This window comes from Balaenoptera musculus, chromosome 1, assembly GCF_009873245.2.
Source record: "Balaenoptera musculus isolate JJ_BM4_2016_0621 chromosome 1, mBalMus1.pri.v3, whole genome shotgun sequence".
NCBI classification, from domain to species: Eukaryota; Metazoa; Chordata; class Mammalia; order Artiodactyla; family Balaenopteridae; genus Balaenoptera; species Balaenoptera musculus.
Window position 1 is genome coordinate 13,492,998 of NC_045785.1, and position 571,147 is coordinate 14,064,144.

Here is a 571,147-nt window from a genome sequence, read left to right on the forward strand (position 1 = left end):
TCTATCACTTTTGCTAGCTGTGCAAACTTGGGTGACTTATTTAACTTCTCTGAGCTTCCATTCCCCTATCTGTGGAATGCTGACTTTGTTGCAGATGATTTTCTCCAATGTTAATTTCTTTTTCTTTTTTTTCTTCTAGTAATAGAATTGGTGAATTTTAGCAAGGCACATGGTCACCAGATAGAAACTACATTTCCCATAGTCCCGTGTTACTAGGTGTGGCCATTTGAGTATGTTCTGACCAATAAGATTTAAGAGAAGTTATGGGATCAACTTCCAGGTCATGCCCTTAAAAGAAAAGGGGATATCTCTCCCTCTCTCTCCCCCTCTGCCTGCTGGTGAGAACGCTGGGCCATGTGGACAGAAACAGAGCAATGAAGTTGAAGGAGGCCTGGACTCTGACATTGTGAAGCTATCTTATCAGTCCTGGATCAACTGTTACCCAAGAGAGAAACTTCCATCTTGTTTAAAGCACTGTTCCTTTGACTTTTGTTACAGCAACTGAGTCTGTTATCTTAACTAAAACCAACTTTGGTACCAGACTGTTGTGCTTCCATAACAAAACATAAACTATGAAGCTTTGGCTTAGTGGCCAAGGAGCAGGTGTTAAAGCTGGAGGTATCTCAGAATAGGATGATGGTGGCCCTTGTTGTGATAAACATCTGATATGGCCTGGGGTTCCTTGAAAGCAGATCATGTGCCAACAGTGTCTGTAACTCTAGCAGGTCTGTTGTAACTCAGAATGCAATATGTATTGGCTGATTCTTTCATGTTTAGCAGATCCTATGAGAGAGATGATCTCAGGCTACTTATGAAACAAGATTTGGAGGAGGAAGTCTTTTTTTTTTTTTTTTAACTTTTGGGTTTATTTATTTATTTATTTATTTATTTATTTTTGCTGTGTTGGGTCTTCGTTTCTGTGCGAGGGCTTTCTCTAGTTGCGGCAAGTGGGGGCCACTCTTCATCGCGGTGCGCGGGCCTCTCGCTGTCGCGGCCTCTCTTGTTGCGGAGCACAGGCTCCAGACGCGCAGGCTCAGTAACTGTGGCTCACGGGCCTAGTTGCTCCGCGGCATGTGGGATCTTCCCAGACCAGGGCTCGAACCCGTGTCCCCTGCATTGGCAGGCAGACTCCCAACCACTGCGCCACCAGGGAAGCCCGGAGGAGGAAGTCTTAATAGGCAGGAGAGAAGACTGAAGCCCCAACCTTTTCTCATGCACCTCAAGCCAGACTGTAGGATAGAATATGGCAGCCAAAATCAGATCAGACTGTCGCCTCCTCACCCAAACCTACTGTCCCAGGTGGCCCCCAGGAGGCCTCCTCTGGGTTGGAACAAGAAAAAGATACCAGGAAATGAAAGATGAGTGTTTATTTTTATTTTATTTTATTTTTAAAAAATTTTATTGAAGTATAGTTGATTTACAATGTTGTGTTAATTTCTGCTGTACAGCAAAGTGACTAAGTTGTACACGTATATATTCTTTTTCATATTCTTTTCCATTATGGTTTATCACAGGATACTGAATATAGTTCCCTGTGCTATACAGTAAGACCTTGTTGTTTATCCATTCTATATATAATAGTTTGCATCTGCTAATCCCAAACTCCCAATCCTTCCCTCTACCAATCGCCTCCCTCTTGGCAACCACAAGTCTGTTCTCTATATCTGTGAGTTTTTTTTCTTTGTTTCGTAGAAAACTTCATTTGTGTCATATTTTAGGTTCCACATATAAGTAATATCGTATGGTATTTGGAAAGAAGACTTTTTAAACAGAAAAACTATACCTAGAAGAAATCTTGGTTGTGGTTACTTGTACATGGTACTGACTGGAAGCAAAGAGAAGGAAAGCTTACCCAATTCTTGAGGGAATTATTTTGCCAAAGAGACCACAGTTTTCTCTGAGACAAGTTGATCTCTGTAGGCAAGAGCCTGCTTCTGGAACAGGGCTTACCATGCTCCTAAGCACCTCTAGCCAAGCCCCACTGTTCTTGGAAACGCACATTTCTGCCCTGGCATGCTAGAGCTTGGCCTCGGAGCTTACGTTGTTCACCTTCCCATTGTTTTGCATGTGGGGAAATGGAGGACAAGAGAGGGACGGTGCTCAGCCAAAGACCACACAGCTCCATGGTGGATGAGGTTGAGAGCAATCACCCTCATCGCAGGACTCACCACAGGGTTTCTACTTGTTGTCAGCTCCTTAATGCATAAGTTCTGGGGCACGTGTAATGAAAAGGAGTGATGTTTGTGAAAATAGTGCACAAAAATGAGGGATCACGAACCAGGATGCTGGCACCTGTCACAGTTGTTGCCCCAATTCCCACTCGTTCTGCCTCCTTCCAGGGGAATAGGGAATGTTCTGGCAAGACAGATGGAAAAGCAACCCCAGGTGTAAACAACACACGGCCTGAGTTTGAATCCTGATCATGCCACTTACTACCTGTGTGACCCTGAACAGGTAAATTACTTCTGTGGTGTCGGTCTCCTCATCTGTAATAGTAATGCTTACCGCACGGGGTTGTTGTGAGGTTGAGATGAGGAAATAATATAAAATGTTTACCATGGTGCTGGCACATGTCAATATCTGTTAATGCAAACTGCTCCATCTTAGTGATTTTGTACAATTGTTTATTCCTTATTTGCATTGCAATCTGATGGCGCCTGAGTCACCCTTCTCCATCCTCCAGACACACTGTCCCTGGTCTCCAAGCAGAGGAAGAGAGAGATGTTTCTAAGGGCCATGCCTGGAAGTGACAGACATTACCTTGCCCAATCCTATTGGCCAGAAGCTGTCAATGGCACAACCACCCTGCCAAGGGGGTGCTGGGGCACCATGTGCCCAGGGGAGAGAATGGTGTCTCGGCCACATCTAGGCTATAATACTGGCTCGGTCCCTGGTATATTGTGTGATTCTCTACATGTTGTTCAACCTCTCCAAAGCTCACTGTCCTCATTGTAAATGGAGCTGATGGTACCAGTTTTATTATTATGAAGTTTAAGTAAGGAAAGAAACGTTCAAAGTGCCTAATGCATGGAGGGTGCTTGGTGAATGTTTTTTTCCTACCTTTTTTGCTGAACAGGCCTCCTCTTTGCCCCACCTCCATCATTACTCCCTTCTCAGCTCTTCCGTCCTCCTCTCGCCTTCCTTTCCCTGCAGTGAGTTGGTGACAGTTGGCAGGGCTCCTGGGCTGCAGGCACTGAACTGGCCCATTTTAAACCAAAGGGTCAAAGTTACCAAAGAAAATCCAGAGAGGGAAGGTACATCCCCTGCCCCCCAACATAAATCTTTGGGGAAACCATTAGTGGACCCTTCAGCTCAGAGACAAATTACGAGGCAGGGGGATCAATGTTATTTTTTCCACAAGCTGAATTCATAATGGCTTATAACAAAATCGATGTAAATCTTCATGAATAAAGTGATGGCAGGTACATGTTGGAGTAAGAAGGGGGTGAGAGGGGAGGAGAAGCCTCAGCCAGTCGGCAGTGGAGGTGGCATCCCAGGAGGGAGCGACCTGCACAGCTGCCCTGGGGTTTGGTCCCCTGTGCAGTGCAGCGACCCCCCTCCCGGACTGACCTCAGCCAGTGAATGCCCCCAGGAGGGGAGGGGCCTGCCGATGGGAGAGGAGTTGAGAAGACATGACATTTTCCTGCAAGTTTACTCTGAGCTTCATCCTTGATGTTCTTACGGGATCCTCAAAGCTTGACGCCATCAAAACCCTCATTTCGCAGCTCAGGAAACTGAGGCTCAGAGAGGTGAAGCAACGTGCCTGGCATGGTTAACAACTAGCCATGCCTGGATTTAAACCCAGGTCCCCCCTATTCCGGAGGCCGAGAGTCACTTCTTTAAATGAGCATCGCCTCTCTGTCCCGTGCTTTCCTGCCTCTGCACCTCTGCACATGCGCACCCTCTGTCTGGAGCACCTCGATCCTCTTCCCTCCACCCAAGAAAGAAACTTCTCCTGCGCCCTCACCACTTGGCTGCAGTGCTGCTGTGAAGGCTGGCGATGCCTGTGATGTCTTCAACTGGCACTGTCATGCCCTCCCGGTAGGATTTTGTGTGTGGTCCTGGGTGGGCCCTGTGACATTGTCTAGGGAGTGTTTGTCCTCCTGGAGTAGCTCCGAGCTACTCCAGGGTGGGATTGTATCCTGTTTTACTATCTCTTTTTCAATCCACCCACCTGAATACCAGCACTGACATTCATCCTTCCATCCATCCAATCATCTGCCCAGCCATCCATTTGTCCACCCAGCCGTGCATGAATCCATCCATCTGCCCCACTAGCATCTGTCCATCCGTCCATCCATCCACCCATCCATCCATCACTCTGTCCTTCCTTCCTTCCTTCCATCCATCCATCCATCCATCCATTTCCAGGTAGCTCCCAGGACCTGCAAAAGTATAAGATTTTATGCTGACAGATGCTACAAAATGGATGAACCTTGAAGACATTATGCTAAGTGAAACAAGAGAGTCACAAAAGGACAAATACTGTACAATTACACTCATATGATGTACTTAGAGCAATCAAATTCATAGAGACAGAAAATAGAATCATGATTGCCGGGGGCTGGGGGAGGGAAGATTGGGGAGTTAGTGTTCAATGGGTATAGAGTTTCAGTTTTGCAAGATGAAAAAAGTCTGGAGGTGGATGGTGGAGATGGCTACACAACAATGTGAATGTGTGGAATGCCACTGAACTGGACACTTAAAAATGGTTAAAATGGTAAATGTGATGCTGTGTGTTATTTTATCACAATTGCAAATTAATTAATTTAGAAAATTATCAGATTTCCCAAGGAGGCTGCAGTATATCCCTTATACAGAATACCACCCCTCCCCATCTGTTCCAATCCAAACTACTGGTCAAGCTCTACCTGAACTTCCATCTCCCCCGTGTAGAAACCTGCAGGTTTCTGCAACCCCCTCCAGCTCCTGCCTTCAATTCCCCAGGTGCTCATGGTTTTCACAGAGTTGTTATGGCTATGTTTATAATAACACCTAACACCGTGAGGTTGCTCTCTGTGTGGGGTCTGTTCCAATTGCTTTGCGTGGATTGTCACATGCCCACCTTGGGAGCTAGGTGCTATCACTGGACCCATTCTAATGATGAGGAAACTGAGGCCTAGGGAAGTTAAGTAACTTGCCCAAGCTTCCCCAGCTAGTGAGCCACAGAGGCAGGACTCAGACCTGGCACTGATATGACATCCTCTGCCCTTAAAGTTACTTGGTGCTGCTTCCCACAAACCACTCTTGCTTGTGTACTTCCTTAGACAAGGAGCTTCCTTATTTCCCCAAGACTTTGTGAGCTCCCTAAAGATGAAGCTCATCATTACCCACTCCTGACCCAGTGAGGACACAAAGTAGGGGATCTGCAACTCAGGGTGGGGCTAGGGTGACGGGGGGTCCACAAGGGCAAAATTGAAGGGGGTTCCAAAAATCTTAGTAATTGAGGTAAAAATATTTTAATGTTAGATATATTTTAAATTCTTAAATTTAATGCAAAAAAAATCTATGATGAACAAAATATCAAAACTGTAAGTACAGATGAGATCTGATCCTGCACGATCCTGCCTCACCTGCCTTTCCTTAATCCCAGTCCTGCTGTAAATTTACCTGCGGGGCTTGTTAGGATGGAGCCATCCTCTGGCATGTTTTGGGGAATCACTGATCCCATTTGCTTTAATAGGTAACCATTCCCCTCTGCACTGACCCATTTGGCAGGAATTTTGTGCTCTGGGGGAGGAGTGCACAGACCCTGGAGTCGATCTTGGCCTCCATAGCTGTGTGACCTTGGGCAAGTCGCTTCACCTCCCCGTGCCTCAATTTCCTCCCCAATAAAGGGTGCATCTAATAGTACCAACTTTGGGGTGCAGCCTCGAGGATTAAATGAAATAAAGTGTGTAAAGAGCTCAGCACAGCACCCAACCCTTGGTTAAGTAAAAAGGCCAAGCTCTAGTAAAAATGATTCAAGTGATTCTTCCATCCAGGAAAAGAAAAACAAGCGTAACATGTGAATTTATGTTAGTGGGCATCAAAAGCCATCAGCTTTTGTCTTTCCTTTTCTTGTTTTCCCATTGACATTTCTCAACCATCTCTGGCACGAGGGAGTTGGCAGTTGCAGCAAAGACGGAGAAGAACGGGAGAGGGGCTAGGAAGAGGCGGGGGGTGGATGGCAAAGTGGTTCACAGCTTATCAGAATGAGGCAGCTGACGGCTGCCATTTTCTACCCTCTAGGTCTTGCACATTTGTTCATCGACTTCAGCAGGAGACGTTCCTGGTCCTCCAGAAGCCTGCTCTGTGTAGATGGCTGCACATCTGGAGGACAACATGCTGGGGAAAGTGAGCTTTCATTCCTTCATGCTGCCAGGAGTCTTCCGAGAGCCAGATGTCCAGGGGCTGCTGGTAAGCGCATCTGGAAGACTGGCTGAATCTTTTCAACCAGACATGTCAGGTATTGTAGTGACTTGGGGATGCTCGAGGCCCCGGTCATGGGGAACAGCAGAGAGACAGCCAACCTGGTTCCCTCTCCAAACCAAGGATAGCTGTCATCTCCATCTCTTTCTACTGTAGCCTTTGGGTGAGAGTCTCTGCTCTGCACTGCCCCTGAATCCCAGCCTCCTGAAGCTGAAGGCTCTGGCCAGAGTTTTCTGTCTGAGAAGCCACTGGCAGGGTGTCTCTCTAAGCAGTCAAGGGGACAGAACCCAGGTCCGTGGTGGCAGAAGGAAGACTTCTGGTTGCTTACGGATGTGTTGGTCACTCAGCCATCTCATTCATGAGCCAATTCTCAAAAGAATCTTGGGAGGAGGAGAAGTGACAATGCCTTTCCTCATATACAGATGGGAAAACTGAGGCTGGGGGAGGTTAAGGGATTATATCAGGCCACCCAGGAATACTGGGTGGGGCGAGGATGGGCAACAGGTTTGTGGAGGGTGGTTTACTTCCAATATTCCAGGCTAAGAATCTGGCTGTGATGGCATGACTTTGCCTTCCAGAGACCTTGACCTGGCTTTCTCTTCACCTGCCTTTCTCTTCTTAAGGGTTGAAGGAAGTGGGGAGAGATGGAGGAAGTGTCCGCCACCCAACCATGGTGGGTGGGAGAGGGCCTCATTTCTTCACGGCAGCCTCAAAATCGTCCTTCTTTGCAGTGAATCTTAGCGTCTCAGAGCATCAGGGCTAAAAGGGGCCCCGTGGCTTCAATTCAGCCCCCACCCATATTCCAACCAGGAACACCAAAGCCAGACACGGGAAGCAGCCTACCAAGGAGAGGTGGTTGTTTCTTGGAAGAGCCAAGACCACTACCCAAGTCTTCTGACCCCTGTGATCAGTTCCCGCGGGAGGCCAGCCCCCTACTAGCTCCCTCTGTGACCATGGGCAGGTTCACCTCCTCTGAGCTCTGGTTTCCCTACATGGATGAATGAGGGGATGAGTCCCTTCCCCATCCAACTCAAAGGGCAGTTGGGAAGTCGTACGATAGTCAGGTGTAAACATCAGGGTACAGAGAGCTAGCGCTTTCTGAGTTCCTACTGTGTGCCAGGCCCTGGGCCGGGCACTTGGCATATGAGGTCCCTATGATGCAACCACAGCTATCCCATCTGCCTGGAACATCTCCTGACTCCCCCTCCCCTTGTCCCTTCTTCTAATTTCTTCATCTGGCCAACACCCACTGCAGTCTCAGCTAGATGTCACCTCCTCCAAGAAGTATGCTCTGATGACCGATGCCCCATCTTTGTGTTCCCACACAACCTGTGCATCCTGGCATAGCACTGGTCACAGAATGTATTCACTGGCTGTTTCAATGTCTGTATCCTGTACTAGACCTCGAGACCTGAGTGCGTAGGCACGTTGCTCACTGTTGCATCCCAGTGCTCATCGAGGTGTCTGATACAGAGTATGCACATGATATATATCTGTTAAGTTTCACCAGTGAGGAATCCGGGATGGAAAAACTAGTAAACTACAAAAGACCCTTTCAGGGCAAAATGTTGTTTGAGGTGTTGTAATTCCATATCTTACCTGCAGAGGGCGACGCTGAACCCAAGGGACTGCTCAAGGGGTTGTGGCATTTTAGACTAAAGTGAGGTCAGTGAGGGTGCGGTGATGTTGGGGGGAAAGGAGGTCTATGGCCTCTGCATCACGACGCTTGGTAATGACACAGAGTCTATTCCAATGATTTCTGAAACCCACATAGGTTAATTCCGGCAATGGAACCATTTCCTGTGGGTTTCAGCTCCAGGCCTGGGAGCTCTGCCCGGCTTGCGGTCAAGGGGTGGTCCATCACAGTTAGACCCTATTTATTATTTTGGCTGCATTTTCTTCCTCTCTCCTTTTCTGTCCCCCAATTAGATATTGATAACAGATGCATGTGAAGTGGACCTCTGTGGTCCTGAGCTGGATGGTTGCAGAGCAGCTGTAGAAAGAGGACGCCAGAGGCAAGAGACAGCCAGCCGCTTGCATCAGGGCTCGTGGAGCCCAGGCTCTGGGGCTCTGAGTGCCACTTCCAGTTCGTGCATTTTCATCCCCCATCGCTTTCTGCTCCCTCCCTGTCCCCTCTGTTTTCCTTCAGGGTCCTGCCCATGCCTGGACCTGCCGGTCCCCCCCTCTCCAGCTTAATCATTTTATTTCTCTAAGCCTCAGGCATTTTAAGGCGGGTCCTTCCTGGAGGGAGGTGGGACACTTTGGGTTACTGTTCAGCAGACAATCAGATATTGTTCTCCTCCCACCGTGGTAGAGCATCCCCTTCCAGTAACGAGGAGCTTAGCCATGTGGCTTGCTTTGACCAATGCAAAGTTGGCAGACATGAGCCAAGCAGGGGCTTTAAATATGGGTGTGTCAGTTGGCTTAATCTCTGGTGCTCTTATGACCTGACATAAGCAGAAGATGCCAAGGGTGGCCACTGCCCCCTCAGGCTAAGCTTCAGAATGACCACCCAGGGGTCAGATCTGAGCCCAACCTGCAGCTGGAGTAGAGCAGCCCAGCTGGGTCCAGCCTAGACCAGCCAAACCATTGCCAAACCATAGCCAAGCTGAGCCCCATGAGTATGAGAATAAATGCTTATGGTTGGAAGTCACTGAGAGTTTGTGCTATTTATTACACAGCATGACTGCTGTAAAAGACTGGCTAGTACAGAGGGTTGGGTGGGACCTCAGTAAATGATACAAGAAGTCAGATTATTCTAGACTGCGAGGCAGGAGACCTGGACTCTCATCCAAAATATTCTACCAACTCCTATGTGCCTCTGGAGGAGTAGGAAAGAAGCCGGTATCGGCTGATCACCTACAGTGGGCCAGGCACTGTGCTAAGTGCTCTCCACATATCCTTTATTTTATCACCACCATTTCTGTCTTATCTTTTTTTCCCTGTATTTCTCCTTTTATTACATTACAAAAATTAAGATATCATCACATACAATAATATGCACAGATCGTAAGCGTTGTTCAATGTGTTTTTCACAATTGTTTACACCCATGTAACCACCACCCAAACCAAGATACAGAAGACTTCCATCACCCCAGAGAATCCCCTTCTCCTTTCTGGTCAGTTATCTCATCCCAACTCCACAATCACTTTTTAAATTCAATTCATAGATTTTGCCATTTTTATTTTTATATAATGGAAGTGTGCAGTATGTATTCTTTTGTGTCTAGTTTCTTTCACTCAGCAAACTGTTAGTGAGATTCATTCAAGTCATTGCCTATATCAGTGGTTCATTCCTTTTTATTAGCAAGTAGTATTCACTGTATGAATATACCACAATTTTAAAACTAATTTTTACTGGAGTATAGTTGCTTTACAATGGTGTGTTAATTTCTACTGTACAGCAAAGTGAATCAGCTATACATATATCCTCTCTTTTTTGGATTCCCTTCCCATTTAGGTCACCACAGAGCACTGAGTAGAGTTCCCCATGCTATACAGTAGGTTCTCATTAGTTATCTATTTTATACATAGTATCAATAGTGTATATACATCAATCTCAGTCTCCCAAATCACCCCACCCCCCTTCCCCCCTTGGCATCCATATGTTTTTTCTCTATATCTGTGTCTCTATTTCTGCTTTGCAAATAAGTTCATCTCATTTCTGTCTTATCTTGACCTTACTCTGTGCCAGGCATTCTGTTAAGTGTTTATAAGGCTAATTAGGATTAAGCTAAAAATGAAACCGATGCTTAAATGATTAATAACTTAAAAGGGAGGTGTTTGTGGAGTACATATTACGGGACAGGCTTGCATCAGGTTGTTTCAATGTCTTGTTTTACTTTTCCCTCAAAACAACTCACTAGACTGTAACTCATGAAGCAGACATCACATCTGTTTAGTTCACTGCTGTGGCCCCAGGGCCTGGCACATGGGTACTCAATCAGTTTTTGTTGAAGAGAAAGTCCTGTGAGGTAGATGTTTGTAGTACCCCCCAGCCCCCAGACTCTTTCATCTGCTGAAATTGAGGCAGATGAGCTGGCCTAAACAGTGTTTCTACCATTCCAGTTGGGGGTGATTTTGTTCCCCCAAGGGACATTTGGTAACATCTGGAGACATTTTTGGTTGTCATGGGGAGGGTGTAATGTAGCTACTGGCATGTAGGGGGTCAAGGCCAGAGATACTGCTCATATCCTACAGGACAATCCCATAGCAAAGAATGATGTGGCCTAAAATGTCAGTGGTGCTGAATTTGGGAAACCCTGGTTTGGCTATTAGGGGAGCCTGGCTATTAGGGGACTAGCTATTAGGGCTCCTTTCTGTTTTATCTCAAAGCACCCCTATTGCTTTTCTGCGGCTGCCATACAAATTGACAAACTGGATGGCTTAAAACAACAGAGATTAATTTTGTCAGAGTTCTGCAGGCCAGGGTCCAGCATCGAGGTATCTGCGGGACCACATTCGCACTGGAGGCTCTAGGGCAGTCTTCCTTGCCTCTTCTGGTTCCTGGTGGCTCTAGGGCAGTCTTCCTTGCCTCTTCTGGTTCCTGGTGGCTCTAGGGCAGTCTTCCTTGCCTCTTCTGGTTCCTGGAGGCTCTAGGGCAGTCTTCCTTGCCTCTTCTGGTTCCTGGTGGCTCTAGGGCAGTCTTCCTTGCCTCTTCTGGTTCCTGGAGGCTCTAGGGCAGTCTTCCTTGCCTCTTCTGGTTCCTGGTGGCTCTAGGGCAGTCTTCCTTGCCTCTTCTGGTTCCTGGAGGCTCTAGGGCAGTCTTCCTTGCCTCTTCTGGTTCCTGGTGGCTCTAGGGCAGTCTTCCTTGCCTCTTCTGGTTCCTGGAGGCTCTAGGGCAGTCTTCCTTGCCTCTTCTGGTTCCTGGAGGCTCTAGGGCAGTCTTCCTTGCCTCTTCTGGTTCCTGGTGGCTCTAGAGCAGTCTTCCTTGCCTCTTCTTGTTCCTGGTGGCTCTAGGGCAGTCTTCCTTGCCTCTTCTGGTTCCTCGTGGCTGCCAGCACTCCTTGGCTTCAGGCTGCATCACTCCAGTCTCTGCCTCCATCTCCACACCCCCTTCTCCCCCTCTGTCGGTTTCAAATCCCTCTGTTTTTCTCCTAAAGGACACATCATTGGATTTAGGGCCTACTCAGATACTCCTGGATCATCTCAAGATCCCTTCATCTTACCTGTAAGACCCTTTTTCCAAATAAGGTTACATCACAGGTTTGGAGGTTTGATGTGGATATCTTTTGTGGTGGGGGGGTTATTTTTCAGCTGCCTATAGCACCTCTTCTTGGATACAGACTTATCCCACTCTTCCACAGAAATTATTTACAGTTTATCTTCACAACAACCCTCCAAAGAGTGTATTTTACCCCCTTTTACCCATGAGGCACTGAGGCTCTCCCAGAAGAATCAGCATTGGGTCAGGATTTGCTCTCTGGCTTTAAAGCTCTTGCTCTCACCTTTAAACTTGCTTCCTGAATCTCATGCATCTGTCTGGGCTCCGAGGAGCTCATACTCCAAGGAGTACCTAGAGGTGCCGCCTGGACCAGCCCTGCAGTTGGGGGGTCAGTGGGCATCCTACCTGGATGACATGAGCCATCAGCAGCCTTTTCAGGTGAATACGTCTTTCACATACCTGGGTGCTGGGGTTGCTGGGTGGGGAGAGACCTAGGACCAGTAGCCTCCTCTGGAGAAGGGGAGCAGGTGGCCTTACCCTGGGGTCTTTGCCATGAGAGTCAGGCCCAGGCCAAGCCTGGCCTTTCAATCACTCCAAGAGGTCCTCCCCTCCCCGTCCCTGGCCACTTTCTCTCTTACTAGCCCTCCACTCGGTGAACTGTGTGCCAGTGTATTGCAGGGCCTCCTGCGTGGGAGCAGAATAATAAAGAGGAGGGACTTGTCTGGCCCTGGTCTGTGCTTGATGGTTTGGACAAAGCCGGTAAAGGGCATTGGCGTGAGAACCACCCCCCTGCCCTCCCTCTCCCCCTTGCCTCCACCTTTAGTAGTGAAAGTCCCAACAACACCACAGAGATGAATGGGGAGCCACTGCATATTACATCATTTAAAAACTTCAATAAACTTTTGTTTTTTTCCCTTTTGATAATAGCTTTATGGAATCATAATTTACCCACAAGAAACTGCATATCTTTAAAGTGATACGTTGGATATATTTTGACATGTTTATACCCATAAAACCATCACCACAATGAAGACAATGAAAATACACATCACTCTCCAAAAGTTTCCTTGCGAACCTTCATAAATTCCTCCCTTTTCCCCTCCTCACCGTCCCTCCCAACCCCAGGCAATCACTGATCTGCTCTCTGTCACTATAAATTAGTTTGCATTCTCTAGAGTTTTACATAAATGGAATCCCACAGTACAGACTACTTTTTGGTGTGGCTTCTTTCACTCAGTATAATTATTTTGAGATTCAGCCACGTTGTACCATGTATCAGCAGTTTATTCTTTTTACTGATGGCTTATATTTGATCTTGTGACTATTCTGCGGTTTCTGGATCCATTCCCCTGTTGATAGACGTGGGATCTTTCCCATTTTTGATGATTATGAATAAAGGTGCTGTGAACATTTATGTGAAAGTCTTTGTTTGAATACATGCTTTCCTCACTCTTGGGTAAACACCTAGGAATGACTGAATCGTATGGTGGGTGCATGTTCAATCCAAGAAACCACCAAACTGCTTTCTGTAGTTTTTGTACCATTTCAAATTCCCACTGGCAGTGTCTGAGATTTCCTGTTGCTCCGCTCCCTCACCAGCACTCAGTATCATCACTCTTTCACGTTTAGCCATTCTAATAAGTACGCTGGTGTCTTCACAGCTTTAATTGCCATTTCCTTAATGCCTAATAATGTTGAGCATTTGTGTGTGTGTGCTTGTTTGCCATCCAGATATCTTCTTTAGTGAAATGTGTGTTCAAATCTTTTGCCCATTTTTAACTGGGTTGCTTTATTTTCTTACTGTTGCGTTTCGAGAATTCTTTACGTATTCCAGATATGTCTTTTAGCAATAAATGATTTGTGAATATTTTTCTCAGTCTTTGTCTTGTCTTTTCATTCTCAGAACAGTATTTTTCAAAGAGCATGAGTTTTTCATGCTGATGAAGCCCAATTTTTCAATTGGTTCTTTAATGGATCATGTTATTGAGGCTGTATCTAAGAAATCTTTGCCTCGCCCACAGTCTGGAAGTTCCCTCACGATAGTGAGCCTGGCAGGTGAAGGACTTGCCTCCTGTTTCTTGTTTCTCAGGGATTAAGCTCCTTCCTTCTCTGATGCCCAGGGTCTTGAAAACCATTGTTCAGTATATTTTGTCTGGTTTTTTTTTTGGTTGTTGCTTTGGGCAGGAGGGTAAATCCAATCTTTGTTACTCCGTCTTGGTCTGAAGCCCCAATAAATTTTTAAGGTAGGCATTATTTTACGCATACTGTCACCCATGTCTCAGTTGACGAAACAGAGTTCAGAGAGGTGAAGTGAATTGCCCTGGGTTCTACAGCACATAAATGGTTGTATTAGGACAGAAACCCAGGGCTACCTACCCAACTGGTTCAAGTCCCACTTGCTGCCAGAAGTTTCTGAGTCTGGCGTGCACTTGGATCTGGGATTGGCCAGGCAGGAGACTCCCATCCAGTATTGCTGGCTTGGCACTGGCACTCTAGATCAAAAGTAAACTCTCTGAGCTTTAGATGTCTAATCTGCCTACTGAAAATGTTAATTCTGACTTGACTTGCTCTGCAAGGGGTGCAAAAGATGCAGTTATAAAACCAAAGGATTTCCAAGACCTTGTAGGATCTAGAGCCCAGCCTTCTACTCAATGCCACTTCTACAGCAGGATTAGAAATCTAAAATGCCCATGCCACCACCTACCCCTCCTGTGTCCATTGCAAACATCACCAATCAATGATGGAACTCCTTCCTGCTGAGCTGGACTTCATCTCAAAATCCAATTTTTAAAAAATCTAATACTCAGAGTGCCCACCACCAATTGATTGGATTGGCATATGAAATGAATCCCATTTGCATCTAAGCACTAAAGCATTCTGGTCAGACGGCCATCCAGCCTTGCGGGCACACCTCATTTGACCAAGCCTTAACTACCTCCTAAGGAGGTGTGTTTCATTATCATCCAGCTGAGATGTGAAGGATGAATCTTCTGGACGGGGCTCTCTTCCTAACTGCAGGCTTGTTTCCATCTCTCCCCACTGGACAGGGACCCTCAACTGGAAAGGACTGGACGAGATTACCAGTTGGTGAATCTCACCTTCTAATTGGTCAGTTTCTCTGCTGGAGTTCTGCATATACCACAGGTACAAGCAGGTAAAGGTAGATAAAAACCCAAAGGTGATTTTACCCATAGCCCAAACTGCCTGTCCCAGTACCCAGAGGGCCAGAGCCCTGGCCTTTGATTCGTAACTCAGAGCTGCAATCCAGAGGGCACCCTGTGGGCTCCCTCTGCGAGATGGTGTCACAGGATTTTGAGTGCAAAGGGACAGCCCAGGTTTGAGATGGGGACTCAGCTTCACCATCAGCAAGGCCACCCTCTCCCCTCCCCGGGTGGCAGGGAAGCCATGTCTCCCTCGTCTTTGGTCCTCAGCCTGGTGCTTGGGTGGACACGTGATCTAAACCGAGCCTGTCAATGCACCTCAACTCTCTGCTCACTGATACTGGATCAGCTTCAGAGACATGACCCAGCCTAGGCTGCGGAGAGGCAGGCCTGGGATTTTGATAGGAATTGCTCTTCTCTATGGACTTGGGCCCAGGAGTTGAACCTTGAGCCTTCATGGGAAGAATCTGCCTGTGTGTAGAAAACCCAAGAGGCAGATGCAGAGCCAAGAGGCCTTTCCGAGCCCGGAAGCTAGCCACGCCGGACTGCCCAGCCGTCAAGCCTACAACACCTCCTGGGTTTCTGAAGCTGAGTGAGCTGGCTTCTCCACCACAGACAACCAGTGACCTCTGACAAGGACCGGCTGTGACTCCAGTCCCTGTTGGACTCTCTCTGGCTCTTATGTGCCAGCCCAGGCCCAGGGGCCATGAGGGGATTCGCCACCAGCATGAAATGCGAGCCCTGGCAACATGTCAGGATATTGGGGTACAGCCATGAATCCAACACAATCTCTGTCCCCGAGGAATTCACAGCCTGTTAACAATTAACCACCATACATGCAAGTCACGTCCACGGAGTGGGGTGTATTGTAGAGATGTACCCGAGGTGCCAGGAACTCAGAGGAGGGAAGTAAAGGGAGGGAAGATGAAGCAGATCCCCAGAGAAAGCAATGTTTAAGGCAACACTTGAAGGAGCGTTGGGATTAATGGCTCAGGTCCTACAACATTCCTGGGCTTAAATCCTGTTCAGCCCCTTGCTAGCTCTGTACCATTGGACAAGTTAGTTAATGTTCCTGGGCCTTGGTTTCCTCATCTGTAAAATGGGCATCTGCCTCATGGGTTTATTGAGACGATTCAATGTGATAATATAGGCTTAGTGATTAGTACAGTGACTAGAGCAAATGTTCAGTAAATGTTAGTCTATTATATTATTATTTCATTGAGGGCAGGTACACCGTAGGTAGCAGTAAAAACGGGTATTAAGAAGCACACATTCATAAAGGGGATAGGTGTGCAAGATTCAGGTTTGTGGAAAAGAAGGGGTTCTGGGCAGTGGGGCCATCGTAGGCGATGGTGCAGACGAGGGACAGAGCAAGGGGCAGACTCAGCAGAGCTCCTCCCCCGCCTCCGCCAGCAGCAGGAAGACGTCTAGGCAGGGAAAGGGGTGGGAGGACAAGCATTAGCCATCAGGGTGGGGGTCAGACTGTAGAAACCTAGCTTGTGACTATAAACAACAATGCCATGTCTTTTCTTTAGAAGAAGAATCTGCAGCCACCTAACCCAGAAGCCACTTGTCGATTTGCTCAATTCGGTTAAGTTGCTCGTCAATTCAGTAAGAAAAAAACCCCAGTCCTGCCAACCATTTGCCCGAAGCAAGCATGAGCCTGGCGTGAGAAGTGCATGTTAGGATACGTTCTTATGTAAACACCTAAGCAGGTCTACCTGGGCACAGAGGTGCCCCAGGAGCCCAGCCCCAGGAGAAATGAGAGAAAAATAATATGAGACAACGTCACAGTTATTTTTGCTTTTGATCACGTGGAAAAGAATGACGTTTGCTCCCGTGAGCTCCTGGAACAGTGGAAGAGGTAGTCCTTGTGAGGCCAGCATCCCTCCCCCCCTGCGCCCGACCCCTCCTCCAGCACGACATCTAACCTCGAAGGAAAAGGGCAGTTCTCTGGAGGACTGGGTATTAAGCCATTCAAATCCTTCGCACCTTAACCTCCTGGGTGACCTGAGGTTACATCGGCCGATTTGGACAAGGGTATCACTGGCACCTTACAGAAAAGACAATCTCTCCACCCACCGACTACCCCCTCCCCACCTGCATTCGTTCATTCATCCACTCACTTGCTCAGCCCTCACTGACATCCTCACTCACTCCTTGGTTCCCGAATCCAGCCTTCCAATCACTCAGGTTTTCACTCACGCATCCTTGTTTATACATTTGTGAACACTCTCTCATCGCCTGGGCACTGGGCGTTGTGACCGGGTGCAGGTGGCAGTGATGGCCGTGGGGTGAGGTCACTTCGAGCTGATGGGGCTGGCTGCCCAGGGCTCTGTGACCACAGCAACGGCATGAGACATCCCTGGGGCTTCCTTGCAGGCAGCGGGGCGAGTAAGAGACCGGGGGCTGGGCTTCCCTGGTGGCGCAGTGGTTGAGAATCTGCCTGCTAATGCAGGGGACACGGGTTCGAGCCCTGGTCTGGGAAGATCCCACATGCCGCGGAGCACCTAGGCCCGTGAGCCACAACTACTGAGCCTGCGCGTTTGGAGGTTGTGCTCCGCAACAAGAGAGGCCACGATAGTGAGAGGCCCGCGCACCGCGATGAAGAGTGGCCCCCGCTTGCCGCAACTAGAGAAAGCCCTCGCACAGAAACAAAGACCCAACACAGCCAAAAATAAATAAATAAAATAAAAAATTTAAAAAAATAGTTATTCAAAAATAGGATTAAAAAAAAAAAAAAAGAGAGAGACCGGGGGCTCAGGGCAGGTGGGGCGAGCGGGTCAGGAAGGCACAGCAACTGGGCCAAGTATGAGCACATTGAAGCCACACTGGGGAACATTCTGGGCCCCCGACTCCTAAGCATCAGTGGCCTGGGATTGCGGCTGCTCCAGATTAAACAATATCCTAGTCCTCCGTCTCGCCAGGTCTGGGTATTTGCCCTCCCTGTGTGTTTCAATGCTTTCTCATCTCCCTTGGGGGTGTGCAGGACCTTAGGGCCATAGAGAACCAGGAGATGCAGGAGGGGGTGATGTCCAACAAAAAAGAGACTGGAAAGGCTGGCTTGGGAGAAGGGCTTCTCAGAGCTGCGTACAACTTGGTCAAAAACACATGCCTTTGAGAGAGGTTTGGAGTCTCCTTGCCTTGCTCCTGTATGGTTTGTGCATCTCGTGTGAATACAAACATCTCCTAAGTTCCTGCAAATCAGGTACACCTCGGACTTCTTCTAAGTTACTCCAGACCCTAAAGGGCCACGGCCATGGGAAAGGGATCCTAGTACCTATTAGATGAATCCCTTGAAAGAAGAAGAATATCTTAGGCTTCTCCATTCCAAGTACCTAGTGCAGGGGCTGATAGTAAAGATTTTCTTTCATTCATTCATTCATTTATTCATTCATTCATCAAATACATATCCCTACTCTATTAGTTTCCTGGGGCTGCCATCACAAAGTACCACAAACTGAGTGGCTTAAAACAATAGAAATTTATTCTCTCACAGTTCTGGAAACCAGAAGGCCTAAATCAAAGTGTCCAATCGTGTTCTCTCTGACACTCTGGGAAGAATCCTTCCTTGCCTCTTCCTAGAGTCTGGTGGTGACGGGTAGTCCCTGACTCACAGCTGTATCACTCCAGTCTCTGCCTCTGTCGTCACATGGCATTTCCCCTGTGTGTCTCTGTCCAAATTTCCCTCTTCTAATGAGGCTACCAGTGTGTTGGATTAGGGCCCACCTTAATGACCTCACCTTAACTTGATCATATTTAAAAAATGCTATTTCCAACTAAGGTCACATTCACAGGCACTGGGGTTAAGATTTCAACAAACCTTTTGAAGGGGACACAGTTTTACCCATGATAACGACTATGTGCCAGGCCAGGTGATGGGCATTGGAGGAAAATACCCGTTGGATGGAGACTTCATTCTTTTACCCCATAACACTCCTATCGGGGATACTGTCCTCCTAGGACTGATGACTCAGCTCAGCTGAAAAATTCCTGGACCCCAGGCTTGCTGGGACCTCCCACCCACCCCTCTAGCCTTACCTGTCTCGTTGCAGCCTCTAGTGGGGCCTCAGCAGCTCATTAGTAACCATAAAAGCAGGCGGGATAAATCTCACTCTGAAATTAACGTAGCTCAGGAAAAAAAACAGTACATTTACTCATTTCAACTTCTTGTTGCAAGACTCATAAGTGAATAAATCCAAAATAAATATAACCGGGACGAAGGGAGAGAAGCCACAATAAATGCAATCCTGTCGCCCTAAATGAAGACAAAGGCTCCGAGACAATATTAAATTCCGTCCCCAAAGGCTCACTTCATTTCAGACCCAGATTTCCACAAAATCGAGTTTTCCAGTGAGCCAAGCCCCCCTCCTGCTCCTATCGTGGGAGTTCTGCTCCCGGATCCGGCAAGTCTCTGGCTGTATTGGTCCCTGCGGTTCGTCCGCTCTGGCTACTCACGTACCAGCTGGCCCCCAAACTCTCAAGGCCTGGCGGCTTCCTCAGCGCTGGGATGGACGGCTTCTGCCGCACTCTGGGGACCCACAGCATCTGCTTGGGCTTCTAAGATGTGTGTACCAGTGTCCACGTCTTCCCGCAGCCCAGGTGGGGCAGGGGCAGCTCTCCACTCACAGGTATGTCTCCACAGAGGCTTCGGACCTGTGGGCTGGGAGGCCAGGAGGCAGGATGGTCAGCGTTGGGTGTCCTTCTAGCCAAAATGTGTCAGCCAGGTCTTCTGGGGTGCAGAGGCAGGTCTTATTCTTCTTCGTGTTAACCTGACAACTACGGATCTCATCCTTGCCCTGCATTCTACAGACGCAGTGCCTGGATATCCTTGGGGCAAGGGAGAGTGGGAGCGTGGAAGGCAGAGAAAGGAGCAGTTGGAGGCAGAGGTCCCAGCCTATGTGGGGGCAATCGTCTCCTCCTCAAGGAAAGTTGATCCAGCCTGTATTTATGGAGGGTAAACTCTGCCAAGCCAGGGGCTGCGTCCGCCTGTTTATGGTAGCCCCCATATCCCCGGGCCTCATATGCTCTGAGCCCTATATGCCCGGCTCAGAGCCTGCTATATGCAGGGCATCACACATACTTGTCAAATGGATTTAAACTACACTCACTGACCAGTTCCCCACCCTCGATGATGTTACCAGCCAGGTGATCTTGGGTGGATTATCAATGACCATGACCATGAATCAGCTGGGCTGTTTCACAATCTTAATGACTCAGCTGAACTGACTGGGGAGGTGGTGAAAGGTTTTCAGGTAATCCAGTGAGCTCCCTGACAGAGCTGACAGATGGCTGTCACCAGTGCCAACAGGTATCTCTGTGTCAGAACGCTGCCCACGTCAAGAACTGTGTCACCTGTACCCAACCCTTCCCAGGGAGGCCGTGGTGTTGACCTTGCTGTTGGTGGTAGGGGTAGGTTTACTTTCCACAATGGTAAGAGCTGCCATGGGTTAGCGCCTACTGTGTGCCAACTCCTTTCCCTAGGCTTATCCACCTATTCATTCAACAAATCTCATTTGAATGCCTACTATTTGCTAAGTTCTATGTTAGTAGTGCTGGGGATTGCTCTGTTGTCATGAAGTTTACATTCTAGAAGGGGGTAGTATATTCTATTTTATTCTATTATGTTCTAGTGGAGGGAGTTATAGATATTGTCATATTATTAAAAAATATTTATATGTACTTTATTATATAAAATTTTAATTATATTAAAATTTATTATATAAAATTTATACAGTATAAAGTTTATGTTCTGTTATATTTCATATCATATCATACTATTCCCATTTAACCCTCATAACAGCTCTGCCAGGGAGATATTGTCTTCGTTTTGTAGCTGAGAAGACAGGGTCAGAGAGATAAGTAATGTGCTGAGTGCTCACAGCTTGTGAGCAACTGGGCAGTGCTGTGTGGGAGCCCGGTGGGAAGAAGGCGGCTTTGGGAGCGGGACAGACCTGGATTTGAATCCGAGAGGGAGACCTCACCCTCCGCAAACCTCAGCATTCGGAGCTGGTGTGGTTTCCCTGCTAGGACGTCTGGAAGACTCACCTGGGGTAGCGTGTGCGCAGCGCTCAGCTCCTGGCTCATCACCGCTGCCAGGTAAGAGCCGTTTCATCATGGCTGTGATCATGGTCCCTATGAAGCCAGGACCACAGGGCTGCTCCGGGCAGGACCCAGGCTCCTCATCTCCTGCGCTGAAGCTGCCAATGCCACTTCGTATGCGAAGACCAAGCAAGAATCCAAAGCCCCGACTCCTCTCTTGCACTGGAACCCCAAGCGGGGAGGGGTGGGGCGATTAGCCCCTCTAGCTCACTGGCCGTCACTTATCCCCGCAGGGGTAGCAGGGGTCAGGGTTAAGAAGACAAGACTCTGGGCCCAGGTTGCTGGGTTCCAATCCTGGTTCTGCCACCACTGTATGAACTGGGGCAAATTCTTTATCTGTCAGGTGAGGTTTGACCTCGCAGGGTCAGAGGAAGGATTGAGTCTATGTAAGGAGCTCAGGACACAGCTGGTCCCGTGGATCGTTAGCGAGTGGACGCAGACCAGGCCGTGGGGAAGCGGGCCTCCCCTCCTGGTTGGGTTGACACCCCGACCCCGCCACAGGGAATTGCAAATGAGTCTTGAAATGAAGTACCAGGGAGGTGGTGGCTTTTGTCCAGAAGGAGCCAGGCAAACACTTCTCTCTCATCTTCTGCTCAGTCCTCGGGGGGCTGAGCGTCCGGGAAGCCCACTCTTGACGCTGACTCCAATCCGCCCTACTATGTGTCCTAGTGGTTCACATGGGTGATACAGGTGGCTGCCTGTGGTATACAGTTTCCAGAACCATCACTCTAATCACCCATTCCCAGTTCCCTGGGGAATATTTAAGTCAGACTTACTTTTTATTCTGTTTTTTTTTTTTTTTTAACAACTCAGTGGGTTTTAGTAAATTCACAAAGTATACTCACAAAGTTGTAAAATCATCACCGCAATCAATTGTAGAACATGTCATCACTCTAGAAAGAAATTCCATACCATTTAGCCATTACCTTCCCACTTCATCCCCATCCCCCCAAGCACTGGCAACCATGAATCTGCTTTCTGTCTTTATAGATTTGCCTATTCTGGACATTGCTTATAAATGAAATCTTACACTACGTGGCCTTTTGTGACTGGCTTCTTCAGATTTATTTGTAGACTTCTACACAGAGTTAGGAGAGATCTCCCAAATCATCCTTCATATTTCAGATCATCCTTCATCCTTCAATGGGGCCATAGTTAAGCAGTTGCTTGCATTCATTCATTCATTCATTCATCCATTTATCCATTCATTCAGCAGCAAGCATTTATTGGATACCAATAATATGCCAGGCTCTTGTCCAGGCAATGGAGAGATGCAGGCGAACAAGACAGAGAAGTCCAGTGCTTGAAGACACAGTCAATAAACACAGAAACACAAACAAAACAGGAGCTGTCAGGTTGCAACCAGTGCTGTAAATACAGTGAAAGAGGGGAATGGGAGAGAACGGCTGGCCTCGGGGAGGGGTGCTACTTCAGCTTGGTGGTCAGAGAAGGCTCCGGCCGGAGGGGATATTTAGAGTGAGGGAGGCACCCATGTGAAAGTCTAGAAGAAGAGCATTCTAGGAAGATGGAACTGAGTTTAAGGCCTGAGTTTGGAGTGACAGGGGGTGCAGAGCAGGCCAGTGTGGCTGGAGCTCATGGTATGGGGACAGTGGCAGGAGGTGAGGTTTGCTTTCCCCTGGATCTTCCCAGGCCATTTATCCATTGTAATGCAATTATTTGTCCATGGTGGCCTCTTCTTTGCTAGTCTGAAGGCAGGGTTCAAATCTTAGGGATCTCTTTATGCCCCGTGCCCAGCCTGGGGAGTGGTTCCCACCAGGAGTGGGTCAGCATTGTTTGAAGTGATGTCTTAAAGGAACGCCCATTATAGGCCTTTTTGAGAGCGGGTTTGCATAAATGAAGGTGGGGTGGGAGGCAGCTGCAGAACCCAGAAGTGTGTGAGGAGAGGGGTCCCAGGGGAATGGGGTGGGACCAGGTCGTCAAAGACACGCTCTACCCACCTCCTGCTTCCTGCATCATGTGCTTTTTTTTACCCCCACATGTCCTTGTCACTTTTGTCATTTCTCCTTGAGAATCAAGTTGTCTGGGAAAAAGAAAACCAGTTGCATAACTGTGTCCGTTGGCAGGCGCGTTCTAATTTTAAAAAATGTGTCACTCTCCAAGCTGTGCGTTCCTTAATCAGGCAATTACTTTATGATGTAGTATAGTTAAGGAGAGGGAAAAAATAAAAAACCACCAACCCTTGAAATCTCAAACAATTTCTTAGGGAGAATTAATTTGGTAAATGTTTGACTTGAGCTCAAGAATGTCTTTTGTTTCCATTTCTAAATGACAAAAGGGACACAAAGGAAAGGTAATATTTGGTATTAAACAATCTTTTTCATTAAAACTAGCTCCCCAAACCAAGGATGTCATGGAATCAGTGGGGAGAAGGGCTTGGGGGTCTGTGAGGAGGGGGGTGTGAGGACATTTGTGGGGAGGGCAGGATTATTGCGTGGGCATGGCCCCGGGAACACAGGATGGGACGGGATGAGTGGCGCTGGCACTGAAAATAGTAACATCATGGATTGAAGGCTTCCCACGTTTCAGCCCTTGTTCCAAGCCTTTTCAAATACCCTATCATTTTTTACCCAGAGCAACCCTGTGACGTAAGTATTGCTATGCCCATTTTACAGTTGAAGACACTGAGCCTTGGGGAGGTAAGAGAATTTGCCCAATGCTTACAGCTGGACGGGGCAGAACAGGGACTTGAACCCAGGTCTCCTGATTCGAAAGACCATGCTTTATCACTTATCATCCCTAAGTGCACTTTTTGTCTCTGCCAAGTCCCGGGGCAGTTCCGGGCAGATCGCAATGCTGGAGGGGCTGCCAGGAAGCCCTCTAAAGTATATAAAGAACCTTACCGTTTCTGCCAAGTTTTCTGCCAAGGATGTTTCTTCCAAAGATGCCCTGAGTGGAAAGGCAAATTCGAGACACCTAAGAAGCTTCCCTCCAGCACCCAGGGCTTCTGAGGGACCCCATATTTGACCCTGACCTGCCCGTTCTCCTGTGTGGTCTGCTTTCCAAATCTTTCCTGAGCCCCTCCCTTCATCAAAACACCCAGGTTTTTGTGTCCTTCACCTCGGCTTCCCAGGCCATGATGAGTCAATAAGCCCCTGTCCTGTGTGATCTGTGTGTTATTAAACCCAGGACGTCTCCAAAGCTAGAGATATCAGCTTCTGTGCAGACTCACAGAGGAAGCATGTAGAGCTGGAAGGCAGGGGGAGTGAGGTCGATTTTCTATCATCATTTGATCCATCCCCATCCGTAACTCTCTCTCTCCAAACTCAAGCACTGAGACTCTTCCACCTCCTCCCCAACCCTTTATGATGTAGAACAGTCTAGATGGCCATTCTGGCTAACTGTTTCCCCCTTTGTTCCTCATTTCTTTATCCAACTTCCAGCACTAGGCTATAAACACAGGGCTGGCTTTCATCGGAGGTGGAGACTGGGCATGGGATCTTGGTTTGCAAAGACAACGTTTTCATTGGGGGAAGTTGAGGGTGGTGGGGAATCTTACTGCTAATATATCTTGTCCCCGTCACAAGATCACATGTGTGATCACATTTGAACAGCACTCTTTATCGGCTAAAACACAGCTGTGTCTTGAGACAGCAGGAAGTCCAGAGAACCCATGAACACATCCCCACCAAAGGCTGGCTGGCTGTTAGTCCCCTGAAAGTCTCATGCATCAGGGCAATGGGGCACCTTAGCCTAGACAGCCCCTGAAGGACCCTAAGACCTCTGACAAGTTGAAATGTGAAACCCTAGGCAAGTAATTGCCTCATGTCAGGCTTTGTGACAAAAGCAAACAATTATTAAGCACCTACTGTGTACAAAGGACTTACTTCTGTACAAGATAGGTATAATCCCCCCCACCCATTTTACAGATGAGAAAACTGAGTCTCAGAGAGGTTAATTCACTTGGTCAATGTCACACAGCTTGTAAGCAGTCAGGCAAGGACTTGAACTTAAGTCTGCCTGATGTCACAACCCATTCTCTGACCATTACATCCTCTTGCTTCCCAGTGATGTGCACAGGGTCTGTTTTCCTATCCGCTGAAAGAGGCACAACTTCATTATACCTTCATGGACGTAGCATTGCAAGCAAGAGTTTGTGATGTCTTTTTCCAGGAATTTGGATAAGGGTGGACTCCAGGGCAGTCTAGGACCCCTTGTTGGGTTACCATTTCTATGTCTGTATAGCATTTGGTTATCATGGTAAGAAATTGCTGTAGCCAGTGCATGGACTCATGCATTCAGTCACTCGAAGTAGTATTTACCATGTTCCCATGGTGTGCCAGGCACTGTGATAGATGTGAGATGAACACAACTCATTTGGTTTCTGCTGGCATGAAGTTTGCAGTCTTGTTGGGAAAATGGCATTTGACCAAGTAATTAAAACATCATATCTGTCAGGGTACAGTGCTGTATTTTAAGAAGAAAGGGATTTAATACAGGGGATTATGTGTTTACAAAACTACTGGACAGTCTGAAGAAGCAGGGCCTAGGCTGGGTCCCTGGGAATGACTCTCAGAACAATGTAGGCCTCATCAGGAGAGGGGCCGGGACCCTGGGGCCACCCTTGATGCCCTGCCATCTGGGTTTGGAGCCACCACTACTGATGACCCAGCCCCACACGACAGGAGGGGGTGAAGGGCCACCTTATCCTGTGATCCAATGGTTAGGGAATCATCTCAAGAAGCTCTCGTGACCATCACTCTTCCATGATACCCAGGATGCTGGTGAATTAACCTAGGAACTTGCTGCAGGAAAATCACAGATATTTTAACCAGTGGAGAGGATCAGAAACCACAGAGAGATGGCATTCACTTTATGTTTGCCTTCCAAATGGAAACCTCATTTTATCCTAGATCTTAGATGCAAAGGAATCTGGGACATGGGGCTTTTAGTCTTGCAGACCAGGAAGTATGGGGAAAATAGGTACCACGTATCAATAGAAAATATCCAGAGAATCCAGGTTGAGGGTTGGGAAGGAAGGCCCACAGGATGCTGTGGGTATATAATGATGAGATGAAACCAGACTGTGGGGTCAGAGGCAGCTTCTCTCATGATGGTGATTTCCAAGCTGAGGTCTGAATGGTGCAGTCTGTAAAAAGGCCCTGAGACTAGGGGTGGAGGGAAAGCAAAGCATGTCTGTGACAGTTTGGATGATTATTCAATAAATGTTCATTCCCCCTCACCTTCCACGTGGGTGGTATGCACTTCCCTGCCCAGTGGCGTTAGCCATGTGACTTGGTTTGGCCAGATATGATATGAGCAGAGGCCTGGTTTAGCTTGGATTATTGTGTTCTGGTGATCTATCATGAGAAGCACCTCCCTGGACTCCAGAAAGAAAACACATGAAGTTGAAATAAACCATCTTTTACAGAAAAACCCGGATGAACTTTTTGGCCACCCCAGTACCAATGGCACATGGTAGGTCAGGGGCAGAGCAGAGTCTGGAGCCCAGGCCTCCTGGATCCCACTATACCTGTCCTCCTCTCATCTCATCTAAATGACAACAGCAACCATTGAACAACACCAGTTTTCAAAGTTAGCCAGTCATATCTGATTTATCCAATGCTGCCTGATTGAACCCTGTTAATATCTCCACTTGCAGATGAGGAAACTAGGGATCAAAGAGGTTCCACTTTCTGCTCAAGGCCATACCTGAGTGTTTTTCTGCCCAATGCTCATGATCCCAACTGCTGGGCACGGCAGACCCCCACCAGCCTGGCTTCTCACCCCAACTGTGCTGAACTGATGCTGGCTCCATGGGCATCAGCTTCTGACTCCGTGGTTCTCCGCAATTCTGCTGACTCAGGTGGGCTAAATTTATACCTCAGGCAGGAGCGTATGGAGACTGTTTGCAGTAGGTGACGGAGAGGTTCAGATCCCATTGTGCATTCCTGGCAATTACAGGCATCTTTGTCGGCAGGCAATCATGGCATGCCTGTGGGGGAGATTTCCTTCTCAGAAGGTGGCTCATGAAGCGGGCTTAGCCTGTGCCTAACAGGAATTAACAAGGACAAGCGTCAATGTGGGGAGAACAGAGGAAGGGAAGACACAGGAAATTCTACTCTTGGGACATCGGTGGAAGGAGGGAGATAAGAATTCCAGAAATCTAAGGTGGGGGCTGCATCTGGTCCAGCCCGGGGCACTGGATAACCTGGAGCTGCCTTCCCAAATTGGGCTCTACCAAGCACAAGGGCCCGTGAGATGTTGGCAGATGATCTGCAGACCGGAGAACCCCCGGTGTGGTCCTCTCCCACATTTTCTAGCTCTGTGCTTCCTGGAAACAGGGCAGCAGTGCACTTCCTGGACCCCTTGTCCTTGTGTGAGGCCACGTGACTCTTCCTGGCCAATGAGTTGTGAGTGAAAGTGGCATTCATCACTTCCGGACTGAAGCATTTAAATGGCGGTACAGATCCTCAGGAATTCTGGGCCCCCTGCTGGGAAGCACCTCTTGTGAGTGAAAACCATGAGCAAACACCCCCTGTCAACCTGAAGTGGAGACACAGTACAGGTGAGACATACACCTTTGTTGTCACAAGCCAGGAACATTTTGGAGATGTTTGTTACTGCAGCATAGCTGAGTCTAGCCCCACAGATAAAAATGATCCAATGAGAAAAGGAAATACTACAAACCCGATCCGTTTCTTAGAGATTTACAGGGCACTTTATCAGTGAAGGATCTGAGAGGTCCTGAAAAACAAACAAACAAGAAATTTGTTTTCCTTGGTTTAATTCAAAGTTTCCCAAATGTATAGAGTAGCGATCCTTCCCACCAGTGGAACATCTTTGCCTGGGACAGCAGGATGGCAGCAAAAATCTTCCAGGGCTCTCTTGCAGCCTCAAGAAGCATCTCTGGAAGACATCTCATCTCAGACATCCTCCTGTGAATGCTGACAGGGGAAGCAGTGGGGAAGGATTTGAATATTCGGAGAGGAACAAGAAAATCTGCTTATCCATCCCGCTCTGCCACCAGCTCCGTGTCTAACGTGGAAAGTCATCTCTTCTCTCTAAACCTCTCTAAACCCCCTCAGTGTCCTTCCTGCGCCTCCAGGCTTGTGATGAAATGACTCTGTAAAGTACTTGGCACGTCAGAGGTGCTCACTTGGCTGCTGCAGCTGTCCCAGATGTGCAGACAGCTGTCTGAAAGGTGGACTGCAGCCATGCAGAGAGCACAGAGCCAGGATATGTTAAAGATGCCACAGAGCGATAGTATGATTAGGAAAGCAAGCCTGTCAGTCTGCAGGGGGGATCAGTAACACATGAGACCCCATGAATTGCCCCTGGGATATTCCATATCTCCCTGGTTTCCTGACTGAGCTTCCCACACAGCTGCTAGAGCCCACGCTCCTTGCAACCCCAAGGATGTGGCATCCTGCCTCTAAGATCCTCTGCTGGGACTTCCATTGGCAGGAATCCATGGAAATTCACTCTGATCCTCCCACCTCCATGAAGACCGCTGTGGTCCGCAGGGCTCAGCTCTCCTGGTCCCAGTCACTGCCGTCTCCCCGTGGGATCCCCTGGGATACCATTGCCACATTCCCCCAAGGCCTCTCCTCAGCAACTTTCAAGCTTGGACACCTGCTCCTTTGCCCTGTTGGGGACTAAATGTACACTGACTCCAAAAAATGTTGCTCTTTTCTCTGGGTCTCAGATGTCAGCCACAGGGGAGCCAGTGGTTTTCAAACCATTTGTCTTTTGTGCCATGGACTCTTCCCTTTGAATGACGCCTTAGGCGGAGCCCCGATATATACAACACAGGTGAGAGCAGAGTGCCCGGCTTGACTTCTCGGCTCACAGCGTGAAAGTCACTGGATTAAACCCACTTGGAGAGCCTCCCAGCTCATGTACAGGCCACACCTCAATGAGACAGACTCCTACTGCCTCTCCCTCCTTCTCTCCTGAGGACCCACACCCTCTGCTCCCTGGTGCCCTCCCTCCTCCACTTAGGCCAGAGGCTGCTTCCCCTGCCTCGGACTGCAGGCGGACACCCCAGAGGCTGCCCCTGCAGCTCAGGGATTCCGGGGGCTCAGAGGATGGCAGCAGAGGCCGGGTCCCAGCCCCGCCTCATCCTTGCATCCTCACCCCCACCAGCAGGGTCTGCTGCGATTAGATGCTGGAAGGAGGGGGGCACAGCAAAACATTTTCTGGCTTAGCTGGGGATCCCTGGATTTTCACTGCCTCACTTACCTAAGACAGCGCCCGAGCTTGTCCCCATCCTGAAGCATCTGGGAGCAGGGACTGGGCCACCCTCTCTGTCCTGGGAACCAGCACTGCAGGCCTCCAGAAACCCTCCTGGAACCAACCCCCTTCTGACCTGCTAGCTGAAGAGGGGAGCTCATTAGCTACAAATTAGCGTTATTATTCAACTCAAGTGCTCTGTCAGGGCTTACACAAGGGAACCATCAGGTGCCCAGTCTGTGGGTCTGCTTGTCCTTGCTTGAGGTTTTAATAATCTCTGGAGATGTTTTTTAATGTAATAATAATAATGACAGTGATGGGTGGGCACAGGAGCATTCCCTCCACACCCTGAGTCACGGTGCCCAGTGCGAGGGCCTGAGGTAGGCGCAGGGTACCAAAATGTGCCCCCTAAAATAACCACAAACCACGGTGATAACAGACCTTGTGGCTCCATTTTAATCTGCTCCCTGCTTCTAGAATCATGCCAGCATGATGAAAGAATCCCCTGCCCAGTTTCAAATTTATTCAGGAGTGAGGATGTATTCCAGAGGTTGACACTAATCCCTTTTGGGGATCTCTTGGAGGTGTTAATGGATCCCCTCCTGTTCCTTTTGAAATGGTTCCCTCCCATCAGGTTATCTGAGATTGGCCAGTAGAGGGAACAACCATATTATACTTAAAAGAACCCCCTGCATCAGAAATAACTCTTTTGGGAGCAAGTGACAGAAAAAATTAATTCTAATGGGCTCAAGCAACAACCACCACAGATGATGTTTTAGGCCACAGAACACATACATTTGTGAGAGAGCTTCAGGTCTGGTTGGATCCAGGTGGCCCTAACAATTCTGACAGAATAATATAAAAATATAAATATTTTTATTTACATAAACATGTAATAAGTCCAAATATAAAAAATATTGATCATTCTTCTTTGCCATTGCTTAGCCCTGCTTTCATTTGTGTTGACTGCATTCTCAGGCACTCCCCTCATGGTGCCAAGATGGCTGCCAGTGGCTCAAATCTTCCATCCTACCATCTTAGTGCAAGAGCCTTCTTCTTTTTCACCAATCCCTACTAAAGTCCAGCATTGACTCTTTGACCTCCCATTGGCCCAGATGAGGTCACATGCCCATCCCTGAACCTGATGAGATGCTCTGACTGGATAGGCCTGGATCACATGCCCATACCTGGAGCAAAAACGGGGACAACCCCACTCAAACCACCTGGACTGAGAGGGGAGGAAGGTTGAGTGTCCCCAGGGAAATCAGGGCACTATTAGGAGGAGTAAGGGATCTGTATTCTGGAAAGGCAAAACCTCGATGGATATCTATGTATACTGACACTGTAGACAGAACCGCTCCACATCCAACCCCTACTACCACCATACTCATGGATTTCAAATCCAGAGCTGGCCTATAATTCAGGCTCAAACCCGAAAGAGGGAAAACTTTCTTTATCAAGATGGTTGCCTCTAGGGTCAGAGATCTTGGCAATGGTCCACTGAAATTGAGGGAATCACAGATGTCAAGGTCACTCAGTCCAGCCTTCCCCTGATGCATCTTCCCACTGCAGCCTAAGAGGTTGACTAGTCTATATGTCCAGGGAATTATCCACGTCCAGTAGACAGTGACCTCCTTCAGGGTGAGGATTTTGTTGTGTTCACTTATTTAATCCCAGGACTGAGGACAGTGCCTGGCACATATTGCTGCATAAATCAAAAAATTTCACAATTGGTTGGTTCTGACTTTTAAAAACTTCTCCTTATATACATATATTAACCAAAATTTAGTTTGGGGGGATTTCTACCCTCTGGTTAGGACCACTCAGAAAAATGTTACCATTTTCAGGGGACTACATGTCAGACATTTGCGGCTACAAAATATCTATCACCTCTACTCTATCCAGTCTCTCCCTAGGCTACACAGTACTAGTTCCTTCAACTACCTCCCACATGGTATGATTTCAAGTCCCTCTACCCAGACTCTCTCTAAACCTAATCCCTTTGGCCATTACCTTGCTCAAAATGTGGTGCCACTTAGTGGGAAGCAACTGCATAGCACAGGGAGATCAGCTCTGTGCTTTGTGACCACCTAGAGGTGTGGGATAGGGAGGGCGGGAGGGAGGGAGATGCAAGAGGGAAGAGATATGGGAACATATGTATATGTATAACTGATTCACTTTGTTATAAAGCAGAAACTAACACACCATTGTAAAGCAATTATACTCCAATAAAAATGTTAAAAAAAAAATGTGGTGCCACTTCTCCAGGTGGGAGTACTGGAGTATAGTACAGCAAGATGATCACCTCCCACTTTCTGCCTACTCTACCTCTGTTAATATGGTCAACATCCCATTATTGTTTCAGTCCCTATATCTTATTGGAGACTCACAATATACTTATTGTTTTCTAAAACCCTTGGGTTTTTCATATATCCTAGCCATGGTTTTCCCATCCCCTACTTGTACGGTTAAATTTTTATATGGTTCCTGATACTCAAGTAGAAGCTGAGGATGGGGGAAATTAATCTTTCTGGAGCACTTCTTATGTCCCATGTACTTCACAGGCATTCAGCTATTTACTTCTAACAATATTTTTTTAATAGATCTTTATTGGAGTATAATTGCTTCACAACACTGTGTTAGTTTCTGTTGCACAACAAACAATATTATAAAGTAGGTATAATTGTCCCCAACTTACAGATGTTGAACCTGAGGCTTAGACAAGTTCCTCATTTGCAAAAGTCACACATCTTAAAGGGGCAGATTCAGGATTCAAACCCAGAATAGCCTGGCCCCCAAGCCCAGGCTCTTATAGCAACACCATGAGTTACTCCTAATGATAGGGGTCTGAACTGAAGGCAAGGGAGCCAGATCACCCCAGAGAGGATTTCACTGTGCATTGTGTAAGTTCCCCTTGTAAGCTCTGTGTAAGCCCTGTCCAAATACATCCCATTGTACTCCCTCTGACTGCCCTTCTAGATACTGCTTCCAACATCCTGCAAGAACTTTCATAACCTGAAAGTTCTCTATGTCCATCTGCCTGCTTAGCACGGCTGTATCAGCAGGGCACTCTGGGCAGCAGATGGGGGGGGGGGCGTCAGCAAGTCTGAGGCCAACAAGATATCTTGGAAAAGGTACACAGAAGAGAAAAAGGCCAGTGCGGTCCATTGCATCCCTACCTTCTATTCACCAGCTGTCAAGGGGGCTCACCAATTAAGTGGCTGTCTAGGGCTTTCAAAACCACTAATCAAACCTGCCAAAATCTTTAAAAAGAGCTTTTTACAAATTTTCTCTTCATTTACTTTTTTAAGCGTGTTAAAAGGTTCATTAGGGATCTGCAAAGGATGAAGAAGCCCTCCTCTGGCTACCCTCCTCCCTCACCCAGTAATTAAGAACACAGCTCCCCCCAACAGCAGCTTTCATGCCTCCCCCGTTGGCAGGGGAAGATGTGGACAGGAGTTCAGAAGCATCTTGTTAGCGTGTCTGCCTTGCAAGAATCGCTCGCTAATGGGAGATGCTGGGAGTTGGTAATTTGGTAAAAATGTGTTATTGTCAGCAGACAGCTTCTCCAGCTCTTGCCTGGGCCCCGCCTGCTCTGTCTCTTGTACTGCGAACTCGGCTGGGAAACAATCAAGAAAAGATGGCCCTCTGGGAGTCCAGGCAGAATGTGTTCCCTTAAGGAACACTCCAGCATATGTGGCATTTGGGAGCTGCAGCTCACATCCCCCCAGAGAGAACTGCTTTCCCGCTACGGTGGGAGCTAGGGCCTCGTGGGAATGGTGTGGGCCCCAGAGTCAGAAAACCTAAACCGAGACCCCATCTCCGCCTCTGCGTTACCTGGGGCAGGTGGTTTCATCTTTTGACTTCATTTTCCACATCTGTAATGTGGAGATAACAGGATCCTCCTTGCAGGATTGCCATGAGGGTTACCTTTCCGCAGCGGTCATTAGAATGATAACTGACATTGATGGAGCATTTGCCAAGAGTGAGACACTCTGCTAAGGTTTCCAAAACACCCATTTCATAGGCAAGGAAACAGGCTCAGAGACACTGAGTGACTTGACAGTGGTCACACAGCTAGGAAGTGGAGTGGGATTTGAAGCCAGACGTGTCTGTTTCCGAAGACTTGTATGTACTACACACTCTTGTTTCGGTCAGACTCCAGATGCAATTGTAGCTGTGATTGCAGTGTGTGCAGAGAAGGTTCTGTACATGCCCGACGTTGCAGAAGTATCCATATTGACATTCTGGGAGCTGCCAGCCTCTGGGAATGGGAGAAGCAGAAGGGACCATCACCAATTTTCAGGGATGGGGAGAAAAGGGAGGAAGGGGAGAGGGAGAAGGGGCCGGGAGGCTGGCTGAAGGCCCCACAGCGCATCAATCCATCCATCCATGCTCCACGTACTTGGAGGGACCAGATCTCAGAGGCTCTGATGAAGAGACAGGCCCAGTCCCTACCTAGCATCAAAATGACCTTCTAATAGAATTGGAAAGCTGACATGGAGTGAGTGGAAATCGACAAATAACCAACAAAGCCTCGCCCTCATTTATTCTCCAGATATTCCCTGAGCACCTGCCATGAGCCCTGGGGGTACAACGCGGGGGGGTGGAGGGTCCTTTTAGATCTCTGCCTAGAGTCCTCCCGAGTGTCCCAGTACAGGTTCCTACTGAGCACGATCTGACTCTACCACCCTGACACTGTCTCCTACGACCCCTCCTCCTCACTCTCCCCCATGGGCCGCAGGCCACTGTCCGGAATTACCCGACATCCCGCTTTCAGTGTTTCCACAATGAGCTTCTCATTATCCTTCAGGTTTCAGATCAAATGTCCTACCTTAGAGATACTCTCCCAGACATCTCCCCGTCGTGAGGTTCCTCCCCTCCCCTAACAGTCTCTGTCCTCACATCCTTTTTGTTTCCTTTATAACCGTTAGCATCATTCACCATTATTTTCTTATTCGTGTGCTTCTTCCACCTCTTTCTCTCCAATTAGTCAGAAACTTCTTGAGGAAAGTAACGATGTCTGTCTTGTTTACCATCACATCTCTGGAGCCTGAAACCCAGTAGGTATCCAGAAAGTCCTGATTGAAGGTACCACGCACAAGACATTTTACCTGCCCCTGGGGGGCTTAGGACGGAGTCACAGGTGGCATTGGTGCCTGGTAGAAAGGAAGAGCTCATCCCAGTGGGCTTCCTGGAGGAATGATGCCTCCAGGGTAAGGATGGCCTGAACACAGATGGTGGGGAGGCTGGGACAAGGGAGAAAGCAGAGTGTGTGGGACTCACTGTGCACAATAGCCATGATCCCTGGGCCCCAGGAGAAAGGGCCTGGCCCTGCTCCGGTGGTGGCTTCAGTGAAAGGACAGCGGAGGATAGTGGCCGTAACAGTTAGCCGTATCATAGGCAGAACTGGGCGAGCCAGGGAAGCCCGGCAGCTCTGAGGTTGGCCTGCCCACAAACCCTGATCCCAGTTTTTTGCCCTCTGCTATAGCAGCTGCAACTGGGCCCCTCAGCCCGACAGAGAGAGGAGTAAAAACAAAAAAGGAGATAGAAAAAAACCCACACCGATTCCCTGGGAAACGCATTTGAAAACAACATCTCATTGAACAAGGAATGCGTGCGAGGCTCAGGCGGCAGCAGGTAGGCTGGTAAGTGACCTCATTTCCTCCGCTGACACAAGGCCCTCCCGCTGCCAAGTGTGGCAGAGCTGGCCATGGCCTGGGCCTCCCCAAGCAGGACCTTCCACCAGGCAAGATGTTTCTCCTGGAAAAAAGCGCTGGTGCCCAGCCGGACCTACAGGGGTCTGATGAGCAAATGTTCTCTCCTGTTTCAACCTCCCAGGTCAGTAGACATTCTCTGATGACTGCTAGGTTCCAGGCTCTGAGCCTCATGCTGGGAAGGCAGATGAAAAAGACAGAGCCCATGCCCTCGAGAGGTGGGTAGTCGGGAAGGGGAGAGGAACATGGAAATCAGACAGTAGAATCAGTGCGAAGGTGGTGGGGGGGACAAAGAAGGGCCATCGAGACTGATGGGCCCTGGGACCCCACTCCTGCATTTGCTGAGGGGGTGCTGAAGGCCAAGGGCCCTGGGAATAGCATCCTGCGTGGAGGAGAAGGCACCACTCACCTGGAAGTACCACCACCCCGTGGTCATACCCAACTTACCCAGTTCCTTCAAGGCCCGTGGTTGGGTCAACGTGTCCCATATATGACAGAGGATCAGCACACATGCCCTCCGGGGTTCCCTGTCCCCAGAGGTGAGGCAGAGAGAAAAAAGGAGTAAACCTGGAAGGTTTTGCCTGTGACTGGCACAGATTGTTAAATTAGTCGGGGTACAGAGTGGTGATGAGGTGATGGCTGTGAGCAGTGGTCAAGAATTTTCGGTGATATGGTGATGGTGTGAGTTGTTACAATGGCTGAGGTTGTGATACCCCAGGAAAGGATGAAGGTGCTGATGCTGGTATAGGATTGTGATAACAATGGCAACTGTGGTAGTCCGAATCCGGATATTTACCTCACCTCTCTGCATCTCAGCTTCCTCATTTGCAGAATGGTATGATGCCTGCGCATCAGGCTATGAGGATTTTAAAAAGGCAGCTCCAAAATCCAGAAGAAGAGTATAAAGAGAGGGGCAGATTTCAAGGTGGGAGGGATGCTTTCCAGCTGCGGGGGATTGTGGGAGTCTTTCCTGAGGAGCTGAGTTTCCGGTGAAGGCCTGGCGATGGCTAAGAATCCAAGTGGGCTGGCTGGGCAAGGTGGGGGGCTGGGCAGAGCGCCTGGTAATGAACACACAGTTCATAAAGCTCAGTATAAAACGGGCAGCCACGCTCTACTGCACAAGCCTGCTGGTCTTCTTATGATGTGTAAATATTTGAAATTGTCATGTTTATTCGCCTTCTTGTTTATTGTCCCTCTCACTTGTCTAGATTGTAAGTGCCAGGAGGGCAGCCTCTGAGTTCCGTTGCTTCAAGTGATCTGATCCAGAGTGGGCATTTGGTTACTGCTTGTTGGACAAATGAATGGAGCTGTAAACGACGCTGTTCTGTGAATCCCAATGGCAGCCTTGTGATGAGGTCATTGATCTACTAGCTCATGGCCTTCCACAAATAGAGTTGCTGGCTTTTTGGGGACACCTGATCCCACTGATACTAATGCTTGTTGAGTGAGTAATGTTCCAAAGGAACAGCGGCCCCAAACCCTCTGCCTTTGAGGTACTCGAAGCTGGGATGCTTCATGTTATTATATCAGCGCTATTTTCTCGTCTGTCCTAGCAGGCAGGGCAGAAATAGTGACCCCATCTCCCAGTCCAGGAAACAGAGGCTTGGGAAGGTAATGTACCTCTCAAGTTCACATGGGTGGGAAGGGGCAGCATCAATCCCCAAACCCAGGGCTCCGTCTCCAAGCCCAGGGCTCCTTCCAAAAGCCCCACTCACCTCCTTCCAGAAGCTCTACTTACCTCCAAGATCCTAGACACTGATCAGGTATGCCCGTAGAGGGGCTGCTTCATTTCCGAGCTTTCTCTTCTGCCAAGTGTGATTCATGTGCTGCGTGTGTGAATGTCTCCACTTTACCTGCTCCGTCTGAGGATAGTCACACAGGTGTATAACCCGACACAGTGCCGTGCAAACAGCAGGTGCTGACATATGAACTGACTTGCCCCCTTTCCTGTCTGTGCTGCTAACTTGCCAGTCCCAGGAAGGAGAGGTTGCCTGGGAACTGCTCTACAGCTGAGGGTGTGGAGGGCAGACAGGGAGACTGGGGTGGAGGGTGGTACATAGACATTGGTGCAGCAGGGAGGGGAGCCCAAGGGCAGGGGGTGAGAATGAAGGAAGTGAGGCTGGAAACCCAGAGCCCAGCTGGGCCAATCTTAAGCAGGAAGGAGAATAGCACATACTTGCCGTGTCATAGAAATGATAAACAATAATAGTAACATTGGTTTGCGTGTAATAAGAAAGTCTACAGGGACTGAATTACCTTGATAATGGGCTGCAGATGTCAGAGAGTCATTTGTTTCTTGAGGGAAGAGCTGAGAGTTGCATTCTCTCCCTCTCTCTCTCTCTCTTTCACACACACACACACACACACACACACACACACACACACACACACACACACACACCCAAAGGATGTCGCTTCAGGTGGGGAGAAGGGGGATGGACCCTGGCAGAGAGTGAAGCAGCTGAGGCTGGGGGCTCAGAAGCGGGTTGTGGTAGCCATTGTTGCTGTTCATCAGATATGTCCCTTCTCACCTTACGGGCACATGCAGATTTGCATTTCCTGACCCCCATGTGGTTGTGGAGTCACTGAGTTGTCAGGGGAAGTGACGTGTGTCACCTCTGGGTGGGAACCCCTAATGGCTAGTGCAAGACCCTTCAGAATTGCCTTCCCTCGGCTGCAGTGATAGTGGAAGTGCATGTCGACATGACATTCCATCAGCCTGGGTCCCGGAGTGAAGAAGAGGCAGTGTCAAGTCCCCATTGCAATGGACATAGAGCAGGAGAAAGAAACCAGACTTTGTCAGTGTGAGCCATTGAGGCTGAGGCTCATTGTTACTGCAGCATTACCCATCCCACCCTGACTGACAGAGGGCCCTGCTTCGGGACCAAAGTCTAAGAATATAAGTCCCAGACCACAGAGCCGTGCAGCTGTCCAGAATCACAGTCTCTCAATCATGATTTCCCTGTTCAGATGGAAACTGTCCCCAAACCTCCAAGACTAGGAGATGGGTCTCTTGACCCTGAATCATCTCATGGTCCCGTCCCTGCATTGCTTTGTTCTGCTAGTTGTAACATCGATCCAGAAATTACAAGTCCCTGTCCAATTCAGGAAATAAAAATTAGATGGGATGTCCAGTATCATGGAGACAGAAGGTGACCTATTGACTGAATTTTGCTTTTTCAATTACTTTTAAGGTCATCAGATGTCAGAACACTGTGGATTTGGGGTCAGAGCCTGCATAACGTAAGTGGTTGGTTATCAGGAACTGTGTTCTCATCCCACCCCCTTATTACGAGGTGGGAAACTTTGGCTCAAGTATTCAAGGCCACGCCCAACACAGTGTGTTGTTTTAAACTTCCCTGGACTCTCCCTAAAGTTTTTCTTTACATTTCCCCCAGATAGGTGGTCTCGGAGAACCTGATTACTACCTTCATGTCATATTTTGGGAGGTCTAAGGAGTGAAGGGAACTTTGAGAGAGAAAACCTCACACCTGGGTTTAAATCTTAGTGGCAAGATAATGAGGGACACTCTTCTGCCAGGTGGGTGAAAATTCAACCAGCTCTTTGCTTCCTGTGTAATTATCCAGAAGGTCAGCTGGGGTCTCACCCCCAAAGTTTCCCACTGTACCGGAAGAGCTGGTGCCTGGGAATTCTTCTCTGTAACCTCTCCACCTCTGCTCTTGTAAATAATCCACTCTCTGCCTCTCTTGCCAGGAAGTGCCATTCTTCAGAACTTTAATCATGTCCGCACCTCATTTCTGAATCGTTTCCAGTTGCCACCTTGCTCGGCATCTCTGCACAGACCGTACTTTTACTGCCTCCCCCATCCCATATACTATACACTCACGTAGTCAACCTAATAGCCGTCACAGCCTGGAAGCATAAATCATGTTTAAAAAAGGAGCAAAGTGCTTTAGCATCTTAAGCTGGAATAACAATAACAAGAGGTAACACTGATGGACGGTGCCAGGGACGGTGCCACGAACTGCTCCAAACACTACAGACAAGTTAACTTGTTTCCTCCTTGTGACAACCCGGAGAGGTGGTATGGTTATTTTTCTGCTGAGGAAACTGAGGCACGGAGCATTGCAGTAACTTGCCTAAGGTCACGCTCCGGAGACAGTATCTGAGCTTTGTGTGCTGAGCCTTGGAGTCTTCCAACCACTATACTCTGTACTTCTCTGAAAGGAACTTTAGGGGTCCTCAACTCCAGCCCTTTTTGGAGACAAGGCACAGAGGAGCAAAGTGACCTTTAACTCCCACAGAAAGCTAGTGGCAGATCCACTAACTGGTCCACTCCCATCAGTTCTATTCCAGGCTTCCTGCATCCCTCCTGTGGGGCAGCCTTTGATTTGTACAAGGCTGCGTGGCTCTCTCTTCTCTCTTTCCTGCTCCACCCACAGGCCAGGCTTCCTTGTTCTTTCCAGAGACCCAGCCCGCACTGAAGAGGCGAGCCCACCCGATCTGCTCTGCTCCCGGCACATCTGGAAGTGAATCCGAGATGAGACGCAGTAGCAGGAGAGATGCACCCCAAGCACCATTTCTGTAAGGAAATGTTAACAGAGGGAGGGGATTCCCACTGAGCTAGGACCTAGTGGAGCTGCTTAAAATTCTTTAAAGGAGAATGGGACCATTCATCTTGGTTGCACCTGGCTTCTTGCCCTACCTAAGCCCAGACACCGGTGGCCTCCTCTGTAAACACCTCTGCTTGACAAAGAGACAAAACAGATCCTTAAACAGAAATCTCAACTTGCCAAGGAGCCCTAGGGAAAAAAAGGTGAAACCAATTTTCAACCAGGAATAGGAGAGTCTTAAGGTCAACAGGTGAGAACCAGAATTAGGAAGAAAGCCCCCTGAGCTCTGAATTTATCTCCTCAATGACATGTCGTGGAGCATTAAAACTAATCAGCTATGCAATGATTTTATTATATGAGCCAATAAAATGGAAAAATTAGATTTTCACTGTTCACTGTTAGGTTGAGGTTTCTGAACCTCATAATTTATAGCTTCATGGTTCTCAAAGAAGACTTTTTAAAAATACATTCTTTCCATCTTGAACAGAGTCACTCAAATATTTCACATGCATGCACCTGGTAGATAGAATTCTTGCTCCTAATGCTTCACTGACCCGCAGTCCCCTTTGCCATGTGACTTTAGAGTGCAATGGCATCGCAGCCATCCCTGCAGCGTTGACTCTGGGTGTGGCCATGTGACTTGCTTGGGCCAATGAAATGTGAGAGGAAGTGATGGAGAGGCATTGTGTGTTTCTAAGTGTCCTCAGCAAACTTCCCACCCTCCATCATGAACGGGGCATGCCCCAGGTTGTGTGGTCTCGGGATGAGAGATATGTGAAGCAGACCTGAATCCAACCCACAGCTGGAGCCTGAAGCCTGGAGCCTGGCCTTGCTGAGTTGCAACTGGCCCACAGACCCGTGAGCACAAAGCCAATGCTTGTTTTTGTAAGCCATTGCAATTTGGGGTTGTTACGCAGCTTTATTGCAACAAAAACCTAATACAACATATATATTCATGGAGGTGGACAGTCTCATAATCTCTAATTCGGAAGAAGCTTTTTTTAAGTTAATAATATGACCATCACTTATCAAGGATTTATTAAGTGCCAGGCACCTGTGCTAGATAATTTACATGCAGCATCATTTTCAATTGAGGGAACAGAAGCTCAGAGTGGTCAGGTAACTTGCCCAAGGTCACTTAGCTAATTAGTGGTAGAACTAGGGTGTCATCCTCAGGTCTTGCTGACTACAAAAGCCTTACTCATCCATGCTGCCCTCACCTCTTGGAGTTGGTCAACCTCAAACTTCCCTGGTCCGGGCCTCTGTGACACTGACTCATCCTCCAAGATCTTTGCCAAAGTTTCTGTGACTTTGAGTCCTTTAATTAAATTAAAAGGAATTTATCTCCTCCCCAAAAGTGCCCTCCACCTTTGAACATTAAGATTACTGGAAATTCTTCCTTATCTTGAGTCAAAACCTGTCCCTCTCTGATCCTGACTGTTTCCTCCTTTAGGACTATGTAAGAAGCTGGAGGTCTCCTGTCTATATCCTGATCTCCCAAATATTGTAAGACAGGTTTTGCATTCATCCCATGTTTTCTCTTCTCTGAACTAAACACCTCTACTTCCTAGTTGTCCTTAAGAAAACATATCTTTCGGTGAAATACTGCATACAGAAAAGTGCATAAAATATAAATGTACAGTTTAATAAATAACTCTAAAGCAGTCTCATAAAACTCCTTCCAGGCCAGGAGCTGGAGTTTTGCCATCTCCTGAAGACCCTGTGTGTCTCTTTGATTATCTCTGCTCCTCACCCAGCTGGAACCACCATCCTGACATTTATGGTAATAATTTCCTGGTTTTCTTTCTTGTTTTATTACCTACATATCCATCCCTAAACAATACAGTTTAGTTTTGCCTGTCTGTGGACTTCATGTAAATGGAGTCATGGAAGTACTTTTTTGTGCCTTGTTTATTTAATTCACATTTTGTTTATAAGTTTCACTCATGTTGTTGCTTGTAGCTAGACTTCATTTCCTTTCCTTGTGGTTATAGCATTCCACTGTATGAATACATTGCAATTTACTTATCAATTCTATTGTTGGTGGACATTTAGAATGTGTGTAGGTTTGGATTTTGGCACACAACACTGTTATAAATATTCTGATACGTGTGCCTTGGTCATATACCTGAGTTTCTCTCAAATCAGAGGATATAGGTATCTTCAACTTAGATGATTCCTAGCTGCTTTCCAAAGTGTTGGAACCTAATTCATATACCTACTAGTAGTTTTTGTGAATTTACATTGCTCTTCTAACTGTTCCTTATATGGTTTAGTTCCAAGTACCCTTCTTATCCTGGCTATTTGGTCTCCATGTACACATACAAAATGCCTTCATATTCACAAGGTATGCACCTATGCCTGTAAACACATACTTGCCTAACAATACATGAGTTATATGTAGAGACAAGAAATCTCACTTGACTAGGTTTTAGAAGATCTACAATCTGTTAGGAAAAATCACAGCGACAAAGATAAGAAACTGGTTCCACTTAATCACGATCTTAATTCTGTACTTGTGTGAGTGGGTAAAAGTCAAAGGAAGTCCACCTGAGTTGTTCATTGTAGAAGACTGGGTTACAGGTCTGCCTCTTCACTCCCTGGCCAGTAATAGGATTATCCACACTCTGGGGCATGCGTCTTGGCCTGGGTGTACTTCTCTGTCTCTTGAGCTGGGGCTCAGCCATTGGCCAATGGAAGGCAAGCAGATATGACACAAGCAGAGACTCAAAATGCACTTGTGCAATTCAGCTTGTGCTCTTTCCTTTGACTCTACCACTGCCATGGGCGCAGGAAAAAGATGAGAGCCACATGGAGCCCAGCAGGTCCAGCTGAGTCCAGCCTAGATCAGCCAAGTCCCAGCCAACTAATTGATGAACTAATTAAATGCTGTTGTTGTATGCCACTGAAGTTTTGTTGTTTGATACGGAGCAATGGTTAACCAATACAATCATTGTCAACATTACCATCATTCCATTAATAATAGCTACCATTTATTGAGCATTTATTATGTGCCAGGCACTTTGCTAAGAACTTTATATACATTACCTTGTGAAATTCCCACACCATTCCTCTGTAGTAAACACCATTATTCTCTCCATTTTGCAGTGGGAATCTGAGGCTCAGAGAGGTTAAGGGACTTGCCCAAGGTCACAGAATTAGGAAGAGGAGGCACCAAAATTTACACTCAGTTCTCTATGATCCAAGAGTTTGTCACCAGCTAGGGAAGTGGCAGGAGGAGGCTTTTAAAGCGAATGTTTAAATTACTATGGCATCGGAAGACACAGGCGTCACACATACTCAGATGGCCAGACTGAAATAAGCAGAGAAGCAGCCAAAGGGTGGGCCCTTTGAATGAGCTCTCTCCCCATTGGTTGGCTCAGACTGGCCCTTGGGCTTTCTCTCTGATGCTAAAATCTAGCAACAAGGTCACCGCACTGTGCTTATAGCGTTGAGATGGAAACAGTCAGAGGCTGGCAAAAGGTCAGAGCTGGATTAGAGCCTTGGTTCGACTTCTTATCAGCAGTGTCTCCTTGAGCAAGTAACTCAGTCACCTGAAGCTCCATTCCCTCATCTGTAAATGGGGGGAGAAAAAAATTTCCTTGATGCTTTGATCCAGTTTTCTGTGACGGACAGTGCTACCAGGGATGGGCAGAGTTTGTAAATGGCAAAACCTCTGCCATGTTCGTGGTTGTCATTTTTATTGTTATGATGACAGCGTGGGTCCCCCTTGTGACCAGGCAAAAACACTCATGTCTCCAAGCATTGGCAGGGCTCTTGTGGATGATCCTATGTAAGAAAGAGAGGTGGGAATGTTAAAAACAGTGAGAAGGATAAAGGTAACTCGGGTCTCAGGACCAGCCTTTGGGTTGGCTGATGGTTCTTCTTTGCCTTCCCACCCAAGCTGGGAAGAGTTGAGTTTGGGAGGGGAACAGACTCATTTCATCACTCAGAGAGAGAATCTGGAGCGGTATAGGCCACAGGGATGGCAAGTGGACTGCGGAGGCTCAAGGGGGGACCACTCTTGCCTGGTCAAATTCCTTCCCTAGCGGCCAGCACATCCCACAGCCCCGAGAGCAGTATCATTTGGTGGGCTGGCTGTCTTCGGTGTCCTGCATGCTGCAAAACAGCCAGAAGAGTGGGGCCTCTGTCTTGACCTGAGCTTTTATGTGCTTTAGCTTCTGCAAAAGCGTCTTTCATTTCTCCCCAGAACAGCATCTGACAGCTCTCCTCACTCCTCCGTGTGCAATGGTTTCTTTGTTTGGTTGAATAAAGAAGCTTGTTACTGGAGAAAATGCCTCGGCAAGTGTCAGTGGAGATACCTGTTTCCTTGCAGAAACTCCCATAAAACCTTTCAAGCTGCAGCTTCTGAGTCCCAGAGCCCCTCGGATCTCCATTTTTCCTTACTTTTTTCAGACCTTGTTGGGTGATTTTCCAAGTCTCTCCTCTGCAGCAGGAAGGGTGAGCCCAACTCCTGGAAACTCTGGGGTACCTGGCGAGCTGGTCTCCATCAGTTTGCTTTCCTTGTGGTGGACACCAGGCCAAGGCCTCCATGCTGGGCAGGGGAGGGGATGGGGAGGGGTCATCAGGGCACATTCACCTGTGGTCACCCCCCTCAGAAGGTTTCCCAAGGCCCAAATGTGTCTTCACTAAATTTCTAGCATCTGGGTTTTGTCTGAGCTCAAGAGAAGATGACATTCACCAGGGTGTCTCTGTCTGTGGGTTGCAGTTCCCGATCCTCAGCAAAGACACTGTAAGACAGTCTCGCCTTTTGCTCTGGTTTCCTTGTCCACCATTCCTCCCCTGGCCTCGTGCTTCATGCATCACACACCTTCCATATAAGCCCTGGAACCCACCACCCTCTCTCACCCCTCTGGCTTCACACACAGGGCTCCCTCTCCCAGGATGCTCTTCTTTCTCCCATGGACCCATTTCCAACCTCACCTTCTCACAAACACTTCTCTGACCACCAGGGAGGTCCAGTCCCCTGCTCTGCCTCTGGGCCTGCTTTTACTTTAGCACTTCTCACATGCCATTTTAATGGTCTGCCTGGATGTCCATCTCCCACTAGGCAGGAGCTCCTTGGAGGTCAGGAGCTGGTCTTATACACAGTTCCTGGTACTTCACAGGCACTCTATCAATTTGGCCTCCTAGGGCTTCAAGGATGAGTCCCATCCAGGTTGACTTTGGTGACATGGGGGCAGGGGTAACTGCACGGACAGAAAGGGTAGTGAGTTAGCATGGCCATACCATTATGCTGGGTTCTGGAATTTGCTGGGCTCATGAAAAACAGAAACAAATGCTCAGCGATAGTTCCAAAATACCTAGAGCCCTAGAAGAGAGAAGCAGATTGTCCTGTTTGCTTCCACCTGGAATAAAGCATCATTCCTGGGCATCCCTCCCATCCTCCCAAGTCTCTGCAGAGGACATAGGCTTCTGTTGCAGACTTGAGCACTGACCTTGACTCTACCTGATATGACTGGAGTTAGCAGGGTCTCCATGCTCAGGGTGCAGGCCACAGCCACTCTGCAGAAAGGCTCTCTCAGGGCATCTTTCCTCAAAGGGGACAGTGGGCACAGTGACTCCTGGGCCCCTCTCCAGGGCCACATGCCATTCATCATGAGGGCAAGAAAGGATCTCACAAGGGTTCTTGCTTTGTGATGGGAAGACATCTGGCCTCGCTGAGGGAACTGAGGGAAATAAATATTGAGTCCCTGTGGCATCTCAAAACCCACAGGTGGTCAACAGAACACGTCTCTTTTTGTCCTGGTTCAGGGCTACCATAGATGAGGTCTAAGTATCCAGAGTGCCCTGATCCCCTAGCGACAAAAGTAACTAAAAATATACTAAGCACTTCATTTGTATCAGGCACGTATTATTCCATTCAACCCTCCTTCCAATCTGGTGAAGTCAGGTCCTAGTCCTGTCCCACTGGACAGGTGTGGGAATGGGACTCAGGTTGGTCACATGAGTTGCTTGAGTTCATGGAAGGCCCAGGTCTCCAGCCCAGTTAGACTTCAAAGCCCATGCTCTGGACCTCTGTTCTCTATGGCCCAACTGGCATGTCCCAGCAGCCCTGGGCTCCCAGACTCAGCACCTTCCCAGACCTGCCTCTGCCTGCACCAGCTCTTGAAAGCTGCATGTGTCCCTGGGCTATCTGAGGGGACCATCCTGTCCCGTCTGCCTGCTGGTGTCTGGAGGTGAGCCCCATTCTCAGCAGCAGGAAGTTCCGCTCCTTAGTTCTTTGCTGCCTGAAAGGCCTGGGACCACCCTGGTCACCCACAGACCCTTCAAGCTTCAGTGTACCCCCATGCCGGGCTCACCGCTCCATGGATGCACTTTTATCTCAGCCGTCTTCCTTGGAGGTATCTTTGTTCCTTCTCTAGATGTGAGCTCTGCTCACCCACTGGGTTCACCAGTTACCCCCTGAATAGGGTGAATCTGGCCACCATCAACCCCAGACATTGGTGAGGGTGCTTCTTCCTTCCATGGTAGCTCTTGTCCTCACCCTAGAAAACCCCCTTGACCCCCAAACACTGACTGCATAAACTTCTAGGCTCTGCCCTTTGGCCACGTACTTCTGTGAGCAGAGATGATAATGGTAATCCAAGTTGTTCATCATTGAACCAGGCATACATGCCAAGCAAAGGCTTGGGTCTTTCATGTTTTATCTCTTCTAATCCTCACTGGGTTTCATGGTCCCTTTGTACAGATGAGGAAACTGAGGCTGTGAGAGTGGAAGACTCTCCCAAGGTGGCAGGGCTGACCTTGCAGGCTGTCTGGGAGCCCAACCTCTCTCTCCATCCCCTGGACACAGGTGAGTGGACCACCTCCTTAAGGATGGGTCAGTTGTCTCTGGCTTTAGTGCTCCAGGTGGGGACTAAACTGCTCTCCAGTCTAGAATTTCCCCTCAATACTGCATTGACAAATACTCAGAATAAAACCACCAGGGATTCTAGCAATAGAGCTAGGATTTTATCTGTGAATTGCTACACCCTGGTGGGACCCCATCCTCTCCCCATATGTGTAGACCAGCTGATGACAATGTACAATGTAACAAAAATAGTGACACAGTGCAGGCCAACATTTCATGAGTGTTCCCTGGGTGCCTAGCTCTGTGCTGTTTTTCACAGGCTACAGAGAGAGGGCTTATCCCCTGAATGATGTGGACACATAGCCCAGCATCAAGGATCCAAGGGACAAACCACCTCCCTGCTTTTCTCGGAAGCCTCAACATCCGATCTGTCACCAGTTCAACCCAGCCCAGCCCAGGCCCCGTCTTCCACCTTTCCTTTGCCAAATGAAATAACAAGACTTTTGCTTTGTTGAGAAAAGAGGGGAGAGGAAAAAGAAGAAACAAAACCAAACCACTCTCAACAACCAACAAGAAATAATTAGCGCACATTGTGTCATTAAACACTAGACTTTAATTAAATCGCATGGAGATAAATACCTCTAACGACTGGAAATCTGGAGACCGTAGACAGCAAAGCACTCAGCATAATGGAGGAGACTCTGCAAACAGCGTCAAGTCAGGGATTCGACTCGATTAAGAATCTGACTAAACTGGGTTGTCACCTCGGATGCTGCACCTACTACCTGAAAATTGCTCATTATCTTCCCCGTTTGATCTTCTTGGAGCTAACAAGCCTTTGCGGAGATTGGTCCAATGATCAAAGGACCCATTTACTTGGAATTCTTTCCTGCTTCGGGGTCCTCATTGCTGCTGTCTCCTTCCCCCCTTTCTTATTTGTAATGAATCATCACCTGGCAGCAGCCAGTGGGGAGGCCAGACTGGAGGTGACCTCTGCGATGTCTGAGATGATCGTCCCTTCCTTAACCCTGACTACGGGGACCAAAGCGCCTGGCTCCAGGAAGTGGCATGGATCCCTCACTTGCCTCTGCCCCTGCTGGCAGCCAGCCCCCAAATCCAGTCTCACCCTCTCCCTGGCACATGATCTCTCCTCCTTCTGTCTCCCACTGCTGTCCTAGGTCAGCACGCCCCGAGGATGAGAATATCCTGTCAGTTGGATCTCATTCCCATCTCGCCCTGGCCAGAGTGACACTTGTAAAACACAGCTCTGATTAAACCTCAGCAGGGGCTCCCCATTTTCTTACCTGGCTTTCAAAGCCTTCCCCAGTCTGATCACAACCTCCCTCTCCAGTCCCCAGATGAATGTGTATGACGTGCATCTCCACCCCGGCCACACTAAGCTGCCCTCGTTCCTTAATCTAACCCTGCCCTTTTTTGGCTCTTAACCTCCGCTCAGTCTGTTCACTCCACTTGCAATGCCCTTCCTCAGGATCTCAGCCTGACAACATTGTGTACACCCCCCAGGGCTTGCCTCCCATCCTTCTCAGCCGTGAATGAACCTCTAAAAACTGAAATTCAGAGGTGGTAGCTTCCCAGCCAACCTGGATCTGAATTCCAGCATGAATTGTGTGAAATTCAGATGAGCTAGGGCAAGATCCCATTCATTTAGAAAGTGCCTACTATGCCCCAGGCATGGCAGCGGGCTCTGGGGGTAGATCAGTGATCATCCCTGGGGCTGGACCTTAGAGAGTTCGGGGTGGACCCTGAGATCTCTAAGGTCCAGCCCCAGGGATAATCATCATGTGGGGAGTGCCCAGGGATCGGGGGTGTGAAATAAGATGAGGGAGGTGGGTGGGCCTGGGAGTGCAAAGTCCAAGAGGTGAAGAGGTTTAGACTAAATCCTTTCTGCAGGGAGTCATTGCAAAGCCTCTGAGCTTCAGCGTGTCCATCTATAACATGGGGAATATTTGCACCCAGAAGGCTGAGCTGGGCTGGGGCTAAAATACACCCACCCCACACACACAGTGGGTCTATCATAGAAGTGGTGCTTAGGAAGACTGGTTTCTAAGGCTGTCACTCCCCTCAGGGGGTCCCTCCCAAGAGAGAAGAATGTCCTGTCCTTTATCCCCTTGGTCACAGCTGTTTGAAGACAAGGAATTGCCAAGTCTCTCCCTGGACCTCAGTTTCCTTCTCTGTAAAGTAGAGATAACGACAGCACCTTCCTATAGGCATGGTGTGGGGCGGCTTTAATAACATAATAGTCATGGTAGGCGAACATGTTTTTAGTGGTTACAGTACTATTTAGGCCTTTCTCTCTTTCTTCCATAAAAGTTTACTGAGCACACACTATGGGCCAGGCACTGTTCTAGGTACTTGGGATATACCTGTGAATAAAACAGGTAAATCTCTAGTCATGTGGAGCTCATATTCCAGTAGGGGAAAGACCGACAATAAATTATATATATAATAACAATAACAAAGTTTATAGTCTGTTAGAGAGTCATAAGTGCTATGGGAAAGGGGGAAAAAAGTAGAGCAGGTCAAGGATGATCAGAGCTCAGTATAGTAATTTTTTAAAGGGTGACCACTCATTTGACCCTTTACAACAATCTTAGGGCTAGTAGTCTACCCAATTTACACGTGAAAAAAGTGAGGCGCATAGAGGATAAGTAACTTATGAGGTGTTGAGCTGCCAAGCTAGTGGAAGGTCTGGGATTTAACTAATTCACGTACACGAAGAACAGAAAGTTTTCTATAAATGGTCATTTCTGGTGGTTTTGCATACGGCAGGTGGCCATTAAATGTTTCTGGAGTTGAAATCAACTGAAACCAGCAAACATTCAGCCAGCGCACGTTCACCAGCCACTGAGAGATATGAAACCCCGATGGCCCCTTGTGGTTCTGGGTGGGCAAGACCGCTGGCTGCACAGATGCAATCCCATGGGTGGATCCCGTTTCTTGCCTGCATGCCGCATTTCAAGGCTCCAGCCTCTCTGGAGGGAAGGTGAGGGAGGCAGATGCTGGGACTCAGGGAGGAGACGAAGCTGGGGCTGAAGGACAACTGTGATTCAGGGAGGGACCAAAGCCAAGAATGCACTGCAGAGGGGAGTCAATAATTCACTCAACCCCTTTAAATATTTAGCTGTCTGGCTACTTAGCACGGAGAGCAGCATCTTTGAATATACATGTATATTTTGTAGTTTGGTCACAGAAACTTGGACGACATAGACAGGCTGATGGGGGTGGAAGGGCATGGTGGGGCGCTGGAACCCTCGGGGACATGCAGAATAGTTTTGTGCATAGGAGGAGAGAGTGCTGTGATATTGAAATGCTAATGATTGCCATCATGTATTGAGCACTTATTGTGTGCTGAACATTGTGCTAAGCGCTTTATCTACTAACTCACTCATTTATTCACTCATCCAGCCTCCAGGCTCTGGAGCTGAACAGCTGAAGTTTAAATCCTGGCTCTACTTTGGGTGACCAGCTGCGTGACCCTGGGCATGTTGCTAACCTTTCTTATGCCTCAGTTTCCTCCTCTATAAAACAGGGCAATGGTGAGAATTAATAAGTGAATGCACGTGACAGTGCCTGGAACAGTGCCTGGCATGTTCTATGAGCTCAATAAATATTACTGTTGTCATCATCATCATGAACCCACTTATTCTTTTGAGAAATATTTACTGAGTGCCTACTATGGGACAGGTACCATGGGGTACAGTGAAGAAACTCAAAAAGATAGTTTCTGCCTTCAAGGAACCTCCACTGGGGCACAGACAGTAAACTAATTTAAAAAGTCAATGAACAAACCAGTTCAGATTGCCGTAGGTCTGGGAAGAAGATGAATAGGCTGATGGGATAGAGAGGAACTCCATTACCAAGGTGGCCAGGTCAGGGAAGCCTATTTGAGGAGGTGACTTTTAAGCTTAAATGTAAAATATCAAAAAGAGTCCAGAAAAGAAAGCCCCAGGCAGAGGGAACAGCATGTGCAAAGGCCTTGAGGTGGAATGTAGCTTGGTGTGTTTGAAGAAAAGAAAGAAGATCCTTGTGGCTGGAGAGTAGCATAACCTCAAAATCTCTCCAGGGGATTTAGAACATCTTGCAGATGTGGAAAAGGAAGCCCAGAGAGGTATAGAGATTTGCCCAAGGCTTCACAGCTGGTATTGGAAAAACCAAGGTCTGTCTGACTCCAGAGCCTGTGTCCCTAAGGAAGGCACCAGACCACTCCCAAGGGGGAGCACAGGCCCCCAGGAAGGCAGCCCAACTTGGATAACGTCAGTGTGAATTCGTGGTGACTCTGAATTAGGGAGTGTCTAATGAGAGAGGCAGCCGGAGGCTCTTGTAGGCTCAAACTAGCCACCCACAAAATGCTGCCAAGGAGAGGCCCTGTGGACTCTCCTTAAGGAACACATTAAAGTCACCTCCAATTAGCAGCTCCCTGGGCATCACACCAGCCATAGAAAGCAATTTGAAATTGTAGTATGGGCTCACACAGGCAGTGGGGAAAGGAAGCAAGGCATGGGGTTGGCAGGATGGGGTGTTCATGGAGCCCCTTTTATGTGCCGAGTGCTGTGCTAGTGTCTTCATGCATCATTTAACCCTCATAGTAACTCAGAGCTGTACAAAGTACCTTCCTTCTGTTAGGAGCATGGGGCTCGTCAATATCAGGTAATTTACCTGTGGTTACACAACTAGAAGGCAGGGTGGTAGGGTAAAAACCAGGCTCCAAAGCCCCACCCCGCCACCCCAAACCTATCACTGGGTCCAGATGATGCTTAGCTCAGGCTACAAAGCTTGATGTAGCCCCAGATTATCCATCTTTGCCACAGTCACTAACCAGCCAGGTTCTTTCATGCCAGAACCTTCTGAGATATGGTCACAATTCATTCACAACCAAGATGGCCATCAGGTCTGGGAATTAACAGTGGGCTTTCCAAACTTCCTAATGAAATGCCAAGGCACTCCAGGAGCTGCTGGGGCAGCAGCTCTGGGAGAAGGCGTGTCACCTTTGGGGACACTGAATTGTTCTAATGGAGTGTGACCGCTCCATTAGATGTGATTCGGGGGTGACACCTCGCTGGGGAGGGAGTAGGAGCATTTGTGGCTGTGCATGGCTGAGCCAGCTCATCTGAGACACCGTCTGATCAGGGCTGTGCTTTCTAGGAGGGCAGAACCCATGTCTACCTGTTTTACCACTGAATCTCCCAGACCTAGGGCCTCGCACAGGACCTGGAGCATAGTAGGGGGTTCCAAAAAATAGGTGCTGTGTGATGACAGTAGCTTGTGTTCACTGGGTCCTCACTAGGTACCAGACACTCTGCTAAGAATTTCACATAGGTGCAAACTCCGGTGCATACAGGAGATTGAAAAGATACCAATGCCCGAGTTCCATTCCGCAGATAGTCTGCTTTTGTTGGTTTAATTGGATACAGGCATTTTTTAAAGCTCTCCAGGTGACTAGTGTCTAGCCAAGGTGGGGAGCATTATGTTTCATCCTCATCTCATCTAATCCTTCCATTAGCTCTAGGAGGTGGTTACTATTAACGAGCCCATTTTGCAGATGAGAAAGCAGATGCTCAGAAAGGTTAGGTTGCCTGTTCAAAGACACACAGCGAGGAAGAGGTAGAGTCAGCATCTGAACTGAGGCAGTCTGACTCTAGCACCTGGGCTGAGCCACAAAGCACACAGAATGAACAGAGGGAAGAAGGGGCATCCTTAGAGCCCTGGGAAAAGGAAGAAGGTATAGGCAGGGTTAGGAAGCACCTGCAGATGCTACAAGGCACTTGCCCTCATCACAAACTCCTCTTAAAGAAGTGACTCCACCCCCGGATAGGTCCCACCCAGGGTTGTTTCTAGAGCAAGAAGGACACCTTTCTGTGCCTGTAATCTGTCCCTTGGACCAGAAATGTTTGGATTTGGGGCAAGTGTTCAACTCAAGGACAAACAGTTCACAGACTGGATAGCAGCACATCAGGGGGCCTGATATAAAAACTTTCCTGTGTAACATAATCCCAGTTTACACAAGTTCAATAAGCATTTATGAAATTAATTGCTTGATATTGCGTTTTACAAACCAACGAGTAGGTCAGTATACTGTTCACATTTTCCTCTTTAATCCCAAATATCCACTTTCCTTATTGGATCCTCTAATCAGCTTATGCTCTACCCTTCTGACTGTAATGATCAGAGCCTTAGGGCGATTCATTCATTCATTCATTCATTAGTTCATTCCGTATCTTTTCTGTGCTAGGCTGTCTCTTAGATGCCGGAGCATTTTCTTGTGGGTAACCATGCATCAAACGGCAAGGAGAGAGGGACCTGGATTCATGTTGATTTTCACTTGCCTTAATGTAAAACAGGATTGCCTGCATTTTGGAATTTGCTAGTTTATCTTGCACGGCCAAAGCCCCAGTTATCTCTGCTTCACTAAGCCTTGAGATTGGTTTGGAACTTGAACATATATTCTTTGAAACCATTAAAAGTGGTTTAATTGGCTGTTCAGGGATGCCCTCCACTCTGCTCTCCGAATGGATCAGCCCTCTCCGTCTCTCCCAAGAACTGGGAGGCTGGAAGCCCTCGCCTGGACGATCCACTCCCCTGGATTTATTAATCTTGCTCTGGGCCCCAGAAACATCAGGCTTCGCATTGCAGATCTAGCCTATGTTCACAGCTGCACATCCAAATCCTACCTCAGAAACCCACTGGCGCCCGCAAAGCCCCATGCAACGGGGCCACGTCAGCCTGTGTCTTCCAAGAAGCCAGACTCTTTAAAAATTCACACCTTACCTTGATAAGCATGGGGATGTGGTGGTCCGAAGGAGGGCTTCAGGAAGAAGGACAGACAGCTACCTGGGATTATTTAACACAGCAGAAAGGCAATGACCTTGGGAGTCAGATTGTCCTAATTTGCTGCTCAGCCGCCATGCATTTGTAGAGATACAGGGCTTGGTTCATATGCAGGCTTTTCCAGCTCTTAGCTGTATGCCCTTGAACAAGTCACATAATGCCCTTGAGTCTCATTCACAGTCTCTCTGAAAATTGAGACCATATATATGTATGCAAGTGGCAAACTGCAAGAGATCAGTAAGTGTTGGTGCAATGGCTGGTTTATCTTTATTTCTATTTTAGATCAAGGTGAGTTTATTATCCAAATAGAATAACCTAATTGCATCCAAAACCATTTTCAAATCCATCTTTAAGCTACTCAGAAAAACACGTTATTATTTTTAAAGATCACTTAACACTGAACAGATAGGACCTCTTAAAAGGCAGCTGACTATACCATGTCACCATCACAGCCAAGACAACACTTTTTTCCATACTTCCTAAAAACCTTTCGTGTATACTGATCATGCCCATGCCACTTTAGCACTTGTTCTCATGCAGACCAAATAAACACCCACACCTCTTATAGAGTACATGGTGAGAGAATAACATTGACTTGATATGGCATCACACTTGTTTTAAAGCAAAAAAATATATAATAATAATAAAAGAAAGTCCAAGACAAGAAACTGTAACTGAGAGAAAGAGAGAGAGAGAGAGAGGTCTGAGGTACGTGGTAAAAATGGAAAAAAATCCAGTGGCCCAGTGATTAGCTGGGGATTTCAGAGTTGTAATCGCTGGTTTAGAAATACCAGTGTCCAGCCACTGGGAACTGGACACCTCATTTTTATTTACTGTTATTTGCTGGAATGTTTCTTATCCCACCCCACCCTAAAGTGCTACGTGTTGCACACATGTATACATTGGTATACATACACAGTAGAAACATACACACATAATAAATGTGTGTATATTTTACAAAGATAAATGGAGATATGAAAGTAGACTGGAGATCTAGAGATAGAGACAACATATTTCTAGGTGCTTTCTTGAAGTCATTTCTAGATCTAGTGCCTGCAAAGCATTTGGTATATAACAGAAACTTACTGCATATTTGTTTGTTTGTTTGTTTGTTTTTGGCAGTGCACATGGAAGGTTTTAATTTTATTTTTAAAATTTAAAATTTTTTTATTTTTTAAAATTTTTATTGGAGTATAGTTGATTAACAATGTTGTGTTAGTTTCAGGTGTATAGCAAAGTGAATCAGTTAGACATATACATATATCCACTCTTTTTTAGATTTTTTTCCCATATAGGCCATTGCGGAGTATTGAGTAGAGTTCCCTGTGCTATACAGCATATTTGTTAAATGAATACATTTAAGAATCCATGATTCATGTATATGACAGAGAGAATGTGAATGTGTTTCTATGTAGTTGTAACAGAAACTCGAGGGACAATATCACATTTAATATAAGGTACCAGCAAATAAAATTAAATGAGTAAAAAAAAACACTGAACAAAATATCAGAAAACATAGATATGAATTTTAAAAAATTTTTATTTATTTTTGGCTGCGTTGGGTCCTTGTTGCTGCTCGTGGGCTTTCTCTAGTTGTGGCGAGTGGGATCTACGCTTCATTGCGGTGCGCAGGCTTCTCATTGTGGTGGCTTCTCTTGTTGTGGAGCACGGGCTCTAGGGCGCTTGGGCTTCAGTAGTTGTGGCTCGTGGGCTTAGTTGCTCCGGGGCATGGGGGATCTTCCCGGACCAGGGCTCGAACCCACGTCCCTTGCATTGGCAGGCGGATTCTTAACCACTGCACCACCAGGGAAGTCCCAGTTATGAATTTTTTAATCTCCTTTTTTTCTTTCTCTTCCCTTCCAGTTAGGGTTGCCAGATAAACAACAGGATATCCATTTTTATTTGAATTTCAGTCTTCAATAATTTTCTAGTATAAGTATGTCCCAAATATTGCATGGTCAAATATTACTTGGGATGTATGGATGCTAAAAAAAATTATTCATCCCGTATTTTTTATTTGTTAAATCTGACAACCCTACCTGACCCTTCCAGACAAGTCTAACTTCTACTTTGTTTGAATGTCACTTAAGTACTCAAGGGCCTTCGGTGGTTTTTCATCACCTACGGGATCAGGAAAAACCCCTTCAGCCTGGCATCTGAACCCCCCCCCCAGTTCAGGGTAGATGCCTGACCACTGCCGGATGCAGCACCCCCCCACCCCGCTCAGGCCTGGCCTGGCCCCTCAAATGCTTGCAGGCAGCTGGGGGCAGAGACGGAGTTTGTTTTGGTTTATAATTCACATTAGCTGATTCTCCCAGATAAAGTCACAAATCAGCGGTCACAGAGCCCTGCCGTTTCATGCATAGAGTAGTATCCTGCTCAGAATCAAACCTTACGCCTACACAGATGGAAGCCCAGCAAACCTTTTTCTTTACCTTTTCAGGCACTAAAAATGCAATTACCTTTTCTCTAGTCATGGAGAGGCTTATAAAGAGCCTTATCAGAGATAAAGCCTCTGCAGTGGGTAATCGACCATTACTCATGGCCCGGGTGTGGGTGTTGGCAGGCGTTGCCCTGGTGCCAGGGATGACACGTAGCATTTCCTCCCCACCAGCCTCCCCACATTGCTTAGCTGCACAACCCTAGGCTGCCTTTGGAGGTTTGGACAACCCAAGGCTGAAAAGCACTTGAAGGAAAGGCGGGGCTTGGAGAAAGCAGAGGAGGGGGACTTTTAAGAGAGAGGGAGAAACAGGGATGGCTGGAGCTCCCCTGCATCCTGGGTACCATCCCCTGAGTGTCAGCTCATCTGGAAAAATAGGAGTCACAAACCTACCTCTCAGGGTGGTGAAGATACATTGAGATGGCACATGGGAAGCGTCTCCTGGCAGTCTGTCCTCAATACACTCTCACTTTCCTTTCCCTAATGCACAGTCTATAAGGAGGCATCTAGGGAGGCTCTTCCCAAGGCTGGCTCTCGTCAAGATGGCACTGAATTGAAGCCAGGCTGAGTAGGCACTCAGCAGCTGTCTGGGGCTCAGCTGATGCAAAGACATGAGACGCTGCCTCCAAGCCCCCTTGCCTACAACCCATCCTGGAGACATCCCAGGGCCTGACACCCTTGGCTGGGCTGTCCATCCTGTCCTGGTGAATCACAGTGATACCAAGAAACCTCAGCTCAGCATCCATTCTCCAAGAATGACCTATCGCTGACCAGATTTTCTCTAGCCATCATCCCACAGAATTCTTGCAACAACACTAAGGCTGGCACCATTGATATGGCCTCATTTTACAGATGAGGAGATCAAAGTTTAGAAATCTGAAGTCACCAGAGACGCTGGTCACTATGGTCACCGGGCCGAGCTGTTTGATTCCAGGGCTGCGATCTTTACCGCTGGGTCTGTAAAGAGGCTGGAGGTGGATTCTGGCTCCAAGAGCACAGGCTCGAAACTTCCACTTTGCCTTCTCCCTTTTATCCTGGAAATAGAGAGGGGTCCCCAACACCCCTATGCCCCTGTCCCGTGGACGCACCCAGGGTTTCTTCAGAAGCATCCCACAGCTGCTCTCAGAAGGAAATCTCCCCCCGTTTCACAGCTACAGTTTTTTTCCTGGGTGGTTTTTTTCTTCATTTCTCTCTGTGGCTCCGGCCCTCTCTCCCTGAAAATACAGTTGGCTGATATTAAAAAGAAACACACAATCACTAAACACATTTTATATAGTCTTTGAAGCCTAATGGCCTCAGGTTTCCAGATTGATAAGTATGCAGATAGAGTGCAGACCAGAGCTGGGAAGAAGTACCTTCTGCAGGCACAGCCTCATGGAGCACAGGGCAGCGGAGGAGAGCCCACGGGAAGGAGGCCTGGGCCCACCTGAGGGGCGGTGGGTCCCCACAGGGAGCGGGGGAGGGCAGTGAGAGGTGCACGGGTCCCAGAGGGAGGTGGTCCCCACGGATGCCCTGTGAAAAAGGATTTGATCTCTCAGAGGCTGGGTAACTGGGGCTTCCCTCTCAAAACAGGGAGGGGAAAAGGAAAGTTCTGTGCACCCCAAGGCTTCAGAGGGCATCTTTGTACCCAGGAAAAGGATCAAGATGGGAAGGTATTGAGGTTCTGTGCTCACACGGACTTGTGGAATACGGGTACATGTGTGCAAGTGGGGCTGGGGGGGCGGAAGTTGGTTCCATCAGTCCCTTTCTATAGAGTTGCTTGCACAGGGATGGCACCCCAAGTGCAGACACTCAGCCAGGGCACCGGGACCACCAAGCCCGGTTGGTACAGCAGAAGAGATCCAGCAGTCCCCAAGTTCTGAAGGGGTGGAAAGCTCTGCCTACAGGGAGCTCCCGGGCTGATGGAGGAAGTTCCAGCCCACAGAGGACCCACATAAACATGACAGCCACTGACCCAGGAGACATCTTCCTCAGCCTCAACTCCTCATCTACCAAATGGGGCATTTATCCCGGCATTTATCATTAGCTCCCAAATTTCCGTGGAGGGACCTCCTGGGAAAGAGGCGCCCACTCTGCTTCCCGATTCCACGGTGCTGCCTCTGACATGGCCCCTAGGCCTCCAGACTTGGTTTCCCCCAAATCCGTCCTCAATTTTCTGGCTGTCCCTCGTCCCTCTGACCCCATCTCACTCCCACTTAACCCCCCACCTTCCCATCCATCCCCATCACGCCCACCCCATTATCCCGTGGTGTCCTCACCTTGCGCGTGGCTTCCTGTAACAGAAACCCCATTTGTGTGCCCGTGACCCGTGCAGGGCAGGGCTCCTGAGTTCCTCCTCTTCCTAGCACACCTCACACAGAGCCCAGCTGCGATGTTCATCTCCTTGTTATTAAACGCGTGCTCTGTGCCGGGCCCATGTGTATCATCTCATCCATAGACGTGAAACCGAGGCTCTGAGAAGCCTGGGAACTTGCTGCCCCCTTGCCTGGGTAATTCCCATCATCCCTTGGGTCCCAGGCTAAATGGCCCTTCCTTAGGGAAGTTCTTTCTGACTCCCCCCCCCACCTGCCCCCCACACAGTGTCCTGATAACACTAATTACAGGGTTATTGAATTAATCATTTCTTTGGGGGTTCACTCTCTCCCTGCTCATCCACAAGAAGGGAACATAATTACATTGCTGACCTCTCTGTCCTGAATGCTCAGCGTGGATGCCGGTTCAGAGAGGACCCCCAGGAGATATATGCTCTTTGAGGAGTGAATGCCTTACTGATTTTGTGCACCTAGCGCTCTCTGGACTTCAATTGCCTCAGGTGTACATAAGTGGAAAATAGGTCCCCAGGACCAGCTCACTGTGAAGGTGACTTCTTATTCCTAGGTCCTAGAAAATGCTTTTAAAAATTCCACTTTCCTTCCTCCAATTAAAATGACAATATGCGTTAAAAAGTCTACAAATAACAAATGCTACAAATGCTGGAGAGGGTGTGGAGAAAAGGGAACCCTCCTACACTGTTGGTGGGAATGTAAGCTGGTGCAGCCACTGTGGAAAACAGTATGGAGGTTCCTCAGAAAACTAAAAATAGAACTACCATATGATCAAGCAATCCTGGGCATATATCCAGACAAAACTATAATTCGAAAAAGATACCTGCACCCCTATGTTCATAGCAGCACTATTTATAATAATCAAGACATGGAAGCAACCTAAATGTTCATCGACAGATGAATGGATAAAGAAGATATGGTTCATATATACAGTGGAATACTACTCAGCCATAAAAAAGAATGAAATAATGCCATTTGCAGCAACATGGATGCAACTACAGATTATCATACTAAGTGAAGTAAGTCAGAAAGAGAAAGACAAATACCATATGATATCACTTATATGTGGAATCTAAAATATGACACAAATGAACCTATCTATGAAACAGAAACAGACTCACAGACATAGAGAACAGACTTGTGGTTGCCAAGGGGGAGGAGGTTGAGGGAGGGATGAAGGGGGAGGTTGGGGTTAGCAGATGTAAGCTTTTATATATAAGATGGATATACAACAAGGTCCTACTGTATAGCACGGAGAACTAGATTCAATATCCTATGATAAACCATAATGGAAAAGAATATTAAAAAAAGAATGTATATATATGTATAACTGAATCAGTTTCCTGTACAGATGTAATTAACACAACATTGTAAATCAACTATACTTCAATTAAAAAAAACAATATCATATCACTTCATACCAATTGGATTAGAAAAAATTTTTAAATTGGTAATGCCATGTGTTGATACTGTGTGGAGTACCATATTCTGGAAGAAACCTGACAGTATTAAGGGAGATGAAGTACTGTATCCCTGTGACCCCGTCATTCCACTCCTGGGAGACCCCAGGGAAACCCTCTCCTAAGCCCCTGGGGGAATCTGGGTGTCCACTATTTGGGGAGCAGGTACCTCTCTGGAAACCTCTGCAGCAGTTAGAGTCATCGAACGAGATTTACACACAGAAACACATATAGATCTTAAAAACGCAGCATTAAGAGGAAAAATTATGCAACAGAATGAGAGCCATAGTCCAATACAATTTATGTAAATTAAAACACATTCACATGATCAACAGCACTATATATTTCACAGGAAGCATCCATATCTAGGGACATACATTAGAGCTGTTATAGTGGGGTTCTGGAGGGGCAAGTGGGGGGATAAGGGAGAAAATCAAACAAAGCAAAGCAAGAGTGAGGCTGTGAAAGAGCATGATGATAACGGGTGAGCTGAGGGGTGCGGAGGACTTGACTTACTCTCCTTTCAAGGTAGAGGTAACAACTGACTAACTGATCAGTCTTCCACCTCCCCTTCCACCTGTGGATTCCCAGCGGGTTAGAATAGGTTTGGACAGGATTTCTCAGCCTCGGCACTATTGACATTTTGCCGTGGAGACCGTCCTGTGCATCGTGGGATGTTCGGCAGCATCTGGGCTCTACCCACCAGCTGCTGGCAGCACCCACTGAGTTGCGACAACCAAAATGTCTCGAGAAATCGCCAGATGTCCCCTGGGGGAGAAAACCGCCCCTGGTTGAGAACCACTGGGTGGGAATAAAAGCCTGGAAAACTGCTCCAAATCTTCCAAGTAAGTGGCCCACACTTGCTTTACACACACACACACACACATGCACACAGACACAGACACACACACACACACACACACACACACACAGAAACAAAACCGCAGGATCTGGACTGGCTGGGACCTCCATCTTGAAATCTGCCAGCGTTACTTGCACATCTAAATCACGGCTCTGTGGAGATTCCAGTTACAGCCCAGAACCACATCTGCCTTGGGCTTCCTCCTAATTTTAACCAGCAGCTGGATTTGCATAGGACATTTGCATCTGAGATTACCCATGGTTCTCTGGGAGGCACAGTCTATAGCAGATGATGGCAAATATATATATAATTTCATCTCAGCTTGCAAGGGCGGGGGGGAGGAAAGAGGAATGCTTCAGGGAGGGAGGGTATTTGTAGGAAATTTCAATGCCTTATGCACTTGGAGAAGGGATGCAAAGGGGGTGTTCTGCTGGTTACTGGGTAAAGGGAGGACTGTCTGACCTGGGTTCTGGTACTTGGTAGGCAAATTAGTGAATCAAATAGTGAATGAGTGGGGCTCCCTGAGACTCCTTCAGGAGGGGCTGCTGTTTCAAGCAGAGGTAGACAGAGGGGAGGAGGGAGTGGTGCAGACGGTCTACAGAGCAGCACGCAGACCCAGCCCCTGCCCCCGGGAGCCCAGCCGCCCACCAGCTCTGCCTGCGAGCCTACTGTGTGCCCGTGTTTCCTAAGTGCTTTCCCCATGTGGGGCCGTTTCATCGCATAGTCCACCCCTCTCAAGGGGAACATCATTCTCCTTGTTTAGAAGAGGAGGAAACAGAGGCTCCCATGTCTCACCCTTAGTAAAGAGCAGAGCTTGAATTGGTACAAAATTCTGCCAGACTTTAAAACTAGTCCTCTTCCCAAACCCCTTGGCAGACTATCGCTGACTTGCAAAGTGTGTGTGCCACTTGGGTCAAGGCTTAACTGGCAACTTCCCTGCTCTCCTCACACCCATCCCCGGGCACCCAAGGACAGTCACGCCCTCCACTTTGCTGCCCCAGTGCCTTGTGGTCCTCTATTATTGCATGCAATGTATTCTTTCTCTATCTCTCTCCCCCACTAGACCAGGAACATCTTAGGGGCAGACATCATAATTGACTCATCTCTCTCTCTGGTGCTCGGCCAAATTAATCTGAGCTAACTTTGGACTGGCAACGGGAGAGTAACCAATCCACAACATTCCAGTTGAATATTACCTTGTTCAGGAAGTGTCTTGATTTTCCCAGAAGGAAGAGATTTTAGACGAGATCTTTCCCTAAGCCACGTGTAGCAGGAGGCATTGTGTACCCCAATCACATTCCATCTGCACGTTTGATCTCCATGAAAATGCCAATGATTCCTCAAGGGAAGGGGCCTAGTCCAATGGTTTCTGCATTCTCAGTGCCTAGAACAGGGTCTTGCATACAGGAAATAGAACATGGATGAATGGATGGGTGGATGACTGGATGGATTGATGGATGGATGGATGGATGGATGGAAGGATAAATGCATGGATGGATGGGTGAGTGGATGGTTGATGGAAAGGTAAGAAGGTAGGTGGACATATGATAGGCATATGTTTGGATGGTGGTTTAATGTTAAGTGAGTGGATACACGGATGGTGGATTTATGGATGAGTTTGTAGATGGACAGATGGATGGATGGAAGGACGGTGGATGGTTGGGTGTTTGGATGTGGGAGAGTGAGCAGGTCAGTGAATGGGTGCATGAATGAAAGTTTGGGTGGGTGGATTAATGGTTTGGAGGGTGAGTTACGTGTATGGGTGGTGAAAGGCCGGATGGTTCTGCATGGTATGAGAGGGTGGCTGGCTGGTGGGGTAACGATTGCATGGATGAAAAAGATGTCTTTCCATCTCCCAGCATCACACTCAGCCTCCCTAAGTAAAATAGCCCTTTGTACTCCTTTTTTTTTCTATATCTTACCCTTAAGTCCCCCACCTCTCCTGCTCTCTTCCATCCTCCAAGCAGGGGCACTGAGATGCCAGATGGAAGTCTTCCCAGGAAGTTCAGCTCCAGTCTCTGCCTCTGTGCTGAGCCATCCTCGCTGTGCAGAGATTTAATACTCCACTCCAGCTTCTCCCCGCTCCTTACCTGCCTGAGGAGGAAGAGGTAGCGATTTGCATATTTATTAAATATCTCTTAGCAAGATACACAAGCTGCATTGCTACATCCCGCTCCCAGAGTCGTCCTGCTGGCAGACAAGACTGTGTGTGATCAGTGTGGCATCACCACTCATTAAATAGCTGTTCCAGGGCTCAGGGGGCTAGGAGGGGAGCCAGGGGCCACAGGGTGGGTGGGGCAGACGAGGCCCTGGGGGCCGGGACTCTGTCATCTCGCAGTTGTTAGGCAGTGGGGGGTTTCTGCCCTCCGCCCAGGAGGAGGGGCTCTGAGGCCTCCCTTCCAGCCTCCTCCTCCGCATGGCACCCCTGAAATTCAGCGCTTCCTTTAGAAAGTTTCCAGAGGAGGACGTTTGGAAGCATCTTTGTTTAGTGTTTCTTCTGCTGCTCGTTTTATTCGGATGTCCTCCCTAAGGTCTAAACAGAAGTGGGCCTGCCTTTGCACAGGCCTATTGCTGCTGTGTTGTCTTTGGCCAAAATGGGACAAGCATCCACCCTGGGGCGGGACATCCTCCCCCAGGCAGAGTCACCCCATGAGGTCCAGTCTTGGATCTAAGTGTCCTTGGGAATCCGTGCCCTCTGTTATCTGGAAAGAAGTCCTTGGGGCGGGGACTGGTGTCCTTCTGGGGACCAGATGCACCCTGCCATAAACTGGGGTGAACCTCCCCGCTGCAGACGGGGCCCCCACTCTTCTTCCCCTCTCCTGTCACAATTCCTAGACTGGGGTTCAAATCCAAGGATGTGGTTTCTGCAGTCAGATGCCCCAGGTGCTGACCCCTATCTCACCTCTTACTAGCTGGGTGATCTTGGGTAAGTGGCAGACCCTCTCTGAGCCTCAGTTTCCTCGTTTGGAAGTGAGGATGATAATGATAATACCCACATCATGAGGTGATTATAAGGACTAAGTACAATGAAGAACATTCAGGGCTTAGCATAGAGTCTGACTTTGGGCTGAATAACAGTTGGTTGTTATTTTTTTGGAATCATGGAAAGTTACAAGTACAAAGTGAGGCTGGTTGCCTGCCTGTCTTTCCCAGGGAGAGGGGAAGGGCGGAGGGACTCAGATCTGCCAGATTCTGTGCTGAGCATGACTCCTCACAACCACCTTCAGGTAGGTACTCCTAACACACCCCCTATACAGATGAAGAAACTGAGTCCCAGAGGGAGGAAGGAAACACACAAGACCATGTGTGAGTTGGGGACACACATCTCTCTTGATGTCCTCTTCCCACACAAGTCACAGGGGATCCCTGCCTAGGGAAGAGCCTAGGACCCAAGGAAGAGGAAGCGGAAACCCACCAACAGCTTTTCCACCTCCATCTGCCCCCACCTCCCACTGCCCTGGACTGGCAGGAGCCAGAGGGAAGGGTCCAGGCTGCAGCCTCATAAACCTTCCTGAACGCTCTCATAAACACGGAGCCTGGCTGGCTCCAAGTCTGCTGCTGCAAAAAGCAAAATCTCTGGTTGTAAAGTAATCCCCATAAATAAATAAAAAAGAAGAAAAGAAAAAAACCTGTGTAGTAAAAACAGTAACAGCCTCTAGGAAATAAGGAAGAGGAGGTTAAGCTCCCATGACTGGGGGAGGGGGGAATGAGGGCACCTAGCCCCAGTCCCCACCCAAAAGGCACCAAGCTCAGGGAGCCTTATGGACCAATGGTCCAAGCTGGTAGAGTGAGTAGGGGTGGCTCGGGGTGGGAGATGGAGGTGCTGAAGGATAGTGATGTTTCTGATGATGATGATGATAACACTGAAGTGACTTCTGTGAGAAGGACATTCACACTCACCCCCTCATTGGAGCCACGGACAGTCTCAAGGTTTCTAGGGTTGGGATACCCATTGAACAGATGCAGAAACTGAGGTCAAGGAGAATAGGAATTCTCAGGCAGAGCTCTGGACTGCTGCCCCCTTACAGGGCCCCCGACTGCTGCTTTTGTGAGCTCAGATCCCCGGAAGAGATGGGGGCCTGACCGCCCCCCACCAAGAAGGAATGCCAAGGTTTGGGAGGTGAACACAGCTGTGGGATCCTAGGTGGGTACCTCTGTTTGTCATCTATTTATGGAGGATGATCATTCTTACCTCACCTGGGGGATGAAATGACATAAGAGATGCACAGGAATAGGGTCTGTTGCCACTCAGGGCTCTGTACATGGAAGCCCTGGGAACGCAGGTGGGCCACTTAGCGTCCTGGTGAAGTGAGGCTTCCAGACCAAGGGGCCAGGATGACATTTGGGGGTGGGGACAAAAGTTGCCAACTTAGTACTGGTGTAAACCGCCTCTACCCCTCTTCCGCGCCCGCCTGGCCCCCAGACAAAGCAGCTCTGCTCAGCTCTGAGCCTCCGAACCCTGACAACTCCTGGTCTTTCTCTCCTTCCCCAACCTTTTCATTCCCGGCCTTATCTCTTCCCTGAGCCTCTCTCCTTCCCTCTCTGCGCCTTCCCTTGGCTGGCTTTTGTCTGCAGGTTCCAGCTTCTCCGTCTTTCTGCAGTGCCGACAATCTCCTTTGCTCTCTCCCTCCAGGTTTGGGGGGCTATTGTCCTCCTGCTGTCAGAGCTGACTCTGCCTTTCTTTATTCAAGATGACACTGCACTGGCCTCTCCCTGGACCCTCCGGTGGCCCCTCCAGGACCCAGACTCTGTCCTGAGTCCTGTCTCAGCCTCAGTCACTTGGGGAAGCCTCACTTTGATTCCAGCCCACGGCCCCAGGGAAGAGTCCGTCCTCTAGTGAACAGGGGATCCCTTCTCTCACATCCCTCCCCAAACCCGCCACCCCATCTCCAGGAAGTGAGCTCAGTAAGGAAGCACCCCTGCCCTGTGCACCTGCCCAGCTTCTCTGTCCTCCCCAGCACAGCGGGAAAGAACCATGCCCTGCGCATATGCATCTTCTGCCCAGTGTCCAGTACCAGGAGCTTAGGCAGAGCGTGTTTTGAGTAAATGAGCCTCCCTAGGGAACGATCTCCCTGACACAAGGGACCTCCTCATCAGAGAACGTGTCCCCCGCTCCCGAATTCACTGTCGCCACTCCTCACCTCCTGCCCAGACACAGAGCAAATGCAAGGGGGCCCAAGTGCTGTCCCCATAACCTCCCCCACCCCCAACTCAAGAACGTTTGGGGAGGGGAGAGTCCCAGACCTCCGGTCTCATAAGCTATGCAATGAGGTAACAGTAGCTATTCGCAGGGCTGCTGGGAGAACTACATGAGTTAACAAATGGAGAGTGTTAGAGTCTGTCATACAGAGTGAAGTAAGTCAGAAAGAGAAAAACAAATACAGTATGCTAACACATATATATGGAATCTAAGGGAAAAAAAAAAAAAAGGTCATGAAGAACCTAGTGGCAAGATGGGAATAAAGACACAGACCTACTAGAGAATGGACTTGAGGATATGGGGAGGGGGAGGGGTAAGATGTGACAGCGTGAGAGAGTGGCATGGACATATATACACTACCAAATGTAAAATAGATAGCTAGTGGGAAGCAGCCGCATAGCACAGGGAGATCAGCTCGGTGCTTTGTGGCCACCTAGAGGGGTGGGATAGGGAGGGTAGGAGGGAGGGAGACGCAAGAGCGAAGGGATATGGGAACATATGTATATGTATAACTGATTCACTTTGTTATAAAGCAGAAACTAACACACCATTGTAAAGCAATTATACTCCAATAAAGATGTTAAAAAAAACCAAAAAAACAAATGGAGAGTGTTTACCTCCATGCCTGGCATATAGTAAATATGCATAGATAAGTGTTCCTTGCTGCCATTACTTGTGGTGGTCATACTGTCCCAGACTTCCTTCTGCCTCCAGCCTCACTTCCAATCTTAGCTGCTTCTTTCCAACCCTGGGCAGGGAAATGAGTCCCAGGTTCTAGAAACTACGGAGCCTTCACAGGCAGTCTGCTGCTCTCTCTTAAGAGCAGGAATGGTAATAATGATATCAGTAACCATAATAATGCCGCTGCCGTTTACTGAGCAGTTACTACGTGCCTCCCACGAATGGGCTCACGTAATCTTCGCCAGATCCACTGAGGCAGCCACCGTTGACCACTCCTTCTCCTCACATGACAGTCCCAGATTGGTGGAGTGACTCTGTCCAGCCCACAGAGCCCCTTGGGAGCAGGACATCAGTCTGAATCCACAGCAGTGAGTCACTGGGTGTCATTGGACAAGCCACTTGCCCTTTCTGGGCCTTAGTTTTCTCATCTGTAAAATGGGTGCCAGTGCCTACAGGGTCTGGGGTGTGATTAAAACAGCACTCTGGTTAAGATTTGCCAAGGACCCCGGGGGCTGCTAAACCTGCCCTGCCTGCAGAGGGTTAAGGTGCCAGAGCCCCGGGGGTCGCCTGGACTTGTCCAGGGACTGGGTCCTCTCCCCGTAGGGTCCATCCTGCCACGTGGGGGCACAGAGATCATTGGATCCAGCATCACTCCGCTTTGGAGCAACCAGGAAATTAGCAAGTCTGATGGAAAAGCACCTGGAGACTCAAGTGGCATTGGTGCCAACCTGGTTCCTGGGCTCCGCCATTGGAGTACCTCAGAGGGGTTTGGGAGGGTGGGGACAAAGGGACAGCAGAGGCTCTGAGCCCAGCAAATGCAAGCCCAGACTTTGCAGCTGGAGCAACTGAGACCCAGAGAGGGACAGGAACCTCTGACTTCCAGCCCTGTCCCATTATCCCCTGTCCGCCCCCCGCCAAGTGGCTGCAGCAGTAGTAGTAACAACAATCATACTGACCATTACAGTGAGCCACCCTGAGCCCCCTCTCTGTGCCAGACACCTGCCTGGCAGCTTACATTTACCCCATAGCAGCCTTCTGGGAGGGGATCATCTCACCAGCCTCAGTGTACAGGAGGAGAACACGCAGACCCGGATTTGCCCAGGCTCAACCACCTAATGGGCGGTGGGGTTGGTTTTGAACTTGAATCTGACTCTGAAATCTATGTTCTTTTTGAGAAGCTAGACCACCTCATACAGGACCCGTCATTTATTTTCTCATGAGACTGTGTCCCCTTTCAGGCTTGGCACAGACCTGGGCACAATTTGATGGGGGTCATCATGAGAACTGGGGCTGGCCAGACCTGGGTTCAAATCCTGCTGCTGCATAAATGGTACAGAATGCCATATACATGGTACCTAGGGATGCTCATGGGCATGTGTGTGTGGTTAGTTGGTTGATTAAGAGGCTGGTGCAACCCCCAACTCACCCCCAACAAAGGGTAAGTGTTGACTATTTTCTGTGGTCCTGGGAATCCCTTGCATTTAGCCAGAACCCATTGGTATTTGGGGACCTTCCCCTCTGCCTGGAATTGCCTCTTTTCCCACCTGGCCATTTTAGACTTCTCCTTCCAGATGGTTCCTCGGGAAGTCTTGTCTGATTCCCTAGTCTGAGTTAGACATGCTCCCTCCCCTTCTGGGCTGCACCGTACCTTTAACATCTCTGTCTTCCTGGTAATTGCCAATTACACGTCTGTCTGGAGTACAGCAAGGTCCCTGAGGGCAGGGAGGGTGTCGTATTCATTGCTCGTTCCTGGTGCTGTGCAACACTTGGAAAGGGCTTGGATACGGTTGCAGAGTGAATGAACAAGTAAGCAGATGAATGAATAAATCAATGAATGGATGACAGGGAAGTCAGCATGAGTGGCATTCCTGTCCTGCCGTATTTGGGGTCAGAGACACGGATGACAGGCTCCCCATCCCCAGGCAACCCCACCCTCACCCCTACCAAGGCTCCTCTCCTCAGCATTTAAATTTGCCTGTTGTCCTTGCAGAAGATGCTGCCTGGTCATGAGTCTAGAAGGTCAACACCACAGTGACCTCTGAACTCTGCAACCACTGGCCAAGGGTGCAATTTCGAGGTCATGGGGCCAGTGTGACATGAGATATCAAGGGATGGCCTTTCCTGAGAGACCCAAGACTTCCCTGAATTTGCCTGCATTTTCATGCCACTTGGCTATTCTCTCTGAGAAGAGAGAACGCATGTACCAGGGTACCTGACTGCAGAAATCTATACATGCTCCTTATTCCAAACAACCCTCCCCCAAAATACTCTTGCTAGGGTAAGAGATGAATTTATCGTGAATTGGCATATACCCCCTGACCCCGACCCAACCCCATCCTCATCTCTGTCAGAGAAGCAAAGTTCTACTCCCTTTGCTTTGGACAGCAGCAAGGAGGCTTCTGGACTTCCAAATGCTGTCTTCCAAGAAGCTGGAGTTTGAACACGATCCCTTGGGTGATACATCCAAAGGAGAAGTTCTCGCTGAAATTCCCCGCATCGTAAAATGTCAGGATGTCTGCGGTCTTTATTTATAGACAGATTGCTTTTCAACTTTCCTCACTCCAACATTTCAATGTGTTATTCCTGAAGATAAATGCACATTATGCTTTCATAATAGAAATTGCATTTCTCCCTTGTGTCACCTCTAAGCATGTATATACATAAATATGGCACATTGCCTCCCACAGTAATTTAAAAGGCACTTTGGAGAATATATTGATCATGACCAGAGACCGGGGCTGGCATGGTCTAGATTTCGCCGAAGTCTGCCTCCTCCAAACCCCTGCCCTCTCTCTTCATCTTTGTTTGGATTCTGAAGCTTGGGAACTTACGATTTCCATTTATCTTTGTATATCGGGATGTTTGCTTATAGACACCATGGGCTTTGGGAGGGGGGAAGAAGCGAATTTTTATAACTCCAAAGTGCAGACAAGGAATGAAAAATGTAGCCTTCCTCTCAGAGTGAGTTCCCTGGAGTCAGGAATTCTTCAGCTAACTCCCAGATAGACTTGAGATCTTGTGAGGCTGACGCTGTCCTTGGCTGCCTTGGGGTCACCTGCACTCTATTTTCAGATCATCATCACCTTCTCCTAGGGTTGAATTCTTGGTCCAGCCAGACCATCCTCCTCTCTACTCACTTGTCTGCTCCTAGGGACCTCAGGATCCCTTTAGAACGTTCCCCTCCCCCCAGGCCTTTGAGCTCCTCCCCATCATTCCTGGAACTACTAGCAACTCACCTCTTTTAGGGAGTGTCCATGACTGCTCAGACCTGCATCCCAGCATCCCAGCATCCCACTCTCTGTGGCACCCTCCACGCTCTGCCCATTTTGAAGATGATTCTTCTTTGGGTTACTTTTAAGATCACATTGTCCTAGGCCAGGTAGCTCAGTGAGTGGGAGGAAACCAAGTCGAAATTTGTTGAGCATTTATGATACATCAGGCAAGTTTCCTTAACCCATTTCATTTAGTCCCTACAACAGTCTTGAAGGGTAGGGATTTATTCTCCCATTTTACAGAAGAGAAAACTGAGGCTCAAAAATGTCAAGGTACCCATCCAAGGTCTTGAGCTGCTAAGAGGAAAAGCCTTGATTCAAATCTCCAAAGACTCCATTTCCTCCAATATTTCATAAAGCTGATGGGGTTGGATTTGGTAGGTCAGTTTTTGAAGATGCCGATTACTTTTCCAATCCAGAAGAGTAGCCCCATAGACGTCTGCTGACAACAACCGTGGCCTGGCCAAGTGTCCTACAGACACCCACCTCTGGTCATAAGGGGGCCAGTCTAGAGTAAGCCTTAGCCCTATCAGTACCACACCCTCTTTATCTTTGCTGTTGTCTCTCTGGTCCTCCTCCTCAATCTCCATTAGCCTCTTTCCTCTCTCTGCTCCTTCAGCATCAATATTCCCTCCACTTTGGACTTGGACCTCCTCTCTTCTTCCTTTCATTCTTTCTGGACTCTCACTCACTTACCCCCCCCACCTCCAGCTTCAATGGCCATTTTTCTCTTGGCAACTTTCCAATCTCCATTCCACCTCAGATCACTCTCCTGACTATCCCTCCACTGGACATCTCCACTGGGAAGTCTTGTAGTCCTCTCAAATGTAATCTGGCAAAGATTGAGCTACACATCCCATTTGTGAGGGTACCATCACCCACAGAGGTTGCTCAAGCCAGAAACTGTGGCCATCATACCTGACTCCTTCCACATTATCACACCCATTCCTTACCAGCCCCAATGTCCGCCACTTCTTAATACCTCTGGACCATCTCCTTTCTCTCTGTCTCCTCTTACTCTGTTTTAATTCAGGCCACCACTCATTCTGACCCGAGTCACGGCAGTGGTCCCCTAACTCATCTTCCAGTCTCCACTCTTGCCCCTCCCAGTTCATTTTGCATATTATAGCCAGAATGAGCTTCCTCAAGCAGAAAACCAGTCACATCATTCTTTTGTCTAAAATCCATCATGGCGCTCCATTGATAGTCAGTGGGGGTGGCCCCCATTTTGTCCTCCTTTTCGTTCCAGGCGCATGTAGGCGGCACTCAGCAAATAGTTACCAAATGAATTCTCTCCCCCTTCTCCTTGGGTCTGCTCTCTGGGCTTTACGCCTGCTATCTTTTCCTTCCAGAACTTGCCTCCAATGACTCTGCTTCAGCATCTTAGCTTTGCTGTGCGGCTAACATCGTGGGGGCTGAGTTGGCCTTTGCTTCTGCCATTAAGCTGTCTTCCCCTCTCAATTACACAGTAATCCCTGTTAAAATTACAAATTTATTTATAGTTTTTTTTTCCTTTCCTTTTTTTCCCCCATTCGGCAATTTTTACGGCTCATCGTCCGTAACAAATTCTACTTCATAAAGCAAAGGCGTGCATTATTATTACCTTATGGAAATAGACTGCAGCAGCTGATTCCCATTCCCAGCTGGCGTGTTGTTTCCACAAATCCGTAATGGTTTCAGTCAATACCCCTGTGGGATTTGTTATGCTCTTTGAAGACGCGAGCATTTGGACCTGGAAATGGTGTTTCTACCTCCAAGACTCCAAGACAGATGGCAGTGGTGGTTCCGCCCAGGGACGCTGGATTTTGGTGGTTGTTCTGGTGAGAAGAACAGGGCAGAGGAGTCTTGGTGATTCTGTTTTGTCCAGGAATAAAGAGACCACTCTTCTGCACAATAGTAATTGAATATTATTCAGTCAATATTTGTTCTGGTAACCATACGAAGTAGGTGCCAATTATGACCCCGTTTTACTGGTGAGGAAAGTATGGCTCAGAGACCATAGGTAGCTCCCCCAAGAGAACAGAAGGGTCAGGGGTCTCCAAGGGATGCCCTCCTCCAAGCCCACAGAAGTGGAGAGGAGGCTCTGTGTGTGTCCTGAGCTTCCTGTCACCGGGTCAATCTTTCCCAGGATCCACTACGGGGACTATAAGTTATTTTCTCCATCGTTCATGAGTTCATTCGTTCATTTATTCAATGCAAATGTACCAGCACTGGCTGTGTGACTTGCCCTGTGCCAGATGCTCAGATCCTGTGATAATTCAGCCATCAATGAAAGGGGTGGATGTTAGCTTTTTCCCCGCCCAATTAGAGGGCAACTTTATCAATTATAAGGATGCGCAGGAGGAGGATAAGCCTTCAGAGAAGTCAGAGATGAAGGCAAAGAGAAAGAGGAAGAAGAGCTAAACTCAGGCCCTCTGGGATTGATTCCCGTGTGTGATCTCATGTCATTCTCATAGATGCCAGGGTCAGAGGGCTCAGGGACACAGACCCCAAGTGCCTGACTCTGAATCGCAGACCGTCCCCTCCAGCTCTGTGACCTTGGCCAGGTGACTGACTCTCACGACTTCATTGATGAAATGGGGATGCTACTAATACTTGCCTTTAGCTTATCATGAAGAACGAGGAAATCATACTTGTGCCCATGGCCATCACCAAAAAGTCTACAAACAATAAATGCTGGAGAGGGTGTAGAGAAAAGGGAACCTTCTTGCACTGTTGGTGGGAATGTAAATTGATACAGCCACTATGGAGAACAGTATGGAGGTTCCTTAAAAAACTAAAAATACAACTACCATATGACCCAGCAATCCCACTACTGGGCATATACCCTGAGAAAACCATAATTCAAAAAGAATCATGTACCACAATGTTCACTGCAGCACTATTTACAATAGCCAGGACATGGAAGCAACCTAAGTGCCCATCGACAGATGAACGGATAAAGAAGATGTGGCACATATATACAATGGAATATTACTCAGCCATAAAAAGAAATGAAATTGAGTTATTTGTAGTGAGGTGGATGGACCTAGAGTCTGTCATACAGAGTGAAGTAAGTCAGAAAAAGAAAAACAAATACCGTATGCTAACACATATATATGGAATCTAAAAAAAAAAAAAAAGGGTTCTGATGAGCCGAGGGTCAGGACAGGAATAAAGACACAGACGTAGAGAATGGACTTGAGGACACGGGGAGGGGGAAGGGTAAGCTGGGACGAAGTGAGAGAGTAGCATTGACATTCAATTTACATTTACTACCAAATGTAAAATAGATAGCTAGTGGGAAGCAGCTGCATCACACAGGAAGATCAGCTCAGTGCTTTGTAACCACCCAGAGGGGTGGGATAGGGAGGGTGGGAGGGAGACGCAAGAGGGAAGGGATATGGGGATATATGTATACATACAGCTGATTCACTTTGTTATACAGCAGAAACTAACAACACTGTGAAGCAATTATACTCCAATAAAGATGTTTAAAAAAAGCACTCAATAAATATTGTCAATAACTGTATGAGGTAAGCACTATTTATTATCGCATTTTATAGATGAGGAAAATGTGCTTAGAACATTCAGAACTTGCCTAAGAGAGAAGAACCAGCAAGGGACAGAGATGGGCTTCTGGAGTTAGCTCCAAGATCTGTCGTCTCACCCACCTCCAGAGACCGCGTCATTACCACTGTACCGGGCATCGGTTTAGTAATTAGTTTTGCTGGGGCTGGGGCTGGACAAATCAAGAATTAGCATGGAGTGTCTGCCCTCAAGGAGTTTGCAGTCTTGTAGAGTAGAAGGCTGTTAACAAGACTTCATCTACTTTCAGTGCAGCCATGGAAACACTTGAGCACACGGTAGTGGGTGCAGAGGATGGGGGGGGGGTGGTCCCCTCAACCAGGTGATGGGGGGGAGGGACTGCCAGGAAAATAAAAAGCATAACACCTGAGATACCGGAAGGAAGGCTCTGAAAAAGATCTGATCTGACTCTACTTTTTCTTTTTCGTCATATCAGTGACTCCTTGCTCCTGATCCTGGGTGCGTCCTACACATCAGTCAGGTCTCTGTTCTGGAATCAGCTCCCCTGGAAGGTTTCCTGACCGGCTCAGGCCATGCTGAGGTCCCAAGTCCTCCCCCGGGAACCTGCTTTCCTCTCTCCTCTTGCCATTCACCATCCTTGTCAGATCTTCAAATCTTCATCGTGAGCATGTTTACCTGCCCCTTCAGGATGGTAAAATTCCTCTTATCCTCCTTCAGGATCACTCAAAACCCCGAATCATACCAGTGTGTGTGGTCTTAGTGTGGTGTGAATAGAGGTGCCATTAAAACAAAAGCAACTAGTTGTGTGTTAATTATCAGATTGTTTTCATAACAAAAAGCAAGATGTATCTGCACCATAAGCAGGCTGCCTTCCTGGAGCTTGCAACAGAGTATCAACGTGACACGGTCAGGAACCTGGCTGAGGTGACCCACAGGCCATCCTCTCCCATCTGATAGGCTATAGGAGGCACAGGGGTTAGGGGGAGGGTTACGAATGAACATCCGTGACTTGTTGACTTCTCCCTGCCTCTGGCGCCAGATCTGATCATATTTGGGAGGAAAATCCATCATCAGAGAATGATAAGGCACCCTACTGGTTGGGCATGGTGATGGAAATGACTAGAAGGGCTTACCTCTTTCCACCTCACTTGAATGCTTCCAAAGACAGGGAGCTCACCACCCGAAGAGCAAGCCCATTCCTGAGATGCCTGACTCTCACATAGTTTTCCTTCGATGGAGACCAAATTGACAATTCTGTAATTTCTATCCATACGTCCTAGTTCAGCTTTTGGGAGCAACAAAATCTTTCCTGTCCACTTCAGCTGCTTGGCTATTGCAGACAGAGCATCAGAGCTGGAAGGGACTCTCAGAATACACTCCCTCCCTGATTTGTACATGGGGCTGTTGTCATTGCAGCCCTGGGCAACTTGATTGTGTCTCACTTTCCTCATCAGCGTGGCAGGATCTGTCATGTACAACATCTGTCAGAGACCTGACCCCAGAGCTGGGGCTAGATCCCAGCCTCCAGCGTCCTCATGTGCTGCCTTTTGTCACCACCATCGGCAGAAAGTAGAAGTGGAGAGGATGGGTCTGACTCCAGCTGAGCCCATTCCCCAGCAACCCCTTGGTTTACCCTGGCACATAGAGAGTAGCCCTGGCATGGCCTGTGTGAAATGTTGAGTGCTTTTTTTGACCACATCTTTATTCTCAACTGTCTGCCTAATTTGGCTCACGGAAGCAGTCTAGGGTGCTGCCCGGCAGCCTTGGGATCCGAGGAAATTTTACCATCAAGTTAACTCTTGGGTTTACTCCGAAACGTAGAGGGGCTTGCTGCCTTTTGGGACCTTATCACTCCAGAGCCAGGCTGGAAGCCCCAGCATCCCTTCCCTGGCCCTCAAAGTAAACCCTCCCTGAGTCCCAGCAGCAGCCTAGTGGAGCAGGAAGAAAACGCAGGGGCTCTGGAGGCAGAATGCAGGTTCCAGTTTCTGGCTCTTTCTCTCAGCAGCTGTGTGACCTGACTCAGAACTCTCTCTTCTCTTGGTCTCAGTTTCCTCATCTGTAAAAGAGAGATAAAAATATCCCATTCAAAGGGCTGCTTCTGGATTCTAAACAAAATAAGTTAAGGAGAGCGCCCGGCCTGGTGTCTGGCATACACTCTATGCTCTGGAGATGCTGGCCTTCCCCATCCCAGCCCCTTGCACATGTACCGCTGTCTTCACCAAATCCCCTTAGACCTCAGCCTCTTTTGGCTCACACTTGGTAGATCATGGTAACTATGGCAACTCGTGGGCTGTGCAGCTCCAGGTCCCTGTTCGCCCAAACCCGTCCCTCTCCACTCCTGCACCCAGCCCAGCTTGGACAGCTACCAACGTAGCTGGATTGTGGTGGGCACAGCTGGTTCATCCTCTGAGCTGACCCCCGGCTGCCAAGAGATTTTAAGGGGTTTAAGACTCAGTGGGCTTAATGGGCTTTTCTCAGCCAGCACAGGTCCTATTGTTCCCCTGCCAGTGGAGGCTTGGCCCTGCTGTGGCCCTGCTCCCCAGAACCCACCTGGGTCCTCTTTGCTCTCTCATTAGGAAGCCTGGCAGGGCCAGGACTGGTATTTGGAGAGCTCTTTCCTGCAGCAGACCCCTTCCTTCTATGGCCTGCCTCCTCCAAACATTGGCTAAGCAAAGCCTCTGTCCAACTCCCCTTGGCTGGGCAAGCTAGGTCTGGGTGAAAGGGATGTCTTGGTGCACGGAGAAGCGGCAGGCATTGAGACCAGAGGACTCTGGGTTCAAATCTTAGCTCTGCATTTCCCAGCTGCGTTAGCTGGCCAGGGCTGCTGGAACAAAGCACCACAAACCGGGGGGCCTAAACAACAGAAATGTATTCTCTCACAGTTCTGGAGGCTGGAAGTCTGAGATCAGGCTGTTGCTTTCTCCTGAGGGACTGTAGGGAGAATCAATTCCGGGCCTCTCCACCAGCTTCTCATGTTTGCTGGCAAGCTTTGGCTTTCCTTGGCTGGTAGAAGCATCACTCAGATCTCAGCCTTCATCTTCACATGGCGCTCTCCTTGTGGGTGCATCTGCCCAAATTTCCCCTTGTTATAAGAACACCCGTCATAATAGATTAGAGACCCACCGTACTCCAATAGGACCTCATCTTAACTAATTACATCTTCAATGTGACCAAATTCAAGGTCACATTCTGAGGTACTTGGGGTTAGAACTTCAATCTTTGAATTTTTTAGAAAAACTTTTTTTTTTTTTTGCTGTGGACCATTTTTAAAGTCTTTATTGACGTGTTTGTTTGTTACAATATTGCTTCTGTTTTATGTTTTGGGTTTTTGGCCGCAAGGCATGTAGGATCTTAGTTCCCCGACCAGAGATCGAACCCACACCCCCTGCACTAGGGAGCAAAGTCTTAACCACTGGACTGCCAGGGAAGTCCCCCACATTTGAATTTTTGAGAGATACAATCCAACCCGTAGCACTAGTCGTGTAGCCACAGGCAAGTCATATCACCTCTCGAAGCCTTAAAAAGGCTCATCTTGAAAATGGGAGAGAAAGTAGCAAAGGCCACATGCAGATGTTGTAAGGATTAAATGGAACAATGTATATACGTTGGTTAGCCCAGGGCTAGCAGATAGTAGAGTCAATAACTACAGCTGCTCTGAATTCCTCTTTGGGGGACAGTCCTTTCCCTTGGGGACCACGTCCACTAATCCTTTTTACTCTGGATGGAGGCAGTGAAAAGATGGGTGAGTTCAAAGCCTTTGGGCCTCATCACTACAATCCAAACTCCTAGAAACCCTGGTAGGACCATGGCTTTGGGGTTCACTCACTGACTCCATCAACTTATTCTACAAAGGCTGGGTGCTTTATGCATTGCTGTTTTATTTCATCTTTACAAATGTCTTATTGTTTCCATTTAACAGATGTGGAAACTGAGAGGGGGTGTGGCTTCCCAAAGTCCCACAGTGAAGGGGACTGAGGAGACTGGGATCACCAGTTCAGAGCATGGATGTGCCTGGCCACAGGGGTACCTCCCTGGGGAAGCTTTACCTTTTCTCCCTGCATGGGTCACACAAATCCTTCACTGACCCCCCTGTAGGCCATTTCTGGAGGAGCCCTCATGTCCTCCCATGCTGTCGGCGCCCTACATGCAGCCCCTGCTTATAATTTTTTGTATTTATATCTTCTTTCCATTGCTTGTCATCAGGCTGTTTATCAGCACGCAGAGATGCACCCCTCGTACGTGTTAAATATATATGCATCTCTGTGTGTATGAGGGTGCCTTCCCAGCTATATTTATGCAGTTCCTCGGAGGATTAATTTATCCAAATAACCGAAGCTATTTAGGTAGCTGACATTCACACTGTGATGGGAATGCAGGAGCTAAGTCAGCAAGATGCTGGCTTTCTCCCAGGCCTCCCCAGGACTCAGCTTCCTTGACTTGGGGCCCAATGTGGCAGAAAGTGCAGGAGCTCAGCTAGCCTAGGGTTCAAATCCAGGTTCTGCACTGGGGAGCTGTGGACTTTGGGGAAAAAATCCAGAGCTGAGCCTCAGATTTTTCAGCTAAAAGAGGTCTTTTTTCTACAGAGCTGTTGCAAACTTTAGTGAATTTAATGGATTTAAAGCTGTTTGTTCCTAGCAGGTGCTTTGTTGGTCGTTACTTTCATTCTCTTCTTTCTTCCTTCTCTCCCACTATGTGACTCCAGGAGTCATATAAGATAAAGTTAAAATTTGGCTTAGCACTTGAGGTCCTCAACTATGTGATCTTTGTTGGTCTTCCTTCCCCCAGAAATTATCCTCTCGCTGTGCCTGGAAGTGTATCACTGCGTTGGGATGGTTGATGCTGTTGATGCCCTTTCAGTCTGTCCTTGGTGCCCACCATTCCTGTTCAAACCAACCCAACAGCTTCCACCAGCCAGCGTACTGGGGGCCAGAGCTCACTCACCTGCCAGAGGGGCAGGCTGGAGTGGGTAACAGCCCTCAACCAAAGACAGAAGGGAGGTGATGCATAAGCACCCCAACTCCCTCGCCCCTTTGTTGGACTAACTCATAGGTCTGTCTTATACTCTCGTTCACTGTGCCCCAGTGGGCTGGAGCCCTGGTTGCCCACAGCAGAAACCTGCTCCATTGATTGACTTTCTTCTCTTTCTTTCCCTGTCTCACTCCCTCGTGCTCCTACAAGTGTGTCCAGGATCCCCTTCAAGATGAACTCTGTGCATTCCAATCCTTGTCTTGGGGTCTCCTTCTGGAAAAACCCAGCATAAGACCAGATGGAGTGGGGAGTGGTTAGAGCTGGACTCTGGGGTCCCCTACCCCTACCTGTATTTGAATCCTGCTTTAAGAGGCAGTGATAAATTAATTCTTTAAACTTTCTGAGCCTGTTTTCTCCTTTGTAAAGTAGGGGTAGCGTCACAGTTCCTGCCCCCTAGAGGCATGAGGTGACTGATGGGGAGGACCTGCCGCCTCTCTCTGGCTGCTTACTAGGCTTAGGCTTATTCCATAGCCCTCTTTACCCTCTTCATGGAGGTTATTTTATTTAATTAATTTTAGTTTCTGTATTGAAGTATAGTTGACTTACAATGTTGTGTTTGTTTCTGGTATACAGCAAAGTGATTCAGTTACATATATATATTCTTTTACAGATTCTTTTCCATTATGGGTTCTTACCAGATATTGAATAAATAGTTCTCTGTGCTATACAGTAGAACCTTGTTGTTTACCCATTCTATATATAAAAGCTTACATCTGCTAGCCCCAAACTTCCACTCCATCCCTCCCTCAACCCCTTCCCCCTTGGCAACCACAAGACTGTTCTCTATATCTGTGAGTCTGTTTCTGTTTCACAGACAGGTTCATTTGTGTCATATTTTAGAGTCCACATATGGTATTTGTCTTTCTCTTTCTGACTTACTTCACTTAGTATGATAACCTCTAGTTGCATCCATGTTGCTGCAAATGGCATTATTTCATTCTTTTTTATGGCTGAGTAATATTCCACTGCATATATGTACCACATCTTCTTTATCCATTCCTCTGTGGATGGTCACTTAGTTTGCTTCCATATCTTGGCTATTGTAAATAGTGCTGCAATCAACATTGCAGCATGTGTCTTTTTGAATTATGGTTTTCTCAGGGTATATGCCCAGTAGTGGGATTGCTGGGTCATATGGTAGTTCTACTTTTAGTTTTTTAAGGAACCTCCATACTGTTCTCCATAGTGGCTGCACCAATTTACACATGGAGGGTTTTTCAAATTGATTTGTGTATGGTCTTTCTTCACATAGACTGTCCTACCCCATCTAGAAGATCCTCTCCGTGAGCAGGGTCTCTGTCACTTTTGTTCTCGGCTGGTTTTCAGCACCCTGGACAGTGCCAAGCGCATTCCGCTCAGAGAACATTATTGCTTCGTTCCTTCCTGCCTCTGATTTTGCTCTAGCTGTTCTCGTCACCTTGGATTCCTGTTCTATCTAACCCTATTCATCCTTTACAGCCCAGGAGGTTTCCCAGGTCAACTCTGACCCTTACTGAACCCTGCTTCCTCTGAGATTCCCCACTGAGGTCCTTCCTTAGGGGCCCAGACTGAGGTCTTAGGCCTCAGGATAATACCTCTCAGTGTCTTTCCTCTCTTGTCCTCTGGTGGGATGCACCCAGGGCCTCTGCAGCTTGCTCCTTTCCTTGGCCAGTAGTAGCAGACAGAGAGGCCAGCTGAGGACCTCTCCAGCACCTGCCATATTTGCAAGGCCCCATCTGTCTAGGCCTCAAAGCTACAGCTTCTCCTTCTATTTTTCCTGGGTCCCCTGCCTTGCAGCCAGCCTGTCCTCACACAGACACCAGCTGCCCATAGAGTGCTTGCCCTGCACCTGGCTCAGGGGTTCCGCTTACATGGGTCACTGAGCTTTCCCATATGTGGTGCCACACTTGATCATGGCCTACTGGATCCAAGATCAAGGCCTGAACCAAAGGCATCCGCATCCACCCTGTGGATAGGCTGGAGGAAAGCCCATGAGGTACCTGGGAATACTAGCAGACTCGTGTTGAACGTGTCCTGCGTGCTGGGCACTGTGTCAAGAACTCCCCCGCACGTGACCTCCTTGATCCTCACAGCCGTCCTTTGAGGCCAGCGCTGTTATTATCATGTCCATTTCAAAGATGAAGAAAATAGACTCAGGAACTTGCCTGGCATCAGGATTTGAGCCAGCTCTGTCAGACTCCAGAGAAGGCGCTGGGAATACCACCCTCTCCTCTCCTTTGGGGTGGTGATTAACTGAAGAGCACAAATCCGCCTTATTGAACCATCCAGCTCTGAGTGCCCTGCCTACCATAAATGAGTGTGTGTGTTTGTGTGTGTGTGTGCGTGCGAGAGAGAGACACAGAGAGACACAGAGAGACAGACACTTAAGGAATGCAGAGGAGCAGACATGGCCAAAAAAAAATGTGGATGGAGGCTGGGAGGCAGGAGGTGATAGAAGCCTTGATCGAGAGCAGAGATTGGGAGCCGTGTGCCAGTCACCAGCTCCTGAACGAAGCTCCATTCTCCATGAGGCCTGGTTCAGCAGTAGCTGGATGGTTTCACATCCCCTGAGGAACCCCAAGCCCACCTACATCCCTTGCAACCCAAGACAGCCAATGACATTGTTGCTACCAACTCCACCATCACACTCTACCTTTCAGTGACATCATCCCAGCCAAGGTCATCTCCATCACCATCCTTGTTATATCATTTGCATAGATGTCTTTTCCACCCCACTCACACCTGGCCTACCCTTACCACCCCACCACCCACCTCACCACCTTCATTCATTCATGCATTCATTCATTCAGCAAATATTTGTGGAGCACCCTTTATGTGCCAAGTGCTCTCATAGCCACTGGGAATGCAGCAGTAAACAAAACCAAGTGTCAGCCCTCAAGGATCTCCATTCATCATCCTCACCCCCTCCCTCCATGACCTTGAGTGTCAGTATCAGCCCCATTGCTACAATATCATCAACGATTATTCAGTGAGCACCTGCTATGTGTAACACCCCAGGCTGGGAACTGAGCATGTAAAAAGGTACCCCACCCTTGCAGTACATGTGCTGCTTCCTATTCTGTCATCTGCACGAAGGGAAACCCCTCCTTACAGGAATACCCCTCCAATTTTCCCCCAGATGTTACCCCTCAAAGCCTGCCGCTGGTTGTAAGGCTGTCTGACCTACTTGGAAATCTTTTAGTGCAAAAAAAGGAGCTGACGCTTCATCTCAAAGGCAGCTGCATTTCTCCGTAGCAGGAAAGGAAATAAGACAAAGACTGGGTTCTCCTAAATTAAATAAATGCCCATGAGATGCCAGAGAGGGGCTGAGGAGGGCGCTGGGGATTGCAATGGGCTCTGGCACCCTCCGCTTACAGCAGCACCTGAACAAGGTCCCCTTAAGGAATAACTGATGGGGCAATAAGGACACGTGGGTGGGGGGCAGATGAGCCTTAATTCTCTAGCTGCAAATGAGCCCATCCATTCACCCAAGTGGCTCCCCCTGCCCAGCATCCCAGCTTCCTTCTAACCCAGCACTCCGTCCATCCGTCCATAGCACTGAGGGTCCATCAGCCTTCAGGGCTGGGATTTGTTTATATGGTGAGTGAGCTGTGTGGCTTAAGTGCAGGTTAAGCAATGTTTATTACAATCAATAAATCACGGTCCCGTATCTGAAGCAGAGACAGAAATAGCTCGTGAGCCCAGGTGGCAGGAGAGAGTGAGGTGACCGAAGCCCCAGAGATAAGACAAACTCAATGAGGTCGGCCTCTCCATATCGGCCGCGAGGGGCTGGTGTTCTCCAGAGCCTTGATCTCATCTCTTCTGACAATTCCTCCTCCACCTCCTTCTTGGAGGAATCTTGGGACAGTGCAGATGGTCTGTCTTTCCTCCCCTTGAGAGAAGGCTGGCCTGGGAGCAGAGGTGCAGCTTAGCTGGCCAGGTAGGTACCTTACTAAGAGAAGGACTTGGAGGAGAAGGTTGTCGGGTCCCCTTTGGGGACTTCTTTCTGATTGTGGGTGGAAGTTTGCCTCCATTCCATGCAAGTCGGGAAGGGAGGCAGGGTAGTGGAAGAGGAGATGACTTGAAGTGCCATAACTGGAAAGTCTGCTGCTTTGAATGAGGGGTGAGGGGTGCTATGGACAGGCGGTATCATATAGTTTCAGAGCACAGTATTGTTATCACAAAGAGCGGGGGTTCAGATCCCAGCTTTGCCACTTCCTTGAATGAGCTCCCTAACCTCTTTGAGTATCCATTCCTTATGTGTAAAGCAGAGGAAATAATATCACCTGCCTCACAGGAATGTTGGGGAAACACAATGAGTTAATGTGTGTAGAAGTGCTTAGCACAGGACTGCAATTTGTTTAGTGTTCAGTAAATGGTACCTATTGGGGGAGGTTGAATAATGGCCCCAAAGACGTCCTCATCCTAATCCCTGGAACCTGCAAATATTATGTATATCGGAAAAGGGATTCTGCAGATGTGAATAAAGGATCTTGAGATGGGGAGATTATCCTGGATTATCCGGTGGACCTGATGTAATCACAAGGATCCCTATAAGAGGGAGGCAGGGGAAGTCAGAGTGAGAGGGCCAGGAGACCATAGAAGCTATGAGAGAAAACACTACACTGATGGCACTGAAGATGGAGGAAGGGCCCACAAGCCAAGGGATGCAGGAGATCTCTAGAAGCTGAAAAAGTAAGGAAACAAGTTCTCTCCCAGAGCCTCCAGGAAGAACAAGCCCTGCTGACACCTTGATTTTAGCCCTGTAAGACTCATTTCAAACTTCTGACATCCAGAACTGGAAGAGAATAAATTCATGTTGTTTTAAGCCACTGGTTTGTGGTCATTTGTCACAGCAGCAACAAGAACACTAATACATCTGTGAAGACAATGGTATTGATGACGCCAGTGCCAACACCTGAGATGCCTCTCAGGGTCCCTTGGGTGGCGCAGGCAACTGTCATCAATCTTCTTGGAAAGTGAAACCTGGTAAGAGCAGACTCTCCTTGTGCCCACTTAGCATTACCAGAACAGACCAGGTGGGAAGTTGGAGTGTCACGTGGATTTCTGATGCCCATATAGGTGGCAGCCAAACCCTTGTTGGTCCCAGGCTTGTGGGCTGACATGTGGACCATCTGAACTATTAAACAGGGCTAATTCACAGGACTTTGAACTGTCAGTACCTCTACACTGGCTGTGATGGCTACTGTTTGGAGCTTGGACGGGGAAAGGATGGCAAGGGTGAGTTTTGGAGGAACCCACATGCTGTGTAGAGGCAATTAAGAGTGAGGACTTGGTGGAACCAGTTGTCAATATGGAGACCTGGACAGATGCTTGATCAGAGAGCCAAGGCAGGGCACCCCTTCCCTGGTAAGAGGTCAGAGCAAACTTTCTTTGATACAGAGATACCTGACACTGGTCCAGGGCTCCTCACAAACCCCTGGTTAAGATTAGGATCAGTCCTAAGCCTCAGGGTCAGGGGCAACCTATCATGCTGTCCATGAGCTGCAGCTACGCAGAGAGAAAGACTGAGGGACTGTTAGAATGAGGAATTTTGTTTTCTTTTGAATCGTCTTGTTTGGACTGATGCACGAGCCCAATCTCAGGGTCTCCTGTGATGAGGGCGGGGTTTCTACTCCCAAATCAGACAGATGAGCCATCCTCAGTGGAATGACTCAGGCTGGTGGGAAGCAGTGACTGGCAGTTTCCTTTTCCTTAAGTGGAGCTGCCAGCCCTCCTGGAGGCTCCTAGTCTGTCCCACGAAGCACTGTGGGGGGAGGGGGAGACAGTGGGTGATGTTGGAAGAGGGCCTGTGGGATGGACGCTGGCACTGGCTCGGGGGAGTCGCTGGGGTAGAGAGGGACGAGGCGTCAGCGGCATGGGGAGACCAGGGTCTCTACTGGTGGTTCTCAAATGCTGTTGCCTGTATGAGCCACAGCAGAATCACCCAGGGACCGTGTCCAAAATACAGACTTCAGGGACCCACCCCCAGAGGAGATTTCCGCTCAGTGGTCTCGGGTAGGACATTTGCATTTTTAGGGTCACTCTCTCTGCAGCTGCACCCAGAACCTGCCCACAGCCTCCCTCCCACGTGCTCCAGACCAGCTCCTGCTCTGAGCCAGCCTCCCTCGGCTTCAGAGCTCAGCTTCATTTCACAGTTATGAACGTGGCCCTCCAGACCTGGCATTGGGGGTGGTCTTCCCCACATGCCTAAGGTCCCTTCCTTAAGGAGTGAGGGAATTGGTTTGTTCTACTGCAAATGGTGTGCCCAGGCAGCTTCTTTCCTGCCTCCCGGCTTAGAACATCATTGTGGATGGACCCCCAGGGATTGGAATTTTTTGTCCATAGTGCCTGTACCCAGGGCATGATATGGGAACTTAGGAGGTGGAGAAATTTTGTCCTATTAATTCTTATCTTGTGATCAAATTCATCTCTAGCTAGACATCCCCAGAGTGTGGCAGGCAGGGATAGAGCCAATCCAGAAGAGGTGTGATTAAAACTTCGTCAGGAGAAGATGGTGAAGGAGGAGGAGAGGAAGAAGAAGGAAGGGTAGAGGAGGGGGAGGAGGAGGTGGTGGAGAAGGAGGGAAGAGGACGAGGAGGAAATAATGGCCTGTTTCTTTCTTTCCCGCGCCCTCTTAGAGAACACTCCCAACACAGCAGCCAGAAACATAACTCTGATGTGTAAATATAAAGATCTCTCTCTACGGCAGCATTTCTCATTGACCTTTAGGACTGGATAATTTTTTGCTTCGGAGGCTGTTCTGTGCATGGAAGGATGTTTGGCAGCCTCTCTGGCCTCTACTCACTAGATTCCAGCAGCACCCATCCCCAGTTATGACAACCAAAAATATCTCTAGGTATTGTCAGACGTCCTCTTGGGGGCAAAGTTGCCCCCAGTTGGAGAACCACTGCCAAATTACTGAAAACCCACCAGTGTCTTCTATGCTGGATTGCACTGTTGTTCCTAATTCTTCATCCATGCCCTTAGGCATATGACTTTATTGTCCGTTCCATTAGAGGCAGAATACACGTTTCCATCCCGGTGATGTTGGGTACAGCCAGAGACTTGCTTTGGCCAACTGAATGAGAGTGGAAGTGACAGTGTGCCAGTTCCAAGACTAGATCTTTAGGGACACCACCTATTTCAGCTTAAACCTCGTGCTTCTGCCGTTCCCTCAAGAAGATCACGCCTGGAGGCATCCACTGGCTCCAGGAAGAGGACGTATACATGTGGGGCAAACCTGGCCCCCATCTATGGTTGGTGGCAAGCCCAGCCAAGCCAAGGCTAGACTAGGCTACCCCCAGCCAACCCGCGGATGAGTGAGGACAAATGATCGCTACTTTAAGCCATTGGGTGGTTTGTTATGCAGTGTTATGTGGCAATACCTGACTATTATAGCTCTCTTTTGAAACCAGGAGAAACCCTGAACTCCTTACTCTGACCCATGAGGCCCTGCATGGTCTGGCCACTGCCTAATTCTCTTGGCAGGAGGGTGGTAGGGGATGGGGTGAGTATACCAGCAGAGGGAAGGGCAAGAAAAAAGACCCTGATATTGAGTGGTATGAGCTCTTTGTGTATTTGGGGACCTAGAGGTTATCATACTGAATAAAGTCAGAGAAAGACAAATATGATATATACAGCACTGATACGTGGAATCTAAAAAATAGAAAAGAACTGATTTTCAAAACAGTAACAGATTCAACTTGTTTGTTAGAAAAAAACCTTATGGTTACCAAAGGGGAAAGGGGGCAGGGAGGGATAAATTAGGAGTATGGGATTAACATTACACACCGCTATGTATAAAACAGATAAACAAGGACTTACTGAATAGCACAGGGAACTGTATTCAATATCTTGTAATAACCTATAATGGAAAAGAATCTGAAAAAATTATATATGTAAAACTGAATAAGTTTATACTTTGGCTATACACCTGAAACTAACACAATATTATAAATCAACTATACTTCAATTTAAAAAAAAGACTCTGAGACAGGATCAAGCTGGGGTCTTCAAGGGACAGAAATATGCCCATTGTTAGGCAGGGACTAGATCTGCTTTTGGAGAACCAGGTTAAGACAGGTATAGCCAGAATTAAAATCCAGGCTATTACAATCCTAGATTCTGGGTGTGTCTTTTTGCCCGCACTGTAGATGATGATGATTGTTATTATTACTATGAAGCTCTTTTTCTGGACCAGGCACTAGGCTAAGTATCGATACTTAGCATCCAGAATCGAATTCAATCTTCCTACGATAATGAGGGTTATTCTATTATCCCCATTGTACAGAAGGGGAAATCGAATCCTAACTTGCCTGAGCTCACACAAGTAGTGGTGACAGAGTGAGAATTCAAACTCAGGTCCACCTGAGCCCAGAGCTCCAGCTCTCAAGCCACTGCCTTGTCTCTCCCTTGACTAGCTCTGCACACCCAAACATTTTCTGGAGCCTTCAGGAGACAAGTGCCACCGCAGTGCCATCAAAGTCTTCAGTGACTTTCAAAGGCCTGCTGCACACTCTCCAGGTTCACGGTGTCAACATCCCCTCCCTTGGCAGGGTGGGGGTGAGTTGTTTGTTTATTTGAGGACAGGTCTCTGGGTGCACGTTATGGGACAGTCTCCAGGAGGATTTTCAGACTCTGGAGTCAGGTCCCATGGTTAACAGTCAACACCATTAGGAGAGAGGCAACAGACAAGGCAGAATAAGAGGCTGGTTTTGCATGAGGCTGGCCAGGGTAAAGCGGTCTCCGTGGAGGTCTTTGGGGCTTAAGGGAGCTTTAAAGAATACATGAGTCTGGGATCCACCCAAACCTCTGATTTAAAGCTCAGGGCTCTATTTTTTAAGCTTTCCTCCATCCCCAGGTGGTTCCAATTTGCACCCATGCTTAAGAATTTCCATCATGGAGGCTGTTCAACGGAATGTTTTCCGCCTGTACCACTCTCCTTTCTCATCACATTTCATGGCCAGGGACTTTGGTATCACTGCCTCTTTCATGATGATGCCTTCTTGGGTTTATCATTCAAAGGCAGATGCCTTTCCTAGACTCCTTTCTCCATACCTGAACACTTGACTCTTCTAAAGCACCCCAAACTAACACACCGCAAAGGGAACTCATCTTTGTGCCTAAACTTACTCCTCTTTCTAGCGTTCTCTGTCTCAGTAAACGGTATCTCCATCCCTCCAAAAGCCAGAAAAGGTAGGTACCACTGATGATTAAGGGTTAAGGCCCTAAGCTGTGCAGTCAGTCCCCTGGGTTTGCAACATGGCTCCACCACTTTGGCTGTGTGACCATTAGCCAGTTATTTAACCTCTCTGAGCCTCAGTTTCCTAATCTGTAAGATGGAGCCACAATACACATGTGTCCTAGGGGTGTGGTTAGGAGTCAGTGAGATGACACATGTAGAATGCTTAGAACAGCACTTGGCACGCAGTGTGTGCTCAATCAACGTTCACTGTTATCTTCCTTGATGCATTTCTCCTCGTTCTTTGTATCCAATCCATTACTGAGCCCTGCCGATTCTATCTCCCAGATATCAAATCCATCCTCTTTTCTCCATCTCCATGACTACCCACTGAGTGCAGGTCACTCTATCCAGTACAATGACACCTGCCTGGTGCCCCTGCTTCCCTTTCTACCTGCCTCCAATCTATTCTCCACGCAGCAGCAGTGGGCGAGCTTTTAAAAACACAAATTGGATCATGGGATCCTGCCCCTTTGCTGATTAAAACCTTCAGGAACTCCCCAATGCCCTCCACCCTGTTACAGTGCAGACCCTTCTGTGTGATCCTCTCTCCTCCACGCCCATCCGGTCTTCCCCTGATTCCCTCCTACTCATCCTCAAAGCCAAGCCAAGATGTCACGGGCTCAGGGGAGTCCGATTCCCAGGTCAGATCCCTGGCTCTGTGCCTCCACAGCCCACCCCACGTGTCCCCGATTACAGCACCTTTGCATGCTGTGTTACGATGATTGTCTCTGGTCCAGTCTGCCTTCCGGGCTCGAAAGCAAACACACTGTCACTTGGTATACAGCAAACAGTAAGTAGAAGCTACTGTCATCTTCATGGTCAACACCATTGCCATCATCATCACCTCTCACTGGCCAGATCCTACCATCATCTCCTGTTATGACTGATAACTGACATGGAAGCTGCCTGCAGCAAGGGCAAGTTGAGTCCTAAGGAAAGATGTTTCAATGCCTACATCTTCTCTGCCGTCCACTCTGCTAAACCCAGGGACCAGCTGAGGCATTTCAGCCCATCTGTATTCTGTCTCTCCTCCCTTCCACCCAAACTGCTGTCGGAGCTAGAATAGCATCTCTGAGACCCCCAGGGCAAAACCCTCTGCAGGAGTGGGAGTGGAAGGCTGCTCCTGAACAGCCCCAGGTGACGGAGACGGAGTCATCACGCTGCTCCCTAAACCCCAGCGTACCCCACACCTGAGGCCCGCCTGTCCTGGTGTGAGGCTCGCAGCACCCCTAGACAGACCTTCCCAAGCTTCTCGCGGATTCTTGCGGCTCATCCCTGGCTTTGCCTCTCAAGATTGTGCAATAAACCCTTCTCTTGTAAGTAGAGCGAGCAGTGACTAAGACACTCTATTTCTGGCCTGCCTGTGTCATCTCTTGATTACCACCTCTGCCCAGCCAGCAATCAGGTTCAGGTCCAGGAGAAAATGGGACAGAGGCTTTTCAGAACTCAACACCTAATTTAACATCTTCCTTTTTTTTTCTTTGAAAGAGAGAGGCAGTGAACAAGCCAATTTTCCATGGGGTGAATTTTTGCACCTGTCTAAATCCGTTCTGGAAAACTCTGGCCAACCCCAAGCATCGTGGTGGGAAGGAGGAAACCACTGCTGCCTTGAAGCTACCAACATAGCTTCATTTCATTTGCACTGAATCGGCCAAAACTCCAGCCATCCCAAATATTATGGATAGATACGCTTCCAGCCCAACATTAGCCCCGAAGCACATTCAAAACCAAAGAGAAGTGTCTTTCAAATGTTCCTGAATATTCTAAAATGGTTTGGCCAACTCTTGGATTCCCAAGGAATGTGGTAAGAGCTGTCTGCTCCCTGAGGGCCCCGGGGGAAGATAGCTTCCCTCTCCAAGGCTGGAGCGATGGCTGTTTCTCTCTAGGGGGGGAGTGGGCTCCATCAGCCTCAGAAAAGCTCTAAAGCCATCCTTCAAAAAAGTGTATCCTCCATAGGACCCAGCAATTCCACTTCTAGGTATGTATCCAAAAGAACTGAAAGCAGGATCTCGAAGAAATATTTGCACATCTCCGCCCATAGCAGCATATTTACACTAACCAAAATGTGGAAGCAACCCAAGTGTCTACTGATGGATGAATGGATAAACAAAATGTGCCATATACATTCAGTGGAATATTATTCAGCCTTAAAAAGAAAGGACATTCTGACATAACGCTCCAACATGGATGAACCTTGAGAGGACATTATGCTAAGTGAAATAAGCCAGCCTCCAAAAGACAAATACTGTGTGATTCCACTTACGTGAGATACCTAGAGTGGTCCAATTCATAAAGACAGAAAGTAGAAGGGTGGTTACCAGGGGCTGGGGGGAGGGGGAAATGGGGAATTGTTGTTTCATGGGTGCAGAGTTTTAGATTTGCAAATGAAAAAATTCTAGTGATTGGTTGCACAACAGTGTGAATATACTTAATACTCCTAAACTGTACACTTAGAAATGGTTAAGATGGTCAATTTCACATTAGGTGGTTTTTACTACAATTAAAAATTAAAAAGTGTACATTATACATGTATTAGATTTTTTTAATGCAAAAAATACAAGGAAGACAACAGAAGAGGCTCTTAATTCCATAGCCCAGACACCATTTTTTGAACATTTCTAAAAATAAAGGTAATGTGCACAAATGATTAGAATACTTAAACATTACAGAAAAGCATAATTTAGGGCTATTTTTAAAAATGTATACAAAAAGGATCTTTTTTACACCATTCTGGGTCTTGCTTTTTTCACTGAACGATACCTTAGAGATCTTTCTCAGTCAGCACATGAAGCTACATCATTCTTTTCAACAGTTCCGCACTCCTAGGAAGAGTGTCCATTTTTTTGAGCCCTTATTCTAGGTCAGGTATTATTCCAAGTGACTAACATGAGATAACTCATTTAATCTTCCTAGACTTTCTGAAGCAGGTCCTATAATCACCCGCATTTTATACAGAAATGTGCCCAAAGAGGTTCAGTTACTTGTCCAGGTTCACGGAGATGGTAAGTGACAGAGCAGGAACCGAAACCCAAAGAATTGGGCTCCAGCGTTGTGTTCTTAGTTTGTCACCCCGACCCAGTGGCATTTTCTTGTACAAGTGAACTAGACCTTATTAACCAGTTCCCTCTTCATGGCCATTCCAGTTGTTTTCATTCTTTTGCTGTTATAAATAATGCTGCATAAATATCTCTGCCCACATGTGTGCGTGTGTACGTGCATGTGTGTGTGTGTGTATCATGAACAAATACAAGAATGAGTCTGGGGGTAAATTCCTAGCTCAGGAATGGATGGGTTGAAAGGTTTGTGCATTTCAAATTTTGATATTATTGTCAAATCACCCTCCAAAGAAGTAGCATCTATTTACACTCTCACCACTAATGGGTGAGAGGGCTGGCAAGCGTCTCTTTTGAAGTCTGCACCTGAGAATATTCTGGGAATACCTGGGAGGGCTCACAGCTCTCTTTTTAAAAGCTGGCTTCTCATACTTCAGGAGTACACTGGCCACCTTGGACCAGCTCCTTAGGGAGATTGGGGGCCTGAAACTGGTGTAGGGTGTTATCCCAAACCAGGATGATGGAGAAATAGCATGAACCACAATGAGGTAATGACTCACAGTCATTGAATGCTGATGTACCAGGATCTGTGCTAAGCAGGGGACACACTGTCTTCCGGTTTCCCAGAAGACAGCAGCCTGCCTCAGGATAACTGCACCCCGAGAGGATCCTGGTGATACTTCCCAAGGTTGCAACGAGGCTGCATGAGAGGAGAACTGGGTTTGAGTCCCAGCTCTCCGGTTAACTTTCCGTGGCACATGGTTCAAGGGTCCCTTCCCCCGGGCCTCAGTCTACCCATCTGTAAAATGATAAGGAGGTACTCAGTGCTCTGTAATCCCTATCCAGCCCCACCGTTATGTGATTCTGTGGTTCTCAACATGGGCAAGGATTTTCCATAGACTGCTTTCAGTCTCAGGTATTTCTGTGAAGCATGGTGAAATACATGGGCCCCGTAGCTGAGCTGCCTGGGTACAAAGCCCAGCTCAGGGTCATATTAGCGGTGTGTCCTCCAGCAAATAACCTAATCTCTCTGACCCTCAGTTCCTTCATCTGAAGGAGGGAATAAAGTAGTTATATGTTACAGATTTTGGGAGAAGAGAGATAACCCATGTTAAGTGGCACATAGTAAGCACTCAATGAATATTGGCTTTGCTGCTGCTACCACTGCTACTGCTATTATCTCCTTTCCATTGGCACCTGGAGCAAGGAGGATGCTGAAAAGGGCTCCTTCTTCTTGGGCTCCAGCTGCCTCGCTAAAAAAGGCATCCCCTTGGGCACCTCACGCCTTGAAATCCATCCGCAAACCAAGCTTCTGTGTTGCCTGCCCCGAGCATCTCACAGAGGTGAGGAGACATATTTATAGTTGCAACTAATGCTGGTAAAGGGGTTGAGGGTTCACTAGGGAGTGGATGCTGCAAGATGTAAAGAGGCAGGTCCATGGTCCCTGCATCGACGTCTTCCATCTCCGGGAAGGCGGCTGCTGGGGGAGGGGTGGAGAGTACACCGTGGGAGTCCCTGTTCTTCTCTGGTGGGAAAAACAGGAGTTGGGAGACCTGCGGACCTAGGGTCAAAGACTGGGTCTGACACCACATAGCCAGGTGTACTTGGGAAACAGTTGTGCTCTCTGAGCCTCAGTTTCTTTATCTCTAGAATGGGGACAATAGTTGCGTTGCCAGCTATAGTAGTGACGATTACACAAAAGTGCCCTGCACATAGTAGGTGCTCAATGACCATTAGTGTTCCTTCCTCTCCTTCTTGGAGTTCAGGCAGCCCTGTAAGCAGAGCCCTGGCTTGGGCACCACGAGGAGGCAGGCAATGGAGAGTAGCTGAGGTAACCCCTCACCCTGGAGGAGCTCTCGCTCTGAGGGGTGTGCCAAGCCCTGCGAGTGGTGAGCTGAAACCTTTGGCCATTGAGGTGACATCCTTTTGTCCTTGCCCAAGAGGCACATGGGGCCCTGCTCCTCAGAGTGTGGTCCGTGGACCAGCATCCGAAGCATCCCCCGGGGCCTTGTTAGACATGTGGACTCGAGCCTAGCCCAGGCCTCCTGGATCAGCATCTGCACTTTAACAAGATCCCAGGGGATTCGCGTCCGCAGCCGGATTTGAGGAGCGCTGGACCGATCCTCGTCTTCATGCTCCCGGCTCAGCATTGCCACGGGGCTGCCCTCTCCTGGGTCAAGAAGGCAATGAGCGAAGGAAAGGGCATGGTTACTTCAGACCCACAGAGGCGGCAGGAGATGATCCTGAAGGGGGCCACCATCTGGGATGGAGGTACTCCTTCTGGGATGGCAGCCTGCCTGCTACCCTCACACTCACCGCCCCCGGGACCAGGGGCCCTGCAGCTATAGGGGACCATGTCGCCACACAGCAAGCGATCCTCAGAGGTCAGGCCAGCGGAGCAGAGCCTTTGCTCCCCCGGGGCACGTCTCCCATAAGCCTCCTCCCACTCCCCTGCCCCTGTGTCTGAGGGGGCGAGCTGAGGAGACCGAGGCAGCAGGGACCAGCCAGCTGGTAATGAGGCAGATCCACCAAACAGCCACCGCAGAAGGCGTATTAAAGATGCTTGCTCCCACTTTAATAACCTGCCAGCCTGGGCGGCCAAACGTGGCTCAGAAGTTGTGGAACAAGAGGGCCATTTCTTATTATTTTTAATAAAGAGCTTTTCATAACCGACTTCGTCGGTGCTATTAAACTGCCGCGTGTTTAATAAGACGACATGGTAACAAGGGGGCTGTCTTGTTACTCACTTGCCGAAGCGGCAGGAGCAGCTGTGGGCACGTCCACGCCCACACACCAGCATGCACCACGCGAGTGGAGTGGTCCAAACGAAGGGTTGCCTGGGCACGCGTGAGCACATGCTTTGGCACATGCATGTTCTCACATGCGTATGCATGTCACACACGTGCAAGTACAGGAACCTGAAGAGGGTGCATGCGGACCTGGTTGTGTGAGTTGCACAAACATGCACATGTGTTAAGAAAAGCGTGCATCCGTGCACACATGTGGTTTTCCAGTCCACAACATGAAAGGGAAAAGGCAGATTTGAGCTATGTTTCCCAGTGATGCACAGGAATACTCTCCTAGGCGCCCTGCAGAGCAGCGGGATGGGGGATGGGGTGCTGGGATCCCCTCCTCCCCCGTGTGTGCCAAGCAGTGGCAGACAAGTGGCTTAGACCCAAGAGGGGTGGTCAGGAAGGAGGGCAAGGCCGGCAGGAGAGGGGAGGTAACCAGCCCCTAAATCTGCTTGCCAGGGGGGTTTTCAGAAACAGGAATCCCGTGCATTAGCAAGTGCAGAGAGAGAGAGAGAGAGACGCAGAGAGAGAGAGAGAAGGAAGAGAGGGAGATGAAGAGGGACCTCCTTCACGTCATGACCATGAAGAGTCATGACGGGGTCAGGAGGGGTACGGGGTAGCTGTCCTGTCTTCCTTTTCCAGAGACGCCTCTTTCACTCTGAAGGGTCTATTTCTGGATTCATCTTCTTCTGAGATACACACCCACACACACACGTAAAATGAAAGCAATGGCAGACATGTATGGGGCACCCACCATGTCCCAGGCCCTCCTTTGTTTCAGTCCAGTGCAGGGATTAGTTCATTCCACAACGTGGTGGTTGAGTGGGGTGGGGGTGGGGGGATTCCATGACCAACTCTACAATCAAGGAAGATGATCGTTGGAGAAGGTGAGTAAGTGACTTGCAGTCAGGGCTGGGGATTAGCAGAGATGGAAGGCAGAAGTGGGAATCAAGGGCTAAGGGTTCAGAGTGGAAAGGAAAGGAGATGGAAGAGAGGAAAGAGGTGCTGTGTGCCTGGAATGGGGTGGGGTGCCGTTGAGCCGGAGGGATGACATGGGGTGTAGTGAGTTCCTGTGCAGGGTGATTTACACCCACTATCGCGCTGGGTACCCGAGTCAACCTGGGAGGAAGGGAGGGATCAGTGGCCTCATTTTCTCGACTGAAGCCTGGGAAGTTTTGCCACAGGGCAGGTGCCCCTCCCAGGTCTGCGGGCTCCAGCGGGAGGGGCGCACACTAGGGAACCCACAGTGTGGCCACACACCTTCCAGACACTGGCTGCTCTCCTCTTGCTCCTTTGTAGGCAGAGCCCAGGAACAATGGGTCAGCGGCTTCCTTACAATGCTTGGCGACTGGTAACGAGACACCTGTCAGCCCTCTCATCCCCAGGCCTCTGTGCAGAATAGATGAGAGGAGCTCTTTGCAGCATTGCGCTGAGCGGGGATAAAGAAGAGGAGAAGGGCAGGGGTGAGAGGGGGCGGGAGCATGATGAATAAAACCATCTACGTTTGCAGAAGAACAGAAGCAGTGTCTTCTGCCTTCTGATCTGTATGCCTCTGGAAATTGGGGGTCTGCGGGGGTCCCTCCTTGCGGCTGTTTGAATTCTGGCCTCTCTGCTCCACGCAGCTTTCTGGAGCTGTCATCGAACGAGCTCCCCAAAGGAGACATTGACAGACCCTGGAAAGACAAAACGATGAAGCCGCTGCCTTCTCGGGGCTGGGAAGGGGCGGCAGGCGGCTGGGGAGCGATCGACATTCTAGCAGCTGCAGCCAGCAGGGCACTGGGCAGCCCAGGCCCAGACAAAGACCCCAGATCCCTCCCTCCACCCCACCCTGGCCTCCTCCCGGCAGGCAGGTGGGCTGCTTTCCTGGACCCTGTTCAGAGTTGGCCTCGTACCTGCTGGGGCCTCCAAAAGGTCAGAGCCTACCGGGCTGAACTTGGGCCTTGAACTTTAAAGGGGACAGCTAGAGGCTACTGGGGGCTGTGTATGCAGCTGCGGAAGATCAGGGAAGGGATTTGGATGGGATTGTGGTGCTTGGGGACAGTGGGAGATCCCGGGGGACTGGCCTACACAGATGAGCTATGGCGGCATAGCACCAACTCCAGCGTCAGCCCCTGCGGCTTACACACTGACCTGTTTTCCCAGCTCTTCATCTCCCAGATCCAGCGGCAGCCCCCCTCCGTGGACTGAAACCAGCCTTGACAATGGGAATCTCTTAGGTGCAGCCCCTGGACCCCCCTGTTGCCCACTGCTCTGCTCCGCACCCTTACCCCAGCTTGGCCAGCCCGGCAGGTCTCAGACAAAGGAAAGGAAACAATGGTCAGAGACAGGTTTGTCGACTGCAAAGGGGCCACACGATGTGACTATTTTTTTTTTAACATCCTTATTGGAGTATAGATGCTTTACAATAGTGTGTTAGTTTCCGCTTTATAGCAAAGTGAATCAGTTATACATATACATATATCCCCATATCTCCTCCCTCTTGCATCTCCCTCCCACCCTCCCTATCCCACCCCTCTAGGTGGTCACAAAGCACCGAGCTGATCTCCCTGTGCTATGCAGCTGCTTCTCACTAGCTATCTATTTTACATTTGGTAGTGTATATATGTCCATGCCACTCTCTCACTTCGTCCCAGCTTACCCTTCCCCCTCCCCGTGTCCTCAAGTCCATTCTGTATGTCTGCGTCTTTATTCCTGACAATGTGACTATTTTAATTACTACTAGGAGGGAAGTATTTTTGTTACCACCATGACCGAGATAATAAGTACTTGCATTGAGTATATCATCTCTGTCAGGTAGGGGTTAAGCAGTTTGCATAAAACATTTCATCTACACAAGGACCTTAAAAGGGAAGCATTATGATCTTCCTTTTACAGATGGGGAAACTGAGTCTCAGAGAGTGTTAAATGACTTGCCCAAAATCACACACAGTAAGTGGCTGGGTCTGGACTGGAGCCCCAGCTACTTGACCCCCAATTGCACCTTCTTTGTCCTCACTCGTTTGTCATCAGGGGTGTGGGAAGTATCATACCCCTCTTGACAGCCCCACTTCCCTGTCCCCCTGTGAATATTCTCTGCTGGTCATCCGTCCCCAGTCTTGCACCAGCCCAGTGACCTCTGAGTGTTTCTAGAACTACTGTCCCTTTTTGTGGCACCACTTTCCCCAGAGGCTTTGGAACGTCTCCCTGTAGGGCACTGGAAGACGGACAACAATGGTAATGACCTTGTCTCAGCTGGCCTCAGAGAGGGGGACCTCAGGGTCTGTACCCATAGGCCCTGCCAGGAACACTGAGCATGGCGTTATAAGCTCAGCTGGCTGTACACCGAGATGCCAGCCCAGGGAACCTCCAGGGGTTGGGGCTGGGGAGAGGACAGGGTCTTGTCCTGGGTGTTTGAGGCCAGCAGGAGGAAGGGCCTATCACACAGGCACCAGAAAGTGGGTGAGGCCCTTGGAAGAGCAGGTGCCTGATTTCTTGCTCTGCTGTCAGCCCACGGCTTGGGAAGTGGGTACCCCTCCAGCCATCTCCAAACATGGAATTAACCTCCCTCATCCATCCCTCGAGGTTGAAGGCAACAATGGGAGACAGCCTGGGAGACCACCCAGAGCCTGTACTTGGGAATCAGCCAAACAGGAGACAAACCCCCATCTTATCACCTATCAGTGGTGTGATTTTGGTGGGTAGTTTCCTCATACTGAGCCCATTTGGGGCCTGAGTTTTCCCATCTGTAAAATCGGGATAGTAAGACTTGCTCCACAGATATTGCGAAGATTAAACATGCCTAGTCACACACAGACATTAAGTAAGTGATATCCACCAATATGGGTAGAGAGTTAGGTTCAACCGAGGTCCCCTGACACTGCCTCCTGCAATTCACCATTGCATCTTTGGAGAACAGGGCGAGGAACAAGAGATGGACATTTGGGGCCACCCACAATGGGATGGACTGTCTTGGGGGTCCTGAGCAGTGGGCAGAGGCTAGCTGACCACTTGGTACGGATGATTTGGAGGGATGCTTTGTGGGCAGGGAGGTGAATTGGATGGCTTCTGAAGTCCCATTCTATGTTGACAGCTCTGTCCTATCTGAGTCACCTCTGCTCTTCCCTGACTCTCAGATAGATGAATGTCAACGCCTGCTCAGATGACTTGCATTGGATCCAGTTGAGGCCTGGGTCCACTCTGCACAGGCTCCACGGTACGGTTGTGTCCGCAGCAGCGGCTCGGCAAAGACTCTGAATAGTGATGATGAGGGCAGATATTGACAGAACAGCCCAAGAATGAGCAGTGAAGAGCTGACAGTGACGGGAGACAGTTCTTCCAGGTCAGTGTAAAAGTGAGGTATTGAACACCCTGCCAAGCCCCCAGCACTGGGCTGAGGGCCGGGGGCCCCAAGATGAGTACTACTGAGTCCCTGCCCTGGGCCAGTGGAAGACAGACATTTCTGGCAATTCAAGGTGGTAAGGCTAAGTCAAAGGTCTATATGGGACACTATGGGAGCCAGAGGAGGGACTAGCCCAAAGGAGGTGACCCCTGAGACAATCCCCCCAAATAAATAAGTTAGAAAGAGTGATGGCCAAGAGAGGTAAGTAAGATATTCTTAATAGAGGGAAGGAAAAGAGAAAAAGAAAAAAAAAAAAAATCAAAAGCGTGGTCAACTGGTCTACGTATCTATGTTGTTCACCGTGATCCTCCGGCACTTAGCACAATGCCTGGCAATAGCAGGTGGTCAACAGACATTCGTCAGATGAATGATAAAGCTAATGCTTACATATTACTTATTAATTTAACTTACACATTAGCCCTATGAGGCAGGCTCTATTATTGACCTCGTTTCACAGATGGGAAACACAGAGAGACCAAGTAACTTGCTCAAGGTCAAGTGACTTGAAGGAGCTAATAATCAACAGAGCTGGGATTCAAACTGAAGGGTCCTACTAGAGTGTGGCCCTACTATGCTCCCCGGCTGCTGAGCAGCACACTGTATGCAGGGACCACACATAGGCGTGTGCTAGTTTGCTTGGATTGCCATAGCGAAGTATTGCAGATTGAGTGGCTTAAAGGGCAGAAATGTATTTTCTCACAATTTTGGAGGCTAGAAGTCTGAGATCAGGATGTTGGCAAGGTTGGTTTCTTCTGAGGCCTCTCTCCTTGGTTTGTGGATGGCCACCTTCTCCCCGTGTCTTCACATGGCCTTCCCCTGGTGTGTGTGTCTGTGTTCAAATTTCCTCTTCCTATAAGGACACCAGTCGTTTCAGATTAGAGTCTACCCTAATGATCCCATTTTAACTTTATTGCCTCTTTAAAGACCCTGTCTTCAAATGTAGTCACATTCTGAGGCACTGGGTTATTAGGATTTCAACATATGAATTTGGTTGGGGGGGGCATAATTCAGCCCATAATAAGGGGGTTCTGGGAATAGGTGGGGGATGAAGCTAGAGGGATGGGCGGGACTCAAATCCTGCTGGGTCTTTGCCTGGAAAAGATACATCCAATTACATCTGGAGGTGGAGGTTGGAACCTAAGCAGGATGACTAAGCTGTAACAGATGCTCTCAGACTCTTCTGTACAAGGATGACTTCAGTGGGACAAAAGGCTCCTATGGGCGCCCACTTTGCAGTTGAAAAAATGAAGATGGTAATAACAGCAAAATATCACCATCATGCAATTCTCCACATTTGCTTTGGCCAGGGACGCATGGATGATTCCTTTTTAACTGTAGCGTGCATATTTGAAAATCTAGTAGGGTTAACTGAACGTTGTAAAATTAACCAAACCACCCCTCCCAAACTAAACTGATGAATGGTGCAGTTAAACTAGAAGGCACTGCTAATTACAAAGCAAGGAGAGAAGCAATTGAAAATCACAGCTTACTCAAGAACACCCTGCTGTCTCGCTGATAACAGGGTATCCTTCCCACCCCTGCCGCTGAAGTGGGGGAATTGACGCTGTTTGTGTGAGCACGTGCAGAGTAGGAGCTGTGTGATGCTGTCCCGTGTGTGAGGCAGCCAGATGCCTTAAAAGAAAGATGCATCTCAAGTCCAAGTTGATGGTCCCTGTTAATAACTCACTGAGCAGGTTAGTCATAAATAGGTCTTAGTCTGATGTCAAAACAAAAGCTCATGGAAACCTGAGCCATTTGCCTCAAAGAATGAAAGGAAAGATCTGCATTAGGAATTTCCATCAACTGACCCTTGAGGCCTCCCAGTGAGCTACAATACTACTTTGAAAATCCCTATGGTAGAGAAATATCTCAGATCCAGCACCCCCTGGCCTGCACCCCAGGGCTGTCCAATATAGTACGGGCCTGATAAAAACAGAACATATTTCAACACATTAAACACATCCTCAGCAAGAGATGTAAGTACCTTCTAAATCCATATTTTAAATCTCAAAGAAATTGAATGGCAACCTTCAACAATTTGTATGCCAGCAGAAAGAGTTCTAGATAGAGAGACAGAAGGCCCAAGGTCCATTTATCTGTCCAGACCCAGCTCAACCACAAATCAGCAATGTTTTAGATTTCTCTTACCTATAAATGTGCTCATTTATACAATTCATGGCTAAGGTTCTTTAAGGTCTGCACGCCTGTAGAATATCTTCTATTACATGTTTTGATAATTTTCCCCATTCACTCCCTGTATTAGTTATCTACTGCAACATAAGCTACCTCAAAATGTAGAGGCTTAGAACAGCACACTTTTATTATATCACTTTCTGTGGGTCAGGAATCCAGGTGCAGCTTAGATGGGTTCTCTGGCTGAGGATGTCAGGTGGTGCTGTGGTATCATCTTAAGGCTCAGCTGGGGATGGATTTGTGTCTAAGCTCAAGCCGGAGGTCATTGGCAGGATTCAGCTCCTCACGGATTTTTGGATTGAGGGCCTCAGTTTCTGGTGAGCTATTGTCTGGGAGCCTCCCTCAGTTCCTTGCCATGTGGGCCTCTCCATAGGGCAGCTCACAACATAGCAGCTGGCTTCATCAGAATGAGCAGGGAGGGGCCAGAGAAAGCACCTGCAACACAGAGGTCACAGTCTTTTATAACCTCAGAGGCGACGTCTCGTCACTTTTGCCCTTTCCTACTCATTAGAAGCAAGCACTAGGTCCAGCCCACAGTCAAGGGGAGGGGATCACACCAGGGTGTGGAGGCAGGAGATGGGGACCACTGGGAACCATTCTAGAAGCAGCTCACCATACCTCTCCTCCCTACTGTTCTCTTGGCCTCACTGGGTCACCTGAGACCACAGTTCTCCTTCTAGGACTCTTACAAGATTCTCCATTAGAAAGGGGTCGAGAAATCGGAAATGGAGACTTGGAAGAATGTGATGTAGGTCAGTCAAGCAAACCCCGTGGGGTAGGTGCCCTGGGAGAACAATGCAGGGGAAACTGACAACAGATGTAGCCCCATTACTATTAAAGGGAGTTGTGTCAGCCAATTACCCCATGGATGCTGCATCTTAATAATGCAAAGAACTTGGGAGAAAAGGCAGTGTTTGATACACATCCGATTTGACTCTTTCTCATGCTTCATGAGACCTCTTGTCCCCAAGTCCTCCAACTCCAAGTAACACCTTCAGGAAGAGAAAAGACAAAAAAACCCCTAAAGCCTCTTTAAGAAGGTTAACGGGGGAATCCTCTCCATGCCATAGGAGTGTCACTTTCTTGTTTTGGCGAGGTAGGGTTAAGTTCGATGATTTCTGGCATGTGGAAGGGAAAAGCGGTATAAGTTTTAGTGGTCTTGCCTTGGACCAGCAAGTGTGAAGGAGCTGGGAACTCAGAGGGCAGAAAGCAAGATGCAGGGAAGTGCCTGAGAGCCACTTGACACATGTAAATATTTAGTTATGGGTTGAACTCTGGAACGTAGTTTGGCCTCATGAATGGGGTTTCACAACCCTACAGCCCCCAGTGGCAGGGCATGGGTAGACCAGGGCTGGGACCAGGGTGAGGGATCTGGGGGCATAGTTTTAAAGAGGCCCTCACTCTCAGAAGTGCAGGATGACCCTAGCCCTGGCACTGGGGTAGACTAACTGGTCGTGTGATTATTTGTTCAATGTCAGCCTCTCCATCTACGTGGATATTCCATGTCCGTTTTCTTTCACCACTGTGTTTGCAGTGTTCCCTATGGGGTCTGGCACTTATTTGGGGGATGAATGAATGAATTAGTCAAGGACTAAATCGATAACTCTCCACTGAGTGAGATTCCATTTATCTGTCAAGACCCAGCTCAAAGGCTCTTTCTTTCTGAAACCTTGGCTGTTGCCTGGGCAGCACTGAGGGCCACTTTTTGGCTTCCCATCATACCCCATACTCCCCATGCCAACCGCCACCACAGTGTGCCCATCAACATGCTATAGGATGGTACTTAAGAGCTTGGGTTCCAGGTTATACTACTCGCGTTCACATCCTCCCTCTGTCTCATTAGCTCTGTGACCTTGGCCAATTCACTTAACTTCTCCAGACCTCAGTTTCCTCATCTGCAAATTGGGGCCACTAATAGTTGTGTCATAAGGATTAAAGACATGAATACTTGTTAACCACTTAGGATGTTGCCAAACACATAGTAAGTGCTCAGTAAAAGCTTACTACTCCCTGCATCAGCTCACTTATCACCCTGCACTGTAGTTATCTGCTTAATTGTATTGTGAACTCCTCAAGGGCAAGGACTTCAACTTACTCATTTCAGTATCCATTCTCCTGGCACACAGTGGGCTGTAATTCCTGATTTCACTTAGTGGGCCGCTTTGCCTAAAGCAGACATAATGGAGCCTTGAACTCTCAGACTAGCCCTGTGGCCTCCTGTCTCCCCACTTCCATTCCCCAACACCCCTGCATGGTACAGATCCCTTGGTCCCTGGAGATGCTTGGAAGTTTCTGGGCCCCCTATTCCTCCCTCCCCACCCCCTCATTAATCTTGATTAGGGAGTCCTTGCACTGGCATTAATTTTCTTGTAGATGCCTATCAGTCATGTAGCAAGGAATCTCTCCCAAGCTAATGAGGAATCGTAGTCTTGCCATGTTATTACTTAGCTAATTAGTACACAGGCTTCTTTGGGCTGGGAGATGGGGGGAAGGTCAGGGAAGATATCAGGAGAAAGGAAGAAAGTTGAGATTTCCAGGGGGATTGGGTGTGGGTGGTGAATCTCACAGGAAATGAGGGAAATGTCCTGCTCCCGCCTTCTTCTTCCCCTGGAATGGCCCCTGGAGCTCAGACTGGGGCACAGAGGGCTTTCCAAACTTGAGCCCAGTGCCCCATGGGGTGGGGTGGGACCACACAACCCCCTTCCCACCCTGTTCAGGCTCTGAGAGCCCCGGCTTACAGATGCAAAGTCCTGCTGAGAAAGGCAGAGGCCAGCTGGGCAGTTCCCGGGGGGTCTAGGGCAGCAGGAGGGTTATTTGGCTTCAAGCAGGGAGGATGGTCAAGGCCCGGCTGGGAGACCAGGAAGCCAGAGCAGAGGCAAAGCTCTCGCTTCAGCGCCTGCCTTCTCTAGGCAATTTGTTCTTCTACTCAAGATTCAAATTCTAAAGAAGGAGATGGGTTCCCTGCCTGCCCCTCAGGGAATGAAAAGTGGGGCAGTTGTGACAGTCCCATAGACTGACACATGGAAGGATTAATTTGTTCAAAAGGATGGAGCCCTGCTAGGAAGGGGGAAGATATGCTGGGCAAACAGGGTAAAATGCTCCTTCGGCCTACCTTGTGAGCAAGTTTCCTTCTTTCATTCAACAAAGAAAGATGTGGTAGGTGCCTACTAGATGCTGCATCTTGGGGAGATCAGAGAGACCCCCCCATGCATCTCCCAGGGATAGCACACTCTGGAGGGCACACGGGTCACAAGGTCCCACCAAGGATGGGAAGTGATCTGCAGTTTGCAGGTTGTGACATCCAGAACAATTTCAAATCCCAGTGGGGTCAGGACCAGGAAGGCGGCACAGCCCAGCAGGTCAGGTGGATCTTGGCTACTGGCCACGTGATACTGAAGTTCACATCTCTGGGCCTCACCTACTTCACCTGTAAAAGGGCTGTTTCCTGATTAAATAGGATGATGTGTATCGTGTATAGCAAAGGCCTGGCACACCGTGGGTGCCAGATCCAGAAGTAGGTCCAAGGAGTACATTTGGGGTTCTATCAGGGTTCAAGGAGGAAACCCAGCCAAAGACAGGACGAGGTAAGACAGTTTGGGAAGGTCCTTCGGGTTGGAGGACACGAGAGTGCGTTGGCTGATTTAAAGGTGGGTGCAAAACAAGCTGCAAAGCCATCTTCCTGACTAGATGCCCTTGGTGTGGGGTGTGTGCTTCCTCCATCAGACTAGGCACTCTCCAGGGAGGGATTGTGCCTCGCTCCTCAGTGTGATGTTTAACAGCACAGACTCTGGAGCCAACTGCTTCTGTTTGATTCCTTTTCCAGCCACTTCTTAGCTGTGTGGCCTTGGGTAAGTTACTTAGCCTCTTTGAGCCTCAGTTTTCATATCTATAAAATGGGTTAATGGCACCTACCCTGTAAAACATATGCATGTAAGGCCCGCATTAAGTATCTAATAAGTGTTCACCAGTGCTTTAGTCATTCATTGCCGCATAGCTAATCACCTCAAAACCTAGTAGCTTCAAAGGACAACATTTATTGTCTCAAAAGAATCGGGGGTCAGGACTCCAGGTGTGGCTTAGCTGGGCCTCTGGCTAAGGATGTCTCCCAGGTTGTAATCGGCCAAGGCTGCAGTCACATCAAACGCGACTGGAAGAGGAGCCTGGAACAACCCCCAAGCCCTCTCCCGCGGTGGCTGGCAGCTTCAGCCCCTCATGGGCTGTTGGATTAAGACCTCAGCTCCTCATGAGCTGTCATCCTGCTGTTGGCTTCCCTCAGTGCCTTGCCACGTGGGCCTCTCCATTGGGCAGCGCACAACATGGCAGCTGGCGTCATCAGAGTGAGCAAGGGAGGGCCCAGAGAAAGCACGACCAAGACAGAAGCCACAGTTTTTTGTGACCTCATCTCAGAAGTGGCACCCCATCACGATTGCCTATTCTGTCTGTCAGAAGCCAATCACTCGGTCCAGCTCACATTAAGGGGAGATTACACAAGTGTGAACACCAGGAGGCGGTCATCCATTGCTGGGGACCTACACACCTGGGAGGGTTGTGGGGAAGGGCTGGGGGAAAGGGGCACTTTGTTTTTTCATTCACCATGCATCCTCAGCACCTAGAAAAATGCCTGGCACTTTTGTCCAGACTATCAGTGGGGCTCCCTCGGAGCAGGACTGGATAGGGAGGGGCCTTCTCTCCCCTCTGCCCTCCTTCGAGCACCCCGACAGGGTTTTGCAGCCCAGAGCCCAGAATACTCCCACCAGGACAGCCTTCTGCCACCCCCCAAAGAAGTCTGTGGTTGCATTGCAGTGGTTCGCTCTGACCTCCCACTCGGAGGGAAGGCAAATTCTACCCAGAAGGAGATGTGTGAAAATTGGATTTGCTGCCAGGGTCAAACTTTGCAGTGCTTTATCCCGGCTGTCACCTGCCTTTGAAACAGAGAGTGTTTCTCCAATTGGTACCTCTCACTCGTGGCCCCTCCCCCCTGGAATCAGAGCCCATGAGTCTCAATCAGTCCCCCATCACCCAACCCCTGGCCATTTCTATGGCTTCTGCTCTGGCCCCCTGCCACCCTCAGCTCTCTCTCCGGCCCTTGTGGTGGCCTCTCCTAACCAGTATCATCATCTCCACCAGGCCCCCCCTCCTTCCCATTTTTCACGCAGCAGCCAGAAAGGTCTTTCAAAAGTGCAAATCGGATCACATCATTCTCCCTCTCAGAGCCCTCCGATGTCTTCCCGTCACTCTGGAATAAAATCCCAACTCCTACCCATTCCCTGGCCCTGTTTCCTCTCCTCTCGCAGCTCACCTTCTAAAACTCGCCCCAGGCACTGTCAGCCAGTTTCTGGAACACAGGAAGCTCTTCCTCCCTCAAGGCATTTCTCCCTCTGCTCTTTGCAGTTCTAGCTCCTTCTGATCCTACTTATCCAGCCAAATTGTCACCTCTTCCAGGAAGCCTTCCCTGATTGCACTATGCTCCCATCATTACTGTTCACATCGTCTTGTTTAATTATGTCCTGGTATAGGTCACAGCCTGTCATCATTTTGGTTTAGTTGCTAACCTGTTTATTGTCTGTTTTCCCCATGACAGTCAGCTCCATGAGGGCCAGGAGGATGCCTGATCGGTCACAGCGTTGTCCACTGGGGACCAGTGTGCTGTGGGACAAATGAATTCCCCCTTTCTGGAGGACTGCAGCAGCGGTCCCAGCCTCCCTTTCTGTCTGCAGGCTCACCTCCCCCAGTTCCCCCTATACACAGCCTCCAGATGAATCCAGGTAAAGCATAGCTCTGAGCACTAGACCTGACTGCCCAACATTATCTGGGACACTTGGCTTCAGGTTCAAGGTTGGGGCCAATCATTTCCTAACATTCCCTTACATGTACACCATGCTCTGTTCAACTGGAATACATGTCTGCTGATTCCTGAACATTCCCTGCCCTTTTCTATCTCTGGTCTTAGGCTGGTATTTCTCCCTCCACCTGGAAAACATTTTTCTTCTTTAGAGGCAGATGTACATTCTCATTGCAGGTCAAGTCACCTCCCCCAGGAAGCCATCCTTGACCACCTCGGTTGGTGAAGAGGGAGGAACTTGGGATTTGGAGTCAAGCCTAGATTCATGTCCCGGTTTTGCCATTTTCAGTGTGCGACCTTGGGCAGGTCACCCCATGTGTCTGGACCTGTGCAGTGGGAACAGTCCTGACTGCCAGGGTTGCTGAATGAAACACATTATAAGAAAGTGCCTGGCCCAGGGCTGTTGCAGAATAGATGTCAGAGGCCCTTTCTGCGATTGCTGGTGACTCGTGACTCTCCCTCACACTTAATTCTTCCCTCGATGCACATTGGTGGTGGACTTGTCTTCCTCTGTCCACACTGACCATGAGCCACATCTGGGCAGGACCACACCTGCTCCCTCTCCATCCCCTTACCTTGCCTACCGAGGTGCTTGCTTTGCACCAAGCAGGGTCCAGGGAGAGTTCGTTGAATGCTCTTGACCTTTTTTCTTCTCTGGATATTCTTCCTTTATAGAGAAAGCAACCGGATACAATTGTATGCTCATTCATTCATTCATTCACTCATTCACTGAGCTTCCATCATGTAAACAAGAGAGCTACATTTCACGGCTCTGTGGAACTTGCTTTCTCCAGTTTTGGAACTGCCATCATTCATTCAGTCAACAAACATCTACCAGGACTAGTGTGTGGGTACTAGCTGCCTCACTAAAATCTCCAGCCTCTTAGCAGTGGTTAGTGGTTGCCAAGGACACGTGGGTCCCCCTTTCCTGTATCTGCAAGTTTTCTGAGCATCATTCCTTCCAGCTCCTCTCTGTGCCTACAGGGAGGCTCACGAGACGCAGGAGCCATGCGGGCAGAGGACCGTGAAGTCTGCCGCGATCTGCTGCAGCCCGTGAGGGCGGCAGGAGTTCCCTGCCTCCCAGACTTCTGTGCGCCTTCCAGCCTCTCTGATCATGCTCACCACCTTCAGAGGTAGCTGGGGGGGCCTGGCAGGCGATGCCACGGAGCCTCTCTCTTTAAAGAGAAGTGACCATGCGATCCAGCAATTCCACTTCGGGGTATGTATCCAAAAGAATTGAAAGCAGAGTCTCAAAGAGATGTTTGTACACCCATGTTCATAGCAATAGCCAAAAGAGGGAAGCAACTCAAGTGCCCAATGACGGATGACTGATTAAACAGAATGTGGTCTATCCATACAAAGGAGTATCATTCAGCCTTGAGAAGGAAGGAAATTGCGATACATTCTACAGCATGGATGAACCTTGGGGACATTATGCTAAGTGAAATAAGCCAGTCACTAATAGACAAATACTGTATGATTTCATTTGTATTAAGTACTTAGTCAAATTCACCGATGCAGAAAATAAAGTAGTGGTTGCCATGGGCTGGGGGGAGGGGAGAATGAGGGGTTATTGTTTAATGGGGATGCAGTTTCAGTTTTGCAAGATGAAAAAGTTCTGGAGATGGGTTGCACAACAATGGGAATATACTTATTACTGGATCATACCGTTAAAAATAGTTAAGATGGTACATTTTATGTGATGTGTACTTCACCATAATTGAAAGAATGTTTAAAGAGAGAGACAGAGGGGAGCAGAGAAGCCCTCCTGGGAAGTAGCACTTGCGTAGGTAGGGATAGCCCTGTGGCATCTGACCTCGGCCTCTGAGCACCACCTCCTCCTGAGAGTCCTCCAGCTTTGACGTCTACTCCCGTCAGTCTGGCCAACCATCTCCTCTGTCTCAGTAGCCCGAGTGTGGATGCACCTTCTTTCCACAGCTGACTGAGGCTGGTGTTTCCAGCTTTCCTGAAAACAGAAATAAATTAGAAAGAAAATAGAGAAAAATCAAACTGGAAAGAAGAGGATTCTGATCCAACAGCTGCCAGCCTGCTCCTCCAGATTCTGGGCCCTGCCGATTCCACATGGGCCCCCCTCTGACAGCCTCCCTTAATTCTCCATTTACAAATCAAGATGGTTTTTCCTATCATTTAAATCATGCTGGGCCATCACTGAGTCCCTTTCATTCTCACGGCCACGGCTCCCCTTGTCCGCGGACCACCGCAGTATCAGAAGTCTGCCCCTACATTCCCTATCGTGCCTGGGGGTCTCCCTCCTGGCACACTGATGTCGGTGGCACTGGGTAATTTCCTTGTCCAATCCAGCCTGGTCTCTGGGCCCTTAAACTCGGCACTTGACCTCCTGGGTTGTGCCTCCACTGGACCTTCAAGTTACAGTCTCAGGGTGTTTCCTCATCAGCTGCTGAGTCTCCCTACCCAGGGCTGTGAGGCCCAGGAAGCACTTTGGGGGAGGAAGGGCAGCAGGCACAGAGCCCCTGGGCCCTTGACCTTCCTGTTGGCCTCCGGGATGACTTAGTCCCTGGGAAGAGAGCAGCCTGTTTCCCTTCCTGATCTTCCATATGCTGGGATGTGAGTTCAACGGATGAGAGGTCAGAGCTCAGCATCCTTTGACCCCCTGCCCCTGACCTTGACCATTAGAGAGTTCTCAGTGCTCAACAATCCATCCTCTACCGGGGCACATCCCCCACCAAAGCCTTTGGATTTTCTCTCTCTGACTCTGGAGACCTGGCAGATGAAAGCCATGATCTCTCTGCTTCAGCCTGTGTGTGATGAATGAAGGCTGGACCCAGGTTTCAGAGGCATTGATGGCCTCACAAGCTCCCTTCAGGACGACAGGCTCACCCCCGCCAGCGTCACCATGGGGCTGCTTAGAGGGACACACCATGGGATGGCACATCCCCCAGCCCAAGTGTCCTGACCATCCCTAGCGGCAGGCAGTCAACCCAGAGACTGCGATTCCCTTATGGCCACGAGAGGAAAGTTTGGTCCTGCCACTCGTTCAAAGCTGGGTTCCACCGCTCCCTAGCCCGTGACTGTGCACACATTCCTTAACCAGTTTGAACTTCAGCTTCCTCGTCAATGAACAGGAATGACACCACCCCCAAGGTGTCACTGTCATGTCCAAATGTCATAATATATATAAAGCACCCAGCCCTGTAGCAGGTCAACAAATGCTGTTTCCCCTCCTCCTCTCCATGATGGGTGAGGCAGACTGCAACCTCTAGAGCATCCACTGCCTGTATTACAAGATACGGTCTTGTACTTTCACTAACCTGCTCCAAATGAATGGCTGGGGAGAAATAATGATAAGCCTCTTACAGTTGTATATTACAGTTCTCAGAGCCCATTGCAAATTCTTCATCGTATTTGTTCTTTCAAAAGGACCTGGGAGGCTGATTAACAGGGCAGGCATGATTAACCCCATTTTTATAGACATCAGCGCTGAGAACCAAAAGAGGGAAGAGGTCTATATTCAAGGTCACACAGCTGGTAAGTAGCAGAGTTAAGGTGAGATCATAGATCTGTCCTTTTTTTAAAAAAAATTTTGTTCTGGAAAGTTTGCCAAGGTACCACCTGGCTCTCAGGAGCCTATGAGGGCACCGTTCTAAGGATACTGGGAAGAGTGACACCTTCGGACCCCGCGGAGCCTGTGCCCTGGTCGAACTAATTGCCATGCTCCCTCACACTCACATTGAGCCTGCCTTCCAGAGAGACCCTAAAGTGCTTGTGAGCACCTCGTGCATATTTATATGCCTGCGTGCACGATAAAAATAAAACCACTTCACCCACCGCTGAAATGCAACCACTCGCGGTGTGAAATATGGGGCTTATCGAACAGTGACAAGGAAAGCTCTCGGGGAGAGGGTCCTGTCCCTCATGACATTGCAAGGGGACAGCTGGAAGGAGGTGGAATTTAATTCTCTTGATAAGTAAGTGTTTGTTAGACTTGGAGGCAGGAAGATGAGTGGTCCCCAGGCACCCAGGATGCCCTCGAGCCTCCCTGGGATGGAGAGCCGGTCCTGCCAGAGGAGACAGTACTGTCTAAAGAGGAGTGTGGGCCCCTTCACACGCACCCCTGGACCTCACTCCCTGAGGGGCAGCCTTCAGGCCTGCTCTTCTTCTCCTGGGCCCAATGTTCCACCACATACTGCTTCTTCCTCTAAGGGAAGGTGTCAGGAGGCTTCAGTGATCTCAGACGTTTTGGAGGAAGAACCAGCACCTCTGTCTGTGGTCCATTCAAGGCAGCCCTGGTTAAGAAGGCAATCGTTCTGGAGAAGTTGAGCATCTTTTCTGGCCATTCCAATCTTTCGACAGTATCTTGACTCTGTTCTGATTGCTGATGCTGAGCCTTGCTCTAGACTTAGACTTCTGGCTCTCTCCATCCCTCTCTCCCTCCTTCCCTTCCTTCTTCTCCCTTTGCTTTGCCCATTTTACCACCATACTCTTAATTCCCTGGGGCAAACACAGAGAAGGCATCTAACGCAGACTTCCAGAACTGCTGACAGCTAAAGCTAAGCCCTGGGACATGAGTAGGAGCCAGCCAGCCTAAAGGGTGTACATGGGGTACATGGGGGCAGGGTAAGGGAGGTAGGAGTAAGGAGGATGGGGAGGCTGGAAGGGTGTTTCAAGCAGAGGGAACAGCATGTATAAAAGCCTAGAATCAAGAGAGCTTAGTGGGCACTAAGAACCGCAGAGGTGGGTCCAGTGTGGAGACGAAGACCCTTGTAAGCTGTTCCAAGGGTGTTGGCTTTGGTCTTCAGGCCATGAGAAGCCAATGAAGGATTTTAAGGGGGATGTCCCGATCAGGCTGTAGTCCTCGGTGTGCCCAGGTGACCTGGGGTGTGGATAGGCGGGGGTTGTGCTTTATGTGCAGGATAAGGTCCAAGGAATTGTCCAGTAGTCAATTCTGAGGAGACTCAACTGTCCTTCCTTTAGTGTAAGCCTGCATGGGGTGAGGACTGGGGCCACAGCAGGAGCTAGGGGGCCTGGGGAGGCATCTGGGAAGGAAGAGCCAAGTGAGCAGGCAGGTGGGTGCAGGACCCTGATGGCGAAGAGGCTAGGTGAACAGGTGCAAGTGGGCAGCCCTGATGTTGGCATTCAGGCATCTTGGTAGTGTACCAATCCCTGCTGACCGTGAGCGCCTCGAGGGCACAAACTGTGTCCTTCCGCTTCTGTATCCCTGGCACCCAGCTCAGCACCTGGTCCAGAGGAGAAGACCAATGCATATGCGTGGCCTCAATGCCCTTAGTGGAGGTGGACACCCATTAGAACCACTTATTTAAGGGCACTAGAGTAAGGCCATTAGAGTTTGGGACCCCTGTTCCTGTGCTTCTTTGAGCTGTCATGCCCCCAAAGCCTGGGGTGCCTTCCCTTGGAATCATACAAAGCTTCAACAATGCCTATGTGTTTCCCATCATCCATCAGCATCCCTTTTAAGGGATGGATAACTTTGAGGGTTGAGGGTCCCTCTGTGCTTCCCAATACTCTCCAGTTCCAGGGAAATATTCCAGCCCGATTCACCAGCTGTCTCTCTGCAGAGTAAGCCTTTTGACAGGGTAAATGGAAAGAAAGAGAGGAAGCTGGGCATGGCAGAAGAGGGGCAACATAGGAAGGCAGGGAGGGGACTGGCTCGGGCGTTAGGGGTTAGCAGGATTGTTTCTGTCAATCAATAGTTGGGGAGAAAAGGGGAAGAATGAAGAGCATCTCTGCAGAGATGTAAAGGCTACAGTGATGACAAATTTCCCTCTGCGGGCTGGGAAAGGACCGGTCAGTGTAGAGTGATCTAATGTCAAGAGACACAGAATCTCAAGATGGGCAAGATGTGTCCACGTCGTTATTGTCAAAGCAGGTTTTTAGAGTAGTTTTCATTGTTCCTTTGCCACCCCATTCATTGCTTTCTGTGGTCTTCGAAGACCCTTCCTAACCTCACAGCTTTAGCTCTCAACACACCCCCAGACCCACTTCCTGGACCACCTGTTGCTCTCTGAATGGCAATCTCTGTTCCATCTTTCGCACATGGCTCTGCCCCAAAAGCTTTTCTCTAACACCTAGGCATCCTTCAGAGCTTCAGGTCTCACCTCCTCCCAAGTCCAACCTCAGTGCCAGGTACAGGGTATCTGCTGCATCAGTAGCACAGGAAGGGAGAAAGAGAAGGAAGGTGGAGGTAGATTCATGCCCAGGTAAGACATCATCTGTCAGGGGCCTCAGGGAACTAGTTTGGCCTTTTGCCTCTTAGAAATGAGAACTTTGAAGCCCAGAGAAATGGAATCATCTCCCTGTACTATAAATTGAATTGAGATTTTCCTCAAATGTTTCAGGACCTAGAAACTCAAGACAGAAAGCAGGCTGATGGGGAGAGGAGGGAATTGTCAGGTCTTACCAGATGCCTTTGTAATTAACCAGAGCATTTTCATTACAAATACCTTTTACTCACAACTGAACAACTAGCCTGGTTAGCTAGATCTTCCTTCTTTGCTTCCTGGCCTCTCCAGTACTGTGACTCAGGCCTGAGCAGAGTGGCACTGTAGGTGCCAAGGGGCAAAGTGAAAAGTGCCCAGAGCTTCCAGAGCTTACATTATGACCTGGGAAGACAAGACACACAGGTGAACCGACTGAAGAGAATATTACTTCTGTGTTGTGCAGACTATATGCACCTCAAATAGTGAGAATGCAGGGAGTGGACAATCTTGCTTTGGGTCTCAATTTTCTCATCTATAGTATTATGGACCCATCACACAATTGTGACTAAGGACCTTATGTATATATGTTTGTGACAGCATGCCTCATTGTAAATATACTATAGCTTAACAGACTCATGAAATAGGAAACCGGTTTGTTTTACATAATATAGGCCCTCACACTTAAAAGGTTGTAAAAATAGAACAAATCACATATTGGATGTCTCCACCTGTTGTCTATGGGTGGTATTGCGGCTTGGCAAGGAAAGTAGAAAAGGGCTGCTCCAAGGGTGACCTCATAAGATTCCAAGCCAGACTTGACAATCATGGAGACAAGAGTCCAAAGTCAGGAATAGACTGCCTAATGTTGGAGAATGCCATAGAAGATAAGTGAATTGCAGACCCCGTTTACGTTGACCTTTTTCTTTGGTTCATGGTCACGGCAACTGCCTGCTGAGTCCCTTGAGATCATAACCCTGGAGTCTCATCCACTGCAAAGTGCAGGAAGCTAAGGATGAAAATAAGGAACCACAGAGTGGGGTAATGATAGCATCCTGTGGCTGCCTCGGTCATGGGTAACAGTTACAGCTAATATTTATTGAGTGCTTACATCATTTGAAGCACTGTCTTATTTAATCAGTGAGGTTGGTAATCTGTTTCCCATCCCCATTATACAGATGAAGAAATCAAAGCACAGGGAGGTTAAATATTTGTTTGGGTTCTTACAGCAAATCCTTCCTTCCTTCTCTCTTCCTTTCCTTCTATCCTCCCTCCCTCCTTTCCTTCCTTCCTTCCCTCCCTCCAACAGTTATTTCCTGAGTGTTCAAGATGAGATTTGGGTCTAGGCAGACCAACTCTAGAGCCCATGCTTTTTGCCACTGCTCCTGACTACCTCTGTTGCTACCTTCCAACTATGACTGACACCTGTGAGTCCAGGTCTCTCATTCTTAGCAAATTCAGTGATACAGGAAAAAGTACAAATCTTGCTGATGCTTTCTAATCTTGATTCATCTATCCACTCCTCCATCCATGTGCTCATTAACCCATTAATCCTTTCTCTAATCCATCTCTCTACACACCCACCCACCATCACCCATCCACCCTTCTTTCCATCTGTTCCTCCATCCCCCCATCACCTACCCACAATCCACCCATCCATTCATCCATCTATCCACCCAGTAATTCTCACATCCATGTACCTATCCATCAAAGATCCATCTAATCATTCTCTTACCCAACTATCTTTCTATTCATCCATTCTTCCTTCCTTCTATCTCTTTCTTGAGCACCTACCACCTGCCTGGCAAAAGTAATAAAGAAATGAGTCAGATGTGGTCCTTATCTTCATGTTGCTTACAGTTTCAGAAATACATAAAAGCAATATGACCTTAGGCAAGGGGCCTCACCTCTCTGTGTCTCAGTTTCTTTGTCTATTCTACGGGGTTAAAAACAGAGCCTTCCTCGTAGGGTATTGAAGAGAATTCAATGAGTTAGTACAAGCAAAATACTCAGAAAAGTACCTAGTACATAGTAAGCACTCAATAAATGTCATCGGTTGTCAGTGGCTATTTTTTTTCTTATCATCATCATCATCACCATCATCATCCTTATCACAACTACTATGGTCATCGAGGAAGAGATCAGAAGCCTTGTCCATGGTCAGAGTGGCATCTCCCATCCATCCCATGATCTACAAAACTCTTGATGTGAGATATGAATAGGTATTTATGCAAAGAGGGTTCTGAAGCCAAACAAGTTTGAACTTCAAGTAAATAAAACCAAAAAACTCTGCAGGATTTCTCATAGCCTTTAAATGCTCATGTGAATTGTAAATCACCAAGATGTGGAGAATGAGCTAATATACAGCACTTCTCAAATATATTGAACCACTGAACCCTCTTTCAAGGAATGTTTATTACAAACTTGCAAAACAAGTGATCAGTGGGGCCCAGTTTGGGGATGCTGGTCTCCAGTGTCAGCTTGGCCTGCTTCGCTCACCCTCCCCACCCCCATGCTGTCCCCCAGGCCTTAACTTCCCGTCGCTGACTCCTTCACATCGTCCAGCTCCTTTCTCTGGGCCTGTGATGCTGCAGCTCATTCAGCAACCGCAGCCTCAGATTCCCCATGGACAGCCTGCCAGGCTCCTCCCAGGGGGAGACATGCTGGTTGAGTCCAGGTGGGGCTGAGGTCCATTAAAGACGCAGCACTGGACTTAATTCCAAGCAGCCAACTCCCTATCGATTTGGGTCACTGGTGTTAAGGCGTCACTTTCAGTCGCGTTTAATTTAAACAAACAATAAAAAACTCAGTCTTGTCTGGGATGTAGTCGGGGGATGTTTAATTCCCAGCACGCAGAGGCAGAGGGCAAGGTAAGAAGGAGTCAGAGGACTGCATGAGTGAGTGTGTGAGAGTGTGTGTGTGTGTGTGTGTGTGTGTGTGTGTGTGAGGGAGAGAGAGAGAATGTGTGGCTCTCTGGGACAGAGCCTGGGGAAAGCCCACACTAGGTTCCTGTCCTCAGAATACAACATTCCTCTACCTTTGTCACTTGGGTAATTTTTTTCACTTCTCTTAGACTCAGTTTACTTATCTGTAAATTGGGCTTAGATAAAGCTGCCACAGGGGGCTCTTATGAGAATTAAATGAGATGAGAGAGGTGGAGCACACTGGGCTTATGAAAATTTTGTTTTTAACTCATTTCCCATTGAAATACTGGCTTCCAGGGCCTGTGTGTGCCTGTATGCATGTGTGTATCTTGGCCTGGAAGGGTATTAAGACCTCTGGCTCTGCACTTTTTGTGGGTTTAAATTTGGCCCTATTACTGTGTTGTACTGGGCAAGTTGCTTAGCCTCTCTGTGCCTCAGTTTTCTCATCTGTAAAATAGGAATAATGATAATACTCACACCATACACTATTGTGAAGATTCACTGATTTTATTCACATTTTGTATTTGATCAGTGCCTGGCATAGGAGAAGCACTTTCACAAAGGCTTACTACTCTTAGCATCATTATCCAACCCCATCGGAGGTCCTACCCCAACCAACAGAACCCATCCGTTTGGAAGCCAGGCTGTGGGAGGTAATACTATGCCATACCCTTTCCCTCTCTTGGGAATAAACAAACTAGAGGTCACAGAGGACCCCAGGGCCCCTTCGACCTCTGGGGTTGTTCCCTAGGGTAAGGAGAAGAGAAATTTGCTTTGTGCTGTAGTGCCCTCTGTTGGGCGATCCTAGCTCAGCACCATGGACAGAGGGAGGCTGCGGGCAGACGCCACACCTCCAGCCATCAGCCACGGGGAGGTCCAGGGCTCCCACTCAGCCGGTGCCCCAGGAAGAGGCATGTCCCGCCATGACTCATGGGTCTCAGTGCCAGGACTGCAGAGTGGATGCCCCGCTGCTGGCGGCTGATACATTAGGAGACAGGCGCGGAGAGACGTTAAGCAAATTAAAAGCCTGTGGCTGCCCTGAGTGACTTTTCCCTTGGCTAGGTCACCTTGTGCCCTCTGCTAACCATGCCTCTCAATGCTGCGGATATACCTTTCTCTGGAGCAAGAGAAAAGCCTCCAAAGCTGTGTTTTGTGAAACAGGAGCTGGAGGAGCGGGTGCCCCCAGGAGAGGGTGTGTAGAGGTAGCAGTATTACTAAGAACAATCACCATATGGTAACAAACATGCACTTTGCAGCTGAGCCCCTTTGGGGAAACCAGTGTGCACCTGGGCAGGATTGTCCTCTCTCTGAACATATGATCTAGGGGGCTGTTTATTCTCTGAAAAGGTTCACGGCCACAGGATGCATGCTAGCACCTGCCAGGTGCCAGCCTTGTGCTAGGAGCTGAGGAATGGAGCGGATACCACAAAGTGCCCTGCTCTCATTCATTCATTCATTCTCCCAACAATTATTTATTGAGGGCCTACTATGTGCCAGGCACTGGCTAGGAGGACTAATAATTATAATACAGGGTGATATTAAAAGAGAGATTCGTATGTCTTGGGGTGAAGGAGGGTTAACTGAGGTCTCCAATCCCCCACCCCACTCCCCAGCCCAATCCTTGGCCCTAGGAAGAAACCTCTTCTTGATATCAGGCCTCCTTTCCTCCTTGCTAGCCTCTTGCCAGGTGTCATTTGCAGCTGGAATAATGGAGGTGACTGATTGGCTGTTGCCTTTCCGGTGCTCCCTGCAGGGGTCTCTTTCCCATCTGGTGGTATGGACCCAGACTAGGAGGATGTGTCACCAAGAAAGGCCCTGGAATCCCACCTGATCCCTGGCTCTCCTGGGTAACAGCTGGGCTACAGTGAGTACACACAGTAAGCCTCACATATGCAGGATTTCACCTGGCGAACTGTTGCCTGTCCAGCTGCCTCGCTGCACTCTGATTTGCAGCTGGGCTTACAGAGCAGGAAGGCCCGTACAGGGGTGCCTGGCATTTACCTGAGGAACTCAGACCAACGTGAGGGTCTTCCCAGCTGGATGCTGCTTCCCAGCAGGGAAGGCCCTTGCACAGAGGGCTTAGCACCTGCGATGGATTTGGGTTCTGTCGGCTTTGTTCTGGGCCAGAGATGGGGAGGGGGAGGGGCAGAGAAGAGGCAGTCAGGGACTGTGTCCCATGGCACGGCTGGGGCAGCCCAAAAAGAAGGTGTGGGGGAGAGGTGACCTCAAGCTGACCCCCTCAGCAACTTGGAGAAGGGTGGACCTAGGTGGGTGGGGGTAAGAGGGAGCAAAGAACAGCCAGGAAAGGGAGAAGAAAGGGTCTAAGACTCCAGTGTTCAAGCCATATCCAGCCCAATCAGCCTGGCAGCCAATTAGTCTGATTCAAAAAAAAAAAAAAAAAACCACGTAGGGACAAACTGTAATCAAACACCTATTTATAAGGGTTTATTATGATCATTATTATTATTTTACTGAGAGGATCATTCTAAAGCCTGTCAGGTGAATGTATGCTTTCAGACTTCGTAAATGCAAATCGCTTCTTCCCTGGGGCGGGCGGGCATGAGCTGCAGCAGGGCAGCCTCGGGAAGTGATGTGGTGAGGCTTGGAGAGGGCATTTGGCGGGACCAGCTCCCTGCCATGGGGCATCTCTGCACAAGGCTGACCAAGAGACAGCCTAGTAGCCACCCACTGCCCACTCCACTCCCTACACCTCTTCAAAGGGCTGCTGGAGATGGAACTGGGTTTGTACCCATTGTCCATTTAGGTAAACAGAGTGACAGCCTGACGCAGCAACCTGGCAGAGATAGAGAAGCTGGGAATTCTCCTTAGAATGCCATGGAGTGAAATTCCATGCTCTGAACTTCCCCATCTAACCTCACCCCTGACCACTCCAAGGGCTGGAGTACCTCTCCCCTCCCAGGGCTCACAGCCAGACCTGAGGCTCAATGGTTGATGTGTGTGTGTGCGTGTCGGTGGGGAGATAAAGATATGACACAAGTCCCAAACCCCGATCCTCAGGCCCAGGGAGAAAAGGAATCAGGTCTGCCAAAAAGGTGAAACTGTGGTCTCTGCCAGAAGGAAACACCCAGTTCCTTACCCATTTCTGGCTGGGTCCAAGAATGTGGCTATTCTTGGAAGAAAGAACAAAACATATCCCATTTCCATGTGTGCCTGGGGGAGGGCAGCCACAATTTGGGAAGTTTCAGAACACTGATGCCCCTAGTCCTTAACAGGGGGTAAGACCACTGCTCCCGGGCCACACCCTGCCTGTTGGGCTCCACGGATGGCCTCGCTTTCAAGGGGGAGGCTGCCTCCCTCCACCAGGCTGGGGGTCGGCGCGCAGGGGAGGGTGTCCCAGGGATGGGATTAGGTGGGGCGGGATCAGATGGCGCTTGGTCTGGAGGGCAGGGGCGCTCGGTCAGCTGGGGGAGGGTTACCGAGCTACGCGCTGCAAGCGAGTTGTGAGTGAGGAGGGGAACCTGGGGGGAAGAGAGGCGGGGGGAGGGGGGAGGGGTGGAAGACCGCGAGGAGGGGGAGGGGGGGGGGAGGCTCTCCTTCTCCCTGCAATAAATCGGCTTAGCGGACGAGAACCGAACAGCGCAGAAAGGATTAAAGAAAAGTCTGTATAATACAGCGGAGAGAGCTGCGAGCGGAGGGCGGAGGGCGGGGAGAGGGGGAGGGACGGAGGGAGGGCGAGGGGAGGGGGGCGCTCGCGCAGCCGGGAGAGGCGAGCGCGAGGCGGAGAGAGCGCGATTCGGCTCCAAACTCCCGCGCTGCCGCCGATCCGACTCCGGGCTTCCGTGGACACCGCGCGGAGCCGAGGGGCCGGGAGCTGCGGCGCGCCCGGAGGTCGCCCCGAGCGCGAGGGTCGCGGCGCCCGGCAGAGGCCGAGCCGAGTCGAGCCCGGCGCCCGGGCGGCCCGGCCGCGACGGCATGGGGGCGCCCCCACGGCGCCCCGTGCTGCCCGCCACTGTCTCGGCCGGCGGCCGGAGGCAGGAGCGCGCCTGAGCCCATGGCGAGGGGCCCCGCCGCCGCCGCCGCCTCCGCCGCCTCCGCCGCCGCCTCGCCGCCGCCGCCAGCTGCCGGGCACCATGCGAAGCCGCCCCGAGCCTCCGCGGCTGCGTCTGCCTGCTGCTCCCAGCGATCCTGGACTGGCGCGCGGGTGAGTGCGCGGGGCGCGGGCCGGAGCCCGGCTGGGGATGCGCGCGGGGGCGGGCAGCTGGCGGAGGGCGCGGGCCAGGGTTCGCTCCGGAGAGGCTCCGGGTCGAGCCCGCTCCCGGCGTGGGGGTCTGCAGAGGTGATCTGCTAGACGAGGGAGGAAGGATGTCTCCTTCGAAGAGAGCGCTCGTGGGTCTGTGCCAGGGTGTGTGTGCGCGCGTGTGTATGAGCGTGTGTCTTGTTGCGTCTGTGTGTGATGGGTGTCCGGGAGGGAGCTGTGTGTGGAGAGGGTGCCGGAGTGCATTTGGAGATGTAAGTGTGTGTGATGGTGTGTGAGCGAGCGAGTGTCTGAGGGGTGTTTGAGTGTCTGTGTCAGTTCACAGAGAAGGTGTGTGTGTGAGAAAACGTGTGAGCCAGTGTTTGGGGGTGTGAGCGGGGTGCCAGCTTCTCGGTGAGGGTGTGAAGTGTGTGAGCTTGTGTCATCGTGTGTGTGAGCGTGTTACAGGGTGGATGAGTGTGTAAGGTGTGTTGCACGCGTGTCCCAAGTGTATGGGTCCCTTTAGGGATGTGTGACAGGGAGTGGCTGTATTTCTGTGGGGGGGGGCACGGGGCGTGTGTGCATAGGAGGTGGGAATGTGACACTTGAGCCGGAGTGTACGTCTCTGGGATGTGTGGAGGTGCAGGCATGCGGGGGTTGTGTTGCTTCGTGGGCCAGGAGTGTGTGTGCGTGCAGTGGAGTGTGTGGTTCTAGTGTGGAGGGAGGCATGGACGCATCCGCGGGCTGAGAAGGTGTGAGCAGCGGTGTGTGTGCGTCCCGCATGGACTTGGTCCCGGCTGGGCTGAACCCATTGGAAGGAGGTCCCTAGATAGAGTGATTGGTGCCTCCGCAGCTGCAGGGTCCAGGGTTCGCCGAAGCCTCGATGCTTCCAGCCCGGCGCCGCCGCCTGGTGGGTCTTAAGTGGCGCGGCAGTCCAACCTGGCGACCTCGGCACCTTTCGGGCAGAGAGCCAACACATTCGCTACGAGCCGGGCGGGAGGGAGGCTGGACCGGCAAAGAGCCGTGGGCGCGGAGACTAGAGGGTGCGCGTCCGCGATTCCACCCTAAGCCTAGTACCAAACCTGGATGCCCAGAACCAGCCCGTCTGGAGTTACATCCTGGCTCTGCCGCGGAGGAGGAGGAGGATGCGGGGTGCCAAAACGTAGCCATTGTGACCAGAAGGGTCTCAGTCCCTAGCCCAACTGGGTGATGAAGGTGGGGGAACCATCTCCGTCCTCTGCCGTGTGTGTGCCCTGCCCCACCGGGAGGTGCTTAGCCAAACTCTGGGAGTGCCTTCCAGGAAGGGGTGTCCCCCTAAAATAACCGCACCCCCTCTACCCCGAGGTCCTTGAAGAGTGCTTGGTCTGCTGATGGGAGAAGCTGCAGAATTCGAGCCTGAATGGTGGTCCTGCTGGCAGAGAGCAGGGAGGGGCTGGTGTAAACCAGAAGTAATGCAAGCCCTGTAACTTTGTCCCCCTACCCTTGGAACAACAGACTTTCCAAAGTGGATGAAAATCTCCCCCCAACTTTGGGGTGACGGCTCCCTCCCTCGGATGCCTCTAGAGGGAAAGGTTATATGGGGTCGGGGAGGGGGTGGTGTCCCGGTTCCAGCGCAACGGGGAGGGCAGTGGGCTTTGTTGGAAGGCACCTGGAGCCCTCACCTGGACATTGAAGGGAGCGGGGATGGTTGGGGGCAGGAGGGGAGCACCCCTTTCCCCCGGAATGCGCAGAACCAGAGAGACGCGGCAGGGGCGAGGATGGCGACTGATGGGAAGGCTTTGGTGGGAAACCCCGCTCCTGACCCCGCAGGGTCAGGACCCCACCCTGCGATTACCCCCAGAACCCGCGAGCAGCTTTCTCGGGCTGCGGGGCTGCGGAGAGCTGAGCCGGCGTCTGGCGCCTCCACTCCCTTCGCCCGCCTCTGCAACTTGCTGGAGGCTGGGGATCGGGCGCCGGGTGGTGAGCGCCTCTGGGCCGGGGGAGCCGGCATGGCCTCTGAGCTCCGCTGCTCAGGGTGAGCGAAGAGAGCTGATCCGGCTCGCAGATGGGAAACTTTCCGAGCGTGGGGCGCGCGCAGGGTCCTGGGCAGCCGGGGAGCCCTCCCTTCCCTGCAGAGGTGAGAGTGCTTCGAGAGTGGGATCCCTCCTTACCCGCTCCAAATCCGTGCCCACCAAGGGGTGGGAGTACGAGAAGCGTCTGTACGAGATGCAACAGGCCGGCTTGCCGGGGGAGGGCGCCCTTCCCGGACGTGACCGAGAGCCGTGCACCTGGCAGTTGGCTGTGCCAGACCACCTGCCAGGGGCTGCTTCGGAGGGCGGGGATGGTAGAGTCCAGGGCAGGTATTCAGAAACACGCCTGCCCTGTGGGGGGCGATGGCGGTCACTACTAGGGAGAGGCACGGCCAGTGCGCCCTCGCTGGTTCTGTTCCTACGGGCCGCAGAGCAAGGAGCTCCACTTTGTGCAGAGGTGGGTCTGTGCATTGGGAGGAGAAAGCAGTCGGCTGCACACAGACCGGCTGCGCTGGGAGTTCCTGCCCCTGCTCCGCTCCCCAGTATCTGACTCTCCAAGAGGAGAAACCACTTGGTTTTTAACTCTCAGGTCCCATTCATTCTACCTGGCCTGGGCACTTCTGGGAAGGCAGTCATGCACTTGTGCCTGGGCGGTGGCCCGGGAGAGAGAGGGCACCGGGCACTGGGGCGCGGGGAGAGAGTGGTTCATGGACCTGCCTCTTTCGGCCGTGGGAAAGTCTCCGCGAAGGGTAGCGGTGGGCAGGCCGAGTCAGGGCGCGCCAAAGGCCCCAGCCAGAGGCCCTTCCGGTTCTCTCTTGGCAGCCGCGTGTCAGCGGGTGGGTGGGATGCGGGGGCGGACTCGGCTGGGCCGAGGAAGCCGCAGCATCGAGACTGCGGGGGGGGGGGGGGGCTGTGCGGGCGCAAGCTGGCGTGAAAACTTTACGTACTTAGGCTCCCTCACCATCTCCACCCGACGCCGGGGGCGCGGGGCGGGGCTCAGGCCCTGCCCAGCTCCGTCTCAGCCCCTGGCGGGGGAGTGAAGGGCCCTGCCCGGGTCAGGCTGCTCCGCCCCTGCTCCCCTTGCCGCCCCGCCCCCAGACTGGCCCCTCCGCCAGCAATAAACCCCACTCCCTTCCCACCTAAGATGCAAACTGGAGTTTTTCCTGAGAGGTTGAACTGGTTTTTGCTTTTTAAGTGCACGGGATGTTAGAGCTGAAAGCGACCTCCGAGATCACTTACTTCATTGATTCTGAAACTTCTAATTTTTATCAGGAGAACCCTTTTAGTGTAGGAACTGATTACCACCCCCTAAACCTGTTGCCTTGGACAGGTGATAGCACAAAAGGACAGCTGCCTGGTAGAAGCGGGTACTGAGACCCGGCATCGAACGATCTTTCCGCAGAAGTCCCCGTAAACAATCTAACATTGCTCCTCTCCTTGTATCATAGCTGGGTTTTTGTTTTTTTTCAATAGCCAGTATTACATGGGTCAGCTGCAGTGTGGCCAGCACGTGCTAACTGCTGCACAGTCCTCGCGCATTGCAAGATGGGTTGAAGCTCTTCTTTTCACAGATTAGGAAACTGAGGCCCAGAGTTTTAAGATTTGTTAATGGCATGAGTACTGGCGCCTTCCGGGTCCCGCCTGGTCCAGCGCCAGGCTCCCTCTTCCTTCCAGTGTTCCTTGGACAGGGCGTGTGGGCAAGGGCTGGCAAGGTACCAGTGATGCCTTAGATTGGCCTGGCTACCCCAGCTTTTCAGAACATTTGTCTCACCCAGACCCGAACCTTGCTACGGTTGGAGGGAGGGGCGGCGGGGGAGGGGCGGTGGAGGAGATTAAGTGATTTGCTCGGCTTTCTGGGTTATAGCAGTGGTGACTGCCAAGCCGGAGACCAAAGAGCCAAACAAAGAGGAGGCTGGTTAGTTCTGTTAACTGGCTTTCCTGGGATCCATGGAGGCGTCTGACCTGGCTTGCCAGGCAGTCCACCTCTGCTCCATCCCCAGGCCACTTGAAACTCATGTATTTAGCCCTGACTGAGCTCTATGTGCCAGCATTGTGCTGTGTGCTTTGTTCTTCTTGTGTTGTTTAATAACCACCCTGAGAGTTAAAGTGATTTTCCAGTTGAGGAAGCTGAGGCTCAGAGAGGTTAAGTGACTTGTCCACGGCCACCCAGTCAGTAAGTGGCAAGCTGAGATTCAGACCCAGGACTGTCTCTTTCCCTCTGTGCTCTGCTGTCTCCTGGTGAGAAGGGATCTCAGTCACTTCCTCGGCTCCAGCCACACAGACAGTTGTAGTGTGTCCAATGCCCAGTCTGGATGCCTTACTCTTTCCCAAATCCCAGTGAGATAAAATTATCCAGTATGTTCATCTGTACAGATGGGAGATGGGGTGTCCCTGGAAGCCCTTGTCATCATCAAGAGAATGAATGGGCATCTGTTGTGGGCAGGGCACATCTGAAAAGAGAAAGACCTATGACGGTGACCGTCATTCCAGTGGGGTGAGAGGTGGGGCATGTACCCATAAAGATGAATGACAATCCAGGTGGAAATTTGTTGATACCTGCTAGATGCCAAGTGGATTGACGTCCCCTACAGGAGGTTCTCGGGGGGAAGAGTGATTACTTGGGGGGTATAAAGGGAATGCTTCAGAGAGGAGGGAGAACTTGAACTAGACCTTGAAGCAAAGGGAGAACATTAATAAGCCAAGGGCTAATGTGCCAGGGAGGGAGACCCGTGTGAGCAAAGAACTGGAGGTCAGGACTGTGTGTGGTGGGAACCAGCTCAACTCAAGGCTGTCTTTCTTGAGTCTAGTTGAAGACTGGGAGAAAGAAGAGTGATATTACTGATAGCTCCCATTTATCACGCACCTGTTAGACGTTCTTTATGCATTAAATGCTCTAAACAATCCATGAGGCGGTATCATTAGCCATGTTTTTGCAGGTGAGGACAAGAGGCCCAAGATACCTCTCTCTTTCTCTCCCTCCCCCCTTCCCTTCCTTTCTTTCTTTCTTAAATAATAAATGAGGCTCAGAATCTTTTTAAGTGGAAAACCAGGAGTTTCAAACCCAGGTCTGAAGCAATCCAAAGACACTGCTGCTCCTGGAGGAGAGGAGAAAGGATTTTATTTTTTCTTCGCTGGAGGAGGAATGCAGCAGCTTCTACCATATGCAAGAGGGTGCAAAAGCGCCCCCGCTTTAACGATAAATGTCGGTGAGGTGAAACATGGGACATTAATTCCTAAGAGGTGTCTGTCTTCAGGATGAAGTTCCTGGGAAGGAACCAGGTGGGTGAGATCCTGGAACCCACCTTTACACTTGCAGTGAGGTCCGGTGGCAGAGGGGGCTCGTGATCACCGAGACCTATTGGCCAAGATTCCATGGATGGAGCAAATAAATACAGTATGTACGGAGCTAGAGGTTTAGAGAGTAGCAGCCCAAAGGAGCAGGAAAGGACATTGTGACACCCAGGAAAGGAATCTGGCGTTTGGCGTGTCCACCAGCCATTCCTACTTCTCCCGGCAGCACGTCAGATTTGCTTTGGGGAATTATTCACCACCCTACTAATTGCACGCCATCTTGGTAGGTGGCACAATCAGCTAAGTCACCCCCAAGATGAGCCCATCTGACAAAGTCTCCCTGGAAGCTGAATATTGAACAGAGGAAGACAGAGAACTACTGGAAAGTCCCCCTTATCAATGGGGGCCCCCAAGACGCTGTACTTTTCTGGTTTCCCCAGGGCTAATAATGCTGGGACCTTCCTCCCAGGGTGTTGACAGGATGGAACGAATCATGACATACAAAGCTCTTGGCTTAATCCTGTGGGCTCAGATGACTGTTACCAGTATTCACCACGGTTACGTCAGAGCTGCTCCAGCTCAAGCAGCAGGGGTCCTCCCAGTACCGGCCTCCAGTTTGTCCTTGTGTTCCATGAATTCCCCATAATGTTCCACCAGTTGCTGTTTTTGGCTTGAGTTGTCTGGAGTTGATTTCTGCCTCTTATAAGAGAAGGACTCCACTTGATACCCTCCCTAGGCATGATGAGCCTTAGAGTTGCTGATTAGCCACTCTTGGTAACTCCTGGAGGATGGTTCACGGCCTGCTGCCTGGGGGTGACTGATTCCCCCGCCTGCTCCCTGACTTTCCCTGGAGGCTCGACGCGTTGTCCCCCATCCACACCCACACTGGGTGCAGTCAAGACCCAAGACCCAAGTTGTTTCTCCCAGTGAAATTCAGGGATAGAACCAGTCTCACTGTGACCCTCCCATCCCCTACCCTAGTAGACTAGAAGCTCCATGAAGGCAGGGACCCTGTCTGGTTCTGCTCACTGTTGACTCTTCCCCGCAGAACCCATGGTGGATGCTCCCCAACAACCCGCTCACGGTGGGTTGTTTGGATGAATAAAGCATCTTTGGGACTTCCCTGGTGGCGCAGTGGTTGAAAGTCCGCCTGCCAATGCAGGGGACACGGGTTCAAGCCCTGGTCTGGGAAGATCCCACATGCCGCGGAGCAACTAAGCCTGTGCACCACAACTACTGAGCCCATGTGCCACAACTACTGAGCCTGCGCGTCTGGAGCCTGTGCTCCCAACAAGAGAGGCCACGATGGTGAGAGGCCCGCGCACCACGATGAAGAGTGGCCCCCGCTCGCCGCAACTAGAGAAAGCCCTCGCACAGAAACGAAGACCCAACACAGCCAAAAATAAATTAATTAATTAATTAATTTAAAAAAAAAAAGCATCTTTGGCCTTTAGACATGTGCGTCCTGGTGCTGGGGTACGTGGAGAGGTGTTGGGTGTGTGGCTTTCTACAGAAAAGTGTATGCAAAGGCTTATGGCGTGTAAAATTTAGGCTGGATTCACAGGTGAACTTCCTGTTGGTAAATTTCTGCTCCTGGAACTACATTCTGTCTTTCTTGAAGACTCTCAGATAATCAAAAGTGATGGAGACTCTGACTCCAGACATCCTAACTCTCTACCTGCTGGTGGTACTTGAGCGTTGACGAGATGCTTCCACCCCCGTCCTTCCATTTAGTTCTCACATCAGACATGAAGGAGGCTACTCTTGTATCCACTGAATAGGCCAGGGAAACTGAGCCTCAGGGAGATGAAAAGATGGTGGTAGGAAGTGTCTGGACGGGAATCTGGATTTTGTGGCTGCACGCTCAGCCTTCCTTCCCTCCCCAACCCATTGCGCTGTTTCATTCACCCCCCCCTAGGTTTTCGGAATGAGACAGGTCAGCTCCCCATGAGCTCACAGGCCAGTAAACTGACCAGAAAGCTTGCCCTGTGAGCTGAGTGCTGGTGTAACCATTTTGCTGATGTGAGCTCCTCCCTCCTCCATGGCTGCCCAGATGGGTATTATATCCCCAGTCCACAGGGGAGGCTGCTGATGGAGTCACACGGCCTGGGGACCAGAGCCGCCACCTCTCTGCCCCACAGACTTGGCCTGCTCAGAGGTTTCTGGCCTTAGCTTCATGTCCTCCACCTCCTCCCCCACTTCTGCCCTTTTTTGGCTCAGAGAGCAGACATCTGCCATCAGCCAGCACAGCCCCTGACTCCCCGTACACTTCCCTCCAAGTCTCTGCTCACCCACTTCTTGTCCTCCACAACCCCCCTACCCCTGCTGACTCAGGTGTCCCCTGTGAGTGCTGCCAGCAGCACTTTGGCAACATGCTGTTAAAACAACCCTCCTCTGGGGCTGGAAATGGTCATCGGTTGGTCTCCCCATTGAACAGAGAGCCCTTGAGGGCAGGCATCCCTGCACCACTGGCTCTGGCACAAGGCCTGGCTCTGAGCAAATCTTCAAGATGTGTTTGTTGAATGAATGACTGACTGATGAATGAATGATGTCTCCCCTGAGTCTGGGGTTTGGTCCAGACACTGAGCCCGGGGCCTGTTTCCTGGCCCTGCTCAATCACCTCTGGAAGTCCTTTCTGGTGTGAGAATGTGCCCATTGTCCAGCTCTGACCACCATCACTCAAACTGGCATCACTGCTGGCGTCTGGGGGATGAGCCAACAGTAGAAGGTGGAGGGAAGACTAAAGGGCTTCCTGTTCCTTCTGGGTTCTCCTTGTTTGGTGATGGGTGCAGGGTTTGGGGAAGGAGGGAAGGAAGGAAGGAAGGAGGGGGAGGAAGGAAAGAAGGAAGGAAGGAAGGAAGGGGCAACTATTATGTGCTAAGTCCCGTGCTAGCCATGTTCACACAAAGCATATTAAATCCTCCCAGAAACTCCCATTTGGGAGATAACAGTCTCCTCATTTTACAGATGAGGAATGAGGCTTAGAGAGAGCGTGTGATTTGCCTAAAGTCCCACTGCTAGTGAGGGACAGAGCTGGATTCACACCCCGGCATTGATTTACATATCTCTCCCCAGCTCTGAGTTTACCTTATTGGTGGCTTGAAATTGACCAGGGTGGGAGTATTTATACCATGGAATGAGCAAACACTGCAGATCAGAGCTCTCCCCAGCCCAGAGCTAGCTGTTAAACATTTACCAGCACGCCGCTGGGCCTGCCCATCCTTCCTCAATCACCGTCTCTGTGGAACAGCCACCTGGTGGTAATTAATATACTTTGGTTTTCATGTGAACTGGGTTCAAAGCCTAGCCCGGCCACTCCCTAGCAGAGTGTGTACTTGGGCAAGTCACTACCTCTCTGAGTCATGGTTTCCCCATCTTTTGAAAATAGAGGGTGTTGTGGCGATAAATGAGATGAATACATGAAAGCCCCTGGCGTGCAACTAGCCCTCAGTCTTGACCCCTCCCTTCCTCCTGACCCTCAGGATGGGGTCAGCTGGCCATGGGGTCGCTCTGAGAGGCTCAGTAAGCTCGCGCTTTCTTCTCCCTCCCCTGGAAGCTGACTTTGGAGTCAAGTCAAGGGATCCAGTCACTCCTGTTAATTGAGCAGCTGTGCCAACCTCATTCTGGATTGGCGGAGACCTCCCTTAAGGAGTTTTGGCTCATTGGCCACCCCACACAGCACGGGCTCATTTGAGAACAATAAAAGATTATGTATAATAAATGGCCAATACAAGGACACCAAGAATAAATCCTTGGAAGCTAAAGGGAGTGGCCCAGGAAGGCTCTGAGGGATTGAAGCCATCTTGGGAGGTAAGCAGGGAATCCCAGGCCAGAGAACAGCACGTGCGAAGGCCTGGAGGGGGGAACGAGGACACCGTCAGTCTGTGTGAGGACGGGAGACAGAGAGGCAGCTGGCCTCACTTGAGCATCCGGTGCTCACTGAGAAGCGGGGAATGAGGCTGAAGCTGTTGGCCAGGGCCTGCTCGCCAGGGCGAGGGGTCTGGATTTGAGCCTGGGGGCTACGGGGGGCAGCTGAAGAGAGAGGAGTGACATTCCCAGAGCAGGGCTCTAGGAGATTAATTGGCTTTTCTGGGCCACCTGAAGCCGGAAACTCTTTGGAACGCCATTGTGTTATAAATGATTGCTCTGGGGTGCCCAAAGAGACAATGGCCTCGTGGCAGAAATGCCATTATTTGGACGCTACCCACCTCTCCCACAGTGTCCAGAGCTGGCAAGGACGGAAAACCAGGCCCCCGCCCGGAATGGAGCTGTTCCAGCTTCAGCCTGAACCAAGTGTGATGGGGGTAGCTTCTCCTGGGGAGAAGCATCTAGATCCCCAGGGGGCATGGGCTCTGGGGTCTGGCCTGAGTTCAGACCCCATCTCCACCACTTATCCAGTGTGTGAACTCTGATAACCTCTTTGTTGCTTTCAGCCTTGATGTCTCCAACTGAACGCGCGACTCGTCACGGTGGCTTCGTGGGGTGGGGCTGCTGGGAAGGGAAATTCACATAACACGAGGGGTCTGTATGCAGGGTACCTAGCACACAGCAGGTGTGGGAAAAGTGGCTGCTGCTGTTATAATGACGTTTGGAATGCCCCCAAGTCTGAAGAGGAAGAAGTGTTTACTAAGCCCCAGTGCCCAGGAGGAGGGGTACATTGTAGGTTTTCCACATGGAGCGAGTCCTCAGGTTCGGAATTACAGAGCATTGCGGCCAGGAGGGAGCTGGGAAATTAAATGCACTATATCCTTTCCCCCATTTTAAAGCTGAGAAAACTGAGGCCAGAAGAGAGTGACTTTCCCGTTGGCGCCCACACCGTGCGTGATGTGTGTGTGTTGGGGGGGGGGGTGGAGTGGGGTGCAGGTCTTCACCCTCGAGGTCCTGGGGGCCATCCCAGGTCTCAGTCAGGCAGACCCACCACCCAAGAGCCTTGCTTGGGGAGCATCAGGGTGCCCCAGACTTGGGTGGGGATCTTGGCGGCACTCCAGCAGAGAGCAACCCCCAGTCTCATACATCACAGGAGCAGCTTGGGAGTCATCAGGGAGAGAGGCAGCTGAGCTTTTGGGTTTTTTTGTTCCTTTGCCAAGCTGTTCCCTTTGCCCTTTTGTTTCTCTTTCTGCAGAGGCACTCAGCGCTCCTGCAGCGGGGCTGTTTGTCACCAATCACTGGCGCCTCCATTATCTCCCGGGCACCATCTCTTCCTCCCCGCTCCTTAATGCTGCCCCAAAGGAAGGCGTCCATCACCGGCTGCCCTGGCATCGTGCGGGGCTGGGCATGGGGAGGGGGCAACTCAGGGGCTCGGATGCCCTGGCAAGGTGAAGACAGAGGCTGGCATGTCCAGAGGGTGTGTGGCGTCCGCATTGAGAGCTGGTGCTCAGTGCCGGAGTGCGCAGGAGTTTGTCAAGTGGGTATTCAGGCCATACCGTAACCCAAGGCCAGGTGCCTGGTTCTACGGAAGCAGGTGATGCCTTGCTAATTGTCACCAAGCCCCTAATATCCCAGGCAGGGGCGGAGGGAATGAGATGGGGGCAGCAAAACAACCGCATCACAAAAGCTGCTTTGTTTGCTTGGCGGCAGCAGAGAAGTGGACCTGAGCTCAGCTTGGAGAGGAAGAGGCATCGTTGGAAGTCGAATTCCTAAGCCTGTCTCCCCACTGAGGAGCTTGGTGGGAGGAGAGAGGCAAGCAACCGGGTGGGGAGGAAAAGAGTTACTTAACCAGGAAGAGCTAGTGGTTCCCAGGACAGTCTGAATGCAGTTTCTCGTTGCAAGAAGCAGTACAGTTCATTCATTCATTCATTTACTGATTCATCCACTGGTGCATCGAGAATTAATTGAATGCTCCTGGCAATCAAGCACCGTGCTGTTCTAGAAATCCAGAGGAGAATGAATAGGCGAGTTCTTGCCCTCATGGGGCTTATAGTCCAGAGCTCTGTTCAACATGGAGCTGTGTGTGACAACTGACATTTACATTAAAACTCAACAAGGTGTCTCGGCTTTTATTTAACCGAATTAAACAGAATTCAGTTCTTCAGCCACACCAGCCACATTTCACGGGCTCAATAGCCACACGTGGCTGGTGGCTCCTGTATTGGGCAGCACAGCTGTGGGTAAGACGTCTCCATCACTGTGGAAAGTTCTATTGGACAGAGCAGGTCTAGGGCGATGTTCCTCTTTAGGTGGGGCCTCCCCACGGGCAATAAATACCAAGGAATCATGGAGAGGGGGGGTCTTCCCTGTTCCTTTCTCATGCTGTCCTCCTAGTTGTGCCAAGGAAAAAGCCTCAGGCTGATGCCATCATGTCTTTAACGCCCCCTCGCTTGCTAATCTGTCTTTGCAACAAAAACAGGTGCGGGGCAACGTGCCTGCAGTGAGCCAGAGGGAGTAAAAGTTTTAATAACAGTGTTTTGTTTTCATTATAGTTCTTTTTCAGTCATCCTCTGTTTAAGGCAAGCGAGACTGGTTGGCCATTTGGGGCAGTGATTTAAATTCTCTCTCTCTTTTAAAAATGGCTTATTTAAGTAAAAAAAAAAATGAGTCAAGATAAAGAAAAATGTTAAGTGCATAGTGGAACAGGTGGCATGCAGATGTGGCCAGTCCGGGCAGCTGCGGGTGTGAATGTCTGTGACTGAGAAACCGCAGATCGGATGGAACGACATGGGCTTTGGAGGCAGAGCAGGGCTGGGGTTTCAGCGCCACTGTTTGTAAGCTCTGTAATTTGGGGACACTTTCCTTCTCTCTGTACCAACCAGGTTCCAGCAGGAAACACCAAGCTCAACCTGGGGGGGGGGGTCCGTGAAGGGCTTATTAAAGGGACTACTGGCTTTAGGGTTTAGGGAGGGCAGCCCTTGGGGCCAGGAACAGTGGGGAGTTACTACCACGGGTAGCAACTGGAGAGAGGGCTGTGTGAAGAGGGCTGCGTGCAGGACTGTGGCTCAGGGTAGAGGGATGCAGCCAACTCTTGGGGACCCGGCAGGGAGCTGGAGGAAGAAATACCTCAATTTCATCCTCCCCCTGCCTTTTGGCTGATGCTGCCCATTGACCAAACTCATTTGGAAGCGCATGCAATTGGGCTCCCAGGCACAGAACGGGTGGAGAAGGGAAAAGAGTGAGCTGGGGAGCAAACAGCAGAGATGTGACACCATCCTGCCAAGCTAAGCCTCAGTTTCCCTGTCTAGAAAATGGAGGTTGCACTGCATACCCAACAGAGTTGCTAAGATGATGGAAAGAGACGACATGTGATGCCAATAAATAATTGGTCACTACTTATATTAATAACAATCACGGTAATAAAATGCCTGCCCTTATGCCGCATCCTGTGCTAGATGCTAGATCTTCCTGAGCCAAAATGTAGCATATGAGTACGGGGCTTTACGAACGTGGAACTGGCCTTTCAGGGGCACGTGAACTTGAAGGGACAGGTAACTTTGGGAGAACGTTGCAGTTTGCAGAGAGGAAACGCCTGCACCCTCCACTGCTGGTATTGACCGTTGTGATGTGTTATCTCTGCTCAAGACTCTTCAATGTCCCTACACGTCCCTGTCCCCTGGTCCATCGCACCGATTGATTACTCCACCCCAGGGCACACTGATGCCTCGTTCCCCAGTCTATTTTCCACCCCATTTCCCACAGAGAGGTTCTTTCTTCTTAGATCCATTTAGGTAATCTTTCCTGCCAGCCCCACTGGCTCTTACCACGTGCAGTCTGGTCCACATCCATCATGAACGGGCTCAGAGTTCCTTCCTCCCAAGGGGAAAGGCAGGTGCTCTCCAAGTCTTAGCTCTTCTTGCCAGACGCTGCTTCCTCCCTTGCAGGTGGGGTAGAAGGGAGTTAACAGTGAGTAAGTTAGCCCTTTGGATTATCAGACCTTTATCCTTCATCTGAAAGCTGAGAGTGCCAATTTTACATTTAGAGGGACCTTCTCAGCAAGTCGCTGGAGTGTGGGGGGGTTGGCTGGCTTCTAAATGGAGTAACTGTTTCCTGGGAAAACTGCCACCAACAGCCCCTTTGGTTCCCAGCTTCTCAGTTGGCTCAGGGGACTGTCCTCGTGTCCCTCTATTTTCCTTTGTCCAGTCCTTTTTTCCATCTACCTTGACTGTTCAAATTGACTTTGATGAGGACTAATTTTGCCAGTTGAAATTCTAGACACTTATACATTCGGTGCTTTGCTGAAATAGCTGTGACAAATACCAGCGGCAATTTCTTCCCTGGCTTATTTATTCTCTGAAGTGCTCTGGGCAAGACAGAGTGCCCCTCTGCCCCTTGCCCGCATGCCGTCTGTCGACACTGCCATCTTCCCCCAGCCCTGCTACAGCCCTGTCCCCCTGCAGGTTGGTCTCAGCCCTGCCTACTGACTCAGTGACACTGTGCTCCTTTGGAGGGGGGGATCGATCACTCACTGGAGGTCAATATTCCTTAGGAAAAACTCCAACAGCCCCCTCGGGTCTCAGTGTCCAAGTTGGTGGAGGGGGACATTCCTTTGTTCAGCCGCCTTTCCATCTACCTGACTGTTCACATTAACTTAGATGAGACTCGTTTCCAGTTGAATATGGGACCGTGTCCTGCAGGCTGGACCTGCCCTATGTGTGGGCTGCGGGACATCCATCATAGTGCTGTCGGGCCACTCCTTGGCCCGGGCCTGGGTCTCAGGGGGAGCTTTAGTTGCCCGCCATGCTCATGTCCCTGGGTGGTGGAGTGGTGCTTTCTGGTCACCAGCTCTGAACCATGCCCTGGGGCACAGTGCAGAGATTGCCAAACTTCAGTCACCTCCTTCGTGACTTTATCTACATCCCGCCCAGGTTATTTCTTACATCATGATTTTCTTAAAATCAAATTTAAACTGATTCCCTCTATTTTCATTTGTATTTTACAAAGGAATAATGTATAGGCTTGTTGTACTGAGTAGACATATTTTTTCTTAATTCATATTAAACATGTGACCATTTGAATTTTTAAAAAAGCTTCTCTGTGCCGCTTGGCCTCATCCTGCAAGCGACCATAGAAAACATCGGTTCGGTAGAAAGGACACCAGCCTTTCGGTAGAAAGGACACCAGCCTTGGATCTGATTTCAACTCCTCCATCAACTTGCACCATCCCTCGCTTACCCTCCCCTACTCCTCGGAGCCTTAGGTCCATAAAACAAAGGAGTGAGTCTGGAGGACCCAGTTCTAAGATTCTTGGATGGATAATAAGATTGGGAAGGCGAGTACTGTCGTCTAGGTCCAAAATACTTCCTTTAAGACATATTTGATGCCTCCGAATTCCCACCTTCGGGATTAAGCATCCTGCCTCCGGGCCCTCCGGGCGGTGTTGCTGAGAGCAGCTGTCTGTGGTGAGGGTGCTCCCATAGCCACTCATTTCCTTGGAGCACAAACTCGGCCTCATTTCAGTTCCATTCAGCAGCCGTTTACTGAGCACCTGCTCTGAGTCGCGCCCTGCGCCAGGGCTGGCACTAAGGTGCAAATGAGACCCAGTGCCTGTCTTCAGGGAGTCCACGGTCTCCTGGGGCAGATAGGCAGGCGAACAAATAAATTATGGAATAATATTGAAAATTCTAAAATTGAAGTAGCTACCAAGTCCTTATGGGAACGTAAGAAGAGGGGATGACTAATCCACTGAGGTGTTACGGAAAGTCCTATATCATCAGAGAGGTTAAGCCACTTGCTCAGGTTTGCACAGCTACTAAGTGGTTGAGCTTTGCACGTAGGATGTCTCACACTTTAACTGCTTTCTGTCCTCTCTGCCTTCTTGCTTCTCTGCCAGAGATCCCTTCCAACTTGACCTTTTGTGATTCTGGGGCTCTCTGGACCTCCCATCCTGCTCCTACGTGCCTCTGGGGGAGGGGGTCAGGGGCTCCAGCAGCAGCAGGACCTGGCCCTGAGCCCCCTGCCTGGGCAGTCACTGGGTGGCAGCTCAGCTCTGCTCTATTGTCTCTGGCCTCGTTATTATTATTTCTTTCCAGCATGCTGCTAAAAGCTTCCTGCAGAGAGCACACAACCCAGCTCTTTATTTATTTATTTAATTTATTATTTTTTTTAAATTTATTTATTCATTTATTTATTTTTGGCTGCGTTGGGTCTTTGTTGCTGAGTGCGGGCTTTCTCTAGTTGCGGCGAGAGGGGGCTACTCTTCGTTGCGGTGCGCGGGCTTCTCATTGTGGTGGCTTGTCTTATTGCGGAGCACAGGCTCTAGGCACGCGGGCTTCAGTAGCTGTGGCACATGGGCTCAGTAGTTGTGGCACACAGGCTTAGTTGCTCTGCGGCATGTGGGATCTGCCTGGACCAGGGCTCGAACCCGTGTCCCCTGCACTGGCAGGCGGATTCTTAACCACTGCACCACCAGGGAAGTCCAACCCAGCTCTTGAAAATTTAAAGGGCTTTACTTAAATAACGTTATTTCCCTTGGAAAGGAGACAGAAGAGGTATTTGCAGTGGTTAAATTAGTGCAGTGTGTGGGTCTGAGCAGACGAGTGTGGGGTTCGGTGGGTGTGGAGGTGACCAGGGAGATGTTCACGGCAATGGGAGGGGCTATGGCACTTCACCCCTCCCTCTCATTCCCCAGAAAGCATGACCTCAGAGGGGACCTACTGTGCACAGAGTTCTGGGAAGAGCACTGGGTGCCACCTGCAGGGAACCACTTGGGAGGACATGAATCTGGACAAAAAGCCTAACCCTCCTGCCACATAGGACCTCAGCACTAAAGACTTGGTGCTCCTAGATGCCCCAGGGCCTTTGCACTTGTCATTCCCTTGGCTGGAAACTACCTCCTTCTTCGGACTAAGTCCTATTCATCATTCAGGTCTCACTTTAGGCATCATTTATTCAACGAACATTTTCTGTGCACCTACTATGTTCACAGCACCATGGGGCACAGATGCCATTTGTAACTCATCTCCATGCTTCCTGTACCTGGTGTAGTTCTGGCACAGAACAGGCATCAGTAAGTGTTTATGGAACTGATAAGAGCCCGTGTGGATGCTGTGGGATCTGGAAGAAGGATAGAGTTGCCTTTCCAGTGCTTATAGCGTCCTTGGAGATTCATGTCAAAGACATTTTGAGCTCTGAATGAACCTATTATGCCTGGCAGACTCATACCCACTCAGGGAAGAAAGGGAGAATTCATTCCTTCTTTCTTTGGCCATATATTTTTTGGCCATATATCCATCTATCTATCCATCCATCCATCCATCCATTCACCCATCCTTTCATTCATCTGACAAACTGGACACTTACCACGTTCCAGATAGTGTGCTAGTCACTAGAGATATGGTGGTGAATAGAAACAGATAAAGATAAAGGCTGCCCTCCTGGAGCTTACCTTCCAGAGTACATACATGAATATATAACAAGAGGAAGTAATAACTGCTATGAAGAAGAATAGGGCCTGGTAAGTGTGCTGGCCAAGTGTAGATGTGTGGGGTCAGGGAGGGGCCCTATCATTGAGCATCTGCTATGCCTCAGACCCTGTGCAACCCTGGCTGCAAACAAGTAAAGAAGCATAATCACTGGCCACTGTGAATGTTAGGATGGCGAGAGCTGGGATATGTTTGGTAGTGGCCAGGGGAGTTTCATGATCAGGGAGGCCTCCAGTGAAGTTCTGAGACATGAGCTGGGCCTTGGAGATGGGGGAGTTTAGGCAGGATTTGGCAGACCCATGGTTTTCAAACTGTGCTCCTTGGAACCCCAGTTTCCCATGGAGGTACCCCCCATACCACTTTGGGCAGCCAGAATGTGAGTCAAGGTAATGGTTAAGGGGGCCCTTGTCCCCAAATCGAGCCAGGAGCTCTGCTTTGCCTCTTTTCCAGACTGGCTTCTACTTCAGCTTTACTCTGAATGAAGGAATTTGAAAATGAGTGGATTGCATGATGGGGAGGAAGTATCGACCTCTTCAGGGCTAGAAGAGGTTCTAGCGTTTTTCTGTTAAATTCAACCCTCGTTTCATGCTACGTACGGGGAAACTGAGGCCCAGAGGGGCCAGTGGCTTGTACGAGGTCCCCAGCAGGAGTGGACCATTTCTGGGAGAAAAGCCTCTGATTTCTGCCTCTTTCCAAGCTGGAAGGGAGGCCTGTGAGAAAGCCCCACGCCCACCCTGGCCCTGGCCCAGAGGCTTGGGTGCTGTTGCCCCCCCCCAGCTTGTGCCTGCCCCGACCCCCAGACAGCCTCAGGGTACCCCCTATAAACCTTTCTCCTTTGCCAGCCCAACTGGTCTACCCCACCCCCATGGGAGCCTGGAATTAGATGAAATATTTTATGATCCCACGCTTCGTTATGTTTTATTAAAAGCACCCGTGCTGGCTTCTGCTGGCACATCTGCCAGGCCCAGTCCTGGGGCTTCCTCTCCCTCCCCACCACCACCTCTCACTGCCAGGGGAGGCAGACAGCTGCCACCCCACTGCCACCTCCTTCCCTCACAGAACGGGGCCCCCAGCCCGGCTGTCCTGCAGGTAAAGGCAGACTGGGGGATTGAGAATGATCATTCTGTGTGTTCACACATCCCTAACCCCATCTGGTTCTGCAGCTACCCCTAGAGGGAATTGGTTCAGAGAGGTGGAGGAGCGAGTCCAAAGTTAGATGCACCTGGTCCTGCGTTCTTGACCCTCTCTGTGCGACCGTGCACATCCAAGATCCGGCTGACTTTCCTCCCCAGGCTGGTCATGTTATAGCCACCAGAGACCAGAGGGAATGCCTTGCTCTCAGCAGGCTGTCAGGCTTCCGGGAGGAAAATACTGGCATCCAGATATTTTTGGTAGAGAAGCAGCTCTCCCTTTCCCTCCTGGTGAGACGTGCTGTGCCCCATCAGGGGGCCGGGTAGAGTGCTTAGAATGTGTGGCCCACCTCGTTCTGAATGGCAGCTGAGTCACCCGCTAGATGTGTCATCTGGGGCGGGGCGTGTAACTGCTCTGAGCCTCAGTTTCTCAACTGACACCTAGTAGACACTGAATACACAGTAGCAATGGTTTTTTTTAACAGGATCCCCCACTAAAGGAGAGAGGGCATTTAATCAGCTCTTCATCTGAGGGGAGAGGGAAGTGATAACCTTGCTTATCATCATCATCGTCGTTATTATTAGCTAATACTAATGGAGAACTTGTTATTCATTCATCAGATACTTTTTGATCTCCTACTACGTGCCCAGGGAGACGATGTGAATGGGACAGTCAAGAGCTTAGGCCTCATGGGACTGACATCCTGGTGGACGAGGCAGAAATAAACACATAGGTAAATAGTCTAACTCTGGATGATGCCATATTATGAGGAGAACGTGGGGCTTAGGGACAGAGCAGCTTCTCTAGGTTGCGTGGTCCAGGAAGGCTTCTTGGAGGAGGTGCCTTTTGAGCTGAAAAGGGAGAAGAAAAGAAGCAGGGAAAGTCTCACTGAGCTCCGGCATTGGCGTCTCCTGACCGGGCTGCATGTCTGTAGCTAACTTCTTCTGATGGGGTCTTCCCTGGACCCTGCTCCCCAGCATTAGGAATGACCACCTGCCATTCCCTGACACCAGTGCTGTGAACTCAGCTGGCCCATGGTGACGGCACCCCCTCCAGGCCTGGGACAAAGGCCCCAAGGAAGCAGGAGGCCAGGGACGGTGTTCGGTACATTCTTGACCTGTTCTCCTTTCATTCTTGCACATCCCTAGGAGGTGGGTCCTGTGGTGTTCTCCATGTTGCAGACAGGGAGCCTGGGACTCAGAGGTGAAAATCTCAGAGCTGCTGTGACTAAGAGCTGGGATTTGAACCGAGGTCTGACTCGGTTCCTTCTGCATTAGGCTCCGCCTCTTGCTGGCTCGCTGTGTCTATCTGTGTTGTGTGTCCGGTGGGAGGACCAAGAGAGGGGAAAAGCCCACCTTCTCTTGTTCCACCTTGGACCCCCAGGGTGCCTCTGGCCCGGGGCTGGAGCCCCAAGAGAGAGGGGAGGTGAGTGGCCGGGTGGCAGGGAGCCCACAGAGTATCGATGGCCCTCAAAGCTGGCAGGCGTCGGGAAGCAGAAAGGTATTAATTAGCAGTTATTCCCCAGCAGTGAGGAGATGGATAGAGATTAAGGTTGCGGCCCGTGCATCCGTTTTGTAGCAGCCGAGAAGCAGCAGTAAATCAGTGCTATGAATAGATGCTGTAAGAGGGAGGTATGTTTAAATCTTATTAGCGGTATAGCATTACAGGGAGCGAGGCGGGAGAATTCCTCACTTTCGGAGCCTGGGGCAGGAAGGAGGGAGAGAAAGTGATAGGACCTTGGACCACCTGGGAGGGCACCAGGATGGAGAACTTTTTTTTTTTTTTTTTTTTATAAATTTATTTATTTATTTATTTATTTATTTATTTATTTATTTATTTATTTATTTATTTATTTATTTATTTATTTATTTATTTATTTATTTATTTATTTATATTTGGCTGTGTTGGGTCTTCGTTTCTGTGCGAGGGCTTTCTCCAGTTGCGGAGAGCGGGGGCCTCTCTTCATCGCGGTGCGCGGGCCTCTCACTGTCGCGGCCTCTCCCGTTGCGGAGCACAAGCTCCAGACGCGCAAGCTCAGTAGTTGTGGCTCACGGGCTTGGTTGCTCCGCGGCCTCTCACTGTCGCGGCCTCTCCCGTTGCGGAGCACAAGCTCCAGACGCGCAAGCTCAGTAGTTGTGGCTCACGGGCTTGGTTGCTCCGCGGCATGTGGGATCTTCCCAGACCAGGGCTCGAACCCGTGTCCCCTGCATTGGCAGGCAGATTCTTAACCACTGCGCCACCAGGGAAGCCCAGGATGGAGAACTTTGACCCCTGTTGGGAATAGGAAGGAGGGATGGGAGGTGGGAGAAGGGTGAGAGGCAGGAAAGGAGGACTGGGTCAGCAGGGGGGACCCCTCCAGTCTTCCCAAGGGCCTCCGCCATAGACTTAGTCCTACTGTGTACCCCCTCCACCCCTCCCGTGAATGGAGGGCTCTGGGTTGGACATTGGTTCAACTGCTGGGCCCGGATGAAGTTCTCACTCAGGCACTGACCCTCTCTGGGCTCTTGGCCCAGACACATGCCCGCCCACACTGAAGGCTCAGAGGCTGAGCAATAGGTGGTGGGTGGAGGGCAGGAGCTGGTGCCTCTGGGTGGGTGTGAGGTGTGAGGGAGAGGACGGCGTGATCAGGGCCAGTGCCCCGCACGGTAGGCCCTGAGTGCACGGCCTTTAGTCCTCCCAACAGCCATCGCGGTGGACGTTTGGCCCCCATGAACAGAGGGGAACAGACATGAGACGTGAGGGACCAGCTCAGGTGTAGCAACGCCAGCATCTGGCGCCATCTCTGACCAGCAAAAGCATCGACCACCCCTGGCAAAAGCCGTGGGAAAACCCATGTGATCCAGCCTCTGAGTGTGACGAGGGGCTCAGAGACGGGTCACCCGCTTCTTCCCCCTCCCCTTCCTCGGTTCCACTCTCCACACCAGGACAAAGAGCTCCTGTGGGAAGGAGACTGGGAGGCAGAGGAAAAGGTGGCAAAACCAAAGCAGGAAGGATAAATCATAAGCACCTGCCTTTCTCTTCCACCCAAGGTTAGTGGCTGACTCCCTGTGGGCCTCATTTTCCCTCCCAGATCTCTCAGGGCTCTTCTAGCTAGAACATTCTCAGATTCTGTTTTTCCCTTCTTAAATTATCAGTTGCCTGCTATGCCATTTAATCCTCTCCCTATCCCCTGTGACACAAGCATTATTAGTCCCATTTTACAGATAGGTAAACTGAGGGGGCTCAGAGAGGCTTAGTGACTTGCCCGAGGTTACACAGTTGGTGAGTGTCAGAGCCTGGATTCACACCCAGATGCTGCTCTCAAAAGCTCAGCCTCCTTCATTTCACAGCACCATCTCCTTGTCTGCTAGCCAGACAATCATGCAGAAAAAAATGTCATCTGAGAAGGAACTTGACTCCAGGCCTTCAGTGGAGAGCAGCAGCCCTTCTGTGGGGTTGCAGTGGGGCTTCCTGCCACCACCAAGTCCAGGACTTGTTCCTGTCTGGCTGCCTCTTGTTAGCCACTCTGCTCCAGTGGCTCGACCAGCTCTGACTATGGCTCTGACAGCCTGGAGGGGGGACCCGGAGCCCCCTCAGCTGTGGCAGCCTTGGGCCGGCCAGTGGAGATGTCTTGGTGGTTTGCCTGGGCTGCCAAACCAGGGGTGGAAACCAGCCTTGGGCCAGGCCTCTGAAGGAAGCCGGCTGCCTCCCAGGGGTGGAAACCCAGTGTCTCCTATCCTTGCTTCTTCTTGTCCTGAGAGGAGGAAAAGGAGCTCCTCTTATGGACTGAGAAAAGCCCCTGCAGAAAGACAGCGACTGCTGGGGAAAGGGGCCCAGCTCGGGACCTCTTGTCCGGCATCGGGAGGGAAACACCCAGGGCAGATTTTTAGTTTTCTTCTCCATGTGTCTTGGTAACAGAAACCACACTGATGGCCCTGGGATAAATGCCCCGCCTTAACTTCTGCACCCAGAGGGAGGTGAAGATGTCTCCCTTCCTGTTCGCGCTGAGGTTCCCTATCTGTACCCCAACTAGGAGCACGTTGTCACATAAAGTGAATGGATATGGGAGTCAGGTTCAAAGCCTGGCCCACCACCTACCAGCTGTGTGACTCTGAGCAAGTTACTTCGCCTCTCTTTGCCTCAGGATTTTCATCCATAAATGGGGGCAATGATTAGCTACCACATGCAGTTGTTATAAGAATCAAATCACATGTTTTTGTCCCTTCATTCACTTACAGAAAGGTGCTTTGTAAAATGTAATTATACTAGATAGGGTGACACTTGCTGCTGTAACAAATGAACCCCCAAATTTCACTGGCACAGTCTCAAAAGTAGTATTTTTAACTTACATTGCGGGTATCTTTGAAGGTGGGTGCTTTTTCCTCCACGTGGAGACTCAGGGATCCAGGCTCCTTATATCTTGTGACTCTGCCATCTCCTGGGGCTCCACACGGCTCCTTTCCAGCCAGTGGAAGAGGGAAGAGAAAATAGAGAGGCATCTAGGAAATGTCATCCATGGGTGGGGGTGGCAGTTTCCTCCAGAGACAATTCCATGTTATGTGGCAGGGCCAGGGTGTGTGTGTGTGTGCGTGTGTGTGTGTGTTTGTGTGTGTATTTATTTTTGGTAGCCAGATGCTGTCTCTGCCTCAGTAAATATCTTGTTTACTTGCGTGCCTCATCCACTCCATGAAATCAATAAGGACAGTGTCTCTGTTTGTCTTATTTACTCTGTATTACTAATTTTTGTAACCTTAGTACCTAGCACTGTTCTGGGCACAGTATATGTACGTATTAAATATTTGTATTGATGGATGGATGGGAAGATAGATGGATGGATGGAAGGATGGTTGGATGATGGATAGAAGATGAATGGATGGAGGATGGGTGGGTGGAGGCTGGATGGAGGATGGGTGGAGGATGGAGGATGGGTGGGTGGAGGCTGGAGGCTGGATGGAGGCTGGATGGATGGGTGGAGGATGGAGGATGGAGGATGAGTGGAGGATGGCTGGATGGATAGATGATGGATGGATGGGTAGATGGATGAAGTGATAGTTACTGAGCCAAACCACACTGAACTATGACTAGGGGAACACATACATTTATGGTCAGCTCTGTGGGCATTCCTGCCTCATTGACTGTTGGATTCTCATCACTAAGCACGGTACGTGGCACATGGCAGATTTTCAGTGTTTATTGAATGGAATTCTTAGAGAACCTTTGGGAAGGTCAGCATTTGAACCTGGGCTGAGCCTTGGCAGCCCCAGCCTGCAGACAGAGGATGGCTGAGATGACCCAGGGATGGGCTAACTTCAAGAACTAGGATATGATTGCAGACTTTTGTCCTATCAGTGGATTCTGGGCCCTGGCCACCTCTTGGGGCTGTCAGGGAAGGAGATTTTGCAAATATCCCCTGTGCATTCTTCAAAAGTGCCCTGCCCTCACTTGAGTGACTGGTGAGGCTCCCGGTGTGTCCCTGCTTTCTCCCCTGGTAGGGTCTAGGCCTGTGAGGCAGACACAGAGGCTCTGAGTGGCGGAGGAAGGGCTGGCAGTGGGGAGACCACCGAGACGGGGTTAAGTGCATTCCTCTCTTCTTGCCAGGCCAGTGAGAATTTGGCTTTAAATTTTTAACCTAAATAGAGTTATATTCATTCTCTTCCCCACTAGATGCAAAGCGCTTTTTTGGAGCCATTAAGGAAAAGCTTAAATCAGTCCATTTTTAAAAGCTCAGGCTGCCTATGTGGCTGGCTAAAATTAGCGTCTCCATAAAGGGAGAGGAGGACGGGGAAGAGAAAGCTGGATTTGGCTTTAAGACACCCATTCACTGAGGCTGGGGATGATGCTAGGCCTCTGCCCTGCGGTGCCCAGATCGTGGGGAGCAGGGCCCCCAGCTCCATTTGGCTTCTCCTGACCAGCACACCGTTTCTCATCCAACTGCTGTCTGCTGTCTTAGGTCTTTCCCAATTCTCTGATATGGTAGAAGGAGTGGGTTTGCAGAGAGACTGGGCTTGAACTCCAGCTTCACTGCATACCTGCTGTGTGGTCCTGGGCAAGTCACTTCACCTCTCTGAGTTCGCAATTTCTGCATCAGATGAATGCTACCTTCTCACCATCAGTCCTTCCCTCTACCACCTGACTGTCCATGACACAGGCTCAGGCCCACACAGCCTAGAATATGAAATGATGGTCCTCCCACCATGACCCCCACCTCGGTTTATAATTACCCATTGCCAGCATATTTACTATTTGACCCCAGCCGACTCCTCCATTGGGCTGCAAGCCCCTGAGGGCCTTGTCTTCTTGTTCATTGCTGGCACATCATAGGTGCACAGCTATTATATATTTCTTGATGAATGAATTTGTAATGACCACATGGGCCAGTCCCCTTACCTCTCAGAGCCTCAGTTTCCTAACAGTAAAATGTGAATAAGAATTATTTTCTTCGCAGGTGAGAATTAAGTGTGATAAATCCCGTATTATCAAGCTCATATTACTTGCCAGGCTTTGGGGACAGAGCAGTGAGCAGCACAGGTGTGGTCCGTACCTTTAAGGAGCTACAAACTAGCGAGAGATAATGTATGTTTTAGCACCTAGGAGAGTGCCTGCCAATTACTCTCAGTTGAATAATGAATGAATGAGTGAATGAATGAGCAAATGAATGAATGCGTGGAGGGAAAATCATCTCCCTTCAGTGACTGTTCTTAACTCTCACCTGTAGCATTTTCACTGCGCATCATCTGGGGGAGTTGAGTTTTGTGGTGACAGTTTAGAGACTTGGTCCCACTCTGGCTGTGTTGTTCTGCTGTGTCCCTCACCCTCTCTGGGCCTCATTTTCCCATCCTTAAGGTGAGGGGGTGGGGCTGTCATCTCAGACTCTCTTCGAGCCGGGAGGATTTTCTGGTCCCTTGTTGACAGGGCTTCAGAAGCTTCCAGGGCAGAAGTCCTGTCACCACCCCTTTCCTCCTGCTCTGATTCTTCTCTACGTCTGTCTGATGCCAGTTCAACTCCCCGGGGGAGGGGGAATTACTCACAGGTGCTATCTGCTCATCTCCCTGGCCTCTTATCTGGGACATAAGCATTTAGGTTAACACATTAAGCCAAAGCAGGTCAGGCACGTGGGAACCAGAGCCTTTTGACAAACATCTCTGGGCTTCTCTCAGGACCAGCCGCGGAGGGTGTTCCCAGACATTGGCTTGTGCTCTTCAACGCCCCTCCCACCAAGGCCTGTAGAGCCCACATCCACGGGTCCTGAAAATTCCAGGCCCCGGCGTCCAGTCCTCCGCCCCGGGATCGTGTGGAGTCAGAGCCCTGGGCTGCTGCGTCCCCCATGGGCCAGCTCCGGCCAGACAGATGCACCCCAACTGTGGCCTCAGCCAATCACGGTGAGGCAGAGAAATCCTACATAGGCTTCCACGGCCATGCCTGGGAGATTAGGGGATTCTCTGCGATTTAGATTAATCAACAGATTTTTCCAGATGAAAAGGGGGCTGTCACTGAGCATATGGTCTCCCCCAGGCCTGAGCTTCGAGCTCTCATGGGCGTCAGCCCACGCACCTCCCACCAGCCCAGTGAACTGGTGCATCAGGTTCCCATCGCAGGTGAGTACCCACATCCCCAGAGAAGTGAAGGGACTTCCCTTGGGGAACTGGGGAGAGAAACTGACTTTAACTGGGCTCCTTGGGGGGCAGACCTTGTACCAGGTGCCTTCCTGACCTGTCTTCCCCTAATGCTCACCTCACCTTATGAGATATACTGGGACTCCCCTGGTTGTCCAGTGGTTGAGACTCTGCGCTTCCACTGCAGGGTCGGAGAACTAAGATCCTGCGTACTGCGTGCGGCGCAGCCAAAAAACTTTTAAAAAGAAAAAAAAAAAAAAGGAGATGTGCACCATTATTATCCCCGATGGGGAAACTGAGGCTCTGGGGTATGAAGTCACTTAGGACTGGTGAGGGGCAGTGCCGTATTTCACACCTGGCTCTGGGAGACTTCAAAGTCCCTTCTCTGTGTTTAGCACTGCAAAGCCCACGGAGGGAAGCCACTTCGGGGAAATGGAGATATAAAGAGAATTCATGACTATAATATATTTGCATGGATTTCCACCACATCTGAAGGATTTTTATGTAGTTATCATCTGGTGAAACCACCACAACCCTTTGAAGTAAGCAATTATAGGTGTTTATTCAACAAATATTTGTGTAGTACTTACTGTGTGCAGGGCACTTTTCTAAGCGCTTCATAAATATTAATGTGCTTAACCTGCATTAAAAACTCCATGAGTTAGACTCTATTATTTTCCTCATTTTGTAAATGAGGAAACAGAGGCACAGAGAGGTTAAGTAACTGACTCAAGGCTGAACAGCGAGTGAGTGACAATGCTGGGATTCCATCTCTGGCAGTCTAGCTCCTGGCTCTTACCCCTCACTCGTCTGCCGCCTTGTCCACCACATGTTAGAGGAGGAAAGGTTAGGTTCAGAGCAGGGAGTGACCTGCTCCAGAATGGGCAGTGGGTTAGTGGCAGGGCTGAGCCTTGAGCAGGGCCTGACCTGGGGACAGGAGCCGAGGGACAACCCCTCTTTCCCCTGCCCTGGGCATACCAGGTCCCCTGCTTGGAGGGTGCTCTTTGTTTCACAGCCAAGGTTGATGAGGCTGGATCCACTTCAGTTTACCTGCCCCAAGGTTGGGGCTGAAGAGAATGGAGCTCTAAGTGACAGGCGGGGGCGAGAGGGATTAACAGAGCTGGAGACTGTCAGTGCCTGAACCCCACATGTGGGCTACAGCGAGCTTTAAGATCCTTATCTCACTGTGGAAATATAATAATCCCTCCCAGGACATGTGGCCTCACTTGCTTCTTTTCTGTAGCTTTGTCCTGCTGTTTATCTCAGTCATTCCTTCCGATACCAGCCTGAGAAGTGGGAGGGAGGGTGATGGTGTGTGGTCCTCACTTCTCAGGGATTTAGTGCTGGGACACTATGACTACCTCGGGCATCGTTATCACTTGCTTTTTGGGTTTCCCATCAAAGTGGAGCCTGAGACAAGGATTCGGGTGCAGGTAGTTTACTTGGGAAGGACCCCAGGAAACACCAACAGAGGAGGGGGCGAGGGAGACGGAAAAAGGAAGGAAGCTGATACAGCTGCGGCTGGATGGGCTGAGAGGCAGTGTGCGGACAAGCCTCAGGATCTCCAGGAAGCTGGGACGTTTATCCACCAATCCCCGTCCCTCACTGATGGAGGGTCTCTTAGGGACGTTACTTCTCCCTGCCACACCCGGGCCAATCACGCCCACGTAGCCTCCTCTTAGATGGAGAAGTGCAGGGTGGATGCCAGCCCAGCGTCCCCTCCCTCAATCCCCTTACTGTGCTGCTGCCACCACCCCTGCTAACTGAGCACTTTCTATGAGCCAGGCTGCTGCTCAGGGCCTTCCCTCAGTTATCTCACCTACATCCCCATTTCACGGACATTATTGTCCCCTTCCTACAGATGAGGAAACTGAGGCAGAGAGAGGGCCACCCACAGAGCCTGTGGGAGAGTTGGGATTCAGCCCCAGTCAGTTAGTCATCGAGCATTTAATAAACACCTACTATGTGCTCGATTCTGGCTGGGACTCGAAAACCCATATTCATAACCATTGATCCTTCTGCGGACAAGCTCTCATCCCTTCCGTGTACAGAGACTGTATTTTCTAGATTCTCCAGGATGGTCCCCATTGCAAGTTTTTTTTTAATCTTTTTCAATAAAGACAATTTGTGACATACATAACTAAATGCATGCTAATGTTTAAACCTTTGTAAGACTGTGTGCATGAATAAATTCACTCTTCCCTTCCCAGTGGAAAAGCCACGTCTAACAAGAAATTCTAATTTGGGCTGGGGAAATGTGGTCATTGAACCAGAGGATGGGGCATCTGATTCAGGCTCAGAACCCAGGGCTCTGGAGAGGCGCTGCCTGGGCTGCATTGCCGATGAGGTCCGTGGGGTTCCCCGGTGCGTTTCCAGTGCTCAGAACACAGCAGGGCTGCCTGGGTGATGCACCTTACCCACTCTCCTCCCAGCAAGTCTTGGCCTCCCGTGCTTCTTGCCCTCCTTCTTCTGTCTTCATCTCTCACGGCTCCCCTTGTCCTCCTGTTGGGAGTGGACCCTGTCAGGCAGTGTGGCTCCATGGTTATGACCACAGGCTCTGGGGCAGGTCCTTGGGTTTGAGCCCTACGGTGTGCTGGCTGTGAGACCTGGATGCTCTGGGCCTCAGTTTACTCATCTGTGAGATGGGGTTAATACAGGAGCAGACACTGACAGTGCCCAGCCATAGCCCCCTTGGCATTTCTGTAACGACCACAATCTGTTCACTGTGAACGCAGCGACCCTCTGCCTAGGGGCAGCATTCCTGGTCTGGACACCTGGACACTCATTCCGGGAGTGTCTTCTACACTGGATCCCAGAGATACACAGTGGGCTTGGGCTCCGCGGTGGTAGTTGGTGTGGTAACACAACAGAATTGACTGCCTTCTCTTCCCCACTCCCTCACTGAAGTTTCCTGGGTTACCTCCCAAAGAAGCTACCTGCACTTGAATTCTTTTCTGAGTCTGTATCTGGGGGAGCCCAAACCAAGCCATCATTCTACCTACTTTTGGAGGCAGCTGTGGGGATTTTGCGAGTATGTATTTGTAAAGCATAGAATGGTGCCCAGGCCATAGAAGCAAACACCCCCATGCTTAGTACTCCAGCTGGTCAAATACACCAGATTCAGCACGGTCTCTGTGCCTTGGCTCCTGCTGTCCCCTCTGCCTGCTCTGCCTTTCCCTTCCTCTTGACCTGGCTTATGCCAAGATGTCCTTCTGGATTCAGCTTGGAAGTCACCTCTTCATGAAAGCCTTCACTGACCATGCCCTGCACTTGGCTGGCTGGGGTATCCTTCCTCCGTGTTCCCACAGGCTTCCTTCCTCTGTCATAGCATTTACACCCAGGATTATAATCCTCTACTGACCGTCCCTTGTCCCCAGTTGTTCCTTGAGGCCAGAGAACATGCTAATTGCTCTCTGGTTCTCTGGGAAAGGAGGGAGCAGGTGTGTGTCATGCATATCCCTCTGCTCCCATGGTCCCTGGCACATGTCTGCAATCATGGGGTGCTGATGGCTTAGAGCCCACGCAGGAGAGCAGGACTAGAGCACAGGACTGCGGACCCCCAGCTCTTTCCCCACCCTTTCCTCTCTCCTCACCATCTCTGGGGTCACCCAGTGGGACAGGATGCTGGGGCAACTAGAGCTTGAGGAAGGGAAGCATCCAAGGTGATGGGAATTGGTTTCGGGAGGAAGGGTTAAAGGGCCTTAAAGTCAAGGTCTCATCTGGTCAGGAGAAGACCAGAGGGAGAGAGAGGGGGAGTTAAAAGCTCTGGGACGTGCTTTGCTTTGTTTCTATTTATGATGATGATGATGATGGTTATTCAATGAAGAAGATGGTGAGCCAAAGTTTTCCCCATCTGCCAATGATGACAAAAGAGGATACAGATGGATTTTAAAGCAAGAGAAGTTGCAGTCAGACGCAAGAAGGAACTTCCCACTCTCTGGTTGAGCAGGGTTGGCTGTCATCAGATTCTCAGCAGGCACTTGACAGAATGATAGACTCAGGGAAAAGAGAGCCTGGAACACAGAGATGTGGACAGAGAATGAAGACCGAAGGAGAGAGGGGAGAGAGGCAGGGAGAGGCAGAAGCACAGAGGATAGGTAGAGTGCTGTGGGTCTCCAGCAACTGCTACAGCTGAAAAAGCTCATGAGAGGGAGGGGCCTGGAGGCGAAATTCCCTGCTCTACTGCCAACTTGCTGGATGACTTCAGGCAAGTCGCTTCACCTCTCTGGACCTCAGTTTCTTTGTCTGTAAAATGGGGGTACGTCGCCAGCCAACTTCACCAACTGTATCCTAAGTTATTGGATGGAAATATGCTTTACAACATTTAAAACACAGTTCAGATGAAAAATAAACAAAACAAAGCCAACAGGGTAGGAGATATGGGGATATATGTATATGTATAGCTGATTCACTTTGTTATAAAGCAGAAACTAACACACCATTGTAGAGCAACTATACTCCAATAAAGATGTTAAAAAAAAAAAAAACCAACAGGGTGAGCAGAAAAGAAGCAGAAGAAAGCCAAGTATATGCTTTTGATTCTGTTGCAAACCATGGCTGGTGACACAGGGATGCTATTTAATGAGCAGCTACTTTACACCTAGCACTCCACTATGAGGACTCCTTTAATCCGCACAATAGCCTATGTCGGAGGCAGTGCCTCCATTTTACAAATGAGACTCGTGAGACCCAGAGAGGTCATTTCAAAGTATCAGGAGTCATACAGCAGCAAGTGTCAGAGTCAGGATTAGAACTCATTGCTCCTCCAAGTCAAAGCCTTGGCTCATTCCTTTTGCCATATTATCAGAGCTGCAATGGTCAGATGTCCCATGCGCATCTTATGACCTGATGGCCCTTCTCCCCCTGCCCAAAATAAAAGATAAGAAGCCACGACCCAGGAAATCTTTCCAGTTCCATAGGCCTCCCTGTTCGTCCCCAGAAAGCCCTGCAGAGGCTCCCCTGCCCTCTGGAGGGGGGCATCGAGCCCAGTCTGGGACTTCATCATTCACCCAACCGGGCCTCAGCTGAGAAGAAGTTGGGCGCTGAGCCCAACAGATAAGGTCCCAGGCACCGCAGCCAAGCCTGGTGGCCTTGCCAGGCAGTGGGCTATGCTAATTGCTCTGTCAACAGTGGACCTTGTTTGCATATATGCAAATTGAGGGGCTTATTAGCTCTTCTCCCAGATGGGTCAGTTCAGGCCTCAGGCTGACCACTGCACTGCCTGGTTTGAAGGCTTCGCTAGCCAGTGGGACAAATGCCCATCCAGATGGAGGACTCAGCAGGCAGGCATGGCCCGTGGCTTTAGCAGGTGAGGAGTTCAACTGGGACCTGAGTGTTTTGATGGGGGTACCAGAGGCTGTGGTCTGACGTTCCTCTGGCTCTTCCAAACTGGGGCACCCCAGGATACCCCCCAGGGCCTGCCCTGGGCCTTCTCCTCTCTGACCTTGTTCCCACACGGGCCTAGTAACAGCAGGTGTCTGCTGTCCAGCTGCGAGGGTGCCCGCAGACCGATGGGCATCCGCAGAGGAGGACCCTGGGCCTGTGTCCTCGAGCCCAGCCAGGCAGCTGCTCAGAGCTCAGACATCATTGAAACTCACTGGCCCTTCTGTCAGGCTGGGCTCAGAGAACGGGGCTTCACGTCTTCTGTCCAACGTCCTCCACCACCAGGTCTAGCGCTTCCAGCCTACAGCCAAGCCCTCAGGCTGGACCCCCATCGCCTGCCTAGATCATCACAGCAGTCTCGTCCCTCCTCCTGCCTCCACTCGTCCCCCACTCCCTCCTCCTCCCTGCAGCCCAGCTGAGCTTTTCAAACTACAAATCTGACCACCCTTTCCCTTGTTTAGAACTCTCCATGGCTCCCTAGTGCCCAGCCATAAAGTCCAAGCTCCTAACCTGGCCTATACTCATTACATGGGTTTCCAATCCCAGCTTTTCTTGTCAGTGTCTAGCACCCTCTACTTTGCTCCAGCCCCCCAAGTTCCCTGAGGGCAGGACCCAGCGTTGCTGGCTGACCTGTCCTCACAGCCTGGCAGAGAAATCACCTTCTCAGGGTAGCCTTCCTGGATGCTCTCCATGAGATTCCCCCCCTTTCTGGATTGAGTCCCTCGGGAATCGTCTAATGCAGATGACCTGGTGGGCCTGTGCCCTCATTTCTATGTCTCTATAAAAGGATTCTAGGTCTCTTTTCTGGGTGAGGGTCTTGTCTTCTCTGTTAGATTGGGAGTTCTCAAGTAATAGAGAGGTGTGTCTCCTCCATCAGAGTGTACCCTCCCAGGGAGGGGCTGTGTCTCCCCCATCAGACTTGGGACCTCTGCAGGGAGGAGCCTTGTCTCCCCCGTCAGACACATGATGCTTCATGATGGCAGGACTCTGTCTCCTTATATGAGTGGGAGCCCCTGAGGGTAGGGTCCATGGCCCTAGACCTTATCACATTTCGATCTAAGGGGAACGTGAGTGTCTGTTCTGTTTTTGTGCCACGATGTTTTCACATGGTTGCTTCGGAAAAGACACCTACAGAAGAAGGAAGGCAGGATACGGGGAGCTGTCTGTCCCCGTCTCCCTGGGACAGGGCAGCCTCTCGGTAAGTCTGAATTGAGTGGGAAGGACCAGGGTCCACAGGTGACTCACCGACACCCCCTCCTCTGCTCCATGCATGGAGCCAGGGCCCTCACACCCGCTGCACCCCGTGCATCCGGGTCCTGCCCAGAGACGGGGCTGCTCCCCATTTCCTTCCTGCCTGAAATAGCTGATTTGGCTCCACTCCCCAACCTGGAGGGAAACTGGCCCACCTTTCCTTCCACAGCCGGTTCCTGCCTCTGCTCCGTCCTGACCTAGACGAGCCTGGGTCTGGAACCTTCTGGAAGCATCTAGGTCCAGTCCCTCAGTCCACTGAGGACATCTGCAGGACATTCTAAGTCTGACCAGAGAAGCCTCCAGTAAACACAGCCCTCAGACCACCAAAAAGAATGCCCAGAACCCTGCAAAGTGAAAGCCCCTCAGGCCATCTGAAGACTATCAGTTGTAACCTCCCAGCCCTGGGCCCCAGAGAGCCTGGACAGACAGGGATGAGGGCCAGGCTGGGAGGGGCAGATGGCTGGCTTCTTTTGAGGCCCCTTTTCTGTGTGACCTGTGAGTCAAACATTTAAGTTCTCGGTGCCTCAGTTTCCCCATCGGTCAAGCTGGAGGATCACGGAGAAAACAGAACAAGATGCCAGACTAGGAGCGCCAGTGATGGATTATTATCGTGGGTGAATCATGGGTGCCTTGGAAAACATTCCTTCCTGCTGTTTTGAATTATCTGACTTTAAAAAAACCACTTTTTTTTCTATTACAAAAGTAATACGCAAAAGCTGGAGATAATTTGGAGCATTTAGAAAGGCACAAAAAGGAGAATACCACCACTCAGATGACCACTGTTAACTCCACGGTGATCATCCTGCCAGCCGTTTCTGTGCACGGAGACAGAGGGTTTTGCAGGGGAAACAGAAAGGAATTTATGTGAATTTTTTTTAAGTTATCATTGGCTTAGGTTTTGTGGGGAGATGGCAGCTTCTTGCCTTTGTTCCCTGACCCTTGCGTGGGCATCTGAAAGCCACCCATTACCCTGTTTTTGCCACCAATTTCCTCGATTCATATTCCCTATAAACCACCATGGGGAGCTTTATAGACCCACAAAGGCATTCAGAGTTAGTGGCAAAACCAACCATGTGAAAACTCTCCTGTAAAATCCACGTCCCTCGTCTCCCCAGAGCCTGAATGCCCCTGGCCCTCCCAGGTCCCGCGAGACAGCCCATTCTCTGCTGTCCCAGTAGCATTGGGTCCTAGGACAGGGGACGGGGGTGGGGAGCAGCGAGAGAGTCCTAGGGGTGACCTTCCCTCCGCCAGGACACGGAGCGCACGCATGCTCTTGCCAGCGCAACACAGAAGCAATAAATATCGGGACTGTAATTTATGTAGGCATTTTGGAGTCCAAACAGAAGGGTGGGGAGGAGCTAACGAAATGACACCCCTCATGTCAGCTTCTCGGGGCAGGGAACAGAGCAGGTTCATAACACGTGGGGACATTTGCTAGCCTGAGGATGGAGGTTAGATAAATCCAACCGCAGCCCTTGGGCTTGCCTACTGAGGTCAAGGCTCTGTCAGGGGATGGAACCCAGGACTGGGAAGGAATTTAGCCACTCCGTTATTCATCCCTTCAATAAATATTTCCAGGCTCCGTTCCATCTCTTGCCCAAGCCCTCCCAGGCAGAAAGGGAAAGACCTTGCCTGGCTTGGTCTTTTAGGGGGGAAATGTGTGTCTTCTGCCAGGGCAGTGAACAAAGCATGGATGTGGCACTGAACCTGCCTTTGCTGTGTGACCTTGGGCAAATCATTGCCCTCTCTGATCCCGTTTACACATCCATCTATTGAAGAAAACAAGAATATTATAAAGATTGAGTGCTATACTATGAGGAAGCAGGCAGAGGGGGAGCGCATGATAAATGGCAGTTTTTCCTCATCCTCCATCATTTTCCCAATTTCTTGCAAACTGTGAGAGAGCATAGAACCCTTGCCTGTTTGTCTCAGAACCCATAGCTGGAAGCCCTGGGCCTAGCAGGCTTAATCAGTTTGGGGACTGCCCTTCCCTCTCTTTTAGAAGAGGCTGATGGGGTGTGGGGAAGGGGGGTGGGGATTATAGAGGAGGTGGGGCAACTCTGATCTACTCTGGGTCCTTAACTGACTCAGCAGGTGACCTTGGCTGAGTCATCGCTTCTCTCAGGAGAGGCTGGAACTGAGCCACTGCCCTTTCTCCTGGGCCCTCCAGGGAGCGTCACCCCAAGGTAGGGGGGAGTGACGATATTGAGAGGTCAGGTTGCTCCTCCCACCAGCCCAGCCACTCCCCGGCCACACCCCCGCTCTTGGGGGTAGAAATATCTGCTTTTGGTCCAGGTGGGAGGAACTAAACCAGAGGATTATTCTGCTCAGCCTTATTTGATGGGTAAGGAAACTGGAACTGGTTTCTGGCCAAAGTCAGCACAGAGGGTCTCAGGTGGGACCAGAGTCTGGCCCAACAAACTCCTCTCCCCTCTTTCCCCAGCCCTCTTTACTGCCTCTCTATCTACAGCACGTTCACATCTCTGTAAGTGGCCAGATAACATCACCCTTGATTAATAAGTGAGGAAAGCAAGGCTCAGAGAGGTTAGGTGACGTACTCAAGGTCACACAGCTAGTTAATGGCAGGATCAGAACAGAAATAAAACATACGTCTCCTAGCAGATGCCAAAAAAAAAAAAAAAAAAGCATCACCCTCGATTCCTCTCCTTCTGTTACTCGGCACGTGCATCCAGTCTAAGAACAAGTCCTGGCCGCTCTTCCCCCAACACATCCGAATCTAGCTGCTCCTCTCTGTTGCCACTGCCACCCCAGTCCAGGCCACCACTGCTGTCCTGCGTTTGTCACAGCCTCCCAGCTGGTTTCCGTGGCTGCCATCCTCACCCCGCCTCTCTCAGCTCCTCAAGGAGTCCAGAGAGATGTTATTAAAATGTAAATCAGACCAGACTGCTTCCAGGCTTAAAACCCACCAAGGTTTGCCATTGTTCTTGAAGTCAAGTCCCAGTCCTTACCCTACCTCCTCTGGCGGTGGCCACCCTCTCGCCTCACCTTGTCAGGCTCTCTTCCAGGCTCACGCTTCTCCAGCCGCTCTGGCCTCCTGGCTTTCTTCTAGGTGGCTAGGAGCTGTCCAGACTGTAGGCCTTTGAACTTGGAGTTGCCCCTGCTTGGATCACCCTTCGCAGCATCTTCCCATGGCTGCCGACTTCCCCTCCTGCAGGGCTCAAATTAAGTCAGAGAGACTAGGACATGCTTTCCCTGACCACCCCACTGAAATATCTCCTTCTTTCCACTTTATTAACACATCTGAGCCATCCTTCGGGGCACTTGTCAATGTCATTAATAATTTTGTTTGGTCGTTTCTCTGCTTGTTCATCATCTGATTCTCTGCTAGCATATATGATTACTATGATTGAAAATTTTGTACCTCCTACACACCAGGACTGTTCTATGTTTTTATACACGTGACTCATTTAAATTCACAACATCTCTGTGAGAGAGGTACTATTATTATCTCCATTTTACAGATGAGGATACTAAAACCCAGAGAGGTTAAGTAATTTGCCCAAGGCCACACAGCTGGTTAGTGGTAAAACTGGGATTTGAACCCAGGCAGTCAGCTCTAGAATCCAGGCCACAACAGCAGACTATAAGCTTCACCAGGGCAGGGGCCAGGTCGGTCTTGTCCCCCCAGCCCTGCCGTGTCCCCAGTGCCTGGTGCGAGTTCTGGCACAGAGAAGGTGCCCCATAGATGTTTGCTGAGTGAAGGAACGTGGGTCACGGCAAGCAAGTGATCTCATATTCAGCTTATTTCATTGCTCAGAAGTAAGGGGAAATAAAAATAAAAAGTGGAAAAAAACAAGCCTGTATAATTTAAAGAATGAATGTTTTATCCTTGAATGAGCGAGGTTGTTTCTATTCAAGTACAGAGTAGCCTGCCAGCCCCCTTGCAAACAAGTTAATGTTTTATATCCATTTAGAAAGCCAGAGCATAATCTCAGTGCTTGAACTACGCATCCAAGAGCTCTTACAGCATCAGTAAGATGTGCGCCCCAGCGTGCGTCTGGTGCTGTCTCGGGGACTCATGACCGGCTCGGTGCACGGAGGGGGTTCTGGGGTCGTCCCCCAGCAGCCCGCCTCTCCTGCACTAACAGCCCGGCCAGATGTGTGTCACCCACAGTGCCTACATCTGTGTGCCCAGCCCCTGCTGGTCAGCACTAAGAGACAGAACCAGAGAGCCTTTGGGGGAGATGTGTGGCCATAGTGGGGAGCGTTTGGTGTTCAGGGGAGACCCTGGGGCTGGGACAGTCCCCAAAGTTTCAGGGTGAGGGGCAGACTTGAGCGGCCTTTCAAGGCAAGAATGACACACACAGAGGGAGGGGGTGAGCATCCTGGCACGGTTCAGAGGCTCAGACACATTACTGTGTTAATCATTAGTGTCCATACCGTGAATGTTCTCGAATCATGGAGCTAATGTTGCTAATAATAAGTGATATATTCTGACTCCGCCCCTCTGGCTGGGTGCCCGGCCAGCCGGACCTGCTTCCCCAGCACCGCACAGCTCATGGGCTGTCAGCAGCAGGCCAGTCCCACAATTGGCCCTAATAGGCCTTTGTTACATGGGCCGGTCATGGAAACCTTGGGTGCTTTTATGAGGGTTCCTCCAGGGTAGGGCCCTGGCTTCATTTATCCATCTCACCATCCTGGTTCCATCATTTCCCAGCTGTGTGACCTTGGGCGAGTCATTTCTCCCCTATGTTCCTCATCTGTAAAATGGGTACTGTAATGCCTAGCCTCAAAGGTGGTTCTGAGGATTCTCTGAGATAAAGTGAATGCAGCGCTGAGTGGCACACCTGGTGCAGGTTTCCTATATGCTAATTATTGTTATGGTGAGTCAACGTGTTCATTTATTCAATAGCAAGAATGTAGGCTTTGGAACCAGGTTGACCTGGGATGGAGTCTGTTGCCACTCACTCTGAACCTGGGCCTCTCTGAACCTCAGTTTCTTTATCTGGAAAGTGGGGATAATAGCCACCTTACGGGGGGTTGGGAAGATTAGAGATAGTCCATATGTAACACTTGGCCCGAGATACTTAAGGTGGCTTAAAGTTAGGTCCCTACTGTGCACCAATCACTGTGCCCCACCCTGGAGATACTGGTCCCAGGATTCTGTTTTAGCTCCAGGTGTTTGAAGAAGGGTGGCCAGGGCCAGAAACACTGGGCGCCTTGAAGAGTTGCTTGTGGGGCTGGGTGAGAATAGGTGCGTAAATACTAGTTTGGGACCAGGCAGTCCACAAATGTTCCACTCTGCCCTCCTCCCTGGACTCCAGAAGGTCTAAATCCCTTTCTCAGAGCCTCCCCAGGAGCTGAGATCCCTGAATTCAGAGGAGCATCTTCCAGGCACCCCAGTGATCTAGCTACCCCATCAAGGCCACCAGCACATCCATTGGGGCAGCTGCCACCTCTCCATGATCTCACCAAGTGGGGTCACAAATGTCAGTGCATTCTAGACTGTTCCAAGTGGAGAGTGTCTGGTCTGCCTGCCGGCTTCTGAGCTGACAGCCCTTGTCTTTCTCTGTTACCACATCAACCTCCCCACCTTGGTGCCTTAAGGGAAAAAAGCAGGGGCAGTGCCTGTCCCAGTTTGCACTAGAGAAAACAAAGTTTCAGGCAGGATATGTGACCTGAGCAAGGTGGCCAGGTGGTGAAGGATGTGACTCAGCCCCCATGAGTCACTGAGACTTCTGGGTCCCCAGGGCCTTTGCACATGCCACATCCTCTGTGTGTGGTGTTCTTTTCTCACTTCAATTAGGCCTCTGTTCAAATGTTACCTCCTCAGAGAGGCCTTCATGGACAACTTGTAATAGTCAGGGTGATTAACACTAGCTGCTGTAACAAACAACTCCAAACTCTTAGTAACTTAACAATAAAAATGTATTTCTTGCTCAGGCCAAGTCAAGAGCATTTATTCCTGCTTTTATTCAGAGGCTCCCCCGGGTGGCTTACCTCCAAGCAGTGGCTCAGAGATCCCAGCCTTTTCCATTTTGTGCCTCTGTCTTTCCTGGGGGACCCTTGGGGCTCCTCACTGGCTCCTCTGTATGCATTCTGCTGAAGAGGAAGAGAAAGAATACACAGAGGATCTCAACTAGTGTGTCTGGAACCAGGTCTAGAGTGGCACACATCACTTACGCCCACATTCCAGTGGCTAAAGCAGGTGTCATGGTCACGTCCGACTTTAGTGGGAGGGGAAGTGCACTCCCCCACGATGGGCAGGGGGAGCAGGGTGAATATTGGCTGACCAGTGATTCACACTAGGGCAGAGGGGCTCACAGGATGTCTGGGGCCAGGCCTGCATATTGGTGAAAACCAACAGTTTCTGCCCCATCACCTACTCAAAGATAGCTTCGTAGTGTTTCCCATCACAAGGGTGCCAGACAATTTGTCATCCATATGGGACAATTTTAAAGGGAAAGGAGTCATAATGATTATGCACTGGACAAAAGGCTTAAACCAGGATTGCTCCAGGCATTCCGGGATGTGTGGTCACCTACTCTCCATCCCTGGGCCTGCTTTATTGTTCTTTTTCACCCTTGTCTCTACATAACATTTACCATCTATTTATGTTCCGGTGTCTGTCTTCCCCACTAGGATGTGGGGTCCATGAGGGCAGGGACTTTTCTATGTACACTGACTGCTGTCTCCTCAGTGCCTAGAACTGGACCTGGCATATCATAGGTGCTCATTATGTACTTGTTGAATGAATGAATGAATTTACACAATCATCCCACAGATTCATTTTGGGAACCAGCTGTGTGTCAGCCCCCAGTGTTTCTGCCCTCCCGGAACTAAACTCTCGTCGGGAAAGCAGACTCCGAATCAGGCAGAGTAAATTTCAGGGGCTCTGGGTGGGGGTCAGAACAGATCCCCTGTGGAGACGATGTTTGGGCTGAGGATGTTTCGAAAGCAGAGACCGCGGACTCAGTTCTAAACAGCCTTGAGTTCACAGTCCAGTTTGGCCTTTTAGATGCTGTGTGAGCCCGAGTGTGTTGCTTGACCTCTCTGAACGTTAGTTTCCACACCTGGAATGTGCGACCAAGTGTCTGTATCTTTGCAGGGAGGCGATGTTAGGCTGCCTTCTTGCTGGTATTGGTGGGGATCCAGCAAATGGTGTTGGCTGTCATCATTGTTATTTCTCTTATGTAGATTTTAGACTGGAACCTCCATCACTATGACTTTGGCCTCTGGCCGTGTGAGGGACATGAAGTTCCTGCCCTACTCATTATGCATCCCCTTAAAGCTCCCAAGTCCCTAGAGACGGCGCCCCTGAGAACCTGATGCTGCTTCCTGGGGTAAGGCCATACGCTCTGGTTTCAGCGCGGCCAGTTAGTAGCTGTGTGATCCTATACAGCTTACTCAACCTCTCTGAACCTGTTTCTTTGAAATAGGGATATGAAAAGCTATCTTACGGGGCTAAGGTGAGGATTAAAAGAGATAATGCAATTAAAGAGCCCAGCACAGTATCTGCCCCATAGCTATGACGTAATAGCACAGGGGCTGACATCTATTGCTTGCTCTCAGTGTGCCAGCCAACAGTGGTGACATCCCGAGGTTCGGGGGCTCCGGGTGTGAGCTCCCAAGGGCACCCAGGTCCCACCCCGCAGCAGTGGTCACGGGGCTCCATGGCACCGAAGGAAGAAGCGTGTCTTGAGGTTTGTTCCTATTGTGCTCTGCTGTTTAGAACAGGTGGCCGATGGCGAGGAGGCTGGGAGAGTGATGGAGACGTGCCCGGGCCTTGCTTCAGCTTCAGCGTAAACCGTGGAACAGTTATGGATGGCTTTGTCCTCTTGAGCTGTTCGTCCCATTATGGTCCACAGACGGCTGTAACGGGCTTTGAGAAGGCTTCCACCAGCATCGTCCTGAGAGAGATCCTCTCAGCAGAGAAGGCTCAGCCAGAGGGCTGGGGCAGGGCTCAGAGCAGATCAGGAATCCACAGTCCCTGGGAATCAAAAAGCCCCAGCGTGGGGCTGGACACATCATCCCTGCTCAGCCAAGCCCTGGTGACTTGGCTCACTAACAGGGAGGAAAGAACAAGGTACAGTTACCAGTGAAACAGCAGCAGCCGTGGGTCCCAGGGGGAGGGAGGAGGGCGGTGTGTACTCTGAGCCCGGTGTGGACTGGGCATTTCCTCCTGTAATTCTCATCACCCTGTGGATTACGTGTTATGATCCCCTCTGTACAGATGCAGTGACCGAGGGTCAGGAAAGTGAAGCAAACTTCCAGGTGGGACAGCTAAGGAGGGGGAGGGGGTGGTGGCTGGTGGAGGGGGAGGGACCAGGACTTGAGTTCCAGGTGGTCTGAGGCCCAGACGTGTGTTGCTGCCGCTGTCCTGCACAGCGTCTGTGTAATCCATCACCATTTACCCAGAACCGCCGGTGCTTTATCTCATTTCATTGGTTGCTGGTAGATCGGGAGCCCTCCTGTAGGAACAAGCCCATGCGTTCATTTAACAGATGGACACACTGAGGCCCAGAGCCGGGACAAGCCTTCCACTGTCTCATAGTGAGTTAACTGTAGGTGCCCATCAGTTTCTAGGTTCCAGGTCAGTTTCGTATCACCTGTCTGTGTTGTGTGTGTTAGTTTTCATGCCTTTAGGCAGGGCATACACTCCCCATTTCAGCCCGGTCCCCATCACTCCCTATTGCCTTCACCTGGACTGATTCTCCCGTTCATATATCCTGCCTGATACCATCGAAACGTGCCTCCCTGCCTGGGCTCCCCTTACAGGGACTTTGATAGAACCCGACCTTGCTGCTTTGCCCCCTATTTTGAGCACACCCTTGCCCCTTTCAAGACCTGCCAGTCCCAACTCCCATTTTACACCTTTTTTCAAACTTCCCTCCTTCATGAAAACTTCCCCATTCAAAGTCCACTCCCTCTGTTTCCTCTGACTCTGCTTGGCGCTGAAGGAAAGCAAAGGAGAGGAGCAGTCCGCCGCTCAGCTTTCTCTTCTCCGACCTTAATGCTTGGCTCAGGGAGGCTGGGGTCAGCTCTGTCACCTCCCTGACTCTGTGCTGGGTCCTGCCTGGAGACAATGCATGTGTGTTCCTGACCACAATGCATCTGGTGCTGAGAAACCTTCCCTTCATGGCAGGGAGGGCTACGTCAGAGGTGAGAGAGGGGCTCTGTCCCCAGGGAGGGTCAGCTGTGAGGGGCTGGTGATGGGCAGCGTCTGGCAGAGGGAGGTGTCACTCATGCTACCTGGGGGTCCCAGCTGAAGCAGACGGAGTCAAGAGGTCAGGACTACTAGACTCGCTCTTCCTCCAGGCAACCCTCCGGGACCTTTCCTGATTCTAGCCAGTCTCAAGGGTCTCCAGGGAATTCCTCCTCTAAGGAAGGGAGAGGAAAGAGGAAAGGAAACAAGGGGACAGGAACAAAGGGGGAAAAGTGAGCGCAGGGGAGGGGAGAGAATGAACTTTGGCTACACAAGACAGCTCCATTTTCTTTGACCCTAAATGGCTTAGCTTATGTTGTTCCCACCTGGAATGCACCCCATCCCGACCCCTCCTTATGTCCTTCAAGTTTTAGCCCAGAAGCCACTGCTCTGCCTCCCTGCTCCCCTCCCCCCAGCTCCCTGGGTCCCATGGCACTTTGCATGAGCCTGGATTTCACCCCCTGCCTTTGTCATCGGCACTGCCCCCCACACTGTGACCCCTGGAGGGGGTTGCCTGTTGCGCCAGCACCCCGCAGAGGCGGCGGCATAGAGACACCCTTCACTCGTGCGTGGAAGTTGTTTGAGGGGTGATCCGAGTCACAGTCTGGACTCTGCCACTTTGTGGCCCTGTGACCTTGGATGAGCCGTTAGTCTCCGGGCCTCTGCTCCTTCGTCTGTAAAATGGGGATAATAATACCTGCTCTGTAGGGTTGCTATGGGAATAAGAACCCGGCATCTGTGTATGCTTGGCATTTGTTAAGGATTCATCAAACATAGCTATAGAGCAGACAAAAGGGGGTCCTGACCCGGGCCAGCTCACCCACCCCCTCCAAGGGCAATTCTGCTGAGCCCCCAAAGGGGAAGGGCACAGGGCACGTGGGGTCCAGGGTTTCCAAAGAGCTGGGTGCCTGAAAGAGGGACCCAGTCCCTCCCCAAAACAAGTTATAGGAACACAGAGACCAGCTTGGCAACCCTGAAATCAAGAAAGAGTGACCCAGCCTTGGGCGCTGGTGAGGAGGTTGTGGAGCACCTTGAGTGGGGCAGGGACAGGCCAGAGACAGGCAAGGGACAGGCCGGAGGAGGGCGAGCTGGTGTCCCTCTGCCAGTACTAAAGGCCCAGACCCGGCCGAGCCTTCCCTGAGGCCTGGGCAGTGACCTTGGGTGAGCCTGGCTCCCAGCCCCCTCCAGGGTGAGGAAAGGGAAGCTAATAACCGTGGGCGGTCAAGGAGGCTGGGAGCTTAATTGATTAATGTTGGTACGTGTTTTGACGCGCCCAGATGCAGTGCTGGCTAAAGGTGAAGTATTAATACATATAATTATGATGTACCACTGGCCTGGCAATCTGTGTAAATAGTTACCCAGCTGGGAACTAATCCAGGTAAGTGGACTGCTTGCAGGCCCCTCTCGGACACAGCAGAACAGCTTCCGCCCTCTTGGAAGGGGCTGGGCTCTGCCTGGCCTTGCCCACTACCGGGGGACTGTTCTGGCTGGTGGGAGGGCGTTGCTTCCAGGGCCTTCAGGAACCCTAGACCTTTAAGAGGTGGTAGCCAGGGAAGGAAGGAGACCAGGATGGGCCGAGTGTTGTGCATACACCCTCCCACTTCATGCTCCTATTTACATCTCATCCTCTCCTCTTTGCAGATGAGGAAACAAGTTCAGAGAGGGTAAGTAACTTGCTTAAGGATGCACAGCAAATGGGTGACAGAGCTCAGATTCAACTCAGGCCCACCTGACTCCAAGCCTGAGTGTTGTTGCTTAGAAGGCAAGACCAAGGCCACCAGTCCCACCCTATGATCCACTGTAATGAGGGTCCTCAGGGAGGTCTATAGCATCCTGGGTTTCTCTCCCTAATGTCACTTAAAAGTTTAGTAACCCGGTTTCATAAAGAGAGCTTGGGGAAGACCCCAAGCAACTCTAGGTTTCCCTAAGAGCCAGCTACGTGGCTTTTGTCTCTGAGTATATGTAGCCCAGGAAGCAGAGCATGGCCAGGAGGTAACATGGGTGTAAGGGGCAGTGGGTGTGAGGCCAGAAGTGGGGCAGAGGTGGGAATGAGACCTGGAGTTAAGATTCCAAATAACTTTCAACAGCCCTGGCTACCCGCTGTGCCTTCCCAGTCCAGAACCCAGACTCCCCAGCCCTCCACCTTCTCTGCCCCTCGAGAACATTTTGAGGGTGAGGGGGTCGTTCTAGCTCCTGGGAGCTCTAATGCTGCCTCACTGTCTGTCCCCAGGCAGGGCTGAAGCAGGCCCCCATCACGGTGACTCACCTGCAAGGTGGGCCCAGGCAAGTCTGGTTCACCACATCCTTCCAGGTCCCTGGACCTCACCATGCAGCCTCAACATGGGGACTCCCCAGGCAGGGGACTCATTCGTCTCTAGGCACCATCATCATCTTCCCACCGCCTGCCCTTGGCTTCCTGCCTCCCAGCCAGGACTTTAGAAACGCTGTAAGCCAGGCCCTTCTTCCTCCTGGGCTGCAGCCGCTAATGGGATGCTAAGTGCCTATTTTGCAGATGAGGAAATTGCAATTAAGAGTAACTTTCCTGGGGTCACATATTTGGTTTGCCTGATTCCAAACACCAAGATTTTCCTTTATCAGATTGCCTCTTTGATGGATGGCACTTCCAGGGCAGGGGCTGATACCCCATCAGACTCAGGGCTCCTGTAGGGAAAGAGCTCTGTCTCTTCCATCCGAGTAGGCATTTGCTCAGAGTGCGAACTCTGTCTCTCTCACTAGACCATGAGCTTCCCAAGGGTAGAGGCTGTGCATCTCCCATCTGCCTGGGACCCTCCAAAGGTAGAATCTGTGTCTCCCCCATCAGACTAGGAATATCCTCTGTAGACCCTTTTCTCCCTCATCAGACTGGGATCTCCTTAAGGAGAAGCTCAGTGCCTCCCCCATCAGACTGGGAGCTCCCTGAGGGCAGAGGTGAGTCTGAAGTGTCTCTGTCTCTCTGTGTGCCCTCCACCGCACCCCAGCTCCAACTGGAGGACGTCCTGCCTGTGGCATCCCTGACCCTGGCTGCGTCCTGCACAGGACTCACCCTCAGCCCAAGCAGAAGCTGCCAACAGGCCGCTAAAGCCACAGTGCACCCCGGGGCATTGATGAGTGTTGCCACTGTTAAGTGTTTCTTCCCATTTATGCAAATCAGCGAGGTAAGAGGCATATAATGAAGTGTTTGTGGTTTAATACTGTGCAGTAGGAAGGAAGATGAATTTTAATTATTGGCTCCTAATTGATTGGACGGCTTGTTAATATCCTCCTGATGGGTGGTCTGAGCCGGTGCTGCCCACTGACCCAGGCCCAGGTGCCTGCTGACCCACCACAGGGCCGCGTAGGCTAACAGTACCTCCGGGAGCCTTCCCGCCTGCCCTTGCTCAAGGGTCATGCTGGGCATTCCTCCGCCTTTGCCTTTGGAATGCCTATGGAGGCTTGCAATTTCTCTCTCTCTCCCTCTCTGCCTTTTGCAGGGCCCTGAGGCTCATGTTCAAATCCCCACTGTGCTGCTTGCTTACTGTGTGACCTTGGGCAAGTCACCTCCCCTCTCTGAGCCTTGTGTTCTTCAGGTTAAGTGCTGAAGAGTATGAATGAGAGGCAGTGGGAAATTGTCAGGGTTGGGCAGTTAGGAGAGAATGTTCAGAGTGGGGAAGTCCTGAAAGATACTTAGCATCAAGAGATGGCAGAAGAAAGGGCAGCCCAGGAAAAGAGTCTGGAGGAGAGAGGAATGCGGGGAGTTTGGAGAGCTGGGAGATGGGCGCAACCTCAGAGTTAGGGGACGCTGAGGACAATCCCCTCCCACTCATTCCCCAGTGCTCTACTTGGGTGACTCCTCTCAGAACTTCCTCTGCCCCCTGGGATCCCTGGATTGAGGGTCCCTACCCTGGGTTTGATGGCTTCTCTGTGACCACCCCCCATCATAGTATCTGTCACTTGGTGCTGTCACTGCACATTTAGCATGCATCCCTCCCCCCCACCACCCCATCAGACTGCCAGCTCCATGGGGGATAGGGCTAGTCTGTTTCTTTGTCCTGTATCCTGGTGTCCAGCACAGTTCTGGGACTCTCTATTCATCCAAGACGAATTTGTCCTGTGAAAGAACAATTAGTAAGTAGGGCCAGGTGCAGGCTGGATCTGTCTTTTGAAGACATTCCAAGGCAGGTTGCAGTTGAGATTCTGGAGAAGGTAGGTAATAGGGTGCCACAGAGGACTCCAAACAGGGAGCTGATGAAATGCTGTGATAAATGGCATCTTCGTGGGTCCCCTGTGCCTCCTCTCGCACTCCCCTCCCCTTTGAACATCCAAATCTTGACATGATCCCAGGTCACCAGATGACAAATGTAGAAGCATTTATGGATCTTCTAGGAGGGGCAGGGTGTGAGCAAGAATTGGGAAGGGCATGGCTAGAGGGAGAGAAGAAATTCCTTCTCACCAGGAATTTCACCAAACTGGCTTGAGGAGCGTTATAAACAGGTAGAAAAGCTGCAGCCTGAGTTTTTATTAATACGCAGACCCATCTCCTCAGAAAAGCATACTGGAGTTTGAACCTAGCTTTGAGACTTAATCAGCTTTGTAGTCTTTCTGAGCCTCAGTAGACTGAGCTGTAAAATGGGCTCAACCTACTTTACAGGATAGATTGAGAGAATAAACGACAAAGTATTTCAAACAGTCAGCATAGTACTCAGCACATAGTGGGTGTTCAACAAATGGTAGATATTATATTTATTAAATCTCCCACAATGAGAGAGAGAAGAGGTGAGTGCCGGCTTAATTCCCAGGAGACCCGGCTTTCTCTCCTGGGTGCAGCTTCCTGGGGAGAAGCACAGGTGTTTGACTTAAAGCACACATCTGCCTCTGCCACTTTCTGGCTGGGTGACCTTGCTTAAATGTCCCTCTCTAAGTCATAATTTCTCTATTGGCAAAATGGGACTCATATAGTACCTACTCGCGGGGCCTGGGGAGGTTTGAATGAGGAAACACATGGGAAGCGCCTGGCACTCAGAGTGAGGCTGTTCAGCGAGCTGACAGCTGCTGCTGCCCTGGTGATTAGCACCCACTTACAGGGGAAAAAGCAAGTTGCTTTCCTGCTCTATCCGGGATCGCAGTTCCTGCACAGACGCTCTCCCAGAATCATTGCAAAACCAGCAGAAAGGGTCTATGGGCAGTCTTCCTAAACTGTAAAGTGCTAGGCAAATGCAGGCTCGGAGGGTTGGGATCACAGAGGGCGTGGTGGGTGAGGTCTGTGGGGTGGAGGTGGCCATTGCTCTGGGCTGTCTGCACTGGGCCAGGTGGGCGGCGGCTATGACCTCATGCATCCCCTGCACCCATGTGGACACCAGGAAGCAATCACGCGCACAGGAGACCAGCTGCAAAACCTTGGGCCTCTGGGTCTACCGGGGACTGGCGGGGATGTCTCATGGGCCTGCTCCTGAGCTCAGCAAACTCCTCAACTTCGGGGATGAAGATAAGGAAAAGACTCTGTCCTCCCCACTCTCAACCTTGCTGCCCTCCTTTTCTCCACCCAGAGTCCCTATGAGGTCCCCCCAACCCCACTGGGCTGAGGGGGGAGGGACAATCAGCATTTATGGAACACCTGCTGTTTACAGCAGGTCCTCCTCTAAGCACTGCTATCATCCCCAGTTTACAGATGAGGAAACTGAGGTGGATTATGGGAGATGGCACCATGAGTGAATGTCCGAGCTGGGATGCCAGCCCTGGCCCTTGTGACTCCAGCACTGTTGTTCTCTCCTTGGGGCCTGCAGACACCTGCTCGATTCCCAGAAGTGTACCCAGGGCACCCAAAGCCTTATTTACCTTCGTCCCAGCCCACATTCCTCGGGCTTATTGGGCAGAGGCAGCTGCTCAGAATTCGAGAGCTTCTTCCAAATGCCCCGCCAGTGACAGGAGAACAAACAAATCTGTGCCCTCAGAAATTCCCTGGCTGAGAGACCTGCCAGGCCTTTTAAAGAATAGAAAAGCTAGGAAACAAAGTTAAAAAAAGAAAAACAAAACATTTGTTTGAATGGAAAGCAGATGCCAGACAGATGTGCTCCCAACTCACGCTACAACAGTCTAATGGGGTAGAAAGAGGCTTTGTCCTTGTGTTCAGGAGCCAAATATTTATTAAGCATTTACTGCCGGAGGCAGAGTGATGGGGCCAAAGGCACAGAGGCTTTGGAATCAAGCAGATGAAGCAGGCCTGGGTTTGCATCCCAGCGTCTCCTGAGTGCTGTGTGACCTTGGGCATATCCCTTAACCTCTCTGAACCTCAGTTTTCTCAGCTGCAAAAGACCCACCTTATAGGGTTTATTAATATATATTAGGGACATGGCATAGGTCCTGGCATATAGTAGGTACTCAATAAATGTTCATTCCATTCCCCTTACTATAGAAGCTTTAGCAAGCTAAGGATATGAAACTTACCAGTATTTGCCCTACTGCCCAGGTGCATAGGAGGGGTTGCTTTCAGGGAAGGATGACAGAAATTGAGGTCCTGAAGGCAGGAGGGCTATACCCCAGAGGAGTCTTTGGACTTGGTGGGGGAGGGAGACCAAGACAGGAAATGTCAGGGACCTGGGGAGACCCATGATGGTGTCACACTGTAGAAGGGGCCTGTCAGGGCAGTAAGTGGAGGGTGAATTAAAGTTGGTTGGCAGGATGTGGATTTGGGGAGGTTAAATTAGATTCCTGATCACCCTGGGGTGACTCTTCTAAACTGAAGAGGTCTCCATGGGGGTTTGGGGCACTGCGGCAGAGGCTGGCCCCATGTTCTGGGGTCAGAAGTCCTGAGGCCAAGCTTGGCTCTGCTGGGTGCTAGCTGCTGACCTTGGACAAGACGGCACCACTTCTCCGTAGCTGTTCCCTAAACTATAAACAGAGGATCATCACACTTACCTTGTAGGGTTGTTGCCAAAAAAAAGAAAAGTTAAGTGCCAGGCAGGTGGTAAGTACTCAGCAAACAGTGATTATTATCCTGTTTTTGGTGCTGATGTCACAGGAGGAGGTCCAGGATGAGGTGGCAAAAGGAATGAGTGTGGGTCAGAGGGCAGAGGGAAGAGCTGGGTGCAGGATGGGAGGCCAGGTGGGTCTGTACCTAAACCTTTGTGTCCTTGGCCCTGGGGAGGAGATTCTTTGATATGGACCTGGCACATTTACCCAGCTTTCTAAGGCTCTGGACAAGCCTCGTTCTTTTCACGCACATTGGCCTAGGTTTCCCCAGCAGGAGGCAAGGCTCCTGAGACAAACCTATATTTTCCATCCACTCAGCTTTATTTTGAAGACCTGCACTTTGCCAGTTTCTCTCCGAAACACCATTGGTGCAGCCAGCTTTGATGGGTAGAGAAGTGCATCCCCCTCTACTTTGGGGTGGGAGAGGGGAAGGGACAGAGGTGATGGAAGTGTCCACCTAGGTCTTCTTTGCCTGTATAACCTGATGACAGCTTGGGGCGTTTCCTGGGTTAAGTATGGAGATCAGACCTCCCACACCCAATGTCAGGCTCAGGATCCAACAAGACATGTTTTCCGATTCCTGAAAATGTATTTAGTCTGTGAAAAGGGAAATGCAGTGATAGCCATTGTTTATATCAATCCAGTTTAGCTGCTGATTCGGTGAATCACTTTACTGAAAAGAAGTGGAGAACATGAAAAGGACAGAATCCATCAGTATGAGACCACCCTGTGGCTGGCACATTGAAGGATGACGATGACAATAATACTAGTAGAATGATGTTAGCTCCATCTCTATAGCACTCTATGTGGGATGTACCATTACTAGTCCCTTGATAGGTGAGGAGACGGAGGCACAGACAGGGTGAGTAACTGCCCAAGGTTAAACGGCTAAAAAGTGGCAGAGCTGAGATTTGAATGCAGATTTGACCGACTCCAGGGCACACGTATTTCCTTTTCTGTCCTCCCTCACTCCCTTTCTTCCGCCCTCTTTCTTTCCTTTCTTCATTTTCCTTTCTTCTTTCTTTCAGTTGAATATGCCAGATCACCATCTATAGGGCTGTCCAGTTTACACTCCCACCAGCCTTGTTGGAGAGTCCCTCCCTATTCCCCCACAGTCTTGCCAAACATTAGCAAACCTTTGGAAATTTGGTCCATCTGATAAGTGAAAGATAATAGCTTAGTGCAGTTTTATCATGAATGAGGTTGAGCATCTTTTCATGTGTTTATGAGCCATTTGTATTTCCTTTTTTGGTGAATATCTATCATTTGCTTTGCCTATTTTTAATATTAGCTTGGTGGCCTTTTTCTTATTGATTTCTAGGAAATTTTTATATATTAAGGATAAAATTTATAATAGGAAACTATATTAGTTTGCTAGAGCTGCCATAACAAAATACTATAGACTGGGTGACTTCAACAACAGAAAATTATTTGCTCACAGTTCTGGAGGCCAGAAGTCCAAGATCAAGGTGTTGGTATGTTTGGTTTCTTCTGAGGTCTCCCTCCTTGGCTTGTAGATGGCTGCCTTCTCCCTGTGTCCTCAAATGGTCTTTCCTCTGTGCACGCACATCCCTGGCGTCTCTTGTGTGTCCAAATTTCCTCTTCTCATAAGGACACCAGTCAGATTGGAATAGAACTCACCCTAAAGGCTCTATTTTAACTTAATCACCTCTTTAAAGGTCCTGTCTCCAAAATACAGTCACATTTTGATACACTGGGGGTGAGGGCTTCAACATATAAATTTTTTTTTTAACATATAAATTTTAAGGGGACACAATTCAGCCCATAACAGAGTCCCACATATTTTTTTTCACTTTATCTTTTTTTTTTAAAGCTTTACTTGTATATTTTTTCTCACTGTGTCCTAAAGCCTCCTCATATCCCTGAATTTGAGTATCTACAATCAGGTCTGATCTAGAAGACTGAGTGTTTGTCTTTGCCATGGTCCTCTAATTTGTCTTCTGAGATAGTGTGGTCCAGGGGGAAGGGTGTGGCAGACTTTGGGGTCACTTTGACCAGGGCTGAAGTCTGGGCACTTTACACAGCAGCAGGGTGACCTTGGGCCAGTCACTCTACCTGGGTTTCAGTCTTGCTTCTATAAATAAAGCTAATAATAGCGAGCTGGCAGGGTGGCTCTGAGGATAAAATGAGATGATGTCTATAAAACGTCTGGCCCATATCAGGGGCTCAGTGTGCTGTAGCTGTTGTAATTTTCTTTATGAATAACGGCTCATTTATCAAGCCTCCGGGGTATGCAGCGCATTAGGGGAGGGGGATGCAGAGGTGAGTGTGTCTGGGTCTTTGCTCTCAGGTGCTCACAGTCTAGAGGGGTGGCTGGAATACCTGTACCAGGCCCTGCTGTCCTCCAAAGCCAAAATGGGGAAGGGAGGCACTCATGGATGTGCTGGCACATATCTGAGTCTTGAAAGTGGAAGAGAATTTCTGCAGGTGGTAGGAGCCGGGGGGAGGGCATTGCTCAGGGGAGGGCCCGGTATGCTCAAGGGCAAGGGAAGGAAGCAGAGACCACCTTCATTGATGGTGTCTCCTTCCATCTGGGGGGTATCTGGAAGGAATGGGAGTGGTTGGAAGTGGGAGGTGGCGTGGAGCATCTGTTGGGGAAATAGAACCCCCTCACCTGAAACAAGCAGACCACACGAGTGTTTGCTGGAGCGTGGCCGTGAGATTGTAAGTGCTTGCAGAGGGAACGAACGGCCACATGAGCAAGCAAAGGTAGTCCAAGTTCCACATCAGTGGCCACAGGGTCAATCATAGGCAGCCTGGGGCTGAGACTGAGCTTGCAGAAAGGGAGAGCACAGCCTGGCACAGACCGCTGAGGACCCTGGAGGGATGGGTCTTAAGCCAGAATAAAGGATGACCACAGACATCACAAGATGGTGAGGACTGGTCCAAGAGCCCCTATTGGCTCCAGGTGGCTCAGCAAGACAACAGAAGGAAAGAACTTCAGTGCCCGGCACTTTATCTCATCTAATTCTTGCTTCAAACCTGCCAAGTGCTTATTATTGACCCCATTGTACCAGGGAGGAAACTGAGGATCAACAAGGTGGAACAGTTTTCCCACAGTTGAATTAGGGGCTGGGTGGAGGAGCTGGGCTTAGGACCCAGGGCGCCGGCGTTCCTCTCCGTGCACCCTCATGCTGGTTGGGAAGGGTCTCAGATGGGGATCGTCCTAGCGAAGTCAATCCCCGTGTCAGGGTTCAGTGCCCTCCAACCATCTGCATTGCCAAATCCCCTCCTTTCCCGCAGAGCGTGGACTTGGCAAAGCCAGCGTGGGGTTATGTCTTCTCTGTTCTTTTCTTAGGAGAAAAGGACACCTTCCTTTCCACCTGTTGCTGGAACCCCATTTGGTACCTTCCCCCTCTTGATCTGATGGCGGTGAACATATACTGGGCCTCACCTTTGCCCCCATCCCTGCTGATACAGAGGAGAGGAGGGGTCCCCCAGCGAACGCTCTCTCTCTGTTCCCCATAGCAGGAGGGGCTGGGTGGCCAGGGCAATAACTCTCCGTAGGGCGCCAGGAGCCATTCTAAATTATTTTGTGTGACTGTGGATCCCGGAGCCAGGTCTCCTCCCATAGGACCCTCACTCTTCTCTCTGTTCCAGTTCAGCCAAACACATTAATCTCGTCTATTGCAGGGATATCTGCTCTCCTTTTAAAGATTGCATTCATTGCTGGTTGGAAGAGACCAACAAGCTTAGCATCATGGTCCAAAATGTCTCCTGGGGGCTGGAGGAGACCTTGAGAGTTCAGTGGTCCACCCTGCTGCCTTTGGGGTGGGGCGGGGTGAAGATGCAGTCAACCCTCTGAACTCCATCCAGGGCCTCCGTTGCTGCCAGAGCCCCCTCCGCGCCGCTCTACCTGCCACGGAAGAGCATCTGGCCGTTAACTTATATATAATAACCCTTAAACACTGCCATTAAGTCACCTCTCATTCTTTTAAACTACCCAGGAAGGGAATTCAGGGTGATATATGGAGGCCATTATGGCTGGTACTGGGCAGGTTAAGGACTTAGTGGCATGCTGAACGCACACATTGTTGCATAAATAAGAATCGCTGTGATATCAAAGCACCACTCGGCTCCATGTCTGGGCTTCCTAGTGGCACCGAACCCCCTCCCTACATCCGCAGTCATCACCACTTGACGAGGGGCACTGAGGACAGAGGGACTGACCCAGAACTGGACCACTGGATCCCCACAATGTTGCCACAGCTGGAGACCGTGTCACTCTATCTCCCCATCCCCTCCTTCTTTCTTTAACTCAGTCTTTTCTCTAACTACTCTTTCATGTTTTGGAGGGGCAGAGGATGGCAGAGGAGAGGCATTGCCTTATATGGGAATTAACCTACCATGTGCCAGGCACTCTACAGGTATGCTCACATCAGGTCCACAGTAGTAAAAGTTCGCCCATATATAGCTGAAGAAACCAGTCACAGGCCCAAGGTCACCCAGCTGGCAAGTGACAAAGTTGGGATTTGAACCCTTCCTCTGTGCCTTGCGTAGAGGTCATCTGCAAGAAACTTGAGGCTCTGGGGCGGGAGCTGGGGCAGGGGGCAGGGACTGGTGCTGGGGGACGGCTCTGAGGGGCCTAGGAGGCTGGTAGATGTTATAAACATCGCGATGAGAGAGCAGGGAAGCGAGGGCTCCCGAGCTTTTCTCTGGGTTTGCATGCGAGGGTACCGGGGTGCTCGGCCGGGCGGTGCATTCACGTAGGAGCAAATGGACAGCGTTAATATTTAATGAGCAAGGAGGCTGTGGGGGAATTGCTGTTTACGCAGCGATTCTCCCCATCCTCGCGCAGCTGGGGTCTCACGACCCAGGTAGGGCCCTGATGGCCCAAGCAGAGCCACCCCACCCCCCCGGCTCAGGTCCGCACGGGCAGGACTCACATAAAGGCATGTTCTCAGACACACGTTGAGTGCGCCTGGTCCAGTGTTAGGTCCTGGGGGTGGGGAAGAGCAGAGAACCATGCAGTCAAATCGCCTTGCTTGGGGAATTCTATTTTTTGCTCCGTAGCAGCTAAAGACAGCCCAGGCAATACTTCTTCCTTCTTCTTTTCCTCTGACCCTCCTCCTCCTCCTCCCTTTGCAATGCTGATCGAGATGCCAGCCATTATGCAGGGATCTCCTGCTCTTTCCGATTTACAAAGGCAGCCCAGGGGTTCAAGGGCTAATTCCATTTTGTCATGAGACCTCAGGGAAATCATACACTTCCTCTGCTGCTTCCCCCAGCCTGAGGACCATGGCACAGGCGGCCAAGTTAGCGAGCACTTTTGCTTGCGGCTGGAGCGCCGGCTTCCCCCCAGCGCAGGGTAAGGAGTTTTCCCGGGCAGTTAGTTATGCCTGATTAATAAAACTGGAAGATGAGCTTATTGCCAACTGCTTGTCGGGTAGGGAGAGCGAGCTTTCAAATCACAGAGTCCTGGGGATAGGGGAAAGGATTGGAAATGGGATTCCTGGTACTAGAGAGTTTGGGGTCCACATGTGGGTGCTTGGTGCTGGAGATAAGCTGCCAGTCTGGTGGGGGTGGCAGACGAATCTGAAAATGTGTGGGCTCTAAGCCAGGAGTGGGGCAGGGTCTTTACGAATGTGGGTTGGGGGGTATGTTACTCTGCAGGAGATGGAATCAGGAGGGGTTCAATCGAGCAGCCGTGCCGATAAGACATCAAGGGAGTGGTTAAGGGAACAGGCCTTGTGTTGAAACCCAGGTTCTGTCACAACCCCCAGCATACAGGAGGCACCTGGTGATTGGTAGTGCTGATGCTGGAAAAGGCAGGGAAAGGCATTCCAGTTAGAAGGAACAGCATGGGCAAAGGCATACCTGAACGTAGATGCTGCATTTGGGGAATCCTACACAGGTTTAAAGGATGCAATGGCAGGGGACAAGGCAGGGAGGTGAGGTAAGAAAAGGATATTGGGGACCAGGCATCTAGGTGAGCAATGAGGTCTTATGTTATTGGCCAAAGGGAGCAAACGACCATTTTTGAGTAGGGATTCTAGAATAAGACAGATCCATGGCTCCTGAATCCTTGCTGTCTGGCTACAAAAGACCCACTTGGGGTGATACATAAAAATACAGAATCCAGAGTCTCACTTCTAAAGAGTCTGATTCAATAGGTAGAGAAACCTCATGTGTATCAAATGGCTTTTACTTGCTTCGTTTTATTCTATGTGCTTTACTTTTTTTTAACCTCATATAATCATTATAACAATCCTATTGAGGTAGGTACTGTTATTATTCACATTTTACAGGTGTGGAAAGCGAGGCACAGAGAGATTAGTAACTTGCTCATGGTTCCACAGCAGCAATTGCCAGGACTGGGATTTGAACCCAGGCTGCCTGACTCCAGAGCCCATGATTTTAACCACACGGCTATCCTAGCTCTGATGTAACCTAGGGAAATCTTATTTACTGGCATCACCCACCCATGATGATTCTGACAGGCTGCAGACTTGGACCCCATTGGCATTGTCTATGAGTGTCCTTGCATTCAGAGAGGGGAGAGGACGGAGTAGGTAGCACCATCAGGAAGGGCTTCCTGGAGGAGGTGGACTTAAGGGTGCCAGGCTCGGGTGGATGCAGGGAATCAGGGAGGAGGGCATTCTGGGTAAGAGGCAGAACATGAACAAAAGCCAGGGGAGGACAGAGATGCAGGCCAATGGGGAGGAAGACCCTGGGGAGGTGAGGCTGGGTGCATAGAGTGAACTTGAAAGGCTCTGGAGAGATTTCTGTCCACATGTAGCATGAGGAGGAGTCACTGGGCTCTAGGCCCTCAACACCCCTTCTGTTCCAGAACCTCCCCAGGCTCAGGGAGAATCTGTCCCTCGTACAAAGACCAGTCCGAAAAAGGAACACCCATCGCTTTATTTAGAAACAATTCTCTCCACCAAAGACTCATTGGTAGGGCTGTCCAGACTCCCTCGAGTCAGGGCCCTGTGGGACAGGGTGAAGGAACTGAGGCTTTTACAGTAAGTGGAGGGGAAATCACTTTCCTCTCTGCTCTGGACCAGGAAGCGCCTGATGGTCCGTGAATTCCCAGCAAGGGTAAAAATAATCACGGATAAAGTAATAGCCATGCTGAGCAGAGTGCTTCAGAGCCCAGTCCTCAGAAATGGGAAGGTCTTGTTCTGGCTCTGCCACTCACTAGCCATGTTCTCGTGACTTTCCCTCTCTGAGCCTTGGTTTCCTCTGCTGCAAAATGGGAATTCATATTTCCTGCTAGGGTTAAATGATGCACAATGTACATCATAAGCACTCAATAAACAAAAGCCATTACTGTGATTTCTTGTCACAAACTCTCTTGGTCATGTACCTAACGATCGTCCTTGCTTATTTTTCCTTTCTAACAAGAGCTTAATATTATGCAGGAATTCACCTTCCTCCATGTGGACATGGTAGGCGGCACCACCTCCAGCCCCAAGGACTGAGTCACGATTGGTCTAAGGCTAAGCCAATCTCATCTATCCCATTCCCTCTGCCAGTGACTAGTGGAGTCATGGGCACTTGACACAGTTCTGGCCAATGAGAGGATGTCTGCAAGGGGGCTTCTGGGAAAAGTTTATGGAAAGAAAGTTTAAAAAGAAGCACATGGAAAGAAATGATCCCTCTTCTTCCCAAGGCAGAGTTGTGTCTGTAGCTGATGGCTGGATTCACTGCAGCCATCTTGCAGTCGTGAGGGGAGCTAGGCTGACAGGCTGAGGAGGGCAGCGAAGAAAGATAGATAAGACTCGGGAACTTGATGAAGGCCTGGGCTACTGAATTAACCAGCCCTAGAATTCCCCTAGCTCAGGCCTTCTTATGTGAGATAATACATTTTCAATATTGTTTTAGCCAACTTGACCTTTCTTGTTACCTGAGCTGGAGGTATCTACCTAACACCTGTGTTAAATAATTAAAGTTTATTAAGCACCTAAGTGGCCCAGAGCAAGGCACTTATGTACATATCATCTCATGTTATCCTCACAATAATACAAAAAAAATAGGTATCCCCATTTGCCTTAGTCTGCTTGGGCTGCCATAATGAAATGCCACAGACTGGGTGGCTTTAGCAACAGACAGTTATTTTCTCACGGTCTGGAGGCTGGAAGATCAGGATGCCAATGTGGTCCATTTCTGCTGAGGACTTTCTTCCTGGATTGTAAAGAGCCACCTTCTCGGTGTGCGCTCACGTGCCCTTTCCTCGGTACACGTTTGTGGATGGAGAAAGAAAGAGAAATCCCTTTTTCTTCTTCTTCTAATCCTATTGGTTTAGGACCCCACCCTTATGATCTCCTTTAACCTTACTTCCTTAATTACCTGCCAAAAACCCTGTCTCTGAATATAGTCACACTGGGGGTTAGGGCTTTAATGTGTGAATTCAGGGGAACACAATTCAGTCCATAGCACCATTATGCACACAAGAACATTTAGGTTCATAGAGGTGGCGTGGCTGGCCCAAAGTCACACAGCTTGCAAGGGGACAGAGCTGGGGTTTGAACGTAAACCTGTCTGAATTCCAAGGTAGGTGTTGTCTGTACCAGTCAAGTGCCTTTGAGGGGACTGGGGGTCTGTGTGTGTCTTGACCCATGAGTCATCCCACTCTGAGATACACTGGATTTACTTATTTTCCTTATTTTTTAAAACAGCTTCAGTGGAGGTATAATTTACCTACAAAAAGAAGTCACCAACTTGAACCGTCCAGTTAGAGGAATTTTGACAAGCGTTTGCAGTTGTGTAAATGCCACCACAATCAAGATACAGAACAAATCCATCACCCCCACCCCCGACACACACACACACACACACACACACACACACACACACACACACCCCGTCCCTTCATTCCCAGCCTTAGGCCCAGGCAACCACTGATCTGCTTTCAGCCACCGTAATTTGGCCTTTTCTAGAATTTCATGTAAACGGAACCACAGTTTGTGTCTCCTGGGTCTGGTGTCTTTCACTCAGCATAATGCTGTTGCAATTTGCCCATGTGCTTCCATGTGTCAACAGCTCATTTCTTTTTATTGCTGAGTAGTAGTTTATTATAAGGATCCACTACCTCTGGGTTTATTTGAATATACAAATAATGCCTTTCACCCATGGATGCTGCAGGCAGCTCAGCCCCATTTGTCCTGTGGCTCCCTGGATACCCCTCTCCACCGAGTTCCTGTAGGGCATACACATCACAGGCAGAAAGGCCCGGGGCAATGGGGTCTGAGCTGCTCTCCGTCGGCTCTGCTGAGGCCCTAAGTCTAAACCTCTCTAGTTCCCTGGTATCACCAGTGAGCCTCTGAGACGCTCCAGGGAAGGGATTCCGCATGTCCTCCCAATCCTTGTAGTCAGGGTTTAAGCATCTTCACAGATGGGCAGTTCTTTTATCTGGTCCCAAACCTTCCTGCTTCATTACCATGCTTCCTGCTGCTGATGAAATGGAAGCTTTGAAGTGAGGGAAATGTACAGTTCTGAAGGCAGGAGGAGAAGAACTGATAAGAAGACCCAGCAGTCCCTCCCCACATCCCTGGTTATATAAAAAGCTGTTTAATAGTGTACAGATGCTAGTGGTACCCACTCATACCCCTCGCTCAGGCTCTGTTCACATCAGAGTGCGCCGGCCACTTTTCACCTGCCAGCTCCTGCATTTCTTTGCCGAAGGGCTATCTTTGCCTGCAGGACCTATTTTGCCCACCCCACCCCGTCTGCTTCTCCCCTCGGGCAGGATAACTCTGAGACTTCCGTTCACACCAGCTCCCAGAGTTCTCCCAGGGGACTGGGCCCCAGTCGCCCTCCAAGGTAAGCTGCCTGATAACACACTTCGGCTTCTCCAGGCTCCTGACTGTGGTCCTTGGAATTGTGCACCTCCCCCCCGAAATAAACTGCACGCATGCAAATCCTTGACCCGGTTCTGCTTCTGGTGACCATGTATTGAGCAATTAGGGTCTGTGAGGCTCTGGGCTAGATGCTTTCTGTATTATCTTATCACTGAGTCCCCTGAGGTGGGACCCGTGCCATCACCGTCATTTTGCAGATGACGTAACTGAGGCCCAGAGAGGGTGAGTGACTTGTCCCAAGTCAAGTGGCCGACCCAGGTCTCCACCTCCCAGCACTTACCTCCCACCCTGCCCCTGAATATCTGTGTGAGTTTGAGAGAAGCTCTCTATCTTGGGTGCCCATAGACTGGGGTGCTGTCCCAGCTCAGCCATAGATGTACTGTGTGGCCTCAGGCAAGTCACTTGCCCTTTCTGGCCTCTATTCCTCCATTAGAGTCTGGAGGGATTGGATTGCTTGATGTAAACAGGCCCTTCTAGCTCTGACACTTGGTGAAATCTAAGGTTGAAAAAGGTGATTTTAGGACAAATAATGGGCCCCCCTGTTTCACCCAGTGTGGAGTCAATGTGTAGAGTCAGCCCCTGTAGAAGAGAGAGAGTCTTTGAAGGGTTCAGGGGAAGTTGGCCATGAAGTAACAAAGCAGCCCCTTAGAGAGACAATGGGGGTGGGAGGCTGGGGAGGGCGAGGTAGACGTCCAAGGTTAAGGGCAGGAGAGTCAGCCTGGATCTCTCCCTCTTGGCTGGAGGTGCCCTGGGGAGAAACTGGGGAGAACCTGGGGGAGGCTCCCTTGGTTTGATCCCTTATGTGGGGTCCCCTGAGCAGAGGCTGCTCCAAATCCTGCTTCCCGAGAGGGCCCACTCTCCAGGGGTTGCTTCTCGCCCAGCCCCTCACCCAGGACAAAGGAGGGGGGGATGCGGTGGAGGGAGAGCTGCGGAGCCCATGCCATGTCCCCTCCACGTCTGAAGGCAGAGAGCAGGGCAGAGGGAAGAGCCCGGTGAATTATGCACGCGCCTGTTAATCACACCCTGATTAAAATGATCGTGCTAATAGTAATTCTCCCAGCCCGCTCGGAGGAGAGGCGCATGGGCCCCTGGTGGGGGCCAGCGCTCGTTCCCCGTTCCCGGTGCTACATCATGCCCAGCGGACTGGCGTGTTTGTAGGGTGCTGGCTCTCTGCGAGTCCCGGTGCACCCCCGGGTGTAGGCTTATCCCCCTGGGTGTGTGCCCCCCACCTTGTGGAGCAGGAAGGACCCCCTGACTGGCCTGGATTTCTGAACCTGCAGAATGAGGCTCAGAGATGTCGAAGGACTTAACTATGGACACACAGCAATGAGCCTGGTTAGGAAGCAGGCTTCCTGCTCCCTGGGCCACGGGCTGTGTCTGGAGGGCAGCGACAAGGAGGGTTTGGAAGGCAGTGTCACATGGGGCAGCAACTTTAAAAAAGACAGAGCTCTTCATTTGGCCAAATAATGGCCAGAGTGGGGGTTGGGCGCATCCTCAGCCTACAGATACATGAGCTGTGAACACTAGACCCGTGGGGCTTCAGTTTTTAGACACTTGGAGGCCTCGTGGCAAAGGGCAGGGAAGAGTGTGGACTCTGGAGCCAAAGACCTGAATTCCAGCCTGGCCTTCACCAGGCTCTACGTGGGTGATCTTGACAGTGACTGGTTCTACCTCTCTGAGCCTTAGAGGCCCCATCTGGAAAATGGGGCAATGATGCCTGCCCCCCCAGAACTGTTGTTGAGACTGAGGGTTACGGTGTAAGTAGGGTCCCTCACGGCACACGGTGGACGCTCCCAGGAATGAATTTCCCAAGGGGAAATGCTTTATTCCACTGAGGTGGAGAGTCTCCTTGTACTGGGGTTTAGGAGTATTTCCCAGCCCCCATCTTTCTCCCCTCCCCGCACTTCACCACACCAGCTCAGGAGGGCTTTCCTCCTCTTCCTGGCTGAGTTAGGAGGAGTTCCGTGGTCCCAGTAGAGGATTTAGAACACAGAGCAATTCCCCAAGGAAACAATTTCCGATCCTGGGCAGCCACCATTACAGATAAAAACTTTGTCAGCTACACCCAGCATGCAGGGGGCTTGGGGGCTACCCTGGGGCTCCAACGACCACCAGTAATGACAGCAATGCAGCTACAACATTAGCAGTGATGATACCAAAGCCACGCCCACGGCTTATTGAGCGCTTATTGGGTGTGAGCACTTGAAGTGCATTACATCCTTTAATTTTTCTAGACTCATTTGAGGTTGGCAGGTATTTTTCTTCCCCCTTTCAGAGATGAGGAAGCAGAGCGGGTCGATGACTTGCTGAAGTGTGCCAGCCTCACAGGCTGTGCCTTTCTCCACGACTTTTTTTATCGTGCCCACTGACACTGCTTCTCTGGGGAGATATATTACTTGATCCAAGGAGCTGACTTGTAAGTGAACTTTCAGGACAGACCCTTCCATAAACTAAGGATGCCACGGACTCTGGAGGCCTGGAGGATCAAGAGCCAGCAGTAATCCAATCAGTGAGCACATTCTCAAGGGTCCAAGCCACAGGGCAGGAGGTCCAGTGCTCGAGATTTTGCCTCTGCCCAGAAAAGTCCATACAGAGCTCTGAGCACGTGCCCAGAGATGGCGGGCAAGAACTGTGTGTGTGTGTGTGTGTGTGTGTGTGTGTGTGTGTGTGTGTGTGTGTGTGTGTGTATTTCTCTAAGTTTTTTTTTCCAGCTGATTACTGCCTTGCCGCATCCCCTCATCTCTGTTCACAAAAACACTTACTGATGTGGTCTGCACTTTGCTAATTTGCATGAGTTTGCACAGTGCCGGAGGAATGATTGACTGTCTTACTCCTGTCTCGTCATCACTCAAGCTGGGAATTCCCTCCATTTACAGCAATGACCCTGTGCATGGGAGGATGCGTGGGTCTTAGAGGCTGAACTGGGGAGGTGGCACATGTACTTTTAAAAGCAATGTCCAATATGCCCATTGTTTTCAAAGTATATCCTATAGCAAACCAAGCTTCCTGGTGGGTGGAGAAGGGATTAAAAATCTGAATTTGAACCTCCTGGGGGTTGAATGGAGAGTCTCTGAGGTCAGTGGGTTTACCTGAAGGGGCAGGGGTTGAGGCTGGGAAGCCTCCCAGTCAACATGCCGGGATTGCATGTTGGTGGGTCGTGAAGGTAGCCACAGTGGGACACGTTTCTTTTGTTTTGTCAGCTCTCGTTGGCTGGTGCTGATGCAATCACTGAGATTTCAATCAGCTGTAACAGACATAACCTTGAAGTGTGAGGTTTTGGGGAAAGAGAAGAAAAGAAGGCATTGAGAGAGAGAGAGAGAGAGAGAGAGATGGAGGCTGGAAGGAGACAGTAAGGAGGATGTCTTCTGAATACCTGGTGTGTCGATTATCCATCCATTTGTTGCTGACCAGCTGTAGGTCAGCCCAAAGATGCTACAGTCAGGTGTTGCCCAGGTCATCTTACTACCCCCTTAATAACCTTTGTGAGCAAGCTGTATTTCCTCCGTTTTACAGATGAGGAAGTGGAACCTTACGGATGTCTCTTGGCGACCAAAAGGGAACTCAGGTTTCAGCCCCACCTCTGTCTTCCTGGGTTCAAATACCAGATCCTACTCTTGCTAGCACGTGATATCAGACAAGTTATCTAACCTCATGTTGCCTCCATTTCCTCATCTGTGAAGTGGGGACAATACTACAGAACTCACTGAGGTTGTGTGAGCATTAAATGTGTTAATATATGTAAAATGCATGGAACTGTGCCAGGTGCATATTAAATTCTGTACAAGTATTAACTATTATTCTATTATTGTTATTCTAAGTGCGTAGTTTATTTAACACCACTTGGAATGTCCTTTTCCTCTCTCCTTCTCCCCAGTTCCCCCTTCCTGACAGCTCCCTCTCCCTTTTAGAGTTAAGTCCTGGTGTCAGCTTCCCCAGCGAGCCAGAGATGTGGGCGCCTCCCCACCTCGCAGCCTGAGGGCGTGGCTCCTGCAGGACAGATCCGTCCATGTTACCCAGACCCCTCGTAGCAGGCGGAGCGGTGTGGGTGATGGGGGCAGGGATGCAGATGCCCCCACCCCCCGCCCTTCTCTCTGAGAATCTGAGGGCATAAGTTAGATAACCATGATATCTGTTTTAAATTAGCCTTCAGAAGCCTCCGACAGCTGAGAAATTATTTAACAGGGAAAGGATTGAGTACATGAATAAATATTAATATTAAATCACTGCTTCTCTAGATTTAAAGGGAAGGAAGGGGGACTCAGTAAGAAATGGAGACAGCAGCTCTCTCAGAGATGCTACTACGTATGGTTTGGAGAAGTGAAACACAGGAGCAGGAGTCGGGAGAAGCAGGCCATCGGTCACCCATTCTTGTCCGAGCCGGGCAGGGGCTCCATCTGTCAGGGAGCCGGACAGGTGGCAGGGGCTCATGGCAGCTCAACAGGCAGCTCGTTCAAACTCCAGCCTTCCCTGACTGAGGTCCTGGAGGCACCAAGGGGCCACCCACGGGCAGCCGAAGCATCTCCCCACTCCTCCGAGGGGGGACCACACTGATGCATGGGTCTAGCACGATTGTCCCTATGACCCCCTTCCTCAATGTGAAAGTATTAAAATGTCTATTTTATGACCACACTGGTATAAAAGCAAATATAATCCAGGCTGGATTCAAGATTTTATATTCATTATTGTTATATTCTTTTTCCCCCTGATGGTAAAAGGAATCAAAATGAGAATATTTTGTGGGCCCTGGGCACTGTGCCTACTGGCCCGGATGGATGAATCAGCTCGCCCTGCCTGGGGTGGGGACTGCTGCTTGACCTGGGGAAGCCGGGACTGGTGAAGAGGGGCCGTCCTGGGGGTGAGGGTCCTTAGGGTTGTGAGGATTTGGAAGCTAGGACCCCATCTCTCAGGCCCAGATCAAATATCATATTTATATTAAGCAATAATAATAAATTAATAGCAATAATAATGATGACAGTAACAAGTAATTCACTCGGCTTTAGCTGCCCTGACTTCCTTGGCGCCCTAGAACTGCCAACGATGCTGCAGACTCAGGGCCTTGGTGTTTCCCTCCCTTCACCTGGAACCCTCTTCCCCCGCATCCACGTGCCTCGCTCCCTCACCTCCTTTGGGTGATCTCTTCTGTAATGTCACCACCCCTAGTGGGGTCCTTCCTGACCTTTCTATCCCAATAACCCCTCCCACCCTTTCACTCTCTGTCTCCTTACCCTGCTTAATTTTCTCCGTTGCTTATCACTTCTTAATATCACATTATGTGACAACTAGACACATATGATACGATATTTACCGTATATAGTATATGTTGTCGATGTGTACCTGGTTGTGGTCTGCTAGACTGTAAGCTCCACAAGGGTAGGGACTGCATGTCACTCATCCCCGTGTCCTTAGCATCAAGGACAGTGCCTGGCAGCCAGTGTATGCTCACTAAGTATCTGTTGCATGAATGAATGAATGGGACATTTCCGGCACACGGTAGGTACAGCAGTCATGGTACCTGGCACGCTGGCTTGAGTCCTCACCACTCCTCATGAGGGAGTATCACCTCGCCAGGGATGTGAGGTCTGGAAAGATGGACGGGCGTGCCCCAGAGTAACACAAGTAGTAGATCAACAGCATCACTCGATAAAACAAAGTGTGGAAAAGTCCGAGGTGTGAGCCAAGAAGGGGTCTGGAAGGTGCAGGCAAGGAGGGCGTAAGGCAAGGAGGGGGAGGTGATTTGGTTTCCCCTCCTAGGCCAAGTTCAAGTACTCCAGCTCCTGTCTGCTCTGGAGCCTTCTAGGCTCTGTTTTGGAAGTTGGGGGTGACCAGGAGCTGGGGGCCCTGGTTGAAGCAACTGCCCCCTGCAACCTGTGCGGATCTCCTGCCCTTCCGGGCTCAGTCTCCCCACCTGGGATTCCTGCACCCAGCAGGAGCTCAGCTCTCCCCTCTGTTGGAGCTCAGGTTCCTCCCCAGGGGAGGGGAGGTGTCTTCCTCAGCTCTGGTCCCCCTCCTGATCCCTTCTCCGGGCCCTGATGCCTTCAGGGGCTGGTGGACCCTAAGTCACCAAGCGAACATGTTCTGGTACCATGTAGCACCTCCTAGTGTTTCCGAAGCCCCATCCTACACATCGCAGTGAGTCCGCCGCTCTGGCAAACACCAAACAGATGTCAGCTCCAGCCCCGCTCGGCTTCTTGTCTGATTGTGGCGGCGACATTGATGTGACAGGGTGCTTTTAGTTAGAGGACCATGTGCACTGACCCAAACGCTGTTTGGGCCCAGAATTTTCTGGCTGGAGCAGCGCAAACTCTGCGTGTGATGATGACAATAAGGACCTTTGGGTTATGGTGCGGATTAGATGGATGATGCAGGAATCTCTCAGAGGGCGGGGGCAGCCAGTGACCCACCCTCCATCGCAAGCCCCTCCCTGCTCCCGAGGCCCCACCATGCCCTGGAAAGGTGTCCTCCACCCCATTAGGGCAGAATGTCAGCTTGTTCTCTCTTGAATTCGTCCTCCAAGTATTTGCAGAGGTTGGTGGTGGGGGAAGCCTTCTGAAGACACTGACCTTCCCTATCCCACCCCGACCCAGGGGCATGTCTGGCCTGGCAGCGTCTCTGGGCCACCTGGGCTGGGTGCTTGGGCCCAGGCAGCATCTAGGCCAGTGTGAAGGCCTCTGTTAAGCACATCTTGAACCCACTGCTGTCATTAGACCAGACATGGAGCGTGATGGAGACTTAGGTTCATTTTGTGTCTGGTGAGCTCAGCTATAAATAAGGAAAGTGGATTCAGAGAAGTTCAGAAACTTGCCCAAAGTTTCCCAGCTGGAAAGTTCCAGAACTGGATTGAGATGCAGATATCTGGACATCTGCCTACGCCAGGCACCTCATTTGTTATCCTTTAAGTCGGGTCTGAACCCTTTCTTGATGGGGACAAAGCCTTGAACCTCCGGCAGGACACGCTTCCTTTCCATCAGAAAGTGGAAGGCTCACCACAATTTCCAGAGGGTGTCTCTCAAGGGTAACTTGATACTACTTTTCCTGAACCCATGGCCTGGGCCCCGTTCGCCTGTTGCAGGCCATCCCAGAACCCCCATCCTTTCTCTTGGAGCAGGTCCAGAGCTGGAACTAGGTAACTTGTGAGTCTCATGAGAAAAAAGGCTCTGTGTCTGTCTTGGTAACCACTGTTGCATGAATAAATGAATGAATGAATGAATGCATGGATGAATGAATGAATGAAAATGAGACTCATTCCTGAATTCCATTCTCTCACCCCACCCCAAGCTGTCCCCTTGGTTACTGCCAGGGAGGGGGCATCAGTACAAATAGGTGGCATTGGGGCCAATGTGCCAAATGGGGTTGGAGGCCTTTCCACCTGGGGAAATTGCCCGTGGATTCCACCTCCGTGTCCATCCACTAGACCCGGGCTCTGGGCCCCCATGCCCTCCTCTCTTGTCCCCCTGATGAATCACTTGAGTCCCTGTGATCCAGCCGCCATCACTGTCCTTATCCTGCAGACACGACATCGCCCTTCTTCACCCGCTGCAAAAGGGAGGCCCAAGCATTACAGGAAGCCACCCCCACCCTCCCCAGACGGGCTGCCCTTGCCTCGGTAATATCTTTTTTCTAATAGAGTAATCTGAACCCTGTGTGCTGTTCTAAAAGCAGCCTCAGAGGCCCCTGCGAGAGGCGGCTGGGTAATTGCCCCGGCTGAGGCATGATCTTACCTTACACTCGGTGTCAGAACCTGCCGCCTAGTCTGAGGATTCTGCTGGGCTGGTGGACGGAGCGCTAAGCTAGGAGTCAAGTGGCCCAGCTCTACCACTGCCTCCTCTCAGAAACTCAGTTTCCCCGGTGAAAATAAAATAAAGGGGCTTCATTCCACGAACTTTGCAGTACCATCTATCTCTGAGATTTGGGAATTCTCTCTTCCCCACTAAGGTAAACCTGATGAGAACAGGCCATATCTGTGAACTGGTGGATTTTATTTTATGTTAAGTTATACCTCAATACAGCTGGCAAAAAATGAATGTGCGTGAGCAAGACATATGGCAATCAAAAGAATATTCTAGGAATAATAAGAATCTTGTGCATATGGTACCAATGGGCGTGAGATCAGAGCTGAGCCTGGAAAGCTGGCATAAGCCCCGTGCTGGAGGGCCTTGAGCAGCATTCAAATATCATGAGATATGCAATAGCTATCACTGTGTAACAACCAACCCCAAACTTAGTGGCTTAAAACAATCATTTACCCTCATGACCATGGATCTGCGGTTGGCTGGGGGTTGGCTGATCTGCACTGGGCTCAGCTGGGCAGTTTTGTTTAAGCTATGAGTCCAGCTGGGCTTGGCTCTGGGTTGCAAGTTGAGTTCAATTCTGTCTCATGTGTGTTCACTCTGGGGTCCCAGCTGAGAACAGCAGCTCCAGAGGAAAGCTCTTCTCAAGGAGAATCTGCCTTCTCCTTGGATTTCTGCCAATTCAAGGGGCAAATCCCACTGTGCAAACCCCTTTCAAGCTTTTCCTGGCATCTATCACCCCATAGGCCAAAACCAGCCACAGGACCATGCCCTAGACGGATGGGGTGGGGAGTACATTCTGCCCACAGAGAAAGGGAGAAAGGATGGGTATTTGCCGAACAATAGTCCAAGTGATCACAAGGTAATTTGGCATGAGAGTTAAGAGTCAGGTCAATGTGCGTTCACATTCTGACACTCATCAACCTCGTGACCCTCTCTGTGCCTCAATTTTCCCATCTGAAAAGCAGATACCATCAGACATAGCCCATTAAATTACATCAGGTCTGGCTTCACACAGAATGAGCACCTATGTCAGCCATTGTTTCAAAGATGCCGAGAGATATTCCAGTTTTATCTTTGTCATCATCCCTGATTCCCCTCCCCCTTATTTCCTTCTTCTGGACCAAATCACCCCACTCGCCCCCTCCCCAGGGTTGTCACTCTCTTCAAATATTTGGAAACATCCCCGAAGTCCCCAATCTTTGGTCATGGTTCAGCCAAGCTACACGGATTGAGTGTCTTTAATCTTTCCTCGTAAATTAATCCTTCTGAACCTTTAATCATTTTCCTGGAATGAGATTCAAATGAGACACATCTCTGGGCTCCCACCATACACAGGTGGCAGCCTGGTGACAGGCTGTCATGATCACAGGGTTCTTGTCCTGCAGGGAAGGCACAGCAAGCTGCCCCAGAGATAAGGAGATTCGGGCATTGGAAACCTGACCCTAAACCAGAAGCCAGCCCAAGTTTTTGCTGGTGTCCTGCCCACAGGTGGAAGGACCATCTGTACCTGTGTGTTTTCTGCAAGGGGCATGGGTGGTCAGACGCGTGTGTGCCCCCTCACCCAGCCCCTCTGTGGCAGCTGGCCACCCTTTATCCCTTATATGGATGTATGTCCTGTCTTGTGCGCAATGGGGTTAATCCTCCATCTTAATTCTAAGAGATGAGAACCCATCCACTTGTAGAGTTCCAACGTCTGGGGTGGTCCCACCTCCTTGGCTCACCCTTGCGGGAGGGAGCAAGGCATCCCCACAGACTGAAAAATAAGTGGGATGAATAGGCCCACCTGGGAGCTGCACCCATGATCTGGGTCTCACAGAATGCCAGGTGCATGCCCTGCCCATCCTTCTGTCAGTCTCTGGGAGGAAGGTTTAGAAGTTGGCTGCTTATTTCCATGACCTTCTAGGAAATATTCCCCAGACTGAGCTTTGAAATGGTTTCTAAATATAAAAGTCAATGATCGAGAGAAACACAGAAACAAAGCATGTTCCGGACCCGAGTTCCTCCAGGCAGCAGGATCTACGTGGATTTGTAATTCCTAATGGCATTTCTCAGGCATTTAACTCACAGGTTGTGTTGCCCACTGACAGCTGAAGTATTGTTACACGGACATGAGCAGACCTGAGCTGCATTCCTCCTTCCTAACTGGGAGGATGTATAACCTGGTGGCTAAAGATAGATTTTGGTGTGAGATTTCCTGGGTCAGGATCCCAGTTCCCCCACTTCCTAGCTACGTGACCTTGGGCAAGTCACGCTGTCACTCTGTGCCTCCATTTCCCCCTCTGAAAAATGGGCATAACACCTATCTCATAGAGTTGCTATAAGGGTGAATACATCAAAATGTCTAAAAGTGCCTCTGAGAGTACCAGGCACAGAACAAGGGCTCGGTATGCGTTTGCTACTGTTATAGTTGTCACTCCTTCCCTGTCTCCATAGCTGCATGAACCATGTCTGGTCTCTGAGCCTCAGTTTCTCCATCTACAAAATAGGCATGCTGCTACTTGTCTACGTGTCTCCCAGGGGCTGTTGTGAGAATCAGGTGAAATAAAGTGGGTGAAAGGGCTTCGCAAAATGGCAAAGCATTGTACATTTTGAAAGATTGTTAGAGAGATGTACTGGCAATAAGGTGAGTGAGCTGTGATATTTAAATGAGAGTTTCTGAGCCTCCCAGAAGCCTTTTATTCTCTGTCTCCAAACACTTATTGTGTTGGAACATCTCACAGCTTTCTGTGCTCTACCTGGGAGACTGATATGCTTGAAATTGGCTTGGGGAAGACATAGCTATTAGGGGTAGGGCATGAAGGGAAGGGGACTTGTAAATCTTCCCCCAACAGTGAGTTGCTAGAGGATTAGGAAATGGATTGTAGAATCTCAATCTCTCTCTCCCTCTCTCCATCCTTCCCTCCCTCCCATAGAACCATTGAGGAATAAGACGGATACCATCTGTCTCAAAGCCGGGTACTTGGAAGTCATTCTCCATACCTCCCTCCCCTCCCTCTCCAAGGCCTGTAAAGATCTCTCCCTACCATCACACAGAGTTGCCCCCTGCTGTCCGCCTCCTCAGCCACAGAGTCCAGCGCCTTTCCCCCGAATGTGTTCACCAGCATCCTAGCTGGACCCCTTGCTTCCTTTCTTGTCCTCTTGGAATCTGTTCTACAAGTAGCTGCTACATGGTCTTTAAAAAATGTTAATCCAATCCTTCCCCAAATCCTTTGGTAGCTTCCCTTTGCTTACAGAAAAAAGTCAACATCCTCTGAAGTAAGTACTATTATTATCCCCTTTTAAAAAATGAAGTATAGCTGATTTATAATATTATATTAGTTTCAGGTGTCACAACATAGTGATTCAATGTTTTTATAGATTATGCGTTATTATCCCATTTTACAGATGAAGACATTGAAGCCCAATCCAGGTAAGCAGCTCTGGCCCCAGGTCCCCCAGCTCAGAAGTGTCAGGATTGGGATCATGATCTCAGCAGCCTGAGTTCGTCTACCTCTCCAGCCTCCTCTCAGGCCATTGGTCTTCTCTCTGTCCCTCTGATTGAACAGGTTCCAAATAACCTTTGCATATGCCTTTCCCAACACCTAGAATTCTCTTCCCTCCTCTCCCTGCCTCCCAAACTCCACCTAACGTCACCTGGGCAACTCCTGCTCCTCCTCCAGGTCACCGTCTCCATGACACTTGCCCAGGGAGGCCTCCCCAGCTGGGTCTGGGGTCTACACACTCAGAGCCACTCTCTCTTTCTTCAGTGCACATATCCTAATTGTAACTATCTTCTCTCTTATGACTCTTTGCTGAATATGTCTCTCCTAATAGAGCAATATGATGATGGCAAGGGTCGTGTCTCAGCTCAGGATGCTCTAACAAAATACCACAGACATTCATTTCTCACAGCTCTGGAGTCTTGAAGTCCAAGACCAAGGTGCCAACAGGTTCGGTTCCTGGCGAGAACCCTCTTCCTGGCTCACATTCAGTCACCTTCTCACTGTATCCTCACATGGCAGCGAGAGAGAGAGAGAGAGAGTGCTGGTTTTTCTCCTCTTAGGAGGGCACAAATCTCATCTTGGAGGCCTGACCCTCATGACTGCATCTAAACCTAATGACCTCCCAAAGGTCCACCTCCAAATATGATCACATTAGGGGGTTAGAGCTTCAGCATATGAATTTTGGGGGTTCACAAACATTCAGTTCAAAACAGGTGGTGTATATCTTGCTGGATCAGTGATTCCAAGCACAGTTCTTGGCACTAAGCAGGCACTCAGAACATTTGTGGAAAGAAGGAAGGAAGGAAGGAAGGGAGGGAGAGAGGGAGGGAGGAAGGAAGGAAGGAAGGAAAGAAGGGAAGGAAGGAAGGAAGGAAAAAAGGAATCAGGAATAATAGTGCTGCTTGGACACTGAATCTGGAGGTCCAGCCTAGATTTGAGAGGAAAATTGCAAACCCAATCATGTCCCAAAAGGTTTCTGTGACACCAGAGAGGGCTGGATGAATCACCATTTAGCAAACACTCTACTTCTTATTAGCAGTGACCTAACTGTTGGCAAAGTTGTGGCTGGCTAGGGTACTTTCACTTTTCCCGAAACATAAAAAATAAATTAAAAAAAAAAAAAAGAAGAGGAGGAAAAAGTCACATTGAACTGCTCTGATCTCCCAACCATGAAACACACCCCTGGGATTAGATCCCTGCTGTGAAACACTGCCCCATGATTCGATCTCAAGCCATGAAATATACCCATGAATTTAGATCCCTGTCTTAGAAATACAGTTTGCTGATGAGATCGCCCCCATGAAATATGGCCTTTGGGTTAGTGCATGCCAGTAAAATATGGCCTTTGATTAGATCACTGCAGGGAAAGCTGAGTTGCTAGCTGGGAGTGGGGCCTTTTACCACATCCTCACAAAGTAAAATATAAATATATGGAGAGGAAGAGAAAGCAGTGAAGGTAAATGAATAACGGCGACATTTTGGAACTTGGACTTCCTTGGAGGTTGTCGGCGTGAGGGGAAGAGATGGGGACAGAGCCAGGCATGGAGACTCAGCCTGCTGAGCTGGCACCATCCTCAGCTGGTGACAGTGTGGTGGCGATAGCTGATGCACGGGGGCTTCCTGTGTGCCGGGCACCATGCTGAATGCTTTATGAGTTTTAGCTCCTCCAGTTTCCAAGAAGGAGGTGACATTATTACAGTTCCCAGTTACAGGTGGGAACTGAGGCACAGAGAAGTGAAGTCACTTACCCCAGGACACACAGCTAGAACATGTCAGAGCTGGGATTTGAACCTGGGGCATCTGCCCCTCGAGACTAACCCTAACCTTTAACCACTGCCCTTTGGTTGGGCGAACTGATGCCTCTCCCGGCCTGGCCTGTGGGGCTGGGGACGCGTGGCCCCCATGGGCTAGCTGCTGCTGCAGGGATGGGGGGTGGGGGTCCCTGCAAGAGTCAGAGACGAGCTGGGTCACCCTGGATCACCCTAGGTGAGGAGCAGAACAGAGAACTTCAAGGTCAGAGCCCAGAGAGACATGGGGTCCATCCGTGAATTGGGGTTCATCCCCCAATTTAACCAGAAGCTCAGGCCCAGAGCTGGGCAGTGGCAGAGCCAGGCCTAGAAGCCAACGTCTTCTAACTTTGAGGCAACTAGCTCCTACTTACTCTAGAAATCTCCTGAAAGGAGCAGAAAACTAAATTTGGATGCTGAGTTTATTCAGCAAGATGCTCCGGTGTAATCCTTCTGAGGATTGGCGGGGTCAGGCAGACCTGGGTTTGACTCCAGGCTCACACATGGTAACCATGTGACTCGGCACTCATGCCCCCAGGTGCCACTCACAGCCGAGCCTCTGCAGGAATTGCCCTTGAAGGCCACCACCTAACCCAAGGTCACGCCTCCCCAGAGACCACCCGGTCCAATGGCTCCTCGATGGATATAAGAGCCTTGTCTTCTTGCCTCAATACAGAGCAACTCTGAAGGGTCATCTCGGCTCCAGAGTCCCAGTGGGACTGGCAGACCCACACAGCCCCACTCCCCTCTGCCTGTTCTTCCCACACACACCCCGTCCACCGCCACAGATGCCAGTTCCAATACCCCCAAGAACTGCACACAACTCTCCGTCTCACGGTCTGGTCCCCAGGGCCCAACCTACAGCAGACACTTGTCCGCATCTCTGTACCTTGTTTCTCATCCACAGCATGGGGATGTGAGCTCACCTACCCCAGGATAGTTGGAGGCAGGCGTGCGATGGTGTGTGTGTGTGATGGGCTTAGCTCAGTCCCGGTGCACAGTAAGTGTTTGGTAAACATTCGCTGAAGTCCCTCATGGGCGATCCCCGGCTGAGGACCTTACCAAGGAGCAATTCGCTTGGCCTCGTTTCATCTGCACAGTGGGACCAAAAGCCTGTCCTGTGGGTTGTTGTAATGTCCATCTGTATAGGGCAGTGGGGGGCGGGTCCCTGCGAGCCAGAGCGATACTCATCAGATGTGTTCTGGCGCCATCTTTCCTCCCTGGCACGGGTGTTCAGTGAGGGCCGAGGGAGGGAGAGGGGGGCATTTCCTTATCTCGCTGGAGCCAGCTGACTGACCAGCTCTTATCAGGGATTTGTGAGCTTGTAAAACATGGCCGGCTATCATGCCAGCTCCCTGGGTGAAGGTGCTCCCAGCTGGGCCTTATCATGGGGCGATCTTGGCCTGTGATTGAGGGGAGAGCTGGACGGATGGCTGCCGAGTCCGCTGGGAAAGCTGGGGTGGGGGCATCGGGGTGGGCCTGCCGGGGGCTGACGTGACATTGGAGTGGGCCAAGCAGAGCACACAACTCCCTTTCCCTCTTCTCTTCCCTGCAGAGGGATTTCAGACCGTGGGGTGACCCCGAGAGTCTCCAGGAGCCAAGAAGGAGAAAATTCTGGGGGGAAGAAAAGGAGGGCTGCATCAACCTCAGGGACCCCTTTCATTCACCCATTCCTTGTTAAGCACCCACTGTGTGCCAGGCACTGGCCAGAGAGCTGGACTTAGAGTGAAGTCTCAGACTTCTAGTTCTGCCTCTCATGGTTTCTAGCTGTGTGACCTTGGACCAGTCACTTGCCCTCTCTGAGCCTTATGTGTCCAATGGGAATAGCAGTAACCATTTCACCAGGTTATTATCGGGGTCCCTGGAGACAGTAGATGTGAAAGAGCTGCCTTACAAACTGCGAAGTCTTGTGCCCATAGGAAAGATGTGATCGAAGGGTAAGCTTGTGTGGGGATGACATGCCTAGAGGAATAGCAAAGAGAAGGATGAGGAAAGTCCCAGGAACCAGAGCAGGATTCATAAGTGGAAACAGATTCTGCTAGAATTTGCTGAAGACCCTGGGGAGGACTCAGAGTAAAATAGAGAGGGCATTCCAGGCAAAGGGGAGTGGTGCCCACAGAGCCTGGCTGGGCAGAGGGCACTCAGGGTGGGCCCTCACCGGTCATGCAGGAGCAGACAGGCTGAGCAGAGCGTGCCTGTGGCAGCTTTGCTGGCTGGGGAGGCCAGGTCCATCTGGCTCTCTTTTTCTCCTGTCATTTGGAAGCTTTTGTGCTGAATCTCCCATTTGTCACTGTTTCCCTGAGATTCTCTTTTGAACTTGGCATCTGTTTGGGGCTGTATCCGGTCCCTGCCTCCTGTGTTCTGAGGCTCAGATCTGTTTGCAACCTGGGCATCTGGGCTTAGGGCAGTAGGTGGTTCCGGCTTCCTCAGCGGGTCTTGGAAATGGAGTAGGGGATGGTGGGGCGAGGGCAGAAGGCCTGTGTGACAGACGGTGGCCCTGCCTGACCCGGGCATGTGGTACCTGCCTCTCTGAGAGTCCAGGGAGCAGCTTGCCTTCCTCCCCTGCATCCCGGGGCCCCTGAGGCTTTCCCTTTTCCATCTTGTGTGTCTGTCTCTCCTCCCCCAGGTTTCAGGGGCAGAAAAGCCCGGCCATTTTGAGCACTCACTTTGCAACCAAACAGTCCTGACTTTGTCCCTTGGCTCTGTCATTTACCAGCTGAGAATTCTTAGCTCAGACTCCAGGAGCCCGTTTTCTACCTCCGCAAAATGAGGATAGTTCCCCCTGCCTGGGGCTTCTGTGAGTGCGCTGGAATCCGGCTCCTGCAGTGCTGCCCTGCCTGGAATGAGCACACAGGGCCTGAGCACAGCTCTGGGCTGGGCCTCGGGAGGCTGCATTCTGATTTTCCCGGGACACGTTAGTTAACCTCTGTCTGTGCCTCAGTTTTCCCATCCACAAGATGGGAGCAAGGTCTGCCTCACAGAGCTGATGGGAGTAGTCAGTGAATTTGTGTGTCTATAAAGCACCTAGACCCCTGCCTGATGCAGTCAGCACTGCTGGTGCTACCTCCTCCTCCTCCTCCTCCTCTTCATCATCACCAGCATCCGTAGCATCCAGGAGCATTGCCCTGTGGCTGCCCTGGGGCCACAGAGAGGACAGAGGCCACCACTCAGTCAGCAGTGGGGCACACTGAGGTTCAGGACCTGGGTAAGATCACACTGATCAGTTAGGGTTTGAATCAATGTGTGTGGTGGGGCCGGGGGGTGGGATGGGTAAGGATCGGAAGACCTGGGTTTGAGTTTCTCCCCTTGCTGTTGTCTGGGTAGACTCTGGCTGGTTACCTCTGTACCAAATTCCATCACAAGTTCAGTTTTTGTCTACTTTTGCCAGAAAAATGGGATAATCTCCCTCCTAAAGCATTTGTGAAAACTAAGCAAGAAAATAAATGTGATCATGTTTTGAAAAACGAAGTGCAGGGGACTGACTCAATTCATTTATTCAGCACCCATCTATCTATTGAGCATCTCCTGAGGGGAAGGTGCTGTCCTGGTACTGGGGATCCCAATCCTCGCAGAACCTTCACTCTAGAGGAAAAAACTCCCCAAGTTCATGGGGCTAAGATAAGTGTTCAGCACGGGAGGGGCAGAGAGCTGTGTCAGGGGGCCGTCCGGGGGGGCAGTGTGAGGAGGCGACATTTGACATGACAGCCGAACAAAGTGGTGACAAGCCCGCAGACATATGGGGCAAGGGAAAGACAGGCAGAAGGAAATGCAGCCTTAAGGTGGGGGGAGAGGGTCTGCTTAGGGTTGTGGGGAGGGTAACATGGAGGGAGCTGTGGTCGGGGGCCAGCCACTGGGGACCTTGTGGGCCAGGCTCAGAGTCTGGAATCTGTTCCAAGGGAGGGGGGAATCACGGTGGGGTTTGAATATGGGAGGGACATGATCTGGCAGGATGTTTGTCTATTACACTCTTGTAATATACAAATACTAATTAGCCTACCGTGGGCGAGCTGAAGGGAAAAGTGTGTGTGTAAGTTATTTGTGGGGAGAGTGCTGTGGTTTAGAGGAGGATCAGGAATTGGAGAAGGATTGGAGGAGTGGCCTCTGAGATTTCTTTTGACCCAGAGACTCTGATTTTATGAAGAAACAGTCGAGTGGCTTGTTTTCCAAGTCCCCAGACCATAAGTGAATTTAAAATAATAGGAGGAATTTAGGATGAAGCTGGATGTGAAAGATGTAGCAAACAGGGCAGTAGGGGAAGCCGTAGGAATTCCTGTTTCTGCAGAACAAGAGGTCTCTGCTTCTGGCGGAGGGAAGAGAAAGCAGATACGTATACTGGATTAATAAAAAGCAGTGAGGGCTAACGTGTTTTGAGCACTTACTACGTGCAGGCTCTGTGCTAACCATTTTACATGAACTCCATCTTTTGGCTCTTACACCCACTGTATTAGTTTTCTGGGGCTGCCCTAACAAATTGCCACCACCTGGGTGGCTAAAAACAACAGAAATTTATTCTCTCACAGCTTTGAAAGCGAGAAGTCTGAAATCAAGGTGTCAGCAGGGCCAGGCTCCCTCCAAAGGCTCCACGGAAGAATCCTTTCTTGCCTCTTATAACATCTGGTAGTTGCCAGCAATGCTTGGTGTTCCTGGGCTTATAGACACATCACTCCAGTCTCAACCTCCATCATCGCCACGTGGCATTCCCCATGTGGGTGTCTGTCTCTATCTCTCCTCTTCTTATAAGGACACATCATCTTAACTAATGACATCTTCCAAGACTCAATTTCCAAATAAGATCTCATATTCTGATGTTCCAGGTGGACATGAATGTTGTCGGAGGGGGGGGACATTCTTAAACCCAATTTGCCCACTCTTTTGAGGGTAGACAGCTGCAAAGGAAGGGAGCTGGGTTCTAACCCAAGAGCATCTTCATGAAGGTTCACTTCTGTTCCACACCACCAGGCAGCCTCCTGTGGAAGAACTGGCATGTCAGCCAGCGGAGTGGCGCAAGGCGGCTTGAGGTGCTGGGGCTCCACGAATGGATGGGGGTGGCTGGAGCGTGCAGTGGTGGGAGATCAGCTGAGATGGAGTCGGAAAGAGGATCAGAACAGGCTGGGAGGGGCAGACGAGCCCCTCCTTCTCCATCCTTCTGAACCTGCCTCAGAGACCACCTTCCCTCTAAATCCTCCCCAATCCCCTCACCCTGCTAAGATGTCAGCCCTTTCTCTGAGCTGCCTCAGCCCTGGTGCTTGTTTCTCTCTGGAACCAATTCCATTCTCTTTGCACCTTCTATTCTCTGACAGTAAGTCTCATTCTCCTCAGTGCTTAGTCTTGACCTGCTACAAGCCAGGCACCCTGCTTTATTCTTCTGTGTTTTCAGCACCTAACACGGGGAGTGGCACATCGTCGGTGCACTGTGAATTCATTTATCCCACAACGGGTTATCGTGCACGATTCTGTGCTGGAAACTGGAAATGTAGCCTGGAATGAGAGACAGTCTGGTGGGGCAACAGACAGGCAAACAGACTGGCCACCGGAGAAGTGCAGGGGATTGTGGGAGCTCAGCGGGGAGCCCAGAGGCAGAGAATGCTTCCCAGACCGTGACAGGTGAGCAAGTGCAGTGATGGAAAGGAGAGGGAAGGTCACTGTGGCCAGATCAAGCAGCAGGTGCAAAGCCCTGCGGGCAGGAGCGAGAGCTCAGAGCTTTCCAGACCTGCAGGCAGCTTGATGAAGCTGGCAGGTGTGTCCAGAGAGCAGGTGGGAAGAGGAAGTGTTGATGGAGGTGTCCAAGGTGAGGGGGTTGGGATATCCCTCCCCTGAAACAGACACAGTAGGGTGGGAGGAGGCATGGAAGAGTTTTAAGCAAGGGACTGAGTGTGGTAGAAGCCTTCTCCTAGTGGCAGGGTGGAGTGAAGCTGGAGGCAGGGAGGCAGGAAGGAGGCCATGCTGTGATCCAGGAGAAAGATGCCAGTGGGCTGAATGGATTTGGTGGTGGCAGGGGGAAAAGAAGGGGGAGATTTGGATATCACCAAATGCTCAATGAACTGAATTCTATAATCGAGACCTGCAGGACTCAATTCAATCTCAATGCAGGGAGGAAGGGCCATGTCTTGGGTACTGTCTGAGTCCTTGCTGAGTGTGGGAGGGTCCTTCCTGCTGGGGGTGGGGTGGGGCATATGGCCTGCTTGGGGAAGGAAGAGAAACAGTCTCTGTCTGCCACTGCTTAGTGATGGAGCTGGACTGCCCATTCCCCATGTGGTAGGTTCCCTCCTGTGGCCAAAAGCCCCCAGAGGACAGGGGCTGGTGTGTCTGCAGAATCCACACACACTGCATGGCCAAGAGCTTATCAACCAATATACTTAGATGCCAGCAAGAGAGCCCAGGCTCTGTCTTCACAGCCAAAGCTTAGCAGGGGGCTCCATGAGGTCCTGGAGGTGCCACCCGAAACAATCCATGTCAGGGCTGACATATATGGACAGCTCACTGTTTACCCCATCCTGTGGCTCTATGCAGTATCTCATCTGAGCCGCATCACAGCCCCATGAGGTGGGTACTCTTATACCCATTTGTCAGATACAAAAACTGAGGTTCCGAGAAGGGAAGTGACTTGCCCAAGGTCACACCCTAGGAAGTGGGAGAGCTGGACTTGAATACTTGTTCTCCTGACTCCCAAGCCCAGACCTGTGCCGCCAAGCCCAGACCTGTGCCGCCAACCCCAGGAAGATGCTGTTTACCCAGGATGCTGATCTCTCCAGAAGATAACCTTCTCCCTGAGTCGCAGAGTCGGGTAGGAAAGCATCCCACGCCCCCGTCTGAATGAGTGAAGGAAGGAAGACTGACAGGCCGGCTTCCTCTCTTTCCCTGGCTTCCCGACACCAAGTATATATTTTTTCTAATCGGCCTGGCTGCTGATGGTTATCTGGCTTCACGAGAGAGCAAAAGAGACTTTGTGTCAAATGCTGAAAAATGACTTTTCAGGCAGCCTCTCTGTCTCCTGAAAGGAGGTGATGTGCTCAGAGCATACAAATCACTCAGTGCTCGGGTGTCTCGAGGCAAGGAACGAGTGTGTTCAGGATGCTAAAATCACTCCTGTCCCTTCCCAAGGTCATGGGCAGGCAACCCAACCTTGTCAGCACCTGGAGGGCAGCAGGCCCGGAGAGGAGAGATGAGGTGGCCCTGGACAGCAAGCCTGCGGGGCTCTGGGCCCAAGAGGGGTCCCTCGGATGCAGAAGATGCAAGAGTCCGGGAGGAAGGCTGGCCTGGGATTCCAGGTCTCCATCTGCCCACGGTGACCTGTGTGACCTTGGATGAGTTACTTAACCTTTCCGGACCTTGGGAATCCCCCTGTGTAGATAGCCCCACAAATTCTGTCTTCAACTTTGCCATTCATCCAGCCAGATGTACTAATAACTGGGTTTGCCTTATGCCTACTGGTGCTCAGTGCAGCGGAATTTACTGAGAGGCCACTGGGTGTAAGGGAAGAAGATGGACTCTGGAACACACTGGAGAGGGCTTGAATCCAGGCTCTGGGTTGGGCGGCCTGCTTGGGTTCCAATCCTGGTCTTGCCACTCAAGCTGTGTGACCTTGGGTTTGTGGCTTTCCCACTCTGAGCCTGTTTCCTCATCTATCAGCTGGGAAAATAATCAAGACTACCTCACCAGGGGACTGTGGCGAAGCAAAGGGCTTGGAGCGATGCCTGGCACGTGGGTCCATCCTCAGTCGGTGTCGGTATTGTCACAGTGGCTGCTTCTTAGCCGTGCTGATGGGGCGGGTCTACTAACATCTTCAGGCCTTGGTTTCTTTATCTGTAAAAAGAGGACGAGGATTTAAAAATCCAAAGTACTTACAATGATTGGCACATTATAGGGTCTTAATCACTCACACACATTATTCTAACTCTTTACAGAAAAATAGTTTTTGTGGGTTTTTTTAACAATTTTTTTAATTGAAGTATAGTTGATTTACAATGTTGTGTTAATTTCTGCTGTACAACAGAGTGATTCAGCTATACATATATATATGTTCTTTTTAAAATTCCTTTCCATGATGGTTTATCGCAGGATTAAAATTTCGGTTTTTAAGTGTAGCTGATACTTTGCGATCCTTTGAACATTTATAATGAAGAAATGTCTAATGGCATCTATCTCAGTATCATCACTGGATTGACGAAAAGGTCCCTGTTTCCAAGTGGCCATGATGAGGGTCCCCTGCTGGGGGAAACTCCACCAGAATAAGGGCCCCGTGGAGGTCAGGACTCCGAGAGAACGCCCAGAGCAGGCCCCAGGAGGTAGCACGTGTCCTGGTCTCAGATGCCAGCTCCAGTGCCCCTGGGGCCAGGGTCCTGCCTGCCCTGCTTCCTGGAATGCCGGTGGGCTGGGGCAGGGTGGCCCCTGCCCGTGCGGAGGGGAGTGACCACTAGAGCAATCGCTGAGAGATAGAGGAGCAGCCGGTCATCCAGGCTCCAGGGGACATTCGTCACTCATCACCCCCATTTTTATTTTCCTGGCTATAAAACACAGAGAAACCATAGAGCCAGGCCTTTCAAAATACAGACAGTCTCCAGATGAGTTTGTGACACTAGACAAGGCCTGCCAGGAGCTGTCCTCATGCTGTAGCAAAACAAACAGCCCTCCCTGGCCGGGAAATGTTCTAAAATTAGGGAGCAGGTGGGCAGTACAAAATGCACGGGATCAAAAGAGAGAACAGAGTATTAAAGAAAGAGTCCAAGAATGGGTGCCAGGCAGAACACAGCCTAGGCATAACTTAATAGCTGGGAGACCCCAGGTCTGTCACCTCTCTCCTGGCCCCACTTAACTCCTGGGGTGCTGTGAGGATCTAATGAAATCATGGAGGGAAAAAGATTTGCTCTTTGCCAAGAAGTGGCATAAAATGACGACGGGAAGATTGTCCTCCTCCCTCTCTGCCCAGACGCCCACCGCAAGAAGAAGCCTGTGATGGTGACAGGCTCCGCGGCACAGTGTGGGCAGGGCTCTTGACTGGTCCATTCTTCCCTTTCCATCTGCCTGATCCCCTCCCCAGTGGGTCATGGACTGAGGCTGGGATGCCATATCAGGTGTGGGCCGCATGCAAGGCTGGTGGCCTGTGTAGGGGGAGAGGAGCATCTCGGAGTGAACAGAAGCCTGATGCAGACGGAGAATCCCGAGGGGCTAAGCAGGGTGTGAGGCAGCAGCACGCGGGGCAGAGAAGCAGACAGACAATACGAGCAGAAGACGGAAGGTTCTGGCATCAAGGGGGCCCAGCAGCAGCTTTCTTGGGGTGCCTGTCAGCTCAGCTGTGGGGAGGAAGGGTGCCGGACCCAGTGTGGATGCTCTGTGTCTCAAAGCCTGTAAATGAGGTGGAAAATGTAGACCTTTGTTCTAAAGCAAACTTTTTTTACATACAACTTGAGAAGCACCCTAATATATCAAACAGATAAAAAGGGAGCTTCTCTGGTTAAAGAGCGGGTTTGGGACCCGCACCCCATCTACGAGATGCCCCTAAATCTGCTCCTGCCACTTACCTGTCAGGTGATGGGTTTAAATTACTTGACCTCTCCAAGCCTCTGTTTCATCATCTGTAAAATGGGGATAATGCTGGAACTCGGTGAAGATTAAATAAGACAAAAGATGTGCTTGACACAGAGTAAAACCTCCACAATGGTCCCCGTTACGGTAGTGATTATTATGGGACTCCCTTGTGCCCGGGACCACCCCCTCAGATCCCTTAGGTCTGCTGAGTACAGCTTGGGCACCACCCCTTGAGACATCTCCCAGAGGGCTTGTCACGTAGAGCATCCTCTGACTCTGAAGTTCTCAGCATCCTGGACCCACTGACTCCCTGGGTCCCTTATTTGGCGATGTTGCCTTTGCGTGATGGGAAACTGTGCCTTGTGCCACTTTCCCTGTGGTTGTGGTAACAGAGCCCAGAGGGAGCGGGCAGCGGCCCCCCTTCTCCCCTCCCCAGCACCCTAGATCCCCCTCCTTCACTATCTTTCACTTCAGGCAGTCACAGCCACAACACTCCCGACTTTGTTTAATGGTCTCCATTGTCTGCTCCACACCGGGTAATCTCAGCTTGGAACACATGTTAACAAATGGGCAAAGTTTATTGGGAGCCAGCCGCCCCTCCCTGCTTCGTCAGATAAGATGCTCGAGCTTCCTGGGCTCATACTTGGGCAGCAGATCCCACAGGAACTGGTCCCCAGGTAACTGCGTTGTCTGCTGCAGGAGAACAGGAAAGATAGGTGAGGACAGTTCTAGGGGGCTCCAGGGACCCAGGCAAAGGCCACTCACACTCACAGGTTCTGCTGCTTCCCCTCCTGGCCAGGGACTCCTTGAGACTCCATCAGGTGTGGGGCAGGGGGAAGGCTCGCATCGGTTCTGGGTTCAAATCCCACCTCTGCCTCTTCCTAACTGTGGGTTTGTGCACAAGTCACATCCCTTCTCTGGGTCTTGGTCAGCTTGTTATAAAAAAGCCATCTGCCTCCCAGACAAAATGAGGTTAAATGAGATTATGGACATGAATTATCTGGAGCCTAGCAGGTAAACGGTTTTCCTCCTTTCCATCTTACCTGTATTAATTTTCCAGAGCTGGCATAACAAAGTGGCTTAAAACAGCAGACATTTATTCTCTACAGTTCTGAAGGCCAGAAGTCCAACATCAAAGTGTTGTCCAGGCCACGCTCCCTCTGACAGCTCTAGGGAAGAGTCCTCCCCTGTCTCTTCCCGCTTCTGGTGGTCGCCAGCAATCCTTAGCATCATTGGCTTGTTGATGCATTACTCCCATCCCCGCCTCCATCCTCGCCTGGCATCCTCACTCTGTACATCTGTGTCTCTGTGTGCAAATTTTCCTCTTCTTCTAAGGAAGCCAGTCATATTGGATTTGAGCCCATCCTCATCTTAACTAGATTGTGTCTGTGAAGACCCTCTTTCTAAATAAGGCCACAGGTCCTGGAGATGAGAACTTCAACATATATTTTGGGGGGACACAGTTCATCTCACAGTACCACCCTTTGGCCAAGCCTTCCTAACTCAGGTGATGAGGACCCCCATTGTCCTTGGAAGCAGCTTTTGTCACTCAGCTCACCTGCACGGCGTCATCTCATGTCTTACCACGGCCCACGTGAGGGATGTGCAGTAATGGTTAACCCCATTCTCTCCCCTGCTTGCTTCAGCTGTTCTAAGCCCGAGATGGGTGTGTGTAAATAGATAATAGTGTTCACATGAGACGGGGGGCCATGTCAGAGAGATGAACATTAATGGAAGCAAAGATACAGTGCCTCTTCCACACTAGGGAGAAGCGTAATCAGGAAAGCTCTCAAGGGACCAGTTGCTGAGCCTGGAAGGATGCAGAAGGATGAGAAGGGCATTGTGGGCAGAGGAAGCAGCTTGAGCAAAGGGCTGGAGGAAGAAGTGCTCTTGAGCCGTCCTGGAGTGGGTGGGCAGCCCTGGGTGGCTGGGTCGGCGACTGAGCGTGTGCTGGGGGGATGGAGCTCTTTGGAGATGTGGCTCTAAGGGCAGCTGGACGGACACCTGGAAGGGCCAGGCTAAGGTGTACGGACTTGATCTTGCAGACACTGGGGAGCCAGTGAAGGTCGTAGAGCAGAGGGAATGGTGAAATCAAAACTGTGGCTCACAGGGCTAATCCAGCAACAAGGACATTTTAAGGATTTTGCTGAAGGGAAGGCTTTCCCACCTAGGCACACGATTGTCGCTGGAATTTTAAAGAGCTAGAGAAATTTGTCAACTAGAAATTTCCCAGTGGGATCTTCAGCCCAGCTGGGCAGGCAGCAACCGCAACGACTCAGCCTTCTGGTCCTAATTACTTCTTCATGTTGACTGACAATGGACGTCAGAATTGGCCCAGGGTATCCAGGGGCTGAGACTCTCAAGGAAATAACAAGGGGGCCGTATACCTGGGGCCTGGCCGCCTTCTCCCCTGATCAAGGCATGAGAATCTGCCCATTTCCACGGCACCCCTCCCCCACCCCACCCCCAAGATTTTAACTTTTACATCTAAGTCTAAGCTTTTCTGTTAGAACCTCCTAGCAATCAGCAGCGAGAGGGCTCCAGAAGGCCCAGGCATTCATTTCTGTGCCCTGTAAGTAAGTAGAATCATTTATTTCTGTCCTCCAATTTTGATTAAACTCACCTGCAAATGAGCCAGATACTAAATCCATGACCTCAAACCTCCCTCCCTCTCTGACCCCTCCCTCCCTCCTTTCACCCCAAGAGCGGCCAATGTAGTCCAGGAGAGCACCGACCGATTGGAAAATTCCATTCCGGGCCTGCCCAGCTCATTTCCCACTGCTGAGTGCCCTGCTGCCTCCTGACAATTTCACTTTTAACTCTGTTTACATTCTGGAAAGTACATAAGATTTCTGTCATGTACTTTCCTAATGTCAGTTTTCCCATGATGAGAATAAGGCTGTAAACACCCATATTTTCCGAAGCCCATTATAGTCCTCCAAGTATTCAAAATAGCTGAGCTGCGCCGTCTCACACCCCAGGGTGGCTGAGGCTGGGGGCGAAGATGGCCCAAGGCCAGCGCTAGGAAGCAAAACTCACAGGTGTTGGCTTTACTGTTCACTGAATGACCACTTTCATTACTTTTAGGTGCCCTTCTCCATGCCTAAATGACTATATTATTTCTGATTGGAGTTGGTCACACCTGCCAGACTACTATAAAGCCAAAGAAATGGACAAACACCAAAAATGGTACCCAGGGAGGGTGTAGAGCCTGGATCAACCCGAGCCCTCATCACCCCAGGGAGAGGCACTTTGGGCTGATCTGGTGGACCTACTGGGTTGGGCTTTGGACCAGAGACACCATTCCTGATGCCCTTCAGGATTCCAGAGAATTTGAGAAGAAACAGAATGCATTGTGGCCAGGCATGTGACAGTGGGATTTGGAAGCTACTGAGCTTCTGGGTGGGTGGTAGGTGGGCTTTCTCTGGAGGACATCAGATGTCAGTCACTGGAGGTGTTTTCTGATCAATCTAGTTTTACTAGAGACCTTTTGTTCCTCCTGGTTGTTACAAGGCTAAGCGAGGTGAGGCTCCAGGCATCCAGCGATGAGCTGGCCTGTGTCTCCTCCTCTGCCCCTCACCCTTAATAAGTAGTTGTTGAATGAATGAATGAATGAATGAATGAATAGTATTTGAATATCCTTCAGTCTGAGCTGAAAGACATACATTCATTCGAAGTGAAGCAACAGAGGCTATATGAAAGAGGACAAGTTTGGGGGTCAGAATCCCACTCCCAGCCTTTAACCCTTTCAAAGCCTTGGGTTAGCAAACTTTCTGTAAAGGGCCAGATGGTTTTGCAGGCCAAGAGGTAAAATCGAACATACTATGTGAGCACTTACATAACCGTTTAAAAATATAAAAATATAACTATTTAAAAATATAAAAATCCTCTTAGCTGGTGGGCCCTACAGAAACAGGTGATGGGCAGGATTTCACCCTGGGGCCACGGTTCGGCGAGTACTGCTCCTTGTTTCCTTTATCTGCAAGTTGTGACCAACCCTTGTCTTGTTGGGACTGGAGAGAGTCCATACACCAGAGGTAAGGTGTCTGGCAGCCTTTAGTACATGTTAACAACACAATCTTAAAAGCCCTATGATGTGGAAGGCTTACCAGGTCCCCAGCACTGCTCTGAGAATATGAACTCCTCTGACCCTATGAAGTCAGTGGGTTCTATTATGATCTCTGTTTTACAGAAGAGAAGACTGAGGCTCAGTGGTACAGTCACTTGCCCAAGGCAGAGCTGGGATATGAACCCAGGTAGTTGGGCTCCAGAGTACCTGCACTTAACAACCATGGTCAACTGCTCTGGGAGTCCTTGTTGCTGCTATTAACTCATTCTCTATCATCCTAAGGTCATCTAAAGTGAGCCAGCACATGGATCCTCTCCAAACAATGAATGACACACAAGCGTCCCTATTTGGCTATGGTGTGTATGTGTTTCTTTTATTTGGCCACTGATTTACTCCCTGAGTTACAATTGCTTGGGCCTGTTGGTTTGACATCTCTGAGCACAGGCTCGGGGATGGAGGGGAGATGAAGGGGAGGAGGCCTGGGGATGGTTGAGTCAAGTAGGAGAGACATCCAGCTTACAAACATGCAGACAAGGCAATCTGTGTCTGATTGCCCTTGGAGCATGAGTTGGTTTCTCTCAGTTCTGAAAAGAAAGACACGGCGGGGGGCAGAACAGGAACTAGAGGGAAGTCCTTTAAAAAATGGAATTCACATCTAATTCATGGCCTGGTTTCAGCCTGGAAGCAGGGGGATGGACAAGGTGACCTCTCAGGGCTGCATCCTGCCTCCCTGTTGAGCTGGGGAGCGTATAGCCCACAGCGGAAACTACTTCATAGGTGCAGATGTTCTCCTTACAGTTTGGGTTTTCAAAAACCCCTTTTAAATTTTTTAAAATATAGACTGAGGTTGGAGATACAGGATCTGAGAGGATTTACGAAATCTCTCGTTCTCTCGGCTAGTCTGGAAAAGTTTTAGATGATTATGATGTTGGTGTTATGGACTGAATGTGTGTGTCTCCCCAAAATTCATATGTTGAAATCTTAAACCCCAATGTGTTAGGAGGTAGAGCCTTTAGGAGGTAGTTAGTTCATGAGGGTGGAGTCCTCATGAATGGGATTAGCACCCTAATAAAAGAAACCCAGGAGAGCTCCCTCACCCTCACGAGGACACAGAGAGAAGACATTTGTCTATGAAGCAGGAAGTGGGCCCTCACTAGACACTGAATGTGTCAGTATCTTGATCTTGAACGTCTCAGCCTCCAGAACTGTGAGAAATAAATTTCTGTTTTTTGTAAGCCACTCAGTCTATGGTATTCTGTTATAGCAGCCTGAACTGACTAGGACAGAAATAGAGTCATTAGCATCTTTAAATCTAATTAGATTGGAGAGCCAATTCCAGAAACCCCAGAACGAATTCAGAAAACTCGTCTTTAAAATGCTCTTCCTCTAGAACCACTCTTGATAGCAAAATCTGTATTAGTCAGGGTTCTCCAGAGAAACAGAACGTTCATATATATATATATATATATATATATATATAATGGAAGTTGAGAAGTCCCACGATCTGCTGTCTGCAAGCTGGAGACCCAGGAAAGCCAGTGTGTTTAATAGTCCAAGTCCAAAGGCCTGACAACCAGGGGAGCTGATGATGTAAATCCCAGTCCCAGGGCAAGAGAAGATAGGTGAGATGTCCCAGCTCAAGCAGTGAGGCAGGAAAAAAACGGGGCAGATTCCTCCTCCCTCTGCCTTTTGTTCTGTTCAGGCCCTTCATGGATTGGATGATGCCTACACACATTGGGGAGGGTGATCTCCTTTGCTGAGTCCACTGATTCAAATGCTAATCTCGTCTGGAAACACCTTCACAGACACAACCAGAGATAATGTGTAATCTGGGCACCCCATGACCCATTCAAGTTGACACGTAAAATTAACCTTCACAATTGGGCATAAGAGGATTTGCATTTTCATGTCAAGTGATACTAGGATCTCAGAGTCATGTTAAAGAGAGAGAGAGAGAATTTCAGAATAGTAACAATGACTTTTTCTGTGTGGTTGTTTACATGAGGGGATTTTTTTTTTCTGTACAATTTCTTGTATTATTTATTTCCTACGATAAGCAAATGTTACTCTTGAAATCACCAAAGGGAGAAGTCATTAAAGATAAAAATATTGATAAGAATAGGGCTGTGTCTCTTCTTCCAGAACCCAGTGGGAAGTTACCTTCTCAGTGGAGAAACCATCCAGTTTATACAGGGGACATTTGTCATCCAGGTCTTTCCCCAACTCCCTCTTATCTTGCTGACAAGGAGAAGGATGGAGATGGGGGCTCTGAGCAAGTGAAGCCTATGGGAGCATGACTCAAGCAGCCCATTGTGAAAGGAAGTAATCAAAAGAATCGGTTTGGAAATAAAATACAACTCCAGGTCTTGTAGCCAGGAGATGATGCTCGAGCATTTTGATTCCAAGCTCCCCTGAAACCCTACAGTCCAATTGGAACCAGGGGACAAGTGAATCAAGGTGACCTATACGCAGGATTCTAATCAAAATGTAGCCCAGAATCAGAGCTAGGGAAACTATGAATGCTGTTAAGGACTAGTGAGAAAGGTACAAAATCCTACCTATGGGAGTTCTTTAAAATCTTGCTCTGTGAGATGGCCTATCAATGTTAAAGAATGGCGGTGTTGATTTGTTGTTTTCATTAAAGCAATAGATGGTACCTAATGCAATGCCTAGCTCATCATAAACCCTATTAAATATTGATGATTCCCAGGTACTGTTCTCAGTACTGGAGACACTGCAGTGAATAAAACAGAGGAAGTCCAACCCCTCCTAGGGGTGACATCCTATTCGGTGGGGTAGGAGGGTCTATATAATTGGTAATAAACAAAGGGATAAATTAAAATATACTGTTAAGCAGAGAAATAGTGTTATAAAAAATAAAGCAATTTTAGGGATAGAGAGAGATGCTAAGTGGGAATTTTAGAGAATTTTAGACTGGGTGGTCAAGGAAGGTATCCATGGGGATAGGACAGTGAGCAAAGATCAAACTGAAATGAATAGGCAAACCATGTGCATAGCTGGGATGAGTGTATTCCAGGAAGAAGAAACAGTAAGTGCAAAGGTCCTGAGGTAAGAGTGAGCTTGTGATGTTTATGGAAAAGCAAAGAGGTCAGTTTGGCTGGAATGGAGTGAGAGGAAGGGAGTGGTAAGAAGCAAGGTAGCGAGAGCCAGGCCAGGCTTCTCTGGACCATGAGACAGCTTTGGCTCTGGCTGTCCAGTGTGATGGGAGCTATTAACATGCTTGGAGCAGGGGAGTGGCATAATTTGATTGCTGCTTCATAAGGATTCCTGGCTACTGCAATCTCAGATAAACATGTTATATTAGCCTTTATTGCTACATAACAAATTACACAAACTCAGCAGCTTAAAACTACACCCATCTCTAACCTCACATTTCTGTAGGTCAGAAGTCCCTGTGAGCCAGGCTCAGTTCTCTGCTCAGGGTCTCACAAGGTCAGAACCAAGGGGTTAGTTAACTGGGCTCTCATCTGGAGGCTCGGGGGGAGAATCCACTTCCAAACTTGTTAGGGATGTTGCAGAAATCATTTCCTTGTGGGTGTAGGACTGAGGTCCGTGTTTGATTGCTGGCTGTCGATGGGGGTTGCTCTTTGCTCCTAAAGGCTGCTGGCATGTTTTCTTCACACCCAGCAAGGGCGTGTTGGTCCTTCTTGGACCTTGAATCTCTTTGACCTACACACATGTGATGTATGATTTAGCTGTACTTGCCAGAAAACTATTTGGGTATGTGCAAGCCTCTCTAATGTGGAACTTGTAAGTCTGGAGTTATGAAGTCAAGTCAACAATACCAGTCTCTATTGCACTCTTTCAGAGCATTTATTAAGCACTTCTGTATTCCTAAGAGTGTTGTGTGTTATGGAAGGATTAAAAAAAAAATAACTAGCAACAGAAAACTTCATCTCACCAGGAAGCTGAGATTAATAATGCAGAAAGCAAGCAGTGGATTTGGTAAAATACAAGGGCACTCAGTGCTAGAAGATGCAAAAGTGGGAAGAATCTGGCAGGGGGTGTGATCCTATGTTTACGCATCTCTCACCAGATCAGTTCATGGCTCATGCCTGGCCCAGTAACTAGCAAGGGTTTCATCCAAAATAGTAAGTATTTGTCCAGTGAGTGAACAAGTGGATGAATCCATTTGTTTCAGTTTTCCTACCAGAAAAATAGGGCTATTGTCCTTCCCGCCAGATCAGAAGGATGTGTACATTTGTAAAAAGCAAAGCAGGATCAAATGTCATGTCATTTATCATGGGGGGGTGTCAGAGATTGTCTTCAACATGCCCCTAGGAGAACAGTGGGGGAAAAGTGTTCACATCAAAGGCATGTAAGTGGCCAAGATTCTTAAGGGATGCCCCGAGTGCCCCTGGGAGGAAGGGCAAGGGTGCAGAGGGCTGCGTGGGCATGCTGAGGGCGAACTCATTTTCTTCATAACACAACAGAGGGCCTCTCTGCCTGGAGCTGGCCAAGGGTGGGGATCAGTTCCCCGGGGAAGAAAGGGGTTGACCAGTTGTCCCTTGGGTCTAGGATTAATATTTTAATGACAACCATAGGTTTTATTTATAATATCCCCAAACTAGAAACCACCTAAATGTCCCTCAATGGTCGAATGGATAAATGAATTGTGGTATTTCATACAACAGAATACTACCCAGGAAACATTTTTTAAAAGCATAAACTCCAGATAAAGGCAACACATAGATGAATGTCAAAAACATTGTACTGAGAAAAAAGTAGCCAGACACAAAAGGGCACCTCTTGCATGATTCTACTTATATAGGAGGGTCAGGAAGAAGCAAAGCTAATCTAGGATGGAAAAGCCAGAATAGAGGTTATCCTTGGGGTTGGGAGGAGTGACTGGAGAGGAGCATGAGGGAACATTCTGGGGTGTTGGGAATGGTTTATATTTTCATTTGGATGATGGTTCATTTGGGTGTGTAATAAGCAAAAAATGCATCAAGTTGTTTGCTTGAGGTTTTACTGTATCTTACTGTAGTATTTTACTATAAATTATACCTATAAAAAGAAATAGAATTGTTCTAACAGTAGTAACATCAATCATGTATTCAGTGATACGTTAGCTCGGTACATCTATTATCTCCAGCCCTGGGAGGTCGGCTTCAGGATTCCTACTTAATAGATAAAAAGACTGATGTGTCATATTCCAAGAGCGTAGAGTTAGGAAGTGGCAGAGCAAGATTCCAGCCTGTTTTCAGAAAGGCTGGCTGGTTGGGCAGGACTTACCTAATACTTGCCCACAGTAGACTCAGCATTCTTTCATAACTTAAACTAAAACTATCCAGTTGTTGGAGTGTGCCCTGCCTTGTTCCTGAATTCTTGTCCGGGCGGCAAATTGGCCTATGGTCCATGCAACTCTTGTTGAGGGACCCCATGCCTTTCTGTCCCCTCTAGGAAGCAGAAAACTTGAGCCCTGGAGGATGGGAATAAAATGTCTCCTGCTCATCCCACCCTAACCCACTTGCTCCCCACCTAACGCCTCCACTCAATAAGATGTCTACGATCTGTACCTTGGCCTCCAGCAGGAAGAAGTTATATCGTGAGCGAATCAGGCCCAAATAGCCTTCGGTGACAAGCAGGCACTCTAAAACCGAACAGGTGTAATAGACTGATGTTTATCTTGTAGGACGTTTGCGTTTATAAAGTATTAACATGAAGACCAGCTTGCTTCTCCTGCCAAGCAGGGAGAGCCAGATTAGCAAGGAGGGAAGCGCTGAGTGCTACCCTTTGAGGAAGGAGCCCTCAAGACTCTCACCTTTATGAGCTAGGATTCTTGCTTTGCAGAATAAATCCATTTCGCCAAGGGTGACTGTGAAAAAACTTTCTCCTGGGCTTCCCTGGTGGCGCAGTGGCTAAGAATCTGCCTGCCAATGCAGGGGACACAGGTTCGAGCCCTGGTCCAGGAAGATCCCACATGCCACAGAGCAACTAAGCCTGTGCACCACAACTACTGAGCCTGTGTTCTAGAGCCTGCGAGCCACAACTACTGAGGCCACGTGCCACAACTACTGAAGCCTGCGAGCCTAGAGCCCATGCTCCGCAACAAGAGAAGCCACAGCAATGAGAAGCCCGTGCACCGCAACGAAGAGTAGCCCCCGCTCGCCGCAACTAGAAAAAGCCCGCGCGCAGCAACGAAGACCCAACGCAGCCAAAACTAAATCAGTAAAAATAAATAAATTTTTAAAAAAACAAAAACAAAAACTTTCTCCTAGGATTCTCCTATCACAAAATCAAACTAGGTTCCAGAGGGCAAGAAAGACGCTCTGATGGAGAGAGTTGATCCATTTGGGTGGAAAAGAAGTTTGGGTGAAGGTCAGATGTTAGACACAGCTGGTGCTGGGGTCATGTTGAGGGAAAATTCTCCAGCAGCCTACATTCCCAGCTTCAGATAGCCAGTCCTGATGTTTGGAGACTCTCTTTGTCTCCTGTGCCTGGGAACTCCTGAGGGCACATTCATTCCTTCCAGAATTTTGCTTTTCTCCCTTCGCTGTGTGGTTTCTCAACCTCAGAACTGTTGCCATCCGGGGCTGGACGACTCTTGGTTGTGAGGACGTCCTGTACATTGTTGGGTGTTTGGTAGCATCCCTGGTCTGTACCCAGTAGATGCCAGTAGCAGTCCCCACCTCCACCAGCTGTGACAACCAAAAGTGTCTCTAGACACTGCCAGATATCCCCCTGGGGGGCAAAATCGTCCCTGGATGAGACCACTCTGCTTTATTGGACTGTTTCTAACGGCTGCTGTAATAGAGATGCAATATCTCGCTGGACCAGTAAGGCTGTTACCCTGATAGCTGAGCTGCCCAGCCTGAAGGGTCTAAACTCAGGGGCTTTGATTCTGCAAAATGAGTTCATTCCCTAATTCATCAGAGGTAAAACTGTCACGTGTCATTTATTTAAAACTGATTCAGATCCAGAGAACAAAGCGACACTTCATTCAGACCATGTCTTAAAATAATAGGTTGAAGGAAACAGAATTGTTAATGAGCAAATTCAATTTGCAAATTTCCAGACCCTTTGGTGTTGAAGCGAGGAAGTCTAGTCTTCCTTTTGGTTCCCTTTTGGAAGAGAAAAATAAAAGACCAAAAAATTAAGGGTTCCTTTATTGTGCCTTTAGCTTCTGAGTCCAGCAATTAATTCTTATGTGCTAAAGGACTTCTGTGTTTATGAGACATTATTATTGAATGTAGGCCTATTTTAAGTTGTAATTTTTTCCATTAAGTTGCCTCATTTTACTGATTAAGGCCAGTTTATAACCTAGCTTAGACTGTGTTCCTTGAGTAATAACTATTTTTCTTTTAAAATATTCCTTAATAACCTCTCATCCATTTTAAATTTTATTCTAAGTCGGAAGAGCCTCCCTGTTGTTCACAAATCTGTCCTTGTGGTGCTGAGGGATGTCAGAGGATGCAGGGCTGCCAGGCCTTCTGTGCACTTTGCTTCAAAAATCTCCGTAGAGGACACAAAAAACATCGACTAGGAGATGGTGACTTCTCAGCCTCCGTGCTGCTGAGGCTGATCTGAAACAGACAAAAAAGAAACATGGGTCATCGGCCCCAAAGCTTTCTAGCAAACTCCTTAAAGGAGTCTTGCTGGTAAAAGAGGATTGAGGGTGTGGAGAAGTGGGGCAGTCAAGGCAGGGGAGTGATGGCCGGGGTATCTGTGTCAGCCCTGTCCCCATACGCCAGGCACTGCACTGGGCCCCTTGCCTGGGCCATCTCCCTCCCTCTCCCCCACCCCTTCCAGCACTAAGAAGTAAGGATAATTATCCCCATTTGGCAGTTGGAAACTGAGGCTCAGAGCAATGAAACAACTTAGTGCTGCAGAGGTGGCCTGTGGCAGAGTCAGAAGCTGTCCCAGGTCTGTCTGGTTCCCAAGCCCAAGGTCATAACCTCTCGGCACCGGTGGTCCCTGACAATATCCTCATGCGAAGAAGGAGGCCTTCCCAATTGTGCTCTTCAGATCACTTTCCCCTCTATTGTCTCATCTTGCATCACCATTACCCTCAGTAATAATCACCATGAACCTCTTTTTCAGATGAGATGACTGAGGCCCAGAGAAGGGGAGGGACTTGCCCTCTGTGTCCATGGCAGAACGAGAGCTAGACCTGGGTTTTTGGCTTCAAGGTCTGGAGCTATTTCCTTTTCCTCCTGCACCCCCTGTAGCTTCCCTGTGGTTGGCTGCACAGCCAGCCCTGACCTGGTGGCCCTGGACCAGAGAGGGCACTACAGAGGCAGCTGTGGCTGGTCGGGCATCTCACGAGCATCCTGTATCCCATCAGTCTCTCATCCTTCTTCCCTTCTGGCAGTTGCAGCTGTTCTTTGGATGCTGGACTGACCCAGAGATAAAGAAATGATGATTCCCCTCACCAACCCCCAAAGACACTGAGAAAGTTCTAGAGGATGATGGCAAGCTATCAGATGAAAGGTCATGGGAGAAAAGACAATGGTGTGATATGCTTTGGGAGACCTGAATCCTGGTCTTAAATTGCTTATTAATTGTCTTTGTGACCTCGGCCAAGGCCCTTCCTTTCTCTGGGCCTCAGTTTACCATCTTTATAACAAAAAGATTTCAATTCGAGATCATAAAAGCCACTTTCCTGTGATCCTCTGTGGTGGAGAACTATGGTTTGGGAATCCAACTCAGTGATAGTATAACCGGACTCACTGATTGATTTTGTTACTTATTCATTTATCTGCCTGTTCACTTTTTTTTCAGGAAGAACCTATTGAGTACCTACTATGTGCAATATATTAATGGAAAGTATTAGTAGAATAACTGCTGTAACAAATCACTTTAAAATCTCAGAGGTTTTGTTTTTAATAATTTGTGTTTATTATATAAAATATATTTATTATAAAAATTATTTTATAATTAACACAATAGCATTTTATTTCTCACTCATATTACTGTCTATTAGGGGCTGTAGGAGGACACTACTCCATACTGTCATTCAAATACCCAGGTTTTTTCCATCTTCTGGCTTTGTCCTCGTCCGGGTCCATCCAGGCAGCTGATATAGAGAGAGGGTGTGGAGGATGGCACAGGAGGTTTCTAGGGGTCAGGCCTGGAAGCCATATTCCCCTGCCAGGATTTAGTCACATGACCCCACCAAATTGCAAAGGAGGCTGGGAAATGTAGTCCAGCTGAATCCCTGGGAGGAAAAGAAAAAAAATGGGGTTTGGGGAGCACAGAGCAGCACTGTGTACAAGCATAGCAAAGACACCTTCAGACCCCAATGTGAACTTGGGCAAAGGAGCCTGGGACAAGCTGGTCCAGATGGAGACTTGACTGGCAGGTCCAGCATCAGTATCCTGCAGGAGCCTATGCACTTGGCCCTGTTGTCAGCCCAGGACATGCTGCCTAATGAAGCATTTCCCCAGTCCCATCACCTTCCCTTGCCTACATCTCAGAGGCAAGAGGAATGACTGAACAAGCCCTGCCCTTCTCTGGCCTCAGTGTCTCCCATCCATGAATTGGGAAGAAAACTGACCGACCCTGGCTCTCCGGAGAATCAATCAGAGAAGCATCAGGTGTCTTCAAAGGGCCACAGAACAGCCTTCCCAATCCTTCTTATTAATAGTAGAACCACAACAGTATCAATAATGAAACACAAATTAATAATAAATAAACAAACTAATGATAAATAATACATATGTCATGAATAATACATTAATACTACAAGGCTTTTGAGCATCTATTGCCTCTGACAGAGGGGAATTTGATTAGCTGGCTGGAGAACACAGAGGGGGAATATTTCAGAAGAGTCTGGGAGGTTGGGGCAGGGGCTGGACACCTGAAAGTGGCAGGCACGTCTCCCTGCAGAGGTGTAAAATGTTTGAGGTCTTTGGTGGCCCAGAACTGACCTGACCTTCTGCTGGGGGAGGTGAGAACCAGGAGTCTGAGGGTGGGGCCTTCCTGTCTAGATGTCTTTCCATGGTTCAAATTAGAGTGGAAATCCATAACCCAATAAGGCAAAAAAACAAAGAAGCCTTCCAGCCCCAACAGAATTTGATGTTATTGCTAAGGCGAGGCCAGCTGAAGATATCTGTAGAATTTATTTGTTCATCTGTAGATTCATTCATTCATTCATCCGTTCATTCATTCAATAAATATGTCTTCAGTACCAACAGCATGGCCAGCATGCAGTTACTGAGTCATGTTTTTGGGACTCCAGGAGCTCATAGTTCGCAATGTTGGGAGACAGACCGGCAAAATAAAGGGTCACCCCATGCAACGTGTTAGGGTTATTTTAGATGCCATGAGAGGGGCACTTAACCATGATTTGGGGGTTCTGGGTGCAGGGTAGGTGAAGTTAGGGTGTATGTTGGGCAGCCTCTAAAGTAAGTGATGTCTAAACTAAGACCTGAGGGGTCTATCAAAGCGATGGGGGTAAAGTGATGGTAGGTGTTCCAGGCAAAAGGATGGCAGGTGCCAGGACCCAGTAGCCAGACAAAGCATATTGAAGGAGCTCTAAGGAATTCAGGATGACTGAGGCTCAGCATGCAAAAGGCAGAGGGACAAGAGGCAGGCCATGAGTGTGGGGGAAGGGGGTTGGACGTCATCCCAAAGGCAGTGAGGAGACAAAGGAGGATTTGGATCCGAGATGTGACATCAGTACGCTGGGCTGCAGCCTAATCCACACTGCTCTAGGGCTACACGGTTCACCAAGCCCTGTCCCATGCAGTGCTCGTGTGTTGGTTCATTCGTTACTTCATGCATGCAGCACACAGGCTGAGCACCCACCACGTGCCAAATATCCTACAGGGATGAATGCCAGGCCCCTGACCTTAAGAAGCTCCCAGCCTGATTGCAGAGACATACGCAAAGAACCATATGTTATATTACAGAGCGATGTGGACCAGCTATGATTGAGATGTTTACAGGGGGCTGTGTGCTTATAAGAGAGAGTGTCAGACTCATGGAAATCAAGGAGGGGGTGATCGTGGCATTGAACCCGGAAGGACGTGTACAAATTTCCCTAGGTGAACTCAGAGCAAAAGGGCATTCCAGGAAGAGGAAGTGGCACAGGCAAAAAGAAGAATCTGAGGATATCTGGGAGGGCTGGTGGATGGGTAGCACAAACGCAGTGAGAGACTGATTGAGTCGGAGAGGCTGAGAGAGACCAGATCATTAGGGGCCCGGTTGTCCATGACAGAGGCTGAACTTGATCCTGAATTGGAAGGCAATGGGGTGGGGAAATTGCATGGCATTAACCAGAGAGGTGGCGTCATCATATTTGCATTTCAGAAATATCACTGTGACTCCAATGTTGTGGGTGAATTGGAGGGACAAAGCCTGAGGGTTGGGAATAGCAAGGCGGCCGTGCAGGGTCCTGGTGGGGATTTTAAGGGCCCGAACCAAGGCAGGGCTGGTGCAGGGCAGTCACAGTTCTGAGAGCTATTGGAGAGGAAGAATTGATCCATCCTAGAGACAGATGAGCTATGAATCTCCCCTCTTTGCTCAGAAGCTTTCTTTTCTTAAAAGGCCCCCCTCCATCTTCTGCCCCACCTCTTGCCCCCATTTCTGCTAACAAGGAGGTGATGGCTGGGTGCACCTGTTAGCCCAGCATGGAAGGGTGTATTTCACAGAACCCTCTCTACCTGCCTGAAAGATATGGTTGCAGTAATTGGTTGTTGTAATAATATTTATTATGGTAGTAAGTACACGGTGCGGGGTGCCCAGGGAGGCTGTCATACCACGCTATGGTATTTATCTTCATGAGATGGGGTGACCTCTTTTCTTCCTGAGTGGTGGTGCATGGAGCTCCTGTTATCACGTGGAGATAAATCCGAGCCCCACAGAAAGGGGAGGGTGGCATGAGGAAGTTATGTGACCCTGACTCCCACGGTCCACTCCGGCAGGTGGAACAAAGCTGGTGGGGCTGCTGCCACCACCTGACTGTCTGTCTGCCCCAGGTCAAGTCTTGGTGTGGTCCAAGCTGGTTCTCCCAGGGAAGAGGGGTCCTTGAGTTCTCTGCACCACTTCTACACGCTCAGACACAGAAGAGGGTGAGACACTGTCCTGTCCTCAGGGAGCTCCTAGTCTGATGGCAGAAACAGCCCTGCCCTCTGATAGAAAGACGGTGGTCCACTGCTTTTGATTCTTCTCTAGTTACTTTGTATCAGCAAGTGATAACTTGGGTGACACAAGATAGGCACTTCTGGGCCAAGGGAACTGTCCAGAGCTGGGTTCAGATGTCAGAGATGTGATGGGACATATTTATCCATCCAGCCTCAGGTCTCTCACAGTCCCAGAAAGGGTCTCAGACACACCTCCGTGGCCTTCCTGGGATCCTCTGCTGGCTTTGAACTTGAAAATGGCCCCAACCACAGTCATTCTGCTGCTCCCTTGTGGAAGTGCTGTGTCTTGTTGGTCTAACCTGGTGTGTGATCTCACTACACCCCAAGCAAGAACTGAATCACTTTGCTGTACAGCAGAAATTAACACAACATTGTAAATCAACTATACTTCAAAAAAAAAAAAAAAAAAACAGAATCAAAGGACCTGCTTGCCAAGCCTGGTTCTGAGTGATCACGAGGAAGTCATTCTGTATCTCTGAGCCTCAGTCTCCTCACCTCTAAAATGGGGACACTATCCCCCAGGGTTGCAATGGTGATCAATGAGATAATAATTATAGATAGACTTCGAAAGTTGCCAAACACTGACCACATGTTCATTTGCTCATTTTTTTTTCGTTCATTTAATACATATTTATTTTTTTAAACATCTATTTATTTATTTATTTATTGGCTGCATCGGGTCTTAGTTGCAGTGCGCAGGCTCTGTAGTTGTGGCATGCCAGCTCCAGAGCACACGGGCTCAGTAGTTGCGGCACGCAGGCTTAGTTGCCCTGCAGCATGTGGGATCTTAGTTCCCTGACCAGGGATCGAACCAGCATCCCCTGCATTGCAAGATGGATTCTTAACCACTGGATCACCAGGGAAGTCCCTAATACATATTTATTGAGTTATTATTAAGTGCCAGGACCTGTTCTAATTTCTAAGAGATAAAGTAGTGATTAAAAACCACAAACTCAAGGACTTCTGGCTATGGTGAGATAAACAGCCTCCCTTTATCTTCCATTAATTCAACTATGAGACCTGGACAGAATGTATGGACACCTATTTGAAAAATCTGATATGTAAATACTAGCAGGCAGTTTGGGGAAGAACATCAGAATTAAAAGAACTACTAAAAGAATTAATATAAACAAGACCCAGAGTCTCACAAAGTAATACTTAAAATGTTCAAGATACAAACTAAAATCACACGACATACAAAGAACCACGAAAATCTCAACTCACAAGGGGAAAGACGATCAATAGACTCCAATGATGAGATTGACACCTATGCTGGAATTATCTAACAAGGACTTTAAAGTAACAAAAATACTTGAACAAACAATCACAAATCATCTCGAAAAAAATAATAAAATAGAAAGACTCAGCAAAGAAATAAAGGCTATAAAGAAGAACCAAATGGAAATTTTAGAAATGAAAAATACAATAACTGAAACTTAAAAACTGACTGGATTGACTCAGTAGCAGAATAGAGATGACAGGAAAGAGTCAGTGAACTTGAAATAGATCAATAGAAATTATCCAATCTGAACAACAGGAAAAAGAAAAAGGTTGAAACACTCACATATATTCACACACAAAGTCTCTGCTCTCATGGAACTTGCAACCCAGTTGGGTATGGGAGTGTGGGGGGGAGATATATCAGCGGACAATAAACAAATAAACATGTATCAGGCAGTAATAAATATTTTAAAAAGAATAAAGCAGGGTAAAGAGTTAGAGAATCACTATGATGCTGTTTTATATAGATAGGATAATGAGAAAAGGTCTCTCCACAGCAGAGGCATTTGAGCAGAGAAAGAATTGAGGACTTGAGCAATTCGAAGTTGGGTTGTTGGGAGAGAGATCGTTCTGGGAGGTGGGAGCAGCCGGTGCAAAGGCCTACCCTGATTGAGGTGGAGTGTTCAAGTATTCAGGGATCCGCAGTGTTCATGTGTGTGGGTGGGGTGAATGATGGAGAGGGTGAGGGGAGATGAAATCAGGACGGGTGGGCAGGAACAAAGGTGCGGTGGGTGGTGGCCCATCTAGGGAGGGCATGGCAATAGACCAGCAGTCACGGTGGCTGGGCCCAGGAAGGTAGTGTAGAGTTCAATTCTGGATTTATTCTGTAGAGCCTGTGGGCCTTTGCTGGTGTTCCCTGAACTGGGGGAGAAGGAGGGGACACATCACTTCAGTGTTGGACCTGTTCATTTGGAGGCCAAAGGACATCCAAGTGGTGATCATCAAGCAGTAACGTGGGGGCTCTATGTTTGGTGGGTTCCTAACCCTCCTGCTACAAGCTACCGGTTAGCTCTGCTGTGGGGAGGCTACCGGGGAGAGGCGGGAAGCGAGGGGACCCCAGGCTCAGACCAGTTGTCCCAGGGAAGCAGGGAGGCATTGTTTCAGATGCAGCAGCAGCACACCTCGGTGCACTTATACGGGCCTTCCAGCTCTGGCAGTCAACCTGCTCAGGTGAACGCCCACTTCCTGCTCCCTGGCCCTGCGGGTTCAACCAGGGCTGCTGTCCACGGATTCTCCGCCTCTACTCATGGCTCCCGCTGCCTGTGGGTCTTTGCTCTAACCTCCCTGTGCCGTCTGCTGACTCACTCATTAGGGTACTTATGTCCTACCATCCGTGATGGGGGCAGCAGCTCACCGCCCAGCGGTGACTTCCTCTGTTGGACGGAGTTCTTCCTGACCTCTGTGACGAACCTTAGGGGACACTCTGCAGGAATACCAACATCGATCCAAGCAGATGTGATCCAAGAGGCAGGTTCAGAAGGCACCTGGGGTCACGGCGGCCCTGAGCTTGGGCTGCACCACAGGGAAGAGGTGCTACTGAGAAGGCCCTCCTGGGAACACCACCCACTCTAATTATAGAACAGCCTAGAGGATGGGCAGAATTAATTTGTTAATTTGTTAATTCTGGGCACTGTTCTAGGCACGCAAGTAACATGGCCAATAGAAAGAGTTAGCGGCCTTGTGTACTGAGAATGTACAATGAACACATCGTTACAAGTAAATTTCAGTGTCCTAAGTGGTAGGAAGGGAGGGGTATTTGGGGAACTGTGATGACCTGGGGAGTCCAGGATAGTTTTCTTAAGGAAGTGAGATTTCCATGAATCCTTGAAGGATGAACAGAGTTGCCCAAGCAAAGAGTAAGGGCTTGAGAAAGAAGGGACAGCCTGTGCTGGGGCTCAGAGGGGAGACAGAGGCCGCACATGAGGAAGAGCAGAACACAGCAGGACGTGGATAGGGGGTGAGGGCCAAACCTGGGCCAGATCACCCCACAGAGCATCTGCACCTCTTTCTGTGGAGCAGTGAGAAGCTCTGAAGGCCCTTATGAAGGCCATGGCATGCCTTTTAGAGAAAGCCCTCTGGCTGCTGGGGGAAGATGATTGAAGGGCATCCATGGGTGCAGGAAGCCCAAGACAAATCCTTATCTCACAAGTTACATCCTCAGGTAGCACCATCATCTCCTGAACACCCACGAGGAGGCAAGTACCAGTGGCGAGGGCAGCATTTACTCTCACTAATCCTTATAGTGGGGAGGGACTGTTATCCTTACCTTCTGATTGAAATAGGGGAAGAGGTCTAGTGGTTTAGCCATCGTGGACCATGGTGGAATTGTAACTATGGTGACCAACTTGTTTTGGTTTGCCAGGGACTTTCTAGTTTTAACACTGAAAGCACTTGTCCCGGGAAACCCCTTGGTCCCAGGGGAGACTGAGACACCTGGTCACCCTAATATAACTCATGCCTCTTTTCACTACCTGTACCCCTCCCATGGAAACCCTCTCTGACCACCGTCTAGCCTGGGGCCAGACATGAGCCAACCCTCTAGAAACACCCTCCCTGAGCTGGAAAAAGGGAAAGGAGTGAAGCTGGGATATTGCAAAGAGAGTTTCCAGATAGAGGAACTATTTGTCATCACCACATTGGGAGGGTTCCTGGTTCCTAAATACTGCCTGCGATTTTGCTAAAGGTACCTTAACAGGAGCGGTGTAACTGCTGTCAGAGATAGAGGGGGAGAGTGATGGCCCCATTCAGGATAACGAACTGCTTAGTTAAGGCGAATCCATTTCCACTCCTGATCCTGCTTCTCCATAGGGCGCTTGGTGGGGGCGGGGGGCGGGGCTCATGCATCGAGGCTGATTGGTGGCAAATTTAATGCCGAGAAAGACAGAGCTCCATCTTTAACTGGTGGCTGATTCATTGACAGGTTCACTTCCCGGAGAAATGGCGTTGAGTTGTATAGGCAACGATGGCGTCAGGATTCAGGCTCAGTTAACATCCGACATGGGGTTGATCAGAGCTGGAAGACCCCGAAAATGCAGTTCACCCTTCATTTTGCAGATGTGAAAACTGAGGCCCAGCGAGAGGGGCAACCTGCCGGAGGTGCCAGAGCTGGTTGGCAGCACAGCTGAGCCCGCAGCTCACGTTTCTTGTGCTCTTCCGACTGGATTCACTGCCTCCTGGCTGGTGGATGAGCCCATCTCTCCCCACCCCCGCCTGCTCAGCGGCCCCTTCTCACCAGCCCAGGGGCTTGATTCAGGGATCCTGGCAGCAGGGGGCTTTTTGGATCTCCTCCCTTTGGTCTTCTATCCTCTGCTTTGTAGAGAGGATTTCTGGTGGGTGTTTTGGCTCTGGTCCCAGTCCAGATGGGATGTCTGGCTGAGCTGGACATTTCTGAATCTCCTACTCCTTGACCAGCTTCCAATGTCAGACCCCACTCTTCCCACTTCCATCCCAGGACCGTCCTTCCTCAGCTGGACGGTGGGGACTGGGGGGAAATCAGGGGACTTGGGGACGAGGACGCACGGGGATGCCTCACCCTGCTCAGGGGTGCCCCCTTGTGGGCAGGGCTCGGGATGAACAAACTCCTAGAACATGCTTCACCATGTTGGACCCTGTGACCGTTCCCACGTCTACATTACACACGGGGAAACGGAGTCCCGTGGAGGCCACATAACTTGCCCAGGTCAAGACTGAGTGGTGGGGCGAGTAACTTGAACCAGATAACTGACTTCAGATTTGTTGGAAGCATGTGGGTGGGAGAAGCAAGGAAAGTGAGGGGGAGGGTATTTTCAGAGAAAGAACCAACACGGAATCTTCGGAAGATGATGGGATTTTGTGAAAAAGGAGCTGGAGGAATGTTAGACCTAGAGGAGAACTTTCCCTGTGTTTTTCTTTTGCAAAAAACTCCTTGGCCATGACCTCTTGTTATCCCCTCTCCTGTGTGTCTGTTTCTGGGAAGGTGAGTTCTCACCTGTGATCCAGGTGTTGACTAGGACTGATGCAATCCTTGCCTGGTACGTATGTCAGAAAATCACCCTGCCACCTGCTTCTCCCTCCCTCCCCCGGCCAGTGATCCTACCTCCAAACCCAAGACTTAGAGCCCATGCATTGCCTGAGGCTTGTCCTGGCCTTGGGTAGGAAAGGTCCAGGCATCCCACAGTTCACTGTGAGGCTCTCGAGCCTGGAGGGAGTGGGGTCTCCCCTCTGCCCACATCCCTCGCTGGGACCTGATCTCACCCCGGACCTCTGTGTCTGCAGTCTCCATCTCTCCATCATCATCTACCCCATCTGAGAGCCAGGCGTCTGATGAAGATACAATCAATGCAGCGGCCAATGGCGGGCAACCCCCAGAATCCTCACATGACCTCAGCAAGTCCCATGACTCTGCTCCGGCAGTAGCAAACGTGGTGGGCAGCTTGGCCTCGCTCGAACTCGGACAGATCTGGGTTCAAATCCCAGCTTTGCTGCTTACATGGCAGCAGTATTGAGCCAGGCCCTTCACCCCAATGAACTGCCATTCCTCCTTTGTGACAGAAATATTCACAGGGTGACATGAGCACTGAGACTGCCCGCCCAGAAGAAAGCTCAAAAAAGCAGCACTTATATTCTTATTTTAATACTCTACTGATATTAATGAAACTCACATCCCAGAAGGAGAGGCAGATGTGCAAACAGACAATTATACGCCAGTGCGACATACGCAGTAATCGCAGCATCTTACGAGGAAGTCACGCGCAGGCTGTTCCAAGAGCCGATGGAAAAATGGGAGTGAAAGTTCTGGGAAAACTAGAAAGTACCATGCGCCCAGGGAAGGAGGTTTTAGTCCTTAAAGCTGAGGTCTCCTGCCTGCTCTGTGGCCTGGCAGATTCACCCCCATCCCCCTCCCTCTGTGACTTCAAGTAAGGGGACCTCGGGAATGAGAGACACAGTCACTTCCCAAGAGAGGTGTTTCTTAGTGTTCGTTCCAAAGGACTCTAGCAGGGTGGGAACTAGGAAGAGGCAAATGAGGCTCAGGGTCCTGCAGTGGGAGTGAGGGCCTCCTTAAACCTGGCACCTGAGGCACCTCGCTTGCCCCACCCTCGTGCTGGCCCTGGTTCTAATCGTACAATGGGCTCCAGAGTGTACAATGTTACAGAAAAGTTTCCCACCACCGCCCAAGTTTGGAGAATCACAAGCACACTCCAGCTTCAGGGCCTTTGCACATGTGGCGTCTTCCACCTGGAATTCTCTCCCTCTAGAGTCACACATGGCTCACACTTTCCTTTATTCTGGCCCTTTCAAGGGAGCCTCCTGGGTCGTGCCCTGTCCAGAGCAACCCCTCCCCCATTACTCTCCCTCGCTTTACGCTGATTTGCTTTTCTTCATTACACTTATCACCACCTGACATATTTCCCATCGTTTGTTCCTTTGATTATCATCTCCTCTGCTGGATCATCAGCTGCAAAGAACAGGACCTGCCTGTTTTCACTGTTGTATCCCTAGTGCCTGGAACAGTACCTGGTACCGAATAGATTCTCAATAATTTGTACGGAAGAAGGCAAGACGGATAGAAGGAAGGAGAGAAAGTTTCTGAGACATTTTGAAGGGAAGGACCGTGTTTAATTTTGTTTAAACCAAAATTTCTCACACTTAGTTAATAATGGAAATCTTGTTGCCTGATACATCTATTAGCAGCTCATTCTCTAAACAACCCAGAAAATGCTGTCTTAAGGCGTCAGAACCACCCTCATGCCCCCACCTTTTAATTCTCCTCTGCCGGTATCCCGAGGACCTCCTCTCCCTGCTATGCAGTGGGCTTTCTCTGCTCTCGCCCAGGCCTGCCCCTGTGAAGCCTGTGCCCCAGGCACCTGCTACACCTGTTGGGGCTCCCAGCACGACCACCAGTCACCGGAGTTTCCACCGCTTCCTCCAATGCCCACCAGACTCGCACCTGTGATTGCCTCAGGGCTCGCCAAGAAACGGTGATCCTGCAAGCTGGCATCCCGCCCTGGCCCGCCTCACATACACGCACCATCTGCACCCGCCTCGGGCTGGCTGGAAGATTTATACATCTGAAAATGTGTCCTTCCCATCTCCTTCTGGTGGGAGGGGCCGTCCTCTGTTCGTGAGCTCCTCAGCCATCTGGACAGAGGATGCTCATCTTAGCTGTAGCTCCAAAGGTGAGACACGCCTCCCAGCCCTGCTGGAAAGGTGGGTGGCGGCAGGGGGGTCATCCCAAGGCTGGGAACCGTAGCAGAGGGGATCAGGCCCTGGTCTCCTGCCATGATCCCCCAGCAACACACTCCCATCCTTCCCAGGGCTGGATGGGAAATGTTTGCTGGCCCATTCTCACCTCTTCCATCCTTAGCTGTGTGTAGCATGGCGGCCATAATTGAACCAGAAGGTCTGGGTTTGAATCCCAGCTCTGCCACTTACAGCTGTGTGATCTTGGCAGGTTACTTCGCCTCTCTGTTTCCCCGTGGAAAGTCGGAATAATACTAGTTCCTTTCTCCTAGGATTGTTGTGAAAATTAAGTGAGTGAGTGTGTATTAAGCACGGAGCCCAGTGTCTGGCACAGTGAACGCCATGGAAATGTGAGCCATTATTACTATTTCACACTTGACTTGGCTTTCCCCAGCGTCCCTCCTCCCATTGGGGTTCATCCCCCTGCAAGTGGCCTCCTTGTTTGTCATGGTTCGGCACTGGCTGGGCTTAGGGACTTCTCTAATCATCCAGGCTGGGCCAGGTTTCCCCTCTCCCCTCCCCCAGTCCCTCACCGTAATCCTACCGTTACCCTCGCCGGCTTAGTGAATCGTGTTGTGAATCTGTCCCTCCACTGTACGCTCCTGGAGGTCAGGGCCATGCTCAAGCCATCCTGCTTCCTGCCCGGGGCCTGCTCAGAGCAGGTGGGAGCAAACTCTGGGGCAGAATGAATGAGGAGAGGAGGGGGCAGAAGATGGGTCCTTCCTTCTGGTTCGTTTGATCACTGCTCTCATGGGCCAAGTGTTTTCTGTGGGGCTCCCTGCAAGCCTGACCTGCGGTCTAAGTTAGGGGCCCCCTGGGGCTGAGCCCCGAGTTTACCCCCTTACCCTGGGTATTGGGACCTGAAGCCTTGGATCGCACAGGTCAAGTCTGCCTCCAGCTTCCAAATTGATCCCCCTCTAGGTTGATTCTGTTTTCTTTCTTTCTTTCTTCTTTTTCCGTAGAGTGTTGTAACCATTAAGTTCCAGGCAGGGGTCAGACCCCTGGGCTCCATCTGCTTAGGTTGCCTGCACAACTGAAATCCCCAAATCCATTCTGGCTAGTTTTCTCATTAAGACAATCAGACTGGATTGATCCATTAGATCAATGGCTGGACATCAGCCACCAGCAAGCCCATCCAATGAGCCTGGATGATCAGCCCAACAATGAGGTCCCCCATTGAGCTGGAGTGGGCACCACGCCCTGAGGGTGGGGCTCTGGGAGGCAGAGGGGGTGGGTCAGAGGACTCAGCAGGCTGGACTTTGGTGTGAAGGCATCAGTGTTGCCCGGGGTGTATCTACCAGGAGAACCGCCGCAGCTCCTGGGAGTTGGGCAGGGATTCCGGGGACAGCTGGTGGGTGAGAAGCATCATCTGTGCTTGCAGACAATTGAGATTCCTTCCCAGGCAGTCAGCCCGTTATCACCGCCCCCCCCCCCACCATCACCACCGCCATGGCCCAGGGTTGGAACTACATATCCTTTTGGGCGGCAGGGTGAGCTTGATGGGAGATTTGGGGGTTCAGGAAGCAAACAGCAGTTTCCCAGCTCTCTCTTCCCTTCTCACCAGGAGTAATTTTATGAGGCTGGGAATGGAGGGGTATGGGTGCCTAGAACACCATATCCCGATGTTCCAGGGACCCTGGCTGAGTGAGATGCTGATGGGGTTTAAGGGACGGCCAAGCACCCATATTCAAATACAGTTGGAGACACTGGATTAGATGCATTTCAGCGTGTACATTTCCTACAAAGCTTATGCACATTGCGACTTTCTAAAAGCGGGGATGGAGGTGCAATGTTGGACCACAGACCCGTTTCTCTGGGATATCTTGTAGAGATACACTGAGGCGCTTCCTCCAGGTGCCAACCAGTCCTACTTTCATGGGACAGTTCATCCCAAGAAGAAGTGTTCTCAGGATTGGAGGGATCCATGGGAGCCAGGAAGTTTCTCGAAAAGGGAGGCATCAGTGAGAAGGTAGAAGAGGATGATGAACCCCACTCAGGCCCACCATCACCATTCACACAGACTACAGTGCGAACAGCGCCCCCTACCGTTGTGCCGGCTCCTTCCCCCACCCCACCGGTCAGCCCAACCCTCCAGATCAGCTCGTGCCCTCACCACCCCATCTCCTTTCTTCCATAGGCTACTTGACTGTCAACATTGAGCCTCTCCCACCCGTGGTGGCTGGTGATGCTGTGACCTTGAAGTGTAACTTCAAGACAGATGGCCGCATGCGTGAGGTCGTGTGGTACCGGGTAAGTCACCCCCACTGTCCCCTCTATACGTATGGCCAGGGCTGAGGGTAGAGCCCCCAGAGCCTCTCTGGAGACCCTCACGGGTTTGGCTATGTACTCAGCCCTAACCAGCCCTGAGCTGTCCTGTGCTCTCGGCCAGGTCCCCATCCTCTGCTGAAACCCTCCTTGAAGATCCTTTTGCCCAGTCTTCTCTTCTGCCCTCAGTACCTATCTCGTTCTGGCATCTTTTGTGTCACCAACATGCCCTTATGTTCAGGAAACCCCAGTAGTACCTAGTATTAGTTACTAAGAATGCTGCAGGCTCTGATTACAGTGTAACTAAAGAGCACTGAAGGGTGGAATTTGGGGCATGAGGATTTGGGTAATGTTTTTCGCAGGAGAGAGAACAGGACAGCTTCCTGCCTTCTTAAAAATCAAATTACAGACATAGTCTGCCTTCTAATCCGATTACCCATAGGATTACTCCAGGTGTCTGGCACCCCAAGGTCTAAGGAGGTCTGAGATGGGATGTTGATAAAGATGAGCATATGCCCACCTGCCCAAGGCCCAGGTGTTGGCAACAGGAGAACCAGCTTTGGGTCACAGAAACAAGTGTTGGCCTTTTTAGCCACCAATAGACATTTCTATGTGTCTGGACTGGGCATCCCAGCCTGGTCTCCCTTTGCCGCAAGGGAGTCGGGGCTGGCTGGGCTCAGGAGGAGGTCCAGTTGGCATTGACTTTCTTGCAATGCCGCACTCAGGTTTGCACAGAGCAAGGTACCGCCGCCATCTGGGGAACGGGTTAGGCGGAGAGCTCCTCTTCCATGAGCTACAACAGAGGGTGGCAAAATTTTTCGGTGAGGCCCAGATAGTAAATATTTTCCTCTCTGGGGACCATATGGTCTCTGTCACAACTACCCAGCTCTGTTATAGTGTGAAAGCAGCCACAGACTGGAAGGGCATGGCGGGGTTCCCATAAAATTTTATCCATGGACACTTGAATTTCATGTAATTTTCACGTGTCACAAAATCTACTTCTCCTTTTTTATTTTTTCAACCACTGAAAAAGGTAAAAAAACGTTCTTGGCTCACGGGTCATACAGAAACAGGCTGTAGGCTGATTTGGTCCACCAGCCCTAGTTTGCCGGCCCCTGATCTAAAACCAACACTTCCCTAAGCTTTGTAAGTTGTGTTGCCCTTTCTTCAAGTGAAACCAATGGGTGACACAGTCAAGTGTCACTGCTCTGGAAGGAGCGTGGAAGTAGGGGGTGGGGGGTGGGGAGAGGAGGTGGAAGGTGGAGGGTTGGGTGGGCGCAGCTTGCTGATGAGGCATCTAGAACTGGTTCCTTTGCTCCTTCAAGCCATTGCCATGCCCGCGGTGCAGTGCAGGGAAACCCAGCGTTAGAAGATCCTGCTGGGGAGTGCTCACCATTCAACGCCTTGACTCGGAACTGGGATCCTCAGCCTCCTTGCTGTTGGTCCGGTCTTGCTTTGAAGCATCCGGTAGTTACCGTTCCTTCTTGCTTTCTTGGCCTTTGATTCATCATTTGCTGGTCGCTGCCATTTTGCTGGGTGCGGTGACCTGGGCTCCTTTTAACCCACATCATTGCTCTTCATCGTAGCATTGTAGCCCCTCCTACTTAGAATCACCTCCGACATTTGGATCCCCACAGGGCCCCAGCTTTAGAAGAGGTTTCCACCCTGGATAAATCAATGGACCTAGAGAAATTCAAGGCATATGTTAACTAGTGCCATGAACTGAATCACTAAGAGGTGTATGTACATGATACGGGAACTGCTTGGCTGACACACGCTGTGAGCATCTCATTAGCACCTGGCAGAAGGACTGGGATAAATTAACTCCAGCTCACTGCTGAGGATGGTACTGCGTCTCTTCCTCAACCTTGAGTGAGGGGTAGTGAGAGACCTGCTGAGAGAAATACAGAGACCCAATGGGAACAGTTGATAGGAGTGAAGGTGGGAGGGAGCTTGGAAACAGGAAAATACCAATAGGCATCTCATTGCCTTCCCATCCTTTGAAGCAACTCTCTTCACTCTTGTTTGAAATCAAATGTTCCCTCATCAGTAGTGAAAATCTCCCTGCAGAAGTAGCTATCAGGGTTGGGGCCACAGCAGTGCCAGACCGAGGTGTAGGAAACCAAGAGCAGGCTTCCGCATGGCTCACGTCTGTGTTCTCTGAAGACCAGGGACGTGGCTGGGGCAGGACGAGATGCCCAGCTTCCAGTGCAGACAGATTCCCCTTCCCCTTCTCTGCCCCAGTGTTGAGCACCCTCGTTCACTGCCCCCCCCCACCCCGTCTCCATCCTGGCCTGCGATCACATTGATCGCTTTAAGCGTCAGTTAAGTCTCTTACGGGTGTCAGGCCCTGCGTATCAGGCTATGGTAGGCTGCACTAATTAATTTATTTTATTTCATTTCACATCCTTTGACTGAGAGCGTCTGGAATGGGGGGGGGTGGGGATGCAGATGTATGCAAATCACATGCAAATTGCCCACTGGAGCCAAATACTTGGGCCCTTTTCATTCTGTAGCTGGACTGAAGAAGTGGGCTCAGCCGACGTGGTACTCTCCCTGGGACCAGGGGAGCCCTGCATGCCCTGTCTCTGATGGTGAGGATGGGGCAGAGGACGGAAGCAAATTGCAGGGAAATGGCGCCATGCTGCCAGTTCTCTCTTTGCCTGCTGCCACTCTGGCCTTCTGACACCTATCACCTCTTTTCCCAAGGAGCCAGCTGAATGGAGAGAGAAGAGCTTACCGAGACGGGGGCTCCAGGAGCCAAAGCCAGGGCAGGGCTTCTGGAGGGTGTGGGAGAAGCAGCAGTGGAAACCCCAGTCTCCTTCCCCAGCTGGATCCCCCCCAGACAAGCCCCCACAGCTTCGTCCCCCCATCTCTGTCTTCCCCCAGCTGCCCACCCTCCCAAACAGGGAGCTGCCGAGCGTTGTTTGTTTTCTGTACGTGTGTTTGCTTCCCTCCCCGGCTTCCTTTGCCCGTCCTTCATGAAAGAGCTTACAGAGCCCGGCTTGGAAGGAAATGAATAGATTACACAGGTCCAGCCAGGGCTGCGTCTCCAATCCCTTTAGCAGGGAAAAGCAGGGCATTGTGATGAGGCCACCTCTGCCCACTCAGCCCAGTGGGCACAAAATGACCCAAAACATGTGTCAAGCCCAGCAGCCTCCCCTCTGGTCCTAAAGACATTATCTTAGCAATGGGGTCATCCTAAGCTTTCAGAAGCAAGTGGATTGGATTCTTTGGGTAAATTGGGGGAGCTGATGGAATTGTGTGAAGCAAAAGGGATCACCCCCTCGGGGTTAACAAGAACACTGTCTCAACATTTGGGAAGGTCTTGGCCTATGGACCCCTTGGGGATGGGGTAGGTGGGCAGGGAAATAGGAGGAAGTGGCCAGGGCCTGCACATTGGACACCTGGCCCCATGGTCAGGCCAAATTATAGAAAAAGATGACAAAATTCTAGAAGAGACTCAAGAAAGTGGACATGATCAGAGCCCCTGGGTCTGTGCTGACCAATATGGTAACCACTTGTCACATATAGCTGTTTAAATTTAATTAAATCAAATTAAATTAGAAATTTGTTTCCTCAGTCAGACTTGCCACATATGATTAGTGGCTACCATATTAGACAGAGCAGGTATAGAATATTTCCATCATCACATAAAGTTCTATTGGACAGCCTGCTGTAAATATTTGAAAAAAAATTTTATGGCCCCTCCCTGGAATGTACTGTACTTTCCTGGCAAGGGAATGAAAGTGACTGCTCATGAGCCAGCTTTCTAGGCAAATTCACCATAAAGTGAATTTCAGAAAAATGAATTTTATTTGTTGTGTAACCTGCCATCATTGGATTGCGGGGAATGGGCGTTTGGAAGAGGGATTATCATTCTCAAAAGATTTCTTTGAAAACATAGAGAAGATGTCAAGAAAGTTTTCAGGCCCCTGAGGTGCTGGTATCATAGTCATCTATCAAAGCCCTGTTCAACTTAAGGATGCTTCACAGCCTTTTCACCATCTCCCACGTTCTCTTCACTGTTGCATGGGTTCCCCTCCCAGATCTGAGTTTCCTGGGCTTCTTCAGAGCTCAGGCACATACCTTTCCTTTTTCCCTAGAAAATATACAGCAGCTAATAGAGTAGGGATGCAATTCCACACTTGGCCAGTAGGAGGCAGTCGCCTAACAACCAAACTATTCTAGCATTAAGGTTGGGACCTGGTTATAGAAAACGAATGATAAATAATATCCTCTACTTAATCATTTCTATCCATTTACACCTAAATTTGGGGACTCATTCAGTAATTCTGCTAATACTAATCTGAGTGACTAACATTATTGAGCCCTTACTCTGTGCCGGGCACTGGATTGAGGGCTGTACATATATGGCTGCATTTCATTTTCATGTTGGCACTGAGGTTGGTAGTATTGTTAAGCCTGTTTTTCAGATGAAGACACTGAGGCCATCCAAAAAGACTGTGTCAGCTCATGTTGCCTTCCCTGACTTCTGCAGAAAGTTGTAGACACGTCCTCCTCCATGATTCCTCTTTGAGGGTCTATACTCCAGCTCTTACCTCATTATGTCAAAACATCTGTCTGCCCACTGGGCCGTGAGCATCTCAAGCACAAAGGCCACGTCTTTTCCCCATTATATCAACAACGCCTAGTGGAGAGTCATCTCAGTAAATATTTGTTACATGAACAAATGTTAGAGGTGGAAGTACAGACACACGTTTTGACAGACCATGCCAGGTAGCCCACTGCCATTTCAGGTGGGCATCTGTGTCTAGCTGATCGTATCTGTCTTGGGGAGTGAGTGTGAGTCCTTGTATACTCAGGGGGCTTTGTGGAGTACGGAAAAAAAGGAACATTTCTTATTAGGGAACACTGTCTAAGCTCATTTACTTGGAGGTCACCTGCCCAACAGGCAAAGCCAAAGGTCTGTTTATATCATAGAAACCCATTAAACAGCCACGGAGAATCCTGGGAATTTAACCTTTCACAGCAGTTTTTATCCTCTTTCCTTTGTTTCGTCTCTTTCCTTCACAATTTGTTCCCAAGAGTTGCGCTGCGCTCAGGTTACAAGGCCACAGAAAAGACAGCCACAGAGCAAGGAGAGAGAGAAGGAGATCTACAAAGAGTGATAACGCCACCACTTTCAGGAGCCCCTTATCTCGTCTCTTTCATGTTGTGGGGAACGTGTGCCTGAGTGTTTGTTTAATGGTGGAGATCCCTCCTCCATGATGCTACCTGGCCGGGGCGAGCTCCCGCCCTAGGGCTCTGCTGGTTGCCTCGGCAGGGAGGGTTTATGGCTGCTCTGAACCATTAGAAAAAGGATTAAGCCTGGAGGCTGGGAAGGGTATGGTAGGGAGAGAGGACTTCAGCGTCAGCGTCAGAATACCTGCATACCTGTTCAGGGCATGCGACTTCAGGCAGTGACCTAATCTTTCTGCTTTAGAAACCTCATCTGAAATTGGGCATGAAACCACCTACATTGTAGGCATAAATGAGATAATGTCTGCAACCTAACAAGCCCAGTCCCACTGCAATCCTTTTATTCCGCTCAACAAAAACTCATGATGGGACCTGTTGAACAAATGGCAGCCATTGTCCTCTCATGTCTCTTGGTAACAAGGGATCCAGAGAGGGAGATTATAGAACAAGAGTGGAATGTGTTGTGGGAGGATCACCAAGATGGGATTCCTTGAGATCCATCCTACCACCTGCCTTGCCAGCACAGACAGGCAGAGATAATACTTAAAGCTTGTACCCTCTTTGTCGCTATGTGGTTCTGCTGGTGAACACACTGGATTTAATTCTTGGAAGGTCATCACACAGCTAAGTCCTTTCAATGGATCTTAGCTCTCCCTGAAGCCAGAAGCTATTTCAAAATGGCTTTACTGGCATTGGCTTTCTCTTAGTCTCGGTCCTTCACAATGTTTTGTTGTCTGAAACAAAATGGAAAATGATGATCATAAAGGGACATTACAGTCTAATGATATCATAAGGGCAAGAAGGCAGGTACAATCTTGGTGATGAGTAGAGACTAGGGCCCAAGTCCCAGAGAACTGGGCTGCATCACTCCTTTGGCCCCTCTGGCTTGGAGCCCGTCCTGGCAGCCTTTCAACCTGGCTGCTCCTTGCTACCCCCTCACAGGTCTTGCAGCTCCAAGATCTGGAGGAGGAAGGGATTAAGGAAGACAAGAAGCCTTCTTCCCTGAGCCAGGGCTAAGCCGGCTGAGCTGCCTTATCCAGTTCTCCATTCTTGCCCCTAGCCTCCCAAAGGAGCAGGCTTTCCCTGATGAGGAATGTCCCATACCTAATTTTATCACACCAGTCACATAAGAGGAAAGAGAAAGTACCAGAGAGAAGGCCCACCAAAGGACAGCTGATTGTACAATAAATGTAGTGACACATAAGGAGGGAACAAACATCTTTCTGAGTCTAGTTCCATTGCAATCTTTTTATTCCACCCTCAACCGTAGATTGTATCCATCCCATGTCAGACATTTCCTCCTTCTGGGAGTGGAGTGATGGGAGCAACTTTAAGCTCCCTCTAGAGGTCAGAGTGTGAATTGCAACTATTGCATCCCCAATCCTTGGTTTTTAATGGAAGTTTGGTTGCAAAGAGGCAGCAGTTGCCCACTCTAACTGCTCCTTAGAATTTCCAGAGGGACTTGTAAACACATACTGGTAGCTGAGCCTCACCTTACAGTTATTGAATCAGAACCCCCAGGATTGGAGCCTCAGGGCCTTTGTACGTTTAACAAGCTCCCTCAGGTGATTATAATGCGCTTGGCTCAGGCAGGGACCACGTCCTGGTGTTTGGGAAACTGTTAGAGGGAGCTGCTCCATTCATCCATTCAACATTAATTCAGCACGTGGTTACTGAGTCAGATGGTTCTAGGCACTGGGGGGGGGCGCATCAAGGAACAAGAGAACAAGATCCTGAACTCATGTAGTTTACCTTGGCAGGGGGTGGGGGAGAGGTTAAAAAGATAAACAAGCAAGAAAATACCGGATAATGATAAGGGCAGTACATCTAATTATAATAGAATGATGGGATGGAAAGGGATTAGATGGTCAGGAAAAGACTCTCATTTAAGCTGAGACCTCAAAGGCAACAAGGACCCCGCCATGCCAAAGGGCAGAGACAGAGTATTCTGGGCAAAGGAAAGAGCAAATGCAAAGGACCTATGTTGGGAACAAGCTTTGTATGTTCAAAGAACAGAAAGAGAGCCCACTGCATGGCTGGAATGAAGTGAACGGAGGAGAGTTAAGAGATGAGGTGAGACAGATGAGCGAGCCCATTCATGCCAGGCCTTGAGCTCCAGAGAACTGGGTCTGGAGTGATTCTAAGGGCAGCAGGAAACTTTGGAGGGCTTTAAGCAGGGAGGTAACAGGATCTGGTTAACTTTACTAAAAGGTCACTTCTGGGTGAGTGGACCATGGGAGGCAAGGCTGGAAGCAGGGTTATTAGAACAGTTCAGGCAGGAGGTGGCAGTGGCTTTGGTGAGGACCAGGAGGGCGGTGGTGGAGATGATAGGAGGGCAAAGGAATTCTGCTGTGACTTGCAGGTCGAGTCCCAAGGGCTTGCTGACATGTGGCAGGGTTGGTGGGGGGGGGGGGCGAAGGGAAGATTCGGGATGGCTCCTGGCTTTCGAGCTTTCGCAGCTAGATGTGAAGGATGGCGCTGTTTCCTGAAACTGGGAGGGTAGGCGGAGGAGAAGGATGGAAGGAGTTCTTTATCAGCCATGGTACGTTCCAAGTGCTTCTAAGACATGGAGATGGAGCGGTCAAAGCAGCAGGGGAAGCTAAATCCGGGATCCTGGGGAGAGGTCAGGACAGGAGTTTGCCCTTGAGGATCATCAGGGTATGGATGGATCCAAAGCCACGGGCCTGGATGAGATGATCCCCCCAGGGAGGCGGCCACAGAAGAGCACCCAGTGTGGGCCCTGGGCACTCAAGATTTAGAGACAGAAAAGTAAACCGGTGACGAGACTGGAGAAGTAGCAGTCAGCAAGATATAAAGAAAGCTGGCAGAGTGGGGTGCCCAGATCCCGAAGGAAGAAAGTAATCCAAGAAAGAGAGAATAGTCAGCTGCCTCCAATGTTGCAGTGAGAGGACTTAAAAGAACCAAGGAATGTCCTGGACCAAAGCAGCCTCCTCAGAGTTAGTGGGGGCAGAAGCCTGGCTTCAGTGGGCTGAGGGAAGCGCTAAGACCAGCTGTGGCATAGCCTTGAGGTTTTGAGTATTAAAAGGATTTGACCTTGAACTTCCGGACAAACCTTGCAGATAACATAAAGACACCGTTGCTTCTATTTGGCCCATCTCCGTTTGCATGTCGTTCATAAGCTACCAAGTGCATTATCTATTCCACACTTGCCCTGCCTTGCAATCCGCAACTGATGGCACCATCACTCTCCTCTTCAAGGATGTGGAAGTGGCTGCCCAGAGAGTTTAGGGGAGTCTAGGGTGATTCAGCAATGCATTTGGTATTTGGAGGAAAGATCCCAGCTCTAACCATCCAATTAACTCAGTGGCCTGTGGATGACAGCCATTCACATAACCCTGCTCAGTGCATGGTACATGAGGCTGGAGATGCAAAGGAGGACCCTCTTCCCTCCAGGGGGGAGCTTCCAAGTCCAGGTGTCATTAAACTGTAAAGATCTGTTTCCTCATCTAGCCTAATGGGCTTGATTGGCACCCCCTAAGCATCTCCCAGGGGTTTGTGTGAAACAAAGGAGATGCCTACAGAAAAGCCATTTCCATCACCCTCAGTGCAGGAGAAATAGGCTTCACTCATGTCCCTTTATCCTCCTTTCTGCCTGGCCAAGTCTTACTCATTCCCTCCTCTGTGAAGCCTTCTGACCTTGCGCATCAAGCAGAATTCAGAGATCCTCCAGCTTATGTTCCCTCAGCATTTTGTACATTCTTCGATTAGAGACGTATCACCTGGTATTTTAGTTACCCGTCTTGTCTTTGTGTCTGTGGCTGAGTTTTATTTATCTGCTTCTCCAATGTGTGCTGGTACCCACAGGCCCTGGACCAGAGTCCTTATGTGGCATCTCTGGATCCCTAGAGAGTGGGTGGATAGGCTTCTGGAGGTGCAGAAAGTATGCCCAATATGTGTGTACATTTTTTTAGTGCAAAGGGACCGAATATTCTCAAAAGGGTCTGTGACACCCCCTAAAAGGCTCAAGCATGGCAACAGCAGGTGTCCAGGGCTTGTGAGGGTGAAACATGGAGGGGGTCATTACCTCTACCTGCGGGTCACCAAGGTGGTACTCAGGATGGGTCTCGGAGACCAAGGGGCTGCAAGGCTGTGACAGGAAGCCTGTGGTCCTTGAGCTTTCCAGGGACCTGGTGAGGAGGGATACTGCATTCAGCTTTAGATGGAAAGAGCGGTGGGGGGGATGGGCTTAGTCCAGATGCCACAGACCAGCCAACCCAGCTGTGTGCACAGACACTCTGGGACGGGAGAAGGAGATAAGAGGGGGAAAAGGAACGGCTTGCTTTGGCAGCAATTCACCTCTCACTCTGGCATGAGGGAAAGTGTTCTGACCAGAGAAATCGATCCTCTTTGGGGAATTAAGATCAGGTTTCTGATATTGGCAATGAGACCGTTTCTCTGCCTAGAGGTGCTCATACAAGGCTTATAAGGGTTCTTGGCTCCCAGACTGTCGGTGGGGTGACAGGGAGAGTACCAACAGTTGGAGTGGATGCCCAAATAACAAGATGTCCTATTGGAGCACATGTGGACTCCACCTGTAACAGGCCATCCCATTGGATGGTCATGAAAAGAAGACAGGGTAGACTGGCAGATCCAAGGTAGACGCACTGATGGGGAGTTTGTCCGCACTTACCACATGCACAGAAAAGAAAAGAGCAGGGGCCTGGGGGCAAGATGTCCTGCTGTGTGACCGTGAGCAAATCACTTCCCCTCTCTGAGCCTCAGGAGTTTCATCAGTAAAATGACAGGATGAAGTGAGATGGTCTCTATAGGATGTGCTCTTTCCCATTTTACAGCCAACCCCCCCCCTTCCTTTCCTCTCCCCCAGCAGACCTGGGGTGGTGGCAGAGGCTGGCGCTTCACGGCCAGGTGCTCCCTGGGGTGGGGCTTGGGCAATTCTTCATCAGGGCGGAAATCCTGGCCCGAGGTGCTGTCGGGCCCTCTGAGCCAGTGGAAGCCAGAGCTGTATTAAGCCCAGATTGTGATTTCCAGCCGACTCTGCCTAGTTGAGCCCTGCTGGGTTTAAATGACAAGGAGGCTGACTTAACTTGTGGGAGGAGGATTAAAGGTGAACTTCCGCTCCAGTACACCAGTGACATAAAAGAACATGACTGAAATGAGAGATGTTTCCCAGAAAACCAGCTCAGGACGCTTCTCCCTCCTAAGTCCTTCCTCCTCCTCCTCTCCTCACCTTTTCTGGGTTGGGTGTGTCGTCCTTATATGAAGAGTGACTGTGTCCTCCTCCCAAGAGGCTCAGAGATGTCCCCAGGGTCATCACACAGTCACGCCGATGCAGACAGGCACAGCCTGGCCCTTTTCTAAAACACACTACGGCTGCCCCACACTTCGCAAGAGCTCCCCATTGCCTTAAGAACCAAGTTCAAGGTCATTGGCCCAGCATGCAAGGTTCTTGATTCAAGCTCCATTGATTGATTTTCTCCAGCCGTGCTTCCTACCACGTTCCCAAATGGGCCCACCACTGGAATTACATGGCCTATTTACAGTTCTTGGAACATGCCAACACTCTTTCCCACCTCTGTGCTAATGCAAATGCCACTTCCTCTGCCCGTGACGCCCTTCCCCGCTCCATCTGGCAAACTCCGACTTGCCCTCCAAAGTCAGCTGCAGTGTCACCCCCAGAGACATTTCCCCCTCCATTTTTTCCCTTCCGTCTTCTTCTTCATGCCATCACCATGACCCAGGCGTCTTAAAATACTCAGAACTCTACCCTAGGACTTAACACACTGGACACACATGTTCATTTATGCAGCAGATATTTCTTGAGCATCTACTATGTGCCAAGCATTGGGACTAGAGCACTGAGTAAGAACAGTGGGGTCTTGTCTTTATGGAGCTTGTAGTTAAGCAGGGAAACAGATGTGGCCTGGAAGACTGTCAAATTTCTTTGAAATTGTGGTAACTGCCCCCAAAAGGACAGGTGCCTGCTAGCTGAGAGCTCACAACAGGGGGATTAATTCTAATAGTTGAATGTCTCCCTTCCAGAATGTAAGCACCTTGTTAGTAAAGACCAGGCGTCCTGTTTGTATCTGAGCACATAGCTTAGAGAATGAATAAATGAATGAGCGAACGAGTGACATGGAAGTAAACCCTTAGTTGATGAGGTGAGTAATTTTCTCACAATTAGAAAAATGGATGGCATGACCTGAGGACTGGTGAGTTCCCTACCCCTGAGAGTGTCTAAGCAAATTTTAGAGTTGCCTCCTATCAAAAATGCATTAGAGAGAATTTCTGGCTTCCTGGCCCAAGGGAGCCCAGAACAGGATGACACTGTCCATTTCAGCTGTGGAATTCTGTGCTATGTCAAGTTCAGCCGCCCAGCGATGACATCATGACAAGGTAGGGATGGAGCCTCCAGCCAGCTTGGCTAGCCCACACATCAAGTGTGGGACACCAGGTATCCAGAAAGTTCTAGATTCCCCAGGAGAGGGGTGACTGTGGATGTTCTGGGAATCTGCTTCATGTGGGTGCCCCACCCTTGAGTGAACATTCAAAAGAGAGGAGGCTTCAGACACCTGGGGGCAGAGAGGTGGGGGGAGAATGTGAAGGGAGTTAGTAAGACCAGATACAGAAGAGCAGTCCGCAGCTGAAGGTGTTGTAAAACGCATCTCCATTCATGTCACCCTGCCTGAAACTCATCACCGAGGCCTCTCTGTTGCTGCTGGGACAAAGACCCGAACCCTGGTGTCCTCTTGCAGGGTGTGGCCCTCGCCTGCCTCTCCAGGCTCATCTCCTGTGTGCTCCCGTGAAGGAAGAAGCTGCGGGCGTTCAGAGACCTCAGGGAGCCTTGACCAAAGGAAAAGAAAGGACTGGGGAAGGGCGGAAAGGGTCCTGCAAGCTGGACCCGCTAATTCTCATGTCGGAGCCTGGGAGACTGAGGTTAGGTGGGGTTAAGCAACTTGCTCTGAGCTGTGCTACTAAAGAGAGGGTGGGTCAAGCTTTGAACCCACTCTCTGACTCCAAAGCAATGCTCTTTCTTTAGGCTCCGCTGAAGGTCGTAAATACCGTCCTGGGGGGTGGGAAGGATTTCCACCCGAGTGACAGGCAACCCGAGGGCTGAAGCCTCAGAAGGGCTGAACCCCTCTGGCTTGGGAAGCCTCTTTCTTCCTCCTCCCCCTCATCAATGCCATCGCTGTGGTTTAGGTCTGGTGCTGTGTCAGGGCCGTTACAAAATCATCCCACTGGCTCCTCACAGAAACCGTGTGACGCCGGCACTATTGTCCATTTTAGGGTTGGGAACATTGAGGCTCAGAGAGGTAAAGTAACCGACCCCAAGCCTTGCAGACAGTAAGATGGCGCAGGATCTATCCACTGGCCTGACTTCCCCTACAGCCAGAACTTCTCAGCATCCAGGCTTGTCCACAGAACTGACAGAGGCCGTCCAGATCCCCCTTTGGGAAGCTCCTTAGCTCTGGCACAGAGTGAGACAGAGAGGGCCAGGGGACGGGGCGGGGCGGGCTGCCTCAGGATGTTCTCATCATCGCACAGCCAGAGCCACCTGTCTGCAGAGGCAGCGGTACAGATCCATGCAGGGGCTGTCAACGCCAAAGGAGGACCCAAGGGAAAACACAGCTTCCACCTGCAGAGATGACGCAGACAGCATGGTTCACCTACCCTGAGACAAACACGCAGAGCAGAGCAGACCGGTGGAAAGGACAGGACCCCCCCCTCCCGCGCCCCTCCCTGCTCGCCCCCCTCGCACAGGGCGTCTGCCCACGTCCCTTGGATGAACCTGGGAAAACGTTTGATGCTACCATCCAGAGCCGGGTCTTGGGACACAGCCCTCGGGAATCCCAACAATGAGGGAGAAGGGTGGCCTGGATTAGTGGAAAGTCTGAACTGGAGACTATCCTTCAAGAAATGAATTTGTTGATTATTATTATTAACTATTTTTATTATTATGTTGCAAGATGGTGGAGTAACTCAGATGAGTCAAAACAAGTATTGTCAAGTAGTGGATCTTGGGGGACCTGCTTTCATGGTTATAATAATGACTTCAATTGACACATTAATTATACATGAGCAGATGCTGCCAAAATAATTGAGGGCGTGGGAAAGCCGTTGCTTTCCTTAAGTGGTTTAAACATGCCCCTTTAACCAGGTGTACTCGGTGAATATCAAATCACGCCAGGCCTGATATTTGGAGATGGAGAGGAGTGAGTCCTGTCTGAATGTGTGGGCTTGGACTTAGTGAGATCTCCAGATCATCCCTTCATGCCTTCTTTCCTTCACGTATGGAACGAACACCTACAGGAAACCTGCGTGGAGTTTTGGGTGCAACACCGAGATGCCGACCCCGGCTCACGCTCTGTGGGGAGAGACGGGATGTCACAGAGCCACAGGGCAGGAGCCCCACCCTAGTCTGGGGCTGTTCCGGAATGAGGAGGGGACAAAGGGCATGGCCAGTAGAGCCAAGGGCACGTGCAAAGGCCTTGAGGGTGGCCCATGGAAATGCCATCGGGCGCTGGTGAAGGATGGAGAAGGAGGAGGAGGAGAAGGCTGAGGGCAATCAGGGACCCAGCGAGCTACAGTTGGGGTTCCAGGCAGTGGCGCTTGGCTTGGATCCACAGGGAGCGTTCGAAGAATTTTAAGCAAAAGAGCAGCAGCATCCAATTTTACAAACCTCTGGACCCCTCCCAGAGACACCTGATAAGCATCTCGGACTTGACACCGCCAAAGCAAAATTCTGTATTTCTCCCCCAAACCCATTCCCATTCTTCCCCGTCTCAGTAAGTGGCACCACCATCCAGCCAGTTACTTCAGCCAGAAACCTAGGGATCTTTTCTGCTCTTCCCTTCCCGTGCCCCACCCTCAGCCTACAGCTCTTCCACTGAGTCAGCCCTCAAGACATGCCCTGACTCCACTCGCTTCTTCCCATCTCCTGGCCACCAGGAGCCTCTATCACTGCGTAGAGGTGGCAGTCTCCCCTCTGCTGCCTTCTACCACCCAGCCTTGTTAGTGTTCCGTAAATACCCTACAAGTCCACTCTTCCTAAAAGTCCAAGTTGACCCGACCCGATTCCTGATGTGCAGAACCCTGTGTCTGGTGGTGTTCCAAAGAAGAACAGCCTGTGCCCCAAGGAGTGTGTGGACCAGTGGTGAAGAGGCCGCTTAGCAAAAGGGATGCGGGAAGCAGAAAGATCTGAGTTCGATTCCAGGCTCTGCCTCTTCCTCTGTCACCTCTCTCAGCCTCCACGTCAGTGCCTGTAAAATGGGCTGATGATAATAGCACCAACCTCTCAAAATCATCCCAATCTGGACAATAAATCACAGTGTTTGTTGCCAATTCCCAGCTTGCAGGAAGTGCTTTTCATATGTTAACTAGAGCATGATGGTGCTCTAGTTTTCTGTGAACACAGTGTGTCATGATCCCACAGTGTCAGGCTGAGATGGGACGGGCAGGGGTCCCTGCTTTGAAGGGGTTGTTGCAGGTGATGCTGGAGGCCTTCCTCTGCATCTGAGAGCACGTGCTAGAGGGGGACCAGATGGAGGCTGAAGGGAAGTCATTCAGTGGATCCCTCGAAGAAATCCAACCGCATTGCTGAACCATTTTGGCCTTTCCAAACGATGCTGTACTCTCTATTGATTCATCTTTCAACAAATAGTTATCAAGTGTCCACTATGTCCCAGGCAAGGTGCAAGGTGCTGCTGTAGAGGTTCTGCTTAGCGGAATAAAGGAAGCTGGTGATGTTTGCATGTTTGTCTTTTACGCAAGTATCTTACTGACACTTGTCCCTTCTAATAGGCTTTTTGTTTAATTTCAATCTTTTGGATTTTTAAAAGTTATGTAACTATATTATTTGCAAATAATAACCTTTCTCTTCTAACACCCGAGAGACAGTATCTCATAATGTATAAAAGCACATGTCCTGGGACCAGATCACTGAGATTCAAATCCTAGCTTTGCCACTTAGAAGCTTTGTAACTTTGAACAAGTTACTTAAACTCCATGCCCGTTTCTCATCTCACATAATGAACTTAAGACAGTGTCTGGCACTATGTAAATGTTGGTGTTGTTGTTACTCATTGAATTTCTTATAATTTCTTGCCTTATTCCATTGCCTAAAATCTCCAGGATGCTTGCAATATGTTTCCTTGTCTTATTTCTGTTTTTCGTAGAATTGCATTTAACATTGCATATGGTATTTGCTGCTGGTTTCCAATAAATACTATTTCTGTCATGTAAAGGAAGTTTAGTTCTATTCTAATTTCACTTAGAGTTTTTATAAAGAAAAATTAATGAAGTGCTTCTTAAGAATCTATTGAAATAATCATATGGTTTTTCTCCTTTAATTTACTAGCATAATGAATTATGTTGATGGTTTTCCTAATATTGAGCCTCCATTGGGTTTTTATAATTTCTTTGAACAAATATCTTGTGTCCCAAATTAAAAGAACTCTCAAGTATTTATTTTTTATTATTATAAATGGAATCTTTTTGAAAATTTATTTACTTTATTTACTTTATTTTTGGCTGCGTTGGGTCTTCGTTGCTGCGTGCGGGCTTTCTCTAGTTGCGGCGAGTGGGGGCTACTCTTCATTGCGGTGTGTGGGCTTCTCATTGCGGTGGCTTCTCTTGTTTCGGAACACAGGCTCTAGGTGCACAAGCTTCAGTAGTTGTGGCTCGCAGGTTCTAGAGCGCAGGCTCAGTAGTTGTGGCACACGGGCTTAGTTGTTCCGCGGCATGTGGGATCTTCCCGGACCAGGGCTCAAACCCGTGTCCCCTGCGTTGGCAGGTGGATTCTTAACCACTGCGCCACCAAGGAAGCCCTATAAATGGAATCTTTTTCATTGGATTTTCTGTGGGTCTCTGGGATGTAAGAATGCAATGCAATTGATTTTTTTTGTGGCTTTATCTTGCATCCTACAAATTAGATGAATTCATTTATTCTCTTTAATAAGCATGTGGTGGTTTTCCTTGTATTCTTTAGGCATTCAATTTCCTCAGCTGACATTTTTATTTCTTTCTTTTCTGTAGTTTTTGGATAGGTTGCATTTATCAGCGAACAAGTATGCGATGCATTCCTACTATGTGCCAGGCACTGAGCCAAGCTCTGCTTCCTCGATTACTCGTGTTGTGTTTGGCAGGGTGAGGTGGCTGGGGTACCGTCCTCTGCAGACGTATTGAGAACAGCAGCCTGAAGATGGGAAGGAATCCCACCAGGTTCCCAAAGCCACTTAGATTCTGATCGGGATTCAAACACCATTAACCCTCAGGCCAAGCCGCCTCCTGACTGATGCCTCTCCCCTTTCAGGGGCAGGAGTAGTTAGCCTTGAACCCAACGGGGAGCCAGACCTCTGAAACGCAAGGGTTATTTCTTGCAGGGAAAGTGAAGATTGATGCCCTAATTCTGAAATCTGGCCTTGAACTGTCCAGCTCTGGCCAGCTCTCTGTCCCTCTTTCTGCCCTTGAATCTGGGACTTGCCTGAAATAAAAAGGAGAAAATATCTCAGTTCATATTTTTTCCAAGCAGCATCTCAGCTCTGAGGGGCTTGGGATGGAGTTGCAGCGTGCTGTGCTCCCAGACGCTCCCCCTGAGCCTGTGGACGATGCTCTCGTGCTCCCTGAGTGAGCGTCTCGAGAGACCGCTGGCATCCCAGTCCCCAGCAGGCTCCACTCTGCCTGGCGCTCCGCTGCATCAGGCCCAACGTCTTCCCGCCTGCAGTACTGCTCTTGGCTTTTCTGAGCTAATTACACCATCTCATCGTTCTGCAGACAGGCCCCCTCCCTCTTCCCAGCGTCTCTCACCCCTGGGAACATGTACCTTGTAATCTCCCTCCATCTAACACCAGTCAACTTAATTATCCTTGTGGAGCTCAGGCCTGCAACCTCCAGGCTCACCCTCTGCGGTCTCATCACCTTGGGCTTCCTGCAAAGATGGCAGCGGGTGTCTTGCTGTGGCGTCCCTGGAGTTATGCCTGACTGAGAAGGCAGAGAGGACTGACTCAGCATATGCCCTAGTTACCGAGCCTCACTCTTGGGACACCTCTTATTCATTCACACCAAACCACTGTGTGGGTTTGTGGCAGCCCGTCTAGCATGCCACTGTGGCACCAGAGAGCCGTTCTGCCCACGCAAGTCACAGACTTGAGCGCCTCCAGGAGCCCCAGGCTACCCTGAGGCTCAGCCCGCACCCTAGGCTCTCAGAATATTATAGGAAATTCCTCAGCTGCCGAGGCCCTCTGGAAGCTGCTTGGGACTCAAGGAGGGGAGAACGAATCCTTCTTGATGATTTGTATCATGCCAGGCATGAAGCTAAGGGTTGTCCATGCACCACCCAAAACAGGAGCTATGAGCAGCTCCATCGAACAGATGGGGAAACTGAGGCTCGGATGCATGATGGGATTTCCCACAAGTTGCAGGGCTGGAACTCGAACCCGGGTCCTTCTGACTCTGAGCCCCACGCTAGCCGTTTTCTTCTTCTCTTGAGATGGTCAGTTGATGTGACTCCTCCACTTCACAGGGCTGCCAGCCTTGAGGACCCGAGGATGGGGCCAGCTCTGTTAGGCTTCCAGAGACAAGACTGGGGCTCTGACCTATGCTGGGGGAGGTGCACCCCCTTCCTCCTCTGAGCTATCAAGACCCCACCTGGGACGGGCCGCCGCAGTCCCACCCACTACCTGTCTTTGTCATCCTGGGTAGTAGCGGGGAAGGAGGGCATTGTCCTCTGAGTGTGAGCTTCCAGAGCGCTTGGCAGAGAGGTGTTTCAGGGGATGGTGAGTTCCCTGCAGCTGCCCCAGTGCTCTGGCCAGTGAGCCTCGGCTGGAAGCAGCCTGTGGTGGGTGTGGCAGGTCACTGGTGTCTAGAGCCTCTGTTCTCTCGCCTGGAAAATGAAGGGAATAATACCCCCCTAAGAGGTACTGTGGCTATAACATGAGAACATTCTGGCAAGTGCATGCCATAGTGCCTGGCAAATAATATCAATAACAACAACAATAGGAGCGAATGTTTATTGAGCACTGACTCTAGGCCAGTCGCTGTCTAAGCGCTTCACATATGTTGGCTCATTTAATCTTCATAGCAACCCTCTGGGAAGGTACTGTCCTCGTCCCCATTTACAGATGAGGAGACTGAGGCACAGAGAGGCAACCTCTTGCTCAAGATCATACGGCTGGTACATTAAAGAAGTGGGATTCGAACCCTGGAGGTTTGGCTTCAGTGTCCACACTCCTATTAAGTATTTCAGAATATTAGTTCCTTCCCCAAGCCTCTCCTCCTCTTCTCATGCACTCACGGTCCGCCCAGGCCAATAGACCATGAGCTAAAAGGAAAAAGCCCAGACACAGAGGTGTCTACAGGGCACGGAGGATGGTTCCCTAGCCCTGAAGAGAGATGCCCACAGAACACGCCAAGGGTGAGGCAGCCAGCTTGTTGGGATTGTAGATTTCCTGCAAGCTGAGTCTAGGCTTTCTCCCTCCCTCCGTCCCTTCCACGCTTCCCACACGGGGCTGTGCACACAGTGGGAGCGGGGCCAGTGCTGGCTGACTTGACTTTGAAGGGAGACACTGTGATTCATTTCAAGCTGCCGGAATTAACCCCTCTGTATAGCTCAAAACTTTGCACAACGTGGGAGGCTCTGGGCAGACAGTCGGAGCCTGGCTTCTGCGGTGCTGGCAAAGTTGTCAAGTGTGATTTCTAGATTGCTTTTGTAGAAGAGCGATGCTGGGATTTTCCATTAGACCAGGGCAACTTGCAGTCGTGGCTTTCTGAGCGATTAGAGGGGAGGAGGCTGGGAAAATGCTACCAAAGCAGACAGACAGCCTCCTTCCTGGAGCCTTGAGAAATGACTCAGTATGTTTGCTTTTGCCCACCATGGTCCTTAGGACACAGATATAGGTTAGACAAGGTCTGATGATGCCACATGGTGAGTTCTCTCGGGCAAGGTGCCCTGGGTGAAACTCATTCATTCATCCAACATCCCCACATCATTCATTCAGTTAACAACTATTTCTTGGACACCCGGGGCTGCCAGGCTCTGTGGTAGATGCTGAGAGCACAGCACTGAACAAGACAGGTTCTCTCTGCCCTCAAGGAGCTTACATCCTGTTGGGGGATGCAGAAGGCGTAGATCAGAACCTCTTGTCAAATGATGAAGGGGTTATGTAGCGAGGATGCCCAACCCAGACTTGAGTGGTCAGGGTTGGCTTCCCAAGGAAGGAAAGTAGGAGCTAAGGTTTGAAGAATGAGGCAGACTTAGCCCAAAGCCTGTGCAGGCCCCCTAAAATGGGAGAGAGTGTGGCAAGCCCGAAAATTAAAGTGGGCCATCTAGTTGGGGTCTAGATGGGAAGAGGCAAAGAAGCAGAAAGCACCTGGAGGGATGAGTGGGCACTAGATCAGGTGTTCATCTTGATAAGATGCTTGAACTTAACCCTGAGGGCAAAGAAGGGAACGCTTTTTTACACAGAGGAGCGGCAGGCACGGTCTATGTGATCGCTTGCAGCTGTGAGGTCAATGAACTGGGACTGGGTGGAGGTTGGGGAGCCCCAGAGTGGGTCAGGGGCTCTGGGCTGGAGGCCGCTGCAACGATCTAAGAGATCAAAGATGGCAGCCGAGTTAGGGAGTTGGCGGTGGCGGGTGGAGTGCGGGGCATAGATTAGTGGCCAGGGGCTTGCTGGAGGCCCAGCAGAGGGAGTAAGCTGCTGAGTGGTGGGATATGAAGAGACTTCAGAGAGGAGGTGACATCCAGGTAGGTTGGAGGCACGGGTGCCTGCATCATTTCACCAGAGGGAGAAGGTGAGGAGAGATGCCAAGGTGGTCCTGGCAGGGGCAGCTCTCTGTGCAAAAGCAGCGTGGGAATCCTGGGCAGCCTTTCTGAGCTTGGAGAACTTGGCCAGACAGATTGCCACTTCACAACCCAAGCCCAGTTCTGTGCTAGCAGCATCTCTCCTCACCCTGTATCCTATGTCTCTCTGGTTGAGACCAGAGGAATGGCCAAGAGCCATGTGGCAAGAGAAGAAGTTGCAGCCTTAAAAAACAAAATTTGTTCTCTTTCTAGATCTTGCCTCCCCTTCCCCCCAACTGGAGCACAAGGGAAAGTTCGGCATGCCTGATGCAGCAGTGGAAACCCACTGGTGCAGGAGTTGGCAATGGTCAGAACCTGCACCCCTGGCCCTGGCTCCCCACCACCTCCCCTTTGTGTGTCCTCAGACTCATTTCCTGTTGCCGGGGGAACTTTAGCAGCATCTGAGTCCTCTGCCGGCTGGTCCGTGGGACAGTCTGCTCTCCTCCTCTCACTGCGGAGGGAGGTGTGGGTGTCCCCTGATCACAGCACTCTGTCTCTATGTCTCTGTCTCTGTTTCTCTTTCTCTCCCTCTCATTCCCTCCCTCTCTCCCTCTCCTGGTGAATTTGCATGTGCTCTGACCACTGGCGCTCACCTAAAGGTTACTTTATAAATGCCCTTGTGATTCTCGCAGGTGCTGGGATTCTGTCTTCAGCCTCAGCCTGTGTGTTCTTTCAGGAGAAAAGGACCATGTCTCCCCCGTCAGACAGGGAAACCCTGAGGGCAAGGGCTGAGTAAAAAGAAGTTACCAAAGACAGAGTAGCTTCCCTTCTCTGTGGTGGATCATAAACCCCATGTAATTAAAATACCTTCAAAAGAGGCAAAAAATTATAGAGTAGAAAGAGGATGTCTGTGGAGTTTGACAGAGCCAGGCTGAAATCTGAGCTCTGCCATTTACTGGTTTTGACTTCTCTGGGCCTCAGTTTCCTCTTGTGCTAAATGGGGATAGTAATTCCCACCTCACAGAGCTATAAAAGTTATAGCTTTTATAAGCTCGTGTTCCCCGTCCACGAGCACTCACAAAGTGTCTACCCTATGCCAGGAACTGTTCTAGACACCGAAATATAGTGGTGAATAAGACAAACAATCTCCCTGCTCCACTGGGGTGGGGAGACAGACCATTCATTAATTAATTAGCAAGAAAGTATCAGACAGTGATAAGTGTGGTGTAGATAATTTAGGATGTTGTGACAGAGAGTAACTGGGGCTTCTGAGGTTGGCTGGTCAGAAAAGGTGCCTTTTAGGAAGGAACAATGAAACTGAGCTCTGTATGACAAGGAGGAGCCAGGCAAAGGTCTGAGGAGGAGTGTCCCAGGCAAAAAGGGTATCTACGGACGGGCTGAGCTTGGTTACACCGTCCAGAGATCAGACATGTGCCTGGAACACATGAGCCAGAGAGGAGACAGGCATATCTCACACAGGGCTTTGTAGACTTTATTCATTGTGTAGTGTCAGATGTGGTAGAGAGTTTTAAGTAGGGAGCGACATGTTTCGAAGATAATTCAAATGTATGTTTTGCAAATAATTCTCTAGCTGTTGTGCAGAAAGTGGACTACAGGAGAGCGTGTGAGTCAGGATAGCCTAGGTTGTGCTGCATTAACAAAATAACCCCCACATCTCAGTAGCTTGATGCAACAAAGGTTTGTTTCTTGTTCACAAAAAGTTGAATGTGGGTCATGCCTCTTCTGGGCAGCTCTCCTCCATGAAGTGACTCAGGAATCCAGGCTCATTTCATCTTGTGGCTCTACCCTCACGTTGTGCATGGTTACCACCAAATGGGGGTAACAAAAGCAAGAGAGTCATGTGATTGCTCTTATGGGCCGGTCTGGGAGTGGCTTGAGGCCATTTCTGCTCATATTCTGCTGGCCAGAACCCTGCCACATGGCTGCAACTGCAAGGGAGCCTGGGAAATGTAGTTTGACCAGATGCCCAGGAAGAGGATAACACTGAGGTTTGGTGATCACCCAGCACTGCCTCTGCTAAGGACAGGAGTTGGGTGGAGAGAAGAGTTAGGAGGTTCCTTCAGTCTTCCAGATGAGGGATGATGGTGGCCTAGGCATGGATGGTAGTGACGGGGATGCAGAGAAATGGACAGATATTGTAACATTGATACGCACGTGGTACTATGCCAGACCAGGAGGCCTCTACTAAATAATCTCTCTTATTATAATCCCTTGCAATGAAAACATTTAAATTTTCCTTCACAGGATGAAGTCAAAGTCCCCAAATGGCTTTTTTTCTGATTCCGTAAAGTCAATATGCTGAGATACTCTCTAACCAATGCTTTTAAAAGACACGGTCATAAGACCCTGGAGTTTTAACCTTAGAATGGCTTTTAGAGATGTCCAAGACCACCCTCTGTACTTATCAGGTAGAAGGAGTGGCCCAGAGGAGGCCACGGACTTGCCGCAGCTATCACTAGCTAAGCAGAGGCCAGGGGCCAGAGCCAGGACCACACGTGCCTCTCTATGGAAATCCAGATCAAGTGACTTCTGGATTTCTCCTTCCCCAGCAAGTCCAAGATACAAACAGCTGGGGAAGTGCCTGGGGCAAAGCTCCTCTCTTGGTCATATCTGGTGAGATCTAAGCAGAAGGGGAGGAAGGGAGGAGAGTGCACTGGGGCTTGCTCACCCAAAGCTGCCGCACTCTTGCCTGTCTCCAAGCTCCCGAGAAACAATGTGTGGGGTGTGAGAAAGATCATGGGTTCTAATCCTACCTCTGCCACTTTCTTGCCATTACATCTTGAGTTAGTTACTTAACCTCTCTGAATGTTAGACTTCCTTTCTTAGTAAAGGAGGCTCATGACACCGGCCACACGGGGTTATTAGGACTGAGTGAGATAGTGTAGGTAAAAAGTCCTAAGTCCAGAGCTTGACGTCTAGGAGGTGCTCAACCAATGGGAATGATTGCTGGGAAGAATTACCAAGCCACTTTCCATTCCAACCCCCTTGTGCCCACGACCCTGCATGCTAACTCTGTAGCATCTTGTCAAAACTCTTCCAGGATCAGGACAAGTTTAGGAAGTCACCCCACTCCTCGATAATGAGTGCTTCTCCCTCCCCCAAGAAGCAGATGGCCTTCCCTGGCAACCTCATCCACCATGTATGGTCCACCTTGACCTTACGTAAGTTGCCACCGAGTATCCTTGCCACCTTACCCAGAGATCAAAGGGGCCACAGCAAACCCAGACTTTCCTGAGTCCCCTGAGGGGCTGCACTATTTCCTGGCACCCAAATGTCCTTAAATAGGCTTCTGTTGTTTGCCTTGGGTCAAATCAAGAGGGGAAGGGAGAAAGAACACTCACACCCTTGAGAATCGGGCCAGACCCCAGGCTTCTGGCCACCTCCCATCAGCCTCTTAGAAGGTGCAGGGGGCCCTTTATCTCTCCGCGGTCCTGCCCAGGGAAACTCCAGGTTGGATCGTGTCAGTACCTAGGATCCAACATGGGCTCTCAGAGGTAGTTCAATAAAGAGGATTTTAAAGCCTTTTAATGCTTAGCAGGGAGTCTGTCCTTTGCCAAATCACCAGTTACGAGGACGGGCCAGTTCAATATGACTTTATCACTAGCATTTTATCTGGAAGAGGAGGCACGGGGGCGGTGCGGGCAGTGAAGGCTCTGGGACAGCCTTCCCAGCTTCCTTTGACAGGGACAGTCATCTACAGAAACTGTGCGCCTCCCACCTTGAAGGCTCCAGGGAGAAGTCAAAGGACTCCTTGACTTTTTCCCTACCCTTCGGAGCTCGCAAAGCAATGGAGTGAGGTTGGTCAAAGAAGGCTTCCTGAAAGGGGCAGACTTTAAGCTGGGCTGTGAAAGATAAGTAAAGTTAGGGGAGAGTGGAGAGAAAGGAGAGGGCATCGTGGGCAAGGGGCCCTGCAGGAGCAAAGCAGGGTTCGTGGGAGCTAATAAATAATATTTGGGGGGCACTTTCTATGTCTCAGGATTGTGCTAGGCACTTTATAAGTGATCTCTAATCTTTCCAATTCTAAGACATAGGTTCTTTTGTTGTCACCATTTTGTAGATACAGAAACTGAGACTTAGGTATTTCAGTCCAATTCATGCTTCGAGAAGGTAATGGACCTTGGATTAGAACCAGACAGATGGTCTCAGTACTTCTGCTTTTAACCCCTAGGCTGAAAAGTGGGGGAAGAGATGTGGAGGGATTAGGAGTACGGGGGCTGTGAAGGTGGTAGCGTTTGTCTTTACCTGAAGCCCAAAGGTCCCCATGTCCCTCTTTCTGAGCCTCCCAAGGACATCTATCCATTCATTCATCCATCCATCTACCCATTCACCAGATCTAGACTTACCACGTAAACTGACCTGGCCTAGGCCCCGGTTCCTCTTATCAGCTTTCTTCTTCCCTTCTATTCTAGCAGGTGCCTTTGGAAACTGTTACTCCCAAAGGAATGTTATGTCAGGCGACCTTGTCAGGTTGTAGCTAATGGCCTTGGAATTTCTCATCAACCACAAAGTAGGCTGTTGCCTACACTGCTCCTGGACATAGGCTGCCTAAGGCTGGTGGCTCTGTACCACTTCTGAAACCTTCAAAGATGCTTTGCCTGTGCCTAGAGCCCATAAGAACATGGTGATCAATCAGGTGTTTGTTCATCCATACATCCATACACCCATCCATTTATTCATCCATCCCTCGCTTCATCTATCCATCCACCCACCCATCCACCCATCCATCCACCTGCTCATCTATCCATCCACCCACCCATCCACCTACTCATCTATCCATCCACCCACCCATCCACCTACTCATCTATCCATCCACCCACCCATCCACCTACTCATCTATCCATCCACCCACCCATCCACCTACTCATCTATCCATCCACCCACCCATCCACCTACTCATCTATCCATCCACCCACTCATTCATCCAGTACTTATTTTGAGCTAGTGGCCTTGTCCTCCTTACACTGGGCACTCAGTACTGTAGGCTGGGATTTTCTGGAAAATGGAGAAGTTAGTTTATCCAACCCATCTCCCTTTAGGCTTTGTCAAGTGATAGATGCTCTGAATCCACAAAGTGAAATATACTAACCCCGGGACAAGTGACAGGCCTGGCCCTGCCCGGACGTGTTCTTCCAGTCTCCGGCCCCTTCCACTGTAGAGAAGTGGATGGAGAAGTGACCCAGCCTCTGAATTACAGGGTGAGAAACTGAGGCTTGGAGGAAGGGTCACCTGCCCCAGGTGCCTGGCAATCAGGAGCCAAACTCACTCTCACTTCCCTGGCTGCCCGCTCGGCGCCCACCCACTTGGTGCTCCTGCTGGGCTTGTGAGGATTTCCTCATCCATCCAAGCAGAGTCGCTTTTGTCAAGTTCAATATTGCTCACAGTCTGGTGCAGTCCTGCTGCAAGACTGTGATTGTGGACAGACAATGACACACCCTGGCAGGACACACGGGTGACAGAATAAAGACTTGAATTCCTTACTCTGATCCTTCTATCGTGCCCCTCCCCTTTCCTATGCTCCTCGCCCTCATTTCTGTGGCTCTGTCTCTCTCTGTTCTAAGTCACTCCCTCTCCCTTTTTCTGTAATTCCTCTTGATTCCACCCTGTATTCCTTTTCTTCCTCCCAGCTTCTTATACCTCAAGAGTCATCCTTAAGCCCTCCCTCCTCCTCACTCCTCATTCCCAAGCAATCTCCGTCTAAGTCCTGCCAATTCCATTTCTTAAACCTCTCTCAAATGTGTCCACTGCCCTCTATCCTGAGGCCCCCACCTGTTAGCCCACTTCATCATCACCCTAATCAGGATGTCTGTCACCTCCTGACCTGCCCAGTGTGATGGGCTTACCTGGCCCCAATACAGTCTCCATCCTGAAGCTAGAGGGAACTTGCAAGATGTAAATATAATCAAGTCATTTCACTGCACAAAACCCTGAAGCAACCCGCTATTGGCCTCAGAATGGAGTCTTGCTCTGTTCCATGCCCTACAGAATCTGGCCCCTGCCCACTTCTCCACCTCATCTTTCAACAGTCCTCACCCAGACCCTCCCACCTGATGCTCCAGCCATACAAAGGAGCTTCTTTCAGCTCTTCGAATAAGCCACACCCTCTCTTACCTCGGGGCGTTTGCCTGTGCTGTTTCTCTCCCTGAAACAGATTCACTCTCCTCCCTCACCAGGGTTATTCTGACTCATCCTTCAGGTTGGAAATCTTTTCTCCACTCCTAAATCTGGGTTAGGTGTTTCTGCTCTGAGTTTCAATGGTCCCCTCCACTTCCTCTAAATCATAGCATTTATCAAAGTGCATCTGAATTGCCTGTTTAATCGTCTGCCTTCAGTGCTGGAGCCACAAAGGCTTAGAGGCCAATAGGCTTCCAGTTTCCCAAAAGAAAACCTAAGGCTGGATCCCTAAGTCACAATCCCAGGTCACCAAGGGAGCCAGGTTCCCAGGGCCATCCCTGGGAGCTGTCCATGGTGCTGCCGGCTCCCATTTTCTTTGACAAGTGCCCTCGCTCAGACACCATCTTGGGGGTGACCTGTGCTCTTGGATATTTCCCAAGCGGGCAGGAAAGGCCTTGGTCTGACCTTATGAATCTACAATATGCTCTACCTGGTGGATTTGAGTTTGCCTTTATGTGAAAAGCTCAATGGGAAAGCTTCAAGCCTTCTAATACCACACCTACCTCTTGGCATTTGGCCAGATTTCTGAGAAGGAGAAGGGGCTATTCCAGAAGCAAATAATGTAATAAAGAGTTTCTCTGTCCACTACCTAATTCCCTTTCCTTCCCTCTCTGAGTATCAGGAAAATGGAGACCAGGTCCCCTTTCCGACAACCCTGGCTCAGGTGCCAGTAAGGGCTCTTTGCTCCATATCACACCAGGAACCAGCTCACTGTCTCTGCGGCACACATATCTTAGTTGCTTTCCCTTTTCTCTCAAATTCAGCCCTTTTGGTAATATTGGATTAGCCCACTTTCCTGAAAGCTGATTTCTATTTGCATAATCCTCCCCTCTTGGAGTTGCTAGGCCCTCAGTGATAAGCTGATGGGCTGGGGCAGTCAAGCAAATTATACTCTTTACTCTGAACAACGTTGAAAGTGGAGGAAGTTATTTTTTTAAAGAAGACACACACTTTATTTTTATCTCTATATTCCTTTTGACCAGTAGTGCCATCCCAGTTTTGGGCGTACTGATCTGGAATACATAGATCTTTACCAAACCACAGCAGGCAAGACGGAAGTTAGACCGAAGGAAGGACTTCCTAACAGTGTCAGTAGAGAGAATGCATATGAAAGCTGCTTGTAATGACAATGCATTACACTTTATATATATGAAGCACATTTCCAACTGTCATCTAATTTTTTCCCCATGAAACACTATAGCCAGGACAGGCATCTTCCCCAAGTGACAGTCAAGACTGCTGAAGCTTGGAGAGATCATATGTTGAGTCATGGGGGGAACTGGAAGTAAAGCTCCCGATTCCAGTTCCTATGATGCCGAACTCACTGAGCTCAATTCCAATCAACAAACACCAACTACCAGTGGCAGAGGCATTGAGCCTTCAGGCCAGCAAAGCTTTTGTTGAGTGACTACTGTGTGTCAACCCACACATTACAGCCTGGGGGGACTTGGCACAGACCGCAGACTGCTACAGAAAAGGGGATGGAAGAATAGTTAAAAAGAAGTCATTCTTTCCTTACAGGCCTCTTCTCTTTGCTCAGTATCAAGACAGGTACCAGGACATGGGAGCCTTCCCTCCCCTCCCTATGAGCCCTTGCCATGGGTGTCTTCTGAGGGGCCCCTGGGAGAGGAGGCTCCCACTGCAGTCTCCTGCTCACTTACAAGTGAATGGCACTCTTTATTGAGCTGAGGCAGGACTGTGGGTCTGCTGAAGGGACTTCCTTCCTGGATTGGGCTTTGCTCTCCCCAAAATGTTTTCTAGGGGACATTTGAGAATTAAAAGGATTTCTCCCCACCATCCTCCCCACTTCTATGTCCAGGGTGATTAAGGAACAGAATGTCCCAGAGGCAGGAGAAGGGACTCCATGACCTCTAAGGGTGAGGTGGACTCTGTAGTCTTTGGGGTTCCAGTAACCTTGACCTTGGCACTTGGCAAAGCCAGGCAGGAGGGTGGAAAGAGCACTGTAATGGGAGCCGGGAAATCTGGGGTCTAGTCTTGATTTTTGTCATGAGTACAAGGTTTGAGCTTGGACTTGTTTGAGTCTCAGTTTCCCCATGTGTAGAATGAAGACCCCAGTGCAAAAGTTTAAGGAGAGGACCCTTCTTTAGGGTGGAGGTGTTATAGAGCTCAGACCTGCATTCAAGCCCTGGCCCTCACATTTGCCAGCTGGGTGACCTCAGGAGTTTGCTTCACCCCATTGAGACTCAGTTTCCCCATCTGTAAAATGGGAAGATACTTCCTTCCATGTGATTTTGTGAGACTCAGGTCAAGTTTCTGGTACAGTGCTCGGCACCTGGTAAGTGCTCAATAGTTCTCATCTCTCCCCTTCCCATGAATCTGGGTTCCAGAGAAGCTTTCTGCAACTGAATCCCAAGGCAGGGCCAGGCCTGAATGCTCATCTGAGTTCCATGGTGAACAGAATCAGGCAAGGAGCCAGGCCTAGCTCCTTCGTCCCTCCCTCTTCCCTTAGCCTCTGATGGGATCCTTTTGAAAGCAGGTAAAACACTAATAAATATTAAAAGAAAGGAAACAGGTTTGGCGGCTGAGCATTTGGATGAATGAATAAAACAGCAAAAGGGAAAAGATTGACCCTGGGATGGGTGTCTGCCAGATCCCCTGAGGCTGGTTTGTGAGGGTAAGCTTGGTTTACTGCAAAGACCAGGTACTTTGGTGCCAAGCCAAATTGGGTTTTCGTCTTGATTCTCCTTTGGGGCATCTCTGTGATGTTGCATGGGGACACTCAGAGCTTCAATTTCTTCATCTGTGAAATGGAAAGATCCATACCCACCTCCTAACTGTCAGGATTAGAGAGAAAGTGTCCGGTAAAGTTCACGGCATCCAGTAGGGGCCTAATATAGACTATTCCACCCTCCTCCAAGGCCGTGGAACAAAAGAGGAGATTTTCACAAATCAAGTAGTCATCCACATAAGAGGACAAAGAGGAGGTCTGAAAAAGGCCAGTGGGCTTGGTGCCCATGAAGCTTCTGATGGAAGTCCACTGGGAGTGGCCTTCATTCCATCTTCACCTCCCAGAACCTCCTAGTCTTCACCCATGTCACTGGGTAGGGACTGTCTCTCCTGACAAGTTCATATTCAAGAAGAGAAAGGACAAGAATGTGAGGCAGTAGCTTCAAGATGGGTGTGTGTGGGGGGGGGGGAGGGGGTGTGTGTGGGGGTGTGTGTGTGTGTATGTGTGTGGGGGTGTGTGTGTGTGTGTTTGTGTGTGTGTTTGTGTGAGAGTGTTTAGGATGGGGAGCTGTACACACGTCTAGGCTGAAGAGCCAGAGCCAGGGGTTGGGGAGATCTTGGAGCTGAAGGTGGGACATAGGTGAAGAGGCAAAAGGCCCCAGCGCGTGGAGGAGAGGGTGGGCTCAAGCGCTCAAGTAGCGGGCTCACCGCCAGAGGGAATGGGCGTGCTCATGTGCTAGGACAGGATGGGGGGCTGGACAATGTATAGACTGGTGCAGGCAAACCTGGGTTCAAGCGCCAGCTCTGTCATTTGCTAGATGCGTGGACTTCGTGAGTCCCCTTCACCCCTGAGGCTCAGCTTCCTCTCTTCTCAAATGGATGTAAAGGCTTCCACCTTTCAATCTAGGGAGGGTGGATTTATGAGAAAGCTCTAGTATGGTGCTTGGCATTTGGAACGTTCTTAATAAATTTTAGCTCCCTTTACCCTCTGAGCTCGAGGAATCAAGAGAGGATGAGGGAAGAGGCAGAAAGGATAGAAAGGAGAGACACTGAGGGTGATTAATGGGGAATGAAAGTCCAATGTCCCTTCCCAAATGACTCCCTGTCCAAGTCTAGGGAAAGGCCAGATGGCTGGTCCCAGCACCTAAGCAGGTAAAGAACCAAGCGGCCCAGAGCTGCTCTCTGGGGACTCTGCCTTATCCTTGGGACTTCCATACGGTTGCCACAGGAATCCATCCTGGTCTCGGTTGGCATGGGCCTTGTCCAGGTGGAGGTGACGAGGCTCACCTGTATGAGGGAAGATGTGGAGGGTGACGGGTCATCAGGTGGAGCCAGAGTGAAAGGACTGGGGTGATTTCTTTGCCTTTAGGCCAGAAACAGCCAGAGGCACCCCAGTGTCAAATCATAGCTCTTACGTACTGATTCAGATAGGGGCTTGGAAGCCAGGGGCACCAAGCTGCTTGACCCTGGGCAAGCTAGCCTCAGCTTCTCCATCAGATCAAGCAGCTAATCACTGTACCTACTCCAGGGGGATCGTCATAACAATTAAATGAGATGACACATGTGAAGTATTTGGCACATTGGCTGGCCCAGAAAAAGTGTCCTATAAATGTCAGGCATGAAGATGGAGGAGGAGAAATAGAAGAAGCGTCAGTCAGGGGTCTTAGACCTTGGTGGCCAGGGCCAGAACGGAATGATCTGGTACCCCTCAGAAGTCATCCTCAGCGTCAGCACCCAGAGTGTCTCCCCACCTAAGCCTTGAAGATGCTGCAGAAAGAATTGGGATTTGGGTCTGTCTTAGGAGGTTTCCCCGAAACCTACCCATCCCCCTACCCAAGACAAAGATTTGACTACAAGTCATTTCTATCAGAGGTGATCCCAGGAAGTGTTGTAGGGGAGTAGGGAAGTGACACAGGGAAGGGAAGACAGCCAGTAAAGAATGTGCTGTTGAGCAGGTGGGAAATGAGGCCAGTCCCCCAGGGAGCTCTGGGTGATGGTATAGAGGAGAGCTGCTAAAACTTCAGTGTGCATGGAGTCACCTGAAGACGTTGTTAAAAGAAGACTCCGGAGCCCCACCGCTAGAGATTCTGATTCTGTAGGTCTGGGGCGAGGCCCAAGAATTCACATTTCTAACAAACTCCCAGGTGATGCTGGCGCTGATGTTGCAGGGACCAGACTTGGAATAGCGGTGTAGACCACACTCGGAGCCATCCTTTCCTCCACAAAGGGGTAAGGACACTGGGGTATCTGTCCACCGAGGCCCTGTCTGCCCTTGGTGAGGACTCTGTCTGGGTTATAAACACTGCAGTCCTGGCCACCAAAGAAACAGCCTGAGGCAGAGAGTGGCAGGGGATGGCAGCAAGCGGGCGTGTAGCTGTAGGTGCCGAGGGGATGGGCACCAGTGACATCTGCTACAAGGTCAAGTCTGAGTTTGAATCCTGGCCGTGTCACCTAAGACCTGCGGGACTCAGGCAAGTCTGTCACCCCTCTGCACCCCGCTGTCCTCATCCGTAAAATGGGGGTCAGTGTCATTATGGGGATTTAATGAGATTAATGCAGTAAGAGCGTCTGGCACACAGCGGGTGTATTGACCCTCTAGCAGCATTCTTCCAGAATTGGAATGAGAGAGGGGTGGACCCTAGAGAGTTGGAAGCTGCGGACAAGCCCTGCCTGGCCCCTTGCTTGGCTCCTCATCGCCTTGAGGAATAGTCACGTATTAAGGGAGGTTCTTCCTTTCTGCTGAGAACCAAGTCCATTCCACCTGCTGCTGTCTTAGGAAGGCTTTACCGCTGAGCGGCCTGGAAATTTGTCTTTCGCTGCCTGCCCATCCCCCCAGGACTCACATACACTGCATTTTGAGAATTCCTGGTGAAAAGACAAGAAAATGTTCTTTTCTTCCCTCTTTTCTGTAACCAGTTAAACAAAGCCGCCCAGCCGGGCCAGGTCACCTGACACTGGTGCTTGTAATTTCTAAGTGGGAACAGCAACTCATCAAATCAAACGGTTTACAATTGCCTGGGATGAAACTATTTTCTTTTCAATCTTCCCCGGGAAGTGACACATAATAACCAGCCTGGAGGTTGTAATATTACTAGGGCCAAAATAAAATAAAACCCCTTAACTGCTTCTTCTTACAGAGTGAAGCCAAATATTTTTCAATTCATTTAAATAAAGTGATTGTTTTCCTTGCTCATTAACTTAAATTCCCAGGAACCTACATCACCCTCCCTCCCTCTGAATAAAGGGATTGTCCTGCTCTCCAAGTGGGTCTCTAATCTCTGAGGCCTCTTCCACTTTACAAGCTTCCTGTTGAAACCCACCAGCAAGAAGCCCAGCATTTAAGAACCACCTTTAGCAAGCTTGCTTCCAGCCTAACCCCCAGCACTTAAATTAAATGAGATAATATACATAAAGCACAAAGAACGAGGACTGGCGTATAGTAAGTGCACAACTAATGTATAATGCCATTAATAATAATATCGTATAGGGTGCATTTGAATCCCATGATTTCTTTTTTTTTTTTTTTGGCCATTCCACGGGGCTTGCAGGATCTCAGTTCCCTGACCAGGGATTGAGCCCGGGCCATGGCAGTGAAAGCCCAGAATCCTAATCACTAGGCCACCAGGGAACTCCCAGAATCCCATGATTCTTGTCACAAAGACAGTATGTGCCCTCAGGCACATCACTGTGCACCAGCCTCAGTTTCTCCAGCTGTGAAATGGGGAGAGAGGGAGTGGACGGAGTGAGCCCAGAGCAGGGATCAGAATGCTGGCATCCCTCTCCAGGAGGACACCATGATAGGCTTTGGGCAAAGAGTCAGAGACCTTTAAGGCCCCGTCATGCTCTTATTCTTTTTATAAACAGAAACATACAGGCCAGCAGGGGCAAATTCAGTTGATGGACCATTTGGTTTAAACTAAACCTCTCTGTTCCTAGGCACTTTATTCCAGATGTTTCTCGGAGTGCAGTTTGCCTCTTATGTGCTTCTGTTTCCTCTTACCAGTTGTGCTGACTTAGATACTCCCTTAACCTACCTTTCCCCTTCTCCATCAAATGGAGAAGGCCATGCTCACTTTTTAGGGTTATGGTGAATCGTCCAGCTGACCCAGGAGCAGGGCCAACCACGCAGTGGGCACCCTATACATAGCAGCTATTGTAGTGGTTATTGAGCAGAACGTCATAATTCTTACTCTATTTTCACAAGCCCACAACCCCTTACCTGTAACCCAGAAATCCAAAAAGATCTGAAAATTGAAAGGTTTTTTTCGGTAATCCATTTGGTGGCCAAACTGGACCTGATCTGAACTGTCTTGGTGGCAAAACCCAGCCTGAGCCCAATGGGAGCTTATTATGGTCTCTATTTATCTTACTTAGTGTTACTATCCAGACGTTTCACTGCAGAAATATTGATGTGGGTGATTACGGAGTGATTCCTCGGCCCCCTGGGTGGGTTATATAATATACTGAACAAGCAGCATATCAACCTTCCAGAAGGAGAAAAAGGCCTGAGTTCCAGAACACATCTGGCTTCAGGGTTCTGGATGTGGACTGTGGGACCAGTGTTACTGTCAGGCACAGATTCTCACCCCCACGTGTCCTCTGTGTACCTCCCACTCTTGGAAAATCATTGTTTACATGCTATCCTTTTACTCCCAGGCACACAGATCCAGTTCAAACCCACCCACCCAGGCACACCTTCTTACCGTGCCCCGCCCCCCAACTTCTCTCAGCATCCCTGTACCCTGTCAGCCCCTCCTTTGGGGTGCTGAGTCTCCATTTTTTTTTTTTTTTTTTTAACTTTTGGGTTTATTTATTTATTTATTTTTGGCCGTGTTGGGTCTTCGTTTCTGTGCGAGGGCTTTCTCTAGTTGCGGCGAGCGGGGGCCACTCTTCATCGCGGTGCGCGGGCCTCTCACTATCGTGGCCTCTCTTGTTGCGGAGCACAGGCTCCAGACGCGCAGGCTCAGTAAATTGTGGCTCACGGGCCTAGTTGCTCCGCGGCATGTGGGATCCTCCCAGACCAGGGCTCGAACCCGTGTCCCCTGCATTAGCAGGCAGATTCTCAACCACTGCGCCACCAGGGAAGCCCCTGAGTCTCCATTTTAACGTGCAGCAGCGTCACCCGTTTCCAGGCTGATGTCTGTGCCCACCAGGCAGCTGGAAGGAAGGCCTCCACCCCGCCCGGTGTCCACATGTTTGCCTGCCCCCATGCTGCGCTGCTGCCTGAAGTCTCCACTCTTCACACAGATTTTTGGCACCAGGTTCACACAGCCAGGGATCTCAAAACAGAAGCATGCGTTTCCCGGGCAAGCCTGCTCCTTCCTAAAGCTCCCAGACAGAAGAGCAGGCGGAGGCCCAGCCTGTCGACTCTGTCCAAGGTCCCGGACCTTCCGCAGGCATTTTCTTCAATAGGTTTTTCTTTTGAGCCGCAGAGATTAAGAGCTTGGAAGTGGCCACTGAAGAAAGGGTTTTCAGCAATTTAGTGTAACCATGGTGGAGCCAAGAGTGACAGGGGGTGAGGGTTTCTTTCTATCAGACTATGAACAGGTGGGAATGACCCAGAAATTTATCCTTGCAGGCTCTGGCTCAGCCCTGGAGCACGATATTGAGTGAATGTTTATTGACCACTTGCTATGTGTCAGGCTCTGTTCTAAGCACTTTATATGAAGCGTCTCATTTAATCCTCACAACAGCCTATGAGGTGACTTCTATTTTTACTCTTACTTTATAGATGAAGAGACTGAGGGTCAGAGAGACCAGGTTACCTTCTCCAGGTCACACAGCTAGTGTATGGTGGAGCCAGGAGCTGATCCCAGGCAATTGGAGCCCAAATTCTTAGCCATATATATATCAGTTACCTATTGCCATGGTAATTCTGTATAACAGATGAGCACAAAATGACCACAGTGGTTACAATAAGCACTTTTCGCTCACATATCTGGAGTGGTGAACTAGGCAGCTCTGTTTTCTTGGTTGTTTAGACACATGTATGTGTCTGGGGGTTGGCTGACTGTTGGTTGCCATAGACGTTGCTCTCAGCCTAATGGGAATGAGTCGTTTAATGGGTAAGGTGGAACACCCATGTCATGAGAAAACAAATGCCACTGAGCACTGAGGGCCAGAAGATTTGGAGAGATACTGGAAAAACCTGATCCAAGAGAGTCAACCTGGGTGGGCATCCAGGAGGAGGTGACGCTTGGCCACAGTCAGGAAGGCAGAGGAAGCTCTCAGCTGGACAAGGGTTAGAAAGTGGAATCAGGAAGCTCAGGAGAAGAGGCGGGGAGCTGATTTTCCACCTCCTTGGCCTTTTGTGAGTTTCCTATCTACCCTGTCCTGTCCTCCTGCTCAGAACCCACTCCCTGAGAGTCTTCTGGATTCCCTCTGCCTTCCTCCTCCACAGCAGCCACTGTGGGGAAAGGGAAAGTGCAGGGGGGTTTGGAGAAGAAGGCCCTGGGCCCCTTTGTGAAACATGAAGAGAGGAGGAGAGGATGCCTGCTGGTGATTCCAAACGTGTGCAGCCCAGTGGTGGAGAAGGAATTCCTTTCCCACCATCGCTCCGCCCCTTTGTTTACTCTGCCTCGTCTGGTCATTTTACAGTTGAGAAGACAGAACTTGAGTTCAAAGTGAACAGCCTTAATCTTCCAGCCTGTTAGTAGTAGAGCCAGCTCTGAGACTCAGGCCTCCTGACCCGCAGTGCAGACGTCTTTCTAAAATGCTAAAATACACCCCAAAGCCTCTCTCCCTGCGGTCCCCTGAGTGATCAGCATTGAGGTTTCCTTCTTTGGTGCTTTGTAGGAGGTTCCCAGGTGATGTAAGTACTTTGGGGCTGTGGATGGGGTATTAGGGACTCCTGGGTCCCCAGGGGATGCAGCTGAAGGAGAAATGGGCCCAGAGACATGGCTTACCTGTGGCACCTCCAGAAGAACACCTGCACTCAGGTGGGAGGCTGGAGGCTGTGGCTGTGGTTTGCCTGTCTCTCTTCCAGCCCGGCTCAGGGTGATCACACACATGGCTTGGGAGTGGAGGAAATTACTTGTCACCAACTTGTGAAACCAAAGCCAATTAGTTCTTCCCAGAGCTAGAAGCAGATGGAAGGACAGGAGGCATCAGACCTGCAACTGGCCTCCGTTCTTGGGGGCTCCAGGGCAGGGGGCAAGGGAAGCAGCCGGACAACTGTCCCACAGGCTTATCTGGGTGGAAGATAGTCATTTGTCACACACGTGCCACCCAAGGCAGGAATCCCCCTCAGCCCTGTTGATGGCAGATTCTACAGGTTGAAACACACACGGGTTTGGCTTCCTCTGCAATAGCTCCAGGACCTTCTGTACAGAGAATCCTCCGCCACTGTCATTTCAGGGCAATCTTTTCCTGAGTGGGTCAATTGTTCGTAATGTCTCCAGCTCCTGAATACAACCTCTTAGTCCAGGAGCAAATGAGCTGTAAACAAACATGTCAGGACGTGAAAGGCATGGCTATTTAAGGTGCAAGTGAGGCTGGAGCAGCGCTGAGAAGGGAGGGTCCGATGGAATTGGGGTGACTGCAGCCTCTGATGGGCTCTGATATCCTTTACAGGTGAGAGAGGCTGCATGATGCTGATGGGATGACAGGCCTGGGGTAAGTGGGATGCCCTGAGGGACCGCTTGGACATTTACCCGAGGCTTTGGGGTGACTGTCAGTCCCTTCCTAGTGGATGAGGGAGGATCCAGATGGCTATGGTCCTGTGTCCTGGGGTGGGATGCCAGAGGACTTCCTGAAGGAGGAAGAGGAGTGTCAGCAAGTTCACGGGAAAGAGCTGATCATGGGCTCCCCTCAGCCAAGGAGCAGGCCTGAACAGAAAGTCCCCTCTCAGCCTGGAAGCTTCCCCAAGTCCAGAGACTGCACCTCTTCGTGCAGAGCTGTGTCCCACATCAGACTGAGAGCTCCATTAGGGTCGGAGCTGTGTCTCCACCATCAGTCTGCCAATTCCCCTCAGACTAGGGAGTACCTGTGTGCCATTAGACCAGCAGGTCCCGGAGGGCAGGTGCTGAATCTCCCCAGTCAGAGGATATGTCTCCCCCATCACTCTAGCAGCAAGGAGAGGCCTTCCTTGCTCTCCTCTGATGATCCCAGGCCTTCACCTCCCTGCAGGGCAGCATTGAGAAAGAACAGAGGCTTCCAAGAAGGCAAAGACAGTCACGGACTTAGCAACTGTAATTTGCAAGTGACCTTAGGCAAGTCCCTTCCCCTCTCTGGAGCTCAGTTCCCCTCAACGTAAACCAAGAGGTTTTCCAGCATTTCAGAAGCATGCTTCTGGCTCTCTGAACTCCTGCCACACACCTTCCAGAGGGATCCTTCTTGCAGTATCAGCCCCTCCATCCTCATGCGTCTCCTCCTCAAGGACCCGCTCCCAGGCTGAGCCAGACCGCGTCTTTGCCCTGGTGCTGGCAGCTTCATTTCCCACCTCTTTGAGCTCGGAGCATTCCTGGTGGCTGAATTGCCAGCCCTGCAGGGAACCAAAATTAAGAGATTCCAAACCCCCTCTCTCCCCTCACCCCCAAAGCTCAGGGAAGTGGCTCTTTGAAGACTTCAATTCAAACAAGAGAGAAAACAATGCTGAGATATCCGTCCTGTTCACTTGGCTCGGTCTCTCATAATTATTTCTTCTCCAGCCCCAGATATTCTAGGAAGAATGGGCAGAGGATTGGGGGGGGCCACCCTGGATAACTCACATCCCCCAAGGTTCTGCCAACACGTGGCCTCTACTTCATCCCTCTCGGGGCAGCTGTGTGCCGGAGGGCGCCCTGTGTACCATAACTCAGATAGAGACACGTTAGCACACAGCTGGCTCCCAGTAGGTGGTCTGCAGAGGCAGGCCCTCTTCCCCAGGGAGAGAGCCTGAACCAGGCCCCCCTTGAGGTTGCTCGGTGCTCACCACTGACCAGAGACCAGATTTCTGACCATGACCATAGCCGCCCTAGAAACAGGCCAGGCTCAGTGACAACAGGCTTCCTGCCCTCCAGGCAGTCCCCACCACCAGAGAGGGAATCTCAGGCTCCTTCCTATTGGTGTCTATCAGAGATTTCAAAAAGAAAAAAACTACCCAAACCAGCGCCAGTGAAGCTGTCAGTCACTGCTACTCACTCGCAGGCCACGTGTAGTTTGATGCACTGGTATTTCTGCAAATTACGTATTTTTCTCCCCCATCAAAGCTGCACTTTTGACTGCTGTAATATTTACCTAACCGTGCAAGTAATCTTCAGGCCTCACTTAGTGGACCAGTGGGGTGTAGAGGAAAGCAGGGATGGAGTGCACCTCAGACAGCAGGCCCAAAAGGAGCTAAAATATGGTGAGAAGGGGTCTTAACAACCCAGCTGAGCTCAGAGAGACCTTTCCTCTGCCTCACCTCATAGAGTTAGGGACAGAGGATGGACTTTCAGTGGCTCTCCACCAAGCGTCGTCTAACTGTTGCTTACATGCTTCTGATGATGGGGAGCTCACTACCCACTATAGCTAGATACCCAGTCCATCTCTGAGTATCTGTCACAGTTAAAAAGTGCTATATCTTGACACTGATGGACTCTGTCACCCTATAACCTCAATCTGTTTCATGGGTGACATAGAGTTAAGGTGACCAACTCATCCCTACTTGCCCAGGACTTTCCCAGTTTTAGCACTGTATGTCCCACATCCAAGGCCTCCACTTAGGAAGACCAACTTGTGATTGGCCTGTGACTATCCAGGTGCAAAAACCAAAAGTCCTGCATCCTGGTAAGCCCCTCAATCCCAAGCAAACCCAGACAGTTGGCCACCTTACATAGAAAAGCTCCTGTCCACTTTCCTCCTCCACCAGACCCCCTTCCTGAGGCTCAAAGGGAGTCACGGTGCCCCCAGGCACTGTGGGAGGTGGGGAATGACCAACCAGGGGCAATAATGGCTGGTCCGGTCTCTAGAAGGAGCAGGATGGTGGAGGGACCGGGCAGTCTTTGGCTCAAACCCACTTGTGCCACTTCTCAGCTAGGTGGCCACAACCTCTCTGACTTACACAAAGATTGCTGTATCCTTGCTCACAGATGTGGAGAGGTTTCAAGGAGATCAGGTCTGGAAAACTCCAAGACCATGCTGGCTCCTGGTCGGCTCTCACTCGGTGAGTCGCTGCAATGGAGGAGGGCTTCTTGAGAGGCTGGAGGGGCAAGGCTCGGAGGGGAGATGGCTGATGAATGTACTCAAAGGCCCCCAGTGAGAGGTGCGGCAACATGACTGGTGTTACAACTGGGTTCCAAGCCTGGCTCTGCCGCTTCCTGGTTGTGTGACCTTGGACCAGTCGATTTACCTCTCATGGCCTCAGTTTCCTCATCTGTAAGGTGGGAATAGTAAGAGCCCTACTTCATAAGGTAGTTGGGAGGATCCGGTGAGAAGACACATATAAGGCACTTAGTACAATGTCTGGCACCGAGGAAGCTCTCAGGACACACTCTTATCATCACTGTGGTCATTACCGCTATCGTGTCACTGTTACATTGATGCTGCTGACTCACTGCCTATCTGACCATGACAGCCCCTTCTTGCATTTTCTGGCTTTGAAATGAGTGATTCGGAAGGAACTGGATCTCTGGTGGACTAAGCACGTCCCCTGTTTCTTGCCGGGGGCCTGGCTGCCCAGGGGCAGTGGGGGAAGGGGGCTTCCCAAGCCTTTCACAGCCTTGCCCACTGGACAAAAGAGGCATTTTAATTCAAAGTTGCCCAAGGTCTGAAAATCCTTTAGAATCTTCCCCATTTGACCTTTAGACGTGCATTAAAACTCCTCCGATGGCAGGGATATGCGGGAGGAAATAGATCAGGGGCCAAGCCTCTATCTACTTCATGCCCCAGTGGGAACCGCTGTCTCCCTCCATGACTGAGGAGCCTCTGGCCAGGTCTTCCTGCCCCCATAGGGCCCTACAATTCCTTCTCCACCAGCAGCCAGAGGGATCTTTTAAACAGGTAAATCAAGTCAGAGAATTCCCCTGCTTAAGACCCAACAACGCCTTCTGTTTGCAGCAATTCAACCTCCTTGCACCAGCTTTTAAGACCTTGTGTGGTCTGGCTCCAGGTAGCTCTCTGGACTGAGGGCCCACAACGCTCCACCCTGCTCACTCCACTTCTGCCACATCAGCTGCCTTCCTCTTCTGTCACATAACAAGCTCCGTACCATCTCAGGGCCTTTGCAGTTGCTCTGACCTCTTCCTCCTGGAAAACGCCTTTCCAAGGCTGGTGCTTTATCATTTGGGTTTTTTTTTTAAAATTTTTGTTGGAGTATAGTTGATTTGCAACGTTGCATTCGTTTCAGGTGTACAGCAAAGTGAATCAGTGATCCATATACATATATTCACTCTTTTTAATATCCTTTTCCCATATAGGCCATTACAGAGTAATGAATAGAGTTCCCTGTGCTATGCAGTAGGTCCTTATTAGTTATCTATTTTATATAAAGTAGTGTGTGTATGTCAACCCCAATCTTCCAATTTATCCCTCCTCCACCTTACCCACTGGTAGCCATAAGTTTGTTTTCTACATCTGTGACTCTATTTCTGTTTTGTAAATAAGTTCATTTGTATCATTTTTTTCGGTTCCACGTGTAAGCGATATCATGTGGTATTTGTCTTTCTCTGTCTGACTTACTTCACTCAGTGTGACAATCTCTAGGTCCGTCCTCATATGGGTTTTAGAGAAGCCTCCTCTGGCCTTTTACTGTATCCCCAGGTCCCTCTCCAGCCCCTCACTTTCTGGTTCGTTTGCTTCATAGCAATGATCACTTGAAATCATCTTTCTCTTTTGATTTTCTATTTATTTGTGCACGATTGATGTCTCTTAGTACAACGCATGCTCCCTGAGAGCAGGGGCCACGTGTCTTATGAAGGTGCTTAACACAGAGTAGTAACTATTGGCAACATCATCATTTCATCCTTGCCACAACCTTGGGAAGGAGGCAGCAATATACCCACTTTACCGATGAGAAGACTGAGGCTCAGAGAAGTTAATACACGGTCTCAGCCTCTCAGTCAGTGGTCCAGCTGGGATTTGGACCCAAAATTGTTGGACTCCAAAGCCCACTGTTTTCTTTTTTTCTTTTTTTAGTCACACTGCCGGTGAAATCCTCACTCTCTGGGAACAAGAAAACAAAATACAACCAGATCTATAATGAAAAGCAAATGGGACTTTTTTTTTCGTTGTAATAACCCCAAGTGTTCGTTCAAAGCCAGGTAAAGATGTTTTTTAAATATATTGGGTGATTTTTATTGAACAGTTTCCTTGTGATAGGCACCAGCACCAGACTTTTCAATGTTCTCTCCCCCAGAGGAAATAAACCAGCCACCCCTCCCCCACTGAGCCAGTGTAGAGTGAGAACATCTACACACCCCTCATTGGGACCCATGACTCCAGCTGCCCATGGCATCCCTCCTGGCTCTGTTAGGATATCAGGGCTTAGTGCTAATTCCTGGGCATGGTTGAAATGGGCCCAGCCTGGGAGTTTGAATCTAGTTCTGTCATTAGTCTGTTGCTGTGTGTCTTGGAGCAAGTTGCTCAACCTCTCTGTTAAAGACACCTACCAGGTCCACCTCAAAGACGATTCAGGGGCTCAAGTGGCCCAACTAGAAAAAAAAAAAGTTGTAAGCATAAGACCTTGCCTTTGTGTATTTTGTCACCACATTATTACACTAGGATTGGGGAAAAATGGTATTGAACAAAACGATCCCAGCCCTGCCCTTCTGTAGGTTTTAGCCTAGGACTCCCACCTGGGTGTGTACCACAAAGCTCCATGAAGGCTGTAACCATGCCTTCTTGCTCACCACTGTAGCCCCTGTGCTCAGCACAAAACTTGCCTTTTAGCTCAGGCTCAATAAATAAACGTGTACAGGTGTGGTGTGGGTGAGGGCAGAAGAGGAGCAGCTGAGCTCTCCCTGGAGATGCTAGGAAAAGCTTTTGAGCTGAGTCATCAAGAATGAGCCAGAATCAGACAGGCAGACACGGAGAGGAGGGGCTTACAATCTAGACCAGGGGTTGGCTACCTATAGCTCATAGGTCATGTCCAGCCCACCATCTTTTTTTTTTACAGAGCTTTAGTGGAACACAGCTATGTCCTTTCATTTGTTTACAGATTGTCTATGGCTGCTTTTACACTATAACAGCAGGGCTGGTTAGTTGCAACAGAGGCTGTATAGCCTGCAAATCCTAAAATATTTACAATCAGAGAAAGTTCGCTGGGTCTTGATCAAGACAAAGGAATCAGTCCCAGAGACCTCTTGCTTGCTTGGAAATAGGATTGGCTACCTAACTTGTGTGGCCCGGTGCAAAATGACAATATGGGATCCTTCCTTCGAAAATGATTACAAATTTCAAGATGGCAACAGCAAAGCATTAAACCAAGAGTGAGACCTTCTCAGCACAGGGCCCCGTATGACTGCATGGATGGCAGGCTGTGGAGCCAGCCCTGGGGTCAGTCAGAGGCTCCTCTCATGCTCTTTCTTGGAGAACTGCCCTGGGAGCAGAGTTATAGGGAGAAATCACGACCCAGGGCTCTATGTTGGGGCTCAGAGTCTCCAAGTTCCAAGCTTCCCAGGAGGACCTGTCTCAGGCGAGACCTACTCCACAGGGCAAGGGGGTGGAGGACCAGCCTTCCTTTCTCAGCTCCCCTGCACCCCTATTTCACGGAGCCCAGTGGTGATGAAGAAGCAGAGACGGGCTCAGCTCTCTCTCCCCCACCAGCTGCATCTTGGTGATCAGACATGAGGCAGCTGTGGGAAGAAACATGACAGTTGAATGGGAGCCTCTCTGATGCCGCTGTTTCCCACAAACTCATCTGAACTGTCTGATGGGAGAGCAGTGGTGGGGTGGAGGGCGGGACCTCGCTTTATGCAGCTATGGGTCAACCAGACAAGGAACAGGGTTTAATGGAAATTTGCCGAGCTAGGTAGCCACTCAAGTTTGGCTCCCTGGATTCCTGGTCCACTGGACGTCTTCTCCCACCCCCTAGACCCACTCTTACCTTCTCCATCCTTTGTGCCTGAAAGCTGACCTGTACTAGTAGCATCAATGGGTTTTCTTGCCGGCTGACTCCCAGTTGTATTTGGCTAGTGGAAGGCACCTGCAGGAGATGGGGGTAGACAGGTGAAATTGAGAGGACAGTGTATTTATTCTCCAGCTCTTCCCTCCTGGTTCCCTGTGTCCCTCTACCTAAGTTTTTGTTGGGTGGCATTTTCCTTCATCTGCCACTCTCTCAGGTGCAGGTAAAACTCCCACTCCTTTGCCCCTTTCCCTTTGCTCCTTAAAAAACTAGCAGCTCCCACTGGTCCCTGCCCCAGGTGCCACCACCCATGCCTTGCTGGGATCCCTCAGCTCTGTTCACACCTTTGTAAATAAACCTGGTGTTGAACCCTCCTCATTTACCCTCTTTGCATGGGCTATCTGTTTCCTGCTGGACCCCACCTGATACAACCTCTTCCCCTGCACACCCAAATGTTGCTCCAATCAAATAGAGGCTCTCACGATGTGATGGAGGTGGCACTGGCATTTCCTGTGTGTGCAGGTGGGGGCTGAGATGGAATTCCTCCTTGACAAGAGGAGAAGCATGCAGCTGTGGTTATTGCTGCATACAAATCACACCAAAATGCAGCATCTTAAAACACCAGCTATTTTATTACATCACATGATTGTGTGGGTCTGGAATTCAAACAGAGCTAGGCTGGGTGATTCTGATGCTTTGAATGGCATCACCAGGGGTCACTGGGTCATGTTCAGTTTGGCGGCTGGTCTGGTCTGCAGGGGTCAAGGGAGCTTCACTCATGTGCAGGCAAGGCTGGGCTTTGGGTCCCTCTCATTCTCCACGTGGTCTGTCCAGCACCATGGACAGAGGGAGTGGCCGTCTCCAGCCTCCTAAGGCTTGGGCATGGAAACTGGTACGCTTTAGCACTTTGGCGTATCTCGATGGTCAAAGCGGTCACAGAACGTGCCCCGTTCAGAAGGAGAGAGCATAAACCCCTGTCTCTCAATGTGGGAGTGTCAAAGAATGTGGCGCCATCTTTAATCCTCTACACAACAATTATCCTTCCAACAATTGTCATCACCTTCTTCATTTGCTTAATGTTGGGCCCACAAGACCATTGTCTGGGGCCAAATTCACCCTGAAGATTGTATTAATTTGATATACACTGGGGGTTTTATTTTTTTAATTAAATGACTTCGGACCCACATAGCTTATCCATCTCAACACTGGTCCCACCACTTCTCACTATCTGCCAGAGGCTCACACTCAGGCTTCTGCCTGGTTTCTGGGGCCTGTCACTCTGTGGTCCTAGATTAGCAAGCACAGGGGACAAGTTTAGTCTGATGGGCTCATGCACTGGGACACAGATACACACAGATAACCCAGGCTTTTGTATAACACAGCTCTCCCAGCCTTATTTCTAGGAGGGAATGCTGGTTCAACAAACACCGAGACCTTATCTGTTAAGATTCCCAAGATGAAGCCAGCATGGTGTCGGGAAAGAGCCCTGCACTGGGAGAACAGGAGCCTGTGTTCTCATCACTGCACTGCCTATGTGACCTTGAGCAGATCACCAGCCTCCCTGGGTTGCTGCTTCTGCATCACGCAGGACAAGGAAAGAGCATGGTTTGGAGTCACCCTTAGTTTGAAGCCCAGCTCTGCCACTTGTCTTGGACAGGTCACTTCAACACTCTGGCCTCGGTTGCCTCCTCTGAAAACCGGGGTCGCAATGAGCATCCCACTGAGCTATTGTGAGGATAAAACACGGTGACATGCAGATCGCTTGTTTCCTAGCAGGCACTCCTGACTTTCTGTGCCTCCTTGGAGCCTTCAGAGCCCAAGACCCCAGTCTGAGCTGGGATCACTCACCTCCATGTCTAGCACAGGGTCTGACACATAGTAGGTGCTCAGAAAACATTTGTTGAAATGAACTGGCTGTTTGGCAAAGAAAGCAGTAGCAAGAGAAATAAAAACATTCATCCATTAAAAAACCATGTATGAAAATGTTCTTAGCAGCTATATACATAGTAGAGCCCAACCAGAAACTATCCAGGTGTCTATTAACAAGAGAACAGCTGAACAAACTGGTCTCGTCTTCCAATAGAATGCTACTCAGCGATAAAAAGGAATGAGCTAAGGGCACACACAACAGCAAGGGTGGAGCCCAGAAAAATTATGCTGGGAGAGAAGAGCCTTCACTAAAAACTACCAACTGTATGATTCCACTTATATGAAATTCTAAAACAGGCAAAAAATGGTGTGAGAAAAATCAGAATAATTGTTGCCTTTGGGGGCAAGGATTGACTGGGCAGGGCAGAGGATCTTTCTGGAGTGATGGTGATGTCCTATATCGTGAGAGAGGTTTGGGTTACACAGGCAGATGCATTTGCCAAAACTCATTGAGTAGTGCACTTATGATTTGTGCATTTCATTTTATGTAAATTTTACCAAAAGAGAATTAGAAATAAGTGTAACTCTGATTAATGATATACATGCTGAAGCATGTAGGAGTAAAGTGTACTGGTGTCTGCAACTTACTTTGAAATGCACCAAATAAATACAAGTGGATGGATGGATAGAGGGAGAGAACTATATGATAAAGCAAACATGGTCAAGTTCATTGCAGAAGGTAGGTAGTAGGAATATGGACGTTTGCTTTAACATTCTTCGCACTTTTCTCTATGTTTGAAAATGTTCATAGTTAAATGTTGGGGGAATAAAATATGATGCTGGTAAGACCAAGCTGGGGTAGTGGGGGGCGACAAGTGCAAGGTCACACAGTCTTTGACAAACACTAAGGCTGGTTTTCAGGAAAGTAGAAGTCAGTTGTGAAGACGCAGTAGAAAAAGGATTGTATTCCCCGAGCTGAATCTGGACTGTGGGCACGTAGGCAAATGCAATCACTCTGTGATTCTGTGTCCCCATCTGCAAAATGCAGACAGCACTGCCCACAGGGGTGTTGCTGGGACTAAATGAGAAGCCAGAAGCATTGAACAAACATGACTTCATAAGGAGCTGGCAGAAAGCAACTTGATTCTTCCCAAGCAGCCTGACCCCACCTCCTCACTGGGATTTCAGCTTAAATACAAAATTTAAGCTCCAGAAACGGGCTTCCCCTGGCCGCCTAATCTGCTGTGGTCCCCACCTCCTCCATCCATCACTCTGTTTTCATTGTCTGTAGGACACTTGTCCTGATCTGATGTGTTTCTTCCATATTCCTTAATTTGGTTTATTATCTGTCTCCTCCCACTAGAATGAGGTCTCCAGGAGAAGAGGGTCTTTGGCTTGTTCATGACTTTATCCCCTGCACCTGAAACAGTCTCTGGCACATAGTAGAGACACAGTGAATCTTTGTTGAAGGAAGAAATACATGAGCAGGGCTGGATAAGCTTAGTGTCACCCCTCAGATCGCAGAATTATGCTACTCGGAGTTTGCCTGTTGCTAACACCACCTGCACGAAATAGCAGGAAGTGAATTTAAAGGTAGCCATCTCCGCCCCATTTAACAGATACGAAAACTGAGGCTCAGAGAGAGAATGCAAATTTCCCAGCATCCACTGCCGCTTAGTGGCTGAGCCAAGAGGGGGCCCAGGCTCTTACTCTTTCTCTCCAGCAGGCTGCTGGGGCTGACCGGAGCAGCTGCAGACGGACAGACGGACAGGCTCCACTGGGCCGGCTGCCCGCATGCCGTGTGCTAATTACAGTGGGCAGGATGTGCCAGCCTAGCAGTGTTCGCTGGCGCGCCCCGCCCCCTGGGTAGCAGGTGGGCAGCCTGGCGCAGGCGGCTGTTGGGTCAAGTCCACTGGTCTGCCAGCGCCCAATCACGCTGACAGAAGCCCAGTCATCTGCAGCGCCTGCCGAGTGTGGAGGGCCTGCAGATTGGCACAGCGAGGTCCCTCCACACTACGGGCAGCCCCTCCTGACTGTGTCAGTCAACCAGACTGGCACAAGCTGGGCATCCGTCCCAACGATGAGCCCTTGCTGGACGCAACCTGTCCACACAGGTGTGCTCGCTGACAGGCAGCCCAGGGGGTGGCATGGGGACCGAGCGCTGAGCACGGCACTGCGGGACGCTGTTTGGGGTGTCACAGGCAGGGGATTGCACACAGACACGCAGATGCTGGGATCAGACAAGACTCAGCCACGCCCCCACCCACACCCACACCTGCCCAGCCAGCTTGGGGGATCCGAAAATCAAGTCACAGCCCTGAAAAGGGGGCTGGAAAAGTGGTCTCTTCTCTCTGTTCCAAAGGCCTCTTCCCAATCCAGACCTGCTTGCCCCTAGCTGTGTTGTCCACATTGCAGATAAAGGGATCTTTCTGACCCTGGTGGGAGCCGTCACTCCCCTGCTTGAAGCCTTCAGTGGCTCCCCATCTCCCTCTGACAAAATAATATCAATAATAATATCTACTACGTAATATCTACCGTGCTAAGCATTTTAGAACTAATAAAATAGCACACAATTATAGAGCCTTTACTGTATTCCAGGCTCCTTTCTAAGCAATTTACGTGGAAGAACAAAAATCATCCTGCAGCCATCTATGAGGTGGTACTACTGTTATCCCCATTTTATAGATGAGAAAACTGAGGCAGGGAGATGTGAAGCGACTTGCCCAAGATCTTGCATTAGATTTGAACCTAGCATTCTGACCAAACCCAGACCCTTCACACGGGGTCCAGCTCCACGGCCACACTCCGCATCCCGGCATCCCACAGAGCATCCCGCAAGATCCACCTTGAAACTCCCCATCACTTTTCACCCATGCCTGGCCTTTTCTCTTACTTTTGTCTGGCATCCTCTGTGTCTGGAGTGCCCTCCTGCATCCTCTTGTCTGCCCTGCAGACTCCTCTCCCTCCTCCAAGGCACAGCTCAGTGTACCCTCTTCTGTGGGTACTGCCTGAGCTCTCCCTGGCAGAGCTCTCTATTTGTCTGCCCTGTGCCACTTCCGTTCCACGCCGAGCAGCCCGTGGCAGGTAAGCACGTGCTGCTGATGTTTCTTTCTGTGATTCCCCTACCTGCCCTTTCTAGGAGTTCCTTGATGGCCAGGACCTTGTCTGATGCACCCTCTGTCCACAGGCCTGGCCGCCAGGAGGTGCTGAACGAATGAACAAAGTGAATGAATGAATGAATGAATGAGAAGTGTAGTCACTTGGGTTCGAGGAATGAAGGCTGAGGGCAGGTATGTCAGGGAGACATAAGATGGTTGAAAAAGTTCCTCCTTCCTCCTCCATCCCTGCCCCACTGCTTCCAGAACATGGCAGGGGAGAGCTTTAGCCATACTGGGGAGAGCCCTGTGTTTGGGGGGGACTACATGACCATGGGGCCCATCTCTAATGCTGGGGATCATTATCAGGAGGCAGGGAAGAGACAGCAGGGATTGGGGTGTGACCACCCTGACCCAAAGGCAGAGGATGGACAAGAACATCCCCGGTGCTGCGTCGGTACAGCACTTGATGGTGAACCTTGGTTTCTGGGGTCCCAAGCGTCAGTGGGGTGTGGTGCAAAGAGGAGGTGCTTCGGAGCCAAGGATCTGGCTCCCAGCCCTGTCACCTCCTTCCTGTGTGGCCCTGGGCCTGTCTCTCCCCTCACAGAAGGCCTTGGTTTGGCCTTCTATCACGTGCAGGTTCTAGATGAGACAGTCAAGGGTCCCTCCTGCGCTGAGCGGCCGGACCTCTCAGGCGCCAAGGGTATGGCACCTGGGAAAGCTGCGCAGAGGCCTTGGTTGGGGGAGGGTCCATGGGAGTTAGGGCAGTGTCTCCCCATTGTGGTCCCCAACCCCTGCATTCAACTGACTCCATGCGGCTTGTTAAAAATCCCAAATCCGGACTCCACCCATCCGGACTGCATTTGAACCTCTGGGATGGGCTTCCAGGGAAATTGACATTTTCAAACCCTACTCCCACCTGGCTAGGTGATTCTGCTGTGCACAGAAGTCTGAGTGTCTAGCATCTACCCAGGTCCTTCCAGTCTCCCCTGCTTCTTGCCCGCCAGCCCCTGCAGCGTGGCTTTTGGGGGGTACACAGGAGATGGCGAGGGAGGTCTCAGAGCATCCTGTGTCTGGCGGAGTTTGGGGGCTCAGGTGGTTGGGTCCTGACTGTGGTTTTGCATTTGGCTGGTGGGAGCCTGCCCAGGGTGGGGACAATGGCAAGAGGACAGCGTTGGCGTGATGGTGTCTCCCAGCCTGGCATTTCTCAGACACATGCCCCCCACACACACCCACCCCAGCTGATGCCCCATATCCCCCGGCCCAGAGCAGGGAACAGGGTGTGTAAACTGGGCTTACTCCGTGGGTACAGGCATCATTCATGCACACACACGTGCACACACACCATGAATCCACAGCTGACACACAACCTTGATTGTGCACACACACAATCTTTCTTGTACACCCACAAACCCTCACGTTCTTCCCCAAACATCTAGAATGACACTAAATATTCTCACCATCACTTTGCTTTACACACACACACACATACATCCTTATATGCAGCCTAGAGGCATGTAGACTTGTCCACTCGCCCCTGCTGACAGATGCCCATCCCCACACCCCCTGAACACAGGCTTTCTTATCTGCACTCATGCTCATCCACATGAGCTGGCCGCCGGCAGCCCCTGGGACCCCCTTGTGTTCACTCCCGTTGCACACGCACCTCCTCACACTTGCATAGGCTCTGCCCATGTGTGTGCCCACAAAGCCAGCCGCCGCGCCTCTGCCTGCCATTCTTACCAGCCCCCGGGCCGCCCCACACCTCGTCCCTGAGCTGCTGTCTGCCTTTGCGCGGTAACCAGATGAGACAAGCAATTTATGACACCAGCTGTCCCTGTTAAAAACCGGATCTCCCACACACACACACGAGGGGAAGCCAATTACCCCGAGCCCAGCCCCGCCAGAAGCCAGGACTCACAAGGGAGATGGAGTGGGGGTGGAATCTGGCCACCCCGAGTGGTGAGTGGCACCTGACTTGAGGATTCCCACCCCTCCCTGCTATCCCTGGGAATCCGGCATCCTCCTCCCCCAGGTTCCAGGGGAGCCTGCCCTCTCCTCTCTGTGACTGCTCCCCTGGCCCAGCTCCCAGGCCCAGGAGATGCAGGAGCAGACTCAGGGTGGAGAACAGGTGGGCAGGGATTCTAGAGGAAGAGTGGTCCAGGGTCACCATGGCAACAAGGAAGGCAGGAACCCTGTGCCCCTCCTGCTACACAGTAAGCCAGGGGGAGGCTGCAATGCTGTCCCCTCTTCCTCTCCACTTTTATTCTCCTTGCTCCTCTCTGAGCAGGTGCCCTGCACCCCGCCCTGGTTTCCCTCTGCCTAGAATACCTGCTCCCTTCCTTGCCCCAACCCAATACTTCATCATCCCTACTGCCTGGGCCACTTCCACTCTGGACCTCAGAATCAGACCCACGTTCAAATCTTCACTCCTCCACTGACAGACTGGGCAGCCTGGGTGAGTGGCAGCCCTTCAGTGGCTTCAGTTTTTGCATCTATAGAAGACATGTTCATTTCTATAAAAATATTGACTGAGAGCCCCCTCTGTAGCCGGCTCTGTCCTAGGAGTGGGGGATACAACACTGAACAAAACAAAGTCGCAGCCCTCCTGGGCTTCAGGTTCTGCTGGAGGAGCTGGAAGACACCCATTGCAGACATTTAAGTGAGATGATTATGTTTCTTCACCGTCTCATCTGCTGTGTCCATGGCTGTCCTCCCGGAATTGAACACAGCTCATGAAAGGAACTCAATCAGTAAGCGAATGCTTGAATGCACAAATGGCTTGAGCCCTATGCTGAGGGTGACTTGATCTAAGCCTTTCTCTAACACTAGTTGATCTTTTGCACTGGGCCTCGGAGGCAGCTTTCTCAGCATAATTTCTGAGTGGTTAGATAGAGACACATCTAAGTAGACTTTAGAACATTCCTTCCTTCACTGACTTGTTGATTCACTACACAAACATACATTATAAGGACAGACTATGTGCTAATCCCATGCTAGGCACTCGGGGTTGAGTGAGGTGGGGAAGAGACTTCTAGGTGACGATTGCATGGCAGAAGTTTTTAGATATGCTTATCACATTTTACAAGAAGCTTTCACATATATTTGGGTTTTTAAAAAGTATTGCTAACAACTCTGGGGCATAGGTCCGATGAACACTTTACAGATGAGGAAACTGAGACTCCAAGACTATCAGTGACTTGCTTGAGAACACAGAGCCAGGAAGTGACAGCCCCCAAGGAGGAACCGAGCCTCCTCACACTTGGCCCAGCATTCCAGCCACCGTTCATCACTTTCAGTGTCCCTTTCCCTGCAACTACAACTCTATAAGGCAGCCACGGCTCTTGCCCATTTTTAAAAATTAATTAATTAATTAATTTATTTATTTATTTATTTATGGCTGAGTTGGGTCTTTATTGCTGGGCGCGGGCTTTCTCTAGTTGTGGCGAGCGAGGGCTACTCTTCGTTGCGGTGCGCGGGCTTCTCATTGCGGTGGCTTCTCTTGTTGTGGAGCGTGGGCTCTAGGCGCACGGGCTCAGTAGTTGTGGCTCACGGGCTCAGTAGTTGTGGCTCGTGGGCTCTAGAGTGCAGGCTCAGTAGTTGTGGCGCACGGGCTTAGTTGCTCCGCGGCATGTGGGATCTTCCCGGAGCAGGGCTGCAACCCGTGTCCCCTGCATTGGCAGGCAGATTCTTAACCACTGCGCCACCAGGGAAGCCCGCTCTTGCCCATTTTATTTATTTATTTATTTATTTATTTTTAATTTATGGCTGTGTTGGGTCTTCGTCTCTGTGCGAGGGCTTTCTCCAGTTGTGTCAAGTGGGGGCCACTCCTCATCGCTGTGCGCGGGCCTCTCACCATCGCGGCCTCTCTTGTTGCGGAGCACAAGCTCCAGACACGCAGGCTCAGTAATTGTGGCTCACGGGCCCAGCCGCTCCGCGGTATGTGGGATCCTCCCAGACCAGGGCTCGAACCCGTGTCCCCTGCACTAGCAGGCAGACTCTCAACCACTGCGCCACCAGGGAAGCTGCCCATTTTAATAGCCTGGGAGCCGCCTGGAACCTGCCGGTGCTGGGATTTGAACCTGGGCAGGCCTAACTCTGGAGCCAGGGCGCCATCACTCCTCCATGTCTAATCAGTTCATTAAAAACCCTCCTTGCAAACTCTCCCTCTCACTGCCCAGCCACAGAAACCTCAACTGTTCCATTTCCAGGAGAGCAAATTCCTTCCCGGCTGGAGAGGAGTTGGGATGATGTAGGCAGGCAATTTAAACAGCTCCAGCAAAATACACCAGCAGTTTTCACTCTCTGCCACTATTACACTTTCCAGCCGTGGCGGGATTGGCCCATAAGTGGGATATCACTTTTATTACAGCTATTTCCAACCTGTAATTGGTTTTGTGGAACACAAAGAGAAGGAGGTTGGGGGGTGGGGGAGCTGATTTTTCCCCCCTTCTTTTTTTTCTCTTCCGGATGAGGGCACCCAAGGACATTGGGAGGAGGCTAGAGTTGGAGACTTATTTGTTTTTCAAATGGAAAACCCCGGTCGGCCCTGCAGGCTCTCACGCTGCTGGCTGGACTCAGTCCGTTTGCCACGCTTTGGTGGCTCCACTTGAAAATCAACCCAGCCTGGCTGAAGCCAGATTTGCTGGTCGGGGACAGCCGGTGCCCTGGGGCACGGTCGGGCAGGCTTGGGACCCGTGGGCAGCTGTTGAGCCTTAGCTGGGCAAACAGAGCGTGAATAGGTGTGGCCTCTAGGGCCAGCTGTTCTAGAATCAGAACATTTGGGCATTCGGGGTAGAAATGGCCCTCAGAGGTCACCCTGCCCCACGTCTCTTCATTGAGCATTTAGGGCAACTGAGGCCTGGAGAAGGGAGATGTGCAGAGAGATTTAGAACCCAGGTCTCCATCCAGTGTAGCTGAACAGTCGGGGGAGTTGATACTGACCAGGGTTCTTGACCTTCCCAATAAATAGAAATTGACTAGAGGCCAGACAAGAAATTCCGGCAAGGCTTTACTGGGGCCCCTGCTGTAGCAGGGGGGAGCGAGAACAAGAAAGAGGTTCCCTTGCTCGCTCTCCGAGCGGGGGGGAGGGGGGGGGTGAGCTGGTTCCTTAGATGGGGTGAGGGTAGGGGTGTGTCCAGATAGGTGGCTTAGGGGGTCTGCCCCAGTCCCTTTGTGGTGTTCTGTGTGCAGGGGGCACGCACAGTACCCTGCTTTTGCTCCCGACACCCAGTTTTTGCTCTGGGCTCTTCAGAAGTGGTAGATAGGGTTTTTTTTTTTTGGTCTTTTTGTACCTTTTGGTCCAGAATTTGCCCCAACTGTGCATGCATTCAGTTATTTTTAGTCCCATATAGTTTCTTTGTATTTGGTTGCTTGAGGAGAAATTTGTCCAGGTGCAAGCACTGCAGCAAAGGGTCCCAGGTCCCCTGCCTGTCTCAGAATGACCTCTGAGAAAAAGTACCTCAGATCCATGCTGGTTCCTTCTGGAGCGTCCCTGCACGGATGGTCCCTCCACCTTCCCCCTGGGCCTGGTCCTACTGGGAAGCCCCATCAAACTGGGGCGTGGGCGCAGCAGGCTGTTCTGGGGGCAGGTCTGTGTTGTAGAGCAGCAGGAATGGCTTCTCTTGTTCCTTATGGTGCCCCCAGAGCCTGGAATGTGGTAAGGATTCAACTCACTCTAACAAATATTTACAGAGTAAGAACCACGTGCCCAACTCTGGGGGCAGAGCATGAACAGGGCAGATAAAGACCCTGCCCTCCTAGAGCTTATGTTCTAGAAGTAGCTCACATTCAAGCCCTGTTTATTGATTCACTGAAAATCTGTTGAATGAATGAATGAGTGAATGAACACACAAGCACATCTCCCTCTGGGGAAGGGAAAACCCACACATCTTTGGCTCTCCAACAGCACCTTGACTGCCCCCGCTAGCTTTGTCATTCTCTGTCTGCCCTGATCTCCTGGTCCCAACCCACTATGGGCACCGGGGGGCTGTCTTGGAGCCCCCGAGACTAGCCTGCCACCATGTCCTTGATCTGAGCCTTCTCGAGCTGCCTCTTTGGGCTGATATAATAATATAATAATTCAGCAAGTTCCTGGGCCTCTGCTTTCCCCACACACAACCCCCAGCCCTCCAGTTCTCAGTTGCCCACACTGGCTTCTGGCTCCTCCCACCCGCCTCCCTCCCCAGAAATGGACCCCCTTCTTTCATTTACTGATTTTTTGCATCCTCTGGCTTTTCAGCAAGAGATGCTCTGCTCTCCAGCCCTGAAGAGTGAGAAGGGACACAGAAAAAGAGGTGGTTCAGAGAAGTGTTAGTATTCATAAAAATAGCTGTCTCCACTGAGCATTGACCACACACTGGGCGATCTTTCCAAGCCTTGTCTCATTTAATCCTCCCAAGAAGATGGGTTGAGTTGTCCCCATTTTACAGATGAGGAAACTGAGGCTTAGAAAGGTGAAATAGCTTGCTCCAAAGCACAAAGTTGTAACCAAAAATCAAGAATTCGACTGGGGTATGGGAAATCAGTATTGCTTCTTGCTCAAAAGCCTCCCATAGGCAGGGAGAAGCAGCCTGAGACTAGATACCCCCTGAAAAGGGCCCACCTCCTCCAGGAAGACTCCTGTGATCACCCCTCCCTCCAAAGGAGTTCTTGGCTCCTCCATGAGCCTCAGATGACACTTGGCAAATACCTGTCGCTACAGCCATGATCTCCCAGACTTTGGCCTCTCACTTAACTGTGAGTGGTGTTATCTCCCCCACCAGACTGTGAATAAGCTCGTGATGGGCTGCAACGGTGTCGGAAATTCATTTCTTTCTCTCCCATGGGGCCTAGAACTGTGCCTGCGTGTCTTAGGCCTGACGACATGTTTCTAGAACTAAAGGGAAGGTGTCTTCCAGCATCTTCTCAGGCTTACACCGTGCCCTCTGCCCACAGCCTGTGATTACCCCCACCCCCTCCCAGCCTCTGTCGTGAGGGGTTCAAACCTCCAAGAACTACAGAATAACCTCCTTGCAAATAGCCACTTGCCCACTGGCCTGGGGCCTGAGAGTGAATTTGGAGTCTGTTACTTTCCTTTACCTTCCCTGAGGCTGAGGGAGGTCTGAGAGCCAGCTGCAGGGAGCTGGGACAGTGGATGCCTTGATTGGAAGGAGATCAGCGCTTGTCTCGGGCTGCCCGAGGCCAGTTTAACCACAGCAGCCAGAGGCGGGACCCAGAGAAAAAGATGTAAATAAAACCGAAGTAAAACTAGGTGCGTCCTTGAAATTCCCCTGTCCCTGGGCCTGAAACAGCGATTTACGATTCAGATAATTCTTCGGTGCTTTATCTGGGGTGTGTGGGTATGTGTGAGTACGTGTGGGGTGTGGGTGTATTTTCCCACTAATAAAAACCTCAGTCCCGGAGAATAAATTTGAGGAGACAGTTTTACTGACAGATTTTTTTTTCCTCCTTTGTATAATAATAAAAAAAAAAATGGAGTGAAATTTGAAATTGGGACGATAAGGGCTGCCGCATTTTAGGAGGAGATAAAAAAGCAGTACCTGAAGGGAGGCGAGGCTGCAAGTCAAACAGGCAGGATGCCTTCCACTTTTACGACTTTAGGGGAAAATTACTCAAACCTCCGCTGGGCTTCTGGCATCCTGCCTCCTAATGAGGCAGCCGCTAAGTGTAGAGAGAGAGGGCCTGAGAGGCACTTAGTTCATCCTCAGCCGTTTTCAGCCTAGTGGGTGGGATGTGAACCCTGGTCTGGGAGCCAGAGCTCTGCCAAGAGCCCATTGTGGGACCTCAGATGAATCACTTTGCCTCTCCAAGCCTCAGTTTCTTCATCTGCAAAATGGGAGATTATTGTCTATTCCGCTCTATACAAAGAGATGTGCTTCAAGCAGATTTCTCAACCTTGGTATTGTTGACATTTGGGGCCAGATAATTCTTTGGGGGCTTGTCCTGTGCATCATAGGATGGTTATAGCATCCCTGGCCTTTACCTGGTAGATACGAGGACCACGTCTTGCCCCTGAGTTGTGACAACCAAAACTGGCTCCTGACGTTGTCAAATGTCCCCAGGAGCAGGAGGGGGCAAAACTGTCCCCCAGTTCAGGGGCCTGGTTTAAAGGTACTTTGCTCCTTTTCCTCACTCTTCCTCCATTCTCATCATCCCCTGTTTGGGAAGCGGGTGAGAGGCAATGTGAGAGGACCAGAGGATGAGATGTCTTGCCTTCTGACTGCACCCATGCACAGTCGGAAAAGCGCAAAGCCCTCAGAGAGGGAACAAGTGAAGTGTATGAGCGGTGGGTGAGCCTGCTGGAGACACAGAGGTGTGAGCTCAGCGAGGAGACACCGTGTAGTGGGCAGTCCCACCGCTGATCCCTCTCAGGGTCCTGGAGCTGGTGAGTGTGTTATCATCACTCTAACCCTCACCAGCCGGGGCTTCCCGGGGACCCCGGTGCTAATAGAGGTCTCCTACTCTCATGAGCTTGCGGTTTGGGGAGGGTGAGCCATACTCTGGTAGCTCGTGGCTGGCACACAGCTGGCACTCAATAAATGCTGGCAGGATTGCACTGAATCTGTGTTCCCTAAACCAGCAGCACTACCACCTTGGCCAGACAGATGTGGTCCAAGTCAGCTGGGGTCCCGATGTGCCCAAAGGAGGCCAGCTGCCCTGGGGGCCAGTCCTCCCAAGAAGGTGGCAGACCCGAGCTCCAGGGCCCCCTTTGCTGGGCTGGGGAAGCACCTTTCTGCATCTCCCCCCTCCCCCAACCTCCTTGGAGAAACCCCATCCCAGCATCTCCCCCTTGCGCCAACCTCCTTGGAGAAACCCCATCCCGGCATTTCCCCCCTCCCCCAACCTCCTTGGAGAAACCCCATCCCAGCATCTCCTCCCTCCCCCAAGCCCCTTGGAGAAACCCCATCCCAGCATCTCCCCCTTGCGCCAACCTCCCTGGAGAAACCCCATCCCGGCATTTCCCCCCTCCCCCAACCTCCTTGGAGAAACCCCACCCCCAGCCCCCTCTCCTGCCTCCAGCACACAGAGCCACAGGGAGTTAATTCCATTTCTCCAGGAAGTGGAGGCCTCCCTGTTGCAGGCTGTTAGCGAGGAGCCCAGCTGAGCGGCAAGAGGCTGCAACTCTGTAATAGAGTTGCTGAGACAAGCGGAAAACTGCAGCCGAGTAAACAGATAAATAATTGAAACAGTGACAACACGTACCTTGCTGCTTTGTGGAGTAACACTTTCATTAGCGGGAGGCAGCGCAGCCGTGGGGAGGGGGATGCGGACAGGCGGCAGGCGGGCTTAGGGCACACTTGGGTCCGGCTTTTAATCAGCTGTGAACAGCTGGGCACCTGAGCAGCCTTTGTCTTCCAGCGTGGGCTTTATTACCACCTCCTGAGAGCCCCTGCCTTCTCCGGGCCTCCTTCGTATTCCTATGTGAAACGGGGACTTCCTGACCCACCTCCTGGCCTGTCTCAAGGGCAGCCAGAGGCAGGCAAGTCCCCCACACTGTCCTCTTCTCTCCATCACTGGTGTCAGTAGACTGGGTTCTCCCTAGCCTCCCCAGGTTCCCCTGTCTCCAGACAAGTCCCTTCAATCTCTTCTAAGGCCAGAGGGAGCTTGTAAATAGATCTTGAAACTCTGCACCTCCTTGGCCTTCGGGGGAGTTGAGTTCCTTTGCCCACCAGGCCCTCCCTGATGTGGCTCCCATTTCACTCCTCAGAGTCTACTCTCTTCACCTCCTCTCTGCCCCAGGCACTCTGAACACAGCCTCCTTTCACTGAGCACAGATGCTTCTTTCCCACCCCAGGTCCTTTGCTCCTGCTGTCCCTTCTGCCTAGAAAGCACTCCCTCCGTTTACCAGGCTGGTTCCTACTCTTCCTTCAGAAGACAACTTACATATTGCTTCCTCCAGGAAGCCCTCCATGATTACCCTATCCCCAGGATGGAACCTGCCCCTCCTCTGGGCTCCCTAGCTATTCTGGTCCTCTCCCTTGAAGAATTTATCGGAAACTATTGCAATTTACCTTGTTTGAATCCGTATGAGATCTTGGCACAGGTGACTGCCCTTGGCCCCAGTTCTTCTCTCTTTCTCTCCGGCCTGCTCCCCCATTCCCTCTCTCCTTGGGCGGGGATGGCTTTGGGACTCTGGCTGACTCTGCAAAACACATTCACACTCTCTGGCCCTGTCTGCGGCTCCCCAAGTTTTGCTCGTCGTTTTCGCAAGGCCAACAAGTGGGATGCAGAAGTGGGACCGCCTGGTGCATCGGAAAGGGCCAGAAGAAGAGGCAGCCCTACTCCTTCTTAGCTGTAGGACCTCAGGAAGGCACTTGACTTCAGAGCCTTAGCCTGCACATCAGTAATGTGGGGATGACCTGGGAGGATAATAGTGATGGTTGTGACATCTCCCCCCAGAGGCTTCTCCTGGGGCTGCCTGCATCTCCCCAGCATACCAGGAGCCCACTCACCGCCTGGAGGAAAGGGGTGGCAGGACTGGCTGAGCACTCACCTGTGACTCCTCTGTGCTCTGTTGCAGGTGACGGATGGCGGCACCATCAAGCAGAAGATCTTTACTTTCGACGCCATGTTCTCCACCAACTTCTCCCACATGGAGAACTACCGCAAGCGAGAGGACCTGGTGTACCAGTCCACCGTGAGGTGAGGGCCGGGTGGGGTCCGGGGGGCCCCTTCTCCAGCCCTTTCATGTCTATCCCACACGCAATGCTCTTGGAGTGAGGAGGGGGGTCTCAGGATCACCCTCCATGGGCTTGGAAGGCAGAGCTGGGGCTCTGCTGTAGAAGGGGGACCCATTCCCAAGGGGAATCACCCCCTGGAGGGAAGAAGCAGGAAGGGGTCAAGTTGCAGCTCTGCCACATGGAGCAGACCCTTTATGTCGGCCTCTCCAGACGGCTCCTGCAACAGTCCCGCAAAGTGGGTTTTCCAAACCCCTTTCCAGGTGAGGACACTGAGGTCCAGAGAGGGTGAGCAATATGCCGAAAGTCACACAGCCAGAAATGCCAGAGGTGGGATGTAAACCAGCTCTACCCGGTTCAGAAGCCTGTGGAATACATCCTATTGTTCCCCACGGGCTCTAAACCTGGGAAGGAAAACAGACCCTAAACAACCAGACCCTAGGTTCAAAGCAGCAACAGGATGGGGAAGGAAGAGCCCTTGGGGATGGAGATACTTAATATTTCTACCCCTACCCCTTTCCTAGAAGACTTTAAGGTAGCGGATCCCATTCTAGGCCCTGCTGTGTTCTAGGCGTGTGGGCGCCCACGGCCCCACTCCCCTCCCACCCGCTGCCTAAAAGGCCCCAATCCTACTTTATTGCTCTGACCCTTTACACTTGATGGGTGCTGTTCCCTTTGATCACCTGGTAAACTCCTCATCAGCCTTCAGAACCCAATCGAGCAGGTCCTCCTGTGGGACACCTTCTTTAGACAGCCCATCACCTCAGTAGAACTGACCTCCCCCAAAGCCAATGGCTGCGGCTCCTCCAGAACCTCCCCCCACCGTGAGAGAGGGGGGTCTCACTGCATTAATAGCTTGAGTAGCTTCACACAGGCACTGGACCTGCACAGTTTTACACACACACACACACACACACACACACACACGTGTGCATGCTTTTTCACACTACACAGCCAAATGCTTTGCCTGGTGGCCAGGCAGAAAGTGGCAGTCTGCTCCAAAGCTAGAGGACAGCCTTGCTACACCAGGCACGCAGGGAGATGCTGCAGGAGACAAGCTGGCTCGCGCTGTGCTCCGTGGGGTGCCTGCCGCGTCCCCGCTTATGCCTTTACCCCTGACCCGCCAGGAGGATAAGGCCCCACTGTCCACACACAGGTTGGTCCTTCTCTCTGTGACCATGAGCATCAGGACAGAATGGGTACTCCCCCTTCACCTGGCATCCTCAGCTCTCAACACGAGGCCTGACACACAGTAGGTACACAATAAAATTTGCAAATTGAGTGGATGACCCTGGGCACCCTCCTTGGCCCTTTGGGTGTCAGTTTCCCTGTGGATAAAAGTAGAAAATGGGACAAGAAGATTGCAAAGGGTAAATCCAGCCCTGCATAGGGAATCTGGCCGGTGGTCCTTCCGTGCCCACTTTGGTAAGAACGGAAGGTGGGTGTGCTCCCCTGGAGGATCTTTCTGGGTGCTCCTCTCTCTGGGCTTTGTGTTAGGAGCTCAGACCCAGCGTTTGTTGGGGGAATCTGGTGAGAATGTGGATGTGAAGGGGCTCCGAAGAGGTGTACAAATGGCCACACAGATACCTTCATCCATCTATTTATGATTTCTCCTATACCCACTTCCAAAAATGATTTGGGGTGCCTTAAAGCACACCTAAGACCCACCAGTTACCATCAAAATGGAAAAAAAGGTAAAAACTCATTTTGGAGAAGAAAATAGCTATCCTGGGAGCCACAGATGATTTTGCACAAGTGGACATTTAGATCACCTCCAGGCTTCCCAGAAACCCGTCTCCACCTGCCACACCTCTGCCTGGTTACCAAGGTCTCTGAGAAGCAACAGCTCCCCACATACCATCATTTTCAGTCCCCCACCCGTGGCTGCAGGTATGGTCTCCAGGGTGGTTCCTTGGCTCTGACCCCCACCATCTCATGTATCCAGAGCACAGCCCTGGTACGCAAAGACCTGGTTCAAATCCCAGCTCAGCTACTTCCTGCTGAGTTACCTTGGACCATAAGGACCTTGACCTCTCTCTGCCTTGGTGTCCTCACCTGTAAAGCAGGCTTAATATGATTGGCTTAAACAATCGTTGTGGGGTTTGATGAGACTTATGTCTGATGGCTTGAGTTCTAATCCTGGCTCCTCCACCCCCTTGCTTTAGTGTAATCTTGGGTTGGTAACTCTGTGCCTGAGTTTCCCAGTCTCTAAAAGGGAATGACAACAGGAAGAAGCTCACTGCAACCTCGTGAGCTGAGTTAATAATTTGCGTAAAGTGCAGCCACAGTTGCTGAGTGGTGCGTGCACGCTGTTATTGCCTAGAAAAGCCCTCCTTTCCTCATCATAAAAAAAAAAAAAAAGCCCTCACCTTTTCCCAAATCTCATAAAACCCTCCCTGTGCACTCTTTCTCTTGACCCTCACTAACAACACCTGGAATGCAGGCAGGTATTATTATTATTATTATTATTATTATTATTATTATTATTATTATTATTATTTTCTGTAGTCCTGATTTACAGATGGGGTCAAAGTTCATCAAGGTCAAGGGACTTGCCCAAGGGTCCCCTGCTATAACAACATCAACTTGGTTGGACCTCAACCCACCTCATCCTACCCCTCCACCACACTGCCCTTCTCATTTTACAGCTGAGGAAACCGAGGCTCAGAGAGGGTAAGAGACTAGTCCAAGGTCACACAGCAGCTCAATTGCGGCCAGTGCTCTTTTCTTCCCCAGCCTTCTCCTGGAAACTTGGTTACCATGGGGGGGTCTCCCAGGCAGAGAGCAGCAGGGCAGGGGGCCTCGGGGAAGCCACAGAAGAAGGGAAGGAAGGAGCAGACCCTCTTGGAGAGTCTGATCCAGTCACGGAGAGTTGCAGCCGCAGGAGCAGCTGCAGGGCTTCGTTAGGGCTGGTGAGGGGTGCGGACTCCACATTTACATATAAATGAAGATGTTTACAAATTAATGCATCTCATCTAGAGAGAGTCCCAGCTCCACAGCTGTCTGGGCTGCTTCCTCTTCAGCTGGGGAAAGTGGGAAGAGAATGAGGCTGAGAAGATTACCAAGAGTTGGCAGAGAGCAATTTTCTGGGCAGCCAGGGGAGCCCTAGGGACTCCCAGAGCCTTTCCTCCCACTGGTGGGGTTCCCGGAGGGATGGGAGTCAGGTGGGGTGACAGGGCTTCTGTCCCCAGGTTGGGGGGTGCAGTTCATGACTCCCCCCCGTTCATGACCTCTTGGTGGGGCCCCAGTTCATGACCTCTTGGGCAGGTCACTGCCCCTACACACACCCCAAAGATTCCATCGATCAAATGCCTTTCTAGTTCTGAGCCTCAGAACCCAGAACTCCCAGTTTGGAATTGACAATAATTTATTCCTTCAAAGGATATTTAACTGAGCACCTACTAGGAGCCTGGTATGATGCAGGTGCCGGGGATCCAGTGGGGAACAAGAAAGACAGGGCTTTACACTCTCGTGGGGGAGACAGAGAGGAAACAAGGGAAGCAAGACGTCAATACATTTATCATGACACATTCCACAAAGATGTGAGTCCGATGGTGATCACGTAACGAGGGGCGAGCAGCTTGCAGTGCCGGGAGGACTAAGGTGCTGGGGTGTCAGGCAGAGCCTCCCAGGAAGGTGGCCCTGGGCTGAGACCTGTGGGCCGGGAAGGAGCCATCCATGGTGGGGAAAAGGCAGGTGTGGCAGACGTCGGAGCCCAAGTGCCAGGGAGTTGATGTCTGGGAGCAGCCTCGGCCAATGACTGATGGGAGGTGTTAGATGAAACCCCAGTCCCCTCATCCCTCCAGTGGGGCAACTCAGATGTGTCTTCTCCACTGTCCCCGAGTTCCCCAGCGGGACTGAATAACCTCTAGGATGCACCTGTGTTGACTTCCTTCCTGCTCAATCCCCACTCCCTTTCCAGCTGCCTGGGATACCCTCCTAAATAAGCCACTGGCTCCCAATTGATTCCTTGTCTCAGGTTCTGTTTCTCAGGGGCCCCTAAGTGGGGACATAGGATATTAGTAACAGTCCCACCTGCACATCTGCCATCCTCTACCCCTGCCCTCTCAGGCCCTGCCTCGGGCCCCGTTCACCTGTTCCATCAGGCCGGGCACAAGTGGACCAGATGGATGGATCCCCCTCACTGAGGGGAAGATTGTGTGGGCAAAACTCACTAATCCCTGCAGAACGTGGCCATCCCCAAATGGCAGCTGTGAGCTCCTTGGAGGTCAGGGTGAATCACAGCGAGCCTTCACCAGCCCCTGCTTCCCCCACCACAAGTTGTACCTTCTGTTTCCCGAAGTCCTCTGCAGTCCATGTCCCATCCCATCAGCCCAGGGTGTCCCTAGGAACACCAAGCAGGCTTCACTGGCCCTCATTTGGTGGTGAGGGAAATCTAGACTCAAGGGTTCAAGAGTGAGCCCCTCCCACGCCTTGCCCACCTCTCTTTGCCAAGGCCCTGCTCATCCTTTCAGGTTCAGCTTAAATGTTGCTTCCTCCAGGAAGCCCGTCCTGACTGCCCAGACTGGGCCAGGCACCCCAGTGCCCTTCCCCTCCCATACTCACTGCCCTGACACCGGGTATTCAAAATGCCTCCTGCATTCGACTGGAAGCCCCACGAGGATGGGGATTGGGGGTGATGTCTTCACTGCCATCTCCCCAGCCCCCCAGCCTAGCACCCCCTGCCCAATGTGGACAATTTGTAGATAATTGTGGAGTGGATGTGTTAGTGGTAGAAGGCTTGGTGGATGTCTTCCACTGACGCTCTCACGGCTGCGGGATAAACTTTGGAAGAAGTAATTCAGGCCTCCGCACCTTCCCCCAACCCGGGCATCATTTATTTATCACCAAGGAATGGAGCAATTGCTGTATGTCAGGGATGGTGCTGGTGATAAAATGGTGAACGAGACATAATCAGACCTGCTCTGGTGAATCTTACGATGTAGGGGGTGAGGAGAGACAGACTATAAAAATGTGTTTGAAAGAATACGGAAAAATATCTTCAGTAGGTGATGAAGGAAATAAGGGAATGTGACGGAGATGATGAGAGTCGTGGAGCATGTGTGGTGGCGGTGGGGGGAAGGGGGAGCGTGCTCGAGGTTTCTCGTAGGAGACATCTGAGCAGGGATCTATAGGATAAAAGAAGCCCGACAGACCAGGCTGGAGGTAGGGAGGGCGTTCCAGGTAGAAGGCACAGCAAGTGCAAAGATCCTGAGGTGAGAAACAGCTTGGCGTGATCTAGGAGCTGCCAGAGGGCCAGCGTGGCCAGAGTTCAGGGAGCAAGGAAACAAGTTGGCTTTTATTCTCAACGTCCTGGAAGCCACTGAAGGTTGGGGTCTCACGTGATGTGTCTTGTAAAGCTCACCCTGGTTGCCAAGCGGAGCATGGGTTGGAGGGGTCAGGAAAGGAAGACAAAGCTTTCCTCAGAGGGGTCTGGGGAGGGAGAGAGAGGTCTCTTCATAGGTCTCAGGACATAGATTCCAAACCTGAGTGAAGCTGGGAGGGGGAGCTGGACCACCGCTTCGGGCTGGCAGGGGCCAGGAGGCAAAGGTGAAGCCTGAAAGCTGGCTCTCTCACCCGGGTGTGATTTCCATAGGCTGTGAACATGTGACCATGCTCCATTTCCCCCCTGCCCCCAAACCTGCAGGAGGCTGAGAACAGCTGAGAGGGTGGGGGGATGGGGCAGAGCCTGGGGGATTCGTGGAGAATGTGAGTGCACAGTTACACACCTTCCTAATTCATATTTATCAGGGGAGGGAGATGTGGGAGAAATCAAGTAAATGAAAAAAGAGCCTGGAGGATTGAGGACACGGAAAGAAATGCCACTTCCTTTATTACTTTGAGATGCATCCGTTCATGTGGTCTCTTGATAGCTCATATTGAGTGTTTGCTGCATTCAAGGCACAGAGCTGGGGGGCGGGGGGCACAGTGCCCAGAGGTGGGCAAGATGCAGCCCCTGCCACCATGGAGCTTAAAGCCTTCTCCCTGTTCCCCCACCCCACCAGCCCATAAGTTCCTCCGAGGCTCTGCTCTATCGTTTTCATCTCAGTGACCTCAGAACCTACTTGGCATTTAGAGAGGAACACTAAATATTTGTGGGATGAAAGGAAAGAGGAGATAAAACATGGAGATAAATAGCTAACAATTCAGGTAATCAAGTGATGGCTATCATGGGAGGATTCAGAGGTAACGCAATGATGAATCAGAGATGGAGAGCCTGGGCAAATCGTGGAGAAGGTGGCATTTGAAGCGGCCCTAGAAGCATAAGTAAGTTTTAGACAAAGAGGAGCCTGGGAGCGGATACTGCAGGTAGCGGACACTGTGTGTGCAAAGGCACGGAGGCAGGTAGGGAAGTGCTGAAGTAGTATCAAGGCTGCTCCAGGTAGGCAGACGGAGGTTTCAAAGTCACAGCTCTCTGGAATCTGTTCAAAAGGAAAAATGCGGTTGGTTTTAAAATAGACATATTCACTGTTGGGTCCAAAGATCAGAGAGGGGTTTGTTTCCCTTTGAAATGTTCCGTGTCCCTTTTGTAGTGTCAGCAGTTAGCGGGCAGGGCAAACTCCTTCTCCACCGTTGGTACAAAAAAAAGTGCCCTCTGACCCTTGTTGATTTGCAAGTGTGAATTCCACAGCTCACCTCCCTCTGCACGTTACAGTGGACCATACATCTTTTGTCTTCAGAACGTACATAACCCGTGCTGCTTGCACAGGACATGGTCCTTCATTTATTCATTTATTTGAGTGCTCAGCAAACAGACATTGGACACCTACTATGTGCCCAGCTGGTGCTGGGTGCTAGGAGAGTGGATGAGCTCAGACCCTGCCCATAGGGAACTATCAAGGTTACACCCAGTCCTCGACGCACTGTACACCCACTCCTTTCTCTCCCACCCAAGAAGCGAATGAGCCAGTGACGTTGTAAGGATAACCGTGAGCCCTTTCAGCGCTTTGTTCGTAACAGCTGCCTCTGAGTAGCATCAGAATTGAACACCCCAGGTCTCCAACCCCAAGTGGCAGCTGGTCCCCAAATCAAAACCAGGGATTATTTTAGGAGTTGGGGCTGCAGTCTGCCTCCCAGGAAGTTTTCAGCTGAGTGCTCCCCTCACAGCCCACCGCGCCCTAAAGGAGAGGCTGCCAGCTACACCACCTGAGCACGAGCTACCCTCCGTGGTGTCTACACCACAAGCCAATCAGTGCACCACCTGCGTTAGGATCACCTTGGGAGTTGCTTAAAAATATCAATTCCTGGGCCCCACCAAGACGGAATTTGATTCAAGCATCCTGGAGCAAGGCCTGGGGAAGCAGTCTTCTAAAATCATCTTCCAGGTAAAGATGTTGGCACTGAGATTTGGAAAGCTCTTCTGCACACAGCACCTCCCATCTGCTCCGATGTGCAGATGGGGCCAAAGAATTCAGCGGGAAGCTGCAAGGCACAGATAATTCTCGTTGCTGCCGGTGGTAGCCGGTGGGCGACAGACGATGTCCTAAGGCTCCCAGGGGCCAGACTCGTTTGGGTTAAAGATGACAAAACAGCTGGACCAGCCAGTGACCTCCCAGTCCAGGGCAACCTCACAGGCACCAGCCATTTCAGGAGCCTGGGCCGTCCCCACACCAAATACCACGAGTTATCAGCCAATGGAACAATAACAGTATGCTGGGCCCCGTGCTAAGCTTCTCAGGATGTAGGGCCTTGACTGGGGGGCAGGGGGCTCAGGAGCAAGATGTTCTTTCCACAGCCCCCTGGAATTCTCCCCAAAGGTGGAGTGTACCCACACTTTCTGAGCCAGAAGTTTCACTGGACCCAATCCCCAGCCTCCCACCCCCAGAGCATCCATTAGGGAAGAGTTCCTGGACCCACCCTCTGTGTCGGGCCTGCAGGAAGTGCTCTGCAGAGACGCCTGCTCTCAGCTGTCACTCTTGGGTCTTGTCTCTTAGAACTGGACCCTCCCTTCTTCATCTCTAGGTCCTCAGCGCCTGACACAGGGCCTGGGATGGAAGCCCAGGCCCTCATTAAAGGTTTCTCGAATCAATAGGCTGACAGCTTATCCAGATATGGAATTATCATTTCAAACAGTCAGCAAAGCTTTTTTCCATCCATCATCGGTTTAACCCGAGCAACTGTCTCGTGGAGTGCAGATCTCAGACTCATTGAATCCTGTTATATAGATGATGACACGAAAGAACAGAGAGGTACAGTCACTTGTCCAAGGTCACACAGCTTGCACATGGGGAAGCTTGGGTTCATACCCAAGCCGTGGCGTTCAAACGGCCACTGGAGTCATATTGGGTCTCTGGGCCATCAGAGGCAGGCTCATCCAACAAGCAGTCATGAGTGACCACCCCATGCCAGGACCTCTGCCAGGCGCTGGAGACTCAAGTGACTTAGTGAGAGTACGTGACCTTGTGTCTTCATCTGGACATGTCCCTGCGTGAGCGCACGTGCACACGCGCACACACACAGTGGATCTGTGGCCCCCCCTGCTCGATGCCTCCAGGTAGGAAGCTGCCAGAGTTAGTCACCACCTTAAAAATAGACACTGCCTGGCAGTTCCAGGCCTCTGGACTCCCTGGCCAAGGAGACTAAGTGATGTCCAATTCTGGCCCTAGAAATGTGACTCCCAGGTCTCCTTGGCTGCCTCCACTTTTGGCATCAATTCCATTTACCTGCTGAGAAATCCATTTAGGCGAATATGCTTCCGCTGCTCTGCCTAAGTCCTCACCGAGCACGATGGCGTCCCCTGTCCCCCCACTTTCCACCTGCCCCTGCTGCCCTCTCCTCTCCCTGCCCCTCCGCCTGGTGTTGACGTCTTAGTTTCCACTTCTTTCCTCCAGCAGTTGCCTGTCCTTCTTTACCTTTTTGAAGCCCAGCAGCGCGTCCAGGCCGAGTCCTCCCCGACCCTGTTGCCTCCGCGCAGAATCAATGCTACCGACCGCGCTCCAGGAGAACCCTGTGCATTGCATTCAGCTCTTCTCATGCCAGGTCGCAATTTTTCACTCACCCAAATCTGCCCCCACCCAGGCCATGAGCAGCCCAGGTGGGCCAGTACCGGTGGCACAGGCTGGAACTCGGTACCCTCCCGAAGGACCGGTCCTGGTGGGTCCTGCCTCCCTTCACTTCCCACTGGTAAAGGTCGACCTTCTTCTACTTTTGCTCCTTGAATTTCAGTGTTTCCTATGGTTTCCCTTTCTTAGTGCGATCTTCATCTTTCCTTCATTTCCCCCTCCCCATGCAGGGGCTTTGCCCTCCTGGTTCTGTGCACACAGACATACACGTGCACACACACACACAAGCATGATGCTTTTCATTCTCCTCTCCCTGCACATTCTTGCATCTCTTGGCTTGGAATCCCTCTATGGCCCCAGAATCTCCCCAGCAGCACAGACCCTGGATCCCGAGGCTCCAGGTGGGTCCCTATTCCACACTGGGGGTGGGATCCTGGGTACTTCTCTGTGGTTGGGTCTTGGGTTAGTGGAGACCTTAGATGCAGTGACTGAGATGTGTGTACTCTGCTGAGTCCACAGCTGGCACAGAGCAGCACACTGCACCCACCCACCCCCATTCTGCATTTGTCCCCAGGCCCACTAGGAGGCCACTGGGACTCCCAGAACGCACCCTTCTCGCCAGTTTCTTCCCGGGGGAGGGAAGTGCTTGCAAAGCTGTCTGCCGCCCTCTGGTGATACCCTGGGGTATTGCAACTAGGGAGCCCTCTGCCTGTGCCCGCTCAATCACCAAGGATGGGTCTTGTCCCTCAAGAGTAGGGACCTTACTCTCTTCATCTCTAGGACCTCAGCATCCAGCACAAGGTCTCAGTAGAGATCTGTTAAACTGATGAGCTGACAGATTATCCAAATGTAGAATTATTATTTCAAACTGTCAGCAAAACTTCCCCATCCATCATTTGCTTAAACCCTATGGAGTGTAGATCTTAGACCCTATTTATGGGGACCAAGTTCAGCACAGAGAGAGGAAGTGACTATTGCAAGAGCTGGGAGAGCTTCCCCATCACACAGAACTTTCCTCCTCTGGGGGCCTCCCCCGTGAATGGGGCTGAGCCCCTATGCCAATGGGATGGGGAGGGGGCTCTGGCAGTTTGCCTTTTACCAGGGGCCTTTCGGAGACAGTGTCTTCACCCAGAATCAACCCCGAGGAACTGCAAGCCCAGTGTCAGGCGGCACCCTGGGTAGGGGGGGTGGAATGAAGTTCTGATGACAGGTCCCCTGCACCACGGTCAGGGCTTGCCCTAATTATTCACTCGTTGTTTAAAAAGTGTTTAATTTTTTTTTTTTTACTTTATTTATTTATTTTTGGCTGTGTTGGGTCTTCGTTTCTGTGCGAGGGCTTTCTCTAGTTGCGGCGAGCGGGGGCCACTCTTCATCGCGGTGCGCGGGCCTCTCACTATCGCGGCCTCTCTTGTTGTGGAGCACAGGCTCCAGACGCGCAGGCTCAGCAGTTGTGGCTCACGGGCCCAGCTGCTCCGTGGCATGTGGGATCTTCCCAGGCCAGGGCTCGAACCTGTGTCCCCTGCATTGGCAGGCAGATTCTCAACCCCTGCACCACCAGGGAAGCCCTAAAAAGTGTTTGTTAACTGAAGACCTCGGGGGACAAGCGTGAGCAAGGGAGACAAGAACCCTGTCCCCACGGAGCTGACATTCCTGGGGTTATGCTGGCAACACAGGGAGAGGACAGGGGGCTCTCTGAGGCCTGGATGGCAAGATGAAGCAGCCACGTAAAGGCCAGGGAATGAGCATTCCGGCGGAGGAGGAAGCAAGGGCCTGGGATGGGAGCAAGCTCCATGTGACAAGGAAGAGCAGAAACAAGCCCAGAGAGGCTGGGGAATTGACAGGCCCCGCGAGGAACATGGGAGATGAGGGGAGGAGTCAGCAGAGGCCAGATCTCAGGGTGCAGGCTTCTTGAAGCTGACCGTACCCAGGAATCGCTTGTTACAATACAGATTCTCATTCCGTGGGTCTGGGGGAGGGGCCCAGGGCCTATGGCTCCAATCATCCCCCAGGTGAGGCCAATGCCATCATCCATGGTCCACATCAGAAACATCCGGGAGCTTTACACACTCCTGATGCCCAGGCCCAGCCCCGCTGGTTAAGTTAGAACTTTGTGGGCAAGGGGTTGGGGACTCGGACATCAGTTTTTCAAAGTCACCAAGGTGATTCCAATATGCAGGCAAGTTTGAGAACTGCTGTTGTAGATCATTCTGGGTCTTTAGAGAGAGTCTGAATTGTATTCTAGGGGTGATGTGGAGCCATCGAGGTCGATCTTGTTTCTACGCGTGTGTTGTTAAAAGACCCACCTTAGCTATTGGAGAGGTTGTGAAAGTGAAGGCAGAGGGACCAGGGAGGAGAGGTGGCTAGGGTGCAGGTGGAGGGAAGTGATGGGAGAAGAATTTGGAAGCAGAGCGGGCAGGACTCACTGATGGACCGGATCTTTGCTTCCCCCACGAGAGTGATGCTATAGCCAGAGCCCTGAGATCTGAGAACTAACAAAAATGCCAATGCCAGTCTTTGTCAAGCTCTTATGCTCTGCTGGAAGTGCTTTACACACATTGACTCATAAATCCTTGCACTGTTGGGGCTATTACTACCCCCATTGGTAGGTGAAAAGATGAAGCTCAGAGAGGTTAAGTGACTTGCCCAAGGTCACAGAGCCGGCAGGTGGCCAAGCCAGGATTCAAACCCACCGGCTACAGGAGAGGTCAGAGGCAGAATACAGGCTCTCAGCCACTGCTATGTAAGTGCTCCAGCAGGCTCAGGGTACCAGGATATGGGACCCCCATCACTCTTGGCTATGATGCAGGTAGATATGCAACTATGGTTTGCCTCTATCAGATGCTATCTGTGGTGACACTGGGCAGGACTTTGAGCCTCAGCTTACTCATTGGTAGGAGAAGAATGATGATTCCACCCCCAACCCCGAGCTATGGTGAGTGTTGCAGGAATTCTTACCATCAAAATGCCTAACACCTAGCACGTGGTGGTATTAAGTAAAAGACGGCTGAATCACAGGTGCATGTCTATAATATGCTTCATAACGTATTATACTTCTGTATGAGACAAATTTTATACCATAATGCAAAATAATAATAATAATGGAGGGGAAATGTTGTTGGCTCATAGGAGGCCCTCTCCATTTGCCCCAGCAAGGACCCCTGTTCCCTAGGGTCTCAGGAGCCTCTTCCATCCCCCTTCCGTGACTGTCGCTCCTGGAGGGAGGGACCATGTCTGCACCCACCCACACCCACCTGGGCCCGGCAGAGCTCAGCACAGAGGAAGGGTGGAAAGAATGAATGAAGGATCTGGCTTTTCCTTCTGCTTTTCAGGGACTCTTCCCTGGCCCCTCCTCCCAGGTGACCCTCCTGAGTACAGCTCCTACCCCCAGTCTGGCCTGGAGATTTTTGGGGAGTGAGTGGAGAAAGGAATCTCTGAACACTGTGTTCTCTTGTTCATTCAGTGAACATTTCTGAGCGCCTCTGATGAGCCAGATGCCAAGTTAAGCAGAGCAGGATGACACGAGGGCAGAAAAAAAACCCTCCCCATTCCCCAAAGGAAGGGCTATTTGCTGAGCACTGATGTGGTTTAAACATTTTACATGGGTTGTGTCATTCAATCCCCACAACATCCCATGACGTAGGCCAAGCCTCACGTCCCATTTTACAGATGCAGAAACTGAGGCCCAGACAGATGCATAAAGGGACAGTTGCAGTACAGTGTGTGGTGCTGTGGGATGGACTGTAGGGTCCAGGGCATGCGGGTGGGGACTTTCCATGCCCAGGTGCCCCTATGCCAAGGTTGCAGCATCGGCTTATGTGGGCATCCTGGGCCGGGGGGCTGGGGAGGTGGTAACTTGCTTTGTGGGCTCTTCCCTGAGGGGTCAGAGGCCCAGAGGCCCAGAGGCCAGAGTCTCCATCTCCGTGCTTGTACTGTTGCCTCCTTCACCAACCAGACAAGCCTGACCACTTGGTGCCCCGCCTACAACCCCCGATTCCCCACTTCCCACCTCTCCCAGGGGCCCTCCTCTGGAGGTTCAGACAAGGGGCAGGACCCCCCCCTTTTCTGGCTTGATGTGAGTGTGATGGAAAGGCAGGGGGATGGCCCAGATGACCCTGTGAGGTCTATGGGCCCAGCAGAGCTTGAATCCATTCCCAGGAGCCATGCAGCCTGCAGGGCAGATCTGGGATTTGAAGCAGGCATCAAGCTGGATCAGAGCAGCTGGGAATGGCCAGAGCTCAGGCCCAAGTGCTCACGAACGCTGCCTGGAGCTGTCCTGGCAGGATCCTACTTGGTGCCTGGTGCCCCAGGAGCCCACAGTCACGTTGCCACGTTGGAGAAGCTGTGGCTGGGTGGGATCTGGGCTCTGCCACCCCTGGCTTCTCCCCACCAGAGTCGTTGAGAAAGAACAGGAAGTGCCCACAAAGGGTCTCTCTGTGGGTCTGATGCCCTCAAAGGGCTCCCAAGCAGAAATGTGACCTTTTTTGCTTTCATCTTTGTAGCCACCAATGATAAAAACACCAACTCATTATAATAGCAAACATTTGTCTGGGGCTTCCTATGTGCCAGGTAAAAACTCACAGCTATGGGGCAGATAACCACTATTGGTCCCATTTTACAGATGGGAAAACTGAGGGGCCAAGTGGTTAAATGCCTTGCCCCAGGTTAAGCGTGTGGTAAGGGGTGGAGCCAAGTCTTGAACCCAGGCAGTCTGCAGCGAGGGTACCTGTTCTCCACGAGACCACACCACCAACCACCATGGGCCTGGAAGTTCATTCACTTGTTTGGTTGTTGCAGGAGTCTGGGGAGTATTGAGGAAGGGACCAGCCTCTGGGGTCAAGAGGACTGGAGTGGGGAGCCCAGATGTGCCCCTTGAGAGCTGTGGGACCTTGGGCAGATCACTCAGCATCTCTGAGCCTCTGCGCCACACTTCCTGTGGTGCTGGGGTATATCCCGGGTGGCCGTTCCCTCCACTGCCTCTAGCTGGCTGCTGAAGGCCTGCCTCCTTTTTGCCTCTGCAATGTACCAGTGCAGGAGACAGGCCATGAGGGCTTGGAGGTGCTGAAGTCTGATGGGGAAAATCCCAGGGTGCCCTAGGAATGATGGAGTTGATGGGAACAGAGCAGGGCCCAGCAGAGGGAGCTGATAAGGCGAGGCTGGCACGGGAGGAGAGAGAACCTGGGCTGCATCTCTGCACCATTAGCTCTCCCCGCAATGTTTCCCCCCTGCTTGCCGAGGCTGTGGTGCCAACCCTTGAGATCTAGGGTGGGGAGGGGCACGTGGAGGCCCTGCCAGCTGCTCCAGCTGCTGAGGGACCAAGGGGGCCCCTGGACTTGTCATAAATCCTCTTTAGATGCCACTAAGTGCCCCCCATCCTGCTCATGGCTATACACACCTCCTCCGCTGCTCAACAATCATCCATCCTCAGCCCCTTGGAGACCAACAGAAGCAACTCCAGATGCCTGTGTGAGACTTTTGAGGCTCTCCAGTGGGGGCTCCCCATCTATGTATTTCCCTTTGATTTACATCAGGGTATAACATACACACAGGAAAGTGCTTCATCTAAACGGCCCAGTTTAGGGAATCATTACACAGGCATACGCCCCGCTGCCCACCCACCGCCCAGATCAGGATATAAAGCATTTCCAGCATCCCACAAGGTTTCCATCCACCAAGAGGGAAACGTGATTCTGACTTTTGAATCAACTTAAACTAGTTTTTCCTACCTTTGCTCTGCACACAAATAGGATCACACTTTCCGCATCAGGCTTCTCTCACTCAGCAAGTCACTGCTGCATAGTACTCCACTGCCTGGCTCGATTACAGTTTATTTACCCATTCTCCCATGGAGGGACATCGCAGAGGGTTGCTTCCAGTTTTTCACAATGACAAGTGAAGTTGCTTTGAACTTGAGCATTCATTTCTTTTGGATGTATTCCTGGGAGAGGCAGCGCTAGAGCCTCAGTAAGGCAAATGCTCAGCTGGAGTGGAGGCCGCCCATATGGGTTTGCTTGGGCTGCTGTAACAAAATACCACAAACTGAGGGGCTTAAAACAACAGAAATGTATTCTCACACAATTCTAGAGGCTAGACATCTGAAATTAAGGTGTCACCTGAACCTTTGTTATGAATAATAAAGCTACAACATAAAGAACGCTTAAGACAGAAGGTGACATGATAGAGTCACCCTGGAGCTAGGGTCCTGGTGTCTGAATCCCAGCTCTGTCACTTACTGGCTGTGGGACCCTAGACAAGTCACTACCTCTCTGTGCCTCAGCTTCCGCATCTCTAAAACAGGGATGATGATAATAGTACCCACCTCGTAGGGTGTTTGTGAGGTTTAAATGAGTTAGTAAAGCCCTTAGAACTGGCACGATGCACATGAGATACGAGGGTAGTGGAGATTATGTGCTAAGCACCTTACGTGGATGTTGGCCTTTGCCACGTTCATCCAACAATATTTACCAAACACCTGTGACAAGCCAGGCACAGTGCTGGGCTCTGGGGAGACAGTGGTGAGCAATCTGGCCAGACCCTGTTCCATAGGGCTCTGGATTACCATATGGGTAGGAATATTCATTGCTCCCATTTTACAGGTGAGAAAACTGAGCCCTGGACAAGCTAAGGTCTTGAGGCCACATAACCAGAAAGCAGAGGAGCTGGTGTTTAAAACCAGATGGTCTGCACTCTGGACCACTGTCCTTTATTGCCTTTCTAATTCACAGCCCCAGGACCCAGAGGCCTGGAACTCTGCCCTGAATCTTTCTAGAAAACTTGGAAACAATTTCAAAACAGGGGTCTCTTCCTTTATTAAGACCACCTCGGGAAGACATGACTATTTGGCTCTGATCAAATTAGGCCCATGTTGTGGTATAGATTTCTATATTCACCGTAAAGCTAATAAGCTAATAAATTAGACAGAATGAGAATATCATTGGGCAAGACTGCACACTAAAGCATTGCTGTAATTACTCTCACGGCCGGGGCCAATTTCTCAAATTTCTCCTTGGCCAAGTTTCCTCAGCTCACCGTGTCCCTAATAAGGCATAACTCACTCTATAAACGTTAAATTGACTTATTTATTTTAAATTGCAGTGGAACTGAAAACCACCTTGATAAACCTATTCTCATGCGTCTGCCTTCTCATGAACATGGCCCAACATTTTTTTTTTAACAAAGAAAATATCTAGTCTGTTTCAGCCCTCTCCATCCTCCAGCCCAGCCTGGCTGATCCTCCCTTATCACGATTCCAGCTTTAGAGATTTGACTCATTCCCCGGAGGCTAGCGGAGGTCATCTTTTACGTAGAAAGATGATTCGTGCCTAATTAATAATAATAATAGTGCAAACGTTTATGGAGTGTGTATGATGTGGGTACCATGTGCTGGGCCCTCTGTTATGACCTCCATACACTTGAATTCGTTTAATCGTCAAATAAGCCTGCGAGGGCCGTCCTTCATGAGCCTCTCTTTGCAGATGAGGAAACAGGGAATCAGAGAAGGGAAGTGACTTGCTTGAGGCCACAGAGGGGATGACTTGGAGCAGAGCTGGGACCCAGGCAGGGTGGTCTGAGGCCAAGCCTTGGTCCTCACCACTGTCCTCTCCCACGTCTCAGCAAACTGGCACCAATGCTGAGGACACACCAGGCCTGGGAGGGCAGCTAGGAATTCTGGCTGCGATAAGACACATTTCGTTCTTTTTTTTTTTTAATTGTGATGCCTTTTTATTTTTTTAAATTTTTTTTTTTTTTTACCTTTAAAAAAATTTTAGACAATTTTTGAAGGTTACTTTCCATTTATTACAAACGTTGGCTATATATTATTACAAAATATTGGCTCTATTCCTCACGTTGTGCAATACATCCTTGAGCGTATCTTACACCCAATAGATTGTACCTCCCACTCCCCCACCCCTATATTGCCCCTCCCCATTCCTCTCCACTGGTAACCACTAGTTTGTTCTCTACATCTGTGAGTCTGCTTTTTTTTTGCTATATTCACAAGTTTGTTGTATTTTTTAGATTTCACATATAAGCAATATCATACAGTATTTGTCTTTCTCTGTCTGCTTCATTTCACTTAGCATAATGCACTCCAGGTCCATCTGTGTTGCTGCAAATGGAAGAATTTTGTTCTTTTTAATGGCTGAGTAGTATTCCAGTGTGTGTGTGTGTGTGTGTGTGTGTGTGTGTGTGTGTATACTACATCTTCTTTATCCATTCATCAGCTGATGGACACTTAGTTGCTTCTGTATCTCAGCAACTGTAAATAGTGCTGCTATGAACATTAGGGTGCATGTATCTTTTTGAATGAGTGTTTTTGTTTTTTTCAGATATGTACCCAGGAGTGCAATTGATGGGTCATACGGTAGTTCTATTTTTAGTTTTTGGAGGAACCTCCATACTGTTTTCCACAGTGGCTGCACCAATTTACATTCCCACCAACAGAAAACACACTTCTTGAGCTGTGGGAGGTACTCACAGCCTGGGGGGTGGGGATTGGTGAAGGGGAAGATCTGGACAAACAGACAATTGTTACTGGGGACCCCAGGAGTGCACAGGTATCTACCTGGCCTTCTTGATGGAGGTGCAGGAGGGTAAGGGGCTTAAGCGGTTTATCAGAGACCATGATGGGTCAGGGAGTGGGAGATGGCCAAACAAAGACACAGGGGGAAGGCATCCTGGGTGGAGGGCACAGCAGGACCAAAGGCCAGGGGTGCATCCAGAGGCCTGTGGCTGGAGTGAGGGTGGGGAGTGCAGGAGTGCCGTGTGGGGGGAATCTTAGCATCAGGTAGCATGGGCCCTGGTCCATCCACCATCTCCCAGGCTGTTTCCACTCGGCCCCAAGGAAATGACACCACTGGCAGCTGAGAGCTCTCTGTAAGCCAGCACAAGCTGGCCCATCTGGAGCCACTGGATCCAAGAAAAGAGGGAAACTCTGGCTCCGGGCAGGAAGTGTAGCTGTGCTGGAATCCAGGGTTTGATGATGTTGTCCTCCCCAGAGATGAACTGGGACTGGCCCAGCTCCTGGGCACATTATGCCAACTCCCTGAGGCCAGCTCCTTGTGTGTGAAATGAGAGTGGTGATACCTACATCAAGGGGCTTTTATCCTCAGCCTGAATTCTCTCCAGACCTGCACATCCAGCCCCTTATCCGACTTTGGTCTTTGGATGTCTCTCAGGCAACTTAAACTCAAACTGGACTCATGTGGTCCCCTCTCAGCGGCTCCTTGCTGCCTGCTTAGTGAAGGACCGCACCATTGCCAGCTGCTAGAAACTTGGGAATTATCCAGGTGCCTCTGTCTCCCTCACTCTCCACATGCAATCAGCCACTGTGTCCCATCCCTTATACCTCCTGAATCAATTCCAAGATAGCTGATTTCTCTCTATTTCCCCAGCTAGACCAAGCCAATGGCATTTCTCATCTGATAGCATTGCAGTAGCTTCCAAAGTAGTCTGTCCATCCCCACTCTTGACCTTCCTCTTCCCACTCTCTAACTCGGCAGAGTGGAAAATGCAGACGAATCATGTCATGCCTCCATTCTCACTCCCCCTCTACTCTCTTCAGTGACTGCCACTGTTCTTAAGAAAAAAGCCAAACACTTTAATATGACCCAGGAGGTCATGGCCCGACCCTACCTTCATCACCTTCCACATCTTGTATTACTGCCCCTCGTTCCCTGGATCTTCCCTCACTTCTTTAGTGACCATCACTCCTCTGCCCTCCCAGGTCTTTTGCACATCTGCTTCCCTTTACCTGGAACCCTCTCCACCTGCCCTCCCCCCACCACCTCACCTGCCAAGTCCTGTTCCTTCTTCTGGCCTCTGTGTTCATGTCCCTTCTTCAGAAAACCTTTCCTGATGTTCCAGTGCAGCTTAGTCAGGTCCTCCCATTGTCAATTCTAGGAGTGCCCTGGATGTCTCGTGAAATTCATCACACTGTTAATTAAACATGTATTTAGGTGGTTAGTTCCAATCCTGTCTGGAGCGCTAGAAAGTAATCTCCATGAGGGCAGGGATCATGCCTGTCTTGTTCACTGTTGTCTCTCTAGTAATTACTCTACGTGCCATTGAGTGGAACACGGTAGACACCCAATGTAGAATTGTTGGATGCATGGACAAATGGATGGAGGAATGGTTGGATGGATGAGTGAATGGATAGTTGGATGGATGGATAGACAGAAGGATGGATGATAAACAGAAGGGTAGATGGATAGATGATGGATGGATAGACAAGTGCAAATGGATGGATGCACCAGAGGTTTAAGAAGATCCTGTGTAGAAGCCCCCAGCATAGTGCCAGGCACAGAAAAGTCATTCAGTGTTTGTTAGGTTGGAAACACAAATCTCTGCCACGCTCCAGTGTAGGGATTCCCGCTTGCCTCTCAGGCTCACTTTCTGGAAGGCAGAGTCCCTGATGGGAAACCAAGACCCACAGCCAGTCTGAGACAGAAGTATGACAGAGGGCAATTGGGGTCCTCATCCTGTGCCAGTCACTGGGCCTGGGCTCTGCCAGGCAATGATGCAGAGCAAGGGGGTAGGATGCCCTGGAGACCTTGGGCCCTGTCAGAGCAGAGCTGTCATCTGTTCTCTCCCTCCCAGCAGGGACATGGTCCTGCCGGAGCCATAGAGTGTAAGCTCCAAAGCTGAACACTGAGGAATGGGGTCTCTCCTGCTGCTGCTGGGGATGGTACCCCAGTGCCTTCCAGAAACCACAGCTGCCTTCCTACCCCTTGCTCAGAGACCGAGAGGGTCCTTCTCCTGCTCAGAGCTCTGCACAGACTCTCCTTTTTGTCAGTTGTCCTCTCTGACCTTGAACAGTGGCATGAGCAATTCTCTTACTATCTTGTGTGCGAGCCCTGCCCCTCCATTCCATAGTGGGGAATTTTAATGTGGGGAAATAGGAGCACAGAGTGATAGGGTAACTTGCTCAAGGTCACACAGCTAGTCAGTGGAGGCGTCAGGATTCAAAGCCAGGCTAGAGTCCGTGCTCTTAGCATCGCCATCTTTGGCATCTGAAGTATTCAGGCAGAGATCCGTGGTGGGTCTGGAGAGTGCATGGGGAAAGGTAACCTGTAACATGGAAGAACTTCCTCAGAGCCAGGGGGCGGGCGTGTTGACCATAGATGGCTCTTCCCAAACCAAGACTGTGGGTCACACCACACCCAGTTGTTGGCATTTCCTTGGGTGAGCGTAACTATTACATGACATTGCTGTGGACATGAGGGAGAGCCCTTGCCCCTCCCTCCCAAACACAGGTGGATGGACAGTTGCTTCTTTCTTCATTCCCACTTTCCCAGCACCACCACCAAGAACTCACCTCCTCCTTACGCTGGCGATTAGCGGAAGGAACAGATGGCGGAGGCTTTGGTTGAAAGAGATGTGTCCGTGAACATTCACCAGGCTGTCCGGCCACTGCTCACTTTTGCGGGCCTTGCTTCTGCCGATAAGGGGTGTGAGAATGTGTGTGTGTGTGTGTGTGTGTGTTTGTGTGTGTTTCGTTAAACAGCGCTGTTTCTGTTTCAGCCTTGTTGAGAATCCAGGATGCTTATTTCAGAAGCTTAAGCCCAGGGGGGCTTGAAGTGGGGGCTCACCCTGCAGGTGGCTGCCACGCCAACTCTTCCCTGGCAGGATCAACTCTGAGCATCTGACGGTCCCAGCTCTGCCCCTCCCTTGCTCCTTCCGTTTCCCCTGTAAGTCCTTCCTCTCATGGGGCCTCACTCACAAACCAGGACTCACAGGCCAAAGCCAGCAATAAACAAGTTCTCTTTGACTGACCCTGAGGTTTTTTTTTTAATTAAAAAAAAGCTTAAAATTAAATCAATGACAAACTTTTGAAATTTCACATACAGATCTTTATTTTTGGCTTCTCTTCAAAAAACGATGATGTGGCCTTTTTACCAGTTATTTCCAAATTATAGCAATTGACTGCCTTAAGTAGTAGCTGGATTTAAACCAGGGAATGACCTCTCTATTCCCCACAGTCCACACCACCCTCTGGTGTCTGAAGCTGTATCCATTAGAATTAGTTTTGTGGCTACAAGCCACAAAAACTCAAAATGAATGTGTCTTAAATTAGTTAAAAATTTAGTCTTCTTTCTCCTAAGAGTCCCATGTAACACCTCCAGAGCATGTAGGGTGTTCCATGGTGTCAGAGACCCAAGCTCCTTCACTTTTGATGCTCTACTGTGTGTGACCTCCATTCTCAAGGTTGCCTTAAAGTCTAAGAAGGCTGCTCCAGCTCCAGCCCTGGGGACTACATTCCAGCCAGGAGGAAGGGGGAGGAGGAAGGAGAAGGACGCACCCCCTCCCTTAAGAACCCTTCAGGAAGTTGTACGTAACACATTTACTTACATCCCATTGGCTAGAATGTAGTCACGTGGCCACCCCTCCTGCAAGGGTGGCTGGGAAATGTAGTCTTTATTTCATGTAGTCATGTGTCCAGCCATTAGGGCTTCTATTACTATGAAAAGAGAATAACTGTTGAAATGTTGAACTTCCTTACACAGACCATAAGTAAGCCCATGAAGAGGAGACCTTGTCTTTGACTTTGTCTCTCAGCTTCTGTTACTGCATTGGTAATTTACATACTGTTGTTCATCTCATAGAGGTGCTCCGAGGAATTCACAAGGAGATGATGAATGTAAGATTGCTTTGTTTATGGTCTGTCTCCCTCAGCTAGAACATCAGCTCCATGAGGACAGTGATTTTTGTCTGTATTGTTCACAGCTGTATCCCTAGCACCTAGGGCAGGCCCTGACACATAATAGGTACTCAGTAAAAATATATTGAATGAATGACGGTATGAACAGATATTTCTTTTTTTTTTTTTTTAATTTATTTATTTATTCATTTATTTAATTTTTGGTTGCATTGGGTCTTTGCTGCTGCACGTGGGCTTTCTCTACTTGCAGTGAGTGGGGGCTACTCTTTGTTGTGGGGCGCAGGCTTCTCATTGTGGTGGCTTCTCTTGCTGCGGAGCACGGGCTCTAGGCGCGCGGGCTTCAGTAGTTGCGGCACACGGGCTCAGTAGTTGTGGCTCGCGGGCTCTAGAGCGCAGGCTCAGTAGTTGTGGCGCACGGGCTTAGTTGCTCCGCGGCATGTGGGATCTTCCCAGACCAGGGCTCGAACCCGTGTCCCCTGCATTGGCAGGCGGATTCTTAACCACTGCGCCACCAGGGAAGCCCTAACAGATATTTCTTGAATGTCTTCTATGTGCGAGGCACTGTGCTGGGTGTGAGAGAGAGCGGGGAACAAGATGCCTTTCAGGTTTCATATCCCCATGGCATCGAGCCCAAAGCTGAACACAATAAGATAAATACCTATTACCTTGGATGGGATCTCGGTGCCAATGAGAGTCCAGGAGTCTTAATTTTGTTTTGACAAAGAGGCTGATGGGAGAGGCTACCTGGCTTTTCTGTCTCCCATCTGCCGGCAGCCCTGAGTGCCCTGGCCTGACCTTCCCCCTCCCAGCCCCACGTTGCTCAGGACAGTAAAACATAATTGGCCTGCCCTACTTTTTAAGAGAACCCAGATTGAAGGATTGGGTTTTTTGATGGGCTGACCTGTTTAAGAGCCTTAAGAGGACGCTGGGAGTTTCAATTTTCCACTGCCAAAGCAAGGCTGTTTTTAGCTCAGCTTTGATGAAACAGCAGGAATCAGGTTCGGCCCTGGGTCACCCATCAGCTGACCTGGTTGGGAAAGGCCTCCTGAGGGGCTCCAGGCTGAGCTGCAGGTTTGCAGGGAGAGGGAAGGTACGCTTTATTCAACCGGGGTAATTGGTCCTGCTCCGAAGCAGCCCCGGGGCCATCCCAAAGGAGAGAGGGAACACTAGGCCACACTCAGATGCGTGGCCTTCTTGATGGGCTCCAGGAGCCAGACAGACCTGAGTCTCTACCCCTGCTCTTTCAGGCATTAGCTGTGTGACCTTAGACAAATTGCTTGGCCTCTCTGGGCCTCAGTTTCCTAATCTGTTCAACGAGGTTCGTCATTTTCATCTTGCTGGGTGATTGTAGGTACAAATGACAGAATGTCGGCTGGCTGCCGTGTCCATCTCAGAATTTGAGGGTATTTCCCCCGACTCTCTCCCTGCGGGAAGCCAGGCTGATTGACAGCCACGCTGGAGGGGCAGGCCGGCTCCGGCCCCAGCAGGTGAGGCTTCTCCGAATTAGAATGCTTTGGCATGCTGTCTGCTTTTCTAAGGGTAAAGAGCCGTTTCTTTGAGCCTCTTTTCTGATCCTTTTGTCAAACTGTGGTTGAAGAGATTGGCCTCTGGGCCACTGTGGTCCCATATTAAAGGGACCCAGGTGATAGATTCTTGCTGGAGTTCGCTTCCAGGAAAAAGTGGTCCCTGCAGATGATGCAGTCTGCTCTTGGTCACCAGAAGGCACAGCCAGGCTATGCACCCAGGGCCCCATGCTGCCGCCCTCAGCTGGCAGGAGGCCTGGAGCAGAAATTATTGCTCTAGAGCTTTAGACCTCCTGAGCATTCTGCTTCCCCTCTATGACTCTCCAGCCTGCGGGAGTGTGTTTCCATCCAGCCACCGACCGCTGACCGGGGGAGGGAACTTGCCGAAGCCCAGAACCTAGAAAGGCACCGAGCACGGGGGCTCAAGGCATCCACTCCAGAGCCCGACTGCCAGGGTGCAAGCCTGAGCTCTGACATCCTCTGGCTGAGTGACCGTCAACAAGTTCTAGACAACATCCCTGTTCCTCAGTTTCCTCCTCCGTGAACTGGGCTGATAATACTAATACCTACCTCATGAGGTGGTCGTGAAGATTGATCTTTGCTGATGGGGTAACCGAGGCACGGATGTGAAATTACTTGTCCCAGATCCCTCGACTATAGCACATTAAAGCTGGGAGCATCTGACCCAGGAACCTCTATTATTATTACTACTATTATTTTTCTTACTTCAGAGGGCTTCTGTGAGGGTTGAAAGAGATCAGTGTTCCACGTGCCTCCCACAGGGTCTTGCACACAGTAGGTGTTCAGTTGCCACGCAGAGATGAGCGAGGCACGAATTGTCCCCTAGAATCTCTTGGTCCAGTGGGCTAACCCTAGCCTTGCACACAGTAGGGGCACGGCTGTGTTCACTGAGCAAGATCAGAGTGGTCACTGGTGCCGGGAAGTACGGGGAGCCCTGGGACAGCCATAGTTCACACCTTCCCTCTCCTGCTGAAGGCAGGCTTGGTTCCAGTGGGCTTGGCGTCTTCCTGATGCCAACTCTCACCCACTGCCAAGTACAGAAGCAAAGACAGAGAGGCAGAGATTCTTGTTAAAAAGCAAAGCACCCCCAGGGTTAGAAAGGAGGCAGCGGGCACAGCCTCGCGCCCTCAGCCTTTCTGCCTTGCTTCTAGTAGGCTCACTGCCCAGCTTCCCTTGTCCGAGTTCCCTTTGGCCCGCTGCCTGGTTTCTAGTTCCCCACCGCCCAGTGTCTTTCTCCACGGGGCACATGCCGCATGCCATGTGCCTGCTGGGCCTGGGGTGGCATGGGGTGGAGACAAGGTGGAAGGAACGAACCCTTGGCCCCTCCCGCCCTTGCCCACCTCCCAGCCCAGACCCTGAGCTGAGCAGGCTGACTGTGAGGTGCTAAGTGGATCAATCGGGATGTGGAGGAGAAAGCGGTTTCCATGGCAGCGGCAAGAGGCTAGAGAAGAGAAGCCAGGAGAGGAAGGGGAGGGGGAGAGAGGAGGAGGGGTCACCATGGGAGGAGCAGGGGAGGGGGAAGCAGCCGGCCAGAGGGGCAGGGGAATGTGGTCAACAGAGAGACGGGGAGGTGGGATTGGGATTCGGGGCCTGAGGCTCAGTGTAGCAGCTGAACAGGGTGGGGAGGGCCAGGATGGATGGCACAGTGACCCCCATCTTGCATCAACCGGGCATCAACGAGGCCAGAGCAGCAGGGACCACTGATTCTAAATGTCATCATCCAGCATCCTGGTTACTAACTTCCTGGGCTTGGGTAATCTAGGGATCCCACACTAGGATCCCTAGAGCTAGATGATTTCTTAGGAATTCATCTTTGGAAGATAAAATTTGATTTCCAAGGGGCGTTTTCCCACATTCGAAACAGGTCACTCCCTGTTTGCCCACTGGGAAATCCCAGCTGCCATCTCTGGAGCACCCCTCTGGGCAGGAATGAGGGGGGCCTTCCACAGTGATATTGTTTGAGCCTCAGAACAAAGGACTCACTGTGGCTCTGATGCAGAAGCTAAGGACCAGAGAGGCAAGGGACCTGCCTGAGGTCACACAGTCCTAGGAGGCTGAGCTAGATTTGGATGAGCATCCCCCGTCCCCAGTAAGTTCCCATCCAGCACAAAGGGTCCCTTCTCAGCATGAAATTCTAGGACCTAGGAGGATACAGCTCAGTGGTGGGCCAGTGGGAAGCAAGCCCCTTCCCTCAGAAAGTCAACGGAGGGGCAGAATGGGGCCTCACCTTGTCCTCACCCTAGCTGTCAGTGTAGTGAGTAATTGGACCCCAATTACAACACCTTAATGCTCATGGGCCAGAATCGCCAATCCACAAATCTGGGGCCAGGAGCAAGTCCTGAGATGAGTCTGAGGTTCCCTGGATGGGGGAGGGGAAGACCAATGGAGGGAGGGGGTTGGGAAGGGCGCTAGCCTGTTCTGGAACTTCTCCCCCTTGGCCGCCCTTCTCTATTATCTCCCCTCCAACTACCAGCCCTGCATTTGATTGGAAGCCACAGATATTTCATACCCACTGAGTGGTTTCATGATGCAAACCATTTTCAGGTTGAAAAGGGGGATGAAAATCACAGTAATGGCTTTTTTTTTTTTTGAACTTTTTTTTTTTGTCTGCGTTGGGTCTTCATTGCTGCCCTTGGCCTTTCTCTAGTTGCGGCGAGCGGGGGCTACTCTTTGTTGCGGTGCACGGGCTTCTCATTGCGGTGGCTTCTCTAGTTGTCAAGCACAGGCTCTAGGCACATGGGCTTCAGTAGTTGCAGCACGCAGCCTCAGTAGTTGTGGCTCGCGGGCTCAGTAGTTGGGGTGCACGGGCTTAGTTGCTCAGCGGCATGTAGGAATCTTCCCGGACCAGGGCTTGAACCTGTTTTCCCCTGCATTGGCAGGCGGATTCTTAACCACTGTGCCACCAGGGAAGTCCCCACGCTAATGGCTTTTTAAAGGTTCTGGGGGGAAAAAAAAAAAAGAGTTCAGGCAGTTTCTGAAAAGAAGGGGAAAAACACACAAGAAAGAAGGTAATAAAGCTCTCAGCACTGAGGGAGGGGCTCAGCTCTTAGGTAAGGGGGCTTTTCGGCTGCCCCAGGTCCCCTGCCCAGAGTTCCCTCTCCCTCCGTCCCCTGCCTGATTCGAGACAGCGTGTTCACCTCTAATGGGTGCTGCTCATGTGTCCTCAGGTGAGCCCACCACAGTTAGACTGGCCAGACCCTTGACTGGCTCCCGAGCCAGAGGGGATGTCTGGAAGGTGGTGGGGTCCCCAGCTGAGGGCTCCCAGCCCCATCGAGAGATTCTGACATGTCCTTCTCCTGCTTAGCTCGGGGAAGAAGTTGGACCCACACTCTCCAGCTTTGTGTTGTAAAAATAGCACCAGATTTTTCTGGCTCTATGAGACCCTGACTCATTGAGACTCTGGCTCATGGCGATCACAGCGATAGTTCAGTGAACACCTATTATGTGTCCCCCATCCCCACCCCATGTGAGGGGCTGTGTAACACCATCACCAATCCTCAAACCACGCTGCAGGGGGCCATCTGGGTCTATTTCCCGGGGCCCTTTCTGGGTCACCTGGCACAGGTGGCCTGGCCTCTCCATCCTTGACCTGCTGCTGACTGCTCTCTGGACCAAGGCAAGTCACTCCTCTCTCTAGTATGTTCGTTAGTTAAATGGAAGGTGACCAGCATCCTGATTTGCCTGGAGCTGAAGGGTTCCTGGGACAAGAAATCTTCAGTGCTAAAACCAGGAAAGTCCTAGACAAACCAGGACTTGCTAGCTGGTTGCCCTAGTTAAGACCAGGCTGGACCGGAAGATCTGATATTAAAGGAGCAAAACTCCCAGCCTCCTCCACGCACACCCTGTGCCCCTAGGACGAATCCATTCATTCAAGGGAGAGTGTCCTTCCTCCGCCAGCATCTCTGCCTGGTGCAGCCCCCCATAGCTGCCCACCTGCCGGGGGGATGTCTCCCCAGGCTGCTCCTGGAAAGGGCTTGCTGGAGGAGAAAATCCAGGGATTGGCCCGAAGGAAGCGAGGGAATCATTTCTGACCCCTTGGGGTTGAGGCTTCTCTTCACAGGCAGCTTCCCCAGGAGTGTATTAACCAGGGGAGGCTCAGGTCTTACCATTTCAGGTGACTTTAGCCAAGTTCACGCCAAATGGGATGAGACCATTTGCCCTGGATCTAAGTCTAGTCTCTGGGTCCCACTTTCTGAGCTGATCTTGAGGGTAGACTCACTCCCAGGAGGCCAGGAACGATTGAGAACACATCATCTCTTTCAGAAGCTGGGGCACAGGGAGCAGGTGCAGGTGTGGTCCAGGAGGGCAGAGTGAGATTCAGCATCAAGTCAGTGTAGAGTGAGGGTGATGGAGGCCACGTGGCCAGCTTTGGGGCAGGCCCTGGGGGTTTCAACGACCCATGCAGAGCTGCAAAATCTATCCATCTCAAGCAAATTCCATTCAACAATATTCATGAGGGACATACCATGTGTCAAGTCCTTCCAAGCTCTAGGTTCTGGTTGGTTTGGTGGGGGGGGACCTCCCAGTGTGTCTGGTGGGGGAGGGCAAGGTTAAACAGATGGATGGATCCCAGGCGAGGGAGGAGCGCTGAGGACCTGACACTCGGGGCTTGCTGACCAGCAGCAGTAGCATCGCCTGGGAGCCTGTTAGAAACTTTCAAGTCCCGCCCCAGAAACCTACTAGAACCTGCATTTGAACCAGATCCCCGGGGGATTCTTGAACACATTCAAGTTTGAGCCTTATACCCCAGCACCTTCCCAGGGTCTCCTATAGAGGATCCCATCCCAAGATAGGGTCTAGGTCTAGACAGACCCTTTCTTGCCTGTCCCCAGGTGCTTTCCCAGACCTACTGGTTGCCACAAATGCTACCCCCAGTAGCCAGTCCATTTCTGAGTGCTGGGGGCGTTCGTGCAGCCATCCAGGGCCTGTGAAGGAAAAGGGCCGCCAGGGAGGGGAAGCAGCTGGGGCTAGCTGAGCAGGTGCACACCTGGGCAACTGAGCCAAACAAACAAGACCTGAGCTGCCCACGGGCTCCCAGCCAGGCTCTGCAAACTGCACAGGTGCGAGGGAGGGGGCAGGGCAGATGCCTCAGCCCCCACCCCCATCCTTTGTCAGAGAACAGCGAACCTTTTTCAAGTGTCTTGTTAGCAAACATCCCAATAGCACCCACGGCTGCCAGACTTCACGGCCATTTTTATTAATTCTGTCTCAAGACTCTGCAGAAGTGGAGTGGGCTTTCTGTAATAGTTGCCCCGGCATCATGGGGCCATGACATTTGAACTTGGAGAGTAAGCAGGTGTTGGAGGGAGGGAGAAACAAGATCCAGGCCTCAGGGAATGTGCCGCCAATCAAGGAACCATGGCAGACGCAGGAACAGTAAAACTTCATTGCTTTCCACTTGAGAGTTTTCCAGCAGGCATCACGGAAAGCTGGGCAAGCACTAGGCTAATAGGATTGCAGGGGGTGTGCTTAACCTACTTGCAAGAATGAACTATTCCCAGGCCCCTTAGAAGCTCCGTTTCTATGCAAACAATGGTTGTACAAATGAAAGGCTCTCTCATCTCTTCATTGAAGCGGAGCCTCAAAGGGCCAATTGCTACCTGAATCTTTTTCATTAGCCCAGAATGAGGTACTGTCTATATAAATGAAGACCTTTGCATGACAAAATGTTTTTTAAATAGGGTAGATTATAAAAGTTTGGTTCTGACAAGTCTTCTTCAGCAAATTCACTTGCTGAATTTTGGCAGAAGATGTGAGGCCACACACCCCTTTCTTCCCTCCATCCCTTCATCCTTCCCTCCCTTCCTCCTTTCTGGGTTTGGGGCCAGATCAAGGAGGGACCTACAGTCACACTGAGTTTGGGCTTGATCCTCCAGTGTATGGAAGCCACGGGAAGGTTTTAAATTGGGAAAGGACAAGCCAGATCCTCACTGTGAGAAGGTCACTCTGGCAGCAGGGTGGGGAGGGGACAAACTGGAGGGCCTCGGGCAGGGAGGCACGGCAAGAATGAAGACAAAAATGGAGCAGTTCCAGACAGAGCAGAATCAGTAGAGTGGAGGGAAGGAACTGACCACTGTGTCACCCGTCCTGCCAGCTCCCATCCCCAGAAAGAAGATTAGAAGAAAAGAGGGTCAGAGGCAAATGTCATGCACACTTTTCTCTTTGAGAAATCCCATAGCCCCCACCCTTCCTCCCCAACCTTTTTATCCACGTGGCCACACGATTCCCACAGGACTTGCTATCTGGGCTTGGAGCTCACCGCGGATTGAGAGGAGCATTTTAATAGTAGGAATAACGTAATGTAGAATGAGCTGCTTCTCAAGGAAGCACCCCCAAGCAGAGTGTGCAAAGGCAAAAAGCCATAAAAAGTGGAGAAGTCCTGGCTGTAGAAAACAATTGAGCAACGTCTTAATGTTAAAATAAGCCCAGCCGTGCCACTCCTTGGTATGAACCCAAGAGAGATGAAAGCATACGTTCATACGAAGACGTGTCCGCATATGTTCATAGCAGCTTTGTTTGTAATAGTCAGATAGAGAGCAGCCCAAGCACCCATCAGCAGGTCAGTGGATAGATAGGAGGGGGTATATCCATGCAACGGGGGGCCACTCAACCTTAAAAAGGAACGAACTATTGATAAAGGCAACAACATGAATGAATCTCAAATAACAGTGACGAGTGAAGAAACCAAACAAAAAATAGGACATGCTCCATGGTTCAATTTATATGAAACCCTGAAAACGTGATCCTAGGAAACAGTGACAGAAAGTGAATCAATGGTTGCCTGGCATTGGGGGCAGAATGGGGGGGTTACAAAAGGACACAAGGAAACTTTTGGGGGCGATATGTTCATTATCTTGATTGTGGCAATGGTTTCAGTGGTGTATACATATGGCAAAACCCATCGAATGTGTAAACTTTATGCACAGTTTATTGTTTGTCAATCAGACCTCAATAAAGCTGTCAACAAATTTTTTGGTTAAAGGCAAGGATCCCAGGAGACATAGTATAGGGGTAAACTAACCTAACACATTGCACTACCCCTAAGCCATGGCAGGATGAGATCTGTGCTTGTTATGATGACCTTGATCCAGGGTCAACTTAACTAATGTTCAGCTGATTTCTCCTAGGAAGGAGGAGACATATATGTAGACTCAACTAAAAAAAAGGCACCTTTATAGTGATGCCTGACGGTCCCCAACTTAACGATAGTTCGACTTAACGATGTTTCAACTTTACAATGGTGCAGAAGCGACATACATTCAGTAGAAACCGGGCTTCAGATTTTGAATTTTGGTCTTTTCCCGGGCTAGCCATACGCAGTACCAAACTGTCTTATGATGCTGGACAGGACAGCACACTCCCAACCAGTCACAGGATCACGAGTGTAAACAACCAATACATTTACAACCATTCTGTACCCAGGTAACGATTCTGTTTTTCACTTTCAGTATAGTGTTCAACAAATTGCATGAGATATTCAACACTTTGTTGTAAAATAGACTTTGTGTTAGATGATTTTACCCAACTATAGGCTAAGGGAAATGTCCTGAGCACAGTTAAGGTAGGTGAGGCTAAGCTATGATATTCAGTAGGTTAGGTGTATTAAATGCATTTTCGACTTAGGATATTCTTAATTTTCAACTGGTTTATTAGGATGTAACCTCATTGTAAACTGAGGAAGATCACTATTGTTCTGTCTTCTTCCATGTTATGTACTCAACACCGTAAACATGGTAGACGCTTAATAGTTTGTTTTAAAATTTTAATACATTAATGGTGCAGGGGGTAAAAATCTGACAAGCGCCTACAGCATGCCAGGCTCTGCTCTAAGTGCATTTGCATGTCATTAATTTAGGTTTCAGATCTCAGCAAAAGTCACTTACTGGATCATCTGATTTGCCAACAGTACAGGAAAAGTAACTCAGAGATCTGTTCCCTGTTTCATCCCAGCCCCACCCTCTGCTCCCAAGTCCACGATCTCCAGTCTGGGAGAATCTAGGACTCTTCCCAGTGGAAAGACAAAGTCAGGAAAGGAAAGATGATCAGAGGCTGTAGAGTCGTATCAGGTGTGGAGAATGTGAATACAACTGGCTCAGCAAACTCCAGGCATCAGAATTAAGGGGCCCACTGGAAGCTGGAAGAAGGGAATTTAGGAAAATAAAAGACCATCCCGTTTCTCCCAGCAGGGAGGAAACAGATGGCTCTCAAAACCTGGAGAGGTGGCAAGGCTCAAAACAGAAATATGCTCAAGAGCAGTGAAGGCAAATTCCGGTCCCAAGGAGCTCAAATTAATTTGCTGGGAAAGGAAGATCTGACTTACAGTGTGGGGATGGCAGTGGGGTTCCAGAAACCTTTCACGGGCTCTGGCATCCATCAGGCTTGGTTTCGAATCACAGCACCCACCTGCTCACTCTGTGACCTCCTCACATTCCCTCTTCTCTGGGTGCCTCAGTTTCCTCATCTATACAATGGGGATAATAATATTATTATTGCTATATAATACATACCAGAGCAGGTTTTATATACTGCATTGTAATAGGGTAGTGTCAAGGATCCAGGGAGATAGGGTAAAATGCTTAGCACAACGCCTCTCATTGTAAATCTCTATAAATACCAGCTCCTTCCAAAGGCTGTAATCCCACAAGGCAGATATTATAACACCCGGTTATCAGATGGAGAAACCGAAGCACAAAGAAGCCAAAGGTCCTTACCCAACCTCCCGCAGCTAGTCAGGGGCAGAGCCCAGACCAGAGCCCAGGGCACCTAACTCCTGGCCCTGGTAGCTTCTGCCGCCCTCATTCATACAGTGAATATTCCCTGAGCACCTACCACGTGGCCAGGCTCGCCTTCAAGTAGCTCATATGCTTCTCTGGGATGGAAGACAAAAGGGTACCAATGTAGCATGATATGGATAGGTAGGTGCTCCCAGACAGACACAGCCCTGGGGAGGTGGAGAGGGACTCTGTCTGCACAGGGAGCAGCGGGCAGTCAGGGCAGCCTGCCTGGCAGAGGCAGCATCTGAATGTAAAGCCTTAGGACCACGATGTATCTAGTGATTCTAGTCCATTGGACTTTCAAGCCATGCCATTTTGCGCTAAGCCCTTGAAGTATCCCACGTAATCTTCTCAATTATCTGATGGGGAGGGATCATAAATGGGGTAAGTGAGACTCAAATGCTAGGCTTTGAAAGATGGCTAGAGGCTTGCTGTGTAGATAAGAAAGGAAAAGTGGTCCAAGCCGAGGGAACAGCCTGGGCAAGGAGGCACAGAGGCAGGAGACAAATCCTTGGCATCTCTGTGTCTACCCCTTCCCCCACCCCTAAGGCTCAGCACAGGGCGTGGTACGCAGTAGGTGTAAATACTTGTGCTGAATATGGACAGCCTACAGTCCTGGCCCTGGGCCTTGTGACGCCCCAGTGACCAGCTCTTGCCTGGCCTCACCTGAGCCACGGGGACAGCCAGTGGGGTCTCCGCTATCTCTGTGCCCAGCTTTTCAAAATCACAATTACTCGCCTGCCCTTCGGAACCACTGTCAGTGTTGGTAAACTCCAGCTGCTAAACTGCATTACGCTGAACTCGCCGGAAACCTTTGCCATTATTAATAGTTTATTGATTGCAGCCCATGGCTGATGAGAGCAGGACTCCTCACCCCCAGCCCCCTCGGGGCCCTGCTATCTGCGGAAGGCCTTCTAGCCAGCATGCAGATCAATGCCACTCAAATCTGGAGAAAGGGGTTCTCTGGGCCACTTAATCCACTTTAGAAGGATAACACTGAAGGCACAAGCTCAGATGAGGCGCTGAGAAGAGGCAGATTGGTCCAAATCAAAGCTGTGACTGGAAGCTCTTGGATCTGCAGACAAGAACCAGAATCTGCCTTGGGGTGGGGAAGGGGACGGGGGGCTGCATGGCTTGCAGCAGAGGGAGGCTCACACCATAGCCTCCTGGAAGGTCTCACCATCCACCCATTTAGCAACTATTGATTGAGTACCAACCATGATGGCAAGCACTGTGCAAGGCCCTGGGATACACTGGTAAGCCAGCTGGATGCAGACCTTGCCTTCATGGATTTTATTGTGCATGGTGTGGGGGAGGAGGACATTCGTGAGTTACAAACATGTCATTAAGTTACAATGTAGACAAGAACTGCTCAGGAGAGGCACACAGAGACCTGCTGTATCAGTCAGCTATGGATACATAACAAGCAGTCCCAAATGAGGATGGTTTAAAGCAATGTATTATAGCACACGAGATTGGAGTTGGCTAGGTTCAATCCTGAGTGTGGCCTTGGCTGGACCAGCTGGGCCAAGTGGGGCCTCCCTCCACTTGCTCTCAGCCTCCATCAGAGGCTTGTTCTCAGGACAGAGGCAGAGGGAAAGAGAGAGAGAATTCTTTTGAAACTTGGAATTTGCACACCATCATTTTCACCCCATATTATTGGTCGAAGCAAGTCACAAGGCCAAGAATGGGGGAATAGACTCCACTTCTAGGTGAGAGGAACTATAAAGGCATTTCGCAGGATACAGGGAGGCTGTTAATCCAGGCCATCAATGCAGTCAATCTACCACAGCCACCTAGACCAGGTGGTCACTTTCTAAGTGACCTTTGTAACTTGAAGGATGTAGCCAGGGGAAGAAAATGCAATATTCTCAGGAAAACAGACTGCTGCAATCAAAAGTGCTGAATCAAAAAAGATACTTGACTCAATTCACCTAGGACTGTCACCTATGAGGGATCCTGGATGGGATTCTGGAACAGAAAAAGGACATTAGTGGGAAAACTGGTGCAATTTGGATAAAGTCTGGAGTTGAGTTAATAGCGATGTATTAACACTGGTTCTTAGTCTGACAACAGTACTGTGGTCTTGTAAGAGTTAACGATGGGGGAAATTGGGTGAGAGGTGTTTGGGGACTGTATTCTCTGTGCAGCTTTTCTGTAAATCTAAAATAATTTCATAATTAAAAGTTTCTTTTTGAAAAAAAGGAACTTGGCACATGGGAGGAATGGAAAGAATGCCATTGTCGCTGGAGGATGGGGGAGCTGGGATATGGCAAGAACCAACTGTGCTGAGCCTTGTTGGCCCAGATAAGGATTCTGGTCTTTATTCAAAGAGCAGAGAGAAGCTTTTGAAGGACCTTAGGTAGGGGAGTACCATTAATCTCATTTGCATTTGAAAAGATCTGGGTTCTACCTTGGCGCACAGATCAGGAGGGAGATTAACAGGGGCAGAGAAACCAGTTAGCTATACATCCCATATTCCAGGTGAGAAAAGATGTTGACAGTGGAGATACAGGGGAGAGGATGGTTCAGGACATATTTAAGATGCAGAACATCCAGGACTTGGTCACTGACTGTGTTTGAGGAGTATAGAAATGGGAGATATCAAGGATGGTGCCCAAAGTGTGACTTGGACCTCTGGCGGAGAACAGGACCATTCGTGGAGGAAGAAACATCCGAGGCTGTAGAAACAGTCCTAAGCAAAAAGCCACCTCCTTCATAAAGCACCAATCCAGATGTCCCCTGAGCTGTCTTCTATACCACCCGTATTGTGTCACCCAAACATATTGCTTGTGTTACTGTCACCTGAACACGAGTGTAGTGATTGCCTAAACACGTCACCTGTGTCCCTAGCACAGAAATACATCTTCTGCGTATATCACCCTATGTGGCGGTTACCTGTGCATTTCCACCTGTGTGTCAACCGTGTCGTTATTATCTGTAGCTGCCAGTTCCATGTGTCCCTCAAGCCTGTTTCTTTACAGAGCTGTCACCTGAGCATGTCACCTGTACACATGTCCCCTACGCAAGGCCTTTAAGAAAGTTGCCTCTATAACAGGCACCTATGAGTGTCACCTAAACATGTCACTCTAGATGACTGTCATTCAGCAACCCTGCCCAGTAGAGAGGCTATTTTTTTTCAGTCTAGCTGAGTTACAAACAAAGAAAATCGTTCCCAGAGGGGAGACAGTTCCCTGCTGCTTCCGCTCTCACAGTGTTCTTTTCTTCTGAGATGGGAGGCAGCATCTTCCCCACAAAGTTTCCCTGATGAAAAGCTCCCCGTTCTTTAAGTCCTTTTGTGACAGTCGGTAGACCAGATGTCAGCCTCTGTGTATTCTATGGAAATGAAGGTGTTTGTTTATGCTAATGTGGGCTGGGCGATGGGAGGGAAGGAGGCTCTGTTAGATGGGCTGGCTTCCTCCATGAGACACGGGGATGGAGAGAGAGGCTGGGTGCCCAGGTGTGTGCATGTGGGCACGGAGGGTGGGGGACGTGGGGGACAGTGAGTCATAGGAAAAAGTAGCTGGAAGACAAAGATGGGGGTGGGGACAGCTGAAAGGAGAGGAGAGAGGAGTGACTCTGAGGTTAGATTGCTCAGTAGAAACAGATGGAGAGAGAGGCTTAGCTGATGGAGAGGGAAATGTGTTAGCTATGGGGGTGGACGCGAAGAGCAGAATTGAAGGAACCCCCCTTCTTGGCGGCAGGGCTGGTACAGGCATCCAGGCATCCAGAGCCTGTGCTCTCAGCCAACGCCCTCTTCCTCCACCGGGTTTCTGATAGGACTGCTGGGCCAGTTTGATGGGTAGAGCACTATGCTTGGCATTTACTAGGGTTCCATGAACATGAGCTTCTTCCCCCGGGTTTCTGCTGTGGCGTGAGAACCTCCAAGTCCCAAACACAGAGACCCCACTTTCTTTAAGTTGTGGCCAGAATAGGCTCCCCTTTGGCTGCATGATGAGGCCCAGAGAAGGCTGAAACTTGCTGCAGGACACACAGATTTCCCTGGTGCAGCAGCAACATAGCTTCTGAACTCCAGGTCAAGGCTGTTCCCCTTCCAAGTGTCCAGATCTCACTTCCCAGTAATCCCCTCTCCCTCACAGGGCATCACAGGACCCAGGAACAACAGGTAATGGTCCTGCGACCATTTTAATGTGACATTCCTGCTCGCAGAGGTCTTGCAGTAACATCGTCACATTTAATCCTCACTGCAGTCCTGCAAAGCATCAGCCCCATATTTTAGATAAGAAATGGAGGCTCAGAGACAGCATGGCTTACACAAGGTCACACAGCGTACCAACAGTGGGGGCAGGATTTGAACTTGGCTCTCTCTAACCCAATGTCAGAGAGGAGTGAGGAAAGAGCTTCCCCGGTGACACTTCCATGGGGAGAGAGAACATCAAACCAACTCATTTTATCGTGGTCTGACCCTGTAGACCCTGTAGAAGGATCTAGAACAGAAATCGTCAAACTACAGCCTGCAGCCTGTAAACCAAGAATTTTTTTACATTTTTAAATGGTTAGAAAAGAATGGAGAAACAGAATAAGATTTCATGGCACATGAAATTGTATGAATGCAAGATTTGATGATTATAAATAAAGTTTTATTGGAACACAGCCACATTGGTTCACTTACTAAGCGTGGCTGCTTTTGCTCTACAAGAGCAGAGTTGAGTAGTTGTGACAGAGACTGTAAAAACAACAAAGCCTAAAATATTTACTCTTTATTTTTACTTTTTTTTTTTTTAAGATTTTTTTATGTGGACCATTTTTAAAGTCTTTATTGAATTTGATACAATATTGCTTCTGTTTTGTTTTGGCTTTTGTTTTTATGTTTTGGTTTTTAGGCCGCGAGGCATGTGGGATCTTAGCTCCCCGACCAGGGGTCGAACCCACACCCTCTGCATTGGAAGGTGAAGTCTTAACCACTGGACTTCCAGGGAAGTCCCAATATTTTACTCTTTAGAGGACATGTCTGGAAGAAGGTTTGAGGGAGCATCTCCTGTCCTCGTGGGTCGACTCCTCTGAGAAGGCCTCTTGACAACCTTGGGCAGAACCAGCTGCTACCCGCTCACTCTACGCACGGATAAGCTCACCCTTTCCCATGGGATTTGGGTTTTTTTTATGAAATATAGTTGATTTACAATGTTATGTTAGTTTCAGGTGTACAGCAAAGTGATTCAGTTTTATATATATATATCTATATATATTTATATATAGATACTCTTTTTCAGATTCTTTTCCATTATAGGTTATTACAAGATATTGAATATAGTTCCCTGTGCAATACTGTAGGTCCTTGTTGGTAATCTATTTTATATATAGAAGTGTTATATGTTAATCCCAAACTCCTAATTTATCCCTCCCCCCACCTTTCCTCTTGGGTAACCATAAATCTGTTTTCTGTGTGAGTCTATTTCTGTTTTGTAAATAAGTTCATTTGTGTATCATTTTTTAGATTCCACGTATAAGCAATACCATATGATATTTGACTTCATCTTACTTCACTTAGTGTGATAATCTCTAGGTCCATCCATGTTGCTGCAAATGGCATTATTTCTTTTTTATGGCTGAGTAATATTCCATTGTGTGTGTGTGTGTGTGTGTGTGTGTGTGTGTGTGTGTGTATATCACATTTTCTTTTTTTTTTAACATCTTTACTGCAGTATAATTGCTTTACAATGGTGTGTTAGTTTCTGCTTTATAACAAAGTGAATCAGCTATACATATACATATATCCCCATATTCCTTCCCTCTTGCGTCTCCCTCCCACCTTCCCTATCCCACCCCTCTAGGTAGTCACAAAGCACTGAGCTGATCTCCCTGTGCGGGCTGCTTCCCGCTAGCTATCTATTTTACATTTGGTAGTGTGTATATGTCCATGCCGCTCTCTCACTTTGTCCCAGCTTACCCGTCCCCCTCCCTGTATCCTCAAGTCCATTCTCTAGTAGGTCTGCATCTTTATTCCCTTCTTGCCCCTAGGTTCTTCATGACCATTTTTTTGTTTGTTTTTTAGATTCCATATATATGTGTTAGCATACGGTATTTGTTTTTCTCTTTCTGACTTACTTCACTCTATATGACAGACTCTAGGTCCATCCATCTCACTACAAATAACTCAATTTCGTTTCTTTTTATGGCTGAGTAATATTCCATTGCATATATGTGCCACATCTTCTTTATCCATTCATCTGTTGATGGACATTTAGGCTGCTTCCATGTCTTGGCTATTATGAATAGTGCTGCTATGAACATTGGGGTGCATATATCTTTTTGAATTATATTTTTCTCTGGATATATGCCCAGGGCTGTGTTTGCTGGATCATATGGCAACTCTAGTTTTACTTTTTTAAGGAACCTCCATCCTGTTCTCCATAGTCCCATGGGATTTGGGGCATTGATAGCTTCCCTGCCGCCTTGTCCATTGGGATGGGGGATGGTCCTTGGAGACAAGAATTTTACTGTGTTTCTTCTCAAGTCTCCAGGGCCATGCATAAAGTGATAGCATGGCCGTGTGGAGAGAGGAGTTCAGATTCCCATCCTGGCTCTTAATAGCCATATTCGGGGGGGGGGGGCAATTACATCCCCTCTGGAGTCTCAGTTTCCATGTTTATGAAATGGGAAGAGCGATTCCTGTGGCGGGGGACAGCTGTGAGGAATGAGTGAGCTGATGGACTAGGTGACAGTTTTGAGCCTGAACCGCATGACAGGCGCCTCAGTCCATGTCATCCTCAGGGGCCCCTGGGAGTGGGCACGTCACCATCCCTGGTCCAGCAGCTGAAAGGAGCACAGCTTTTCCTCTAGTTGAACACACAGCCCACACCTTCATCCTCTGAAGCATCGGGCACAGGGCCTGGCATACAGTTGGTGTTCCATAAATGTTTCTTCTCCGCCCAGCACAGCATGTGGGCATTGGATGGTGGGTCCAGGAGCGTTGCTGAGAGAAGGCTGGATGGTGGGGCTTTGGGGTTGGTTTACTGCAGCGTTGTGACTGTCAGCCCCAGACAACGGACCCTCATCCTGCTCCTCTGCCTCCCCGCAGGCTGCCCGAGGTCCGCATCTCTGACAACGGTCCTTACGAGTGCCACGTGGGCATCTACGACCGTGCTACGAGGGAGAAGGTGGTCCTGGCATCAGGCAACATCTTCCTCAACGTCATGGGTGAGTGCAGGGCTCTTGGCACTGGCGTCACTGTGTGCGTGCCCGTGTGCCTGTGTGTGTGTGTGTGTGTGTGTGTGCGCGCGTACCCACGCACACAGAGGGGCTGTCCTGGGAACCACCTGCCAAAATGCCTGCTGTGCTGGCAGTGGACCCTCTTCTCTCCCACCCTTGCCCTCGAGGGCAGGAGGCCAGCCATGCTGAGGTGTGACCGGTGTGGCCTCTCAGGAACCCCTTCTCCTACCGGCACTGACACCCGGACCTGAGGAAGGCAGGGCTGTGCCTCATACCTGCAGCCTCATGGACCAGGCACTTTGAAGGGGCTCCGACATGTTGATTGGAATGGATGAGGGACACTGAGACTTCCTGAGGGGCGGCAGCCTGCTGCAGCCTCTGGGCCTCAGTTTCCCCTTCTGTAAGATGGGGGTGGGATGCAGGCCTAGTGGATCACTCATGGATCTCCTAGCCCCAGGCTCTGCGACCTGGTGAGGTCACAGGGAGAAAATACTGAGTTGTATGGGCACCTTTCCCAGGTGAAAGCCAGGAGCCACGTTCATGGAAACACCTGTAGCAAAGTGCAGTGGGGGTGGGCACTCCCCCGGCGGGAGGACAATCCAGGAGGCTCCAGGGTGGGGGAGGGGGTTGAGACAGCATCTCAGTGATGATGCACACCTACTGCAGAGAGAACGTTCCCTCCCTGTGCCTCCCAAGCCTTTTCCAGGACATTGAAGCATCAGGGGACAAGTTAGAAAGCGTGCTGGACTGGATGTCAGGGTTCCTGGGTTCCCACCCTGTGTCTGTGCCTCCACTTCTACATCTGTAAAATGGGGATAAGAATACTAGTGCCTGTCTCTGGCTGGCTGTGTTCCCTACCCAGCCCCGGTTTCCCCACTTGTAAAACAAAGCCTTTCTCCACGTGGTCTCAGAAGCCCCTTCCAGCGCTGACGTTCTTGCCGGGCACAATCTTGGGTTCTGGGTCAGCTCTGCTGCCAGGATTCTAGGCACTTGGCCTTGACTCCGGACTCTGTGTTCCCTGATTTTCTTATCAAATGATATTTATCAGGGAAACAAAGCTTGCCATACTTGGGCAGTCAATGAAAGCATAAAGGCCTCGTGGAAGCCACTGCTTCTGGGAAAATGGAAAACCTCCAAAGGCCCGACCTCCAGAGGGACATTGAATCCTGTAGCAGCAGCACGCGGTGTGTTCTGGCTTCCTGGGGGACAGGCCATGGCCAGGAGGTGGCAGTGCCAGGAAAACCTCCCCTCTTGCAGTCGCCCGCCCACGGAACGTCTTCTGTAATACTTGGGCAAGGAGTGTTCTTGGTACCCAGCCCTAGGCTGGTCACACCAGGGAGGCCGGTGCAGATGAAACTCGGTTTGCTCTATCAAGGGGCTCCCAGTCTGATGAGGGATGTGTACTCAATTGTTTATTCATCAGATATTTATTGAGCACCTACCACGTGCCAGGAAATGGCCATATACTTTCAATAAGAAACATCTTTGTCCTTGGGAGTTTGCGTCCAGTGCGTGAGACAAGCATAAAACACATGTGTAGATGGGTAAGTGAGGTGATTATGGAGAGTGATAAATACTGGGAAGAAAATCACGCAGGGTAATGGGGTCACGAGTGACTACAGGGGAGGTGGCAGCCAGTTTAGGGAGGGGGCTCAGGGAAGGTCCCTGGAGGCCACGGGGTTAAGTGCTTTCCAGACCTTATGTCATTTAGTCCTCACAGCCAACCCAAGAGGAGGTACTAGCACTATTATCCCTATTTTGCAGACATAGATATAGAGGCACAGAGAAAGCAAGCAACTTGCTTGAAGTCACACAGCAAGGATCACAAAACCTTCCTGTGAGACCAGGCTGCTTAGCGTTGAGGCCGGAACCCAGGTGTCTTGACTCCTGGGCCAGCTCCGTTGCACTGACGGAGGCAGTGTGGACGGTCCAGCTGAGGCTTTGCTCTCTGGTGTCTGTGAGCAAGGCCGGAGTCCTCAGAGCCACCTCGGCTACGAGGCTCATGCCCCTCACCCATTCACCAAAGGCTCCTGAGCAGGTGACTGTCCCTCTGTGGCCTCGGTTTCCTCATCCGTACAATGAGGTGGTAGAACCAGATAACCCTAAACCTCCTCTGCTAGTTCCAACTGAGGCACAAAGAGGTCTCGTGGGGCTAGCCCGGCTTGCACAGCTGGCCTGACACTCCCAGCTGAAGAAGGTGCTGTGCTCCCGGTAGGCTCCGGGGAGCAAGGGACTTTGTACTTCTGGGCTCCTCCCAGAGGGAGGTGGCAGTCAATCCAGGGATGGGGCAGACAGCTCCCGGGATCCCACTTACTGAGCAGGAGGCTGAGGCTACCAGGAGGGGCCAGAGAGGGGCAGGGCCAGGGGTCCCACCCTCACCCGCCCCAGTGCCCCCAGGAAGGCTCTGACCCCTAGAAGTTCAGCGCATCCCTGGGTGGCACTCTCCCTGGAATAGCAACCCCCCCATCTCAATCAATCCTCTGACTGTCCCCAGTGCTCAGAGGTCACCGTGCTTGTCACTGATCCCTACAGCCTAGCTGTCCCGTGATGGGTCAAGTCCGCCGGTGCTTGCCACGTGGGCAGGACCTGATGCCTTGCCCCACCACGGCATGTGCCTGACAGTGTGTGAGCTTCCAGCTTCATGCGCGTTTTCCGACAGAATCCTGGCGACAGCCTGTGAGCTGGGAGATGTTATAATCCCTGTTATATGAGGGGAAATGACTTGTCTAGGGTCATAACAGCCATCTGAGGCCAAAGCCCATGGTCTAAACCAGTGGTTCACAAACTTGAATGAGCATCAGGATCGCCTGGAGGGCTTGTGAAGATACTGATTGCTGGGTCCCACCCCCAAAGCTCCTAATTCAGCAGATCTGGGGCGGGGCCCAGGAATCTGCATTTCTCACAAGTTCCCAGATGATGCTGATGCTACAGGTGCCAGGACCGCGCTCTGAGAACCACTGGTCTAAACCACTGGTCTAAACCTCTAAGTCTTCAAAAAATACTAATTCTGTATATATCTCTATTGATATCTATATCAATACATGCATCAACAGCTGTATCTATACTCTTATCTATATGTGAATGTATTTCTCCTTCCTCCTTACGATTCTCACCTCACCCCAGACACAGGAGAATGCCCCATCTGCATACAAGTTAAGGACACGCAGGTTTGGAGCTGAGTCCCAGATCCACCATGCAACCGTGCATTCATTAGCTTCCCTGGGCCTCTGTCTCCCCATCTGTAAAATAGGCGTAAGGATGCCTCCTTCCTAGGATGATGGTGAGGTTTAAATTAGAAAAGGTTTGCAAAACACCTAGCCCAGCACGAGGCAGCCAAGAGGTTCAGTAGGTCAGATTTTACTCTCTTTATTAACATTGTCTCCGGCCTGCCTGCTCTTGGGCACGGCTGTGGCTGCCTCTTTCTTGCTCCTGGTTTTAGCCCTGGCACAGAGAAGTCCCATCCACCATTCCTGACTCCAGGGAGCTTTAAGCCAGTCTGAGAAATGAATGCTCACAGCTTTGTGCCCACTGGCTCCTTGGAAAGGGGGTTCAGTCCTGCCCTGTTTCTGGGTGTCAGGGTGGCCGGCCTCTGTGTGACCATCCGCCTGTGGGTCTGCCTATCCAGGCATCACATGTCCAGGGGAGGAGCCAGGATACATCCCAAGTTTGAAAATGACAGCCACACCTCAGTCTTGGCCAGTTTGTGACAGTTCCACGGTGCTTCCCATAGAGCATTTCGCCTGATCCTCACCACGGCCCCTCAGGGGCAGGATAACCATTATCCCCAGTTCCCAGATGAGAAGACTGAGGCTCAGGGAGAGGAAGGGATTGGCTCTGGGCCCCGCAGGGCTGTGGCTGTCCCTGTCCCAGAGCAGCGTGGCTTCTGAGGCCCAGCAAGGTCCGGACTGGTGAGGGGAGGGCTGGGAGAGACAGTGGGGCCGAGTGTAAGGCAGTTTCCCGTGTAGTATCTCCCATAACCCCGGCGGCCACGTCAGCCCATGAGGCAGAAACTGCACTGTGCCCACTGCATAGACCCAGGCACAGAGAAGGAGGTGGCTTACTTAGCCAAGGTTGGGAGGATTAGATGAGATGAACCATAGCACAGAATGTTCTGAGCCCACGCACAGTCCGAGTGACCCATAAATAGTATCTCCCGACAAACTACTATATATCAGAGAGATGAAAAACAAGGTCCTACTGTATAGCACAGGGAACTATATTCACTATCCTGTAATAAACCAAATGGAAAAGAATATGAAGAAGAATATGTATATATGTATAACCAAATCACTTTGCTGTACAGCAGAAATTAACACAACATTGTAAATCAGAGAATTCCCTGGCTGTCCAGTGATTAGGACTCCGCGCTTTCACTGCCCAGGGCCTGGGTTCAGTCCCTGGTCAGGGAACTGAGATCCCACAAGCCGTGCGACACAGCCAAAATAATAATAATAATAATAATAATAATAATAATAATAATTTTAAAAAATAAATAAATCTCTAAAAAACCATTGAAAATCAACTATACTTCAAAATAAATAAATGAATAATAATATCTCTCACAACAAATAGTGATCGTGTCAGTTAAAAATCAGGCACAATTAGAAAGGTTTAAAAATTTCCCCCCATTCCCCTTCCTCCCCCATGACTGTCTCCTTTAAATATATTTCAAGCCAGGTTTCAAAAATTAAAGTCAGCTCATTGTTTTGGCCTGTCTGTGGCATTGCATAGAAAGACCCTTTCTTGTCACACACACGCACACAGAGACCTTCCCTCCAGGTAAGTGGAGGTCATTGAAAGCTGGGGTCTCCTTTGGGCCTAAGCCCTTAGGTCTCCTAAGGGACCCTAAGGGCTGTGCAAGGAACAGTGGGGCAAGACGGCCCCTGTCCAATTTGGGGGTCAAAGGGAAACTTCCCAGGACAGTGGGGAGAGGGCAGCCGAGAGGGTGGGCAGCGCCCAGGCCCCCACCTACATCAAAAGCACAGAGCAGGTCTGCCGGAGAACCGGGCACCACAGCCCGCTCTCACCAAGCCTGCATCCATCCAGAACATTCTAACGCGCTGTTTCCAGAGGCCTCTGGGTGGATGTCAAAATGAGAGCGCAGCTGTAATTTCACGCCTATAACATCCCCGCTGCGTGGTGGGGAAAGACATTTGGGAGCCCCATGGGTGACACCGAGGGTTCGTGCTGCAAACGGTCATTAAAATGTTTTTATCCGAGCTGCAGATAAATTGTAAGCCAGTTTGAAAGTTGCGTGCTGGGCCCCGGGAACACACTGTGCACAGTCACGGAAGGCTCTCGGAGGCTCTTCTTGGGGGTGGAGGTTATGCGGGGGAGCGTGTTCAGGCTGGGACGTTACCATCAATTAAATGTTGAGAGGCCCAGACACTCCCACCTGCTGAAGCCAAAAGAGGCTGCTCTTCTGGTTTCGCCGCAAGACCAAGGCACAGGGTTTCTCCGCCACCCTCGCCGTGCAGAGTTGCCACTGAGGGGGCCTTTAACCCAGAGCTAATAATCAAGGTCACTAGTCATCCAGCACGGCTATCTGCCCAGCCCTGTGTGCTGAGTATTCAATCCATGGTTCATCCTGTGACCCTCAGGAGCACCTCCCGAAGTAGGCATTGTCACCCCCATTTTACAGATGAGGAAACGGAGGCTCTGAGAGTTTAAGGGGCTCACCCACATGAGTGCCAGAGCTGGGGCTCCCAGCAGGTCTGCCTGAGACCAGAGCTGCTGTTCCTAACAGCATCTCCGAGCTCCCAAGGGGAAACATCCCAACCTTTGGCACAAAAGCTGTCAGTGACACAAATGTCAAGCAAGCATGCGGGGGAGGGGGGGAGCAGTGCAGAGTAGAGAGAGTGCGGACCTTGGGGAGACTGAGCCCCAACTGGGAGCGCTTGGCACTCAAAACTCAGATGGCCAGTGGGGCTGTTGTCCCTCTAGGGGGCTGGCAGGAGTCTGGGGGCAGGAAGAGCACGTCCATCAGTGCCCCCCGCTTCTCCATTCCTGTGCCCCAGTCCCCGTGAGTGGTTCCCCCATCCGCGCCTACCCAGCACCCCCTCACTGCTTAGACCCTGTGAACGGAGCCCTGAACTTGGAGTCCAGCCAACCTGGGTCCCAATCCAGGTCAGTGCCCACGTGTGACATGGACAGTCCAGTATTGAACTTTCCTGTCTGGTGAAAACAATATCAGAATGTCTTTTTGGCTGAGATATATTAGAAGGTGACTTGGCTGTCCACACACACGGGCATTCTAAATCTCATTTATTCATTCATTTTTCATTCATTCATTTATTTACCAAATATTTATGGAGCACCTGGTACATTCAGGTGCTGTCGTATGCATGGGAACTCAGCTTCGGCAATCTGACAGACGAAATTCCAAGTCCTCAAGGAACGGTCAGTGCAGGAAGGGAGGCAGACACGAACAAGTAGACAGCTGGGACCTGTGATATGTCAGAGGGCAGTCAAGCAAAGCAGAGGGAAGTGGGGCTATTGTAAACAAGGTGGACAGCAAGGCCTCTTTAAGAAGGTGACACTCAAAGAAGGTGAGGCCTGAGCCCTGTGGGTTTCATGCCTTCATGCAACCAATTCAACGGCTACTTACTTATTCATCGTCTCCCCCGTGCCAGGCAGAGCTCTAGGTGCTGAGGACACGTCCCATCGAGGGAGGTGGCTCATGGTACAGATGCAGAAGCAAGGTTTGGGGATTGTGCTGCATCCCCAGGGCCGCCCATTACACGTGATCATAATCTGGGGGCTTAAAGCGAAAGGAATGTATTCTCTCGCAGTTCTGGAGGCTAGAAGTCCAAAATCAAGGTGTCGGCAGGGCTATACTCCCTCTGACAGCTCTAGAGAAGGGTCCTTCCTTGCCTCTTCCAGCTTCTGGTGGTTGCCAGCAATTCTCAGCATCCTTGCCTTGTAAATGCATCATTCCCATCTCTGCCTCCATCCTCACCTGGCGTTCTCCCTCTGTGCATCTGTGTCCCTGTGTCCCAATTTCCCTCTCCTTGTAAGGACACCAGACAATGGATGAGGGCCCACCCTAATCCATTATGACCTCATTTTAACTTTACAACTGCAAAGACCCTATTTCCAAATAAGGTCCCATTCACAGGGTAAGGACTGCAACATATCTTTTGGGGGGACACAATTAAACCCACAACAGTAACTGACCCAGGAGGGAGCAGGGCAGATTCACTGTCTGATTCCAGAGCCCGTGCTCTTGGCTCCCAACCACAAGAGTCACTCTTCGTTGTGTGTTTGCTCACCTGCCAGGCACCGTGCTAAGCTTTTCATAAGTTAACTTATTGCACAGTCACGACGGCTCTGGAAGGCAGGTACCGCCACTTCCCTTTTGACAGGTGAAGAATCTGAGAGGTTACATCACTTACCCAGGCCACCTGGCCAGCTAGTGCCAGAGCAGGGGTAAATGCATCCTATATGCTTAACCACTCCACTCTACTAGAGGTCACAGAGTATTGTTAAGCATTAATAAAATGTTCTATCTTGGGATCCCTGTGTCTCTTCTGGAGGCTTCCAAGTGAGGTTGGCAGATAAAGGTAGAACTTTGCAACCCGAGGCCACAATGGCACCAAACCACACTTTATGCTTTTCTAAACCTGAGGCCAGGGGACACGGAGAACAGTTGTTAATAAACTTTGCATAGCTTGTCTTTTTTTTTTTCAGTGTGTTTTACTGAATTTTTATTAAGTGCATCTGGTGCTTTTTTTTTCCCCTTGTTTTTGTTTAAATTGATTTTTATTGCAATAGAATTCACATAACATATAATTCACTCATTTAAAGTACACGATTCAGTGGTTTTCTGGCCTGGCCTCGTGGAAATGGGCTCAGCCTCTGTCACCCCCCAGCCTGCCTGTAACTCTCACCAGTCCCAGAGCGAGTTTCGTCTAATGGAATAAAATAGAGTGTGGAAAAAAACCCTCACATTGATAGTCAACTGATTCTCGACAAGGATGCCAAGACAATTCCATGAGGAAAGAAGAGTCTATTCCAAAAAATGGTGCTGGGACAACCAGATAGCCACGTGCAAATAATAAAGGTAGACTTTCCCTCACACCATGTACAAAACTTAACTCAAAATCCATCATCAACCTAAATATAAGAGTTAAAACTATAAAACTCTTAGAAGAAACACACAGGAGAAAATTGTGATTGTGATTCTATTGGTCTGTCTTTCTCCAGTGTGAGTTGGTTGCTCCCCTGCTGTGTGACTTTGGGCCACAAGTTCATGGGAAGTTCTCCCATGGCCAGTTCCTGGACTTTCCCATTAGAAGAAACTCACCCTGGGGCTGGTGAGGGCTAAGAGCATTCCTGGCAGGGTGACGAAGGCTGAGCCCACTTCCTTGAGGCCAGGCCAGAATCTAGGATTTCTGGAGAGTTCTGAAGCTCTGCTTTCTAAGACCAGATTCTTTTATTTTTTAAAGGTTATACTCCATTGATAGTTATTATAAAATATTGGCTATATTCCCCATGTTGTACAATGTATCCTTGTAGCTTATTTCTTCTTTTCTTAAAAAATTTTTATTTTGTATTGGGCTATAGTTGATTTGCAATGTTGTGTTAGTGTCAGGTGTACAGCAAAGTGATTCAGTTTTACATATATGTATATCTATTCTTTTTCAAATTCTCTTCCCATTTAGGTTATTACAGAATATTGAGTAGAGTTCCTATGCTATACAGTAGGTCCTTGTTGATTATCTATTTTATATATAGTAGTGTGTATATGTTAATCCCAACATCCCAATTTATCCCTCCCCCTACCCCTTATAGCTTATTTTATACCCAGTAGTTTGTACCTCTTACTCCCCTACACCTATCTTGCCCGTCTCCCCATAGGTAACCACCAGTTTGTTCTCTATATCTGTGAGTCTGCTTCTTTTTTGTTATATTCACTAGTTAGTTGTATTTTTCAGATTCCACATATAAGCGATATCATACAGTATTTGTCTTTCTCTGTCTGACTTATTTCACTTAGCATAATACCCTCCAAGTCCATCCATGTTGCTGCAAATGGCAAAGTTTCATTCTTTTTAGCAGCTGAGTAGTATTCCATTGTATATATATATATACCCCACATCTTCTTCATCCATTCATCTGTTGATGGACACTTACCTTGCTTCCATATCTTGGCAATTATAAATAATGCTGCTATGAACATTGGGGTGCATGTATCTTTTTGAATTTGTGTTTTGGGTTTTTTCAGATACATACCCAGGAGTGGAATTACTGGGTTGTATGGTAGTTCTGTTTTCAGTTTTGTGTAAATGGGTACAGCCACAGTGGAAAACAGTAAGACCAGATTCTGGAACTCCAGTCTCTGAACTCCCAGCCCAGTACTCCTCTCTAAAAGCGGAGCACATTCCCAGGACCAGTAATTGGAATGTTGAGGACTTCTCTTGTCTTGGGCAGGAGAAATGTCTCTGGCTCCAAGTAGGACGGGGAGATGTGAGGGCTGAGGGCAGACCCTGCATCCCTCAAAGACCTGCTGCTTCTCCCCAGGCCTGAGCAGAGCAGGAGAAGCACAGTCCTGCCTCTCTGTAGGATGCCAGTGGGAAAGTGGGTTTCAGCTGGTAGAATTCAAAGCCTGCCTGTGGGGCAGGACAGCGGTGGGGGCCTGGGAGGCTGTCTGCAGGACCAGCGCACAGCTGGTGTAAATGGTGTGGTCCAGGGAGCAGGTTAGTCATTGGAGGGAGACGGCTAGTCTGAGAATCCCTGGGGGTCCCCAGGCAGGGTAGCTGGGAGGCAAGATTCAGAGCCGCCACTGTAGCCCTCTCCGTAGCCCAGGACGCCTGCTGGGTGAGAAATGATCAACTCATTCCCTTGTCTTGGAGCAGGAGAGGATGAGCCACCTGCTGGGCTTGAACCGGCCCCAGGCGATTGCAGTGGCCACAGGCAAGGAGGCAAGGGCGGGTTGGGATCCCAGCCAGAGCTGCCGAGGAGTCCGGGGGCGCTGAGGGGAAGAGGGTGCAAACCCAAATCTCCACCTCCCACCCCAGAAGCCCCCAGGGTCCTGAAGACCAGACCTGGGCCTTTCGTCCCCCAGGCAAACATCTGGGTACCTCCAAGCCCTCTCCCCTCCCCCATCACCCTTCCCACCCACCCTGGGTGAGTGACAGTAAATGCCCATGGTCCTCCAAACTGGGAACAGACAGCTGGGTAACCTCCAGTTGAAGAACTACACCTCTGTTCAGTAGGTGGACTAGAAACAGCATTTACTTCCTTAGAGAATCGATGGGTGTTTAAGGGTATAAGCCTTGGATTCAGCCGTGAATTTTAAACCCAGCTCTGCAACTACAAGTAATAAAAGCAGGAAATGCTTATTGAGCATTTACTACACACCAGGCACGGCCCTGCTTTACACCTGTTAACACATTTAATTGTCAGAGCAGACCTCTCAGGTAGGGTCTTCGGTTACTTTCCCCGTTTTACAGGTGTGAAAATGGAGAGGTTAAAAATGTCACCTGAGGGCACAGGTCCAGCAAGGCTAGAAATGGGATTCAAACCCAGGCAGGCTGGCTCCAGAAGCAGTGGTTAGAGGCCTAACCACTACGCTACACTGACAGGCTATTTAATCTCCTTGAACCTCAGTTTTCCTATCTGCTAAATGGGGGCTGCCATAGCATCTCCCCTGCTGAGGCATGAAATGTAAAGGTTTATGTCCCAAGCCCACACTGGGCCCTCATGAAAAGAGTAGTCGTTCTTACTTCTCACCCATTTTGCCCTAACCTTCACCCTGGAAATGTCATTAGGGCCAGGGAATAGGGTCAGAGCTGCAGGAAGTGACATCAGCCCAGTGGGAGCCTTATGAGCCAGGCAGTGACAACTGTGGCCTCCTACCCTGGGCCCTGGTGGAGGAGATCAGGAAGGGACCGACCCAGCAGCCCTGAGTCCAATCCCATCCCTCCACAGTCTTACTGTGACTTATCCTCTCTCAGCCTCAGTTTCCTCAACTAGAAACTGGGGGTAATGAAGGTTCCTACTTCCTAGGGCTGTTGTGGGAAATAAAGAAGATCGTGCTCAGCCTGGCCTGCTGGCAGGTTCTGAAGGCAGGGAGGGCAGTTAGGAGGGGAGAGATGGCAAGAGCCAGCCCAGGTTTCAGTCAGGAGAGGCTGAACATGTGAGGCGTTTCCAGACAGAAGCCACAGGGCATGGGGACCAACTGGAAAGACAGGGGCAGATGTTGAGGACATGGCAGGACCTGGCACAGGTTGGAGATGTTCCCCTGGGAAGGTACCAGTGAAACCACGTGACCTCACTCAGCAGACGGCGACCGCAGAAAATGGGCCGCTGGAGTGAAGAGGCCAGGGCTGCAGTCCTCAGGACCTCTGCAGACCTCCTCCCCACCAGTCGGAGCTTCTAGATGGGCATCAGGGGCCGGAGGCAGCTGGCTGGGCTTGGCTGCCAGAGGTGGGGCTGGAGCCCAGAGGACTGAGGCCAGAGTGGCCAGGGTCTTCCAGGATGGACATAAAGCCTGTTCGGAGACTAAACACTGCCATCTTGAGTGCCTGGACCTGGCCGGGGACCTGGAGGAAAGATGCTCGCTCTGCCCACCTGCCCGCGCACGGGCCCTCAGCCAGCTGAGGTCACTGGCTGAGAGCTCATTCAGAGAGGGGCCAAACAGATGGGTTTGGGGCTCAGAGGAGCTCTTTGCAGCTAACTGGGTCATCTATCAAGGACAGTCACTTCCCAGCTTCAGCTTCAAAGGCCAGAGCCTGCTGACCGCCTCCTGGACAGGCTTCTAGAATCCTCTGTCCCTGCCTCTCTGAACACAGCCCCGCAAAGGAGGAGTGCGCTTGACTGCAGCCCACTGTGTGCTCAGCGCCAGGCCCAGCACACTCCATTAGCTCACTAGTCCTCCCTCTCGTCTACCCACTCCTCGGCAGGCCCTGTGCTGCCTCCGTTATGGGGGCAAACTACAGACGGCTCAGAGAGGGCAGGGAACTTGCCTGATGTCCCACAGCAGTGAGTGGGCTGGGCTTTGAGCTCAGGTCTGCTGAAAGCCAGAGCCCCCGATTTTTCCACTACACAAGGCTGCCAGGAAGACGGAGGGACATGGCTCCTCTCTGAGTGTGGGCAGCCATTTGGGCCTCGGCCAGACACCAAGGCTCCTCTCGATAGGGACAGCATGGAATATTTGGGCTGCACCGTCAGCTGCTCCTCCTAGCTGTCTGGAAAGTCAGCAAGATCAGTGTCCCCATTTCACAGCAGAGAAAACTGAGTCTGCTAATAAAGGGAAGCCTAGAATAGGAACCTGAATGTTCTCTGATTACCACTCTCCCTCCATGGGGACCTGAGTCCCTGAGCTGGGGATGGAAACAGGGCCTTTGAAGCACATCCACTCAAAGGGCTTGATTTGGAAAGCTGTGTAACCCCTCTGACCCGTGATCATGGCTGGAAGGTGCAGCGCTTAGTCAAGCAGCATATGCACTGTTTTGTGCATCTTTTCCCTGGGGCCACAGAGCTGACGTCACCAGCTCTTCTCTGAGGGAAACAGACAGACCATTTGCTTATTCATTCATCACACTTACAAGTCCTTGTTTCAACTAATATTTATAAGCCCCTATTATGTGCCTGCCATGGGGGAAGGACCGAGAGAGATCCATCTTAATATTTGTGGTGAATTTTCTAGTTACAGGGGGCCAACCACTGCTCTAAGCACTTTAAATGTATTAATTGATTTACTCCTCACAACCCTAGGAGGTAGGTACTTACTCATTTTAATAAATGAGGAAACTGGGGCCCAGAGAGGTTAAGTAATTCACCCAAGGTCACACAGCGAGTGAGTGGCAGAGCTTGTTTTCAAACCCAGACCACCTGGCTAAGGAGCCACTTTACAGCTTCTCATGGAATGGCCTGTCATGCCCTCCTGAGCTGAGCTAGAAATTCATCTGCTCCCTGGAATTGTCCAAACAGGTGGCTACAGTCCCTCAAGGCTCTCACCAACTCCCTGAACCTTCTGTATCTCACAGACCAGGGCTCGCCTCTCGTTCCAAGGTTGCCTCTCTCCACTTACTATCCACCCATCTCAGCTCCAGCCTCCCGACCCCACCAGAGCGCGCCTGCAGGTGTATTGTTAAACCGTGACAAGTGTTAGGTCCATGCGATGCTTTATCCTTTCCACCACTGGGAGCTGGATTTAGTGTCTCTAGCAGAAGGTAAACTTCCTCTCCCTGGGACAGGCCCCTTAATTACAAGGGATATGTGGCCGCCGAACTGTCGTGCCTCAGACCCAGTGATTTAAGGAACAGGCACAAGGCTAAAGTTACAGGTGTTAACAGAGCTGTATCAGGAGCTGGGAGAGCAGGGATGGGGCAGCTGTGGGAGGTGGTGAGCCGGTCCCTGGAAAAGCGTCTGCTGCCAGAGCCGCTCCTGGGGAAAGGGAAGTAATCCCACCGCCTCACGTACAGAAGGGGAAGCAGACCAGGACCACGCTCCAAGTGTAGTTGCTGTTGGGGTCAGCACTGGTGTCTCTGCTGCCAGCCTGCAGTGAGCCCTGGACTCAGTCTCCCCATCTGTACACAAGGAGGCAGGATTACCTTGCTCACTGCCTAGGAGTGATAATCTTCATAACAGATAATCTTAATAACAAAAGCTAACACTGACAGAGTGCTTGTTATGTGCCAGGCATGGTACTAAGTTCTTTATGAGTGTTCTCTTGTTTAATTCTCAGCTGGTGAAGAGAGTGATCATGGTTATTCCCATTTTACAGAAGAGGAAACTGAGACTCAGAGAGATGAAGCAACTGGCCCAAGATTGCATGGCTAACAAGTGACCAAATGGAAATTCTCAGCCCCTCTCTCTGAATCCAGACCCTGACCTGTATGCTCCGGGGATAATGAGAGGGATATAAGACCCAGTGTCTGCCCTGAAGGAGTCCCTGAATGATGGGGAGACAAAGAAGGGCACAGGTTTCTAGAATTCCAGCAGATGGAAAATAAGAACGATGGGGGAGGACTAGGGTGCAAGGTGAGGGATGTGGGAGCTCCCAGGACGGAGGCTCTCCCCCAGGGGCTGACATCAGGAAGGCTTCATGGAGGAGGTGGCGTAGAGCTGGGCCGAGTAGGCTGGGACAGACAGGACAGGAGGCATTTCAGGCAGAAGGAGCCCTGTAAGCAACGGTGTGGGAACAGGAAAGCATGGCAAGTAGAGAGCACTTCTGTGTGGCGGGACCCCAAGGCACAGGAAGGAGTAGGTAGTAAGAAATGCTAATAATAACAGCAACAATAACGACAACGGCTGACATCTATTCAGTGCTTACTGGGTGCCAGGCCAGGGTCTAAAAGTCTAAATACTTTATACAATGCTCACAAGAACCCTATCAAGTAGATACTGAGGAAAACAGGCACAGAGAGGGTAAGTGACTTGCCAAGGTCACCCAGCTAACAGGTGGCAGAGCCAGGATGTGAACTTGGGCAGGCTGGCTCCTGAGCCCATAGAAGGCCAGCTGCTGTGCTCCGGGTGGGAGCAGGGGAAGTGAGGTAAGAGCCTCCTGGGAAAGTTCTTCTAGCATGCCAAGCTGCTGGGGGTCCTGCCTGCCCTCTGTCCACCGGGCTTGGTCACAGGCAGAGAGGAAAAGTGAGGCGAGGGCAGGGCCCTGAATCCAGTGACGTCTGTCCAGGGATGCCATGGGAGCCAGGATGGGCCTGGGAAACTCCCCGTGGCAGCCGGGGGACTCGGGAGCAGTTGTGAGGGTACAGAGTGTATTCACTGAGGAACTCTGGTGCCAGGCATGCCTCCCAGCTGATTTTCCCGTGGATCCCAGGCCCATCAGAGGCGAGACCCCAAATCCTGAGGCTCCCCATCAGGAAGAGCCTGGGCCCTTCTCTGCTGAACAGTCCAGCTGTCTGACAGCTGGTTAGGACGGTTTTCCTCTTCTCTAACACTGAACCCTCCTGCTGCTGCCTCTGGACCTCCCACATAGAGCCATAGACTTTTTGAACTGGAGGAGGATTTTAGGAACCACCTAGGCCAGCCCCCCTCACCAGACCACAGAGGAAACCGATGCCTGGAGAGAGACCCCACAGAAGACGAGAAGCAGGGCCAGGCTGAGGGCTTAAGCCAGACATGGGTTCAAGTCCTAGCCTTGGTCCTTATTGGCTGAGTAGCCATGGACCGGTGCGTTTGAAAACCTCAGTTTCTGCCTCTGTGAAGTGGAGATAATAATTCCTACTTCTAGGTTCTGTAAGGCTCTAATGCATTAAAGCATTTAGCATGGAACCTGCCTCAGAGTGACCAGTGAGCAGAAGTGATGGTCAAGGGCCCTCCCCCGCCTCACCCCACCCACTGTGTGCCTGGGGACCCCATGGACCCTGGACTCAGGGTGCAGAGGAGGATACTCACTGAGTAAATCCAGCCCCCCTCAGTCACCCCCTCAAACATCAGCTCAGCCCATGCTCGCTGAGATCTGCTCTGTGCTGCCCTTAGCTGGGGCCCTCGTCAGCAGGATGACCCAATGTCCCTACCTGAGGAAGCTCCCAGGCCAGCGGCCAGAGTGAGTGGTGTCGGCAAAGTCCAGCCACTGTTCAGGCCAGTGATGGAGGTTACTGTTCATAAATATGATGGCCAGTAGGTACAGGGACTTACCAGTACCAGGCACCCTGCAAAGCGTGCCACAAACATGAACCCTATGCAATAGGTCTGTTGTGATGCCCATTTTACAGATGAGAGAACTGAGGCTGGAGCGGACCTGGTGAGGGATGAGGTTAGAGAGGTCAGAGATGAGACAGGTGGCCAAGGCCTCAGCACATGGGCCATGGAAAGACCAGGGGGAGAGATCATGAGGGCTGGATCTCTGAGACTCCCCCACCCCCAAATCAAGCCCTACCACCCTGGCCAGGAGTTGGATCCCATGAGGAATGAGCTTGGCTCTGCCTCGCCCTGCTCTTGAAAAAGACACAATCCAATAGATGTGTGATAAAGCCAGTAGAGTTAAATGTTCATCGATGAAACTGGGTGATGGATTCATGAGTGTTCATTGTACATTTATTTGAGCTTTTTGATAGGTTTGAATATTTTCATAGTAAAATGTCAAGGAGGAAAAACTACACAATCCTTTTCCCACAAAACGCCCCTTCTCCACGGCTCTTCCCCTCCCCGCTACCCCCCACTTGCTTCCCTTGGAAATGGCTTTGTGAGAAGTGAGCAGCAAGAATGATTTACTTGCCCTCTGACTCAGGAAATCAATCCTAAAATGCTGATGGGACAGGAAAGACTATGGCTGCAGAGCCCTATGGGAAGGGAGGGCTCTGAGCTGGGGGGGTTGGGGGTTTGGGAAGTTCTGCTGGGAGGTTGGTGGGAGTATGCCCAGCCAAGTACTTCAGTCCTCACAGGCACCCGCAGGCACCAGTGTCACCCTTGTCCTATGCGGGAGACCCAGGAAGCTAGCAGCTGCCTAAGGGACACATTGCCTGTGAGCAGAAAGCCTGTGACCTGGGAGCCAGGTGCCCCAGGGGCTGGGTGGGGAAGGCCAGGGGTGAGCTCTATTCTAAGCCCCAGAACACCAGGACCCGATGCTTGAGGGGGATACAGTTCTGCTGGAAGGGACAGAGGTTTTCCAGGGTTGGGGAAGAGGGCGTGAGACCCACCCAGAACCTCCAAGCTCCAGCCCATTGTTCTCAGTGGCTTGGGAGGGGGGCGGGGTGGGGGGGGGATAATAGAGTAGCCTGAACTTGAAGTTGAACTTGAGCAGGAGGAACTTGAGCTGAGTGTCACTGCCACTGGCCAGATCTCAAATGTGCTTGCCCACTTGCCAGGGCCTCCCCAAGCTTCCGCAGGCTTCTGGAGACTTCTTTCATAAAGCTAAAACGATGGCACCTGGTGAAATTGCCCATGCGTATAATATATACCTCTGGGATACATTGAAAACATCCCCCAAATAGCCAGCCTTGCTGCTATTTAAAATGGGTTCGTGTCACACCCCATAGATTTCATCTCTGCGGAAATGGCACTTATCGTGGGCCTGAACACATTCACTCTATTGCCACATAAACTACAGTGGCGTGGCAGGGCTGGGGCAGTCACACGTGGTAGCCGCAGTACAGGCTGCTGGACAGGCTGCCTCCAGACAGTGAAGCCCAGGTGTGGGGAGGGTCCACCTGGGGCTGGCAGCCTAGGAGGCCAATCAGAAGACCTGGAACGTGGGCAAGCAGCCAATCAGGGCACAAGCAGAAAGTTGCTCCACTGGTAGGGGCAGGTAGTTTGGGGATTTGAGGTCCTTTGATCGAATCAGTGCATACAGCCGGAAAGCCTCCAGGGATCTCCGCCTGTGCCCTGTCTGCCCAGGCCGGGAGAAGCCGGATTGAGGTTCTCCAGCTCCCCTGAGCTTTGTCCTCCCAGCTGGTAATAATTTTAACAACTGTTACCAAGCACCCCCTACGGACCTAATCGTTAGCTCACATAACACTGCTTTGCAGTGGGTCTTGTCGTCCCTGCGAGAAGACTGAAGCTTTCAAAGGTCAAGGCAGTAATTCCCCTATGGAACTTGCATTAGAACCTCCTGGAAGGCTTGTTAAAACCTGGGTGGCTGGACCCCCACCCCCAGGTTTCTGATTCAGCAGGTCTGGAATTGGGCTCAAGAATTTACATTTCTAACAAGTTCTGAAGCTGCTGGCCCGGGAAACACACTTTGAGAACTTCCAGGTTAAAGGCATAGGTACAAAATAGCACTAGCATGCAAATTCAGATCCAACATCAAGACCTGGGCCTGGCCTCCTCACTACCCTTTTGTGTGTGTGTGTCTGCGTGTATGCATATGTGTGTGTGTGTGTGTGTGTGTGTGTGTATGTATATGTATGTGTCTGTGTGTGTGTCTGTGTATATATACATGTGTGTGTCTGTCTGTATGCGTATGTGTGTTTATGTGTCTCTGTGTGTGTGTGTGCGCATATACATATGTGTGTGTCTGTGTGTGTTTGTGTCTGTCTGTGTCTGTGTGTATGCATATGTGTGTGTGTCTGTGTGTGTATGTATATGTCTGTGTGTATGCATATGTGTGTTTATGTGTCTGTGTGTGCGCACGCATATACATATGTGTGTGTCTGTGTGTGTTTATGTGTCTGTATGTGTCTGTGTCTGTGTCTGTGTGTGCATATATATGTGTGTGCATATATGTGTGTGTGTGTCTGTGTGTGTATGTATATGTGTGTGTCTGTGTATATATACGTGTGTGTGTCTGTGTGTATGTGTATGTGTGTTTATGTGTCTCTGTGTGTGTGTGTGTGCGTATACATATGTGTGTGTTTATGTGTGTCTGTGTGTGTCTGTGTCTGTGTGTGTTTATGTGTCTGTGTCTGTGTCTGTGTGTGCATATATATGTGTGTGCATATGTGTGTGTGTGTCTGTGTGTGTATGTATATGTGTGTGTCTGTGTATATATACGTGTGTGTGTCTGTGTGTATGTGTATGTGTGTTTATGTGTCTCTGTGTGTGTGTGTGCGTATACATATGTGTGTGTTTATGTGTGTCTGTGTGTGTTTATGTGTCTGTGTCTGTGTGTGCATATATATGTGTGTGCATATATGCGTGTGTGTGTGTCTGTGTGTGTGCACAGGCGCTCATAGGATTTTATTTCTGCATCAGCAGTAACCCGAGCTGCATCCTGCTCGGCCCAGCCTCACCAATTCACCACTTCCCACGCTGCACCACCCGCCTCGCACTCCCCTGCTCCCCCCAGAGCAGCCAGCCAGGGCCTCCAGTTGGGGTTGTTAATTTTATCTCCCACCACTGGGAAAGCACAACAGCTGTCAGGAGAGGGGCGAGGCAGGTGAACGGGTGAACGGGGCTGCCAGCCAGCTCTCCTCGGAGAGGAAGGCGGGGTGAATGGGCTATGCCCGCAGCCACTGGGTACCCTTGTGACCCCACTCCACTCAGAAAGGACCCCGTCTCCAGGCAGGGAAGGTCTGGGCAGTGGCCACCGACACTGGCAATGACCTGGACCCCAGATTCCCACCCCTCGCCGGTGCATCAGCACGCGGGCTCCCACTCGCTTTCAAGGTTGGGGGTTGTGAGTTGGCTCAGCAGATGCCACATAAAAGGGCCCCATTGCAGCTCATATAAGTACAGACACTGCGTTTATCTCTCCTGTCACTGATGGCGGCTCCATTTGGGGGCTTTTTGTCAGTATTTTTTCCCCTTGGCTGCCGTTACTACTCAGTTCAATATTTAATTTTCCCATAAACCAAAGTGTTGTGCTTTTCCTTCTCTCTTTTTCTTGCTGGAGTCCCCCTTCTGCTGGTGGGCTCTTGCTTCCACAGGCTTCTGCTGGGAGAGAGGGGAGTGGACATGGCTAAGATTTCAGCCCTTCCAAATTGGTCAGGGATGGGAGGGCACTTAAGTCACTCCTCCCAGCTCATTCATTTGACAAATGTTTATTGAGCAAATCCTTGTGTGTCAGGCCCTTGGATGTAGCAGTAGACAGAATTCCTGTCCTCATGGTGCTTACATACTAGTGGGGTGTGTTGGAAAAAAAGACAAGTGTGAGAACCAGTATATGAAATAACTATACCGTATGATGAGTTCTATGAAGAAATAACAAGGTGCTGTGACAGAGAATAGAAGAGGTACCTCACTTAGATTAGGAGGTGGCATTTGAGCTGAGACTTGAAAGATAAGCAGGACCCAGCCTTGCTCAAAGCTGAGTGAAGGACTTCAGGCAAAGGAAAGAGCAGATGCAAAGGCCCCGGGGTTGAAACAAGCTTAGGGTGTTTATAGACCAAAAAACGCTCCGTATGTTTGGAGCATGGTGTTGGGGGGAGGGTTGAGACAAGGCTAGAGGTGGTGGCAGGGCCCACAGCATTGCAAGGTCTTTCGGGATTCCTTCCACAGGCTGTGTGCTTGTCTGTACTAGGAGAAGTGAAAGAAGGAAAAAAGCAAACAGGAATTGAAATTGAATCCCTGCGTGGCAGGCTTGCACTAGCTCTGAGGTTAAAGAAAGACAAAGCTCCAGCCTTCAGAAAGCACACAGCCTAGTGGAGAAACAGACGTGGGCCCGGGAAAGAATGACAAGCACCTATGGGTATGACAAGAACAGGATGCTCCAGGAATCCAGAGGATGAGCCCTAACCCAGTCTGGCAAAGTGCTGGAAGGCTGCCTGGAAGAGGCAACACTTAAGGGCAGACCTGAAGGATGAAGCTGAATTAACCAGCAGAAGGACTAATATGTCCGGGGCACAGAGGAGGTGAGCAAGGCGAGGAAGGAACCTGGGGCATTTCAGTGTGGCTGGAGCAGAGAAGGCTTCCTGGAAGAGATGCTGTTTTGAGTAGCATCTTAAAGAAGCAGAGAGAGACTGGTAGAGAGGATGGGAAAGACACAGAGATGTGGGACAAAAAGAAAGAAAGAAAGAAAGAAAGAAAGGAAGGAAGGAAGGAAGGAAGGAAGGAAGGAAGAAAGAAAGAGAGAGAGGAAGGAAGGAAGGGAGAAAGAAAGAAAGAAATTAAAATAGGAAGCATGGAGGAATATTTATATTCATGAACACTTTTATATTGAGGGTGGTTTTCTTTCTTTTTTTTAAATATGGTATAATGACTAGGAGCTGATTGAAAGAGAAGGCAGTCAATAGAGCAGGCATGCTGAGAGGAAAGAATGGATTTTTGCAAATAATATAATTTTGAACTTGTCTTTTCCCTCCCCCACTCCTCTCCAAAATCTAATTGATTACCGCCCTTTGATAAATGACACCCAGAGCAGGAGTGTGCTAAGACCAATTTAGCACAAGGTACCCAAGGAAAAGGAGAGACTATCCCTTCCTCCAGACAGTGGCCACCCCTGAGAGGAAGATGAACTTCCCCTCTATGTCCCTCCCAGCCCAGGGAGAAGTGAGAGCAATTGAAGAGGTAATATAAATAATCCCTTTCTACTTCACCATCCTTGTAGAAGGTTTATGTCCGTATTCTCACTTGCTTCTTCTCTCAAAATCTTGGAAGCTGAAAGTTTGGCAGGATATGTTTTATTGAACCCATTTTATAGATAGGAAGACTGATGCCCGTGTGGGTCAGTTGATTTGCCCAAGGTCCCATGGGATGTTGGTAACAGAACCTGGGCTGGAACCTTGGCCTGATTCTATTTGAGCTGGTTCTCTGGGAGAAGTTGGGGGGAGCCTCATGTGGGGAGAGAATTTAACTCTAGTAGATACTGTTAGACCCAGATCTGCTGGGGTTTATATCACAACAGGTTTGTGTTCCTGAATTGCAAAAGCCACAAGAGGATTTACAGAGCTAAGAGCCATCACATTATCTGCAAAGTGAGTTACGATGACTGAAACAAAGTTCTGCTTTCAAGAGAAAAACAGGCAATATTTCAGAGTTAATTTCATAAAACCAATCACCCAACCATTGCCTCACTGTGTCGATGTTAACAGTAGAGTCTAAAATAACTTCGATTCCTGCCCACCCCCCCCACCCAATGGCCTGGAACAGAGGCGTGCTGTGCTGTGTGGCCGTGTCAGATGTGAAGCTGCTTTACCTTCCCGGATGCTGGACAAAATCAGTCGAAGAAACTTCTAGCAGCAATTCTCTCTGCTTAAGGCAAAGTCAAAAATAAACTGGGAAGTCCACTGGCTTGACTTGGGCGCAGTGGATTCAGGGGAGTTCTATGGCAGTGGCCTCTGTTTGACCATGATGGTGAACTTGTAGAACTGAGGGGCTCTTCCTAACGCACAGGGCTGGGGTTACACAAGTGCTGTGGTATGTCCACGAGTTGTTTGTAAATTCTGAAGCTCTGCCTTTGTCTAGGGTCTTACTGCTATGACTACTACTATTTCTCCCTTGCCCAGGCCAAATATGCCTGCTCAGTGTCTCTGAGGAGGGTCATTTCAGGTACATGGTACCCACCCTCGCTCCAGGAGAGTGTTGCACTAGCACGGACATCCCTGAAGACACAATCTCAGAGTCCACAGGAATGAGGCACTTATGTTGGGTGCATTGGGTACTGTTTCAGAAGAGTGGGGAGAAATTGGAGATCTAGGGATCTTTGTTAATGATTCTTTGCCATTATATGCCACCTGGATCGTAGCCAGGTGACCTTGCTCTATACTGCTCATTCTGCAGCCCAGCTTTGAATTTGGGATTATTCTCGTCCAGGACCTTTATACCCATGACTGCAGCTGGCCATCTGTCTTTGACTGGATACTGCTTCTGGGGCCACGGGATCTACTCCAGGCATAAAGTCATAAGGGGGCTGCTCACTTTGACCTTGGTCAGAGATTGTAGCAGGGATGGGGATGATGAGAATGGAGACGGGGTTGGGCTTGGAGGAGGGATGCGATGGAGACAGGTATGAGGATTGAGTTGGGAATGGGGATAGAGATGGAGCAGAGTTAGGGATGGGGAAGGGAACAGAAGTGGGAATAGGAATGGAAAAGGGAATGGGGATGGAGGTGGAGAAGAAAAAAGATGGATGGAGATGGGGATGGAGGTGGGGATGGAGATGGGGATGGAGTTGGAGAAGGAAAAGGATGGAGATGGGGATGGATGTGGAGATACAGGTGAGAATGGGACTGGAAAAGGAGGGAGAGATGGAAGTAGAGAAGAAGATGGGCACGGGGAAGACTAAGAGTAAGGGAAGGTTCTAGACCACGAGCCTAAGAAGCAGCAGTTTGTGGGGGAAAGAGTGCTGTACGTAGTCAACGGAAGGGAAGAGAGGAGGAAGGGGGAGAGGATGACGTGTGTATTGAAGCATCCCGAGGCAGCCAGGGACTCCCGGGTGTAGACAGCTCCCTGACCACCCGCACTCAGAGCCCTCCGGCGGGCAACAGGAGGCGAGATGCAGAGTGACATTTTCCTAGGACACAGCAACTGAGGAATACGTTGATGGAGAGTGTGGGAAGCCTGGGCTGTCCACGCTGATATTAGCAGCTCTGCTGTGTCATGGTCCATACAACTGAAATCCGTTATTGTCTTATGAGCTTGATTAACTGTACATATTGCTAACACCTGCTCAGAAATATAACGAGGGACAAGAACACAGCTCCCAATCAGGGTCTGTGTGGGCGGTGTGCGTGACTTGGGTGCAGATCTCCAGAACGGGGATGTGTGTGTGTGTGCGTGTGTGTGCGTGCGTGTGTGTGTGTGTGTGTGTGTGTGTGTGTGTGTGTTGGGGGGAGCACTCGTGCTGTACAAAGAACCCTGGTCAGGATTTGGAAGGCCTGGGTGCCAGTGTGATGGTGTGACTGTAGGCAAATCTCTCCCTCTCTCTGACCTCAGTTTGCTTACCTGTAAAATGGAAGGTCTAGACTGGCCCTCTCCAATAGAAATATATATATATTTAATTGTAAGTTTTCTAAAGACCACATTAAGAAAAGGCTTTAAAAAGTTAAAATGAATTGGAATAATATATTTGTTAAATCCAATGTATCCCATGTATTATTTCAGTAAGTAACCAATATAAAAATATTCATGATATACTTAACACGCTTTTAAAAAATTGTCTTCCAGATTCAATGTGTATTTTACACTTACAGCACATACGAACTTGAAAAAGCCACATTTCAAGTGCTTAAGAGCCACAGGGGTGGGCAGCTACTGTATTAGACAGTGCAGGTCCAGAGCATTTCTGGTCTCCTCACTAAACCGTGAATGCCCCAAAGGCAAAGACGATGATTTATTTTCCCAGACAGTAGCAAGGAGCCTCAAAGAAAGAATGTTAATAAATTCTGCTGATAAATGCATCTGATATGCACTTTCAGAACACTTTCAGGTACTTCTTTATTGAATCCTTGAAGGTACTCTATAATTCCACTTTGCAGATAAGGAAACTGAGGTACAGAGAGGCTAAATAACTTGCCCAAGGTCACATAGCTGGTAAACGGTACAGCTGGTCTTTAAACCCTGGGTAGTGTGATTTAGAGCCCATACTCTTAACCATTGTCCTACACTATCTCTTTTATAATAGTGAGACAAATAATATTAATTAAAATTGCTAAACTGTATTGCAGGCTTACTATGTGCTAGGCATCTTGTAAACATCATCTCAATTATTCCTCAAAGCAATCCTATAAGGAAGGTTCTAGGTGTCTAATTCCTGTTTGCTCAGTAAAAGTAAGAAAGAAGGAATGAGTGATTTTAAAGGTGCCCCCTGACTAGCCCTGAGCCTCTAGTACAAGGGTCCCCAACCCCCAGGCCGTGGACCGGTACTGGTCCTCTGCCTGTTAAGACCTGGGCCACACAGCAGGAGGTGAGCGGTGGGTGAGGGAGCGAAGCTTCGTCTGCCCCCCATCACTCCCCATCACTCACATTACCGCCTGAACCATCCCCCCACCCCGTCCGAGGAAAAATTGGCTTCCACAAAACCGGTCCCTGCTGCCAAAATGGTTGGGGACCGCTGCCTAGGATTCTTGGAGGGTATACTTATCCCTACCCATAAGCCACCATGAGCAGTGACAGAGAATTATTCTAAGCTCTAATTGGCATGGTCCCTTGATCTTTGGGGCATCCGAGTTAAGTAGAGCCACCCACGGGAAGAGTTCCTCCAAGGATCTGGATTAAAGGTATCCATGAGAGTTGAGATGTGTCAGGTAAATGAGCATCCCCAGCAGCTAAAATGTGCACTTAGGGCTAAAGCTGCTAATAGGTACGAGCTTCTTTCTTCTTTCCAAAGATATGTCAGTATTCCAGCTTAGTGTCGGTGTTTGAGCCCTGGAGCCAGGGCGCTCGGGTTCAAATCCAAACTCTATGAACCCCAGAAAGTCACTTCACCTCTTAAGTTTCCCCATCTGTAAAATGGGAATAAATAAACCCATGTAGACGCATGGTGAGGATTAAATGAATTAACACACGTTGAGGGCTTGGAACAGCTCCTGGCTCCTAACTGTTGGTCATTGTTGGTTCTTGCCGTGGGATCCAGGCTTTCAGTGAGTTCTAGAAAATTTAGATTGCAGACTGTGACTTGTGGATAATTGAAGTGTTCTGGTGTATTTTTTCCCCTCTCGGAATTCCTTACCCCACTTCCCATCTGTTTCCTACCATCTCACACTTAATTACAGTTCTCCATCTATTGTTCTCCCATTGTTTCCGGTTTGTTCTGCTTCCCTTGCGACAGCACATGGTGGCTGTCTGAGTGGATGAATGGTTCACACCTGGCTGCGTTTCACTAGACCTTAAAATAGAGCTGCCAGGCATCTGTCGCCCCCACCAGACTGTGGGCTTCTCGACGCGCTGTATCCATTTCATCACTGGGTGCCTGTGGTGAGCACCTGGCACCATGCCCGCACCTAGTAGGTGGCAGGAAGTGTTTGTCGGATTTAATTAAACTTAACTGGAGTGAAAACCCCTTGCAGGAAGAAAAGGCCCACCCCTCTTCATTTTCTCTCCGTCCCCCACTGCACTTGACCTAAGGCTACAAGATGCCAGAACTGACAGCCTTTCCTAAGCAAAGTTGTAAGGTTCTGGCTCCTGTCCTGCTGATGACAAGGCAGTTGGGGAAATAATCTCAAGAATCATAAGACTAGTGAATTCCTAGCACGTGCTAAGCCCTTTCATATCGATTAGCTGGTTCATCCTTCAAATGTGTCTGCCAAGGATTAATCCCACTTAGCAAATCGGGGAACTGAGGCTCACAGTTTTGGTAACTTGCCCAAGGACATGGAGGTGGTGGTGACCTCTCTGGGACTTGGACCCAGGAGTGCCCGATGGCTCCACATTTGACCTCTCAGTAACCCACGGTGCCTGGGAACACCGGCTTTGGCAAAGCAGCCAGCGGTGGGCGGTGAGGAGAGCAGAAAGGGGAGCTGGTGGGAAGCGGGGTCAAAATAAGCCAACTTTGGGGGGGGAAAAAAAGAAAGAGGGAAGACTCTTGGCTCGAAACATCTCTCAAAGTCATCTACTTCTCCCGCTCTGCCCTCACCACGGTCTAAGCGACCCATCTCTCTGGCTTAAACAGCACTCTGTGTTTCCAGTCTCTTCAAAATGCAACTCAGATCATGTCTCTGCTCTTGTTTGAAGCCTTCTTCCTCCTGCTCTCAGGACAGAGAAGAAAAACTCACAACCAGCGGTGGGCTGGTAAACCTGCTCTCTGGGGGCCTGCGGTGGGGACAGGGGAAGGAAACAATCAAGAAAGCCCTGATTTGCAGTGGTGGCTGATTTCCATGGTGTAAAGATGCCCACCGTGGCCTGTTTCGATCTAGCAGCAGTTTAAGAACTAGTTCACAAAATTCCCAGTAATGTCACAATCGGCTCTCAGGAGCTGGTAGGAACCAGCCCCAGCACACCGCTGCAAGCGGTGACCCACCAGCGGTGCTCTGCACATCTCCCCAGCCCCAGCAGGCACCACATCCTCCCTCCTTGCCCTCCCACCGCACAGCCTGCCTTCCATCCCCACTGCCCTGAGCCAGCTGTCACGAGGCCTTTGCACATGCTGTTCCCTCCACCTGCCACACTTGTCCTCTGCCTACTCTCACGTCCTCAGGCACAGCACAGCGTCGCTTCCTCAGGCTTGAGTGGGTCCCTTTACACCGTTATACCCCCTGGTATCTGATGCACTTAGCACAGTTGACCGTGAGATCACTTGATTCATGGTTGTCTTCCGTGCCAGGCTGTAAGCCCCGTGAGGCAGGGCCTTGTCCGTATGCCTAGTAGGGACATCCTTCTCACTGTCGTTGCCGCCAGTGGCACCCCCTGGAATTGTGCAATATTTGTCCCCCCCCCTCAATGCCCACTGTGGGACCTGGCCCATCCTAGGTAATCAGTGAACTCTTCCCGAACCTTCCGGTTAAGCGTTGGTCTTCCTGTGCTTCTCTTTTGGGTAGCTCCTCCCACCTCCATTGAGGTGGTGGCTGCTGACACGCCAGCCCCCTTCAGCCGCTACCAAGCCCAGAACTTCACGCTGGTCTGCGTCGTGTCGGGAGGGAAACCAGAGCCCATGGTGAGTACCCCTGGAGTCGTCCCTCCTCGTCCCCGCCGGGCCCCCCTCCTTCGTGGCTCGTCCAGCTGCCCCTGTCACCACAGTGCTCAACTCTGCAGAATGAAGGATAGAGGCCACAGCTTGCATAAATTAACTCTGCCCCGTCTGCCTTGGTTTGACCCCGTCCACTCATCTGACCTACCCAGGCGTCCATATGCCCCTCTTGCTCCCAGGCCCCTGGTGCTGAGAACCCCCGCTTCTCCCGGACCCTGAAATCCTTGAACTGCACAGTGAGGGTGGTCTTCAGGGGATCCCAGCCTCAAGCACACCAAATAACATCAATAACATCAATAACATCCCAGTTATTGAACAGGATGGAGACAGATGAGGTCCGGAGAAGGCAAGAGATGTAAAGGGAGTCAGCCACTGTGTTCTTTTTTTTTTTTTAGTAGTCATCTTTTCTTTTTAAAATTTATTTATTTATTTATTTATTTTTGTCTGTGTTGGGTCTTCGTTTCTGTGCGAGGGCTTTCTCTAGTTGCGGCAAGCGGGGGCCACTCTTCATCGCGGTGCGCGGCCCTCTCACTATCGCGGCCTCTCTTGTTGTGGAGCACAGGCTCCAGATGCGCAGGCTCAGTAGTTGTGGCTCACGGGCCCAGCTGCTCCGCGGCATGTGGGATCCTCCCAGACCAGGGCTCGAACCCGTGTCCCCTGCCTTGGCAGGCAGATTCTCAACCACTGTGCCACCAGGGAAGCCCGCCACTGTGTTCTTGACAGAGCTGGGACTCAAGGTCATGTCCTCCAGCTCCAAGTCCAGCTCCAAGTAGGAAGGAGGGAGGAAAAGGGGGAGGAAGGAAGCAGGGAAGAGGGAGAAATCCCTGTTTGGGCCAACTCCTTATTAGACCCACCCTAACCACTTTGGGGTCTGTCAGTGCAGCTCACGAGTTATTGTCATGGCTGCTGTAAGGGGCGGGGGTAGGATGGGAGAGCATGTGGAGAGCCGGGTTCTAGCCCCTAATGTCACATGCACCAAATGACCCTGAGCAGGAAGACCTCCCCTCTGCTTCTCAGGTTCTTCGAGGAGGTTTAGGGCGTGGGCACCATTATAGTTTTTCAGCATTTTTAGAAGCAGCAGGACCTGTTTGGTCTGATTCAAATACACAGAAGCCCCATGTTGAAAACATTTAAAAGTGAAGGAAGGGCAAGTTGCCCTAATGGGTCCCTGAGGCACCTCTGTGGAACCCTTAGAGTTCCCTGAACCATACTGAGAACCTATGGGCTACATGCTCCCAAGGCCAATTTTGACCTTATATGATACTTTGAGTCTTGACCTTGTGAGTTTCACACATCACTAGGGGTGGGGCTGGAGCCTTGGGCAGGGGGATTAGAGTTCAAGGTGGGGAGGCAGGGGCTCTCCTCCTTCCAGACCCTTGACTGTCTCACAGGCAGGGTCCAGTGGGGTGACCTTGGGACTGGGCCAGCCCCACCCCAGGACCAGCTGTCCAGGACAGGGCAGGAGTGGAGAGAACCAAGACAGCGCAGTAAGCAGGTGCTCAGAGGCACAGGGGGGCAGTAGGCAGGGGTGCAGAGAGGAGCCTTTGACGAGGCCCATCTCCCTCCACCTGCACTTTACAGTCCTGAGGACACAGGCCAAAAAGCAGCTTCAAAGCCAGCAATTGGTGAGATAAGAGCATGGCCCCAAGATTTCCCTTTGGAGCCCAGAAAGAGGTCTGCCCTCTCAAAGATGAGACAAGCTGGTCTTTTTCCCCAAAGAAAAACTCCTTTTCTGCAGGGCACAAAGAAAGTCTCCTCACCCACCCTGGGGCTGCAGGAAGACCCCCTCCTCCCCCAGCTGGCCAGTTCCTGCCATTTAAGACATAGCAGTACAATATTCAAATATATATCTGTAAAAAAAATATATATATATCTGAAAGGTCCTCATCTCCCCACATTCCAGGCACCTTACGTTTGCCTGGGATATCAGAACTTGAAAGAATTCTTTGACATAAATTACAAACCTGCTTTTGAAGCACTTTTCAAAAAAAAAAAAAGAAAGAAAGAAAAACCCCAAAGCAGGCTATTATGTGCATAAGAGATTCTTCATTGGAGCTATAAACTCTGACAGATTCTGCACATCCCATGTTTCATTCCCCTCCCCCCACCCGGTCCTCCCCCGCCTCCTCCATCTCCCTTTCCCCGCTGGCACCAGCGTCCCCAGAGCTGCTTCCTGGCCTCCTCTCTCCCTGTCTCCCATCGATTTATTTAAAAAAAATACACCGAATCCCCACAGGCCCCTGGCGTATGTACCAAAATAAAAAGACAGCAAATTAAATTAAATGCCGCCTCTCAAAACTCAAATTCCCTATTAGCGGAGGAAGTGAGAAGATGCGGCCTTTCGCCTCATCCCGCACCTAGCTCCTTCCCACACGCACACCTGTTTCCTGCCTTCCTCTCCAAAACCTCCAAGATGTGCACACACACACACACACACACAGATCCTTTCCTCCTCCTCCTGACATCTCACTGAATCTCTGGTGCTCCTCCACCTTTGCTCTCACCCACCTGCTCTCCCCAGGTGGGCACGGACCACACCCTTGGAGCCCAGGGGCGCTGCCAGGGCTGGGTCCATGGTGCTTTTTCCACACACTGTTTCTAAGCATCCAACAGCCTCGTGAAGTTAAGTGTTCTCATTCCCTTCGTGAAGTAGGTGTTCTCAGTAAGGAAACTGAGGCTCAAAGAGGCTCGCTAGCTCAGTCTCTGCCACCAGAGCCTGCGTGTCCCCATTGAACCGAGCTGACTCAGAGCGCTTGGGGTGCTGGAGGGAGAGGGACAGAGAGTGGTCCATCTGGAAGGCTACTAGGAGGAGGAGGCTCCTGAAGGATTGGACCCCTGTGGCCATTTCCTCTGAGAGCCCACTGGGAGGTCCATGTCATTGGGGCAAAATCTTTTCCCACACCCTCCTTGCAATTTCAGGTTTATTTCAAACGAGATGGGGAACCCATCGACGCAGTGCCCCTGTCAGAGCCGCCGGCTGCTAGCTCTGGCCCCCTCCAGGACAGCAGGCCTTTCCGCGGCCTCCTGCACCGTGACCTAGACGACACCAAGATGCAGAGGTCACTGTCCCTGCTGGATGCTGAGAGCCGGGGCGGGCATTCCTACACAGAGCGCCCCTCCCGCAGCCTGACCCCGGATCCCAGCATCCTCCTCCAGCCAACCACCGAGAACATCCCCGAGACGGTGGTGAGCCGCGAGTTCCCCCGCTGGGTCCACAGCTCCGAGCCTGTCTACTTCCTGAGCCACAGCCGTACGCCAGGCAGTGACGGCACCGTGGAGGTGCGCGCCCTGCTCACCTGGACGCTCAACCCGCAGATCGACAACGAAGCCCTCTTCAGCTGTGAGGTCAAGCACCCGGCACTGTCGATGCCCATGCAGGCAGAGGTCACGCTGGGTGAGGCTCGATGGAAGCCACTCTGCAGGGCCCCTGCAGAACTGGGCGGTGGGGAGCCTTGGAATAGGGCGGGCTGCCGGCCACCACGGAGATGGGAAGGAGTTGGAGCAAGCCGGGGTCGGGGTTAGGCACGGAGGTCAGAGTCAGGCTATTTGGGAGGTTTGCTGAGCTGTGTTGGAGGACATGGGAAATTACAGGGAGGTCTGGGGAGTTTGGTCCAGCAGGATCAAGGATATGGAAGTCACGGAAGTTTTGCTAGATCAGTGTTAGGAACATGGGAGGTTTTCAGGATTGAAGATGGAACGGGACAGTCCCAGGGAACTTTGCTGGGTGAGTGAAGAAGACACAGGAGTTGGGACTCATAAGGGAGAGTTGCTGAGTCAGGTCAGGAAACGTCCAGGGAAGGATGGGAACATAGGAGGTGACAAAGGGGTTTTCTCAATTGAAATAAGAGACCCATGAGTGCAGGGACACTTACTGGGTAAGGATCATGAGCGTGGCGGGTCGGAGGCTTGTCGGATTAGGGTCAGGATTACTGAAGGTAGTTTTGCCGGCTTGGGGTAGAGAACTTACAGGACGCGGGAGGATACTGCTCTCGCTTACACTTTTAAGTACAATGGAAACCCTGTCATCTGCAGGGATGTGGGCACAGCCAGGACACTGGACACCCAGGGATAGCTCAGCCCGAGAACCCAATCCCCATCTGGGACCTGCTTCCTCTTCCCACGGAGCCCCAACTCTGCACGTCCCCAGAGCAGATCCTTGTTTCCCCTTGTACATCTCCTCCCAGCTGAGTAAAGGCAGGGAGACGGGACATGTGGAATCTTCTCTATTAGAAATATGAGGTTCTCAGAACCAGGATTTGTATTGACTGGGGTGGGGTGGGGTGGGGCAGGGAGATGGGCACACTGACCCAGTACTGGCCCTCTTTGCCCACAACCCTCTGGACCTTGGTTTTCAGTACCCAGCAGCTCAACCCAGAGCCCAAGATGCCGGGGCTTGTCCCCTGCATCTCCTGCAGTGGTGAAGAGCTGCATGGAAACATCCACAGCCCCTAACCCAGGACCCTCATGACCGAGGACAGATAGCAATGACTGACGAGGGTTGAGACCCCAGCCTGTGCCTGGGGTTCCAAAGGCCGTCTCTGTTTTTAGCAAGTCCACCAGAAAACCCAGCACCAGCTCTGCACCAAACACCAAGAAAAGGATTTCATGTACATATAACACCTACTCTGTGCCAGGAACATATGCAAGGATTCTCTCATTCACTCCTCACAAGCAGTTTACCATGCAGTCCCATTTTACAGGTGAGCAAAACTGAGGCTCAGTTTGGTGGGGTCCCTTTCTCTGAGTCACCAACTTATAAGTAGCAGAGCTGGGATTTCCAGCCAGGTCTGTTGGTGCCTTCTCCAATTCCCCTATGCCAACCACTGAACTTACCAGCCCCAGGAGTGGGCACCCTTGCTGGCTATGGGGTTAGTTGTCTGAAGTGTGATGAAAATGGCCCTTTGATTCCCACAGGCCACTTGCCCACACAGAAAATAATAATAAGGGCTAACATTTACTGAACACCTACTATATACCATGGACCGTTGCTTTTCTCATATGAACACAATTAGTAACCCAGTTACCCAGTTGGTAATCCTCATGGTCACTCAATGAGGTCAGCATTATTAGTATCCCATATCACAGATGAGGCAACTGAGGCGCAGTGAGGTTAAGTAAGTTGCCCAAGGTAAGTGGGGGAGGGTTCAAAGGCAGGCAGTGTGGCCCCAGTGTCTTGCCCTTCGCTTCCACTCACTGTGCTGCCTCAGGGCACCTGTTGTCATGGTGCCTGCCCCCTGAGTACCATTTGCTCGTCATGCCGTAGAAACTTCACAAGCACCCCTTATGGCCAGGCCCTGTGCCAGGCGCTGGGATGATCCCCACGCAGAGCCAGCCCAGACCCCTCTCTCAGCCTTCCCACCTTGCCAGAACTCCCGCCCCCAGTTTCTCTGGACCCTCCATCCTTCCCAGAGCTCCTTCTTTCATTTGAACCTCCCTGTCCCCAAGATACAGTCTGCTCCCAGGCTGGGAGGCAGAGCAGCCTCGGCACTTCATCGGGATGCCTTGCCCATGAAAGCCGCCCCCAGCCTCTCTTGCCCAAGGCTCGACTTCCCATGGGAGGGCTCCCTGTCCCACCCCCACAGAGAATGAGAAAGACGAGACCAGGCAAGGACTTCCGAGCGTGTGGAAAGGTGAGCTTACGGTTCACATCGCCCAGTGATGGGCGGGGTGCTGCCGCTGGCTTGTTCCCCCCCCCTGCCACCCCCTATCCCAAGCCGTAGTAAAGCACTTGCCTGCCCTGTCCCAGATTCCAGATGGTTCCCTTGACCGGAGCCACCTTGGTGTGCACCCCCAACCTCCATCATCAGAGCAAGAGAAAGGCCCACTCACAGCCAGTGGGCATGACCAATATGTGTGTGCCCACGGGAAATTGGGGAACACAGCAGGGCCACCCAGGCGAAGGGGCCAAATTGGGTGGGTGAGTGAAGAGACCCCCCAGGCTGGCTTTCCGTCTTACCCCAGCTGCTGTCAGTTGGTGAGATCTCAAGCCCCTTAGGTCTCTGAGCCTTGTTCTCTGACCTGTTGAGCGGGGGAATGATAGTAACCTCATAAGTGTTTGGAGCATGTGCTGGCAGCCGGGCTCTATGCAAGATGCTTTTCTCCAAGATCTCCTTGCAGTGACCCTATCAGGCAGCTGAGAGATGCCATCATTATCCCCATTTTATAAGTAAGGGAACCCAAGCTTAGAGCAACCCTCCTCAGGTCACCCAGCCAGGTCTGACCCCAGAGCCCACGCTCCTAACCACTGTGCTCTACTGCCCATCCGGTGGGGCTGCGGTGAGGACCCATGGAGCCCGTGGGTGTAGCCGGTGGAGAGTGGTGTGAACCAGAGGGGTCCTGAGTGAGCGCTTGCACTTCACACAATCAAGGCACCCTGCACTCTGGCCATGGGGGTGAGACAGAGGGCTGCATGAGATGACCCCGGGGCACAGAATCCAGTCATCTGGTCAGGACTTTAAAAGTTAGGCCAACAAGGGTTGGGGCATGCCTCCCTGTGATGGCCCTTTGCTTCTCCTGTTCCCGCCGCCAGTGATGCCCTCCCCAGCTCAGACGCCACTGCCCCTAAGAAGACAGACGCCTGGTGATCCTAGAGCCCATCTCAGTAGACAGCAACTACATTCCTCCCATTGATCAAGCCAGAACCCTTGGAGTCACCCACTTTCCCCCTCTTTTCTCCTACCCAACAGCCAAGCCATCCTTAAGCCCTGGCAGCTCAACCTCAGAATATATCCCACATCTACCCTGTCTCATGGTTTCCTCTCCGACCACCCAATCTAAGCACCAGCAGTTCACACTGGATTATTACAGTAGCCCCAAAACTGGCCTTTCTGCTTCCACTTGTGTGCATTTCTGTTCTCCACTCTGATTGATCTAAAATATAAATCCACATACACACCCACCCAAAACCCTCCAATGGTAGACAGATTGATAGAACAAAAAAAGAGCCCAGAAATAGACCCACATATAGTCAGTTGATTTTTTTTTAATTATTTATTTATTTATTTTTGGCTGTGTTGGATCTTTGTTTCTGTGCGAGGGCTTTTCTCTAGTTGTGGCAAGCGGGGGCCACTCTTCATCGCGGTGCGCGGGCCTCTCACTATTGCGGCCTTTCTTGTTGCGGAGCACAGGCTCCAGACGCGCAGGCTCAGTAGTTGTGGCTCACGGGCCTAGTTGCTCCGCGGCATGTGGGATCTTCCCAGACCAGGGCTCGAACCCGTGTCCCCTGCATTGGCGGGCAGATTCTCAACTACTGAGCCATCAGGGAAGCCCCAGTCAGTTGATTTTTGATAAAGGTCCCTAGGCTGTTCGATGGGAAGAGAATGCTTCTTAACACATGGCCCCGGAACTACTGGATACACTTAAGGAGGAAATGAACCTGACCCCTACCACACACACACACACACACACACACACACACACACAAGAATTAACCTGAGATGAATCACAGACCTCAATGTAAAACCCAGCATCATAAAACTTCTAGAGCAAAACACAGGAATATATCTTTGTGACATTGAGGTAGTCAAGGATTTCTTAAAGAGTCACAAAAAGCACTAAATGCAAATTTGAAAATTGGTGAATTGGACTTAATCAAAATTCAAATCTTCTGCTCCTAAGAAGATACTTTTAAGAAAGTGAAATGTGGTGAAATGGAAAAGCAAACTACAAACAGAGAAAATACTCTCAGTACAGATATATGATGAGGGATCTGTATCCAGAATATATAAGGAACTACTACAGATCAGTAATGATGACTCAAATTTTAAAGAGAGGATATACAAATGGCTAATCAGCATATAAAAAGATATATAACTTCATTAGGGAAATGAAGACTAAAACCTCAGTGAGATACCATTTCACAACCACTAAAATGCCTAACATGGGAAAGACGGACAACACCAAATGTTGGCAAGGTCATAGAACAGTAAGAACCCTCATACAGGGCTGGGAGTATAAAACAGTACTACTGCTTTGGAAAACTAGTAGTTTCTTACAAAGATAAAAATACCCCTCCCTACTCTATGACCCAGCAATTTCACTCCTAAGTATCTACCCAAGAGAAATGAAAACATATGTCCACAAAGACCTGAATGTTCACAGCAGCTTTATCCATAACAACAACAACAACAACTGTAAAAAACCCAAATGTCCGTAACTAGGAAAATGGATGAACAAATCTGTGATATATTCATATAATGAACCACTTCTCATCAATACAGATGAATGAACTCCTAATACACCAACAACGTGGACGAAGCTCAGAAACATTGTGCTGAGTGAGGGTAGTCAGGCAGAAGAGTATAAACTGCACGCTTCCATTTATATGAACACCTAGAACATGAAACAAACCTCTGAGGATAGAAAGTGGAACAATGTCAACCTGTGGAGGGTGGAAATTGACTGGAAGGAGGCATCAGGGGACCTCTGGAGGGATGGGAATGTTCTCGAATTTGGTTGGGATAGTGGTTACATAGATGTTCACGTTTATGAAGATTTGTCAAATTGTGTTCTTAAGAACAGTGCATTTCCCTTATGTGAGTTTCCTCACAATTTAAAAATATATGAAAGTCAAAACAAAACAAAATAATCCTCTAGACTGCCATCACATCTAAAATTACCTCCCCACGTGCTCATCTTTCACACTCGTCTCTGCCCCATCTGCTCCAGCCACAGGCTTCTCCTTACTCTTCCTTGAATATGCCCAGCTCAGACCCACCTCTGTGACTTTGCACTGTCCTTCCTTTCCGCCTAGATTAATCTTACCCCAGGTATTGTCAATCCCTCCTTCATCAGATCTCTGCTCAAATCTTCTACTCAGAGGCTCCTTCCTTGAACACCCTATTTCAGCCTCCTCCTCCTGGCCCCATCAATTCCTTACTTTGCTTTGCTTTCTGGCATTGCGTTTATCTCCACGTGTAAGTATATGATATATTTTCTTATTGCCTGGATCTTCCACTAGAATTTAAGTTGCACGTGGGCAGGGTCTTTACCTGCCTTGTTCACATGGTGCAGGGCTCAGCACAATCTGTAACATATGACTTAATAAACACTTCCCTAATAATCAATTAGCTAATATTTCCTGAGTTGTTGTGAAGATTAAACAAGGCGTGCATACAAAGTGCTTAGCATAGTGACAGAGTAAGTACTCAGTAAATATAAGCTATTGTTGTTATTCATTATTGTTTCCCCAACATTGCCCTGCATAGTGATCGACACAGATTAGGCATAAAGAACTAGATGGTTAGAGTAGATGAATGAATGGGTGCGTGAGTAGATTAGTAGGTTTATGGGTAGGTATATGGATGGATAAATGGATGGATGGATGATATGGTGGAGGGATGAATAATATGATGGAATGATAGATGAATGGATAGAACAAATGCTTGGATGGATGGATGGATGGATGGATGATACGATGGAGGGATGAATAATATGATAGAGTGATGGATGGATGGATAGAATGAATGCTTGGTTGGATGAACGAATGGATGCATGGATGGATGGATAAGTGGGTTGGTGAGTGGGTGGGTGAGTGGGTAGATGAGTGAGTGGTTGTCTTAGTGAACACCTAGAATTCCTGTGGTCGGGCACCTAGAGGAGCTTTCCGTGAGATTTCACAAGGCTCTCCTTGCAGCAAAATGCTAAGGAGAGTAAAGAGAGCAGTTATATAATCAGGATTTTTTGTTACGTCCCTGAACAGATGCACACCACTTCACATTTCACATTTCCATCTCATATCTCTCCCCCATTGTCATTTTCAGAGCAACTCCTCAAATAGTAGGATAGCAGTCTATTCTCCCCATTTACAGGTGAGAAAATTGAGGCCCAACAAGTTGAATTGACTCATCCAAGTCACGTAACTGGAGAGTAGAAGACAGGCCTCAATCCTGGGTCTCCTGACTCCCACTCTTTCCATATGTCCAGGGGTTGAGGGGAGGGAAGTCCCAGGGGCTGAGAACCTTCCTTCAGGTACCTTCAGTGATGTGTTCTAGGGGCAGGAGAGAGGGGCCAGGACTTGACTGCCAGGAGCTGCTAATGGGTGTCAGCACGTGGTGGAAGCGTGCGGGTGATAGCAGCTGGCCTGGCTTCCAGAAGCATCTTGATGCAGCAGTGAGGGCAGGAGTCAGAGGGGCCACCTGCCACCAAGGCTCTTGCCGGTCGGCAGCTGCCAGGATCGAGCTTGGAAGAGTGAGGGCAGAGCAGACCCCTTGCCTACCCATTCTCTGCTTCTCAGGGTCAGCTCCACACAGGAGCCTCTGGACCTGGCAGCTCAGGGCAGCAGGGAAGGGGTCTGGCTGCCCACGTGGAAGAAGGCATCCAGCTTTCCCCCTCCTCCACCCCTGGGTTCCAAGCTTCGCTCTAAAGACTTATGTAACTTCAGGTCCCACCCCTGCCACTTCTTTGCTGTGTGACCTCGGGCAAGTCACTGCCCTCCTGGGAGCCAGTTTTACGGCCTGCAAAATGGGTTTCATGGCAACCTGCCTCGTAAGCACCAAGATGGGTGAGACAGTCCTAGAATGAGGTCTAGCACATGTCAGGCACCTGATAAATGTGAGTTCCCTCCGTTTGAGGCCAGGAGACCCAGGCGTGGCCTGAAGGGGGTGGGCGGGACCTTTAGAAACGGAGACAGTTAGGAATCTGACCTAGGAGAGGAAGTCGTCTGCCCTGGTCCTCCAGCTCACGCTTCTCCGGGACAGGGATGCCCTTCCACGCCCCCTGCTGGCTGCAGCAGGACAGTGCCATCCCAGCAGGACAAGAAGAGGAGACAGAATAACCCAGGGCCAGACGGCCCTATGCAGCGCTTCTCACCTGCAAAGGGACCTTGACAGCACTTGAATGTTCATTAAAAAGATGAGAAAGTTACTTGACTTCCCCAAGCCTTCATTGCCTTATGGGGACAATCTCAAGAGGTTGGAAGTGTAAATGAGGTCATGCATAAAGTGTGTCACAGAGTGCCTGGCACTTAGGATGCTCTGGACAAATGTTAGCCCTTAAACCCACCATCTCCCAATATTCCTAACGACCCAGTGTGGTGGGTGGGCAAGGGTTGCCTTGGCTGTTCCCACCCTGTGTTTGGGGAAAGCCAGGGGAAGTGACTGGTCCAGGGGCACATAGACTAGACTCCTTTCTCATGTGGGTGGACGCAGCAGCGGAAGCTGCCCGTGCCTTCCCTGCCATTCCCTCCCCTCGCACAGGCCCGGCTTTTCCTGCTGATGCCTCCCTCCGCCCCACACGGCCCTTAAGGTGTCTTGCTCGTGGTTTAATTAATAGTCCTTTGGTTTCATTCTCAGAGAGTGAAATTGGTTGGCAGTGCCTAGGAAATCACCCACATCTGCCAGCTGCTCTGATTTCTGCTCTGAGAGCTCTGAGTGGGAAGGAGAGGCTCGGGTAGCAGGTGGGGCAGATGGGGAGAACCCAGGCCAGCCCCAGGGCCTGGGGACAAAGCTTTTCTCCTGCTGCCACCCCTGGAAGATGTCCAAAGAGAGTGACACAGAGCATGGCACTCTGCTCCAAACCCTATCACTTTCCCCTAGCCCAGGAAGCTCTATGGGGTCTGGCCCCGTCCCCACCCCCATCACTCCTGACCTTCCACCTCAGCGCCACGCCCTGGCTGTTCCCTCCACGTGGAACCCTTTTCAGGAGCTTCATCTCAGCTGAAATGTCAGCTCGTTGGAAGAGACAGACCATCACTCCCCACTTGTCCAATTCTCCACACAATGCCATGGCTCTCCAGTAGTTTTTTATTCATGTACTTATTTGTGTATCAAATGTCTCCTCAACTAAAGTGTAAGCTGTGTGTCGGCAGGCATGTGTCTCCATCACCACTGCGTCCCCAGCCCTGCCCCAAAGCCTGCCACACAGTTGGCTCAATAATTACTTGTTAAATGAATGAATGAGTGATGAATGGATCTGGCAGAAAGAAGCCTGGCACAAAAGTCATGGGACAGGAGAAACTGGCTCCGTGGGTGACCTTGGATAAGCCTCTTCGTTACCCCTGGGCCTCAGTTTCCCAATCTGAAACCTGAGAGCATGGACTCAGTGATCCCAGGGGCTCTTCCATCCCGATATTCTCTGGTTCATAGGAGGCAGCACCCTTGGGCATCTTGTCTCCCACATTCAGAGAAGTTAAGGGGCTTGAAAGAAGTGATACAAGCAGGTGAGGAAGAGAGGCAGGGAGGACACAGGCCAGGCCCAAGGAGGGAGATGGTTCCCCCCACATTTTGCCACCTTCCACTCACCTCCAACCCAGAGATTCCAGAAAAACCCCACTGGGCATATTAACCTGGTAGAAGGCTCTCTGGAGTAGGAGTAATGAGACCAGAAATTTCATCCCAGTTCTTCTTCACTGTGTGAACTTCAGCAAGTTACTTCCCCTCTCTGAGCCTCAGTTAACTCAGCTATACAATGGGGATGATAATGGCAGGACCCCACCTCACAAGGGTTTAGTGCAGGTAGGAGTGTGGGTGTTTTGAGTAGAACTGGCTTCTGGAGCAGGTTTCTCCCTGTTAGCTGCTAAGTCGTCTCCCAGGTGGCACCTCCCTTGGGTGTCCCTGACTCCACTGTCCCCTGGGCTTCTCCGATCTGACCCCTTGTTACACCGGTTTGTGCTTGTCTTTTGACCCCACTGAGAGTGAACCCCACAAGGACAGGAATTGTGCTCTGTACACAATTAAATCCCCAGGTCCCAGCCAGGGCTCGGGAAAGGTGTATGAATGAATGCAGGCATCAATGAATGATCTGGATAGGAAATTTCTCTCCCATTCCCCCAGCACCTCTTTTCTTTGCTTAGTCTCCTCTCCCCCGCACAAACACACACCTCTCTGACCTGGCCTTCCTCTCCCTATAGTTGCCCCCAAAGGACCCAAAATCATGATGACGCCCAGCAGAGCCCGGGTCGGGGACACAGTGAGGATTCTGGTCCATGGATTTCAGGTCAGCCTCTCTCTGAGCATCTGCAAGGGTGGCGGGAGGTCATCAGGCACCAGCGGGGCACCAGCATCCCTGGCAGCATGCTCTGAGACCCTCCCCTTGACCTCCAGCACAGCCAGCTGGTCTCAGTCTCCCTAATCTGTGTAATGGCAGAATTGGCTTCCACGAGGAATGGCACGGGGTGCACGCATGGATTTGCTCGCCCACCTACAACTTAGAGCAGACATGGCACATGGATCTTGACATACTTTCCAGCCCTAGAGTCCTTTCCTTCCTGGGGTCTGGGCAGCCAGTCCCAACCCATCAGGTGAAAATGTGTCACCCACCCTGGCCAGGCCATGCCTCTGGCCCCTTCCTGCTCTGGCAGAATGGTCCCTCCTGTGACCCGACTCTCTCCTGCTCTGGCCAACAGAACGAAGTCTTCCCAGAGCCCATGTTCACATGGACGCGGGTTGGGAGCCGCCTCCTGGATGGCAGCGCTGAGTTTGATGGGAGGGAGCTGGTGCTGGAGCGGGTTCCCGCTGAGCTCAACGGCTCCATGTACCGCTGCATGGCCCAGAACCCTCTGGGCTCCACCGACACACACACCCGGCTCATCGTGTTTGGTACGCTGCGCCCAACTAGGGGATCGGGAGGGCTACCCGGGGAGGCCCCGGGCTGGAGCTTTCCCAAGGAGGAGGGAGCAGTAGGGGCCCAAGTCCCGTAAATTTGCCCTGAGAGGGTGCCCCACAGGGAAGCACAACAGTTCAGTGGTTAAAACCATAACAGCTTTGGAGCTAGAGAACCCTGGGTTCAAATCCCAGATACACCACTTAGCAGCTGGGCAACGCTGGGCAAACTGTTTCCCCTCCCTCAGTTTCTCCATCTGTAGAATGGGGCTGATACCACCCAGCCCGCAGAGGCTGTGTGGCTGCCCTGAGAGGGTGCACATGACACCCACAGCGGGTGCTGGATGAGGGGCCTCCTTTGCCGAGTTCCAAATGCCATCCCCGCTCTAGTTCTCTTTCTGTTCTTCCCAACAGAAAACCCAAATATCCCAAAAGGAACGGAGGACTCCAATGGTAAGTCTCCACTCTCAGAGCTTCTAGCTTAAAAGCTCTGATCCCCCAAACGACCCCTTTGTATGACCTTGCCCCTCCCTCATGCTGTAGGCACATAATTGACCTCTAGTTGGGCAGAGTCTGGGTCAAAGGTCAGGAGTGGGCCCTAAAGCAATTAAGCATCCCTAAGCAGCTGGCAGGGATTTCTAGGGACCGAGTCTCTCTCAGAGAGCTCAGCTGCCATGGTCCCAAGATGTGTCTAGCGTTGACCGTGGGGTTGTGATCTGGGGCCCTTGACCACTTCATAGGATGGTGGGGCCCTTTATACTGCCCTCCCTCAGCTGCCCCCGAGCTGAGCACCACCCCATGGGACACAGACACTCCTCCCAGGCCTGCCAGCCCTCCCTTTCCCACAGTGAGCCAATCTCACAGTTCATGATGGAGGCTCCCCCAACTCCTAGTCCCCACCGCAGCGTCCTGATGGCCACCAGGGAGCCTGACCTCCACCCAGCAGGCCTGGGACAGGGAAGAGATCACGCACAATCAGGTGGGACAGATAGCAGAGCTACGATTTGAACCCAGCCCATCCCAACACTGAAGTCCAGACTCTTGGCCAGGGCCCTTCAAAGCTCTGCGGTCCCCAGGCTCCACACCCACCCATGCCCCCCACCAGAAAGCAAAGCGAGTGGGTCACAGGCCCTGACGCTGCTCCCTGCACAGGTTCCACGTCTGGCCCTGCTGGCATCCGGCTCACCTTGGTGCTCGCCCTGACAGTGGTCCTGGAGCTGACGTGAAGGCTCAGCCTCGCTCCCTCCATTCCATCTGGCACTGACATCTCTGCAATTGGTTTTCATTTCTTTTCTAAACTATTTCCAGTCTTGTTCTTAGTCTCTTTCTGTCCATGTCTTGGCTTCTTTGGTCGGTTTAATTAAAACAGAACATTTTTCCCCACCTCGGTCTGTGGCTCTGTATTCTTCCTGTTCTATAGAAGCAACTGGGCACCTCCGGACCTGCAGCCTTGGGACGGGCACCGAGGGGGGTGATGAAGGACATGGAGGGCATGCTCTTCCCTGGAGGAGGGGTGGAGGGGCAGCTCCTTGTTTCACACAAATCCAGTTGTGGGAAGTGGCCAGGGACTCTACTCAGGAAATTCAAGTTCCCTCAGGGCCAAGTGTAATAGTCAGCTCTTACCACAATAATGCTGCGTAACAAAGGGACCCAAATCACAGTGGCATGCAACAACAAGCATTTATGATTGTGTTTACGTTTAGGACAAAGTGGTTCAGCTGATATAGTCTGGACTCACTTGGGCAGCTCTGCTTCAGGCAACAGGCTATCTGGGCTGAATTCTAGGGTATGGGTTGGGCACAGGTCTCATCCATGGTTGTTTGTTCTGGGGCCCAGGCTAAAGGGGCTGTGGCCGTCTGACAGTTGATCCTCTTATGGTAGATCATCATAGCTAAAGAAAAAAAATTCAAACCATGCAAGCGCAGTTAAGGCATCTGCCTATCATGTCCTTGAACACTCCTTTAGCCAAAGCAAGTCACATGGCCAAGGCCAACGTCAATCAAGGTCACATGTAAGTCAATGGTAGAGGTTCCAGAACTTCCTGTTCAACTACTAGAAGATTCCCCATGCCATTCAGCTATTAGAGGGAAGGGCTGAGAGTGTCTGGAGATGGGTGGGGTTGGCCTCTCTGAGCTGTGGCCAAAACCTGAGGGTCACCAAGGAGAGCCCTGGAAGACTGTGTTAATCTGGATAGGAGAAGCTAGGCTGCAGTAACACATTAACCCCAGAGTTTTACTGGATTAACATAATAAAAACTTATTTGGGGCTCAGGCAGGTTGGGTAGTCCTCTTCTATCCTGTAGCTAGACCAACTGGAATATGTGGCCTCTACGATCTGCAGGGCAGGGAAAGAGAGGGCTGGAGGATCAGAATGACGGGCAGAATAATAGCCCCCCCACCAAAGATGCTCACATTCTAATCCCAAGAACCTGCGAATATGTTACCTTACCTGGCAAAAGGGATTTTGGCTGATGTGATTAATTGAAGGATCTTGAGATGGGAAGATTGGCCTGGGTTGTCCAGGTGGGCCTAATGTAATCACAAGGGTCCTTAAAAGAGGGAGGCAAGAAAGCAGTAGAAGGAGATGTGATGACAGAAGCAAGAGATTGTCATGATGCAAGGAACGGGCCATGAGCCAAAGAATCCAGGCAGCCTCGAAGCTGAAAAAGGCAAAGAACCAGGTTCAACCCCAGAGGCTCCAGAAGGAACCAGCCCTCCCAACACTTTGAGCTCTATGAGGCTTATTTCAGACTTCTGACTTCCAGGACTCTCTTAAGAGAATAAATTTTCCTTATTTTGAGCCACTAAATTGGTGGTAATTTGTTAACAGCAGCGAAAGGAAACTCATATAATCACACAGGATGATTTTAAGGGTCAGGCCTCGTAGTGGCATAGACCACTTCTGTCACACCCCATTGACCTAGGGGAACTTGCCCTCTTGTCACTTCTGCTGCACTGTATTGGCCAACACAAGCTATAAGGCCAGCCCAGATCCAAGGGGTGCAGGAATCTATTCCACTTTTAGATGAGAAGAACTGCAAAGCCATACTGTATAATGTGCAGATACAGGTCAGGAGGCGGAATTAGGGCCATGTTTACAATCTACAACAACCCCACATTCTGAACTTGATGTTCTGGAATTGTGGTTTCCCATCCACCATGACATGCTCTCATTTCAACTGGGAAGCCCAAATGGCTCCTCACTGCAATTTCTCTTTCAAAAATGTAACAACTAAACGATACATTCATTTGATACATATTTGGCTGCCTGCATCTTGCAAGCAACAGTAAAGAAGATGATTTTCAAGTGTTGAAAGTTCTCTCATATCGATTAATATAAACATCCAGGCCAGGTCAGCAGCAACAACTACATTGCACCACCTGCCTCCTCAGCTGACTTCCTTCTTCCCCAAAGCCCTGCTCTGTCTCACATGAGCCAGCTGCTCCCCCTTCTGTTACCTGCCAGCAATCCTACCTAGGCCAATGTTACACAATGCCTCTGCCTGTTTTCTGGAAGGAATAAAAAAAGATTTGTTCCTTCTTTTTGTCTTAATAGAGGGAAGCCCATGTAGGCATGAAATTGGAATTGCTTTCCCTTATTAACAGTGTGGTCTTTGGGCTCAGCTGACCCCTAAAGTGCATTAATATCTCAGCAGCAAGTGGATGAACCACAGAAAGTGGCAGGGGACGTGCCCAGAGAGAGCCAACTGGGAGGCTTGAGGTCCACAGAGGGTAGGGCGGCCGTCTGCTTTGGGGTCTGAGTTTGAGGACATTGAGCCCTGAGCAGGCTGAAAAGGATGGTTTATTCAACCTAGGACTGCAGGGATGGAAGGAGGGCTGGGTGACACCGAGCCCAGCCTGATGGTTTATTCAACCTAGGACTGCAGGGATGGAAGGAGGGCTGGGTGACACCGAGCCCAGCCTGACAGGGAGGCGGATCCTTCATCTATTTGCCCACCTGCTTACTCACTCATCTGACAGACTCTGACCATCCCCCTCTTCGGGCTCTGCGCCAGGCAGGGGAAACACCAAGACAAGTTGGGCAGATCCTACCGTGAAGAGCACCTGATCCATCCAGAATGACAGATTCGAGGAAAAGAACAACTGAAATGCCATGTAGTAAGTATTGGAACAAAAACGTGAACGAATACAATAGGGTCACAGAAGGGGTGAAAGATTGTCCTGACTGGACAGGTCAGGGGAGGCTTCCAGGAGGTGGTGACTTCACAGCCAGGTCTTGAAGGAGAGGAAGGGGCATCAAAGCCAGTTCTGCCACCTTCACCGTTTGGCTCCAGGTCAGTCAGTCCAGCTGTCGGTCCGTGCGGAGACCCATGCTAGGCCTCCAGGGGGCCATCTCCATCCCCCTCCTGGTCAGCCGAGCCCTCGCTGTTGGGCTCATCAAGGAGAACTTGGCAGTCCCATGCGCGGCGGCCCCAAGACAGGACCACCCTTCCCTGGCCTGGGCTCTCGAGCTACGAACGCTTCCTGGTCACAGGAAGTGGGGGAGGCACATGACGCTCTCCCAGTGCTGCCGCTTCCAGGGCGGGGGTTCGGCGCCTGCTGTACCTCTTCCCTCCGCCTGTGCACCCGCGAGAGGAGCGAGGTCTGGGGTCACCGTCTTCTCAGCCTTGGGGTACTGTGCCTCGGGGCCCCACACACCCCCGAGAGGAGTCACATGCCTCCTCTACCCCAACCCACCTCATGGGGCTGGAGGCGTCCAGCCCTCCTGCTTCCACCCCAGCTGGGCTCTTGGCTGAGCAGGAACAGATCTGGGGACCTGCCCACCGTGCAGGCTACTGTGATGCCGGCAGCCGTCTCCACCAGGGGTCACAGCCACCTTGCTGAGGGGAGACATGGAATCGTCAACCATGGCTCCTACACGAGGACCCAGGTTTTCAGAGTAGCCATCCTGACCCCAGGAAGGCTATACGTTTTATGAAGTGCACACATGTACACAGAGCAGAGAAAACAAAACCAAAAACAAGGGTCTCCGGGCTCCGCCCCTGCAGGGAAGCTGACAGCCCCACATGACTCCCAGACCTGGATGCGCACTTTTACATTTCCAGGATGGGGGCAGGGATGGGAAGGCCAGTGTCGGGGCTGACGCCCCCAGCAGCCCTGGCAGCTGATGAAAATGAAAGGGAGAGGGCTGTGGTTCTGAGTGATGAGAAGGTGGGTCGGGGGTCGAGTGGGGAGGGAGATCTGGAAAGAGCAGAGAGGGAAACCGAGGATGGGGTTGGCTTGGAGAAGGGGGCAGGGAAAGGAAGGAGAGAGGGAACAGGGACAGCCAGCCGAGGAGAGCTGTTTGGGGTGCTGGAGGTCAGGCTCACACTGGGATCAGACATCCTGGAGAGACAGGAGTCTCCTTGGAGGCATTTGGAGATGAGGGATGGAGGGGACAGAGAAGGGGGTCCCTGGAGGAAGGGATTCTGGAAGAGAACTCTCCAATCCAATTGGGCTCCTGTGAAACTTTCGAAAGAGACCAAGATCCAGACTGAATGAGATGAAGAGAAATGTTGAAAAAGTGGGGAGTGGATAGAAATGAGACAAGAGATAGAGGAGAGACAGAGACACAGAGTCAGAGAGACAGACACACAGAAAAAAGCAGAAAAAAGAGAGACACACACACAGAGACACAGAGAGACAAAGAGAGAGAAACAGAGAGAGAGTGTGATAAAGACAGAGAAACAGACAGAGGCAGAGAAATAGAGAGAGAGACAGAGACAGAGACAAAGACAGAGACAGAGACAGAGATGGAGCTAGAGAGACTAGCCCTGCAGCCCAGCCCGGAGCTGGGGAGTCTTCCAAAAAACGCTTAAGCTGTTATGTCAGGTATTATGCCCTTGGTTTCCTCTAGGGAAGACAGCCCTGAGTGATGGGTGGAAGGAAATAGATGTGCAAAATACATGCATTTTTTCCAAATGGGCCCAATCATCAGCGACAGGCCTAAATGTCAGCACACACAGCGGAGCCCTGGGCTGCCAGCTGCATCTGACCTTGGGGCTGAGCTTCTCAGGAGGCTCGCCCCCCCTCTGCTCCTTCCCCTCCCCCTCTCCTACTGCCCCAGGCATCTGTGGTCCCCACCCAAGGCCCCCATTCCCTCCCACCTCTTCCTCCATCGATCCTGGAGATCCCAGGGCCACAGAAAAAAAGCATTTTGGAGGAGCCCTTCCCGACTGGTACCCCTACCCCCGCCTTCTCAAACTCCACCTCCCCCAGAGACCTTCCTTCTCTGACCACAGGGACAGTCTTCCCCAGTGACAGCCATAGTTTTGAAAGGCTTTGGGGTTGAAAGTGTTCGAGGGCTCAGATTGCAGCTTTACCACATTCCCACTGTGGGATCTTGGGCAAGTGGCTTAACCCATCTGAACTCAGTTTTTCCAACTATAAAATGGGGATAATTACACAATTTACAGGATGTGTGTAACAAATTAAATAGCAATGTTTCCATATGCAAGAATTTGCATAAATATCAACATTCCTATATTTAGGAATTTACCATATACCAGATCTTCTCTACATGTTAAGGGCTGTGCTAAGCATTTTGCATGTATCATCTAGTTTGATCTTCACAACAACCTTGCCATATAGGAAGCATTAGATCCATTTTACAAGTAAGGAAATAGTCTCAGAGAGGTTATGTAACTTGCTGAAGGTCACACAGCAAATAAGTCCTGGAGAAGAGATTTGGACCTAGGCTTGATGCACTAGGTAATTTTGCTTCCATAGGTCAGAAGCCCAGCACAGAGTCAGGTATAGACCAGAAACTCAGTGAATTCAATTCCTTTTCCTTCCTTCTTCCTGGAAGCTCCTCCAAGGCAGATGGTTCTCCTAAATATTCTACTGATCTCAAGCTGGTCAGTCCAAGAGGCAGGACTGTGTGGTAGGTGGTTAAAGAGGTGAGCTCTAGAGCCAAACTCTCCTGGGTTCAAATTCTGGCTTAGCTGTTGACTAGCTGTGTGACCTCAGGCTATTTACATAACCTCTCTGTGCTTGGGTGGCCTGTCTCTAGAATGAGTATCATAACTACATTCACCTCTTAGGGCTGAATGAGAGAGCGCATATAAAGTACTTAGAAAAATGTCTGGCATATAGTATATGCTCAATAAATGTCACCTGTCATTATCATTCACTTGGCACGAGATGCTAACATTAATCTCCCTCCTTTAGTACTAGATAAAAGAGATCACGTGGTCCTTCCCCCACAAGGTCATTCTGTGCCTTTAAATCAAGCCAGCAGAAGGGGAGGGGAATGGAGAAGAAGGAAGAGAACCAAAGGGAGAGAAACTTAGAGTTACGAACTCAGATTCTTTACAAGCCGTATAAGATAGGACCTATCATGCTTGTTTAATAAATGGAGCAAGAATGGGGCCTCAAGGGGGAGGGGGACTTGCCCAGAATCACGTGGGTAAAGTGGTGACCCAGCTGGAAATCCCATCCTCTTTACACGCGTCTCCCCTCCCCTCCCAAGCGGGAGGACAGGGCCACTGCACCACCCGCCCTCTGAGGGCACTGCTGGCAGGGGGACGAGTGCATGCAGACAGACACACTTTCCAGTGGCAGCCTCACAGGACAGAGAGTGACCGACAGAAAAGGGAGAAAGGAAAGGGGCAGGCTTGCACTCCAGACCCTCTGGGTGCTACATTAAGGTCCTGACCCCAACTCCAGAGAAAAGACCGCTTCCTTCCAGCTAAAGCAGAAATGTATGTTGAATCTCAACCCATATCCCAGCTGGGAAACAGAGGCCCCGAGCAGCTCGGCCGGGGTTACAGCAGCTTAGTGGTGACGTGAAGATCAGAAACTGGGTTGACTCACCCCTCATCCCTTTTTCTGGAATTATACTCAGTGATTCTGCCTGGTAAAGAAAATATGGGCTTCCCTGGTGGCGCAGTGGTTGAGAGTCTGCCTGCCGATGCAGGGGACACGGGTTTGAGCCCTGGTCTGGGAGGATCCCACATGCCGCGGAGCGACTGGGCCCGTGAGCCACAACTACTGAGCCTGCGCGTCTGGAGCCTGTGCTCCGCAACAAGAGAGGCCGCGAGAGTGAGAGGCCCGCGCACCGCAATGAAGAGTGGCCCCCGCTTGCCACAACTGGAGAAAGCCCTAGCGCAGAAACGAAGACCCAACACAGCCAAAAATAAAAATAAATTAAAATAAAATAAAGAAAGAGCAGCTCACTCTCAAGCATGGTATCATTGCAGTGCCATTTAAAAAAAAAAAAAAAGAAAATATTAACTCAGCCATTAGGTGCCCCTTTTACCTCTTTGGGGACTTAGGAATCTGTGCCAGGGAGGAGTTCCAGGGCAGGCCAGTCTCAGAGAGAGGGGAAAAAGCTTCTGCAGACAGGGTGGGCTTCCCCGAGGGATGCGGACCACGTTGAGTAGGGGCTAAGGTCTGAGCCTGGTGGCCCCTCCTGCTGCCACCTCCTGGGATGGGAGCCGTCTACCTGGGGGGGTACCCCACCCTCAAAGGCAGTGACCTTGATCCCACCCAGAACCCTCCTAGGTTCAGGACTCTGTTCCAGGTTCTAACAACCCCAAGGGCTTTTGTTGGAGGCTCTGGCTGAGGTCCTGCAGGAGTCCAGGTTTGAAATAACAACTTTGCTTCACTGGGCACCTGCTTCCATCTTGTCCTTTTTTCTCAATTTCCCCTAAAATATATATATGAGTGAGTGTGTGTGTCTGTGTGTGTGTGTGTGCTTTGAGGTTGTTCCTGGGAGACTATTAACTAAGAATAATTTAGCCAAGAAATTTGTTATGTTAGAATTACCAATTAGATATGATTATAACTTGCCATGGCTAACACGGCACTACTGTTGGAAATCTGAATCCCATTAAAATCTAATTAGCATATATTAAGTTGAAGGCTGTTTTACTGCAGTGCACCAGCAGGTTTGAGCGGTGCCGGCCCAGCACATGGACACACTGCCCACTTTGGCATGCGGGCCACGTTGCCCATGGCACCCAGGGGCGTGTCAGGAGGACCCTGAGCAGCTTTTCTCTTCCTAAGCTGGGGACCAGATGGTCCATGCCTACAGACAGGGCCAGCTCCGAAATTGGACATGACATTCAAGGCTCTGTCCCTGGTTGAGATGAGTGGCCAGAATCCAAGGAAAAGCATCTTTGATTGTGGCTAACACAGGGTGCTCTGGGGTCAGGGCTCTGGGCCAAGAGGATGGGGAGTGATTTTGGCAGCCCCTGGGGGCAGTTAGCTTCTGGGCTGAAAGCTAGCATCACAGATGGATCCTTCCCTGGGCTTAAGGGCATGGTGGGTCCTGATGTGAGGACCTAACTGCTATCTCCTCGGACCTAGAAAGCCCCTGGCCCAGGAACAGAAAACACTTACTGGGCTCCTACAGTGAGGCCTACTTTCTTGTTCTCAATCCTCATAAGAACTCCAAGAGAAAAGTTCCAGTATTGTGCCCATTTTATACACAGAGAACTTGAGGCTTAAAGAGGTTAAGGAACTTTCTCAAGATCATGTAGCCACTAAGTGGCAGAATCAGCGTTTGAACACAGGTGACCGTTTTTTTAAAGCTCTGTCTCCTAACAACTCGTTGCCAGAATGAATGAGGTCCATTCTCAGGTCCAGGTCAAGCTTGATCAATGCCCTCTACTGCCAGCAGGGGGAGGCAGTGAGAGAGTAGGGAGCCTTGGCAGAGTGGGATGTGTTCATGGATGTATTAATGTCAGCTACAAGGTCACGAGGGGATATTCCAGGTGCAGAATAAGACCCCAAAATGATGCTCCATGGAGATTTTCTGAATGCAATCATCCCAATCAATGGTTTTTGAATTTTTTTTTTTTTTTTTTTTTTAAAGATTTATTTATTGATTGATTGATTACTATGTTGGGTCTTCGTTTCTGTGCTAGGGCTTCCTGTAGTTGCGGCAAGCGGGGGCTACTCTTCATCGCGGTGCGCGGGCCTCTCACTATTGTGGCCTCTTTTTGTTGCGGAGCACAGGCTCCAGACGCGCAGGCTCAGTAGTTGTGGCTCACGGGCCTAGTTGCTCCGTGGCATGTGGGATCTTCCCAGACCAGGGCGCGAACCCGTGTCCCCTGCATTAGCAGGCAGATTCTCAACGACTGCGCCACCAGGGAAGCCCCCGGTTTTTGAATTTTTTAAAGGGGAAAAAAATCTTTCTTTTGTGCAAAAGCTAATAAAATGTAGCAGATTAGATTACTGCACAGCAAATATTGCCTCCCTCCCCACCACCTTCAGGATGGGGTGTACTTCCCCTTCCACACCCTATTGATGTTGGACACGGCCACGTGGCTTGCTTTGGCCAACAGGATGTTAGTGGATGCACCAGGAGCAGGGACTTCAAATATGCTTGACTGTTAGGCCTTCCCCCTGGCACATCTGCCATCACCAGGAGAACACACCTTGGGTAGCCGAGGTCCAAAGAGGATGAGGGATGCATGGAGCAGAACTGACGCCAAGGCCCAGCTTGAAGCCAAGGCCAGCAAGGCCAGCCTGAGTGACAGCCCCGTGGACAATGAGTAAGAAGTGAAGGCTTCTTGTTAAGTGCCACTGAGGTTTGGGTGGTTGTTACACAGCAAGAGCTGACTGATGTACCTGGGACACCATTGTGAAAAAGACGAAAAGCAAGCTATCCTGATCAAGCAAAGAGACAGGACAGAGTCCTGCTCTCACCGCACAGGCCCTTCCCCCTCCATCATCACCAGCCTTATTTCTAACATTGTCATCAAATGCTTTGCTTCAGCTGGTTTAGTCCCTCAGCCCCAGCCCCTGGCCACACATCACTTCTGGACGTCCGCCCCGCCTCTGTTCCGGTTCCCCCATCACCCACTCTGCCTCCCACAAAACACACTCAAACTCAGTAGGGCCCTGGGACCCGCCATACTCATCAGCCACCTCCTCTGGGAAGCCCCTGGCCTCCACCCTGCCCAATTTTGAGGCTCTTTTACCTTCTGCCAGCTGGCTGGGAAGGAGACGAAAAGTGAACAGAGACCTCCTGAATTGCTTGTACCATTCTGTACCCCACTCTCCTACTGTTTCCCTGCACAGGGTCGCACCTGTGTCCCCAGACGCCTTCCACATTTTCCTCCAATAGCTGGACCAACACCCTGCCCCCAGCCCCAATCCCGCAGGAGGAAGGGGAGGCCCAGAGAGGCACGGTGGCCGACGGAGCCACACAGAAAGCCCGAGCCACACATTCTCCCCGGTGGCCTGGGGCACGCTGGTGCTGGGACTGAGCTATGCTCGGGGAGAGAGATGTGACCTGAGGGTTGGGGCCAGGCCTGGGCAGGAGCAGGTGTCACGAGGAGACAGAGGGAGGAGCGTAATGGGGAGGAAATCAGAGATCAGCTCAGGGGTCCCCAGCAGAGGCCTGAAGAGGCCGGCCCTGCCCGCCTTGTGGGGTCGCCGGAGCGTCTGAGCAACTCCCGCTCCTTAGCCTCTGTGCTGTGCTAAACTTCCAATAAAAGAACCGCTTAAACCTCTTCTGGGCTCAGCTGGTATGAGGCCTGGGGACGGGCAGAGAGGCCACACCTTGGGAGCAGGCAACCCCACGTCCCAGTCGTCTTGGGCACCAGCCCAGCAGCCTGGGGCTTACAAATCAAGAGGAGAGGACCAGGGAGGAGACATCTATATTGCTGTGCAGGGGCTACTGTAACAAGGCATCACAGACTGAGGGGCTTAAACAACAGAAGTTTATTTCCTCACTTCTGGAAGCAAGAAGTCCAAAGTATCGGCAGGGTTGGTTCCTTCTGAGGCCTCTCTCCTTGGCTTGTGGTGGTCACCTTCTCCCTGTGTCCTCACGTGGTCATCCCTCCTTACCTATATCCTAATCTCTTCTATATAAGGGCACCAATCAAGTTGCACCGGGGCCCGCCCTAATGACCTCATTGTAACTTAACTGTCTCTTTAAAGACTATCTGCAAACACAGTCGTGTGCGAGTTAGGACTTTAACATATGCATTTGGGGGGACACAACTCAGCCCATAACAGCACCGCTCAGACTGAGAGGCCATGAGACCGACTCCTTTGGCCCTCCTGAAGCAAGGCAGCAAAGGACTGCCCTGGGGACAGCGGGGAGGGGCTCTGTCCTGTTTATGCAGGGTTGTTTCCTTGATAAAACTCTGCCTATACAGTGATAGGAACGAGCCAATTACAGCTACAGGCCACAAAGTGGATGGAGGCCCCAGACGTGCAGGTGAGGAGAGGATGCCGGACACAAAGGAACATGCCCTGAGTCCACACACACAAAGTCCCAAAACATGCAAAGCAAGTCTATACTGTTGGAAGTCAGGCCTCACCATGGTTACCCTGGAGGAAGGGGAGGTGACTGGAGAGGGTGTGAGAGACCCTTCCAGGGTGCCAGTCATGTTCTGGTTCTTAATCTGGGCATTGGTTCCAGGGCTGAGTTCCGTTGGTGAAAACCCACTGGGCTATCCACTGAAGGTGTATGCACTTTTCAGTTTAGTGAATAGTATTGTGCCAGTGTCAACTTCCTGGTTTTGACAATGCTCTGTGGTTATGTAAGATATCATTGGGAAAAGCTGAGTAAAGCGTGGGAACCCTGTACTATTTTTACCACTGCTTGTGGGTCTCAAATTATTTCAAAATCATTTTTTTTAGTGCTCTAAGTAAAAATGATAAAAGCAAGACATTTTAGGTTTATTTTAAGGTTTTGCAACACTTCCAGCCCCAGAGGAGTTGAAATAAATTTTAAATTAAAAAGCAAACAAAAGAGTTATGCACTTTTCTGTGTGTATGTTACAGTTCAATTAAAAGTTAAAAAAAAAAAAAAAAAAGCTTCAGCCAGTCTCTGAGCTTTTCTAAAAGGAGAGGAGAGAAGTAGCATTCATGGAGTACATTTTACGTGCTAGATATTTCTAGGCACTTAACCCAAGTTAACCCATTCATTACTCTGAGTTGGGGGGCGGTCACTGTTGTGTCCATTTGCATATGAGGTAACTGAGGCTCAGAGAGGCAAGGGAAGCTGCCCAATGACACACAGCTCATTCAGGGCTCAGCGGAGGTTCACACCCAATGCTGGCTGCTTCAAGACCCCTGCTCTTGTCCCTGCCTGTGCTTGGGCCACTCAGAAGGACACCTCTCCCTGCTCTGCTGCCCTGGACTGCCCTGCCCAGCCTTGCCATGGGGCACCCCCCCCCAAACGCCCTCCACTCCAACTCACAAAGATGCCGATGTAGAGTTTTCCAAGGGATGTCCGCCCCACCTGCCAAGCACCCTGGCTGGCACTGACCCTCGGACCCTTATTAGCTCCATTAATTGCAGTGTTGAGTATGCAGCTCTCTTTCCTTGGGTCCCCGCAGACCCTGAAGCTCATTCCATGCTGGGTCCCCTCCCTGCAACACATCTGTACACCCTCAGCACCGAAGTCCCCAAGACCCTTGGAGCTTGAACAAAATTAACTCATTTATCCAACCAACCCAGTAGGGAGGACTCCTGCTCATTGCCATGGGCCCTAACATTAACCTGGTTTAGCACGTCCTCTGAATTTTGGCTCAAGCAGCACTTTTAGGGACTTTCAGTCACCTGGGAACCAAAGAACAGCTGGAGGAATGGGAGTTGATGACTATAACTCCAGCCTCAAAGATCGTCCCTCAAGGTGGACTGAGGTCAAGGGCGAAGATGAACTGCTGCTGACCTGGGGAGCCGGTGGCTCCGGGTTTGGTACCCGGCACTCAACCTGTCTGGGTCCTCCTGGCCTGGCAACCACCCAGAGAATGCCGTAGACTGTTCCACAGGATGCTGACATGTGCTCTGCCCAAAGGAGGTCTGCGAGCTTACAGGCTGGAGAAATTTTCCACTATTGAAGGTCTTCTCAGAGCCCTTATGGTGCTAATATGCTGCAGAGTCTCCAAGATGGACCCATCCAAGACAGTGTTCTCTGCTCTCCTTTGGACAGTCCCTCAGAGAAATGCTGGTCCCAGGCCTTCAGCACAGATGTGTCTCGGGGGCAGTTCTGGAACAAGATGAGAAAGGAAAGAATTTGCAGTGGTGGTAAGGTAATGGGCAGGAGTACTACTGTTCCCATTTTGCAGAGGGGGAAAACTGAGGCTCAGAGAGGGAGAGAGACTTGCCAAGTCAGCAGGCAAATTCGTGCCAGAGCCAGCCCTCAGTCTCAGCAAAGTGTTCTTTCCACTGCCCAGGGCCAAGGTCAGGTGGGTGGAAGTCTACTCAGAGAAGATTTTTCAGGGTTCCTTGGTGGGAATGATGTAGTGTCCAAACTGTCTACCAGGCCTGGGAGGAGGAATCAGCAGAGCTACATCATGTATAACTCGCCTGTAACATTTCCAAAGCTCTTTCAAAACTATTCATTATCTTTTCTTTAACAAAATTTTGTCATTATCTTTTTTAATCTTTACAACCTTTCTTTAAATCTTAGGCATTAGAGCCTCATTTTAAAGAGAAGGCACATGGACCTCAACGAGGCGATGTGATTTGTCCAAGGTCTCAGGTCCCATTGATGCCAGAGCAGGGATGTCCCTCCCGGTGTCCCAAGATCCTGAGCCCTGGCCGGCTCCCCATCCACACTCTGGCCCCTGCCCTCCAGGGCAAGACCTGGGTCTTGCTCAATTCAGTGGTCCCACCACTCCCACCCCAAGTGCCAAGTTGTCCAGGGGGAAGCCCCGGCTCTTCGTGCAGAGTCCCCCAGGGGAGGGCACTAAAGGGGCAACTTGGGGTCCAAATCTTCGTGCGTCCAAGGAACTGCCCCTCCCAGCTACTTCTCTCCTTCTTCCTCATTACGTCCCAGCCAAGGTCAAATCCTGGTCCAGCAGCCTGGGCATGGCAGGACTCCTTAAAAGAGGGGGCTTCTCCTTTCTGCTTAGTAAAGGAGGCGGTTACCTGAGATATGAATTTCACTTCCTTGGGGAGGAAACGTATCCTCTCTGTTTTAAATCAGGAAGCCAAGTTCAGAGTGAGCAATTAACTTACCATGAGTCACACGGTAACCAGAGATGGAGTTGGTCAACCCAGCTTTATCCATCAGACCAGTGGGTCTCATAATTTACAGTGCCTAGGAATCCTCTGGAAGGAAGTGGGTGGTGCAGACAAACAGTCACATAGTAGGCCTGAGACTGCTGTCCTTTGAAAGGCCTGCTTGCAGGTTTGGCCTTGGCTGGCCTCTGGGAACTTGGGTTTGGAGAAGGTTCCAGCTGATAAGAGCAGCTCACATTACCTGACCTGTCGTGCAAACAACGTGCTTTAGGCTGAACCCCTGCTTTTCTTCTGGGAGTCTGGAACTTTGGAACATGCCAGGCAGAAGATGCCTGCATGACCAGCCCCTGGTACCATCCCTGGGCACCCAGTCTCTGAGGAACTCTTCTGGGAGACAGCATTTCACATGTGTTCTCACAACCCAGTGCTGGGGGCATTAGCTCGCCCTGAGGGACTCCAGGGAAAGGCTCTTGGAAGTTTGCACCTTGTTTCCTCTGGACAACCCTCCCAGGCTCCTTTTCCCTTTGTTTGCTGATTTTGCTGTTTCCTTCCACTGTAGTAAATCAGAGCCAGGGTATGCTGAGTCCTGTATGTCCTCCTAATGAACCATCACACCTGGAGGTGGTCCTGCCCCCACCGCCCAGCCACAGGGAGATATTACAATGCAGATTCCCGGTCACAGGCTCCATGAGTTATGATCCAGTGGGTCTGGGAACAAGGCCCGGGAATCTGCACACTTGCACACACTCTGGATGGCTCTGAGACCAGGGGTCTGCAAACCTCGCTTAGAGAAACACCACCTCCTGGTTCTAGGGCGGCCATTTCATTAAGGAAAGTGTTGCCTGGGGAGCCTTTCTCTGAAAACTCCGCAGCTCTCTGGGGAAGGAAGACCATGGGGCAGGGGAATGGACCAGAAAACTTTGGAGTTATCTCTGAGATACTGCGTCACCCGTTTTCTGCCTTATTCCGCTTATTCCCATTTTTCGCCTTATTCCTCTCTTCTTCCGAAGGAGAGCCCAGAGCGTGAGCCTGAAGCTATTTTCATGCACTGCCTCTGTGCCCTGACTGCACTTCATCATGGCCAGTGGGAAGAGCACCTTCCCTAATCACAGCCTGGAAGCTGTCAGATGAAGAGGCTCAGAGGAGCGCTGGGGGAGAGGGAAGAGGGGTCTAACCGGCTGCCAAAGAAATGGGACCGATGAGGGGAAACTGGACGCTGGGATGGCAGTGCCTTTTCAAGCCTCCTATCTGGTGGCCAGAGGGGCGGCTCTCCCTGCCCGGGCTGGAGGGGCAGGGGCAATCAAAGGCCATTTCTGGCCAAATAAACATCATTCTCAAGGTGCTAATGGTGGCTGATAGAAATGCCCAATCGTCCTGACTCGGCCATGTCACTGTCCGCTTTTGCATCTACACTGGCCGGCAGTTTGACCTCTGTGCACGCCCAAATTCCTCCCAGTTCTCCAGCTTAAAAAGATTAAGTCATCTTCAGTGTGCCTTCGTTTAGTGGGCTCCAGCATCAATACCTTTTTTTTTTTTTCCAGAGCTGCATGGATTCATTGAATTGATTCAGAGCCATGCTAATACAATGAATATTCACTGAGCACCTACTACATGCCAGGCACTATTCTAGACTCTGGGGATGCAGCAGTCAGCAAACCAGACAAAAATCCCCACCCCTGTGAACTTGACATTCTAGTGTGGGAGGCAGACAATAAGCAACGTAACTAAGTAAAATATGCCTTAGAAAATACATTCCATAAAGCAGTGGTCCCCAACCTTTTTCGTACCGGGGACCGGTTTCGTGGAAGACAATTTTCTACAGACCGGGGGGGCAGAGCAAGGATGGTTTTGGGATGATTCAAGCACATTGATTTATTATGGTCTCCGGGCAGTCAAACCTCTCTGCTAATGATAATCTGTGAGCCCAGCAGCTCACGTCCCAGGTTTGGCCTGATAATCAAGCCAGGGAAGACAGACAGCCTGTGGCCTGGTTCTGCTGGAGAAACTGAGAAAGCAGAGGTGATTACACCAAGAGGTAAACTGAGTCCAGGCCTGCAAAGGAGCTCAGCAAACAGAGGTGACAATGGCAGCAAAACCATGACACTCTGCCCTTGCCCTGCAGAGAGGACAGGAGGACCGCTCTCTGCATGGTCCACGCAGAGGCTGCTGACATAACAAAGGTAAGTGATTGCCTGTCCCCATGAGCATCAATTAGCTCCTCATCTTTCGAAGGGTCTTCACAGCGTTACCTGGAAGCAGCCAAACATTCAGCACGGGCCTTTGTAGAACCAGGAAGGTGGGCTGGGGGTGATGTCCTTGGCAGAGTTGCTGGCTCCATACCCATGGTGCCCCCGACACTGAGCTGGCCAGAGCAGGGACCTGGGTGGACCAGGGCAGGGCCACCCCAGCCCAGGGGAGGGGACCCCACTTCTCCGATTGCCAGGTGCTCCCGGGAACTGTGAACATCACCCCTGCACTTTGCAAGGTCAACACAGAAGATACATTCATCCCCTTCTTTATCCCAGATTTGGAAACCGAGGCACGGAGCAGAGAGGGGCTTCTCAAGATCCCAGGCTGCTTAGTGACAGAGGCAGGACTGCAACCCAGGGCCCTGACCCTGGTTAGGTGTCCTGCCTGCTACCCACCAACCCAGCTGCTTTTGAGGCTGATTGCACCTGACCCTGAAGGCTTCTCAGAACGTTCCTTGCTTTGGAGCCCCTCCTCCGAGCCCCCACCAAAGAGGAAGGTAGTTGAAGCTAAGGGGGCTCTGGTGTTTGGTTTGCCAGCTCTGTCTGAGCCCTTTGGCAAGTGACTCACCTTCGCTGGGCCTCGTCATCCACATTTCAGAGACGAGGAAACTGGCACGTGCCTCATACGGTTTCTGCGAGGATGGAATGAAGTCAAGAATAAAACGCACTTAACGAAGCAACGGGGAAAGATGTGTTCTGTAATTACAATACATTGTTTATGATGATGATATGCTTATACAGACTCTGGGCCTCACACAAGGGGCTTCCAGATCGTCATTTCCAACTCCATCACTGCTGTAATCAATTGACAAATCTGGTGGGCCACCCATCCTGGGTACAAGTGCTTTGGGGTTGCAAAAAGTACCATTCTCCCAGCTGCCCTCAAGGACCCACGGTCTGGCTACAGATAAGGGGCTCACGGCACACGGTCGGGGGCTGATCGGTGCCAAGCTGGGGGGTGATGAAAAGGAGTCATGAGAGGTCAGAGGAGGGAGAGAGAGCTGATGTAGGGAGAATGGAAAGGCTTCGGCCAGGCAGAGGTTTTTTAATGGGAGGGAGTATCAGATTCACCAAAGGCAGAGCATGACCAGAGCTTCAGGTGCCTGGTCTCCACCGCAACCCATCCTGGAGAGGAGCCCAGGCAGCTTCCTTCAGCAAGCTCCCCAGGGTATGGCTGCAGGTGGCGCTTCCAATCTTACCTGCCCTCCCTCAGCTCCCAGGCCTGGACCATTTGACCTCACACCTACAGGCCTTTGCATTTGCGGTGTTCCGCACCTCAGGGCTCTTTCTTCTCTGCCTGGCTTTCTCCGTGTGCACCTTTCAGGACCAGCCTCGGAAAAGCCAATTACACCCTCCCTGTCACCACCACCTGGGCACACCTGGACCACCCTGGACCACATTCATCCCCAAAGCAGAATCCAGGCTCCGGACTCAGGCTGACTCCAGCTGGAATCCCTGATCCTCTACGGATATATTGTTTGGGCAAATAAGTCAACTTCTCTGAGCTTCAGGATTTTCAGCTGTAACATGAGTATAAAATATTCTCCTAGAATTATTGTGGCGATTACAGGAAGTAATGTATACAGAGTGCTTCATACAGGAAATGTTCAACAAATATAAGCTAATATATTAGGAACATTAATAATTAGAGTAATAACAGTGACGTCTGTTGGCACGTGTCTCCCCCGCTAGACTGGAGATCCTAGGGGGACAGTATTATATCTCTTTATTGCTCCTGGCTTCTACCATTAGGCTTGACATAAAGTAGGCATTCACTGTTGACCCGTGAATAACATGGGGGCTAGGGGCGTCGATCACCCCTGCCCCGTGCAGTTGAAAATTCACATATAACTTTATAGCCGACCGTCTATATTCATGGTTCTGCACCTGCAGATTCAGTCAACCTCAGATCGTGTAGTACTACAGTATTTACTGAAAAAAAATCTGCATGTTAGGTGCCCCTCGCAGTTCAAACCCATGTTGTTCAAGGGTCAACTGTAGTGAATGAATGAACTCATGCATTAAGGAGCTTGGGGAGGTCAGGGAAGGCTTCCAAGGGGAGATAAATACTGATCCAGGCTGGAGAAGATTTGGAAGGTTTGAATGGTATATCAGTTAACTATGGCCTCAGTTATGCTGTGGAACAAGCAAGCACCAGACCTCAGTGACGGACAACAGAAAGCATTGATCAAGCTCCTCACTGCAGATTGGCTGGGGCTCTGGGATGAGCTGGGCTGTACTGGGGTGGCTCAGCTAGGGCTCTGCTCCCCAGGTCTCTCATCCTTCTCCTGGGGACAGCAGGCTAGCTCAGGCGTGTTCTTCTTGAGACTGTGGCAGAGGACCAAGGGGACAGGTAGAATCATGCAAAGCCTCTTGAAACCTGTGCTGACTATTCACAATAGCCAAGACACGGAAACAACCTAAATGTCCACCGACAGATGAATGGATAAAGAAGCTGTGCTACACATATACAATGGAATACTACTCAGCCATTAAAAAAGAATGAAATAATGCCATTTGCAGCAACATGGATGCAACTAGAGGTTATCATACTAAGTGAAGTAAGTCAGACAGAGAAAGACAAATACCATATGATATCTCTCATATGTAGAATCTAAAATATGACACAAATGAACTTATCTACAAAACAGAAACAGACCCACAGACACAGAGAACAGACTTATGGTTGCCAAGCGGGAGGGGGGTGGGGGAGGGATGGAGTAGGACTTGGGGGTTAGCAGATGTAAGCTATTATATATAGAATGGATAAACAACAGGGTCCTACTTTATAGCACAGAGAACTATATTCAATATCCTATGATAAACAATAATGGAAAAGAATATACATGTATAATTGAATCACTTTGCTGTACAGCAGAAATTAACATAACATTGTAAATCAACTATACTTCAATAAAATAAACTAAAAAAAAAGACCCGTGCTGAGAATTAGGCTCACTGTTACGTCCACCTCATTCTATTGGCCAAAGCAAGTCCTATCCCCCAACTCAAAGTGAGAGGGTGGGAAATACCCTCTGCCTTTTAATGGGAGAAACTGAAGAGTCACACAGCAAAGGGAGGGCTGAGGTAGTGGGATTAAATCACAACCTCCCACCGGTGGGCACAGGGGAGGGGGGGAAAGGGGTTGCTCTGTGGGCTGGGAGGACAGAGGAATAACCAGACAAAGAAGCCAGTCCAGAATGCCTGTTATGGGGCTGGAAGGTCCTGCAGGGATGGGTCATGGTGGTCCCTCATGCTCCTAGGACTGTGAGAGCATCATTCATTCATTTATTCATTTGTTCATTGAACAACATTCACAGCGCACTTACTGTAGGCTGGGCTTTCTTCTCAGCACTGTGGATATCATGTCAGTAAAATGAGTCAAGGTCCCAACACTCCAGATGAAGAGGCTCTGCTTCTTTTTCTGGCTCCTCCACCAACTCGCTCTGTGACCTTGGGAAAATCACCTTTCTTCTCAGGACATCCCAGCCACCACTAATAATACCTTACATTTGTAGAACACTTTTAACTTTATCAAATCATCCTCACATAACGTTCCCTGTGAAGCATCGGAGACTGGTTTTATTACATCCTTGATGTGACAAGTGAAACTCTTAATAGTTATAAAATGCACGGCTCCTTGGAAGTGCTCTCCAGAGAGGACTCGGAGGGCAAACCCCTTACAACAAACCCTAGGATTCTCTCTACAACAAAGCCGGTCCCTGGATAAGGGCAGATGGTTGTCATTTCCAACAACTTTTGGGGCCGCGCAATTCTTGTGTGACCCAAGGACTGAGACAGCTTCCTTTATCTTCCCTTTTATTTTAAAAAGCCACTGCTCTGAACATTTCAAAGATTCCAGTAGAACTTTTCCAATTAAAAAAAAAAAAAAAAAAAAACTGCCTCTTCCTAACTGGCTTCACAAATGAAAAGAGTTGAAAATGAGACATAAACCAGGCCACAGAGAACAGCCTAATCACTCGAGCTCCTTATTCAATAAGGAGACACTCCACCACCACAGAAAGCCAGGCTGCACATTTTACAAGAGGAAAGAGAGGCAGAAGGCCTGCTTCCTTCCTGCCCCATCAAACCTGCCTCTCAGCCTAGGAGGGGGTCAAGTCTAAAGCAGGCTTCTCTGGCTGGGGATCTACTATGGGCTACACACTTACGAAAATGCCTCTCCTCATATCAGTTCTGTCGGTGCATATACCATCTTACAGGCTAGGAAACTGAGACTCATCCAGACAGAAAGTCACTGCTAGTAACACCAGCTGAGCTGGATGTCAACTCAGACCCATCTGAACCCAAATACTGTGTTCTTTCCTATTTTCCACAACATCTCTTTGTTATGTGAGCGGGGGGTGGGTGTTTAATATGGTAGGGGAGCTGGGTGCCAGGTGCAGTGAAGAAGGAAGGAAGGAAGGAGGGAGGGAGGGAGGGAGGGAGGGAAGGTAGCATTTACCTTGTAGTGTAGTGTAGATGTGGAGTTGAATTCTGAAGGTGCGCCTTCCAGAATTTGCAGGGCAGCTCCCTGGATCATTTTCAGAGCCAGGTGCTGTAGCAGATGCTATGGGGGCTCTGCCCCATCGCCTTGGCCTACCTGGAAGTTGCCTGCCGCTCGGATGGACAGGTTCCCTACACTGAGAGGCCATCCTACCTCCAACGGGACATGTCTCTGACTACAGGCTTTCTCTGGCCACAGGAATCTGTGTCAGGGCCAGCCAGGAGTGTCGGGGAGTTAGTTCTCCACCCACCCCAGCAACCCACAACAATGAAGGATGAGAGTTCGTGGATGTATCGGTTATCTACTGCGGCATAATAAACAAACCCAAACTCAGGAGCTTAACAGTTGTTTATCTGCTGGTGATTCTGCAGTTGGGCTGGGCTCAGCTGGAATGGTCTCTCAGGGTCACTCATGAGTTGCAGTCATCTGGCAGCTGCCCTGGACCAGATGGCTCAAGGTGCCTGGTGGTTAGGTGCAGCTGTGGGCTGGGTGCCTCGGCGTCCCCTGTCAGGAGAGTCCAGGCTGCGTTTATGATGGCAGCCGTGTTCCGAAAGCCGGCCCCTAAGTGCAAGTGCTCACCAGGCCTCTGCTTGCATCGCATGTGCTCACAGCCCCATTGGCCAGAGCAAGTCACACGGCCCAGCCCAGTGCCACTGGGAGCAGGGCCTCGGCCAGGGCGCGGACACAGACAGGTGAGGTTCACAGGGGGTATTAACAAGCAATCTACCCCGGTGGGTAAGGATGCTGGCTTCCTTAGCCCTCGGTGGGACAATTCTTTTCAGTCTCTCGGAGTCCCCAGAGGGCTCGAGCCCAGGTGTCCCCGGCTGCAGCCCACTCACAAACACGTTTTTTTTAAGACTTTCTTTCTTCCCTGGCTCACTCTTCCCACTCCCTCACTGAGCTTCCCGAAATCCCCTCCCAAATAACCCACCTGCACTCAAGTCCCTGTGTCAAGGTCAGCTTTGGGGAAACCTAAATGGGGACCGTAGCACAGCCAGGAATCAGAATCCCCAGCATGTATTTGATTCTGCCTTACTGGCCCCTGGGAGGGACAGGTGGGGAGAGGACACAGTGAATGAGAACACGGTTTCTGGGGCGCTGGGGAGCCCCCGAAAGCTGTATGCAAAGAGGGGCGTGATCAGCAGACAACTCCAGCCCCTCTGAGCCTTGGCCTGACTTCAGGGATGGACCAGGCTGGGTCAGGGGTGGGGACCTGCCCTGCCCAATAGGGACAGAAAGACAAGACCCTGCAAAGGCATGTCCAAGTTAGGGAAGACCCGGCCCCTCACCAGCCCCCCCACCGTCCCCCGGTCCATCCGGGTCCCCAGAGCTGTACTCACACTTTGCTGGTCTGAAACCAATCCACCCTTTTCCGAGTTCCGTATTTACAGATTATGCAAAATCTCCCATCCCTGCCTAAGCAAAGCAGGCTGGAAGTGGGGCAGCTCGACAGGATAAGGTGGGCAAACGGCAGATTACAGCCGCCCACTCTAGTAAACACAAGTTTAATTGCTTTTTCAGAGGGGAGAGAGGGAGGGGGCAGGCTCAGAAATAAAACAACTTCCCAATCGGCTGTGTCAGGGCTGCTGAGCTGGTGGCGGGGGCTCTGAGCTGAGAGCAGTGGGTTCTCACCCCGGGGAGAGAGGAGGCAGGGAGCGGAGAGGAAGAGCTGGAGACTTGGAAGTACCCCCGGGGAAGGCAGCAGCAAGGGCAGGCTCTCTGCCCTTCAGGTCAGTTCAGGTCAAGGGCAGGGCAGTCTGTGCCACTGGAGTGGGGAGAAGCATTCTCACCTGGATCCTTAACAACAACAGCAAGAAGAATGGTATCTCACACTTACTGTGAACTTACTGTGTATCAGGCACTGAGCTAAGCGCTCTACATGAATTAATCACTTAATCCTCACAGCAGCCCTGTGATAGCATTACCATCTTACAGATAAGAAAATGAGGGAACTGAGTCTAGAGAAGTTTAAAAAGTACTGAGGGCTTCCCTGGTGGCGCAGTGGTTGAGAATCTGCCTGCCAATGCAGGGGACACAGGTTCGAGCCCTGGTCTGGGAAGATCCCACATGCCACGGAGCAACTGGGCCCGTGAGCCACAAGTACTGAGCCTGCGCGTCTGGAGCCTGTGCTCCGCAACAAGAGAGGCCGCGATGGTGAGAGGCCCGCGCACCGCGATGAAGAGTGGTCCCCACTTGCCGCAACTAGAGAAAGCCCTCACACAGAAACGAAGACTCAACACAGTCATAAATAAATAAATAAAAGAACGTGAATTTCTTAAAAAAAAAAAAAAAAAAAACAAACAAAAAGTACTGAAAATTCATATAATGAATAAAGGGTAAGTCTGGGATTCAAACCCAGGTCTGTCTGATGCCAGTGACTCTACCTTTAACCACAAAGCTGGCAACATCCCTAAATACTATTGCACACATCAAAGTAATGACTCCCATTTGTTGTCACTCTGTGCTAGGCCCCCAGACCTACATGCCAGGCTAGGAATGAGAGATGGCCCCTGCCCTTGAGAAGCCCATGATCTAATGAGGAAGAGAAACACGTACATGGAACATTACAGTGATAAGGGCTTGAAAAGGTGAACAAGATGGGGTGGGAGCCCCTAATTCTACCTGCAGAGGTTACAGGATTAGGCTTTACTGGCTTTGCAGAGGAGGCCACATTTGAGTTTGAGGCTAAAAGGATGAGTTGGATTTCACTGGACAGGCCAAGAAAGGGATAGCAGAACAGCATGTAGAAGGTCCTCAGGTAAGGCAGTAGCTAGCATGTTCTGGATCAGCCAACAGCCTACTGTGACCAGGACACAGGGGGCTGTCAAGGAGGACGAGGAGACCATGGTGAGAAGGTGGCAGGATCACATCATGATGGGCCTTAGCAGCCAGCGGAAGGCCGCCCCTAATCCCCAGTGCTAGCCTTCCTTCCAGTGTCATCTGGTTTGACAGGATGCTCCCAGAACCATGAGATTCCGTGGCCAAGGAAGTTTGGGAAGCACCATCCACTTTTGTTCCTTCCAGAAGCTGCATGGGTGTCTGAGAAACCTTGTAGTAAAGAAAGCTGCCACTCCACTATATAGAAAATAGATAGACAACGAGGTCCTTCTGTACAGCACAGAGAACTATATTCAATATCTTATAATAACCTATCATGGAAAAGAATCTGAAAAAGAATATACATAGCCTTATTCTTATATATATGTATAAGAAGATATATACACATAAATATATGCATAACTGAATCACTTTGCTGTACACCTGAAACTAACACAACATTGTAAATCAACTGTACTCCAATAAAATAAATAAATAAATAAAAAGAAAAGAAAGCTGCTTATTTCTGCTGAGCCTAGTCACCCCCAAACCTATCTGACCCCGGATGCCTCCTCTGACCCATGAGTACCCCCTGTGATCAGCATTCCAGGGACAAACACTTCAGGAAACATCTCTGTGAGTGCCATAGCCAGGGCGGTGACAGGGGAGGGCCATGTGACCATTGCTCTTTCCCGTGTCTTCAAGCCCCGAGAGGCCTGCAACCTGAGGATGGCAATAATAATAGTAACAGTAACCGACATTAACTGAGCACTTGCCATGACCTGAGCTGGACCCCATGCCTAAGTGCTCTGTGTACCATCTCACCAAATTGTCATACTATTATTATTCCCATTTTACAGATGGGGAAACTCAGGCACAGGGAAGTAGGAATTTGCCTATGATCTCTCTATCAGTGGGTGGAGGACCAGGATTCAAACCTCAGTCCGCCAAACCCTGAGGTCCCAGAGCTGTCCCTGTACTGTAGCTCCAGTCTGCAGGGAAGACCCCCATCCTACATCAGGATGACGTGAGAAAGGAGTCTTTCTCATTTAGGAAAAAGTCTCAAGGTGCCAGCTCCTCTACCCTTCATGGGGACTGCATCATTTCTAAAATGACAAAGTCAAGTCAATCCAATTCAGCAAACAATTCCAGACTCCCGTTTTGCACAAGGGGCTTCTGAGGGTGTGAGAGGAGAGTCAGTCCCTGGCTGCCAGGAATCCCGCTCCTCTTGGAGGCTCTGATCACATAATTCCTGAGCAGAAGTGACTTTGGAAATCACACAGTCTCCCAAACTCTGATTGAAAGAAAAGCCAGACAATGAGATACCACTACACACCTATTAGCACGGCCAAAATCCAGAACACTGACACCACCAAATGCTGGTGAGGATGTGGAGCCACAGGAACTCACATTCACTGCTGGTGGGATGCAAAATGGTACAGTCACTTTGGAAGACAATTTGGCGGTTTCTTACAAAACTAAGCATACTCTTACCATACCATCCAGCAATCACGCTCCTCGGTATTTACCCGAAGGAGATGAAAACTTATGTCCACACGAAAACCGGCACATGGATGTTTACAGCAGCTTTATTCATAATTGCCAAAACTTGAAACAACCGGGATGTCCTTCGGTAGGTGAATGGATAAAGAAACTGTGGCATATCCAGACAATGGAACATCATTCAGCACTAAAAAGAAATGAGCTATCAAGCCATCAAAAGACATGCAGTAAACTTAAGCGCATAAGAAGCCAGTCTGAAAAAGTTGTATGATCCTAACTATATGACAGTCTGGAAAAGGCAAAACTATGGAGACAGTCAAAAGATCAGTGGTTGCCAGAGTCTGGGAAAGAGGGAGCACAGAGGATTTTTAGGGCAGTGAAACTAATCTGTGTGATACTACAAAAGTGGATACAAGTCATTTTACATTTGTCAAAACTCACAGAGTGTACAAGATCAAGAGTGAATCCTAAATGTAAACTGCAGACTCTGGCTGATTATAAGGTGGAGGTTCATAAATTATAAAAAATGTACCACTCTGGTGGGGAAGACTGTGTGTGTCGAGCAGGGAAAGTGTAGGAAATCTATGTACCTTCCCTTCAGTTTTCCTGTGAACTGAAAACTGCTCTAAAAAAAAAAAAAAGAAAATAGTCTTTAAAAAAAAAAGAAAAAAAAGCTGATGTCAAATCCCCAAATTTAGAACTGGGGGTGGGAGCCCTGGAGCTCACCTGCAGAACTTTCCCTCCCCCTTCCGCTGGGAGCTCCAGGTAGGAGAAATAGGAACAAATAAAGCACTGTGAAATCACAGGAGAAGGAAATGAATTTCGCCAGGGAAAGCTCCTTCAAAGAGGTGGGCCTGACCTGAGCTGGAAACTGGGGCGAAGGTCTGCAGGCAGAGAGTTCCCAGTGTGTTTAATGAGGCAGGTTCTGGGAGGTGTGGGGTGGAAGCGATGGGAGGAAGGTGATAAAAGCTCTGTGTTCACTCACACCCCACCCCACCCCACCTCCAGCATCCTCCCCCAGCCCTTTCTGGGCTACGAGGACAGGGCAGGTGGCAGGGCCAGACCCCAAGGCCAAGCTTTACTGCTTCCTGCGGCAAGCATCTGAATATCTTCTCTGAAACTGGAGACTTTCCTACTGACCTGGTTGTTGTTGGCAGGCCTGGCCTGAATTCCAGGGGACAAGGAAGGCTGGAAATGCCACCTTGAAAAGGTCACCTGCCCTGTCCCAAAGCCTGGGATCCAGCCAGGTCAGGAATGCACCTTGCCCCTGGCAGAGCCTCCAAACACAGACCAGGAAATGCTCCGTCTAGCACCTGTGAGAGGCGGCACAGGACGCAGTTAACAGCCCTGTAGTGGGCGGTAAAGCCTTCACGGCCTGAGCTCTGCTTCCAAAGCTGTGGGATCTCAAGAAAGCAGCTCTCCGTCTCTGAGCCTGGATCTTCATCCACAATGAGGGGATAGTGGCATATGTGTCATGAGGTTCTTACAAGGGTCTCACGAGATTGTGGATGTGGCCATGTCCTGTTAACAGTACAGGGCTTTATGCGGTGTCAGGGGCCACAGAAACATCAGGTATTCTTTCGAGCACTCAGCACACAGCCCCTCACATGGGGTACCACCTGAATTCACACACACACAGTAGGGTACCACCTGAATTCACTTACGCGTGGTAGGGTAAGTCACCGCAGCTGGTGCACGTCAGAGGATGCGGAAGTGGCCAAATGCACGTCATTAACTCTTACTGTAAAACCCCCTTTCTCACAACTCCTGGGGTTTGAATCAGAACAGGGTGGGGACAGCAGTTTAGACAAACCCCACCACCCTCCAGTAACTCATCACGAAGTCTGAGAATTATAGCCATGAAGCAGACCCCCAAAGGCCAATTCTTTCTCAAGTTTAAGGGCAAGTTGGAGTTATATTAACTATCATTTGAAAGCCCCTACTGTGTGCCACCTACTTCACATGAATGATTTGGAAGTATATGCCCTTCAGGTTCTAGATATGAACGGGGACGCCCAGAACAGTTGAGTGATCTGCCCTTGGCCACAGTAAATCAGGGGCAGATCAGGCTGCCAATCCAGGTCTCTCTGAAGCCAACTCTCTGCCACTGCTTCTCCACTTTGCAGTGTAAAGGGAAGACTGCAGGAGTTTTGAGTGACAGCTACTTCTGAGCAATCCCAGAGGCCTTCTTGGAAGGGGTGGGGGTCAGAGGCCTACCCAGGTCCCGGGAGAGCACTGAACAGTCCGCAAGCCTCCCAGGCAGTGCTGGCCCAGCCACCGGACAATGAGGGAAGAACCCTCTGCCTGCACGCCCCTCATTTGATCTTTGTCTCTGCTGCGTGGATTTAAGATGCACCAACCCTCAGTGCTCCGGGGGGTTCATCTAAACATGATTAAACAACCATTAGGCCTTTGCGGTTGGGAAATGGAGATTTACAGACTTCCAAACCTCCATTTAAATGCAAATGCAGCGTCTGCCTGGAACCATGGAACTGAGTACCCATAAAGTCACCGTGTCCCCTCGCTCCCGCTGCGCTGGGCCACCTCGGGCCCCCATTTAATCTGAGGGGCGCTGCGGGCACCCACTGGAACCAGGGGGGACAGGGGACAGGGCCCCCAGTGATGCACACGAGTTGACACCTCACCTTCCTTCATTGCCTTTCCTGGCCCTGGCCGGAGTGCAGATGTTAACCTCCAGCCCAGCCGGGCTGACCTTGTCCAGGTCACACACACAGCTGGGAAATCCTGTAGCCAGGACTCAATCCCCTGCCTGCCTGGCTCTGGAGCCTCAAGAAGACCAGACTCTGTGTCGAGTCACACCCCCCAGGTCCTCTGAGCAAGGGGCCCAGGAAATAGTCATTGAGGTGAAAGCAAAGAAAAACCTACCACTCAGGTTAAGCTAATAGCAACAGGGGCCATTTTATTGAGTACCTACTATGTGCCAGGCAGAGAAGGAACCATTTCATCCTCCCAAGACCTTATGAGGTAGGTTTTAGGATCCTCATTTCTAAAGGGGGAAATTCAGAGGGACTCAGGGAGGTGAGGGGCCTGTGGAGTCACTCATGGGGGAGAAGTTGAACCCAAGTCTAGCTGATTCCCAGATCTAACCACTTCTCCAGGCTTTGCCATTCAGCTCCTGTGTGACCTTTGGCAAGTGACTTGACCTCTCTGGGCTTCTGTTTTTCTGGATCTAAAATGGGTCTAATAATAGTATCCACTTCATAGGATCTTGGATCTGGGGATTAATGAGGGAGTTAGTATGAATCAAAGAACTGGGACCAGTACCTGGTGCATAGAAAGAACTTAACAAATATTAGCAACAGTTATTAATTACTCTACACTCAGAAAGTCCCAGCCCTAAGAGAGGCACAGACTACACACTGTGGGGATTTCAAGGGGATACAGATTTCATACCCTGGGGGTGAAATCAGGGACAGCCTCTTAGAAAAGGCAGCCCTTGTAATGGACCTTGGGGGTGGACAGGGGAGGGAAGCAGGGAAGGGAACAGCTGGAGAATGTGAGTCAGGGGTCAGGGAATGGGCAGTTGTCCAGCAAGACTGACCCTAGGTGGCACCTACAGGAGACAGGCACTGGAGGGTGCAAAGGTCAGCTGGGGCCAGGCTGTTGAAGGCCTTGAATTCCAAGCTGGGAAACGGGTAATGTGTTTTGCAGGCAGAATTTGGAACAGATAACGTGGTGGGCGGGAAGAGAAGGGAGTGACCGTGGACATGCACTTGCTGCATGCCGGGTGCTGTGCTGCATCAATTTCATACACGATCTCATTCTCTCCTCAAAGCAATCTTGTTGGGTTTATGACCATTACTCATGTTTCAGGTGAGTTGGCTGTGGCCCAGAGGCGTTAGGAACCATACCTAAGGTCACCAGGACAGGGGAGGTGGAGCTGGCCTGCAAACCCAGGGAGGATACTGCTCCCCTCCCAGCCCCAGCCCTGCTTCTCTCTGACACTGAACTTTGCAGTCTGGGTGCCTGGAAGAAAGGGATGCTCGGGTAACCAACTCATCCTGGTTTGCTCGGTACTCTCCTGGTTTGAAAATAAAGTCCCTGGAAACTCTCTTGTCTTGAGCCAGCCAGGTTGATCGGTTCACCCCAGCGATGACCCAGAAATGGGACAAAGGGATAGAGGGGTGGGAGGGAGCTGAGAAAATGATGGATGAAGTTTTTTGACATGTTGAGTTGGGTCTCCAGGGAGCAGACCCGGCCACTGCTTTGACACAAGGTCAGGCCAGAGACCCAGATTTGGGGCTCAACCATAGAGAACCGGGGAGCCCCCAGGACCCACTCAATCACCCGAGCCATGCCTTGAGAGAGGGATCCGACTCGAGGGAGGAAGGGGTCCTCCTTCCCAGGACAGAGATGACACAGGAAGAGCATGGGACTCACAGTTCTGCCTTCCAGCCAGCCTGTTAAGCAGGGTTCAGAAGACCATTCTTGTCCCTGGATGGCTTCTTAGCTATAGGTCCTTATGGGGCATTTGCTCAAGGCTTAGATGCAAGAAATCACGTTCACATGGGGATATTTTCCAGCATCAGGCCTTCCCCTTATTTCTGGAATCTGTCCGATTGGCCAGTGGGCAAAGTCCTGTTCAGTGGTGCCAGGGAGGAGACAGCACAAGCAATTTCTTTCTGTTTCTGCCCTCTCTTCACTTCCTCCCAGCCACTCTGTCTCTGGCCACTGTTTGCTTCTGATCTTTGACCCCAGAGATGGACCACAAGGGTGACAGATGTCAGGGCCAGCTGTGCACACAGGGCAGTGCATCCCCCAGGGGGAGGCCTGAGCTGGGGTCGATGGGGAAGAAGGTGACAGATTCCTCCTTAGCATCTAAGTACAGACACACTACCAGGGCAGGGATGGGGGCGGCTCATCCACTCACCTGGCCTGAGGTTTTGGGGCACAGAGCACAGGTCCAGAAGACCCCAAACTGTAGGTCTAGCTTGTACAGCCATTGACTTACTCTGTGACCCCGAGCAAGTTGCTTCCCTTCTTTGGGCCTCAGTTTACTCATCTGTCAAATAGGCCCATAGCATCTCATGGGACATTGGCTGCGGGGTCCAAGGTCAGAGTCTGGCCAAAAGATGATGTGAGGTAGTGTCACAGACAGGAAGAAACGAGGGCAAGGGGAAGGGCTGGGAACAGTGACGGGGCTACAGATGAGGTATTCAGAGGAGGGCGCCCAGCTGGGTGGAGAAGACAGATGGTGAGACAGGTGAGAGCGTGTTGAAAACGGGAGCTCGATGTGGACTCATCAATCAGCTTTTATATCCCCTGCCCTTCCCTCCCACCCTCCCCGCCCCTCCCAGCCCCTGTGAATAATTGCAGCGGACACCGATTAAGAGGACCCAGCCCCTGGGCTTCTTTGTTTGAAGTCCTCCTGGTGAATTATGCAGGAGGCTGTGGGAGACGCAGAGCTGGGATCGCTTCATTATTGATGAGAGATGACGGGTCCTCTGCTGACAGCCTGCCTAAGAGATATGATTAGCTTGTAAAAAATTAATCACTGTTCTCGCAGAGGACACAGATTCAAACCCCGAGGAGTGGTGTTATCTATCGATGTTCCCTAATTTCAGGGGACTTTGAAAAGGTTTTAGCGCAACTTGGAGGAGACAATTAAATTCAATTAGCATCACACGTGCTGAAATGTCACTCCCTCCTGGGAGGCAGGCACGGGGTGGTCCAGGAGGGAGGGGCTGCAGGTGGATGTGGGGGGGGGGTGTCTCTGGGAGCCTGGCCTGACTCTTTACGCCCTTGGGAGGCTCCTTCCTCTCTGTCCTCTCTCCAGGTGACCCATGCTCACCAGTGGCTTCAATTACTACCTAGACTCCGATGACTCACACATCTATGGCTGCAGCCTGGCCCTCTCCCCAGAGCTCCCATCCATGTATTCAGCTGCTTTCTCAACACCTTCTCTGGGCTATCTCAAAGGCACCTCCAACTCAAAGGATCGCCCACCCATCCCCTATCCTCCCTACCTTCATACCTGTCTTCCCCCAGGTCCTCTTTCTTAATGAAGGGTACCACCCTCAACCAAATCCATCACCGTGACCTGTTGGTTTAACTCCCGAACATTTCTGGAATGCACTCACTTCCCTCCATGTCCTTCGCCCACCGCCCTAGCCTGCAGCGCCTTCCTCTCTCACCTGGATGACACCTGTAGCCTCCTCACAGGTATCAGATACTTCTGGCCTCTTGCCTCATCCTCTCAGCCTCTCTGATTTCACCTGTGGTTGGAGTGGACGGTTCCTGTGAGATGTGATTCCCTGCCCTCTGACATAGTCTGGTCTCAGGTGTGCGCCATCATTGTTTTCCCTGCCGGCCCCAGGGCTCCTCTGATGTTGCAGGGAGGGGAGGGAGGGGCGGGTGCTGTGCTCATGCCCAGCTCAGAAGTGTGGGAACATCAGCACCCCTGATGGATGATGTCCCAGCCTCCTATCTGAGGTGGGTGGGCAATTCTGGGAGGCCTTGCGCTCAGGAGGTCCCAGCTGAATGGAGCCCCTGTGGCCGAGAGCAGTGTCCCAACAAGCCCTGTCTCATTCTTGGTTCATCCATCACTCCTGTTCCCAGAGATCACTCCCCATAAACTACCTGCCCCCAAGTCCTTGTCTTGGCTCTGCTTGCTAGGGATCCCAAGCTAAGACATCCTGCTTCTGCTCTGGCGCCCTCTTCTCTGTTCTCCCCACCATGTTAATGATCTTCACAAACACATCTGATCATGTCATCCTCCCTCTTAAATCCTCCAAGATTTCCCAGTACCCTCAGGATCAAAGAAAACCCCCAAGCGTGGTCCCCAAGACCCCGAATCATCTGACTCCTCCCACCCTGTCCCCCGTCATTTACTGGACCCTCGACCCTCGTGTTCACCATGACCATCCTGCCACAGAGCCTTTGCCCACGCTGTGCCCACTGCCTGGAGCCCTTTGCCCCGCCTCCTTTGATCTGTAGCTCATGTTCATCCTTCAGCTCTCACCCAGCGGTGGTGTCTGCCAGAAGTTTCCCTGACCCTCTTGACGAGGTTAGACCTATTCTCTCATCAATTCTCATAGCACCGGACCCCTCTCCTCTTATTGCTAATCGAGAGCTGTGATTTCACGAGTTTCACTTTTTTTTCAGGGGTGATTTGATTAAAGTCTGCCTTCCCTGTTAGGAGGGGGTGTCGTGAAGACAGACTGTGTCCAGCAACTGTAGGGCCAGCACCGTAGCACATCAGGAAGGAAGGCAAGACAGAGAGAAGAAGGAGGGAGGGAGGGAAGGAAGGGAGGGGGAGAGGAGGGAGGGAGGAAAGGAAGGAGGGAAGGGAGGGAGGGAGGGAGTCAACCGTGAGCTGATTACAAATCTTTCTCTACACCAGACTTCACCACTTCCCCAGTGCAAGCAGAGAAATCAAAGCTACCTAGCAAGGCCTCCACTAAACCCCAATTTCTCCCTAACATTATTCCCACTACACCAGACTTCACCACTTCCCCAGTGCAAGCAGAGAAATCAAAGCTACCTAGCAAGGCCTCCACTAAACCCCAATTTCTCCCTAACATTATTCCCTTTATCCCCCCCCCATACACCCCTGGCTCCAGCCAGTCCGAGCTGCTTGCACATCTCCATTTGGTCCTCTTTGGGGAGCACCCGTTCGAACTTAAGCTCCACGAGCCATAGCGACTCCTACACACAGCAAGGGTTCCGTGACTGTTTATTGACTGAATGGAGGACCTTCCACATACCACCACCACACCCCACCCTGGCTCTGCCTATCTTGTTCCTGAAAAACTGTCTCCTGTGTGTCAGGTGCTCTGTGGGCCTGTTCTGGGCACTCCCCACAGACCCTTCCTACTTTACAGATGAGGGAAGTTGGGGCTCAGATGTAAAGCCGTTTGCCCCAGGTCACACAGCTTGAGAACAGCAGAATGTGGATATCAACCCAGGCTTTTCACACCAGGCCCACTGCCCAGGGTCCCTGCCTCCCATCACCTCCAGTGTCCATATTCTCCCTGTTCCTGGAGGGCCAATTCAAATGCCGCCTCTTCCTGGAAGACTTCCATGATCACCATGTCCCTGGCTGTAACAAGTGTTTCTTACTCTGAAAAGCCAACAGAGCCTTTGTTTATTGGTTTTGATTTCGATTTTCTTTTAAGAGATTTATTGAGGAATAATTTACATACCATTCAGTTCTAAGTGAATGACTCAACTATCAAGCCTGTTTTTAAACCCCGACCTGACCTGTATTGATTTCTAGCTGTGGTCATTATTCACACAACTCTCAGCTCCCTGCTGCAGATGGGACCAGGGCATCCACATCTCTGGGCCCCCCGCTAGCAGGGCCTGCACCCTGTGGGTGCTGGACATGGTGAGTGAGCCCACACCTCATCGTCTCCCCCTGGGGAAAGGGAACTTGAAAGGATGACAATGGCTGATGTTTTACAGCAGCTGCTGGACGCCAGGCCCTGTGTTAAATATTCTACATGCGTGATCTAGCCAAGTGCACAGGTCTGCACGAGGTGGGGTGCGTTACCCCCGTCTTACAGATAAGGACACCGAAGCACAGAGAAAGTAAATAATGTGCCTAAATCACATAGCAAGTAGCAGCGCTGGGACTCAAAGCCAGGGGTCTGGCTCCAGAGGCTGGCTTTTACCCAAAGTGCTCTGATGTTAGGGTGACCAACAGTTCTGGTTTTCCCAGGGTGCAGGACATTCTGTTTCAAACCTAGGACAGCCCCAGGCAAACTGGGACAAGTTGGTCACGCTCCACAATGTTTACACTTCTCATTCTAGTAAAGTCTGCTCTGAGCTCATAAGGCGCTCTTTAGATGGCTGTATCCCCACTGCTCACTGGCCTCTGTGGCCACTGTCCGGGGCTCTTGGGAGATCATTCATGCCTCTCCTCGACCCCACCTGCCAGGTGAGGATTCCTGGGGGTGCTGGGTGTCAGGATCCAGGGTTAGAACCAGGAGAGCTGGCCTAGGAACTTGGACCCCACCCTGCTGTCAGGGGCTTCCAGGGGCTTGGAGTTCAGGACAAAGGAGGGCAGAGGAGCAGCTTGGAGGCTGGGGGGAGGCAAGTCTTCTGCTCATTGTCAGTGTGTTGAGTGGCCTCTGCTACAAGACACCTCACCTTGCCCATCTGTTTAATGGGTAGGTCTCTGCTACGCAACCTCATCCTAAGGGCTTGACAGTTTGCTAAGTGGGTCCAAATCCATTGTCTGATGGGCCCCACAGCAGCCTGAGGAGCTGGGAGGCCAGGAATGATGATCCCATTTGATCAACAAGACCAAGGCTCAGACAGGTAAAGTAACTTGCCTGAGGTCACAGAGCTTAAGAAGTAGCAGAACTAGGTTCACACCAAAGCCATCACACTCCAAATCTTCACCATCCTGCTCTATGTCAAGGGGAGGGCAGGCAGCAGAGGCCTTGACCAGGACTCCAGTCCAGACTGGGGAGCAGGTGGGGATCTTGTGGAGGTGTAAGGGCCCCTATGGGGCCTTCCTGGGGCAGACCTCTCCCCCATATCCTCTGCTTTAGCTCCTCTCTGAAGGACCTAGATAATATTAATTGTATCTGATGCACATTTCCTGAACTGCTTTACAGATGTGAAAATCTCCATCCAAATGGAAGATGTTCACCACTTGTTGACGATGAACACATAGCTCCCAGCCCTCCTGGAGCCTAAGGACTGATAATGTTAACCCCTGTGACACCGCCCTGTTACCTCACCATCAACCAATCAGAGAACTGTGCACGATCCGATCACATACCCTGTGACACCCCCTGCCTCACCTGGGCTTTAAAAAATGCTGTGCTGAAACCCTTTGGGGAGTTCAGGGTTTTGGGGGGCACGAGCCACCTGTTCTCCTTGCTCGGTGCTGCAATAAACATTTCTCTGCTCCAAACTCCAACAGTTTGGTATTGTTTGGCCTCACTGTGCATTGGGCACACAAACTGGCATTTGGTAACGAAGGACTAAGTCCTGCTCGAGATTTAAGATGATGGAACCACTATGAGGTCAGCCATGTGGCCGCACAAATGAGGTGAGGTCCCGAGAAAAGAGGGGACCTACCCTGTCACGTAGCTAAGCAGCAGCTGATATTCAAGCTCTCAAATGACTTGAACTGAGATTTATAGGAAAAGAGGACCCCCTCCTCCCGTGGGCTCCTGTCCCCTGAGTTTCCAGTCCTGCCACAGCCCCATCACACCTTTCATCTAGATCCTGGTCCCTGCTCCTTTTTCCCCAGGCCGCCACCAACCAGAAAAGTCCCTTCCTTCCTGGAACCCACCCAGTTTCCTCTTAATGCCAATAATATTAGATATAGCTAGTATGTATAGAGCATTCACTGTGTGCCTGGCACTGGGCTATGAACTTCTGTATATTTTTTTAATAATTCTCACAACCACCCCATGGTGTGTACTGACATACGCACACCTCCCACACACAGGTGAGACTGAGGTTTAAGGAGCTGATCATTGGCCCACCCTCTCACTGCCGAGTTTCTTTACTCATCTTTGGGGCAAGAGGAGGCTGATTCAGTTGGTACAGGGTGGGAACCAGGAATGTACATTTTTAGCAAGCACCCCAGGCAAGCATTGTGCTCTCCCATTCACAGCTGGGGAAACTGAGGCTTAGGGGAGGTACAAAACTGTCCCCGGTCACCCAGCTCACAAGCTGTAGAGCTGAGATTCAGATGCAAAGTCCAGGCTCCCTCGTAACTGAGTAGCAGGATACACGGTCCCCTCCGTCATACATGGTCAGAAGCCTGGGTTGCCCGGCTGGGAGGCCCAGGGTAGGAATCAGCCCTGCCCAGACCCAGGCTCAGGCCAGGGTCCCAGCACTCCGTCCTCCCAGAGGCTAGGGAGTTCCAAGACAAATGACTGAGGTCCACCTCCAAGAGCAGCCTGCAAGGACAAAGCTTCATGTGCTAGAATTGGAGCGGCGCCATTCACCTGCTTGAGGAGTTGCTACTATTGGCTGGTTTTTAATGATGCTAAATTAGTAGCTACACCCCTGCAGATCTGAGGTCCGGCCTGGAACTGACTGCATTAGCCAGGAATGGCTCCCAGAGCATCTTTGCCTCAGGGCTGGGGAAGGGGGAGTGAAGGGAAGGAGGCAGAAAAGACACAAAGGGTGGGTACAAATGGGAGCATCTAAAAGGAATCATTGGGCACTAAGACCTTCAGGCTAAAGGAAACAGGACAGATTCGCCACCCAGCACTTGACCTTGAGCCTACCTCCGCCTCCATGTGGACTAGGGGTGTCTAACGATCAGAAGAAGGATACTCATCGCCATGGCTAGCATTTTCAGAGCACTTAATACATGCCAGGTCCTATTCCAAGTGCTTTCCATCTATTAACGAATTAATTTAATCCTCAGAACGGCTCTGTAAGGTAAGTACTTGTGACCGTTATAATACATGACCACAAATTCTTTGACATTCAGCTCATCAGGAGGCATGGGCTATGTCCTCCGCCGTCACCCCCCTAGAGTCTGGGTGGGCTTGGAACTACTTCAACTAATAGAATACAGTGGAAAGTGAGGCCATGTGACTTTAAGAGGTAGATCAGCAAAGCCAAAGCAGCTTCTGCCTTGTTGGCTTGAATGTTCGTCTTGGAACCCTGAATATCCATGTGTGAAGTCTAACTGCTCTGAGGCCACCGTGCTGTGAGGGAGCTCAAGCTATTAACACATGGAGAGGCCACGTGGTGCTCTGGTCAGCAGTCCCAGAGGAGTCCAGCCCCAGCCACTCATGTCTGAGAACACAGAGACAAGCCATCCCCTCTCCGCCCTATCTAAATTCCTGACCTAAGAAACCATAAGCATAATAAAATGGTGGGTATTCTATGCCATGGAATTCGGAGGTGGTTTGTTACACAGCAGTAGACAATCAGAAGAATATTATTATCATCTCTGTTTCCTAGTTGAGGAAACTGATGTACCACAGGTAAGTGACAGAAATAAGATTCAGCCCAAGGCAGTCTGGTCCCAGTGTCCATGTGCTTAAAAACCCTCAATGAATGGGAGCGGTTATAATTACTATGGTCATTATTCCTATTATTTCTCTGGCCTAATCCCTAAGCCGTGTTGACTCCAAAAACTCACTTTAGTGGCCAGAGATAATTAAAAGTAATTGTATTCTTTACTGAAGTCTCTCAAAGTATATTCAAGGTGATCCCAAAATTTAGTCCCCAACCTTATTAAGAACACTTTTGGTCTCCCACTTGGCTTCTCCTCAAATCTATTTCCCCACATGGACCAACCTCCTCCACTCCACCCCTCCACATCTTATTTCCCAGCAAGAAATAATTCTTCCTCTTTAGAAAAGGGCCCCAGGGGGCACCAGGCTGACAGTTGTAGGGTTCTCCCCTGTGAGCAGGGGACGTGTGCACAGTTAGGTAATGTTTCCGCCTCCCACTTGAGTCATTTTTGTCCTGCCCCATGGTGTAAAGCCCTCAGCCCTTTTTGATCATTTCAAAAAGTCTGATAATATCATGAGTTTCCCAGAACCTCCTGGTGGGTTGAAGAAACCCCAATGTTCCAGGAAGGCAGTGGTCTTGTCAAGCGCCAACCTCTCCATCTGGATGTCCCCATAGACACATCTAGTTCAAGGTCTAACACTGAAGCTCCTTCTACCTCCTACCAGAGAGCCCTGGGTTCAAATCCCTGCCCAATGCTGTCTGGCCATGTCATCTTGTGCCTCAGTTTCCTTATCTGTAAAATAGGGGTAATAATAGTACTTACCACCATAGACCAGTGCCTTCCATGGGTTCAGTATTCATTAAATGACAGCTTTAAAATGGCATGTAACTGACACATAAGTAAATGCTCAATAAGTCTTAGTCATTAAACAAAGTCAGCAAGGATTTCTTATTCTTTTAGCTCCCAGAGTTGTAGGGGGAAGTTAACATTGTATAGCTCTGGTAAGACTTCAGGGGAAAATGGTGTCCTCTCTCACTGCTGGTAGACGTGTAAATTGACACCAACTTTCTGAAGGACAAATTTGCCCGTGTAAAATGCTATAGATCATTTATTTTGTTTATCGTCTGTTACCTACTACTGCCTTGGCCTGCTTTTTCGCGGCTATGACTCCAGTGCCTGGGGTAGTGCTCGGCACGTCACAGGCTCTCGGTATGTCTTGAATGAATGAATTAATTAATTAATAGACCAAAATAATCCAGGATTTCTTTTGTTTAATTTTTAATTGAAGTATAGTTGATTTACAATGTTGTGTTAGTTTCAGGTATACAGCAAAGTGATTCATTTACATATATATTCTTTTTCAGATTCTTTTCCATTATGGGTATTACAAGATATTGAATATAGTTCCCTGTGCTATACAGTAGGTCCTTGTTGTTTATCTATTTTATATATAAGTAGTGTGTATCTGTTAATGCCAAATTCCTAATTTATCCCTCCCCACTTCCTCTGACGCAGGATTTCTACTCCTAAGAAGCAATGCCAAACTTGTCAGCAAAAGCGTTATGTGCAAAATATTTCATGAGCATTGTTTACAGTGGTAAAAAAAAAAAAGAAACAGCATCACATCTATTGATCAAGGTAGGTGAAATAAATGACAATGCAGCCAAGAAGCACTGCCATCAAAAAGGATAACGCGGGGTGTACTCACTGATACTGAATGAGAGAAGCCAATAGCAAAATAGAATGTTTCACTTGATTTAATTTGTGTAAAACTGGGCAGGGGAAGGGGCAAATGAGAAAGTCTGGAATGGCGGCCTCCTCTTCTGGGTGGTGGGACTCCAGGGGATTGTTTTTCTTTCTGAATTGTTTGGATTTTTAGAGGGAAGATGGCAGCACCTACTAGCCACCAACATCATGGAAGACAGAGGGAAGGGAAACCACTTTCATTATTGCTACAGCAACAATAACTATAAAGTAAAAGATGCTAACAGTCATGTCAGTTACCATGCATTGAGTGTTCCCTCTATGCCTGGTTGAATGTGTTACATTTAATTCTCACCAGACCCCCTATTGGGTGGTGCAACCGCGGATACCAATTCAGTCGATAGTCATTTGCACCATCACGAATGACAACCACCAACCTCTGTGTGTGTCTACTATGGGTTTTAGGCCCATATATATATGAAATGACTTGTATGTGTTATGTGATCATTATAACTGCCTATGAGATTGATGACTATCATTATCCCCATTTTATAGATGAGGACATTGAGGCACAGAGAGGTTTAGCAACTTGCTCAAGGTCACCAAGCTAATAAGCGGCAAAGATAAAAATTGAACTCGGGTGTTCTGGAGAAACATGACTCCAAAGCTAGCCTGAATCTCAGGTTTAGGAAGCATAAACTGATAGCCAGGGTCACACTGTGAGTGGGTGGCAAAGCCATGACCAGCCAGACCAGCTGCCTTGGGGCCTCTTTGTGCCTCTGTTTCCCTGGCTGCCTCCGCTGCTGCTGTTCCCTCCCCTCCCGACAATGCTCAGCCTAATTAACGCGTGGGAACCGCTAAGTGCCTTGTTTGGCAGGTGTTTCTAGATCACAAACATTTTTCTTCTTTCCTTCTCAAACTCTCCAGCCGAGCAAGCGCTTCCCAGGTGAGAAACTATATTAACTCTATTTTATTACTGTAATTTATGTTAACTATATTTTATTACTTACTCTAGTTTTATTTTCTTGATGCTTTGACATCTTGCGGGCCTTGCTGGCAGGAGAGAGACAGGTCCTCCCAGAGCAAGCTGATTCCTAGAGATAGCAAAGAGTCCCCTTCTTCAAGTGAGCTTTTCATATGCAAACCAACCAATCCAAGCTTGTACCCGCCCCAGCCACCTCCTTCGTGGAGCCTCACAGGTTACCGCCTGCCCCAATCACCCAGGGCCAGGTACCAGGCAATGAGAGGCATTCTTTACAGCCCAGAGTCCACTGAAATTATTCAAACTGGTCAATCCTACAGCTGCTTAGCCTGCCTCACCCATTCCTTCCTGCAAAGACCACAACAAAGGCTCTTGTCCACGCTTTCACCTTGCCCTTTCTGCCTCCTGACTGGCCCTGGTGCTTCCCCGTGTGGCCCTGAAGGGCATGCCCCGCTCTTCTGGAGAGCTATCTTTTCAATGGCAGTCATCTCCTGATCTGTTGGTCTCACCACACCTGAATAAAAATAAAACCTACATTTAAAACAAATATCCCAGCCCACCTTAGGGAAGAGATGGCCTCCTCAAAGAGACACTGACAAAATCATGGATCTCTTGCTAGGGGCCCCTCCCTCACCACCTCCAAAGCCCCCTTCTGCATGGCATAACCCCTCAGACTCAGTTCTCTTTATCTCTGCCTCAGTGAGAGAAGTTTCACATGATAGTTGCTAAGAGTGGGGGTTCAAGGCCCAACTGTGCCATTTCCAGGCTGCATATACCTGGGCCAGCTAGTTAACCTCTCTGTGCCTCAGTTTCTCCATCTGCAAAATAGGAAAACAATTCCAACCTCACATATTTCTTCATCGCTGCCCGTTACCTCCAAGAAGGGTCAAAGGTAAGCAGTAATGGTTAGTACCTATTACAGGGACCCTGTGACGTAGGCATCAGCATGCCCATTCTGCATATGAACAAAACCACAGTTCTGAGAGACGTATGTCGTCCCCCAGGTCAGGTGGAGAAAAACAAGTAGAGACACAATACGAGCCCATTTCATTGCAACTCTCTTCTCCCATTAACAGGGCTGGGACTATGGCGGGGCAAGTGGGACAGCCAGGATGCAAAACGTAGGGTTTTGAGCACTTGAGAGTGAGTGTCTGCTTACGTTTTAGACCCCAGATGCCTCGCTTGCCTCACCCTAATCCCAGCCAGGCCCATCAAACACACACTCCAAGGCTGCTTTCCTGTCCCAACACCATCCCCAACATTGCTCTGGGGTCCTAGTCTTAATCAAACTACAGGGAAAGGAGTGGTCTCTTGGTGACAACCTCTTCACATACGTGAAGAGCTAAAGCTAGCTTTGCTCTGTGTGTGCGTGTGCGTGTGTGCGTGTGTGTGTGTTAGGGGGATGGGTTCTCAGTATTTCCTGGGCCGAGGGAGTGTGGCGGAGTCAGGGGTGTGGGGTGAGGCAGAACAGGATGGATCCCCCCTCGGGGCTGTCAGCCCAGAACTCCACCTGCCACCAAGGATAAGGAGGTGCAGGTTCCAAGGGAGAGTGTTCCATGCTTTTCCCCATTTCAAGGTTGGGAAGAGTCCCTGATAATAAGTCATCATCTGCTGCTGGCTTACGTATGTAACCCTAATAAAATAGCAGCCTCCGTGGTCCAGTCTCACAGCAATGTCACGACCAAAGGAACCCAGGCCAGCAACCAAAGAATTATTCAACTTCAAAATAATTCAAGTCCTTTGTTTATATTTTCCATCAGCTGGTTACATACCCCACAGCAGCAACTCTTACCTTCTCCTTTACCATCCTCACCTCCGGAGGGATTCCTGGTGCCTCTTTTCTCCCCATGCCTCCCAGTCCCTCTCCCTGAACAGCTGGTCCTTCTCCCTCCCTCTTCCTTCTCATTCCACATCACAGAAGCCCAAGGAGTTGGTCTGGCCCCTGCGGAGCCCACCTCAGAGGTGGAGATTATGAAGACCTGAACAGTCACAGCCAGAAGACACTGACGGACTGCAGGCATGCAGCAGTTAATCATTTCTGCCTTGTCACACAGATGTGGCCTCTTTATATCTTCACAATAGACCGGCTCCCTCACCTCTGTAAGGGGCAACACCATCCTCCCCTCTGCTTGGGCCCAAACCCCCAGGACTCAGTTCATCTCTTTGCCCACCTCCTACATTCAATCCATCAGGATGTGCAGCGCTGTGCCTCCAAATACAGCCTGATTTTTCGTCCACCCCTTGCCTCCTCCGCTGCTCGTATCAGTTACCACAGGAGCCTCCTGCCTGGTCCCCCTGCCCCTATTGTCCCCCACAGGTGGGGTCCAGCTCCCCATAGCAGCCGTAACAGTCTCTTATCAATGCAATTCAGAGCATGCCACTCCTCTGTTCAAACGTGCTGAGGCTTTACGTGTCCCCAGAATAAAATCCAAACCCCTCACCATGGTCTCCAAGGCTTCCCATGATGGGGCTCCTGCTGGCTCCTCCTCATTCAACTTTCAGCTTGAACGTCGCTTCCTCCAAGACCCCCTTCTGCTCATTCTTTCTGGAGGCGATGGTCCCCCTGCCTCAGGACCCCTCTCAACCTTTCACACGTCACCCTGGTTTGTGGTCTTCATATACCCGGTTACTGATATTGTCTTGTTTCATTATTTATCTCCCATTCGCTTCTCCCAATTAGTGAGTGAGTTCCATTGGGAGCCCCTCCTCATTAAATGCTGCCACCCCCATGCCTGATGCCTTGTCTGGTTCTTAATAGATGCTCAATAAATACTTGTTGACCTAATACATGGAAACACAAATGAATGACCTGGGAAAATGCATTTGCGTCCCTTTGGCTGCAATAACAGGAAACAGACTCACCCTGGTCTTAACTATGTGGAATTTCCTATTTCACATAATGGGAACTAGAGGCTGGGTGGATTCCAGGTATAATTTGATCGTGGATCTGGCTCCACTTCTCTATGGTTGCCTCAGCCCAGCTCTTCCCCACGTGTGGGATTTATCCTCAGACCGGCTTCTCTCATAGGCATGCGATGGCTGCCCATGGCAACAGGAACAAGAGGCTTACCTGTTCCCACCCAGTAGAAGAAAGAGAGAGAGAATCAATCCAAAGTCCCCAAAATGAGATGTTTCCGGCAGTCTGTCTGGGCCACTGCCACGTGATGATTGGCTTAAGCCTGGACGCCTAACCAATCACTGGAAACCATGGTTGTGTCTGATGGCTCTAATGAGGATCACCCATGCCTAGCCCTGGGGTGGGGTCTGCTTCCCCTATTGAACTGGGCTTCATCAGGGAGAGGCGAATGCTTGAACAAAACAGGAGTGTCCTTAGGAAGGAGGAATGGTGAATGAGGTTGGGAAGGCAGCCACACAAGTTCTACTACAGCATTAACATCCCCATGTTTCACATGAGGGAGTATCTGCCCAGAGAGGTTAGGTTATGTGCCTAAGATCATAAATTCATGTATGGGGAAACCTGGACTTAAACCCAGACCTCTCTGACCCCAAGGCTCTTAGTAACCAAGCTCTAAGCCCTCCCAGACTGCTTAGATTCCAGGATAGGGGTGTGACCATTGTTTTTCACTCTCCAGAGCACAGAGAAGTGGCAGGACCCCTCTAGTGATACAACAGCACTGGGACCCCTGACTCAGGATCCCCCAGTGTGCTTCTGCTTGGAGGAGTGGGGTCCTCCCTCATTCTCCCAGGAGCTCTAAGTCCTCCCCTTCCCAGGAGGTCTGGGCTAGGTCCTCAGACTCAAGAGCATTTACAGTCAGCCCAGGCCTAGGAATGTCTCATCTCCATGTTCCTAAGCTGCAGTCCTCCCTAGGCGGGATTCATCTCTGGGACATACCTACCTCCACCCCACCCCCTGCGTCCCCTAGACTGTCATCCCTTCAAGGTAGGAACAGTCGAAATCTTCAGCTTCTCTACTCACCACACTCCTCCCCACACTTTCTGCTCCAGCCCTGTTCCTTTTCACCTCCACAATTTTGCACAAGCTGTTCCCTCGTCTTGAAGCACCATATCCCTGACCTACTGCCCTCTCCCCAACCTTCACCTCTCCTTCAGCATCCCTCACTTCTTAGTTCATGACCTTGGCAAGTTACCTCCCTCTGCTTTTGTTTTCTCATCTGAGAAGCAAAAGGAACAATGGAATTGTTGTGGAAATTAAATGAGAAAATGTATGTAGAGTGTTTAGAACATGTAGTAAGTGCTCATGGAGCTTGTGTTATGATTTTTACTATCCATATTATCCTTTAGGTCTCAATTTAAACATTACTTCCTCCCTCTCTGACTATCTCTGCCAGGTCAGAGTTACTTGCCCTGCACTGTGCCCACATGCGTCCTCTTTAGGATAAGAACCCATCATTTGTAACACAAAAGTAGCTATTTTCTCGTCTCATCCTTGAGAGCAGAGATGTCAGTCTCTCTTGTTCACTCCTGTATCTTCAGTGCCTAACACATTGCCTGCCACATTATCATAAATGAATAGACACTTGCAAAAAAGAGAATGAACGAACAACAGAACAAGAAATTACTCTTTGTGCCACCAGTAGATTCCCACAGTGGTGGCCAGGGTTTTCTTCTGCTCTGAGAATAGCCTCCTTTCCCTCTCCTGCCCTCCTCTCCCCACCCTGCCCCCCTGGTGAACATCAGCCTGGAGTTTAGCTTTCATGGCCTGATTAGCGCTTTCTCTTCTCCCCAGCCTGCCTTTCAGAACAGATGTCTCCTCCCTCCCAATCAGTCCCCTCTGCTGCCACACCTGGAGCTTCATCAAAGGACCCTGATTTCCCTCCCACCACCCAAACGTGTCAGACACATTCCTGCTGCCAACAGGGGCTGACCCTTCCCCACGCGGCTGGGCCCTGCCCAGGCAGGAAACCCAAGCCTGGCATCAGAGTCCCACACCCCAGTCCTTCCAGAACCACGCACACCATTCACATAGATACAGATAATCCACACAAGCAGATGGGAATCCAGGCAAAGATAATCCAAAAGCCAGCGGAGGATCCAGAAGTCATTTCTATTTGGTTCTGAAGTGCATTCAATGAACTTATTTTTTCCCCCACCACAGATTTCATTCTTTAATCCTCTTTGACTTCAGCTAATACTGAAATGGGTTTGCCTGCCCTGTGCACACACTGGGGACACGAGCCCAGGATACATCTAACAGCTGTAAGGAGCAGCTTCAGGCTTTGCAATTGGCCAATGCAAAGAGCCAGGACCTGTTGGGGTCCAGGATCCACCCCCCCACCCCACAGGGGTGCAGCAACCCCAGATACAGACCCTGAAAAGGCCTACAGTCGTCCTCAGGTAAGCGAGGCCCTTGCCCTGCTGTCTGCCATTCAAGCTTCTCTGGGAGAACAGCTCTGCCAGAAACAAAGGCTAGCCCCTCCCCACGACCACCATCACACATGTGCATGCCTGTGTGCACACACACACACACACACACTCACATGCTAGACCAGCCTTTCCCAGAAAAAAAGAAATCAAAATCACTTCTCATTTACCTGGAAGAACTTCTCAGAACCCTGATTGAGAGCAGAATTCCTAGTGCTCCTGAGAGGAGTGGGAGGCCCCAGTCACACCTCTCTCCACCCTTCTTCCCAGCCAATGGGAACATTCCCTCCTGCTGGGTAGAAGGAGTGGATTTGGAGGCCAAATGTCATGCCTTATCATCTGGCTCACCTGGAGCATGTCACTTAACCTCTCTGAGCCTCAATGTTCTGTGAAAAATGGGTGCTAATACCTGGTCTGCTTCCCTCACCAGGTGGTCGCATGGAAGCCATAGACAGCGGTGGTGAACATGCAGTTATCTGTGGGTATCACCTTAGTCACCTCACCGCCAGAATGGTAGCAAATGTTAATATACCAGTCCCTCTTTGCAGAGCTTTACGTATATTAACTCACTGAATCCTTAAACCACCTCCTAAAGTAAGTGTTATTATTCTCATTTTCCTTCTAGAGATGCAGATATGAAAGCTTAGAATGCTCACCAAGCAGCCCCAGTTGCCCCAGAGCCAGGATTCGAACCCAGGCAGGCCCTGGACTACAGCCATCCCGCAGGCCCACAGTGTAGCAGGGACACCGGGGCAGAGAGAGTGGGACACGGAGTCATCCACTGGTAAGGAAGCCTGCCCTGTCCCTGGAAATAAAAACAGCCCAGGCTGCTTAGGCCAGCCAGGTGAGGCATGGAATGAACACAGAGACCCTGAGGAGCCAGGCCTTGTCAGGAAAAGGGAAACCTGGCCAGCTCGAGACAGCCACTGGGTATCTCTGCCCGCCTTCGATTCCCATCTCCAGCTGCCTTGGACATTCCTTCACTCATTAGACAAACCTCCACTGGAGCCCCACTACTTGCCAGGGCCCGAGGTAGGTCCTGGGCACCGTCGAGCTCCCCTGACAATTACCTGTCCCCTCCGCATTACTGCAACCCAGAAAGTCCCCACAAAGGCAACATGCCCAGAGGGGCCTGCTGGATGCCCCTGACCCAGCCCCCAGGCTTGGTCAAAGCAGCAAGTGGGGTGGGGGGGATGCAGGCATTGTGACCCTCGGTGCGGAGCCTCTCACTGCCACTCGGCAATGTCCTCCTAGGACGGACCTGCAGCAGATCAGGGCACAAGACTGATCTGCAGGACGCAGCCCGGGAAGGCCTTCTAGGCTGAAGAGAGTTTAGTGCTCAGAGGCAGGAGGAGTAAATTCTGTCTCCGCCAGGAGCCCCAGAAGTCTGTCTTCAAAGATATTCTTGGCAAATAAGGGTCAGAGTCTCCTCTCCTGATATCTTTCTGTTCCTCTTCAAATTCCTCATCAGATAGACAATGAAGAGTTTGGGGCAAGAAAGTCAGAAGATGTATGTTTGACACTTGAATATGTCACCTCTTAATTAGCTGTGTGACCTTGAGCAGAGTCCTGTTGGGGCCTCAATTTCCTCTTCTGTGAAATGAGTCAGCGATGGTAGGCTCTCCCATTGCTGTGCCCACGGCAAACATTGCTAAAAGATCATTCATTCATTCAACAAATGTACTTATCATCATAGGGTACCGCCTATGCAGTAGATGGTATCCTAGGCACTGGAGATAAGATAATTTACAAGACTGAGATGTTCTCTGCTCTGAAGGAGCTTGCATTCACTTTATTCTTACTCACTGAACCTAGACATGGTCTCAGAATACTTCTTAACACAGCTTTTTAAGCAGCCACTACTAATCAGATTAGTATGAGAGATGAGTTCTGTATCAGAGTTTTCCGGAGAGACAGAACCAATCAAATATATAGATATAGATATTGATGGAGATGGAGATATAGACATAGGTATAGGTATATACAGAGATTTATTTTAAGGAACTGACTTGAAAAATGCAACAATGCAATCGTGTGTGCTGGCAAGTGTGAGATGTATAGGGCAGGCTGGCAGGCTGGAAACTCAGGCAGGGCTGCATATTATAATCTTGAGGCAGAATTACTTCCTTTCCGAGAAACTTCAGTTTTTGGCCCTTAAAACTTTCAACCAAGTGGATGAGGCCCACCCACAATTACCTCATTATTGAGGGTAATCTCTTTTACTTAAAGGTAACTGATTGTGGATGTTAATCACATCTACAAAATACCTTCACAGCAACATCCAGACTAGGGTTTGATCAAACAACTGGGCACCACAGCCTAGCCAAGAGAACACATGAAATTTAACCATCACAAACCCTATTTCCCACCCGTAGGAGTAATCTCTAAGCAAACATTCAGCTCTGACTATCTAAGACCCAAAGCCTTTGATCTTATGTAGTTCTTGGGACAGCACCTTCGGGTGGCAGTGGACTAACTAATCAAAGAGTCCACTCAAATCTCTACAAGAGAAGTTAGGAAGTATTTCTGACTGGACAATTTTGACAATCACCTCCATAGAACCCTCTCAGGATGTTTTGTTAAAATGATCTGTTACTGGTTATCAGCCAGGAACACTTTCTTCTTGTTTAACCTAGAACTTCAGAATGTACAGCCCTTGAGAATTCCAGAAGCCTCTGTCTTAGGACAAAGGACTTTTCTTTCTCTACTATATCTGTCCTTTCTATGTTGGCATGTGGCTTATGCCTATCTGAGACATGAAGGGTGGGGACAAGGAAAAAGCATAAGTTGTCCAGGCCCTGTGTTAGGGACTTGCATTAGTCAGGTAGAGTCTAGATTATGCTGCAGTAACAAATATCCCTGGAATCTCAGGGACTTAATACAACAAACTTTTATTTCTCTCTGATGTTACATATCTGATGTAGGTTAGCAGGTGCCTTTGCTCTAGAGTCACTCAGGAACCCAGGCTGATAGAGATGCCACCACTCTGTGATGTTGCTATCCTAACATGTGGCCTCCAGAGTCTCCGTGGTAGGGTGAGAGACAGTGTGGAGAATTCACACATGCTCACATACCTGTGAATGCCTTGGCCTGGAAGTGGCACATGGCACATCTACTCATATTCCATTGGCTAGAACTAGTCACATGACCCCTCCTGGCCGCAAAGCGTGCTGGGAAGTGTAGTCTTCTGTATGCCCAGGAAGGAGAGGCGAACCAGATCCTCAGAGTATTATTCCCCTCTATCACAGTGCTTTTTTAAACCTATTATTTTAACCAATTACCATACTTAACCCTCACAGCAATACTCAGCAGGAGATATTATGCCTGTTTTACAGATTAGGAAACTGAAGACCTCTCCTCTGATCCAAATGCAGGAACTTTAATGTAGGGATTTTCAAAAGCTATTTTTTGGCAGCTCCTAGATCTTTCGTAACTTCCTTCCTAGTTCTCATCTGTGTTCTGGACCAGCTGTTCTCAACAAGGGTACCGTGATGCACCAGGAGGGTTATCCAAACTATCAGCTATTAACAGAGAGCAGGGTATAAAAATTTGCAAATTATTTGCTTTGCTAAAAAATATATGAATTAGAGTAAATTCAAGGTTAACCCTAGAATGGCGAGGGGAGGTTGTGAATGGGAGGATTGTTAGAACAAGAGCAAACACCCATGGGAGTATTTTTCCCTGGGGAGTCTGAATCTCCCCAGATAAAAGGCTAGAAAACTGCCCTTGGCAGCTGAGTGTTTCAGTCAAATGCTCCCTATGGAGCAGAAGAGAGTTTATGTAACCATTTGAGGGGAGAAGGCAAGAGTTATCTCATTGGACAGAACTGGGGTGCTCTGGCCACACTCAGGAGGGAGCAGTGTGGGGCAGACCAGGAGTCAGGCTGGTCTCAGAATCCTAGCTCTGCTCAGTTCCCAAACTGTGATCTAGCCCATTAACCTCCTGGGCCTCAGTTTCTCCTACTGTAAAATGGAGAGAGGGGTGTCTACCTCCCAAGATCATTGACTAAATAAGAAAATGTCAGGGAAGCTCCTAGCACGTTTGGCTGTCTTCTGCCTTTCTCTTCCCCGTCTGATGGATGTGTGGCATGAGGCGGTATGTATCATTATAAACACAGAGGTAGCGGCTATATCCACCGTCACCTGTCAGGGATTGTTTAAAATGCTGTATTGAAAAAAAAATGGATACGAGTTAAATATCCAGTACAGGAGATTGGTTAAATAAACTCATTCAGATTGATGAAGATTGTACTGCCAAATGCTCACAGGGAATTTGAAGCAGCAAAGGAAATGTTTATGACACAATTCTGAGAAGAAAAAAATAGGGCACAAGATGGTACATACAAGACGGTATCAGCTATGCAAAAACAAGAGTTCTGTGGCCTAGGAAAAACGTGGGACAGGCCTTCAGATGAGTCATTATCCTTTTCTTTAAATTGTGTTTCATTTCATGTTTATTTTTTCTTGCAATTTCAATTTTTCTTGTATTTGATTTCATATTTTAAAATGTATCAGATTATGATGAGAAAAACATCCCTTTTTTAAAAAAAAACGCAAATGTGGAATTTCTGTGGGCGTCAGTCGCATCCATATGTCAGAGACCTGGTTGTTAGATGTTGGGTGAGATCAGGACCAGCAAGGCATGGAATGAGAAGCAGCAAGCACTGCGGGGAAGGCAAAGCTGAACTTGACCTCTTCCCTTCTCCTTTCTAGCCGTATGACCCTGGGCAAGTCATTAAAATTCTCAGAGCTCCAGGGTGCTCATGGTTCAAATGAGGATAAGCATTCTCCCCTCCCCGAGGACCTACACAGACCACCTCGCAAAATCTTTGGCACGGAGTAGATGGAGAGTAGGGGCTCAACATCAGCTTTTCCTTCTCTGTATCTCATGGGTATTTCCAGGCGGATGGCTGCCCATCACCCAGGTCAGGACACTGGCACCTGCTGCAGAGGCCTCTCGCTCAGGATCGATGCTTTGCTTTACTTCTCACCAAGGTGGAGCCCGTCCCTGCACCATGAGTGCTTCCCCCAAACACTTGGGCTCCTGAAACTTGATTGCAACTCTCCGTGTGAGTCACGGAGTGTGGCTGTCGACAACTTCATCTTCAAAGGGATGTTGAGTTACGGAACAGCTGCGTCCCTTACCAAGAGCCTTTGAAGTCCAGGCCCCAGTAAGCAGGGTGATTGGACAGGATGACCTTGAAAGGTCGCTTCCAATCTGGGGGTCTGAGATTCTCTTCCGTGCTCTCATCACATTCTCTGGGGGATAAAGTGGGCTGCACTGAGCTGCGGCAGCTGCTGCCGCAGCTTGGGGATGCCCACCTCCCCCTCCCTTGGCTCCCTACTGCCTGTGTATCCTCCGAGGCTCCACATAAGCATAATCCTCCTCTTGAAGTCATCCCTAACCTCACCACTTTCCTTCCTGATGGGGCTGGAGCCCTCCCCCTCAATTCTATTCTACATCCTCTGTAGCATAAGCACCTTGAAAATGACTGCCATCCCCCGGACCCCGGGCTCCCAGAGGGCATGGACTGGTGTACCTCATATTCCTGTACCCAAGGCAAGATCTAGCACAGGGCAGGTGCTGAAGAGATGTTGGATGATTTAGTTAATCCCATTCCCCCCACCAGAGATGATATCTCACCAATAAAGCCAAAGCTTAATTGTGGCTTCCCTAAAAGAGACCAGAATGTACAATGAGACATATCTCTGTGCTAGGCACCTGCTAAACCTTTCATGACCCCCTTTTAATCCCCCAAAGTACCCCAGGAGGTAGGAGTTACTGCCCCCCTTTTACTGAGGACACTGAGGCTTGGAGAGCTTAAGTGACTTGCCAAGCAGGTGACGGAGTGGCCCTGAGGCTGGGCTCTTCAACACTCCTTTCTGTCACCTCCCTGTCAGAGAGCAGGAGGCTCGTTCCAGGAATTTAACTATTTCCCTTTGAGGTCACATGATGGGCTAGAAATATATCAATTCTTTAATGATTCTATTGAAGTGTAATTGACAAATCCTGAAATTCACCCATTTTAAGTGTAGAATTCAATTTTAATGATGCTATTGAAGTGTAATTGACAAATCCTGAAATTCACCCATTTAAGTGTAGAATTCAATTTTAAATATATCAATTCTTTAATGATTCTATTGAAGTGTAATTGACAAATCCTGAAATTCACCCATTTAAGTGTAGATTTCTTAGTAAATTTTATAGAGTTGTTCAACAACCACTACAATCTAATTTTCCAGCATTTCCATCAGTCTAAAAAGAAGCCCATTAGCAGACACTATCCATTCCCACTCCCAGCCCCAGGCAACCAATAATGTACTTTGTCTCTATAGATGTGCTTCTTGGGGACATTTCATAGAAATGGAATCGTACAACACACAGCCCTTTGTATCTGCTCCTTCACTGAGACAGTGTTTTTGAGGTTTATCCATGTTGAAATATATATCAGCACTTATGTTCCTTTTTTTACTGACAATTAGGATGCCATCGTATGGGGATACGGTATTTCCTTTATCTGCTGACCACTTGATGGACATATGGGTTGTTTCCACTTTGGGGCTATTGTGAATAATGGTGCTGCCGTGAATGTTCACATACAAGTCTTTGAGCGAACTTCAGTTTTCATTTCTCATGGGTAGATTCCTAAGGTTGGAATTTCTAGGTCATATGGAAAAGTTATGCTTCACTTTTCAAGACACTGCCAAATTATTTTCCAAAGTGGCTGCACCATTATACGTTCCCACCAACAGTGTATGAGGATTCCAGTTTCTCCACATCCTCACCAACACTTGGTATTGTCTACATTTTTTAAAATTATACCAATCTCCTGGGTGGGAAGTGGTATCTCACTGTGGTTTTATTTTGCCTTTGTCTAAAGGCTAATGATGCTGAGCATCTTTTCATGTGCTTATTGGCCATTTGTCTATCTTCTTTGGTGAAATATCTATTAGGACCTTTTGTCCATTTTTAATTGGGTTATTTGTCTTCTTGTTGAGTTGTGAGAGTCTGGTTTTTTTCCCCATGAAAGCGAAATTCTCATAATTGCTTTGGGGAGAAGAAAGGCACTTATTTGGTGGGAAAACAGATCTGAGTTTTAATTTTGGCTCTGCTGCTTTCAGGATCTGGAATTTCAGACAAGTACATTTATTTCCCTCCATTTCAATCTCTTCTGTTGCAGAGCAGTGATAACATCAGTTGCAATAATGCAAAAAAAAAAAGCATCAGCACATAGTAGGGGCTTATCTTCTATTTGCTCAGAAATATTTATTGGGCCCAGCTCTATGCTGAGCACCATTGTTGGAGCTGGGAGTACAGCAGGGGACAAGACAAACAGCCTAGTCCCTGCCCTCATGGAGCTCACATTCCAGAGACAGAAACAGGCAATAAACAAATACAAAATAAATGTATAATTCAATGTCAGGGAGTGATAAGTGAAAAATAAAACAAGGTGAGGAGACAAAGTGTGGCCAGGAATGGAATGGCCTGGAACCTTCTTGGATAAGGTGGTTATCATTAGAAAACAGGTTTGTCTGAATGTACCTATGGTCCAACATATCAGTGGCTTAAACAAAGTAAGAGCTTCTTCTGTCTCACTCATCACCAGGGTTGGTTTCATGGCTCTACTTCTCAAGGTCAACCAGACACCCAGACTCCTTCTACATCGTGGCTCTGCCTTCCCTGGAGCAGAGCCCTCCTCCAAACCATCCACAGTGACTCACTACCTTGTCCGCACTGCAGGCTGCAGGAGGGAGGAAGTGAGGAGGAGGGGCACACCCCCTCCCTTCAGGAAATGCCTGGAAGTTGCTCACATACCTTGCCCTCCCTATCCACTGGCCAGCACCTAGTCACATGGCCACACCTACCTGTCAGGGGGACTGGGAAATAGACCCTTTATTCTAGTACCCAGCCATGTGTCCAGCTAAAACTCAGGCATTTTATCACCTCGAGTTAAGGGGGGAAGATATTGGGGGATATAAAACCATCCTTGCCATGGGTGGTCAGGGAAGACTCCTCTGAGGAGTTGAGCAAAAATCTGAGTGAAGTGAAGGAGGGAGCCATGCAAGGTTCTGGGGGAAGAGCATTCTATGGCAGAGGCAACAGTGGTTCTGATGTTCCTGAGTCAGGAGCAAGTTTGGGGTGTGGATGGAAACCAAGAAGTCCATAGTGGCTGGAATGGAAGCAGCAGGGAGTAACTTGGTAAAAAAAACAATAAGTCTGTACAAATGACCCAACTTCATTCCTTTTTATGACTGAGTAATATTCCATTGTATATATATACCACATCTTCTTTATCCATTCATCTGTCGATGGACATTTAGGTTGCTTCCATGTCCTGGCTATTGTAAACAGTGCTACAATGAACATTAGGGTGCATGTGTCTTTTTGAATTATGGTTTTCTCAGGGTATATGCCCAGTAGTGGGATTGCTGGGTCATATGGTAGTCCTATTTTTAGTTTTTTAAGGAACCTCCATATTGTTCTCTATAGTGGCTGTATCAATGTACATTCCCACCAAGAGTGCAAGAGTGTTCCCTTTTCTCCGCACCCTCTCCAGCACTTATTGTTTGTAGGTTTTTTGATGATGACCATTCTGACCTGTGTGAGGTGATACCTCATTGTAGTTTTGATCTGCATTTCTCTAATAATTAGTGATGTTGAGCATCTTTGCAGGATTGACATAAATACACTACCATGTGTAAAACAGATAGCTAGTGGGAACCTGCTGTATAGCTCAGGGAGCTCAGCTCAGTGCTCTGTGGTGACCTAGATGGGTGGGTGGAAGGTCCAAGAGGGAGGGGATATATGTATACATGTGGCTGATTCACTTCATTGTACAGCAGAAACTAACACAACATTGTAAAACAACTATACCCCAATTAAAAAAAAAAGAAAAAGAAAAAAAAAAGAAGTCTGGGAAAACAATCAGGCCAGGTAATGGAAATCATGTTGAGGAGGGTGGATTTTACTCCAAGTGGAAGGGAAACCTCTGGAGAGCTGTGAATCCAGGACTGATACATCTGCATGATCTCATTATACAAGGAGGGCTCAGGTGAGAGCTTGGACTCAAGCAGAAGGTGAAAAGTGGTCAGCATGGGGTATATTTTGGAGGGAGAGTCAACAGGACTCGTTGAGATGGATTGGATGTGAAATATGCAAACCCAGGGGAATCAAAGGTGACTCCTATTTTTCAGACCAAGCTTTTATTCTCTTACGGGTCTGTGATGAATCGTGATAAGACTAAGCATTCACAGAATCCAAAAGTCAGTCCATGCCCCCCCTTCTGCTCCGAACCCACAACGCATTCTCATTTTTGTACAATGTGCCAGGCCCTGTCACCAGATTCTTAGAACCATCCTGAGAGGTAAATACTGCCCTCTGTTTTTTTAGATGAAAAGACCGAACCAGGAGGGGTGAAGTGATACCCAGAGTAGCACACCCTGTGAGTGGTGGATCCAGGATTTGGGGCTGACGCTAAGGCCCAAGCTCTTACTCATTAAACCAAGATCATTGGAGCTCATGGCACCCTTGAGGCTGAGTAGGAGTTGATGGAATCTTGCTGCTGCCCGCTCTGGCTCAGGTCCTCTGATGTCCCTCCAGGCTCCACCTACAAACATGTGTGCCTGCACACACGTGCACGCACACACACGTGCATGCAGACACACAGGCACCCATGCATGCACACTCATGCACACAAGCACACACATACCACCCCCTCGCCCCTTTCCTCTGTTGCTTCTTCATTTGCCACTAGAAGCCCAACAGGGGGTTCCATGTGCCAGGCTAAAATAGCCATGACGCTATCATTGTCAAAGGCACAGTGTACTTTCCATCAGTGGCGCACGGACATCCAGAACTGCTTTTTTACACAGAAGGAGATCTTCTCTGAGTCCTTGGTGGGGACTGCGGTATTCCCAAGACGCCCTTGGATGGGGCTTTGGGGATCACGGAGCTCTCTCCCAAGGCTCCTCGCACAGTACCTCGCCACTGCAGATGTACAATATATGCGGTTGGGGGTACCAAGAATCTTGCCCAGGCTCCCACTTTTGCCTGATATTCCCTCTCTGCTTGGTGTCTAAGAATGAGGACCCTGGAACCAGACTGCCTGGGCTTGAATCTTAGCTTGACTGCTTACTAGCTTTGTACCATTGGGCAAGAAGCTTAATTCCAGAAGCCTCAGTTTCTTCATCTGTGGACTGCTGACCATAAGAATACCTAGCACAAGGGATTCTTGAGAGAATTAAGTGCTTGGATTGGTGCCTGGCACATGTAGTAAACGTTAGATGATATTATTATTATACTGATGAACTCTTTCTAAGGTTGATCCTGACAAAACCTCCCTCTGCCTTCATGTGAACCAGACAGAATAATTCTCGGTTGGCGTTAATGTCTCTTTTTATCCATCATTCTGCTTGCAAGCTTATCCTGACCCATTTAAAGTTTGCTTTGCCTTCAACACTCAGCTTTAACCACAGTTTCTTTCTACCTTCCAGCCACTCTGGCTTTCCTGTCTCTATAAGCTATGCTCCTACCTCAGGGCCTTTGCATATCCCTCTAAATCAGAAACTCTCTGTCCAAGAATAAGTCACCTCAAGTGGCAGAGCCAAGATTTGATCCCAGGCCAGCTGGCCCAGAGACTGAACACTAAACCACTGTACTAGTGGCCTCCCTCCCCTCTCCTCCACTCTCACAGTGTCATGTATCCCTCATTTAGGGCTCTTCCTGGGTATATAAGTTTCTGATGGAGGTCTTTTTGGCCCTGAACTGTGAGTTCTGTGAAGGCTGGGCTGAGGTCCATTTTGCTCATGCAGCATCCCTGGTACCCAACATGTATCACTTAGTACGTATTTATTGAAGGGATGAATGAATGTCTGCCTGTCTCTGCTACATATGTGATTCCCCAAGAGCAGAGACTGTGTCTGCATCTCTGCATTCCCAGCGCTCAGCAAAGTGCCTGTCACCAGAAGTCATCAATGTGCGAATTGAATTGAAACTGACCCATCTTCCTGGTATGTTCACCAGCCACGCTGAGGCCCACTCACGTGAGTAAGACATATGCCCACTTACACATGAGCAAGACAAATACTACCCCCCAAGTCCCCACATGTGTCCATGTTTCCATACCTCGTTCATTCTGTTCTCTCTTCCTAGAATGCCCTTCCTCCTTCTCCATCTGCTGCAAACTTCTTCACAGCTTTCAAGGCCGGGTAAACAAACCCCCCTCCACACTCTCCTCCCAGGAAGATTTTGGGCTCTCTCCTCTCCACCCTCACAGCGCGTTCATCCCATTGACTGTGCCCTACAGGATGGTAGTGCGACATTTTTTCTGCTAGACCTGAGGACAGAGTCACGCCTTATTCATTTCTACACCCCAACCTGGAGGCCAGGGGCTCCCAGAGACAACGTAATGCACAAGAGGTGAATAGATGAGCAATCACTTTGGCTAACCGGCCCTTCCCAGCACTCCTCCGTGGCAGGCATGCTTCCAAGGTATTAACATATGCAGTTTTCAGGAGGCAGATGTTGTTAACGGTCCCATGTTACCAGGGGGGAAAACAGAGGCACAGAGAGGTCAGGTAGCTTGTCCAAGAATGAAAAGAAAATTCCTCAACCTTACGGGGGTGCTGGTGGGCGCGGGCTTCGCCACCCTAGGTGGCATGGAGATTGCAGAGAAGCTGAAGACAGTCGCCCTTCCTGTGTCCTCTACAGAGCTGTCAGCAGTTTGCCATTCTCAGGGCTGCAGGAATGGGGACCCCTTCCCTTCAGGAGCTTCCCACCCCACTCCACAAGCAGCCCTGAGGAAGGACACGGCTCCCCTGACGTTTCAAGATAAGACTAGCATAGCCTCTGGAGTCGCTGGCACCAAAGCCTGCTTTTATTACTAGCAATAAAGCAAATCCTGGATCGTACAGGGGGAGAAGCACGCCCTGTTCTTGGGCAGGGATTTGGAGCCAACAGGGCAGGAGAAGGGCTCTCGGGGAAGCCCGGGCTACAGGTCACGTTCTGCCCTCGTGAGGTGCCAAGTCTGACAAAGCTCACCAGCGCCTCCGTGCCCAGGTGGTGAGCACCAGGCCCCGCAGCCGGGTTTTCAGAATCTAAGCAGCTTCAGGGGAATCTACCTTTTCTGTTAAATGGGGCATGGTGGGCGGGGGAGGGCAGCCAGGAACCAGGGCTTGGGGAGTGATACAGAAACAGGACTTGGGGTTGCCAAGTTGAGTCTCTGCGTCCCTAGAAAAAATGAGCCTGGGACAAAGGGATAGAGCAAACCAGGAGATAAAGCATGAGCAGCTTCGCGTGGCGCCCCCCTTGACCCTCAGACCATGAATGACCCCCTTCCGCCTTCCATGTGAGGTCCAGAGGTGGGCCTCTCCTCAGAGGGGGTGCCGTGCAAGGTGGGAGTTGGTCCCAGAGAGGCTGGGACCTCAGCCAGAGCCCAAGTCCCTCTACACCTGCTGTGTCTCAGCACCTCCTGTCTGAGCTCCCTATCGCTGCTGTCCCAAATCCCCATATACAAAGTGACTTGAAACAACACACATTTATGATCTGCAGTCCTAGAGTTCAGAAATCTGAGAAGGGTCTCATTGGGCTGAAGTCTGGGTGTTAGCAGAGCTGTCTTCCTTTCTGTAGGCACCGGGGGAGAATCTTTTCCTTGCATTTTTCTAGATTTTAGAGGCAGCCCACATTCCTTGGCTCATGGCCTCACCCTCCATCTTCAAAGCCCACAGTGGCTGGTCCTGTCTTTCTCACATCTCGTCACTCTGACAATGACCCTCCTGCCTTCCTCGTCCACTTGTAAGGACCCCTGTGATCACATTGGGCCCATCCAGATAATCCAGGGTAATCTCCCTTTTTAAAAAAAAAAAAATTTAATTAATTAGTTTATTTTTATTTTTGGCTGTGTTTGGTCTTCGTTTCTGTGCGAGGGCTTTCTCTAGTTGTGGCAAGCGGGGCCACTCTTCATCACGGTGCGCGGGCCCCTCACTATTGCGGCCTCTCTTGTTGCGGAGCACAGGCTCCAGACGCGCAGGCTCAGTAGTTGTGGCTCACGGGCCTAGTTGCTCTACGGTATGTGGGATCTTCCCAGACCAGGGTTCGAACCCGTGTCCCCTGCATTGGCAGGCAGATTCTCAACCACTGCGCCACCAGGGAAGCCCTCCCTTTTTTAAGGTCAGCTGATCTGCAACCCTTATTCCATCTGCAGCCTTAATTCCCCTTTGCCATGTAACCTAACATACTCACGAGTTCCAGAGATTAGGATGTGTATGTCTTTGGGGGACCGTTACTCTGCCACCACACCCCTCACTTTATATCCAGTCACTGTTTTGCGGGAGCACCTCCTGCGTGCCAGACATTTTCACACACAGATATTATTTCTTACTCTAAACAATCCTGGAGGGGCAGGGATGCCCCACTTCTTTCCAAGGAAGAAACCCTGGGAGAGCCAGGCCCCATGTGAATTTTGGGGGCCTGGGGCCTGCTTTCATATGAAAAATTATTTAAAATTATATTTTCTGACTGTGTTAATACAAACATGAATATAACCAAAGTGGCTAAGTTCAAGTTTTAATTTCTGGTTTTAAAGAGAAATTAAAACATATCATGGGCCCCTAAGAGTGTTGTGGGCTCTCAGCACTACGGCCACTGTCCCAGATGAAGAAGGAGACCCAGGGGACCGGCAAAGGGACCACCCAGGGTTACATGGTCAGCAAGAGACAAAGCCAAGGTCATACCCAGGATGCCCCTGACTCCAACACACTGATCGCTTCACCAATCACCCAGCCACTCCGTTAGCATCCAAACAAGTCTCTGCAGAACCAGACTCACAGCCACAGGGACACTAGAGATTATTCAGCCCGAAGCTCTTCTTGTATACATGGGGGTCCACATGCCCAGAGAGGAGGTGCAACCAGCTCAGAGACACAAGCAAGTCAGTGCTGCAGTCAGGATGAGGGCCTGGCCTCCTGATTGTCCATCAGGACTCTTCCCCACCCCCTCTGTCTTTCACACGCCAACTCCTCTGACCTGAGAAGGCGCCCGGCTCCCCCCGCGCTCACACACTCATAGACACACACTCTCACACACCTCGTCACCACACACACGATGTCAATGTAAGTCTCGGCCACTGCTGTGTTGACTGTTCTCTCTAAGCTGCTAGGATTTACCCAATGCGTTCATTTTACAGATGGGAAAACTGAGGCCAGAACAGGACGGGCCTGACAAAAGCCACTCAGCAGATGACCAAGAAAGCCAGCACGGTGTCCAGTCCAGGCCTCCAACTCCCAGGCCTGTGCTCTTGGCTCTGCTGGCACCTGGCCCGCAAGCGTCCTATGCATTGATCACAGATGGCAGGTGCCAGCCTGAGGGCCCTCCCGTGGCCCCTCCCAGTCCACAGAGGCAAAACAACACCATGTGACTGGAAAGTTCCGAAAGGACCATTTCCAAGTCCTCAGCGTCCAGAACTGGCACAGTCGCTGCCTCAAGCTGAGGCTCAGAGCGAGAAAAACCAGTTCCAGGAGGCCACCCCGGGTCTTCAGGCCACCTTCCTGCTCTGACTTTAACTCTGCAGGAGGCAGGCCGTTGTCCTTGGGTGCCCAGGCTGGAGACACTGGACCAAGCCTGGAGGTCAGGCCTTGCACTGCAGAATAAGTGGCCAGCGCCACCCCCCCCCCCATACCTCTGGCTTCCCCTCCACACTACTGATATCCTCTGAGCCTCAGTTTTCCCACCTAGGAGCAATATTACTACAGGCAGACCTCATTTTATTGCATTTCCCAGATATTACATTTTTACAGATTGAAGGTTTGTGGCAACCCTGTGTCGGACAAGTCTATCAATGCCATTTTTCCGAAAGCTTTTGCTCACTTCAGGTTTCTGACTCACATTTTGGTAATTCTCGCAATATTTCAAACCCTCCACCAGCAAAAAGATTAGGACTCGCTGAAGGTTCCAATGATGGGTTAGCATTTTTTAGCAATAAAGGATTTTTAAATTAATGTATGTACATTGTGTTTTTAGACATAACGCTATTGCACACTTAATCGACTACAGTATCGTGTAAACATAACTTTATATGCACTGGGAAACCAAAAATTCCCGTGGCTCACTGTATTGTGATATTCGCTTTATTGCGGTGGTCTGGAACCGAACCTGCAGAATCTCCGAGGTCTGCCTGTAGTACCTACCTTTCAGGGCTGTTGTTGTTCAGGATTAAATGAGTTGCTTAACACAGGGCATGGCACATGGTAAGAGCAAAATCAATGTTACGATTTTCATTGCTAGACTTAATAAAACTAGAAGCAGTACATGAAGGGGCTGATGCTTGGGCTGGCTCCTGAAGGCCAAGACAAATTGTTGGTCTGGCAAAGGACTAGCACAGCCTCTTAGGGGAACGTTACAGGCGCAGAAGCCAAGGCCAGAGAGGAAGCAGAGGATCGTGGGGTCCCAACAAAGAGACCCTCACAATGACTTCTGGCACCACAGAGGGACCTCTGATGTGGCCCCCAGAACGACAGAATCTCGGATTCTCCACCCACTGTCCTCTGCAGGTTCCCACTGGTGGAACATACATTCAGGACCTTGCATCACAGGGGTCAAATTTCCAACTCTCCACCCATTTTACAGATGGGAAAAATGAGGCTCCAGGAACAGGAGTCACTTGCCCAAGAACACACACCTATTTCATGACCATGCCAGGACCCAAACCCAGGGTGCCCTGACTTTTGAAGGAACTGATTGACCACAGTATTTTGGAGATGACAAATCTCCAAATCACTCAGCTATCCTGGGGACAGTTTTCTAATCTTTCTTTCCTTTTTTTTTTATTTTCAAGCCTTATCTGACATCTCACTCAACACAATGGACTTGTCCCTCTAGCCCTGAGGACAGCTTGAAGAAAAAATGGATTGCTGAACTCCATTCCCCTGTGTCCGCTCATGTCACCCCGACACTGTCTCCTGCTCCAACCATGATCACTTACTTCCGTCCCCTTGGGGCTGCACATCCTTACCTCGGAGCCTTGGCCTGAGCTGTTCTCCCTCCCCCAGAGCCCTTCCTCTGCAATCTCTGTGAAGTTACAGCCCCTCCTTCCAGATACATCACCTTCCAACCCTCCCTGATGGATCTTGGCCCAGTAGATATCAGCTCATTGCCCCTCAGTACTTATAAACAACTTAAAAGCTTGATCTGGACTGTATTCGTTTGCTCTTGTTAACATGGTAATTTATCTGTTCTCATTTATTCGTTTGTTTATTCAACAAAGGTTTCCTGATACCAACTAAGAGCCAGACACTCCCCTCCAGTCATTTACCTGGGGAGTAAGGGGAAGGCAGCTGCCAAGGGAGGAGTCAGAGGGGACCTGTTACAGTTGTGAGGTGCTGGTCATCCCTGGGGATAGACCGGGGCCCCTGCTTTAGTCTCAGATGCCTTCCCAGTTGGGAACCTTGCCAGGTAGGAAAGGGTCTCTCCCATCACGGCTGGCGCTCCCTGGAGATGAGGGCCATGGAGGTTTCCGAACCATCTTGCATCCCCTACTGGGCAGCCTTGGGGTTCACTGGCCAGTGATCCCAGCTCTGCCACCTCTGAGATGAAGGGCTTGGGCAGAGTCACTTCCTCTTGGGCCTCAGCTTCTCTTCTGTGAACAGCACTGGGGTCTCCTAGCTCACTGGTTTGCTGTGGAATGGGGGAGTAGCCCATAAGCACATGGGGGGAGTGAGGACAGCTGCAGATGTGGGGTCCCTGAGCTGACCTTTCAGAGATTAAAGCAGCGGCCCTGGAACACGTTTCCCCTTTAAGTGGATTTTGGAGCATTGCCTCCTTTTGTGCGATCTCTGACCTGCAGTACAAGAGGGTTGGACCGTGGGCCCTCCAAGGTCTGTTTCAGCTCTGATTGCTGGAAGCAAGCCTGCTGCCTAGAAACAGTACAAGTTGAGCCTCTGCCCTGTATGGTTTGTGCTTCATCTGTCCCCTCCCCGCCCCCCAGGCTCTCAGACAGCGATGAAATGGAAACACAACACCTCTGAAGATGGAGGATAAAATAAGCAGTATTCACCCACCACCACCTAGAGGGATGTGAAGGAAAACCTTCTGGCAAACAGCCTCACTATCTTGCATCACAGAGCCCAGAGTACAGAGCTGGGACAGTTTTTAAATTATAGAACTTGGGAAATTAGAACTCAGAATACAGAAGAGAACCATGCTCCTGGGGAGTCAGGGGACAGAAAGAATGGGGTCCCACCTGGGGGACATGGGCAAGGAAACACAATTTAGGCTCTCCTCTCTCCAAATTGGAAACACCACCTCTCTCATTTTCTCCCAGCTCTTGGTGACTATTGATGGGGGGAATCCCACACCTTGTATTATTATTATTTTTTAACATCTTTATTGGAGTATAATTGCTTTACAATGGTGTATTAGTTTCTGCTGTATAACAAAGTGAATCAAAATTTACAAGCAGCACATGCAGCTCAATATCAAGAAAACAAACAACCCAACCCCAAAATGGGCAGAAGACCTAAATAGACATTTCTCCAAAGAAGACATACAGATTGCCAACAAACACATGAAAGGATGCTCAACATCACTAATCAGAGAGAAATGCAAATCAAAACTACAATGAGGTATCACCCTGTATTATTTTTGAAACCTTCCTTGAAAGTTAAGGAAAGGAAACCTCAACCAAAATTGGAGTCAGGAAGGACCGTAGAGGGAGTTCTCACGCTCTACCACTCATGTGAATTACCCCAAACAGGAAGACATCAATTATCCCAACAGAAAAACATCAGTTACTGACTCCAACAGAAAGATATCAGTCACTGACCCCAACAGGAAGAGATGTGCCTTGCATTCCCAAACAGGTAGCCCAACTGCTTTATTGCCCCAGAGGGAGGAAGACTTCCTTCTTGCCCAGCAACAAGCCCAGCCAATAGAAAATGCCACAGCTCAGCCAATGAGAAGCTGTCTTCACCTCAACTTTTATTTTCCTCCAATGAACTCTCATTTTTCCTTGCTGATGACTTCCTTACCTTGTCCCCCCCTCCTTACTATAACAGCCTTCCATGTTCTGTAACCCCTCAGAGTATCTCCCTGTTTGCCAGATGAGATGCTGCCTGATTCATGAATTGCCTAATAAGGCCAATTGGAGCTTTGCGTTTACTCATAAATTTTGTTTTTTAACAGTTCCAGTCAAGGGAATTCCTTCCTTGGTTCTTATCTCAAGCTTTCTTGCTGTAAGTCCTGGAACTCATTTAGTCTCCCTGTCATTGCCACCCAGTTGGAGACTAACTCTGGCTATGTCAACATCCCATATGTTTTCAAATGCTTAGAACCATTGCAACACACAGACCTCAGGGCTTTTGCACCCAGGGGGCCCTCTGCTTTGACTGTCCTTTCCCTGCCTGGTCCACCTGTCGCACCCCTCATGACTCAGCTCTGAGAAGCCCCTGTCCCCAAAAGCCCTGGCTCTTTGCTCCTTGTTTCCATAGCACCCCATGTACCCTCTGTCACATTTCATCATGATTTGCTCTGATGTTGTCCTGCCCCTCTAGACCATGAGTTTCTGGAAGGGTAGAGTGGGTATAATAGGGCAGAGGGTCTGCGGCTGAGCCTGCTGGCTAGGTGAATAACCCTGTCTGAACTTCAGTTTCCCCATCTGCAAAGTGGGAACAATCCATCCTACCAGTGAACTGCATATTAGCCCAGGAAATTGCCACTGGCTCCTGCAACTAGCAAATCCTGAAATCTCAGTGGTTTAACCCAATACCAGTTTATGGTCACAACCTCACATGTCCATCTGGGACATGTGGCCTCTGAGATCACCCCGGCAGGGGGAGTGAGGAGAGGAGGCTGCCCATGGCTTCTTCGCTGCCTCAACCTGGAAGCCACTCGGGTCACTTCTGTTTGCTCTTTCTAGGCCATAACTCCATCAAATGCCCCCACCACTGCAGAGGGGGCAAGGAAATGTAGTTTTCCTGTGTGCTCAGGAAGGGGAAACTGAACCGGGATTTGGTTGAACACATAGCCTATTCTCCATGTATGGAAGAGGATTAAATGACAGAGAATGGGGGGTTCCTAGCCCAGTGGCTGACACATAGTAGGTGCTCAATGAAGCTGCCGCTCCTTCTCCATTTGCTCCTCCGTCCCCAGAACCAGCCCGGAATCTGGCCCCTAGTGGAGGTCATGTGGATGCTCTGCACCGCTCCCCCTGCCCCAGCCCCTGGCCCCAGGCTACCCTGGCTGCTCTTCCCACAGCCTCCCCTCCCTCCTCCGGCCCTCTGCGGCTTGGCTGGGGCCGCTCTGTCCCCCTTCTGCACCTGGACAGCTGTCTCTTTTCAGAGCGTTGATTTGCAATTGTCCAGAGCAGCGCTAATGGGCCAGTAAGGCCCCTGGCTGCGCTGAGTTAGCTCCATTTAGAGGCTCAGGGCTGTGGAACGGAAACCTGCCTTGCCTCTCTGGGGCCAGACCAGCTCTCTAGTCCCTGGGAGACACAAGAGTCAGAGCCGGATTCAGGGCTGCAGCAGCTGCTCTCCTAGCAAGGGCTACCTTGGCTCTCTTCCACAACCCCTTCTGCTGGCTTAGAGGAAAAACTGGGAGCCACAGCCACGCTCACCAGGCTCCCAGCTCCCTGGGACCCTACTCTCCAGTGGTGATGGGCAGCAGAGAGTCTCAGCTTCTCCCCCTCCTGGTGGTCTCTTGAAAAGTACACAAGATGCAGGGGCCCAAAGAGAGGGTGGTTCTCTATACACCACAAGGCAACTCCTCCAATCACCATGACAACTTATATAAAAGCAGGTTTTATTGGCCCCATTTTACAAGTGAAGAAATTGAGCTCAGAGGTCACAAAGCAGTGTTTTCTAAACTGATCTGGCCAGAAAACCATTTTTCTTCTTGGAGTAAACGCAAAGCACATACTTCAAAACATGCCACCCTAGGCTGGCCTATTTTTTACCCCAAAAGCCAGTTTGACACATCCTTCCAAAAGCTTAGCATGTACTTCCCCTAGCTCAGGGGTTCTTAACTAGGACTCCAAGAGTCTGGAGACTTCCAGAATTTGCATGTGAAATATTATGTGTATGTGCACTTTTCCAGCAAGGGTCTATAACTTCCAGTAGGTCCTCAGAGGGGCCTGGGCCCCAGAATGAGTCAAGAACTGCTGTCCTGGTTTGAGTTCCTATAGAGAAGACCCAGTTTTGATCTGGGGTTTTGCAAAAGTGAACAGAACAGCAGAGATGTGGGGAAAAGCGCCAGGAATGGGAGAAATGGCCTGTGCGACAACAGGGACAAGGAGACAGTAAACAGATGAGCTTGGCTGGAGCAGAATGGGTGTTTGGGAACAGTGACAAACGAGGTCGGGGCATCGAAGGGACCTTGGAGAACAGGCTGAGGCATTTCGATTCGATAGGGGAGGCCATGGGGAGCCATAGGATCTCTTGGAGCCGGCAAGTGGCAGCTCGGAACATGGGTTGCGGAAGAAGCAGGAGAGAGCGGAGGGGAGAGATGAGCTACCAGGATGGGACTCCGTGCACAGCCAGCTCCAGGGAGCGTGCTGCCCCTGCAAGGGCACTCAGGGCTGGTGACTGGGACATTGCAGGAGGAGGAGACGCGAGCAATGACATGAGGGAGACACAGCCGGGCTTCAGATCTAAAGGGACCTGGTTTGAATCTCAGGGCTGCCATTTCCTAGCCGTGTGGTTTTGGGCAAATAACTTAACCTCTCAGGGTTTCTTCCTTGTAAGACAGGGATAACCATGCCTCCTTGGCGAGGTTGTGAAAATTCGCTTTCATGAGAAACTACCTCTGCAGCACTTAGCCCAGGACAAGGCACACAACCAGCCCTTGACAATGATGGGTTCCAGTATGATCCATCAATTCATTTTATATGCACTTACCAACCCCGGCTGTACACCTGCACCAGGTGCCCTCCTGGGCATCCTACTGTGTTTTCTGACAATAACCCCATAGAGGGATGACATCATGCCTATTTGAGAGATGGGAAAACAAAGGCACAGGGATTTTCAGTCAGAATCAGTAGTGATGTATATTAAGGTTGTTGTGGGAGCTCAGATGTCAAGGGGTCAGTGACAAAGGTGTCACCTCTCTCTGACTCAGGGCAAGAGAAGACACATGCTCTTGATGATATGCAAGTTCATACAGTTGATTGGTTCTTGGGATTATGGGCATGTTTATAGTGCTTCACGTAGGGATCTGGTTAACTGGAGGATTCGGATTTTCTGAGGCTGGGGTAGGGCCTGAGATCCTGCATGCTGACAAGGGTTTCTAGAGAATGGCTTTGGGGTAAAACGGACTTGACCTTGAGCAAGAAACTAAGCCTCAGATTCGTCATCTGTGGAATGGGTCTTAACTCCCCTATAGGTCTGTGTGAAGATTAAAGAAGATGGTGCCTGCAGCCTTGGCAGAGCACAGAGCCTGACACAGAGTGGGTACCCAGGAATTATTGGTTATGATTATCATTATTATTACTATCACTCTTGGCTCTGAGCCCTCTGTGAAAGCTCTGTCTGTGTGTGCAAGCACGGGTTATGCCACATACGTAAACCTCACGATGCTCCCTTTGGTTCATTTCATCCCACCCCAGGAGTAAAAATCAGGATGCAATCTGTCATTTCAAACAACATCCATGAATCGTTTCACATTCAATTTCCCCATCAAATTCACAGGCACGTATCACATACCATTATTCCATTTCTTAATGGTCTGTGCAGAGGAAATTGTAAGTAGAACATTTCTTCACGCCCTTGGTATTCCCAGCTCTTTGAAATCCCCTTTCCAGGCCAGACCCCTTTTCTGGCTGCTACAGCATGTTTTGTCTTCTCCAAACTCCTGGCCTCACTCACCACTGGCCTCTGCTCCTCCCAGAACGTCAAGGAACTACAGTGACATGTCTGTCCCCTTGGAGAGCAATGTTGGTCCTACCTTGGGTTCCTGTGGAGGGGAACTTTGGCAGCAGGTAGCAGGGTGGGCTGGTGGATGCAGGGCTCAGGGTCAGAGAGGAGAGTGGTTTCAGCCCCACCTGCTTACCACTCACAAGCTGCAGGGCCCTGGGCGAGATCACCATGACTCCTGGGAGCCTCAGTGCCCTCATCTATAAAGTGGAGATGACAATGCCATCTGCACTGGGTGGTACAATGAGAAGTGCCCGGTCAAGGGCTGTGCCCGTAACAACCATGACAGCTATTTGTTGAGGTCACGTGAATGGAAAATTTGACGGGATGCCCAGGAAGGGGTGAGCTCAGCACTCGGGGCTCAGCAAGTGGCATTCACCGTGGCACGTCCACCAGGGTCCCTGTTTGGCTTTACCTTTGCAGGCTCAGAATCCCAACTAAGGTGGCATCCTCGGTCCAGGAACTCTTATGCCAGCATCACCCTAGACGGAGCAGAACAGGAGCCTGGGGGTTGGGGCAGAGCCGGTGGCGTGGGGGAATATTGGGCACTTTACCTCCTGGTGAAGCATGGTCCTGCCCTAGCTGAGTGGTGCAGCATTGGAGGAGCCGGTGATACCAAGCACTGACTTCTAGTTCATAAGTGGTGGGGAGGACAGAGGGGGTGCTGGGGGAACAGCAGCCAGGCTGGTGGGCTTGGGGCGGTGGCTATTCACCAACCAGAATGGAAATAAGTCAACATTTAACAACCGGTGTGGATGCAGCCGTGCCCATCAGCTGGGGGTGCAGCCCAGGGACGCTGAGGGTAAAAAAGCCCAACATATGTTAAGGAGAGTTTCTCGAGCAAAAACCCCTGGGTGAGTGTAGAGAACCACCATACCACCATCAAACACCGAGTACCCTTCCGACAAGGGGCAATTTATCCTCGACCTACTCCTCCACCCCTAGACCCAGTCCGATGCCCTGTGTTCTAGTCCCAGCTGGACAGACAGCTAGGACTTAGTCTCCCCATCAGACAGGATCCATTTATTGATGACACTTCTGGATTTAAAAGTCCATGGTCTCCCTCAAGTGTGTATGTGTGCATGCGTGCGTGCACGCATACATGTACATTCATGCACGTGCACTGTGTGCATGCGTGTGTGTGCGTGTGCATCTGTATACATGCATGTACACATGTGTGCGTGTATGTAGGCATGGGTATGTGTGAGTGCATGTGCATTCATGTGCGCACATATGCACGTGTGTTCACATGCATATATGCATGCGTGTGTGTGTGTGTAAAAGGCCACACAACTCCCCGACTCCCTCTCTGACGTCTCCACCCACTCTCTGCACACACACCTCACCTCCCGAAGTGCACGCGCCCAGCTCCTCACAGCCTCGGACCCTCCACTCTGGGCCCTCACTTGCTGCGCCCACCTGGAGTCAACCTCCGCCTTGGAACACACAGACTCATCAGGCTGAGCAGACCAGAGGAGGCGCCGGCATGATGGAACGCAAAGCTAATCACTGGAAGACGGGGCCGTTTATTTGCATGGCACGCATTTGTCTTGGGCTGTTTTATCCACCCCCTGAGCCAGCCGAAGAGTTCTCAATTTATCCTGCCCGCATGGAGAGACCAGATTGGCAGCCTGCACGCACATCCACAGAAGCCCAATGTAGACTTCCAATTATCTTTTAATTTTGCTCCCGTCTTCGTTTGTTCATTTCACTTTTTTCCGAATGGACTGGAGGGAAAAAAGCTGTAATTTACAGACTTTGAAGTCAGCTGGCAGGAGCCTCGCGCTCACCTGCCGGGTGGGATTAGCCTGCAGGGTAGAGCCCAGACTCACTCCCAACCATCCGGCGGGGGAGCCGGCAGCCTCTTAGAGGCCCCAAAGTCCCTAGTCTCTCACTTCTGGTCTTCTGACTCCCTGTAGTAACTATATCTTCTTGATATAGAACTTGGGTATCTGGGGCCCGCTGAGCTGACTGTGAGCTCCGAAGGCTAGCTAGTTCCTAGAGATGGCAAATGACTCACCTAGGAGTACACCTCTCATATGCAAATGAACCAGTCCAGATCCTTCCCCCGCCACCTCCTTTATAGGCTCTCACAAGGCTCTTATACCTCAGGGCCAGTGGTCCCCTACCCTAATCACTCCAGGACCAGAACCGAGACAAATAAAGACAGCCCCAGGGTCCCCTGAAATTATTCAAGCTAGCCACTTCTAAGCCTACCCTACATTGCCCATCCTTTACCCTACCTTCCCATGAAAAACATAGTAAAGTCAATGCTTCCCACTTTCCCTCCTTCCTCTGCCTCCTGATGACCCTGGTGCATCCTCATGTGGCCCTGTATAGCACAGGGTAGGGGCTCCCCTAGGGAACTGTAACAAGCTATCTTTCCAAGAGCAGTCATCTCCTGATCTGTTGGCCTCACCATACCTGAATAATAATAAAGCCTACATTTTATAACTATCTCAGGTGGCCGTGGTCACTGAGGACCGGAATGGAGGGCAGACAGCAGGAAGCCTCCTTTAATGAAGGTCTCCTCTGCGCTCAGCTGTTTCACAGGTGTTACGTCTACCCTCCAACAAAGGAAGTGCTAAGCCAGGATTCATATCAGTGTCACCTGACCCTCCACTCTCACACGCATAGCCTACACCCAGCCCCAAGATCCAGTCTGGAGGTCTCATGCCAATGCAGCTCTCACGTCCCCCTGTATTCCTCGCCCCTTGCTATTTCCCTTTTCTTGGCCTTCCCTGATCTGCCTACCAAGTACCCTCTCCACTCTCTTGTCCTGGCCTGGCACAGGGACTCCTGTTTCACTCTCCCCCAGACACCCTCACCTACGAGCACCATCACACTTCACCACCTTGTTGCTAAGCATCTTCTTCCCCCAGAGTCAGCAGTCTCCACGGGTTCAGGCTCTATGGGTGTCTCTTAACCTACGTCACTGCACCCCAGCACAGGGCCTGGTACATGGTAAACATCTGGTAAATAACTGTCCTATCTATCAATCAATCAATCAACCAATCAGTCTATGCCCCCTCTTTCTTTTATCAATATTCAATGCTAAACACCTCTTTCTGGAATCCTCTCCTGACCTCTCTTCTGATGCCCCTTGTTCCAGCCTCCCTGGCCATTGAATAGTCTGGTTGTACTTTGTCAATAAGCACCTGCTGACAAATCACCTTTTTAATTTTTCCTTTGTGATACACTGTGACTTGATCGTATCTCAGGCATATGCGCCATCTTCCAGATCTGGATGTAAGTCCTTCCCCAGGGCTGGGACTGTGTCTTCTTCTCCCAGTGGTCCTTTCACTTCCTCCTGGCCACCCAGGGGCCTGGTTTGGCCACATCCAATACCCAGGGGCACAGTTCCAAATGGAAAGAGCGATTGTCTGACTCAAAGGCTTTAAGATGTAGCTATAGGGAAGGTGCTCCAGGACACATGGAGCCTTTACTGGGGGGAAAGCAGCCCATGAAAGGGGCTGAGACCCTGCTCCCTTGGTGGCATCTGAGAGGACAATGCCAGGTCACAGCACTCAGGAGAGCATGCCACAAGTCTCCCCCTCTGAGGATATGGGAGTCCCAAAGCTGCCCTTACTGCTGAAATGGTAGCTTGGCCCCTAGGAGGGGGGCGGTCCACATCAGTCCCCAAAGCCCTGATTTCACCACTGGACAAATCATTTTTATTCCCCTTTATAGCTCATCCTCTCCTTCCCAGAGGAAGATAAATGGGCCTTGCCGTTAGAGACACCTGGTTATAAATCAAGACTCTGCCACTGACAACCTCCGTTGACACTGGTGCATCCCTCTAAGCCTCGGTTTCCTCACCTGTAAAATGAGGGCAATGACAGTACCCACCTTCCCGGATGACTGGGAAGGTGAGATTATTTCACTCATACAAAGTACCCAGGATCCATTCCCCTTTCCCCACCGCTCACCTGGATAGTCTAGGGGGGCGACTGCTCACCCACCACCCAGGGGTGAAGAGGAATTCTTAGCAGACAAGTAAAAAAACTGACTTACTTTCCATTCCTCTACCCACTGGAATCTCCTGAGATGATTATTAAAAATGAGGATTTCCTGGAAGCCATCCCAAACCTACTGAATCGTAAAATCTTGGGGCAGAGCTTGGAAATCTGCACGTCTAACGATAATTGTAAATCACTATTGTGACCGTGATGGAAAGCGAGAAAACCCTGCTGCGGGTCACCAGCAAGACAGGCAGAGAACGCCTGACTACCGGGGCAGTCTTACCTGTTGGGTGAATTCAAGTCTGTAAAATTCTGGAAACAAAAGATAGAAGTCCCCATTTACAGGCAAATTGACATAAGCTTGGAGCTGCCATAAAGTGGGGATGACAATTGTATCCCTCCCAAACGGGGCAGTGAGCAGTAGATGAGATGCATCCTGAGTGCCTACCCCATCCTCCCCGCGGAAAGGCACAGACACATTGGCTTTTGTCCCAATCGTGCCTCCGGCTCCAGAGTTGAACTTACTTGGAGACTTAGAATCCAGCAGAGCAGTGTGTACTTTGAGCCGCAGCCCGTGTGGTGAAGGCTAAAAGAGGCGTATAGAAGAACAACAGAACAAGAAGGAAATGATGGTGCCGGAAGGAGGGAGGCACCAGGAAGGAGGCACAGGAGGCAGCCTTTGACCTGACCGAGATGGCTGGGGGAATGGGGACCAGCAAAGATAGGGGAAGGCAGCCTGAGCCCCAGCCCAGAGCCACGTATGCACAGCAGCGATCAGGGGATGATTCTGGAAGGTAAACTAAGGCTGGAGCGTAGAGGGTTGTGAACAGCATCATAAGGAATCACGATTTTCTCCTCAAGTCAAGGCTTCAGAGACATATTCCTCTGAAAACTCTGTATTTCAGAGTGGGTTTTATTCTCATATTTAAAAGTTAAATGCCAACACTTAGAAATCGAGAGTGATGGCATCACCACCTAGACTCTAAGTGACTCTGAAACAGTGGGACCAGGTGGTGCTGGGACCGCCCACCTGGCACCATCAGCCCCCATAGGTAGCATGAGGCTGAAACCCCTGCCCTGGCATTTGGGGATCCCAAAAAGACCTCAGTCTGGGGAGAAGCAGAATTACACCTGTGCTTCCAAAGGTCCAACTGATGACAATTAATGTGAGTCATCAGCCCTATGGCCTTTACACACATTAACCCATTTTGTTCTCACCACAACCTTATGAGATGCTGTTATCCCCATTTTTCAGATGAAGAAACTGAGGCACAGAGAGGTGAAATCACTTGCCTAAGGTCACACAGCTGGTAAGTAGCAGAGCTGTGTGGACTGGATCCGAAACCCACAGCACCGGTGAGATGAGGGGCGGGTGAGTCTCCCTTGGCCTCTCACCATATGAGGTTGTCTGGTTCAGAGGGTGAGGTTGTGCCCCATGTCTGTCCCCGTTCTAGGTACTAATGCCATGTGTTTTCCCCAACTCCTCACAGGAAAGCCGGTTTTCTTAGTCAACTTATCAGGCAGGGAAGGAGGGCAGAGTCATTCAGGAGCCAGGTCAGGTGGTTTGGCCGCAGTCCCCAGCTCAGCCTCGCCTGCTGCTGACTGCGGACCCCACCGTGGGGAACAACCAACCTCAACAGGAAGAAAACAGACCCGGGAGGTTCTCCTGCCACACCTGCCGTGGCTCCACCTGCCCCACAAGTCACCACACCCAATCCTCCCAGCCCAGTGGATTTGCAAAAGAGAAAACAGAACACACACACAAATAACCACCAATCCCGTGTGTTTCCTGGCATCCGGTGACTGTTTGGTCAAGAGCTCCCTCCCTCTTTGTGTACCCGCTGGACACTCCTAACCCCCTCCAGCTGCTGCCGGCTCGGCTCGGGTGGCTGATCACAAGCTCAGCCCCCAGGCAGGTGCCTCCCACTCCCAGGGAAAGCATCAAAGGATCCAAGGAGGCCAGCAGCCGAGATCTGCCAGCCCTAAGCCCCACTGGCCACCCTCTGCCAGCTCAAAGTCACCTTTGCTCCAACTCCTCCGCTGGCCAGCCGGTCAGAGCCAGTCCAAGACCCCCTCCCTCTCAGCCCGGCAGGAACCTGGAACCATTCCCCACCGGGCAATCATTAATCGGATTCCTGACATTCCTCTGCCCCAGGTCGGCTTGGGGACATGCTCCCCAAAGGAGGAGGAGCAGAGGCCCAGGGCTGGCATCTGGACATGCAGCTGATGGGCAAGGTGGTGCTGTCTGCCGCTGCCCTGCTCCTGGTGACCGCAGCCTACAGGCTGTACAAGTCAAGGACTGCCCAGGCCCCACTGGGGGGTGGGAACGCCAAGGCTGAGGCCAAGGAGGACACAGAGGGCTCCAGGCAGCCTGCCATCCAGGAGGCTGTTTCCGGGGCACCACAGTGGGGCCTGAGACGCCGGAGAGGAAGCAAGGGGGCCGGAGTATCGCTGGGCTGCAGCTGGGGGAATCCGGAGGGTTCCGGAGTCCTGGCAACAGGAGCGTCTCCTGCAGACTCAGAAGCCCGAGAGACTGGGAAACCCGAGAGGAAACGTGCTGGTGAGGAGCAGGGTGGGCAGTGCCCGGACTCTGGCCTGGCAACTCCTCGGTGCAGTGGCCGGGAAGCCGGAACAGCTGCTGGCGGTAAGCCCGAGCTGCCCCGTCACCCCCATTGGTGCAGTGAACCCCAAAGCTCCCTAACTGGCCTCGCTGCAGCAGACGGCAGCGGTGTGAGTGGTGAGCTCGCTCCATGGCGGGACAGCAGATCCCGGGAGCAGCTGGGGGCCGGGGAGCAGGAATCCCCTGACCGGTGCTGGGCGGCCCACACAGAAGGCAAGAGTGACATGAACAAGAGCTGGGTCTTTACCCGTGTGACAGGGGTCCACAGGGAAGAGGCTGGGGCCCTCCGGGCTGCCTCGGAAATGGGCCTGGCCCTGCGTCAGCAGGTGGGAGCCGCCGATGCCTCCTATACCTTCTTGTCTGTGGCCCGGGTTCGAGTGGAGGAGAATTTCATACCAGAGAAGATGGAGGGGATCAGGCCCAGGCTGAAGGGCAAGGTGTACGATTACTGTGTTGAATCCACCTCTCAGGCCACCTCCAGGGGCAGGCTGGCCCCCAGAACAGCAGCCCTGGCTGAGGCTCCGCCCCCTGTGTCAGTGCCAGGCCCCCTGGGAATGGGGCCAGCCTCGGGAGGCCAGGCCGATGACAGAGTAGGTGGAGTGGAGACAGCCGCCTCCCCCCAGCCTGTGCTGTCACCCTCCACACAAGGCTTCAGCAGGAAGGAGAGCCTCCTTCAGATCGTGGAGAACCCGGAGCTTCAGCTGCAGCTCGATGGCTTTGGGGACCCTGCTCCATCGTGCCCAGACCAGAGCGCCCTGCCCACCAGCCCCATATCCCGGGGTTCTCTTGGGTCCAGCTCAGCTGGAAGCAGCGGGAAGCCCCACCTGCACTTCGTGGCTGGGGCCAATTTCTTTCACCTCCCTCTCACCCCCGGATCAGCCCCAGATGTCCACCTGGATCTGGGCAATTGTTATGAGGTGCTGGCCTTTGCCAAGAAGCAGAGCCTGGAGACCCTGAAGGAAGCCGCCTACAAGGTGATGAGTGACAACTACCTCCAGGTCCTGCGCAGCCCGGACATCTACGGGTGCCTGAGTGGGGCAGAGCGGGAGCTGATCCTCCAGAGACGGCTCCGGGGCCGCAAGCACCTGGTGGTGGCGGACATGTGCCCCCAGGAAGACTCCAGCCGCCTCTGCTGCTATGACGACGAGCGGGATGTCTGGCACCCGCTGGCCCGTCTGCCCCCTGAGGCTGTGTCCCGGGGCTGTGCCGTCTGTAGCCTCTTCAATTATCTCTTCATCGTGTCCGGTTGCCAGGGGTTTGGGCACCAGCCCTCCAACCGCGTCTTCTGCTACAACCCGCTGACGGGCATCTGGAGTGAGGTGTGCCCTCTGAACCAGGCCCGCCCTCACTGCCGGCTGGTGGCCCTGGATGGACACCTGTACGCCATCGGGGGTGAGTGTCTGAACACGGTGGAATGCTACAACCCTCGCCTGGACCGCTGGACCTTTTGCCCGCCGCTCCCCAATGACACCTTTGCCCTGGCGCACACAGCCACGGCGTGTGCCGGAGAGATCTTCGTCACCGGCGGCTCCCTGCGCTACCTGTTGCTCCGATTCTCGGCCCAGGAGCAGCGCTGGCGGGCTGGCCCCACTGGGGGCGGCAAGGACCGCACAGCCGAGATGGTGGCGGTCAAAGGCTTTCTCTATCGCTTTGACCTCAACCGCAGCCTGGGCATCAGCGTGTACCGCTGCAGCGCCAGCGCCCGCCTGTGGTACGAGTGTGCCACATATCGGACCCCTTACCCGGACACCTTCCAGTGTGCCGTGGTGGACGACCTCATCTACTGTGTGGGGCGCCAGCGCACCCTCCGCTTCCTGGCCGACTACGTCTCACCCAGGTTTGTGCCCGAGGAGCTACAGAGCTTCCCCTCCCCTCAGGGCACCCTCCTGCCCACCGTCCTGACCTTGCCCGGCCCTGATGTGCCCCAGACCAGGGTCTAATGGCCCCTCTGCTGGGCCCCTTCTGCAAAACTAGAGGCAAAAAAAACCCCTACCCATCACTCCATGGGCCATTTCTGGGAGATCAGGTGGCCTGGGAATCTGGCCAGCAAGAGGTGAATTCCAGTCCTGTCTCCGCCACTGGCTGGACTTCTTAGCTGCATCTTTGCCCCCATTGGGCTGCAGAAGCCCAGTGTGGAAATGGAACTCGGGGCTGGTGCTCTGAGGCCCAGGATGCCCACGTCCGCAGGGATGACCATCACCTTGCTTGAGCTCTGAATGGGGGGCGGGTACCAGGACCCCAGCAAAGTTCAAGGGCACAGCCTTTTCACAGTCCTGGTTCCAGGGGCCAGTTGACCCCCAGTGACCCCTCAAGCTGACCCTGCTGGATCTGGGCTAGACCTCCATAAGCCGCCAGGACCTCTTCCTAAACATTGGCCACTGAGCCCCAACCTCCAAGATTCCCAGAAGCACCTGGGACACACAGGTGGGGAAAATGAAGGGAGGCGGCTCCAGCAGGACCAGGAAGGAGCCCAGGAGAGCCCCAAGGGGCCCGGCCAGAGGGAGAGATGGTTGGAAAAGCAGAACAGCTGAAGTTGGAAGAGCCCACGGGAACTCTTGTCTGCAGAATAAATTGACCAAAGCCCACTTTAATTTTTCTCATTACCTGGAATTCTAGTGTACTGGAAGGAGGAGAAACCTCCATTTTCAGCATCCATTTGTAAAGGCACATCTTCTTGCAGGGTTTACTGAGAATACAATTGATTCTGAATACGAGGTCTCAGGAGAGCGAGGAAAAAATGTGATCCAAGGGCCACCGTCTGCTGGGCCCACTGTTACATGACCACTGCACTCTCTCCCCAGATCGCAGCACCCTTCACAATACAGCTCCCCATGCAACCCAGCCCTCACCTTGGAGCTGGGGGGACAGCCGCCACCAGTCAGCCCTTCCAGGTGGTGAGAGGTGATGGCATCCTTTGCCCTCCCTGTGCCTTGCGGTCACCTGGTCTGCCTCATCAGACAGGAGAGGACCAGGGAGGCGCAGGTCCATGATGGAACTGGGGAACTAGAAGGTTCTAGTAGTGCATTGGGAGACTGGGATCTCCTTTCACATCAGGTTTGGTAAATTCTCAAAGGGAAGAAACTCTCCAACCTCAGGAAGTTACCTTTCTTCCCGGAGGGAGGGGAGAGAGACTGGTCCAATCTATTACTGCAGCCCTGTTCCATCTCCAAGGGAGACACATATACAGAAAGGAGAGCAGCAATGCTCTTGGTCCCAGCCAGAAGCCAGGAAGCTGGGACTACTTCTAAAGTGACAAGCTGCATGAGGAAAGAAGCAGAGAAGGGAGGTGCACCAGGGCAGGTCCCACAGGTGGGATGGTACGAGTGTGCCACATATCGGACCCCTTACCGCTCAGACTTCAGCATCCTTATCTTAAAAATGGGAAGGACCATCCCTGGGGGATAAACGTGAGCACCTGGAGAAAGTTCTTCCCAGTTCCACGGGGTCCTGGCAGGAGCTTGTGTTCACTGCAGCTGTTGGGGATGATCTGGGGTGGGGGATCTTTTTGGAAGATGCAGGATTGGAACAAAGAATGAGAGGAGGTTGGTACAGAGACGAAGCCTTTTCTTGGACCGCACAAGGCCACCTTCCCTATTCTAGGGCCTGGGAGGCGAAGCTGCTTAGTTTGTTTCTAAGTTGGAGGCTGGGGAAGGAAAGATTGCAGGGACTATGGCTGGAGCCTGCGGAGGGAGACCTCCTCCCCAAACCCCTCCACCACAAAGGCCATGCTCAAGCTCAGAGTCAACACTCAGGCATGAACCTCCAAGGGACCCAGGGGAATTGGAGATGTGATGCCAGGCAGGGAGAAGGGTTTGCTCAGAAGGAGAACCCCATCTGGGAGCTGGGGCAGGTAGAGCCAGATCCAGCCCCAGGGGCAGGTCTCCGGTAAGGAGGCAGGCAGAGCACAAGGCCTCAGCCAAGCTGGGTAGGGTGTGGGGAAGGGCTCCAAGCCAAGGTTGAGCTAGGGATCACTCTGGAAAACTTCCAGAAGCCCATTGCGTACATATGGCAGGGACTAGGGAAATGGATCAAGGGATAAGGCAGCAGAGCTTGTTCTAGATGGTGGATGTGGTCTTCATGATGAGAGGGAGAGCTGAGACTTGAGCCTGGATTCAGGTACGCCACACATCTCGTCTGCCTCCTATGGTCCCATGGCAGACATCACTAACCAATCACCATGTCTTTTCTTGTTGAGCTCTTTCAATGGCCTCAGAACTCTTTCAACATGGAGCCCCAGGCAGTCATTACTGATAGATTAGAGCTGTGCATTTCTTATTCCTGGCCTGGGTCTCCAGAGCTGGGTTTAGGGATGAGAGTGGTCAGGGCTGTCGTGTTAGGGCAAGGTTCAGGGGGCCTGCAAAAACCACCTGGGGCCATGATGGTCAGGGTTCATTTACAGACTGTTTAAGCCAGGCACTGTTCCGGGTGTTGGAGATACAACACATCCCTGCCCTAATAGACCTCACATTCTAGCTGTAGAAAACAGGCAATTTTAGAAAACAAATACATAAACAAACAAATAGAACCCATGCTGCATACAGGCCATAGAGAAAGAGAAGGCAGGCAAGTGGGATCGTGCAATCAGGCTCCCTGATAAGAAGAAGCTGGGCAGAGCCCTGAGTGGAAATCTGGAAGATGCAGAGACCAAGGCTGGCTCAAGGCCTGGGAGGGCTGGCTCTGCCGTCTGAATGACTTTGCCACGCCAGCAGGGGAGGGCAGGAGGGCCTCCCAGGCACTCCATCCTGTTGTGTGAAGAGGGCAGGAGCCCAGCTGTTTGCTTTAGCCTTTCCTGTAAGGGACAGAATCTCATTACACCAACATTTATGAAAGACGGTCTTTGGATAGAGGTAAGCTACATTCCCAAGAGAGAAGTAGAGTTTGCACCTTTAAGGGTGTGAGTCAAAATAACACACAGACGCCACACCTGAATGTTTGGCTGGGTGTCAGTGAGCCCATATGACTCCATGAAATCAGAGTCTAGGATTTCCACTTGACCTTTTTAATAGCCTTGGCTGTTGCCCTCTAGCCCTCAGCCTCAGAGTGACTTGTGTGTCACTGGGCTTCTCCATGGGTCATCTGTTCCTGCTTTCCCAGTAAGAGTTCTTTCTTCTTTAGGAAACAGACAAACAAACTTAAGTTTGTGTTGCTTTGCACGTTAGGCCAACCATGCCATTATCGAACAAAAGTTGGAAAATAGAGAAAGGTATAAAAAATATCCCCAGTTTCGCCACCCAAAGACAGAACCCCCCCACCCACCCACCGCTGTGGTGTAGGTCCCTCCGGTCTGCTTTTCTTGTGCATGATTTTTGTTTGGCTTGATTTTTGCCTAGATGTGATTGTGCTGAATATACAATTCAGTTGCTTCCCTTTGTTACTTAGCTTTATAGAATAAGCATTTTCCCGTGTTATTACAAACCCTCGGTAAACATCATTTCAATAGTTGCACAATATTCCATCCAGTGGACCTGCCATGGTTTATTTAAACATTCCCCCCTCCTTCAGGCCTATAGACGTTTTTTTTTTTCTGTTGGTTTCTTTTTCTATCATAAATAAAACGTCTTTTGTTTTCGCGTTCCTCTCTGTCTGAGGCTTCCATCAATGTTTACAAGAGAAGCTCAGCCTCAGTTCTGTCTGGAAGAGCCAGGTTTTTGAAACAACCATAGAAACCACAGCAGTTGCCTGGGGCTGAGACCTGGGCCCTGCTTTTACTGTAGGGCACAGAGCTTCCCTTGGACATGACCAGCAAGAAAGGCAAGGCTGGAGGCCTTCCTGTCCTATGGGATTCCCGGAGCCAGGATGTAAGATAAGGACCCCTGCTCTGCACAAGCCAGGAACTGAACCACGTGCTTCCTACAACTCCCCTCATTTATCCTCACAACAAGCCCATTTTACAGGTGAGAAAACTGAGGCTCAGTGAGTTCAAGGAAACTTGCCTCCATGGCAAAGTCCAAAAGACCCTCAATTTCCTTAAAAGCATCCTTAAACCTGGCCTGCCCACTCTGAGCACATTGCTATTTCCATTCCCCTACCATGAGGTGCAGAGCCAAGGACTTGGCCTCAGCTGTCTCGTGGGCTGCCCCTAATCCCTGTCCATCCCCCACCAATCAATTATGCTCTATCCTTGAATTTGGAACTCGAAAGAAGTTGTCTTAAGCTCTCTGATCCTCCATATCTGCAACTGTAAAGTGGCTTTGCCACTGCCAGCCTCGCGAGAATGTTGTAAGAACTAACAAGAGAATACGTGTAAAGCACCTGGTTGCTCCAGTGGTGCTGCAGTGGCTGCTCCAGAAGTCGGCCTCAGAAGAAGCGTCACCTTCTGCAGGGAGGGTGCCCTGAGCCACCTCGGGGGAGGGACCTCTCCTCCTCCCACTCCCCTTTCTCAGTGTCCAGGCCCCTGAGGAAGGAGGTTGTCTGGCATTGAAGCCCAAGAGGCCCCATCTTGTGTAACAAGGTGTAGGGATTGGGGGAGGATGTTCAAGTTATGCACATTTTAGACCATCCAGGCTCTGAGACGAGCCTGTACGACCCTCTACCTGGGTGAGTGACTGGTTGGCATGAGCTTCCCAAGCTCAAAGCATTAAGCATTTCCCCGGGTCAACCGACAGCCGTGGAGAGCTTCAGAGCCTGCTCGAAGTCCCTGGAAACCTTGAGAAGGTGCAAGGTGGAGGGGGCTCCTTTCTCTTACAGGTGGGGGGTAAGAGCCCCCTCAGAGCACCTGGGAGGCCCGTGCGCTGTGTCTGGCCTGCAGATATTCTGAGCCCCAGACGGGCGCGCCCGGCACTTCCCACCTTGGTCATCCTTACCTGGAAGGGCCCTGTGGCCCCAGGGTCACCCTCGGAGTCCCCTGAAGCTGCAGCTCCAGCCAGGAGGAACCCCCTAGGCAGATGGGAGACTGCGGTGGAGGAAGGGGGATGAAACACAAAGGGAGGAGGTGCCTTCAGGGAGCGGAGATGAGGAGAGAGGCAGCTGGGGAGCCAGAAGAAAGGATAGCCTGAAGGCGAGTCTCTACAAACAGCTGAGACTCAGGTTTTTTGAAAAGTGGGATGTGGGTCAAAATAAAACAAAATGAAAAAGCGATCAAGTCTCTGTCATGTTTTTGTGTGCAGGGAGGAGGGGGAGACACGGATCTTACACCAGTAATAATAACGACCTCGTTCCCCACACCCGGCTCTGTGCAAACACTTAACCATCATTCCCTCGTCCAATCCTTCCTGAGACATCACTACCTGAAAGTGATTATCGTCATGATACGGGGGAGGAAACGGAGGCAAGACGCTTCACGAAGATTAAAAGTTACTATTTAATATCTATTCTAACGTCTACCTTATCATTATTAAAAAACTCGAAGAGAGAAATTAATCACTGTCAATATGTTTATTGAGCACTAATTGAGCGTCAGTAGGCGCTGTGCTTATATGATCTCATTTTATTCTCAAAACTACCTGGTAGATGGCAAAACTGGCCAAATTCTTCCCTTCCCATCAACTTCTCCGCCCTTGAATCTGGCAGTGGCACTTGCTTTAACTAGCTTGGGCACTGGGTTTACTCTCTTGTGGTTCTTAGAAACCCTGACATTTCCACCATGTGCACAAGCCCGGGCTAGGCGGCTATATACACAGGACACACAAGGCCCTCTTACCAGTTCCCCCCAGTCCACAGCCAGCCAAACACCCGAGCCACTGACCACCAGCTGACCACAGATGCCCAAGTGAGCCCAGCCAAGGCCAGCAGACCACCTGACTGAACTCAGCCCAAAGTGCTGGGAATGAAATATATTGCCTGCCATATCAGTAAACAAAGGATGTTGCAGCCGTCAAGCCATCACATCACAGCCGCCCCGAAGGTGAGCCCTGAGGGAACTCAGGATGGAGGCAGGATGCCCCCCATCTAGCAATCAGCCGCTGCAGCCACTCCAGCAGTGCACCCTGAGGAGATTTAGAGTGAGAAGCCCAGGATACTGCCCCCAGATAGCTGAGGTGCGCATCACAGGAATAATTTCAATGAGCCCAGACTTTGCATTTTCCCATACACAGAAAAGTGCTAAATTTCTTAACTTGAGATATCTGGTTTTCCTTAATTAACAGTAGTCTTTTGATGGTCTGACTATCTGGTTTTTGTTGCAAAACCCTATATATCCTGTCCCGCCCCCTCGCTTGCCTCGTTGGAGCAGTCTCTCAGAGTTACCTGAGATGCTGTGTCCCAGGCTTAAGTCCTCAGTTTTGTCCACTGAATAAAACTCTCAACTTCTAGGTTGTGCATTTTTTTTTTCAGTTGACATTGCCAGTCCACTGACTCATGAGCAAAATAGCAGGCTGTGGGTTTAAGCCACTACATTTTGGAGTGGTATGGAACTCAGCAGTACACAAGCGATACAGCAGTCCTGTAATGTACACACCATTATCACCATTTTATAGCAGAGGAAACTAAATTTCAAGACAGTGAACTCACTTTCCCAGGATCATACTGAGAGAGAGGCTGAGACACCAACCCAGGTCTGCCTAACTCCAAATCCTGCATCATTCATCATTCAGCCATATGGTTCTGGTTCCGTTTTAGCCAGAGCCAGGACATTGGGGTCCCTCCTGGTGAAACTGCTAGGTGGTGCTTCAGGGGGCTCTTAGGTGCTCTGGTTCTTTATGTCTCAGCACAGAAATAATTCAGCAAGAAGCAAAGTAATAGACAAGAAGTGATTTATTAGAATAGGACGCTTGTGAGGCTTATAAGCGGGCTGGCGAGATCTTCCCAGAAAGAGTAGGTCAGCTCCTTGAAAACTAATCACTAACACTTACTGATGGCCAGGCTCTGCTGTAACACTTGACTTGCAGTAATTCATTTATTTCTTAAAATAACCCTGTGTGTTAGATAAGCTACTATTTTGCACATGAGGAAAATGAGGCTCAGAGAGTTTAAGTAACCTGCCCACAGTTGTGTAGCCAACACGTGATAGACCCTGTGATACCCCAGGGCCAGCCCAGTGTCATCAGGAGACAAATCAGCTATGAGGACAGGGAAGGCTTTGCCTCCTGCCCTTCTGCCCCCCAGCATGTTGGGATCAAGGCCTTGACTGCCTTGCTCCCTGGATCTTGTTCCCATGAGTGTCTCCAGTGTCTGGTCCAGGATCTGGCTCAGGGCAGGATCTCAGTGACACTTTACTGAAAGAAGGAATAAAAGTGGCAAGTGCCACTGTATGAGACTGCCTGGCTTCCAGGCTGCTTGGACCCCTCTTGATCTTAGGACCTAAACCCCTGCTGGTGTTTTTGTGGACTCCCTACAGCTTCCTGGTATGTGTTTGATACCTGGGGTGAGGATTGGAAATCCAAAATCCTGAGGCCACTCGCCAAAAACCATGGCCCTTCTCATCACTCAGAAGTTTAAACAGAGATTTCAAATCCATCATCGTCCCATTTCTCAGATGAAATAAGCTAGGTTCAAACAGATCTTGTAGCTGTGATGTCAATATTCATCTTTCAAGGACTTGACCATGTGGTCTCATCATCTTGGGCCCAGACACTCCCCACCCCTCAGTCGAGACACCCCACGCTGCACACATAACCCCCGCCCACTTCTCATTCCACAGCCTCAGCCTGCAGGTCTGCTGGCCCCAGTGAGTTCCCAGTGGGCAGTGAGGATGTCTTGTCTGCTTCCATCCTGGCACCGGCACAGAACGGCCACAGAGCTTGGCTCAGAAGCTGAGTTGTGTCCTGGTTTGAAATGCACCGTCAGGTGCTGCGGCTGGGTGATCAGCACTGCACAGCCAGGTTGATTTCCTGTCTCCAAGGAGGACTGTTTCATACCTTCTGTCCTTTCCTTAACACCCTCCGCATTGGCATGCAATATCAGGGCGCAGGGAGCGCCTCAGTTCTTACAGCGCAGAGCACAATGGTTCTGCTGCAGCGGTCAGCACCTGTGCGCGGCCCACGTGAAGGGCAGATTGCACTGCCTGGCGAGGTACCGCCCCCGGGAGGGCTCGACCGTCAGGAGGTGGTGTATAAATATCCGGACTCGGGGCTTCCCTGGTGGTGCAGTGGTTGAGAGTCTGCCTGCCAATGCAGAGGACACGGGTTCGAGCCCTGGTCTGGGAGGATCCCATATGCCGCGGAGCAGCTGGGCCCGTGAGCCACAACTACTGAGCCTGCGCGTCTGGAGCCTGTGCCCCGCAACAAGAGAGGCCGCGATAGTGAGAGGCCCGCGCACCGTGATGAAGAGTGGCCCCCGCTCGCCACAACTAGAGAAAGCCCTCGCACAGAAACGAAGACCCAACACACCCAAAAATAATAAAATAAATAAATAATTTTTTTAAAAAATGTTAAAAAAAAAAAAAATATCTGGACTCCCTCGGCCTCCCGGTGGAGAACTCGGGCTCGGGCTCTGCACCGCCTCCTTGCTAACATCCCTCAACAAAGTCACTCCAGTCCACTCTGTTGATGTTCCCACCTGCTCGTCGCTCCTTCCGGAGACCATAGAGGAGGCACACCCTCCTTCCCCCTCAAGCCCACCCCCTCTCACCTTCTTTAGGACTTCACACCCCGGACAGCCCTTCCCCAGCACCAGCAACCTCCCCTATTTCAAATGAACTCTGGCATCTCCCAGCTTAAAAAGAAAGCCACTTTCACATGATTTGCCTGATCGTGCAATAAATAAAAAGCATGAATACACTTTAGAAGGTTAGAAACACTGCCCAAATATAATGCGTCTTGATTTGTAATGAGTGTCAAGGTGATGTGGCACCTCTGCGTTCTTGAAAACAGTTCATCCTCTAAAGATTTGTGACAGTCTCTCCTGCAATCGTGTTTATACTATCACATTTAACAATCTTGACTTTGTAGAAAATAGGAGGGTTAGCTGTTAACTCGCCCTCAATTTGAATGGTAACAAATCCTGAGCGAAATCTTTTAAAAAGACAAAACAAAACAATAAAATCTGCTCTTGCAGAATACTTTCCATCTTATTTGAAGGAAAGGAGCCAAACTGTTGGATTGCACATAGAACCAGTTAAACCCATACCTGGTAGCTTTCAGCCTCTTGATTTCACTTCCCACCAGGTCTCTCTCCCCTGGACCACACAGTGGGGTGGGTGATGGGGAATGAATACCAAGTAGGGCAACATCAGCCTCAAGAAAACCCAGGGAGGTAAGGTTTTTAAGTTGTCTTTTCAAAAATACATCTTTTTATTGGGGTAAAATACACATAACACAAATTTACCATCATAACCACATGAAAATGTACAATTCGGTGGTTTTAAGCACATTCTTAACGTTGTGTGTCTATCTATGTTTTATCTGGTTACAAAAGATATACAAACATTTATTGTAGAATATATGATTGGGAAAATACAGAGAAGCTCAAAGAAGACAGTAGAAATCACTCCCACTCCAAAATAATCAGTTGTTGTTTTTGACATCTTTATTTCCAGTGTCGTTACCCATAATTTTAAAAATTAAAAATGGGATCTTACTCTGTACTTGCTGTGTAACCGACCTTTACTCCCATCAGAATATTGTGACTACTTTCAAGTTTGAAGAATGTATCACTGGATTTCTTTTTATTGTGATAAAATATACGTAACATAAAACTTACCATTTTAGCCATTTTTTCAAGTGTACAGTTCAGAGGCAGTAAGTACGTTTGTGCAAGCATCACCACCTTCCATCTCCTGAACTTCTTCATCACCCTGAACTGAAACTCCGTGCTCATTAAACCCTAACTCCCCATTCCCTGCTCCCCACCTGCACCCCTGGTAAGTAAAAGTTGTCTTTAACTTTGGAAAACAATCCCTTACAAGAATAAGGAAGTTCTCTGCTCCATCAGCACAGATAATTGGCAATGTGCCTTAAGCACAAAAACACACTGGGTTTCATTCATTCTGGAAAGTTCCACAAACTACACAGAGCCCAGCTCAGCAGGATGCTTTGGGGCAAAAGAATGAAAAGCTTATTTCTCAAAGACGTTTTGGCTCCTTCCTCATTTCCATGGGGAAAGACAAAGGGAAAAATAATCTCTCTGTTCCCTATGAACTTCCCCCATCCTCACACTAAACTCATTACTTTTGGTGATTTAACAAAATGTAGTTGGGAAAAGCTCGAGGAATAAAACATGTTAACGATTGTGTTATGTTGTGGATCCTAATTATGCAATCGTGTGCCCTTAAGATGGATGTTTATTAAATGCCCACTCCCTGCAAGGTGCTGCAGTGCTGATTGTGAACAGGTTGGATGCATTCTCCTGGGGAAGCCAGGAACACACAGGTGAACAGCTATAAAGGATAAAGGCAGGTTGGCGTAAGCTCAGTGCAGGAAATGAATGGAGTGTGATGGAGAGTGACAGGAGGCACGTGGTTCATTGTGCTCAAGGTGGCTTCTCGGAGGAGGTGGCAATGAAGTTGTGATACGAAAGATGAGAAGGACTTGGCCTGGAGGAGGAGAGACAGAGCAGGAGAACAAGGGGAAGAGGAGGGACCGCCAAGAGAAAGGGCCCTTTGTCCTAGGCCAAGCGAAGGCCAGTGTGGCTGGGGAGGTGGCAGGAGGCGGGGCAGCCAGGTCACGTGGGACACCGTCAACGTCAACTGGAATGAGAAGTGTGGATTTTATTCTCAGCCCAATAAGAAACCTTCAGACGATTTTTTGCTTTGCTTGTCAGTACACTTTTTATTTCAGGAGAGTTTTTAGAACGTAAAGTTGCAAGGATAATATAGAGAATCCCCACATGCCCACTATTGTTAAGATCTTACATTAATATGGTACTTTCGTCACAGCTAAAGAACCGACACTGATACATTGTCATTAACATAAGTCTATACTTTATTCAGATTTCCTATATTTTTTCTCGACGTCCTCTTTCTGTTCCAGGTTTCCATCCAAGATGCTACATTAGTTTTTTTTCTTTTTTTTTTAAATTGAAGTATAGTTGATTTACAGTGTTGTGTTAATTTCTGCTGTACAGCAAAGAGATTCAGTTATACATATATATACATTCTTTTTTATATTATTTTCCATTATGGTTTATCCCAGGATATTGAATATAGTTCCTCGTGCTATACAGTAGGACCTTGTTGTTTATCCATTCTATATATAATAGTTTGCATCTGCTAATCCCAAACTCCTAATCCATCTCTCCCTCCACCCCTTGGCAACCACAAGTCTGTTCTTTATGTCTGTGAGTCTGTTTCTGTTTCATAGATAGGTTCATTTGTGTCATATTTTAGATTCCACATTTAAGTGATTATCATATGGTATTTGTCTTTCCCTTTCTGACTTACTTCACTTAGTATGATAATCTCTAGTTGCATCCATGTTGCTGCAAATGGCATTATTTCATTCTTTTGTATGGCTGAATACTATTCCATTGTATACATGTACCACATCTTCTTTATCCATTCATCTGTCGATGGAAATTTAGGTTGTTTCCATGTCTTGGCTATTGTGAATAGTGCTGCTATGAACATAGGGGTGCATAAGATGCTACCTTACTTTTAGATGTCATGTCTCCTGAGGCTCCTCTGAGTAGTGACGGTTTTCCAGACCTTCCTTCTTTTGGGTGACCTTGACAGTTTCGAGGAGTACTGGTCAGGTATTTTGTAGACTGTCCTTCAGTTTGGTTTTGTCTGATGTTTTTCTCATGGGTTATGGGTTACTTGCCTGGGGTTTGGGTCATGGGAGGAAGACCACAGAGGTAAAACCCCACTCGCATTACATCATATCAAGCGTACCTGCAATCAACATACTGATCACTATTGATGTTGACCTTGACCACCTGGTTGAGGCAGCATGTGTCCAGCTTCTCTGCTGTAAAGTTTCTCTCTTTTCCCTCTTTCCATATTCTGCTCTTCAGAAGGGGTCACTGTGTGCAGCCCACATTCACAGGATGGGAAACTATACTCCACCTCCTTTATGGGGGAGTAGCTCCATAAATTATTTGGAATTCTTCCATATGGGACGTTTGTTTCTTCTTCCCCATTTATTTACTTATTCAATTATCTGTGTCAGTATAGACTCATAGATACTTACTTTATACTTTGGGTTATATTTTAACACTATGTTGTTTATTTTCTTGCACAGATTATTCCAGCTTTGGCTACTAGAAACTCTTTCAGCTGACTCCTCTGTCCCTTTGACGTAAACCCATCATTTTGTTTCTTGAGCATTTCCTTATTTTCTGTCACTACAAGATGCTTCAGGCACATCTTATATATTCCCTGCCCAGTCCTAGAATCCACCATTTCTCCAAGGAGCCTTAGTTCCTTTACTAGAGAATGGTATTAGAAGCCAAGGTCTGGACACTGGGTCATAGAGGTTTTCAGGCACAAGGGTGGCATTATCTGATTTCCATTCTAAATGAGTTCCTCTGGATGCTGTGGAGAGCATGTTGGTGGGCGGCCAGAGAGGAAACTGTGATACCAGTTAGGAGGACATCACAGTCGTTCAGGTGAGAGGTGTGGGGACCCACTTGGAAGAAGCCTTCTCGGAGCTTCCTTTATCTCACTGAAAGAAAAGCTTCTAAGAATGAAACTATCATAAATTCCCTTCTCTGAGGGAGTTTTATGGCCATGAAAAATGGATGAGATCACTCGCTCCTGCATAAACAAATATTATCACAAATTTTCTTATCTCCTGTTTGTTCCCCTAGAAACCCATAGAAGCCTCTTGTCTCTCCCAACCTTTAGCTATTGGGCGAACTACTTCTTTTGTGAGCTCCCATATACACATGAATAAATTTGGGGTTTTTTTTCCTCCTGTTATTCTATCTTTTGTCAGTTTAATTTGTATGTTCCTAGGTACTGAGCCTAAGAGGTTTTTCTTCCCTGATAGAGACAGTGGTCTGAGCTACGCAAGGACACAAGGTCAGCTAGAGATGAGTTCATGTGATGGCAATATACCCACCAGATTGTTCCTCTGCCCAGCCCCCTTCAGCCCCCAGCCCAGCCTACCTTTACCCCTCAACCCTTCCAAAACATTCCCTTTCTCTTCTCTTTTCCTAAATTGATTTCTGCTGCTTGCAACCAGGAACCCTAACTCAGAGAATCTAGTAACTTTCCCCCTCGACCTCTACAGTGGACTCTTACAAGACATCATTTCACCATCCCCCAACTCTCACACAGAGCCCAGCACGTGTTTGTTGAGGCCAGATTTGTGCTACTCAGTAAACAAAACAGCTGGCTGTGCCATGGGGCACCATCGACAGGCCTATGGGGTGCACCTTGGTACCCCACTTAAGAAAATGAACTGTTTGCAAGTCATTTTCCCACATTCATTTGCATGGAAACAATTAGTGTGCTAATTAAAATTGAGTCTTATCTCTTCATTAAAGGAAGCCCAGCAGGACCTCCAGTTGGCAAGATGGGGTTGACAGAAATTTGGAGGTTCTCTGGTACTAGAAAAGAAGGCGTTTTCATTTCCCATCAAACGTTTAATAATTCAGGTGACTGCGGGATTTGGCTGACCCTCCGTTCAGGCTCGAAATAGCAAGCTTGGCAAGCACAGGTCCATCCACATCCACATCCCACCTCAAATGAGTGAGAATTTGTAATCCTTCTCCCAGCCTGGCCTGGCTGGACTGTGCCTTGCTCCATAAAGCAAAGGTTTGTTGCTCAAATTAATAGTACAAACAAGATTTTAGAGGGGAATGCTTAACCTACTTAAGAGAACACACTGTTTTCAAGCAATGAGTACTATTTGCACACAGTGAATGAGCTAATTGCAGGTAAGCCTTATTTCTGCTTTGAAGAGGGATCCAGCAGGACCAGTACTTGGCAATACTTGGCCAACAGTTAGTATCACCACATGTTCCTGCAAGGGATAATGTCACAATTCACTGAAAACAATCTCCTATATTCAGATTTCTAAGTCATTCTCAGCAATACTCACCAAGCCTTAATGTCCGCATCTATAAAGTGGGGGTGATACCTATTCATAGGGTTGCTGTGAGGAGTTACTGGGCGCATGTATTCCCATAAACAGCAGCTAAATTCACTCTGGCCTTCCCCCAAATTTGGTCAAATGAGCAGACAGATTATGGGCTCAGCCGCTGTTGGGGACTACCAGGCATCCTGCTACTCTTGATTCAGCAGCCATTGTATTTATGGGATGAAACAGCATCAGCCTTCCATCTGGGCTCTACTACCAACCAACTGGGCAACTTGGGACCAAGCTTATCTCCTCTGTCAAATGAAGTAGATGAATTAGCTTTGTGGTTTTAAACTTAAAAAAAAAAATGTCTTTGCTTGCTTATATTCTGTCAGAGAAGAAAAACTTTTCCTCTATCCTCTTAGGGGTGTGCCTGAGGACCTGCAAATTAAACTAACAAAAGACATTAACAGAAGGAAAGACACACAATTTTTATTATTATATATGTGCATGGGAGTTCACAGAAAAGAAAAGAAACTCAAAGAAGCAGTTAGACTCAGGGGAGTTGATACTCTTTTAACAAAAGAAAGAGGGTTTGGTCTTCAAGGGACAATGAATTATGGGAAAGGGACTAGGAAATATGTGGGGGGAACTAATGGAAAATAAGGGTTATCTTAATAAGGTCTGTTTATGAAAATTTATCTTGGTGTCCATTATCCATCTTTGATAAGAGTTGCTCTTCTCTCCCTGGTACTGAGGAAGGGGAGATCTTCCTCAAAGGGAAGTTTATGCCCTGCTTTTAGGCAGATAAGGGGAGGTCAGAGAATTCTTCTTGCATCTGGTGATTCTCAATTGCCTTCAGTGCAAAATAATCCCATGTCAAAGTGGCATATTTTGGGGTGGCATGTTCTGATCCCCTTCAGTCCCAAGTGGAACCATAACAAGAATAGACCAGGATGGAGTCTTACTGAGTTGAGAGGATCCAGCCCAGAGAGTCCTCTGGCTGAGCTCTCTTGACCATGGGACCTTGAAGCCAGGGGAACCTCTGAGAACCCAGATGGAAAAACATTCCTCTCCTCCTTCATTCATTCCACGAATATTTACTGAGTACCCTCCACATGCTAGATACTGTCTTAGGCATTGCAAATAAATCAATAGGTAAAGGAACAGGATGATTTCAGATGGTGAGAATTACTATGAAGCCAATAAAATAGGGTGATGTGATAGAGAGGGTCTTCCTTTGCATTTCCAAGAAGTCTATTCTGAGGAAAGGATTTGAGCACAAATCAGTTCATTAAACAGGTAATTCCCGGAAATGTCGATAGGGGAGGGTGAAGTCAATCAAGGAAGGGAAGAAAATCAGTAAGGGGGTTGCATGGAGCTCAATCCTATTGGAGAACTCAGGGAGCCATTCAGGGCACGCCTCAGCATTATCCCACCTGAAGGGAGAGGGGACTGGGGTATTTATCCACCATCTCCCATCAGTCACTGTTTGGGGGCTGCTCTTGGGGAAGAAGGCAGGGGGCAGTAATTCCCTGACATTTCCACACTGCACATGGGCAGTGCCACTCTGGCACCCCGAGAAAGCCCTCAGGCAGCCGAAGGAGCTGGCAGTTGGAAGTCAGACCAGCACACAGTGAAATGGCTAAAACTAAGGGGCTATATGCAGAGGAGCCATGGTGTCCCTGCAGGGAGCAGGAGGAGAGTAGCCTCTCAGTGGTTTTCAACCACTAATTTCACCAGAATTTTTTCTTGGGGGGGTGGGGTGAGGGTGAGCCATGATATTCTATTTTCTATTTCTTTCAAAGAAATTTCAAATTTACAGAAGAGTTGCAAGAATAGTACAAAAACCTTTTTTCCCTGACCTTTTTTCTAGAATAGCTTGGTGACAGGATGCTTCATCACTCCCAAATTCTTTAGTATTTATTTATTCCCTGCGAACAAGGACATTCTCCCACATAACCATAATACAACCACCAAAATCAGGAAATTAATATTGATACATTACAACCATCCGACTCACAAAGCCCAGTTGTCTCGGTAATGTCCTTTATGGCAGAGTGATCTAATCAGGATCCCACATCACTGAAGCTCTCTTCAGTGGACCATCCCTCCGTGTTTCACAACCTTGACCCTTTGACAATTTCCAGTCCGTTAATTTGGAGAATGCCCCTCAATTTGGGTTTGTCCAATGTTTCCCCATAATTAGATTTAAGGTATGCATTTTGGCAGGAATGTAACAAAAGTGCTGCTGTGTTTTTCTCATTGCATCCTATCAAGTGGTACACAATTTTGATTTGTCTCATTACTGGTGATTTCATCATGTGATTAAGGTGGCAGCTGCCAAATTTCTCCATATAAAATTACTATTTTTCCCTTTGTAATTAATCAGTATGTTGTGACAAGGTACTTTGAGACTATGTAAATATCCTGTTCTTCATCAAACTTTCACCCACTAGTTTTTACATCCATTGATATTTCTTGGCAGAATTTGTTATTACTATGACGGTTGCCAAAAGGTGATCTTCTAATGACATCATTCCTTCTACATTTATTAGTTGGTTTTCTATGGTAAGACCTTTCTCTTCTCCCCACTTATTTATTCATTCATTTATTTATATCAATATAGACTCATGGATTCCTGTTTTTTTCAGTGGATTATAATCTGTCACTAACAACATTTATTCTGATGCACAAATTGTCCCAAATCTGGCCAATGGGAGCCCCTTCAAGCTAACATCTATGTCCTTTTTGACATTTTCTCATCCTACTTTGAGCATTCCCTTACTTCCTAACACAAAAAGACACTCTAGCTTATCTTGTACTTTCTCTGCTTCAGCTTGGAATCAGCCGTTTCCCCAAGGACACCTTATTCCTTTTAGAGGAGAAAGGTATTTTGAAACCAAGATCTGGGTTTTAAGGGTGTTTATTGCTTTGGGGTGTTGGTGCTTCTGGACCCTCTCAGTGACCACATGTGTTTACTTCTGTATCTACTTTTTCATCTACCTCTATCTATGGAAAACATGAGTTCACACTGATACCTCCAATTCCAATCCAATCCCACAGAGTTTACTCTAGTTTTTCTCCCTTTCCATATTTGTAACCCCTCAGACAATGAGAAACCTGGCTCCCATTATCCTCAATATAGTTAATGATTGGATCAATTCCCCTCGAGTAATAATCTCCCATTGCCACTATTGCCATCCGTGCAGTCGCCCTCTTCATCCTGCCAGGGCATTGTTGCCCCATGCCAAGCCCCCTCCCCAAGCCCTCCCCCATGCAAACACCATCTTCTCTCTGCTCTGACTCCAACACCTCCCCGAGCTGCCAGACCACAAGCCCCTTGTCCCCCATTACAGACGTCTACCTTGCTTTTCCCAACCCGATAGCTTTTGGACTCCATTATTTAGGAGGGCAAATAGGAAAGAAGGAAGGCGTGAACTGGAATTCTAATTCTGACAATGCAGCTTTTCTTAGGTTGTATTCTCTAGAAGTAACGCCTGAGAGGAGAATGCATATGTACGTGACTTACTGAGGAAATGCTCTCAGAAGACATTAGCAAGGTGGTAAGAGAAGCAGGAGGGAGAAAAGAAAAGGAGCCACACAAGAGAAGAGAAGGTCACAGTGTGATCCATTCACAGAAGCAGCACAGGACCTGGGGATGAGCAACCTTATCATGCAAGGGATCCGAGGGGATCCGTGGGGATCCGAGGGGATCCGAGGGGATCCGAGGGGATCTTGGTGGAGCAGCAATGGCCTCTGCTACACATCCATTTTCTCTTACTTTAAAGGAAACCAAGATTTCCAGTCTGGACACACTAGGAATGTGTGACAAAGGTCAGCAAAGTTTTCTCTAAAGGGCCCAGATCATAAACATTTTAGGTTTTGAAGGCTATAGAATTTCTATCATAATTACTTAACTCTTTTTTCTAGCTCTCAAGCCAGCATAGAAAATGAATGGGTGTGGTTGTGTCCCTATAAAATCAGGTAGAGGGCCCTATTTTGCCCTCGGGTTGTAGTTTGTGGATCCCTGCACCCTCTCTTGCCAAGTTATGAGTCCAAAAAACGCCAGGCACTTTGTGGTGACCAGTAGATGAAGCCTCCCTCTAAAATAACAAGGTTCATTTCTTCCAGCTATTTCTATTGCTTTTCAAGGCCTAGGCAGGACTATCAAGGAGGGATTCAGGGAAATGAGGTCAAGAGCTCTAAATTTTCTCCCAGTCTGGGATCTGGAACTGAATGAAAGGGCAAACTGGTCAGACAAGGGCCTAAACTCTCTAAGGGGCCTGAACAAAGCACTGGAATAGTAAGATAATGGAGAAAATTAAACTGAGTGGCTTAAAAAGATGACAAAAACACATGTAAAACAATGAATAAAACACCTGTCTTACACCATATACAGAAATTGACTCTAAATGAATCAAAGACTTAAATGTAAAAGCTAAAACTATAAAAGTCTCATAAGAAAACATAGGTGTGACCTTGGATTAAGCAAGGGTTTCTTACACATGACACCTAAAACATAAGCACTCAAAGAAAAAAAATGGATAAATCTGACTTCATCAAAATTTAAAACTTTTGTGTGTCAAAGTGACACTGTGATGGCTAATTTTGTGCCAACATGACAAGGCTGTAGTATAGTTCTTTAAGCAAACAGTCTAGATGTTGCTGTGAAGGTATTCTGTTGATGTAGTTAACATCTAAAATCAGTTGACTTTAGGTAAAGAGATTACCCTCTACAATGTGGGTAAGCCTCATCCAATTAGTCGAAGGCCTTAAAAGCAAAACCTGAGGTTTCTGGGGAAAGAAGAAATTCTGCCTCAAGGATACATTACCAATCCTGTCTGAGTTTTCAGCCTGCAGTGCTGCCCTATATATTTCAGACTTGTCAGTTCCCACATTTTTGTGAGCCAGTTCCTTAAAATAAATCTCTTTTTTGTGGCTTGTATTGCTTCTGTTTCTCTGGAGAACCCTGACTAATATAGAAACTATCAAGATAGTGAAAAGATAATCCACAGAATGAGACCTAATCATATATCTGATAAGGGTCTAGTATCCAGAATATATAAAGAACTCTCACAACTCAACAATTAAAAGCAAAATAACCTAATTTTAAGAATGGGTGAAGAGTTTGAATAGACATTTCTCCAAAGAATATATACAAATGGCCAGTAAGCACATGAAAAGATGTTCAGCATCATTAGTCATTAGAGAAATGTGTTTTCTTTCAGGAAAAGTTTATTGAGCTTCTTGAAACTGTGGGTTTATAGTTTTCATCAACTTTGAGGGCATTTTGGCTATTATTTCTTTAAATTTTTTCTACCCTCATCCCCTCCTTCTGGATCTCAGATGTTAAATCATTTGATATTGTCCCATAGGTCACTGTTTATTTTCTTCTAGTCTTCTTTTCCAGGTGTGTACTTTGTTATGGATAGTTTCAATTGCTGTTTCAAATTCCCTGATCTTTTCTTCTGTAGGCTCTAATCTGCTTTTAATCTCATCTAGTGTTTGCTTTTCATTGCAGATACTGTAAGACTCACCTCACTAACTTCCCTTTTTTCTGGGGGCAGTCCATGCTGCCTGTTTCCAATAACTGAAAAACCATTGCTTAACATTTTGTCTCATTCATTTTGTCTGCTTTTCTTGTTGTTTAAGGTGGGAGAGTAACTCTGGTCCTTGCTTCTCCATTATGGCCAGAAACAGAATTCAAACACGTTTTAAAACCAGCACACCATTAGGATGGTGTTATGGACTGAATTGTCTCTCTGAAATTATATGCTGAAACCCTAACCCCCCTGCTTGACTGTATTTGAGATAGGGCCTTTAAGGAGATAATTAAGGTTAAATGAAACCATAACGATGGGGCCCTAATCTGACCTTGTAAGAAGAGGAAGAGACACCAGAGATCTCTCTCTTTCTGCGTGTAGACAGAGGAAAGGCCATGTGAGGACAAAATGAGAAGGTGGTTCTCTGTAAGCCAAGAAGAGAGGCCTCCCCAGAAACCAACACTGCTGGCACTATGATCTTGGACTTCTAGCCTCTAGAACTGTGAGAACATAAATTTCTATTGTGTAAGCCATCCAGTCTGTGGTATCTTGTTATGGCAGCTGAGCTGACTAATACAGATATGTATAATAAAAAAAACTGAAAGCAAAAAAAAAAAAAAAAAAAAACCAGCACAATTTTAAATGGGATTTTTTTTTTTTTACTTTCGCTTTCTGATAGTTCATTGTTAGCGTAAAGAAATGCAACAGATTTCTATACATTAATCTTGTAAACTGCTACCTTGCTGAATTCATTTAATAGTTCTAATAGTTTTTGAGTGGAGTCTTTAGGGTTTTCTATATAGAGTATCATCTGCATATAATGACAATCTTACCTCTTCCCTTCCAGTTTGGATATCTTTTATTTCTTTTTCTTATCTGATCACTATAGCTAGGACTCCCAATACAACGTTGAATAGAAGTGGTGAGAGTGGGCATCCTTGTCTTGCTCCAGATTTTAGCAGGAAGGCTTTCAGCTTTTCACCATTGAATATTACGTTGGCTGTGGGTTTGTCATAAATAGCTTTTATTATCTTGAGATATGTTCCCTCCATACCCACTTTGGTAAGAGTTTTTATCATGAATGAATGTTGAATTTTATCAATTTTTTTTCTGCATCTACTGAGATGATCGTATGGTTTTCGCCTTTTCTTTTGTTGATGTGGTGTATTGCATTGATTGATTTGCATATGTTAAACCATCCTTGTGACCCTGGGATGAATCCAACTTGGTTGTGGTGTACGACCTTTTTTATGTGTTGCTGGATTCAGTTTGTTAATATTTTGTTGAGACTTCTGGCATCTATATTCATCGAAAATATTGGCCTATAATTTCTTTTTTTGGTAGTGTCTTTTTCTGGTTTTTTAGTATCAGGGTGACGGTGGCTTCATAGAATGACTTTGGGAGTGTTCCCTCCTCTTTAATCTTTTGGAAGAATTTGAGAAATATAGGTATAAGTTCTTGGTATGTTTGGTAGAATTCCCCACTGAAACTGGGACTTTTGTTTGCAGGGAGTTTTTTTTTATTACCGATTCTATTTCACCTCTAGTAACTGGTCTGTTCAAAGTATCTGTTTCTTCTTGATTCAGTTTTGGTGGGCTGTATGTTTCTAGAAACTTGTCCATTTCTTCTAGCTTGTCCATTTTGTTGGCATATAACTATCCATAGTATTTTCTTATGATATCTCTTATATCTGGAATTTTAAAATAATACAAATGAAATTATTTACAAAACAGAAACAGACTCACAGACATAGAAAACAAATTTATGGTTACCAAAGGGGAAGAGGGAGTAATAAATTAGGAGTATGGGATTAACGGATACACACCACTACAAATAAAATTGATAAACAACAAGGATTTACTGTATAGCACAGGGAACCATATTCACTATCTTGTAACAACCTATAATGGAAAAGAATCTGAAAAAGAATATACATATATATATACATATAACTGAATGAATAACTTTGCTGTACACCTGAAACTAACACAATATTGTAAATCAACTATAGCTCAATAAAAAAAAAAAAAAAACAAACCCAGCACAATAAACTATTTAAGTTGGGAGATGAGGAACCAAGAAGCAGATTCTGGCAAACAAGTTGATCACGAATCACCTCCTAAGGAGGTGGGTTCTGTTCTGCAGGACTTTGGCTTTGCTGAATGAGGTTTCAAATCTGAGGCCCAAACAGATTGTTCAGCATACAGACTGAGCCCACCACCAGGAGTCTTCCTCTGCCTACCCCTAGAATTCAGCTTCTCTTTGAAAGAAAGGTTGAACGAATACTGAAATCATTGCCTTTGAAAGGACACCAAACTGCTAGCCTGCCCAAGACACACCCAAGTCTCCATCTATCCTGTTAGGAACAACAGGACCTGGGGAAGGCTGGTTTCTAGGGAATCAGAAATGAGAATTCTCATTTGATAGTAATCGTTCTGCATGCCAGTCTGATCATGTCACGGTAACTGTGGCCATTTTTAGGGTAGAGGTCAGGCTTCTTCAGGGCCTACAGTGAGTGCCCTTTGAGATCTAGCACACCTGTGGTTCCAGACACACCAACCCTCCCAGGCCCTCTCGCATACCACCAGTCCTGTTTGACCAGCATCTCTTTGCATGACTTCTTCCCCATTCAATCTAAGTTACCTTCTCCTTTTTACAGCTGCCTAAAAATAAAAGGAACAACACCTACTTCCTTATCATTAAAACCGGGGAGTAGGGGCAGAGAGGGAGATTACACTTAACCCCGAGAATACCGTTGCAAGAGGGACGTTGGATTCACAGTCAAGGCATTTCGGATCAGCTGACCTGACCTTGCGAGGCTTGGGCCCCTGCCATTGCCTTGAGCTGAGCCAGGCAGCTTGGATCCTTAACCCCAAATCCTGCAAGAAGAGAGATCAGATGTTAAGTCTCAGCCAGATGAGGATAATACAGGCATTGATGCTTCAGACGCTTAACTCCTGAACTAATCAGTATGGTACAGTCTGAGTCCAAGGAAACCTGGATTCAAATCTTGGCTTTCCCACTCACCAGATTTGTCAGATAAGTTTCCCTCTCTCTCTCTCTTTCTCTGAGCCTTAGAGATTTGCCTTGGACGTAAACAAAGATGATCTTAGCCACCACCCCTCCAAAGCCTGTTGTAAGATTATATGAGATGGTGACTGTGAACTCAGCCCAATGTCCAGCACATGAAAAACATTCACTGAACATTAGCTGTTGAAGAAATAGAAATGGCCACTTTTCACTAGGCTGAGGCTTTACTACTGATGTGCCAGAGAGCCTGTCATCGGTGAGACCTCATCAGGACCTTCTGTCTTTGGCCCCTCTCGGCACAGTTTATATAATCAGGCCAACAATTCAAGTTTTTCTTTGGCACCTGGCACATGAGTTAATTCCTACATGGACCCTGCGACATGGAACACCTTCTCGGATCGAATAAAGGAAGGGAAACTCATCTGGCTGACTGGTTTGTTGGCTGATTTTTGCAAGTAACTCTCACAAACATGGAAAAGGGAAAATCTATAACTGAACTGATTTCAATATAGTGTAGCCAGCCAGGACACTGGCCAAATTTTCTGGGCTAGAAATGAAAAAGGAATATTTTCCCCTTTCTCTGCAGGAACCAGTCTGCCTTTAGAGCTGTGTATTTCATACAGGCCACTACTGGCTCTCACACTTTGTGGGTTTGGGGGAGTCTCAGTCATAATTCCAAATCTTTTTCTCAACGTTGTTAAAATTATTGTCTGTATAAATAAAGATTTATTTTATGGTTCCTGCTGAGATGACCATTTCAGATGACAATTGCCCCTCACCACTAGCTGGTCTAAGTTTGAGATATGTCCCCCTTCCCCCAAAAGACTGATAAGCAAGAAGGTTAATGATGTTGGCTTCTGGTGGTTTCACAATTCCTGGACAAAAGGCAGAATGTTTGCAACTGGTTTCTCCTTGTGGCTTTGGTTACACTAAGAATAAAAAAGATTTTTGAAAGAGATGGAAGAGTGAAAAGTAATTATTATTCACTCTCCCATTGGCCAGGACTTATGGATGATGGAGGGATTGGGGCACATATAAGCCTCTCTGCCCTTTCTTTGGTCAGCTGCCCACCTGGCAACTTTGGGACTGGGATTGCGACCATTGTGGGACCAAGGTATGGACGTGCCTGGCAAAAGGCAAAGCTTACCTGCTCATAAGTAGTATCAGAAAGTCTAGAAAATGATGTCATACTTGTTTTGGTATATGCCGTGTAGAGCTTTTATCTCATAAAGGGCCACATAATTTTCTGCTTTGTATAGAATTTCATAAGCTAAATCCCTCTCAAAATCACAGTGCCCAATCTACTTAGCGTGACTCCTGGGTTCAGAATGCAGCATGAGCGCTGTGTTGAAGAACCTGCAAACAGTTTGTTCTCTTAAGGAGATCAATCACTATCCCCCTGCCTTTGGTCCAGCCATTGGTACATTAATGGTGCAATTCAATTCCACACATACTGCCTAAGAGCCTCCAGCTGCTAGGGTTGGGTGGGCAGCATACGTGCGTGCATGCGTGTGTGTGTGTGTGTGTGCGTGTTTGGTGGGGAATGAGGTCCAGGGATAATAATTAAAATACAGTGACTGCTCTCCAAAACCCACCTTTGGAGACCACAAGGTACCTTTAAGATACTCAAAGTTGAGACAACCAACAAATTGACACCAGATCCTTCCCTGGCATCCCTAGAGGGCTAAGTGCCACCTTATGGAAGCACAAGAGGCATGGAGGAAAGAGAACACATAGTTTTGAGGCCTGTTTGAGATGTCATTCACACCATCCACCTCCCCCTCTATCGTTTTCCTATGTCACCGGGGTAACCAACACATCACCCACTACCCCTACAGGTACAGCAGCCAGACCATCAGAAGGGCAATGCTAATGAAAGGTGCTATCTGGAAAACCAATGCCAAGCCAAGCTGACATAATTAGCAGTATTTGTGGTCCCTGGGGTTTGGCAAGTGAGGATGGGGTGGGAGGACAGTTGGGGAGGGAGGGAGACATCCTCTTCCAAAGCTTCTGGAACAAAGAGAGCAATTTGGATGGCTTCCAGTTAGGGATAGTAACTTTCCAAGTGGCTATCTAATTAGTGCCTGCCCAGCTTCTGAGAGGCGACTGCACACAGCAAATAAACAGGGATGCTTAGCCTCCCCTTAGCTCCAGCTCATGAACTTTCAGGATGTCGACAGCTTCAGATTCAATCTTCATTGCCGCTATTCCAATGCCAGAGGGTGTTTTTCCCCCAAGAAAGTGCCATTTGCATCACAGCATTTGGAGTGCAGCTTAATAAAGTTGTTGACATCCCACATACCCTCAGAGCCACTTAAAAAGAGTCATTAGTTCTCTGAGGTTGATAGGGAAAGGAAAAACATGCATGCGGCAACAAATACCCTTTTAATCTGGCTTTTAACTTTCCAGTAAGCCAACCTTACTTCTCTATGATCTTGAGCAAGGAGATTAACCAGGACTAGCTTTGTTTTCCTCACTGTAAAAGAGGGTTAATAACACATACATCCTGAAGAACAGTTGTGAGAATCTATGACAAGGGTGCAGCTTGGTAGATGGTCGATGGTATGTGGTGATGGTGACAAATGATGATGATGATGATGATGATGATAGTGGTGATGATGATGAAGAAGATGATGAAGATGGTGATGATGATGATGAAGATGGTGAAGATGGTGATGATGTTGAAGAAGATGATGAAGATGGTGATGATGATGATAATGGTGATGATGATGAAGAAGATGATGAAGATGGTGATGATGGTGATGATGATGATGAAGATGATGATAATGGTGATGATGATAATGATGAAGATGATAGTAATGGTATTTGCTTCCCCCTCAGTGAGCTTGTTTCCCAGAGTGGGGAGGACTAAACAACATGACATAAAGGGGAGCTGTTGATTGATGCACTCATGCACTGGTGGTCATTGTACAATGATGCATAATAACGATAATTACCATGTGCAGAGAATACGTTTTCAAAGGACTTTCACATGTGTTACCTCATTTGCACTGTTCCACTGCTCTGTGAGGAAGTTACTATTATTACCCTCAGTTTACTGATGGAAAAAAAAAAATGAGACTCAAAGATTAAGAACCTTGCCTAAGTTCCCACAACTGCTAAGTAAACTAGCCAGGTCTTGAACTTGAGCCTTGAGACTGCAAATCTGATGTTCTTCCGGTGGCACAAATATGGCTTTCCAAGCATTTCAGGGAGTATGGAGAGAAGCTAACAGCATTGATTGAGGTGGTTTCAGCACATACACTTTATCAATAAAAGAGATCAAGAGACAGAGATCTGAAACAGAAAGCGTGGGCTGGTGACATCTGATGCTCACTGTATCTGCCTGCAGGAGAGATGGGAAGTTGATACAAGCTCACTGAAAAGCCAGAATTCCAGAATACTTTTGAAGAAGTTGTTTCTGTTATCACTTGCTGTATAACAAACCACCTCAAAATTTAATGGCTCAAAATTACAACGGTTTTACTTTCTCTCACAATTCTGGAAATTGGGAGGACATAGGTAATTCTTCTACCCCATACTATGTCAACTGGGCTGCAGTCATCTGGGTGCAGACTAAGCAGAAACATCCAAGATGGCGCACTCCATGGCTGGCAGTTGATGTTGGCTGCTGGCTGATATCTCAGCTGGAGAGCCTTGGGTCTCCTCTACACGGCCTCTCTATGTGGCTTGGGCTTCTCACAGTGGGGCAGCTGGGCTCTAAAAGGGAGACTCTCAAAGGCAAGCATTACAAAAGAGAAGAAGGAGAAGCTAACAGTTGTCTTAAGACCTGGACTCAGAAGTCCCAGAACATCACGTCTACTACATTCTATTGATCAAAGCAGTCACAAAGCCAGCCCACGTTCAAAGAGAATGGAAATAAGCTTCACTTTTTGATGTGAGAGGAGACGTGTGTTGGCGGGGAGGGGAGGACTTGATGACAGCCATCTTTGAGACGAGAAGCCAAGTTGTATCATTTTCAAGTATGAATTACACTGAACTTATGTACTATTATCCCATTAGAGTAATAAAAGCAATAATAACTGCCACTTACTGAGTGAATGCTACGCACAGGTGATGCGTCATCTCTATTCTCACCAGAGGCACAGATTATAGAGATTAAGTGATTTGCCCAAGGCATGACACCTAGATACAACACTCAGAGGAAGGAAAAGGGCCACCTCTGCCTGGATGTCCTTTCTAGAAGGTGAAAACTTTTTGTGGCGGCCCCCTCTCTCCCCAGCAGATTTCCTCTCACTCTTCCTTGGCCAAGATTGAACCGTATGTCCGTTCCTAAGAAAGTCACTAGTGAGAGCACCTGGTATAAGCTGGTACTTCCCCACACAAAAACTGATATTTCTGCACCCCTCTGGGGGGCCATCCTGAGGGTCCTAATGACCCCACCCCACACCTAGCTATCTTGAATGCTAAAGGGGTTTGGTCTCTCAGCGTAGATGATCACTTGGGTGGAGGTGGAGGCATGGATGCTGGGGAATCAACCACAAAGACCACTCTGGCTAGAAAGGGGCAAAACCAGGGCCAAACCCCATCTCTTTCCATTCCAAAGCCCATGTCCTTTCCATTACTCTCCCGCATCTCAGAACAGGTGGGATGAGAAAGAAAGCTCCAGCTTCTTGCCTTTGCTGTTCATGCTGATGACTTGGTAATGCTCATCAGACACTTCAGTGGGATGTGTTCCCTGTGCCTTTGTATCCAAGGGTTCACTGTGGTGGGTAATTGAGGGTGACACTCACAGCACAGCCTCCCGAGAGGCTAGAAGAAACTGCTCTCCTGCTGGCCTGGGCTTTGTGTGGGTTTGGACTGCATAAAGACAGGTGGAACGTGATGGGCATGTGTTGTTCTGAATCCCTCTGCCCGGAGTCTGGTCCATCCATGGCTTTTCTCTGTAGTGTCTGAGCAACGGTACATATCTTGAAGGACATAACTTCTCCCTCCATGAGATCAAATCCAGACCTCCTAATTAGAGCTCTTGGGAGAGAAGTCTCAGTTTGAGCAGGGGCTGTGGATAACTAAAGAGCCAAACCAGGTGGGCTGTAACATCCAAGCTGTCTTCTTCTTGCACATGCCTGGCACATCAAGCTCCTCCAACTGACCTCTCTCTCCAGCAGGATAGTTGGACATCTTACATGGCTGCTCAGGGTTCAAAAAAACACAAAAGCAGAAACTTCCTGTCCTTCTCTTGGCTAAAGTCCATCATTGGGCTGGCCTCAATCCAACACGGGATGAGATTACGCAAGGCTGTGAATACAGGGAGCTGTGGTTCATGACGGCCATCTTCAAAGACTATCGACCACACACATAAAATAGTAGAATATCCAGCTGCTCAAGCTAATACATTGAATCCAGATTCTGTGGTGAGCTCACGTCGATGCATTTAATCCACTGTTAAATCAGAAAGGTGATTTAAAATTGCATTTCTCCCTCCCTGGTTTAATGCCTTCAGAGTCCATGCCCACTCATCTCCACATTTTCTGCCAATGTAAATTACTAAAACATTTCCATTCTTTAGGTGCATGAGATGCTTTCATCTAACTTTAATCACTGCCCTAGAGGCAGTGGTGTGATAGAGGTGGTCAGGAGGAAACATGGCTTCCCTTTGTAAAGTGGAGGTCATTCCAGGATTTCCAAACAAGGCAGGATTCACTGACAGGGGATGCTCAGTGAATTTCAGGATTGATGGTATATCAGTCCTTAAAAGCCATTTAAAAAAACTCAATTCCAGGAATCTTTTAAGACTGGGAATCTCAATCCCCACTCTTTTAAACATGCCCTAGCTCTCACTTAAGAGACCTACTGAGGCTGTGAATTCAACCCATATGTATTATAGTTCAACGACCTGCAGGTTGAAGCAATGCAACTATTTTCAGCTGTTTCATTTGTGGTTAAGAGAGATGAGAAATTACTTTTAAGGCAACCATAGAAGTTCCCTTGTCCTCTTACCAGGACTTGAGATGTAAATACAGAAACCTGAGCTTACCATTTTCTTTCTGTAAACGGTACTGTGGTACAGTTAGAAATAGTTAACACACCCCGAAGTGCTTATATTCCCCATTCTTGCTCCGCTAGACTGTCACAGCATACCGTTGCCCTGCCAAGACTTGCCTTTAGTAGACCATTCACTCTAGGTCCTATCCTTCCTGCCAACTGGATCCTCACCACCTTCAAATACAACTGTGTCAGGCAACCAGCCATAGATTTCCATTTCCTTGACAACCTGCAGTGTGCAACCTAGGATTGTACACTAGGATTCAGTTACAGGTAATAGAAATCACTCATACTAAGTTAGGCAGGAGGGCATCTATCAGCAAGTACTAAGAGGCTTATGGAAAAGCAAGAGAAGCAGGCTCTGAGCTGAGCTCAGAGGCGAAAACTTCCGGTTTTCAGAATCATTCAGTCTCTGCTGTGATCAGAAAATCTTCCTCCTCCATTGCCAAGGAAACCAACAATTTAGGAAGCTGCTTAACGACACCGTCTCTTCGTAACCCATGCTAGCAAAACGAGATGTCTCGTGCCCTACCTCTTTCCCTTTTAACTCAGTTCCAAATCCAAGTCTTGCACAGGAGATTTTGATTGAAGGAACCTAAATCACATCTGAAACTCTGGCTGCAAGGGAGTCTGGAAAATTAATTTTTATTTTTCCAGCCTCCATAGTACAGGAACACACTAGAAGGATGTTGGAATAGATGTTGAACAAGCAATGCGTATCACCCACCACACAGACAAATTCTTCAGATCTGAATAATTCTTTTCCTGAAAGCCTCACTCAGAAATATGTTTTCAACTCATCGAGGGAACTTGTATCTCCATGTCAATTCAGTTCCACCAAGAACTTAGAGAGAACTGCTCCATGCTAGCCCCATGCTAAGAGTTGTAGCTGTGGAGAGGAATAAAGCCAGGCTCCAGTCCCGTCAGAGTTCACAGTCTAAAGAGGGATGCAAATAAACAGAAAATAAGCTGGAGAGGACCGAGAACAGAGACGGCGGGAATGCAGTTGATTCCATATCATGGGGTGTATGACATGTTACAGTTTTTATATCTTTATAAATCAGAAAACTTTTTCAAGTCTCTACACTGCTAGGTGGGCAAGAAATACAATTTCAACCATTATTGAAACCCTCTTGCTTATACCCAAGGGTTCAATCAAGGTCCCAGAGCCTTAACAGCCCAGAACGTGTGGGGAAGTAACTGACTGCATATTCCTTTCCAAACCCATACCATCCTTTAAAGTTAGGTGGCTGCACTGTTTCCAGAACAAACCTGGGCATGGTGACCTTGATGAAGTGGGTAAGACAGATGCTCAATGCAATCACTCTCTATGGGTCTGCCATCTGGCTGGGGTGACTGTAAGAGGTTGGGGCTCTGGTACTCACTACTTGGGTTTCAATAACCAACTCTGTGCCATTCCCAGCCTTGAGGGAAGTTCTCCAAACTTCTCCTACCAGGCCATTGCCACCTCCTCTCTCTAATCCACTCATCGCCTTTCCCTTGATGATATCCCCGCACTGGGGCATTAGAAATATAATACCCCCTTTTTTTTTTTTTTTTTTTTGGTGAGGCAAGAATAACCCTGATACCAGAACCAGACAAGGACAGTAAAGGATAGGAAACTTTAAATCAATCTCACATTTATGATCATGGATGCAAAAAAGTCTAAATAAAATGTTGGCAAATGGAACCTAGCAGTATATTTAAAATAGCAATACACCATAACTAAGTAGGCTTTATCCTTGAAATGTAAAGACAATAATAATAGCTGACCTTCATTAAAGGTTCGGAAGGGTGGACGGGGGAGGGATAGATTGGGAATTTGGGACTGACATGTACACACTACTATATTTAAAATAGATAACCAACAAGGACCTACTGTATAGCACAGGGGACTCTGCTCAATATTCTGTAATAACCTAAATGGGAAAAGAATTCAAAAAAGAATAGATACATGTATATGTATAGCTGAATCACTTTGCTATACACTTGACACTAACAAAACATTGTTAATCAACTATGCTCCAATATAAAATAATTTTTTTAAAAAGGGTCACTACATGCCAAACACTGTATATTCCTTTCTAATACTTAGAATCAATGAGAATATGCTCTCATGTTCTCCATTTTGAAAGTAAATTGAAATACAGAGAAGTTAAGTAACTTACCCTAGGAACTCTGTTAGGTACTTCAGCAACAGAAAACCTATCAAGTAATTTATCACAGTAACAGTTTAAGAAGAATAATCTCTTTCTCATCCCAATAGATGCAGAAAATCATCTGAAAAACATTTAAAACTAATTCATGATTTAAAAAAAAACACATTCTGACTCAGAATCAGTTCGTCCATAAAAGCAATGGGAACACTGGCAAAAATGTGTCCAAATGAACTTCTTCAGAACTGTAAATTAACCAAAGGTTATGATAATAAAAGGAGCATTTATTCAAGAAAAAAAGCTGACTCTTGAAAAGATCAGTGAGGTTTGTGGCATTTTAACTTTCTCTATTCCTATTTTTTTCTTCCTAGCTCCATATCTTTGAAAACTGGCAGCCACAGAACCACAGTAGCTATAAAAACCAGTCACTGGAGGGGGCAGAACGGGTTTGGAAGACCTCAGAAAGCTCCCATACCCAGAAAAGTGTCACTATTTCACTTGTCTTGCAGCTCCCTGGAAAAGTCCTATTTGCAAGGCTTGTCATTATTTGACCTGACTCAGAGCCTACTCAGTGGAAAAAGCCCTAAGCCAGAGCATTTCTCAAAAAAATTTAGTGGCAATTGTTTAACATCACAGCTGCCTGAGGTGGAGACACAAATTGAAGCAAATAAGAGCCTGGCCAAAAAACTTAAGAGGAAAATCTGAGGAATGAGATGCCCATAAGGGGCTTTGAAAACTTCCAGTGTATTCCTACGAATCTAGAAGACCACACACATGTGCATGGCTGTGCACATGCCCAGATAAGACCAGAGAAGATCCTTATCTCTCACTTCTGGATGACCTTGAGACCCTGAACAAGCAGAAGGTCAAAGCTAATGCAGAGTTGTAAAATGCCAGAGCACTGAAGACACCCAAAGGGTCTCTTGGCAAAGGGTCCCTTGGCAAATAGAAGATTTATTGGTTCAAGGCATTTAAGAAAATCTCTGCCCAATTATTATCTGAACACTAAGCTAAACAAGCAGAGACTTGAGTTATACTTGACAGGGAACAGATTTTACATAGTTAGTCCAGAAAAGTCACTAAACAAACAGATGGGAGAAGTGGGAAGAGACAGCAACAACAATAAACTCTGAGGAGGAGGGGGAATCTGATTTTTAAAGTTGCCACATTATATTATTTAAAATGTCCAGTATTCAACACAAAATTTCAAGACACAAAGAAACAGGAAAGTATGGCCCATACATAGGGAAAAAAATTCAATAGAAACTGTCCTTGAAGATACCTAGATGTTGGACTTACTAGAAAAAACCTTTAAATCAGCTAATATAAATATGTTTTAAAAATTAAATGAAATTATGTCTAAATAATTAGAGGAGGGGATGGAGATAAAGATAGTAGAATAGGAAGATCCTGAGCTCACCTCCTCCCACGTACACAGTAAAATTACAACGTTTTACAGAGCAACTATCTCTGAGAACAAACTGAAGACTAGCAGAAAAGACTTTCCACAACTAAAGAGGTAAAGAAGGAGCCACAATGAGGCAGGTTTGGGGGAGCAGGGGGAGCAGAGATGTGGTCTAGTCAGGCCCCCACACTCCCAGTGTGGCAACCTACAGGTGGGAGGGAAATCACAACCATGGAGGTTCTCCCAAGGAGCAAGGGGTCTGAGCCCTGCATCGGGATCCCCAGCCTGGGGGCCCTGCACTGAGAAGACAAGCCCACCAAATATCTGGCTTTGAAAACCAGTGGGGCTTATCTTTGGGAGAGCCAGAGGGCTATAGAAAACTGAGACTCTGCTCTTAATGGGCACACATAAAACCTCACTCACTTTAAGTCCCAGCACAGAGGCAGCAGTTTGAAAGGTATCTGGATCAGACCTACTTGCTGATCTTGGAGAGCCTGCTGGAGAGGCAGGAGACAGCTGAGATTCCCTTTGGGGACTGAGACACTGGTGGCAGCCATTTTTGTGATCTTGATCTACCATGCTGACACTGGCACTAGCAGGCACCATTTAGGAATCCTTCCTCTAGTCTATTAGTGCCAGGGGCCTGTCCTGACCACCAGCACACCTGCAGCAGTCACCCCTGCCACAAGAAAAGGGCACACACAGCCCACATAGAAGAATTTACTAGAAGGGCTTAGCAAAAGATTTGCATTGACAGAAGAAAGAAGCAGCAAACTTCAAGATAGGTCAATTGAACTTACTCTGTCTATGGAACAGAAAGAAAAAAAATGAAGAAGATATATGAGCAGAGCATCAGAGACCTATGGGACACCATTAAACATAGCAATATATGAATAATGGGAATCCGAAACACGAGGGGAGAGAAAGGAGCAGACAGACTATTTAAAGAAATAATGGTAGAAAACCTCCCAAATTTGATTTTTTAAAAACAGTTATCTACACACCTAAGAAGCTCAGCAACTACAAGCAATATAAACTCAAAGAGATCCACAGCTAAATACATCATAGTCAAACTATCAAAAGACAAATATAAAAAAGGGAATCTTGAAAGCAGCAAGAGAGAAGCAACTCATCACGTACAATGATCCCCAATAAGATTAACAGCTGGATTCTCATCAGAAACTGTGGAGGCCAGAAGGCACTGGGATGACATATTCAAATTACTGACAGAAAAAGACTGTCAATCAAAAATTCTATACTCAGAAAAACTATCTTTCAAAAATGAAAGAGAAATTGAGACATTTCCAGATAAATTTAAATTGAGAGAATTTGTCACTAGCAGACCAAAGAAATACTAAAGGAAGGGAATACTTCAGGGTAAATTAGAAGGATATTAGATAGTAACTAAACTCCATATGAAGATATAAAGAGGACTGATAAAGCTAAGTAAAATAAGAGACAGTATAAATGTATTTTTTGGTAATTCTCTTTTCCTTTTACCTTTTCCTCCTATCTGATTTAAAAGTCAACTGTGTAAAGATATAACTACAAAACTGTGTTGAAGAGATTACAAAGTATAAATATGTAATTTGTATAATAATAATAGCACAAAGGAGAAAGGAGAGAATGGAACTATATTGGAGCCAAGTTTTTAAATTAGGTTGGTATTAGTCTAAACCAGATAATTGTAATTAAGATGTTAATTGTAATACCTAGAGCAACTACTGAGAAAATAACTAAAAAATATAAGTTAAAAAAACAACAATGGAATGAAAGTGATACATAGATAATATCTATTTCACACAAAATAAGGCATTAATGGAGAAATAGAGAAACAAAAAGACATAAAACATATAAAAAACAAATAGCAAAATGGAAGATGTAAATCCTACCTTATCAGTAATTCTATTAAACATAGATTAAATACTCCAATCAAAAGACAAATATTAGAAAAATAGTTTTTTAATGTTTTAACCATATGCTGCCTATGAGAGACAAGTTTTAGATTCAAATACATAAATGAAATCACATAAACGATTCCATTTACTATAGCATCAGACAGAATAAAATGCTTAGGAATAAATTAAACAAAAGAAGTGCAAGGCTTGTATAATGAAAACTAGAAAACATTGTTGAAATGAATTAAAGAAGACCTAAATCAAAGGAGAGACATCCCATGTTGGATTGAAAGATTTACTTAATTAAGACAGCAATACTCTCCAAATTGATTTACAGATTGAATGCAATCCCTATCAAAATCCTAGCTGCATTTTTAAGAGATATTGACAAACCGATTCTAAAATCTGTATGGCAATACAAGGGATCCAAAATAGCCAAAACAATCTTGGTAAAGAAGAACAAAGTTGGAAGACTCACTCATTCCAGTTTCAACATTTACTATAAGGCTACATTTGTCAAACCAATGTGGTACTGGTATAAAAATAGACATGTAGAACAATGGAAGAGAACTGAGAAGTCAGAAATAAACATCTATCATCAATTGATTTTCAATGAGGATGTCAAGACAATTAAGTGAGCAATAACAGTCTTTTCAACAAATGGCGTTGGTATCCACATGCAAAATAATGAATTTGGACTCACACAATATACAAAATTAACCCAAAATTTGTCAAAGGTCTAAATACAAAAGCTAAAACTATGCAAATTTTAGGAGGAAACAGGACCTTGGATTAGGCATTGGTTTCTTAGATATTACACCTAAAGAACAAGAAAAAATATACTTCAAAATTAATTTTTTTATGCACCAAAGACACCATCAAGAATGTCAAAAGATAACCCTCCAAATAGGAGACAATGTTTGAAAATCATATGTCTATTAAGGGACTTACATCCACAGTACACGTAGAACTCTTACTACTCAACAGTAAAAAGGCAAATAACCAATTTCTTTTTAACGGACAAAGGATTCTAGTTAGAGGGACTCCCCTGGTGGTCCAGTGGTAAAGAATCTGCCTTACCATGCAGGGGACTCGGGTTCGATACCTGGTCAGGGAACTAAGATCCCACATGCCACGGGGCAACTAAGCCCACATGCCACAACTACTGAGCTCGCACTCCTCAACTAGAGCCTGTGTGCTGCAAACTACAGAGCCCACACGCCCTGGAGCCTGTGCGCCACAACTAGAGAAGAGAAAATCCGAATGCCACAACTAGAGAGAAGCCTGTGCACCACAACAAAGAGCCCGTGTGCCGCAACTAAGACCCGACGTAGCCAAAAATAAACAAACAAACAAACAAAAAGGATTCAAGTAGACATTTCTCCAGAAAAGATATAGATGTGACCAATAAGAGTATGAAAAGATGCTCAACATCATTAGTCATTAGGAAAATGCAAATCAAAACCACAATGAGAGACCACTTCACACCCACTAGAATGGCTGTAATTTTTTAAAAATTGGAACCTTTGTACACTGCTGGTGGGAATGTAAAATGGTGCAGCCATTTTGGAAAACAGTTTGGCAGTTCCTCAAAAAGTTAACATAGAATTCCACTTGAGGTATATACTCAAGAGAATTGAAAACCTATGTTAATACTAAAACTTGTACACAAATGTTCATGACAGCAATATTCACAATAGCTAAAAAGTGGAAACAACCCAAATGTCCGTCAACAGGTGAATGGATAAACAAAATGTGATATAGCTATATGATGCAATATTATTCAGCTATAAAACGGAATGAAGTACTGATACACACAACAACATAGATGAAGCTTGAAAGACATTATGGTAAATGAAAGAAGCCAGTCACAAAAGACCACACATATTGTATGATTCCATATATATGAAACGTCCAGGATAGACAACTCACAGAGACAGAAAGTAAATTAGTGGTTGCCAGGGGTTGGAGAGAGGGGATGTATGGGATGTCTTTGAGGAGTAATGAAAATGTTCTGAGATTAGATAATGGTGATGGTTGTACACCACTTAGAATATACTAAACTCTACTGAATTGTGTTCTTTAAAATGGTGGATTTTAGGTATATCATTTTTATCTCAGTAAAGCTATTATGTAAACAAATAGTAAACTAGAAATAGAGGAAACTTCCTTAACTTGATAACATTTTATCTATTGATACCTACATTCTATAATGTTTAATCTAAAGAAAGCATCATATGTGTAATTAAAAAACTGTAAAAATATTATAATTACAGTCAAATATAAAATAAATATGCTTCCTATATCTGTTTAAGGGAGGGAGGAAGGGAGGATTTTTGGTGTATGGTATGATTGTTTACATAGTAAATCCAAGATAATCTACAACCAACTGGAACTAGCAAGACAGCAGAAGTTTCTGGACATGAAACTCAATAGTGTGCCTATATGCCTGCAACAATCAATTAGAAAATGTAACTGAAAGAAAGTTCCCAGTCATAAAGGTATGAAAATCTACAAGTTACTTGAGAATAAATCTAACAAAAGATGTGAGAGACCTTTATGGACAAAATTATAAAAAGTTACTGAAGGACGCAAGACAAGACGTAAAAAAAATGGAGAAATAGAACATGCTCATGCATGGGAAGATTCAGTATTATACAGATGTCAGCTCTCCCCAAGATTAATCTATAAATTCATTGCAATTCCAATCCAGATCCCAAGGGAGTTTTTCACAGAGCTTGACAAACTGATTCTAACATTAATCTGAAATGGTTAAGAGCAAAGAAGAGCCAAGATAAAAGAACATGGGAAAGGAACTTTCCCAACTAGACATGAAGACTAACTATAAAGCCATGTGAAATTAAAATAATGGGAGAGGCATGCAGGATAAACAATCTGTCAGTGGAACAGACCAGAGCTCTGAGGCAGTTCCATGTATTAATGAGGACTTGGTATATGTCAGAGGTAGCTTTATACATCATTGAAGAAAGGAGGGTATCTTCATGGGCCCCCTAGAAGTACTGGGAGTCCTAGGCACTGCGCCTAATGGAGAAGTCAGCCCTGGGGAAGAGACACAGGGAGACCATGCAGGAGGTATCACAACAGTCACTAGGGTGGGTACTGATGCAGTCGCCAGGGTGATGAGAAGTCTGGGGCAGGTGAGAAAGATGTTGGGCAGCCAGGACCAGAGTGAACACAGGCAATCCTCGTGGAAGGATAAGGATGAAGGGGAGGGGAGGGGGAGGCAGAGGGCAGGCAACCAGAGAAGTGCCTCTGCCTCCCGGCGTGCTCCTCTCTGCCTCCCACATCTCATGCAATATAAATGAAGACAGAGAAAAGGAAGCTAATTGGAACTGTTTGCAACCTAAATGGAGCTGCTTCTTCATCCCACCAATGGGACCGCCCCACTTGGGAACTAAGCATCCATAACAGTTAGCATTTAGGAACTTGCTGTGTTCTAAGCACATAGCTGCTAAATGAGTTCCCGGGAGAGGCCCCCCATGCTAGAACAGCAACACACGCATTCTGGAACTCCAGAGCCAGGCAGGGGGGCAGGGAGCTGGCCCCCAATCAGGATGCTCCCTACAGCTTCATCCATCAGCAGGCAGGCTGCCCAGCTGGCATCGATGTCCTACATAGAGCCCCTGCCTCAACCAGAGGGGGGGACACAGCCAGGACTGCCAGCTGCTGTCAGCATGTCGCTTCTCCACTGAGCTGAGCCAGCAGCTGGGGAGAGAGAGTAATGGATCCCAATTAGGGGCTGCCTCAAGCTGTGGCAGGATGTCAGCAGGTCTCTCCAGCTACCTCTACACAGCACGCACACACACACACACGCACGCACACGCACGCGCACACGCACGCACACACACACACACACACACGCACATTCCCTTCTCCTATTCTTTCCTAGAAAGCTGGATCAGCATTCACTGGCTCAAGTTCTATTCCAAATCCCTGGGCTCCGCACCCTACACAGCAGAAAGAACACAGGGATATGGGCTTCCTGTGCCCCATCTACAAATTAACTTAATACCCTCCCCAAACTGGTGTGACTTCCTTAAATCTACCTCGCTGTCCCCCAGTAGAGGCACTTTGCCAAGGGGGCATTTGAGTACCCACCTACTGATCACAGCCCAACTCTTGAACAACCTCAGCTGCTCTGAAACTTCAGTGTGTATCAGAACCACCTGGAGGTCCTGTTAAAACAGACTGTGGGCCCCACCCTCGGGGAATGTGATTCAGCAGGTCTGGGGTGGAGCCTGAGAACCTGCATTCCTAGCAAGTCGCCAGGTAATGCTGCTGCTACTGACCCTGGGCCCTCACTCTGAGAACCACTGCCTTTACTTGTCTTCCAACCATATCTTGTTGTGCTTTGGATCTTCTTGATCGTCCTCCAAATCCTTTAATTTCTGCTTTCTTACATTTCTCCTGACTTAACTTTTGACCTAGTCTTCCTACCCAAGCCCTTGGTTCCTCTAGGCTCCGGTGCAGCAGTGCCAGCTGCGGCGCCCTAGCTAATGATTCTCCTGATCCAGCACTGCCCCAGGAGGACAGCTCTGCCTCTGGTTCTCATGGGTCCTTTTGCTTTTTAAAAGCTCCTTGACATGCCTCATTTAAAATACTCGAAGGGGCCCTCTGTCCACACTAGGTGCTCATTACACAACCAAGCACAACTAAAGGGCACTTCTTCTATGCCCAGCCAGGGGACACTTGTGTTGGTCTCCCTGTAGCCTCAGAACAAGCTCTATTTTATGTATCAGGAAACTGAAATGTGTATCACTTAATGACTAGTCCAAAATGCTGGCTGCGTGAGAGAGATGAGTATCTGGCCAGGTCTTATGATGTCAGATTCCCTACTCTTCTCATTTCCAGGTGGCTTCTGTATCTGTTGGGAATGTTTGGGCTGCAAGTAATAGAATCCCTGACTAATGGATGCTGAAACCCAGGGAGGTATATTTTTCCTATGCATTCTCATGTAGTTTCTCAGAAGTCCACAGGTGAGACATTGTGAGGATGGGTCAGGGGTTCACTAACAATCAGAGTGCAGGGAGCCTCCGCAATTCTTTGACCTTGCTCTCAGGATCACAAGACTGCGGACATCATTCAGGTGTAAGACACCCCATGACCATGTTAAAGTAGCACACAGGTGCAGGCAAGAGGCAGAGCTTTTCCCTGACTTTTTCGTCTCTTGTCAAAGAGGAAGCTCCCTCCCCCAGCAGATTTCCCCTTCCAGCTCATTAGCCAGAACTAGACAGGCAGGGAAGTTCTGCTATCAGAGAAAAAAGGCAGTGATGGCTCAAGGGCAAGCAACCACGACAATGTGCCACAACATCCTTCAGAGATAAATGCCCACTGGATTCTGGGAGCACTGAATGGCCAACGCATTCAAGCCCACTGGACTGTAAGACCATTGATCCACATCCTATTCCCCTTTCTATACTCAGCGTCTAGCACAGTAAATACCATCGTTCAACACAGGGATTCTTTCCCAAGTGCCTGCTGTGTATCACATGCGACAACAGGCATTGAACCAGTTATGGCCTGGTGGAAAGAGTGTGAGATTTGGAGCCAAACCAAATGGTCTTCGAATCTTTCTATTTTCAAGCTGTGTGACCCTGGGCCAGTCACTTCACCTCTCTGAGCCTTACTTTTGTTATTACAGGGTGATCACGAAGACCTAGTAAGATAACATATAAAAGGCACAGGACATGCGCTCATTCAGTGGATGAGAATTGGTGATAATGACATGAAGACAGCACCAAGAGGGCGCCAAGGAGGAGGTAGTGAATGTATGTTTTCATCAGTGGCTTTCCCACTTGGCACCCCAGAAAACAGTTCGGATCTTACTGCTGCGGGGGAAGGACCACAGGAATCATCACCATTCAGAGCTTCCGTTCCTTCTGAAGTCCATCATCATTAAAAAATACAGAATGATAGTAACAAGAATGATAATACTGCCTACCATTTATTGAATGATTACTCTGTGGCTGGCACTATGCCAGAGGTTTATAGTATTAACTCTAATTGTCATAGAAATCCTAGGAGATGGGTACTATTATTAACTTTATGTTTCAGTTGAAGAAACTGAGGCACGGAGAGGTTGCAAACTTGAACCCCAGCCCCTAGTTCTGGAGCCTGAGCCCTCACCACTATGTCACACGGCCTCCCTAGGATAGATTAGAAGCGTCTTTCTTATTCATAGTCTCCATATGGCAGGAGCCATTTGCTCACCTGGAGGATATCCAGATGCAATTGGATTTGGAAATAGTCCCACTAAAAGGAGCAGCCGGAAAAGCATCATCACACCCACATGTCCCGGCAGCCCCTCGGAGGAGGGATATACTCCACTCTGTACCTCCGGGGGGCCGGGGGCAGAAGGGCATGGGCCGAAGTGACGTCCATGGTACCCTCAGCTCTTGGCAGTATTTCTTCTCTATTGTTGGCATCCTGCATCCCCAGGTCATGCTGCGTGGCTGGGCACCAGACACACACAGAGATGTACCAGACTCAACCTCAGCCCTTGAAGGGCTCAGGGTCTAGGGGAGGACACAGAAACAGCCAACAAAGACAGATGTTTGCAAGATTGTCTGCAGAAGCCCAGAGGGAAACCTCTTATCCAGCCTTGGGCAGGGGAGGGTCAGGGAAGGCTTCAGGGAGATGCTGAAAGCTGGCAGAACAGAGACCAGCCAGGGGAAGCCTTCAGGAGAGATAATAAAACAACAGCAAACACTGTGGCAGGCACTTTTGTAAACATTACCGAAGTTAACTCCCCAGGACTCAAAACAACCCAACAAGGTAGATACACCTGTCATCCCCATTTAACAGAGAAGAAACTGGGGCACAGGGAGGCTGAAGAACTTACCCGAGATCATAGAGACAGTAGTGGTGGAGCAAGGATCTGGTTCCAGCTTCTGGACTCACTGCCTCCACACATGTTGAGGAGTGGTCCCTGCAGCAGGCAGCACGTGCAAAGTCCAGGCGCCAACAACAGGGCCCACCCAGGGGCAGCCGATCAATTGTGGTGAGGCTGGAGTCAGCAGGATGAGGGCTTGTTCACTGAGACAACCCCTGGGTGGGGTGACAGCAGCCTTATCATTCAGCCTCTGTGAAAGCACTGTCAGCTCTCTATGTCCTGGCTGATTGACAGCTGGACCCATAGACCCCATCCCCAAAGACCTGACCCTCATGCCAACCCCAGCCTTCACCCTAGTCCCAGCCTCTGTAAAACTTCCCCTGGCTAATTAGGAGAGCGGAGACCACCCAACCCACCCGGCAGGATTCCCCACCTGCTCCTCACGCACCGCTCTGACCCCTGCCTGGTCTGTTATCCGTAATGCATTTGCCCAGTTTATGCACGCCCTTTATGGGATCTTTTCATGTATGTCCTAAAATCACATCTGGCCGATTTGCTAAGCACTGGACCGAAATCCAAACTCGCTCAGCAGATAAATTAAGAGACAACAGTTCCCCTTGCAAGAGAATGAACCACAAAACTCTCCAAACAGACCCTCCTTTTCAATGCCAGTGCAATACAGAAACATTCTATTTTAAAATCAACCCACAAATGTTTGTTCTATTGGTTTTATTGATTTGTTTGTATAAACTGTCTCATACCACCAAAAAGAAAAAAGGCTTGAGGCAACTTTGTAAACACATTTAACCAGATACAAAACATTGATGTGGAGACAGGACAAAGGAAAAACAAGAGTAAAGCAAGGAGTTTTACTAAGTTATAAAAAGTCATGTCCTTTACATGACAGTACATGTCCTTTACAGACAACTCAGTCTGCCTGAGTTGAGTCACTTCCTGAGTTTGAGCTTCCTAGTAGCCAAAGCAAGAAGGGCAAATGTATTCAATAATCAGATTTCCAGGGCTTGTGAAGGAAAAACAAAACAGTTGCTCAAAGGAGGAGGAGGTAAAAGAAAGAGGAGGGGAAGGAGAAGGAGAAGAAGAGTGAGGAGAAGTGGCAGCAACAGCAGTGTAGGGTTTCTGGTCCTGGGATGTGTTAATCACACACTGGATTTGGCCAAGGTTTAGGGGGAGTGCAGAGGGGAGCCCCAAACCCAACCTGATCTGGTCTGAGCATAATCCCCAATGCAATGCACTCACTAGATAAAGACTGTCCCAAGGTCAGATCCTGATGCTGCCTGAAAAGGCTGATCTAGGCTGGCCCTGCCCCAGGCCACCCTTCCTGAGTGGGCGGGGCCAGTGGAGGGGGTGGGTGGACACTCATCTTCCTGAGCTCATGTACAGCCCCTTGGAGCCCAAACTCTTCCAGAAGTTATTGGGTACTCAAACTCAGTGTTTCCGAGATGACCCTCACTGTAGTCTCCTCCGTCCCCCGATCCAATCCTCTTCCTGTGTTTCCTGTCTCAGGAAATGGCACCATCACCCAGACACTCAGGTCAGAACCTGATGAGTCACACTTACCCCTCCCGCAAGCTCATCCCCATAACAAATCCACCACCAGGTGCTGTCAGTTTACCTCCTAACCAGCTCTTGAAGCCCTCACTTCTATCTACTCCATCTTCCTTAATCGGCCTCTTCCTCTTGTGTGGACCACTCCAAGAAATTCCCATCTCAGCTCCTTATATCAACTCTGGTTCCTCTAGCACTTCCTTCACCCTGAACAGAACAATCTTGTCAAGACACAAAACACATCAGATTATGTCAGTCCCACTTAAAATCCCTCACGGGCTTCCCTTGCTCTTAAGATGGAGACAGCAGTCCTCACGGTAGAGAGCAAAGCTTGCCCCTAACCACCTCCCCAGCTGCTCCTCGAATCCCCCCTACCTAGCTCTTCTCCACTCTCATGAACAAACTTGCCATTCCTCCACCTGGCCAGCCTGTCTCTTCTGCCCAGGACACTCATCACACCATTCTGCCCAGTCAACTCCTGATGTCCTAGCCATCACCTCCTCCAGGGAGCCTTCCCTGACCTCCGTCGCTAGCCAAATCCTGCTCAAGCTTTCCTAATGTCCCTTACTCCCTCTTGAGGCCTGTATCGCAGTTGGGAGGATGGAAGCCCAGCAGGCTGGCTTCACAGTCTGCACTTGTAGCCCTTGATACCATTTTTTGAGTATTGTATAAATGGTTTATAGGCTTCTAGGAGGCAGAATAATGGCTCCCAATGATGTCAGATCATAATCTCTGGAACCTCTAAATGTTACCTTCTCTGGAAAAGGGTGTGATTAAGTTAAGGATTTTGAGATGGGCAGATTATCCTGGATTATCTGGGTGGGACCTACATGCCATCACAAGTATCCTTATAAGAGTGAGGGAGAGGGAGCTTTGATACATAGAGGAGAAGGTGATATGAGGATGGAGCAGAGAGAGATTTAAAGATGCTGGCCTTGAGGATTGGAGTGATGTGGCCACAAGCCAAGGAATACCGTCAGCCACCAGGAACTGCAAGAGTCAAGGAACAGATTCTCCCCTGAGCCTCTGGAGGGAGTGCAGCCCCAGTGACACCTTGATTTCAGCCCAGTGACACTGATTTTGGACTTCTGGACTCCAAAACTGTGAGAGACTAAATGCGTGCTTTTCTAAGGCATGGGGTTTGTGATGACTTGTTACAGCAGCTGCAGGAATCTAATACAGAGTCGTCACTGATGAGACAGAGGCTCAGAGAAGCGAAGTAATTTGCCGGAGCCAAACAGCTAGCCCATCCCGGTCCTCAACCCTCCCCTGGAAGACAAAGCTGACCCCCACAGTGAAAAGCCCAAGGAGGCTGAGGTCACCTGGGAGCAATGAGGCTGTGCAGCCCGCAGTGGGCGAGGGGAAACCAGTCGATCTCAGGCCACCTGAGCAAGTTCTTGGCCTGGCCTGCCTACACCTCCTGCTCTGGGGCCACAGAAGATCCCCGTTACCCCCTTCCAGGAGGGAACCCTGCTCAGGAGTGGATCCTTCCCCTGCACGGCCCCCTTGAGAAATCCAGCGAGTGGCAGCCAGGAGTTATCCGGAAGCTCCAAGCTTCACCGTCACGGTGATCCTGGGCACGCAGCCTGCCTGCTAACGTGTCACTTCAGGAAGCTCCGGGCTCCTGCCTCTTCTTTCCTCCTTCCCTTCCTGCTGCTCCCATAGGAGGGTTGTGAAGAGGGACAGTCCTGGGGCCATGCAGAGGATGACGCAAGAGGGGACATCACCCTGCCGTCTGGACTAGCCAGGAGAGCAAAGACAGGGAGGACAGCCCTACCACGTACCATGCACAGGCTGGGTACTGTCACAGGGGACACCCTGGCAAGCCCCGCAATATCCCTGCAAGACATGTGGTCCTATTCCCATTTTGCTGTCTGGGAAACTGAGGCTCGGAGAGGCTAAGAGCTTTGCTCAAGGTTACCCGGCTAGCAAGTGACCAAGTTGGGATTCGACCAGGTCTGCTGGCTGCAAGTGCTGTCCCCACCCACACCCTGAGCCCCCGGTCCTAGCTCAGGAGAGACTGCTCTTCCCCTTAATAAGGAGGGAACCCAGGCAACCAGCCTTTGCAGCCTGTCTCCACCGCTCCCCTACTCCAACTCCACCAAGCCTTCCTCCCTGTCTGAATTTCCATTTGTCATGCCCCAAATGAAGAGGCCACCCAAACTAGCCCAAGCGCTCTCACAGCACACTCGTGCGCAGCAAACACAAGAGTAGATGGGGAGGTGTTTGAAAGTAAACGCGTCATGCCTGGGATTATGATTGTAAATACTGTACACCCAACTCTTGATTTCCCATATTAATGGGAGGGAACAGTGGTGCGGATAATTTAAAAATGCACTTTTTTGGGCATCAGAACACGTTTTTCTTCTCATGTTTGGATATGGGAGGGTCTGATAGTCCAGGAATCCAGGGTGACTTCATAATCCTGCAAAAAAAAGAGAGAAAGAGAATTACAGACACCTGCCTTGAGAAAAACCAGAAAGCCATCCCATGCTCAGCCCCAGCTGGTCACCCTGTTTCTGCTGAAGATGAAAAATGTCACCTCCAGCAGGGATGCAAAAGCACCCAGCCTAGCAGAGTTTCAAAATAAGTGATTTTTGTTGTTTTAGCCGCTAAATTTGAGAAGGGTTTGTTATGTAGCAATAGATACCTGATACATGTTCCTAGGAGGTCTGTGACATCTCTAAGTTTCCTGTGAATTCCTGTTCACCTTGGGGTCCAACTTCCTGCTTCTTCTAATCTCTCCATCTGACCCCCATCTTTCCTCCCTCACTGTTCCCTTCCCAGACCTGAAAGCCATCTCTTTCTCCTGATATCCTCCAAATAACTTACAAGGCTTTTGTGAATGGGACAGACTTGACTGAAGGTCTGGAGGAGTCTGGAGGCAGGGGTTTGCATATCACAGGATCTCAAATGACTTACATTTGGACGCTAGAAATCTCTGTTCTTAAAAAATATTTGGTCATCCCACCAACAGCATTCTTCCTTAGCTTTAATCTACTGCCAATTTCCCTCTCCCTCTACCTGATCTCTCTTTTCCAAATTCTCACACCTCCGAGATCCCCATGCATACCATAGGCTGCTAGCTTAGCTATCTGCCACTTCCAGATAGACATGCTCTCTGAGCCTGATCTTCCGCCCTCAGAAGACTGTCAAAGTATTTTCCAAAGCAAAAATTGTTTTTTCCCTAAGAGGACTCTGAGGCCAGATGTTAAGCTAATAGTTGCGCTTTTTAATTCTGCTGTGTAAGTGAGGGAGGACACTTCAAGTTGTCCATCCAATATCTGTGCTTTTCTTTCTTCTTAATTTTATTCAGGACAGTTAATTCTCCAGCCTCCTTTGCAAATCAGAGTAGACATGAGACATAATTACAGCCCTTGAGATGCAAATAGAAGTCTGCTGGGGATTTACGCGAATGTTTATCCTTTCCTAATATAAGCACTGCCCCCTCCTCCTGCATCTTCCTGCCTAGGAAGTGAACACAATGTCTGGTGGTGCAGCAGCCGTCTTGCAACCAAGAAGACGAAAGTCACATGCCCAGGATGGCAAGCGGAAAGACAGAACGAGGCTGCACTCTCAATGACTTCCTTCAGCTGCACCTGGACGGCTGAATTCTGGACTCCATGTTCATTGCAAAAAATAAACCCCTGTTTGTTGGGTTTCCTGTCTCTTGCATCTGAATGCAATCTTACCTGATTCAATAAGTAATTGCATCTTGATTTCAAAACCCTTTCCTTTAACTGCTGCTGCTTCAGGTAAATAGATGACGATGTCAACCACAGAGTAGATATTAAACAAAGTTAGCAATGATGTCAATTAAAAGTGTTCAAGTCATATCACCTGCAAGGTTCGAGAATCGTCTGTAAGTGAAGAAGAACAGATGGGAACCTCCGTCTCATCTCAGAGTAGTCCTAGTCTGAGCCCTCCTGAGGGTGGAGACGGTGTGTCTATGCAAGTCAGTCCTCCTTGTGACACACCCGGCACAGAGTGGACCCTGGTGCTCATCCGTGGAACAAACGTGTGACGGCTGAACTCAGAGGACGAGGAGTGAGCAGAGAGCAGGCTTAGAGCATTCTGAGCGGTCGCTTCACTTTGGGGTGGCCTGGAGGAGTGGGTTTGTCTGGGCGCTTGGCGGACAGGCAGAGCCCTTGGGGAGCAGCTTGGCAGATGCAGGTCCTCATACCTGGCTCCTGTCCCAGCTCAGCCACTGAGTAGGCGAATAATCCCAGAAGGGCACAATATTTCCTCCACAAGCCTCAGCTCTCTTGTTTATGAAATGATGATATTAATCACTCCGTCTTACACCATCACGAGCACTGCCTGAGACAGTGGGCACAGAGCATCTGCTGCCAACCCACAGTAAGCGCTCAATAAATGCTCGCGTCACTGTGGTTCCCTCAAGGAGGTCGTTTCAGTGCTGGAAGCAGTAAGGAGACCAAGTGCATGATGGTCACTCAGCAGAGGGTGTCCTGCCTGGGCTCTGGGGTGAAGTCAGCAGCAGCAGGGATGGGGAAGAGTGGGGGTGGGGTGCGGGGATGTCCCTACTTGGAACCCAAAGCACTCAGCTGGGTCTCAGGTGTTCCTGACCCCTGCTCAGACCCTCCTCTTCACCCCGATGTGTTAGGATTTGTCTACAAGTTCACCGTCTCACTCGACTGGGAGTTTATCTCAGTACCTCCAGGGTCCGGCACAGACCAGGTGACAGTGAAGGGTCACGGAAGGAGAAACGGACAGACAGCCACAGGTGACGGACCCAGGAGTGACTTGGGCAGCTCTGAGTTGCCCCAGGCTCCCTGAAAAGAGGACTGAATGCTGGGGGACCCACCAAGATGCAGAGGACTTCTGGGGGTGTGGAGAGGGGTCATGTCAGTGGGGGACAGAGGTGGACAGACATGGGAGGGGACAGAGGTCAAGCCCAGCAATCTGGGGGGTTCTAAGCCAGAGAGGACTGAGTCCCACAGCAAGACACTCTCCAGTCAGCAGAGGGTGAGTCTGATCGTCCCCAGAAGCAGGGTTGCTTGGACCAGGGAGAGAGCAGGGGGGTTTGGAGTCTGGAGCCTCTGATGCTGCCTCGCTGTCAGGATGGGCAGCCCCGAGCCCGCCCTGTGCCTCAGTTTCTCCATCTGCAGAAGAGGCGATGGAGCAGGATGACCTCTGAAGGTCCTTCCAGCTCTGACAGCTGGGATCTGGGAATGGGCTGCACTTCAGGGACCGGACAGAGACTCCTGCCAGAGCTCAGGTCCAGCTCCCTCACGGGTGCACTGAGACCCCTGGGGCCACTCTGCCCTTGAAGGGCACCTACTCACCAACCCCAGGACCCCACCCCAAGAGGACGTGAGCGGAAAACCCCCAGATCATCAGGAGTGAGAGGAAGAAAACATTAATAAACAAAGGACAAGGAAATTTCTGCTCTAAGATACTAAGGAGCCAGAAGGGGTCTTCGTTTCCTGACTCATTCACTCCCTCACTCGTTCTCTCATTCATTCCTGTGAATCAGACAGATGGACGATAATCCATCAGACTCAAGTGGGCCCCTGCTTTGTGCCAGGCCCTATGCTGGGTGCTAGAGATGCTGACATGAATAAGATGTTCCAGAAGCCCACCGTCTAAAAGTAAAAACAAATACTGAAACAAAGAATTCTAATCTGGCTCAGTGAGGGCTGTAACGGGGCTCAGGGGGTGTGTTCTGGTGAAATGGAGTAAGGGGAGACCCTACCTGCCAAGCCTGAGCCCTCAGCCCAGTTTCCCTGGGATGGTCTGGCCTTTAAAATTGTCCTGGGAGGCTCCTAGTCCCAGGCACACGGGGGTAGTTGGTCGCAGTTATTGGGGGGGGGGCACGGGGGCGGGTATCCCACACCTCAACACTTGTAATGGAGGAGAGAATGAGGGGAAACCTTTGAGAGAGGGGGGCAGAGGCAAGATGAGGTCACCATGTCTTCCCTCCACATCCTGGGCTCTGCGTCTGTGTGGGGGTCCTCCCATCCCCCCAAGCAGGATGGTGAGCTTCCAACTTCTGCATCTGGGGGCCAACCGGAAGCTACAGTTGCAGCAAATGGCAGCTTAGTCATTACTCAGCATCCTTCTTCATCTAGGAGCCCAGTGGGTGCTGAGAGCACGCTGGCTACACCCTCCCATCCCTGCCTTTCCTCGTATTGGTCCCCAGGGTCAGTGGGGGACTCTGGACCCAGAAACCCCCGGCCCCTGCTCCAGCTAGGGACTACAGCCCTCATGGGGGCAGCACCTTGCCTGCGCTGAGCCCTGCTTCACTAACCCCAGATCCTTCGTTTCCCTTGGGGGAACATAACCCACATTGGCCTCCCCATGCCAGCCACACTCCTCCGGCTGCGCTTTGATATATTGGCCTAATATTCCCCAAATTATGTTTGTTCTGTGTTTTGTTTTCTTGAACAACCCCTGGGAGGCCTCATTACTTTGCCTCGAGCATGGGGCTCTACTGCCATCAAGTCCCCCTGATAACTCCAGCAGAGCTGAGAGGATGCCCCGAGCGGATTGCCCAGGAGGATTCAGAATCCAACGCCCAGAGGCTGAGAAAGCGTTAGGCTGGGACTCTTGGAAGCCTGGCCCATCCAGGGAGCCTGGAGCTCATCAGCATCTTCGCCTTCACCCTGCTCCAGGGGCGGCGGTGCAGAGACCTGCGGGGAGAGGCCAGCCCTCCTCCTGGCTTGATTTCCCTCTTCCTGTTTCCAGGGTCTTTGGTTTTAAAAATGCTTCCCCAAATGACCATATGCCCTTCTCCTTAACTGCCTCCATCCCCTGCTACTGCAGGTGCCATGCAGCCTGGTCAAGTCTCCCCATCTTTCAGCATCTCACTTGGCTCCTCTTTGAAACGAAGGTGCAATTTCCTTCCTGCTCATTTCTTAGGCATTGAATATTTAATGAGCAGCTACTACGTGCTAGGCTCTGTACCAGGCTTCCACACCATAAGGCAGTTTTAAGAGAATAATAACAACAATAATAATAACCAACCTTCCACATGCCAGACACAGCGCTAAATATTTCTCCTCCCCTTTCATCATCTTCATCATCATCATCATCATCATCATCACCATCTACCTGGCTGACACCAGGTGTATGCCACGTGCTAGCCACTGCACAATGTTGATTGTGGATTTTAGTTCTTTTATCCACACAGCAGAGCTGTGAGAGATATACTATTAGGATCCTTGTATTGCAGACGAGAAAGCTGAGCCTCAGAGAGGCCATGTGACTCACCCAAGGGCGTGCAGTTTCTAGGTATCGAGGTGCAGAAATCAGAAGGTGCTTCACACGGCAGCAGGAAGTGGGGAGATGCAGCGTGATGGGCAACGGGGCTGGGCAGTCTCTTGGTCTGGCTACGGGTGAATAGAATTGTGGCACCCAGACCAAGCCTCCGAGATGCTGAAATGCAGTTCTGAGCCGCAAATGCCCACCTGGGGAGGAAAAAGAGCCTTAGACCCTCAAGCCCTCAGCCCCTTTCAGGGACACCTGCCAATCCCCCATCCCTGGACCACCAAGGCATACACTGTGGTGCCAGTTCTGCTGGCCCCACCCCCATGGAGAGAGCAGTCCCACTGGGGAATGTGCTGTGGGAAGCACCCCGGCCCTGGAGGCCCGGCAGGAGACCCGAGGCCCATGGGAGAAAGCTCCTCCTCCAGGGGAAAGTAGGGAAGAGCAGTTAGGACGGCGCCCCGTGGGGACTGACACGCTGGCCTGCAGCCCACTCTGCCACCTCCCTAGCCGGGTGACCAGAGAGAGGCACACCCCATTCTGCCACCTCGGTTAAGTCACCTCACCCCTCTCCATTCCCCACCACAGAGAGCTCGGTGGAGCCCCGGACCCTGAGCTGGGGGAGCGAGGTCCATGCCAGGCCCTGCCCTCCACATGTGCAGCCGTGGCCAAGCCCCCCGACCTTCCAGTATCTCGCTTTGCTCTTCATGAAAACAAGAATGCAATTCCCTGTCTTTCTTTCTTTGTTCCACAAACACTTATTCGGCACTTGCAACGTGCGAGGCTCTGTGCTGGGTCTTCAGGCTGTTGTGGGAAGCAAATAACGGTAACAACAAGGACAACAGCAACAATAATACAGTAAGTCCCCTACATACAAACGAGTTCCTTTCCGAGAGCACTTTCGTTAAGTCCAGTTTGTTCGTAAGTCCAACAAAGTTAGCCTAGGTACCCAACTAACACAATCGGCTATTTAGTGCTGTACTGTAATAGGTTTATAGTGCTTTTCACACAAATAATACATGAAAAACAAACACAAAAAATAAAGAAAACACTTTTAGTCTTACAGTACAGTACCTTGAAAAGTACAGTAGTACAGTATAACAGCTGGCATACAGGGGCTGGCATCGAGTGAACAGGCAAGAAGAGTTACTGACGGGAGGAGGGAGAGGAGGTGGAAGATGGTAGAGTGAAGCATCATCAGCAATAGGAGATGGAGGGCAAGCTGCAATCTCAGTCTCGCCTGACGTCGATGGCACAGGCTCTGGCTCCTTGCTGGATTCAGTTCTCTCTACCCTCTTAAAAGAATGATCCAGTGATGTCTGGGTAGTAGCTCTTTTCTTCTCATCATAGATGACACTGTAGCACTGGATTGCATTCTGAACGGCTGCTGCAAACTTCATGTACCATTCTACATTCCAGTCCTGTGCCTCAAAAACTAACAGGGCCTCCTCAAATAAAGAAAATCCCCTTGCCATTTCCTTCATCGTGAATCTCTTCGGTTCTTCAGTTACTTCTTCTTCCTCCACTCTTCTTTCCATCATTATCGCTTGGCCCTTCTTAACAGTACCAGCTACCTCACCGCTGCTTTTATGCTTGCTTCCGGACATCCTGGGCTTGAAATAAAGATACTGTACTACTGTACTCTATACAGTACTGTACAGTAAAGTACACAAAAGCACAACCACTTGTAGAGGATATATACACGTGAAAATGTACGCCACACACGTGAACTAACTTATGTGACTGGACATGCACATTCACATCTTTGAAGGTTCTCAACGTGAAGGTTCATATTTAGGGGACTTACTGTGATGGCCAACCTACCGTGTGCTAAAAGCCAGTCTCCTCTGGATGAAAGCGTGGGTGAGTGGTTAAAATCCAAGCCTGGGTATGAAGCCCTCTTTGCTACTTCCCTAACTGTGTGACCTTGGGCAGGCTGCCTACCCTCTCTGCTCCTCAGTTTCCTCACTGTAAACTGAAGGTGATATTAGTTCCTCCCTGGCTGGGTTTGGTGGGGATGAGATGGGGTCCTGCAGGTCAGAGTCCCAGCATAGCGCCTGGTTCGTTGTGAGTGCCCAGTACATGGCGGCCACTGCTATTGGGATGGCTTTTCTCCGAGTCCCACAGAACAGGGGGTTCAAACAGCACTTAGAGGTGGGAAAGGAACTGGGATGTCTTGCCTTCCCCATCTTTTCCATCCTCCCCATTGTGGCCCCAACTCAGGCCTGTCATCTCTCATGTGGAATTGTGCCCCAGCCTCCTAACAGCCTCCTGACCTCCGGCCTCTTCCCCTCTGTTATGGGCTGAATGGTGTCCCCCCACCTAATTCATATGCTGAAGTCCTAACACCCAGTACCTCCGAATGGGATGTATTTAGAGAGAGGGCCTTTAAAGCAGGAACTAGGGTGACATGAAGTCATTCCATTGAGCCCTAATCCAGTCTGGCTGGTGTCCTTATAAGAAGAGGAGATTAGAACATAGACAGACACCAAGGGAAGACCATGTGGGGACACAGGGAGAAGACGCCCACCTCTGAGCCAAGGAGAGAGGCCTCAGAGGAAACCATCCCTGCTGGCACCTTGGACTTCTGGCTTCCAGAACTGTGAGAAAATAAATTTCTGCTGTTTCAGTCCCCCAGTCTGGGGTGCTTTTTTTTTTTTTTGATTTGATTTTTTTTTTTTTAAATTTTTGGCTGCGTTGGGTCTTCGTTGCTGCGCACGGGCTTTCTCTAGTTGCGGCGAGCAAGGACTACTCTTCGTTGTGGTGCGCGGGCTTCTCACTGCGGTGGCTGCTCTTGTTGCGGAGCATGGGCTCTAAGCGCGTGGGCTTCAGTAGTTGTGGCTCATGGGCTCTAGAGCGCAGGCTCAGTAGTTGTGGCACACGGGCTCAGTAGTTGTGGCTCACGGGCTCTAGAGCACAGGCTCAGTAGTTGTGGTGCACGGGCTTAGTTGCTCCGCAGCATGTGGGATCTTCCTGGGCCAGGGCTCGAACCCGTGTCCCCTGCATTGGCAGGTGGATTCTTAACCACTGCACCACCAGGGAAGCCCTGGGGTGCTTTGTTATGGCACCCTGAACAAAATAACATACCCTCCAATACATCTGCAACTCGCCCACCAGGATGACCCATCCCTAGTGGTGGACTGACTCAGGATCATGTCTCTTCTGAGGCAAAACCTCCCTGAGCCCCCATGATAAAGGCCACCCTCCTCAGCCTGGCATTCGGGCTCCCCAAGGGCTGATGCAACCTCACATGCTGTCTCTGCGACTTCTCATGTTCCTGCCCCAGCAAGGCCCACTTCACTGCCTGGGGCCTCTGGAAAGGAAGAGAGACAAACCCCACCACTGTCTCAGGGGGCCAGGAGCCAGCTAATGTGGGTATGAGAAAGTTCCACCCATGGGGCACCGCGTCTGGAGCCTGTGCTCGGGTTATACTAGGAGGCAGGCTAACCCTGGAAAGCGGCAGCTTCTTCCCAGCTTCTGATTGTGGCCAGCAATCCTTGGCTTGTGGCTGCATCACCCCAATCCTGACCTCCTTCGTCACACAGCCTTCTTCCCTGTGTGTGTCTTCACATAGCGCTCTTACAAAGACACCAGTCATCGGATAGAGGGCCCACCTAATCCAGTATGACCTCCTCTGAACTCGATTACATCTGCAAAGACATTATTTCCAAATAAAGTCACATCCCGAGGTTCCAAGTGGACATGGATTTGGGGGACACACTAGTTAACCAAATACAGCAGGTACTACTCCCCCATTTCATAGAAGAGGAAAATGAGGCAGAGACTGACTTACTCAAGGTCATATGGCTACTCAAGGGGCAGGTCCAGGAGCCCAACTCCGGTCTGCCTCACTTCCAGACGACCCCACCCTATCCCCCCACCACCCCAGCTCCTCTGAAGACTGTGACCATGGCTGTCACTTACTGGTGGACTATTTTACCCCTGTCATTTCATTTAGCCCTCATACCAGCCTTCTAGGGCTGGGACATTGTACTCGTTTTACAGATGAGGACGCCAAGGCTTAGAGAGGCTAAGGGACTTGCCCAAGGCCACACAGCAAGTTAGTGAAAGAGCCTGGATTAGAACTCACAGCAGTCTGATTTCAAACGTATATGATTAACCACTACCTGAAAACGCCTCTCTGTGTCCTGTTGCTTCCTGACAACTTGAATCTGGACGAATCACAAACCTGCAACTCAAAAGCCTTAATCCAGGACTTCCCTGGTGGCGCAGTGATTAAGAATCCGCCTGCCAATGCAGGGGACACGGGTTCAAGCCCTGGTCCAGGAAGATCCCACATGCCATGGAGTAACTAAGCCCGTGCACCACAACTACTGAGCCCACGTGCCACAACTACTGAAGCTCGCATGCCTAGAGCCTGTGCTTGGCAACAAGAGAAGCCACCACAATGAGAAGCCCGTGCACCGCAACAAAGAGTAGCGCCCGCTCACCTCAACTAGAGCAAGCCCGCGCACAGCAACGAAGACCCAACGCAGCCAAAAATAAATAAATAAATTTATTTTTAAAAAAGGCTTCGTCCAAAGCCAGAGACCCTTCCAATTCAATCTATGCTGAAGGGGGCGCTCCCATCCCCAGGGACCTGGGAGAGTGGGGTGGAGTGGAGAAACCACACCTTCCCCCAGACACACACAGACACCCTCGTTCACACACACACACACACACACCACACTCCTCACCAGCCCACCATCTCCCAGAGCCAATTAGTGAAGCTGGGTGGTCTCAGGGGAGCCCCACAAGGTGATAGGCTTATTGATCAGAGAGGAGTCACTTAAGCGTCTTCTCCTCTTTCTGAGTGTGGCAGGGACTCCGGGGATGGAGAGTAAGTTGCATTTACTGTGACGGTACTTGCAAGGCAGCGGCAGCCACCCCGCATTGTCCCCACCAATACCTAATTGCTGGACCAAAAACTGCTGGAGAGCTGGGGCTGGGGCTGGGGGGAGAGGCGGAATAAATTTAATATATCCCAGAATCAATAGAGAAAGCTTTCACAGTGTCAGGCACAATAAATGGAGCTGAGCTACTGGAAGCTGCAGAAAATTAGCCTGCAGGCTGACGCGGTTTGAAAGCTAAAAGCTGGTAAATGCAGAAACAGAAGGGAGTTCTCGGCCGCCTCTTCTGTCAACGAGTTTTCTGATGGCAAGTGGAGGTCCAGTGCCAGCTCAGAGCGTGCAGGCTTGGCTGAGAATGGAGCAGACGGACCCTAATTTAGCCCCCCGAGAAAGGATTCAGGGCACGGAAAGCCCTCAGTAGCCCACGACCTTGGAGGAATCACATCAGCTCGCTGAGCTTCATTTTGTTCATCTGTAGATCGTGTACTTTCTAATGGAACGTAGCGTTGAGCGGTGGAAAGAACATGAAGATCAGGGTTTGAATCCCCGGCGTGCCACCTCCTCACTGTGAGACACTGGACAGGTAGGTGGCTTAACCTCATCTAGAAAAGGGGAATTATGATGCCCAGCTGTGGTAGGCTGAAAAACACACACTCTGAAAGCTATCCACACCCCAATCCCTGGAGCCTGTGAATGCTGCCTTATATGGCAAAACAGAAAATGGTCTTTGCAGATGTGATTCAGTGATGGACGTTGAGGTGGGGAAGTTATCCCGGATTATCTGGGTGGGCCCTACGTGCCATCATAAGCAGATAGGAGCAAGGCAGATGGAGATGTGACACACAGAGGAGAAAGTGATATGAGGATGGAGCAGAGAAGCTGGCCTCGAAGACTGGAGCAATGCGGGCACCAGCGCTCAAAAAGATTCTCTCCCAGAACATCTGAGGGAACGCGGCCCTGTTGGCACCTTGATTTTGTCCCAGTGACACTGATTTCAGCCTCCAAAACTGTGAGAGAATGAGCTTCTCTTGTTTAAACCATCAAGTTGTGGTCATTTGTTACAGCAGCTGCAGGAAATGAATGTGTCAGCTTTGAAAAGTTGGAAAGATGAGAATTATTTATTAAAACAACTGGCACAGAACAGACTTCAGAGTTCAGATGGCACAAACCTCAAACGAGCAGCAGTTGCCATGTTAGAAACCTGGAGCCCCTCTTTAAGGAAAGGTCTTGAATTTGTATGTGAAGCATCTGAAACTTCTCCAACAGATCTACTGAGCAAATTATTTGTTTCCTTTGGCTGGGATGTAAGTCCCACGAGGATGGGCTTCTTTCTTTTGTTCACTGATGTACTCAGGTACAGTGCCTGGCACATAGTAAGTGCTCAGTAAACAGTTCTAAATAATAATACAACAATAACACCAAAAAAACTGACACATAGAAGGTGCCAAAAGATGGTGGCTGTGGTGTCATTGACAAAAGGCTCTTGGAGTGATATCTTTCCTCTCTGGGCCTTCATTCCCTAATCTGGGGAATGATGACCAGGATAGCACAGCCCCCAAGGACTGGCCATGCAGTGAATATCCAGGGATGGAGGGGAGAGAGTTTTGAAAACTAAAACGCTGTCCAGAGTCCCTAATCAGCCATCCTGACCTCGTGTGAGACTCTCTTCACTTACCCCCTCCCTACTCCACCCCCTTAGACCCTGAAAGTGTCCTTTGGCTGCTTTGGGGGTCCAGGAATCCCCTGTAATTGTGACAAAATGCTCTGCAATGTACCTTTATACCCTTCCCTGGTTAAATGTTCAATCATTTTCAGATTCTCAAAGAGGGTCTGTAACCTTTGGAAAAAATGTATAGTCCCTGGAACAAGCAGCCTCCCACATCTCCGGGTGCAGCCAGCCCCAGAGGCCAGCTGTGAGGTCACCCCTGGCTGTTGCCTGAAGGCAAGACTCTGGGAAACAGGGTGCAAAAATCTGGCTTCCCTGAGCCGCGAGTGCAGGGCTGGATGCAGGGAAACGGCAAGGCGGTAAGGGTGGCTCCGGAGCGCCGGAATGCCAGGGAGAAGCCCAGGGCTGTGCTGCAGATGGTCCACACCTGATCCTGTGAGCCAATGGTATACATCTCTCCCCAGTTCCATAGTAGCATATAAGCGGCTTTCCCGGGTGGAAATGAGCACATGCTACAAATCAGAATTTACCTTTTTTTTTCCCCCTGAAAAGCTGGTTTTTAAACATTTTACCAGCACACCACTAGAAAAGCCCCATCCTGGAGACAAGCTATGTCTTCCAGAGCTTTGCAAGGAAGCCCCTACAGGTGTCCCCATGCAGGAAGCCTGTGCCCCAGAACATCACGTGGCACCTCGGCCATGAGGTTCCAGCATCCTTTGCCATCACCGGACACCCAGCACAGCACGTGGCACCTTGGCTGTGAGATTCCAGCATTCACACCCTACTCCCAGGCAGTCCTGAACTCTTGCTGTAGAAACCACCAGCCTGACTGCAGCACCTCTAGCTGTGTCTCTCCTTTCCCCAGGGGAAGTCACCAGTCCCAGGTTAACTGATGGTTTGAGAGCAGGAGAGGGAGGCCTGGGGGGTGGAAATCTAGTCTCAGCCTCAGCCATCGTGCACCACGGTGCAGCCTTCCCCAGTGCAGATGCGGGAGCAATGGCTGCCACGCTGCAGGCTGAGTGCTGCGAGCTCCACACCTGCCCTCTGACTCACTAATTAGCACGTCCTCGTTAGAGCCATTTCACCGAGATGAAAAACATATATGTGTATGTACGTGGTGGGGATCAGAGAGGAAGACTGAAATATCAAATTAATGGTGCCAACTCCTCCAGAGAGCTGCAAAAATGGAAGACAGTGATGGGGGAGGGGGGAGAAGGGAAGAAGCCAGGGCCTCACCAGCATTTGGTCTGGTCAGGTGTATCCCCTCCAGCTGGGGTGGTTCTGAATGAGAAATTCTCATTAAAAGGGATTTAAAAGGATGAAAAACAAGAGATGTTTGTTCTGAAGCAGGTGCCTGCAGCATCCACAGAGCCGTGGCTCAAGAAGATGCAGGCCAGCCAGACAAAGTGTGTCTTCTTGGGGGACCAGCAGCCTATGTCACCAACATATCCCTGCACTGTCCGTGAGGGGCTTCCAGGAGCCAGTGTCAGCTCCTGACTTCTCTTGACTATAAAGACCCAGGGGCAGGTTCCAGCACCTTCTGTGAAAAAAAAAGGCTATCATCTTGGAAAGTGGGGACTATTGGCTGTGGCCACTTAAGCAATTCAGCATCCAGACCCCAAGAGGGAGAAGAAGAGAGAGTGGGTATCATTCATCCATCCATCCATCCATTCATCAGTTCAATAAGCACTGAGGTCTTCTCTCCTCGGGGCCTTTGCCCATGCTGTCCCCACTGGCTGGAATACCTTTCCCTTCAGGTGCCCACACAGAGGACCCTTTTCATCATTCAGGTCCCAACTCAAATGCTACCTCTTTAAAGAGATCTTTCCTGACAGTCTATTTAGAGCAGCTCCCTTCCTGCACCCCCAGGTTTAATGGGCTTCTTAGCCCTTGCTTCTATCTAAAATCATCTGTATTTGCTTTATTCCTTGCTTACTGTGTAATCCCCCCTATTGTAGAAAGCAAGCATCATACTTACTGCTGCAAGCCTAGAATACCGCTGGGTACAAAAGTGGGTGAGTGAGCGGGTGGGTGATGGAGAGAAACATATGCTGAGCACCGACTGTGTGCCAGGCCCTGTGCTAGAAATCCCTAGAGAACATAGAATGACATGGTTTCCCCACCCAGTAACTCACAGGCCAGAAGTAACCGGTCATTTGGGTCCCGAGTTTTAAGCATCATAACAGAGACATGAACACAGCACTCGGAGAGCCCGGGGACATCAGAGAAGGCTTTCTGTAGGAAGTGGCATTTGAGGTGAGTTTTGAAGGAGGAATAAGAATTTTTCAGGCAGCCGCGGGATAAAGAAGATTCCGGGAAAAGGGAATCGCACAGGCAAAGGCCCTGATGGAGAGGGCTTGGGGGAACTACACGTTGCTTGGTGTGTTTCCAGCACAGAAGAGCGTGATGTGTCCCAGCTGCCTTGCAGGAAGATTTCTCGGCAGCAGTGGTGCCAGCAGATGGGAGGGAGGGGCTTGGCATGATTGGCAGAGAGAACAGTTAGGAGGCAGCTGTTGCAGGATGTAAGATGGGAGAAGGGATAAGAGGAGGGGATGGATCTGAGAGATATCAAGGGGTAGAAGGGAAAGGACTGGGGGTGAGGGAGATGGAGGAGACCAGGATGGCCTCCAGGGTTCTCTTCTGGGTGACTGGATGGGTCCTGGGGCCCCCACTGAGCTAGGGAACCTAGAAGCAGGAGCCAATGGGAGGAGGAATTCTATTCTGGGTCTGCTGAGCTTGAAATGCCTGTGGAACAACCCCCCATCACCAGCTCACCCCATCCCCTGAGCTCTGCCCAACTGGAGGAAGGATGGAACCTATTGGCTTGGGGGGATCAGGGAGGGGAGTGAGGCAGGGGCCCCTGGGTGGATGTGGACATCCCCCTTGATTCCTCTTGGGGATGAAGGGAACCTGAAGGAGACTGACCGTCTAGTCCAACCTGTCATCTTCCAGATAAGGAAACTGAGGTCCAGAGACAGGATGGAATTCTCTGCATCAGTCAGCAAAAGTGATGTTTGCTGCGGTAACAAACAATTCCAAAATATCAGTGGATGCAAGCCACAACACTTATTTCTTACTGCTTTAACTTGTCCATGGCAGGTGTTCTGGGGGTCTGCTCTGCATCTCCTTCCTCCTTCTCCAGGACCCAAGCTGCCCGAGCAGCCAGTCTTGATGGCAAAGGCAGAAAAAGCCCCTGGAGGGTCTCACAGGGGCAATCATGACACTGGGTCACTTCCCAACTCATTGGCTAGAAGCAATCCATGGCTCTACCCAACCCCGAGGGGACTAGACATGCGGTCCTGTACGTGCCCAGAAGGAGAACAAGCTGGGGATGTTTGGGGACTGCACTGATATTTGGAGATGAGCAGCCTGGGTCACTCCTAACAGGACGGACTCAGGGCTGGGCAGCATGCTGCATGTCCCCCAGCACCACCCAGCTCATCCTCGCACCCGCCACGTAAAGCACATGTTGGGCCCAGCTGACATTCAAGGGTGTCGTGGCTCAGAGAGGTTATGTGTCTTGGCCAAGACCGAACTGCTAAGAAGTGGATCTGGGGTTTGAACCCAGAGTTCCTCCCTTTGGGGGACCAGCAAAGAGGCTGAACTACCCAGAGGAGGAATTCAAGGAACGGCCCCGCCCGGTAACCCCAAGCACACTGCTGTCTTCCCTGTGTCCTGCTGTATTTGTCCTGAATACTGCAGCCAGCTCCACCCCCAGCTCTCGGGGGAATAGATGATGAGAGTGGATTTGATCCTAAAAACTGTCAGGTCGTGTATGTGGTGAGAAGAAAAGTGCCATACACTTTCCAGGTGTTTTTATTGGAAAAGAAAGGTGTAAAGTCCAGAGTCACGCTGTCTTCGTAAGTGGGACGAGGCGAGCCAGCTGGAGAAATGAAAGCTCTGAACCAGCTCTCAGTGTTAATTGCATCATAGCCAATACACACAGCTGGAGAAACATGGATGCAATTAGCAGGGAGCCCCTGACCCCCTAGGGCCTGTTCTGTCATCACATTTGTCCAGTGGAATGAACACCCCACGGCCACCACTCCTCACAAAACAGACCCCGCCCTTTTAAAAAGACAAACTTGCAGGACTTTCAACGTGCCAAGCACTGTGTAAGCCTCACACGTGTAACCTGGCGTACCAGCCTGGACACCTGCCTCCTCCGTTTTGCTCACCTGTATCCCTGGCAGAGTGCAGGCCATGTACTAGGTGCTCAATAGATGTCCGGGGATGAGTGAATGATGTGGCCGAGACTTCCAGCCTTATGGATTCGCCTGCCTTTCTTTTTTTTTTTTAACATCTTTATTGGAGTATAATTGCTTTACAATGGTGTGTTTGTTTCTGCTGTATAACAAAGTGAATCAGCTATAGTATACATATATCCCCCTAACCCCTCCCTCTTGAGTCTCCCTCCCACCCTCCCTATCCCACCCTTCTAGGTGGTCACAAAGCACCGGAAGCCCTTTCTTATTCAAATAAAGTGGCTCCAGGCACAGACAAGTGACTCTTCTCTCTCTGAGTCCCCATGCTGAGAAAGTCTTGATTTCACTCAAATTTCCTCCCATGGGTCCTTCCCTCTTCCCTGCCTCATGTCAGCCTGAATGTGGGACACGGCGAGTCCTTTGCCTTGGCTCCTCCCAGGTTCCACGGGGACAGGACACACGTGTGTACCCAACATTTGCTGAAGGTTTGGGGGAGTGGTAATGGAGGAAAATTGCATTGCCCTAAAATGGAAAATAAAACACCTCTGTTGTGAATTCCTCCCAGGGATGGAAGCTCTCTGACAGCTCTCAGCACCCCTCCCATCATCACTCCCTCCGCCCCTCCCCTCCCTCCACCTTAGCCTCTCCCCCAACTCATCCCCTCTCCTGCTCACTGGTCTCCAACCCCCAGGAGACGCCTGCTCAAGTCTCTTCCTGGCCCTTCCTAGAATTCCGTCAGGCCTGCCTTTATGTATCCAAAAACTCACTCTAGTGCTCTGCTAAACAACTCGTGTCTTTACCCCTGGCAGCCCAGAGCCCAGGAAGAAACCCCTGAATCTGTGGTTTCTTCTTGGACATGAAATTCTTGAGCTTGGTTCTTGGCCTGCAAAGCTCCACAGAGGGGAAGGCTTCAGTGCAGAGACTTAATCTCCCCCAGATACGATTTCACCACCGAAGTGACTACTGCTGGCTTCAGGGGTGTGAAGGCACCTTTTGTTTTCCAAGCATGCATCTAATCCTCACAAGAACCAGTTGAGGTCGTGGTGTGGTTCTTGCTATTTTAAGATGAGGAAATTGAGGCCCAAAGGAGTGAGGTGACTTGTCCAAGGTCACCAAGTGAGTAGGTGGGAGAAGCGGGGTTCAAAGGCAGCTCTCTGTGTCTGAGGTCCATGCTGGTGCTCACCTGGGTACCCTGTCACCCCATCCAAAATCCACACCCACTAACAACAAAGAAACCACAAAGCAGAAGAACCTTCTCAGCAAATAAGACTCTGGAGGACACCCACACAGGCCTGAAGGGGCAGGGATGCCCTTGGGTTTTGGGTTGAAAGAGAGGGCAAAAGCCAGAGGACTAGCCTTTACAGGACCCCTGCCATGGGCCAGGCACCAGCCGGGCACTTAACATTTTTACCACCATTTTACAGATGGGGGACTAACATCCGTAGAAGGTTACCCAGCTGGTAAAAGGCCAAACTTGGACTTGAACCAAAGTCTGTCGGGCTCCAAAGCCCATGTTCCATGTCTCCAAGGGGTACCCATCTCAGGGCAAGCCTTGGTGGAGACAGGTTGTCAAATCCATACTGTGACAAATTCAGCTGATATGCTCTCATAATAGCCCTGTTCTCACACAACACTCCGTGGAGGGAGGTTGGTACCCAGACATTGCCAGGCAACTGGTCTACCCGACCCGCCTCCATTACTGCAAGGAGCCACCTGTGCAAATCCACTTCTTGTGCCCTTTCCCATCCATCTGTCCCAACAGACAGCACCAGAATCCAGCTCCATGGGCCCCTGCACCTGGATGGAAAGTAAAATGCTTGGTATCATCTAGGTGGCACAGGCTTTAGAGTCAGACTAAGGTCAAATCTCAATTCTGAAATAACCTAAGATAGCTGATGAGTGACCCCCAAATACAGAACCAAAAAGCAATGCTCTGGAAGTTCATAAAATCATAGAAGTTTCGGGAGGGGGTTTAACACACACACTCATACACACACACACCCATATATACATACACACACACACACATACACACATATAGGTCACCTGGTCCTGTCTTCTATCTCCACTTTGGTAAGATTATCCCCATTTTACAGACAAGGAAGTGAAGGCCCAGAGCTTTGCCCTAGCACATGGCAAAGAGGGGACTAGAATCTGGCTCCTACACCAGTGGGCTCCACACTGGGTCCAGAGGAGACCCCGACTCCACAGAGATGCTACAGGGTCACCCTGGGGAAGGACAGTTGCCCAACAGGCAACTTTCACCGTCAGAACAGCTCTACTTTTTTCTGTACATATGTTGAGGCTCCATGTCAGGATTTATCTGAAGAAATGGCTTGCTGCTTAAGGAAAAATCTGAAAGCCAAGACACCACTGCTCCAGGGAGAGACCAGGGTGGCCTTTGAAGATGTTAAGCCTCAGGACATCTACTACCCAAAAATTGTGCACCTTATTTCATCTACAGAGTACCTTCTCCCCAAAGACCTTTTTGTATTTTCTCTCCTCCTCCTTTCAACTCTCCCTCCCCACTGGCTCTCAGCTGGTGGCCTTGCCTCTTACGTCTCAAAGAATATAGAAGCCATCAGATTCAAACTCTCTCATCTTCTCACCATCATTTCTTCCTCCTGCCCCCTGGCATTTGCCCCCTCCTCTAATCCCTCCTAGTCAGAAGAGGAAGCACGCCTGCCGCACACACCCACACCCACACTGCAGGCCAGTCTGTCTGCCTGGACCCTGGGTCCCCCCAGGAATCCCGCTCTGTGCCATATCCCATCTGTCTCCTGCACCTCCAGTCTCTCTCTTTCCTGGACCCTTCGCATTAGCATTCTGAAATGCTCTACTCTCTCTCACTCAAAAACTACCTTCCTGGAACCCCGTATCCCTTCTCTTTGCCTCTCCTCACCTCTGCTCTTCTGTCTTCCATCCCCATCTTTCCAAAAAGCAGCTCTTGTCAAAGCCTAAATGGCCTCCATGTTGCCAAATCCAACAGGCACCCTTCTGTGCCCATGGATCTCCAGCCCAGTTGACTCTCCCTCTCCTGGAGAAGTTCTTTCCTGGGTTTCTGTGACATCAAAGTCTTCTGGTTGCCCCTGCCTCCCTCGTTGCTCCTTCTCCCCCCAGCTCCTAAGGAGAGGCCCTCAGGACTGGGTCTGGAATGTCTTCTTTGCCCCCACTACACTTTCCCTTTAGATGATTTCATCCACCCGTGTGGCTTTCAATGCCACCTGCTGACCGGTGATGCCACAATTTCATGTCTGCCTCATCTCTTCTGAGCTACGTGCTCAAGTCTTCAACCTACTCCCATTTCCTCCTGGATGTCTCCAAGGCGCCTCCAGCTGGCTTGTCCACCACGGAGCTCTTGATCTTCTCCCTGACCCCTCAGGCTCCTCATCTCAAGGACAGCTTCTCCCACCACCCAGAACTCTGTCCAGAAACCTGGGAGTCATGCTTGATGCCCCCATGCCCTTGGCATGCCCTGCTCAACCCTTCAGCTGGCTCCACCATCTCTGCCTCCAAAAGTGTGCTGGAGTCATCTGCTCCATTGCTACTGTCCCCACCCCCAGCCAAGCCACCATCCTCGGTCACTCAGACACTGCAAAGACCCCCCCCAGCTCCTCTCCCTGCTCCCCCCTCTCCCCCTCCCCCCAGCCCCTTCTCCACAGAGCAATCAGAGGGCTGTTATGCAAACAAAGGTCTAGTCAGCTTCTTCCCACTTCAGTGGCTCCCTGACCCCACAAAGTGGTTTTCTGCTGATGGGTCAGCATCTACATCCCTGGGCTTGTCCTAAGTCACTCTCCCATTTGTTGTCTATACATGAAACACTTCAGCCATGTTTTCTCTTGCCTCAGGGCCTTTGCACATGCTAACCCCCCCGCTTCCTGCCCCCAGCTCCAGTTTCACTGGCTCACTGCCACTTATCCTTGGGGGAAGGGGGACTCTCACCTCCAGACTCAGTTAAATGGCCCTGTCTTTCAACTTCTCCAAGGCTTTCCTTCCCCATGAATTAATTCAAGCAATGCCTGCCTTCCTCCCCGGACTGAGGGCTCCATAAGGTCAAGAGCTCCATCTGTCTCTTTCCTCAATGTGGTACCCAGCACGTAGCACACAGTGGGCACCCAGTGAATCTTTGCTGGGTGAATAAACGAGTTAGGACAACCCTCGGATCTCTCTGAGGACTGCCTCGGGGCAACCTACACGGCCATGTGAAGAAGCTGGGCAGGAATTATCTGGGGAAACCGAGGCTCAGGGAGGACCAGTGACGTGCCCTCAGAGACACACTAGGATGTGAGGGGGGTCAAGACTCTGACTCAGGTCCATGCAGCAGGCCCTGGGTGTTCCACCAAGACTGCCCAGGGCAGAGGGTATCCTAGTGACACCCTTACCATCTGACGTTGATGACCGGCTCCAATTAGAGTGGCATCATAAGCAGCGATAGATCCACAACTGGTTATAGATTTCATTAAGCAAACCATGTCCCAAACCATCTATTGTGTAATTGGCCTCATAAGACACATTTTCCTTTGCCATTCCGTTACAACTTAATTTGCCGGGTCAGCAGTTCTGCCTAAAGTCACAGGAGGCAGTCTCGCTGTGAATACCAACTGATTCTCCAGCATCACGCGATGCGGTGGGTTCATCAGCCCTTCCCAGGGGCGAGTATTTGACAGAGGAGGAAACTGAGGCACAGAAGGGAAGGGACTTACTCTAAGCCACACCACTGGTAGGTGCTGGGCTACAACTGGAATTCAGTCCGTGCCTCTCTGATCTCACCCCCTCATGCCTTCCCCACTGCTTTCCATACACTACCTGTGGCTGGTTGTTTTGTTGGGGTCTTTTTTTTAGCAAACATATAAAGCTTCTCTGAAATTTACCACCTCCCTCCATCCTAATTCCAGAATATAAGCTTCTCTTTGTACATGTGGAGATCATAGCACTTACGGTGTATTCGGAATCGTTTGCCTCTGTTCCCTGTTCCTGCACACAGCCTCCCAGTGAGAGTTCCTGGGGGTCAGGGAGTGTGTTTTCCCTGGTATTGAAGGAACCCTACACAAGCCTGGACCAGAGGAAGCCAATCATCCGTGAGCGCTTCCTGGATGGAGTTGTTACTTTCAGAGCAGTCACCTCGTATATTATTAATAGTGAGAGTGGTGAAATATTTATGAGAGAATGATGCGATGATTGAGATTTGCTTTAAATGAATAAGGGATGAGGTGCAGGGGGAGCGGATGGGGTGAGGGTGGGGCAGGACTAGTCAGGGGTTGGCGGCTGGAGGGGTCGGGGTGAGGTATACGAGGGTTCCTTAGAACCCTTTTCCATGGAAATTCAAAAGTCTCCGTAATCGAAATTTTTGAAAAATTAAATATCCGTCCCCAAAGAATACTAATCATGGTCATCGTCACAGCTAACAGGAGGGATTAAAGCCATCATTTACTGATCACTTACTATGTGCCAGGCATTGTGCCAAGAGCTTTACGTGTCACCTCATGTGATCCCCATGCTACCCCTATGAATATGGTGTCCAGTTTACACCCAGGAAGCAGAGGTTCAGAGACCGAGATAGAGAAACCTGGTCTCAAACCAGCATCGGGGTCTCTACCCTCACGTCACATCATGTGTCGTAGTGATGTTGGCAGTGCCTGGGGCATCCTGGCCTGTATTTTGGGAGAGGCCCGAGAGACGGCACCTCATGCCTTTGGACAACCATATCTTCATCCTCTAAGGGGAGTGAGGCTGATTTTCAGAGTCATCCAGCAGTCACTGAAGCTAGAATCTTATGGGCCACAGGGGCTGGCAAGCTGGAAAAAGCTGCCTTGAGTCAAAAATGAGCTGCAGCTGTGAATCTGTTTCTGTTTTGTAACTAGATTCATCTGTATTATTTTTTAGATTCCACATATAAGTGATATCATATAATATTTGTCTTTCTGTGTCTGACTTACTTAGTATGATAATACCTAGGTCCATCCATGTTGCTGCAAGTGGCATTATTTCATTTTTTATGGCTGAGTAGTATTCCATTGTGTATATGTACCACATCTTCTTCACCCATTCATCTCATGACAGAATCACAGACATAAAAAACAAACTTATAGTTACCAAAGGGGAAAGAGAGAGGGGGAGGGATAAATTAGGAGTATGGGATTAACAGATACACACTGCTATATACAAAATAGATAAGCAACAAGGATTTACTGTATAACACAGGGAACAATATTCAATATCTTGTAATAGCCTATAATGGAAAATAATCTGAAAAAATTGTGTATATTTATACATACATATATAGAACTGAATCCCTGTGTTGTACAACTGAAACTAACAAAACACTGTGAATCAACTATGCTTCAATTTAAGAAAAAATGAGCTGCAGCTGTAAGCAGTGAGCCCCTGGCCCTCCTGGGCACCCAGGTTTCCACCATGTTCCTCCTTCCTGGTTCTGAAGTTTGTCCCCATCTCCTGGGCCCCTGTCCCACCTTCGTTCAGGCCTTGGCCTCACTCACCCAAGTTACCCACACTCTTGGTCCACCTGCCTCCCCCCGTCCCCAATCTGGTTTGACCTCTCCACAGTCACCAGCGAGCTGTCTACACCCCAAACCTGACAGGCCCATCCCTTATCACAAGCTTCCCACACCCCCGGGGGATGACACCCAAATTCCTTACTATGGCCCTCAAGGCACTGGGGGATCTACCTTCTCCCCACCCTCTCACTACTGATCTTTCAGCCTCATTTATCTCACTCTCCCCAGCTCCCCACATCCCAGGCACTCTCCTCCGCACCCCAGCCAGAATGAACAATTTCCAGGCAAACAAAAGTGCCACATTCTCCTATTGGAATGGCATTGCATGTCTTGTTACTTTATGTAGCTTGGACAACACCTCCTTCCTCAGCTGCTACCTCCCCCGACCTGACAAACTCCTACTCACCCCTAAGACACAGCTCAGGTGTCACCTCCTCCAGGAAGCCTTCCCTGATGATCCAGGTTGGGTTGTATGTTCCCACAGGGCACTATGCTTGTCTCCAGCAGTGCACACAACCCACTGGGTTATACATGTCTGCTGATCTGTCTCCCCCACCATCAGGAAACTTCTCGAAGACAGGGACCCATCTCTGTGTCCCAGACCTAGCACACAGTAAGTGCTAAATAGACTTTGGATATGCAATTATGGGCTGGTCATTTAGTCTCCTCATCTGTAAAACATAATTATTTGTACCTACCACATAAGCACGTTCATTCATTTACTGAGCTCCTACTATGCACTAGGCTCAAATCTAGCCCTGCGTTCACAGCTGAGAACAAAGCCTCTCAGCTGGAACTGACATTCCTGCAGAGGGAGACAAACAAGACATAAAATAAGTACAGTATATAGAATGTCACATGGCAATGATGAAAATAAAATAGGAGGGGTGGAGCAAAGTAGCCATTTTAAGTAGCTTGGTCAGAAAAGTCTTCCCTGGGAAAATGACAGTTGAGTAAAGTCCTGGTGGAGGTGGGGAATGAACCACGCAGCATCTTGGTGAAGTGCAGTCTCAGCGGCAGGAAGAGCATGTGCAAAGGCCCTGAGGTGGGAATGTGCCTTGTGAGAGCCAGGTCAGACAAGTAAGGGAAGGAAGGTAGGGAGAAAACGTTGGACCAAGGCGATGAACCTTTTACTCAGAGTTTGATGGGAAACCAGTCCGAGCAGCCGAGTGGCGTGCTCTGATCGCCAGAAGGACAGACAGCAGACAGAGAAGCACCTAGCACCGTGCCTGGCACCCAGAAATCACTCGACAGGCATTGGCTGTGAGTGCTCACATCATCATGATCATCCTGATTATTAAGGCGTGAATGTTACCTGGTTCTGATGGCACTTTCCAGAAACGTTCTGCCAGCTTCTGTTGAAGGAGCCCTCGGCCCTCGGAGGGGGCTTCTTTGAAGGACAAACAACCATGTGTCGAGGTGAGAACACAGAAGTCTTTCTACCTCCTGCAAAGACTCTGCTGGTGACAGGGGGGCTGGCTGGGTAGACTCAGCATATGCCCTGGCAGGCAGAATGCAGGGTGAGGGCCTGGAGCCCCCAGGAATATGTCTACTGGGGCTGCGATCATCAAGGGCAAGCGTGACTCCACCTGTGCCTGGAAGGGCTGGGTGAGGTGGAAAGAGGGGGACGTGTGGGTAAGGACAGCCAGGGGTCACTGCTCCCACATTCCCGTGCACACAGGCTGTGGAGGCTTCTGCCCAAGGAGACAGCTGGACCCCCACGTGCCAGGGCTGACCTTCACCCAGGACAGAGGGGAAGGGCTCCCAAAAGCAGGATGGGGGAAAGGAGGAGAAGAAAAAGGAAGATGAGAAGAGGGAGAGAAAGAAGGAAGGGGCTGCTTCCAGAGCAAGAGGCATGTGGCAGTCTGTTGGCGGAGACGCAACCCGCGTCCTGGGGAGCTCCAATCTGATGGTGGAGGCTCACGGCCGCCATCACCGCCACCACCACCATCACCTGCCCTCCTTCATGAATATATCCCAGGAGAATTCCAGAGCAGGGAGAGCGTCCCAAAATGAACAGTCAAAATAAAATATCATGAATGAAATCAAGGCCAAGAAGCAAACAAAGCACAAGTGGAAGGTAGCGGCTGGTTGCTGACTTCTCCAGAAGTTTCTCCTAAGGGGACGATTGTGGTTTGTTTTTAAATTCCAAGGAGCAGAAATAAAATGAGCCTCAGCCAAACCCAGAGTGATCTGGGACAGACTTGCAGCCAAGCTGTGTCTTCATAAGGTCTGGCCTTTTTCCTAATTAAGACATGCTCCTTCTAGAGTCCAAAATAGAGATAACAAAGAAGTCGGTTTAGGTGACCTTTTCTTCCCTTCTTCACTCCACGCATTTTTTACATTGTTGAGTCACACCTCATGCATCCTTGCACTTACTCATGCCGTGTACGTGCCAGGTACATTCTGGGCATGGGGGATCCTGCAGCAAACAAGACAACAGACTCCTGTCCTCATGGAGCTTATGGGGAAACTGGCAAGACGCTAATAATTACATGCATCGCATAGTTCCAGTGGGTGATAAATGCAGTGAAGAAAATAAAATAGAATGACAGAGAGAGTGACTGAGGGGCGTGGGGCAAGGCGATCAGGGAAAGCCCCTTTGGAGGGAGAATATTTGTGCTGAGCCCAGCCACGGAAGGGCCAACCACCAGACCAATGCAGAGAGGCATTCCAAGCAGAGGGCACAGCAGGGGCAAAATCCCAGGAACTAGCTCTCGCTTGGCATTTTCAAGGAAGAGAAAGCATGCCAGAGTAGCTGGAGGCACGGCCCTGGCTATGAAAAACTCAGGAAGAATTTCTTAGACATCAAAGGGCTACAAGAGTGGATTGGGTGACTGGGGGACTTTGTCTTGAACAGACATGGGCATCACGCAGCCTGAATGTATCCTAGAATCATAGCGTGAAGGAATGGTTTAGAAACTGCTTTCCAGATTTTCAAATCAAGGTGCGGGTACACAGCTGGGTGCTGGGATGGTGCTGGCTAACAGCCGCTGAAAGCTGACTCTGGACCAGGCACTGTTTTAGCACAATGAAACTCTCAACTCATCTCATCCCCACGACAGCCCCATAAGAGAGGTTAGTCTCTCATTTTACCAATGAGGAAACTGAGTCTCAGAGCTGAGAAATACCTTGTCCCCGGAGATCCAGTGGTTAAGTGGCAAGCCAGGATTCAAGTCCGGGCCATCTGCTTCCTGAATCCACGTGGAACTATTAACCACTGCCTCCTCTGATGGAGCCAGGGGATTTAAAAAATGACACTTCTTCCCGGAGCGCCCATTTTGCTTGATGATTTGGGAGAAAGATGCTAAGCAATTTAACTGATAAGTTCCCCAACACATTATTTTTGTACCCAAACAAACATGAGTTGATGACAGGAGTACAAGACAAAATGTGCATGCATTTTTCAGGGAAAAATTTTGTCATGACTTTGACAAAAATTGTTAGCTTCTTCTAATTGCCTGAGAGCGACATGCCATTATACAGATGAGCCAACTGAGGCCCAGCCCAGAGAACAGAGATGATTCACCCCAGGGCTGTCTCCCAAGGCAGGAGGCTGGCCCCTAAGACCCTGAGACCTGGTAATCAGTGACCAGGCGACCTGAGAAATTGTAGGAAGCAGGAAAGAAGACGGCAGACACTAGCCCACCTGCACTGACTGTTTCTTGGCTCCGATAGCACACCCAGGACAGACGGGAGAGGCTAAAATCCACTTCTGCTGGCCAGCACCACGTGGTGTCTGATCAAGAAGACCTCACCCAGAACCAGGGACTCTGAACATATGGATGTAAGGTCAACATGGCACCCCCGCCCGGAGAGGAACCGTGCAAATGTCCCAGAGGAGAGAAGGCAGGCACAGCACCCAGCCACACCACCAGCCCAACGTCTCTACTCCCACCCCACACAGAGAGGAAAGGGTGCAACACAGCAGTGAAAGTCGCTGGACAAAACAGCCTGGGTTTGAGTCAACAAACAGACGGAACAGACAGAGAGCTGGACAGACAAGTGGGTGGATTTCAAATAGGGAGCTAGATATTATGATATTATAACTATCAGAGATCTATCAGAGAGGGGGAATAGATTATATATCCTTATATATGTATTTATTTATATATCATGTATCTCAGGATATTTTCGAGATTCACAGATTATATGTTTCAGGTAGGTGGATAAATGCAGGCTAGAGCCAGTTCCTACCAGCTAGAAGGAACCAATTATACATATTTCTCCCTAACTCTGTTCAATGATAATATGTTGGTTACTTGAAATCAGCTTTAGTGGGAGTGTTTACACCATAGAAATACACACGACAAATCAGGTCTTACTTTTTGCCAGAGAGTTGATTTACTAGCACACCATTCATTATACATGGTATATGATGAGTTGGCCAGTTGCATATATCTCAGATAGATTTTATATATATATGTGTGTGTGTGTATATATAACATATATAATATATATACATATACATATACATATATATATTCATGCATATACACACACACATATAAGGGAGATTTTATGTGCAAGGTAGATGGATTATGTTTATTTGATACATAAATAGACAAACATAAATATATATATTTGTATATATTTATAATTTATATTTGGCTGAACCTTATGAAATTGCTGTTATTCAACTCTTTTGGTCACAAAAAAGCAATTTCACATGGCTATAAAAGTATATACAGGGCTTCCCTGGTGGCACAGTGGTTGAGAGTCTGCCTGCCAATGCAGGGGACACGGGTTCGAGCCTCGGTTTGGGAAGATCCCACGTGCCGCGGAGCAACTAGGCCCGTGAGCCACAACTACTGAGCCTGCGCGTCTGGAGTCTATGCTCCGCAACGGGAGAGGCTGCAACAGCGAGCGGCCCGCGCACCGCAATGAAGAGTGGCCCCCGCTTGCCGCAACTAGAGAAAGCCCTCGCACAGAAACGAAGACCCAACACAGCCAAAAATAAATAAATAAATAAATAAATAATAAAAATAAAGGAATTCCTTTAAAAAAAAAAAAGTATATACATATGTATGTGTATCATTAGAAAACGTCCCAGACTGAAAGTCAGAGAGGAGACTTGGGGTCCAGGAACAGCCCTACCACTTACAAGCTGTGTGACTCCAGGCCGATGGCTTGCCCTCTCTGAGCCTCTGTTTCCCTGCTGGAAATGTGAGGGCACTAAGACCCCGTTCCAGAGCCTCTGAGGGGACCATGGGAAGACAGAGTCCAGAACCAAGCCCAGGTGAGGCCTCCAAGGGGACCCTTAGGTCTGTGCCGGACCCACCAGCACAGCCCCACTTCCGATCGGCCCAGGGCATCCAGGGGCCCCAGTCCAGAGAGCTTTGCCTGCAGAAACAGTCTCTCCCATGAGGGAAGCAGCACCTTTTCTGATCCTCGTCTCTTCCCCCTACCTCCCAGTTAAAGAGTGACGTGGCGCCAGCTGACGGATGTCCCAGCCGCGGCGCCAGGCCGAGTCTGGCTGCGGGATGACCTCCCTCGACCATCAATCAACAGAGCGGGGACCAGCACTCATCCCCGAGAGAATCCATCATCGGTTCCCTGCTCACCCACCTCCTTCCAGCAAAGCCCTCAGGGGAAGGGCGGAGGGAGTCTTTCCATGGGAAGGAGACAGCGTAGACACCAGAAGGAGCCCTGGGTCTCAGTGTGGCCGGTGTCCCTGAGCAGGTCCATTGCCCCTCTGGGCCTTGGTTTCTCTTCCGTACATTTAGTCTAAAGGTGTTAAAAAATCAACTCAAACAAAAAGAAAAGAAAACCAAACCGTCCCAGCCAGAGAAATCTGCCTCTGGGTGATCCAGCCATAGACAGAGAGATTGCAACTCTGCCCTTGACAGAAGTCAGCTCTCAGGATTCTTGCCTCTGTAGCTGGTGTTAAGGAACACACACAGATTCAAACTCCAGCTCTGTGACTTACTAGCTGTGTGGCTTTGGGCAATTTACCAAACCTCTCTTAATCTCAGTTTCCTCATCAGTAAAATGAGGATAGTAACACCTGCCTCCCCTGCCCTGAGATTCTCATGACGATTTTTAAAAATAACATAAAGATGACATCTGCCATTTTTAGAGCAGTGGTTACATGCCAGGCTCTGTGCCATAAACTTTATACATTATCTCATTTCTTTCTACAATACCCCTGTGAAGTAGGTACTATTATTCTGCCCACTTTACAGAGGAGGAAACTGAGGCTCTAGGAGGTTAAGTGATGCGCCCAAGGCACACAGCTGGCAAGTAGCAAAATAGGGATTTGAACCCAGGCAGTCTGGCTCCAGAGGTTATGGGCTCACCCACTGTCACACCAATAACAGATGTAAGATCCCTGACATACAGTAGATGCTGTCCACATCAATTACTGGCTAATCGTCGTTAATTTTTTTTTAACCTCTTTATTGGAGTATAACTGCTTTACAATGGTGTGTTAGTTTCTGCTTTATAACAAAGTGAATCAGCTATACATATACATATATCCCCATATCTCCTCCCTCTTGCATCACCTTCCCACGCTCCCTATCCCACCCCTCTAGGTAGTGGGATACCTACCCACTGAACTGGGACATTTCCTCCAGGGCTATGCCTTGGGGCTTTTGGATAAAGTCTGTGAAGGAAAAGGAATTCACCCATCTCTTTTGAAGTAGATCAAAGACTGAAGCAGATCAAGACTGTCTCTTGATGGGACGCAACCTTGCTGTCCTCTGACCTGTTTGCCCTGAGCCAGGTATAGCTTGGGGCCTCACTGTGTTGGGGACATTTGGGGCTGTGCAGAGACCCAGGGAAGGAAGCAGTGGAGGGAGGGGGCAGCAACAGGTAAGGCTGATATGTAGAGCCTCAGTCTGGTCCCCTAAGCACCCACTGGAGAGAAGAACAGGGGTGGGGGGGCATCAGAGAGACTTGGGATCAAATCTGGGCTCTCCACTGGCCAGCTGTGTGACCTTGAACAGATGAGTTGACCTCTCTGGGCCTCTGCTTCATCCTCGGGAAAATGGGGATGTTAGTGCCCACCTTACAAAGTTCTGATGCAAAAAGCACCTAGCACATACCAGACGCTCAAGACACCGTGGCTGTCAACATTTATTATTTTATTTAGGCAAGCCACTGTTTCTGAGCCAATTATGGTCAGCCTGCTTCAAACTCAGCAGCTGTTAGCCAAAATCTGGCTGGCTGGTTTCAATATACTCAGGAGTTTGAAGGCCACCAAAGGCTTTTGGGAGAATTGGTTTGTTTCACTGCTAGTTATTTGCAAAGTGTCTGGAGGTTCAAACCCAGCCCAGGTGGCTGGTTCTTCAGGGACCAGTCTCTGGACTGAAGGGTACAAGCTGTGTGCAAGAAGCCAGCTGTTTCTTGCACATCTACAGAGCAGCCAGGTGTACAATGGAATTTCAGCTCTTCCTTTTCAAAACATAGGTCTGTGGCCACAGTCAAAAACCAAGCCTGGCTAAGCCCCAGAGGCAGCTAAAGTGGCACTCAGCCTACATCTGCAGAAAGGGCAGGTTGGTGCTGACAGCTCGGGGCCCTGCTCCAAACCTGTCCCTCTTAAGAGAGCCATCAGCCAGCTGAGCTGTGACCTTCCTGTAGAACATTCCAGTTGGGGTGATCGGGTGCGAGATGCTGCTAAATTCCATAACCCATCCCGGAATCATCCTTGATAGGTAGGCAGGACAGCACGGAAACAGCCAAAGAAGGACCAATTCTCTGCTCTGAGCAACCCCCAACCCCACCTGAGTGTGTCCCAACTTCTGGCCATCAGTTAAAAGCAAGGATAGAGCAACAGAACTTGGAGAGGAGATGAAGAGGAGAGGAAGGAGGCCAGTGTGCTTAGGGCTTCATTGCAGGGGTGGGGGGAAGAGGGGTGGCTGGGAGGGACTGATGTGGCTGGGAGAGGGACAAAGCAGGAGGCCTGGGAAGCAAGTGTAGGTTTTCTTTCCACCTCTGCTGTGTGATCTTGAGTACCCTGTTGGCTCTCTCTGGGCCTTTTCTACCTTATCTGAGAAACAGAGAGTTGACACCGACTGCAAGTCATATGTGATAACTCGGCTTTTTTCACTGCTGTGTCCATGGCACCCAGCTCAATGCCTGGCACACAGTAAGCCCCCTATAAATAATTACTGAATGAAGACGCCTCTCCCTCCATCCCTTCTTCATGTAATTTTCCCATAGGCAAGCTTCTAATTAGAGAAGAGTTCTGTATGGGTACAGACTGTTCCTGATGCAAGAAGCAGTCAGTACGTAGCTGATTTTGTAAAACCGTTGATCTAGCGCATTCCGATCCGAATGAGGCAGAGACATGAGAGAAGCCCTGGTTCCTGCACCCCTCTCTGGACTTGCTCTTCCTCCTCAGCCATGGTGGGGCTGACAGCTACCGCAGCCAGAAAGTTCCTCAGGCCCCAAAGCCAGGACTGCAAGCCCACACACCTGCAGGACTGGGCAGGTAACGGGAGTGAGTGGGGCGAGGTGACCTCTGGGCCGGACTGATCAGTACCCGCCACAGGGCAGTTCCCATCAGGCAATCATTGCTGCAGGAAATGTAAGCTTGGTGCAGCCAGCGCTTATATTTTTTAGAGATGAAAATCTAAATTCTTATGTGAATTGCCTGATTTTTAAGTGTCGGTAACTAATTCAACAATTTTTTTAAAATACTGGATGAGGCAAACAGAACATTCTGCAGGCTAGATTGAGCCAGGCTTCTGAAGTCCAATGGGTCGTGAAGACAAACCTTTTTCAAAGGGAGAAGACTCGGTCCTTGCCCTAAGGGACCCGTCAGTCTGATGGTGGAGACACAGCTCTGCCCTAAGGAATCCCCTGGTTCTGATGGGAGAAGCAGAGACAAGCATTCCAGATCCTTCCAGAGCAACCCACAAAAACGTGCAGATGAATTTCATGCACACTAAAACCACAGGCAGCAGGGAGCCACAGGATGGAGGATGGGTGTGTTGGCAGGGGAGAGCGTCCCACATGGGGAACATGGCAGATGCAGGAACCCAGAGGCAGAGCAGAGCAAGGTGGAGAGTGGAGAGACGCGGCCCTGGAACATCTAAGCCAAAAGGACTCCTATGGATCACTTGGTCCCATAATCCCAATACACAGACAGGAAAATAGAGGCTCAAAGACAGGAGGAACTTGCCCAAGGCCATGCAGTAAGCTGTGACACAGGACAGGAATGAAGTCACAGGATACCAGCCTAGGGGTGGGAAGGGGGCCAAAAAGCCTACCTGAGAGATGGCTACTTAGCTACTTGGCTAGGTGGATGAGGCGCCTCTGGCTGGTGGCTCACCCCCACTCCCTTTGGTCTGTGAGCTGGCGCCAGGTAGAGGGTACCCTCTCCAGCCACGGCTGCCCTTTGAATTAACCTTCAGACTGTGCAGGTTAAGAGTTCCATCCATCTTCCACCCAACAGGCTCCAGAGGTCTGACAGGGGACGTGAGTTGGGTCCCGAAGGCGCCTGGGGCCAAGGGAGAACTGGGAGGATGTCCCAGACACAGGAGGCCTTGCCTGCCAGGGCTCGGGGCCTATGGAGGACTGGGAGGGAAGCTGAGTGGCCCCGATGGAGAGACAGCCAGATGTCCAGGGCCAAGAGTTTCACCAGCATCTGTGTCCCTGACTCTTCTTGGCAACCCTGCAAGTCCAGGACCCTTGGGACCCATTTCACAGATGAGGAGACAGAGACTTGCCCAAGGCCACCCAGCCAGAGTAGCAGCTCCGGAATTCTGAGCTTTCAAAAAGGGAAGCCTGGTGGTGTCACATCCCTCCTCAGAGCCTTTCCCTGAGCCCCACCCATCTCTCCTGCCTCACCTCCCCTCGCTCCCGCCCTCAAGCTGGCCCACCACCCTCTCCTCACTCAGGGGCTTTACACTTGCTGTTCCCTCCTTCTGGAACTCTCTTTCACCATCTTCCCTCCACACAGCTGGAGACATTCATGAATCTGCAACGTTCAGGGCAAGGAGAGCAAGAACTTGGGCTTCCCTGGTGGCGCAGTGGTTAAGAATCCTCCTGCCAGTGCAGGGGCCACGGGTTCGAGCCCTGGTCCGGGAAGATCCCACATGCCGCGGAGCAAGTAAGCCCGTGCGCCACAACTACTGAGCCTGCGCTCTAGAGCCCGCAAGCCACAACTACTGAGCCTGCACGCCACAACTACTGAAGCCTGCACACCTAGAGCCCATGCTCCACAACAAAAAGAAGCCACCGCAATGAGAAGCCTGCGCACCGCAACGAAAAGTAGCCCCCGCTCGCCGCAACTAGAGGAAGCCCGAGTGCAGCAACAAAGACCCAATGCAGCCAAAAATTAATAAAAATATAATAAATTAATTTTAAAAAAAAAGAAGAGCAAGAACTTGAACCAGAGAAGATGAGGGGATTGGGTCTGGATGGGCCAAGCTGCTTGGGCAATTGGGAACCAGCCGAGGACATTTTCCTTCTGTGTTATTGAAGTTGAATTTTCTCTAAAAAAGTTTTGAGATATAAAATGTATAAAGGTGGGTGTGGAATTTAAGTGAACAGCTCAATGAACTCATATATCTTCATCCATGTAATTTCCACCTCTATCCAGGCATAGCTCATTTCCAGCACCCTGGAAGCATCCTGTGTGTCCCTTTCCAGTCAAAACTAACTTCCCCAAGATGTAACACTATTCTGACTTCTGTCACCGTCAGTCAGTTTTGCCTTTTCTTGACGTTCATACAAAGGGGGTCATAAAGTATGTGGCCTGTGGCAGATGGCATTTTCCAGACATGGTTGCAATAATATCTCCCATTCCTCTTCTTGCCATGTGACACTGACCCTACTCCCATAGAGTAGTGGGGTCTGTGCCCCCCCCCCACTTGATTCTGAGTGGACCCTATAACAGCCTTGACTAAAAGAGTATAGTGGGAATGATGCCATCTGACTCCTGAGTAGATCACGAAAATGCCATGCACGTGCTCTCTTGGGACACTCGCTTCTGGAACCCAGCCACCATGCTAGGAGGAAGCTCGAGCAGCCTGCGGAGAAGCTCATATGAGAGGAATCATAGCACGGGCTGAGCTCCCAGCCAACAGCCAGCACCAACCTGGCAGCCATGTGAGTGGTCCATCTTGAAGGTGGGTTCCTCTGCCCCAGCTGAGTTACCCATAGATGCCTTGTGGAGCAGAGACAAGCCATCCCCCACCATGTTCTGCCTAAATTGCATCTTGTGAGCAAATTAAACAAGTGTTTTTGTTTTATGCCATTAAGTCTGGAGTGATTTATTACACAGCAACAGATACTTGAAATCTGGTCCATAGAAAGGTTTTTAGCAGAACAGTGATGTTCAAATAAGTCTTTTACCCTTATATACAATGAAAGACTCAACACCAATTGGCTTAAGGAAAAAAAGAAAGAAGAAAGGTATAATGGTCCTCATAACTAAAAAGTTCAAAGCGGGGTTTGTATGAGTTTGCTTGGGCTGCCGTAACAAAGTACCACAGACTAGGAGCTTAAACAACAGAAATCTGTTGTCTCACAGCTCTGGAGTCTGGAAGTCCAACGGCACGGCTGGTTCCTTCTTAGGGCAGTGAAGGAGGGTGTGTTCCAGACCTTTGTCCTTGGCTTGTACGTGGCTGACGTCTCCCTGTGTCCTCACGTCATCTTCCCTCTATGTGCATCTCCATGTCCAAATGTCCCCCTTTTATAAGGACACCAGTCCTACTGGATTGATTACGGGTCCACACTACTCCAGCATGACCTCAGCTAGTTACATCTGCAACAACCCTCTTTCCAGATAAGGTCACATTCTGAGGTTCTAGAGGTTAGGACTTCAATATTTGAATTTTGGGGCACAATCCAACCCATAACAGGGTTAATTCAGTCGTGGCCAGATCCAGGCTTTCATGGCAGCTACCAGCCTCTTACTTCTCAGCTTGCTTTTCTATGTTTGAGTCATTCTCAGGCTCCGTGTGATGAAAAGATGCTCCGGGCCTGCACCTCAACGTCTGAAGTACCAGCAGAAAAGAAAGCTGCCTCTCTCTCAACAGCCCCAGTGTGAGTCTTCTCCCATCTCATTGCCTGGGATTGGGCTGTGTAGCCTCACTGAAGCTGGTTTTAGTGGCCAAGGAAGGCCATGCTTTAATTGTTTGAGCCCGAGTCCAAGTGGACCCCTGGAGAAGGGCCGGGCTGGGCATCAGAGTGCAATTCCCGGAGAAAAGTGATGGGGCCAGAGAGCCCACCACAGACACAAGAGGACGTTTTGAACACATGGCTCTTGGATCAGAGCCCTCCGGTGAGCAGAAAAGGGCAGGAGAGTGTGGATGGCTTCGTGCCAACCTCCCCAATGGCCAGCAACACTCCTGCAGGACCAGGTCCTGCCATTCCCAGATCTCCTGTGTCACATTTCCACTCAAAGAGCAGCAGGCTGAAAGCCCAGCCCTGAGATTATGAGAAAAAATAATATGTCAAGGCACTTATTAAAGATACCCAGAAGACCCTTCGAATGTCAAACAGCTGTGAGCAAACCCTAATTTGATGATCTATGTGTTAATGAATCCCAGACATAAAGATTAAATTCTCTTTAAATTACACGTGGTTTTAAAATGTATTTCCCTCTGGTGTGTCTGGTTCAAAATAAGGTTAGCAAAACACCTGTGAGGCAGGTCTGACTGAGCAGGGGCTGAAGACAGCCCTGGCTCGGGCCCCGGGGAGCTTATAAGCTGGTGAAGAAAGAGATACGCGGAGAGATGGGTTATCGTCGGTGTGGACCAGCACAAGCCAGGGCATGCTGAGAGGGCAGCTCGCTGTGTGTGGTTCTCTCACTTAGCAAATATTTACAGAGCCCCTATGATGGGCCAGGTACTGCCCAGGGTATTGGGGATGCAGTGGTGAGGACGGAAGCCACAAATCCTGCCCTCCTGAAGCATTCAGGTGAAGGGAACAATTAATAGGGAGGCAGGTTGCTCATCTAGGTAATTTCAGAGCTTAATAGTGCTATTAAGGAAAGAAACACAGTGATGTGATACAAGAGTAGGTTGGGAGGCAAGGGAGAGGAGGTTATCTGAGAACAGGAGTGAACCGTGGGAAGGCTGGGGGAACAGCAAGTGCAAAGGCTCTGGTGTCATGGTGTCAGCACAGTCCTGGCCCGTTCGGGAATCAAAACAGGTGGAGAGGGAGTGGAGGGGTGGCACATGGCAGACACACACAGCAGAAGACTCCACAGCTGGGGGTGTTGTCAGAACAGCAACATAGATGCACATAGTGCCGTGAGACCCAGGTAAGAGACAAAATGAGAGCTTTAACTCAGTCGCCACTGGGAAATCAGCACCACATTCACGTTCTGGAAGGGGGCGTGGTGGGGCTGCTGGCCTGCTCATCACATTCAGTTTCCTGATCCCGGGCTGGTTACATGGGAGAGTCCACGTCTAGGAAAGTCTTCAAGCCACATGTGTAGGATCTGTGCACCTTTCCATGGGTATATTATTCCTCAATAAAATGTTTACTGAAATTAAAAACTTAGGTGCACAGGAAACAGCAATGCACTTTTTGCAAGAATGCATACCAAATAAAGATGGACCTCAGTGCACTGGAGTGGTTGTCTGGGAGGGATGGGGATGAGACGGTTTGTAAAACATCTTCCTGGAGTGCTCAGACACGGTTGCAAGGGACATATGTGTATCAGCTCACTCACGTATTTTACATTCTCAACAACCCTATGACCTTGGTAAAGCTTACGTTCAAGTGGAGAGGGTAGACCAGTTATCCCTATTTAACAGATGCGTTGATTGAGCCCCTGATAATGAATGAATGAGTGAATGAATGAGTAAGCAAATGAATGAGTGAGTGAGTGAACGAATGAGTGAGTGAGTGAGTGAATGAATGAGTGAGTGAATGAATGAGAATAGGCAAGCTCTGGTGCCTCTGAGTGATTCTTGAAGTGCAGGTGGGAAGTTGCCGACAGAAGCTTCCAAGCCAGTGCTGAGTGTTTTCTCCACCTCCCGCAAGTAGAATTCCCAGCTCCTGGACGCCCCCTCCAGTCCACCTCCGGTCAAGGTGAGAGCCGGCCCCTTCTATAACTTCCACAATCTGCACGTGGCACCACACAGGTGCCCCAACAGCCAGCAGCTCTCTGGAGCCTAGTGACATTATGACGTATTGGGAGCTCGGCTGCTGGAATGACAACAGGAAGGATATGATAACTTTCCCTGTCCCCCATCTATTTTTATTTCTCTCTGAACCTTGAAAGACAAGGGTTCCGGCAAGTTGCTCCCATCTGCTGATAGAGACTTGAAGTCTCTTGAGCGGCTTATCGACATCTGAGCCCTGAGTTCTGGACCCGGAGGCGAGGAGCCCGGCTGGGGTTGGGGAGGAAATGACCCAGCCTGGGCTCCAGCCCCTCCAAGTGGAAGAAGCCCTTGCAAGGGGTGCAGGGGAGGCCGGGAGGAGGGGAGGATGACAGGCCACATGCGTGAGGGCTCTTCTGTCATGTCCTGGCCCTGTGACCCCAGCAGGCCCACCCACAGTCCTAGTTGCCACATCCGTAAAACAGGTGGGGTCATCCCAGGCCCTCCCCTGTCACTGGGATGTGGTGGGGTTGCTGGGGGGTGGGGGGAAGTTTTGTGAATCGGTGGCCAGATAATGTTTGGCCAACCGTCCAAGCTGATATCCTGAGACAATATTGTTCCTGAGCGTCCTCAAAGGATCTCAGTGCCTTCACTCCCTGCCCCACTGTGTCAGGGACAGACCTCCACACTTGGAATGAGGCCAGGCAGCAGCTAAATCCCAGTGCCTCCATTCTCCAGCCTTGTGAGCTGGACAGGTCCTTTCTCCCCTCTGGGCCTCAGTCTCCTCATCTGTCCAATGGGGCTATTGCGGAATATCACTGGTGAGAGGCAGATACATGTTAAGCACTTGCCATTGGGCATCTGGCACATAATAGCTATCAGCAGGTGAGGGTCACTGCTATCTTGTGAAAAAAATTATCCAGGAACTAGGCTGAGCAAGTGAGGCACCTGGGACGTAAATTTTAAGGAGGCACTTTCTCACCAACCGTGCAGTGAGAGCCTCCTTAAATCTTAATCCGTTTCATCCTCCCTTAGTCTCACCCTGTGGCCCAGAAGTGTGGCCTGAGGAATGATGGTGGGGCAGCTCCCATTATTTACTAAGTGCTTACTGGATGCTGGGCACTGTGTGCCCTGAGGGTCTTAAGGTTCATTGTAACCCTAGGTGTCCTCACGGGAGGAGATGGGTGTCAGCTCCCCGAAGCTGTGTCTCTCCATTGCCAAGGTCCCCAGCCCAGAAGGGGCAGAGTCCAGATCTGAGCCGGGCGTCCAGTGATTCCACAGCTGTAATCATTCCTTAACAGTGTTCTCTCCTTTGCTGGCTCGGCTTGCTTCCCTGGGGAACGTGCAGGGCAGCCCTGTGCTGCGGGTCCCTCCACACCCACCCCCACCCCCACATCCCCCCCCTCTGGACTGGCTGGGGTTCCTCCACACCCACCCCCACCCCCACATCCCCCCCCTCTGGACTGGCTGGGGTCCCTCCACACCCACCCCCACATTCCCCCCCCTCTGGACTGGCTGGGGTCCCTCCACACCCACCCCCACCCCCACATTCCCCCCCCTCTGGACTGGCTGGGGTTCCTCCACACCCACCCCCACCCCCACATTCCCCCCCCTCTGGACTGGCTGGGGTTCCTCCACACCCACCCCCACCCCCACATCCCCCCCCCTCTGGACTGGCTGGGGTTCCTCCACACCCACCCCCACCCCCACATCCCCCCCCCTCTGGACTGGCTGGGGTCCCTCCACACCCACCCCCACCCCCACATCCCCCCCCTCTGGACTGGCTGGGGTCCCTCCACACCCACCCCCACCCCCCACATTCCCCCCCCTCTGGACTGGCTGGGGTCCCTCCACACCCACCCCCACCCCCACATTCCCCCCCCTCTGGACTGGCTGGGGTCCCTCCACACCCACCCCCACCCCCACATTCCCCCCCCTCTGGACTGGCTGGGGTTCCTCCCCGCCCACCCCCCCCCCCACATCCCCCCCCCTCTGGACTGGCTGGGGTCCCTCCACACCCACCCCCACCCCCACATTCCCCCCCCTCTGGACTGGCTGGGGTCCCTCCACACCCACCCCCACCCCCACATCCCCCCCCTCTGGACTGGCTGGGGTCCCTCCACACCCACCCCCACCCCCACATTCCCCCCCCTCTGGACTGGCTGGGGTCCCTCCACACCCACCCCCACCCCCACATTCCCCCCCTCTGGACTGGCTGGGGTCCCTCCACACCCACCCCCACCCCCACATTCCCCCCCCTCTGGACTGGCTGGGGTTCCTCCACACCCACCCCCACCCCCACATTCCCCCCCCTCTGGACTCGCTGGGGTTCCTCCACACCCACCCCCACCCCCACATTCCCCCCCCTCTGGACTGGCTGGGGTCCCTCCACACCCACCCCCCCCCCCACATCCCCCCCCCTCTGGACTGGCTGGGGTCCCTCCACACCCACCCCCACCCCCACATCCCCCCCCCTCTGGACTGGCTGGGGTTCCTCCACACCCACCCCCACCCCCACATTCCCCCCCCTCTGGACTGGCTGGGGTCCCTCCACACCCACCCCCACCCCCACATCCCCCCCCTCTGGACTGGCTGGGGTTCCTCCACACCCACCCCCACCCCCACATTCCCCCCCTCTGGACTGGCTGGGGTCCCTCCACACCCACCCCCACCCCCACATTCCCCCCCCTCTGGACTGGCTGGGGTTCCTCCACACCCACCCCCACCCCCACATCCCCCCCCTCTGGACTGGCTGGGGTTCCTCCACACCCACCCCCACCCCCACATTCCCCCCCCCGGACTGGCTGGGGTTCCTCCACACCCACCCCCACCCCCACATTCCCCCCCCCTCTGGACTGGCTGGGGTCCCTCCACACCCACCCCCACCCCCACATCCCCCCCCCTCTGGACTGGCTGGGGTTCCTCCACACCCACCCCCACCCCCACATTCCCCCCCCTCTGGACTGGCTGGGGTCCCTCCCCTGGCGCTCTAACTGGCCACCTCTACTCCTGGCCCAGGGCTCAAGGCCTCGGTGACAGGGACTAAGGCCACTCCTATCATCTTGAGGTACCCCTGGGAGAGGACAGGGCTCCGCCTCTTGTGGGCTGACAGGTCTGTGGGTTCGGCCACCTGCTGCCAACCCGGTCCAGGGGTGAGGATGGTGAGCTAGCATCGCTGAGGGCCAGACTTGCCCATGGCACTGTGCCTTTCCATCCTAGCGCATCCTGTAATCCGTGGTTATCTTATTTATAGATTGGCTGACGTGTTTATTGTCTGTCTCCCCCCCAGGAGATAGGTTCCATGAGAGCAAGCCCCAGGGCGTGCCTCATCATACTGGGTCCCTAGGGCATAGATCCACCCCTGCCTGGTGGTAGAAACTCAATAAATATTTGCTGAATGAGAGAGTGCCTCGGTGAAGGAGGTAGGGGGTCTTCCCATTTGCAAACAGGAATCAAAGCTCCAGGGAAGAGCATTTGAACCCAGGACTTGGGAGCTGCAAGCCCTTCATTGTTCTTCCTCTCGGATGCCAGGACTGATGTCTCCTCAGGGACCTCACTGGAGAAGAGGGTGCGGTATAAACTGGTGCTTGCAAATAAAATGCAAATGACAACGCAAATATCACAGGGCTTCTTCCGTGAAGTCTGGCCTCTGGGAGAGCTCTCTGGGAGCCGCTTGTCTGTGGGAAGTTCTGCTGTAAACTGGCTCCCTCCGGGTGGCAGCTGGGGGTGGAAGAACCCTAGAGGAGGCAGGGTGGGACAGGGGCCAGGTTATGACGCTGGCCCTGACCCCAGCTGGTCCGGGTGCTCTGAGGTCTCTGGGTGGGGCGCACAGTCCTGCGGACTCAGACCCACCCTTCCCACTCTGCAGAGAAACCCAAGTGCTGGAGTGAGGACCCTGCTGTGATGATGAGGTCTAGAATCCTCATCCCTGCACCAGGCTTTACACCCATGATCCCATTCGGTCCCCACACAAACTTGAGCAAGAGGGATTTGTGTGCCCATTTTACAGATGAGAAAACTGAGGCTTGACCAGGTTAAATAACTTGCCTGAGGCTATAGAGCCAGCAAGTGACAGGGCCAGATGTGCCTGCCATTGAAGCTGCCCATCTGAGCCCCTGCATGATGCTGCCCGCTCACCCCTTCATCTCCTGTCCTCCTCGCCCCCGCATGCCCATGTGGTTCCTGGCAGTGCCCTCTCTGCTCTCCCTTGTGCTACAAGGCCTCACCATCCTCCAGCCGGTGGAAACCCTCCTCCTTCAGGGAGCCCTCCTTCCATCTCCCTCTTTGGGGAGCTCTGCAGTGAGGAGAGGCTGCACCCACAAAGCGGTGACTCCACTTCCTCTGCATTTCTTGCCTCTGTCATGCCTCCCTATTTCTTCAGCCCCCACTCTAGTCCAAGCCATCATCACCTCTCACTGGGACGACTCCTATCACCGCAGCCACACAGGCCTGCTTTCTGTGTGTCCAGCCCATCATGCCATTTCTGCCCCAGGGCCTTTGCACCTTCTGTTCCCTCTGCCTGAAGCCCAACGTTTCTAGCGGTTTGCTTGGAAATGTCATAATTCAAGGCCTTAGCTGACTGCTCATCCTCCCCAAGGTCACTCCCTATCTTGTCCCTCAGATTACATTTATGTCCCCCAGCCCCCAGAGATCTGTCTGTTTCCTTGTTTCTTGCTCGTCTGGCTCCCTTAGGGTATGATCCACAGGGTGGGGACCTTGTTTCTCTTCTTCACTGCATTCTTCTCGCCCAGAGCAGGCACTCAATAAATATTCGTTGAATAAATCAACCAATCAATTGAAAAGTTAATCACAAAGGAAGGTTCTATTTTTTTTGAAGAGGCACTGGTTCCAGAGCCACATGAAGAGCCAAAGCCAGTATCCCAGAGAGCTGATGGGTATCACTCAGTCGGTCAAATAGTCGGTCAACAAACACTCACCCTGTCCCCTGAGCTTGGAATCCAAGAGAGAAGAGAAGTTAAACAGCAGGGGATGAAGAGTCCATAGCAACTCGGGCTCCAAGAGAGCTGGCGTCTTGACCATCTCTGCACTGTGTCCAGCCTTTGCCAGCCTCTGAGGCACCAGGCCAGGGAACCCATGCATTCATTCAACTTCTGCTCACTGGAAGGGGTGAAATGATTAACCCTGTGGACCTTGGTTCAAATCCTGCCTCTGCTACAGACTGGGAGCATGGTTCTCAAAAGCTTTCCTTGTTCTCTGGGTCTCAGTTCACCCATCAGCAAACGGAGGCAACAATGGTATCTCCCCTGGCAGGCCGCCATGAGGAGGAGTTAACGCAACAGGGGACACCACGGTCCCTGGTGCGTGTGAGTGCTGCCCGCTATCACCAGCCCCCTGCAAGGTGCCAGCCGGGCCCTGGGCACAAGGTGCCAGCTGGGCACTGGGCACAAGGTGCCAGCTGGGCACTGGACCTGGATGCTCCCTGCGGGCTACTCCCGGACCCACAACAGAACAAGGGAGCCACAACGAGTATGGTGAGTGTCACAGTGGACAGAGGTGAGGACATCACGCTCACCCTGGGGACCAGCACAAGTGCCCCGACCTGTCAATCTCCCCGCCCACATCCCCATCTCATTTTTCTGCCTTAAAAACATCTTTCCTGAGAGCTGACGTTGTTGGCTCATTCCCTCCCTGCCAGTGGCCCCCAGGCGCCCTGAGGCCTCCTTCACAGGGCAGCAACCTGCCCTCCCCTGTCTGCTGAAGGTCCAGGGTCTCCTCAGACAGCGGCAGGGGTCTCCTGGGTAAAGGCAAGAGAGATGGGAGAAGCCTCCACCCAGCCCCCGGCACGTGGGACTTCCCGGGCTTGGCTGGGGAGGGGTTCCATCCTACAGGGGCGGGGCCACCTGGGGCCTGAGGGAGCTTGTTCAGGAGTTCCTTGTTTTAAGGTCCCACATAATAACAGAGGGGGGCAGGGGCACGGCCCTAGATGGGGAGGGGGCGCCAGACAGCCTCATCTCCCCTCAGCAGCCTCAGAGACTAGAGAGGTTCAGAAACTAATCAATCCACCACCTCCCGCAGAAATGGGGAAACTGAGTCCCAGGAAGCCTAGGGAGGGGTGACACCCAAGGTCACACAGAGAGACAGGACTGGCACTCAAGTCTCCTGACACCCTCGGGGACACCCCAAAATAGAGGGCACAGCACTATGCTCTGAATGAACGGCTGGGAGTGCACAGTCTGGCAATCACGGGGTCCCCACCTCGCCCAGCCTCTGCGCTCCCTGTGTGTCCCTCTCCCCCCACCCGACAGTGGCCCAGAGACTTGGGACATGGCTGAGTCCAAGCCTTTGACTCTGCTGCCCCCAGGTGGTCACTGGCTTCAGTCTCCAGCTCCAGGTCCCTGATTTGGCTGTTGGCTGGTCCAGGAATGGGTCCACGGGAACAAGAATATGGGGAAATGAGGAACCAGCGATGAGGGAGATGGCGAGAGGGAGGTGAGAGAACCACAGAAAGAGATGGAGGTTTGGCCTCCTCCTTCTGCAGTTACACACACACACACACACACACACACACACACAAATGATCCTGTGGAAAGAACAGAAGCCAGTCAGTGTGGAGGTCAGGACAACACCTGTGGGGGGATTACAAACGGCAGCAAATCCTTGGAGCTCCTGACACCCAGGGGTGGAGTCTATTTCCCTCCCCTTGACTCTGGCCATCCCTGGACCAGTTTTGGCCAATAGAATGCAGCAGAAGCAATAATGTGTAAGTCCAAAGGCTGGGCCGTAGCTTTCCCCTTTGTCTTGAGAACACTCCTTGGAATCCAGTGGCATGTTACCCAGTAAGGAGGCCACGTGCAGGAAAATCGGCTGAGCCCTCAGCCAATCCAGCACCGAGGGGCACCACAGGGGTGAGCCATCTTGGATATTCCAGCCCCAGCACAGCCTCCACACAACGGCAGGGCTGGCTGACACTGTGCAGAGCGGAACCACCCGAGCCCAGTCAACCCACAGTCATGACAGATAACCAGTGACAGTGCTTTTTTAAGCCACTGAGTTTGGGGTGGCTTGTTACGTAGGAATAGATACACAAAACAGAGCTCCCCCACCCTTAGCAGCTGTGTGACCTTGGGCTTGTCACTTAGCCTCTCTGAGCCTCAGTCTCTGCATGGCGTCACAATGCCCAGAGTAGTTGTGGAGATTAAATGAGATGGTGTGTGCCATGCACTGAGTACCCGGAACCCACTAATAACTAAGGTACCGAGCACACCCCAGGCGCCAGGCAGCCTGCTCGGCACCCTGTGCACATCATCTTATTAAACCTCACAACAGCCATTGGAGGCACTCAATTTTACAGCTGGGGAGGCAGGTTTCCCAAGTAAACACTCCCAACTCACAATGAGGAAACTAAGGTATAGAGGGGATAAGTAACGTGCCCCAAATCCTTAGCTGGTAGAAAGAGCCAGGATTCGAATCCACATAGTAAGCACAAAATAGAGGACAGCTATCGTCACCAGCACCGCTAGCATGATCGTCACCTTCTCCACCATCATGTCCATTATCATCATCGCCAGCATCACCATCACCATCTCCACCATCATCACTGCCGCATCAGCATCACCATCATCATCTCCATCATCGTAGCATCTCCATCATCATCATCATCGTCACCATCCTCGTCATCATCATCTCCATCATCATCGTCATCATCCTCGTCATTATCTCCATTATCATCTCATCATCATCAACATCACCATCATCATCATCATCATCACCATCCTCCTCATCATCAACTCCATCATCATCATCCTCCTCCTCATCATCATCTCTATTATCATCTCATCATCATCACCAGTATCATCATGATCATCACCATCTTCATCTCCATTATCATCTCATCATCATCACCATCACCATCATCACTATCATCATCAACATTACGCTGTGCAAAGGAAACCATAAACAAGACCAAAAGACAACCCTCAGAATGGGAGAAAATATTTGCAAATGAAGCGACTGACAAAGGATTAATCTCCAAGATTTACAAGCAGCTCATGCAGCTCAATAACAAAAAAACAAACAACCCAATCCAAAAATGGGCAGAACACCTAAGTAGACATTTCTCCAAAGAAGATATACAGATTGCCAACAAACACATGAAAGAATGCTCAACATCATTAATCATTAGAGAAATGCAAATCAAAACTACAATGAGATATCATCTCACACCGGTCAGAATGGCCATCATCAAAAAATCTAGAAACAATAAATGCTGGAGAGGGTGTGGAGAAAAGGGAACACTCTCGCACTGTTGGTAGGAATGTAAATTGATATAGCCACTATGGAGAACAGTATGGAGGTTCCTTAAAAAACTAAAAATAGAACTACCATACGACCCAGCAATCCCACTACTGGGCATATACCCTGAGAAAACCATAATTCAAAAAGAGTCATGTACCAAAATGTTCATTGCAGCTCTATTTACAATAGCCAGGACATGGAAACAACCTAAGTGTCCATCAACAGATGAATGGATAAAGAAGATATGGCACATATATACAATGGAATATTACTCAGCCATAAAAAGAAACGAAGTTGAGTTATTTGTAGTGAGGTGGATGGACCTAGAGTCTGTCATACAGAGTGTAGTAAGTCAGAAAGAGAAAAACAAATACAGTATGCTAACACATATATATGGAATCTAAGGGAAAAAAAAAAGGTCATGAAGAACCTAGGGGTAAGACGGGAATAAAGACACAGACCTACTAGAGCATGGACTTGAGGATATGGGGAGGGGGAAGGGTAAGCTGTGACAAAGTGAGAGAGTGGCATGGACATATACACACTACCAAACGTAAAATAGATAGCTAGTGGGAAGCAGCTGCATAGCACAGGGAGATCAGCTTGGTGCTTTGTGACCATGTAGAGGGGTGGGATAGGGAGGGTGGGAGGGAGACGCAAGAGGGAGGAGATATGGGGATATATGTATATGTAGAGCTGATTCACTTTGTTATAAAGCAGAAACTAACACACCATTGTAAAGCAATTATACTCCAATAAAGATGTTAAAAAAAAAAAAATTACGCTGTCCACAGGAAACTGGCAAGAAGGAACTGCCATGTTCCAGAACAGCAAGAAGGCCAGAGTGGCTGGAGCAGGGGGAACTAGCAGGTGACAGAACCTCGTAAAGAAGAGTCTTGTAAGGCCTTTGGCTCTACACTGGAGCCACTGCTGGGTGTTGAGCAGAGCTGTACCAAGATCTGACTCATGTCTTAAAAAATTCCCTCTGGTTGCTTCTCAGAGAGTGGACTTGTAAGGTGGAAGCAAGGAGACCAGTGAGGAGGCGGCCCAGCAACACAGGGCGAGACACTGGTGGCGAGTCAGGGTGGCCCCAGTGGAGGTGGGAGAAGCAGTCAGAGCCTGGACAGGTTCTGCAGGTGGAGCGCTGGCCAGGACTCCATGACAGATTGGATATTGCTTTATTTCAGCTTCCCAGCCCCTCTGAGAGTATGTGTGATTATTCCCATTTTAGAGTTGAGTCGACTGAGGCAGAGGACTCAAGTGTCTCTCCTCCGGCTTACTCAGGGCAAGGGTGGCCCAGTGTAGCTCTGCAGTAAGTGGTGCTGCTTGTGCCCAGAAGCCCCAGAGATGAGCTTGGGGCCTCGGACAGGGTGCGGTCCGAGGTCTGGACACCTGCTTGCCCAGCACCCCATAAAGCAAGCTGGAGCGTGAATTGATGGGCCATTTAATGGCCCAGAGCTCAGAGCAGTCATGCCCTCAGCAGTTTATAAACTCATGAAAACGCCGTGGTCATGGCCACACGTCCCTGCCTCCTTTAGCTTAGAATGAATGGGCTTTCCTGGGGGAAGAGCCCACTGGCTGCTCGGGTGTCTCTGAGCTGGGGCATGACTGAGCTCTCATGTCACTTCTTACTTCCCCTCCAGCCCTGCCTCGAGGGGCCTGCTTGTGGCCACGTCCCCATTTCCCAACCCTGCCTCCTGGCTCTGTCTCCCCTTCCTCACTCTAAAAGGAAGCCCCCTGGTGGGGGTAAGGGAGAGGACAAGGGAAGGAAATTTACACCTGGCAGCACCTACCAGGTGCCAGGCACTACCTGTGATCGTCACAGATTCCCGGTAACGTCAACAGCACAGTCCTTATCGGGCAGGTGGGCAAACTAAAAGTCAGAGCACTGAAGGGACTCGCTCAAGGCCCCGGAGTTGGTGCCCCTACCCCTGCCCTCTGAGCCACGTGTGCTCCCCAGTGCTCAGTACCCGGATGGATAAACAGCATATATGGCCCTGATGTGTGTGTGTGCACCAGTGCATGCCATCCAGATGTTATCCTGCCCGGACATGACTCTGGCACCCTGGTTACAGGGACACAATGCAGTTGGGACCAGAATCCAGGTGATATTGCATTATCTGCTTTTACTGCGGCATCTCCTCCCCACCCATTCATTCAACAAGCATTCGCGGTGTACTCTGACATCACCCAGCGCTTTCTCTACACCAGGCACACTTCCAAGCTATTCATTCATTGAACCTGCCCAACAATTTTATGAGAACTGTAGGAAACTGAGGCACAGGAAGTTTAAGTAGCTCACCCTGCATCACACAGCTGGTAAGTGGCAGAGCCAGGCTTTGAATTCATGCCTTTCCACCCCCAACCCACTACACTACCAGGCTTCCCTTCCTCCCGGGTCTAGGCTGCTCCTCCGCAAAGGCCCCCACTCACTGCTGAGCACGGGATCTCTGTCCAGCCCTCTATGGAGGGGCGATAGGGTGACGCCTGCAGCGACTGGAGAGGTGGTGGCTGGGGATGTCCCCACCCCCAGCCCCAGGGACTGGTAAGGCTCTGCTCCCACCCCCAGCGGAGCAACGGAGCCCTCTCCCCTCAGGAGCCCACCCCAGGGTACCTGGAGGGACGTCCTGAGGGGCACAGGCTTCCAGGGCCCGAGAAGGCGCGATTCAGCCCACACCCACTGCAGGTGGGGCCCTAGCACCACCTCGTGTCCTTCCGCGGCTACTAGGCGGCCGCGGAGCCGGTTCAGACACGGGCTGGGCTTTGAAACTCAACCTTCAGATCCTTCCTCGCCTCCTTCCCTTTCTGCTCTGTCCGCATACCATCTGAACTATTATGTACTCCATACATTGCTGTTTAAATCAACTCACGTGTTTTACTTAGCTTCATCCATCAAATCCCAAGTCTGATGTGTTACTTGCATTTTTCCTAATGCATTTTAAAAGAAATACTAAATCCACAATTTAAAAAATTGTATTCATGTGCCTCATAAAATCTCCTCCCCACTCGCACTTTGGACAACGCTCCCCACTCAAGAGATGACCACTTCTTTCTCTGGGTCTTTCAGTGAGGGTGGATCCCCTTCCCTATGCCCAGGGAGACAGACATGGCCCTTGTCCTCTCGCAACTTACAGCCCAGTGGCAGAGCCATTAATCAAAGGATCGCAAAAATAAAGATAGAATTATGAAAATGTTATTAAATTATAAAATTGGTTTGCTATCAGGAAGTAGGAAACACTGGATAAGTCCCCATTAAAGGGATTTGACCTGATTGGGGAAGTCAGGGAGGGCTTCCTGGAAGAGGTGGTGCTTGAGCTGAGACCTGAAGGAAGAGCAAAAGCTAACTTGGTAAAGAGGGAAAGAGAGAGTGTTCTGAGCAGAAGGACCAGCATTTTCAAGATCCCCAAGGCAGGAAGGAGCCTTTCCATGAGTTCTTAGTCTCTGCCTTGGAACTTGGCTCCCTGCCCACAGCCAGAGTGGGAATTCTACCTGTGTAGCCTCCTTCCTTACCCTCAGCTCCAGCCTAACTCACCCACCCACATCTTCAGCAGTGCCAGGCACTTTCCACCTCTTCCCTTTTCATCCTTGTAACCCTGCAGTTTTACTCTCAGGATCCCCATTTCCAAGTCAAGGAAACTGAATTTCAGAGATGTCAAGTTACTTTCCCATGGTCACACAGCTTGGCAGAGCCAGGCTTTGCCCCTCAGCCACCAATCTGATGGGAGTCAGAGGCTGTGCTCTCTGACTGATGTCCCAACTCTTACTCTTGTGGACTTCAAATCCGGAGACCTGGGAGCAATGCTTGACTGAGCACAGACTTGCAGAGCAAACTTGAGCAGGTCATTGCTCCTCCCTGAACCTCAGCCTCCTCATCTGTAAAATAATAAGGGTGCACAATAATAGCTAACACGTGTAGTTCCTCACATCCACCCTTTACAGTAAGCACTAGTGTTACTCCCATATTGCAGATGAGGAAACAAGCTCAGAGAGGTTTAGTGACTTGTCCAAAGTCACACAGCTGGTAAGTAGCAGAGCAGCATGGAATCATTTCCGAGGTCTTTTCTGATAATAATGTTCTCAGCCTGATTTTCCCGAGGAATCCCAGCTTGTCCCTGGAATGTCAGCCAACCTCTGACCCCTAACACAGTGCTACGTGCCCATTTAGTTCACTCCCTGCTATCTGTGGGTTTGCGACTTCTCTCTCCAAAGAGGTGGAGGCCCAGGGTGCCACCTGCCTCACATTGCCAGGTCCATAGCAGGCTGAGCCAGGTCCCTGAGGTTCTGGCAAAGCCCATCACAGCTTCCCAGGCCACCCATGCAGCCACCATCACAGAGATGTATTGACCCATTTACAGTCTCTGGGACAAGCCTTTGCTCTTTCTGGGGACATCTCATTCTTCTGATCTCCAGTCAATACCTGGGTTTGTTCATGGATCGGAAAACATTTAATTGCCAGCAGCACTCTGTCAAAGCCGCCTTCGCTCCCAGGCACAGCCCGGCTCCTTTGGGAGCCCTGAGGCACCCGGGCTGACTTTCTCTAGCCCAGGGTCAGGCTGGCCTGGCAGGAAGGGGCAGAGCCAGGGCGTGAGTGCAGTTCTGGCTGGGGCCTCCCCTGGGGCCCCTGGGGATTGAGGTGGCACAAGTTCTAACAAGGCCATCAGGAACAGGGTATGCAAACCCTTCAGCCAGCACCAGGAATTGGCTGAGGCCCTTTATGAAATATGAGGTCCTGGATCCTCCACTATAAGAGCCCCAGTCAGATGGGAGAGACCTAGCTTCTGCCTTTAGGGAACCCAAGTCAGATGGGGGAAACCAAGCTTCCGCCTTTGGTAGCTTCAGCCTCAAAGAAGGCAAGACCCCAAGATGAAAACAGCATTAAAACAAAGCTACAAATAGACAAAGGCAAATAGATGTCCAGGAAATGGAGGCTGGACCATCTGAGCTAAGAGTTTGGCAAGGGTTTGGAATCAATCACAGCTGGCTCCAAGGGGGAGGCAAACATAATGCTGGATTTTGAGCAAGGGAAAACTATGGACTGGCCAAAAATATGAGGGCAAGCATCTTGAGAAAGGAATACCCATGCAAAAGCTCAAAACCTGGAATGAACTGTAGAGACTGTGCACAGGCTGGCAGTTGAGGAGTTGAGGGCTAGATCTCAGACTGTCAAAGAAGAGCCAAGTTTTACTAAGCACTTAACTATGTTCCAGCTCTGTTCTAAGGGCTCCACGGGTATCATTTCATCTGGTCCTTGCAGCAACCCTGTAAGCCAGATGCTAACAGGTCAGTATTATCATCCCGAGGTTAAGATGAGGAAGTTGAAGCACAGAGAAGTTAAGTAACTTGCCTAAGGTCACAAGCTGGTAAGTGGTGAAGCTGGGAAGGTTCTAAAGAATGACCCCATTTAATCTCTCTCTTACAAGTGATGCCTAAGACCCAGAGAGGGGGGACTCCCTGGTGGTCCAGTGGTTAGGATGCGGCGCTTCCACTGCAAGGGGCGCGGGTTCGATCCCTGGTTGGGGAACTAAGATCCCACATGCCGCAAGAGGGGCAGCAACTTGCTTAGTGTCATACAGTGAGTGGGAGGCAGGGCCAGAATGGGGGCTGAGGCTGTGGTTTCCTGGACCCCAGGAAGGGACATCAACACATGGAGTTCGATCTTCTCTAGACCTGAATGATCCAGGGAGCCGGTGGAGGTGGAGTAGGTTGGCAAGAATGATGCGGAAGGATTTTCGTCAGCAGGAAGGGAAAAGGCAGCATTGGTGAGGAAGTCTTAGACCTCTACCGCAGCTGTCTGCCAGAAGTTTAACATCATCTCGTATTAAATGCTTAAAACAGGCAAAGGATTTAGATGACATTTCACCAAAGAAGGTACATAGACAATAAATAAGCACATGAGAAGATGCTCAACCTCATTAGCCATTAAGGAAATGCCAATTAAAACCACAATGAGATACCACTGTACACCTATGAGAATAGCTATAGTTCAAAAGACTGACCATACCAAGGTCTGGTAAGGCGGTGGGACACTCAGACACTGCTGGTGGGAAGGCAAAATGGTGCACCCACTTTGAAAACACTTGGCAGTTTCTTAAAAGTTAAGTTAGCACCTACTATGTGATAAAGCCATTTCATTCCTAGGTATTTACCTAAGAGAAATGAAAGCAAATGTTCATTGAAGCTTTATTTAACTGGCCCAAAACTGGAAACAACCCAAATATCCATCAACAGGTAACAGATGAACTGTGATGTATCTATACAATGGGATACTTGGCAACAAAAAGATACAAACTATTAACGTACATGACAACACGGATGAATTTCAAAATAATTATGCTACAGAAAAAGCTAGACAAAATGAGTACATCCTTTATGATTCCATTTACATAAAATTATAAGGAATGCAAACTAATCTACAGTGACAGAGAGCAGAGCAGTGGTTGCCTTGGGGATGGTTGGGGCCCGAGGAAACTTTTAGAGGTGACGCATGTGTTTATCATCTTGAGTCTGGTGATGGTTTCAACAGTGTATACAAAGAGCAAAACTTGTTGAATGGCACGCTTTAAATATGTGCAGCTCATTGTATGTCAACTGTATCTCGATAAAGCTCTTTAAGAAAATAGTCTGGTGTTGGACTTCCCTGGTGGCGCAGTGGTTAAGAATCCGCCTGCCAATGCAGGGGACACGGGTTCGAGCCCTGGTCTGGGAAGATCCCACATGCCGTGGAGCATCTAGGCCCGTGAGCCACAACTACTGAGCCTGCACGTCTGGAGCCCGTGCTCCGCAACAAGAGAGGCCGCGAGAGTGAGAGGCCCGCGCACCGCGATGAAGAGTGGCCCCCGCTTGCCGCAACTAGAGAAAGCCCTCGCACAGAAATGAAGACCCAACACAGCCAAAAATAAATATAAAAATAAATTTTGAAAAAAAAAATAATAATAAATAAATAAAATAGCCTATCTGCATTACATGGTCACATAAATTCAGTGTTGGTAGCAAAATAACAAATTTTAAAAAAAAGTAAAAAAAAAGAAAAAGAATCCACCTGCCAATGCAGGGGACACAGGTTCGAGCCCTGGTCTGGGAAGATCCCACATGCCGCAGAGCAACGAAGCCCGTGCGCCACAACTACTGAGCCCACGTGCCACAACTACTGAGTGCCTAGAGCCTGTGCTCCACAGCAAGAGAAGCCACCGCGGTGAGAAGCCTGCGCACCACAATGAAGAGTAGCCCCCACTCACCACAACTAGAGAAAGCCCGCGTGCAGCAATGAAGACCCAACACAGCCAAAAATAATTAATTAATTAATTAATTTTTTTAAAAAAGAAGAAGAAAATAGTCTGGTGTTAAGCAGCCCAGAGGGACAGAAAGACCCCCCTGGACCAGAGTGGTCTGAGGAAGGCACCTACAGACCCTCAGTGACCCACATAACCCCAGCCTCCACCACAAAGCCTGGGATTTCAGGAGGCCTTCAGGCAAAGGAGTTAATTAGCCCAACCCCTTATGGTACAAAAGGGGTAACTGAGGCCCTGTCCACTGCACCACAGCTGTCTCCAGGTTCAGCACAGTGGGAAGTGCATCCTACTGGCATCCCCACGTTTCACATTGGTGGTAAAACACTACATGCCCCAGAGCTGGGCACAAGCCTGGTCCAGGGCCACTCAGGTGACCAATGTGCATCGATCACTCTGTGCTTCAGTTCTTCGTGTGTAAATGAGGGTAAGAAAGCTGGATGCCTTCTGAGGATGCTTTCAGGAAACCCACTTCTATCTGCCTTAAACCACAAAGGGAATCCATTGGCTCACATAACTGCAGCCCAGCATTGTCTGATCAGGTAAGGTTTGATCCAGCAGCAGCTCAGAGATATGACCAAGACACTGGTTTCTTTCCATCTTTGTTCTCTGCCTTTTGCAGTGTGGATTTCCCCACAAAGCTGGCAACTTACGTGGTCCCAAATAGTGGCTGGCAATAGGCCAGCATCTGTAGGCTTCCTTGGTCATACCCTGCGGGAACAAGAGGGCATCTTTACCCCGGCATCCCCAGCCCAAGAGGGAAGGTGCTAGCATTCTCTGATGAGCAACGCCATTACCTGGACAAGTGCAGGCCTGAGGTATCCATATCCCCTGGGAACTAAAGGGTGGGGCTCTAGGAATGAGAGGCAGGGGAAAGAGACAGTGGGGGTGGGAGTCCTGAGGAATGGGGGAGGGAAGTAGGGAGGGCGAGCTGCAGCAGCTGCCATAACTGGCCACAGCCAGGTATCTGGTTAATCCAAGAAGATTCCTTGGAAGAAATGGAGTTTTCCAGTTTGTGGGAGGAGGGTGGCCGAGCCAGACAGAAGCCACTCTCCAGGTTCGTATTTTTAAATGTGTCTGAGAGGGTGCGGTTGAGAACAGAGACTAGTGTACGAAGCATAATGTGCATCCTTGGGCAGTTTTATTTTAAATTTCATTTCATTTTAATTTTTGAATAACTAATGCATTAACTTGCTTCAAAAACCAAAAGACATAAAAATGTACACAGTACACTCTCCTCCACCTCTGTCCCCCACCTGTCAATTCTCAGCACCCCTCCCCCACAGATAACCACTGTTCACAGTTTCTTATGTATCTTTCCAACATTTCTTCTGCATATCCAGGCAAATAAGAATATACATTCTCAGTCGTGACTCTTTTGACACAAAATGTAAAATGTTGAACACACTGTCTTTTCCCTTAATATTTTCTCTTGACTGCGGCATTCCATCTTGTGGATGGACCATAATCTTATTAACCAGTCCCTTATTGCTGGGTGTGGGTTGTTTCCAATTATCTGCTATTATAAACGATGAGTAACTTTGTATACAGTTGTCATCTCACATGTGTCCAAGTATTTCTATAAGATGAATTCCCAAAAGGGCATTGCTAGGTCAGAAAGGACATGCATTTGAAATTTTGATGACTATTGCCAAGCTGCCTTCCTCCTCGCTCTCACAGAGCCCAGACACTCAGACATTGTCCCACCAGCAAAGCAGGAGAGGGTCTATTTCTCCCACAGACTAACAGACAGAAGGGATCATCTTACCTTCAGAGTTTTGCCAGTTTGATGAGGGAAAATGACCCGTGGCTGTAGTTTCCATGGACACTGATTCTACTACAAGTAAACTGAACTTCTTTTTGTACATTTAAGGATATCCAGACTTCCTTTTCTGTCTTTTCTTCCTTTTCTGAACTGTCTGTTCATACCATTGCCCAATGTTATACTGGATTGTTTGACTTTCTCTAATCAATCTCTATAAGTTCTTCTGGGGAGAGATTATCCCTTTGCCTCTGATATGAATTGCAAACATTTTTTCCCAGTTTGTAATTTGTCTTTTGACTTCGCTCATAATAAGATTTTTTTCAGCATGCAGAATATTTTTTATTTTTATGTAAGTAAATTCACCAGTCTTTTTTAATGGCTCCTAGAATTTTGAGTCATAATTAGGAAGTCTCCTTGCACCCCGTCACTCCCACCATGTTCAACGTCACATTATTTACAATAGTCAAGACATGGAAGCGACCTGAGTGTCCATCGATGGATGAACAGATAAAGAAAATGTGGTATATACAACAATGGAATAGTACTCAGCCATAAAGAAGAAGGAAATCTTGACATTTGCGACAACAAGGATGGACCCTGAGGGCATTATGCTAAGTGAAAAAAATCAGACAAATACCATATGATCTCACTTATATGTGGAATCTTATAAGCAACAACAATACTGAGCTCATACAGAGAGCAGATTGGTGGGCAGTGGGCAAAATGGGTGAAGGTGGTCAAAAGGTACAAACTTCCAGTTATAAATAAATCATGGGGATGTAATGTATAGCATGGTGACTATAGTTAATAATACCGTATTGCATATTTGAAAGTTGCTAAGAGAGTAGATCTTAAAAGTTCTCATCACAAGAAAAAAAAATTAAGTATAAAAAAGAAAAAGAAAAAAAATACAAAAGAAAGTCCCTGCACTTTAAAATCATAAAGGAATTCTTCCATGTTTCCTTTTAAAATGTTTATGGTTTCATTTTCACATTTAAATATTTGATTCCTTTGGGGTTTGTTTGTTTTACTTAAAAATTTTAATTGAAGTATAGTTGATTTACAATAGTGTGTTAGTTTCAGGTGTACAGCAAAGTGATTCGGTTATACATATATATATACATATATATATTCTTTTTTCCATTCTTTTCCATTATAGGTTATTACAAGATATTGCACAGTTCCCTGTGCTATACAGTAAATCCTTGTTGTTCATCTATTTTATATAAGATAGTGTGTATTGATTAATCACATACACCTAATTTATCCCTCCTTCCCTTCCCCTTTGGTAACCGTACGTTTGTTTTCTATGCCTGTGAGTCTGTTTTGTAAACAAGTTCATCTGTACTGCCTTTTAGAGTCCACACATAAGTGATAGCATATGATATCTGTCTTTGACTTACTTCACTTAGTATGATAATCTCTAGGTCCATCCTCGTTGCTGCAAATGGCATCCTTTGTAATTTAGTTCAGGGAAAGAGTAGAGATGCAAAATATTTTTTCCACGTGGGCATTCAGTTGTCCCAGCACCATTTATTGAATAATTCAGCTTTTCTCCATCGGTGATGTAGTAACATTATGAAATGTTAAATACCTATCTGTGTTGAAGCCAATTTCTGGGTTTCTACTCTATTTCATTGGTCCATTTGAGAATTCATGAGACAAAACCACATTGTTTTAATGATTGAAGCATCATACATAATACAGTTCTTTCCTTCAGTGCCCTCTTTTTTCCAGAGTTTTCCTGGCTATGCTCACTGGTTAATTTTTCATGTGAACTTTAGGATAAACATCCAGTTCACTGAAAACTGTTGACATTTTTCCAAGAATCAAAGTATATTTATCAACTGGCTTTGAGAGAGTTAGAATTTCATGGTGCTGACTCTCCTTCCTCAAACATGAGCCATCTTTCCATGATGCGTCACATCTTCTTGTCTCTTAATAGTTGTGTTAATTAAAATATGTATTGAAATATAACATGAATACAGAAAAGTCACAAATCGTTAAGGATACAGCTGGGTGAATTTTCACAAAGAGAATATCCCATGAAATTTCCACCCAGATTGAGAAATAGAAGATGATTAGCACCTCCTCCAAGCCCATCCTCCCCAAAAGGAGCCACTTTCCCCAATTCTACCCTCAGGAGTGTTTCCTGGTTTTGAACGTTGCCATTTAGATCACACTGTCTGTACTCTTTGGTACCTTCTTTCACGCAACAGTGTGTTGGCAGGATTTATTCATACTGTTCTGCGTGGCAGTACTTTGCTCGGTTCCATTACTGTATCATTTTTCACCGTGTCCAAGCATTCTACTCCTGGAGGATATTTGGATTGTTTCCAGTTTAGGGCTATTAGGAAGAGTGATGCTTTGAATATTCTAGTCCATGTTTTTTGGTGCACATATGAGCTCATTTCTGTTGGGCCCTCTGAGGAGTAGCAGAGCTGGGTCATGGGGTGTGTGTTTGAGAGCTTTGCCAGATGATACCACCTAATAGTTTTCTAAAGTACTGGGACTCATTTCCACTCCATGAGTTGTCTTCTCAAATCCCTTCTTCCCTTCCTCCCAGGCACATGGTGAGACTACATTTCCCAGCCTCCCTTGCAGTTAAATAAGACATATGATGCCAAGTCCTCACCAATGGCCCTGTGGGCCCCTTCCATGCTCCACAGAGAGTGCACCTCCTCCACACTCCCCTCTCCCTTCCCTCTCTCTGGAACCCACAGTGACCCACGTCAACCATGCAAATGATGGCAATGCCCAGTGGGAGGGCAGAGAAGCATGGTGGGTGGGATCTGGCTTCCTGAAAACCTCTCTGGAGTAGAGCTGCCCCACCAACCAAGCAGCTGTGAGAGAGGAGGTCTTCCTTGTTCTTCAAGCCAATTATTTTGGGGTCTTTTGGTTATAAGAGTAAAACCTTTTATCCTCAATAATCCAGGAATTGGTACCTGAGGTGGGGTACCAGTATGTGACGTGGTCCTAAGAATCAGTCAGTGGATGAGAGTGATTAATCACGTGATGGAGACATTCTATACCCTTTATCTGTCTTGTAATGAAGAAAGTGAATTGAAGTGTGTTCTCCTTGTATCTCATGTAACTTCTCCTTTGTAAGTACACCTGCTATGTTATTTAGGGCATTGATGTTCATAACTCTTATTAACTCCTTTGTGGATTACACACTCATATGTTCTAAAGTGCCTTTCCTTATCTTATGACTTTTCTAGTCTGAACTCCACGTTAATATTAAGATGATGATATATTAAGATTTTTTTATGCATTTGCCTAGGATGCCTTTGCCCAGCTTTTATTTTCACCTATTCTGAATTACGTTGGTTTAGGTATGCCTCTTATCTAGAGCATAGAGTTGAATTCAGTTGTAGACTCCAAACTGGACTTTTTCTCCCTTTTACTGGGCAAATTGAGCCCATTTATATTTATTGACATTTCTAATATCTCTTCTTGTCACATTACTTTATGTCATTTTGTCTGTTTTTATGGAGTTTTTAAAGACTTTTACTATGTGAGTCATTCCCTTTGCTTTTGTATGTGGTTCTTCCACTATACAAGGAGTTTCATACTTTTGTTTATTATTATAACTTTACGTAATATTTTTGGTCCACCATTTCTCAGAATGTGAGAAAATCAAGGTGTTTCTTCTTCTTGCTCACCCCCACCATTCCCTTTCCTCCACCATCCCCTTTTTAGGCACTAAAGTTTCCTATCTTAGTGATGTCCTGTGTTCTGTTACATGTTTTCATATTTCATTTTTGATTTGTCAACTTTGAGTGATGGTCTTTGGTTCCCAGCAACTACAGACCAGGCGTTCAGCAAACACACGCTTCTCTCCCATCCCTCCCATCGTTCCTCACACTGTCAAGGGAACAATCATTCACACTCTTATCTGCGCCTCTATTCCCCACACCTGTGGAGTCTTCTTTCCAAGCTTAATCACAGTCAACACACCCCCAGCTCTCTGTCAGTCACTTCTCAGTGGCCGAAGTTCATCTTCACCTTGAGTTTCCTCAAGACGGACTCCATGGGAACAACACTGGCTGAAATGGTCCGAATTGTGTTGGGGACCCTTGGACTTGAAGGATGGCTCAGCTCAGTGTAAAACCCTGCCTCACACTTTCCTCACTTCCATCTCAACAGTCTTACAATATCTTAATATCGCTGGGGTCCAGTGCCCTCTTTATTACAGATTGGGGAAAGGTCGGGTTCTCCTAGTCTGGCTGTCTGTAGGCAACCCCTCCTGCTCCTGGGATATTCAAGAGAGAGATGTTCTCACTGCAGGGCGAGCCCCTAGCTGACAGGAAGTATGTTTTTGCTCGTGTTTTCTGAGCCCTCCAGTGGCTGACAATCTTGCCATCTAGATCCTCCTGCGGGGTTTCTGTGACCCTTCACCCTATGCAGCTTTTATACCAATCATAGCTGTTATGCGCAGCCTTTGTGTGTTATTTTTGAGTCTGCATTTTCTGATTTCTAGTTTTGCTGAAGGTGTTGTTTGTGGGGACCTTTATTCACCTTTTGTATGGTCTCCAGGAGGACAAATGAAAATTGCCATCTCATGCTGACAAGCACACATCAGCATTCTGCGGAGTCATCCCAACATCTGCCCTTCCCCACCTGCTACACTCCAGGGGCCGTGTTCCGGGGTTACAGCTCCCACCTTCAACAAGACACCGTCAGTCTCCTCCCAGAGCAGGAGACCTCCATCGGCAGAAGCTGTTTCTCCCCAATCAGACTGGGACTTCTTAAAGGACCCTAGTGATGTCTCCCTCTTCAGATCAGAAAACTCCCAAAAGTAGAAGCTATGTCTTCTCCTGTTGTCCCCCATAAACATACAAATTTATAGTCTGTTATGAGTCCTATGAAGAAAGGAAAATAGGAAAAGGGAAATAAAAGTCATGGAGGCTACTCGTTTAGTTAGGGCAGATTTCTCTGAGCAAGTGACATTTAAGCAGAGAGCTGAGTAACACGAGGGGCAGTCCAGGTGGATGTCTGGGGGAAGCGCATTCCAAGCAGAAGGAACAGCAAGTGCAAAGGCCCTGGGGCGGGGCAGTCATGTCTGTTTGAGCAATGGCAAGGAGGCCAGCAAGGGGAAGGTGAGGCGTGAGAGATAAACACAGGTAGGGAGGGTCATCATGGGCCAGGATGCTGTCTTTGGCTTTGCTGTAAGTGGAGCCACTGTAGGATTTTGAGCAGAGAAGTGACCTAATCTGACTTATTTTTAAAAGGATCAGCCCGGAAGCCACGTAGAGAACAGACTATAGAAAGGCAGGATGTAGAAACAGGGTCAGCCTCGCTCGAATGAGTTTCTTGCCTTTGACACTGACAGGCATCCAGCTGCTGAGGTCCAGCTGAGGTCTGTGAGCCTCTCAGACCTCTGCTTTCTCACTCCCCTCCCCATGGAATCTCAGCTGATGAGAGCAGGGACCCTATATCCTCACTCCTTTCCCCACTGCAATATTTACCCCCCAATGACCAGATACGGAACCCCTGACCGTTGGGAACTTTGAGGGGCGGGGGAGTAATTTGTAGAGCGGCTACTGACGGCAGCTCTCAAGTCTGGCTGAGCCTCAGCTTCCAGAAGAGAAAGACACAGGATGACCACTAGGTGGCAGCATTGCTCTGCTGAGAAGTTGGCGCTGCGCTCCCAGAAGCTGGGAGTTTCAGTCCCAGAGAGAAGGGAGCTGAAACTCTCCCTGCCCCTTGCCTCCAAGGGACCCTTCACTGACAGGGATGATGGCAGTGAGTGTGAGGATTATTCCAGAGGGTTCCAAAACAATAAATACCTTCCACATCAATTGTGACCACAGAAAATTCTATGAGATCACCATATTGGGACCTGGTAGCCCATTTTACAAGTGAGAACAAAGGTCCAAAGAGGGGAGTATGGCAGGCACAAAATCCTCCAACGGCAGAACCTCAGCCTCTTCTCCGATCTTTCCATGCCTCCCTGAATCTAAAGCAGTGGCAGGGAGAGAAGTGGGGGCAGAGGTAGCGGAGGAAATTTGCCTTTACCTGTCCTGGTTTACGGGTCCAGGAGGCATAAGCACTTCTGAGGACGAGGAAGGAGAGGAGTTGAGAGCAGTGCACATTCCTGGGGACTCTTAGGTGCCATCAGAACCCCAGCACATCTGCTTGGAGGGGTAGCTAAAGTCAAGCTAAATTAAAACAGGATCCAAAGTGATGGCAAAGGAGGAGGAGTTATGTTTGTGACTGCCTAGCTGTCTTTATAAATGCTCAAGTAATGGTATTTTTTTAATCACTCCAAAAAGAGGGTGTGGCTTCCTATATGCCTCCTCCTACAGACCCAATCAAACCCTATATTATAGGGCACCACGTACTTCTCCTTTATCACCATCTAAAGGAGACCTGTTTAACATTCTCTTAAGTAACTATTGGATTAATGTCTCTCACCCCCACCAGAGTGTCAGCTCCAAAAAGAAAGCAGCTGGTCTCTTTGTGCTCCAAATTATATTCTCACCTCCCAGCACTGATGTGTAGCATGTAGCAGAAGCTCAAAAAAACATGAATGTATGCATGCATGAATGAATGATAGCGTGCATGAATGTCTTGGCCTAATCCTGTGGCCTCTATGAGGTCTCCCTGCCCCCAAGCTTTGCAGAGCCCATAGGAGAGGAGCAATTTGTTGCTGCTTCAGGGGTGACTGTATTCTATGAACCCAGAACTGAAGTTTGTTCTATGTCAAAATCTTCCCCAGCCGGGTTTGGACCTGTTCTCCCGTTGATGGGCAGATAGAGCAGAATGGGAGATGACCCAGTGACACCAGCCCCCATCTCCACTCCTGTATCCCCGGCCCCATCAATGGCTGGGAGTTCTGCCCAGGCTGCAGGATAGAGAAGCCGGGCGAGCCTTGTTCATAAATTACATTTCAGGCAGTCTGCTGGGAAGATTAGAATTGCAGTGGTTTGGAGCCAGGGCTTTCCAATGTCTCTCTGCAGGAAAAGTGGTTCAGGGATAAACAGATGCAGCAGTGAAAGGGAAGGAGAGAAGGAGGGGAGGAGAGAAGGGAGGAGGGATGGGAAAGGGAGAAGAGAGAGAGGCAAGATGGGAGAGAGGGAAGGGGGAGAGAGAGAGAAAGGCAGAGAGACAAAAGACAGAGAGAGACAAAGCAACCAGAGAGATGAGGACCAGATGTCACAGAGCAGGACCTGGGCAACAGAGGAGGCAATGGAGGGATGGCTAAGACACCTGTACAGGCAGGTCAGTGAGCACAGCCCCTCCTACTTCTTGCATCTATTTTCCAGATCCTAGGTGCCAAGGGGAACGTATCAGCGTCTTTCCCTGGAAGACAAGATTGATGGTCCTAATAGTCCTGAGTACCAGGGAGGGAAGAGTCTTCCCAACCAAATCCCAGATTGGGGAAGATGTTTGCCCAAGGTCACACAGCAAATCTTCTGGCAGGTCCAGGGACTTCAGGACAGGACACCTGAGCCAGTGCTAAATGCTGTTCTCAGGGTCCCCTTGTCAGGAAGAGGGAATCTACTGATCATTGAGGACAGGCGTGCGGAGGCCACACATTCCCACACTTTCTCTGTTTCCATCTGTTGCTGCGATCACCTTGTTCTCACCCCTGGGAGCCGTCACCATTTCCCCATCGTGCTGTAATGCCTCATACAGAATGAACATTTGCCTCCAGAAAAGAAAATACCAGGTGGAGCACCATGGACTTCACTCCAGCCTCACCCAGCAGGCTCACTCGGAGCCAGCAACCCTGGTTAAAACAAAAGCACTATAATCTCTCATCCACTATTGCATTTGAGCTTCCCCACAGCCCTGTGGGTTAGACTTTATGATGGTGCCCATTATACAGATGAGAAAACTGAGGACTGGACAAAAGTGACTCAGCTCAGAAGTATCAGAGCCAGGAGGAGTCAGATGGATGCAAGTCTGCCTGACTCCACAGCCCCGGCTCATCCCTGCTCTACCCACAGGGCAGTATCTGAGCAGGGACGGGAAGAAATCCAGAGGAAGGAAAGGGAGGATCACACACCCTCCCAGGGAACCACTGACCCATCCCCTGTACTTAGGCAGTCTTTTGGAAATTCCAGGGAATGTCTTGTTCCTAATCTCTCTTATAGAAAAAGATTTCTTGGGGAATTCCCTGGCGGTCCAGTAGTTAGGACTCTGTGCTCCCACTGCAGGGGGCCTGGGTTCGATCCCAGATGGGGGAACTAAGATCCCACAAGCCACGCAGTGCGGCCAGAAAAAAACCCAAAAGATTTCTTGGAGAGACAGAAAAACTAAGGCCCAGAAGAGGCTTCATAACTCTGAGCTTCCTTTCTGCTCCACCCATAGGATTAGAGTTGCCAAATAAAATACAGGTCAATATTGGGGCATACTTACACTAAAAAATGGTGCATCGTGTATCTGAAATTCAGATTTACCTGGGCATCCTGCATTTTTATTTGCTAAATCTGGCCACCCTACGTGGGACACCGCCCACACTTCCCCCATCCTTTAGGATTAGAATAGGTGGGGTGACACGAACCCAGAATCGGTGTCACTCCCTTCCCAATCTGGGCTATATTCACCTGGAAATCTGGGCCCTGCAGTGAATAAACATTTGAACGAACACTCAGGAAACTATTATTTTCCACAAAGTGTTGAATCCCAGCCATCTCTAATATACACCCCAACTCTCTGGGGTCATCAGAGGAGGGAGTCCAAATGCTCTTCCAAACCCCAGAATTTCTCCAGGCCTCCATGTTGGGGCAGCCAGTGGCTCTTGGAATCAGCCAAGGCTTGACCTTGTGACCTTGAGCAAGTCTTATCACCCCTCTGGGCCTCAGTTTCCACATTTGTGAAATGGGAGCCGGTTCCCCCTTTCCCTGTAGCCCTAGCCCAAGAGACTTAGCTCCGGAAACAAGTCCATGCCCCTTGCCCAAAGACAGGTCACTGTGCATCCGGGGCCCTGGCTTTGGTCCCTGTGACGGCCTCACGTCCCCTCCTCCCGGGTCAGATGGAGGGTTGAAGGCGGGAGGAGAGCCCCTGCCACCTGCCACCAGGAGATGCTGCTTCTGCCTCACTTGCGGTGAGCAGGTAGGCTCTGATGGACACGGCTGTGTGTGTCACATGTCCCCAGCTCCCAGTGTAGGGCCCAGCACAACAAAAGTCCCGCTAACACTGATTAAACACTGTCCATGCACCAAACCCCACATAAAGCATCTCTGTGGATTATCTGGTCTAATCCCCACAACCATCTCACACCCCTGGGTGCGTCCATCACATGATGGTTAGAGAGTTACTTGTGCGGGGCTTGTCTGCCTCCCCCACTGGGTCACACGGGGCCTGCGGCCAACCATCCTGTCTGCACAGTTCACTGCCATCTTCCAGGTCGGGGAACAGGCCTGGCTCAGAGCAGGTGCTCAGGACCTGGTCGGGGAGGGAACCTAGTGCCCGTTATTGCCCCCCTTCTACAGGTGAGGAAACAGAGGCTTCGAGAGATAAAGTCAGTTGCCCAAGGTCCCATAGGGAGGATATTTTGAACCCCGGCAGCCCAACTCCAGAGCCCATCCGATTAACCTCCACCCCATACAGTGGGAGCACAAAGCGTAACTGATGAATACATGCACTTATAAATGAATGAATGAATGAATGTATGATTGCAGCACCCTCCTTTCTCACCCAGTCCCCTTAGGGGCCTGTGCTTCTCCATCAGTGTGGAGCAAAGCAACCCCTTCAAATCTGGAAGCAAGCACGAGACCTAAGACCCTGACCTTGGAGCATCAGCTCACGGGTCCCGCTCAGAGACAGGCAGCAAGGGTCCTGAGTCACACAGCTCGGTGATTGGAGGCCAGCCATCCCATCCTGCAGGCCCAGGCCCTGGAACCCAGCCCTGCCCCCCAGCTCTGAGACAACCCTGTGCTTGGTGACAAAGCAGCGGCTGGGTGTTAAATTCCAGCCTTGCTCTTCACTCGCTGTGCGACCTTAAGTGCATCATCACCCTCTCTGAATCTCTCCCACTGTAAAATGGGAATACTGCTCCTGACCATCCCCCCCCCCCTCCGGGGCTGTTCTGAAAATTAGGAAGTGAAACCACGGCCACAACCAGCTCAGTCAGAAAACAGAGCTCTGCTCAGCAAATCCACCAGTCCTGCCCGGCCTCTGGCCTCCGCCCCACAAGCGCTGACTGGAGCCCCCCAAACCCCAGAGCCAACCTGACAACTCTGTGAAGTCTGAATCAGAGGAAAATAATTGAGGTTAATTCCTCAGCATCTCACACATACCACCCACCTCTCCTCCCAGCAGGCCGGGGAGGATTTAGGAGTTAACAGCGGCATTGTCTTGTAAAGGGCTTTGAGATCCTTGGAGAGAGAGCCCCGGGGACATGGAAAGTATGAAATAGGAGGCATAATGGTATTAGCACCCAATTACTCGAGGATGATCACTCCAGCTCCCCCGAGCTAAAACTGAAGAGCCATCCTCTCCCTGTGACCTCCTCCATCGCCCCTGCCAGGACCAGGCTGGGGCAGGTAGGTGCCATCCACTTGCTGTGTGGCCTTAGGAAGTTCCCACACCCTCTCTGGGTGTCTAGCCTCATTAGCTGTCCTGAGGGCCCCTGCAAATCAACAGGCCAGTAATGCACCGCTCCTGCCCCTCTGCCCCTGCGTGGCCCACAGCGCTACACCAGGGCTACATCAATCATGCTTGGGTGTCCACGCAGAACGGAAGATGGGGAGCTGGCTCCCAGCCCAAGCTCCTTCCCCACCCCCCATCTTAGACATCCCCTGAGCACACATGGTCAAATGCGTATCAGAATCTGTGACAGAATAGCTCCCACTTAACGCACTGCAGCTGAGTACCTTCCATAGCAAGGCATTTAATCCTCACCACAGCTCTGTAACGAACCTACCAGTATCATCCCCAATCTATGGATGAGGAAACTGAGGCCAGAGGCCACGTCCTTGCCCAAGGTCCCACAGCGAGGACGCAGGTGACCTAGGATTCAGATCGAGGAAGTCTAGCTCCTTCCCCATGTTCTCATACTCAGAACTTCCCAATGTGGGCATCTGCCAGCTTTGCACTTGCCCTTGCTTATTAAACGTGAACAAAGCTTTATTGAGCATTTACTACACACCAGGCTCTGTGCCGAGTGCTGGTCCTTTATAACTAGCTCACCTCCCGGAAAATGAAGTGTTTCATCCCCAGTTTACAGGTGAAGAATGTGAGGCATGGGGAGCAGTCCTTTGCCCCAGGTCTCATGGCTGCAGTGTGGCCACTCCACCACCTACGGCCTCACCAGATTTCATATCCTTTACAGGGCTTTCCTCTCGGTTTATCTTTCCGCATGTTTGTGTGCCAGAAGGTGTTTATTTTGGCTGGCCCTGATTTTGCATCCGGCCCGCCGGTCCTATTCTTTGCTGGGTCCCCAGTGCCTGGAACAGTGACAGGCACACAGTAGGTGCTCAACAAATATTTATGAATAAAGGTTGGAAGGAAGCATTCTGCAGGCCTAGGAGCCCTCCGCACAGGGGTGGGAATCTTAGACTTAGCCTGAACGAGGGAAGGAGGCTGGGATGGGGGTGGAAGCTGCTCCGAGAAGGAGAGTCGGCAGAAGCATCAGGGCAAGGATCCCTCCCGCCCAAAGCTGCACGATTTCTGGGACAAACGGGCGGCACAGTTGGCACCCAGAGGGGGAACTCAGATCCCCTCCCCTCAGGCAGCTGGGGGTCCCAGGGTCCCAAAGCCCTTGCCATCGGCCATTGGGCTGCCCTGTCCCCCAGGAGCACGGCTGGCCCACTGTCTTTCCCATCGACGCAACGCGTCCCTTCCGGATAAACCGAAGTCCTCCCCTTCCTTCCTCGGATGCTGTCGGTGTTCTCCTTGCCTTTGCCCAGCTCCCCATCTTCCTCCTCCTGCTCCCCCACCCCCTCCCTGCCCGCCCAACCCCACACCACCTCTCCCACCCATCAGAAGTTAATTCCTCAGAAAACTTTCCTTGGGAGCAATTTCCACTTCTTATTATGCCCGCTGTGCCGGCCCAGCTCGGTGCTATCTGGCTCCCTACAGCAGGGAAGACGTCTGACACTTGCCTGGAATAGCAGAGGTGACGGGGGGCGGGGGGGGGGGGCGGCCCACTGGGATTACGATAAGGGCTGGCAGGCCATTTGGTATGCCAGCCCAGGCCACACGCTCTCTCTTCCATATTGGGGTGATAAAGATGATTTTCCATGCTGGTCCCTATCTCCTATCAAGACCAAACATTCAAATGCAGCCCTACGTTTTAAACCCTCCTTCCCCCTGCAAGATACCACCTCCTCCAAAGGAAATTGAACCTTATGATTTGAAAGGGAAAAAAAAATTAATTGAAGTAGCCAGGTCATTCCCTCCCTATGACTGTCGGATTTAATGAAAAAATGGAGACGCTTGTGAAGCTAGGTGCGCTTGTGGGGTGTGGAGGGAGAGAGAAGAGGGCTGGGAGGTATTTACTGGGTCGGCTCTGAGGAGGCTCCCCTCCATCAGGAGGGTTTGGGACAAGGACACCGCGTCCCAACCCACTTGCCGGATGCTCTGACCTCAAAGTTGTAAAATCAGACATCAGTTCTCAGCCCAGGAGGAAGATCTTGACCCAGAAGAGAGATGCCGGGTGGAGGGGTGGGCAGGGGGGGGGTGTGACTTCACTTCCCATCTTCATAAAATTTTACCAAAACAGAAAGGCTTCAGGAAGGTTTGGGTTCTTTTTGTTTATTATTATTATTTTTTTAGAGTTTCAGAATTGTTTCCTGGGTTTGGAGTCCGTCAGCAGAATATTTATTGTACTCTATGGTGCATTAGTAACGAGATTGTCTTCCCTTTCCACAGCCGACTTCAAACCCCCGTCTATCTGGAAGGAGAGTGTATTAAGTAGGAAGATTCCTTTTTTGCCAAAGTCAGCAGCTACGGCAGAGACACCCCAGCTCCCGGGGAACTCCGGCTGCGGTGGCATCACTCATGGGACCTTGGGGAGCGGGGGAGGCGGCCCTGGCTGGACCTGGCACCCACTGCTGTCCTCATTCGTCTGGGCCACCGTCCAACCCCCAGCTTCGCCATCCCAAATTCTTCAGATGTCAGCAAGGAGCCCCTGCCCCTCGGGGTCTCTCCACCGCTCCCAGCAGAGCCCCACACCCCAGAATGGCCTCAGCACCAGCCACAAATTACAGCCCAGACAAGCGTGGATTACTGGCCAGCAGGAAAGGGCTGGGGGGCTGAGGCAGGATGGGGAGGTGGCCCATCCTCCCCTTCCTGCAGGAGCAAAGGGACAAAGGGGCCAGAACAGAGAGGCTGGCCGTGTAGCCAGCTGCCCTGCCCACAGCAGCTTCCCATACAGGTTCTACAGGTCTGCCGCAGGGAGAAACACAGCCACAAGCCATTAATTACAAATTGGTTCAGGAAAGGCAAGGCTGGAGACACTATTTACACATCCCCGCTCCAACTTCAGGTGGAAATTCCTACTCTGGACAGGATGGGCCCCAGAGCGAGCACCGGGCTGGGAGCAAGAGCCCAGCATATCCATTTGTTCGCTGGGTGACGTCGGGTGGGTCCCTGCCTCTCTGGGCCTCGCTTTTCCCCATCTGGCAACCAAGCGGTTGGATTAGGTCAACTCTAGAGATATTCCAGATTCAGATCCTAACAATAATTAAATAGTAATAATAACAACAGCCATAAGAACTACCACATGGTGAGCACTGAAGGGTGGCCGGTGCCGTGCTGTCACATATATTATCTCACTGAATTCTCCCAACAATACTGTGGGCTGGGTATTATTATTCTCATTGTGCAGATGAGGGAGCAGGAACAGAAGTAGCAAGTGCAGTGGCCCCCGGAGGTGGAGCAAAGCCTTGTCACCGGGCAGGCAGTGATGGTACCCAGACCTCCGTCCCGCCTGACTCCAAAGCCTCCTCTCATGACTCTCGGTGTAACCACCTTGGATGGTTCTGCGGGTCTGGGATTATCCATTTATCTTCCAACGTTTCCTCATCAATTAAAAACAAAGAAAGAAATGTGTCTAGACTCTTAAGACCTCCGAGAATTTCCTGTGCTGGATAGTACTCTCCTGCGCCTATGCAAACGTCAGCTGAAAGATGGGAAAATCCAGGTCTGGGTCTTTATTCTAGGAGGTGGGGAGGGTGTGGAGAAGGCCACCAAATACAGTTAGTGGAGGCCCCACCTGCCCACGGACCCTATTATCATGCTCCCCATCTTCTCTCCTCCTCCAGGACCCACCCCCCCATCCCACCAGGCTCACCTCTCCTCCCACTGCACCAGCATCTGGGGCAGGGCTTCTCAACTTCAGCACCACTGACCTGTTGGGCAGGTAATGCTATGTTGTGGGAGCCTGTCCTGTGCATTGTAGGACACGGAGTAGCATCTCTGGCCTCTACCCACTAGATGCCAGTAGCTTCCCCCTCCTACCCCCAGAACTGCGACAACCACAATTGTTTTCAGGTATTGCTGAAGGTCCTTTGGGGGACAAAATCACCCCCCGCCCCATTGCTCTAGTAGCTAAAAGTACAGGGACCAGGCTACCCTGGTTCAAAAGTCCCTCTGCCACTTACAGGATAGCATTTGGTGAGCCACTTTACCTCTCTAAAGCTCAGTCTCCACATCTGTAAAATGGGGATGGAAATAATATGCAAAGACATGGTCTAAAGAGTCCATGAGATAAAGCCTGTGAGGAGCACATGAGGTGCTTAGCCCAGCACCTGGCAAACGTGCTTAACCAAGGAAATGGTCCTGGGATGGGAGGAACAGATAGTGTCACCCAGAGAAGAGTAACCTCAATGAGAGAAGTCACTGGAGCCGGGTCTGATGTCTTCGTGGGCTGGGAACAGCACAGGCTGAAAACTGTGTGGACTTTGAGATCTAATCCTGAAGACCTTGCTGGTCACATTGTCCAGTCCTTTATCAGAAGACCCCACATCAAGGATGGTTTCCTTTCACTAGATCATCAGTTCCCAACCAGGGCAGATTTCACCCTCAGAGGACATTTGGCATTGTCTGGAGACATTATTAATCATGACAACTGAGCAGGGAAGGAGCTGGGAGATGCTTCTGGCATCTAGTGGACAGAGGCTAGGGATGCTGCTAAACATCCCACAGGACACAGGACAGCCCTCCACAACAAAGAGTCATCCAGCCCAATATATCACTGGTAACTAGGTTGAGAGACCCTGTATCAGATTGATTAAACCACTTGCTTTCCCTTTTTGCCTTGTCCACTAGGAAGCTCAGAGCAAAGTTCTCAATTGCCATAGCTTCTCTCAGCCTAGGTTTCTGATTCAACTCCTTCCTCTACTCCCATCTTCAATCTTCTTTTATCCTTCCTTCAATAGGCCTACAAGATTTTTGTCTCATTTAATTGTGTTTTATTGTTCTAGGGAAAAGAGGGTGTATAAACCAAACCAAAACTAAACTCTGTTTGTTTTTTAAATGATTTTTAAAGTTGTTTATGGTTTGCAGTCTCATTTATAACATTTCATTCTCTCAATAGCTGTGCAAAGCAAGCAGGTGAGGAAACAGCCTCAGCCAAGTGACTTTAGGAGTAAATGATGAAGCTGGGACTTACACCTGCATTGAGTGAGTTGCTGGAGACTAAATCGTATTGATTTTCTTAGACAGGGAATAGTAATAACTCTTAATGCATTATCTGACTTAACCAATTAATTCTCACAGCAACCCTTTTTTAAAAAATGACATTATTACATTATTTCCTTTTTTAAGAGGAGAAAACCCAACATACCTAAGTGACCCAGATGATTAGCACATTTGATGCTGTCAGCCCACGTTTCAGCCAGCCCTGTCTTCACAGTGCTCCCTGCCCTCCCATCCAATCCACCAGGCTGCCTGAGGGGAATACCAGCCTCAAAACCGCAGGTATAGGTATATGCATGCAATAGAATATTATTCAGCCATAAAAAGGAATGAGGAGCCGATTCCTGCTACAACACAGATGAAGCAGGAAAGAGTTATGCTGAGCAAGGGATGCCAGACACTAAAGGACACATATTTTATGGTTCCATTGATAGGAAATATTCACAATAGGCAAATCTACAGAGACGGAAAGTAAATTAGTGGTTGCTAAGGGCTGGGGTCAGGGGAGGAATGGGGAGTGACTACTGATGGGTATGTGGTTTCCTTTTGGAGGGGTGAGAATGTTCCAGAACTACATAGTGGTAATGGTTACACAGCATTGTGAATGTACTAAATGCCACCATATAGTACAGTTTAAAATGGTTAAAACATGGTGTGTTTTATATATATGTGTGTGTGTGTTTTCCCACAATTGTTTTAAATGTAAAGAAAGAATGAGAGACAGAGAAAGAAAGAAAGAAAGAAAGAAAGAAAGAAAGAAAGAAAGAAAGAAAGAAAGAAAGAAAGAAAGAAAGAAAGGAAGGAAGGAAGGAAGGAAGGAAGGAAGGAAGGAAGGAAAGAAAAAGAAAGAAAGAAAGAGGAAGGGAGGAAGGGAGGGAGGGAGGGAGGAAGGAAGGAAGGAGAAGAAAGAAAAGGAAAGAAAGAAAAAGGAAGGGAGGAAGGAAGGAAGAGAGAGGAAGGAAGGAAAGAAGAGAGAGAGGGAGGGAGAGAAAAACCAGTCTGACTCCTCTGGGCCAGGAGTGTATGTGAACATCTTTTTCTTTCTTTTTCTTCCATCTCTCCATTTTGGAATATTGTTTGCACAGCAAACCAATCAAAAAAGGAGGAGGAGGAGGGGGAAAGGAGAAGGAGAAAGAAGAGAAAAACAACAGCCCAAACCACTGGAACAGCTGAAGTCTCGCTGACGTTGTGGGGAATCAACAGGTCAAAAAGGTGATGCGATCGGTCTGTCAAAGGGTTATTTTGTCTACACAACACGGCACAGCTGGTTCGAAGTTTGGGGTTTTGTTTTCTTTTCCCTTGCTTCGACTGGCTGCTTTAACTTGGTGAATAAGCAATTTGAGAATGACTAAGGAAAAATAATATTTTTACTCAAGCCCAGGTTTCCAAATTGCCCAATTAATAGAAGAGGGAAAGTCCTTTCTGTGAGGGATTTGGCCTCAGGCATTTGAAGCCAGAGTGAGTTTTGGTCCCACTCCAGGCGATGGGAAAATGATGCAAGGGGAGCCCATGGGGCTTCACTGTTCCCTGGGGCCAAGAGAGGAGGGTTTTATATAACAGGTGTGCCAGGGGGCTCATCACAGCATTATTTATCCTGGGGGTAGGGTAGCACTTGAACCCATAGTAGGATTGCAAATGTAGGTACAGGGAAAATATTAGAAGCAAATACATGAAAACAAGAAAATGCAGAGAATGATGTCGTGGTAGGCAGTCTTTATTTCATTCTACGTACTTTGCAAAGAGCAAGTGTTGCTTTTATAATCCAAAAACAGTGTTTTCAAATATTTTCAGGGAATATCAAGGGCCAGCCTTCCCTTTGAGATGGCTTCCAGCTTGCAAAGGGACTAAACTCTTTGCTCTATGCCTGTCATGGCAGCCGCAGTGGGGGAAATCCAGATCACAGGCAGAGAAGCCATTTAGCTGCAGGCTGCTCCTGGCCACCTCCCAAAGATGCTGCCTCCGCAGACAGCAGCAGACAAACCCAGTCCTGGAGGGCAATGGAGTTTTGGCGGGGGGAAACATAGCCTCCCTCCGGGAGTACATGGTCCTCTCCATTCTCTGGTTCCACCCATGATGGAATTCTTTCTCAGAGAGAATCAGGACCATCCTTTTCAATCTGAGTGTAGGCGGTTCTCCCCCACCCCCACCCCCCATGCCGCCTTCTCTCTAATGCTTTCCACTCTTGCTTCAGCCGCTTAACTGGTCGGGTGTCCTTGGGCAAGTCTTTTGAATCACCACTGTTAAAAAGAAATACAGGGCTTCCCTGGTGGCGCAGTGGTTGAGAGTCTGCCTGCCAATGCCGGGGACATGGGTTCGAGCCCTGGTCTGGGAGGATCCCACATGCCGCGGAGCGGCTGGGCCCGTGAGCCACAACTACTGAGCCTGCGTGTCTGGAGCCTGTGCTCCACAACAAGGGAGGCCACGATAGTGAGAGGCCCGCGCACCGCGATGAAGAGTGGCCCCCGCTCGCCAGAACTGGAGAAAGCCCTCACACAGAAACGAAGACCCAACACAGCCAAAAATAAATAAATAAATAAATTTAAAAAAAAAAAAAAAAAAAAGAAATACAGTCTGCCCTCTGTCGCCACAGATGCCGAACCCACAGATATTGGACCCGCAGATACAGAAGGCGGGCTGTACTCTGTTGTGTTGTGCCATTTTACATAAGGGACTCAAGCATCTGTGATTTTTGTACCCATAAGGGCTCCTGGAACCAATCCCCCATGGATGCTGAAGAGGGGCAAATGTAGTTGTTCCAGTAAGATTCAAATGAGCAAGTCCTCAGATCTCCAGTCTTGCCTGTGACTTTAACCCTGCATTCAGGCCACTCTGGTCTACTTAGTCACCTATCTGGACAACCCTCTGAGCCAGGTGCACCTCTACCGACGAGAAACAGCTGCCCAAAGCCGCACAGCTGGAAGACGGCAGAGTTGGGATTTGAACCCAGATCCCTGGACCCAGGGCCAAAGCCCCTTTGAATTGTTTCTCAGTTTTGTGTCTACATTGTCCCTCTGGCTATGCTGCGGCTTGGTGATAAATGTCACATCTGTTTCAGTAAACATTTGTGACAAATCTTTAATAATAATAAACATTGATTGGGCAACTACTAAGTGTCAGCCGCTGTGCTAAGTGCTTTCCGCACATCACCTCATTTAACCTTCCATCAGTGGGCATTCTCATCCCCATTTTACAGATGAAGAGATGAAGGCACAGTCACCCAGTATCACACAGCTGGAGAGTCAGGGGATCTGAACCCAAGAGGGTCGGATGTGTAGAAGATTAAGATGATTAGCCCTATGGCTTGGGACTTACAGCTGGGATCTATATAGGACTGGGGGTAATGGGTTCTAAACTGACTGCCCTGGGTTGGTTCAGCCAATAAGGCCACCGGAAATCTTGACCCAAGGCTCTGGCTTACAGGTGGGCAGCAGTGCCCTGGGCCTAAAGCCGTTGGTACCCTGGGTCCCCCATCACTCAGCAGAGGTTGTAGGGGCAGGGAGCACTAGCCAGGCATGGACTGCTGGACACTGTGACCCCGCTGTAGGTCAGTGGACATCACCTAGCTGAAGAACACAAGGTACGATGCTCTTTACCTTGCAGCCCGAGCACATGGCCCACCGGCAAAGTGCAGGTGTTCGCTTCTCAACTTTTCACACAACATGGCATGCACAGAAACTGATAATACTTGGGATAAATCAGACGTGCAGCTGGAGGCAACTGGCTCAGCCCCCCACTCACACCCCAAGTTTGGGGGGTCAGATCTTGGCACACGAAGTGGGAGGCTTGGTTCAGGAGCATCCCTCCACTGCCCTCTCCTACCCCTACCCTCTAGGACTTACTTTTCAGTTGAAGGGAAAATAAAGAATTTGCCTCTGGAGGGTTTTTAAAGGACTCCCAGTTCATTCCAAGGACGCTCTGCTTTCCTGCAGATTCCTAGCTTTAGTGTAAAAGCTTCGGTGTCCATGAGCACTTGAAGAAATGCTTGCCTTTCCAATGAGCACATTTGAATAGCCCATAATTCATATCAAGCATCTTTTCCGACCACAATGCTATGAGATATAGAAATCAACTACAAGAAAAAACTAAAAAACACAAATACGTGGAGGCTGAATGGTCCATATTTCGCAACTCACAGCAACCAACCCAGGATCAGTCAACACTTTTTGGTTAACATATCTTTCAGGGAATAAAGACAACTGAAGTCCACTTCTTTTATCTGTATCCGTCTGCATCTTCTATGGATTTCAGCCCACATCAGTCTTTAGGGCACAGACATGCACAAGTGTGCACCCACACACATTCTCTCTTTATAATTCCACGAGTTTCTTCCCTAAAATTAATCAATATATGAAACACAGCTCTGGGAACCTTCTCAATCAAACCCAGCTCTGGAAATTCAGAACAGAAGGAAATGTTCAGATTCCAAATCACAGATGCAGGCTTAGGGACCCTCAGACCCTATAATTAAACAGAGGAGCACACTGGGGCCCAGAGGGGAAGTGACGGGCCCAGAGGGGAAGTGACTGTCCCAAGGTCATCTAGTGAATCTGTGCTGGAGCCCAAGTGGGTCCCAGGTCCCCTGGCTCCCAGTCCAGCACTGCCCAGAGAGGTACAAGAATCAAGGTCATTGTCTAAATTGCAAGGAGATGAATACACTTCTCCATCCCCGAGGAGAGTCAATGGAGGGAATCTTCGCAGGCACAATTGCCACAAAAAGTTTTCAAAGATTTTCCTAACCTAATATATGTAAAGAAATCTTTGGAGAGCATTCCCCATTAATCAGCTGTCAGCAGTGTTCTAAGGGAGGGGAGGGGAGGGGAGACTAACGCATTTCCCAGAGCCTGTCTTCCGGATTTCAAAAACGAGTTTAGCAGAGCCAGTCACTTTGGGGGCATCTGAAAAAAATGAGAAATGCCTCTCACGCCGTCAAATACTCTAACCCAGCACCATGATCCCTCTGATTTAGTGACCCTCACCCTTTACATAAATCAGAATCATCTGGAAGGCTTGTTAAAACACAGATCACTGCCCCCCACCCAGAGTTTCTGATCGAGAAGGTCTGACGTGGGTCCTGAGAAGCTGCGTTTCTAACAAGCTCCCCGATGATCTGATGCTGCTTGTCCGGGGAACCACACTTTGAGAATCAGTGTTCTCCGCCATTGAAGCCATTGGAATGGTCCAGATAAAAGAGTGAAAAAAACTACTTTCATCTGGGAGGTGAATAACACAGTGGTTGGGCATAAGACTCCAAGTCAAGCAGAGGTACTGGTACCTGAGCTCTGCCATAAACTGCAGGAGTGCCAGCCCTGGGGCTGGCATATCATAGGTGTAGGGTAAAGGTGTGTTTCTGGATGCTGTCTTGGTTGTTGGGTGGAGGTAAATCACACGTAAACTATGCCAGTGCTTCCCCACTCCCTAAGTGGAAAGGAAGGGACAAGGGTCTAGGAGAACATCAAGAATGACCCATGAATCTCATTTCTTTGCCTTGATACTGGCTTGGGGGGTAATTAGGTGCTGAGGCACCAACATGGGCCCCAAGTCTGTTTCTTTTCATTTGTAATAACTTTCACGTGGATGCCCTTATTCTTTAAAGTTATTATCCTCATTATAGAACATTTAGAAAATGCCTGGGGGCCAAAAAAAGAAAAATATCACCCGTAAGCTCACCCCTTAGTTGTACTTACTCATCATTTTGGCCAACATTATTAACATTATTCTGGGGTTATTTTTCTTTATTAAAATTTATTTATTTTATTTAATTTATTTTTGGCTGTGCTGGGTCTTCGTTGCTGTGTGCGGGCTTTCCCTAGTTGCGGCGGGCCGGGGCTACTCTTCGTTGCGGTGCGGTGGCTTCTCTTGTTGCGGAGCGTGGGCTCTAGGTGCGCGGGCTTCAGTAGTTGTGGCACCCGGGCTCAGTAGTTGTGGCTCGAGGGCTCTAGAGCACAGGCTCAGTAGTTGTGGCGCACGGGCTTAGTTGCTCCGCGGCATGTGGGATCTTCCGGGACCAGGGCTCGAACCCGTATCCCCTGCATTGGTAGGCGGACTCTTAACCACTGCGCCACCAGGGAAGTCCTGGGGTTATTTTTCTACGCATAACTTTTTTGGGTTTTTTGTTGTTTTTTGTTTGTTTGTTTGTTCTTTAAAGTAGGATCGTGCTGTTCTGGACGCTGCTTTTTTTTCACTCAAAGTTTCATGAACATTTTGCCAAGTCATTAAAAATTCTGAGAGGTAGTATAGTTCAGTTAAGAAGACAGATCTTGGGGGAATTCCCTGGCAGTCCAGTGGTTAGGACTCACCATTCTCACTGTTGGGGCCTGGGTTTGATCTCTGGTCGGGCGGGGAACTAAGATCCCAGCAAGCCACGCAGAGCGGCTGGAAAAAAAAAAAAAGACAGACCTTGGATCCAGACAGACTACCTGAGTTCACACTGAGGTCTGCCATTGACTAGGTAAGAGACCAAGGAAAAGTTAACCTCTCAGTGCCTCCTATTCTTCCCCAATTGGGATGATAATGTTAGTATTTATCTCAAACAGTTGTAAGAATGAAATGAGCTAAGCATTTAGAATGGTTGCTAGCATGGAGTGAAAGAAACATTACCCAAATGTTACTTCTTTCATTACGTGTCTTTGTCATGGTTCCAGAGTACTCCACTATATGGAAGTTTCATAACATATTGGCAATATCCTCTTATTAAAGATTTTTTCCTGTTTTCCCTACCGTAAAAAAAATGTGATGAACATGCTTATATCTTTGCCTGTATGCATGATAAATTCCTAGAAGTACAAAGTGATGGCCCGAGGATGGTTCTAAACATTTCCGGAGCTTCTGAAACATACTTTCCAAGTTGCCCTTCAGAAAGCTGATACCAATGTACTCTGCCACAAACAGTATATGAGAGTCCCAGCTTGCAGAACCCTAAGCAACCCTGGATAGTATCATTTTCCCCCTCACAACTGCCACTGTGATGTATGAGCATGGTAACTCATTAATTTCTTTTCTTAGGTATCTGGTAAGACCGACAATTTTTTATATGCTTCTAGCCCTCACATATGTCTTCAATAAATTGCCTGTCCATGTCCATTGACCAGGTGTTGTTCATCATCCTCATTGATTTGCAAGAGCTCTTTATATAGCAAAGACATTAACCCTTTGCAGCAGAGATGTTGAAAGTATTTTCTCCAGTTTGTCATTTGCGTCTCAATTCTATTTTTGGTGGGTTTTTCCACCTTGTGTGTTACTTCATTCTCCTCAGGTCCATTTGGTAACCAACCAGGGTAGCCATAGTTTCCTCCCCCATCAGCATCTTTCCTGCCCAGTTCCATCAGCCTAGGGCCCTTTTAAGTTTGTAGCCTGGGGCTGTCCCTTGGACTTACTGCCCCCTACATAATGAAAAACCCCAGATTGGAAAGTGGTCTCTCAGATCTCTCCAGAAGTCCGAGATGACCCCAAATCTGCTGGGCTCCTACCCCTGCTGGCTGCACAGGTCACAGGTCATCACGCCCCAGTGAGCCCCGAAAAGGATAACTCAGGCCCCCTGGTGATAGCAGTTGATGCCAGCCAACTGGTTTGGCAGCTTGCATTTCTAAATTTCCCTGATAACTTTTGGTGGAATGTAGGTTATAGCCCAGGACTGCAAGAGGAAAAATACTACCCAGTTGAGGAAAGCAATGAGAGCTGTCCTTACTGAGCCCTACTGAGTGCCATTCGCTATATGTGCCTTCTCTCTCCAGCAATCCCCACAAGTTGTTTCTGTACTCATTTTTAAAATGAGGAAATGGAAGTTCAGAGAGGTTAAGTCACTTGCCCCAGGAAACCCAGCTCCTGAGGACTGAGACCGAGATTAAAATGGAGCTCATCAGGATTTAAAGCCTGTGTCCTCTTGCAGAGCCCCACTCACTGGACCTACCTGGATTTAACCCCCAGTTTGCCACCTGCTTGCTCTATGACACCAGGAAAGTTGCTTCAGCTTCAGCCCCCTCATCTTCAGCTTTCCTTTATCTGGGGAGCATAATAGCCTGCCTCTACCACACCATATTGAGCTGAGAATCAAGTTTTTAATACATGGACATGAAAACTCCATAAACTGTGAAAGTGTTCAACAAAGGTGTAAATGCTAGATGAGTTCCACAGAATCACTCATTCACTCACAACCTTACAATTTATGTCAAGTTGTATCAACTTGACTCCATCATATATAGCCGGATGCTTATATTTACAGGACAGATCACCAACCCCCTTCTCACCCTCATAATCACACTCAATCATTCATTCAACAAATAATCACTGTTTTCCACGTCCTGGGGGGAGAGGCAAACTGGGTCTGTAACTTTAGGGAACAGAACTAACGCACACACATGCACACATACTCATGCACACACCGTACACACACGCACACACCACGCACGTGCACACACACATTCTCATCTCCATTTGAGTTTTCCTTTTGAGTGTCTTTCTCTTCATGGCTGGGAACCTTGACTCTTCTGAGGTCTCAGAGACATGGAATCCCTGAGTTCACTTGAAACCAGGTCCCCACACCTTCCCCCTCCTCCAATGAGCCCAGCCTTCCCGACACATGGCAAATCCGTGTTCATCTGAGTCCCCATACCTGGGGGTACAGGGAGGGCAAGTGTGGCCCTGCCCTTCCAGAACGTGGCAGCCAGAGGCACCTCAGCTTCTACCCAGCAGAGCATCCCACAGAGGCAAAAATGAGGCCCTTCAAGATCCAACTGTGCCTGCCCTGCAGATTAGATTCTTCTCTGCCTTTAAACCGACACTACTTGTGTCAATAAGGATAAATCTCAGAAACATTATGTGGGGCAAGAAAAGCAATTTTCAGGGTGAAACCTACAGTATACCATTACATAAACTGTAAAACCCACATATTTTGGGCTTCCCTGGTGGTGCAGTGCTTGAGAATCTGCCTGCCAATGCAGGCCAAGGGGACACGGGTTCGAGCCCTGGTCTGGGAAGATCCCACGTGCCGCGGAGCAACTGGGCCCGTGAGCCACAACTACTGAGCCTGCACGTCTGGAGCCTGTGCTCCGCAACAAGAGAGGCCGCGATAGTGAGAGGCCCGCGCACCGCGATGAAGAGTGGCCCCCGCTTGCTGCAACTAGAGGAAGCCCTCGCACAGAAATGAAGACCCAACACAGGGTAATTAATTAATTAATTAATTAATTTTTTAAAAAAAACCCACATATTTCAATGTAAAAAGATAGTAAAATTATAAAAGCATGTATATTACTTTCCTGTGACTGCAGTAACAAATTACTACAAACTTGGTGGCTTAAAACAATAGGAACTTATTCTCTCACAGTTCTGGGGGTCACACTATCACTGGGCTAAAACCAAGGAGTCACAAAGCCAAATCTATCCCTTACTTCCTTCAGTTTCTGGTAGCTGCCAGCATTCCTTGGCTTACAGCCACTTCACTCCTGTCTCTGCCTCCACAGTCACAGCGCTGTGTCCTCTGTCTGTGTCAAATCTCTTTTTTCTCCTCTCTTATAAGGGTACTTGGGATGATATTTAGGACCCTCCCAGATAATCCAGGATAACTTCCCCATCTCAAGATTCTGAACTTAGTCCCATCTGCAAAAATCCTTTTTGACTTTAAGGTAATGTTGACAGGTTCCAGGGATTAGGACCTGATACCTCTGGGGTCTGTTATTCAGCATCCTTCAGCATGTATAGAAATGATACAGATCAAATTCGTGACTGTAGTTTCTTCTAGGGGAAAAGAGAGAATGATGGAGCGGAGGAGAGCATGAGGGTACCAACCGTGTCTGTAGGTGCCAATTCTATTTAATGTCTGTGTGAAATACTTAATAATTTAAAAAAAAAAAGTTTTAAACACTGCCACCTCCTAGCAGTGTGACCCTGGGCAACCTATTTCACATTTCTGGACTTTCATCTCCTCCTCTGTAATATGAGGATACCGAAACCTACTTCATGAGTATGTAGGAGCATTCAATAGTATAATGTTTATAAAGTGCCTGGCAGTGTCTGGCTCATCATAAGTCATCATTATTATTATTGCTGTTGTTGCCTTTCTGAAACTGAGGAGCATTTTCTACAGCACACCTATGTGCACGTGTGTGTGGGCACGTGTGTGTGTGCACGTGTGCACGCACACACACACACACACACACATACTTCCTGAGTGAGAGAAATAAGTTTTTCTGCTCCAAGCTCTGGTTTCTGAAACTCAGCATTGGTAGGGAGGTGGGGTGAACAGGCGAGCTGAAAACTACAATGGTGGAAGCGGGGGGAGCCCCTTTGCAAAGGCACTTTTTGATCTGCTCTAACTGCCGCTATAGAGAATTAGATGGAATTCATTTTTATGATGAAGGAATTAATGGTTATGGAGAGAATCGGGTTCAGGTGGAAGACTTGAATCCAAAGAAGGGAATAAAGCCTTGAAATTCAAATGAAAAATTATTATATAAGCATAAAGGAAACCTATTTTACACCTGTAAGACTAAATGTATAAATATGAACCAAATGCTCCCTCTGGGAAATGGGGATTGTGCTTTTAATTCACCTAGACAAATATGAAGTGCTCTCTCCCTTCCATCGATACATTCCAATGAAGACCTGGCACCTGCCGGGGGCTCCAGAGTACCCCCCAGACTGGCCACCTCCTCCCTCAGGCTAGGCACCTTCTGACTTCCCCAGAGCCCCCAGGAGGGGGCTGGGCTCCTGAAGCTGCATCCCTGGACAAGGTCATGTCAAAGGCTCCCTCCCAGCTCTGGCATACTCTGGCCCTGCCGTCCCCGTCCCCCAACCCAACCCACCCACATGGACTCCCATACAAGATATAATATCCTATGGTCGTTAGGATGTTTCAGTTTCATTCATTCATTCAACAGCACCTTCTGAGCACCTGCCATGTACCAGTTTCTGTGTTCAGTTCTGGTGATTACCCAGTTTACAAAAAGGGGAAACAGAGGCAGCAAGAGATGAAACGGGAGCAGGAAATACGGCAGGCTTTAGAGTCAAGGAAGCCTAAGTTAAAATCCCTTCCCTACCACCTGATAGCTCTTTGACCTTGGACCAGTCTCATTTTGACCTTGGACGTCCCTGAATCTCAGTTTCCCACTCTGTAAAACAGAGATGCTGATATCCACCACCCCAAGTGGCTTTGAGATTAAACGGGCTTGCCTGAATGCCTGGTGCAGGGCTGCCATTCAAAAACACTAGTGGGCTTCCCTGGTGGTGCAATGGTTGAGAGTTCGCCTGCCAATGCAGGGGACACGGGTTCGAGCCCTGGTCTGGGAAGATCCCACATGCCGCGGAGCAGCTGGGCCCGTGAGCCACAATTACTGAGCCTGCGCGTCTGGAGCCTGTGCTCCGCAACAAGGGAGGCCGCGATAGTGAGGGGCCCGCGCACCGTGATGAAGAGTGGCCCCCGCTCTCCACAACTAGAGAAAGCCCTTGCACAGAAATGAAGACCCAACACAGCCAAAAATAAAAATAAATAAATAAATAAATAATAAATTTATTAAAAAAAAAACAAAAACACTAGTTATTAACATTGGTGCCCAAGGTCAAAGAGTAACGTGATCATTCAACTTAGCCCTTTCTCGAGCATGCTCTGTGTTCTAGCTCAGCCCCAGAACTACAGAGACAAATACAAAAGGAACCCAGTGGCCAACTGTATAGAGGAAGCAGGAAACAAGGGAGCCAGCACTCACTGAGTGCCGACTGCAGACCAAACATTAGCCTAGGTGTTTGCACCCAGCTCACCACTGCTACTCAAGATGGTACAGATTGGCATGTTTTGAGATCCATTTGAGCATCTTTCTCTATGCATATATGGCTATTCACCCTCCTCATGCGCCAAGAGATTGAGAAAGTCTTAGCACACAGAAGGCACACCAAATGTTCAATATCCCTACCAATCACTGGCCTCATAAGATTCAAGCCTAGGTCTCCTAGCCTTTTCCCAAGTCCAGATATCCTGCTTGAGCTAGAATCATTCATTCTTTCATTCATTCATCCATTCATCCAATGAATATTTATTGAACATCTACTAGGGAAATTAGGTGACAGCAGGGAATACACAGAACAAGTGCTCCTGCATCCAGGAGAAGAAAGACCCCTCCTCACTGAGTAGGCCACGATGGAGGAGGGGGCTTCCCAAGGAGAGGAGGACACAGGAGCCCTAGGGACCAAAGGAACCCCATCCCATCAGCTTCCCCTTAGCAGCAAGACCATCTGAGGTGGGAACCCGGCAGTGTTTGATCTTTTCATCCTCATTCCAGTCCCACTCTACCCTCCAAAAGCCTGGGGGCCTGGAGGGAAAGTTCGCCTGGGCTTGTGGGCTTCCCTGGAATGTGTGCACAGCCAAGAGCTCTGGGCCAGCCGGAGCTGGGAGCCGCCACCCCTTTTTGATTTGTTTAATGAAAATGCTTTGCCGGTTCCATAGATGCTCAGCTGTGATAAGGTAATTGTCTGAGGGCGCAGTCTACAACCCATTAACACTGGACTCGGTGCAATTGAACTTGGAGAAATGATCTAAAGGGGCTGGAGAAGGCAGCCCAGTGCGATCCGACACTTGGTCTTTTGTTCAGGCAGCTGGGAGCTTAGGAGATTTCCCTCCCCAGGCTCCTCAATGGATCCAGCAAAGAGAGATTTCTGTTGCACACACACATCCATCTCCTCAGATCTGCGTGTGCGCCTCACACACATGACACGCACACATGCCCATGTACACAGTCATTTGCTCTCATACACTCTCATATGGGTACCCACATGCTCTCAGCCTCACATGTTCCCACATACACACTCCGATACACGTTCACCTCCATCCCACTCCCTTCCCCTTAGGCCACTGGGGCCAGATCGGAGGGGCATTCTCCTCTTCCTGGGGAGGCCCTTTGCCCAAGCCAGAAATGGAAAGGAAAGAGGGGTTAATGGGCAGAGGAAAGGTTTTTACAAATATTGGGGAACACACTGTAAAGATGGCCTTGACTGCATTTCTGAAAGCCAGTGGAAAAGCAGTTAGCAAGAGAGGGAAGTCCAGAGGAGCAGAGGAGAAGGGGGGGGGGAAGGATGGGGATGAGGGGGAGGCCCTAGCAGTTGGCCACATCAAGGTGAGTGACAGAGGCATCTTGGCACCTCTAGGCTTCAGCCTGTCTTGCCTCCCAGAATTTCAGGAGGTAAGAAGTTCCCAGGACCAGCCTGAGAAGGAGGAGAAAGAAGAAGGGGGGGGGAGGGGAAGGAGGAAGAGAGGGAGGAAAAGGAATAGGTGGGGAGGGAGGAGAAGGAAAGGGAGGAGGAAAAGGAGGATGGAGGGCCAGGAAGAAGAAGGGGAGGAGGAGGCTGCCTGAGATCCTGATGAACAGTGGGCCTGGGAGAAGCCTGATTATGATTATTGTTTTTATTTACTTTGGGAACTGGAATCCAATGCATACGATTCTATTTTTCTGGGGAAAATTAAAATGTCAAGCAGGGACACATCCCAGTTTTCCATTTCTTCCTATTTGGGTTTGGGCAAATATTTCAAGGTCACTCTGAGAATAGTGCTACTTCTTAAGAGGAAAAAATAATAAAAGATTCTGGGGAGTGGGGAGGGAAAGGTGTTCTTTCTCAAGGGTGCCTCTTCCAATGCGGCCCTGAGGAATTCTGGCTTCCGGAACCTGGAGCGCCTGGAGGGAGCCTCCAGAGGGGCCTTTGTTCACGGATATCCCATTTCTCTCCCCACCCCCACCTCTCTCATTATCAAACATTTGAAGACTGAATAATTCCATTTGTCGATGTCTTTGGCCGCAGCCTCTGAAAATGCAAAAGGCCCCGCCGAAATCAAAACCGCTGGTTTTCAAGGTGGATTTATCACTCTTTAAAGGAAGATTTATTGGGTAATCGCTTTCAAAAAGTGCTCATAGCACAGGGATCTGAAAGAAGGAGTGTCCTCTCCCTTGGGCAGGGGGAAGGGACCACTGGCCACCTGGGAGCCTGGAAAAGGAGCCCCAGTGGTGGCCCTTACTGGTTTCATACTTCCCATCAATTTACAGCCAGAGAAAGGCCAACTTCCCCAGCTGAAGTCAACCTGGGGTCTTGCCCCGACCCTTGGGCCTATGTCTTTCTCTCCCATTTGAATTGGGGTTGGAGGGTCCCATTTGGGAACTTGGGGAAAGAATTCCTATTTTTAGCATTGTTGTGGCCCTTAAAAAAAGAGGTGGGGGGAGATCTCAGACCAGACAGGGACAGGTGGAGGTAGGGGCCATGGTTCAAGCCTTTAGAGTACAAGGACGGACTGATTTCTGCAAGGAGTGGGTGGCGGTGGGGTGTGGGATGTGTGTGTGCTGGAATCAGACTGGGCTGGGCCCGGACAATCTCCTTTCAAGAGTTTGAGGTAGATGCCAAACACAGGAGGGTCCCTTCCCAAAGGTCTTTGTCCAGCCCCATCTGACCAAAGGGCTCCCCAGGGATTCAGGTCTGAGTTACAGCACGGAGAGCAAGGGAGGCCCATACATACTTCAGGAAACCATGGAGTTGGGGGATGCAGTGGACAAGATGGGCAGCGGAGGAGAGGAAACCGCCGGGGAGACGTCAGAAAGGCAAGGAGGGAATGAGACAGTGGGGGACAAAATGATGGAGGAGCCCATGAAACTGACTGTAGGGGGACAGAGAGGGACAGAATAGTGTGTGTGAGAGACAGACAGATGGAGAAAGGGAGAGAGAAGGAGAGGGAGGGGGAAAGAAACAGGGAGAGAGAGATTGGGGTGAGGGGCTGAAGGGAAAACTTTCCCAGCCACTTCCATCCCAACACACACCATCGCGCTTACAGCAACGATTGGAGGTCTTAGGAGTTGATTAACGTCCTATGGGGAGTGAAATGGGGCAAGGGGGTTAGCGAAGGGAACTGAGAGGAGGGGGAAAGATCCCCCCTCCAGCTGCAGCCGCCCCAGCTCCCAGGTGAACCCCCCTTTCCCCTGCTGGATGTGAAATCGCCATTTCACTCCGCCACACTTCTTAATTGTTGCAAAAATCATTTGTGAAATTGGTCTCCAACAGGCGAGAACGGCCAAGCTCATTCCAACAGACACCCCTCTTTCCCTCCCCCTCTGCCTGCCCAGCGGGAGGCCACGGAATCCCCCAGCAGCGGAAACGCAGGGTTGGTGCTGTCAGCGCGGGGTTTAGGGGAGCTTGCTCGGGGGTCTCCCTCACGACTGGACCCGCTGCTTTGAGTCTTCTGCAGCAGCGGAGGGCGGGGACCAGGCCAACGGTTAGGTGGCCCCCGCGCGGGTCGCCTGGGGTTCCAGTGTCCCCGGCAGCAGCCGATCGGTGGTGGCCCTGAACCGAGGGGTCCGGCTTTGAGCTAGCCCCATCCGGCTCGGCAGACGAGCCCGCGCCAGCGGCCAAGTCCTCCAGGAGGGACTGAGTCTTCAGCGGCCGCTCCTGGCGCGCCCCAGAGGGCTTCTCTCACCCCAGGGAATGGACCAAATCACAGCTCACACCTTCTTGATGGGCGCATAGAGCTTTGCTAAGGCAACAAGGAGGAGACTCCAAAACCTAAATGCAGACACAGACCGTCACTTAGAAGCACACACTCAAACTGGCATACAAGCCGACAGCAGACCTACACACAAACCCACCTTCACCTGGATACAGACAGACGTGGGCATAAACCTATATTCACACACAAACACACTGGCCCGTTCCATCCACAAATACAGAGAAAAGGTGCCTTAAATACTTACTCGCCAAGACAGAAGTTACTGATGGATGAATGAATGAATGAATGAATGAACAATATATATGTGTGTATATATATATGTGTGTGTATATTACATACTTAGGTTGTGCGTATGTATCTGTGTATATATATAGCCACCTCTGGAGGTCAAGACAGGCCAGACCCTCCAGCAAGATGAGATGTAAAAGGGACTCAAGGCTGACTCATCTTCTCCAGACATACACATTAGAGCTTAAATATCATCTTCCAATCTCTCTTGGGGCCAGTGGATACACAGTGGGGTAGCACCTCCAAAAAGGAAAGTGTCCCAGAAAACCTTGTAGTGTCCCTATAACTCAGGCAGCCTGGCAGCCTGGCACCCTGGTTTGGGAAAGGCACTCAGATGTCCTCCTGTCCAATTCTAAAGCGACTTGGCCTCCCCCCACCTCAATTCTGGGGCCACTGGGGGTGTGAGTTTAACAGCTTTTCAGCAGGCCCCCATTTCCAGAAGGCCTCCCCGACCCCTCCATCCCCACCCCCAGCCGGAGAAGCCCCTGGTACTGGAATAGAGGGGAGAAGAGGGAGTTTGTCACATGCTGAGAGGGGCAAAGGTCACAGGTGAGGAAAATGGGAGGGGAGAGGGGCACGCGGGGGCCAGCCTGAGGAGCGCTCCCAGGCCAAGAAGAGGCTGACCCCAGCACCGGGAGAGGGCGGGCAGGGGGCAAGCTGCGGGGTTGGGGGCGAGTTTGAGGGCTGGGTTTATTTTATTGTATTTTGCCTCCAGCGCTGGGCCGGAGACACTCTTTCCCGGGGGAGACAAAAGACCTGCAGTCATGGCGTCCTGCCCCGCTGGGAGGGCGTTTCGCCCCCAGGACTCTGTATCCCCAGGCAGGGACGTCCGGTCACTCTGGCACGGGGAGAGCGAGGGGGAGAGCGTAGAACTGCAGGACCTCCCATCACCCCACTCCCACTCCCCACCGATTAACTGGGGCACCCTCCCCCTCAATCCAACAGCGGAGGAGCTCAGAATTGAGGAGCTCAGGGTGGTACCAAGTCCTGACCGCCCCGTCCCCCCAACTTCCCACCCCTCTGGACCCCCAGATCCTGGGCACCCACTTGCTGTTCCGCCTCAGGGCACCGAACTACCTGCTGGAGAGGGGCTCTGGATGTGGGCCGGGGGCCTGAAGAGGAGCGCGGGTTTAATCCCGGCTGGGGATGGGTGAGGGGAGGGGAGGAAAGAAAGAGATGGGTCCCTAACACTCCCCGAACCTCTTTCTAAGCACTAGGCCCGGCCATCATTCTGGGCTTCTCAGACTGCAGGGGGCCAGGCAAGAATGGGACACCAGGGCTCAGAGGCTATTTCCCAGAGAAAGTCATAAACCCCTCCCTTGAAGCCACCTAGGCCAATTCCCGGTGGGCCCCACCAGCGGAAATTTCAGAGTGTGAGTGAGATGAGGGTGAAGACGTGAAACACAGCGGACTCTAATTCTGGGAGGCTAGAGAAGACGCAAGAATCCAAGGGAGCCACCAACGGGAGGCGGGCATTCCCATGCAGCCGGACTGCAGAGCGGGGCCGTGGGCGACCGGGGACTGGGGACTCCGCGGACCCGGCCCATTCGTCAAAGGAAGACACTGGGACTGAGTTGGCCCCCTCCCTCCCTCCCCCCTCCCCCAGTCCCCACGCCCCGCCGTTGCTCCCTCTGTTTTAACCGGCAGTTCAAATTCTCCCCCAAAAGCGAGGTGAGCTGGGGATCAGAAAAGAGGAAAAAAATATTCGTTGAAGATTTCTTTTCGTTATTGGTCCTCGGCTGCCTTCCGCCCTGGCCCCCTTCCCTCCTCATGAATAAAAGAAAAGTCCGAACCTATCAGATCTCATTCGCTGCCTCCTCCTCCTCCTCCGCGTACTCCAGTGAGCACTTTTGCACAACTTACCCGGCGGATCGCTCGCCCCCTCGCTTTCCCTCTTCTCCTCCCAACCTCGTCACCCCTTATCGCCTCCCCTCAAGCCCAGAAACCCGAGAGGCACCTTCTTCCCTCCCCAAGTCTTCTGGGGGGCGGGGGTGTGAAAGCTGGTGTGTAAGGGAGTAGCGAGTGTGGTCTGAGAAAGAAGGCGTGGAGAGGAGTGGGAGAGGACAGGGAGGGAGGGGAGCGAGAGCGAGGGAATAAATATATAAATAAATTCGAAAAAGAAATCCACTCCGCAGCCTCTCGGCTCAGAAACTTTGGCC

General features: G+C 49.9%; 2 protein-coding genes across 2 annotated transcripts; both read left to right on the forward strand.

The window, feature by feature from the left end:
- The first annotated feature begins 118,401 nt into the window (after nt 1-118,401).
- IGSF21 (immunoglobin superfamily member 21) lies at nt 118,402-364,524 on the forward strand. The gene is made up of 10 exons (XM_036828283.1): nt 118,402-118,541; nt 224,918-225,029; nt 283,391-283,512; nt 322,565-322,683; nt 349,455-349,570; nt 352,523-352,997; nt 362,451-362,536; nt 362,946-363,138; nt 363,556-363,594; nt 364,294-364,524. The coding sequence occupies exons 1-10, from the start codon at nt 118,471-118,473 to the stop codon at nt 364,365-364,367; spliced, it is 1,407 nt and encodes a 468-aa protein (XP_036684178.1). The 5' UTR covers nt 118,402-118,470; the 3' UTR covers nt 364,368-364,524.
- A 72,587-nt stretch (nt 364,525-437,111) lies between these two features.
- KLHDC7A (kelch domain containing 7A) lies at nt 437,112-443,552 on the forward strand. Its single transcript, XM_036850438.1, has one exon. The coding sequence runs from the start codon at nt 437,112-437,114 to the stop codon at nt 439,500-439,502; it is 2,391 nt and encodes a 796-aa protein (XP_036706333.1). The 3' UTR covers nt 439,503-443,552.
- The last annotated feature ends 127,595 nt before the right edge of the window (nt 443,553-571,147 follow it).

Excerpts from the sequence above, each read along its gene's own strand:
- IGSF21 (XM_036828283.1), top strand. The coding sequence starts at position 118,471 with ATGCGAAGCCGCCCCGAGCCTCCGCGGCTGCGTCTGCCTGCTGCTCCC. Across the intron at positions 118,542-224,917 it reads GATCCTGGACTGGCGCGCGG|CTACTTGACTGTCAACATTG; the intron begins GTGAGTGCGCGG and ends TTCTTCCATAGG. Across the intron at positions 225,030-283,390 it reads GTGAGGTCGTGTGGTACCGG|GTGACGGATGGCGGCACCAT; the intron begins GTAAGTCACCCC and ends GCTCTGTTGCAG.
- KLHDC7A (XM_036850438.1), top strand. The coding sequence starts at position 437,112 with ATGCTCCCCAAAGGAGGAGGAGCAGAGGCCCAGGGCTGGCATCTGGAC.